Source organism: Lepisosteus oculatus, chromosome 12, assembly GCF_040954835.1.
Source record: "Lepisosteus oculatus isolate fLepOcu1 chromosome 12, fLepOcu1.hap2, whole genome shotgun sequence".
In the NCBI taxonomy this organism is placed as follows: domain Eukaryota; kingdom Metazoa; phylum Chordata; class Actinopteri; order Semionotiformes; family Lepisosteidae; genus Lepisosteus; species Lepisosteus oculatus.
The window spans coordinates 12,496,109-13,072,824 of record NC_090707.1 but is presented as its reverse complement, the minus strand read 5'-3'; the positions used below and the strand labels follow the sequence as shown (position 1 = coordinate 13,072,824).

At 37.2% G+C, this 576,716-nt stretch overlaps 14 protein-coding genes and 1 long non-coding RNA gene across 59 annotated transcripts in view; 7 read left to right on the top strand and 8 right to left on the bottom strand.

Annotated features, from left to right (window-relative positions):
• The window catches only part of marchf7 (membrane-associated ring finger (C3HC4) 7), a 12,879-nt gene extending 3,699 nt beyond the window's left edge, over positions 1–9,180 (bottom strand). For 2 of the 3 annotated variants that reach the window (XM_015358794.2, XM_015358796.2), the window contains exons 1-8: positions 8,975–9,180; positions 5,389–5,593; positions 4,029–4,169; positions 3,369–3,540; positions 2,280–2,432; positions 785–1,937; positions 197–363; positions 1–108 (exon numbers count right to left, since the gene is read on the bottom strand). The exon at positions 1–108 is cut by the window's left edge and continues 2 nt beyond it. In XM_015358794.2, coding sequence (XP_015214280.2) covers positions 1–108; positions 197–363; positions 785–1,937; positions 2,280–2,432; positions 3,369–3,540; positions 4,029–4,169; positions 5,389–5,583 — 2,089 coding nt within the window. In that variant the 5' untranslated portion in view covers positions 5,584–5,593; positions 8,975–9,180. The remainder of the gene's footprint in view (positions 109–196; positions 364–784; positions 1,938–2,279; positions 2,433–3,368; positions 3,541–4,028; positions 4,170–5,388; positions 5,594–8,974) is intronic. The other variant, XM_015358795.2, reaches the window with a different exon arrangement.
• A 12,742-nt stretch (positions 9,181–21,922) lies between these two features.
• LOC107078773 (uncharacterized) lies at positions 21,923–27,023 on the bottom strand. Its single transcript, XR_001479749.2, has 3 exons — positions 26,850–27,023; positions 25,024–25,180; positions 21,923–22,256 (listed from the first exon to the last, which is right to left on the bottom strand). It is a non-coding gene; the product is annotated as an uncharacterized lncRNA (long non-coding RNA).
• baz2ba (bromodomain adjacent to zinc finger domain, 2Ba) lies at positions 26,488–106,484 on the top strand. 18 transcript variants are annotated; one of them, XM_015358701.2, is made up of 38 exons: positions 26,488–26,671; positions 38,199–38,242; positions 69,700–69,846; positions 75,420–75,608; positions 77,230–77,385; positions 78,300–78,493; positions 78,968–79,183; positions 79,956–80,357; positions 81,389–82,010; positions 82,671–82,940; positions 83,901–83,961; positions 85,365–85,473; positions 85,810–85,911; positions 86,508–86,718; positions 86,859–86,951; positions 87,055–87,116; positions 88,007–88,072; positions 89,509–89,574; positions 90,126–90,170; positions 90,413–90,445; positions 91,696–91,761; positions 91,992–92,132; positions 92,976–93,230; positions 93,903–94,117; positions 95,554–95,628; positions 96,869–97,103; positions 97,546–97,608; positions 97,698–97,842; positions 98,154–98,836; positions 99,243–99,522; positions 100,321–100,476; positions 101,031–101,191; positions 102,326–102,636; positions 103,094–103,229; positions 103,317–103,463; positions 103,745–104,019; positions 104,549–104,692; positions 105,119–106,484. In XM_015358701.2, the coding sequence occupies exons 3-38, from the start codon at positions 69,702–69,704 to the stop codon at positions 105,270–105,272; spliced, it is 6,684 nt and encodes a 2,227-aa protein (XP_015214187.2). In that variant the 5' UTR covers positions 26,488–26,671; positions 38,199–38,242; positions 69,700–69,701; the 3' UTR covers positions 105,273–106,484. The 18 variants fall into 18 exon arrangements, with proteins under 18 accessions (XP_015214187.2, XP_015214188.2, XP_015214190.2 ...); XM_015358702.2 differs by lacking the exon at positions 26,488–26,671 and adding an exon at positions 27,000–27,164; XM_015358704.2 differs by lacking the exons at positions 26,488–26,671; positions 38,199–38,242 and adding an exon at positions 50,719–50,815.
• Positions 106,485–107,698: 1,214 nt separating this feature from the next.
• Positions 107,699–134,082, top strand: wdsub1 (WD repeat, sterile alpha motif and U-box domain containing 1). Of its 3 annotated transcripts, none has more exons than XM_015358720.2 (13): positions 107,699–107,798; positions 108,323–108,745; positions 109,326–109,513; positions 113,179–113,265; positions 115,553–115,646; positions 117,800–117,833; positions 118,033–118,073; positions 118,168–118,274; positions 119,161–119,184; positions 120,046–120,072; positions 123,050–123,229; positions 131,444–131,575; positions 132,589–134,082. In XM_015358720.2, exons 2-13 carry the CDS (start codon positions 108,348–108,350, stop codon positions 132,738–132,740), a joined length of 1,464 nt encoding a protein of 487 aa, XP_015214206.2. In that variant the 5' UTR covers positions 107,699–107,798; positions 108,323–108,347; the 3' UTR covers positions 132,741–134,082. The 3 variants fall into 3 exon arrangements, with proteins under 3 accessions (XP_015214206.2, XP_015214207.2, XP_015214208.2); XM_015358722.2 differs by having other exon boundaries at positions 107,705–107,798; positions 108,571–108,745; XM_015358721.2 differs by lacking the exon at positions 123,050–123,229.
• Positions 134,083–134,439: 357 nt separating this feature from the next.
• On the bottom strand, positions 134,440–276,476 carry tanc1a (tetratricopeptide repeat, ankyrin repeat and coiled-coil containing 1a). Of its 6 annotated transcripts, none has more exons than XM_015358716.2 (28): positions 276,457–276,476; positions 246,379–246,469; positions 226,873–226,947; positions 224,256–224,465; positions 210,647–210,751; positions 194,448–194,578; positions 192,289–192,478; positions 189,227–189,493; positions 178,422–178,547; positions 176,591–176,872; positions 175,625–175,776; positions 170,334–170,565; positions 168,472–168,638; positions 164,455–165,062; positions 159,199–159,307; positions 158,995–159,117; positions 156,410–156,646; positions 154,247–154,432; positions 152,923–153,001; positions 144,470–144,603; positions 143,373–143,496; positions 143,030–143,205; positions 142,451–142,583; positions 141,425–141,454; positions 141,229–141,320; positions 140,083–140,229; positions 137,147–137,247; positions 134,440–136,965 (listed from the first exon to the last, which is right to left on the bottom strand). In XM_015358716.2, the coding sequence occupies exons 1-28, from the start codon at positions 276,457–276,459 to the stop codon at positions 135,504–135,506; spliced, it is 5,772 nt and encodes a 1,923-aa protein (XP_015214202.2). In that variant the 5' UTR covers positions 276,460–276,476; the 3' UTR covers positions 134,440–135,503. The 6 variants fall into 6 exon arrangements, with proteins under 6 accessions (XP_015214202.2, XP_069052424.1, XP_015214203.2 ...); XM_069196323.1 differs by lacking the exon at positions 276,457–276,476 and adding an exon at positions 276,003–276,021; XM_015358717.2 differs by lacking the exon at positions 276,457–276,476 and adding an exon at positions 272,701–273,090.
• A 13,095-nt stretch (positions 276,477–289,571) lies between these two features.
• On the bottom strand, positions 289,572–295,595 carry dap1b (death associated protein 1b). The gene is made up of 4 exons (XM_006636434.3): positions 295,402–295,595; positions 292,050–292,143; positions 291,433–291,496; positions 289,572–289,822 (listed from the first exon to the last, which is right to left on the bottom strand). The coding sequence occupies exons 1-4, from the start codon at positions 295,466–295,468 to the stop codon at positions 289,706–289,708; spliced, it is 342 nt and encodes a 113-aa protein (XP_006636497.1). The 5' UTR covers positions 295,469–295,595; the 3' UTR covers positions 289,572–289,705.
• Positions 295,596–299,304: 3,709 nt separating this feature from the next.
• On the bottom strand, positions 299,305–383,790 carry pkp4 (plakophilin 4). Of its 11 annotated transcripts, none has more exons than XM_069196933.1 (23): positions 383,684–383,790; positions 356,453–356,574; positions 337,414–337,526; positions 332,180–332,277; positions 329,768–329,899; positions 329,457–329,650; positions 328,627–329,203; positions 326,281–326,304; positions 322,685–322,876; positions 320,711–320,921; positions 318,445–318,577; positions 316,595–316,808; positions 309,539–309,722; positions 307,790–307,907; positions 306,938–307,129; positions 306,621–306,794; positions 305,848–305,998; positions 304,343–304,535; positions 303,892–303,976; positions 303,681–303,798; positions 302,779–302,910; positions 301,699–301,772; positions 299,305–300,292 (listed from the first exon to the last, which is right to left on the bottom strand). In XM_069196933.1, the coding sequence occupies exons 1-23, from the start codon at positions 383,694–383,696 to the stop codon at positions 300,038–300,040; spliced, it is 3,699 nt and encodes a 1,232-aa protein (XP_069053034.1). In that variant the 5' UTR covers positions 383,697–383,790; the 3' UTR covers positions 299,305–300,037. The 11 variants fall into 11 exon arrangements, with proteins under 11 accessions (XP_069053034.1, XP_069053036.1, XP_015214230.1 ...); XM_069196935.1 differs by lacking the exon at positions 383,684–383,790 and adding an exon at positions 383,570–383,663; XM_015358744.2 differs by lacking the exon at positions 383,684–383,790 and adding an exon at positions 364,116–364,194.
• A 7-nt stretch (positions 383,791–383,797) lies between these two features.
• LOC102699039 (coiled-coil domain-containing protein 148) lies at positions 383,798–426,045 on the top strand. Of its 3 annotated transcripts, XM_006636469.3 has the most exons (16): positions 383,798–383,950; positions 386,299–386,371; positions 388,160–388,281; positions 391,624–391,727; positions 393,943–394,025; positions 394,125–394,288; positions 398,891–398,986; positions 399,088–399,269; positions 400,361–400,499; positions 404,561–404,767; positions 412,894–413,034; positions 415,204–415,322; positions 420,310–420,427; positions 420,649–420,789; positions 421,443–421,631; positions 425,956–426,045. In XM_006636469.3, the coding sequence occupies exons 1-15, from the start codon at positions 383,903–383,905 to the stop codon at positions 421,593–421,595; spliced, it is 1,890 nt and encodes a 629-aa protein (XP_006636532.3). In that variant the 5' UTR covers positions 383,798–383,902; the 3' UTR covers positions 421,596–421,631; positions 425,956–426,045. The 3 variants fall into 3 exon arrangements, with proteins under 3 accessions (XP_006636532.3, XP_015214239.2, XP_015214238.2); XM_015358753.2 differs by lacking the exon at positions 386,299–386,371 and having other exon boundaries at positions 383,876–383,950; XM_015358752.2 differs by lacking the exon at positions 383,798–383,950 and having other exon boundaries at positions 388,164–388,281.
• Positions 424,881–428,270, bottom strand: upp2 (uridine phosphorylase 2). The gene is made up of 8 exons (XM_015358754.2): positions 428,161–428,270; positions 427,990–428,057; positions 427,783–427,900; positions 427,522–427,680; positions 426,976–427,090; positions 426,609–426,818; positions 425,949–426,095; positions 424,881–425,202 (listed from the first exon to the last, which is right to left on the bottom strand). The coding sequence occupies exons 2-8, from the start codon at positions 428,040–428,042 to the stop codon at positions 425,060–425,062; spliced, it is 945 nt and encodes a 314-aa protein (XP_015214240.1). The 5' UTR covers positions 428,043–428,057; positions 428,161–428,270; the 3' UTR covers positions 424,881–425,059.
• Positions 428,271–430,319: 2,049 nt separating this feature from the next.
• On the bottom strand, positions 430,320–440,689 carry c12h7orf57 (chromosome 12 C7orf57 homolog). Of its 2 annotated transcripts, none has more exons than XM_015358811.2 (8): positions 440,582–440,689; positions 440,211–440,265; positions 439,539–439,718; positions 438,317–438,419; positions 436,940–437,078; positions 436,626–436,714; positions 433,085–433,197; positions 430,320–431,706 (listed from the first exon to the last, which is right to left on the bottom strand). In XM_015358811.2, exons 1-8 carry the CDS (start codon positions 440,663–440,665, stop codon positions 431,645–431,647), a joined length of 825 nt encoding a protein of 274 aa, XP_015214297.1. In that variant the 5' UTR covers positions 440,666–440,689; the 3' UTR covers positions 430,320–431,644. The 2 variants fall into 2 exon arrangements, with proteins under 2 accessions (XP_015214297.1, XP_015214298.1); XM_015358812.2 differs by lacking the exon at positions 440,582–440,689 and adding an exon at positions 440,391–440,552.
• Positions 440,690–443,689: 3,000 nt separating this feature from the next.
• LOC102698641 (activin receptor type-1) lies at positions 443,690–477,719 on the top strand. Of its 3 annotated transcripts, none has more exons than XM_006636467.3 (10): positions 443,690–444,234; positions 462,763–462,836; positions 464,049–464,312; positions 466,660–466,877; positions 467,734–467,833; positions 470,433–470,579; positions 470,999–471,274; positions 473,481–473,678; positions 474,913–475,043; positions 476,432–477,719. In XM_006636467.3, exons 2-10 carry the CDS (start codon positions 462,785–462,787, stop codon positions 476,564–476,566), a joined length of 1,521 nt encoding a protein of 506 aa, XP_006636530.2. In that variant the 5' UTR covers positions 443,690–444,234; positions 462,763–462,784; the 3' UTR covers positions 476,567–477,719. The 3 variants fall into 3 exon arrangements, with proteins under 3 accessions (XP_006636530.2, XP_015214291.1, XP_015214293.1); XM_015358805.2 differs by lacking the exon at positions 443,690–444,234 and adding an exon at positions 451,316–451,421; XM_015358807.2 differs by lacking the exon at positions 443,690–444,234 and adding an exon at positions 451,504–451,592.
• Positions 477,720–482,113: 4,394 nt separating this feature from the next.
• LOC102691429 (activin receptor type-1C) lies at positions 482,114–524,807 on the top strand. 3 transcript variants are annotated; one of them, XM_069196236.1, is made up of 9 exons: positions 482,114–483,915; positions 497,735–497,959; positions 510,362–510,610; positions 511,901–512,131; positions 512,533–512,700; positions 513,741–513,897; positions 515,045–515,169; positions 516,155–516,225; positions 517,426–524,807. In XM_069196236.1, exons 1-9 carry the CDS (start codon positions 483,846–483,848, stop codon positions 517,549–517,551), a joined length of 1,422 nt encoding a protein of 473 aa, XP_069052337.1. In that variant the 5' UTR covers positions 482,114–483,845; the 3' UTR covers positions 517,552–524,807. The 3 variants fall into 3 exon arrangements, with proteins under 3 accessions (XP_069052337.1, XP_015214267.1, XP_015214265.1); XM_015358779.2 differs by having other exon boundaries at positions 482,115–483,915; positions 516,095–516,225; XM_015358781.2 differs by lacking the exon at positions 497,735–497,959 and having other exon boundaries at positions 516,095–516,225.
• A 7,079-nt stretch (positions 524,808–531,886) lies between these two features.
• LOC102698432 (cytohesin-interacting protein) lies at positions 531,887–538,488 on the top strand. The gene is made up of 8 exons (XM_006636466.3): positions 531,887–532,331; positions 533,081–533,124; positions 533,280–533,334; positions 533,490–533,592; positions 533,733–533,826; positions 535,184–535,250; positions 535,878–535,944; positions 536,299–538,488. The coding sequence occupies exons 1-8, from the start codon at positions 532,158–532,160 to the stop codon at positions 536,778–536,780; spliced, it is 1,086 nt and encodes a 361-aa protein (XP_006636529.2). The 5' UTR covers positions 531,887–532,157; the 3' UTR covers positions 536,781–538,488.
• A 10,185-nt stretch (positions 538,489–548,673) lies between these two features.
• Positions 548,674–553,311, top strand: LOC102698228 (ermin). Of its 2 annotated transcripts, XM_006636465.3 has the most exons (3): positions 548,675–549,701; positions 550,020–550,085; positions 551,241–553,311. In XM_006636465.3, exons 1-3 carry the CDS (start codon positions 549,011–549,013, stop codon positions 551,651–551,653), a joined length of 1,170 nt encoding a protein of 389 aa, XP_006636528.2. In that variant the 5' UTR covers positions 548,675–549,010; the 3' UTR covers positions 551,654–553,311. The 2 variants fall into 2 exon arrangements, with proteins under 2 accessions (XP_015214284.2, XP_006636528.2); XM_015358798.2 differs by lacking the exon at positions 550,020–550,085 and having other exon boundaries at positions 548,674–549,701.
• A 1,410-nt stretch (positions 553,312–554,721) lies between these two features.
• LOC102698027 (polypeptide N-acetylgalactosaminyltransferase 5) lies at positions 554,722–562,444 on the bottom strand. The gene is made up of 10 exons (XM_006636464.3): positions 560,613–562,444; positions 560,341–560,507; positions 559,982–560,101; positions 559,683–559,818; positions 558,650–558,769; positions 558,060–558,177; positions 557,421–557,750; positions 556,124–556,204; positions 555,234–555,392; positions 554,722–555,055 (listed from the first exon to the last, which is right to left on the bottom strand). The coding sequence occupies exons 1-10, from the start codon at positions 561,839–561,841 to the stop codon at positions 554,915–554,917; spliced, it is 2,601 nt and encodes an 866-aa protein (XP_006636527.2). The 5' UTR covers positions 561,842–562,444; the 3' UTR covers positions 554,722–554,914.
• Positions 562,445–576,716: the final 14,272 nt, after the last annotated feature.

Genomic DNA, 576,716 nt, shown 5'->3' with positions numbered 1-576,716 from the left:
TTTCACTTGCATGGGTTCTGTATAACTCATTGATGTCAAAGTTTTCAATGTTAAGATGCAGTTTCTCCTTACAAAGCTCACATGTAGTAATAGCTTCTAAGCTTGAACCTTCCAAAGGAAAAGAAAGATCCTTAGCTTTCTGGCCACAGTTAAAATCTCAATAAGAAATATAATTACAAGCATTAACATGGGTTACCTGAACTGATTTTAGAGCGCAGCCACTTTTTCATGCACTCCTGGTGGACGTATTGTAAACTGCCAGTGCACTTGCAAGGCTCAATCAAAGGGTTCGATGAGGAGTCAGCCCCCATTTGGCAAATACGGCACAAATCTCCCTCATCATCCGATTCTTCTAAAAGGAGGCTACAAGTGAGAAACAAGTCATGTTTTTTTGTTATACACTCTGAATATAAAGCCAGAAAGTCCAAAGAATGCTTGGTAAAAATTAAATTGTATGTAATGAAACTGACCAGTCAGTGATTTTTTAGCATTACCATTTGACTCCGCATGACAATGTAAATGTTTCTGACATTAAATAGTGATATGGTGAATTACCACTAAACTAATGTCACATTCATTTATCATCAGTTAAGGAGGTGTTATTAACCTCCTTATGAAGTAAATTTACAATAACAGAATTTACGGCCCGTGAGCAAGACTTAATCCCAACTAATGACCTATAACACGCTTACACAGAAAATGTGAAAATATTTTTAGAAATGTTTCACCTCACTAGATACAAACTGCAAAATTAAAGACCCAAACTCTCCCCACCCCACGTTACCTCTCTTGGATTTTCTTGAGCTTCTCTGGGTCTCTTGAAGGAGCAGCCTTGTCATTTTCCTGTCCATCAGGCTGAGGTCTTCCAGCTGCCATGATGTCAACAGTAATCATAACATTATCAGACAAGGAGCTTTCCAGTGTAGATGGCATGGCAAGACGAAACAAAGAGTTAGGAACAATCTCGGAAATTCGTGGGTTTCGTTCATCCTGGGAAGTACCTTGTACAGAAGCACTGGATGCAGCAGCAGCAGCAGCAGCAGCAGCAGCAACTGATGAAGCAGTTGCTCCAGCTCCTTGAGATTCTTCCTCTGGCTCTTCAGCAGAGGCTTTGGGTTCTGGGGACTCCTTTCTAGTCCAAGAATATTGAGAGTTTCCATATGGTTCTTCAGAGGTAGAAGCCATTCGTGCAGTCTCGTCTCTGCCTTCTCTTCTTCTCCTGGAGAACAGCGGGGTACATCGGTTTCTAAAGGAAGAGGACAACCAGGAACCAGAGCTTCTGCTTTCAGTGGCAGCTGATCTTGAGGACTCTGGATCCGCCTGGGAATTCCGTGTTTCTAATATAGGAGATAAACTTTGCCTTCTGCGTCTGAGAAATGTGAAGCCATTGGAAGAATCTGAATCTCTTCTTTCTGAAACGTCGGGGCTACTGTTCCGGCTATCGCTGCTTTGTGAAGAATTTTCATCCCTTGGAACATCAAAAGGATCTTCCGAGGATGACTCAAAAGACCTAGAACTTGAACCTGAGGAGTCTTGACTTGATCTTCGGGAGAAAAGTGTTGAGGACATGCTGAAAGCTAGACGCGACAGTAACTGTCTGGTTGTCCGCCTGCCTTCTGAATCGCTTGTTTCGTTCGACCTCCTTGGCGAGGAAGAGGTGACCCTTTCTGCTGGTGGGTTATACCACCAATTGGGAGATCTCGAAGACATATTCCTGGAATCTAGTCCCCCTGATGCTTGAGAGGATTCTTGAGCCCTTAAGGTAGTAGACGTAGCAGACCTGGAGGTATTTCTATATGAATCTCTGGACAATAAAGATGGCTGGTACTCAGATGGCATATAGTGATTCACAGAACTACTCATTCTGGTGGATGAAAATGAGGATTCCTTGGGCCTTGCCCCTTGTGCATAAGAGGACGTCGCACTGTCTGGAAGATCTAGGATATAAAAACATTTTGTTCATGAAATTAATGAAACAGCTGCAAGAGAACATTACAGTTCTTGCAAATCTGTCAAACTAGTTTACTTTTGGCTAAAATAAAAATTAATAGCTAAGGAATTACCAAGGTATGAAGTTTCCTGGACTGAAAATAAGATGAAAAATGATCATTAATTCGACTACCTGACACACCTTTTCTGGCAACACTGAATAAAGAACAAGGATTTATTCAGATGCTAACATCAACCAACCTATAACATCAGTAATATTAACAGTTCTGAGCTTATAATTGAAGAGAAAATCTAGCTCAAACAGAACAAACTTGGAAAACGGCACATACATGCTGAGGAGGACAATACACCACCCCTACGGCTGTGCTCTCCAAGATTGGAGAGACTTGGCTCAGCTCTTTTATCCAGCTCCCTCCGAGGACGTGTGGAATCTGTGGACGACGAAGACAACCTGGAAACTGGGCTGTACTTCCATGATGAATCTAAACAGAATGTTTCAGTTTGTTATTCACCTGTATGTTAAAAAATACAAGTTGAACAAGTTAATAAATTGCTATTTGACATACCAACAAGGAATTCTAGCTTTTTACACATACCAGGGATGGCCAGCCCTAGTCCTGAAGGTTTAAGAGATCACCCTTAAATCGTCAATTTGCAAAAACTGCGTGAGTGAACTCATCAAAATGCTTTTATTTAGGACAATTCAGTCAACAATGATCACTGACCGTTGAACTTCATTAGCATTTTCATTTCATACGAGTTCTAAACTACTGAACTGAACAAATTGTCTGCTTCAGTGTTCAAAACACCTGTGCCAAGTGTTTACACACATAGTAGACGTGTTAAAGAGGACTTCAGATTCTAGGAACAAGTAAATGTTTATTCCATGGTGAAAAGAGAAGAAAGGAAATAACGTTTCGGCTATGGAGTGCCACATCCGAAGAAGGCTCCACAGTCAGAAAGTTGCGTTTTTTTTCCTTCTCTTTTTACCATAGAATAAACATTTACTTGTTTGTTTGCAGCCAATGCATGCTGATGCAGCTCCCTACTTGAACTACTTATAAGATTCTGCTCCTTCGCTGGCTTTCCACAAACAGGTCATGGCTGGCCACCCTTGATGTGAGGTTTTAATGAGTGAATAAGGAAAGGTTTAATACTAAACTTTTAGTATCAACTCCAACAAAAGACACTGAAACAAAATCTAACTAAAGGAAAACAAATTAAATGAAAATAAAACGCACCATTTATTTCATTTCTGAGAATTCCTACAGAGCTAACCGCAAACAATCAGCATGCTCCTACACATTAATAAGCAAATACAGACTATCCCTATGTGTAAGTTCTGCTATAATTTTCAAGTGATGCTCCTTAATTCCTACAGAAAGGCTTACAATATAAAACAGGCCACAATCAAGTACCTGAAATACTGCCAATACCAGTGCTGTTCGCTCCAGATGATGAAACACTTCTCGAATATGTTGCTCTGTTTGAATAGGACAGCTTTGGCCTTTTAGAATCACCATCTTGTGACGCATTGAGAAGCCCACAGTACGTTCCTTGTCTCCGTTCCGATTCTCCCTGATAAGTTAACTATTAACATACAAAAAAAAACACTACATTAATATGTACCACTCATGATTTTCTAAAACATATAGGATAATTACAACTGAAAGGTGAAAAGAAAATCAGCATGCTACCTCAAAAAGTTACTTTAAGTTAAAATTGGTCTGAAGCTTATAAACTGACATATGTGCCTGCATTCACATTACACTCATTTTCCTTATTACTCTGTAGATTTTCCAAGGAATTATATCACACTTCTGTAGAAATTGTTTTTTTCAACCAGCATGTACAACAAAAAAAAACTGAATGGTCTTCATAACATCTGTGTACGATTATAAGTAACCTAATGTGGTTATATTTTGTTTAAATTATGAATTGCTCAACATGTCACAGGAAAGTAGGACAAAACACTATCCTCTAGCTGTTCTGGTCATAAATAACTTCATCCCATTAAGTGCAAAAGCTTATTTAAGATGAGTATATCGGCTTGCTGTACACCACAAAGATCACATTACCAGTTTACTTCGAGTTTCTACAGACCACGACCGATCACATGACACAGAAGGTGGTGTCAAAGAAGGAGAACAAAGTTTCCAGCTGGAATGGCGACTTTCTGGAAGACTGTAGTCTCTAGGTGTACTATGATACCTGGATCCCTGCATTTAAAAAATAACACTTGATTAGCACGTTTTCTGTTATACAGCTCTTCCTGTTTAATTTTTTCAAGGACAGGTTAACCCTTTGTAATTGAGATGCATCTCATCAATACACAAATAAGGGGTTTAATCATTTGTGGCAACCTCCTGATGTACAGTAAACCACAATATTGACGTTTTTATAAACTTTTAGATAAGTGCAAAATCCAGTCTCATTATTTTCATGGTTTGGACTAGATACTATATGTTCAATAATGCTCTGGCATCTCAGGCAAGTCTGCTGTATGTGGGCATTAACACTTAACTCACACATTGCTGACAAATGCTGAGCAGTCCAACTTTCTCCAATTGCATTAGCACTTGAATCAAACAAGCAGAGAAAAACAATCCAATTTATTTTGCTATTAGCCTGTTTGAATAAATTGGGAATGCGTGTTCCTTATGGTAATATAAAAGCACATGCTTTTTTGTGCTTGCACATGAGAAATAAGATTCAATGTTTCTAAGAACTTGCTGTTGTACCCTGAATTAACTAATATCTCAAGAAAGGAGTCACCACCGGAAAGCCTGTAGAAAATAAACCAAAATGCTACAGTAACATAATCTCCTGGGACAGTCTTTGACAAGTAAGCTGAAATATCCGATACTTGGAATCTAAGCAAGACTAAAAAAAGAATTGCTAATATAGCAACTGTAATTTGAATAGCTGTGCAAAAAAACAGATTCCAAGTGGACAAGCTGGAGATTGCATCTAGCTTAGTCTTACCTCACACACACTGCTTCAGAAACGTTAAGTTTACCCCCGAGACTAAGGAAAGCATTCAATAGCAACTTGGAACAAATTTTAAAAAATGATAAAACAATAGATGGAGATACAAAAGCAAAGCTATTTTTCAATATAATAAACCAATTTGAATGTTATCACCTTGCACCACCTGTGTACTCCCTTCTTTTTATTTTTTAATAGGGGGTCCCTGAATGAAAATGATTGCTAAAAAGGGGTCTCCCAGTCAAAAGAAGCTTAAAATTACTGATCTAGGCAAACTTAATAGTTTCCTTGTGGAATATAATGAAATCAGTAACTGCTTCAAATACGATTTTACAGTTTTGAGGGCAAGTCTTATGCATGACATGAAATCAAAGGCAGACCACGGACTGGGCTCAACCGCACTTCTCTCCCACTCCTGGAAGAGAAATCGTTAACGTCAGCGAGAGATACCTGATATTCTGACTCCAGCTTGACAGAGGTCCCCCTGGTGTATCGCTCAGTGCTCAGCACACTCCCTCGGTTAGAGTAGAGCCTGCTGGAGCCGAGGGGTGAGGAGGCAGAGGATAAAGACGAAGAAGAGGACAGAGATGACGACGGCCCTGGGCTGCTCTGCATGAAAGGCAGCCTTCTTGGCTTGGAATCCATGTTCAATTACCTGCGTGGAAGAAAAAACAAAATGAGGAAAATTCAAACCTTTCCAAGGCTCAAAATGATTGTTTTTATAGCCTTATATGATCTTGGATGCAAAAAGATAACTCCTTTAGGTAACGGAACCTTACGTGCAGTCAATTAAGATAGTAAATACTGAAGCTGCTTTCTAGCTGTGGCCAAAAGTAACATTCTAGTTAATACTTTCTTTAGCAGATCTGACTAGATACGGGTTTAGAATTAAAACAGGTAAGATCTTGACTAGAAGTACTAAAACTGCTCAAACACCCAAATTTGACTTAAACACACACCGGTTAAAACAATTTGAATATTCACATCTTAGGCATGTTATTTTTTCCCCAATTGCTTACTATAGGAGGGGCATAGCCTTAAAGAAGCAAATTTTCCAACACTAAAAAAAAAAACTGAATCTTGTCTATTAAAGAACTTATTACACTAGTTTTGTGCAGATTTCTAGAACTTCCAAGTTTCAGATAAAAAAAAATAGTATTTAAAATCACCAAGAGCATCCTTAAAGCACTTTTTTCTTAACGCTAATCAATGCTCATACCATGACAAGACAACCAAGGCTTATAGGAATCAGATTTTACCATATAAACACATACTAAACAGCATAAAGCACCTAAAACAAACAGGGCCTCCATGATTGCAATTGACTTCCCACCATAGCTCTTTGCACAGTATATTAAATAATTTGCTATTTTCAAAAACCACATCACTTCAAGTGGCAAACTGTCTTGTGGGCAAGATAAACTCAGAGCTTTCCTAATTCCAATTTCAACCAACTGGGAAAAGAAAACATTGGACTTGTACCACAAACAGAGAAACCTGATGCTGGCATTGAGTGAGCTCTGTCCTCATGGGTTCTCATGGGTTCAGCACAAGCCAGCAAGTGAGTTTGTGGACCCACAAGGAGCCCATGCAGTTTTGCCACTATAACTATGTACTGTATGGCTTCAGAATAAAGAAGCTTTCTACTCAGGCTTGGGCATAAACATCTCAGGCATGATTTGTTTATATTTTTTTCAGTACACTTAGTATTCAGTTAGACTGCAGATTGTGTAAAGTGTGCAGAATGTAGATTATGAAGGAACTGAGGCAAGAAATGTAAAATCCTGCTCCCGGTTTTCCTGCCATTGACTTTGTGTTTTAAAGGCATGAACCTAACCAAAGACCTGGTTATCAACAGTTAAGCGAGACCCAAAACAGAGTTGATGGTGCTTTACAAAAGCACTACATAGCGAAGTGTCTCAAAGCCGCTAGGTATGCACTGCCCAGCCAGAGAACCCTGCTAAATGTTGTCAGAAACCACGAGTAACTGTTGCATACCAGACTGGGACTGGGACTTAAACATGGTGAATAAGAAATGATCAAAGACAACAATTCTCATAAAAATAACACTACTTGTAGAGTTCCTGATGAACGTTACAGGTTGTAGCACAAAGCATAATCCAATGCTTATTATCAGATGTTAAAGGCATTGCATTATGTTTCTTGCACAGCACAAAGATGGAACATGAACACACATTCCTGCATGCCCGATATCTGTGTGGGGGAATTCAATTCCATGGTGAACAAGTCATTTTATTAATATGAATGTCTTTCTTCCTATATTCACAGAATCCCGATACAATCTAAGTCGGTCAAGCGCAGATTCATAAATCCAAGGCTAACCAGATTTTTTCTTTGCGGAACTTTTCTGAGATTCAATTGAAAATAAGCAAGCACTATGCCAATAAATATGTATCCACAATGACCATTCATTAAGCTAATGGCCCCAGAGCTCATGTCCGCCACATCCCAACATCTGACATTCTACAAAGCTGGAAAAGAAATTCCTCTAAACTCTCTAATTCAAATATTCTAATCAAATTTTCTCTTGCTGACTAAATAAATAAGGAAATAAACACTGAGTCAAATAGAGTAAATAACTGCATAACTCTAAACCCAATTAAGAAATATCTATAGCTTTAAAAATAACTGCACTCACACTTGACGGCTGCAAAGGAGCATTTCACACTATAGGCAGCTCTAAAAATTCCAGTCCTCCTGCTCTGCTAAGGTTGCCAAGCTACATAACACAGACATGTTATACTGACTGGCATTAAAAGGCAACAAATAATGCATGTTAATTTAAAATAACCCACTTCCCTTTCAATATCATAGTCAACATCTTACATATAATTCAGTTCATTCAGCTCACTGAACATTAACACGAGTTGCTGTGTATGAATATAACGATGAAGGTTTAACTAACCGGCCACACAAAATGAGTGCTGGGTGGACAGACAAAAGTTGTTTTTGTCAAGAAGAAAAACGATTTATGCTTTCACACGGAAAAAAAAGATACCAGTTATAGCCATTAAAATGCATTGCAAAGTACAAAAAAATCCAGAAAGGCATATTACTCAAGGGGTAAACTAAACTAAAGGGGTATTAATTAGGGCAGAACGACAAGCACAAGTCTTCAAAACGTGCAATTTATAAAAATAATCAGACTAGAAAAGGACATTTAAATTACTGAAACGCTAATAGTACAGTATTTTCCAAATGTATCAGGCATTAACAGGTTAATAGCTAAAGCAAGGGCAAGTATGTTACCACGACCAATTCCTGTGGACGTTCAATATTCTGGGGAAAGGACAGCGTTCATCATAAAGGTCATGACGTACTGTGTTGTCATTTGTTTTATTTGAACATTTAAAAATCCATTCAGATCTTTTTTCAACGATTTAATTATTTGTCCACTGCAAGATAGGTCACAAGATGTCAATCGGAAAAAAAAAACTTTAAACCCGCTTGTACAGTAGAATACCAACTTTTCTCAAAGTAATTCTCAAATGTCACAGCCTTACTCAACAAATAATGTTACCACCCCGATGCATTCATGGCAATTTCTCTTTAAATTAAAATAAAGCTACAATTTCAGGCCTGATGTGTAATGATTTCTTAGGGTGGTGCTGATTTGGCATTGCTCACAATAAATCTATCAAACCCAGGAAGCGTTTAGATCTTTTTTCCCCTATTAAGAAATCAATTTTATGATTATTCGAAGTGGCCCTGAATACCTAGATACTTGCAAAACACATCTTTATTTGTGTTTCACTCATTTCACTTTACTAAATACCGATTTCGTTATTTATATTTTGTAACCTTTATAAACCTGGGATTAGCGAAACACTGCTTACAGTGTAGGCCATGTTTTTTTACTTCCTTACGTTCAAATGCGATGAAACGCCTTCGTCTATTTACCGAGATCAGACGCCTTTACAAACATTGAAAATAAAATCCCATATCACCCTTCATGCACCATTGGCTGATATACAGCTAACTACACTTCCTTATCAAATAATGCTCTCACTCTTACCTCTCACTCTCCCTCCCTGTTTCACTTTTCTTACCATTGATAATGGCGTCGGTGTTGATATAAAATGGATCACGTGACTTATGAACTGTAACTGGATACCCGGATTGGCCTTCCGTGCTGATTGACCGATCCTGTAACCAATGGGACTCCGCGGTTTCGGACGGTACTTGTTTCTATTGCTGGATCTGTATTTCCTTGCCCAACACGTATAGGAGAGGTTTAGCTGAACATTTTTGTTTATGATCCGTGAGACGATCTTAATTTTAGCCCAGTATGTAGTATGCTACGCATTCATTTATTGAATAGGACTGTCATACGCAGTTACATTATGAGCAAACGTTACACGTTGCAGACAAATGCTGTATAATTGTACTATATTCCAGTTTTAACGACGTCTAGAGACTTTATTATTCTTCACAAAAATAAAAAAGGAATAAAAATGCAAGTTTATATCCTTTTCCTAGGAAAAACTAAAAGTTTTAAAATGTAAAACATGCTAGAGTAAATACATTTAGCGTTGCTTTACCTGGCTATTAGCGTTGTATCAAATGCTTTTAAAACATCTGGTATTACAATATTTACATATTTCTTATCACACCTGAGCTTTTATAGCAGAATTTCGGCTACATATGTTCAGGTTGTGAATTTGTTCTACTACACAAAACTTTTGTGTTCATGATAAATAAGTTATTTTAGGCTTCCGACACAGCTACGTTTGTGGTTGCTCTTTGTACCAGATTCCAGATAAAGAAGCAGTTGAGCAGTTTTGTTCTTTATTCGGTATCATAAACCATCATAAACCATCATACATTTTCTGAAATAATTTCAGCCTGGATTGTTCACTTAAAAACCGCAGCAACATGACTACCACATAAAAGAAAATCTCCAAAATATCTGAACAAGTATTTTTATTAATATCTTTTATAGACCATTAAACATGCAATATAATTCAGGCCCAGTTTACTGTTTAATATTTCTCTGCAGCAAATAACACATGAAAGTTTGCACTGCTTTAAGTGTTAGCCACTGCAGTGCTTATTGTTGTGGTGTGCAATCCTTGTCCTAGGACAAGTTCTACAAGTTTTTAACAGTCAAATGGCAAATATAACCATTCTAAAAACTGTTTTAATCCCTTCTAATTGATCATTAAATGGCACTAGGACCCCTGTTGCAATCTCCCTAGTTTAGTGTTTTTTTTTTGTTCACGTGAGTGCCTTTAGTCATTCTCTGACTTGCCCTGCAAGTAGTAGTCACATTCTCATGGTTATATTTCAGTTCCCTATCTTGAGAAAAACAACAACAAAGCTTTTTTTTTTTTACACTGCTTTATTGTGATCATGGTTGTCTGTTTAAGTGCATGTCTCTGCAAAATGAAATCGGTTTCTCGGATGACGGGTTTAACCAAGTCAGTGTTGTGTATGAGTGGCTAGAGCCTTAGGTTAAATGTGCCCTTAATCCCCCCAAGGTTGAGCAATCCTGGTCCTGGAGGAACAGTGTGTCTGCAGGTTTTCATTCCAACTCAGCTCTTAATGACCTCAATCAGGTTATTATTGGCTTAAGAGGACCAATTTGACAAACTTCTTACACATCGTCGTGCTGGTCTTTTGAAGAGAGCTCCAGTAGGTAACCTGCAGACACATTGTCAGGGTTATCCCTGCCCTAGACTTACAGTATGAAGCACAACAAAACAACACATCATTTTCAATAACTGCTTATCCAATTCAGGGTCATGGTGGCCCGGATCCTATCCTGGGAAGCACTGGGAATAAGGGGTTGTATACTCCCTGATATGAGGCCAGTCCATCATAGGACACATACAGAGACAAATACGCACACACACAGAGTAGGGCCAATTTTTACCAAAGCCATTTTATTCCGGCCAATATGGGAGCAATGAGCACCATTTGTATACATTTTCTTAGGCACCAAAATGGTGAATTCCACAAATGGTGCTCATGACTGGAATAAAAACAAAAACTTTAGATCTGACTATTCCTTCTAAGATTTTTAACAAATTGTAAGGACTAGATTTTAGTGGCTGTTTTATGTCTTATTCCACTGAAAACTATCATGTTGGAAGGGACCGCAGCGTAAATACAGAGGGAGCAGTTGGAGGAACAAGAGAAGCAGAAACATATTCATCATTCATCACCGTCCTCTTCCTCAAAGTATTGAGTCATTCAAGAAAGCCTTGTTCTGTTCAGATATGGAGACCAGATTCTGGCAAAGTAATCTGAACATTATTACACAGAACTTGGTATCTTATTTATTTGTCAAAATTACGATTTTGTATATTGTATAATCATCAGGCTACACATATTATGTGCATGGATTCCCATTCATTCTTGGACAGTCATGTTATGGGAAGAGAGATATAGTTCAGAATAATACATTTTGTTAGGACACAAGTTATTTCTCTCTTTGGACAGAATTCTGATTTTTACACCTGCAGGAAGAAAGACTGTGAAACACATAGATTGAACATACAGTACGTGTATAGATTTGTAAATCAGTATATAGTTGTGTTATTTTCTTTTTAATAAATATTTGTTTGTCCTGTCAAGTTTGAGCCTGATTTATTACTGCATCGCCAGGGCTGTGCTGGAGAATAAAAAGAGCTCACTTGCCTCACATTGTGCTAAAACTCGGTTATTTCCTCACACCATATTTTGTAACAATATAATAAATGACGATGGCAAAAAAGGCATTGTGAAGACTGAGAACCAAAAAAATTGTAAAACTATATTATGCTGCCAACATGATGTTTAGTTTCCTGTGAGTGTTCGTGAATCATTGTGCAATGTAAAGGAGAAGTCAGCCTCTTTTTAAAGATGTTTCAATAGACGTTGTTCTAAAATCCTCTTCTGTGGTGTGACTGAACATATCTCCAGGAACAGAGACACACTGAGCCTTTTCATTAAGGAGAATTTTGACATTTGGGACCATTCTGTGATGTTTATCAATTCGGTGTAAGATAAAGTAGCATTTAATTTTGAATTGGATCCAGACAGTGTCTGTATCTAATCTCGATGAGTTTAACTAGAAAAAAATCAAAATTTGTTGATATGAAAAGGGTAGCAATGTGATTTGTGTAATGTTTGTTTGCCCTAGGCTTGGCAGATCTTTCCTGTTATATGTGCTTAATCATTAAACGCTCTTCTGGTACTGCAGAAGGTACTGTATCTGAGGCCTTCCTGAGATGAAAACAAAAAGCTCCTCTCTCACGAGTAATTAAGCCCTGTCAGTGAATTTAAAAGGTTGGCCACTAGGTGGGGCATCGCCCTACATTTTACTTTATTACGTTTCATCTTCCTTCAGAATAGGTTGTTTTCACATTAGCATGTGTGTAATACACGTTGTTTGTTTTGTCATACAGCAAGGTAATTAAAGGCTAATGATAAACAACACTAATTACACATTGATTTGCATGACAAATATCAAAGCCAGTGCAGACCTTTCAACATCTTGTAATATGACAAAGTGAATTCAAAATAGAAATTACCTACACTGTCCATTAGGACGAAATACTGTAAAACTGTGGATTATGCTTTTTTCATATAAATTAACCAGTAGACATTATTCTTTACTCTAATTTGGTGAATCCCTATATATGAATCTATTTGTTCAAGGATTCAGAATGTTTATTTTAATGCTTACATTAAATTACAAATATATTTGCAAATATTTCCCCCTCTCCTTTGGAATAAGGAAATACAATATCTTTGTTGTCTTATTTATTTAATTATTCATCCACAGTGTGGGTTAATTCAGTTGTAATTGATCACATTACTAGTTCTATGTTGTATGTGTGGCACTGAGGTGAGAAGGGAATTATGTTGTTTTTGTATTATAATGTTAAGCAGTTGTGTGACAAAGTTAAAAATGGCTAAAATAATTAAATTTCCTCAGGAAGTGGTCTTTGAACCAGGAAGTGGTCTTTGAACAGGTACTGATAATGTAGGAATTGCAGTTCAAAAAAGAAATGTTTCATTGTTTTACTTTCTTTTTCAGAATTTTCATAAACCACATAATAGTTGGCCTACGTATGAACAAAAGTTAAGCTGCAGTGCAGTGACCTAGATATTGTTTGACTGTATAAGGACTTTAAAAAAAGGTTGGTGTAAGCTACTGCACAACTAATCCTACACTAGAGATCAAATGGCAACAAAGAATAACAAATGAAGAGGTCAGGTGAAATACAAGGCTTTGTTAACCCAGCAGAATGGCTCACTGCTGCACTGCCTTGTGTTACTCTGGTCATGTGATCTATCTGGACTTTCAGTGACTGTCTTGTTGAATGCTGAAGAAGCATTAAAAAAAAACAAATACCACATTATCTACAATTTCTTGCCTTTACACTCTGTGGGAGAGTGCTAAACTTGAGCAATTAAAACCAAAGCTGTAAAAACTTCCGGCAGAAGCATGAAAAGTAAGTGCCAATGAATCTCTAATCAGATCCAAACCTCAGATAGTGCTAAATGCTTTGTGTCTTTACCCAGAAGTGTTCATATTTAACTCACACAAATTGCTATCCTTGTGTTTATTTACTGATAGTTTACATTGGAAATGTCCTAAAAAAAGAAGGTGTTTAAAGGTGAGACTAAGCAGAGACTGGTAACAGCAGCATAACACAAGAACATACAGAACAATACAGTGGAAATAACATCTGACTCATCTTGCTTGTTTGGTAGCTTGGAACACAGGTGGATCTAAACTCTCATCCTGACTTTCTTAAAGGAGACCAGAGCTTGTGCCGAGAGCTCATGTTGCAACCATATGGCCTGAGAACCTGTTCTGGACGCTCCCAACTCTCTATGTAAAGACGCATTTCCTATACTTCAACTAAAACAAATTCATAACCTTTTCAAATTGTGATCCTATATCCTGGTTTCAATACTGCTGTGAAAAATAGTCCCCTGGGTGGGCACAAGTTATACCCCTTTTCATACACATTTTGTGCATGTGGATCAAATCTCCTTTGAATGCACTTTGTTCTGGATTGAAGATAGTTAGCTGCCATAACCTGTTTGAGTAAAATAATCCCCTGTGACCAGGAATCCTTCTTTTTGTACTTTTTTGTATTGTGAACAAAACTGAGCACATCATTCTAAACCATGTCTTATTAATACATGGTAAAGCATGAATATAATGTCCTTTGACATAAATTCAACAAGTTTTTCTGTCTGAGTCTGTCTGTCTTTTATTGCTTCCTCACCTGGTCTTGATGAAGACAGAAGAATCTATATAAACATTCATATTCCTTTCATGCATAGTTTTCCTGCACCTCAGAATTCCCCATGCAATATGGCACATGACATTTAATGGAGACAAGTGCCAAGTATAGTATGCAGCTAGCATAAACATAAACTATTAATATAAAATGGGAAATACCTAGCCTGAAGAGGTTACATCTGAAATAGACTTTTTTAATAAAGACACATAATTTTGTTCTTCTATATAAATGAAAAGGGAAATATGTCCAAGGTATATTCTTGTTTTTTTGTGCAGATCACATTACACTAAAAAAACAAAAAAAAAAATTGCCATTTCTCTCGCCAGTCCATGATTTTGTCTTTGTAATCCCCTTGCTTCCCTTTCTGTGTTACCCCTCCCCCTGTTTTTTGCATCATCTGCAAATCTAACTAATTTACTACATTAGAATCTTTTATAGAGCTCAGAAAGAGCAACAGGACTAAAGCAGATTACACAGCTGCTTCACTGCTTATATCTGACCAATTGGAGGTTATGTCCCTCAAGATGATGCAGTGTTTCCTATTTGTTAAGCAGTTCTCTGTCTGAGTTATTCATTACCTTGAATTTCTATGGGTTTTAATTTGAGAATAAATCCTTTATGAGGGATCTTGTCAAAATCATTTTTGAAAATCTAAGAAGAAGTAAAAAGAATAAGTCTGATTGGTCTATAGTTTCCTGATTTATTCCCATCTATCCATTTTCGAACCACTCCATCCAATTCAGGAGTTTTTATCCAAATCAGCAAGCAACAAGAGAAAGGCAGGCTTCACACTGAATGGGACACCAGTCTATTACAGGGCAGACACACCAGGACCAGTTGTTTCAGAAGCCATTAATTCCTACTGGAATCCCATACTAACATGAGAAGAACATACAAGCTCCACACAGACAGCAACCCAGATCTGGAATTGAACCCAGGGATCCAGGGATAGGAGACAGCAATGCTGACCACTGCACCACCTTGCCACCCTTTTCATGAGCTTGTGATACAAACACAATTCTCCAATCTGTGGGTATGACTACCATTGTACTTGAAAGTTGAAATAGCTTAATGTCGATGAGTTATCAGGCCACTGCAATTTATAGCCATCTTAGTCCCTGTCGAATCTTAAAGTGTCTGTTATGCTATAATTATCCAATTCTGATGGTGCCTTTTCAAGAACTTATAGCTTATTATAGGTACGTTCTTTTGTCCAAACCTCTATGAAATATTCAATTTGCATGTTTACTATTTCTTCATCGTCTCCAATTATTAATGTTTTACTATCTCATTAAACTCCCTTTTCATTATTTTTTTGCCTTTGTTGCATAATTGTTTTCTGCCTCTCTCTGGGCAATTCTACTGTCTTTTTACAGTTTCATGCAGAGGCTCCGCGTACAGTTTTTGTATCTTTTATTCTTGGGTCCTTTTTATGCAGTCTTCATATTGCTCTCATTTTCCCATTTTTGTAATTTTTCCTTTAAACATTCAAGGACTTTCTTCTTTTGACTGCATGCATCCATTAAGCATCTACACTTGGAGGCTCTGCCTCATTCTTCCATAATCTACATTTCTAAATGAATAAACTATATTAATTTTAGACGTTATAGATTTTGTGTAGATACCACATGTTATTTGGATACAATTTCGAAGATGTTTTAGTGCACTTGTTCCCTATATCATCGTGGTTGTTTCAAAAGAACAGATCAATAACAGCATCTTCCTTACGGTGCGTTTACGAACTGGATTAGGAAGCAACCATCAATCATTTTGGCCACATCAATTTCAGCTTCTGTTTTTCCATCACAATATCTCAATTTATGTGTGGAAATCTCCAAGTAATTTAATGTTACCTGTGCTACATACAGGTACCTGTAATCTGCTTATACAGTAGGGCACTTGCACCCATGTCCAAGCAGTCAGTAGAATATAAAAATGAGACCACAGAATTAGTATTTTCCAATTTCCTCTTTCTTCTGTATTCTAGCTTGCAGATTGCCACCTCTTCTATCTTCCTGTCTTTCCAAAAATATGTGTATCCATTCATTTTATATTCACCCTTGTTATCCTTGCCTAGCTGTTTTTCAGTTATTATAATGTCATAGCTTCTGTTAATGCAGTAGTCTCAATATCTATTCCTCGTTTTTTCTAGCATTGATGTACAAGCATTTAAGAATAAATATGTTAATTGTTTTAACTCTTGGTTTTGCCTTAAGCTTGTGAGATTCTTGCCTGTTCTCTAGTTCTGTTCTCTAGTTTAAATTCTCCACAAATATTCTACACATAAGCATCCCCAATATATAAGTCAGTCCCTGGTTCAGGTGCATCATATCCTGCTTATATAGGTTCTGATTGTTCAGGAAAGGCCAGTACCCCATAACTACTCTTCTTTCTTCTTTAAAAATATCTCAATATTTCTTCTTCTAACAAACTGTTATATGTAATGAACATCAAAAGAAACTTACCTCTTAAAACATCAAGAAATGCAAAAAGTATTTTTCAGGGAAAATTGAAAAAAAATGTTTTGGTAGCAGTTGCACTGACATTGTACTGAATAGACATGACAAGGCAGGGGGATTGATATTTGTCATCAAAGGGGTGATCATCAGGCTGTGAAAGTTACAGGCTAGTAGTGTGTGTTGCCACCGATGGAGGCAATATGAGCTACAGCCTACATCTGGGATGCATGCTTTGCACCTGGTTGCCAATGCTGTCTTGGAGGATTCCCTCCCATTTCTCTCGTAGAGCCTGGATTTGTGTCTCTATATCCTAGATCCCATACATCATCCCAGCGCATCCCACACATGTCCGATGGGTCTCAACCTGGAGGTGCAGGGCGTCCATCGCATAACTCATACATTCTCCTCTCACAAAAAAGCCTTTCTTACACTGTTAGCGGATGTTATCGTGCTGGAAAGTTGTCACATCAATTTAAGCAGGCAGGAAGAGCCTCTCTATCAAACCCAACAAATAGTGTATTGCTCTATACATCTGTGTCACACTTGCTGAAATCCAGCAGTTTGGTCTACTCCAAACTTCTTGACTCATAATGCTACTTCATTGCTAAAGAAGTCTTGGCTCAATTGCTAATGAGTCTACTTGAGGTGACCTAGTCCAGTTTCCAGCATGCCCATAGCATAAAGGTGTTGTTCCTTTGATCGGGGGGTAGATTGGTACTTTCCTGTATTTTTCTTTCATGGCTTTCACCAGATTCCCAATTCAACAGGTTAAAGCATGTAATCAGTTTGAAAAACATGTATTCGTTCTTCTTCTAAAAAACATGAAATGTATAAAATTATGTCGGTGGTGTCGGCTTTCAAAAAGTCACAACTTGTCAATTTCCCAAAAGGAGGAAAATAGAAGAGTTCTAATCTTTCTAGAGTTCTATATTTAGTTGTGTGTCAAGAACAGATACAATACAACCTCAAAGGGTTTCAACAATCTTCTTGAATTTGAAATGTTTTGTTGAATGGAAACAAACATCCTACATCCTCCAGATGGGAATAAGAAATGAACCCTTGTTTCTGGTGTAACACAGATGTGTAATCATTGAGGAATGTTTAGTGAGATTTTTGCCTCTTTACCATTTGAACAATGTTCCCATGTTCTGCAATGCTGTTTTTCTCACACAGTTTACTATTTAGTTTTAAATCCTGATTACACAACAAAGCATTATATGTGAGATAAAAACAAGCCATTATCCTTCAATTGGCAGAAATAAACCAGAGGTAGAATATTCCGTACTGTACATCATATTATGCACATTGAGAGAAACCAACTAAAGCACTTAAAACAGAAGCATAAAAATAACAGATCAGAAAGATTCAGTGGCAGAAAGATGTTTAATGAATGCTAACATATTTAAATCAGTTCACAATAAGTTGTATAGACGGGCTTTTTTACAATAAAATAGAGATTTCTTTGATACGGTATTACAGTAGATACAATGTATTAAAGTTTAGCCATTGTGGTTTTGTAACTTAACATTTGCAGAGTCAGCTGCTGTGTTAGTGAGGCAGTAGTTCAAGGAACTGTAAATTCATTATGTAGTTTCTGTATCTGAATGTTTTGTTCTAATATCCTTCCTAAAGCAAATAAAGCATCAATTACTTATATATTGTTCAAAATGAATCCCTAAAATCTTAAGAGCTATATAATAATTAATACAATACTTGAACAATTGCTGCTAGTATTACTGTAGCTATAATCCAACTAAATGATGTCCTGAATAGAACACAAATTAAAATTTTACATTCAAAGAGTCTCAGGATGCAAGCCCCTATACATCTGCAAAGATACAGTCTTTAAGAAGATATTTAAAATGGATATGCTTTCCGCACATGGAAGTGATTATCATAATTAATTGACATGTTAATGTAGATACAGAGTCCTTTCTCAAGATTCTAGAAATGATTGGACCTGTTTACGTTATAATTACATTGGCTGGCTAAGCTCTTTATTTTTCAGGCAGAATTTGGCATTTGCGTTCCATCATGCTATTCAGCAGCTTTCTCAATTTTGTCCTGCTGTTTTACTGCAAGATGAATTGTTTCTGGTGAGCATACATTACTGCTAAGCTGTCGCCATTATGATTATAGCTGTAATGGCCTATTTTTGATCAAATAATACTGAAGGCATTTCACACTTCAGCTTCATGACTGCCTGGAGGAGAATGTAGTTTTCAGTGACCCAAAATTGCTAATTAAAATGGACAATGTCTTGCATAAATAAGATATGACTGAGTGACAGTTGACATAAAATGCATAAAATGCACCCCATCTTTGATCTTACTGTGATCTGAATAATATAATACAATTTTAAAAAAGGAAAAATGAGACAATAAATAAATGTACACACATAAAGGTAATATACAGTACTCTTGGAAACAAAATCGGAACAATTAGAGTACAGCAGACTGGTTTTGCTAATGAATGCACTATTTTTATCATTTTTACAAAATGCATTGAATACCTAAAACATTTTCTCACACTCGTCAGGAAAAATTCTATTGCAGGCAAACAAAGCAACCTTCAGGAGGAGATCTATTTCAAGGAGTACTATTTAACTATAAAGTAAAAATTTAAATAAATTCTTCTTCAGATTTCTTTAAAACAAAACAAATAAATTTACAGTTAAGTAAAGGAACTACTTTTAGGCACACACATGTCCTCAAGAAACAATCTTTTAGAGTCACAACATGTCTCCATGTACTTTTGAACAAGCAGTACTTTTAAATTTGCCAGCGTTTCAAGTGAAACTTCCACATTCATGACTGTTCTAAAAATCTGTTTCCTACAATCTTTGTTTAAACCTACAACCCCATCAGACTGTTAAAATGTGAAATGTTCCATGATTCTTTAACTGCTAACTGCTACTCATTAACTGTTTGTATTCTAAAAATATTTGCTTTTCGCTGTAGCCTTAATGTTCATAAGTAATATATATGTAACAAAAATATTGGTGAAACTAAAATTGACTGTAGGGCAGCTGCTTTTCAAGTTGTCTTGCACTTATTCATTTTTAAATCTTTATCCTAGAAATTGGTTCTAACCAAAGTCACTCTTTTTCTTAGTTTTACAGTTAATATACACCTCCTGTGACCCTGTGTAGATGGAAACACATCCACATTAACACAATTTGTAAGTACAGTATGAATATACTGTGTGTTACAATACATAAGAATGTGAAACCAGTTTTACCTGATGTAACCAGGAATTTCATGTTTTACATACATATTTAGGGAATCCATGAAACCTCTTATTAATTTATTTTTTAATTTAGTGAATTTTCCGGTTTTATATTTTCAAAGAAACATGCAAAAGGCATTTTGAGCTTAGAGAAAAAAAACAAATTGTAGCATATACTTTGTGGTGCCGTTCACTTTTCACAAGGAGGAGATCTTGTTTTTACACTGCATTGCATTCTGTTCACAATTACATATTTAGGGCTTTTCGACAGAGACTGATGCTGGGTCTTTAGAAGATGTCATGACTTTCTCATAAATTCCAAGGGGTGACTTCTTTGACATTATTCAAAGGAACAATAGTTCCGTCTACATCTGTCACATTCTTTTTTTTGAGTGTGTTAGTTGTTTTTGTAATTTGAGCATCACTTCAAGTCAATCAGGGATTTCAACCTTGTCATTAACCACCATTCTTCTGTAACGTTCTTTATATGAAGTGCCCTACATTTGCACAGGATTTGATTGGTCCAGTAAGTTTCCACTGCAGATCTAATGGCAAAGGGACATCTTGTTCTTTGAGAACTCAATGCGACTGTTTGGATCAATGAGGTGGAAAGGACAACTTTGTAATGTTGGGAGGATTTATACTTGCTAGTAGGAGCAATCGCGTGAATAGGAAAGGAAAATCAACTTTTCTCAAGAATGAGCCCTTGAAGCTGGCATTAAAGAAACGTGCATATGTTGTGTTTATAAGGACATATGTTGTGCAGTATGAAGTATTTAGTGTTTGCTGTCTGGGAACAGTAGATAGTGTAAGCAGATGACATATGCTTTTGACTTCTGTAGTGCTAATTTCTGAGAAATTTTCATTTTCAAAAAGGACCTTTCAAGCTCTGAGCCTAGACCAAGTTAGATTTCACACTTATTTTCACTTACCAAATAGATATTGAAGCCCATAATAAGAAAACCGTGATGTCATTTTAGTATATTATTTAAATGGGGGAATTAATTCATGTTTCTTCAGGAAAGTCCTCTGCAAACTTGACTTCACTTGAAGATGCTGCACAGGCGAAACATTTTCTAATATGTTTTAAAATATGTTACGTTTTCTGATATGTGCATTACTCACTTCATATTCTGTTAATTATGAAAGTGGGACTTTTTAATCAGTATATTGAAGAGTACTGTATTTTTTCAATAATACATATTTAGGATACATCCATTAGGGTGGGTTGTATAAGCAATAAAATAAATAGATTTTACACAGCATGTCTTGTGATACAATCTTTCTAAATGGTACCTGCTGTTAAAAATGAGAGTTATTTTAAGAACCTAACCTTTTCTGAACCTCTTTTTAAAGAAAACCTGGCATATTTTTATTTTGTAAAACATTACATTACATTCTATACACCATCTGAGAACTGTTGTATTAATTGCATTAATGTTTTTTCCATAGTGGAATGTAGAATTGTTCATTTTTTATATGCAAAGATATTTGAAACAGGATAAGAATGTATTTGTAAAAACATAAAGTAACAAATTAAGCTATATTAATTCTAGGATTATTATAATAAACGGTGCATCTTCACATCTTCTTTAAAGCCATTTAGAGCAGGCTATTTAGGGAAATAAAGAACACTCCACACCAGGATTTGTCAGTAATTTCCTTTTATTGCGGGCGAAGACGTCTACCTACTACAAATAGAGCAAGCAGACTGGTGACTGATAAGACACATTTTCTGTGCATTTAATTAAATGATGTCTGAATTTTTATTTCCCATGGTTAAAGTAGTAAATTATAAGTGTGTTCACAAGCTAGAAAATGTGCTGACATAAAATAAATTAATATCTTGCTCAATGAAAATGCATTTTAATGGTCTTCTGTGGCCTTTGCTGTACTGGAATTATTATTATTATTATTATTATTATTATTATTATTATTATTATTATTATTATTATTATTATTATTCAAATACATTTTTTTTACAATTATTATGGCTATTTCTGGTTAGTCAGGTTTCAATGGCTCAGATTTCCCAGAAAAGGCTCTTTTTCCATATGTCACTAATGAGTCATTGTGTCTGTGTTGATGTCACTGAACTGTGTTAACGGTTTTTTAGATTGCAAGCCCTTTAATTTGAAATCTACAGAAGACAGTAGATATGACCTTCAGATAATAACATTATGATCCAGTGAAATCATAACAGACACCTCAAGTGGCGTTTTTACCAAAATGTCCAGACAATATTACGTCTCATCTCTAACCTTTGTGACTTACCTTTCTTGGATTGCCTGCTGAGAAGGTTAAAGGTCATTGCATTCTTCATTGTCAGTTTATACTCCAGGGAATTGTGATCAAATGACTCCTACATGTACAAAACAGGAGTGCAATATTTAAAGTGTTTACAGATAGACAAAGACGGTTAGTTATGCATTCAGAAATCTAATGTACAATAGTTTAGCATAGTTTACCAACTCATTTAATATTAATATAACATATATTACAACAGAAGGAAGAAAAGGGATAACCAAATTAGATTTTGTAAATTGAATCTCCATTTCTTTGCATGCAGTGCTGTGTTTATTCGGTTTTGGTTTTTTTAGAGGAGGTTTATTAAATGATTATAGGTTTAAGTGACTGGGTATAAATATTTCAGAAATTGTCATTCTAACAGTAAATGTCCCACACAGTTCACATAAAAAGATATGTGGATTTTACAAATATGAAGAATGTTTCCTTGGTCATTTCTTGTTTTTTTTTTCTTACTCACCTTTCTTGTATTTTTATTAAATATTTGCTAGAAGGTCATATCTTATAAATTCTAATAAATAAGTGATCAAAGCAATGTAATTTAGGACCTGGACTCATGTTTCTAGACAATATTAGCATATAATTGATTTTGTTCAAACGAAAGACCTCCAGATTTCTGAACAAGACTCTAAGGAGTTGAATTCATTATGACTGTAAAATTCTTTTGTCTTAAGCTCTTCCAGCAAAACAATAAAAATACAGAACTATTCTGAGTATTTAAAATGTTGCATAAAGGTTCAGGCTTAGAAAAAAAACTCAACAGCTTGACAACCTCTTAAAGCAGTTCCCATTGTGCAACTTTGATCCATAATCAGGAACAAAACTCTTTCATTTCCTATTAATATATTAAGAATTAATGCATTTATAAATTATGCAATAATTTAGAAGACATTTTTTATTTATAAATACAAATAGCGACACTGGCTGAGAAACAACAGTTGAAATTTTCAACGTATAAATTGTGAAGAGCAGAAAGAATTTATCAGGTTCCCCAGTAAGAATATGATTGCTTCCTCATTCAAATAAAATAAATTTAAGTACATGACAGTAATATATTCACAACCTACAGGTTTCTAATAATAGGGCTATTACTGGTAATTTTAAAGGTTATTTAAAATACTGAAACAACCACTCAGTGTAATTTGTTTTTAATTCAATACAGGTTAATAACATAATATTAGGAGACCATTGTCTTTATTACAGTTATTAGCTACTTATTTAAAGCTTTTGAGAGAGGCATAGCATGAAGAACTCCAAATTCAATTATGTGTAAAACCTAAGGCCACTTTTACTGTGAAGGCACTGTTTGCAGCTAAGAGAGAAATTTGTGTCATTGAAATTAAATGCTTTTGTGGTGCTGGAAGGTTCTTGTTTTTAATGGAATTACAGAGTGTGGTGTACTGAGATGATTAAAATCTGTATTCCCAGAATGTGGCAGGCAAAAATCAATAACTGCAAGCACAGCTTTGCTGCCTGATGTGTATCCTAGGGTTGCCATGAACTAATAGAAAAATAATAATTAAAACCAAATCACCACATTAATTTGTTTTCCATCAGTCTCTTGAGAGATCATCTTTACTAGTTCTTTTGGAAGCTCATTATACTTTATAATCAAGACTCTTTAAAAATCCCTTTTAAGGAGACAGCCTGTTTGCCCTTCCCCCAATGTGCTTGCATTGCAGTCATTGTACTTGCACTTATTATGTTACAAATGACCGAGGTAAGGCTGACATTCTCATTGCATGCAAAAGACCCAGCCTGCAAAGCTTTTTCTAATGAAGCAGCTTTGTGCAATCTCCCTGTGTGTTAATACTAATGAAGATTCCCCAATACAATTAAAGCCACAGAGCATGGTCGCAGAGGAAACAAAACACAAAATATTTTTTCTACAATTTTTTGATGACCCAGTGAATCTAATTTCAACCAGCTCATGTGAAACTGGTGTTTCGTTCTCAGATTTGACCCCGTCTCTTAACTTAAAGGAGGCGAAGAAAAAAATCAATGAACTCACGAGACAGGGAACAAGCATATAAGCCTGTTTTAAATTCCGAAAGCTGAATAAGGATTTTTACCCTCTTAATTTATGAGCGACTTTGTTTCTAAATTACTGTATCCAATTACTTATAGTGCATGTGCGATTTGGTTAAAGAAAGAGCACTGTACTACAATTAAAGAGCAATTGTTTTCATCAACATTTAGAACATAAAAGCTTTACATTTACCATTTTAGGGGAGTTAAGATTATATCTACCGATCTTCTAACTTTGTTAAGAGCTTTTCAGCATAAAATTGAAATCATGTCAGCATGCAGAATGTATCTAGCTTATTTATTAAATTTTCTTTAATTCAATGTATTTACAAATGACTGATTAGATTAAATGAAATGTGGTTATTTTAAAAGCTGCACAGAATCCACAATTCCTTTTTTCAGTTATTCATCTACAATATTTATGAACAGTGAACAGTATACAGTATGCAATTAAGTCATGTTATTTTCTAGTTAATGTAATTTCATTATTGATGTTTCATAACTCTTCTTTGGATTATTCAGTATAAATACTGTGATTTTATGTTTGAACAATAGCTGTTGTACATTATGTTACTTTTTGTTGTTGTCCAGATTAAACATAAAAATCCAGGTTGTATTCTAGGCTGGGTCACAGGATCTCTGTTCAGCCTGTTGCTGATTGTTTGCTCACAAAAACAGTAGGGTTTGCTGTAGTGATCTTACTATGAAATGAAGGATAATACTAGAATTCCCGAATTGATTTAATAGAGCAAATCGAAAAAATAAAGTTCAGTCAAATGATCAATGAATCTCACCATCAACGCAAGACTTAAATTTCTTCTTAAATCTTCCTTATGGTGAAACTGAACATGAAAGATGGATGGCATTCATTTATTCTTCTCTCAAGTCCAACACGCCTTCCACATACTGTAAACACCTATTTAGAATTAAACATCATTGCCCAGCATGGTCCTGCCAAAAATGAGAAAGTAACCAGGTCAGATTAAACTCAGAATCATTCATCTCAGTCTGGCTTGTTTATTTACCTTTATTTGTTTATCTTTTAATTGTATTTCTTTTATTTATATATCAGTGCATTCATTGATGATAATGTACCTCGTAAATCATTATCTTTTCATATGTTTATCAACAATTTATTTTGAGGAACATTTGAATTATATCCACACAACAGATTTATGTTTTTTTTCTAAGAATGAAAAACACAGAGGGCAATGCTTATTAATATATTTGGCTGATGCTTTTCATCCAAAGCAAATTATATTTGGACTCACTTATACACCTGGGCTGGCTCCTGAAGCAATCTTAGTGCATTGCTCAGTGTGCAACACTAGTGCCTATCCAGAATTTGGAACTCAAATACTTTCAATTAAGAGTTCAGATCCCTAACCACTACTAGGCGGTATGAGACAACTGAAAACTGCAAATCCCCATCATTATTTCAAAATTCTGAGGAAAACAGATACAGAAACCTTTCCTAGAGAACCTGGCTCATTTTAACAGTGTCACATATTAGCCTCCGCCCCTAAGTCTCTCCTACTACATAATTATTGCACAGTCAGTGCCCATCTCCATCCCCCCTATCAGTAGTACTTCATCAAGCAGCTTGATTACCATTTTAATTGGCTTTCTAACCATAATTTAAATGCAGGTGACTTAAAAGTCAGACATTTTATATTATTTCTGACTTTTTACATATTTATTTTTTCCAATCCTCTCATGTTTAATAACAATATACGTAATTTCACAATTGCTACAGATACATGACAACAGAACTTCGCCGTAGTCTTATCCCAAGATATCATATTTAATGTTCTGCTTCACATCTTTTTAAAAAAAAAAATCACTATCCTGTGCGACCCCCCTCCCCCATCCCCATTATTTATACCACTTTCTAATAAACCGAAACACAACTTTCACAAAACTGAACCCATGCAGTGGTTTACGTATTGGAATATTCCCATTTTTCAGCTTTGATTTTTTAAATATTTTTTTTCTCGATTGAACTGAACCTGAAAAGCAAAGTGTTACCTAAACGTGTTGCTGCTGAAGATCATAAACAATACAATTGTTTCACGAGCAATAATCAGAGTGAAAAAAACACACGTAAGCCACAGGGCACGATGCTATTATTAATAATACCAGGCAGTGTTGTTGTTTATTAATCATAAATGTAAGTTTTCATTGTTAGAGAGCCTGTGGGCTGACGTCACTTTGGTTCCTTGAAGTGAAGCTGAATAAACCTTGAGAAGAGTCTCCTTCAATCTGCTGTTAGTAACTAACACACACACACTGAGACTCAATTACTGCCCAATTCCCTTCTTTATCATCTCCCGCTACCGGTCTCTAACAATAACACAAAATCGAGAAGGAAAAGAAACATTACTTGAAATAATACTTGAAAGCAAGTCGAGGAGGGAAATACGTACAAGTGTCTAAACTAAGGTAAGTTTAACCACTTTGTGTTTTAAAGGTGGGTAGTTAGGGTTATGTATCGGTGAAAGCGTTCAGTTATTTCTCTGGATTGTACGCTGTAGATCTCTTTACTTTCCTTGTCCTTCTATACGTGTGCTCCAGGTTAACACCAAGTTGTTACAAAGATAAGGCGATCGTTCACACGCACCTTTCTTTTAACGTTGTGATAGTTTTAAATGAAAAACTTTGAGAATGTAAGAAGTCGGTCTTGTTGTCGCTTTTGATCAAGCTGGTTAAGACTTGGGCTTTTTGAGTCTCTCAGAGCGAATCTCGTCTTTGTGTCCTCACTCGTGCGGTTAAACTGTTCCTTTTTCAAACCTGTTTCAAATGAAATCCTCAGAATGTGAGCAGATTCAGGGGTGATTGTGGTTCCCCTTTCTTTGCCACTTAATTCCGTATGTTACCGTGTCCGTTGTAAGGTTTATTTTTTATGAAAACAGCGATGCGGGAGAGTCAGTAGAAGGTAAGGGAGCTGAGTGCCTTTGGTCTGTTTAATATGTCTGTCTCAGATGATGGCAAAAATCTAACAGCTCTTCATTGAGCAAACAACATTTCTAAACCACAAATTATACATTTTATAGTATGTCTCTACTTTAGATTTGCAGCTGTGCTTTAAAATGTAATATTTTTCTTATTTTAGAGGAAATCCCCATGGTTTTAGAGAGCAGTCGGCTGCCGAGTTCGTGGCTTTCTTTTTCTCTTATCTTTTGTGTTGCTTCCTTATAAAGAGAAGCAGCTGCAGCCTGGCTGAGTTGTTGAAATTTATCCCTTTGTGTATATTACAATATCCTCCATTTTTCTGCCCTCTAAACAACAAGCCTCTCGCCATCTTGGGTAATTTTAATTCCCTGATCTTTTTCACTTTTTCAAGAAAACTAATCCATACCCCTAAAGGCTGAAAGTTATGAAATGTTTGAAGGGGCGATGGTGACGTCATGTGAAGTTTAAGTAAAATTATTCGTGGGAGCGTATTGAATTTTATTGTTTTTTGTTGCTTTTATCACTTCAGTCGTGTAAATCCCATTGTAACAAATTCATTTGTGTATTTCTTTGAAGCAAAAAAGACAACATATTGTGAGATGACTTAGCATTAATATTTAAGATTTTTGTGCGTTTGTGACAGGTGGGGAAAGTGGTACTACAACAGCAGTAGTGTTCTTACAGTGCAGCTGATGACATGGAAAAGATATATCTTAAATTAGCAGAAGCAAATACGTTTTGTAATTGAATTACCGATACTTAAATATATCATGTAAATATAATAATTGGTCATTGTTACGTAGAACTTTTGATGTGGACTACGTGACGAACTAAGGTATTCAAGCTCCATTACAAACTTTTACTAATGTGTATGTAACAGTAGTGTTTTTAAAACATTAGACCCTCTTAGAAATTACCTTTTAATTTAGCAGAGAGCGTTCTTTGTTTTGGCCATGCTTTAAACACAATACTAATGTGTTGTTGAAACAGAAATAAAGAAAAAGCAACTGAAACTAAGAACCTGACTGATTTTATGGTTACTGAACTGAGAAGCGGAGGGGTACAGTTTCTGTTGTATTCTGAGTGACTTTAATTAAAAATAGTAACCTCTAGCTAGGGGTTCTTATGTCATCCTATCCTCAAGTGATACAAGAAAAGGAACTGTTCTTCTAATTTACCTGCGAACAATAGACATTTTTATTTCAAAAAGCCTATTGGTCACATGGGAAAGTTAATGGGTGGAAAATCTAAAGTTTCTATTAATATGACTAACACCTGGGATACAGTGCTTGCCACACACTTTTGATTGGTGTGTGGTTTTTGTGAACCTACTATAGTTCTTTTTTTTAACTTGAATACATCTGGGAGAACTGGTTTATTTTTAAAAAGACGTGAGAGAGACCTATTTTTTTCTTAAATAGTATAGATTTCAGGACATATTTCAGCTAGAGGACTAGCAAGGCCTTTGAAGGCAGTGAAAATGCCTATATTCTAAGATCTTAGAACTAGTAACAAAGAAATGCCATATTCATCAGAGAAGAGAAGGTGCACTTATTCACGTTTTCAGGAGGTGAATGAGAAGAAAATCTTGTATATAGCTTAGAAATTATGAAAAAAGTAGGTGTATTCTGAGAATACTTTCCCTGTAAAAAAAAAAAGTACAGAGGTCATATCTGGACATCTCCTTAACTGCCCCCTGTTAGTATTCAGGAATACAAATTCTTTGTGTGTGCTCAACATATGCAATATAATACAATATGAGTTAAATAAGTACAGTTTAATAAAAGATTCATGTTGTTATTTTAAAAGCCTCTTATTTTTATTGTTGGGTTATGCCATTTCTCATATATTGTTTTTTTGCTGGATATGTTGACATGCATGAATCATAGGTCATGGATCATAAGGTACCCTGTTTGATGCTTTGCTTAAAGTCTAAAGACGCATGACCTTTGTGTGTGAATCATGTTGACCTTCAGGAATGTTGAAAAAGATTTGAAGTTGGATTGATGTATGGCTACCATAGTTCAGATTTAGGCCTAAATTTGGACAGCATTTTTGGATCCATTCAGCATTGTTAATTAAAGGCCTGTGCCTAAGTACATGAAGTGTGCCAAGAAGCTTTTATTTATCCCCCCCCCCCAGCTCTATTCCTAATAATCATTGTTTTGCCAATTGGTATTAAAGGTAATAGGCTGTAATTAACAAAAGAGTAATTGCCTGGTTAGTTAGTGTGCTGTTCTTTTATTGACAATTTAACAATCTTTTAAAATGGAGCACTAAAGGAGCACATGAGCTGTCTTCCAGGTTGTCAAGAAAAGTGAAAGATTTGACGTGATATTTTGTAGTGCTACTGAAATACAGCTTCTCAGCCCACCCTGCGTTTGAAGACCGTGTCAAGGCGTTGGAGTTCGGTGTACAGTGTGAGCGAGCCCATTTCTGAAATGAAAAGCCCAAGTCCCAAAAGAACGAAGGAAGATACCGTGATGAGACGTGGCAGAAGTGTGAGGCAGAAGGACATTTTTGATGTGATTCAGCAGTTCTTTTTTTACTAACAGTGTTTGGTAGCTGTAGCTTCTTATTCAGTTCCCCTTGGAAGTTTGTAGTCAGAGAAGCATTTTAACAGAGGATCCTACTCAAGATGCTAATCACACTGCCTCCTATTTCTTTGTTTGGATATTTACAGCAAAGCTGCAATGTAAAGGAGCAGATGTTTTGCCAAACATCCTGATGTGCTGCTTTTTCTTATGGGAGTGCGTTACTGTTCTTTCTGATGCATCGACTTGACAGCTGCTTGATTTCATGGAGCTGCTAAGAAGCCATTAGTGGTATCAATGAATTGAAACGGAACAGTCACTCCCAGCTTGAACTGCTATTGCAAATGTCTATTGTTGCTATTTTTTTGTTTATCTGAAAACACAGAAGAAGGCCTTTACAATACACTTGCCTTATATTACCTTTATGCAGTTGACAGAAACATTATCTGTCAGGGCCTGTTTTTGATGTTGATTTAAAAGCAGTAACTTATTTTCACAAGCAAATTGAATCCAGAAATTAATACAAACGTGGATGAGACAACTCCCTCTTTAGTAACCCCTAGACATTGTTGTCTGGAATGCGAAAATAATACTTTTCCGGGATGACGAGTTCTTGTTTTCTCTGGAGAAAAGAAAAATAGCACCCAAGCGTTCAGGAATTAAAGGTAGACTTGGTTAAACCCTATTTGCATGTCTGCTGAAGTTGTGCAAAACAGTTGCCATTGACTAAGCTGATTAGTAGAAATTAGGATTTGGAAGAACCTTGTGTCTCAGGATGCTGAAACTGATGAAACCTGGGAGGCTTTGCACAGACAATCCCATATGTGCATTTGCTAGTGTGATTAATCCCCAAGATTTAAATGGAGGTTAGTACAAGGTTTGTTCTTGGGTTTTTGTACATAACTATGTTAAAATTGGAATGCCTATTTGTTTACGGTCCAGGATTTGTGGAGTTAATCAAATATAACACTTTACCCTAAATGTTTTTCCAAGGTGTGAGTCCCAAACGTTGAAAACTGTACATGTGCTGTTCAAGGAACTGTAACACTATAGAGTTACAGTATATTACAAGCAATTACACATGTAGCTTAGTTATAGGCTTATGTGGACTTGTGTGATTCAAATTGCTTTGTGGCTGCATGCTTAACAAGCTTTATTTCTTGTTTCACTTTGTCTGCAATGGAAGAAACACACATTTGGGTTGTTAGGGGCAGAAGTTATGTAAATGACTTCAAATATAATTTGCAAAGTCAGTGATTTAGGATTGAATGTAAATTTGTTGACTCCAGGCAATCTTGCCAAAATCATGTTTTCTGATAGTCTACATTTAAAAAAATTACATAAAATATTAGCCTCTTCGTCATGTGAATTAAAACCCCATATTATTATTAAAAAATGTGTTTTTTGTTGTTTTATTTTTTGTCTTTAAACACAATCATTCATATGGTGTTTATTGTAAATGTGTGTCCCGTGTTCCTGGCATTCTGCATTACAAACACTCAACTGAAATTGATTTGTTTCTGTAAATACTTAATTGATAGTAATGAAGTATTGCCTGCAATTTAACTAAAACCAAAGTAATAAAACAGTACACTGTTTAAGGTCTATCATTTAAACGACTGTAACAGAATGGGAAGTGAGATAAATCAGATTACAGTCTAGATGCGTTATGCATGCATCCAGTAACTGCCAATGAATCAACCAATAACCAGATACAAAGCTAGAAGGTCACTGCATTTACCTCATATTTATTCAGAGCATTATGTCCTTGAGAATTGTCTTAGAATAAAGGAACTATAAAATATTGCCGCAAATCACGGGCTTGCATAGCAAATTATTTAACATTATGAAAAGTAGCACTACTGCATTTTAATATTTTAATATTACAGGTTATTGTTCTTCAAGGATGGAAAAATATTAGCCCCAGGTTACCAAAATATTGCTTCAAACAGCATTTTTAAATGTTACTCCTGTAGCTCAGAGCTGTGATTAACAGAGTTGATTTTATGTGTAATTATAAAATTTTATGTTTTGGATTACCGAGTATCTTTCTTATTCCAAATGTCTTTTTGCGACTCTGTTTTCCTAAAAACCACATTCAAAAGCAAACAGTCTCTAAGGGGATAAAAGAAGGATACATATTTTCACGTGTTTTCAGGCTAAAGTACACTGTGATCATAGTTTAAAATTATCGTGATTGCTTTAGAATTCTATACATGGGCGTAGACTATAGTTATGGTGACGGTAAACTGTTGAATATGGATTTTTATGTGCAAATAATTTTTAAAATGCCATACATATGACAGATTTGGCAAGATAACAGTACACTCTTGATACATTAGTTGGAGAAGGCAAGGTTCAGAAATTCTTCAGATTTTTTAGATGCAGAAATTGTTCAGTTTCTTGTCCACCCTGTCTTTGACAAAGAAATATAGTCATTAGTGCAGGTGGAAATCACAGTTGGAAAATCTTTTGTTGCCCAAAATGAATAAATGCAGTACAATTACTTCAATAAAAGATCAAATAAACAACACAATTAGCCTGTGCTTCAGGAATCATTTAGATAGGTTCTGCTCTTTATCTCTACTTATTAAAAGAGTTTGTGTTTATGGTTTAATTTAAAAGGTGTCTTTGTATACCTGGTGCCTGGGATAAGTCTTTAGTCTATACCCTTGTGGAGTTTATTTGCCCAAAAGCCCACTGTTCAAGGCAAGGGGAAATAGTTGATACAGTATAAGACTGTGTGTTTGCTAGTTGAGTAACTGTGAGTGTGTCACAGAGGAAGTTGTGTGGATCTTGAACTGTTAAGAACACTGGATGAGAACTTTGTTTCTCTGAGAGCAGAGGGCCTCTTCTGTCTGCAGATTGTTTGAAAGGAATGAATCAGACATATTGGTAATTATTGCGGAAGCCCTGATGATGTTCCTGTAAGGATAATTGTGTGTTTTCACCCTGTTTTTTGCCTGTTCTTACCCTTTTCCACAAGCACGCACTCATTAATCAAAGACGCTGAACTCCTGCTGTGGGCCGAGAGGTCCATCAAATTGGCAGCCGGTTCAGTGTATAGAACAGTGCTGAGGCTCTTAACGCACAGACATAAATAAATCTAAGGTCTTTGTATGCAAACCCTGGAGGTTAATACTGTATAATTCAATGTCCTGTCTTTGTTTTTTATGATTGATGTTTTTAAACATTTAAGGCTTGATGTGAGTCCTTTAGTAGGTCAGGGTTGACACTGTCTGATTGGGTGAGCTGGTAGATATTGGGGTGGTGGATTAATAGGAGTATATGGAAGAGATTACTGTTTTTTTCCTTTATTTCTTGAGATAGTTGTCATATTGCCTGTGCTGTTTCGGGAATGTTCCAATGATTGAAGTCCCCTGCTGTGATAATGGGTCTGATGTTTGAAATGCCAATACTTTGGCCTATTTGTTTTGCTGCTTACTGCTATTTGCATCCTTAACCGAACTAACATGTACTACACGCCTAAACTATTGGGATTTCTAAGCAGAAATAATATTGGGATTCGGCTGTGACATGAATGGGTTGCATATTCATAATTTAAGAACAGCTGGTTGCAGGAAGCATTCAGTCTTTTGCAAGCTATTATAAACCATTCCACTCACACACTGAGATTGCGCTTGAGCAGCCTTCTTTTATTTATTGATCTTTTTGCATTTAAAATCTGGTCACTGCTGCCACAAAGGCTTTTCATTTTAGCTGTGCTAGCAGCACACTGCAGCTTCAATTTTAAATATTTAATTTTTACTGAATGCTGCATGAAATGACAAGGAAAATGAAGAGAATCTATCCTTCAAAGAATGTGTGGGTCAGCATAAGCCATAAATCTGATGCATCATACTTTGTTTATATAAACTATACTGTGTACATGTGTTTTGCATACTCGGAAAATATGTTGAGAAAGAAAATATTAAAATGATAGGGATGCTTGGTGACTACTAATAGGCCTTTTTTTAACCTTTGCTTCCTTATAAACATGATTTCTATGTCTACAGTATATCCGATTCAAACCAAAAGCAATCGATCACATGCAAGTAGTAGTAAATTAAGAACTTCTTGTGTTTCTTAGTAATTTGTGTTTAAAAAAGGTCACGTGAGCAAGGGTCCTTATTCTGCAAATTTTACTCTCTTATTCGGAACATTTTTCTCATCAACAGTTTTCGAGTGCTAAATTAAAATGGGGGTGGAATCTGCAGGCTGATTCTTATTTATACGTTATGGCCTTCTGGAGAAGGATTTTTTTTTCCTACCTGGTTTAAACCAGAGTAAACAAACTTCTTTTTATTGGATTATCCCACCCAGAAGCAAGTCCCTTTTAGCTGTGTGGTTTAAATAGGATCCACAGCCTAGGAGGAGTGGATGATTAGAAATAATCCATGCTGTGATGGAGGAGCTCAATAACTTGCTCACTGTATTGTGCAATGGATTATTTCTGTTAATTTGACCAGATGTTCCTTAATCTGTATAGTTTTTTATCCAGTATTTTCTTTCCGAGACCTGCTGTCAGCTAAGAAGAGATCTTTCAGTGTAGCAGCAGGGTAATAAGAAAAGGGCATCTTATGTTAAACTCCGGTCTTCATTTTGCAGGTGTAACAGTTTATAATTCCTTCTGGTTTTCCCTCTAAAGACAAAGTTTTTTAAGCATTTTTTTATTTGCAATATATTTACAGTATATCTGATATACATCATAGGTACAAAATAAGATTTTGTATGTAATATCTGTATTTGTTTGTCAAGGTGTCAAGGGTATATTTGAGGAAGTGTGAATCAAGTGAAAATTTTAAGCAGCAAATCTGGCAGACAAAATGGTCTTTTACTGAACTTACCAGGAAATGGTGAAGCTTTGTAATGTATTACAGCTGTGAGATGAAATGGAAAAATTTTGGCCTGAAGAAATTTCCTTTAACATAAGTGTTATTTATTGCTCATTACTGTCTGTGGGTTTCTCTAAAACCCAGTAACACATTGTCGTCCTTTTTTTTTTAATGGAGAGACAGACAGAATTGTAACACGATAAGGATGTAGAAATTATAGAGCTTCAAAGAAAATACAGACAAAGACCTTTATCTTAGGGCAGGGAAAGGTCTTTCAACTTCTAGCATTATCTGAATGTACTGAGCTTGAGATAAAATAGTAGGCCACATCCTCAGCTGTCTTAGCACACCTCACAGTTGGGGGTGAAATTCTGTTCATACATTGTGTATATATATGTGAGAAGATGAAATGTACTTACAGAGAAGCACTCTGTTGTCTGTACTCTCCTTAGGTTGTGATTGATTTGTTTTCTGTAAGTGTATAGAAATTTCCCCAACTTCTCTAGGCTAGTATAATCCTACATGAAAGCTCCCTAGTGTAATCCAAATATTTAGAGCTAATTGAAGTATGCTGCAGGAGCAATACTGTCTTTTAGGAAACAACACATTCAACCCCTATCTTCATCTCTGGGCTATGGAAGAATTTATCTTATCACTCATGTGTCTGACAAGACAATATTCTAAGCATGTTTTGGTACCGCCAGGGACTTGATTGGGCAATGTAGTAAAAAAAAAAAGTTTGTCTTTTCTAAACTTGCAAATAATATTAGTTTAATTCATTTTCACCTGCTTTTTTTGTGTATATTCTAACAAAGGATTTATAATGAATTTGTACCTAAGATGGGGTCATAGGTTTGAAGTAATGTATACATTTTGAAGATGTTTTTCCACGGGGAAAAAAAAACTTCAAAAAAGCAGTCATCTTCCTGAGAAAACTAGAACAGCTGGTTCTCTGCTGGTTCGCATGGACAGTGAAACTAACTGTTTAATTAAAAAACAGGCTAGAGCTTTGAAGTTGTGTTCACCTGAATTGCGAGGATGAGTTGCCGAGTTCTGCTCTGGAGGAGAACCTGCTTGTTCTTTATGGTCTTAGATAGACATTGTATACGGGCTGTGTTTAGTAAATTAGAGCTTTCTTGTCAAGACTGGTTATAGACAGTTGAGACGTGTGGTTAGTGTTTCTTGATTAACGGCCTTTTTTTCTTGAAATGCTGATAGTGTCCTATCCCCAAAAACAGTATAAGCCTATTGTTACTTTGGTATTTTTTCCTGACATGGTTAAATTGCAGATTAATATATTTGTTTCATTTTTTGTGTTTGCGCCCACTATCTTTATTAATCTATAATAATAATAAATACAGTATATACCAAATGCAGCAATCAAAATATTTGTTCTCCGTTTTCAAGCCTGAAATTTAAACTCTTTTATAGGCTCTTAAACATGACCATTGCTTCAGGGATTTTGGTCTGCTGAATAATTATTATTAGCTTTTTCATCATCTGTTTTTCATTTCCATGAAACCTGAACAGTAAAAAAAGTATAGTCTATATATGTTTTTTCTTTATGGTATTTAAAAATAACTTTTGTTTTGCATTGAAAGTTTGTGCATATGGAAGGTGTTACACTTTACCACAGAAATCAGAAATGTATTATGTTTTTCAGAAGATTTAAAGAGATGTTTCCATCTTAAAACAATATGCTGCATCACTAGTTAAAAATGTTGCAGGTTTCAAAAGGATATTATTTGGCCAAAGGGTGATTAATGAACTAACTCTTATGGTACAGTGACAGGAAGCAGGTTTCACCTGTTAAGAGTATGAGTAATATTCAAAAACTTAAATATACTATACAAGACTCCATTAATTGACTTCAAGCCATTACAGTACTATTCTGTTTGCAATCTGGTTTTATAAACTTTTACCATGAAGTGGGTTTTCTTTTAAATGCATTTTTATCTTTGAGCACAATTGATGAAACATAAATGTTCAATGGACTGTTACCGCATGCTTCTAAATTAGGATACTGAACTGTTACTACAGATATGCCTCTTTAAAAGCTTCACAAATTTTGGTGTAATACCATATTCTTTTTTTTTTAGAATTGAATATTTTTTGTGACATTATATAGCAACACAATGCATGACATTTTTATCAAGGTGAAAATGTTTTGTTGTGTACCTGTGTGATGAAAACTTGACTGAACTTCAGTCTTTTAAGATGTCTGATCCATCACAGTGGTGAAAATACCTTTAGCTGCTGATAGTATGAACTAGAGAATAAATTAAAATTCTATTAATTGCTGTAGTGTACTTTAAATTGGGTCTCAGTCTTTGCATTTTAAGAATATTGATGAATTATTAAAACTTTTTTCTAAATTGTTCATAGTCAGGTATTTTTTCAAATTCCTTTTATGGCATAAATTAATCTAAAATTTAACTTGTTGTATTTATATATCATATTAAATATTAAATGTAGAGGAATGGATAATTATTATGAATCAGTTGTATTGTTATACGTTTATCAATCGAAACAACCTGGAAAAGTTTTATGTAGATAAAGGTTAAGGCAAACTATAAATCTGTGATGATGTGAAAATCAAACGCGCAAAGTAAATGATGGTAATCTCAAAACAAATTCCATCAAGCAAATAATTTCCAAAATAATTTTAACGAACTTCATCATAGATGTAAAGTTAGTACATTTAATTTTGAATTGGTGTTGTTGTTATTATTATCATTTATAAATAATGTATGTTTTATCTGTCTTGTGGTACTGCAGTGGTCGTGTAGATAAATTGCTTTGTCCTGGGGATTCTGAGTGATGCATGCAGGCTGTAAATCACTAGCACTAAAATCTGTTGCTGACACCAATGTTAAATGGTGCAGCCTTCATTTCCTTCACATTCCAAATGAAATGAACCCAGATGGAAATGTTTAATGAAAATAATAGAAATTGCTGGCTCGCCAGAATTTTCGAGAGCTTATGCAAGTGCTGTTGTCTCTGTGATAAAATCTGCAAAATGATATTCAAGTTAGTGCAGAGAGAGATTTGCAGAGAAGCTGAGATTAGGTCTTCCAGTCCAGGTTTCATCGAAATGGTGACACGTTTCTTCATGAAATCTGAAAGTCAAGAAGCAGTTGTACATGCAATGCAGCATATTTTGGAGAATGAAATGGAAAAAAAAAAACATTTATATTGTAGTTTATGAATTCTTGTGACAAGAAATAGACTATAACAAATGGAAATAATACTTCTACTTTAAGAATGGTGCTTTGTTTTCTTTGTAATGTTATGGTTTATCCCACCCCTAATTTAATGCTTTACCATCAACAGGTTCAACATGAAATAAAAGCTGATAGTTTGTGGGCCTCATGTATTACAGGGCTGTAGTTATAAGCATGAAGTTAGAAAGAGCCTCCTTATTGTACTGTTTAATCTGTCAGTTTGACCACATTGCAGGTGTTCTTTGATATCTACATAATGTGGCAGTGGAGAAGAATTTTCCCTCCAGGGTTTTTACTGTAAATAGGTATGGGTATGCAGAGTAATTATAAATACCAGACTTTTTTTTTGTATTTGTTTTCAGATGAAAAGTAATAATTAGAAAATTATGCAGATGTTTAAGTGGATTCTTTTGCTTTGTTTCAGTTTGCAGAGCAGTGATGTCTCAGGGCTGAAGACACTCTTAAACAGTAAGTGTTTGGTCACGTTGTCACGCCATTCAAAAACATGTCCACTGCCTTTCATGTTTTAGTGGTGCTTAATATCAAGATTGTTGCATGACCTGTTTTGTATTGCAAGTTTCCTTGTTTTTACAGAGCCTTTTTGTTCTGTAAATGCTACCTAATTGGATGACCATTTTTGTACATAGCCTTGTCTGCTATGCACAGAACCTGAGAGATTTTTTTATGGACTGTCAATTTTCTCTCTTATCCATGAGAAGTTCATTTCTGCTATAGATCTTATATTTCCACCTATTGAACTGTAAAACTATTGTGTTTCAGAAGTAATTAAAGGTAATATAGTACTCCATTATATCAAAACTTAGATCATAATTTCAAATACAGGATATGTATCAAACGTTTTGAAAGATTCCTATTTTTAAGCTCTGGTCCAGAGATTCTGACAGTATTAATTCTTTTTGAGGGTGGCTGAACCTCAAAGTTCAGCGTTTGTACAGCGCTAGCAAAATGACCAAAATTTCACCAGCAAAAACAAACCGAGAAACTGAAGACTACTTGTAATTCCAAAATAATTGTTGTATGTGATAACGCTATATAAGAAAAGAAAAAGAAGAACTAGAGCAAACTTTTTCCTTACATCTTTGAAACTATGAATATAGAATGTTTGGAATAAAACACCACTTGGTCATTTTGTTCCAAGTAAATCTGTAATTATTGTTTCTTCACAAGGAAGTGCTGTTTCATAGCTACAAAGTGTATTGTCATTTATATAAAAAAAAGGTGGTGTGTTTTGTTTTCATTCCAAACTTGCACAGCTCATTCTGTCTTTTTTTCTTTTGCTTCAGGAGTCTTATGTTTAGTTTAATCATGTTTTTCTTGGAAGTCAGTTAATTCTCCAGCAGGTTGGAATAGTTTGGCAAGTGGAGCCTTTGTTTTTTTTTCCTCATTTGTATTATAAATAGTCGGGTCTTCAGGTAGGGTTCCTTTAAAAAGTGATTGCTCAAATGACTAAAAAAGTATAGTGCACCCAGACAATCCTGGAAAGGAACTGAAAATATTGGTTTCAGTCCTATTATGGAGTCTGACATATGAGTTTCTTAAAACCTCAATTATTACCACATGGTGTAAGGACAGCTTGTCTGAACACCTTACTGTGCCTATGAAATATGCAAAACTCATGTATACTTCATGCAACATAAATTCCTTAGGATAACAATCAATTAGTCAGTAACACCTTAAGAGTTGCAGTAGAAGTCAACACCTTTATGTGTTTAATGTAGTTTTAAGAAACGACATATATTCTGTATTGTGGTGAATAGAATTGAATATTCATTCAATTCAGGTAAATTTGTGAATAGTGTAATCATTTTGTGTAAACATTAAGGACGCAAAAGTCCTAGGATCCAAATAACAGAAAGAACATGCAGATAGATGTTAAATGATTAATATTTTCATATACCGAGATATTAAATCTCTCATGAATGCCATTGCTTCATGTAATAAATTAATTGTATTAGATTGTATGAAGCATTTTTGCAAAGTACAGTTTAACTGGAGATGAAAACCAGGTACTTTACAAATGAAAAATCCAGTGTCATGGGCTAACGATATTGTGTCCATCCATTACTTCTCTAGTCCAGAGGAGCAGATGGAATGTTAAGATGTGAATTAAATATGAACAAGTGTATTTATCATTATCTACATTTCTAGGTGACTGTTAGATGGATAAGAAGAACACTTATTGTGTTAGTGATGATATTTATTAACTATTTTGTCTATAAATATTTACCTTTGCAAGACCAGGCTTTAGCTATTCCAAGCTGCGGGAGTAAAGTGGCAGTTTCACTTTCTAATGTTTTGCAATAGTTGTGAAACGAACACATTTGTCCCTGAATAGGTGCCCATTGTTTCTTTACAGTAAGTTATCAGGCATCTGTGGTTACAGACAATGTCACCAATAGCTGAAGATAGCCTAACGTTATTACTGGACTTCTTTTTTAAATTGGCAGGCTTACATGCCTTTGGGGTGCTGGTTAGGGGGAGCCTGAGTTCATTAGCATTCGTTACTTATTTCTTCAAAGGAAACCTTAACAGCATTCAAGAGGAATAAATACAGCTGTTCTCAGCTTAGACATGAAGTTTATTTGCTTTTTCTGAAGTCTAATAGTAGACGGGTTTTATTTATTAGGCTCAGTGCATTTCACTGAAACATGGAAACAATAATATAAGACTCACTTGTAATGATCAACATTTTGTTGGAACTTGCTTACCTCGGAACATTATAGTAGTGTAAACCTGCCCTTGGAGGCTTACTACCGCAAGTCTATCACGTAACCATACAAAAATACAAATGGCTATTATTGATAATATAAAAGACCGCAGAAGAAGAGACATATGTTATTTGTTGACAGATTAAAAGAATCTGCACACTTAACTATTTGGCCATTTCTTACAGTACTTGTCTTCTGTACACTGAACCTGTCTAAAGAACAGATCATATATATTATCCTCAAGGCTTCTGCTATAGGGAATGTCAGAACAGAGAATAAATAAGGTGGAATCATATCATCTTTGAGCTGATGTAGTGCTATGTAGACTACATGGACAGACAATGGAAATCTCTCAAGGTTTATAGCTAGAGTCATTCAGCTAGCAATATTCACATTTCCCATTTAACTATGATTATTGGAGACGATCTGCAGAAGAAATGGCACAAAAGAGAGTGAAGAAGGAGCTTACCGACTAAATTTACAAGAAGCTTATCTGTGTAGGGTGTGTTCCTGTATCTATTGTGTGCTTTTCAGTTTTTTTTAAATGCAGTGTCCTTTTCCAGTTAATAGTATTTGCTCAAAGAGTGGATTCTGTGACAAGTAGTGAAATGTTAGCAGATTGTTGTGGCTTTGTAATATGATGTGGTCATAAATAACCCACTCTTGTCCTTGTGTTCAGTTTTTAAGGAAGGCAAAGAAGCAGCAAACATTCACAAGAAAGAGTTTTATTGATCTACATAATGAATAACAAGACCACACTGTAGGATTTATATAGGGCTGGTTAATGGTGAGGTGATTATAGTTTTGTTAATATTTTGAAGGGTTGAGAGGAGACTGAAGTGTAGCTCAAGAATAAGAGGTAAGAGAGTTAGTTCTTCAGTTTAACAACAAAAAGAAATCATTGACAGTTTTAACTGTCAACTTTTAAAAATAATGACATTTATTGGAACATGTTTGTTCAGTTGTGGACAATTTTATTGCACAGATTTAATGACTGTAATAAACAATATTCTGCAATAAAAATGAAAATTGCTTAAATGTTTGATAGATATTGAGACTTTTTTTGTTGAAGAAAACAGGACATAGGTTTCAATGTCTTAGGTTCTCTAATGGATGTACAGACTTCCTACAACTGTGTATCCATCCAGAACCATTTCCCGTTTGGCAAACAAAATAATTTCCAGTTGGGGAAAAAGCGAATACAGTAGCAAGTCCACTTGTGTCTCAACAGTAAGCAGAATGTCTGGGAGGGTTGTCCAATCCTGGTCTGACGCATCTGCAGGTTTCCAAGGTCTCTTTTAGCAGCAGCACTTGAAGAGCTGGAAGAAGCTGTTAAATTGGTCCAGTTAAGCCAGTAACCAGCTGGCGTGGTTTTTAAGAGCCAAAATGGAGTGAAAATCCACAGACACACTAGCTCTCCAGGACCAGGCTTACACGTCCCTGATGCATGGTGCTGTTCCTCTGGAAGGATGGGCGCTTCACGATTTGTAATTAGCTGTGCAATGCAACATTATGCTCGCACCTCCTAAAATGTGAGGAATTCTTCTCACAGGCTGCTAAAGGCAATTCTTGTTTGATTCACTTTGTACGTACGGCTCTAGCTTCAGTGTACTTGGTTTTGTTACCAGCCCCCTTTCAGATGAAACAGAAAAAAAAAGCTACTAGGATTCCCTGACAGTGAGAGAGTGCCTGAAAATAATTTAAGATGCTGAATAGCTATACTTAAGTTGAGGTGCTGTGTAAGGAAACCATAGTGCTTATGTGGACAGATATACTGTATTCCTTTTAGAATGTGATGTGTTTTTAATGACAAACATCCAGGATGTGGAAATTGCAGAGAAACAGAAAACATCCCGAAGGTCAAAAGCAGCAGGCAGCCTCTCAGATACTCGAGGGCATCGGATTCTGTTACGTCAGATTTGCAATCTTGACTTTTCGCAGACTGTCAGGGGCAGGGAGGCTTTTGCTATCTTCCAATGCTCGTCTAATATGAGGTGGATGTTGAATTTATTTTAAAAAAGAAGTCAGAACTGACAGAGCTGAAGTAATACATTTATGGTGAAACTGAGTTTGAATTTAACAGTTTTCCCCCAACCTCCACTGGCACCGCTGTGTTCAGGTGCATTTGGAGGTCGTGATCAGATATTTATATATCTTTGTTTTTGAAAGCTTTGTTTTCTACAAAATAAATATGAAAGCTTGAAACAGGAAATCTTTAGTTTAGGATACAGTAGCCCTGGTGCAGGCCTTTGTATTTCATAATCAAATTGATATCATTAATGTCTGTATTTTACAGAGTGTGTTGACAGTAGCACAGATGTTTGAGTTAACAGTGAGTGAAACCTAACTATTTAGGAATAGGAAGAAGTGGGTCCTTTTAAATTTTAAGCATGCTTTCTTTAAAATGAAGGAAACTCAGCAAGCCAATAATTTTACTTGACATTGTTTGATTTTTGTACACAGTTCTTTTTTGCCTTCTGTGGTTGAAATTAATTGACAAGCAGGCCTACAAATGTATTATAATACATATATATGTATATGTACTGAAGCGTATGCTGCATTATACACTTTAAAAAAGGAGATTTCTGTTTCTTTTGTCAGATACATTTTGCGGTCTACCACTTGAATGTAAAAGCACAACATGGTTAACATTTTTCTATTTAAATTGCTATTGTACTAAATATTCTCACTTTTATTTGAGCTTTTTTATTAATTAAATGTAACGGCACTCTGTTGATTAGGAAGTAACAGGGTACCTCACTGCAAATGGCTGTATTGGTTTTAAGAAATAGCTGTGATCTGCAAAGGAACACTGTCATTTCAGGAAACTATTGTTTTCTTATATGTAGGAGTTGAACTGTTGTACTTTTCTAGTTCTTGCGCAAGTAGCTTCTCATTTAAGAGGAGACACAGAAGGGAATTTTAAAGTAGACGTGCTTTAATGATGTGAGCAGTATGAATCTATGGTTTTACTAATGCAGATCAATTTGCAAAATGACAGTCAATCAAATAAAACAAGCTTTGGGTCTGCATGCTGTTAGGGGACAATCTTAAGATCAGATATATTTTAAAAGCTCTGTTCAGATATGCCTTTTACATGCTGGTGAGTGAAAGCTGGAGATCCGATACTTGCTGTCACGCTCAAACTCCAACGTCAAGGGGGAAGGATAGCAGGGTCAGGCTGCTCATGGTCCCAGTGGATAAGGCTTAAGGGTCAGTCGGGGGCTTCAGTAAGTGCTTTCCTTCAGAAGAGAGGATAAAATGGATCCTGCTGACCCTTCTCATAAACATCTCTTCTAACAGAGATTCGAAAGCCAATGTCATTAACTCTGCTTCCAGCTTGTCCAGGTTAATACAGTAGTCGTCACTAGAAGAAGTTACAGTACCACAGGTAAGAAGTAACCCTGAACGTTGTGTGACTTCAGCTCACCAAACACAAATGCTGTCACTACACACAAGGCTACTTATCCTTAATCTTATCCTGTGGAATCTATCTAAATGATCTCCTGCACTCACAGAACTGTGGTTTTATTCTGAAATGTGGCCACAGCAGAGCCTTGTTGAATCCCATTTCCCTTTGAAATTTTATTTTTTTAATTGCGCAATAAAATGCTGGGGTGCAGCAGAAATCTGAGCAACATGAAGATCTGTGGATTGGGGTATGATAGCTCCTTGCCGATTTTATTTATTTTTTTGCATGTTGACAGTATAGCACTTGGATAACAGAACAGGTCTGAAAATGGCAACTATCATGTAGCTTGGGTCCATTGTAAGTAATTAGACTATAAATCTTGATTTACCCTAACAAGAGAAATTCTTCCCAGCTGTGTTCATGTAGGTTAATTTGTTATCAATAACTAGAACTAATAGGGCTGTTTATCTTGAAGGGTGAAAGGTTATAAAAGACAGGGTCTCGGGACCGATCAGGCATGGTGGGAGCTGTTTGTATGGAAGGTGTGCATGCAAATAACGAGTTCTGTGTGATTTGGTGTGCAGATGGTCTGGGGGAAAATTGAATTTTCTTTAGTATCATTTGGTTGTTAGGGCCAGCTGCTTGTATCCCTTTAATGCTGTCAATGAGAATTTTGCAAAGACTAGGGGATTTTCTGTTTTTTACTTGATTGCTTCAGAGTCTTTCTAAATACAAGCCTTTTTTAAAACTGAAGTGGAATGTCTTGTCTGTGCTGTGTCCTGAAACCTTTTAATACAAAGGATATCTGCCGTGCGGCTAGAAATCTGTCCGATTTCCAAAACGCCACATACGCCTCTCAGCGATTCTGTGGGTTCAGTGCTTTCTAACGCAATCAGGTTTTCTAAAGCCTTAATGCAGATTTTAAACAATAACAGTCGCAATACGTTTAAAATGTTACTTCAGTGCATTGCTTAAATGCCACTTAGCTGGATGAAGCCAGCTTTGGCAGCCTGCAGAGCCTACAGAGAGAATATTTGTACCGTCAGCTCTAGACATTTGTAGAGGTGATACCAAGGTGAAAGCAGACTTGCAGAATGGTTGGAAATCATTGATATTCTGACTCTGAGGCTGCAAATGGCTCTGTGGCAGATGGAGTCTTTGTCAAGGAAGAAAAATGGCAGCTCTGGAGCATCAGAGCTGTTTTTGCTATCAGCTCAGCTCACAGGCTGTGACCTTCCCCTTCTCAGAGGTTTCCCATGCACTTTGATCAATTATCCTTGTTCCATTGTTTACAAGAATTGGGGAAAGGAATCAAAATGCTCCTTTTCAGAAAAGAAAACATGTCGAGGGGAACAGAACCAGTAGCTCTAACATTTTAGCTTAAAAATACTTTGTTATGCAGAAATAAGAGGCAGTTGCAAATGCCTGAACTGATAGTGCGTGAGGAAAAAAATGAAATCTGATTTAGAAATCTGGAGGATAACATGCAGTGTATGTCAGGAATGTGTTTGTAATGGTGGAAAGGTGTTTTTAAATGCCTGAAAGGTACTGTGTTGGAGTGTATATAGTGTATACCTGTACCTGTATGTTTGTGCTTTGTATTGTTATACAGTAGCTACTGAAAGGCAGAATAACAACAAGCACTGAATATTAAGATATGTTCTTGAGGAACAGGATGCTCCTGTTTATTGTGAAGTATAAAGGTAACCCCCTACATAATAAGGTAAAATGTTATCGTTAATATTGCGCTATCAGTAGTCTGCTGTTCTTTTTCATGCCGATTATAAAAACAAGAAAAATGGTGAGGAGGTGTCAGTTTTGCGGTCTTCCAATTCTTCTACGTATGGCTACACAGGGAATGAATGTGCAGAACAAAGCATTCAAATAAGCTGACTCTTCTTTCTGGCATTGAAAATATCCGTTCTATTTTTTACCTGTATTCAAACAGTCTCAATAGATGGGCTCGATTCTTAATTTTTCATCCTAATATTTGAAATTTCTGTAATTCCCATTGCCTCAAAGTCTCATTGACTAGTCATTTTGAAAGTGAGATGAATGTTTAATTAATTGACTTGCCTGGTTTCTGTGGCATCGAAAATCAAAATTATGTTTGTTGGGAAAATCCTGCAATAAATGAAATGCTTATTAGTCAAAGGCAGTCAACCTGAAAGACTGACTTATAGTGTCATATTTTAATGCATTTAGTCAAAGACGTTACAAATTCTCTGAGTCTTTATTGACAAGCATCAAAGAGCTCTGTATCTTAGGCTAAATAACATGTATTCTTGTCTACTGATTCTGGGCCTGAAGGTTTAGGATTAGAAGTGAACTCAGGCAGTGCGTACATCATTACTGGATAATTTCATTTTTAAAGCAGATTCATTAAGGAGTTTATCACTGTTCTTTCTGATACCCTACATCCTTCACAATTGAAATACCTAATTGGACTTCATGATGATGATTTTAATAAGGGAAATAAAGAAAATGTTTGCGCTGACAAGAAAAAGATAAAACAAATTCTTAATACCGTGCTTTTGTTCAGTTTAAGAGGTGCTTTTTTTCCACCCTTCAAAATAATAATGATAGTGTGGCAATTGTGTTGTGTGCAAACACATTCCAAACAACATTAATGATGTACAAATTTTTCAGCGAAGAAGCTATATGTACATGCAGAGAATGAAACTATAATGTGCAATAATGATTCTTAGCTTGAAGCAATAAAATTCAAGGTAAGACAAAATATTGAAAGGTCAGGGAAAAAATGAGAGAAAGAACAAACGATGCAAAAAGAAAATGACACTGAGGTCTTGGTTTAATATGTATGTATTGCAGGTTGATGGTTGATTTCATTAGCAAATCTCATTGTTATGCAATGTCTGTTCTCCTGCAGCAAAATGAATATTGTATTCACCCAGCTTGTAAATTCACAAGAAATGTTTGGTTTTAATACAAAAAACGATGATGTATTTTCTAAAAGATGATTGTTTTAGAAAAGTACATCCTTATTTTCTCTTGATTGTGGCTATACAAAATGTAAAGAACTGTCATTCGGTTTGGGTGCAGTTTTATTTTTAAAATGTCAATTAAATTGCTCTTACCAATTTGGCTTTGTTTTGGAAAAAATTGGAACATTTTTAATCGCAGTTGAGTGGATTTATTTTTAATATTATCTGAGACTGTTTAAGGGAACAAAATTACAACTTCTGATAATAAGGAATGTTTTTTTTTTATTTGTGCTTTTGTCATTGAAATTGGAGAAGGCTTTGTGCTTTTGAAAAATGAAAAGGACATGTGAGAAAGCTAAGAGGGCTGGTAATGATGGTTAACATGTCGTCCAACTGAAACTGTAGCCCATGAGGTAGTTGTTTTGTGACATGGGGACTCACTACTGAGAAATCAGGAATGCAGAAACAAGCAGAATGCTGGATAGTGTACAGTCAAAATAACATTCATGTTAAAACAAAGGACTCCGGTTCCTTTCGTGTTACAATATTTATCTCGGTAGTTTTCTGAAAGTACTGATGTAATGTCCTGATGATTTTGTGTAATTGTGAAGTTTGACATTTGCCGTATTATTAATCTATCTTTTAAGTGTTTGCAGGTTGTCTACAATAAGGTCAATTATATGACATTAAATAGTACAACACAATATCAGAAAATAAAAGCGAATTATTTGTCAATCGTTCCTAAAATACTAATTTTCTCAATCTTGATCTGCTAATGACCTGTTGTGGCTTGCTTTACATACTGTTCAACAAGTCTATTTTAGGTACTCTTTTTTTATTGCTAATTCATTTACTCTAAACATTTGATTGAATTCAGGCCTTCAAACTGCAGTGCAAGCTGTATACATATTTACCGTGTGAAAACCTCTGTGTTTTTTTCTGAAACTAGACTGATTTAGACAAATCTCAAAGAAGTCCTGAACTTATTTAGTCGCACAGTGCAACACTTTCATGGCACACATTCATTGTGACTCGAATTTAAAATTACTGTAATTGCATCAGATAGGCCAAGCCTTTAAAATAAAACAAAGAAATGTACTGTAATTCCTGTTATGGTGTAGTAACAAGGTTTTACAGTGTGATTAAGCTGCAAGCTAGCTACACAACCCCAAGCCCTTTGTATTGTACAATCTTTGTGCATTCAGCCTAGTGATTCACACCAGACTTTAGTAGGAATGGAACAGCCTCACCTCATCCATAAAACTCATACGTGGTATGCTTTAATCATTAGTTTCCTCCATGAACTTTGGAAGCAACAAGAGGTCATTCATGCTTTAACATTAAGTCCTTCAAAACAAATATGTTAGTTTATTAATGCTTTCTGTGTTACTTAATACATTAAAACATCTCAAAGCTGGACTAATTGGGGGAACTTTCTGGGGGAAAAATATTTTCCATAGCAATAGTCAAGGAAAAGAAATCACGGAAAATCACATTTACTCTATTTTTTTCAGCATATTTCCCTGTAAGAATAATATAGTACATTTTTTATATTTCTGTTTGGGATTATAAGCAAATTTGTAATTACCTTTTTTGTTGGGTGTCTGATCGACATTTTATTTAATACATATTTATTCTTTTGATATGTTGTCTTGGGCAAAGGTTTGCATACAGTTTACAAACAATAACTTGTTTTTCCATTTTGGATCATATCTGTAACACCAAATAATGGTTACAGTATATTACAAACATTATATAATAGTCCTATGAACTGTAGCCTACATATAATATTTTTTAAATTACATACAGTACAATAAATCCAGTATAATATTTTTTAAGAGTAAAATATAAGACACATAATTGTTACTCTGCACTCCTCTATATCCTTTCCATGGGGAAGGTTATAAAGCGAGGTGGAAGGCTAATAAAGGTAGGCTTGTAATGGGCTTGAAAAAGTCAGTCTTTTGCATTTTAATCCCTTTAGTTCTGATTTGCTATACACAAGGAGGTAATAATCAACCATTTTGTTGTGCTCAAATGTGCCATGCCAGCTGCAAATGACATTAAAAGCCTCACTACCATGGGAAAGAAAGAGGAACTCTGCGCTCAGCCTCTTCAGTAACAATAACACAGCACTTTCAGTGTGGCAGAGTAGGCAGAACCATGTCTAGAACTGCCAATAAGCCTTTCTGCAATATCCCAAATTTCCCCGTACCGGGGTTAGGTTCTGAAAGGTTCTTTTGTAAAATTATTTGCATTGTTTGTTCAACAAGAAAACGGAATATGAGGGAAATGGAGGGGATTGGGATTGAATGACTAGCTGCATGTGTGCTTTGAAAATCACTTTTTCTGTACTTGATGAGAAAGTGATACCGGCCTTTGGAGATGATTTGGTTAGACCATGCTGCGACCCTAGAATGTCTTCAGCCTATAGACAGAATGATGTGCATGACTTCTCTGGCCTATTAGTATATTTAAAATGAATTAAAATCCCTGGATTTCAGTACATAGAGTCTTGTTTAAATATTATCTGAACATAAAGGAGGTGGATGTGCAGGGGTAACCATTGGCACCATCCTTTTATCACTGAAGTTAACACAGAGTTCATTTTTTTCACTGTATTGGAGGTGAGATTATCCTGTGATATCAGGCATCTGTCTTACTCTATTTCAGGCCCTGCTGCACACAGCTTTCAAAGGGCATTTGTAAGGTGCTGTAACAGGAGCCCTATAGAGGTGCTTTTTTCCATTAGCAAGCCTCCAGCTCAGTTTTGAAGGTGCGTTGTTTCACACCATTTCTGAAACCCCCCACTTCTGACTGTCTGGCTTAAAAATCCAAATAATGTCATACTGCCATGAATTCAGGCCACTGCATGTTGTTAAAAAATAAGTCGGGTCTAAGATTTAGATGGGTTTAGCAGCCGTCTTTAAATTTAATGGAAGATCATGTGATCATCTTTTTTTAGGATTGTGTGTTTGTAATTAAGTTATGTGGTGTACTGTGTGGAGTAGCTTAGACATAAAAAAGGCGTGAAGATGGAAACATCTGTCAATAGCTTCTACATAGAACTGTTTAAGGTACAACATTGCTGTTTCCTGTCCTGCCTGCCCTGCTTCAGCAATGCAGAAGCTTGATTGATGATCGTTTTTTTTATTTTTGTAAATAAAGATTGATTGAACTTTGGCAGTTTTGGGTAACCTTGTTTGTAGGGAAAGCATGTTGCTTTCTTTTGAAATGTGGGGGGGGAGATGAAATGTTCTGTTCCTGTTACTTTTCATGTAAAATTATTACAACCACTATTATTCTTCTATAATTAAGTGATCAGCATTTCTTTATTAAGATTGTCAGCACGTTGAAGGCTAAGTACACACTGTAGGATGGTAGTTTGTCTATTGCAGTTTGGCAACAGATATTTCCTAACTGCTCATGTACTTGATGTTAGATTGATTAACTAAAGGCCTTTATCTGTTAAAAATAGTAATGAACAAAGGATTAACATGGTGGTCAAAAAGAATGCTGTTTTTGCAAGCAGTCAATGAAACATGATCAGTATCTTTGTAGGTTTATGTGGTTTCAGGTGATTGCAAAACTGACAAATGCTTTTAAAATGCTGATTTATTTTTCGGATTTTTAGCTTTGTCATTGATATTTTCAGATCCTGGTCTTCCATTAAACTGAATGCAAAGGCAGTTTGTTTTATTGTAGTTTCTAGAAGGTGTAGGTATTGCAGGAAGTAATGCTTTGACTCCAGCAGGTACTACGTCATTTCAAGAATTGCCAGCCTCTGAGTAAAGGCAGCTATGCTTTGTGTGACTAAAAACAGGCAACAGAATATCAATTGTTTTATTTTCTTTGGCAGTCTCCACAAAATGTCTTACAGTTGCAGCAACACCAGTGGACTATGTGCTCTTCTGATTGCTCTTACTTGATAACAGACTTTTCAGCAACAGCACAGGTCAGCAAAGATGGAAAACAACACTTTTCAGGAGTTGAAAAAAAATATGGTTTGTTGTTTACAGCGTTGACCCTTGGTGCAGTAAAAGGATAATGGCTACTTCCTGATTTAACTGCTCTTCAGTCTGCTGCATTGTTTGCCTTCAGTTTTGTTAAAAAGGCTGTGAGTTGGCTTTTACTCTAATTCCACTTCTCTGAGGCTGTTTTTATGATGATGTGGGGCTGGGTTTTCAGTGGAAGAAGAAAGACGCAGTTCTCTAGACGTACAATGGAACGTTGATAACTTACGAAAATGAAAAGGAAAAAAAATCTTCTCACAGAGAAAAAGGAAAAGCTGCAGTTTTGTGATATGCTCTGAAATGTTATGAAATCTTGCATTGGTATTGAAACTCTGCCAGGTACTGTACTTTGAACAAAATTTTAAACGTGTTTGGTTACATGCCTTTTTCAAGACAATACTTGCTTTTTGGATTATTACCCTTCAATTGACTACTACTGCCTTTTCGTAGCAGTCTTTATGAGTATTTCTTTTATATACTCTTACCACACCTGAAATTGAAGCCTTTCTTTCATTATTGTAACGATAAAACCAGGCTTTTTTATTTGAAAGTATATGTTCAGGGACGAACTAAAATTAAATTTAGTTGTTGCAGAACAGTAGTTTGTTTTTATAGCCATATCAACATTTAAGGACTTTCAAGAGTAGAAGGAAAATTGACAAATATTGGTTTTCGTTTGCTAGTCTTAGATTAATACTATTAAATTTTCTAGTATGGTAAATATTGTCTCCCAGACTGTTTGAACATGGTAATGAGCGCTGAATCCCTACCAATAGTGACGTTCAGATTATTTTACAGTCTATATGCTTCTTGTAGAATATTGATTCACAAAGAGTATCCAATTAGATGTATTTTTTTTTATTGTAATAGCAAGGATGAGTTTAACTATTTAATTTCCAAATGACCTGAAGTTCAGCGATCAGTTCTTCTGTTCTTAGGATTTACAGAATCTTAAAAATGCTGCCTTTAGTTTGTTGAATTTAGACCCCCTTGCTTTTATCAGCCGTCTGTTTTTTTCTGCACATTAGCTGGTTGGGATCTGAGGAACAGTTTTTAGGAGCCAATATGTGATAACAGAGCTTTAGCTTACATATTTGCACATGTACATTCTGTACATCACAGGAAAGAGACAAAGGAGAAATCAGTTGCCTTCATCTCTTTGCATATTTTTATGAATTGTCCAGTTGGACAATGCACTTATTTTTTAGGTTTACATATCCAGTGTGTAAATCACAACCATTTTCTCCTTTTTCACGAATACTCCAGTATTGTAATGTATAAAATTGACACTCATTGGGCTTAGTCAAATATATTTAAAGCAACAGCATGATAACAGATTGTAGCCAGAGACTCTAAGCATAATATAGTATCTGCAAAGAGATTCAAGGTTCAAACAGTTTGTGAACTTCACCTATATAGCAGATATTTAGAAAAGTGAAATTGCACTTTTTTTTTTTGAAGAGCTCATAGTGTAAAACTATTCTAATTCACCTGCCGATGGCAAATATGGGTACCCTACGATACCTGTCCCTTCAACAGATTCCTTTTACAAGACTGGTGAGGTTATGTGACCCTTTCATAATGGTTTCTTTGGAATATGATGTAAGAGATTTGTTAAAATGCCTGAAAATATATTTTTGTAGATCTCCTTTATTCTTTGATAAGTTTATGTGAGTATAAAAACAATAATTGTGAAATGTACATGCTAGCTAGAAGGATAATGTATAGTAAAGGAAAAACATCAATGATGGGGTGGTATGGTAAAAAATTTGATTACTCTGTGTCCCCTTTGAAAAGCCTAAAACCTTTTGAGTTTTTCTGCCTTTTCTAATCTGTTTTCCTTATGCTGATACCCAATTCTGTGGCATTCCTTTATTGAAACTTTTCCACATTTTAAGAAAACTGTCAATCCTTGTATATCAATGTTTTGCAGAGCAAAAGATAGCCTTTTATCTTAACGAATTTGTGTAGAGAGGATCATGTGATGATAATGAGGAGGAACCCAATGATAAGTCAATTAAATTTGATTGGTGAATGTGATGAATTAGCTTCTGCAACACTTCCTATTAGCTGATCATGTATAGTTTGCATTGCATTGTTGTGATAAGGTTTTTGATGATTTGAATTAAAGATCGGTAAATGACAGGGATGTTTTTTTTTCTTAAATTAAAATGTATTTATAACATGGTGGTTATAATAGAAAACATTTCAGGAGGCTTTGAGTAAACTGTTGATGCTCACAACATACATCTACAGTAACACCTGATGGGGTGAAGGACCTGCACAGCAATGTACATGGCGGTAGAGCTGTCAACTGCGAGAAGGCGAGAAATATAGAGGAAAATGTCATAGTTTACCTAACTCTTGTTTAGGATGTAATTATTTTCAAGACACCCTCACCTCCTTGTAATGGTTTAAATGAGGTTATTTTATCTGAAATCTCTCTTCCTGTTTCTGTGGTGTGATAACCGAAAAAAAACTTTCTGAGCAACTAATTATTGTTATTCTGTTTGTAGAGGAAATCAGGAAGTGCTATACTGGCAGATAGTACCAGAAACTGCTAAGTATTATTTTCTTTAAAATAATTATAACTCTTGTGATCTTAAATAAAAAACAGTCCTGCGACTAAGATTGGCGTTTCCAGGGAAATAAGCCACGAGGGTGTACCAAATTATAATTTGTCTGGAAATTGAGTATCGAATAGACCTAACATATATTGAGCTTTGAAAAAAGCAAGTTAGAAGTGTTGTTTTAAAGCTGAAAAGATAAACATGAATAAATCATGATTTTTAAGGTTTCAAATAATGTTAAAATGTCCTTTCGTCTTTGTTACAGAGCGATTTAGGCAAGAGAAGGGCAATGTAGTAAATCGGGATCCAACAGTGAGCATACTGACATTTTGTGCTCTACCAGAACAAAATTGCTAAATTTTTAGAACCCAATTATTTAGTAAGTCGTCCAAGACCAGTTCCAAAAGTTGGAAAATGGCTACTTTAATCATTGCCACTTGATTCTGTTGTGAACTTTGTTCTGTAGAGATCCTGAATAAAAATGAATTAAACAAAGTAGTATAATCATGTCAGATGGTCTATACTTACCCGTATATTTGAACTTTCAGGCTTTGTCGTGCTTTGTTTTGAATGAAAATGTAAGTTAAATGCAACTAAATTCCTAGGAATATAATGTAGGAAAATGTCCATCCATGTGGAATGGAATTTACAGTAGCTTTCCAGCAGAGTGCAAGACAGAAAATGTTTTGAAAATTTAAATCAGAAGAAAGGAGGCTATCTTTTCTTATTTTCTTCTCCACCAACAGAAAAATCTGTAATCGTCAAGCTGTGGTATTGCTGGTTACCATTGTCAGGTGCAGCTGTCTGGTTATAGTCTTCAACAGACACACAAAGATTTTTTGTGAGGTTAAATTTGATTTACTGAGAACATCTGTCTTTGGCAGGTGTGCAAAACCTGAAGGCACTAGCTGGGGTACCTTTTCTCAGTGTGAGATTGTATATAGCAATCAGACTGGGATATATTTCAGAGCAGAACGAATACCCTCAAGAGGTTCTTCCACAGGTCAGCCGTCTGGACTTTGAAATGCAATATTATCTCTTGGTAGATGTGTACAGCTCTTGTATTAGTTTAGGATTCTTAGAGAGCACGAGTATCAGCTGCCAAGTCAGCATCAGTTTTAGCATCAGAAGAGGAATCAAACTGTCCCCAATGTTGCTATATCTGTCCGTAGAGAAACAGAATAGTTCTGTTATAACTGCTCATCAGTCTTTCAGCTATTTCTTTCAGGTTTGTGCTGACATTTCAGGTTAGTGCGCACATTTTATTGGTCCTTTAATTGAAGGAAGTGCTGAAAATGAACACAAAAATCAAGCTGGTTCTACAGTTGCAGCAGTTTCACAATCCAAACCACAACGGGCCTGTTAACTCTTGCACAAATACTGGGAATGAAAAAAAGACTTAATATGTATGATTGCAGTTTCCTATTTTTGTTAAGGATAACGGCAAAGTAATGTGCGCACACACACATTACAGCACCCAGGTGCTCTAAGATAATTGTTAATTTACGATTTATGATTTTGAATTTTATTTTAGTCTTCCACCTTAACAACATGTTAGAAAATGTATGTGTGGAACCCAGCATGTTCTGTGCTTTCTAAACAGCTCATTTCTGTTTCTTTTGATCCAAAATATGTGCTATGTCACAGTACAAATCCCCAGGAGGCTTTTTCCCTAGTCAAAATTTAAGGTGTTTTGGATCTGCTAACTGATTTAAAAAGCATATTTCAGATGCAGAAATGTGTTATATAATCTGCAAGCCTCTGGTTACTGTTTTTGTAATGAAAAATGTGTCAAGTCTCCTTGTCAATACAGCTTTTAAGCGTAGGGAAGTCTTCTAAATGTAGAATCCTTTGTCAGCTGCTACAAAGTTTTAGGGGCTTAAAAATATTAGTTTGTGAATCATGCTGAACCCCTTGCCATTTTCTTGTTGAACAGTCTGTTTGCCTGTGGAAGGTGCTGTATCTTGAAGTTGAAACCATGTTCATGGGTTTTAAATTGTCATTTATGTGTAGCCTGGGGCTAGCTGGGGGCGAACCTGGAATCTGGATTTAAGCGTCTCTCGTTCAAGTAGAAATTAGGCCAAATGTGAGAACATGGATGTCTTTTCCGAAAAGTAGAGTACAAATTGTTTCATTGTGTGGCTTTTGGCCACAGAGATCACGAGGGCACACATTATTTCACATATTGAAACAGTGGAAGAAGTTTTGTTCATTTCAAAAACAGACCTGGTGTAGTGCATTTGGGATTTGAGCTAGAGGAGTTTTCTTCATAATCAGTGATTATGTGTGCTATAGTATAGGATTGCAGAATGCAAGTATTTAAAACATATCTGAATTAAATTCCCAAATTTAAAACTGAAATGTAAAATGTTTTCAAAGCATATATTTAAGTAATCCCAAGGCCTGCTTTAAAAAGGAGAATTGTGTGGAAGTTCAGTTGCAGAAATGTGCAGGATATGAAGTTTAGCTGCTTGATCTATTCCTTCTTAAGGTACAGTAATTTTATACAAATTAGTACGAGGCAATGAAGCTTAAAACATTTGCTGATTAATGTGTGTTATAAATTCCACTCTAATTGGTTAGCATGGAAACGTAAGAGAGCTATATTTGTCACTTCACCCTTTTCCTTTTATAAAAGGCTAAATGTAATGAACTTTAGAATGAGTTTACACTGGGTTGCGTTTTAACAGAAATGATAATTGTGATGTTTATTCTTCTCAGTTTCATATAATAAAAGCCAAATTCCAAATTATTGTAGATACAAGGATCTCTCTATAGAGTATAGAGTCTAAAGTGCATTACTTCGTTATAAATACAAATTTCTCATACTGATTAAATCCATTTTAGTTTAAGGCTATTGAGGTTTGCTGAAGCATAATAGGTCACCCTTTTTCATTTTAATGCCCATATTTCTACATTGAATTTATATTTTTTGTCAGTCTCAAACAGCTATATTTTTTCTAAACAAAAAAAAAACAAGACCAACATAACCTGTAAAATACTTTTCCATAAAGTATTGTTAGGGTGTGATATAATTTACAGTCTTTAAGAATGTAGTTTTCTCGAAAACATAATATGAACTCTGTGAGTGTACTGTAAATGTAATATTAGGGTTTCATAAAGTAAACTGACCATGTGCTCTGGTGTCACCTTGGAAGGAAGAGTCTATGATTTTATTACTAAATGATTTAAGGCCAATAGGTCTATGATTGTGTATTTCTGGCACATACACTTTTATTTATAGATGTGATAGACTTTAAAATTGTATCTTAAATAAGGAGATTTACTAGATAATTTAACTACCACTTTGTTGGATGAAAAGCTGATAAGCTTAGAATAAAGTCAAAGCAACTCAGCCAATATATGCAGTAGTACATTTAGTACATTAGGGAATAAAATTGACATGTAGGGTTACAACTGTTATGATTGTAGCAGTACATAATGTTTCCAGGTTTTCTCCTAATTATTTATCCATATGACCTATAAAAGTTATTTAAACAAACATTTTGTAGCATTGGCAAGACCTAAAAGTGAGGTATCTCCATAACCTTACAATTTACAATCAAGTGTATCAATTCAGACCACAGTGCCTTAAACATCCCTGTGTTTGTCTTAGTTAGATTTTAGTTTGATTTCTATCAATTTTAGTGAAGGGCATTCGTAGCTTAGTTTTATATTCTTAATGTTTTCTTTTAAGGTACGTTTTCTTGACAGAAAACCAGTCTTTTGCTTTTACTAATAATCTCTTCACTAGGTACTGTATTCTGTTAGAGATATTTGGCAGTATGTTTTTTGGCGTGTTGCATCTTTTAACTAGTGAGTTTATGACTGTCTCATCCATTGGCATGTACTGTCATTTACATCTGGATAAAACACATTGCCTGTCAATTCATAGAGTGAGACAGCATTCTGTTCCTAAAAGGAATATAACTCTGTGTGGGCTATGAGGAGTAACATGTGTATAGCAACATATGTACAATGAAGAAGACAGATGTTGAAATATTAGCTACCTTAGTTTGGTATCACTGCCCATTTAATGAATGATTTAAATCATAATTTAAGTAACTCATAAAACTCCTGTTTTATGTCTGTACTGTCCTGGTTGACAATTCTCATTTTTTATTATTAGCAGCCAACCTTTTTATCCTACCCTTTTAACCTGTTTTACATATACTCTATTGCATGACTAAATCCATGCTTAACCCACAGATTGCATAGTGCCTAACTCTAGATGAACTGTAACATATTTAAAAATGACTTATGCATTGGTCTTGTACTGTCTTTCAGAATATATTGTCACTTGTATATTTGAAGCATTTATACATTAAACTTTCTCAACATCGTTGGAGTTTGTTTTAATTTCTGTATATTGAAGCTAGCTGTACCTTTTGCGGTTAAATCCTTGATCGTAACCTGTCTTTCAGCTTTCAGTTGGTTGTTTTTCTTCCGTGAGGGGTGTTTGTCGTTTCTGCAGATCATTCATGTTTCCATATCTAATCCATACAAACAGTTTCAACTGTTACTGTACTAACCGGAAACATGATTGAGTACTTCTCCATATTGACTTGTTGCCAAACTGTCTTAGTGTAGTTTTGACTGCATTGTCTGTACTGATACAGGTCAGGCAGTTAATTTCAGTTAACACCATTTTTAAATTCTTTTGGTATTTCTTCCAAATTAATCTGTTTAGGCCAGAATTTGAGTTATAGGAGCGTTGCTTTCATAACAATTTCTGTACTGGCTATTTGCTGTGCAGTTAATGTTCGATATGGTTTTGTCATATTTTATTAGTCTGTGTTTGGTACTTAAGGGGGGAATATGCTGTACAACTGTTACTTGTGTGACTCAGTGAACAATGCATAAAAATGTACTCGTAGGTTTTGTTTAACCACTGGAAGCAGTAGCCAGTTAAACCTGAGACACCGTGTAGTGTCATGCGACACTGAGTTAACTCGCTGTTTCATGACAACTGATAAAATGGCTTTGCTCTACACGGAAATGATCACATTTCAGATTCCTTAAAAAGAACTAAATATTTTAATTTGTCATCCTTGAGCAAACGCAAGGTTTAAAGGTCACGTTTGTGAAGATAGGTGAACTTCACATGGTGTTTATTGGTGCTTCGCCTTTGCTTTGACTTTTCAAAATCGGCTGCTATACAGGTACAGTACAATGTTCAGTTTTCAGTTCAACGTAGCCTCATAAACATGTAGCCACATACTGTACCTGTATGTAAGAATTACATTAAACAAATGAGAGAAATAGCTCACATTAGGTAATTAGGAATGCTGTGAAATTATTTTAAGTCATTGTCCAAAATGACAAAAATAAATGCATGAGAATATTTTGAAAAAAATGATTGCATTTGAAAAGATATTAACATGGTAGGGCCTATATCCAAATATATTTTCTGTCAGGCATGGTCTATTTGTCTCTTTAAATGAATTACAGATTTAGAAATATCATGAAATATCAAATAAGGATTTTATTTTCTTTAAAAATATACATAATATAGGCACCTCAAGGTTTCAAGTTACTGTATTTTGAAAATTAAATTAGTTTTATTATATGACATAAGTTGAGACATTATGCTTGCAAAGCCTTTTTTCCCCAAAAATTAATCAGGTTTAATCAATATTTCAAACACCCTTTTCTTTGTTTTTATGCCCTGATATGTGGTAAGGTTTAGTTAGACTGTATATTTTAACTCAGTGCTCAATAAAATGAAGATAAAAGGCCTTTTCTTTTAATTAGTGTGTTTTATAATGATATACCTGTGTTGACCACAGTATAGAGAACTACTGTAAGTGCAAAAACCCATATGAAGCCACTTTTTATTTTAAAATGCAAGTCATTGCATCACGGTGGCTCAAGCCCTTATTTATTATTTGCAATGTGTGATCTGATTGCAATATATTTTAGGTTCTTTCATTTCTAAAATATATATTTTATTGGTCAACAATTAAGAACATAGGAAATGTTACTGTAATATCTCAATTGTAGTCACTGGTTTTATGTATATTCTGAATTAGTAGTTATCAGTAATTTATGTATAAAACCTTTTTTGCAAAGGTTTTAACTGATGTAAGTTACATTGTACTTCATCTCTTGAAATGTTTTTATTTTTTCTTGTGAAAATTCTAGAATGTGCTGTCACGTTTCAGTTCCATAACCACCTCATGGCAAATAACCTTTTCAATCCCCTCCAATCTGGCTTCCGTCAACTTCACAGCACAGAACCTGCCCTGGTCAAAGTCACTAACGATCTCCGATAGCTTCTGGTTCTCTTTCTATACTCCTACTTCTTGATCTCAGTGCTGCTTTTGACATTGTTGACCATGGCATCTTACTTTCTCGTCTTGGGACTGTGTTTGGAGTTTCTGAAACTGCTCTCAAATGGTTCAAGTCTTACCTCACTGATCGCTGTCACTTTGTCTCTCTTAATGGGTATAGGTCTGATATATGTCGTGTTAAATCTGGTGTTCCTCAGGGCTCAATACTGGGCCCCTTGCTCTTCAGCATTTACATGTTTCCACTTGGTCAACTTTTAAGATCACATGGCCTCAGCTATTATTTCTATGCTGATGATACTCAAATATACATCCATACCAAACCTTACACTGATGTGGCTGTCTCTATTCTATCTAATTGCATCTCTGATATAAAAACTTGAATGACTCAAAATTTCCTTAATCTTAACTGTAACAAGATGAAGTCATGCTTATTGGAACCTATCAGAACAGATAGGTAAATGGTACAGGTATCTGTAAATGGTTCTGTACTTGAGCTCCAGTCTAAATTGAAAAACCTTGGGGTGATATTTGATTCAGGTTTAACTTTCGGCCCACATGTCAGCATATTGTCAAAACATCTTTTTTTCACCTCAGAAATATCGCTAGACTACGCCCTATGTTATCACTTATTGTGGCTGAAATGCTAATCAACACATTTGTGTTTTCCCAAATTGACTACTGTAATGCTCTACTCGCTGGGGTGGGGTATCCACTTTGAACAAGCTGCAGTATGTCCAAAATTCTTGTGCCAGAATCCTAACCAGGTCTATTGCGAATGATCACATTACTCCTTTCCTGGAGTCCTTGCACTGGCTTCCTGTCAAATTCTGTGTGGCTCTGCATGGCTTGGCACCTCAGTACCTGTCTGAACTATTATCGCCCTACTCCCCATCTCGCAACCTTTGCTCTACTAATTCTGGTCTCCTAACTGTCCCCCAAAGCCCATCTACATTGTATGAGTGACAGGGCCTTCTCCTGTTATGCCCCCAAGCTCTGGAACTCTCCACAAGGATATCAGAGAGTCACCTTCTCCAAACCCCTTCAAATCCAGACTCAAAACCTTCTTCTTTAGAAGACCCTTTACTTAACTGGTTCCATTCTTTGCCCCTCTGCTCCTACTTTACTTAGTACCACTATCCACGGTCTCCTCTGTATATTGTAATTGTGTTTTATCCTGTGTATTCTTTTTATTTATTTTTGTTGTCATTCTGTAAAGCGCTTTGAGAAGCCACCCTTAAAGGCGCTATATATAATAGTTTATTATTATTTTTATTTCTATCTGGAATAAAATTATAATCTCTGAAATTGACATATGAACTATTTATGATCCATTGTCAAGGCTACTCTTTTGAGTTTTTTATTGGTTTACTGTGTTGGATGAGAAGGTCATCATGGTTGTGTTTACCTTGATCCAGGCTCAATTCAGCTACTTCAGCATTTGACAATGTTAAAAAAAGGAAGAACGAAAAAGTAGGTCAGAGGTATTCTACAGTCCTCCTGCAACGTATATCCCTTATAATGAATTGTATTGTTCATCTGTAAGGCAACATTTTCGTTAAAATAGGGATTTTCTACCTGTTGTATAGCACTTGCCTTTTGGTATCGAGTGACTTGTAACGTAGGGAGACTGGCTATATACTAATTTGACTCTAAGTTAGCCACATGTTAAACCTGTCCCATCCTTGACCTAAGAACCTCTGTATGGCAGACCTTGCCCTGTTACACATAAAACACATGTTCCTCTTGGTGATCATACAGCAGGGAATCTGTGCCCCAGGGACTTGTTTTTGAAATCCTCGAAAAAAGAAGTGGGAGGCATTAAATGAATTTTACAGCTTTGTGTGCCAACATTGAGACCTATAAATTCCTACAGGAGTGATTTCAAGACAACAGACCGCAAACCCTCACATTTGAAAGCTTTCAAACATAAAAGAACCCAGGCTTGCATTTCAATGTCTGATCAGTAAAGTGGGTGGTGCTCTGTATGGCCCATTCAAGCAACAGAGAAGCCAGCACAGATGACTTAAAGAGTGATGACACCAGATTCTTAAAATTGTTAGAAGAAAATACAGCAAAAATGAAAAACAAATTCCTGCTAGTACCATAAATGGTATGATAGATAGCCGATCATGCACTATCACAGTTCCAAATATGATGAAGATGTCTGTATCAGCTACATAAAGGTGTCTTCTCTTTACCAGATAGCTAAACAGCATTTAATGAGGTACTAGTAGATGGAAGTTGCTGCCATGTGCATTTATTGGAAAATTAAGATAGCCTTGAGCTCTATACATTCTTGAAGCAGTGTAAAATGAAGGATAACCTTTACAGATGCAGACTAGTCTGATGTTTAATGTGTAAACACTGTCTCTTAAAAGGTGACTGAACTGGATTAGAATTCTAGTGATGCCTTTTGCTTACTTGTAAAAACCTTAGAAAACAAAAAACCTCCCTCAAGATCACACAATAGTGTAGTTTCTCAGTTTTTACTATAGGACTGATTTTGACTTGCAAGGAAGGAAGTCTTGCTACCATCTTTTCATATTTGGCTGTTTCACAAATTGTGCAATCCTGATGTGGCTAGATGACTTTAAGTGCATTTGATGTACAGTACAAGTACTGTAAGTTACTAGTTACCAGAGTTTTTTAACTATTATAGCAACCAAAAATGTCGCCACTGAGAACTGTTATTTTCTGTGCTTATTTTATTTTAGTTGCAGGTATTGGAACAGGCTATTTCAAATTGTTAGACAATTTGAAATAGTTTTACTTTTGTCTTTTGCTTTTTAACCAGATATAAGGAGAATTGCATCACAATGATTTGTTTCACATTTAATTTTGCTTGGAAATATAACAGTAGATGGCAGTGAAAAAGGAAATGTTTAGCATTACAACTAATCTTTATTCATCTTAGCAAAATAAATCTTAGTGGAGGTGCTGTGAAATTTGACGTGCTTCTTCCCAATAAGAATTTGCAGTGTTGCGTTTTCTTGAGGCAAATCATGTATGCATTTTCAAGCATTTCAGAGGACAACTGAGTATTAAGCAGAGCGTATGGAAGCCTTTAGAAACTGTCATTGTTCCTGGTTGAAAGCAATAGCCGTTTGCCTTTTGTCTTGCTTTTCACATGCATGTCATCAGCATTATGCATATTACGAGTGAAAAAGGCTTCCAATCAGCCTACCGCTCTAGGTTGCTTGATAGGAGATGGGTGTTTCTTTAAAGAATTCAAGTGTCAGAAAAGAAAGATGCAGACATTTTTTGGTTTTCATTTATGCCATGTAAAATTTTGACAAAGACTCCTGATAGAAAAACAGATCTGAGATGTGAAACCCACACTTAAGCCCATGTTGTCAATCAACCTGCAAATTGATTTGAAAGGAGCGTGATAAGTAATGTTATTATTTAAACTTCAGAGAATAGCCTATTTACCAAATGAGCAAGATGGCCTTTTCTCATGTGTAACTTTTCTTATGTTCTTCATATTCAAGATTGAAAGCTTGTCGATCTAGTATTTATAGTAATTTTTAAAATGAATACAATCCCATTTGCTGTATCTATGCAACTACCATTTATCCATCTCTCTATAATGTAGACTGCTCCTAGTTTGCATTGTTATTACAGATGTCATTCTTTTTAATGCATTTATTCTACTTTGCCATTTCATTTTTTGACTTGTTTATTGGACCAACATCTTTGATGTGTAATAATATAGTTGTCTGTAGTGGATTTGTGGGGTTAGTAATACTGGAAACAGACGATTTAGTCACTTGTAGGAAAAAAAAACCCATACATTATTTATACTTACTACATATAGCAATATGGTGTTAACATTGATGTTAATTTGAATAGTTCTTTCCTAATGTTTTGTTATCAACAGCAGATAATCTTAGTGATGGAGCCTGAGGGGAAAAAAACAGTTGAGCAAATGATTTAGAAGTAAACAAGAGGAAAAAGATTAAATTTGTGTAATGTACAGTAATAACAAAATATAATTATCTCTAACAAGCACTGGCATGCTATTCCGCCTCTTCCTTGCATTTTGAGACTGCATATTAACTAGGAAATGCACCGTCCATATAAACATGCTCTCCTGTATAATGGAATTTTCTAAATATATCTAGTTTAACGTAGATTTGAATTTTCTGACTGCTGTAATGAATAAGAAATGGACTTGGGATCCAGCTGGAAAACGGCAAATTCTTCAGTAGCTATTTTCTGTCAGACGTGAAGATGAATAATAGGAAATTTTTACAAACTGAAAAGAGAAAATGCTTGGGTACTTATTTATACTGACCAGTTTGTCACGCCTCAGATTCTCCTCGTAATTGTTACATTGGCTGAGAAAAAGGAAAGAGGCCGCGACGTCCTTTAATCATTGTCAGGAAAAATGAAAAAAAAATGTTTTCCTTTAGCTCTAGATATCGCATCAACAGTAATGGGGAAAAGATGTGAGGAAACTGTGGTTGAAGTTTGTTCAACATGCCTTGGTCCTTTATTAAATCCAGACAAATGAAATGAGAAAATGACATTTTAATAACACACTAAGATTTTTAGTGCTTTTTTCCTTTGGTCTTCTAAAGAAATTTACTAACTCATTTTCAAAGGGCCAGAGTGGAGCTGGAAAAGGGCAAGAAGAATGATAATGCAGGACAGCTGAGCCTAACGAGCACTGCTGTTAATTCTGCATAGACATACGTAACGTTATTTTTTTCACCTTTAATAATCATAATGGCAAAACACAATTCTCTACTAACAAATTGAAGAACAATTGAGAAAGTTTCTTTAAGTTTACGAACTCGGTCTCTTGGGATACATCTTTTACTGCTAATGTATCGATGGCAAGGGCCAGAAATGTCCACAGTCTTTGCAAGGTTGTAGTGATGAATCGCGGTCAATATTGAATATGTGGGTTCTGCTTGTATATCAGGCCAAAAGAAAATGATCTGGGCGTGCTAAAAGAGTATGAAGAGAACGATTTTTTGAAACATTTGTCATAAAAAGCCTTCACCCCCCTTCAACTCAAATAATTTATTTCCTCAGCCCCCTGTTTATTTACAGATTTTTATTGAATCCTCTGTTGCTGATACAGTATGTATAATGCCTTCCACTTTTTGCACTCCTTGCAGGTACAGAGCGAATCAGTCAATCTGTACTGAGCCATTTGCTGTTCTTAAAGAATTGTACTTATTATTCTAAAACAAAACTGTTCACTATATAAATACTGTAAAACAAACAGAGGATTAAACTACAGATTCTCTTAACAGTAGGTTCTGGACTTTAGTAACTGTTTTCAGTCTGTTAAAGTCATTACCCTTTTTTGTTGGATTTTTAGGGATTCTTAAAAGAGGAGCTTCTAGATTTACTGTTTGAGTTGTATAAAAGAATTGTAACTGAAGATGTACGATCATAATAATGGAAATTAGGTGTTGTACGCATTGTAGCTATTCAAATCCTGCAGAAAAAGGTGTTTAAATGACTGAACTTTGCTGTCCTCTATAAGTAATGCTATTTTTTCAACTACCAGTAATACTACCAGAATGGTTTGATTTTGCTACTTGTGTGGCCATATACAGTACACCCAGTCATTCCTCCTACCTTTCCACCACATGATCATTAGTAAAAATCAAATTGCTAATTGTTAATTTTTTGAAGATGTTTGTAAATAAAAGTTACGTTTTAGAAAAGCAGGAAGAGGGTTCAGCCTTTTCATCTTATTCCTAGATCCAGGTGAAAACTAGATAAAAACACTATGTGGAACATGCACAAGCATTCAGTTAAACTTATTTGCATACTTTAAAAAGTGTAGTGATGTCTTTTATGAAAGAGGATTTGCACAAATATGAAGTTGCCTATTGTTCTGAATAAATTTACAAGTCTGTGTATGACTGTGAATGTGATAAAAGGTTTTGGAGAAAGATTAAATGTATTTTTTTTTCTGTTGTTTTTGTCAATTTTATGCTTGCTGTGTATTGTTATTGTCACTCATGATGTCCAAAGTCTCGTCTTCTCCCTGTGGAGGTACTTTACCAGATTCCACAGTCCAGCGGTAGCACATCTTCCAGTGATAGGGAGGTCAAGGTTGGCAACAATTGCTGTCTTATCTGGCACTTTTAATGGAAGGATCAAAGACAGAAAAGAGAATGTAGGTCTGACGCTGTTTTTGAAGCTCTGGGGAGGCTGGCATTTAAATGTACTGGTGTGGCAGCTCTGAACTTCTGGTGCACCCAATAATACTGACCTTAAAAGCTCTCTCTTTTCAACTCTTACTGCAGCTACATAATCTAGATCCTCAGAGGATATCCTAGAAGAAATAAATGGCTGGTTAAGCCTGACTCATTTTTTAAAATGTCGAAATTCCAAAAATGTAGGCGGAGGATCTTGATTTTTGTATTTTATTTCTGAATGGCAGGGCCAGGATACCTGGCTGTTTATTGTGTGATATATTTTTTTTTCTGCTGCATGTTTCTCCTATTTTCCACTTTTTTTTTCCAAACTATAAATCCTTCTTCCTAAACAGTGTTGCAATTATGTGTCCTCTGTACCAGAAATCTTTCTAATTGTGTTTGTGGGATCTGGGACACTGATGTTGATTTGTGAAGGTAAATGAAAGCAGTAAGTGTCACCAGGCAACCATGCACAGACTACAGGGCTGAGCTCATGCTTCAAGAGATTGACTTCCACAAATAATACCAGGGCTTCAGCTAATCATTAGCCCATGGGGGTCGAAAACAATGAGCACATTTGCAGTTATCATTTTTCTTACTGAGGTAGCAGCTTAAGTCTGTAAAAAAAAAGTCCTTGGTTAAACAACAGGGTGGAAATTGAAAGAACCGTGTGGCTGTAAACAGGCAAAAACACATCAGCAGTGAAAGGCTACCTAACAGCTCTCTGACTTTGAATGGGGTCAAGGCATTTTGTATAATATGCTTCCTCTTGCCTGCACCTTCCATTAGCTGAAAAGACATTGTGTCCGTAGTCTGATTACTGCTGATCCATGCTGATGACTCTGTTGCAGGATTATCTCTGTTAGTATCAGCCATCTGTTACAGTGTTGGATAATAAGGAATTGGGCAAGACGCATTACGATTGTTGCTTTTCGTTGGGGTGCAGAATCATGACTGAGACAGTTTGAGGCAAAATATTTGACATTTTGTCCATGACCAAGGGTATAATGATCCGAGGGCATTTAGGTTAAAGTGGTGTTCGGAGGGGTGTTTACATTGCAAACAACTGCGCTGCTCTTAACTGCAATTTTGAAGAAGCTTTTGTATTTTCAGTGTGGCAGCTGCATTGTGTTTCAAGTAATATTTGTGGACGTGTTTTTGATTTTGGTGGAGTAATGTATACTATAAATCATTCTGAGACCATTAGCATAGATTTCTCCTTTCTTGAAATATGCAACGTGTTGTTTGTTATGGCTGCACAGTGTAATGTGCAATGCATTCTGTCATGAGCTCAAGATTAGTTGCACACTGAAGCCAAATTAATTCAGCTGCTTGTGGAGATTATGCACAATGAGCTAGACAAATACTATACGATAGTGTTAATTACCTATAAAAATCAAGTTAATACTGATGATAAAACCATTTTAATTGTTAAAATTTTTTCAAGTCTCCGTTTGAAGAAATGGGGAGGCAATCTAGTTGGTAGAATCAGTTTTTTTTACTTCTGCTGTGCTTGGGGAATGTATCTGTGGCTATACTGGTTTACTCCTTTTGCTTTTTATGTTATGTTTTTTTTTTCAGCTCGTTTAAAAAAAAACAATTGGCCAAACAGGCAGAATAATCATCTTAATTTAAATCATTAACATAAACATGTTAATAAATACTGTTACTTTTCCTTTTTGTGCCGTCTACCCTAAAAAGAGGGGAGTGCACGTGTTCCGTGACAAAAACAGTTAAGGTCTTACTTTATCAACAGTAAAAAACATACAGTATCCATTTTTTGTTCTTTTTAGTTTTGGAATACTATTTTCATATGTATGACATCTTTTCAGTATACATTTATGGTTTGTGTTATTTAAAATCTAATAATTTCTGCTGTTCCGTTTTTAACACCTGTTCTTCATATAATATGTACATCACTCAAATGCAGTGAGAATTCCTGAGAGAAATTAAGGAAATGCCACACATTGTGGAGTATGGCAAATATAAAGATAAAATTGCTCAAGAGGAAATGATTGTTGCAGAAGTAATCATTAGCGAATTATGTGTATTTTTCTTACAAATGCACATATTAAGGAAATAACTTTGACTTTATAAACAAGAATGTTAAGGTTTTTAACCTACGAGAAACAGTCATTATGAAACAATTGGTTTAAGGTAATTATACTTCAGTCTCTTTAAAAACCTCTATTATAAAAAATTACGTATGTTAAAAAAATATTGTTGGAAAACCATGTTGCGTTGAAGGCTGTTGTCTGAATTGCAATTGTGGTTGTGTCTGAACATCATCTTGTATTTTAGTGTTTTGAAAAAGTCTCTCATTTCGTGTTACTCTGAAGGACATGGCCTCCATAATTGTTGTTAACAGTAACAAGATGTCTGGTAGAGAATTGCTGGTAATTAGGCACATTCTGCCAGGGAAAAAGATAGTTTTCCAAAGCTCCTGGTGTAGGTTTACCCTATGGTGTGTATTTGTTCGATATTTTAATGTAAAGTGTGCAATAACCTCTTTTCCATTATTTCCCATTTTCCCTTTTTTCCATTATTTGTATTTTGAATTTTCCATGTTGTATTGTTGTGTTGAATTCCATTTACATTGAGTATAGTCTGGCAGACATTTTAGTCAATATAAAGGGTAAATTAATGTTAAGTATAAAATATTATTTTTCTATGCCTTTTCAGTGCATTTTAGGGAATCATTTGTAATTTATGTTTTTTAAGATGGTGTGGGGGGTCAAGATGTATTAACATACTTGCTGATTATGGTTGCTGCTAAAGAAGAAAAATGCTCTTTATTATGCTGCCTGTGTCCAGGTTTCATATAATTTGCGTCTCATCAATGCTGTTTCTACTGAGGGGCTGTTACTTGATATTCAGCGGATAGCTTTGTTTCTGAGATTTAATCACCAATTCTGTTACTGCAGCAGAGCAAAATCACTGGGGAGATTTAGAAATTGTTTATGTGTAATGATACAATAACAAGGTTGGACTGTAAAACAGAATCTGTTACTATAAGTTAAGGACAATTTTAGATGTGGCGTTGTGTCAACACCAGAGTGAAAAAACAAACAGGCAGAATTTTTTTTATGATCTTAATTATTGAAGAAACCCTGCAGTCTGCATAGCCCTGGCAGTAGTTGAAATGGCTCTTCATGACGGCGTTCTAAAGAGCTGATGTTTATGAAAACTCGTTAGAGCATCGTTAGAAAACAGCCCAGGGTATTCCTTTTTAAAGGTGAACGCTCCAGCAAAAAAAATAAGTCAGGCTCATAGAGGGCTGTCAAGAGTTCAATGTTCACAACCAGTTAAGACTAAAAGCACAGGTGTCAGAGGTTGAAATCACGTTTGAAACTGATTATTGTAGTTTTTGTACTTTGTGTATTTTTATTTTCTCCTTTGGAGAAATGTACGCGTTTCAGAAGCGCCATCAACAGCTCTGTTAACTGTTAACGTTTTGCATGGCAGGAGATGCCAGGGAGTCAAAGCCACGCTTTGGCTTCTTCCTTATAAGTTATGACAGTAATGTGAGAAAGCAAACATTGAGGTGGGGGAGTGGAATTAAAGAAACACCTGCAAGAGGTGTCATTTTCAATATTGGCTCCTAAAATGGCAAACTCATTAAATAGGGGGAAAAAAAAACGAAAGCTGTGAAAACCACCTTACTAAATGGGAATATTGTTCAGGGTAATTCAGATGTAAACGCGAGAGACCCAGTAGGGTGTGCAGAAGCAGCTTTTGCTCCCCCTCTTCCTTTTCTTTCTCTTTCTAAAAGTGCTGATTGAATTGTGTTTGACAGATATGGAGTCTGGAGAGCGGCTGGCCTCCCCATCAGCAGCCTCGTCCTCGGTGCACACAGCCTCCTCCACCGCCTCGTCCCCAACCCCCTCCAAGAGCAGCCTGGCCACAGGCCCCACCGCACTGAGTTCCACTCTTGCCACCTGTGGTAAGCGCTCACACGCATGCACTCGGCACACACTGGGGTCAGCGGGGCTCCTTAGCCCCTGAGCTGGACTGGGATAACCAGCACGTTTATCTTTGGGTTTGTCTGGAGGCACCCCGAAACGAGGCACAAGTATAAAATATATAGTTGCCATATTTAATGTTAATCCAAATTAAAAAGATCATTTTAGTGAGTCTTCCACTTCCAGTGGAGAATCACCTACACGTGTGCCCTTTTTTTCCTCTATCTGTGCCACAAATGGCAAGACCCCCCCCACCATATTAATTATGTGGGTAGCATTAAGGCTAGGCAGATGTGTTCCTTCCTGAGAACCTTTAGAAATATCATTTTGAGGAGAGGAGAGTTTTAGACAGTTTTTGAGAAAATTGAAATAGCTGCACATTAATGAATACCACACAATTAAACAGCCCCTGTAAGATCTGTACCATTTTAGATGTGTCTTGACAACCTTTAGCTCTGGTTTAGCCTGTGTGATTTGACATTTCTGTCAGCCTCGCAGAAAGTGCGCAGAAGCTAGGGTGCTCTTGGTTTTTTAGAATACTAATTGTGGCCAAAGCTATTACGTGACGGATGTGGTTGATGCTTTGAGCTGTCAGACTACTCTGACCAGAAAATAAAATGCAAATTTAAAAACTGTGATTTGCAAAATTTGTATTTCGATTTTTAAGAGGAAAGAACAAACGTATAGCAATTTTCTTTGCTTGTGTCATTCACTCTCTATATAGTCTGGTTGAACAGATAAGCAAGCTGGGTTAAAGAACTGAATTTCATGCAGCAGGTACACAGGTAATTTCAGGTTATTGGACCATTGTAGTAATCAGACCATTTGACCAATAGTAGTAATTATTTTCTGCGAAATTTGCCATCCTATTGAAGATAAAATGAAGATATTGCACCTTCTGTATTTGTAAAGAAGTATGTGCCCCCTTTTCAATTATTACATTCTTTAACCATAACACTCCTAAACATATACACACTGTACACTGTTGTATTTGAAACTATACCTTACTGACACATTACAGTCAAAAAAAATAAAAAGTGTTTATTTCAGAATGTAATCCCTTTGGTCTACTTGCTTGATATTTTGGGTGGGAGTACCTCTTTGAAACCTAATAGAATTTGGATAACAAAATGTGTTTTTTAAAGTAATTTCTCTATTATACTAATACAAATTATATTCTGTACTAGTAATCCAATCTTGAGACACTAAAGTATTGCAAGCATTTTTTCAGATACTTTTAAGTTTCTAGGATAACATTTAAACAGGCTTTACAGGATGTATATTAATATTCGGGTTTCATGTATATTAATCTTTAAGTTTCAATGTACCATGATTATACAGGAAATACTAATAATATTAGAGCTGAAATATGTTTCTTCCTTGCGAGTTGATCAAATGTAAAGTTAATCGTTAGCATCAAGTTCATATTGCTCACACGAAAGGCGTTAATTATTCTAAGAATATTATAGACAGTAAATAAGTACATAATTTCTTCCATGTGAATTATACAATCCATCTTTCAGATACAATAATATAATCAAAAGAAAATAGATGCAGTTTATGTTAATCTTTATCCACTGATATTTGTCTGGATATTAAAATACACACCCATTGCATTCCATTTTGTTCCATCAGATCTGTGGTTTAACAGCATTTCAGTTTGATGGCATTAATATAAAGAAAGTATCAAGTCATCCTGTGTCTCTCCTCTCTTTTTTGTCCTTCTTTGCTCTCCTTACAAGTCTGATTTAATTATTCTGTAGCTTGAAGTGCATTAATATTAAAAAGGCATTTGCAGATGTCGTTCCTTGTTACTTGGACAGCAGTGCTATAGAAACGGATGCTGGCCTTTTGGGTAATACTTTCAGTCATTTATCTCTGTATCGGCTGCTAGAGTTTCAAAAGCCAGACTCTAAATATTCAGGTTATTATAATGAGATTCAAAGTGTAGATTTTCCATTTTGTAAGTAAACTGAATTGAAGCCAGGACAATGAGTCCTTTTCTTATTTCTGAAATTCAAGCACATTTTCCACTGATGATCAGGGATTCTCTCTTTCATTGGATTTCCACGAAGCCACTTTTCTTGGTTTTGAAGATCAGTACGTGAACCGGGCTTCAGTATTTTTTTTTTAAAGAATTTCAGATGCCTTCACCGAAGTTCCACAATCATAAATCCTCGCTACTTGTGGTAGCGATCATATACTGTACAAATCTTATATATTCAGGTTCAGGCAGTGCACTTGCAGTCTGTAGCTTTTATATTTCTAACATTTCACATATTTAATTTTTTACATTGTTTTTCTCCATCCCTGACCTGCATTTGTATCTGATAACTTGCATACGGTTGCCATAAGAGCTTAGGAATAAATTAAAGACTTTATGGCCACCAAAGAGTCATAAAGTTTTAAAAAATGTGTACATTTTTAAAGAATAGAGGCTTTGTTTTTGGTCTTTACTAGGTGTAGCAGCTGGCAGAGCAAGAGAAATGTGAGTACAGACAAATGAGTTCTTGTTCCATTTGCTTTTATGCATAATGGATGTTTAAAATTATTTAACTGACATACAGAACAGGGATAATTGTAGGCAGAAATTTTGAAAGTAGTGGCTCTAAACATACAGAGACGCATTCCTGTGGAATTTGCTAGTCTTACCTAATTGGCAAATATGGACACAGCCCTTCTTGAGAAATGTAGGGAACTGTTTGTCATTTGTGGGCTGTTTTAAAACAGAATGTGAAAGAAAGGCCATGTAGAATGTAAAAAGATAATGATGCAGTTTTGTATCTAATAAAGCACACTTCACCTCATGATATAACTAGTCTATAAAACATAATGTAAGCTGTCACACATTTGACTTTTATTGACTAGAATTCTTTACTCATCACTTTTATAATTATTCCAATTACCTGGCGCATTGGAATTTTTTTCTTCTTGTGATGGAAATCTCATTTGCATTAAATGTTTTCCTTCCTTTCTGCAACAGGCTGTCTGAAAGACAGTATACTGCGTATGAAGCTGGCTGTTTTCAGCCGACTCTACTGTTTATTCAGGGACTCATTCCTTATGCAACAGACTTATGATTTGCATACAGAGCTTTCATTTTCATTTAAGGCTTGTAAAAAGATACCATGCTAAAGCAAAAGAGTGATAAAGATGCATTAATGGGAAAGGTTTGAGCTCCGCACAGCATATGTTCCTACCCTTCAAAATGTAGAAATCATGTTTGCCTATTGACATTATTGCAATTTAAATTACTAGACCTTGTAGAAGTTTAGTTTTTTTCTCTATCGTCTTAGACTTCAGACACATACAGCCTGAGTGCAGTTGTGAGTTAACTTCTTGCTCTTAATATGGGGTTTGTGTGTATGTATACAGTACTTGGTGTTTGGTTACAAAGAGCAGTGATAACTGTACTGGTTTATCTCGTTTGGCACAAGTGTCAGTTTGGTAATATGCATTACAGCTGCACTAAAGGAAAATAGGTGCTCTCAGGATTGCTGTGTCAGGAATGACATCATCTCATAACGACTACTTCCACCCAGACAAGCCTTTTGAATGCCATTCAGTAGTTCCTACTGGCCTTATGGTTGTAATACTGACAAATGTTTTACCCTACTGTCAAAATACTGCAGAAATTACCTTTTGCAGTTCGTAGAGGAAAAACATAACTGGGTAAGACAAGATCTCAATCAGTTACCATTACCATCACCATACAAACATAAAGACTGGCTTGTAATGGTTGTTCTCAGTGTTTCTAAATGTGGAGCTTCACTTCAGTAGTGGAATGTGTTTTATTCCACATTGCCTACATAGAATGCGGTTTGTATGGCTGTCTTACTCACTGCAGTGTGTGTGTATGAGGCCTAAGGCCATTGCTTCACACAACATGGGGTTAGGCCATAATTTGATTTAATGGGTTTCTATGAGCCCAAGCAAACTGCAGTGTCTCATTGCGTCTCATTGCAGAGCAGCACATCCAGATTTTCCCAGAGAACTGTTTAATTCACCACCTGAGTGTGAACTCTTGACCAACAACCACAAACCTCAGTGTGACATCCAACTGTCTCGTTTCTCTCACCAGCTCCTGCACTACCTCTGGTAGTTTGATTTAAATCATTCCTTGTCTGACGCTTAACTCTTAATATAACTTTTACCAGTTTTCCCTAGACTTTCACATTAACCCATATTCTTCCTTCATTTTTGACCTAAGATACTCAACAATATTTATGGTAAGTGTTCCTCCGCTGGTGTCATAGTTTCTGATTCGTCATGAGATATAGCGATTTTCTTACAGCGTAATGAGCTCCAAAAGCCAAGGCTTGCCAGAGGGTTTTCCCCAGGAAAAGGGCTTTGACGCTTCCGTTTTTTGACACATTGGTGTGACAGTCTACTATCAAAACAAGGAGTGAAATGGTGCAACATGCACGTATGTTGCTGGCCTTAGTCTGTTCCCTGCATTCTCATTACAGAAATGACTGACACCTCACTCAAGTTCACTCGTTTATAGGAAAATAGTTAAAAGTCCTCCAGAGAGCTGTGACATCAGTGAACTAGTGTTAAGATACTGGATTCATGAAATAGAACTAAGTCTCAGGTGGGGCAGTGCTGTTGTACCCTTGAGCAAGACACTTCACTCAGATTGGTTCTGTAAAATGCCCACTTGTGTAAATGGGTACAAATGTAAATCAGTTAAGATAAGCGTCAGCGTAGCAGCGTAGAGGTGGTGGTAGTAATAATAGCAACAACTACGACCTAAATGGGTCTGCCTCAGAATTATTTCATTAGCTGTCTAATTATTGTTTTAATTCCTTGTGAATTATTTTAGGAAATGTTAAGAATTTACAGAGTAGCTTAGAAGGTGAAGTCTTAACATTTGCACTTTCTGAATTTCTTTTCAACTGGTGAAGAGATTGAAAATGAGGTACTGTGCTGCTTATCTTAAATATTCGGTTTCCAGTTATCTATCAAGTGAATAACTCCTAAAGAAATCCTCTCCTATCCTGACTCCTAAAAAAAACTATTTAACTATCGAAAAATAAGGGGTTATGACATGTATTTTCCAATGCATACTGTATTTCAACATTAACTTAAACACAATAAATCCTAACAAAACAAAAGTCTTTTCCTAATGAAAAGTATCCCAGTCTTCCAAGTGTGCATGTTTTTTTTAAATGTTTTAAACAGATGGAGTCAAACTTAGTGGAAACATTGTCCTCCAAACTATTAGCTAACTTTATTGACTGTATATTAAGTTTTTTTAGCAAGCAGCGGTCATACAGCCTGCAATTACACGTAGGTGATGAAATGTAATGGAAATGCTGAAACAATGTCTGTATGTCTTAGAAATATGATAAATCTGCTGTACATAACTCAGTTATACAAGTTTAAGGAAATAATCTGTGTTCTGTAAACATGTAGTCTTTAAATTCCTTTGTTTTCTGTTTATTTCAGATTTAACCTACATGTTTTGTAAGTAAAGACATTGCATGGGCTTGCTAACACATTTTGTTTTAGTTTTTCATTAATGTATATATTTTTTCCCCCCATCTATTAGGACATTTGTTTCGGGCTGCTGGAGATCAGTCCTTTAACCTGTCTACTGTATCAAGTGCCTTCCCAATGGTCAATCATCCAGCCTTTGGTCTATACACTACAAGCTCAGGGCGCTCAGAGTTTGGAGGCCTGGGAACACTTGGTGCATCTGCAGCCTTAGCAACACACCCTCAGCTTGGAACTTTTCCGGGTAATAGCTGTTGTCTGCCTCTCCATGGGTTTGATGTATGATTACATTTTTGAAAGCAGCGTCCAAATTGTTTATGTGTTTTGGACAAAAAAAAAAGTACAAATGTGGAAACTCTGGTTGCTGGGACAGCTATAGTATGTAGGCGATATGGAAGTGCAGGGGACCAGTATTGAGTATCGTTAAGCATGCTGTTAACTCATTGCCAGTGGAAATAATAGGGGTGGCATTTTTCAAGAGCTATCTTCTATATTGTAGGATATTTTCAATAGCCGTAATTTGTTCTCTATCAAGACATAAAAGTTAGATGATTGGTGGCTATAACTTTAAGAAACAAGTGTATTCTGTCAAAAGCAAACATTTTAATATCTATTTTTAATGTATTCTCGTGAGTATGCAAATTGTAAAATACATAATCTGTGCATTTATCACAACAAGGTTTTGCAAAATAACAAATCAGTTTTAATTTTTCAATTTTTTAATACAGCAGTTTTTAAAGCAATGCATTTTGTGTGCATCTCATTTTATTTCCTGAACAAGTCTTCTAAGTTTCAGTCTTAAAAACAATTACATTTCAATAAATTTTTTTGGTGGATGCTTTATCAAAAGCAACATGAATTTATACCGTTATTTATTGGAGAAATCTGAGTGAAATATGTTGCTCTCATGAGTACAAAATCCACCTGGGATCTGAACCCACAACTTGTAAGTTACAAGTTCCAGGGATAGCTACTCTACATACTGAAATGTACTGTATATAATAGGCATTTTTCAATAGATCTGTTATGTCCTGTAAAGCTGGAAATGTTCAGTAGCTGTAACATTTTCTTAATCAAGATGTTAGAGTTTTACTATATGAACCACCTTTTTTGTTTTTCAGTTTGTAGTGTTCTTGTTCTTTTGTGCTGCAGCAATGTCGGCTATAAGTCTGTATTGGTATAGCTGTGAAATGTCTAAAATGCTTTGTGGTTTCTAATGTGAAGTGAGTTTACATGATAAGATCATTAATTCTGCTTTGAGTTTCCAATATTCAATAGCTTGATAATGATGTCAAGAAGTCAGAAGTGATATAATGTTATTGTGATCTATGCAGATTGTAGATTGGGAAAAAAACTGTATTGGCTTCCAACATTGATGTACCATCATCGAGATGGATAGAGTTAGAAATGAGCATGTAAGATGGGGAAATTAAGTTTGTATGCAAAGCAAATTGTGATATTTACAGCAGTTAACAGAACTTTAGAAGTTGCATCAGGCTATTTGACTTAAATAACATAAATTCTTCTGTTTTGCCATGTGTCATGTGATAAACTGTACAGCGTTGATGGTCAGCCCAGGTGATATTGTACTTTGAGAGCGAAGAAAAAAATGTGTGAACCTGTACCTTAGAGTACTGCCTGGGGCCGAACACCTTTGGCCACCAAAGTGTGAACTGTTGAATCATTTAGACTACAACCGAGATGAGAAATTTTACATGTGGTCATCTTTAAATAATTAAGACGTATATTTAGAAATAAAGATTTCAAGAACTGAAATGCACAACATTCACTTAAGGTTTTCTAAAAAGGTTGCTGGAGAAGGCTGAAATCATTTCTCCGTCTTCTGTCTCCTCTTCTTGGTGAAGAATGGTGGCGGACAGAGGCTCACAGCCGTGGTGGGGCGACCTTCTTTCCTCCTCTTCTGGGCATTCCATCCATGTTCGCTTCTCCTGTCCCGAACCACGACTCGAGCTCATTCCAGTCCCGCACGGCAAGCAAGAACGCCCGTGGGGGTCAGAAAGGTACTGTCATAAGGCAGACACTGCTGTTCAGATTCCTTTCCCAACATTCTGCCTAAAATAAGGAGGAACCAAAGGACCTGACGTACAGAAACAATCCCCCACGAAAATAACCAAAGCCCTCACAGACAAAACTGCGGTATTAAATGTATTTAATTGTCCCAGAAGGCATATGTCAGAAATGTAAATGCCTTAATCGTTTCTGGCAAGCAGGTGCTCAAACTTTCACTGCGAATATAATAAGAAAATGCTCTCAAGCTTAATAATAAGTATATTCATGTTGAGAACATTTTAATAACTTCCAACTAGTTCTCTTTATCACATCCCAAAATATCTTTTAAAGTGCCCAAGTTTCCAAAGCCTGTGAATAATATTTAGGTTTATTTTTTTCTATTAGTTAAGATAATACTGTGGTGTTGGCTATGACGTCTGAACAGTTTTTTTTTAACAGTACCGTAGTGTGCAAGGGCACGTCCAGTTTTGTCTTACATGGGAAAACAATTAGTGAAAATGAAGAACAATTTTCAAAATACTTAATCGTTTAACTTTATTGATGATTTTAATATTCAACACCTGCAGATAGTGTGACATGAGTAGTGAATGTGTAATACCTTAGCAACAGGAGTAACTATATTACTTTAATTGTAATATAATAAAAGAAATCAAGTAATTTAAGTAAAGTGTTCTATGCAGTGCTGAGTCTTCAGGAACCTTGAGATGCTCTAATGAGTGTACACACCCTTTGTGCCTGGGCTTGTTTATAAGATCCGTTTTTGTTTTTGATTTCTTAACTGCCTTTCAGGAAATATTTAATGATGAATATATGCATTTCACCATAGCTCATAAAGGCCTGACATCTCAAAACGCCTATCTCTTTGTTGCCCCATGTTCTCACGGACACAAAATTGATCTTGAAGGAGTGAACGGCGCAGTAAATGGGAGCAGTATTACAACCTCGACGGGAGCGAACACTGCGACAACCACAGCCTCAGCGTTGGCATCTTCAGGGCAAACAAAAGCAGCACACCCTAGTGGACGCAGCCGGAAGAGCAACCCAGAGCAAAACAGCAGTCAACTTCAAGAGAAAACTGGGGAGAAAAGTAAAGACAAGGTAAGCGACATGGCAGAAGAATCGCAGGCTGCAGTTCTCTCTGCAGTTCTGGTCCCTAGTTGTATTACTGTGTTAGCCTGTTAGTACTCACAGAGACTGGATCAGGGCATCATAATGACATGTATGTTCTACATGTCTGTCTGTTCCTTACCTGAAAGCCATTTATCTTGGTGAGGGTCATAAGTTGGAGCATATCCTGGAAACACAAGGTGCTTGACGGTAGACACTATGTTCATCCTCTACACTAAACACAAGTTCATCACAGCAATGATCTACATGTATATATGTTCAAATGTACTGTAGATAAAACATACTGCTTAAATTGTAAAACAGTACTAGTTACTTTTGGGAGAACATGTCATCAAAGAGTTTGATTCCTTCCAGGCTGACTTGAGATCTAGACCGTTTGACACCTGATCCAGCTGACTGAAGCAATGTTGTGCTCTGATTTATTGATTCATCACCGCTTTGTAGAAACTTCGAAAGAAGCCAGTGGAGAGCTCCAGTAACAGTGACAGTGAGTCAGGTTCGTCATCAGATACCTCAAGCGAAGGAGTGAGCAGCAGTGACTCTGAAGACCTTGAAGAGGATGATGATGACGACGAAGAAGATGATGACGATCAAACCAATGAGGAAAGTGAAGATGACTCTGATTCCGAAAGTGAAACTCGAGTGAAGGGAAAAACCAAGGTAAAGTTACAATTAAGATGTGTTCTCTTTTTCACTTTAGAACAGCAGAAACAATATCTACTGTAGGTATTACTTGACATCTTCTGTTTTGTGTTAATAACTTTGAACATAAGGGGAAAGTGTCCCACTGTGTACAGAATTTACTCTCTAATGTAAAAGTCATTATAGGGGCTTTTACTTCTATTAATCACTGCTCATAGTAATTGCTGGTAATGCAGATAATGGTATATTCTAATACCTCCTGTATTATTTTGTAAAATAATACCACAATCTCCGTACATTATGTTGATTGTATGGTAGATCCGAATCTGTCTCTCTGTTACAGCATTAACATCGAGTCATGTTTTTAAAATAGTTTTTGCAATTATTTTGCTTTTCTATTTTAGAGGAAAGAGTAAAATTCAACAGCTTGTTGACTTCAATAATGATCAATCTGATGGCTTTCTGATTGGCTGTTCATAAAATGGAATCAGAAATAGATGCCAGCAATTTGAATTGCATCCTGCATAAATTTTAATACAGAAGTAATGCTTATGAAAATATTCAGGTGGTATATATGCAAGCTATCTTTTTTAAGGTGTAGAAATAGGCCTGTGTTACCAGCAGGATATTTTATTGCCAAGCAACAATATTGAGATCTTTAAAACAGCAAGAATGTTTAAACTGGTAAGTAGGTGGCACAGCAGGTTACTGCAGTAGCCAAGAGGGACCCATGATTCGCATGTGAGGAGAGAATGACACAAGCTGGTGATATTCCACTTCTTTTCTGTAGGTGTTAATGCAAAATCTAAATGAAGTCAAAAAGGATGGACAAAAACCTGCTGAAGAAAAAGAACCCCAGGACAAAACGAGCAACCCACCGCGGAATTTCACAGCTGACCCCCCGACTCCTCCGTCTTTCCAACCACAGCAGGCGCAGCCTCAGGTCTTGTCCCAGCAATCCCCGCTTGTATTCCAAAGCTCTCAGGCCAAGGAGGAGGCCATGAAGAAGCACCTGAGTGTCATTCACTCCACAGGACTGGCAGCCAGCAACAAACCTCTGGCCCTGGTCACTCAACCAAGGAGAGAGGCTTCTCCCAAACCAGTTATTCCATCACCAGACGTCCTCAAGGCAGGCAACAGAAGCACAGCAGAGGAGCCCTGCTCTCAGATCAGCGATTTAAGATTGAAACAGGTTTGTTAGCTTGTTCCATTATGGGATATACCTTTCTTCTTAAAGGCAGCGAGGCTTTTCAACTGTTACTAAAGTAAATTAGAACTGTTTCATTTTCATTTCTTCTGGCGCTTCAGCAAGATTTGTTTTGATCCATTTTGGCTTTTATGGTGGTGCTTCTTTGAGTAGACATTGCTATTGAGCAGCACAAATAAATTTGTTTATATTCAGTATCTGCAGTTATTTTATGACTGTTACTGTTTCTGACATCCTTATGTTAAAAGGTCTCTGAATTTTTCCAAGACAGAAGATGAACCTTCTAAGTATTCTTATCAGTTGTTTGATTATATTTTGTGTAGTGTGGCTGAGTACATGAGTGAAAGTGACAGTGCATTTAGGCTTATTTGAATTGCTGCATAAAGCAGACAATCAATTAACTGGGTAATATTTCAAGAAGCCAACAGTAATCAACAAAAAGCTCTGGTGTTTTTCAAACAATGTGATTATTATGCCGATTATCTAGTGTATGGCTGCAAAAATAGCTGTTTCTGTAGATGACACTACCTGATTTTTGGAGCAAGATTTTTATTGTTTGAGACAAGGAAAGGTTGAACACAAAGTGCTCCAAGCTTAGGGAAATGTACAGAAGCTTATCTATGTGTTGTCTTTATACACATCTTCTGTGTTGAAGATCTGTTTTAAAAATATTTACAGTTTTGTTATTTTCTGTAACCAAATAAAATGTCAGGCAAACGTTCTGGTCACGTTTGACTCATAATAGTACTGCCCTCTAGAATGCGATGTATTCTTGCATGAAAAGTACTGGTGCCTTTTGTTCAGTGCATGCCATAATAGATTAATGAGATTTTTATTTTTGTAGATGAATTCAATTATAATGGGAAATCTTGTTGGCAGTCCACAAGGACCTCTTAGTCTTTTTTGTTAAGGGGTTCTTGGGGTTCTTCCTGCTGTGATAATGTATAGTTCTGAAATATTTAATTAAGAATTGCTTTTTTTTTCTCTTGAAGCTATTTTATACATTCTTTTCACAGGAACAGTTCAAACAGACTTTTCCCGTGCAGTTGAAGAAACAGCAGGAGCTCTACAAGATCCAGAAGAAACTGGTCGCACCTGTGCTCACTCCCAAAATCACCCGTGACTCGCCTAGCAACCAGAAGCTTGCCAACAGCAACCATTCAAATCTCTTCCTTTCAAACACACTTCTTGGGCATCACCAACCCAATGGGGTGATCCAAAGCGCAATTCAGGAAGCTCCCTTAGCACTTACAACCAAACCTCGCAGTCAGACCAAGACCCCTGACAAGCCACTCCTCACTTCGAGTGCTGTGTCTTTTTCGGCCCCGGTCAATTTGAGTACGGGTGGAAAGAATCATTCCACCACTCAGATGGTGCCGGTTAGGCCATCTACCTCACCTGCTTTGCCTCATGTGTCTGGGAAAGACAAGGCATCCAGTGCTAAGGTCACTCCAACGGGAAAAAGTTCAACCCAGAGTCATCTGGTACAGTCGTTAGTCGATCTGTTTCGAGGAGCCGAGTCGGATATTCCTAGCAGCAAGGACTCGGACGACTCTGCTGAGGATGAGGATGACGAAGATGACGACGATGACGAAGAAGATGACGAAGATGAGGAGGATACTGATGACAGCCAGTCAGGTATGTGTAAGAGGTGGCAAAAGCTCTTTCGTTCAATGCAATTCTAATGCACTAAATGTAATGCACAAATTTGCCATATCTGGACATTCAGAAAAGAGGTCACTCTGTCAAGAAGAGTGATAGAGGTATTTGTACTTGTATGTATAAATTTGTGTTGTATTGATACTATATAAAGTGTTGGATTATATATAATATATAACAATTTGTCTTGTTTGTCAAACAGATGTAGTTACGAAGTCAGCTTCTCCTTCTTCTCTGCCACTTTGGAAACAAAATTTTGTCTGTAGCACTGCAGTGAATTTGTGCTTTTGTTTTGTGTTATATCTAATGCAAATCTCTTGAAGTAACGCTACTAAGCGCAATATGGAATCAGATAAATCACTGAAATTAGAACTTGGAAAAATCATACCTGTTCAGAATGAAAATTGAACAGGGCATTGAACTTGACAAGCCTATGAGCATAATCAACACAGAGTCTTTCTCTGAAATGATCAGCACTCTCAATTCTGAGAACCATTCCGCACTGACAACCTTTTCTTAAACCCAATCCTTTAAGATATTTGAAATTTGCTCATGGACAAAGATTTTATGTATGTATAAAAATGAGTTTTTATATATGTTTGAATGTTTAAACTGTTTGAATGTTTATATCTTTTAAAGAGTCAGAAAGCAATTTTGAGAGTGACTCAGATGGATCAGAAGATGATGAAAAGGACCATGATGAGACTGAAACTGACACAGAAGGAGAGAAGACACCTCTAAAACTGAATAAATCTGCTCCTGCTGTGCTGAACGCGTCTGCTAATTGTACGCCTCTGAACCTTCAAGTGATTAAAAGTCCCAACCTGAGTCCTACCTTAGTGACCAGCACTGGGACACCGGCCTATCACAGCAGTCCCTCTTCATCTTTCTCTATATCCACACCACCAGGTAACTCCTGATACTGTGCTGCGCACTTCATTAAGAGCACAGTGCTATTATCTCAGTGCTGACAGAAAGAGTGAACATGACTCACATTACATAGGATTGTGTTTTTCCCGCATTAAACATCATTACGTTAATGAACAGACTCTTAACGTTCAGCGTAGTATTGACATTACCATGTCGACCGGTTGTACTGTATAAAACCTGCTTTTTAGTCACGTTCTGCCTGTGAGGACATGCCTCTTAGTCTTGAGCTGGGTTAATGTTCTGTTTTTGTTTATGAATGGCAGTTGAGGGAGTTTTCTCCCTGGTGAGGTTAGAGTTTGCTGTAATCAGGAAAAGAGGAAATGGAAACTGGGGATTTTCCACTACTGTGCCTAAAATGAGAGCTGAACAAAATGGTCACAAGGAATATCATTGTATTTTAGTATCTATAAATCAGTAGGTAAAGAATATTTTTTTGTTATAGAACATTGATTACCATAGTCACATAGCCGATTAAAAGATACTAGATTTAGTTCCTTTGTATATTGCCTTAACATAAATGTGTTTTTTTCATGAGTAGTACATTATAATTAAAACATTGATTAACACCTTCAAACGGTGCATGGATTAACTTAAGTAATACTTTTTAGCTGTTTTATATTAATTATCTCTGACTTCCCAGCTCATTTCACTCACTCACACTCATTCTGGAACTCCCGTTTATATTTTGTAAAAAAGCAAAACTGAATCAACTGGAAGTTTAGCACAAGGAAGAAAAAATACCCGTCGAAAGGAGATTCCTTTTTTAATGGGTACTCGTTTTTCAGATTATTCTTACATAAGGGAATACATTTTTAAGTATGTCAATTTAAAAGTGCATTCATGTTTTGGATGAAAATGAACAAGAGTTTAGAGCACTCACAATGGGGAAGATTTCACATTCACCGTCGGTGTTTATGACTGGTTCTTGATTTCTTGCAGGGTCTGGTAAAAGAAGAAGAGTAACAGATGAACGGGAGCTCCGAATCCCTCTGGAATATGGGTATGTTTCTGGATGTTCTAACGTCTGCTGAATTTCAGACACATTGACAGGGAGACTGCAGTGACACTGGGAATCATGTCCATTCTCTAAGCTGCAGCCCTCAGAATTCTCAGTGCCTTTTGAGAGATGAATCACATTCTTATAAGCCTCATCCACAGCTAGTTTACTTGGGTATGCATGATGTTACTCCAGCGGGCACAATCACCCAAATCAGTGTGGATTAGTTCAACTCTGGGGGAACGTTATCTTCTTGTTTCTCAAGATTCTGCTTTAGACACTTGGGTTCTGAAAGCAATGAACAGCAAAAGACACTTCTCTTTTGCTCAGAGGGTCCGTCCTTGCAAGAGAAGAGCAAGTTCATACTGATTTATATTTGACTGATTCATATTTATGAATATGGGATACTAATATGAGAAAATGAGCCACTGCAGCCAGGTTGTGAGGATGTGTGTAGTCCTATTGAATCCTGTGAGTAAAAGTGAGATAAAAAAAAAAGGCAAAACACGCATTTCTGTGGCAATGGCAGTGGTTTTGTTCATTTTATTAGCAAATTTATTCAATACAGTCTACTGAAATATGTTTGAATCTTAAAGTTGTGATGCTATGACTGATCTGCAGATTAGAAGGATGGCAGGAAAACTGACTCGGTAATGGCTGTTTCATTACCAATCTGAGACCAAGATTCACAGGTCTGCAGAAAGTATAAGGTTGCAACATTGCATAATGTGGCCCACATTCTCACAGCAGCAGACATCTAAGCAAAGTAGAATACACAACACGTCTCTAAATGGTCAGTTTAATCTTATTTCCTACTCTTAAGAGGCTAGACTGTGGCAAGACAGATTCAGCTCTTGAAAGCAGTGGTTAAGGCTATGTCTAGCCTCCGGACTCTTCCTTCGGCATGAAACAAACAATTCAGTGTCCTAGTATCTGTGTTTCTTTTTATAGTTCTACCTATCATCTAAATATCCCGCCTAAAAAGAAGAGTCAAATGTCTTGCTCACAAAGGTTATCCAATTCCTACTTCCCAGAGATGTCAGCTTTATAACCTTCTGTAATCAAAGTTCTTCTGGCAGATATTCGGTGGAAAGGGCTCTATCTGTGTGCAGAGTTCACTTTTCAAGTATAAACTCACATTTTTCCAGAGTTACATAACTACAAAGGCATCTAAGCATTCATTACTGTAGTTTTTATTTTTGCATTTAAAAAATGGTGTCTTTTATTAATTCAGAAAAAACATCCCTCCGTTATGTTCAGGCATGTGTTTGCTTGAAGGAGGATATCGCTGTGCCAACAATTTATAAAGCTGCCACTAACTGGCACGTCTGTTTTGTCGACCATAAATCAAATGGCATAGCAGTAATTTGCTATTCACTCTAATGTAAACTTCTCTGTTTTTACAGGTGGCAGAGAGAAACCAGAATAAGAAACTTCAGTGGTCGTTTGCAAGGAGAGGTAGCTTATTATGCCCCGTGTGGGAAAAAACTTCGGCAGTACCCTGAAGTTGTGAAGGTAATTTGAAAGTTAATGAAGCTACCCAGTGGTACAAGATTAAAATACAAGAATGATCCACAAAGGTATATTTATAATACCATCTTAACATCCTTATGTTGCAAAAGGATAATTTTCTAGATCTTTTCTTATGGTTGTTACATTTATATTCCTTGACTTTGAATTCCTTTAATAATGAGCCAGTATGTAAAATCTCAATCAACAGTTTGTGTGTAAGCCACACTTTGTAATACCATTGTAAATCACCCCCTAGTCAGCAGCTTGTGTGAAGCTTAAAGGTTTCTTCCTGAAAACTGGATATTTGTCTCATTGAAGCCATTATTTTCTCTTCTGTAGTATCTAACCAGAAATGGAATTACAGACATCACACGAGATAATTTTAGCTTCAGTGCAAAAATAAGGGTTGGTGACTTCTATGAAGCCAGAGATGGACCTCAGGTGACTGTTTTTATATCTATTGACAGTTTTCTTACCTTTAGTACCAGAGTCAGTCTCCAATAATGCAGCGACATAAAAGAATGAACTCACAACCCATTTGGAAGTTCACGTTGGAGACACAATGTTCAATTAATCAGCTTACATTACTTTCACAGGTATTAGCCTAACGTTTACCAAGGACAAGTGGAAAATATAGCGTAACTAGAGGTAAATGGTAACCAAAAATGAGACTGGGAACATGATGGCTCTTTGTTGAAAGAATACAGCAGTCAACAGTACGACCAGACCCCCTAGTAAGAGATGAGCTAGAAAAAAGTACTTGAGATGCACTTCGTTTTTAGAATCCATTCATTCTACCTAGAAGTAGAAATACTTTTGTTTATTTTTTTGTCAAAATAATCAGTGAAATTATTAGGTGTGATAGGGAATTTTAATTCCAGTCTAATACTTTGTCAGATGCTGGAGAGATTTCTAATGGCAGTTTCTCAAAATGCTGGAATGTAGTGAATTTCTGTAGTCAGACAGGGTAGATGGCTTGTGCGCTGTTGGTGAAAAGCGTTGTAACAGGGACACTCGACCCCTTTCTTCTGTTGAAGGGCATGCAGTGGACTTTACTGAAGGAAGAGGAAGTCATTCCTCGTATTCGTGCGATGGAGGGGCGTCGGGGGCGCCCCCCAAACCCTGAGCGCCAGCGCTCTGGTGACGGCTCCAGAACGAAGCGCAGGAAGGGCCGGCCCCCCAACGTGGGGGCCACCGAGTTCCCCAGCCCCGCCGATGCCAAGCTCCTCCGCAAACTGGAAGCTCAAGGTGCAAATTTTAATTCCTGATTTTTTTTGCTATCTCCTCAGTCGTGGGATTTACAGGTTTCAATTTCATTCAGTCACACACCCCCCCCACCACCACCACCATTTCAGAGGTTGCAAGCTAAACTCTTTTTTTTAATGCAGAAATTGCTAGACAGGCGGCTCAGATCAAACTGATGCGGAAACTTGAAAAGCAAGCTTTGGCACGAGCTGCTAAAGAGGCAAGGAAACAGCAAGGTATGCAGCTAACTTCCTGTGGCATTGTAGAGCAGTCTGCCTTCAGATCAGGTTTAATGTCATGCAGTTTTTGTTGCAAAAAACCCTCTATCCTGTCTTTTAGCAATCATGGCAGCTGAGGAAAAGCGGAAACAGAAAGAGCAAATAAAGATTCTGAAACAACAGGTATGTAGCGCTTGACAGTTGTCAGGTGTTTCGCACACATATTGTTCTTCATAGAAATCCATCCTTTTTTAAATAATGTCATGTGGAATTTCAAGCATAGAAGCTTCTTTTAAATGTCAGTTTTTCAGTCAGCTTGGTAGTTTGATTTGGACGGATCTAGAAGCAGACAACACATTTTGACACCGATATCACGGCAAAGGGAGCACCCCAATGTTTTGGGGTGGTGCAGTGGCTCTGTGGCTAAGGATCTGCGCCTGGGGCTGGAAGGTTGCCAGTTCGGATCCTGCGGCCGGCAGAGGAATCCTACTCCATTTGGCCCCTGAGCAAGGCCCCTAACCCCAACTGCTCCAGGGCCGCCGTATAAATGGCTGACCCTGTGCTCTGACCCCAGGCTTCTCTCCCTGTCTGTGGGTCTCATGGAGAGCAAGTTGGGGTCTGCGAAAAGACAAATTCCTAATACCTCATTCCTGGAAGTATTCCCTGTCAGTGTTGTAATATAATAGCGAGAATGTATTTCACTGCAAAATTAGAGGATCCCACACAGCTGAAAAATTTTTTGAAGCGATATTTCAGGACTTTCTGTGTTAGTTTGTGTCAGGATGTAGATAAGTTATTCGTTGAGATGTTCTAATTTTTAACCCAAGCAATTCTACAAAGTACTTACACATCAGTGTGATATCTCCTGAAAGATCTTAAAAGGAAAGTTTCTTTTTTGTAAGCGAATAATAAGCCTCATTCAGAGCTTTTAATAGCTTCTTCAACTCAATTCAAAAAGATCTACTTTTCCTCTGGAGTTCACTTGCCGTTGCAAAGAACATGATGCTCACTTCCAGCTCTACACCTCTTTAATCTCCATGGCATTACTTTTAATTCATTTACGTACTTTACAGGAAAAGATCAAACGAATTCAGCAAATAAGAATGGAAAAGGAGCTTCGAGCACAGCAGATTCTTGAGGTATGTCCAAAAGGAGGTTAAACATAGCAGTAGCATTCTTAAAATACATGTTTTGCTTGGGGCGTGAATGTTTGAAAACTACTAAGGGCTATTCCTGAATCATGTTGTTGCAGATTGTGTTATGTCTTATGCATAATTTTACATGGGCCCAACACTAAATTGGCTTTAGTGTTACTAGTACTGAATATTAAAAGTCTGTCTTTGCCTCTTCACACCATGGGTAAATTGTACATAAAGGATTTTTTTTGTCAAACAATTGCAACAGTTTTGCATAAGTAGATGGGGGAAAAAATGCTGTTTTCCATACACATACAATTATAGAAGCTCCAAACTGTTTTAGCAGACCTAAATCAAATTTGAGTTGACACGGTTGGCAAGCCATTCTTAACAGGATTTTTCACAGCTTGTAATTACATATTTAAATTTTACGTAATTTATTCTCACTCAGTTTTTCTCCTTTGTATGACTCGCTGGTTAGGTTTTTTTTTTGTTTATTTTTTAAAGGTTCAAAATGGAAGCAAATAAGTTTGAAACCATAGTCTCCCTTTGCATTTTATAAACGTTTCCAAGTGGTCTGTTGATTGTTTGCAGGAGACACAGACAAAAGAGAATCTCTGCTGTCAGCTTTTAAGTGATTGAGCGTGGAATAAAAACAGATTAACATCTGGTTTATTTACAATGGAACAGGTATATTGCTCTATGCAGATCCTTGGAAGTTAATCTAGCGTTATATGAAAGCAGAGTCGTAAATATCACAAATATTATATAGTATGTTAATTTTAATAAATGGAAAACCTTCCATACGTTACTGTTTTTTAGGATTGATACCTTCTTGACAGGGGAGTGTTTTGATGTCTTGCTGTACATATATGACATTCGTAGTCATCGTTTATATTTCTCTAAACTATAAAACATAAAAATAACAACTAAAATATCTACTTGCTGAAGAGAAAGAAATTCATAAGCATTGCTTTTTTAATTTTGATTCTGGAATAGCCCTGATAAAAAAAAAATCTGTCCCGGTTTTATTTCAGTATGGAGGATGAAGTAATGAGCACAGTGGAATGTTTATGATGTCAGTTGTCTTTCTGTACTTTCTGTAGTGCTTGCATGGTATGATTTTAAGAATATCTTTTAATGTTAATCTTTTTCATAAACCTAATATAAGGGGAATAGGGTGTCCTCACAAGATCTTACATCAACTCTTCTATTGTTAAGAATGTATGCTTGAATAGCTTTAGTTTGGTATCATGCCAACACTACAGCATTAGGTCCACAGCAGTTAGAGGGTTTTATTCAAGCACAAAGTATTGTCTGTTTTTTTTCTGGTTTGTTGTCTTAATCTTTGGAAGCATGTTGATGTGTTGTAGACTGAGATGTTTTACAGCTGTTAGTGGTACTGTTGCATGACCTCCAGACCTGTTTTGCATGCACAGGCTAAAAGGAAAAAGAAGGAAGAAGCAGCAAATGCCAAAATTTTGGAAGCTGAGAAACGAACAAAGGTTAGTTTAGATGGGCCGCAAAGACTTTTGGGGGGAAAACTGAAGACTGTGAGTAATCTGAATAAAACAATCATTGTTACATCAAGCAACATGCCTGTTTTTTTCTGTTTTTTTTTACCGTACATGTTTCTGTGCTCAAGTGCCTCATTGTCATATTTTTAAGTGAATACAAAATAATGTTTATTGAAGCTAAAATTTCCTCTCAAGATTCAGGTGAAGTGAGTTTTGTTGACACTGTGAGCTTGTGTTTTCTATGTAAATCAGTGTCATAGAGGACATCAAAATTCAGAGCTCAGTTTACCTCCACCATATGTCAAACAGTTTTGAAATGACTGGGTCATTTCCATTTCACATTAGTTCAAACTTGGCTCAACTGTAAGACTGTCAATCTTTTTGCTGTCAAACAGGGGGGAAAAAAGGAAAAAAATGTTTTCGCTTGAATTCCCAGTGAAATAAAGAAGGAGAAACATTATTGTGTATTTGTGTCTTCTGTTTTAATAACAAAAATCAGGTATGTGTGGATTTTTATTTGGTTTTGTTTTTGTTTCAAGGAGAAGGAAATGCGACGACAACAGGCAGTTTTGTTGAAGCACCAGGTAGGTATCCTTCAGTTTAGCACATCATCTGACATGGCGCTTAAACAGTTTTCTGATTTAAACCTTTTTTGGGGCCTTTTAACTACATATTTGTTCTATTTGAACTCCTTTGTGGTTTTCTTTTGTTAATTTCCTTGCTTTTTGGTATTGGGATGTCTCTTGGGGTGTGTTTTTTCTAATAAACTGGTTTTTATGACTTTGTGATTTCTGTTTCATAATACTTTGCCAACTCTTTCTACCAGGAGTTGGAGAGGCATAGACTAGATATGGTATGGGTATGTTTATTTTTGTACATCTAACACCGCATCGTGAATTGGTTGTGATATGGTTGTCATAGCAATGCATAAAGTGTAGCACTGGCTGCTGTCATACTACATTCTTCTGCATGGCTTTACAGCACAGTGCATTGCATACATCTGCTCTATGTGTCCAAGAAATACAATTGACTTTTCATAATTTGTTGATTACTTTTTGTTTCTTTACAATTATATTATAGGCTGCAATCCATATTTTCATGTTCCAAATTACACTTCAGTGATAAATGTCATCCATTACATTATTATTCTTGTAATTATTATTGCTTGAACTCCAGTATGAATGTAGTCAGTGTTTGTCTAAGGAGAAAATCACGTGTCCATTCAGTTCTCAGCTAGTAAATTACTAGTCTGTCATTTTAGAGGCCTGGTTGTTTACCCTTTTGGTTTCTGAGCCCAGTTCAGATCATAATACTCCAGGAGGAAGTGTCCCTTCCTTTTTTTGGATAATTTATTTTTAATTGAGACTTTTTTTTATTTTCACAACTTAAGTCATGTTCACTTAGCCTACATTAGCCTTAAGATGGGCAATGACAACATTGCTATAAACCCATGCCATATTGAATCTAGCAGTACAACGGGAACACAATATAATTTCAGCGCCCATCTGCAAGCATCACAGGCTTGATATTGCTCCCTGCACGTCATCTGCCTCAGAAACTTTAAGCAAAATCAGTGCACACAGGAATAATGTTAACACCATGTAACTTAAGGCCCGCTCTGTTACAATGCTGTTTGGTAAGAGGGGCATTGAAAATGTATAAGTTCCTGTATCTGCAACTCTTTTGGTTTATTTTTTAAGCAGTTCTACTGCCATACACAGAAAACCCAAAATAACTAGCAGCCTCTTGTGTAAATTCTATTTTTTTTTCGTAGCAGATGTAACATAACTGATCTGTACCAGCCAACCATTTTGCTTTTGTATCTGCCGGCTTATGAGGAAGCATCACAGCTGACCCTAACTTAAAGCGTATGCTTCTGTTTTTGACACTGTCCTCACATCTGTTGCTTTCCCCTTTTGCTTTTGGTTGTCATTATATTGCCTTCTAAACTTCAACTAAAACATACACAAACTTGGCCATTATTTACGTGATTTGTCTTTTTTTTCGCTAAACATGCTGTATTGAAGTCAGCTGTTGTGTTCTATGTTCACGTTCAAGTGCTTTCGCTCCGGCTGTTTCACCCTGACGACGTTCTTTCTGTTCCGCTAGGAGCGGGAGAGACGACGGCAGCACATGATGTTAATGAAAGCAATGGAGGCTCGCAAGAAAGCAGAGGTAAGTGATTTCCTAATTAGCTGCCTCTCTTGGAAACAACGGTGCAGCTTCAGAGCCAGCATTTCTTCTTTGAAAATATATGAACTGTGAACAAAACTAAGAATCTTGCTCAAAGCGATTTTCTTTGAAAGAAGTGCTGCAATTTAGAAACAAGCCCTAGTGTCTGGCGAAATTATAACGGTATAATCCTTGATAGCATGAACTGTTAACTTGTCTGTGATATGTTCAAGGAGAAAGAGCGACTGAAGCAGGAGAAGAGGGATGAGAAACGTTTAAACAAGGAAAGAAAATTGGAACTTAGGAGACTGGAACTGGAAATTGCTAAGGAGATGAAGAAGCCAAATGAAGATATGTGCTTAGCAGATCATAAGGTAATCACATTTCTAATTGATGTAATAAATGAACCCCACTATTTTAAGCACATTACAAAGTTCTATGTTTATTAAACTGTGTCAATGCTTTTGATTGAGCATTGGACATTGGAGGATAAACTAAGGTTATACTTAGGATTTATGAGGCAAAGAGCATGTAGTATTGTCTGGTCATTAACAAATCCCATAGTTAGCAAACCTGCTTCATTTTAGTAGTGCACCATAAGAATGTTTAGTCATGTATATGATATACATTGAGTTCTTGAGGCACAAATGCTTGAAAATACCTGTTATGTTCGTTAAATATCTGCACTCTGCTCTCACAATAATATTATACATAGAGAAGCAGATGGGTGGAAAAGCATGATATTCAAAATAGTAACTTTTTCCTTACTATCGTATTAGTACAAAATGCTGCCATCAAGTGGCTATTGGTATTGACATTTAATAAAAGACTATTTAAAAACACGTACAGGATTTTCACCTGTAAATCAATAACACGTATTAGACTTAACATAGGAGACTGGCAGAAACAGAGGAATCTATGAAAGCTATTAGCTGGGTGGTGTGAGATTTGGCATCACAGAAGTGCTATATCCGTAATGCAATTTTAATTTTTTTTACATTATATTGGTTGTATCGATTAATCCCTCGCGTTCGAACATTTCCGCATCAGGGAAAAATGTGTTGTGACGAGATGTCAAGAACAGGGCAGGATTGACTTGCTAATGTATTTAAGTATATATGGCCATTCTGTTCCCTAATGATATCTCAAATGGTGATGGACGAACTGCTGGATCAAAGAGTATCAGAACTGCTGAATCACTTTATTTTAATTTGCAGCCTCTTCCAGAGCTGTCTCGTATTCCCGGACTGGTTTTACCAGGGAGCACGTTTTCGGACTGCCTCATGGTGGTGCAGTTTTTGCGGAATTTCGGGAAGGTTCTGGGCTTTGACATCAGCGTGGACGTCCCCAGTCTGAGTGTGCTGCAGGAGGGGCTGCTGAACGTAGGAGACAGTATGGGAGAGGTGCAGGACCTGCTCGTCAGACTGCTGTCTGCGGTGGTGTGCGATCCCGGACTGCCGCCTGGGCATCGAGTAAGGAAGGCTTCACATCGGAGTTCTATGTTGCAGTCTCTTACAATGTCCTAAATTAATCTAGATCATCACAATCATAATGAGTCGTTTTCTTGTAGTTCAAAATGTGCTGTAAAATAGAAAGTATTTTCTGGGAAATTTCCATCAAAATGTTTAGGAACGTCTCATCCACGTATTGCTTTCAAAAGTACAAATAGAAAGTACAGTTATTACTGAAGTCTAAGCCACAAATTTCATTCCTCTGAATATAACTTCAGCAGCTGGCCAGTCACTACAGTGGTGAAAATGTGACCCAGCTTTAGTCTCAAACCAAAGTTTTTCAATCTGGTAACGTCTTTTAACGTTATATCTCCAAAGTTGTGGAAATAAAAAATGTTGCCTCTTTTTTAGAGATAGTCAATGAGATTAATTAATTAACATTACAATTTAACCTTCAAGAGCTTGATTTTGGGAGAGAAGGTCACTTTCAGAAAATACGCATCATAAGGAGTTTAACCATGCTAATCAAGAAACATTAGTCACACTTCTTTTTGGCCGTCTAGTATTTCTCAAAGGAATGCCACTGACTGGTTCATATTATAAAGTATTAAATGGCAGTATTTATTTTTTTAAAGAACAGTTGCAAAAGAAAAGCCCTTCTGTTACTTAAAACTTTTTATCTCCAATTTCAAGGCCAAAACAGCTTTGGGAGACCATCTGACAAACGTTGGGATAAACAGGGATAACGTTTCAGAGATTCTACAGATCTACATGGAGGCCCACTGCGTTCAGACAGAACTGACCGAGAGCCTGAAGACCAAAGCCTTTCAGTCACACACTCCAGCACAGAAAGCCTCAGTGCTGGCATTTCTTGTAAATGAGCTGGCATGCAGTAAAAGTGTAGTGAGGTAAGACACTGCAAAACTTGATACCAAATTAAGGCTCCAGCATTCAGTACTCACTGGAGTGTTATTTATGCACTTGCGTGCTAAAGTGGTGGTTTCAGTTTCTGGTCCTTGGAGAATTCAGGTAGTATAGGTTTTTTCCTTTATACTCACACTGCTCCTCCGTGAGAAGGAATAAAAACAACTCGATTTTAATCTGTCTGCAAATTCTGTGGTCATTATCAAACTATAGTGTAAACAGAATTCTGATTTCTGGTGAGGCATGCAAAGTGTTAATTGGTTCAGCTGGCAGAACTTTCGGTAAATATGACTCAGTATTTCATTTAATACAATGGGTACACTTTGTATTCAGCAATTACATTCTTGCAGCTAGTCAGAATGGTAATTGATTTTAGTGACTCTGAAACATCGGCAGTTTTCTTCATAACATTTTTCTAAGTCAGCATTGTAAAATGTGGGTAAATGAAGCACTACAAAGAAGTGAGAAATGTCCTTGTCATGGATGACAGTTATTGAGAGATGTATGCTAGAAGATGAAATTAGAGCCTTATGGAAATTGTTGTTATTCTGACTGGGGGCCACAGTGGCGCAGTGGTTAGCATTGCTGCCTCGCAGTGCTGAGGCCCTGGGTTCAAACCTGGGCCTGGGGTGCTGTCTGTGTGGAGTTTTGTATGTTCTCCAAGTAATTCCAGTTTTCTTCCACAGTCCAAAAACATACTGGTAGGTTAATTCTGGAAAACCTGGCCCTAGGTATACTTGTATGCGTGTCCATATCAGTGTGTCAGCCCTGTGATGGACTGCTGTCCTGTCCAGGGTATACCATTGCTTGGGATAGACTCTGCCTCCACTGTGACCTTGAATTGGAAGAAGTGGTTAGAAAATGCTTGGATTGACAGTTATTCTGACGACTTCTTGTATTCACCAGCTTGTTCATTTATTCAAAGGTTCAGAAATTCAGAATTGTACTGTTTTTTTCACATATTATTTCCAATCATTGATTATGTACCGCATGTGCTGAAGTAGTAGTTTTATGCCATAACATATAAAAGGCTTCTGCATTCAAAATTTAAATCCTTTTGAGATGTGTGATTCTTTGTTCCTTTGCACAGGATCTAGAGATGATGATTTTTTCTTCTCACTTGCTATATATTTATTTGTATATATAGCGGTACTTGGTTATTCCTATCAGTCATGTTCTTGTCCATACTGACTAAATGCTTAATTAAGTGTTCATCCTAAAATTAAACTGTAAAGAAAAAGCTTGAAGGGCAGTGTGCCCTATTTTATTCATGGGCATCTGAATTTTTAATGTCATTGGTATTAAACACAGAAGAAAGGAATAAAAGGACACTTGTTTGAAGAATACAAGAACACAGTGTTTAAATTGTGTGGTGGAAGCAAAAAGTAGGCATAACAGTTCTTCTGATGTTTCTTTCCAGTGAGATTGACAAAAACATTGATCATATGTCTAACTTAAGACGAGACAAATGGGTGGTGGAAGGCAAGCTCCGCAAGTAAGTACATTTTCACAGTAATTATCAAGTAAATTTGGGTCTCTTTGCTTATGTTGTCACAATGTCCGTATCTGGGTCGCATATATTACACAATTATTTAAAGATTTTCTTACAATTTAACCACTTGCTTGTGATTTAATGGTGCAGCCACATAAAGTACCCCAGTATTATTGCATGTTCTACAAGTGACGCACAGGAAAATGACGGCCCAACATTTTTCACTTAAGTTGGCCTTTTGAAGAAGGTGATAATTCCCTTAGGATCAGTTTCCTTAAAAATACAAGCACATAAAGTTTATCTGTACTTGGGAAAAATGCATGACACTTGGATTACTGCTGAAGCTTTCCAAAATACACATACTGTAGGTGTCAGGAATAACATTAACTTTTAGACTAAACCAGAAAAGCAATTAAGCTTGCGTTACTATGTATGAGCTTTTAGCCGAACTGCCCAGCAGGCCAGATGAGCCAAATGACCTCTGGTTTGTAGCCTTTCCTATTTTCTTATATCATTTAATTGGTAGCTACTCATTGTTTTCCATTTTATATTTAATTTTGTTAAATGCATTTAACATTCTGTATTGTATATGTTAAACATAATCTCTAAGATGTTATTAACTCTAAAACTTTGAATTTTATTTGTTCATTCTACAGTGTTGGCTAATTCTCCTCTTTGATACAATATGCAACTTGACTAGTTTACTAATTACACCTGTGTAAATGATAGAAATCAGAAATATCACTGGACCCTGTGGTACTTCACTGATTCCATTGCCCGAGCCTGGATATTGGCCCCATATCTGTACTCTGTGTTTTCTTTTCAATAATCAATGACCATTATTTATATTAACTTGCTTGTCTTTAATTTAATCATTTTCTAAGAATTATAATCGAAAGCCTAATGAAAATATATACCCTATCATACACTTTATTTGTATCCATTACTGCTGTTGTTTGATCAAAGAATTCTAACAACTTTTTCTTAAATCCATGCTATTACTTAGACTCCTATTGCCATATATCCATTTAGATGTACTTATCATTTCCATAATCTTACATGGAATACGAGTGAGACTTATTGGTCTGTACTAAATTGACTCAGTTTTATCTCCCTTTTATGCATGGGTAAAACATTAGAAATACCATTATATATATTAACTTTCTTGCCTGTAATTTAATTATTTTCTAAGAAATATTATCAAAAGCCGACTGAAAATAGATACCCTATCCTGTCTGTTCAGGCTGCGAATAATTCATGCCAAGAAGACTGGGAAGAGAGACTCGAGCACAGGGGGCGAGGGTGGGGAGGAACAGCAGGCCCTGGGCACACCCTCGGCGGGGCGGAAACGCAAGCGGAAAGGAGGGGACAGCGACGAGGATGAAGACGAGGATGAGGACAGTGAGGACCAGGGAGAGGATGACGATGAGGACGAGGACGACAAGAAAGGAAAGAAAGCGGAAACCTGCGAAGAAGAGGTACACTAGCTCTTCACTTCTTTACCCCTGTAGCGGTAGCCCTGCTTTTAGAATGACCTCAGCCTGGTGACCACCAAAATCCTGTTTGTATTTGGGGAAAAACAATTCCCAAAAACAGAACACAAAGATTTTCCATAGGCAGTTTGAGTTTGCTGGCTAAACACAATCTGACACCTTTGTATATGGAAAAAGTATACAAACCTACAGATACATAGTGAGAGTGCATTTGTTTTATGGGAAGCAACACAAATGTGATTTAGTAGAATAATGATTTCTGAAGTATACAGTACCTAGAATGATGTTAAAATGCCTTATTACTCAGTGGGGTAACTTTATAGGCTCTCGTGAGCAGTAGTCCAGCCTTTGTTTGATTAATATTGCACAGATTTGTAGTAATGAGGATCTGTGAAATTGAGTAAGTCTGTTGTTTATGTTGTTGCAGGATGATGGGGACCAGGCAGCTACTGTTGAAGAGCTGGAGAAGCAGATTGAAAAACTGACAAAGGTGAGTAATGTCGGAAAAACAAAAGCAAGAGTCTTTGAGTTTTGCGAGACAGAAAAGAAAAAAAAAACATCTTGTTTGTGCTTGTTCAGCAACAGAGCCAGTTCCGAAGAAAGCTCTTCGAAGCATCTCATTCCTTGCGGTCTATGATGTTTGGCCAGGATCGCTATAAACGGCGATATTGGGTGCTACCTCAGTGTGGCGGAATTTTTGTTGAGGCTATGGAAAGTGGGGAAGGTAAGGGCAAACCTGTGAATTTCTTGATGTATGTTTTCTGAAGTGATAGCTTAAGTAACCATTTTAAGAAACAAATTGCATATCTCACTGGTGATGCAGATTAAGCAATCATGGAAGGGCCAGAATAAACTCCCATCGAATTTTGCATGTTTATAATACAATTTAATGTCCACTGAAGTATGATTTCTTGTAGGTACTACTAGTTCATATTGCAGCTTTAGGGCTGGTTTAATTGAAATTCTGTTTATTACAAATTTGTACATGCCCTTACCTCTAGCTGTTTGCCAAAGCATATTAAATTTGTGTTTTAGGACCAGAAGAACTGGAGAAAGAACGGGAAAGGCTGAAGAATGCAGAAACGATCCAGATCAAAGAGGAGGTAACGGAAGAGAAACCTCTGGACATCAACCTCGACCTCAGCTTCAGCAGCGCCGTGGGCCAGGAAGAGGGGAAGGACACCGATAACCCTAACCTCTTCTTGCAGAAACCAGGTTCCTTTTCTAAACTCAGCAAACTCCTGGAAGTAGCAAAAATGTCGCCCGAGTCGGACGCCCTGAACCAGAAGCAGAACGGAAGCAGCCCAGCCAACATCCCTGCCATCATTTCTTCGCCGACTCACTCTAACTCACAGCAGGTGTTGCCCAGCCCCCAGCCAGCTGCCTCCCAGTGCTGTCCAGACTCTAAACCAGACTCCAACGCTAACCTCTTCAGCCCCATCCACGGCAGTCCTGGAAAGATGTACAATTCTCAGATCCTTCCTAATGACCAGCTTTTCAGAGTGCTGACAGAAAGGAGCGGACACTGGTTTAGTCTTCTGCCCAGAACACCATGCGATGACTCTTCTCTTACTAGTACCACAACCCCTTCTGCTGCCTCTCCTCACTTGTCATCAATGAGGCCTAAGTCTCCTTCTCCATCCCCGACTCCTCCAGCTGTGTCTGCCAGTCCACAGAATCCTGTGGGGATGAATAACTTTACATTGTCAGCTCTTCAGGTACTTGACCCTTGGGTTTAGAGCTATGACAGTCTTATCTGCAACATTACCCATTTACTTGGATCCAGTAAGAGTCTCCATTGAAATATGTATTTGGCTTTGCCTTACTTAGCTTCTGAACATTTAAGAAACTTGTTAAAATATTGGCATGCAGAAAGAAAACCAATAAATGATTTAACCAAACAAATATGGGGGTGAGTGATCTCCCTCAATTCTCAGAGGTTGCAGTTTATATATTGTATATATTGACAATTTTCTCTCAGTCAGGCCCTTGGTTACCAGTTTGCCTACTGTACCTACAGTGATTGAGGGATCATGGGATTGTATCATCCCCTCTTTATCTCCTGTCTGGATGTATGCCTTTGTAAGCTATGTGTTCATGTTGCATTCTCCCTTTTTCCTTTAGGTGAAGCCTGGTTTACACTTAATGAGTGTCCCTTTTTGTGGATGGCCTACCGGAATTATGAGCCCAACGTTGCCCTTCTCTAGTAACCACCTGCCACCAGCATCAGGTCCTGGATTTGGAATGGCAGATGGAAATGGCAATCCTTTCCTTGTCCCCAGTGTTTCCACCAGTAAGAGTGAGTCTCCGGTGCCACAAAATGAGAAGCTCCCATCCGCGCCGTCTCCAGCAGTGGAGGTAGCCAAACCTGTGGATTACCCCAGTCCAAGGCCCATTCCAGAAGGTGAAGAAAATTTTCACTTTTTAGTGCTTCCAATGCAGAGTCTACAACAGGTACCCTTCAACTCTGCTTCTGGAGAACCCCGGTCCAGCAGGTTTCATAAGTAGTCATTAAAATAATAATTTCTAAAGATTTGGAAGACTGGGATCAGTTACAAGTGAGTGGGTGAATTAAACAGTGTAGAAATCATTTGGAAAATATGTTTTCAGTTATTGAGAATAATTGAAAACTATAATTGAAAAATAGTTCCCTTGATTAAGTTGTTTCATTGAGGAATAACTTACAAGTGTTCCCAGTCTTTAGAAACAAGTGCATTAATGGAACATTTAAGACGTAACTGGATTGGAGCTCTCTAGACAAGTGGTAGAAACCTGTGGTCTTCAGCAGCAAGAGAAGATTGTGAAAGACTACAGCAATAAAGTACAGCACTATGTAGGGAGGTTCAGGTCCATACAAAAGTATTTCAAAATAAACCTGGTTTCATTAACAAAATACAAACCTAATGCTAACACATTTTCCTTTTGTACAGGGTAATACTGATGCAATGTTCTATATTACTGATTCTTCCTTTATTTAAAATTTCTTTTTAAATTCTAGTTCATCTGAATTTTTCCCTACCATGAAATTGATCAGATCAGTCATAATATTTCTATGGATGGGGGAGAATGGCATACCACTTTTTGTAGAAAGTGAATTATGGAAATGCTAGTTGCTTCTGATGTTATAAAATTGAGTATTACCTCTGATGCACTCCTGTTCCAAGGGTTAAAAATGTTTGCCTTTTCTTTCTCTTTGATGCAGAAATGCTGACAGGATGGTGGAGAATAACAGATGCTGAAGAGCTAAGAGCACTGGTGAAAGTTTTGCATTTCAGGGGAATAAGGGAAAAGGCTTTGCAGAAACAGATTCAGAAACACATGGATTACATCAGCCAAGCCTGTGCCAAGAACAAAGATGGTGCATTTTTTTCACTTTTGTTTGTTTTGTGCTCTGCTGATCTTGCAATCATTTTCTACATTGTTAGTTATTGTATTAAAAGTTAATCTTTTTGAAATATAATATAAGATGGCACCCCTACATATTTAAATAAAGCTTCTAAAGACAAACTGAAGCAGTATGTTGGAGTGCAAATATATACTGAAAAAATAGAATATTTAGAATTAAAATAACCTTCCTTGTCAGTTACCCTCCTTTTCAACTCCATAGCCATATACTAAAATACAGCAAGGAAGAAAAATGTATGTATTCTGTTCCTGTCTAAATTTGAAGGATTCCACCCATCATTACTGGATTCCAAAATATATTTTGAGAGGGCCTATTGAATAATTGAATATTATTTGGTTTGGTGTTGTATACATTCCAAAGTCCATTACAAGAGATTACAACATTGAATTGAGCAGATATAAGATTAAAGTAACACTTAATGTGTGTGTTGTATTGCATGTTTGCTTTAGGGGTGTGTTCATATTTTATTATTTAACTAGTAAAAATGCATTATATTTTCTTGCCAGTTGCCATCGTTGAGATAAATGACAATGAGGAAAACCAGGTTACTCAGGAAACATTGGAGAGCTGGTGTGTTGAAGAACAGGCAATGGAAATGGACATAGCTATTCTCCAGCAGGTGGAAGAACTAGAAAGGAAAGTAGCGTCTGCTAGCCTGCAAGTCAAGGTAAATACCTAAGCCATGTCGGCTCAGAACGATAAAATAGCTACGTGTTTATTTGCTTTAGACCACTCCATATACTGGGCATCAAAAGAAATGTATCGCTAGTGGGAAAAAAATCAGTTTTACCAGGAAGGTGCCAATCTTTTATGTACTGTAAGTGGTGCATTGACCTTTACAAGAAGTAAATTCTTTATGCTGATTAACATTTGTCATCAATGGGGTTCATCAACTTGGAGTCTATAGTGAAAGTCACAGGCTAATGGTGTGTGTGACTGTCTTTGGAAGCAATATGAGCTGTATATCTGCGATGCATGCTTTTTACCAGTTTGCAGTTGTAGTCCTGTGGATTTCCGTTAAGCTCTTCTCGTAGATTCTGGACAAGTATCTGCCTGTTCACTGGCATCTGAACCCTACATGCTACGCATCATTCCAGCTCATCCCACAAATAGTCATTCAGTGGAGCTCCAGTTGGGCGTCCACAGCATAACTGTCTCATTAAGCAAGCAACATGAGGCTGTGTGTTTTCCTGCTGGAATGTCGTCATGTAAGGATGAGCCCAAAGGTTAGGCAGCACATGAGGTCTCACAGCTTGAACCAATGTGCAGTAATAGTCAGGTTGCCATCAATCACTAATGAGTGAAGTTCTATAGGGATACACCTGCCATGACCACCACACTTGAGCCTCATCATTGATTGGTCGGTTGAACGCAACAAAAAGCATATCCTTTGGCATGTCTGAGCCGCACTTGTTGGCAACCATTTTGGCAGTCTTGATTCATTGCTAAAAAGACTTGGTTCCAATGCTGGCAAGACCAATGGAGAGGCGTTGGCCCAAAGGCATTGCTCTCTTGAGAAGTAAGGCGTATTGGTTCCTCTGTGCCTTTTTTGATTTTCACAAGACACAGTATTCAACAGATTAAATCACTCTCCACCTTTATCCAATCAGCTTTTACTCAATATCTGTATACTTTTCTTGAAACCTACATGCAAACGTGAAGTGCTATGTTTGTTTTGATGCTCAGTATAAATTTAAAAAAGAAATATCATTCAGGTGCCAGGCGCTAGCTTTTATAAGAAGTGATTTGAAGATCTAGCTGAAGCACTGCTTCAAGGTTAACATTGTCTTTCAATGCACAGGGATGGATCTATCCAGAGCCTCACTCAGAGAGGGAAGATCTTGTCTACTATGAGCACAAACCATTCGCTAAAGAGCAGCAGGAAGAAGACAGTGTTCAAGGAGAAAATGAGGATTGCGGTGATGGCAGCATTATCCGGAGAATCAACAACCCTCTAGATATAGCTGTAACCAGGCTGGCTGAATTGGAGAGGAACATAGAGCGAAGGTATCTGAAGAGCCCCTTAAGTACCACCATTCAGATCAAACTGGATAATGTGGGCACAGTTACTGTTCCTGCTCCTGCACCATCTAGTAGTGGTGATGGTGATGGGTAGGTCATCGAGATTAATTGGAACACTTATTGTGCTTCTCTGCTGATTGGAGCCTGTTCTGTTGTTGTTTTTTTATTTGTTTGCTGTGCGTGTTGCCTGTTCTTCCTGCTTTGCATATTTTGGTTTCTTTGATCTCAAGTTCTTTTTTGTAACTTCTGTGTGTCTGCGGTGCTTTTTTGGAACTAGTTGTATCTTGCATGGTGCATTGTATCATAAAGTTCTTTCAGGGCTATGGGTTTCTCATTTCTAAGCACTGCCCTAGCACGCACTTTTGAATGTATGAGGCATGTTGCCAGTCTTAAGGCACAGTTGTGTTGAACCCAGCTGCTTCCAGTTCGCACCTCATGGCTTCTTGTGCACTGCTATTTTTGGTTTTGCTTTATTCTGAATTGTTTTGTTTGATGTTGCGCCTGAGCACATCTCTGACCTCGCTGATGTGCGCTTCCCTTCACACAGAGGGGAAGAGGACATTGCCCCTGGGCTGAAAGTGTGGCGCAAGGCCCTCAGTGAGGTTCGCAGCGCAGCTCAGTTGGCCCTCTGCATACAGCAGCTGCAGAAATCAATTGCCTGGGAGAAGTCCATCATGAAAGTTGTGAGTATATGCAGTTTCTTCGGACAAGTAGCTCAGCATTTCTTTGCCGAATTTCATAGTTACAAAGCCAATTTTCATATGTTGCAGTACTGCCAAATTTGCCGAAAGGGAGATAATGAGGAACTACTCTTGCTTTGTGATGGTTGTGACAAAGGATGTCATACTTACTGCCATAGACCCAAGATCACCACAATACCTGAGGGTGACTGGTTTTGTCCTGCCTGCATTGCGAAGGTAATATTGGCCTTCAGTACAGAGCAATACAGCTTAAAAAGAAGTTTAATTGGCATTATGTAGACAGATTTGATCCCGCTATTCCTAGGAAGTAGTTTTTGTTTTACAGATTGATGAGATTTCCGTATCATAGAGTTAAAAAAATACAATTCCAGTAATGCAGTAAGTAAAAAAAAAAAGGTAACTGATAACATTGATTGTAATATGTAGGCAAAAAAGTTTGTTCTTAAGGAAATGTATGAAGCATGCATTCAGCATCAGGTGTCTTCTGTGCTATTCAGGCAAGCGGTCAGTCCCCAAGGAGTAAAAAGCTTCAAAACCGAAGTGGAAAGAAAAACAATGAAGTAAAACGGAGTAGGAAACTGTCTGTGGCTGGAGAAGTCTCAGAGGACGATGCTGCAAGTACAAGCAGCACTCCAAAGAAAGGGAGCAAGGAGGCCAAAAAGAGAAAAGGGGAAGAAAATGCGTCTTCAAACCAGAGCAAGCAGGAAAGTCCTCTATGTGTGAAGAAAGCTAAAACGGCAAAAGACAACGCCAAGGATCTAGCTATGTGCAGGTAAAAACTTCAGTCTACGTCTCTAACCTCCAGGGAATTTTCTAAACTGGTTTAGAAATAGTTGGCAGCTGAAGAGCTGGCAGCTACGAAAATCTGATTGCCAGCAGTTGGATGCAATCGTAAGACACTTTGGTTCAGAGGGTCTGCCAAATTACAAAATGTCATGTAAATGTAATGAAGTTTGAACATTTCTCTCCAGAAAGCTAGGACTGTGGCTTTGTAGTCAATAATCTGGAAATGTGGTGTGCAACTCCCATGCCTGTAACCATATAGATCATGATGGTAACAAACAACCTGTGAGAGTAATAGAGTTTGCTAATTGCCAAACGCACTTGTACTGATTTCAATGGTAGTTTCTTGCCAGCACCATTATTTTTTAATTACCTAATGAGAGGGCTGTGCAGAAGTAGTAATGTTTGGAAAGATGGTAATATGAATAATGATGACTATGTATAGTCTGTGACACAAGGTCCAACTGTGTATAACAACACTAAAATAAAATTTCACATTTTCATTTTGTATTGCGCAGCATAATCCTTTCTGAGCTAGAAACCCATCAAGATGCCTGGCCGTTTTTACTTCCTGTGAATTCGAAGCTTGTGCCTGGATACAAAAAAGTGATCAAGAAACCTATGGACTTTTCTACTATTCGTGAGAAACTTGGTAGCAGCCAGTAAGTATTATTTCCCCGATAGGCTTATATAATAGCAGATATGTGATTTTATTTTTCAGACAGTAAGAAAAGAAAAAAGCAGAGAAGTGCTTGCATTATTGCAAATGATTTATATTTTCAGGCAATTTTTTTTTAAATTTTTTAACATTAACATTCTGCTTTTAATATGTAACAGTGTAGTGACGTAGAATATAGTATCAGCTCCGTTACTATATGACCACAAGTCATATAGTGCTTTCTAAATTTACCAGATCCATAGCTCTTTTCCACATCTACGCTGCCTCTGTCACAGGCTGTGGTCTATTTTAGCTGGCTGACTGATTCCTAGTACTTCATTTAGTGGCATTTTTAAGAATATTTGTAACAACCTATCAAGTAACATGCCTTTCATTAAGAATTCTAAAATTCTCTCTCTTTCTATTTTAGGTATCAGAATCTTGAAGCATTTATTGTCGATGTCAAATTAGTGTTTGATAACTGTGAAACATTTAATGAAGATGATTCTGAGATAGGACGAGCTGGTCACAACATGAGACGATTTTTTGAAAGAAGATGGACTGAAATTTGCAAATCAAACTAGTCCTGTTTGAACATTATCTTCACTGTCTGGGACCAGCAGTCTTCATTTCAGTTTTCAAAGTGGAACACTTGGGGAAAGTATATACTCAAGAACATCTCTGTGGAATGATGCTCGAGTCTCTACTTCACAAACCAGGGCTCTGAAATTACATTGTTCTGTTGATTACGCTGGTTTGGTTAGAACAGGGAAAACACACCCAAAGAGTTCCAGATAATGGGGTGTCATAGTGCAATACCAATTACAAATGAAATCGCACTGAATTTACAACCATCAGAGCTGTAATACGGAAAGAAAACTTTCCACTACTTGTAAATAATTTTTTTACAGTTAATATTATAGTGAATGTATTTAATTTTGTTAATTATTTATGAGTAAAAAGGTCCAGTCTTCATTTTCTATGAAAAGGAAGAAACAGCAAAAACTGCTTTAAAATCTTAAGGAATGTTTTTCAAATATAAAACAAAGCCAAGAAATAACTGTTTACACTGTTCTGTGTCTTAAGGGCACCAGAGAATCCATTACGGTAATACTGTAAAGCTGCATTTATATATAAATATATGTTTTTGCATCACTTAGTTGCAAAAGAACAGTGAGGCAACAGTGACACATCTGTATATACTGTTCATTAATGTTAATATTAAGTCTTGTTTGGAATATGTATGATGTGTACATATTGTTTTCAGACATCAAATATTGTTTATGCCTTAGAATGATTGTAGCATTTTATTTTAGTCTTAAAGTGATTATACATATATTGCTTGTACAGTACATATCCTCTGCAAACACTGTGGTCTCCTTAATCTTGGTAGTGCCTGCCTTTCCAACAGGGTGTAGGGGATATTATTTTTTTCCCATTTTTCTATTTTTTTATATAATTTTAACCCTCCTGGGCCTCGAATTCTAACATAATCATTTTTATCCATATAAAAGATATTGCAACGCACACAGTATTTTTCATAAAAGCATTTCCCTCCATCTGCCTTGCCACAGAACTGAGGACACAAGGACATTTGTAACCACTGTGTTTGAACTGCTGTGTGTTGTGGCCTACTGGAGGCAGCTAGAGCAGATTTTTTTGTACCTAAGTCAGAGTACTTGAAGTTATTTTATTTAAAATATATTGTGGAAAAAAGGTAGCATTCTTTTTGTAGGAGCATTATTTTTCACTAGTGTGTGTGGCACGGATCTAATAAAAGGATGTTTTTCAACCCAGTATTTTTTTGGTGTGTTTATGTACAGTAGCTCTTGTGGTCTGCATGACATTGCTCAAGATGAACTGAAAAGACTTCCTCTCAGACAAGCCTGTAATTAACAGAAACTGTGAAACTGTGTTATAAATCCCTTTTAACAGTTTCCAGTGACATTGATGTCATAGATCACATCACAGTGTTATGTTACTGAGAACTGATAAATGATTTACATATTTATATAAATGACTTTCCATTCTATTAAAATTTTCACAAAAACAATTTGTAAATTGCTACATTTGACTAGTTTTATTAATAGGTAAGATGTAACCCATTATACTCTTGTGGTTTCTTTAAGTTAGGACTCTTGTAGTTTTGGTCAGTTCCTTTGTTATGAATATTTTTTATTTTTATGGAAGACATAAATTCTTGACTACCTTTTGTAAGCATTTTCCTTTCTTTTCTAAGCTTTTTTTTGAAGTTCATGAGCTGTTTTATTACAAAGACCCAAACAGGTTAAAGTCTTCTAAACTCCTAAACTAACAGGATAACTGCAGGAAAGAAGCATGCTAAAATCCAGCACATATCTGTTAAGAATGTGAAATTACATTTAATGAGTAAAACATGCCTAATACGGTTCTCATACAATGAACACAATATGCTAGGGTGTGTCTTTTTAGTTAAAAAAATAAGTATAATGGAAATGTAGGATTGAGCTAACTTTTAATTCATTAACAATAATTCATGGATTTGTTTTGCAAAGACTAGAGCTCTCAACCGCATAACGGAACACTGCTAAGAATCAAGCTGTTATGTGAACTCTGTCCACACTGAACAATCAATCCAACCAGAAAGTTGTAAAGGTCACACATAACTGTTATTTTGGCTGATTAAAAATAAAAACTGAGAATGCTCAACGTTTTTAAATGTCACGATTTCTTCAAATGTTCATTAATGTAACCAGCGGTTCATCGTGCCCATTCTGTTTATTACTTCTTGCCGTCCATCTTGAGCACCCTGACGACTGCGATTTAATTCCCGGATTCCTACAAGTAAAAAAAAATCACCATTAGGTATGGTACACTAGTCTCACGAGAGAGAAAAAAAACCATGTAAATTTTGCACACAGGGGTAATATTAATTTCAGTGTGGGGGAAAAAGACAGAAAAGGGCCATTTTTACGCAGAACCAGCTGTGATAAGCAGTTTGCAGTAGCTCATGGCAACGACGTACTGTATAACGCTGCTTACGACTGGAGTGTCATGTGACGAGGGCCGAATGAGGGGCTGCTCTTACGGAGGCGTTTTCTGTGTAAACAGGAAGTTCTCCCATGAATAAGGTAAAATTAAACGTTTCCTCCTTTTCATATGGCGTTAAAAGTTCTACGTCTTGATTTGATTCCTTTCTTACTGACCAGTTATTAACTTAGTGTTCCCCTTGATATAGTATTTTAATTTCGTTTTGTAAAAATGTTCTTGGTTTAACAGCGTTATCAGTAGTACCTGTTTCTGTCCTGAAATGATAAAAAAACAAAAATGCTGAATGAATCGCCGCATTATTTGCTCGCCAGTGTGAAGATCCCAGCACCTATTTCACAGTGAACGACCCATCACTCTCATCCTTTGTTACCTTTGCACAGTTTTGGATAGTATGAATATACTGTTTCTGAAATTTTAGGATGCAGCTAAGAAGTTAAAATTTGAAACATGATTTGCTAATACGCACGTATCAGTTTTTGAAAATAGCATTATGGAGTTTAGGTTTTATTATGACTATCGCCGTAATAACCACTTTTCTTTTCGTTGTAATGCTGCGCCACCTTGCGTTGAGAAGTGAAAAATGAATAAAATGGTTGTTTTTCAGGGGACGTCTGGGTTTTGCGGTCAAAATGGTCTCGCTGATTTGTACCCTCGAAGATCACAGAGACGACGTGAACTGGTGTGCCTTCTCCCCTACGTGTCTGGCAACTTGCTCTTTAGATAAAACAATTCGGCTGTACTCAACTGATGACTTTTCGGAGCTCCCCTTTTCCCCTTTAAACGGGCATGGCTATGCGGTCCACTGTTGCTGCTTCAGCGCCTCTGGTGAGCTCTTGGCTTCCTGTTCAACAGATGGGACGACTGTCCTTTGGAGCATGGACACTGGAGAGATTGTAGCGGTCTTGGAGCATCACGGGCGCAGCCCAGTCAGGATCTGCACTTTCTCTCCGAACTCCTCCTATCTGGTGTCTGGAGCATCTGATGGGACTGTGATGCTGTGGGATGTCGAGTCGAAAACACTCCGCAGGTAAAGTCACTGCTACTGCACAAGAGCAGGTGTTAGGACTTTAATCGGAACCAGTGCAACAAGTTTATATTCTGTAACAATTGAAACTCAAAATTGCCACCAAATATATTTCGGTTCCCCATTTTCACGTTTCGTGCAGTGTTTTACTTTGGTGATTCGAAATGCTTGCGATGCGTTTTACTAAAATTAGTTAATTAAACAACATTCAACTCTATCTGCTGTAAATTGATTTCTGGGTTGTAAACCAGTGTTGAGAGATTTGGTGCAAAAATTAATAGTCTGTAAAACTAAACAGATTGCTTTTGGCAAGGCTCATTAGACAACTGATAAGGTTTTGACATCAAAATTAACCATTCTGCAGCTCTGTAAACTGTTTTTGGCCCTGTTTTAAACAAACATTCCAAGTGAGTCTTCAGTGTCCCGGTAAATATAAATTCCAAAGAGGGAAGAATTTTCTGCTCAACATGATGATCTTTAAATCTCTCGTCATCAAGAAATATAGTGTTTACACCATAAAAGAAATGTGTGTAAAATTTAGATTTGCATTGTTTTGTAATTGTTAAAATTAATGTTCTTTCAGGTCAGGCTCTGTTAAAGACAGTTCAGTGGTTGCGTGTTCATTTTCTCCTTGTGGCCAAATGTTTGTAACTGGATCCACCTATGGAGATATAAGAGTCTGGGATCTTGAAATGAATCACCTTCTTGCTGTGAAAAATGCCCATGACCTTGGAGTGACCTGCTGCCATTTTTCTCCTCAGCCAGTCAATGGTAAGATTAATATAAGTCAGTGTGTTACTCCTTTATTATATTTTAAATATGACACAGAGTTTACTAGCTTTAAATTGTTTTCTCACTGTCAAGTGCCCTTCATTAAAATTTCAGATTGTGTATAAGGACCTTTTTTCTTAATAGAAATTATTCTTTATACTCTATAAGAATATCATTATCATATCTTATATCAATATCATATATACAGTATATAAAGAGAGAGAATATCAGAACCACTACAAGCGAGAGAAGGCCATTTGGATCATCTAGGTACCAGCTAATTTATCCAAGCATCTCCTTTAGTCATTTTTTTAATGAAGCTAGGTTATTGACTTCAACAACAAGGCGTGTTCCATACTCCCACATAAAAATGCCCCCTGTTGTCGATTTTAAATGTATTTCTATGTAGCTTCCATTTGCATGTACTTGTTCATGTTTCACTGATTATGCTGAAGAAGTCCAATGCCTTGACTTTAACAATGCCTTTGAGGTTTTTAAGTACTTGTATCATGTTCCCTCATCTCCTCTGTTGAAGACTAGAAAGGTTCAGTTACTTAAAGTCTGTCAGTGTAGGATAGTCTCTTAACCTACATAATGTTTTTGGCTGCTCTTCTCTGGACTGAATGCAGATCACCAATATATAATTTCTATAATGTGATAATCAAAACTGTACAATTGTGTAATGTTATGTATATGTATTATATTACAGTATTCTAAATGAGGCCTTACTAGTGCATGAATCACATCCATTAAAGTTCTGCACAATTCATTGTATATATTAATTGTGAACATTCATATTTTTATTACTTCCCCACACATATAGAACATGTTAATGATGTGACATAATACGCACTTAGAACTTTTTTTCATGTGTACTCAGTATTTCCCATTGCATACATGTAGTTCAATTTTACTACATGCATGCAAAACCCTGCACTTATCTAGAATCTCCATCTGGTCATCTGCCAAATGTTTGTCCAAACTTGAATTTTATCTTAATCCCTTTGAAGTTAATTTATTCTTTCTACGGTATTTGCTAATCCTTCTTTTTTGGTATCATCTTTGAACTTGACTAATTTACTAGCTGTACCAGACTTAAGAAGATCATTGATCCTAGTATATAACTCTGACGTACTCCACTAATTAAATCATCCCTTTAGAGCATTCACCCATATCTCTACTCGGGATTAAAAACAGTTGAATAAACAGAAAACAAACACGAACATTTACCATATTGGCTGCCCCTTTTAATTTGGGAATTAATCTTTAATGAGGATCTTTCTCAAAATCTTCTGCAAATCTAACCCTTAATATCCCAATTCATATGCTCTGTGCGTATCCATTTTTTTTTGCTTGTTCAGAGAACTCATAACAAATTGTTTAAGCAAGACTTAACTTTTCCAAATCTATATTGAGTGTTCTCTAATGGTTTCCCTATAGGGAATCCTTTGATTTAGTTCTGATATTTATTTCTATAACCTTAAATACAATAGAAATCAGACTGATTGGTCTATATTACTTGGATCACTTTTGTCACCCTTCTTATGAATTAGAAATATATTTCCTTAGTCCATGGTTAATAGAGTTACATCAATGGCTTATATATAACATCTCATTTTCTCAAGGATAGTTACTAAGATACCATCAGGCCATCAGGCACTGAAAATTTATTAACCTTTAGTGGTTTCTGTACCTGAAACAACTCTGCCTTGTATATGCGAATACTACATAATAAAGACCTTTGTCCTTTCACTGCCAGAAGCATGTTGTTGATTTCTTTCTAAAGTGAACACCTGAGTGAAATATTAATTTAGTATATCAGACATTTCCCTTTCATTGTTGGAAAATTCCCATTTTTTGGACAACATTTTTTGTCATCTACAGCATTATAATTAAACCCTTATAATTCGGTTTCTGTGCATTATATAGTTAAAGAAACCAGTAGATGCTATTTCCCACAGAGAAATAGAGAAATTAACCATATTTTTGTTTCTTAATGTATTGGAATTAAATTCTGGTTGTGTCTTTGCTGTCCACATACTAATGCACCTCTATATGCAGTCTATAGATAAATATGGTGACACTTTGTGTGAAACTATTTAAAGTGTAAGACTGTGAATAATGTTCATACTAACAGAGTTTAAATTGTAAAATCAACATGACTAATTGTTAAAAAATACCACACTTGCCCATTTTTTAAAAAAATGTTATTGATGGGGTAGCATACATTTAGAAATGAATGATTGGACTGTCACTGCTAATTAGTTGCTTGACTATTTGAATTAAAGAACAGCTTCAAAATTAATATGGAGGTATAAAATGACACCGCCCAACCCAGCTATTTACAGCTCACCATGGTTAAAAATTAGTGGAATTGTAGGACATCCTCCTACATGTGCTTCTGAGAATATTATAGCTCAAACTCATTTATACTGTCGCATGATATCTGCTTTCATATGAAAATGGATGTGGATTTCCTGTTTTTAACATGATTCTCACAAGTAAATAGAATACACCCTGTCTCTATGTATGTTTTTCAGTCACTAATCCTCTTTTTTTTCAAATGTGCAGATATATCATATGTAAAGCAATAGTCCTCCACAAGAATGTTGTCATATAGATAAACATGAGCAGAGAAGGTGTTCTGCTAGAACAGTTACGTTTTGACATTAGCTAAGAAAGCTACCTCTATTAGCCAGTAATTCCAAAAAGACTTAGAATAAAAATGGAGGCAATGCCACACAGAAATGAAGTGTTATGGATTTTTAAATTCTCAAAATTGATAACTTACAATTTATTTAACCAGGTATACCTGAGAACAAGAGGTATGGAGTTGTGGGCATATGGAACAAGTTACCTAGCTGCTAAAACCTAGAGTAACCAAAACCAAATGAACTAAATGGCTAAGTGCTTTCCTTTTGTTCAAAAGCATTCAAATGTATTAAGTCGATAGAGGACAAATCCTTGTTTTCATTGATGACTTAAAAGTAAATATTTGTATGGAAGATCATTTGCTGGAGCAATTCGAGTGAAGTATAATGCTCAAGGGTATAACAGTAGCACACTCCCTGGATTTTGAACCCACAAGCCCCTCTATCCATGAGTTAAGTAACCAGGCATTGCTATTTCTCCTTTATTAGGGTTCATAAGCATGACATTATCACTACCTCTGTAAAAAATAGTTTACTGGCATGTTGTTTGTGTCTTATGGGCCACAAGCTGCTGAATTTCAGGCATGTTGTATCAGTTGTTTTGCAGTTGAAGGTACCCTTTTAGTTATAAATTGACACCAATGGTAAAATTCATCTCTTCCACTGCTTCTGTAATGGAGCAGGGCAGAGGTGTTCATGTGGCTGATTTAGTTGTTACAGATGTATTTTGATTTGGCTGTGGATCTGGATTCAGTAGAGGGTAGTTCTACATTTACTACTTTACATTGTGACTACAGATTACGAATATTAGAAGTGTTGTTTGGAATGATGCAATTGTAGGATAGTTCTAATGGACTGTTGGTTTCTATAATGCTCCTGAGAATGCTTTTTACTTTCCAGGATACATTTGTTTATATATAACATATTGTCTTGAAAGAGCAAGAGGAGTTCTAAAAATAGCACAATTCCTGTAATTTACAGTAGTTAAGTGTGTTGTTTCTTTACTCTTTTTAGACAGCCTTCCAGTTCAATCCCGACTGGCTTCCTGTGGTCAAGACAACATGCTGAAAATATGGACTGTCACACTTCATGGAGAATCAGGTACACATTCCCCAACACTAGAAGCTTAATATATAAAAAGAGACATAAATGATTCCTCTGCTATGAATCTAAAATGAGTAATTAAATATGCATCTACAACTATTTCTGATGTACATTGTACACCGCCTATTAAATTTATTGGCTTATAAAGTATGCTTTTGTGACTGTTTATTATTTTATTTTATGATTAAAATATAGTATTGTTTTATACTAAAATGCTACAGGTAAGCCCTGAGCTCAGTGTTCTGCATTAAAACAATATGACATTCAAAAAGCATGAAGAAAACACAAAAATATTGCTGAACAACATGAGTCTGGTGTTTTGTGGTCTGTTATAAAAGTACTCCATTGATATATATAGAGATCATAGAAATGACAGGGCAGCTAATTGTAGCCTGGTTTGGGGCAAACTGTAGGTAATAAAACACTCTTGATTATTATATTCTTTTAGCAGCATTGAAATGAACAGAAAATACTTCATTAGCAGTTTAATGATATATAGCTGCAGGGGGTCACATAAGGCATACTTAATATGATTTCACAATAATCTTTCATTTGTCTTACGGTCACAACTTTTGCTTGTCTCTGTTGGTACAAGACCCCCGTTCACCTCAGGCAATAGAGTTCCATTCTAAATGTCTCACCTTTTTAACAAGCAAAATTAGCAACAAAATTGGAGGTGATAACCAGAATTCTGAAAGTTAATTGCCATTAAAAAATTAAATTGAAATTTTGATCATAGACAATGTATTTTTTTGCACGTACACTGCCTACATGTCAATGTCTAGCATTAAATCTTGTACCATTTAATATCTTCGTTGCTGTGGAAACTGCCATGGCTCTTTGAGGACTGGGTCTTGTGTCACATCCCTGCGGGACTGTTGTTTTGCCTTTGTTTTAATGTTGTTTCCACACAAGAATCCTCCAGACAGCGTGAGCAGGCATGCATAGCAAATACGTGGAACAATCAGAAATACTGAATCCCTGCTCCCCCCTAAAACTGGAAGGGTTGTAGAATTATGTTTCCCCATTCACATTTACTGCATTTGTATAGTAATTAATGTTTTCAGCCTGGTAAATAATCCCCCGCTGTTCTCTTTGTCGATGTCTTTTTGTGCTGGTGTTGTTGTCAAGCTGTTCACGAGTCTGCTTTTCTGAAGGCACAGTTTTAATGTACAGTAGCTCGCATGAAACTTTTCAAGTCGATTGTATGCACAGGACTTGAAGACCGGATTCCAGTCACTGGACACAGCAGTAACACTAGGGCAAACACCTTAATGCAAGGCAAGCGCAAACAAAAGAAACTGATACCTTGGCTTCTTTCAAGAAATGCCTAAATGAAGTCAGAAGAAATGGCTCAAATCAATTCACTGCTGAATACCAAACGAGTTAGATGAGCCACACGGCTTCCTTTGCCTTGCAGACTTCTCATGTTTTTAGTGCTCACAAGCCTTGCGCCAGAAATAAAGATGGCTTTTAAGAAGAAGTAGATGGAAGAAAAGAATAATGGCATTGCTGTTTTGATTTCTGATTGTCTGAGAAAAACAGCATTGTGTATTATTTCTGTTTTTATGACCTCTACTTCCTACAGCTATAGCTCAGGCTGCTGTGAGATGAACCATTCCACCCCCTGTCTTTGAAAGATGTGCACTTCAGCTTCCTGCTGTGGTGACATTCTCTTCTTTCTATTGCTGCAGGATTCAGGAAAAATTAAATGCATTACCAGTGTTTTTATTTCTCTGTTCATAACCATGAAAGCCAGTCAGTGTAGCGTTGTAGTCAAGGCTTTACAACAGCCTTGTAGAGTTCAATAGGCTGGTTTTGCTACATTTCATTTGCCTTCCTACTTTGGCTCTCTTGACACATGGCACTCCCAGGCAGTGACTGCAGCGTTGCCTTTGCCCTTTACCCTGCTTATCAAAATTGAGCCGTGCTTTTGACATAGGTCTAAGTCTTTTAAGTATGTCATCCAGGCACATCTTATTCTTGAAGCCAGCCTTATTAATGTAGTGTTATTTACGCTATATGTGTCACTTATGGCTGCTCTGGACTTACTGTTCATTTATCACTTAAAAACTGTACTTAAAAAATGAGAGGTAAAATTATAAATGGATGCGTTGCGGTTAATAAGAGATGTTCCCAGCTTAAAAGAGATTTTATTATGTTCCAAATATACCGTAAGTAATGACAATGAAGGAGAAAAGAGGTGACAAAGGTCTTAGAGTAAATAAGTAGTCGTTAAAACAGCAATGTATTTGCTATAAATCTGTTTTGTATTGATTTACAGGTTGTAAACTTGAGCTGATGTACACATTGAGGGGTCAGAGTGCTCCTGTTCTTTCCTGCATGTTTTCATCAGATGGACAGCTACTAGCATCAGGGTAGGGATTTCTCATTTTTCTTAGTCAAATTTTAACAGCCCTGAATAGGGCTATCCAGCCCCAACTCAAAACCTTCTTTTTGGAGGACTTGTATGAACAGTATCTACATAAGTTAGAGGTGGAGAGCTGTGTCTGTGTGTGAGGTTAAAAAAAACAAGGTTAACTCTGTGTAAAAGTAAAGAGGAAAAAAAAAACATGTTTCAACAGAGGAGCCTTCTTTAGGTGTGTGGGTGGTTGAGGAAGGTGGTTCTGGAACTGTACATAATATTGGTAGTAATACTTATACCATATACATGAATCCTTCTATTCAGGTGTAGACTGTCTTAATCACTCCCTCTGAAAGCATTACAGTAAACGTACATCTTAGAACTCCCCCATAGAGATTCTATGCTTGGAGTAGGCTTTTAGATTGCTGATATCTGAAAAATGTGCTGCAGGTGTGTTATTTCTTTGTTAAGGATATAAGGTAACATAGGTTCCCACAATGAACTGACCCAAACTCAATGTATTATGTAGCTGAATAGGACATATTCCCGTGATATACATGGGATTATGTCCTGTTCAGACTTGCTTAAACTTGAATGTGTGTTTACTTGTCTATACAGTATATGAAGGAGTGGGAGTACCATGTAAGTCACCAGTTTCTGGCTTTATTAAATGCAAAGTCCTTTGTGGACTCATTCTTTCAGTTAGACCTCAAAAGGGTGTTTTCGCACTCTTTGTTATGTACTCTCTGACAGGAAAGCAGTGAAGTATTTACTTACATTATTTGTTGATTATTTCTGAGAGATTAACTGAAGTCTTAGGCTTCTTTTCTGTAATACTGTGCAAGGGGTCCCTGATACGGTATGCTGTGCATTGTGATTAGGTATCAGAATTGGTTTGCTTCTAACAAAATGGCTTATATGGGGGAATTTCTCCCTATAAGAATAATGTAAAAGAGGGCGCACCGGAGCTGTTAGAACTAAGACATTAGACCCTTTTCCCATTAGAAGCAATTGAATATGGTAGGGATGGGGACTGTAACTTTACAACACATGCACATATTTAGAACTCCTCTGGAGTTGTAGGACCTTATTTATAACCTTAGATTTTAAACTACTAAACAATCACACATTTGTAAAGTATTTCTTTAGCAATCAGTTTAAAAGAAATGTATTTTAAATGTACAGAAGTCTATTAAGCAGCATTTTAACATACAGTATCAGTCATTGTTATGATCTTACGTGTTTTGCTCGATTTGCTCACATCAGGCACTAGTTATGTACCATTTGAGATCACCAGTACATGAAAAACCGGCTGAGGAAGAGGAGAATCAGACAGGAGGGCGAGTGTGGGAGAACATATAACATATAACAGTATCTAACATATAACATATAACAGTATAGGGGATCCTAGGTCTGTCGGACAGTTTTTGTATATATCAGCCAAGTAGATGTACAGTAGATTTACAGTCATTGTAGGTTTTTTCGTCTTTGGATAGATTGGTAGTTCAAAAGGGGTGTTTATATAGCATAATGTTATGCTGATAAAATCACATGGAGAACCCTATTAAGAGCTTGCCGGGAAATCTGAGACTTACTCACTTTACTTACTTACTCCACTAATATTTAATTCATTTCATTAAATGTTTTAAAGGGAAGAAACAAAAGCATTAAAATTTCAATGTAGATCTTAGCATTTTTCACATTTCACAATTATTCTAAAAGAGGAGGTAAAATGTTTCACTTCATCACCACCAGAGGGATCTGTGCTATTGAACACGAGGACTGCCTAACTTATACTGTACTGTGTGTATTTCTCTTACTGTATGCTTAGACTGTGCAACTTCCTTAACATTTAGTCATTATCTAAAGTCTGTGTCACAAAATTAATTTTGCAGAAGATGGAATATAAACTTAGGCTGTGTAAAATCAGAATTATGATGTTATGCTCTTTGTGCGTTTTCGTCATTATAGTAGAATTATAACTGGCAACTGGTTTTAAGGTGTTATACATTTTGTGTATTAATGTGTCTCTTTTGATACTAATAGCATGGTCACTAAATTGTCGGTCTGTACAAAGTCAGATTACAGTGTGAACAGCTCATATTTTGTAGGATTCTTGTATGAAGTGTTTTTTACATCTTTATTTTATGTGCTCTTTTCATGCAGTTCAGTGGATAAAACTGTGACTATCTATGATGCTGTAAGTAATACATTTTTTTATAAAATGTTGGTTTTATTTAACTTTTTGAATCAAGAATTTTGTATCCATTGCTGTTTAAGGTCGGAATTTGTAGCATTTGTGAATTAAGTTTTTCAAGATGTTGGAAAACCAATAACAACCTGTGCAATGATAAATTATATGATTATAATTTGTGTAATTTTGTGTTTCTTTTTTTAAGAATCAAGGAATCTTGCTTTACACCTTGACCCAACATGAAAGGTAAAGAACTTACATTTTTATAGATAAACTGAAATTTTATTCCCTCAAAACGAGTTCTGAATATAACAACAAAACTCTTATGATGATCTTTCAGATATGTCACAGCCTGTGCCTTCGCACCAAACTTGCCATTAATTGCCACAGGGTCAATGGACAAGACAGTGAATGTTTGGAGGGTGGAAGATGGAGCCAGTCCCTGTGGTTAGTACTGTATTTCACATTTCCGCAAGAGTTCTATATATCTCATTTCTACAACAAACTCAGTAAACTCATGCGCATTTGTCTATTTGCACAATACATTCATGACTTAAAAGTCACAGAAAGTACCAGAAAAATTGAAATGATGCTGTGATGTGCTTAATTACTGATGTGTGCTATCCTAATACATTATACCAATTTACAATATACAGTAACTAGATTTAGTGATACCCTACATGCATATTACCAACTGTTTTTTAAGATCACTATTTTTGCAATACCTAGTTTGGAATGGTCAGTTGTGTGTTTTACACATCAGGAGAGAATGGGGAAGTCTATGCGGGCTCCTCCAACTCACCCACCTTAGTGCCACGTGCCTTTTACCACATCACGGCCAACTCAGCCCTGAACTGGAAGTTCAGGCCTATACTTGATACCCGTCACTGACAATCACTGACAGCCTGCAAATAGTGGAGGCCACAGGCATCACTGTGTCACTGGGAGCCCCTGGCCAGACTGATAGTGAGGGGGCATGAGCTGAGGAAAAAAATACAATGGCACTAAAACAGTATTAGAAATATTACACAATATATACTGTATATCAAAATCAAGAAAGATAACAACAGTCTGCTTAGATACCATAAAGAAGAAGAAGAGCTTAGAGAGGATTTGGCACTGAAAGTAACTAGTGGTGACAGCAGTAATACCAAAATACTCTTCCAAAAAAGGGTTTAAATGCTTCACCTCCCAATGTGCTACTTTTCTGAACATGTTCTATTACTAACACAACTTGCTAGCTTTTATTAACTGTAGCTTTCTTGAACAGTGTATTGTTGTTATATATCTTGTGTACCATTTGTTGACTTTATTCCTTCTAAATTAATTCCAGGGAAACAAGGAAAGTCTTTACCTGGTAAGTTGGTTCCTCTAACCTTGCTCTTGGGGGACAGTAAACACATTTAGTGCTGGTTTGCTTGTTTCTTTTTGGTGGTGGGTTATTATGAAGAGAATGAAGGCTGAAAGGACAGAACAGCAGCAAAAGCATTGCAACGCATAAGAACGTTTTTACGATGAAGTTCCTACCCACAAAGTAAAAATAATTTCTGTCACCTTTTAATTCTTATTCTTGACAATTCATTGTGTAAGCTGTAATTACAGGTTATTGATATTTGTTTGCACGAAACTCCATGTCCTATTAATTCCTCATTTCCTCATTTTTGTTTTTTTTTTCGTAATTGGGGAGATTTTAAAAATGATAATTGTCCCTTAGCACAGATTACATTTTAATAAATTTAAATAAATTCTAATCGATCAGACAGAATCCCATAACTCTTGGAAGTCAGTGTTATTTATCATGGCAGGGCTTCTCAGAAACTTGTCAGTGTGATTAATTAGCATCTACAATTAGTATAAAGCATTTAGTTCCTAATTCAATGTGCACACAAGGCTTAGGACCATTTAAAATTGATTTGGGAGTTGTTTGTGCTTTTTAGAGGATTAAATGTTCTTTTCTGACCCCTTAGTACGTCAGATCAACTTTAATATGGGTTATAGCGTTGAGGTTAAGCCAAATATTATTCATGGTGTAGATTCTTCATGAGCTACAGTTTATACTTAAAAATGACAGCTTTGGTATTATACATTTTATTGTTTTATCTTCTATTGTTTTTTTGCACAGTTTTAGATGATTATATCTCCGCTGTGGAGGTCATAGCCATAAACAAGTCTATTTGTTTTTAAATCTTTATTCTATTTTTTTCTCTTTCCTTTTTAGTTGAACCAATGAGCCATTCACATGTAGGTAAGACGACATGTATTTTACTTCAGTTTTTATTGCTGTTACTCTTAATATTGCATTAAATAAATGAAATGGAGCTTGGCAAGCAATCCTTTATTTTAGTAGTCCCATAGATCCAGTGGCATGTAATTGATTAAATGTCAGGAGGTCTTTGTATATTGAGACATTTCATAGGAGGTGATGATGAAGGAACATGTATGGGGAGATTTTCCGAAAAGCATTAAATCTCAAGGATAGGAGTTTGGCACTGTACTCAAAACCTCATAAATTAGCTCTCCCAAAGGGTATTTGCTTAACCTTGCTAAAGTACAATCAGAATATTCTAGGATTTACAACATAATAGGTCTGCAAGCACCCACAGTCAGTATCTTGAGCATGGAACACTTTGCCTGTTTATGTTACAAAACAAGTATGAATTGTAAGTGAATGTGTAGAAACTATAAGCTAGACCAGAATACATTTTGAGTAAGAAATTGTTTGCCAAATAGCCAAACAGTTGAAGTCAGTGATTTTACTAATTGTTTTCCTAGTGCATTAACCTGAAGTTGTATGTTTGATTTTAGAGCTGTAGGGTCTTTTGTGTACAAGCAACCACAGTAAGTCTGACAATGGTTAGTGAGATCTTTGGAGGCTTAGGTCTACAAGGTTAGAGATTACAGAAGCAGCTATACTGTCTCTTTTGTCTCCAAAGAAAGTTACCTGGATCCGAAAATCCTAAATAAAAATCCTTTAAAATGCCCACTTAGAAATAATCTGTAAGCTTGTGATTTTCGGCTTGTTCAACATGGAGCATCCTGGAAAAAGTCTTAGGGATTTTGAAGCTTTATAATATCGTTAAAAGGGAACAGGGCATCACTGTGGCAGAAAGGCACAAAGGCAGTTTAAGGAACTATAAGAACTACAGTACAGAAGTGGTGGGTATTGGAAGCCCATTTGATAAACAGATCTCAAGAGTGTGACACTATTCTACCATTTGTGATTAAAGAAGAAATTGTATTAGTATTATATTAGCAACACACATCCATCAGTCACTTAAGAAAGTAGTATTAACCACTTAAATGGAAAATTTTACCCATGCATAAAAGGGAGACGAAACTGAGTCAATTACTTACAGACCAGTAAGTTTTACTCCTATTCCATGTAAGATTATGGAAATGATAAGTACATCTAAATGGATATATGGCAATAGGAGTCTAAGTAAAAGCATGGATTTAAGAAAATGTTGTTAGAATTCTTTGATCAAGCAACAGCAGTAATGGATACAAATAAAGTGTATGATACGGTATATATTTTCATTAGGTGTTTGATTCTAATTCTTAGAAAATTATTAAATTATAGCTAAGCGAGTTAATATAAATAATGGTATTGCTCATTGATTAATAAAAAAAAAAGAAAATACAGAGTACAGATATGGGGAAAATTCCCAGACTCGGGAAATGGAATCAGTGGAGTACCACAGGGATTTTAGGTCCAGTGATATTCCTGATTTATATCATTTACACAGGTGTAGTTAGTAAACTAGTCAAGTTTGCATATTATATCAAAGTAGGAGAATGAACAAACACTTTAGAATCAACAAATAAAATTCAGTTTAGAGTAAAAACATCTAAGAGATTATGTTTAATCTAGACAACACAGGATATTAAATGCATTTAACAAAACTAAATATAAAATGGAAAACAATGAGTAGCTACCAATGAAATTATATAAAATAATAAGAGGTTATAAAGAATGGTTACATGGAGATGTTTTTTGAAAGAAGCCAGTGATTCAAATTTAACAACATTACGACGTACTGTAGCTTATAGCTTATTGCATACCCCCACAACACTTTGTTAAAGACGTTAATGTTAACCTTTCTGATTCAACAGTGAAATACAAACCAGAGGACACAATAAAACTCTGGAGAAATCTATTTAAAAGAGAACTGGAAGCACTTTTATACACAAAGGGATGTGGGGATCTGAGCCAAGCATCACTTCTTTACAGGAACAGATGAAATCCTCTGGTCAGTTAGCTACTAACTTTCAAATCTAGATGTGTTAAACAGCCTCCTCTCATTTGCAAACATTTTTTAAGAAACTTTACCATTGTGTATTAACATCCTTAGAATCTGTTTTAATTATTCAGAGTTTTCAACACTTATTAAAAATATACAGTTTAAATAAAATAGTGGTATATACTAAACTTTCAACTGGTGAAATAATGGTTTGTGTTATGTATACTTCAGTCTAATGTAAACATAGGCATTGTAAATTATTTCAGGAACAAAAATATCAAAATATGTTTTAATGCAAAAAAAAAAACAGCTTCCCACTTACTGTATGAACCCCAACTTCCTCATTTTGACGGGGTAGCACTGTGGCAGTGTTATTTGTCTGGTTGAAGAAGCAAGCCATAGCTCATGCAAAGTTGGTGGATATGGAAGAGGCTATTCAGTTAAATTAATTTTGAGACATCCTCAGCTCCCATTGCAACCATTCAACAGTATGATGACAGGACATGTAAATGATGGATTTGGAGTGCTGTGTTATTTAGTGGGTTTGGAAACAACACCATAGCTTTATCTGAAAGATGAACGTAAAATGATATACAGTATGTTTCAACAATGTCGTCTGAAGGTTTTCTTTGATCTCAAGTGCACTTCCAAGGGCTGGCACAAAGCTAGCAGAACAAATCCCAGGAGGAGTTTGGATAAACATGCCGAGGACATGGAAACATGATTAAAGCATTATTGATAGAAAAGAATGTACAGTTAGTTGGGTAAACAGATTATGAAACAGTGATCTGCATTCACATCTCTTTTTTTTATCCAAGTTTTAAAAAAAGCACACAGTGAAGTGGAGAAGCATTGTTACTAACTGGAATGTGAATGGAACGTTTTCATGCCATGCTCACAGAAGGGAGTTCTAGATAAGTGAGGTTTGATTATATATGTGAAAGGCTTTATTGAAAGTATCTTCCTGTTTGTGTTCTTCAGGAAGGGAGCTGTCGGGCAGGTTCAAACTGTTGGTTAGTGAGTGGTCGGAGGAAGATGTCATGGCCTGGCTCTGCGAAGAGGGCTTGGAGGAGCTCGTCAAAGTTTTCAAGGCAAACAACATTGATGGCAGCGAGCTTATGAGGTTGAATAAGGAAACTCTTACCACGGAGCTAAATATTGGTAAGGATCACTTAGAACAGGCCCTTGTACCAGAATGATGTAATGTTTAACTTTATGCTGGTTTGAGCTTCCAAATAGTCACCTTTCCTGTTCTGTGATCAAGGACTGAGAGATAAGGACTGATTAAAATCTTGTTTCCAGTTAAGAGTTAAGGTGGTTGTTCTTTTACACTTTGACAGATGATCATTAGATTTACTGTTTCTGGCTTTTCAGAAACGATTAGCATAAAGTCAACAGATGACAGTTTTAAGTTTTGATCTTTTTGATCCCCATTTTCAAGAACCCAGGCAATTTCGACAAAACAAAAAAGATTTCTTACTTTGATTTGTGGATAGCATGACTCATCCTAGACACTATTTTAATTACAGTTCATATCAAGGCCTGTAAAGGATCCAAAGCAAATATATGTCAATAGAAAAAGTTAATCCTGTAGCTTTCAGAATTTCCATTAATGAATGAGTTAAATGAAAGACATACAGTTGAAAAGTATTTGTCTCCTCCTTAACCTACTGCACACAAAAAATGCAATGCAATTAATTTCAAAATTTCTTATTTTGTATAAGAACAATACAACAGTAAAATAACACGGTACTTTAAATGGCAAAATACATTGCAATAACATACATGCATGGAAAAGGTGAATAGTTTTGACTTCTGCAAACAGTTGTACTGGTTTGTACTCATAATTGTAATTGGCAAGGAATCATTGATACAGACCACAAACTTCCAACTAGCTCTCATATAAGTAGAGACACAGAGTTTGTTAATAAGCCAAGAAAATGTTGTGAACATTAAAACAATTACTTTCACAGCTGGCAGAATTGGAAAGTGTGATATCTAGCCAAAACATCTAGTTATGAAGCTGGATGTGGGGAAAACGTTTTACAGGTCAGATACAAGCAGCTTTCTAAAGGCTAAAAGGCAGATGTAGAAATTTAAAGCATGTGTATACTTTTTGCCATGCATGATATCAGGTTTTGGCAATGTATTTTAATGAATATAGCATGGTGTACACTTTATTTTAATTGCTGTGTTTTCCCTTATATTTCTGATAAGAATATGTTTCAGACTGTTACTGTCTGCAACTTATTTTGCAGTGCATGAATACTTGCTTTTGACTCTGTGTTTGTGATTTTACCACAAAGTAACAATTTATACCTAAAACATAGTGAAACAGTTTTGAAATAGTCTGAAATAGATTTACAGTGTAAAAAGTTAGCTGTATTCTTAGATTGTAGATGGAGATAGAGTTGGATGTACTAGATAAAATCAGTTTAGATCATTTTCAGTAATTAGCAGATGTACATGTTTTTCCACTGCAATACTGTATATTTTTACAAATGGGGGTTCGCAAAACTGGTCAAAATCAGGAATTGACCAAGTGGTTTAGCCTGTAAAATAAAAAAAGTAAAATAAATGTTCATACCCTCAACTTGTAAGTGATTTCTCTAGAATATACCCGAGCGGTTGGTATAATTAAAGGCATGTGAATTCTTTATTCTCTGGCACATCTTTGTTAAAAAGAGTAATAATACAGACACACTTGGTTAAACAAATATTCATTACAAAAGACAAGACAAACACTATGCTACAGACAGCAAAACATACAACACACAAGTTACTAAATTTACAGAATGTACAAACTAGGCCTTCCAGAGGCCTAATATTCTAATCACCCATAATCCCCCAGGTATTAAGTATTAAACTCTTAAATAATGCCTCCAGAGGCCAAATAAGAGATAAGATGCCTTTTTTTATGAATGCAATACAACCTGCACTTAAATCACTCTCTTTGTTAACCCAGGTGACACAAAATAAATGGGAGCCTATCTCCCTATTCTAAATGTGCACACCTAAGATGGAAAGATATCTCTAACTATGGTCTCTATTACCCAGGAATGCAGAATAGCAAGCTCTTTTTAGTAAGGTTCAATTTCTAAGCTCCAGTCAGGTTTTGTTTGGATTATCATGAAGTAGGGTTCTCACCTGGCACAAGCTTCAAGTTCACAACCTTCTCTTGTGGTCTGACTTTCCTTCTCTCCCTATTCTCTTTCTTCTTGTCCTTCTTCTTTGTTATCTCCCCTCTCTATGGTCTTAATATGATCTTTAATGGTGTGTTTTTGTACAGCCCATTGACAATCATTAACTCAAGACATAATCACATAGGTACTGTATATTAAGGTAAACTTGAAAATTCTTTTTGATCAGTGGACTTCCCACAACTCAGCAAAAACATCCCCTCTGCATTGAAGCTAGAAGTGTTTACTCTGCCAGGTGTCACAAACTTTCTTTAAACTCTTAGACACTTCCTAGTCACCTACAGCTGAAACAATATTATTTCTCCAACATAATATATGGCACAATGCTTCTGTTTTTGGTTGTTTATTAATATTAGAAACAGTTGGCATGACCATTTATCTTTTAATTATTGAATGATGCAAACTACCAGATAATCTGCTTTGTGACTTCCAGGATTATCAATTTAATTCAATTTAACTTCAATTGCCCTACAGAACCTTTTCTTCAAAATGTAGAACAAAGTGTGATCTACTGTAAATATTTCCAGTAAATGAATCTGAGAAATGTCACACAGTTTAAATAATCTGCCAGAATGGGATCTGGTCATTTGGATTAATCTCAATCTAATCTTTCATTTGAAGCAACGTGTTTTTAACTTTGATCATGGGAGTAAGTTTAATTTTCAGCTTTTCTAGCGAAAGGTTTAACATAGAAATTTAGAGAGCCTAAATGTTGAAGCAGTCTATGGATCGTAGCCATTATTGTTGTAGACCAGTTTCAGCATGCTGTATTTTTTCTGCTGTCTTTTCATTCTGTTGGCATATTGTGATCTGATTTCCAGGTTATAAATTAGTTCGAGGTTAAGGTCCGTTTTAGAATCTGTTAATCTGAGAGCTACACTGTATCTCTCAATGAGTCAATGTCCCGACTAATACATTCTCATGAAATATGAATGAGTTTTGGTACTTTTGTACAATGAAATATTTATAACACTTACAGTCCATAAACCAGTTTGTCAAACAACACTTCACTCACATTGTTATTTAGTCTTACTAGTAATTATTCATACATTATAAACATAAAAAATATAATTCTGTGCATTTTTACAAAGATAAAGTACACAGATTTTAGATATTTATTTGATTTTTTCAACATTGATTGAACATTCATGACTGACCATAAGACACCCAGGTAACTTTGACTTTTGCATAAGCACTTAAATCTCCTCATTAGTGAGAGAGTCCATTGGCACAGGGGATGGGGTGAATTCTCATTTGAATGTCAAGCCTGGTTAAAATCAAAAAAGGAAAACACGGAAGAATGACTATTCCCTGCTTTAAAAAAACAATGAATATTTTCATTTCTGGCTTGAACACTCACTGTCGCCTGCTGTCCGTGGTGCTCACAGCCAGCAATTTTAACTTGGCAAGACATTGCAGCCACTGTCTGTTATTGATAGATTTATGGTCTGAGAGAACATTCTTGCAAGATGAGGGAGTAGGTTGTGCCATAGATGTCTTACTTGCCAGGCTTGAGCTCTGTTTACCATCTGTGGGGTGAGCCTGATGTGTGGTGTCTAGGGCCAGAGACAGTGAACAGTAACATCCTTGTCTAGGCATTATGAGCATAATGGGACAGTCCTTGTGACTTATAAACAGTAGTAGGCCCCCCACTTGATGGGGGTTGCTATAGCTATAAGTGATAAAATTCTTCTGATGCTCAGTATATGTAATCACAAGCAAAAAACAAAGCAAAACTACAGTGACAGCCATGCAGATCTCATGGTTAGACACATCAGGTAAAAAAAATCTAAAATCATTTTCATATTAATTTTAAAATTTCCTTTAAATGTTACAGAAAGTGACAGAACCTCATTTGTAGAATATAGAGATTTTACTTGCTGCTGCCTGTTTTTCGTTTGATTTTCTGAAATTGGGGAATACTGATTATTTTTACTTTGTATACTCCTTAATATGTTAGTATAATACCATCTTTGGAAATTGCATGTCAGTATAATTATTTTACTATTTCAACTCTTTTGATTTTGCAAAAACTGTAAGTGCACAGCATAATCAGGTGGCCACTGCAGAGTAAACCAAGCAAGGTCCTTTTTTTTCCCCTTGAAATCCACTCAATCTAGTTGTGTGCTTCCGATTGGGAGGTCCCGCTCACAGCCAGCAAGAAAGAGTCCATTAAGCTGTGAACCATAAGTTCAACCTCTCCTACACTCGGGCCTTAATAGGTTAAGTCACTCTTAACCTACGCCCACGTCTGCTCACTCATCGAGTCTACAGGTGCTGCAGAATTAATAGGGAAAGGAATCATATTCCAAGTATAAAAATAGATCTTGCCTTATCTTAAACGTGTCTTATAAATCATTTTATGTAATTTATGATAAGATAATGTAGAAAGTCTAGAGTGTCTGCTGTTGTAGACAAGATATCACTCTGTGCAGCCGAGATTGCGTCATGATCAGACTGTGAGATGTCACCTCTCATGCAGTGAGACACCCTTCATATGCAGTACTCATTATGTATTGACACTTTAAAAAAAAAGTTAAAATGGAATTTCATATTAGTGCCTTGTATCCAGTTTTTCTGCAGATAAATCCTTTCTACCGTATTTTGTTCTTATTAGTACATTTAAGATCCTTCCAACAGATTGGTATTCATTACATTAGCAGCAAAGCTGAAGACACATTAATTTCCTTTCACTATCTACATTTTAATTAAGATTGCGCCTGTTGCTTGCCTTGACAGACTCTGCCTCTCCCACAGCCCTGAATTGGATGAGTTGGTTAGAAAATGGTTGGATGGATTCATTTCATTTTAGTTGTCTAGCATTGCTCAATCAGAATTTCCAGTTATTAATGTTTCGGAGGAGAAGGTTGTCCTTGAATAGATGAACATGTCCATTGAGTAGGATTTTGATTGAAGTAACAAGCATTTAGTATCAGGAAAGATGAGTGTGATTTAATTGAAATTACTGTTCTTTGTTTGACAGCTGAAGAGGGTTTTTGTGGCCTCTCTTGTTAGCAGGGATGCCCTGCAGTGTGTAACGAAGACAGGGCTGAAACCCAGTAATTTACTACTTGGGGAGACGAATCAGTTAATATCAATGTGATGCTACTGGATGTGAAAAAAAAGAGAACCCAGAAATTGGTTTCATATTCTGCTAAGTATTATAATAGCTGTGAGTGGAGCACACAGGTGCTTTATATAAATATGGCAGTTTTTCAAATGCTCCTTTTTTTGCTTTAGTAAAAGTAGATGGTAATTAGTAGAACTGTTCTCATTTTCAGTTCTCTTTTCATGGTGTAATGAGAAATAGGCAGTGCCTTTTGATGCTCCATCATAGACAAATACTTGAATCATATAAGGTTCTTTAGATAACTACACTCTTTGTTAAATAGTCCTATACATTAAAAAAACACTGTTATGTGTAAATTGATTTAGCCGTGCTTGTTAGAAGTATACTAGTATATTATAAGTACAAGTGTTGCGCAGTTTTTTTGTACTTTTCAGATATGCCACTTCTATGGATAGTGAAACCCATTCGTGTGACACAGCCTTCATTTCTAACCCCCACGTTGTTCTTTCTCATTTGTTTGCCATTGGGAATGTGAATAAGACAGTACCTTGATTTTTTTTCCTTTCAACTTTTTATCTCTGAAACCCAGAAAGGTCCAGTGATAGTGTTATCACATTCTGATAAACAATAGAGGTTGTCATATGCATTGACAATACGATTGTATTACGATGTTCTTGTTTCCATTTCAGCAGCATCAGTACAAAACTGAATCTGAACTGTCTAAAACATGCTGTAACTCTGAAAAGGTTTTCATTTTTTTACGTTTTTTCATAGTGACGAATTATCCTGTTAATATTCTGCCTCGCATTCATCAGCTCACATTCACACACATTTATAATAGATAATGGTAGAGATGAGGGTATGATTATTAGGATTTTTATAGTTTATTGTTAAGACGATCAGTAATGCAGTAGTGGCAATGTTTTTTAAATTCATTTGGCTTTTTAGGAATACACTCGTTTTATGAATTATATATGTAAATTGCATATTAAGAATTAATTATGTATACATGATCAGCCTTGCTAGAGTTTGGAAAGACCAAAAAATATACATCTCCTCTTTTAAAAGGGATTACAAAGCAATTGGATATTTTTTTTTGCAAAATGGCTTTGCAAACCCAATTCCTTCATTTTTTTAAATCAGAATGTCAGGTATCTGAGGGATATAACTGTACCTCGTTAAATAGTGCCATCTTTAGTTTCTTGATATGCATTGCTTTGGTTTAGTTTGCTGTTCTTAACACAAATGCAATTGCCTAAAGAAAAAAGGCAGCAATAGCTTTCATCCTAAATAAAGTATTGTTTTGTTTCATTTTATTTTGCAACATTGTTAGACTGTTATACCTTTTTTGCCCACAGTTTAGGATACTAGAGGTAAAGGGCATTTGCTTTGCTAAAAATGATGTTTTTCAAAATAACATTTTATTTTTCATGGAAGATACAATAAAAACAGGATGTGTCCCTTTTTGTTAAAAACGCTCTACAAAGTTGCCTTGGAATAGAGTTTGTCAGAATTATATAACAGTTTAGAAACACAGAACTGGAAAATATACTCAAGTTGACATACTGTAGTTGACATTAGATAGTTTCTTTTAATGTAAACGCATATAACTTTCTGAACTACAGTTGTGCATTGGTATTAATCCACATTAACAGTGAAACAAAACATTTTAATGATACTGTAGGCCATACAAATTACAGTGTACATAATAAATACAGAAATCCTGGTGAATGTATCTATCATTAAAAAATCAGCTTGTTTTTAATGTAATATGGCATTTTAACCCATGTCTTAAAAACTACTTTAAAACATAATGGGATAGTTATTGACAAAATTTTAAAACTATGATAAATTACATAGACTCAGTAGTAAAACAATGTAATTCATTATACATTATGTATATCCAACACAATTTTAATTTGATCCACTGTGTATCCATTTATCATGTGTGTGCATTGTTGTACAGTAAAGTCAACATGCTGTATATTTGAAGTGTTTTCCAGATTAAACTAGGGGTATTCAGTAGTGCTCTTAGAGGGCTGGAGAGTCTGCAGAATTTCAAGGTCTCTAATGTAACAGTACTCAAAAGAGCTCAAAGAAGCTGCTAAATGTGTCCAGTTACAAGATGGTTTAGCTCGTTAAGAGACTAATTGGAATGAAAACCCATGGATACACTGGCTCTCCAGAACAGGACTAGACTGTTTTGCTGTTATGAATTTATCCATGAGATGATCATCAAAAGAAAAAATTTCAGGATTCCAAACAGCTTTATATACAGTATCTAGGGAAAAACTATTTTTACATCAAGAACATGAGAGTTAAATAGGTCTGCATTTGATCTGACATTCCAGCACATGACCATAGAGTCCAAAATTGTGCATGCTAGTAAAACCACATTTTTTATGCGCTATTTGACTGTTTATGTTAATCCAGAGCACCTTTCATGTGTATCCGTTTATATATATATATCCCACTGAAACAGTGTGATTTAAGTACCATCTTCAAGGGTATAAGAAGAGGTTACATCCCAAAACCTGAGATCTGAACCTACAACCTTATCGTTAATAAGAGCCTTATCATCTAATCAATACTGCTGCCACTAGAAGAAATACCTTCCTACATGCTCAATTGTAACAAGAAACAGGGTTTTGATTTGGTGCATTGAGTTCACTAATCTGTAATTGATGTCTGGGAATATTAAGAACAAATCAACAATCAATGCACTGATTAATTATTGCACCACAAATCCCTATACACAGGATAAAAAGCTGCTGGCTATATCACAGCAGGCAGGGTCAATAAAAACAACACTTGCTCATCCACAATCAGTAGTGTTGTCCTTTGAAAATATAGGGATCAACACATGTTCTTTAATGTTTAACGTACTTTAATGCGTTTAATGTGTAGAATACCATATGCCCTGAAATCTGCTCTAATGCATGACATGTAAAATGTTTGATCTTGATATGTGATTGCTTCTCTTCTCATGTTTCAGATATGGTATACTGTAGCAAATAGAAGTGTACAAATGTCCGAAATTGGATTTTGAAACCTTGCAAATTATCATTGGATTTTATATTCTGTTCCTTTTTTGTATGGTTTTAGAATCTGTTGGACTGCGTAATAAAGTCATTCGTAAAATTGAGGAGCTGAAGATGGAATCAGTGGCAGGTATTCCAGACGAGTTCCTCTGTCCAATAACCAGGGAGGTTATGCGGGATCCTGTTATCGCTTCAGGTATTTGATTTCTCTTGGACCAACTTTGGAGTTCATAACAAGGCATTTGTGTGGAATTTCTGATCCGTCACATGAAAAAAACAAATGCAGAACAATGTTCAAGAAACCATTTTTGTATCACTGGATTGAAAAGCTACTACAAAGTAGTAGGTAAAAAAGTAAACTACAGTATATGTCATGTTGTGTTGTTTTCCTTCCCTCTTTTCTGTATGCAACCAGCCTTTAGCTTTTTAAAAAAAAATCCTTTCTACCAACATTTTGCATAAGAAATTGCATATTCTGTTTGATGAACAGACTTTCATTGACCTAGGTTGCAGTATGTAGCCTACAACAAGTTACATACAGTATGTGTGATCTTTTCCATATAATCTATGCACCTTTTCAGTCATATGCATCTTCAAGTCCAAGCTCTTGGTCTGCTTTTGAGGACTATACAGAAGTCAGTTTGAATTGGAAGTTCTGTAGGATATATTTAAGAGGATACTCAAGGAGAGGATATTTAAATAATAGAAGTCAAATCGTGTAATGACCACATGCAGAATTACCCCCTGACAAATCTATGAGGATGAAATGTCAAGTTTGAAATCTTGAAATTCGATAGTGAATTTATTCCCAAAGGATCTCAACACATTTTACACACAGCAGGAATTGACTTTATTCACCACTGTAAGTGTGGAGCAGATCAGGTATAGAAGTGAGCAATAACTTCAGTAACTGAATGAAGCTAGTCTAGATTGTGCAAGCACAGAGTGGAATTTAGACAGGGTACCACCCCTTCTCTTACAAACACTGCCATTGGATATTATATGACCAAGTAGTTAGAAACACAGAGTTCACCAGAAGGGTCTGAAATAGTTTGAGTTGGTAAGATTAGTTTAGTCAGTGTTCAGAAATTCACCGTCGATAGGAATCCTCATGGAAAACACCCATTAATGAAAAGGTATAATAATATTAAAGCTATTAAAGTCCATTAAGAATCTAAAGTTCCTTTTGTTTTGTCCTTCTTTAAACAGATGGCTATTCGTATGAGAGGGAAGCGATTGAAAGCTGGATTAGCACAAAGAAGCGGTCAAGCCCCATGACTAATTTGCCTCTGAAATCCACTGTCATGACACCAAACAGGACCCTGAAAATGGCTATTAGTCGCTGGAGAAGCAGCAAGTAGTCAAACACGAACACTCCTCTATTCAAATGCAATCACGTTATTCTAATCAGTTTTGTCTGATTGCTCTGAATGAAGCAAGGGTATGGCTTTTTTTTAAATTCCTCTGAATTTAAATTGCACTTTGGAAATAAAAAGATTGTTTTTAGCTTTAGATAAGAAAATGTCTTCAATGGAACCTTTTTTTGTTTTTGTTTTGTCAAATGTGTATAATGTAAGTATAAAGTGTTTTTGGTTTCTCTGACCTTTCATCAGATTTCTGTATTTTTAAGGTTCAAGTGACCACCATAACATTTCATTATCTCAATGAAAACCAAACTGTTGAGAATTTGGTACACCCTTCTCCATGTTAGTTTAAGCCTTTTTTACTATCCAGATAAAAAGCATTGTACAAAAAACATCATTTTTCAGACACGGCTCCCTGCTGTGACACTGTGTTTAGTTATTTCTTATCAGTGGTGGAAATTCGCCTTTCATAAAATAACCTAACACTACCCTGCCATTCTTAGTGGGACCAACAGCTAAAAACAAATCTAAGCAGGCTCCACAGCCAAAACTTTGTTTTCTTTCTTCTCTTTTCAGCATGGATTAAACCTATTACTTGTTCTTTTGTATATTATTCATGTTTGTTAGTAATTTTCAGGGTGTATGTGTGGGGAGGAGATCAAGAAGATTTGTTGACATTTATTTAAACTAGATATTCAGCATATGACAAGAAGTGTTAATGGTTGAACTGGTCAGAAAGACAAATTTGGAGAATTAAGTTAATTTAGGTGTTCTATTAGATGCAATGAACAATTTTGCATTGTAATTAAGAAATATTAATGGCTTAATAAATCCTTCATGGAGGAAAAGCCTGGGACAATGAAAAATGTCAACTCTACACATGAAACAGTAATGTGAATAGTAATAAAGCAATATTGCACTAAAACCAGTTTTTATAACTTAATGGAGACCCTTTTAGGGTTGCCAATTTTATGAAGGACACTGCTAGCATACTAAAGGCTTTTGTGGAAACCAGTAAGGTAAATGAAAAGCACTTTTTAGTTCATTTCAGGTAGAGAATAAATGCATGCAAAAATATTTCTCACCTTTAGCACCTTAGTAATATTTTTAAGATGATGGGTATTTAAGATTCAGTACATTTTATTATATCATACTTTTCATATCCAGTACCCAGGATACTATGGCTGTTTTATTGGCCTTATTTTCACTTATTTCTTGATTCAACATAAAAAGCAGAATAGTACTATTAGGTGCTTGAAAACTGTCAAGAGATTAGGGTTGTCACCTACTGTGAAAGTAATTTTCAAGAAAAATAAATACACAAACATTGAAATTTTTATATTGCTGCCATTCACGTGTGATTTTATTTCTAAAATATATTTTTTGCTCATTAAGAAAAAAGAATCTTGTTGTCTTTCGGTATTATGCAGGATGGAACATTTATTTACATTAAGGCAAACATTTTTGATAGGGTGGGGATGTATTGCTGGAATTATGTATTTTTAATGTTGATTCTATCAATGAATTACAGCAATTGATTCAGAACCAAACTCCAGGTGAGTGGCAGGACCACAGCTACAGCTGCACTTACCTTGGCATTACTGGGCTTGTGAATTGCACAGTGCAAGACTGCTGTGGTGGCACCACGTGCTTCCAACACAAATCAAGCAAATAAATATCATCTAACGCCAGATCATTTTGTTTTCTCACTGGGAGATTTATTTACCCATTGTTGTTATGGCAGTGAAGTTCTATTACAGTATGTGATAGGTAATACAGCTCACAATACTGAAAACATTTCAAAAACTGCAATTAACATACATATTAAAATATAGCCAATGGATCCCCAACTGTTTGTTTTATAATCTTTATTAGAAACTGAGATTGCAGCATGCACTTAAAACCAAATGTATCCCAACAAAGCTTTTTAAGATCTGAAAACTTCTTAGTAGCTGTGCAAAAATAACTATATAAAATATATTGCTTTTACAAATGATCAAGCGAGAGTAGCTGTAAATAAATTAACCTAGGTGGCAACGACAAGCAGAAACAGGATTCAGTTCAGCGCTACATGGCTATTTATACAGTGTACAAACATGAATGAGTAAAACCCCGATCCTTAAAGTTACTCCCAACCACACTTTGCAGAAAAAAATCCAAATCCGCACAAGTTGAACAATTCAATTACACTGACACAGACCTTCACTTAAAAGAAGGAAATATATATTACAAAATAAGGATTCTCAACATCCTTCTTGAAACACAGGAATGCCCATTCTTTCCCAGTCTTATAATCACTCAATGCCATTTCAGTCTTCCACTCAGCACCACTATCTCTTTATTATGTACTTAGTTAATAATAAGTCTTAGTTATGATAATACATTTTTAATTATATAAGCACCTGAAAGGCATATTTTACGAATAAAGTGCCATCGTTGTTTTGTCTGTGTATAAATGTCGTATTAATTTCTCAGTGCAGTGTCCAGCTTTGCCGAAATGTGGAAAGCATGCAGCTGTGTAACAGAAGCTTAATGGACTTATACACATTTATTAGTAAGAAAGAAAAGAAAAGTACCAATCTAAATACTGTCTGTGGTTATTTACAAGAAAAATACAAATAAAAATATTTAGCTTAATTGTAAAAGATTTAAATCTTAATATTAAGGAAAAGAAAACTTGGGGACTACAATTTTACATTTTTTTTTTACAACCACTTTTTAAAAATGTGAACCAAGGGTTTAAGAAACTGGTTAAATAACTTACACGTTAGACTCTATAAACGATCGCTTTGGTTTCATAGAAGCAGCATGAATGGCAGGATTATCTCTTGCGATGTGAGACTGCTGTTTAGATTTATTATCCGGAAAAGAATGTGGGACTGACACAGCTGGCTTGGGTTCCTTGAAACAGGTGGAAGCTTGGCAGAACTTCTCCCCAAATTCCTTAGAGTGCATTCCATTCAAAAGGCTTCCCATAGCACCCTGAGATGGAGCTTTAATCTGATCGTGGTAAACACTCCCCGTTTTGGCATAAGCTATCTCACAGTTAACAGCCTGCAGTCCTCCAGTGGACATAGTGTTTGTGACTAATCCTTCTGCTGAGTGGCTGTGCCAGCTGCGAGTCTGCTGATGTCCCTGCTGCAGTTGTTGAAACCTGGCTGTCTTATCCATGATCCCCATGAAGGGAGTCGGCCGAGGTTTGTAGTCTGCGGTTGCACTCTGACTCTGCTTGCCCTTGTTGTCCATGGTGGTTTTGATCCGCACATCGGGCCCTTGCAGCTTCCCGCTATCTGAGAGGCTGCTGCTGGAGGCCAGACTGCTGGTTGAACTGGAGATCTTCATGCTGCTGGCCTGGGAGCCTGGGGCAGAGACGGTGCTGGTTGCCGACTCCTTTCTCATCTCCAAGCCAGTCCCTGTTGCTCCTTGGGTGGCCGATGACAGTACGTCCAAAGATGGCACAGAGTGCGCAGACAGCCTCTCGGCAGCTTTTGTGGAGTGGTATGCGGCAGCGTTTTCAGCACTGCAGACGTGGGCGTTTTGTGCCGACGTCAACCTCTCTCCATAGCTGGTTCCTGAATCGTCTGTGCTAGAAGATGCAGAACTGATCTCGATGCCTGGGCCTGGCTTCAGCACACTAGAAAGATGTCTGCTGGGCAGTGGGCTTGGAGGAGGATAATGTGATTGGGGCTTGGTTGCGTACTGGGTGTTTCCAGACCTCCCTCCAGTCTGCAGGGAGTTCATGTGCTGGTTAGTTTTGACAATCTGGGCCTGTTTGGTAGGCTGCATGACCAGTCCTTGCTGGGCCAGTAGGTGTTTGTGCGGCTGTCGGCTCGAAGGAGAGATGGGCCTGGGATTCTGCTGAGAGGCTCCTGCCCCATCGTGAGGTGTCCTGCTCAAAGAGTACAAAGTCTGTGTGCTCTGCGGTCGGGGCTGGGAGCTAGACGCTGCATCGTCCAGTTGGGAAACCTCTTCCTCGTCAATGTCCTTGAGCCCCAGGGTGGACTGGCTCTCCAGGCTTGGTTCGGCGGGCCCATCCTGCTCCTCCTCACGGTCGGAGTCGTTGCTGGGAGGCAGCTGGCCTTGCACGCCCTGTTGTTTCTGCTGGGCTCGCTGCAGCTGCTTGCACTCGTCCTCCACTCGAACCAGCAGTCGCCTGATCTCCCGGTTGTTTGGGCAGAGCTTCGCTGCCTCGTGTAGGTCTGCGAGGGCAGCGGCAAACTGCCTGCGGGAGGACACAGACAAAGAACAGGCTGGGTCAGTGGGCCCCATCAGTAACCGCCGTGCAAAACAAATCCCGCTGAAGCTCCAGCTCGGTAATGAACCTTTAAAGAGTCCTGCAAAGGACACATTATAGGAAATTATATGAAAGGCAACTGAGATTAATTTGTACTGTAACACATTACCTGCTGCTTCTTTTTGCCCTTGCTCTGGCATAATAGGCCTCATATGATTTCGGTTTCAGTTCCAGTGCCTTAGTTGCAAATTCCTCTGCCATGCCAAAGTCCTGCAGGACAAACGGATCAGTGAAATCAGCGGGAACTGTGCTGGATGCAAGTTGCTCTGAGAGGCGTTTTTAGGTATATTAAACTTAAAAATGTAAGGGCAATGATACAATAGCAATCTAGCAGGATATTGCTTTTTAGCTTGGATTGAAATACACAGAGCTGCTCATATCTGGAGACACCAGACTGCAGGTCTCTTGCTATCTGTATTATTGCGAAATTGTTGCAATGTTGAGGATACCAGTTTTTTCTATAATATCATATTATAATTCTATAATAGTATTAATAAGGGTTGTAAATTGAGTGATATACAAACATCCTCTGCTGGTTAGTAAAACAAACATGTAATCTGCAGGACAGGGTTTTAATTAAGAAGCTCTGTTGCTGTTCTCAATTTAATTTGCAGCAGCGAAGCCTGGCAAGTCTATAACATAGCCACAGTATTGAATACATAGACAAAAACTCCAGAACATGTTTTTAATCAATTCCAACCCAGATTAAAATGTGGAAAGGTTCTGATATCAAAATATGCTATACAGTATGTACAATATAAAGTCGTATAATTTAAATTCACGTTTGGAATTTTTCCCCAAATGTAAAATGTCACCAAATACAAAAAGTCCCAATAAAATTTAAATTTGAACTCTAAGTTATGAATCTTTAGTCTTATAAAGGAACAGGGCAACACTGGGATTTAAAGTAAAACTGCAGGAAAGTCATAATGTAGGTACTCAGCAAATATAAGAGGGCTGCAAATTAAATAGCACAAGTGGAACTTCTAATAAAGTAACAGGTCACCCCTAAGCAACACTGCATCACTTGGCTTAACTATCTGCATAAAGCAATAGTGTTGTTGGTGATGGACAACAGCAACAATGTTGCCTAAAAAGACCAGGGGGTCGATGGCCAGTTGATGAAAGTCTGTCCAAAAGATTTTTTTGTGCAACAAATGTGAGTTTTGCACATAGCAGAGTGTGGGAGTTACTTCTATCTTCATGTTTTGACCAGTTCTTCCAACTAAGGTGTTTTCACTTTGTCTGCCATTCCATAGAGAAAACTTGGGCTATTGTGCTGTATTGTATTTCATGACGTAAAAGAATATAAAAATGAATTATGTGAAAAGTTCTAAGAGATATCTAAAGAACAGGTTTATCTGTAATTACATTTTAAATACATTTACTTCTCTATTGTTATTAATGGTCTGCTTTTGCTGCCACAAATACAGGAAACACCAACATAAAGTGCCTTAATAGTGAGTTGGGCCACCACGAGCCACCAGAATAGCTTCAGCACGCCTTGGCTTAGAATCTATAAGTGTCTGGAACTCTTTCTCTTCCGTGAAAGGAACAAGTAAAGGTTTATTCCATGATGAAAAGAAAAACACAATGCGTTTTTCACACGGCTGTGGAGCCTTCTTCGGGTTACCAAAGAACGGCTTTGAATGTATTGGCATTTACCTTGCCCTCTAAAGCCCTCTAAAGGATTCAGTGGGCCTAAGCCACTAAAGGAAAATGCACCCAACCATAACAGAGCTGCCAGAGCCCTTCACCCTGGGAAACAAGCCCTTGAGCCTATAGGCTTCTTTTGGAGTGTGCTATACATATACTTGTCCGCTTGTGGAGAATAGGGTGAAGGATGACTCATCAGAACATATGAATTTTTTCCACTGTTCGGTAGACCACTGCCTGTGTTCCACTGCAACCCGAATATAGTGTCCCTCTCTCGATGGGCTGTACTCAAGGATTATGCGTTTTCGGCCACAGTTGCCTCTAGCTGATGATGTCTTTCCCTCTGACTTCCATGCCAACATCACCTCGGCCACTGCTCCTCATAAAACATAAGCAAGTCAAGCACTGACTTGAATCACTGAAGCACCTGCCAAACATGCCCCCAAATTCGCCCCTCTCTTAAACTCACCGAGATCCTTCTTCTAGCCAGGTTAGCAAAATAATGGGCAACTGGGCCTATTATATACATTATTATACATGGCTCTAAGCATGATGGGGTATTAATTGCTTAATTCACAGGAACCACACCTTTGTGGAAGCACCTGCTTTCAATACACTTTGTATCCCTCATTTATTGTAGTTTGTGCTTTATTTTGGCAGTTACAGTACCTGTATTTAGACTTAACCAACAGTTTTTCTACAATTTTAACTAGACAATGTATGCACTTCTCTACTTTGAATGTACGACACATGTACTGTATGGCACACCTTAAAAGTAACCTTTGTAGAGGTCTTTGAATTTATCAAATGTCAAAAGCCAGATTGTCTGTAAATTGTATGCCACTGTCATTTTCAGGCCCCTCTGCAGTCTTCTATAGTAAGCTACATCTCAAAGACTATAATTACACTCAGACTCTAGCTGTTGATTAAAAATGTGCATTTCTGCTATTATCACAGACATGAATGTTTTCAACCAGTCTGACTTAAGCTGACAGAGCCAAAAGACTTAATCATAGGAAGAAAGCAAAAAAAGCTTTGGCTAACAATAGACGACATAAAAAATGCTGAACTGAAATTTGTTTTTTTCTGTCTTAGAGAACAGCAGGTATTTCTCGTTTTTGGAAGAGTCTGACATTAATTGTTTTTTATTTGTACGTCAATTGCTGCAAGGGTCACACTTGACTGTTAATGCACTGAACCCATTCATTTGTGCTAATGATGTTTCATAAGCAGCTTGACCAGATCCATCCAGAATTACCCCAAAGCAACAGTTCTAGCTGATTTCATTCTTTTTCCCCCTTTTGAACTCTGCTGTTTGATGTCATCTTTACAGGAGTGCAAAACAAGGTTAAAAAACATGACACTAAAGTATTTCAGCAGATGGCTTACGTTTGTTTTCCTGCGACATCTGGAAAGGTTTAAATACAGAGAAACTCTCAGTTCTTTAAAAGCCTTCAGGTCATCCCCAAATCCTTCTCTTGGAAACTTTCTTAGAGCGTACTGGTATCTCTGAGCCGCCTCCTTCATCTTCCCTTTCTGAAAGTTCATGCAAAACCATTGTAAGAGGTGGGAAAACGTGCTGGAATTAAAACTCAAAGTGAAATACCGTCTCTTCCAGTCAGCTGGTGCATTTTTTTCTCAAATACAGTTTGGCCTATTTGTCCTTTCCTCTTCCCCAAAATTCAATTTTTTCTAACATCATAGATCAATAACTTCTCATTTGTGCAAAAAACCCCCCACATAATGTCTAACAATTTATCTTACTTTCACACAGTTTTGAACCAGTAAAAAGGTTATGATATTGATATAACCGTATTTCATAGATACAATCAATATGGCTTGAGAACCATGTTACAACATTTTCAACATCAAAAATTTACATTTGTTACAAAATGTATGTTGGACTAATAAGTGAAAACACATTAATCAACAATGCATTTCTAAAACCTTCGTTATTACACTGTTTTTATTCAGCAGGTTTCATATTTGTTGACGTGATCTGCTCATTTTTAACACAAAAAAGTCACAGGCTTCTGAAATATACTGTCAAATATATGCAATTAAGTGACTCTAAATATGTTTTAAAACTTAAAGCGATATAAATGCAGATTCTAGGACTAGGGAGACCTGTCTATAAATAAGAAGCTTTCAGCTCTGCAAACTGTTTGTCTCCTAAATCTCCTAATTAACTAGTCACCCTGTGTTCAGAGAGGCTCTCACTGCAACATCTGCCAAATAACATCAGGCACCACATAATTCTGTACGGCCACAAGAGGGCAGTACTGACGGAAATCAAGAGGCAGTCAAACAGCAGCACAGCTGCAAATCCCACCCAACACCAAGGAGGTCAAGGGGTCAGATAACGGCTCAAGCTTCATCTTATTAGTTGAAGCCTGTGTGTCTACAGATCGAGCAGATCTCACGCTGTGATGATCTGGGCAACAGAACGTTCTCACCGGTCTCTGGGCACCTTTAGTTCAAAAACACTTGAAAGATTCAGTTTCTAACAGAGACAGGTATGATTAATACCCCTACCTTGTAGAGCAGATTCCCTTCCTCCATCAGTTTCTGCAGAAGAATGATGAGAATGTCGGGCTTGGACGTTGCCATTGCCCATGCCGCATTCCCTGCAGGGCAATGGAATAGAGAAATAATTGCACAAATTGCCTCTGATTGAAAACCAATATTTGCAATAGAATTGGTACTGAGTAAAGTTACCTAAAGAGAGTACCTGATCGGTCATAAGGAGATGTTCTGTAGCCTTAAGAGGGTATAATTGAAGGCAGTTAAGAGAAAGAAAAGGATGAGACATTACAGAGACAGACAAGAAGTTGTAAAATGCACTAAATGTACATACACAAAAAGACAAATGTCCCTTTACTGAATTCAAAAGCATACTAATACTTTAGAATCTATTCATATTTATGTTACAGTCTTAAAATAGGTTTCTGACTTGCACACTTAATTGTAGAAGGCTTATACCCTAAATAACATACTGTAACTTCACACTTCACATTAACCTGTTTTTTATCAATAAAGTTATAAGAAAGAAATGAACATAAATACAACATCTGAAAAAATAAAAAGAGGGTCTAGGCTTTGATTGGTTTTAAGGTGTCATTTTTCCGTGTCAAATACTCTTACCTTAAGAGGCTTCAGGGAAAGATCAATTTAAATGATTGGAAACTTTAAAGTTTTAAAAACTTGTAAACAAGATTTGAATTATATTTGTTGCAAAGTGTAAAACACTTGTTGATTATCAAGTGTTGATTAACAGATGACTATACTATTCAGTGTAATCAAAATGTTTTGTTACTGTATTTACGAGTGGTTGTTTCCCTGCTGTACCCTGCTGTTATTTTGTCAGCTTTATGTCTCAAGGACTAATAGTGAATATTGAGTGCTAACCAGGGTGAAAGCTTTGCAGGCACCATCAAAGGGGTTAGTGTCTATCTTCTAGTCAAAAACGATTCTGAGATATAGTGTGGAAAAGGGTTAAAAAAAGCAGAGACGCTCAAAAGTAATTCATTCAGAAATGTCACAGGATCTAGAGCTACATATTTTACTGGCTTCCTTTAGTTCTACATATGATAAAATACTTAGCCTCCTAATTAAGATATTTCTTTTTTACCGGCTGATCCAGATCCATTATTTGAATGGCAGAACAAAAGATGCAGCATCAGGGATCTGCGATTTCACTCCTCACTGTCGAAACAGATTTTTATTGTATTGTAGAAGCGCCAGAGCACACACTCACCCAGCTTCGCTCCTTTCTTCAGCAGAGTCACCACCACAGACGTGTTCCGACATCCAATAGCTCTATCCAACGGCCTCATCCCACTGTAGTCGACATGCTCAATCACTGCACCTCTCTCAACCAAGTAATGAACCTGCACACCAGTAAAGACGTTCATGAATGCCTTTTTAGCGAAAGAGCCACAGATGGAACGGCAAAATAGCAACTGAAACGCAGTGTAAGCACACACATTTTTCACAGATACAATAACATTTTCCATGTTAAATGCATAGTATTGATTTTCATACACTGTTATACAAGTTTCTGACTGGCCTTTATATTGACTCCGTAGTTGTACGCATGTACCTGAACACATGGTCATAGAAACTACTGTAAGATATACAGCAAGAAAAAAATCAACTTTAATTTGGAAAACTTTAATTATATCTAAAAAGTTGTAAAAACATCTTAATTGAATGACAACAACAGAGAGACTAAACGGGCACTGAGGCAGGCTGAAGAGACAGTGCTTGAAAGAGACATAAACGATAAGAATCCTCTGTACAATAGTTATGTCAAATTAGTTATGGCTTTACTCACAATCTCAGCATCCCCATAGAAAGCAGCTAAGTCCAAAGGGGTTCTTCCATTCTTATCCGTGTGATCTATGACTGCGCCTTTCTCCACTAAAAACTGCACCACAGCCTTGTGTCCTTTCAAACAAGCCCAGCTCAACGGCGTTAATCCTTCCTTGTCCATGGAGACTAAAGAAGCACCTGCAGAGAAATGAAGATAGCTTGAAAAATGCTCTTTATCTCCTTATTGACTTGTTCCTTGCTGAAATGGCATTTAGAAAATCGGTAATGGTTTCCGCAGGGTAATCTGGGCAAATGAATACAGATGCATTAAGAAATGCAGAGTGCTGGGATGGCAATGGACTCACCTTTCGAAAGCAGGAATTCCACAGTGCTCAAGTGTCCTTCACAGGAAGCCACCATTAGCAGAGTTCGTCCCTGCTTGTCACTGACGTTTACATCCGCACCATGCTGTAGCAAAAGGTCAGCAATCTGAAACAGAGAGAGTGTCAGAACACGGCTCACCATATTACCTGGCTCGTTTGTTTGAAATTCATCGCCTAATTGCCTAATAAAATCCACCCTATATTAATTTTACTCAAAGCAATAACAGGTGCCAATAACACCCCTGTGCCCAGGAAGATCAGTAAAACTGTCCTCTATTTCTCCACTGTGGATTCCTAGATGTACTGCTTTGTCTTGTTACTGGTCTGCAATTTTGCAGTATAACAATGCTTATAAAAGCAATTAAAATTATTTGTTCCTCACGAGACACCACAAATGCGATTAGGATGTCTTGTTTGGTACCGTTAACAGTGAGACAGGATTAACGACAAGGGACAGTCTGATTTATCACACATTATCTCCTTATCCATACCCCCTTTCTTCTTCAGCTATAAAGGTTGAAGATGAATTTGGAGATCATAAGCATTGAGATCGGCAGTTTGTTCACCTATGTTGAAGTCTAAAGAGTCAAATACAACAAAAGCATAAAGACTGAGTGTAACTAAATCCATCGAGACAGGTTTACAATTAGACTTCATGCGAATGAAAATAAAAATTCAAACGCACTTCTAAGTCTTTTCATGTGTGTTCCTTGCTAGTCCTGTGGCAAACTCAATCCCTTCAGCACTTACAAGGCTTGACACCACAGTACCTGTCTGACTTACTATCATTCTACTCCCCACCTCACAACCCTTCGTTAGTCTAATTCTGGTCTCCGGTTTATCCCCCAAGCCCGTCTACAAACTATGGGTGACAGGGCCTTCTCCTGCTGCACCCTGAAGCTCTGGAATTCTATCCCTAAGGATATCGGAGAGTCACCTTCCCTGAGCGGTTTCAAATCAAGACACAAAACCTTCTTCTTTAGTAGAGCTTTTATTTGACTGGTTCTATGTCTGCCCGTTTGCTTTTCAGCCCACACTGTCTGTCTCTGCCTGCCTGATTAGTGAAAGATATCCGTTACCTGCCAGTGGCCCTGTCTCACTGCACAGAACAGAGGAGACACTGCCCTGCGGTTCCCCTGATGTACCACCGCGCCCTTCTCCAGGAGGAACCTGCACACCTCCATCTTCCCCCGGCCGGCCGCTGCTGTCAGAGCTGTGGGAGAGAGATCACTGGTCAAGGGCAAGAAGTTCACTACGGCCCCCCTTCTAATGGAGCACTTGAGAAGTTGAGAAACCTCAGGTGGCGTCTCCAGGACAATGGAAAGCTAAACACTACCCATCACGTTATATAAAGAATCATTACGTATTAATCAGATTATGCAAGAGGTCACCTTCTTCGAACACACTGTGTTTGGTCTCTGCTAAAAAGAGCACCTTGTTGTGACTGAACAAGGGTCTTGTAACTGAAATAAACATCAGTTCAAATTCCAAAGAGCTTCCTCTCCTACATTCCAGCACAAAACTGATCGGAAAGTTCAGCAGAGAAGGGAACCCCCGCCCAAGTCTACAACTGACCAATAAAAAAACCTGCGCAATGGATTCTTAGCAATATGAATGAACTGCACATTTGTCAAGAAGCAGATTTTGTGCTTGTTTGCCGATCTGCACTTGTAGGAAAGGAGCCTGATAGACTTGTGTGGTAAAAATATTATCAGGCAAGTCAAACCGTGGGCAGGAATTCCGGTCATTCAACCAAGGCTGGCCTGAGATCTTCCTGATACTCCAGGCCAGGGGCCTGCCCCCTTTGTCTCGAACCCCTAAAACAGAACCCTACCGCACGGCTTGAACAGGCATCTGACGCCAGGTGGAAAATATGAGAATAGCCCATTAAGGGGAAGGAAAGCTAAAAATGTTTGTGGGACTTCTGACTCCTGTCCAACAAACCGAAAAGGAAATAACTGCTAAGAAAGGGATGTGATAATGGACTTTGTGGCTGAATGAAACCAGAGCAGCAAATAACTTTCAGCTCTCTGGGAAAACAACGGTGAGACCGAAGAGAGCTATTTTAGGTGATCCTATGTCATGTTGAACTCTGATATGAACTGACTGATCGCCAAAAGAGGGGTCGGAGTTCATTTTATTTCCCGATGCATAATCGTGGTTGAGTCCATTATACCAAATGTATGTGGCAAAAGAGAGAACGAATGTTATTTGTTTGGAATGAAGAGCCACAGTAAAATAAAGAGAGTAACACATGTTACAAAAGTGCAAAAGTTTTCTTAAAAAATACTCAGTTACCTTCAATTGCTATAATCACTCAGCACTGATAACACTTTTCTATTTTTAAATTTGAGCTTTTCATCCAAAAGACAGCATACTGCGAGAAAAGATCATGAAGCTAAAATGCGGGGTATCACATAAGACATTTAAATGACCTCATCTCAAAGTCAAACATTCCTATCACAGTGTTCATATTCCATTTGTAAAGAACAAACCCACAAGAAAACATGAGCTCAGTTCTTCTCAAAGGCAGGAGATATTCCGGGATGGGTATTATGTCTTTAATCTTTAATAATGCTTTCAAAGCCTTTCACTTTTCTTCTGAAATTTCAAGACCGCTATCTTGTTTTTCTAAACCCTTGCACATCTCATTCTCATCCAAACCCCTCTCCTCATCTCTGGCCTCAACCTGCCTTTTCTGACCCTGTGGATCAAGCAAATCAACTGGTTTTGTCCTTCTGCTGTCTAGTCGTGTATAAATCACTCACAAAACAATGTAAATAAACCCCACTGAGAAAAACGGAAGGCATAGACATAACACTGACTCACAGTATTTTTACATGACAAAAAAAAACGACATCAAAAAAAGAAATTGAAGTTTAACTGTGCCTTTAGGTTTATAAAGATCTTACTTTAATTTTCAGAATCACTTGCAAAGTATGCTGACAAAGACTAAATATAAGGAGTCATAATAATACTAAATATAAGGAATTTAGTTTCAAATGTATACTTTTTTACTTTTAAATCCCCCCAAAAAGGGTATTTTTAAAAGCTTGACTGAAAGCAAACTTAGAGAGTGGTATTTATGTAAACAAAAATGACTGTAATCTGTGTTAAATACATAGCAGAATACAAAACTACCCTTCTTATCACAAGTACTGTACAAGAGTGTTACAGAGGGCAAACAGAATGGAACGCAGTGTGGAAATCAATGTGTGAATAAAGGATAAAAAATCCTGATGTCAGGCTGGTACAGCGCAGGCTATTTATCAAGTTGAAGACTGCTTCTTGCAGCTAGTGACAAAAGGCCTGCTTCTTCATTAATATAGGTCTAGGTCACTACATGTTTAAAACTGAACTCCAGACAGCCTCAATGCAGGATGACTACAGCTTCCTAAATGTCTACTCACTACCTAAAACAGACTTCTATGTATTGATCTGAACGTGGCTTCATTGATATGTGACATCAAACTATTGTCAAACCTAATATCAAACAAAATATCGATTACAAAATCTCTATAAAAGTTGACCAAACTGTACAGTATCCTAGTACATTTAACCACTGCCCACATTTTAATAATGGTTACTGCAATTAAAAGAATTTCCAGGCTTTATGGCTTAAATGTAACTTTACATGATTTGCATACTGTGCTTGTTTATCGGGAATACATCCCATGGGCAAAGTACATTTTTTTATTTCAGTTTTTCTTTATAGCACCACTTTCCAATATAACTCTGAACCAATCTAGTCCTTTTTTCTAGGCTCTTAAAACAATTGGAACAAACATTTTCTAACATCTATTCACCTTTAAATAGCTGCATGTTTAAAAGAGGTCAAATAATTTCTAGGGACTTTATGTGGTTTTGCGTCACATGGGTCACAGCTCCTAACTTTCAGATTCCTATTCAAATTCATCAGAAAGCTGCAGTCTCAAAAAATCGTTGCAAGAATGGAAATACCTTACAGTTTCATCCACATAAACCGTCAGCAAAGAATGCATATTAGATTAAGATTTGTTTGCTAAAGCCACATTCCTCAGAATAAATTAAAGCAACAGTGCCAACATAAAGTAATTCAATTTTCTTTAAATATGAATATACTGCATAGCACCACTTAAAATTCAGAAGTTAATCTTCTCATCCACAATGAAACAAATCACGCTTATGAGACAGGTTATCAACAAAACAAATGGCGTTCAGGGATAGGCAAATAAAGTTAATATGCAGGCATCTTTCATACAGCTTTTTGTACTTCTCTTTGTTTTTTTCCGTTAATACCTTATGACTGCATGACATCAAAAATAATTGATCATTGAAAGTTCCATGATAACATTTTCATTAAAAAGCTCTCGCATTTGTGAATCTCAAAAAGTGACCTAAAGGTAAATTATATGAGATGATACGTATTATTCAACATTTGCTCTGCACTGCTGCTTGCTGAGGGTTGATGTGCAGCACCCAATATCCGTGCTGAAATAGTCTCTTTTTATACAACAAGAAATTATTCTTTCTGACTCGTTTCTTCATACGAAATTAAATTATGTCCTTGACTGTGGGAGGGTATCACACATGGCTTCAAAGAACCAACAGCTTTAGGAGCTGCTCTGAGACAGGTGAAGCAACAGGTGAAGAATGAATGGTTGAGCACTTATTTAGAGATGGCTGAATTATGGAGAATGTTTTGTTCCTGTTTTATTCCCTTGAATGGAAAACGTCTTTATTTCCTTGTATCTGTGCCAGCAGTAAGCAATTACATTTCAATGTGCATTCACTACTCAGACTATTATGTGATGGGTTACTTTTCCTAACCCATTAAGATACTGCCAGCTCTCAATAAATTTCTGATGTTTTATAATGTGAACATGGGCAAACAAGGCTGTAACAGCTACTGTACCTATTACTTTTACTAATAGGAAAACCTATTAGTAATTAACTTATCGCCAGTACCTGAGTTTGGAGATGCACACTTATTTTTGTGGGGAATCTGATCTATTTTTCACATGATGCAACAGTTCTACACAATAAAGTATTTATTTAGTTTAGTTTTTTATTAAGTTTAGTATTTCCCATTTAAACATTATTTCTGGTTATTATTAACATTTTACAATATCTACTAGGTAGATGCCCATTTTGGGGTACTAAAACACAAGGTGAAATGCATATCTATAAATCTGTTAGTCATTTAATAGTTAATACAGCATAAGACTGTAAAGTCAGTATCTGGACTCTCAGCAGTGTTCAGACTCCCTAAAGACTCCTTCAGGTAGTGTATTTGGCTGAGACAGTGGTTGGAACCTGGAATATGCTACACATGTACAATCTGCATACAATATGGACAGATAAAAGTACTTTAAGAGGAAAGAGTACTCTGTATTTGGCCAGAAAACAAGGAGTAAAATAATTGGCATTATTAAACTGATATAGCAACAGTTATTGCATCTGCAATGTTTAATAGTTCACAAAATAAAGCTGGTGGCTGAGGAAGATGATAATTATTTCCTGTTAATCCAGATATCAGAAGGCAAGGAGACACATAAGATAAGATAAGATCACTTTATTGACCATATAAAATTTCTTGTATTATGTTTTTTCGCATACCCCAACTTGCTCTCCATGAGACACACAGACAGGGAGAGAAGCTTTGGGGTCAGAACGGTGGGTCAGCCATTTATATGGCACCCCTGGAGCAGTTGGGGTGAAGGACCTTGCTCCTTAGCCACAGAGCTACCACACCACCCCATGAGCCATTAGTTCAAGAAGAGTGAATGTGTGACAAGAAACTTAAGTCTCTGATGAAAAACAGTATAAGACCTATAAGGGTCTAAGAGTCCATTCTTAAGGAGAGAATAGGACTGCTGCCACTTCTGCGTTGGCCTCAATCCATATTTAACATAGGATCTTAAGCAGAGATCAAATAGAGTCAGTGATATTATGAAAGCACTTTTCTAAAATAAATTTTACAAAAACCTACAGCTTTGCTTTCTGGGCTACAATAGCCCCATAGGCCTTCTGTGCACTTCCCAGAAATACATCTACGCTGTAACAAGTCAGGCCTGGTTGAAGACAGCTCCTCCTAATGGACTGACCTACATCCCAGAGAGTCATTTATAACTGGGATGGTACGTAATATACAATGCCTTCATTGTTCACCTCTAAATGAAGAGTTTGTTCATTGTTCACCTCCAATATTTAGAAGGCTCATTTATACATTTTCCTAAAGAATGTCAACTAGTTAATTAGTTTTCTGTTAGTTATATGTGCAGATGTGCTGTCAATGTGATAACAACCCTTCTTAAGAAAGCAGGTAGAAAATGGTTCAAATGATCCTGTGTTAAGGAGGCTATATTGTTGTAATTGTATCTGTTGTCATTTTAATTACTTTATACAAATACAGTATATGCTGTTTTGGTTCTTTTGTTGCCTTGTCACAATATTTACATTAAATACTGGTACTCCTGAGACCAATATTTTTATTACAACTCCACAGTGGAAGGTGGCAACAGTTTTTAAAAGAAAAAAGAACTATGTATATATTTTTCTAGAGTTTAAAGACTGATAAAGTTTCTCTTATGTTTATCTTACAGCAGCAGTAATCATTTTTAGAACTGGCAAAAAAAGTCTGCAATAACCAAACTGTTTTTAAATGTCAGATGAAACCACACGTAAAGATTTTTCAACTGAAGTATGTTTATTAACAATCCAAAAACATCTCTCATGCAAGGAGCTGCAAAATATCTTACGGCAAGTTTTTTTTTAGGATAGAGGAAAATCTTTGTACCAGGAAAGTGTATGTTAAACTCCTCTCTAAAGAGCTTTCTTTATCCTTCAGATTCCATCTGGCTGATTCTGAATATGCACCCAAAAATCACAGAGGTGCTTCCCAGAGAAAAAGCAATATAAAAAGCAGAACTGGTTGTATGTACACTCTGTACTCCAAGATAAAGAATTAAATTATACAACAGTCAATGTTTCAGCATAAAAACCTTTATCATAATACGATATGCTACATCCTGATGACTTATTTACTATACCGCATATAAGAGTTCCTCAATCATTCATGAAAGAAATACCCTTTGTTTTAAAATGGAAGAATCATAACTGATTAAACAGAGCCATCTGATTATATAGCAATTGCAATATATTCAAGCATCATCAAAGTGCTGCACTTTTTCATGAACCAAATATTCATTTAATATTGGTTTAGAGTGCATTTCATATACTTTCCTTACCAACTGACACCCAAGTAATCCAGAAACACTATCTCCATAAAACGTTTTTAAGACTCTCAGTATGGGAAAAATAGTGCTAGGTTTTCAGTTCGCTGCTCAAATCGCTTTGAAACACTTGCGAACATTGACAATTTCCTTTCAAAATATTCCTTTAAAAAAAACTGGTCTTGCCTTTATATTTGGAGCTGGTATATTTTCTGCTTTTTGCTTTCAGCTCAGTTCTGTGCTCCATTCTTAAGCCACTTTGACCTGCCATTAACAGCAACTGCCTCCCACTGAGGATCCCTGCCAGCTTGGCAGCTCATCTCCCTCTCCCTCCAGCTCCTATTCTCAATACATGCAGCCTGGCCTCTCCATCAATTTCTGAAAAACTCAAGCGAAAACTATTATCTCTGTGTTTTGAGTGCAATTTTCTCCAAAATGCACTACTTTCAATACGATTAAAAACCAGGCTGCTTTCACTGCTTATAATGCAAGCACACTAGCTTTCTGCTTCGTAACCCCCAAGCAGTGTGTATAGCCAAACTGGCTCCTATACAGAGTTTATAAAAAAACGAGTATAAACCTTTTACTATTATATGGGTACTTGTGTTGATAAAAAGCTCTAATCTGATTTTAAACTGAAAATCTTGCTCAAACAAGGTAACCAGTGGTCATTACTTAGACACCAGCAGCACTGCTCAGACCAGTCCAACCACCAGTCACATTTGCAGAGAACTGGTAAAACACTTACTTATTGATGAAGAGCCCTATGCAAATCTATGCAACAATAAAAAAAAACAGCACGGTCAGATCAGGGTATGGGGGAGGGAGCTGTAAAAACTGATTTTGAGAAGTGATTGAAGGCAGCTGATAAGTGTGAATGTACAGGAATCACATTTAGCTAAAACAAACAAGAGCTGGGCACCATATTGAAAAAGGACAGGATGTAGGAGTAGTCACAGATTATTCACTTAAGCCAGTACAAGGAATTGTTAAGAAAACACTCCATTCCTTCCCCAGAACTACTTATTGAGTTATGCTCCTGAACATGCAGCATTTTTTTAACAATGGAAGTGCAGTCAAACAAAGGGGACCGCATTGTAAGGCAGGCTGTAAATGAAAACATGCGTCTACACAATAGCAAATAGGAAACAAGCATGAAGGTTTTTTTTTTGTCTGAACCTGAAATATACTGAAAAATAAATGTCTCTTTTGTTGACAATCTTACATTAGAGGAGTGGAGGAGCTTGTAAAATTAAATTCTTTATAGAAGCTTTCAATATGGTTTCTTTGATTTCAAAACCAAACGTGAATATCAGCTGTACTAAGGACGGCAAATGTTTCCTCAATCAACAGCAAAAAGAAAGAAATGTGTTTCTGCTTTTTCTTTCACTTAATATAAAAAACATATCACAAGTAGCTGTTTTTTTTTAGTTCAGTTTCAGGCCATGTCTGTAGTATTGAAAACCCATTATTTAAATGTATTATTAAGAAGGGTAAATCTGTGCTTGAGAATATAGTTACACAATGTGGCCAACATTGAGTACTATAATTTGCCAGTGGGACATGCAGAAGGACTGTTCTATATTACTCACAGAATTCAGAGACATCTCACCTGCCAGTGAACACTCTATGAGCCAATTAAATAGAGCTAAATCGCCACCTGTGATTAAACAGTTCACTCTCCAGCTGGAGAGCTTGACGATGAAAAATAAAAATTACATTCTTCATGGTGTTTATGTGACAAAGCAGTCCCCAGGATCAGTTAATGAATACAGTAAAACATAAAGCTGCATAGAAGTGTTCCCTGAATATATAACTAAGGCAACATTTCCTCCCGGAATTCAATTGTTTCTATTCAAATTGACTTTCATTTGTGTACATTTATGCAGCTGAGCATTTTACTGAAGAAATGCGTTACTCTAGCAAGCAACAGCACCCAGGAATTCCTTGAATTCTGAACTTAAGCCCCAACCTCTATTCCATACAGCTGTCACTGATGCTTCCATGGAAGTAAAGGCATTTTAAATTATCCTGATAAAAAAAAACAACCAGTCCCTACACAGAAATAATTACAAAATTCATGTAAAAGCATGTTATATTTAAAGAGCTGAGTAATGCACGTGTTGTAAGTAAAAAACACATCATAACTGGAATGCCTAGATTGGAAGTCAGTATTTAAAAGAGACGTACACCTACATGGCAAACACTGAATTTAAACAGCTTATGAGAAGAATAAAAAGTAAATAGTAAAAACAACTCAGAATTTGGATTTCGCACCCCAAAAACTTCTGTAAAACCAAAGCCTACGAAGACGCTACCTGTTTCTCCCCAAAGCGTGTCATGTCCGTCAAGTTGCACTGCATATTCATTATCCAAAGAAAGCAAACTTCTAACAACCTGTCGGAAAAAAAAGATTGCACAACATGAGGAAAGAGAATAACCACATTTCTAGCTATATGAAGATTGAAAAAAAAATAACATGTATAATACATGTGAGACATACATGCTGCTTCGAATAGACTTCTGCAATTCTGTCAATCACATTCCAACATTCAATGATATATTCATCACTTAAGACTACCAATGTTCTGATTCCTATACTGAGCAAATGCACCATATGACTCCCTTCTGAATTAGATTAATCTAGTTTTACTAATATGCCAATGTTTAGCCTTTACAAGCTTTTTACAGCCATTCTCTCTTACACAGAAAAGAGAAAAAAAAACAACAACCTTACAGCAAACCCTGACCTGTACAAATGTAGTCAACGAGGCTGACAAACACCTTGTACCAGACAACCGCACACTGCTGGGACTGTGTACTAAAATTGCTGAATATCTTATAATTTGCTATTTAAACACAGACATGAAATAAAGGGCACATTATACATGTTAAAGGTGAAAGATGATGGTCTGTAGTTTCACCATAAACTTCTGGACGAATCACTGATTTCTGATAAGTCAAAGATCTGACAATTCTTTTAGCACTTGCCTACATCAAATGAGGTCTTCACCCCATCTCCAACAGCCTAGAAAAAGTCAAATAATTGGGATACACAAACACCCAAGTACCAAAGCCTAATTTTAAATTATGAAATCAGGTAAATACGGCATTTACCCAGAACCCTTGGAGAAACTAGATTCTACAGGCTTTTGTCTTGAGGTGCATTCACCTGATTTACCTAAAAAACATACACGATCTGGTCCTCGAAAGCAGCCACTCAAATGTAATTCTCAGGACACCGTTTAAAAATAACCTTAAAAACTCAGGATATACTGTTTGTACAAATGAGTTTGAATCAAATAAATTAGCTCTACCAATCAACGCTGAAGAGCCTGGTTTGGGGAGACAGCTCCTTGTGAATATAGTATAGAGAATATCATATAAAACCATTTCCTTTGCTTTGCTCAAATGATTGACGCCACATTTTCACTCACACTTTACCTTTACCGTGCTTTTACCGCAGCATAGCTCAATACACTTCTGAAACGGCTAGCTCAATAACTTTAAGTATTTAACTCTTCAAACTGCTACACAAATTCTGAAACTCCACAGAAGAGCAGAGCCTTGGCATGTAGCACTACGACAAGCTTAAAACTGAACAGTACAGCAAATGCATTGGTAACAAGCGTCATTTAGCACCTGGGTGTGCCCCATACTGGAGGCTGCAATCAAAGCTTGTTGAAGAGCTTTGTTTTTCACATGTGTGTCCTGCTGCTGGCTCTCAGGCGTCCACTCCAGCTTCAGCAGAGACTCGATGATGTCTGGGTATCCTCTCAAGGCAGCATGGACTAAGGCACACTGACCGCTTTTGTCTACGTGATCGATCTGGGTGGGAAAGCAATCAATTATTAGACACTGCAAAATAAACATACAGGGATCTGAAGAAGAAATATACAGTGTAACGGTCATGTACAACTGGAAAAAAAAACACACAGCAGAACACCTTTTAGAAAAGAATATAAGAAAGGTTACAGAACAAAAAATCTAGCTTGTTCAGTTGCTAGGGGCACATCCCACTGTTTCTTGACGGAAGAGAGGGCAGTGGCTTCTTCAGCATGATACAAAGATCATAATCAAAGATAAAAACACCTGCAGAAACTATAGAGTGAGTTGAGAGGTCATTTAGTATAGTAAAAATAAATAAAAGGTGGCTTGCTTTAGCTTATTCCTACAAGCAGGTACTATAACATGCCCCAGGCATATTCCTCTACGGGTTTCAAAGCAGCCCTGTTGGATCTGGAAATCACAGATCAGGTTTTATGATGTGCTTTTCCAAATTCCTATCTGACAGCACTATACTCTAAAGGTAAATAGGTACAACAGAGTGTCAGAAGCTATATCAATTAAACATACAACCTGTATAAATAACAAGAATTAAATCATATCATTTTGTGGTTAAGCATACAGTAGGCCACATCAATAAGTAATCCTGTTAAAGTTTCAGGCATAAAAGTCCTCCTTGAATTGTATTTACAATACTACAGCCTCAGTGCACTCATCCAATCTGCACAGAATCCTATCTTTTTCAAGTTTTTCTTAAAGTGTAATTTTAATATCTCCTTGAGATATAACAGTACAGATAATCTCAAGGATCTCAAGCTGTGTTCCTGGTCTTTTTGTTTTCTACTTTCTCTTCTAAAGAAATTATATTCACTCAGTTTCTAAAAATAATTAGATGCAGTGCTAAGTAGTACTAGATCTACTGCACTGCTAAGAAACTGAACAAAGTCTTCATCACAAAAGATTAATGACTCAGTACCTGGGTTTAGAGTTTCAAAAACTGTAAATCCACTGAAATTTAGGCAGATTCAATGACAAAAGGCAACATTCTCACAGGCCCAAAACCTCTCAGACCCTCCAATGCTCACTTCAAAATTCCCACGCCTTTTCCCCTATATTACCCATCATGTCTCTCTCCCACTTCATCACATCTTCCAGAATATTACTGTGCTCAATAACCATAAACATACATGGTTTCTGCTAATTTTAATCAGGGTCCTTTTTATAAACGTAAACACTATAGTACTGTATTTTGTGTCACTTGCTTTTATTACTTATAATATTCATGTTGATTTGTATGGTGTATTGGGCATACCCATGGTATAAATATGGTGTAGGAGAGCCTTTTCCCAGTGTATATATTTTTCCTTATCTGCCAACAAATCAGGAATGTATCCCTGAACGTACCCCCATGAATAATATCGCTAGCAGCTATATCATGCCACAACTCACAACTGGCAGCCCACTGAAGTTCAGCAGGTGTGAGCCTGGCCAGCACCTCCTGGATGGGAGACCACCTGTGAAAGCTAAGGCTGCTACTGGAAGAGGTGTTAGTGGGGCCAGCAGGGGGGGCCCACCATGCCATCTGTGTGGGTCCTAATGCCCCAGTAGAGTAATGGGGACACTATACTGTAAAAAGGATGAGACGTAAAACTGAGGTCTTAACTCTCCATGGTCATTAATAAAATTATCAAAAAAAGTAGGGGTGTTACCCTGGCATCCTGGCCACATTTCCCATTGGTCTTTACCAATCATGGCCTCTAAATAATCCCCATCTATAAATTGGCTTCATCACTCTCCTCCCCACTGATGGCTGACATGTGGGTTGCAAATTGACTGTATAAGTGTAAGGATTATTATAAAGAGGACTGGGCAGATATCCCCCACACCCAAGCCCACCGTGTCTGGCCTTATACAGCCTTTGATGAAAGGTGTAACTGCCTAAACCCTAGAAACTGCCTTCAAACAGGACTTTGTGAAGGAAAAAAAAATTGCACCATAGAATAATACGACAACACTGACTTTAGCTCCCTTCTTGCAGAGCAGGACCACAAGACTGAGGTGCCCTGAGGCTGCAGCAAAGCACACAGGGGTCATGCCATTGTCTGAGACGCCGTCCACAGCAGCTCCAAACTCCAGCAACAGGCTGGCCATCTCTAGATGCCCCAGGTGCGACTGAACACACAGAACAGGAGCATTGTTCAGCACCTCCGTCCGGTAGTTCACATTGGCTCCCCCCAGCATTAATAAACGACTGACCTTGAGGGAAGAGAGAGAAAATAACTGTAATCAAAAAAATTAATTACATGGATTCAAATCTAGTATGTTATATGATATTTAATGCACAGAACAGAACCATATTATACCGTAAGCACCACATAGTACATTTATGAGTACTATGCAGACAAAAAGAATTCCAAAAAATTGATTTTACTTTGATCTAGAAAAGTTCTGGGGTGGTATTTCTGTCAAATATATCAAATCAACCCCCCAGAAAGAGTTAAATCAAATGTTCCTATTGACAGATGTGGCTCAGGCATATTTATCAGTAATTCAGTGGTGGGTTCCTGGCCTTGCTGAGTTGCTGCTGTTGATGAAAATTATCCTTAGGAAGGAGAAGCTTATTCCTGCCCTTCAGCACCAGTCATCCTCTTTGCAGGTCAGTGATTATGGAACGCTGACCTTTATACACAGACTTGTAGCTCCCTCCAGATTTGGGCTTCACCACTACCATCCGTCTGGAATGATCTAATCTCATCACACTGACAGACAGCACTATTCAATTTCCTGTACCATCAACAACAACAAAAATCCAGCTCTTCCAGAACAAGCTGTCACTTTCTTTACAGGTGAAGGGCTTCCACTTAAAAATAGAAACAAATTAGCGTGCTGTTTTTTCAGTGAATAGACTTTACTTTCAAGTTCATGTCGCTAAAAAATGTATTTTAGTACATCATCTGAACATCCCAATTGCAATTTACTAATTAATTAAATGCTAGATTGAACAGCTTTATGATGGTCTACACTACATCCTGATAAGGAAACTAATGATAGAAAGCTGTTTAATAAGAAGGGACTCTGATGCAAACGGTTTTAACAGGGCAATGGAACTTATTATTTACAAATATATCGCTAGAGCAAATGAACCACCATATTTCCCAGAGGCATTGAAGACAATGAGCTAATTTGCTTGCTACAGTCTCTTACTTCAGCTAACATTGGTTAACTCATTACAGACTGCAACACACATCAATGGTGGAAAGCTATTTAATGCTTGTAAAAAAAACAAAGGCAAAACATTCATATCTTTTTGAAAGAGCAAGATTTTAAAACACATCTGACACTGCCAAGACCCTTTCATCTTAAAACAAAAATACATTGATTTTTTTTAACTTTCATTTATAATGCAGTATTCAGACGTGCTTTGCCTGAACCAGCACACATGAACATAAAAAAATCATTTAGCTGCCTCTGTGATTAACGTGACCTTTTGTTTATTAAATTACTAATAATCTAGCAAGCCACCATAATTACTTATAATGGCATGAATTACTACAAAATGTAGCTGAAATGGCAATGGATCAAATTAATGATAAAACTCAACCAGCATCAAGATGAAGCTGGAGAAATCTTCCTCGTATTTTCAATGACATCATTTATCACTAATGGGCTCAAGCTTATGATATAATAAATGAACATTTTATGCAAATAGTTCAATGTAGTAAAAAGCAAAGTTAAAACAGACTGTAAGAAAACTGTCAGAATGGTTTATGAACATCATATGTGAATTATCTAAGTAAGCACTTTGTTTACTGATAATCACTGCTTTACATAAAATCATCAACACTATCAACAAGTGTATGATTTTAAAAAGGAAAAAAAATAACACATATTAAAGCCCCCAACTGTGATGTTCTATACAATAATTCAACACTGAAATAAAGCAGCAACACCATCAATGGTAACAAGAAATGTAATAAAGTGTTTCAATATTTGTTCATATCATATAAAGAATACAATTTTTATTATTTATAATGAAATATGTAACAAACAAAATTGTTAACAAGAGCTCCATAATGCATTAATATTAATGTCTCTAAATTTAGGCTTGAGATACTGGCTACAGTTGAGAAACTCCGCTTTAAAAGAAAACAGAAAAGGTCAGAAACGAAAGTTTGGCAAGCTTATCCTGTTTTTTAGAAATCAAACCAAAAAGAATGGAAAAAAAATCTATAAATAATACAAATTAATGGAAATACGTTCTCACTTCTGGGTGACCGTTTACGACAGCCTTGATAAAACGCAATTCAGGCGACATAAATCAGACATTCTTAATGGGGTCTGACAGTACAGCTGCAAACAGTCCAACTCCACCTTCAAGTGGCTCTACCTTAAGTTCAAATAGTAAAAGTGTTATTAGTCATGTAAGATTTAAGATGGAGAATTCCCAAAGAGACACCAGCTAAATAGGGCTCTCCAGTAAGATAAGACAGGCAGAAATGGCTGTGGGATACAGCAGACTTGTACGTTTTTAACATCTTTCTTATTGTTAAAAAAGAACAATATTATTGGTTGAGGGCAGGCTCCAAAGGAAGTAGAGTGCTTACTTTCACATTCGGGGTGTACAAGTTCCTTAAAGAAGCCAGGGCAGCTGACAGGCCGTCCGTACTGTAACTGATCCATAACGCCTGGAGGACACTTGAGGAGATGCCCGTTCTCTTGCTCTGACCCTGGACAGAAAAGACAGGATGGAATGCGTGGAATGCATAACAACAATCGGAAATGGGCTGGCAACAGGCATCTGAACTTACCTTGAAAATGTGAGCTTTTAAGATGTGATGCCCAAGTTCCATTGTCTGCTGGCGGTTTAATTTGCCTTCCTGGCGGGAAAGCATGAAAGCCATGAGGGCGTGACCACTCCTGCGAAAAGCAACAGTGAAACAGACTCAGAACTGTCAAACCAGCAGACCAACGTCCATCCGCCCATTTCCTAAATTCTTCTTCCAATTCAGGGCAATGGGCTGGAGCCCATTCTGGCAAGCAACAGGTACAAAGCAGGTTACACCCCAGATGGGACGCCAATCCATTGCAAGGCCACAGAGCAACGTTTTCTAAGTAAATTATGCTAAAGCATAAGGCTGTTTGGATTTCTGAATGACTCGTTTCAGCACAGCTTGGGTGAAATGATCTTGATTCATGCCCTTTGATGCAATCATTTCTCTTACAGCTATATCTCGGGCTAAATCAAAGGCATTTTTTTTTTACACAGCAGCATACACTTTTTAACGTTTTTAAAGAAAAATGTTAGTTCAAATTCGGGCATTAACAAAAAACAGCATTTCATTGGAAAGTATAATTGAAAGTATGTATTGAGTTCATATACAGTACAAAGCTTTTATGTGTAAAACCAATGGTTTTCTTTGCACAACAAATTACCGTTTTGTGTATGGACATTTTTTGTAACTGTCTTAAACAATGGGAGATGTTTTGATCTAAGGTGTTAATAATTTAATAGAATGACAAGTATTTTAGTATCTACCTTTTCCATTTGGCATTTGTATTTGTACTCAACAATTTGTGAGCTACTGATCATTAATCAACTTTGAATGCATGAAACAAACTAGTACTACAGATGATAAATACTAACACCATCAATATTATATCATTAAATGATGAAGCTGCATACTGTACATCCAATGCATCATTAGTTTCAATATCGAGGTGCTATTCAGCCCAATATATACATTTTCCAAAAAAAATCCTAATTTTAAAACCAAACAAACTTTATGTTGAACTTTGGTGAATCAATTAATGCAACATGATGAAAGCAGTTTTTGTCTTGTTTTTCAGCAAAATAACTAAAATAACTAAGAATAAATAACCCTGTAAAAATGAAACAGATAAATCCAAAACCAAGAAGCACAAGCTATCAAGGCCTTGGCACTTTTAGCCAAATTTTGTGCTCGTTAAATTATCAGTGCACTAATGTACTCAATTCGACACCTTAGCAAATCTGTTGCTCCATCACTTTTTTAATAAAACCAGTAAGCTTTTGTCTCCACCGTACAGCTTTTAATTTGATAATTTAGACATCGATCATGAAGATATTAATTTTTTAGCTATAAACTTTGCTGACTATTGGATCCATCAAGATCAGTGCATTACCACATCCATTACTCAGCATGTCTCACTCATCATCTGATTAAAACGGTGTTTAATGCTGTCTAGACTGTCTTCTTATTCTGATCCAGGCGACATTCTGAGTGAATACCGCTACTGTGTTATTCCTCGATCAATAATGCAAGTTCGGGTGTTAATTAACGGAGAACTTCATTAAAAGGCCACGCATGAATGCCATTTCTTTGATCTGGACCAAACTATTTTCATTAAAATATTGACTGTTCATGCTTCACTCTCAAATTAAAAATAACAAGGTAGTGATTTTTTTTTACTCAGTCTTTTCCTTTCTTTTTAATCACTGTACATGAGAAGGTTTGATACTCATTGAAATGTCTGGAACATCACTGAAGTGGGTATTGAAAAGCGGGTCACTCTTCAACTGCAAAGGGCAGTGACATCACAAAGAGCCCGCAGGCAATGCTGTCTAATAATCACATAAGTTAAAACTAATAAGAGTTTCTGAGAAACACAATTAAAATTAGGTGCTGGCAAGTCTAGAGGAAAAAAAACTCTTCTCAAAAATGTTTATTTCACGCAAAACAGACTTTAAAAGAACAAAACACAATATATATTCAAACAATCCGTAATGAAGTAGAACACAGCAGATTACTTTTTAATATTTCAAGTGACTGCATACATATTTAATATACTGAGGACTGTTTTGCCTTTAAAGAATGTCCGACTCCAAACTGTCACGTGTGAGTTTGCAGACATTTTCAAGACAACTGCTATAAAACAAATCGTAGCATCCACACTGGATGACGCTATTTTAAAAATATTCGAATTTTTTAAAATTGCTGTCTTCTCCAAGTTGCTTGATGTTCAAGGCTGGCTAGGCAGAAGTGCCATCAACTGCGGTTGTGTCAAGTGTATGGGACTAAACTGCACGTTCCGCCACTTTTCAGCTGAAATCTAGGGATTCTTCTGCGTGAAGGCAATGAAAGTCTGTCTCATAAAAATCAAGTCAACCACACATTGCACCCTGAGTGCAGTTGATTTATCTTGAGCTGCCTCAATTGCTTAATGTCTATTATTATTTATTAGTATTTTAGAAATGAGACTGTAGTTGATATGTTGATGACTACTTTTGAGACCACTTTTCACTGAAGTGCTTTGATTGACATCTCAAGATTTCAGTGTAAAACGATTAGCTTGGGTAAAATTCAGCCATGAATATTAAGGGAGCTTTTCTATAACATACAAAAGACAAACACGATCCATAAAATGCTCGTAAGCATCCAAAGCTGTCATTGCTACAAGATTCATTAAAACACATTTTCAGATCAAATGATGGCAAGATTTCAGACTGATGTTGTAGAAAAGCCCGAGCTAGGGTTAGGGTTAGTTTCCTGTAAAACCTTAACATTGTTTATGCCTTAGCTGTGTTTTGGTATGTAGGTTTCTCATAAAGAAAATAAACCCCATTTGATGCTCTCTCGCAACATTATGTCTTAAATTTCTGAGTATTTTCTGGTTCCTGCTTCTTGCCAGAGTCAGTGAGTTTGCAGTGTTGTCAAAAAGAACTATATCACTTCTCTTCTCAGCTGTAACTATCTTTCAAAGGAAAGTGTGGTTGATTCTTAACTCTCTCGAGCATGAATGAGTTTAACAGAAGTGGAATAGATTACAAATACTCAATTCCAAAGTAGAACAGTAAAAAATACTTATTTAACATGTCTAATTTGTTAAGGTCACTACAAGACAGCTTTGCAACTCATTTTAAACAAGGCTGTATTCTTGGTTAAGGAGAAGGTACAGTACACAGGTAAAAGTCAAGTGAGTTTGTCCGTTTAATTTTTGTTTTTGTGAACTTAAATGTACAAAAATTGCAATAAAGGTCAAAGACTGGACATGAAATGATCACGCCTTAAAGGGTTGTGGGAGCATGGGACAAGCTAATCTGCTATTATGCTGAAGTTGATACCCTGTTTTTTTCAAGATGAGATCCTAGGATCAATCAGGTAATCGGTTTGGAACTACTAAATGACCTCTGATTTGTAACTGTTCTTATGTTCTTAATGTTAAAGCTGCCCACTCATACAGAGCTCCAAAGAAACTTGAGTTTCACAGACAGGCATTTACAAACCTCATTATTACTGTAACGCTTGAAATGCAGAATCAAAATATTGGTCCACAATAATTGCTGTATATTGGAGCAATTGTTTTGTAATTGCTGATTGGGGCATTAACTTCTAAAAAGAAGCTTTTTTCATCCTGTTCTCTTTGCAGAACATGACATGGTCACTGAGTTTTAAGCTTAAACTTTGTTCAAATCAGATTTCTATTTGACATTTAAACGTTTTCAAACAGCAGGTTCTACAGACCTTTGTCTACAGTCTATATTCTATATTCAAATTCAGGAAATGCATAAACCAAAATCAAGACATTTTCTGAGAGATCGACTTCCAGTGTGAAACCTTATTTCCCTGTTAAATAATTACAAGTAGGACCTACACATTTATTCATAATAATTAACTAATTACACAGAAAAGCAGCTGGATGAAGACTGTTCTAATAAACAATTGAATTTAAAAATGCAAACCACAGTAAAAACTAGAGAGATCTTAATCTTAATGTTCATGACATGATTTGTCTGAATGGGCAGAAAAAGAATAAAACAACTGTAATAAATGATTGGCATTGCTCTTCAGTACTGAAAAGGTAAATAACAGCTTACAAGCAGAACACCACACCTCAGAGTCCTTGAAATCTTCTCCTTTGTTCAAGGTAGCTTCTTACTCAGAGTTCTGTACTGTATTGTAAAGCACTGAACAAATGGTTGGTATGGATACAAACTGACATTCCTGTGGGAAGTTTATTTAAGTTTATTCAGATTCGTGAAAGGAGCAGACCTTTTAAATATTCTGCGAGAATATGAAAAAAGGCTGGACTCGATGCATGCATCTATTCTCTCTGCAGCAGCTTCATTTACAGTGCTGGCGCACAGCAGGACCTGCTCACATTCTACAGATAACTATTAAATTAGTCTCTGAATAATGTTTGATAGAAATGGCCTCATCTGTAAACACCAGCATTCAGAGGCTGCACTGAAATCAATTTTGTTGCACAGCACTGTATGCATAGGATTGTATTCATGGCTGAAGCCTCTTTGTTTTAAATCTGATCTGACTGAACCATGTTAAAAAGAACTGACAGGTATTGGCGCTGATGATTATAAAGACAATCCTATTGTTTTGCTTCTAGACAAGATGTACTCTATCTGCTGGATTCCTCCCTGGAATTTAGTTTAAGAGTGACAGGGATGGAAAAAAATATCTCTTGGATTCAGTTTTCACAACCTTTCCACTCCCACAAGAACCTGAAATTTGTGAAAGAGGCAGACAGTCTTACAAAGCACACATCGCCTGGCAGGATAATAACCATTCCAGTTTTTAAAGGAAACTAAAACAAAAAATGTCCAGTTTCAAAATGCATTACGTCACCTTTAATCTCAAATACATTGAAATGACCGAAGACTATAGTGATCTTTTTCTAAATAAAGAAGGGGGAGCTGCAAAATATTTTACGAAGGAAGAATCTCATAACGTTCTCCCTTTTGTTGATCAGACGTGCGTTTTAAAATGTGTCTCCTGGAAGTTTATTTTATCTTCAAACTTGTTTATTGTTGTTGCAATGAAAACATGGCTGCCGGCCTCTCTCTTGGGCCCTAATTTATTAGGAAAAAATAGGAAATCAAGGGCTAGAGCTTGAATTCAGAACAACACTGTTTTTTTTTTTGCTTGGACGCTAATGTAAACAAAGGCCTGCCCGGGACTTTACCGCTCAGCGCATGCCAAGTATTTACTGCTTGTCTGTTGATTTGTTTCTGCTCCACTTCAATATTCCTAGTTTGCAATAACATCTGCAAGCCTTCAGAAAACACTTACCGTGGGTCACAGAGGAAGTCTGTGCTCTCGCCATCCGCTCGCCACACCAGCCACTCCCTGAACGAAGGGTGGCAGAACATGCGCGTCTTGTCCCTTCGCTTGATCAGAAAGCAAGACAGTCCCTCCATTCTCTGCTGGAAGTCCTCCCAGTCTAGCTCGCCAGTCAAGCTGCCCGCATTGATGGCTTGGAAAATCTGCTCATCTGTCAGTGGGTGTAGGGAGGCCAAGGTCACATTCAAGATAGGTAGAGTCCTCTCAAAGGCAGAGTTGGTGATGAACTTCATGTTGCACTGAAGCAGATACAGCTCCGACAGGGAAACAGGCACGACTTTGTAGCTGGCACTTTTGATAACCAGGTGTCCCTTTTCAAAAAGGTCCAGGGTCAGTTTTAAATACAGATAGGATCCCTGGCTGCGCATGCTCAAGTGGTTGCTCACTTTGCCGACAACGAGAGGGTCGGCTTTGCCATTGAGGGAGATGTTGTTCAGGATTTCCTTACTGCTGTTGATTCTGTACTGGATGTAGGCATTGAGGTCGCTGTTAATGTCTTTGTTCTCGGGGAAGTTGTCGAGAGAAATCTTGGAGAATGGCAGCAAACTGGTAATTTCCTGTAGGGAAAAAAGAAACAAAAACGATAAGGCAGGCGGGCTTTTGGTTGAAGCAGAAAAGACGCTCATCGCTCCCATCACATGATCTGGGTGACATGAGATCGAGCCTGGGCCTCGTTCACTAGCTGACTATCTGACTATGACTGGGACTCCCTAATTGGTGTTGCACTATTCCCTCAGCACAGCCAGGGTAGGGTTGCGATTAGTCATCCAGGGTGTTTTCTGCTCCCAAAGGCAATGGCAACCCTTGCAACATACTGGACTCCTGCAGGCTTGAGAAGACATCTCAAACTGGCACTGAATATCCTGTACATTGTTACAGCGCTTGTAAGATGTCAAGCGACGAATAACAAAATGGCGAGCCGGTGAGAGAAGCCTGTCTGCTCTTCCTCATTCTTTTCATGTGGGTACACAGGATATTGCTGTGAACTAGGATGTAAAGACCGAATGGCAACTCCATTTTGTGTGCATATAAAATTAAAAATAATGAAGCTGCATACTGTATATAGCCATTTGTAAATGGAACACAAAGTAGAAGTTCAAAAGCCTGTGGAAAATCACTAATGATAAGTTCCTCTGGGAGGACTGGATTAAGGTCAGATTACTTTTTCACTGTGAAAACCTACATACCGATAACTGCTTGGCGTCATAATGCCTTATTTCACATTTTCCAAGCAATTCCAAATGTATTAAAAACAGGTGCTTAAACTTATCCATATCTTAGACAGTTTTTGCACACTTGCTTTATCTGCATAAAAATGGAGCAAAAAATGAAAGAGCTTGCTATATGAAAATCTGTATATGTCAGAGAATGTATACATCTATAGTACAGTAGCTTAACAATGATACTGAAAAAGAAGAATAGCTTGAACTGCTAGTTAGGTTAAACTAAAGCTGATTACAGAGCATACTGACTGAAAGGTTATGACCTAGAACACCAAACTCGACCACGGCCAAGCCACTGCTGCCTTTAAGGATTCAACTTGGAATTAGCTAAAAACAGTCTCCAATACAAGACTTTTGTAGCAGATGGAAGTAAAAAACATCTAAAAAACACAGTGTAGGTAAAGTGCATTGTTTTTTTGTGTGGGTTAACATTGTAAAAATAAAGTGTTTAATAATACTTCAGAAAAAGGTACTGGAAAAAACTGATGACACTAAGTTACTAAAAAACTAAATTCTGCTACCTACGATTGCATACAGTACCCAATATTACTAACAATGAGTAAAAGGAGAAAAATACTGCTATGAATTCAGTTCTCTGATTTTATTCCTCTTCATTTATGGCTAATGTTTAGGCACAAGGCCTCCCTCCTACAAGCAATTTCCTTTTGTTGGCAGCATGCTGTGTGAAGACTAATCCATCACTTTGAGGTATCACACTTTTTTTTTCCAATGAATACAGCAATTTTGAGGAGACAGGCTTGCAGTGCCTGTTTGCCAGACTCCTCCCGACTCCATGATAACGAGAGTCAGCTAGATGCTCCAATATGCCAACACTGCCTAACATATCCGCACTGTATCGGTGAGTATTTAAAAAGATTTAATAAAATAGCTTTGAGTGATGAGGTTGAAAGACCAAGTGAATCTCCTAAAAAGTCTGACATGTTGCAACTGACTCAGTTTTGTTTATCGACAGGAGGGACTGAGCCAGAACCCCCCCCACACCAAAGACAAGACAAAACACAAACTGCTAAACAAATTGAGGCCGGTCCTTTCCTCATTATTTCTCTACAAAACTCTCATCTTATATAACTACTGATTACCAAACCCATTAAAATGCTTTAATAAATGGAATTAAACAAATATCTGTCAGTCAACTTTCAGATTATCCCTGCACACATACAGCACTCGCCAACACAGATAAAACATTGCTTCCATTGTAATCCACTGACCTTAGCTGATCTCAGATTCTTATTTAAACAGATGAATAAATATTTCACATAGGGAAGGACTGCAATCGCATTTTTCCCCAGACAGGATATTAAATTATAGAAATTTGAATAATACTCTTGAATCTAACCATTTTAATAAGTATATTATGCAGTGTCCTTGGTTTCCTTTCAATTTATAGTCTATAGCATCTTCTGCCTCTTCTGACAAAAAGCATACTGTGAGGCAAACAATGTTGGACAGAAAGTAAGTGCTTTTTTTCCCCCAATATTTTAAGTTTGCTATTCTAATTTGCTTTTCTTTAGTATATGAAAATGGAATATAATATTCTATGCCACAAAAGTCCACTATATTGACTCTATTAAACATAAGTTAACTTCAATCATGACTAGCAATGCATACAGAAGCCTTTTAATGAAAAGGCCTTTTTAATTGCATTCTTCAGGGTATAACAGATATTATATTTTAAAACAAGCCAATCTTTGAATATTTCTGGGAGTCCTTTATTAAACTATAAACAAACATTCTTGTGTTTCCAGTATTTACTTTGAGGAAATGATAAAATATTAAAACCACTAAGCCGAATACCTACCGCACAGAGAAAATTAGTACTATTGTGCAAAGCAACTGTTTTTCAGCATATCAGTTCAACCAACATCAGTGTTAAATATGTGCAGGATGGCTGTCAAGCAAGATGCCACTCGTTATAAAGAAATACATTTTTCACAAATGTTTTCTTTACCTCAAAGTTAATACAGTAAATCTACATTTTTGATACTGCATCTTGAGAAACATGGTGGCTAAGAATGATTCCAATGCTTTTTTTGAAATTTCCTACTAGCAGCACCCCTGCTTCATATAATTTCATCTCTCCTGCTCAAAAAGAAATATCTAGTTCATGTGTAGTCAAGTCCATTCCATTAAAAGTCTTTGGTACAGTTCTTTAATCATGCTGTTCTGTGCACCTAAAATGTAAAGAGCTGGTTTATACCAAACTCCAGACTGGTATCCATGGTTTGGATGGATTCTGACTATCCTAGTAATTCACATATACAACGTTCCACAGCAAGCACTATGGCAGAAATTCAAAATCATGACTTATCCCTTTAGAAAAAAAACTACAAGGTCTACAAGCAAAAGTGATGGATCACCTGGAAGAAGTGAATTCCAGGGAACAGCACTTAAAATCAGATAGATGTGTTTAAACTAGAACACCAAAGTCACTTGAGTTGCAGCGCACACATCAGTAGCACACGATTCAACACCTCATTAATTAACTTTCATTAAAGTATAGGAGATGACTCAGAAATGATGCATATCTTATGTGCCAAGAAGCATTTGAAGCATGTTACCATGTTGAAAATACCTGCTGTTAAGGAGTGATATGCTTGATGACAGACAACACAAATGAAAATGCAAGAATTAAAAAAAATAGCACATATTCAGTGTCTGCTGAAGAAAAATAAGTCACATGTACAATGAGAAATATTCAGGAACACAGAAAAATTGCTCTTACCAGAAGATTGACTCGAACAGTTACTATCAATTTCAGCCACACAGGAAACTTAGAAATTATTTTGGTGATGAAGGATGCAATTGTATCACCATAGTCTGGTTTATGAAATTCTGCCTCATTCAAGCCATCAATTAGAATGATATGGTCTTCTTCAGGAATTTTTCTCTCTGGAAAACACATACAACACCCAAAGAAATTAAGATCAAATTAAATTTTATCCCACTGACTGTAGGAGTTTAAGAAAACTGCAAGTCATTATTTCTGGAGAATATGAAATATGAACTATAAAATGTTTGTTTCTAAAACCTGGCAGATAAAAGTTGATTAGTGATAACCTGTAATAATAATCAAGTTATCAATTAAATTATGATATGCAGCTAAACAGTTCACTAGAACACATCTGCACTAAGTTTGAGGCAAACTCTTCCATATTAAAGAGGCATTTGATTTTTAAGGTTTTGAAAGTTTCAAGATCTTCACACTTCTTCCTCTGATTTCACTGAAGCCGAGAAAGAATCTTTGATTTTCTCTTTCAAATAAAACTGGAGAAAAGAGAATAAGTGTATTTTATTTGAGGGATTCAACTGTAATAGAAAAAATAATCAGCAGGGGAACTGTTCCATGATTCCTCTCCTTGAGATGCAGTTCTATTTGCACATTAAAGTAATTTGAGAAGTTTTAAAAAATTCATTAAAGAAAAACTTGTGGAATTCCAAATGCCCCACTCTCAAATGGAGTATAAATTGGATTTTACTGAGAAAACAGTTATATCAGATCATAAATCCTGAATCTCATTCATGCTTCAAGAACATGCTTAGGACAAAGTGTTCAAGACATGTTTTGTTGTCAATCTTTTCTACAACTTTGTGCTTGTGCCTTTTCATTTGTAGTATATAAATATGTTTGATTTTGTACCTCACCACGTATAAAAAAACATTAATTTTAACAACAAAAGAAAATACAAGAACACTTAAGATTTATCAGGTTACATACACACTATCAAACTTAAGTGCTTCACATGCTTGCTGCCTTTCCACCTTTTTAATTAAAGGAATCTTTTTGGATCTCAGCTGGCTGTCATCTAAAAAAATATTGATCCAATGTAACAAAAAACATCTGCTTAAAGAAGCATGTCTATCCACGATGACCTTGAAGTTCTCAGACCAAGGCTCTTTGAGAACATACACAAAGTTTGTGAGCCTGCATTGGACAAAAAACTGCTTTCATCTTTGGTGTGTTGAGTTTTGAAAAAAATGTTCTATTGTGGAAGAGATTAATTATTGTTAATCCCTTTTTTATACTCACATAAATGCAGATATATAGGATATATGCTTTAGCCATCAAAATTATGAACAATACCATTCAAAATGGCAGACTAATCTTATGTTTTAAGGAGAGGAAACAAACTGAACGAAATTCTTAATGTCAATTAACTGCTTGGGAGTGCAATTTAAATGATTTTCATTAATTCCTCCGTTAAAATCTAAATATGATATTTGTGTAAAATAAGTGCATCATTTCACTTAGAATCTTGGTTCTCCAGAAGGTAGCCTCCTTTTATTTTTCTTATATCCTAGAGGTTCATGTTTAAAACTTTGTCAGTGCAAGAAAGACTTCTGATTTACAGTGCATTGCCTGCACAGCATTGAGAAAATGTAATACATTATACAATGGATTTCACAAAACACCAAACTTGTTCACAAAAAGACAGCAAGAAAGGGACTTTTATAGTGCTGAAGAGCTCAACTGGCCAACCATGTACAGTATTTGTAAAAGGTTACTACCAATAACGAGGTGCACTTAAATTTAGGCTTTCAAATAATGGGAAGATGTAACACGGACGATTGCAATAAAAAGCATACCTTTCCTCAGGTTAACGAGGGGCTCCAGCACTCCTCTTCTGAAGGCAGCCATGGGGTCCTGGACGCAGGACCGGAGACTGAGCATGCTCTGTAGGTGTGGCTCCTTCAGCAGCAGCTCTCTGTAGGCAGACAGCTGGTGCGCTCGGCACAGCAGGGCGGCGATGCTGTGCACAAACTCCGGCACCAGGCACGTGTAGGTGTTGTCCGCCTGGCAGTAATGGTAAGCCACAACCTGAAAGGGCAGAGGGGGAACGAAAGCTTCAGAGCCCATTTAAAACAAAGCGCACGCAAAACAGGTACTGCCATGGTTCTGCCTGTACTGCATCAAAATCCCCAAAAGCCGAGGGCTAAGGTGTAAGTATGAAACACTTTCAGTCTAAATGTTTCTATACAGTTTATTAAAAAAAACAACAGAATAACACCTAGTACATATATGCATGTGAAGGAGTCCTGATCTGAGCAATCCCAAAGCACTCAAAGGAAACAACTTTTTTATTGGATTTCTTTTCTTTTGGCGACACCACTCTATGTGTCATTTGTTAAATTAGGAAAAAGTAATGTTCTCAATTCAGCAGCCTTCCATAAATAAAGGACTGCAATAAAAGCCTGAACAACTTAGTCTCTGAAAAACAGGATTTGTACTGTATATCCATTTTACCTTAGACATCAGATATAGAGTAAAATATTTTATCAGTTTTATATTATGTTATACATTAAAAACCTTCCCCACAGATATAATTTACAACCCATAAGAGTTAAAAACTCAAATCTCGAGTACCATACCACCGAGCTCATAATATTTTACTATTTGACTAACTCACAAACTTAATATCAATGCTTTCTTTCATCCTCTTGCTTATACTTATATAGCGCTTTTCTGGACACTCCACTCAAAGTGCTTTACAGGTAATGGGGACTCCCTTCTACCACCCCACCTGGATGATGCGACGGCAGCCATAGTGCGCCAGATTGCTCACCACACATCAGCTATCAGTGGGGAGGAGAGCAGAGTAATGAAGCCAATTCATAGATGGGGATTATTAGGACGACATGATTGGCAAGGGCCAATGGGAAATTCGGCCAGGACGCCAGGGTTATACCCCTACTCTTTTCGAGACACACCCTGGGATTTTTAATGGTAAGGTACTAATGGGCAGGTACTGACCAGCCTCACACCTGCTTAGCTTCAGTGGGTTGCCAGTTGTGAGTTGCAGAGTAATATGGCTGCTGGCGTGTTTAACCATTTGCTTTTCAAAATGAGGAAGTTAAAACAGAAACAAAACACTAGGGAAGAAAATGTATTTTTCTAAAACATCTCAAGTGGAACTTCTCTCGAAAACTAGGATGTCGAACCTGCTTGGAACATTAGCTGCCCTTGCGAGGTGGAAGTGAGCCCTGGAGAGTTCGTATTATCTCTGTCCTAATTACAGGCTGCCTGGAGGAGCTGACACAGATTCACTCCGTAAAGGGGAATCAGGTGCCTCTGTCTGCATTTCGAGCTGTGCCTTTTAGAAAGAGCCCACATCAAAAGCACCACGCTTAAAATGTTAAAACAAAGTTTAAAACATTTTAAAATGGTTAAAACAATAATTGTTAAAATAAAGGATTCCCACAATTTGCTCACAGACAGTTCTTTGAGGAAATCTTTGAAACAAATCTATCAAACTTGGATGAGATCCCCAAATGCCCTGATTATATTAGATAAACTGGAATTCTATAATAATTCATCCTGTAACTAAGTAATAATTTTAGGTATTCTGCCTTGGTACTATAAAGTACTTTCTCTCAAAAAACTAAAAGGGGAGATGTGTTAGTATATCACAGGAAGCTGGACAATCCTTTAGGCATGTGCTTTGGATGCATAGAAATTTCAGATGATGCATTGTTAATGCTTTTTTCTTCTTATTTTTTAAAGGAGTCCGCTACTTTCCATGTGACAGATGGGGTTAATAGAACAGAATTGCTTTCCACCTGAGGGTACACGTTCTGACCCAATTGAGACAGATACAGACTTCACCAATGCTGTGCAAGCTGATGGTATCAATCCACAGTGCCTGTAGTAGTACAGACATTCAGGAAGGTCTTATACCATTAAGGTGATAAAGTAACTTGAACTGCACTGCCAGGCAGACCACAACAGTTCTCCTTCCTGAGATTAATCTCACTCCATTTCATTTTAACCCTTCATAATCATAACTGTACCAAGAAACTGGCACAAAAAGGAATCTCGAATGCAACTACTTGCATGGAAGAAAATCTAGGTTTAAACAAAAGCCAAAAGGCTGAAATCACCATCATTTAGTGCCAAGTTTCTTTCTAAAGAATTTAATTTGTACAATAACGCAGCCGCATTTGAGTCTGGATGTATGGGATTGTCCAATGTTCTGTTTAAACGCTTCAGAATTTGAAAACACAAAATTAAATTCCAAAATCTTTCCCATGTGCCCTTGGAGTTGCTTCATGGTAACCTGGAAGAATTGATTTTAATAGTGAAACACTTCGCTTCACAGATGTAGCCACACTAAATCGCTGAGGGATAATTTCACAAGGGAATATGAAATAATCAGACAGCTATTTCATCAAAGGGAAAGTATTTGGGCTATGCATTAAGGCAGACATCTGTTGATTGGCAGGTTATTCAAGCACTAAACCTGTATGGACGGCTGGTGTTAACCTGCAAGGTGTGGATTAGAAGCCAACACTAGGATAAGCTTGTAAATGTAGCTGTGCTTGTTAGTTGAACCAAAAATACCTTAGATGTTTTCAGAGATCCACATTTGGTGATTGTAAAAGTAGAAAGGTATCAAGTTCTGTGATTTTCTTTTCTAGTTCAACTGGCAGTGCTCATCTATTTCCATAAACTATTACGTAAACCATAAATCTGTAAATCCTGTGCGTACTGAGACAATTCTCCAGGGACAAATCACACCTTTGTACCAAGCCATTAAAAACTAAAACATAAAATTTAAAGTTTATGGGATAATTGGTGAGAGAAATACTCTATGCTCTGTTAAGTAAATATCCAATCTGCTTTCAAAAAGGCAATGTCTTGAATACATGGCATGTACTACTAAACAGCAGTTCCACTGCACCGCAGTTCTCAATTCTTGTGGATAGTTATCCGTGAGCATTTAGCAGGCATCCAAGTTTATTAAAATCAAGCATGTTTTCTGTAAACAGCAGGTTTTAGCAGTTATTTAAAACACATTCCATAAGAATGTCTAGCAACATTCCTGAAATAAAAAGGAAACAAAAAACATTTACACAAGCAAAACAGACAAAATGTCTATTTCCTTAAAACAACATTAGATCTATGCATGTATCTATGTATATAATTGTCGGTGTCACAGGACAGAAACCATTTTCCACATTTACATGACTGTTGTTTATATTCTTTCATGGTTTTATGCCTTTCGAGTCAGAATTCTTTATTATCAGTGACAGTTCTTTTTGTTTGGGTTTTTGTCAATACACTATTCAGAACCTAATGTGCTTTACAGAATTCAGAATAACTGATTCCCTTACATAAGAGGTGATAGTGAGTTTTTTTAACCAGTAGAACTCTAAAGCATAAAATGAGTTGCTAAATGACAGACAGTTAATTAAGTAGCTGTGAGTAGGAAAATTGCTCAAATGGAACATTTAGAAGGCAAAGATGTAAACTGCGAAAGCACAAAACAGAACCCAGCTGATAGCTGAAATGAATTTAAATGTAAAAAGGACCAATATGCTAGCTTAATAGTTCCAATATGATTTTATTTTAAAAATCTCTCTGAAGCTAGGAAGATAACATGCATAAAAAATCCCAATAAGTATGTCCCTTAAAGTTTAGAAATTAGAGTAAAATGTAATTAAATAAGAACATAAACAAATACATGAATAAACATCTGTCAAGAATTTCAATACACTGCTTAAAATATAAACACTGTCATAGAATGTACATATGTGCTATGAAAAAACTTGATTTTGAGAAGGTAGCCGATATCTGCGATAGTCACTGCTTTGGGCCACAACACTGTGATTTTGGCAATTTGCTGTACCTGAGGCAGCTCCGACCACCCTCCTAACATGTTCCCTTGGCAACACATAGCTGAGTCCTCAGGACAGATCTGTCTCATACATCATTTACTTCTTTCAGTGAGAACAGCACATAAGATATCAGATAGCACATAATAAGCTAGCCAAAAGCCTGTTTTTATGTTCTATTTAAGCTACTGAAGCTCAAAAAAAGAGACCTTTAAGAGGTTTTAAAAGCTGAACAGTTCACGACTTTCAGATCAATTATAGCACAAAAAGTTATAGTCCTGTCTTTTCTACTGTCAATAAAGCAGCTATCCACTCTAAATAAACAAAAATTTTAAGAGCACAATCTGTTCTCCTTCATCCACTGATACACAACCTGGACATTGAAGCCTTAAATGTAAATAAAATCTAGTTGCATGTAAACATGGAGAACACAGAAAACCACAGAAGTAGCTAACTACAGCTGAATTGTCCTGGACGTATTTAGACTACATTTTTTAACAATGGTAGACTACCAATATGTGAAGATCACACATAATCAAAATCACATACTCATACTATGTTATCTAAAAAATATTGTGCCAATTTATTAAAATATAACAATTTACAGAGAACATCACAGCAAGCAAGCATCTCTCAAAGCACATCCCCCTAACAGGAAAGTAATGTGGTGTTGATTAAGCCCTTAATTAAAGGAACAGGACACAAACCTCAGGGGACAACAGAGTCAGTGGACAAGAAGTAAAAGCCCACAGTAACTTCTAACAATTTCGTGCACCGAAAAGTATTCTGAAACAAAGCATTTTTCATTAAAAGAAAAAAAAAAGCTTTCTGAATTATCATGGTATAAACACGCAATCCACAGCCAATTAACTTACAATAAATCATTTATAATATATACATATTCCAAACAGCCATGAAGAAGGATGAATATTTTTATGTCAAAGCCAAGTTCTTCACCATCAATCTCAAACCCCTTACAAATAGAGTATACATCTATGTCTGTCAGACATGCTCATGACAGAGGCATTACTGCCATTACATGGTCATCATGTTTTACATACTGAGAGCCATTAAAAACACAAGTGAGTATTGGAATCGATAACACTCAATACATTTCCCATGCCTCGCAGTTCTTGAGCGACCTTAAGAAGGGTTCCACAAATTCTAGAATGGAACTCGCACACCTGAGGAGCACTGAGGTGTGAATGCACACTCAAGACTATGTGGCTGGTATGACATTCAGCATAACCAGTCCCGGGATGTACCTTTGTCGCCAGGTGTTTCACCGCCTCCTCCCTGCGTCTCTGCAGCTCAGGGGTGCTGGGGCAGCTCCCATTCCTCATGGTGTTGGTCGCGCTGGGCGGGGGTGTGGGCTGTGGTGGTTGACTCAGCGGGAGATCACCGCTGGCATCCCCACCTGCAGAAACACAAAGGTAAACCATTTCACTATCTGTCCACAATAAGAGACCATCTTAGGCTGAGCTGTCCATACATCTTTCACAGTTCTGTCGATAGGGTATGGGAGCAGGAAAATTCTTAATGTAAAGGTGAGTACTATACTGTGACTTGCAAATTCTTAGAAACTCAGAGCTGTACAGTTACAGAACATCTAACCCTGACAAAAAATGCTTACAATAATTATTCTCTTGCAGTATTCTTTTACTTGGCTTTTTTAGACTCAAGTGCAGTGCCTGTCACTCAGAAACTGTCTCACATGTGAAGGGACTCAATTTTCCAGCGTGTTGTGTTTTAGTTCAGTCCACGGGACTCTTTCTCCAGAAAATAACTGATGCAAAAATGAAAGCCTTGAATGCAACCAAGGCTCTTTTTATGATCTCTTCAAAGCAGCTTTGTATCTAAAGCTCTGAAGGTCCTCTACCATTCTAAGGCATTCGTTTTCTATTAAAGACCTTGGTTTTGGATGCACGGCAATTTCAATCTGGCATTTTACTTCTGAAACTCCATTAAAAACTCCTACGAACAAGTCAGAATTTCCAAAGACAGCCTACATTATTTCAATCACATTTTGTAAGCTGTTCCTGTAGCTCTGGTAGGCCCCATTTACACACGACTGAATTCCTTATGATAAATGTTAAAACGCATGGCGATTGGGTCACACGTGGCCTTTGGAGGATTAACAGGTTTAAAAGTTATTTCACAATGAGACTCTAATCCTATTGTCAATGCTGCATTAGTGTTCTAAGACCAACAACACACTGGGATTATCTCACTTTTCGGGGACGCGCTGGGGCTGTTGGAAGCGATTTGCCTCATTCGGCCTCCATGACAGCTCAGCGCCACCAGCCGGGAAATGACGGCCGTCTTGCCAAAGCCGACGCTGCCCACGATGACCGCGCCTCTGTTCTCGCTCGAGTCTCCCCTCTTCAGGTTGTCCTCAATCAGCTGGAAGAGCCAGTCCCTCCCGATGAACACCGAGTCCGTGGTTATGCTTGGCACTTCAAAGAGCAGAGGCTTGAGCATGATATCAGCTGGCTTGTAGGGAGCAAACCGGGCTGTTGGACGAGTGGGGAAAAAAAGGTTTTACTCCCCACGGGTCTGAAAAGCTGGTTGGATTTAAAGCACTGTCACTTTTGTGCCTTCTTTAAGATGCTTGCATGTAAACTGCATTGTTTTAAACTAGGAGCTCCCAGTCCTGGTCCTGGTGCCCCTGATTTTTGTTTCAGCCGAGCTCTCAGTTACACAACCAAACCCTTCATTGACAGAAGGAGCAGAAGAAGGATTTGAACTTTTATTTGCTCTGAAACATGCTGGAGATTTAATTGTAGTATTTTGCAAGGGAAATAAAATCCCAAACTTGTTAGTACAAACAAAATGTAAATATTCCAATAAAGACACTTAGATCATTTACGGCTTCGATTATCTAATTGAGGTTGGGTAGAATAAAAACCCGCAGGTGTGTAGGTCACCATGACCAAGATTGGTGGAACCAATGCAGGACTGACTGTAAATGAAAATGAACTTAAACTGCTGGTTCAGTACAAATATCTCAAGTTAAATTAAGTTCGTCACAATTTTCTTGCACTTAGGTTTATATTATTCTGAGCCCTGGGGCTGCAAGACACCTTTGTTTTATGAACTGCTATACCAATTTCCCTAGGGAGTTGGTAGCTCTTTTACAGACCACAAGTTAACACAGAGGTCTGAACTTGACTCCACTGGGAGCAGGTTTCGATCCTCAGGATATGTGTCTCATACAACAGTGACCAAACCCTCCTCCAAAATGAAATAATAAGAAAATAAAATAATCGAACAGAAAAAAAAACACTTGACGTTTAATAGCTTAATTCCAAGTTTGGGCAAATTCAATACAATAATATTTTACCTAATTTAATTTCTTTATGTTACTCTTCTCACTGCGTCAAAGATTATTTGGGGAATAAATGAATTCCGTAGTTTGACAAGACACTTAATCAGAAAGGAAAAGCACTGCCCTCCGTCCTCAGCTGTACTAATGATAACTGGTAGCCAGAGATGATAAATATCTGCTCCAGGCTACATATGTTTTTGAGGCTGAAAAAGCAAGAAAATTATTTAAGTTACTGCAGTAGACAGTGCCTGCAGACATAATTGAGCTGGAGAAATTGAGTGTGCAATTGCTCTTCTTGATGTTTACATTTTTTAAAATGCAGTACTTCTGTTTTGATTTAAGGCCAAACACATTTGTTTGTACTTTACACTCTTTCCCATTGTATCTGCTAACCTCTGTGTTTCAGAGTGCAAGACAGTGACCTTCCTATCCTTACCTACAATGCTATTTGTGAATGATGTTACAAGGAGGAGTACAGCCACTGAGCAATTTGCTGCATTAGTATTCTTTGTTTTACTTTCTGTGGGCATAAAGAGGCAGTGGGAACACTAAAGCAGAATGCATTGAAGAATTTCCTATGAGCAAAATAAACAATCTGCCCCTCTTTTTGTGGGGAATTAATGTGAATAATCACATGCCTTCCAAGAGGAACTCTGCATCCAAAAAAACTAGCAAAGACAGCAAGAATATCCACAATAATGTAAAATAATATTCGGAGATGTCAATCCCTGTACCTTTTGTATCCTGCAGTACCCTGCCTCCTGCTGTGTTGTGCCAGGGCAGTCGAATGGAGGTCCGTAGTGGAGTGTTACGCTGTTCATCAAGATAGCTCAGGTCTTCCAGCTTTGTTGAACTTGTTGCTGTAGGAAGAAGGCGGAAGGACAAACACCTGACAAATCAGTGTTAACAAAAAAAGGCACGAAGAAGACTAGACAGTTTTACTCAAGTTTCCATGAAGGCAGTCTGGACAGGTATATGTGGCAGTACGGGTGAGTGGAATAGAAACCACTGAGACCCCCCCCCCGCCTCCCCACACCCAATGCACACCTGCAAGGCATTAACCATCCGCAGCTCTAATTCAAACTGGCATCGATACAGATTGTTGCACAGTGTTCACGGTACACTCTTCCCTTAGCAATACAAATACACTGAGTGGTAAGGTGAGCAAGACCATTAAGACAACTGACAGCAAAAGCCAGAAGAGATTTAAGAAACAAATTAAGAGTAAAATCAAGGTAAGGAAATATTCTTTTTAAAAAAAGAAGCAAAAAAATGTGCACTACGCTTCACTGACCTTACTAGAAAGCAAAGGGATACTTGAACACAGCAGTGTTTTGGCAAATTAATCATCTTTTTTTTTATGGTTCTCATTGGAGGGACTAAAATCAATCAATCCACATTCACCTCCTTCAGTGACCGAAATCAATCAATCTGCATTTACGTAACTTTTTCTTTTAACCTTGAAGTGGCAATGCATTGTGAAAGGCATTAATTGTTGCGAAGGCTGAATTTAAAATTCCACTGAACAGCATTCGTACAAACACATTCTCACTAAAGCTGAAAGACCTTGCTCCTCTTTAATGAGCAAAAATAAATGTTTAATCACCCAAAGCTCTCTCAGCATACCGGCAACCTGTTTGCTGAGGTCACCTCCCTTCTCTAGGAAAACACAAGAGATTTAGCTACTTACAGTCTTTAGAAGAGGCAGGGAGGTAGGAATGGAAGCAATCAATATGCAAGACACTTTAAAATATCCTTCATTACAAGGACGAGGAAGCTAGACAGCACTTTGTAAACATCAGGCAAATACCTAGTAAAAGCTCATCAAGATACCTAAATGAATCTTCTGCACCGCTGCTTCAATCCATGGCCGTTGTGACAGTATTCAACTTGTAATTAGACTTGGCAGTTACTATACACGGATGTCACAGTGTCCATAACATTAACATTCAGCAAATGAACTGCCGAGGACTGATTTCATTTCTTCCCAGACAGGAGAGGACCCTTTGGTTTGAGAAAATGATATTAAAAAAAAAAAGAGATCAGAAGAAGAACATGCAGAAAGGTAGTGTAGCTGCTCCAGTGTGGCTGAATACAGTTTGCACTGGGCTGCCTGAGAGGAATTAATCAATGGTTCTCCCAGCACAGTCACACTCCCTCTTCCCACATTGCTACAGAAAGAGAGAGGGGGGAGACGGAGAGAGAGAAAGAGAGGGAGAGAGATGGGGCGAGGAGAGAGAAAGGGGATGAGAGAGACGGAGGGAGGGATGAGGAGAGGGGGAGAGAGGGGGCTAGCAAAGCAGGAGAAATAAAGTAGAAAGTACGTGCAGAGAGCCTGCTCATACACATCAGTCAAGCACCACGCTGACAACATCAGTTGGCTACAATGAAGATTGCTCTCATCTCGGCGCGGACTCAATGAAACCGCTATCTTCTCCAAATCAGCCTGTGCACAATTATAATACAGTATAAATCTTTTGCTTCGAGTCAGATCACATTAAGTCTTACAAGAAATGTGTTTAAAATTAAAAGGAAATGAGGATAAGTATGAGTGGAATCATTCAAATTTGTATTCTGTCGTAGGGACATTTGCCATCTAGAAATGCATTAAAAGATTAAATGGTATTTAATTTCTTTGTTTATACTGAGCTCATTTTAAAGTATTAACATTTTTGTACCACACAAAAAAGATGAAATCCCTGAATGAAAAAATGCTTTGCTGTTCTGCAGCTCTTCTTGTTTTTCCAATTTCTTTTAAGCTCCAAATTATCCCCAGGGCACATTTTTTTTCCTACACAAGATTTCTCTTATTTGATACTGTATGTGATACCTTAAAGTCTCCATGTTTCAAAGTACTTTGAAGATACCCTGATAGGTTAAAATTATTTTAAAAAATCTTTATTTTTAAAGCCTGTCCTTTATAGCTGTTGACTTTCTTGTCTCCCAAGCAGTGTACTATGATGCTTTTACTGCTGAACTTCAGTGGTGCAGCTTTCTATAGTACTAGTATTAACAGGTAGTTTCCAATATAAACAAAATTCATAACCTGGCAATCTGGATACAAAATCCTTGACTTACCCTGCATCTCAGAATATTCTCAGATGGAAAGAAAAACTACAAAATCTAACTGAAGTTAAATTAAATTCCATTTTGGCATATAACCAACTAACCAGATTAAACCTGATACGTATTGCACTTGCACAGAACAGACTATTTGCATATTCATTAAATAATCAGGGTCTACTTGTTCTATATCTTATACTGTAATTCTTTATTTCAACACTTAATAAATCCAAATCACTAATCTTTAAGCCCATGTTATTTCCGGCATACAGGAATAATACAGTTACGAGTGTCAAACAGGTGTCAAAGTGAAACACTAGATGCACCACATGCTAGGTTTCAGACTCTGACACGCAATGTTGCCTACTCTGATCGGATCAAAGCACTCCCAGTATTGTGCAGCATTACAGGCCTTGGGTATATAAACAGCAGGTTAGTCTGAAATCAACACAGCGAGTGTTGTAAACACTGCATGGATACAGAACAGCTTTGCAGTCTGCAGCTTCCCCTGTGCATGTAAATGTGGGATGAGACAGTAGCTTGGCTAACTCTCACGGTCACTGTGACACAGAGCCAGCTGCCCTTTCAGCTGCACAGCACAACCAAAACCACAAGAGGGGCGACAAGGCAGCTCGTTGTATAGTAAAAACATCAGAGTCCGGTTATACGGGTTTAGTCAGTGACGATTGTTGGCTTATCAAATCTGTTGCACCATTTTAGTTACAATTATGTCACTAAAACATATAAATCCTTCATAAAATTAATTTCTATGAATTCCATTTAGACTTTCCAGCTGCACTTCTGAGATAATAATATTAAAACATACAAATAAATAAGCTGTAATATCTGCTACTCTGATGTTACAATTTGCCCAATCAATACCCCAATAGCCATAATAAGGCAAACAAATGTTAAAGATGTAATCAGTAATAATGTATGATTAATCTAAATCAAAACAGCCCCATACCAGTGTATATCATGGAGCAAAAAATAAATAATGCTAAAAGATACTATACCATTGCTGTACAAATTGGTTTTCTACTGCACAGATCTTTTAACATATATATTACATAGATGACAGGTAAGCCAGCTACAGTAGCTCCAAGAATTACAGTCCAATTGGTTGAAAACTGTATGGTCCTGAGAGGAACTATTCTTTTATTGCTTCACCATTCAGTCTTTGGCCACTGTTTTCAAGAACATAAACACCAATGGAAGAAAGTTTTTATTCTAAGAACCAGAAGTTAAAAACTATGTGCAATCGTGCACAAGTGGGATCAGTTGGGATAACCACAACTTTTAATACAAAGCAGTGACAATCACTCCTACAAGCGTGTGAATGTGTTGCTGCATTTAAATAAGGAAAACAGCTTCAACACAAAGCATTAAATACAGCTTTAATTTGCAGACTGGAGCAAACAGGCACACAAAAAATATACTGAGAGGCATTAAAATGCAACACATGATTACTGGAACTAATGGCATGTTACAGTTTTAATGCTCTCAGTAGAAACACGCAAACGTGTTACAAAACTTTAAACGCATAGAACTAACGTAAACAGGTCAAATATCAGATGCAGCGTTCTTTATTAATGAAGAGAGACAAAAACATTGCAGGACGTTAGTTACTAACAAGTTTCCCCATTCTGATATGCTAGATTATACAAACTGATTTGTATAACTACATCAGCACAACAAAAAATAAAATGAAGAGAAAACTGGCATTCCATTCAGTAACAGACCATATTCCACCTTTGTGCACAGAAAATGGGAAAACACTAAGGCTGCTGACTCCTAAACACTGAGCAGATTAACACCTAGACTTTAACCACAGAACGGCCAACAGAGATCACACTGATGTAGTCTCCAGTAAAGACACAAAAAATCAAAAATCTATCGGTAGCTAAAAAAACAGAGCACCCCCATCTTCAGTCTATCACTAGTCAGTATTTGTAAAGTTAAGCTTACGTCTACATATGGGGACAAGTGATAGAAAAATGTTTATCTCAGGCAGTAATAAACCAGCGTTATGTCCTTCAGAAATACTGTGATTTAACAAAAAGGGGTTATTTATTCTAAAGTCTACAGAGCAGACACCAAAGAAGGGGGTCTAAATTATGATTACTGAGCACTAACCAGAAAAAAAACACACACACAAACTGCAAAGACCATGGAAATGAAGAAGCATTTGAACCCAAGAGGTTCTTTGCTCTTTTTGTATTTAGATCATTTTATATTCTGTAACTCTATCGGCAAATCACATCTTATTTTTTAAATGCATTACTGTATCCATAAACACATGTAATTTCATGCCTTTAATAAAATAAAACAAAACCCAAGCTCGGCACAAAACAAAAGTCTTTGCGACTCTGACCAGCATGTAAATAAACCTATTGTCAGTCAGGAAACCTATTGAGAATTACCACAGCTGCAGGCAGTGTTGGTTTTCTAACCTTGAAGCTACCACACTTGGGGTTTTGCTTAACAATTCCTTTATAAATAGAGGTTGAACAATGGCAACCAATAAACATAAGTACAAACTTGAAGCCCTGGGAGATATCGGCAGAAAGGAAGTGTTCCAGAAAACACAATGGAGAACCAATTACTGCATCCAACCCTCTTAATTAGACTTAGACTGCAGAACGCACAAAACAGCAACATGAAAAAATAACACCTGCAAATCCCTAAAGACCTTCAGACAGTGTGGTAAGCCATTCTGTATGCAATGCAATTCTCACCCCAAAGCAGAAACACTCCTAGAAACAGTGAAGGTAAAATGCTTTGTATTTGACCCTGTGGAGTTCGGGATAATATGTTCATGTTTTCAAATGGATAAAAATGCAATTTCAAATAATAAGCCATTATCAGTCCTAAAACTATACAGACACCCTTCTTTACTTCACAATGGATTTATGGAGACACTGCAAAGTCCTTCAAACAAAGAACCAGAACTTCTGTAATGTTCTGACTTCTGTAAAAAGATGACTTCTGTAATGGTCCTCTCTCATTCAGTAAAACAAAGAGGAAACCATAGCTCTTTCAACAAGGCATCAATGGAAATTCCAATGCTTGCAAAAAAAGAGTGGATCATGCAATATTTGCCACATTTTCCCATACGAAAAGACTTCTCAGCCAACTTTGATGACAAAGCAACAATGGGTAAAATTAATAATCATAAATTCCAATGCAACACTGTACAGTAGTTATATATACCCTGAACACACCTGAACTAGACTTCATTTAACCTGAAGTGTTGCAGCTATGCTGCAAGCCATCGAACTGTCACAGAAATAAGGACACAAACCATAATATAAAGTAAGCCAACTTGAATTGAGGCACCCATCAATCTATAGTACCATAGGTGACGTCAGCCTTTTCATTTTGAATTTTCTTCTCGTCCTGAAATTCCTTCAGCCTTCGATACAGTCCTGGTCAAATAAAGGATTATGATTTGATGCAAAATGGTAAATTGTATTTGCATTCAAACAGTTACAAAGCTACCCTAGTACCCAAAAAAGTACAATCAATACAATAACACAGGGGCCGTTTAATTATTTATGTTTAATATCCTATTACACATTTTCTATGCAGCAGGACACAAATTTCTTAGAATACCTCTCCAATTCTGTCCTTGGATTCTGAATTGTTTAAAATGTAAAAAATTAGGACAGCCACCTTTCTATTTCTTTTTTATTTAAAGAAAACAAAACTCTGATATCTGAATTAGGTTAACAAGGTATACAGTATCAGTTCCTGAAGGTCTGGTTTTTACTTTGAACAGAACAGGTGTAAAAATGCTCATCCTATGCCTTTTGAAATTGTTGTTGCTGTGAAAATACATTCTTAGACTGAACAATTGAATATCTTCAGAAAGTCAACTAGCATTTTTTTTTATTATTAACACCCTGACATTCTTAGTTGAAAAGGTTTTCCTGTGTAAGTTTCTGATGGCAACAGCAGACTTTCCCATAACACTGAGCAAATACGGAGCCCTTTTCACCACTAACAGCATGAGTTTCAGGGGCATTTCCAGGGGCATTTGCCCTATAATTAAAAAAGCTGAGCCCATCTCTCGATATATGAACAACCAGGTTTATAGATTTTCGCTATAATGAAGTGGCTTCTAAACAATTTTGCTTCATGCACACAACAGGTAAATTAAAATAACCATACATTTTAGGCAAAGAAGCCTAAAATAATGTAAAGTAGACGAAGAGAAATGCATAACAAAACCAGTGTTAAGTACAAGAATGGGGAAAAGAGCAGTTAAGTATTCCAACAGTAAATATTTTCATGTCATGGAATCACTGATTACAGCAGCTGCTGTGAGGTATTTAGAGTTCTTTTGTTCTTTCAAAGCTCCTTCCACACATTTTACAACCTTAGTTGGCAGGGTGGGTGAGGCGAGCTGTGGGTAATTAAATAATTATTGATTTTGCAGACTGAATACACAAATGGGTTTAATTAAAAGATGTAGATGTATTTTCTTAAGGCAAGAGGTGTAATTATACTGGAACAGTCATACCAGTTTTTCAGTATCATGAAATGCATGCAATCATTACTCAGTGGGCTTAAGTAGCTCCAGTAATTTTGACATTACTGCAAATGTACACTTACAGTAAAACCATCACACTTTTGGTAATAATGAAAATAAAAGCTATGATTTTTAAAGTACCAATGACATTTTTGGGGGAATTAGGAAGACATCCTTAAAGAAGACGAAATTGTAGTTGTTGATTGTAACATATGGAAAATGTTAAATGTTTAAAACTTTTTCATCTGTTCCTTAACAGTACCATTTCTTAACAGTAACAGTACCATCAAGGAGACATAATCTAGTGCATAATCTAGTCCACTTAGATTTTAATAATCAGAATGGGCTTTAGAAATGCTGGAAGGGCAAAGTCTAATTTCGAGGTGATCCTAGCAAGGGAATTATTTTTATTATTAAGACAAAATGAAAACAAAAGGTGTTGTTTACTTGTGACCACGAAATTCCAAAATGGATTTCTGCAGAATATTTTATTTCTGAAGGAGTATTCTGTTACTAATATAAAAAAACAGGTAATTGTTTTCATCCTGAATCACTACAGGCTCACACTCCTAGCATAACAGCTCCTACTAGCCTCTTTGTGCTTGGTATAATTAGTTTAACAGTATTTCTGTAGGATTTCTTTTCCCTAAGCGTCCAGACACTAGTGACCAATAATAAAAAAGGGTTGAGTACAATTCTGGTTAAACACAAAGCCTAGTCTACAAACCCTGAGTATAGTGGGGGGGGGGGGCACACTTTATGTAAGTGCTCTGTGCCTTGTCACATATATAGACTTCTAACAGCTATTTCATTGTCATATGGGCAAACCGGGAAAACTGACTTCTTAAACAGAAGTGAGTTTTGCATTACAGCCAATGCTTGTAAACATGTAGAGCCTTATTGGCTGAAACAATTCTGAGCTGAACTGAATGATGATTTTACTCACGAGTGATGGAACAGCTGTCATTGCAGTGACCTGGCCTAGGATAGAGTGATACATTACCTTTATTCTAAAACAGCTTTTTTTTTTTCCCAGAGGGGCAACGAGGGATTTGTTACCGCCAGTCTATTATTTTACATTCAGCTGGTGGCACAGCCACAGGTTCTTCACTGAAACAGAAATGTTCCTTCTCAATATTCAACCTTGTGGCTGAGAAGCGAATCTCTTACAGACTAACATGCTCAAAACTCCAGAGACCCCTATCAGCTCCCCAGACTTACTATTAACAAAGTGACATTCGCAGCTTGTGACATACATCAACCATCATCTCATTATGACCTTCTCAGTCAGGTGCTGGCACTACACCATATTCTCTCAGGACCAGAAAGTAAAAACAGTACCTTCACACTCGCCAAGCTGACAGGTACTGGAGAGGAAGGAAAATGGAAAGATAAGCCCTGACACGAGGACTCTGAGGTAAACCATCCTGACAGGCCACTACCTGTGTGAACCTGGAGGGGCCCATGATGCTGTGAGGACCCCTACACCGAGGTTTTGAGAGAGCTGATGTGCGGAACAAAGCCCACCTGAAGTTACTGGCACATAAGCAGCAAATTCACACGTAAACAGGAGATAAAAAGAGACATACAAAGGTCACAGCCCACTGGACACACAAAAAAGAGTTTTCCTTCTTTTCTGGGGCTGACTGTTTTTTTGCGTCTCACAGACTGGCCGTGCGCTTTGCATTCATTACAACTCTCCTCTAAACCTGCAATATAAATGCAAAACAGAGAACGTAAGCGTAAATGTGAAAATAAAGACTTCCAAGTTCCTTATTCTTCAACTTGCAGTGTGAAACGTTCTGTCACATATTCATAGCTGTCTTTCAATGTCCTTATCTTCCTAAGTGGATGCTGTAATAACAAACCATAAAATGAAAGGGTGTTAATCTTTGGAGCCCGCAGTAACGGAGTTATATTATAACGATAGGAGCATACAATTTCTAAGTGCAAATGCAGATAGAAGCCATGGTCAGACAATTACATTTCGAAGATTATTATTGCACTTAATTTTTTATCATTAGAATTGTTAAAGGATTCTGTCTGATCCTAACAAACGGGAAATAAAAAAAAAAACACCCTGGTAGCTGTTCAGCAATTTCAAGCACATCCTTATTAAGCAAAGTTATTGATTTATCTGAATGCAGTAAAAACTAACAGGTCCATGGCAAATATGCTACAGTATATCAAATATGTTACATTAGCTTTGTATTAGCATCTAATACACTACCCCTTTAAGTAGCCAGAATTGCTTAAAAAAAGAAAAAGGCACACAGCCCTTAGTAGTGGCACCCTGTATATTAAATACATTTAACATATTTGCCAAATAAAGTACCTCAACATCTTATTATGTATGACCAGCTCATGAAAGTTTTTCTATCTGTCCTCCATACCTTACTTCTATTTTTTAGACATCACAATGGTCAAGGTCACAAACAGCAATGAGTGAGTTCTGTGTGTCAGTCTCTGAAGTTAAAAAATCATCATTGGAGACACTCTCACAGACTATTAGAAGATTTTGTTAAATGACTGTAAAGTTTTAGCACATGTGAAAAGTCAAGAACAGTCAAACTTGTGTTTGTAGGCTTCTATTCTCTAATCTGCTAGGGTCTGCTTAACTAGATATCCTTACACTAAATACACTAGATACTCATGAGTTAGTAGACTACTTACATTACCAAATGCCACACTTCATTGAAAACCCTTTCCGCCCTTTGTGGTTGATGATGAATGATAAAAATAAGCAGCATGCACATTAGACCAACCATACAATCGTGTATAAGTTTATATCAGTATCTGACAGGCACAATTACACAAAGTACAGAGGTGTACAAATTGACTTAATGATTTCAGGTAATGTGACTTCTTTTCAAATTTCAATTGCCCTCCAAAAAAATCACTCAATTGCTTCAGTGAATCGTGTGTAACAATCCTGTTGGGAAGTTCTGCTGGTGAATTTGAGTATAATTTCATCATTATAATCAAAACTCAAAGGCTCGTTGTCCTGACACCCAACCGTAGCGATCCATTTTGAGAACTCAATCCTTTGTGCCAAATGTCAGACTGCTTTATAAAAGTCTCACTGCAGCTCTTTCATTTATACATCCAAATGGCACTTCTCGTGCAAAATCTCAATAAGCACACACATTAAAAATGGAAATATAGCTCAGAGCTCAAAATTATAAATTCAGGGGTTTAGTTCATTTAAGCCAATGCAGTGCCACAGGGAGAAGGAGTGCGCGCCAAAGCTCAAAGTGGGATCCCTACAGCAGCTGTCAAGCTGTTCTCAGCAGAGCTGAGCAGTTGGTTCCTGTGGAATGTGGAACCGATCACAGAGACGAAGCAGGACTCTCTCCCATACAGACCCAACACAGTACAACGCACAACAGCTGTGTTAGTTTCACCTCCCCCTGAGCAAGTTGCAGAAAATGGCATGAAAGTAGCCAGGACCCGCACAATAATAAGACCCCCTTTCTTCATGCTCATAGAAATATTTAGAACTCCCACAAGCTGCTGAACTGGCAGTGGCAAGACATTTCCTGTTCATCCACCAGGCCGCAATAACACAGCCTCTCTAAGCTTCCTGGAAAAGCATATTCAAATCCCGTCCTAGGGGAACTCAGCTCAAAGGGGCAGAGGCAGCATTACCGCATTAATTTCCACCCCCCTTCTCTGCCCCACTGTTTTCAACTACAGCTCTCCACTGCTGTTTCACTAACTGGAGCCACCTCCATGAAGACCACTGCATCAATATCACCTGACAGACAGTGCGGGTTCTTAAACCATATTTGTTCTTGAATGCTTATACTGCAAAACCTTCCAAATCACCTATTCCTGCGTGAACAGTAGTAGTGAAGCTGAATGAGTGTCCCACTCGAAACCGGAGAAGCGGGCTAAGTCTACACGACTTCTCTACAAACAAGTAGACGCATGACCGCTCACCTGCCACCGAGTTAGGCCGGGGCATCATGAAGGAGCTCTGCTGTGGGTAGGAAAGAGGACCCTCCCCTGGGCTTGCTCCAGCTGCGTCCTGCTTGAGCGGGGCTTCTCCAGGGCCGACGGTCTCTTCCTCTGCCACAGGCGAACAACCATCCACCCGCGGGCTGGGCGCCAACCCATGGTGACCGCTGTCCCTCAGGCTGCCATCTTTGCTCCACTCTAAGCTCGATCCGCTCCGGTCATCGTTCTCCGAGGAGCTTGTAATTGTTGCTACGAGGTGAGAGGACCATTTTGTTTTAGGCATTCCATTGCAATTACAAACACAAGGTTACAGTTATTAGACTAATCCATGAGTCCTGTTCTGAAAGTAACAACTACATTTCGTATTCGTTTACTCTTTTATTGAGTCACTAACTACCAGATAGATAATATAGAGTATCTATGTATACTAATATAATATCGACCAGATAATATAGAACAGGTGATCTGTTGTTTATGCCCTAAAAATTGGAATTTGAATGACATGACAATGTAGTCTATTATAAATCTTTTTTAGTTCAGAGTTTAATTTTTCTAACCCAGTATGATATTACAAGCATTCAACTTCTTTAATTTATTTTCATCTTCAGCGGTGGCGATTACTATACTGCATTTTTAAGATGTACTGCAAATGCAGTTAAGCACTTTTCCAGGTTAAGAAAGAAGAAGGAAATAATAATCATCATGCATTATACATTTATAATTCAAAGGTTTCACTGGCAATTCCTTCTGATGTGCATCTAAAAAAATGGACATATCACCCAAGATACCAAACGTTCGATTGGATTTAGTTAAAATTCTCAGATTCTTCAGAGAGCTGCGTACATTAAGAAATCACAGAGAAAATGTTTATTGGGATTTTAGATGTGGTTTAGGTTTACACTGCAGCTCTGATGGTGATATTTTCAGATAACTAATGAAAGAACCTCTACTACTGTTGATGAGACATTGACTAGATTGATTCCTTATGTCAAGATAATCAATGTAAAGGTCAGATGAAAGCCTTAGGAAACAAACAGATGCAGGAATCAACAGTTGTTCTGTGGTGCTGGCAGTGTGACCTGGACAACTCTTTTCACAAACGGATCGAAATGAAACTCAAGGCGTCAGTGTATTTTCTTGTCTGAAAAAGTAGGCTAGAACAAAATTAAATAGATTCTTCTGGGACAACGTTTGTAACAATGGTGAAGCATGAAGGGCTGCTCTTATTAATTTGTTTTAAAAGGTGAACTACTCCTGGTTTAAAAAGAAAAAACATAAAAGCTAGTGTCAGACTCTATTTGTAGCACCATAACTGGTGCTCCAAGTAACCATGAGTTACTTGATAGCAAATTCCTTTATTCGTTTCTCTTGCGACCCAAACAAGATGTTATAAGGACTGATTACTTCTAAACAGAGCCACTTAAGCACATCATAGGCAAAAACACACACCTATAATTCTGAAAATAGTACGGACTGCTCATTTTATCTTAAAATCTCACTGGCATTAAGAGCAGCTATGAGACAGGCAAATTTACTTTAATAACAATGACCTTGGTCATACCTTCTGCATGTTAGCAACTTAAAAAAATCAAAAGGGATCTTAGATTGTACTGTCTAAAACACATAAGACAACAAATATAAAATGAACTAATGACTCACAGCAGCCAAACATAATAATGGAAAGTATGACACAGAGGTGAAAAGAACTTCTGAAAGTCTATCATGTTTCCTTTTCTGGACTTGGATACCAAGGGTTTGGGTGGCTTTCATGCACTGTATTGAGGTGTACCTCTGTTTCCTTTCTAGTACTAACAAACATTGAGGTGTTGTTTTAAAAAAGATCACGTCCGCCTGGAGCACTTGTTCAAGCTGAAACTACAAAGAAAGTTAAACCATATTAATCTTCTGAATGCAACAGAAATGCTTTCTGAATTGCCGCATCACAAAGAACTTCGTGAAAGTGCCTCTGAGAAGAAGTCCAGTTTTATATGCTGTAGGTGCTACAAACAAACAGCTCGTTTCGGAAGTAGGTCCCTGCAAAGTAGGACATTTTTGCCATTACATTCTGGACGAAAAGGAACACTATTTGGAAAACGACATTACTTCACATTCGCAATTACAGTATCAGTATCTCAAATTAATAATTTAGTAGCTATAATATGCCCCACGAGGCCTGAGATGTGCGTCATTGTAATCAATTATGTCAACGTTTGCCTGTTGGATTAACCATGTGTTGAGTTTTAAATATATCCAGATCTCCGGAAACTCTGCAGAGCCACTGCATGGATATGTCCCTCCATAACGACAGAACAATTCTGTCCTTGGAAAACCAACAAAAATGTAACTAAAAACATGATTAGCATTTTAACAGCCTTTTTAAAGTTATTTTTTTATATCTGAAAACAGAATTTAAGAAACCTTACACTGTTTATACCGATAGGTTGGTATTAATGAAAAGACCAATTTAGCATGGCTTAGTTTTGTTAAAAAAAAGCAAATTAAACCTTGAAAAAATAACAATAATACAGAAACAAAGACTTACTATGGAAATGTCGAAAGAGTTTGAGTAAACGTCTTCCTGTTTTGAGCAACAAATTAAAAACTACATTCTAATTAACTTCTATTTGGTTATTCTGACAAGCTACAAATTGGATTTCCTTTCTCTTTCCATCTACCAATACCCTGTATTATCAATATTTCTTCTAAATCTCTAATATTAATACAACTTCCACCAATACTAATAACAACAGAAACACACACGGCCTCCTCAAGTTTTAGAAAGAAATGGAGGGAGGAACAGAGGAACACCTGTGCCTGACCAAGGCTGAGGAAACACAGGACAGCAAAAGAGAAAGGGCCTGAAGAAGGCCCCACAGCCGAAACGTTGCGTCTCTTTTTCCTTTCAGTGTGGAATAAGCCTTTATACCTGTTCCGTTGAAACAAATTTTGATGCTTTAGAGTGCCTGCTACGAAAGGTGGGATGTTATAGGTATTTAGGCCACAACACAGCATGTCACCATGTCCTTAAGTATACGATCACTTACCTATTATGCCGCTGTCCTTGCTTTCGAGTGTGGAACTGGGGCTGGTAATAGTCCCACGGGGGCTTGTTTTGTTAGTGGCTGGCTTGCTGATGCTGCTGTTGAGGGTAGAGCACGGGCTATCTGTGCTTGGAGATGCAGTGCTGCTTGTCAAAGTGGAGCACGGGCTAATTCCCTGGCTGGCTATTGTGCACTGGAGAAGATGTAACAGAGAAGAGACCATTTATAATGTTAATGCCTTCCGTCATGACAAGACGTTTCTCCTAAATTGATCTGAATTATGGATCTGCTATAGCTGAACCTGCATTATCCAATTAAAGCATAAAAGCACAAACTGCCTTCCTTGTCCCTAACTTGTAGATATTAAAATAAAAGACGACACTGGGGATAACGTTTGAAACCATCATTAGGACTGGAAGGCTGTTTGTCGTTTGTCTTTCTTCTGGGTTTTGAAAGGTCCAGGACCTTTTATGACCAAAATAACTACATAACCAGAAGATATTTATTCAAATCTAAGCCGAGGATCAAATTTACTTTTTATGCCGTTTGCATAAATATTGTAAAAAGGAACTGGGAATCAAAAAGATGTGCACAGATTTATATTTTAAAGTGATCAGACAAAGCAATGTAACTGAAGAAAATATGCTATTACATCTTTGCAGAGAGATTTTACAGCATCATACCTTTCATTTAAAATGAATCACAGCCTAATCATAAGAACACTCTTTACCTTTTCCTTTATTTACTGAATGCTTTCAAAGCAATTGACAGCAATTACATTTATTTTCCTCTTTAACACTATCTTTATATACTATACACTATACTTCAAATATGCCAAATACTATATTTCTGAGGAATACTCTTTTTATCTTCAAGTGTAGGCAGTCATTTTAAGCTTATATTATCTAAGAATCAATCCTTCTTTTCTTTCCAGAATGTGAGACACAAAGATAGCAATATTCCCACAGCAGTCCTTCCAGTTTTTTTTTTGTATTTCTCTCCTACAGTACAGTATATAGGTCATGAAAAGTGACTTCTAAGACGAGGGAAGAAATGTACCCAATGCCTGGTTCCTTTGTGGTTAATGCCTGCCAAGAGTCTGACACTCAGAACTTCTCAACTCAGTTTTACATCCTCCTTCACTTCCCAGTACTGTTAACTGCCCTCCTAGGTACCCTAGGGGTCATCTGGTGACTTCAGCATACTTTCAGAAAATTTAAGTTCTCTAAAGGCTAGACAATGGATAATAAAACATGCTGTTAGAACTGCAATTATCTTTAGCAGCAATCCTGCATTCTGCGCCTGGTAATAGAGTACCACTCTGCCTATGGAGCACGTCACATACGATTTATAAAATAGACTTCACAAGCAGCATAAACCCACACAAGCACCAACACACTATAGTGAGACAGCATGGTTTCATTATCAAATGAAGTAAATGCCACTAAGGGAAAAAAATAATTACACTGTCTGTTCTCAAACACACAGGACAGATACAGCTGGAGGCAGCCTGCTGCAAGTATGAAATTTGAAAATACTAGAAAAATATTCTGGAAAGTATTTTTTTAGATGTCAGCATGACGTTAAAATTTCACTTCTATTCCTAGATCTCAAGTTTCTTTTTAGACATCTTTGCTAATGGACGTGACTTATTCTAAAAAATAAGCCTCTTACAAGCACCTTAAATTACTGATATTAAGCAAAAATGTCAAAAGCATGTCTGCGCACTGAAATCAAGGACTTTAACTTTTATTCAAAGCACCAGTCTAATTAAAATAGCAAAACAAACTCTAGGCTTAACATAACCACTTCTATTTATGGACTAAAGCTGACACTATCACGTTTCAAACTTGTTCAAAAGGCCATGTAAAGTTTCTGTCAAGCTTATGAAATAAATGTTTGGGTACCTGACAGAGCATTGCTATAGAGTCCCACCAAACAGATCATTAATTCAAGTACTGAAGGAACAGAACAATTTCACAACATAACAAAAAGGAAAAAAAGAAGTTACCCTTATATGCAGCTATAAGTGTTTTAATCCCACAGCAATTAGTGTTGTATTCCAGTCCAAAGTGCAAAATCAAGCAGCAACAAAAAAAAGCATCCCCTTTCACGGGCAAATTCAACTTTCCCTGTGCTGCTGCAGCTGGAAAATGGCATACCTTCTTTTCATTCTTGTCTTCCATAGGTATGTGAGCCGTGCTTGGGATCCCTTCACCAAGTAAGAAGCCCAGTCTTGTCATCAGTTCCTGAGTAGCGTGGGAGGAGCTTGGCTCTTTCTCAGCCTGCAGTTCTGGAAGAAAAATGGCTTATGTTATTCCCAGTCCAGCTCGCTGGCCTCCAGCTTGGACAAGCAGCTTTGTATACAGTCCACCAGGCCAACACATGTCTGGAATTGCATGGCCTCATTGAAAAAGTGATGACAGCTTTGTCTTTACAATAGACCCAACTGCACTACACTCAGTGGCAGATTACAGTACACATCAGACAGGAACTGAATTGAGATTAGTAATTGTCAGTGGAATGGTATTTGAACTCTGCTGCCAGATGTGTGTGAAGGATGATGCCCCCTCACAAGCAGGTGTGCCCAAGAGTAAATCTTTCATTGAAAAAAATGAAGCTGTTCTTAATACAAGATTCCCACAATGCATCAAAGAGGAATATAGTTACCAATACTTTAGCTGTACAATGTATCAGAAAGTTATAAGGTGTATAGTATGCTAAACCCTCAGTTCAAAAGACTTCTTTTTAACAGATTTCAGAAATATCAGACACAACCTGCTAAAAGGAAATCAGATATCTGACTTTCCCCTCAATAACTTAGGAATGAATACATAAAAAACTAGGTAAAACTAAATACTACATATAATGCAACATATCGTATGTGTTAAAGAATTTTAATCAGTATATTTACAACACATGACATAAAGAGCTTGTATAACAAAATCGGCACAGGAACAGATTTTTTTCTAGGTGCCGAATGCAATTGTTTAAACAATAAGTCTAAAGATCTATATATATTTATTTTTCTCATATGATGCGTTTTTGGGTTGAAAAACACCAACAGTGATCTGTGATTGCTGAACGGACATTCTGCAGTAATAGACACCCATTCCCCCCTTTTAAGTCTTTTAAACCAAGGGTTTACTGTAGAACAAATTACAATATTGCATTGTGCCAGCAAACCTCTTTCTGTTACTGATATTTGATCTAATAAAAATACTTCTTATGAAGGGTAAATAATGCCTTACTTGGTAGTAAAGAAGTATGTTCATTATTAACTGTCTAACAGTGTGCCCAATTACAAAACTACTCCTCTAAGAAACGTGATTTAGAAAATACACAGAGTTAAATTTCAGTTTCCTCTTATCTTGTTTATGTGCAGAAAAGTGTAGGAACAAATTGTCTTTTACAACCACAACCTGGAGAGTACCCATTTATAGAGCAAGACAGAGGCAGAAGCAATCTGCTTGAAGTGCCTTGCTCAAGAACACAACAGCAGCCTCCCACCTGCGACTGGATCTCATGACATGGTGATCCAGAGCCTGACCTATGACTCCACACTGCTGCTTTATTTATTCATTTGTTGCAGAAATCTCCTTTTCATATACAGTACAAATAACGACATGCATGACAACAAGATATAAAAAGAAGTTGTTGGTATGTGTAGGGAGAGGTGGTCTGTGAAATCACACAATATTTCGTTACCCTGAGCCCTTCAGTGATTTACTAGCAGAATCATTTCCCTACAATGCGTTCTCCTCAATTAATGATTTGCTTAAATTCACATTTCTCAATACATTTTGAAGAAAGATGGAGTCTTCCTCCTAAAGACCTGTCATTCTGATTGTCTGAAGCAAAAGCCGCTGGAAAATCTCTGTTCCATAATCAAATCTTTCATAATTAAGAAATCTTTTCCATCAAGATGCCTGAAATAATGTATCCCATTGACACCGCTAAGAAATATCACTCATTTCCTGAGAAACTGCTGACATGCAACATTAAACAACCATACTTCCTATAGTTAGTGCTTTATCATGTGTTATTAACTGTAAGCAATATATGAATTACACTTAAAATCTCTAAAAAATAATTAACTTGCTGTCTTATGAATATTTAAGAAATAGCATAAAACAATAAGATGAGCCTATGAAACAAAGGCAAAAACTGAGAAGAAACCTCTTGTATTCAGATTAAATTACACTCGCAAATCTGCATGCCAAATAACAACCTGGTCACGATCTGAACTAGGTTTTATGTACTCTGTGTAATAGCTTTTACAGCCTACATAAATGTAGCAACATTCAAAGCCCTGTAAGACTACTGCTTGAAATGACAACAAATGCAGCTTGGGATCAACCCTTTGGGTTGAAAGGTATAAATGCAATGTTTCATAGTAAAAGTCAAAGTAAACATTATCGTATGTTTTAGGTTTAAAACCATTGACTAGGGGTTGCGTTAAAACTACTGTTAGGTTAGGGGCAGGGTTATGGTTATTAATTTCAATAAATGTAAGTTTCATTAGATTTTCACTTTCCAGCAGAAGATAAAGTATTACCAGACATCAATTAGTCATTACTTAATTCGCTTATATTTTATTTTCATGGAAAAAAAGAAAAATGCATAAAATGCAGCAAACAAAACAAAAACCATCTTTTCAGATTTGTATGTAACAAAGCTTGATGTTCACACATATCAAGAAGCTAGCCCTTACCCTATCGCTACCCTGACAGCAAGAAAAGTAGGCTTAGATGATATCTGAGAAATATCTTTGAGATGCAACAGCTTTTAAGATTTTTTTTTCCAAGACTATATCTTCTTTTCATCAATGCTAGGGACTATTATAATTGGACACAGTGTTCTGGGAATTAATTAAGCTATTACACAGGCAAAGAGGCCCACTTACAGAGAGCCGTTTGCAGCACCATCTCCACAAACTAGCAATCAGGAAAGATGAAGGGTCTCAGGAGAAGGTTCCATTTATCGGGGTGGCTTTTATTACTTAAGTCTGACAGCTCAGTCCATCAGCAATTCATTTAAAATGCTTAACCCTCCGCACCTCCAAAACAATCAGCCCCTGTGTCCTGTGATAGACTACTGGTGCAACTATTGGTGTAGGAACAGGGGAGAGGAAGAAAATAGTGCAAGCTTCAAGCAGTACATGGACAAACTCAATACATCTCTCAAAATGATCAAATTCCTCAGCTTTGAAGTATAGTGCCCTTGAAAGTGGCAATGTTTAGTACAAAAGTATGTACAGTTTATATTTACACATCCAAATAGTGCAGTCGGTAAAAAGAAACTAGGTCATAATAGACTATATTATGATAACTAAATTCACTGCCATAATTTTACACGTCTATTGTGCATGTTACTTTTACTCTATTATTCATTATACCTCCGCTGAGATGTTACCTAGTGAATCTAAATATGACCCATTCACTAAATGAAATAAAGCACTCCATATTGGAACTGCGGTTGTGAGAATTTAAAATGTGGGTACCTCCCAGCATGACTGCAATTTCAGTACCCATTACTGTTGAAAATAATGTGTGTCCTAGTATACATTTCAGTAAGAGACGTGTTTGTCATGAACTTTCATCAGTGTGATGCTTTTCTTCAATTAGTGAACACTGAATTACACCAGTATATTTAGCTGGCGATGCTGTGGGCTCCCCACAATCATTTGACTACAGGTAAAGTAGGTGATGACAACACTGAACACAGCATGGTATCGTTTGCACACATTAAGTTCTGATGAAGGTGATTCAAGGTTGAAGGTAATTGGCTTGTAAAAGACTGCTTGTAAACATCTACACCCCTTGTACAATCTGTTGCAAGTAAGATAACTGTTGGCTAATTAGTAAGTAAATCGTTGCTCCACTATTATTATTGTCATGCCTAACAGGGGTTACTCACACTTGAAGGCATAACACAGCAACATTTCACCAGTGTTACTTAAATCAAATTTGCCCCTATGAAACTTTGAAATAGATAGGATTCTTGTTCTAAAAAAAAACCTAAAACCTTGTTTAAGAAATTGGACTGAACAGCTGTCTCTCTGCAGTGCCACCTCAATTGCTAACATATATTAGTCGCATATAGGCTGGCTGTGCTTTCATCTTACTTTTGGCAAGAGCTCAATGACTGTTAGAGGGCTGTGCTGTATTTTTTGGAATTCGAGAAAAGTCTAGAGGGTTCTAGGCTTTTTCAAATCTCACCAAGTGGACTAACAGAAAGGCTATCATTACTGTCTTCCACAAACTGTAGTGAAACTGTTTTCACTATGTAAGCTCTAACCAAAAACCCATATCTCAAGGTCCTTCATATCTTATGTTATTGAGCACTTACAAATCTATTCATTTAAAACTGCTCTAAAATGAATATAGTTTGGCTAGCATTAAATATATTTTCCTTCAGTATGTCTACGGAACAGGAAAAACATAAAAATGATTTAAACGTTCGAGCCACCAGGGAATATGCTTCCCTTAATTCTTATTATCCAGTTTCCTGAAATAGCCTAAACAGCTGTAAGCCGATGGTGGTATACAGCTTAATCTCCTCTTCTGTTAATTTTAAAAACTACCTCCTAGTCTGCTGGTTATTCAGGAAGATTGTGCAAAGTGCAGTGCAAGTTAGCAGACCTTGCTCTTGGTACCTAGAATGTTTTATTGATTAGGTAGCTATTAAAACTATTTATTCACAAGTGTACAATTCTGTCAGGGTCTGATTTGCTTTCTTCTTCAGTTTATTTTTAGTGAACATCATCTTAAGCTTCTTGCTAAGGTCTTCGTCAATAGCCTACAACAGCAGCACTACCAAACAACATTATTTAAGTACTTCAGCCTGGGTCTATCAATGATCAAATTCTTAAAAACAATGAATCCTCAGGTTTTCAACTTAGCTTTTTTTAAACTACAATCATTTGCTGTGTTTTGATAGCTATAGGCTCAAGTTTAATGGAGGAAAACATAAGATACATATAAATCACATTTGCAAGAACAAATATGGAACACACAGATTTTAAGACTTAACGGAGCGTGACTCAATGGGACAAAAAATGAAAATGGCATAATGAATCATTTCAAAATGAGTTACAACATTATTGTGACAACTGATGTGCTGTGCTTGACAATTTTATAAGTTGAAAATTGGGGTTACTTTGAGGTGCTAAATGTGTTTCCTGTAGTGTTACCTTTCTTTGGTGAATTTGACAGCTAGTATCTTTATTAACAGAAGTAATGTGCAAAAGGAAAAGGATCACAAATCTAATACCCTTACAGCTCTCTACTTTCCTACAACCAAAACTTAATCTCGTAATAACACGAAATGCAAAGCACATTCCTCCTGAACAGGTAACCAGTAGTGATGTACTCTTTGCTTAAAGCACCTATTTACATAATCAGTGTCATACCAAATGGAATTCACTCAGTATGTTTCAAGACATGTGGTAAGATGGCAAAAGATGAAGGTCTTGTGTTCAGACTACTTTAATAAACGTTTCCTATATCACAGTCCTATCAATCTCTAATAAAACAAACCACCACACAGACCATTCCTGATTTAACAGACATTTGTATTTTAGATCAGAATTTGGCACAGAACGTGGACTACAAACAGCTTTTGAGGTTTTGTTTTTTAAGCTGATAATCATATTACACAAAGTTCTATCTTCTCTCCTTGAATCCCAGAGGAATTAGTCCAGTCTCTCTCAAGCAACATGCATTCAAGAACTGAGAATTTCATAATAGGATCAATTATTTTTTTTATAACTTTAATGGCCATATACAATTTCTTGTATTAGGCATTTGTGTGTATGTGTGTCTGATGGAGAGCAAGTTGGGGTATGCAAAAAGGACAGACAGGGAGAGAAGCTTGGGGTCAGAGCGCAGCCATTTATACTGCACCCCTGGAGCAGTTATGGTTAAGGGCCTTGCTCAGGGGGCCAACAGAGTAGGATTCCTCTGCCGGCCACAGGATATGAACCGGCAACCTCCAAGCCACAGGTGCAGATCCATAGCCACAGAGCCACTGCATCGCAAATAACATTTACAAACAAATGGTTTGTTATTGGTTATTAGTAGTTAAATGATCTAAGGATTTTGTCCAGAAATTTCTTGAAAGAAGCCAGGATATCAGCTTCAACGACATGGCTGAGTGACTTGTTCCACGCTGCCACAACCCTTTTGCAGAAAGAACTGCCTCCATTTGTGACCTCTGGTTCATATGCACCTACTGTACATGATGCAATCACCCAGGATAAAGATACATAAGGGACACTGCAGCACCAAGAAAGCAGCAAGAATAAACATAAACCTGACATCTTTAACACCCCAATAAAAGTGCTATAATAAATAAAAGCCAATAAACAGAAGTGTGAAAGTCAGACTTTACAGGACTTGCTCTTCATGAAATGGGCGTCTAACATGGATTACTTATACTGTGGTAGACATGCCTGAAATTAAAACAAGTGAAAGCTGGTTGAAGGATAAAGACACCAGCGTATCTCGTTAACAATTTCATGGTAATATAACTTTAAAAAAATGCCTGAAAGAAAATTAAAGTCAACAGCCTGACAAATTTAACGACCTCCACTTCAGGCTCTTGCAGTAGTGCAAATCATATGAGTGACCTGATTTTTTTTTTCTGCTGGTGTGAGAAACCAAATTTTCTCCTCTGTTGTAGCATACAAAATAGCATACAAAATCTCCACCATGTTTCCAGAAAACACTGTTATAGTGAGCTGCCTTTTAATCCACAGTGGTATGGAAAAAATTAATAGTGGCAGCCAGCCAATCAAAGTCTCCAGTCACAGCGAAGTAATCAATGGGCTGAGTCAAAGCCCAGGCAGAATACATGATTCTGAATATGCCTGCACTTCGTGTTGGTTTGAAGGTGTTTGAAGGAATTGGACACAAAGAGCAGTGGCCACACACTACCAGCAAGACACCAGAAAGTACACCGCAGGTCAAAGAGCATTTCAGATATGGTAATTTCACATTTGAAACCAGCATATGTTAATATCAGCTCAAACGAGAGGAATGTGTAATTTTGTATTGAAATGCAAATTACCTACAGGTTAATTTTAATAACGTGTGGCATCAGCCTTGGACATTCAAGACTGTAACAACAGTTGTTCACAAGCAACACAGACTGCAAATATATTCTCTTGCAAAACAATCATTTTCCTTGGACTGTTGAACAATAAAAGGGCTATGTCACTTGTAAACTCAATAAAACTGAGGAGCAGATGGACAAAAGTCAAGCATGAACTAAAACCTTTGAAGATTTTGTTTGAGTAAATGTAAAAGAACTGTAGACTGTCAAGTAATATGGATCATGTCAAATGCAGCAATATGGAGCATAGTGGGAATGGTGAAAGGAATAGCAAGTTTAAGGATGAAATGGGAAATTAAAAAAAATATATCTTACACATACAGATGCAGATGGACTAGAAAAGCCCAATCGCAGCAGAAACGCAACACAGGAAGCTGCGATGAAACAACTGACAAAGTTAACATTTCAACATATGTACTAAGAGAACAGGCTGAAATGAGCTGAAATATGTTAAATACCTGCTGTGACACTTTAGCTAATGAAGCACTGAGTTTAAATGCGTAGCAGTCAGCTAATTTATGGTAGCATACTACACTACAATACTGCTACTAATCTTACATGTAATAGAAGTAAAACTTATTGCTCTACAAGCTCTCTTCTGTTTTATCACCCTCTTTGTGCTACATTACCAATTTTGCAGTCAATGGGTATTATCCATTGTTATTAGGTTATTGTTAGTTGTTAGATTACTATTTTATTAGGGATCTCTGCACGGTGGAGGCAGGATCCCTAAAAACTCCATCCATTTGTTTCCAGGATATTACTGTTTGGTGGCTTATGTAAAAGTGTGCTATTTTTGCTATTCACAGCATGAACAACAGTTGGGTCTTCGTGTGTTGGCCAGGACCCTTTCTACTCTTTGAACGAATCTAGCTGCTTCAGCTCCAGGAACACAACATATTGTTGTCAACCCAGGGTGCTGGAATCACACACCGCCAGAATGACCTGGGGGTTAGTGGCACCTGTCCATTGCTCCAAAAACTGGTTTGAAGAAACAGGTCCACGCCAAAGAAATTTCTCTCCGAGACTCGCAAACTTAAACTTGCTTTTAAAATGGGACATTTGTGCATTTGTCACAAAGAAACTTTAAACACAGCTGGTTATCCACAACAAACTAAGTACGGACATGTCAGCACCTGCTACTGCAGTCCCCCAGAAAATGTTAGAGGCAAGAACCTGGTTCTAAGTTGGATAATAGTTTCTACAATACAGGTACAGTACGAGTGAGAAACACAATGTCTTCATTTGGATCATCTGATACTTGTTCCTAATTTATCCTTCACGTGATTGTAGGAGGGCTATGCCAACACAAAATACCCTTTCTTTTGTCATTCCATGATTCATTCATTGTTGCTGCAATTAAGGACCATCTCATTTATACTGCAATTAACGTCAGTATTAGACGATGGTGTGTTTTCCTTCTATACATTTATAGAGTGCAACTTTTTAAGATGTGCTTTCCAAATAATTTCTTAAACTGACTCAATTTCAATTGCTGCAGTGACCAACAGCTTTAATACGTCTTATTTTTATATCTGAAGAGCCTCGCTTGCCCAAAACATTTTTATGATTTCTTTAAGGTACACCCAGGAAGAGAAAATCATCAAGGGGTGTACTGCAAAGACAAACTGCTTCTGAAATATTTCATTCATTGCAAATTCCACTGTAGCGGTTAATAGCAAGTCATCATTTGTGAGAGGTTTGCAATTCTCAGCACAGGTGCAATCCCTTAGTACATCTAGCTTTAGCATGGTTTAAGGAGAAATGTGAAGGGGAACAATAACCACATTAAACAGTTGAGTTACAATGCATGGCTACAGCTGGATAAGGAGACGCCCTAACCTGGAAAAAATTTTAGATTTTAAATAGGTACAATTTAAAACAGGTGTGAGCCTGGCCAGTTCCTGGCTGGGAGACCTCCTGTGAAAAAAAATAAGTTTGCTGCTGGAAGAGATGTTAGTTGGACCAGTAGGGGGCGCTCACCCTGCAGCCTGTGTGGGTTCGGGGGCACTATACTGTAAAAAGGAGCTGTCCATCAGATAAGATGTAAAACCGAGGTCCTGCCTCTCTGTGGTCATTGAAAATCCCAGAGTGTTTCTCAAAAATAGCAGGGGTATAACCCCGGCATCCTGGCTGAATTTCCCAATGGCCCTTACCAATTATGGCTTCCTGATAATCTCCAGCTATGAATTGGTTTCATCACTCTGTTCTCCTCCCCACTGATAGCTGGTGTGTGTAGAGTGCACTGGTGCACTATGGCTGGCATTGCATCTTCCAGGTGGGGCTACACATTGGAGGTTGTGGAGGGGAGTCCCCATTACCTGTAAAAAGCTTTGAGTGAAGTGTATATATATAATATACACTATGTAAGTGTAAGAAATTCTTTAATTATCATTAAGAGGTCTATAAAAAAAAGTCATTTTTGAATATCTACTGCTCTTAATGGAGGCCCTAATACTGCTGCATTGAGGAGTTAAGACTGCAAAATGAAATTTCTCTACCATGAAGACAGATTACTCAGAATCTATGTTACAATTCAAACAAAGACAAAGTAAGGAACTAAATATTTTCCTTACCTTTTGTTTTTATATGCAGCTGGAGAAGAGCCCTCACAATAAAATGGAAAAGCAGATGAAAGGAATAACACCTCTTTACTGAAATAATTTCCCCTCAAGATATTGTTTTCTAGAAGCACAAATGATATGGGTACCATTCATCAGCACCTTGGAGAACAATACAAACTGTTTAACCTATCTAATGAACACTTGATCTGATCTGTCCAGTCTGCTACATATGACTGGGATACAGCATTTCAAGTGGCTTCTGGTCAGCTAATGGGAACAGGGTCTAACTCTTGGGGGAAGGAGGGAAGGCAATTTAAAAAACGACCAGTGAATTCTAACCTACATACGGAAGCTTATTAGCACAACGGAGAAAAAAAATTAACTATACGAGATAGTATATTGTTTATACGAGAAAAGGATCTTGTTTATACGAGAAAATTTTTCCCTTTAAACACAACAGCTAATTTGTGAACAATGTTGCCTACTATATTAATTCTGTATATGGCATTGTAGTGCGTATGCAATGATATTGTCCTGTGCAAAGTAGCATTGACTTTAACAACAGCAGAATATCATCACACTCCTCTTTTTTGACAAAAAAATCTAAAGGAGCACATGTTCTGTGTTTTGTTTATATGAAGTACAACACCATGTCAGTAAGCATTCCCAGGTTAAACGTGTTTTTGTTGCCGTTTCTGTGAAACAGTAGAAATTACACAGCTTTGCAATCATATGTTGTTCTTGATTTTTTTTGTCTCCCTGGCGCAAGTAAGCTACCATACCTACATATATTTATAGGCAGAGTAAATCAGAGCACCCAGAGGTAACCCACAAGGATATTCGGAAGAAAAGCAATCCTCCACAGAGAAGGCAAGAAACCAATCTCAGGAGGACCTGAGAGGTGTGAGGCCGCAGACTCAACAGCCATGCTATTGTGCCACCTGAACACCTGACAAACACACAGACCCCTTATCCATCAAGTACAGGCAGGAAACTATCCCTCCTAGACCCTGAGGTGTGCCTTTTGGAACTGCTCTGCCCTTGTGCTGTGCAAAATCATTTCCTTCTTATTCTTCAAACCCAAGACTTACAAAACCTAAGAAAGGAAATGTCACTTAAAAAAAGAAAAGCTTGCAGTTGTCTTTTGGGGAATTGGAAGACAACCCGACACTCCTACTTGTATTATTAACAATGACTGCAGGCAGCTCAGGTCTCTACCGAGGCTTCAACCCCTTTAAAAAGCTGAAGATAAGGTTTTCCAGATCATAAGAGATCACTTTATTAGCCATATACAATTTCTTGTATTAGGAATTTGTCTTTTTTGCATTCCCCAGCTTGCTCTCCATGAGACACAGATAGGGAGAATGAAGCCTGGGGTCAGAGCGCAGGGTCAGCCATTGTACAGCACCCCTGGAGCAGCTGGGGTTAAAGGCCTAGTTCAGGACCCCCTGCCAGTCATGGGATTTGAACCTGCGACCTTAGGCGCAGATCCTTAGCCGCAGAGCTCCTCCGCTCTTTCAATTGGATGCCCCTTGTTACATACTGTATGCCAATGACAAGTCCATGTCTTGCAGTGGGGCTTGCAAAGATGAAAACTACTCAGGATAAATTATGTTGCTATTTACCTACAGAAATATGCCTGGAAAAAATAACATTTTGTGTACAATTTTGTATGCTTTAGTAAAAAATGCAAAACCTTTAAAAAGCAATGTAATTTGCCAGCTGTGATTCACAATAAATTCCTGTTAATATTCTGTAACCTCCCCATGTCTTATACTGTATGATTGCAGCACTGATAATGTTTCACTTTCAACGAAGCCATCAATTACACAGTGGGGTGGTTGCTAGTAAACTAGTTATTTTCATTCTGGAGAATCTAGATTAGAGCCTGTGGTAAGAGATTAATGATGCAGCACTGCTGCAAATGGCTGCTGGAGGTTACACAAATGAAGACACCACTAGATTGGCTTTTTCTTATAATTAAGCAATGTTGCACAATGGAGTTAAAATGCCATTGAAAAGGATTAAAATATTAATGGTACAGTTTGCCGTAATTAGAGCTCATCTATCTTGTCACACAGATCTCTTTCTCCTTGAATATTCAGCTATATTGGCATTCAAGCTTACTCTGTGGAACAAAATTTGGGGCCTTCAGAAGCTCTCTTTGTGGGTTTTGCAGTGTTTATGACATGAAACTCAAGAAAGATTTATACATATCCTCACATGTGCATAATCATGGCATTTTCTTCCTTCCATTAAGGTCAACTTCTCTAAGGTTCTGCCTTAGAGAAGCTGAAGTGTGTGTCTGGCATCAGTAAATCTGATCTGCGCTGCGCCAATGCACTAAACACACGCCGACAATTCACACAGACCTTGGCTCAAGCACCACAGAAATCTCTTCTCTTTCAGTCCATCACCAATTAACATCCTCTTCTGATCAAAAGGCTGATGACAAGGTAACCTTTCAGCACAAGTTCTAAGTAACCCACAGCTCCTGCACCCTCAAGTCGCGGCTGCACCAGTCTCGACGCTCTCTCCAGGAGACACATGCAGTCTTAAAATGCTGGGTTTTAACTCGTTACTCTGAACCTAAGGAAAAGTAGAATAGAGGCATCACTTCCTCTACTCATCCTGCCAATGCATGTTAGTGGATCTAACAACTGACACCACACAACCTGTATTATTCCTCTATGCAATATAGATCTGAGGGGTCAGACTGGAGGAGTGATGAGGGATCTGGATTTACTCAATAAAACTCAACAATTTCTCCAGTCTCCCCAAAATGAACCAAAAATGCTGGGAGTAGTCCTGCAATAGACGCGCATCCTATCTAGGGGAGAATCATGCACTCTCAATTCACTTAATAGATCATACATAATAGAAACCGGGATAAAAGTCATCCAGACTCAATTACTGACTTGACCACAGAGGAAAACAGAACGCAAACAGAATGCTTCCTACTTTTCCAGGCCTTGTGGAAGGAAGGGTATAGTTCAAACATGAAAATGTCCCAACATCACGTGAATCAAAAATCTAATTAGTCTCTTTTCGTGCATTATATTTGAGTGATTTGTTCCACATATACTGTTGACATTTTCTGATGAAGGATAACTGTTTAGCATGCATATGGTGTGGCAGAAGAATCAAAATAATATCGTCTCCACACCCAGCTGCCAAGGGTCAACATGTTTCTGACCTGATTTTCTCACAAGACCCAGCACTTATCAGCTTTGTGGTCTGAGACTCTGTATTTCCTTTAGCTGTCTAATTAAGCCACAGCCAGCGGGCACACAGTCAGAATGCAGGATGCCTCCACTTCTTTGCCTTTTTCCATTGTGCGCCTTAATTCCAAAATGCTTCATTATAAAATGAGACTACAAAAAATAAAATCCAATCAAGTCAGGCGCTGAGCTTCAGACGATAAGAAAGAAATTTAAAAATAAATAAACAAGGGTTTTCCCCACTCAGCTACAGTACGTAAATGGAAGGTGACACTTCATACTCAAGCTTGACAGTGCCATGGAGTGCATAGTGAGAATATGAAAACTATCCCACCAACGAAGACAACAGCTGAAAACATTGTGGTTCAGGACATCAGAAAGTTTCTCTCATATGTATACCTGGCCATAAAGACATTTTTGAAATAGTATCTGTCTTCTTATTTACCAACACTATCCAATGATGGCGTATGTGGACCAAAGGAACAAAAAAACAATACAATTAAGCCCAAAAGTGACACGATAAAGTACAAACTTTCTTTGTTTTCTTTTTTTTTACTTAATTCTATCTGTTGCACAGGAGGGCTTTCTCTTGTTAACCAAAGAAAAGTAAAAAGAACTAAAGGGTCAAAGGCATGGAACTCAAACCAAGAACAAACATTTCAAACTGCTTTTCAACTCTTTTCAGCTTTTGGGTGCCTTATAGTGCTTTTTTCAAAAAGAAAAAGGTTCAGGGCTATAGCCTGAAAGCAATCCATGCTCTTTTAATCCAACCCTTTTCAAGATTACAAAGTCCGAGACAAAAATAATTGTTTATGAGATTTTTGTGGTGCTGCATTCAACATATTTACTCAGAACAAAATATTATCTTTTATGCAACAAGGCCATCCCATTCACCGTCTTGAATATTCCCTAGAAAAATACACTCTTAATGAGTCTCGGACAAACATTTTCTTTCCTCCTTTGCCTTTCACAAGGGAACAAGGTTCCCATCAGGATTGTGGTTCCAACTTCTCAGTGAGAACATTCCATAAATGACAGTGACCTTCTGATGGATTGCTTGACCCCAGCAGGTTTAAATGTCCTAGTTTGATCTGCAAGACCAGACCACCAGGGTTTCGTTATGAAATGGACATGGTGAGGTTTTCAAAACACTTCTTCAGTTTGTCAAGAAACTGTATTATATTTCATATCAAATATCAATATCCATGACAATTGTTCTTTTTATTATATTCAAACTGCATTCTTTAACATGCATGAGCCTTTTTATTGCAAATTGGATCAAGATTTGAGGTTACGTTTTGCTCTGAACAATACTGTTGTATGTACAGAAACAGACAAGCACCCAGTGTTCCAATGAGCAAAAAGCAAATCTAAACCCAAGTCACCTTCTGTTGCACCTGGGACCGCTGATGCAGTGTGCCAAGTTGACCCACTTTGGATGTATTCCTAAATTTTTTAAATTGTTAATAATTGCCTGCTATTTCTGCGATTACCAAAATATGTTAGAAGATTTCTCCTGGCTATATAATTTCTCCACATTAAAAAATTCTTCCATTTATGGTAATCATGCAGCTGAATACCAGATTAACTCTGAGAGAATGGAGGCTAGCAGACATACATAGTGCATTTAAAAACACACTTGTTAGATGCAGCACAGATTCCTTCAATTTTTGTCACTTTTTCCTATCCCCCATATTTCAACACTTTATCATAAAAGGGTTCATTAGGATTAGTAAGTATGGCATTGCAGCTGGAATATCTTTACCTATAAAACTGTTTCAAACTGCTAACTACCATTAAAACCTGAGGAGCATTAAAGGTCAATAATTCAATACAACTGAATGCAGAAATGTAAAAGTACCTTCAACTTTATGCTGATGTACCAAATGTGCTCAAATTCATTTTAAAACATTAAAATGTTCTTTGAATTATGTGCCAGCGTTTACAGTCTATGTACAATGAATTACTGAATTATTCATTTGATCGTACTACAAGGGAAAAAAAATCCATACACATGCAAGCTAAATGTGTTGTGGTTCCATGCTTTGAAATCATTTGCAACAGCTCTCCTCTGCAATTAAAACCTATATACACTGCATTGCTGTGGCACTGGCTTACAGGAGAGGAATTAGGTACCTGCATGTCATCCAGGCCAGAGGTTAAGGTTTGACTTTAATGATGGTGAGACTAGTGCAAACTGACAGCAGGTTAGTTTTGGCTTTGTGATTCTGCTCCCACAGCAAACTTGACAAGACTCCCCACAGATCTCAGAAAACAGTCCTTTCTGTTATGAGTTTAATGGTACAGTTGTGGCATCTGATAGCATATGTGTTACTTATGCAGCTAAGCTTGGCATCAGAAAAACGAGCTGACAAACCAGGTGGTCTTAGAATGCAGCCTCTGCTGCACTATCCTGAGAAAAGGACAACGATGATCTATAACGCCAACCTTCAGTTCCCATAGTATATCGAAACTTGAGCTGGGTTAGGGACGTCAGACTACAATTCTGTAATATTGGGCTGCAGTGGTCAGGATTCAGGACTCACAACTCAAAAGCCGTGGGTTCAAATCCCAGATGAAACATTGCTTTCTTTTCCTTGAGCAAGGTACTTCACCCAGAAAACTGCTCCACACAAATACCCAGTTGTATAAATGGGTGCAAACGTAAGTCGCTTTGGATAAAAGCATCCTCCAAGTAAATATGTTATTTGTACTATTCCAGTATTTTTTAAAACCGTCTCAGAAAGGGCCAGCTCTGTCATCCACCCACTGAGCAAAATCTCAGCTAGCTAAAGACACTTAGGGCCAGAAAAAAAAAACATACAAATGCTACCATCATAGCCCGAATATGACTAAAAAGTTAAACAACCTAGAAGTAAATAAGAGTTGTTTTGTTACTTTATAAATAAAGCAAACTGTGCAAATATTTAACCCTCCCCAGGTACTTTAACTGTGGCTCCATCTGGAAAACATAACTCACTACGCATTTGCATTGTTTCATTAGTTCTGCGACTGTATATTTATCTAATTCAAATTCATAGAGATTTCAGTGTTGCCAATTAAATCCCTGCAGCGATTCAGCTGTTTCCATCTGATGGAGCAAATGAAAGATTCATCTTACAACCATTCACTACCCTGTTCTCATGTAAATTAGAGCCTAGACACACACAAGAACAGGCATGGCCCTCACCAACAGGCAGCCCCCGCCTAAAGCAGCACTTGAGCAGGTCTCATGGACAGGCTGCACTCAGATGGTCCCAGCAATACTAAGCCAACAGATTTCAAATTATGAAACACATCATTTCAAGGGTTTAAGCAAAACCTTTTTCGGGATTACTGTACAGCCAATGCCAAAATGCTGCAGACACGTCTTTATCAGTTACAATTGCAGAACCTGGCTCTCCATACAATTTGTTTTGTTAGAGAAAAAAAGAAAACCAACAAATGCATTATGCTTACCATTCTGGGGAGGCTCCTTGGTCTCTGCCACTTTTCTTAGGGCTGTAACAATTGTATCTCCGGGAATTCGAGGGCTTTCCACATATTTAGGCTTCCTGATTGGACCTGCAGTGAGAAAGAATTCTTTCTGGATTAAGTTTTTCCAGATGGGATTTGAGATGAGGAATTTGAATCTCCTCGTGGGATTGCACAGGGTTCAGCAAGCAATAAACACAGTTCTGAGGCTGATAACTTTTTTTTTTAAAGAGATGAACGCAGGCACACTTTCGGAATGTAAACTGTAGCAGGAAACCAGAGCAATTAGCTTCTTCAGAACTTTTTTTTCTCAGAGAGACGCAGTCCACTGTTCACAGAACGGCTTGCTGGAGACTCGCTCTAAACTAATGTGTATCTTTAGCAGTCCTTGTTTCTCTGAATATCTTCTCCTGGCCAGGCATCAGTTTACTACTCCGATATCTCTGCCTGGGAGACAGGGATTATAAACAGAAAGCCAATGGAATTAACACTCTTCAGTGCTTCAGCCTCACAGTCGTCTATCAGTGGGTATTTTATCCAACTAGTGACGCACACTTTGAATGTGGATATTTCTCCTTAGCAACTGTATCTGTGCACAGAGGGCTGCTGTGTGCAACTCTTTCCCCTTCTGGTGCCTTCACAATCATCCTAAGGTCACAATCCTCCACTCTACAGTGAAAGGAATGCCTCCGATGCCATTTTCTCAACTAACAGACTATCAATGGGCATTTCCATTTCTAGCATAAGCCTCAATACTTCAATGTTTCTTAAGTACTCGAAAATATTTTTTTATCAACTCCAACACTTCTTAAAAAAGCAACCGTCATGAACTTTTACTGTATTGATGAGTTAATCTATACTTTACTATAATTTTGGTATCAGTTGTGTTTAACTACAGTTTATTTTGACACGTGTGAAAAACTGATTACTATGCTAAATGAAAAATGAGGTAGCGGAAGCATTTACTCTGGAATTATATAATACTAAAATATGGAAATCTCTTTTAGATAAGAACAGCTGATCCTTAATTTTAAAATTCATTAATTTTAATACTGTTCAATATTTATTTTAATTACTCAACACCAACAGCAAATATGCTTTTGCATCATGCATACTCCCTCCTGTAAGAAACATTTGTGGAAATAAAATCTCATTATAAATAGGTATCGTGATGCTTTTTTCTCAGTCATTTTACAATGGATAATTACATAAGGACTAACAGAAAATGTATCACAATTACAGGTCTTACAGCCCATCAGATCATAGCATTTTCCCATATAGTAATTGATTCGATCACAGAATCAAGCTGAATTTGGAACTACAAAGGCAACAGTTAGGCATCCCATCTGTGCTAATGAAGAAATGATATTGTAGCCCTCCATGTTAAGAAACACTAGTAAACGGAGCTTAAAGCAGCTGCTTGATCTCTGCTGCCACCTATGGATAACTCCCCTGTAGAGCAAAGTTCAGTTCATGAACTGGAGCCTGTTGTGTTCATTCCAGTACTAGGAGAGTACCAGTACTAGTTAAGAACAAACTACTATTTTTTGTTCAGCAACCGAGTAATACATCGGAATGTCATACAATATCTGCCTTAGAGTAGTTTGTTTTTAAATGAAACAATGCTAAGATGCTAAAAGTGATAAGTCAAATGATAAATGCTAATCAAGTAGTTCACAAAGTTAAGCATAGGTACAATAACTGCAGCATATAAAACAAAGAGAAAATACGCCAAATATACAAACTGCAGGGACGACAGATTCATGCATGCACCCTTAAATAACGGAAAGCATGTTGTTATGAACTAACGTACAGCGTTTGCTTTTAAACTCACCGGGCCTGAGTTCAAGATAAATTCCTGTGCAAATGAAGTAGATTGAGAAATAAACCTGTGAGGCTACCACATGTCTCCTGAAAACACTTCTGTATCAGGTTTTCTTGTGATCCTCTATTAATCCGTAAAGGAGAACTGCAACACTATTTTTATATTTCGGGGTTAGAAAGTATAAGCACCGATGAGAGCAGTGCAAACCACAAAAAAGTAAGATGTACACAGTAACTTGTAAAGCCGTCAATTTACATCACAAAATAGACAAAATTTTCAAGCATGCACAGCGCCATGTTCTGCCATTCAGAAGGAGGCAACAAAACTTCAGGTGAAGAGGTGCAGCCCTATTTCATTGTAAAGAAGCAGGCTTGTGAATACATTTTTTAAAATCGAATAGCAATATTGCTCTCGATTTACAGATGGTAAATGTTAATTCTGCATGCATATCACACTGGAAAAATGTGACTAGTGAACATAAGAACCACACTACGTTGATATTCGTGGGAACTTGAATGCGAGTTTGCGACAACATGGCAGTACTATTACAAAATTCAAGATTTTGTGCTTAATTCGAAATTTGTCAAATTTGTCTTTAGGGTCAATTAATTTATTTTGTTACCAAGACTTAATAACCAGTCTGAGAAGTTGGGACTGCAGCTCCCCTGTAAATGCTGATATATCATACAATCAGATCAGTTCCATTAAGGCCCAAGTCACACAGAGTTCGTTCAAAATGGCTTCAAAGCATCTTGAGGCACAATATAGGCGTTGCAATGAGATGATGTGTGGATTTTAACCTTAACAGCGTTCCAAAATGTGATTTACTTAATGCAGAGCTGCAGAAAGTTGACTGTACAGAAGGAAGAAACTATGCAAACCCTGCTTATTTAACTAGTAGTTTGTAACAGAACTGCTACCTGTATAATGGAACAATCAGAATATGATGTGTTATGAGCAATGAAGAAATATCACTGCATAATATGATGAAGCTGGTTTATGCCAGTTTTTTTGTGTTCAAGGCCACATTTTGCATATTCTTTGATCACAAAACTACAGTATAAAAATACTGACTGCACAAGTAAGTTTTTTTGAAGACACGGCATTGTTTTTTTTAAATAGAAGCTATTGAAAACACATCACATCAGAATCATTTTAATGTTCACATGTTTTGCAAGTTTTAACAACCATGATAAGTAATGTACAGTGGAGTTTCCAAATACAATTCAGGAACAGCACGTGTGACACTTTTTCTCCAGTTTTGCACTGCTATACTAAAATTTTATTAATGGAACTTTGGCCACATCTTACAATGACATTTTTGCACTAGGTAAGCTATTGCCTTTCTTTTCCCCAATTACCTTAAAGATAAATCACACATGCTCAATGAAGTGATCACAATGAATTAAAATGCATCAGCTACAAAGAAGTCCCATAGGATATAAAAAAATCATTATCTCAAATTCCTCTCTTCTGAGAGCAATTGGGAACCCATCCACATGACAATACAAATTAGAGCAATACTCGTTGGGCTAGAACCTATTAAATTAAAAAACAAAGCCATCACCAAAACCATTATTTTAACAGAAACAGATAATTTCAATTAGTTTCATTGGTGCTAGTAATAACAAGGTCCCAGGCATTGCTACAACACTAGCCTGCATGATCTGCATTTGAGTGCTCATGACCCCTTTTCTGAAAAGGACAAAACAATTGGCATAAGTGGTTATCAGGACAGGATTTTCTTTGACATCTGCAATATCACAATTCACACAGTGATATCAAATTTGAATGAAAACAGGGGTAAACACGGTGACTGAACACATCAATACCCGCGCAAGTAGACGTCCTGTAAAAAACATCTAAAAAACTGAATTCTTTATCCTAGGATCTGAGCTAGTGACAGGGATTTTTACAGCTGGAAGAGTACACAGGCCAGAGGATCAGAAGTGAGTCCAATTGAGCTGTGCCTCAGAATCTCAATCAGGATATAGCAACACTATGTGTAACAAGAGCCCAGCAGCAAGAGCACAATGGATCAAGACTACAGAAACTCAAGCGACCCTTGAAGGCCTAAAGTATTTGAATGATTTTGTGCAGCGGACGTTAGGACAATATTGTGTCAGCAAATGCTAACAAGTGAACAAGTCTCATTTAACCAAACAGCACAGGTTTCTCACGGTCAATCAATGAATAAAAAAAGACTGAAAACCCCAAGGCTTTAATTTTCTATCTATTCAATATAAATTTGAGAAAAAGTAAAATAAATAGATTTAGAGTTTCCTGTAGCACCCCATTTTTTTAATCTGCATATTACAAAAATGTAAATAGTGCATCAAGCAAAAAAAAAACTGTATGAAGAAATACACAAAACATACTACTTAGTAAAAAGCTAACATCTCACAACAGGAGTGCACAGTGTGATTCTGCAGAGTAACTAAATATTTTTTCAAAAAAAGCATATTAATACACATACTAAAAAGAATTTCATATATCTGAATTAAAAATAATTAAATACTCTAAAATTAATATTTTGAATGAACTTAAGCTTATGTACTTAACATATACAATTTTTAAAAAAAGACGTGTCCTTAAAAGACACCTTTTGGTGTAAAGCAACCAAGAACAGGGAACTGTTTGGTAAAAGCTTCAAAGCATTAAGAAGGCAGAGAAACTTCCTCAGAATCCTTTAAGCTCAAAATCTTTAGCCTACTTCTAACACATTTCTCTCCACATACACCGTACTCCTTATAAAACAAAGCCCTGCTTTCTGTTATTGGGACATGATTTTATAATTCAGCTTTGTAACATGAAGGGGTATGCGCTAAAAGTAAAGTCTTTGTGGAATGGTTTATCCTGCCCAGACAGCAGATATGGCTGAAGACGGAAACAAAACCGATTACTGCCAGCTCAATTCTTCTTTGATGTCTAATTAACCCTTCGGGACCTTGGGCTCCCAGAGAATATTGGGAAAGATAGCAGAAAAACAGACTTGTTGTTCCTCTGGCAAGCTGCCAGGAAATGGGGTTCATATTTTTACAGAACTATGTGAATGCTTTTTTTTTTCTTTTTTTAGATATGTACAGATATATTAAGCAAAATGTATTCTACTATATGCTACGTGGAATATACATTAAAAACAAACCTGGCCATGATGATTGTACCTTTTACATTACACTACAATTAAACTTCTAATTAATTCACTTAACAAGGAGATGACATGCATATGACATGGCTTTTTGTATAGGGGACGCCTTTCAACACCAAGGTGTTTTAAAATCAACTGACCAAAGCAAAAGAAGAAGAAAAAAAAATGACACATGCACTTACTTCTATTGCATTTTTTAAATCCTCAGCTAATGCTTTCTTTTCTTTCCACCTTTTAAAAGCAAAACGCTATAGGTATTTTACTGATTCTTTATTTTAATATTTATACATCAACCTCTATCAATGGAAACTATACTTCCACATTGCATTGCAATGCATTTATCTTGTGTTTGTTTTGGAATGATCTAGAACAACATGATTGATAGAGCCTCCTCCTCACTTCATAAGAAAATGTATTGCTCGTATAACATAAGAAAAAGTAATATCTGCACAATGGTGAATGGATTTGTGGTTTAGTTCATGAAATTGGCTTAAGAATAGTTTGCTCATTATTATGTGAAAAAACATGATGACTTTCCATTATGCCCAGTGGTATTAGAAGGTCATCTTTCTTTTAATGAATACTATTTTTGCAACAGCTCAAAACTCCTTGAAGCTTTAAATTAATATAAGAAAACACACATAAAATTCCCAAAAGGATTTAGTCCTGTTTTTTTAATTAAGACATGAACATAACTTTATCAAAACGGAGAGCACAAGCAATCATAAAAACATCACTTATCATCCTTAATGCGACTGCCCTGACAGTACAGCTTGATCATCACTGCAGCACAAAATCCTGGCATCACTGAACAACCCATCATTTGTTTTCAAAATATTCCCTGGATCTGACAACTAAACCTGCTACGATGTCTGGGAAAATGATTGTGTCTTTGACTTTGTCTGGATATGAAATGCCAGCTGCTTTGAAGTGAAACAGACACCATGAAATGATTTAGCAGACACCCTAGACAGTTAAAATGATCAAAAATGAACATCACTGTATTAATATTTATACAGTATAATTCATGGAACTGAGGACCGTTTATTTCCCCAGAACCAACAGATTAGGATTTTGTTAGACACAGAAATGTTCTGTATTTTTTTTAATAACAATAGAAAAGTAAAACAATATCAAGATAAATAACAGCACAACAGCCTTCTTGTTTTAACATACCTAGTAATACAGAAGTGAATAGTACTATACGTCCGTATCAAGTATTCAATATTTTTTATTGTTTTAGTCTTAAAATTAACTCGATGTGACTAAATTGAACAAGATAAATCCTTCAGTTTCTCCTGTATGTGACAGGTACAGATCCTCCGATGGCACTCTTAACACACCTCTTTTGGGTGTGCCCCAAACTGCAAAAGTTCAAAGGCAATATTCAGATTAACAAAGGCCGAAACAATCAGCACTGAATATTCATAAAGCATGAAAATGTGTCAGTGCACCATGTTTCAAGAACTGGATCAATGAGATGAGCTCCGCAGTTGCAATGTAGAGGACTTGTTTCTACAGGACAGGCACACTACAGCAATTCAATTAAAATCTGGGGGCCCTTTTTCAAATGTTTTGAAAAAGACAGAGCTTTGGATTTATCCCTGACTGACTGGAAGACTCAGTCACTGTATCTAATCAGAATAGCTATAAAGGCAAGTACTATACATACACTGTGGTGTAAACAAGACAGCAACTCACTCAGTACATGTAATCTAATTTAACAAGGAAACATAATTTGCTATTGATGTGGTTCTGCCTAGTCACGTTCCTGAACGTCCTGTTGCATATGTTCCAATGCTCTAATCTTACAGTGCTTCAGGACCAGGAAAAGAGATCCAAATAAATGTATTACAGAGCGGCAGAAATGTGCTCCATGTGCCATCCACTCCTCTTGCTAATATAAGAATTATGTGCTCATGTGCTGCACCATCACTCCAAATCTTTTTTTTTTAACTTTGTGTGAACTGAATCCTTCCCTTAGACGGTTTCAATAACCCGTTATGTGATAAGACCCATAGTTAAATTAAATCCTTATTCTATCATAACAACCTTTTTGCACATCCGTTCCTATAAATAGCTGAGATTCCTGGGACTTTATGAAAGGTTCCATTTATGAGATATGGCATTTTGAGGCTCATTTTTAATGTATTAGTAATTTACAGACCAAAAAACAACAAAACTAGCGAACCCAATCTTTAACCAAAATAATTTCATGCACCAAATTCTTTCTGAAGGCATTATATTTCCACCTTTATATGCATCTTAACCTCTGAGGAGAATTCACAGCTACCACAGGTTTCCAGCAAAGGCCTGCTGAAAAAAGGTGATGGATGTATTCATTGTTCATATTGTTCCCATTCCTGGCAGCAGGTGAAAATCAGTATTATGACAGTATTCGAGGAGACAGAGGTACTTTATCTCCCAGGAATCATATACAGTATGAATAACTGAGGGGGGGAAATGAGCAAAAAGGTTTGTTGTTTTACCCAGAAAACAAACTTTCTACCTGAGGTGTTACAGCTGAGGAATGTATTTTATTAAAACATTTCTCCTAAAATAACTAAAAATAGGCATAGTTAAGCAAGCTAGGATAATCAAGAACTGTGTGGCTTCTGTTATAAAAGAAACAGCAACTCTAAAACAGCAGGAAAGGATTTAGTAAGCATGTCAATAAATTTACAGGCAAAAATTATCACGGCATGCGATGGCTACAGTGAGATCATTTGCTAAAGGCTTATATATATGCAGAGTGAAATACTACAATGGAAAAGGGCAAATACACATGAAAAATAGACTGATTTTTTTTATTTTTGCCTAAAGTGCGCCATGAACATAAGTACTGAAGCTGATGGCAAATTTGATGATTCACATGGCTTGAAAACTTCTGAAACAATTTCATTTTGAAAAGAGCCCAATAAATCAATGCTTGCACCACATAAAAACCAGCCGCCTAGGAAGTTCATGCATGTTTTTAGTTTAACAGCTGTATTTCCTCTGAGTATAACAAATAGGCTTGTTTGTTGCCCACTGCAGATATTGGCTTGGCATTTAGGCCAAAGAATGTTGCAGGTTTTCAGATCTCAGCAGTAACAATCAGGGCAGTGCAAAAAAGAATGTATTACTATCCTACTATAGCTTTGAGGAAAGGAGGAACATGGAAACATGTAATGATAGGTCAGCATTCATCTGTACAACCCTTAAAATTCCATGCTGCACTGTCTGGGAGAAGGAAAAACCCAACCAGAACATCATCTCATTACCAGAGGAGGGCGCTGTCAAGTTACTTAAGGATTCACGTGGTGCTTCAGAGAAGCCATGTGGCATCAATTCATTGCTCATTCCACCCAGTACCAATTCCGTCGTCATCCCAGAAATCTTTTTTAGTATAAGTATCCCTGTCATTCTTTTTCTTCATTTTGAATTCTTTTTCACTGATGAAAGTGTAACATGGCAAAACTATTTATAACAAAGAAACACTGAACACTCTAAAGCAACTTCCTGTGTCCCACCCTCAGGCCAGTCCACTTCCCAAAATATTTAACAGAACAACATTCCATCAACTTGAGAGAAAACTACTGAATGCAACAAGTAAAATACATAGAAAATCTGTTATATTCCCGTCTTTGCCTTTTCAGTGGGATCAGCATTTGAGTGTCTTCCCTCTACTCTGACTTTAGAAACTGTGGTTCCAGATTTCTTTTTGTGGAGCTGGATGCCAGCCATTCGTTCCCGCCACAACATTTTTCAGAATAAAATTATGTTGTTTTTGTTAAGCACAGAGCTATACTTATTACGTCCACATAATTCTCCCACTAATGATATTCTCTTTCAACAGCAGACAAGCATTTGAAACCAAACCCATTCACTCTCTCCGGCTGTGGGTTTCTTTTTGAAATGATAAGCAATTTCCTTTTCTTATCTACATTAAGCTCCACTAAAAGCCCACACTCCCTTTTTATCCCAACACCTCTTTCAGCCCAGACAATCCTTACCCCACACTCCCATTTCACATCTTTTGATTACCAGTAGTCCACCTTTCACCCTCTTACTGGAACACCTACCTCAAACAACTACTGCAGATCCCTGTCTGCACAAATGCTTCCTCCTCCACAGAATTATTCACTCTCACTTTAGTGTTCAGATCTACTCCATCGTAGTTAAGTCTAATGGTTTAAAGGCCTCTAATTGTAATGCAAATTACAATTCAGAGAGATATGGGAAAGTGTGTATGTGTTTGCTAGGTGTGAGCCTGCAGTCTTGCTCAACCAGCATTTATTGTCTATTCTATGATGTCTTCGCTTGTATAAATTAGTCTGATTTTTACAGGGTGTTATAGATAAATTCATTATCAGTAGATAACATCCAAGGTGATCAACACTGCTGGACTCATTGCAATTGAAGACACAAACACTCAGATTTGTTTTGGGCTTCTTTATATTGATAGAAAAAGTGGGGAAAAAAGGTGCCTTCCTTCGGACGAGATATAAAACTGAGGCCCTAACTCTCTCTGCTCATTAAAAATCTCAGAGCATTTCTTGAAAAGAGTAGGGATGTCACCCCAGCAACCTGGTCAAGTTTCCCATTGGCCTTTATCAATCATGGCCTCCTCATAATCCCCATCTATGTATTTGGCTTCGTCACTCTGTCCTCCATCATCCAGGTGGATCCTGCACATTGGTGGTGATGGAGGGAAGTCCCCCTTGCCTGTAAAGAGCTTTGAGTGGAGTGTCCAGAAAAGCACTATATAAATGTAAGGAATTCTTATTATTTGGTGGTTTTAAATAAAAATGTTTTTCCCCCCCAAACACCAGAGAAAAATATTTATTTGGGGAGAAAAATATTACATGTAGGTCTATTCTAATTAAAAGAATCTGGATATTACATGAACAATATACAACGGCTATCCAAAGTATTCACCAACCCTGGAGTTCTTCACATTTTATTGTCGTACAATATAATGTAATTGGGGTTTTTGCCATTGATCATTGCAATAATAATCTCAAAGTGAAAACAAAGAACAGATCTGTCTCATTATGTTTTCAAATTGTAACACAAAAAACATGAAAAAGAGGGGGATGAATACTTTTCATAGCCACTGTATAAGCAGTGCTGTAAGAGGTCACTGAAAAGGATCCAATATTAAAATGTATGCACTAAAAACTTTGTTTCTAATTTATAAGAATAGGACACTTCTTACTAAGTGTTTTTTAAACATAATGAAGGAAAAATAAAACTTTTATTTTATTTATTAAAGGTTATCTTATAACTTTAATTTAATTAAGTTCATTTCAAGACCAATGGCGGGGTCTCATTCACAAGCCTGGAGCAAGTTTTAGGGTTATACTTACTAGTAAGGTCATTGTTAAGTCTAAAGTTATGAGAGTAACGTTTAATAATTTGTTTGGCTGACTCTTTTATCCTAAGTGACTTCCATTTATACTCTGTTATATATAGTAGCTGGCCATTTTACTGAAGCAATATCAATAAAGTACTGTACCTTACTCAAGGGCAGAACAAGGTGCCCTAGCTGGGATTTGAAAACTCAGCCTTCCAGTTGAATCCTACTCACCAGTGCTCACTGCTGCCTTAGTCAGTCAAGTATTAAATAAATGATTACATAGGTAGTTAAAGTGAATTAAGTGCAAATGAGGGATGATGATACAAGATTAGGGTTCGGATAAAGGTAAAGGTTAGCACTAATGTTAAGGCTTAAGAAAGGGGTAGGATTTGAGTTCAGGAAAAGACTATGGAGCTTCAGAATGAAGTGTCTATTGATAATTAGTATGAAGAGATCCCTGAGGTTACTGCTCGCTTAATTAGTATAAAGAGGCACAGGACTACTGCAGATGGGTCAAAACTACCATATTTATATTTTGCCCCCCCTCCACCCAGCAAAACATTTATGGCAAAGGTGAGATCAAAAAAACATTCGAAGTTACACAAGTCAGAGACAGAGTCAAAATGTGTGAATGTGCCAGCAGCCATATCACCCTGCAACTCACAACTGACAGCCCACTGAAGCTCAGGTGTGAGTCTAGTCAGTACCTGGATGGGAGACCTCCTAGAAAAAACTAAGGTTGCTGCTGAAAGCGGTGTTAGTGGGGCCAGCAGGGGGCGCTCACCCTGCGGTCTATGTGGGTCCTAATGCCCCAGTATAGTGACGGGGACACTATACTGTAAAAAGGTGCCATCCTTCGGAGGAGACGTAGGTCCCGACTCCCTGTGGTCATTAAAAATCCCAGGGCGTTTCTAGAAAAGAATAGGCGTCCTGGCTAAATTTCCCATTGGCCCTTACCAATCATGGTCTCCTTATAATCCCCACCTAATGAGTTGGCTTCATTACTCTGTCTCCTACTCAAGAAGAGCTAGTGTGTGGTGAGCGTTCTGGCGCACTACGGCTGCTGTCGTATCATCCAGGTGGGGCTGCACATTGGTGGTGGTGGAGGGGTGTCCCCATTACCTGCAAAGCGCTTTGAGGGGAGTGTCCAGAAAAGCGCTATATAAGCGTAAGCAGCGGATGCCATTTGGCTTGAAGTCTACACTAAACCTTAGCCTTTAGACTCTCAGACACAATAACCGTTGGATTGATGTATTTTCCCTGACTGTACTTATGAGACTTCACCCTTCTCCTTAGAAAAGTAATAAGCTCTTCATACTGGTATTTTCTTTTTAAGGCCTAACAATTCACTGGCAGATCCAGTCTGACTTGAGGTTGGGGCTAAATGAAAGTCGGACCCCACAACCATCAGCACGATGTATTCCTGTACGTCATATAACCAAGAGGTTTTCAATTCTCATAGTAGTTATTTGTTTGTCCCACCCAAGACCTTACAGATCATTGTTCAAAACTCTTTTGGCAGTTGGACATGCTTTGTCCATTCCGGCTCTCTTTTATAGTGAGAGAGATCAGCTCACTGCAGGAGCGGTTGATTTCTCCAACTCTTTATGTGCGGGATGCGCATGACATTTCTTTTGTATCTGCAGTGATGATCTGCTACCTTTAAAAGGTCTGAGCTGATGTCATCACTCCACATTCTTCTGTTGCGTCACTGCGTTAAAATGTGCAAAAGACTCACGAGCCCTAAAATCTACTACATGGCGTACTGACCACCCAAGCCAGCCACACCTGGGAAGGGACTTGAGCGTTAGCATAATGTGAGCACCGGCTGCTTTTTACAATAGTTTCTTCTGAAATAAATGCAGCACAGCTGTAATTATAAATGAGCGCAATATGCCTGCAATTGTAAATTCAACTTACTCTGCTGCTGGAATTGTAATTTTAGGACTGACCCCAAGTCTGCTTCTAAACCTTACATCTTAAATACAGATTAAAAAGGAAGGTTTGTTATGCTATGTAAGCCTTTTCCCAAAACGTGTCCGTTTTGACAACTGGCAAGAGTGACCGTTTTAATGATTTTACTCCTTTTTGCTACCTCTTCAGAAAGCAAAGATTCAAACTGAAGGAAGCTCAAATATAACTGTAGGGGGCTTTCAAGACAACACAGCTGTTGGAAGCAGTGTTCACAGCATCAAAAAATAAATCTTCTGGGTCAAATGTTGTTTATACATGCTCATTTGCGGCTAATAGTGTCATACTAATAATCAATATCAATGCACAATAACAGAAATACAATGTTGAAATGTCAGTGAAATGTTATCTGCCAATGATCATGATACATTATCTTAATATAGATACAGAAGTCTGTAGGAAGGATGAAAAGATTAACTCTAAAAATATTGATCCTCAAACGATGTGTTTTTCCCAAAGCCATCTAAGGTATTTACAGAAGATGGTTTCAAGTATAAAAGGGTGCTTCTACACAAAGGTAAGCAGATCAGATAGGGAGAAAACCACTCTGTCAGTCTGATCTCTGGGAGGCCTCTCTGTAACAAAACAAACTTCTTTCAAATCTTCACAGAACTGCATCTCTACACAAAATGAATTCCGAAGTGAGAGGGAAGAAAGTAATGTAGTGGTATACAATTACTGAACCTTTTATTGTGTATATGGCTATACCCGTACTGGACAGATGATTATATTTTCACTACTTGTACATTTTTCAAAGCAACATGAAGCTTTTGCAATTTCTATCCTGAAACATTTCAGGTTTGTCTCTTAACTAACATAGCCATCCCAGAAGCTGCAGCATGATCAGAAGTCAATGGATTTAAGTCTTTCACCAAGCTAACTAGTCAGAAGTCAGAGAAAAGAATGTCTTTTGACATTTGATGCTTTTTATCACATAAAGAATATGTGAGCAAAATAACAATAAAACATTGACCATCAATGACTACAGTATGTAAGCACCTCTCCTGAAGCTTCTAGGAATGTTCAGGTGAACTTTCTTATACTCTGGGAATGTTTTTGAGTTGATTGGGAAACTTGGCCCTGGTGTGTGTGCGTGTTTGTCCCCGTGTGTGTCCTGTGACATGGACTGGCGTCCCATCCAGGGTATATCCTGCCAAGGGCCCATTGCTTACCAGGATAGGCTCGGTAATTGGGCTCTGACTGCCCTCTGACCCTGAATTGGATAAAGCATTTAGAGACTGAATGAATGGATAGATACTGTAAAAACAGATTTTAAAAGAGCTGGAGGGAAAGAGCCGAGGAACTGTACCTGGAGATCTTTTGCTGGAGCGCGGGTGTATCATGTAAGACTGCCGGGGTAACAGAGGCGAAGAGGGCAGGGACATGGACACCCCTTTAGCCAAGCTCATTCGCAGCACATCTTCTGGGCCAAAAGGGGGGCCTGCACCCAACTCGGAGAGCTGGGAAGCTCCACCACCAGTCCCTCTTCTCTGAGCACTGTGCGTGTAGAACTCGCCCACTGGAACAAAGAAGGAAAGGGTATTATGTTACCTTGCCACCCTGATAATATCAGCACAAGCTGCATTAACTCGGCATCTCTGGAATCATGAATATATTCAAGAGCATTTTTCTTTCAGATCAGATTGTCTCTGACATTTTGGCTCCCTGCATATTTAAGCAGCTACAGTACACTACACAAGCTCATCTGTGCTGCAAGGTAGTTTCCACAAAATCTCTTGCAAAAATTCTTCTGGCTATAAACATCAACAGATGGAAGACATTTAGACTTGAATATTTAGGATGCCAGGCAATACTAGAGTTTTAACTAACATAACTGGCTTTCAGTAAAGGCCAGTGCTAGACCTGTTTTGTGAATCATTAGTAAGTCTTGTCAAAATCTACTTCTAAAATGAACACAGCTGGCCTTTAGCATTGGTGAAGAATAAAGATGATTCCATTAACATACCTGTTGGTTGCTGATGTACAGTAGTTCGCTAGTACATGGGGCAGCCATTAAAAAACAGTATGAAAGAATTTCAAATATCTGTTTTCATAACTGATATTCAAAGGTTTCCCTTGACACACAGTACTACTATTTAAAAAAAACATTTCCCTGGGTTACACTGCTGGATTTCACAAAGCACTATTCAAAAACATTAATTTTATCCTTCCCTATCTTTGTAATTATGTGCTCTTACTTCTTTAATTAACTCTGCTCACTAAACAAATACATGGTAGTTAAGCGAGTGAATACAGCCATTTTAAAAGTGAAAATAAAACAATCTGCAAACACACACAAAAATATAATTACAGCCCTGTATGTGCACCAGCCTTGGAATATTCTAAACCCAAACTGGAATATGAAGCAGATCAGATCTACAGACTCTGCCCAAAATCTATAAAATCTTTTAAATTAAAAAGATAACTTTGCAATAAATTCCCAAATGTTAACAACTTAATTAGATTCCTACCCCAAGTATTCAGTAATAACAGTCTATCTAATGTGGTACAGCCCACAGACCAGGCTATGAACTCGGGAGCAGTGACCATAGTTATACAACAGGACATCATTTGTCATTTCTGACTACCACAATTTAAATACATTCTCAGAGTTATCTAAACTCCTTATTGTCTTCTGAAAAAAAGGCCACACAGTTTGCACTTTTAACACAATTAGGACAGAAAACATCTTAAAATCCATCCTGTGACCTTGATTTAACACTATCAGATTTTCTCTAGTAGACACTACATAAAACTTTTTGCAATCAGTTTACATCTGCAAGCAGCTATCATAGGTGGTCAAGATCACATATCACACCAAATCTGAATAATAACTATAGGGGAACATGCAGCAAAGTTAGGAACAAAAAAAGGAATCTAATCAAATAAATTGATGATTTGTTACTTAATCTACAGTTACTTTAACAGTTGAAGATATTTTCTGTAGAACATCTGAGGCAAAGAATTTAAAAACTCTCTAAAAATAATTCTGAAACATTCACTCCTTTGCCTTCGTAACAGGTATAACATCATCCACAGTTTCTCATCAAACGGTGCAATTTTTGTTTTATGGCACAAATCACAGCACTTTTTTGTCTAAACACAGCAGGTAAATGGCATGAACAATATTTTCTGCACTGTAAACAAATGTACAAAAACATTGCTTCCAGTATGGAAAATATGGCTGATAAAGGTGACTCTTTTTTTCTTCAATGATCAATAATATTAAGCACAGTATAACAAAAACCTATAAAACCAACAGGATACATGACAAACTGGTGAAGGCCACTCAGTTGAAATTTGAATTTCATGTATGATATATGGTCCTGTTTCATTCTTTAAAATGTTTTAAATCTATTGTGCAACAAAGGCGGTAACACACTTTCTTAAATATTGTTTTTAAAGTCATGATTTGGGAACACTTGAATCCCAAAGCCTTTTCAACAGGTATTTGTAAATACAAAGATCTGAAGACACAATAAACTAAGAACAAACACATTTACCTTCAGTGTCTTGCAAAAGTTCAGGCCCTCAGAGAGGTTTTGTGGTCATTTTGACCGTTGCCGTCACAACACTTGGAAGCATAAATGTATATATTTTACATACACAATCTACTTCACCAAAACCAAAAACGAAAGTAAACATAACATGAAAGAAAAATAGAAAAGTCATGATTGCATCCATATTCAAACCTGCTTTAGATGTTGTGGCAAATCTAAATCATTTTAAGTAAATATAATTGAGGCCAAAACCAACGTTGAAAGACTTTCAGAGTTCACTGGCTGATATTAAATTCACAAAGTGTGTTTTTACCCCCACTTAAAATGTTATTTGTGCTCCATAAAATGTTCTTCATACAAGACACTTATTTTTTCTCTTGGTTGCTCATAGAGCCTTAGTGTTTGATGAGTAACAGTGGTCCTCACCTATCCTTGTCCTCTGCTGTCCAGACTCAGCGGACTGTGTCAGATTGTCTCTCTGCTGGTCCATCTTCCACCCATCTGAAAGAAAAACCCATGATTTCATTTATATAGAGATGCAGAACCTGGAAAGTCATTCCTCAGAACTAAAATGCAATGAAGGTATGTAATGCGGTATTTTATACAATACACTTTTCCAAAGGGGAAGATTTATCCCAGGGCTACTGCGACTGAAATACTGACCTTGGCCTGACAAGGTTCATACTGTACAATCACCAGTGTTTCAGAAAAAGGGTGTGGTACTGTTTTTTGGTTTTCAACTGCAGCTTAAAAAAGAAATACATGTTTACTGAAAAAAACATCTTTTTGTGGAACTATGTATTTTTAGCTTATGCTCTACTATTTCCATGTTGACGTCCTGGGGGGGAAAAAACCCCACTGACAAAGGTGATTACTTAAAATTCCTGTTTGCGAGATCCTGGATCCCAGGTTTATAGCCAGCTGTTACTCATCTCACATTCCAGAATGGGTTCTCTCTTTCAGCAGTTGCGTTTCAAAAGTTGTACCTTAATCACGTTCCCCTGGCTACATAGCAATGACAAAATATCACTTGCATATCATTTGAAGTGCACACAAAAGACGAGCAATCTCAGAAACAGCCATCAGTTCAGCTGGAAGCCATAGGATTCTCCTGTTGTTGGGAAATCGTAACAAATTCATGTTGTTTCCTATTAGGGTGTAATGGGATACTCGTTACTGGTGGATGAACTGGTTACTCACACCCTTTTTGAAGGAATTCATTGTAAACCCTTAACTAAAGTTTTTCACTCTGACTACGAATGGTTCAATATCACTTTACCATCGCTGTCACGCAACACATTATGAGATTATGATGACACCGTTCAGGGCCCACTTGCAGAACGCTAGAGAGGGGGATATTAGCAGACCCAAAGTACAGGCTGTGTGTCATTATTTGCTGCTTTTGAATTAACACAGGATAATTATAAAAGCATTTGACCTTTGCTCTGAGGTGGTCATGGGGACACCTGATGCAAATGTTTAGATAACTATAGATCCCATAAGCCACTCCCCTAGCTCTATCCCTAGGTTTAATCTGTTCTCTTTACTGCTAAAATCTCTTAATATCCATCTTTAATCTTAAAGGGGTTAGTGTCTTTAATAATTTAAAGTGTGGTGCAGTATATATGTGCAGTTATTCCTAGTTCCATACATTTTGTTGAGTTTACTATGCTCCTCACCTCAACTGCTCCTGACCCAGTAAAAGGTGATCCAAAAGTGTTTGTTTGGTGGAATCTTAAACTCCATGGAAATATTATGAATTGAATCTATGATTATTTTTGCTCTTGTTGATGTCAGTTAATAAATTAAGGTCTTAGTCATGACAGCAAAATGGTTTTATGATATACCTCAGAAAGGTTTCCCAGAATGTTTGTACAACTAAAATGATGACAAATAACCTTCATGGTTTCAAAAACATTATAGAACGGAGAGGGGAAAAAAAATATTTCTTTTACTTAACGAGAAAAGAATATCACAGTAAATGGCTTGTTAAAAATACAATGCCAAACAAATCTCAGGATACTATTAACAAATGTTGCTGTGTAGTCTTTTATCAAAATCTCGAATGAAGAAACTGTGTATTGCACCAAAGTAGAATAGCTCCCTTTCTGATCTTAAAACAAGAAATAATGGAAAGAAAAAAAATAAAAGAATGAAAGCTAGCAGGACTGTAAGCCTAATGCAGCCTGTAAAGCAGTTCTTAAAAAGACTTCCATTACAAGCAATCAATGTTTCTTCTATAAAACCCATTCCCCAGTACTCTACTTCTCCAACCCAGTTCAATTACTGAACCCTGCCACTGGATCCATATGGGACCTGGAGGTTGTAATGGAAAAGGCAGAGAGTGCTGTAGCAGAAAAATAATAAAATATTTAAAAAAAATGGAAATGGAGGCAGCCAATATGATCTCGATCCCGGCTATCCTTCTCTCCCCAAAGATTTACCACCACCCCACCTACAAAGATTTGGAAAAGTAATAAGCTACTAATTTCCCTTCCGCTTTTGACTAGGCTTCACAGTAACCAAATGAGCCAACTTAAAACAAATGAAAACCAGAAACCCGGTGGCTCACATTAATGTTAATCTGATTTCAGCCATTTTAAGTGCTATGCACAGCTCCTTGGATCGGCATCTTTTTCTTTATTATCTATGGAGCCAGCCTCTGCAGTAAACCTATTATTCGTTCATGAGAGAAGAGCCACAAGGCTTCACTGCCATGAACTGTTATTAAGTACTGGTGCACAGCCAGAGGGAAACGAGGCTTGGCTGCTTAGTATAATGAAAAACAGAAAAGTTTTTTTGTGCGGAGAAACAAAGCCATCCACTGTTTTACAGCCTCTTTAACAAAGAAAGAATGCTAGAAAAAAGGAACAGATTCTGGCAGTATGACACCTCCACAAGTTCCAGACATTTCCCTTCATTTTGCTAGATTTCATGAAGTCAGAATTCAAGATCAGGGTTTATGAAACCAATTACCCGAGATGGACAAAATACAGTTTAAGCCATCTACGTGGCCCACATACAGCTACTGTAGTATTTGTTTTTTACATTTGTGGTTTCAGGGTTCTGAAGAACTCAAATCTCAAACTGCCAAGTCGTTTTTGAAAAACCATATTTCATTCTAAATTCATTGCCTTACCAAACGTTTTCCTGCTCGACTAACGTTTTGCGATTATTTCATAACCAGTTTAATCCAGACAGCCTTTTACATTTCATTTTTAAATATAAAGTTTTTATTCAAGCTGATTTGACTGCAATGGAAACTGATAGTACATTACCTGCTGCCAAGCCATTTGGATAAGAAACCAAATATTCTTTAACTTTTATTTTTCCCCATGGACTATACACATGGGAATGTTGGCACAATTCACAGCCATGCTATAATTTGTTCAATATTCCAAATTGCTGATACAGAAATAGCATTGACAGACTAAAGCTGAAGAGCTTTTTCATTTTTCTAAAATGGTTTTTCTAATATGAGAAACTGACAAAAAAATTAACAATGTCAGCGAAAGAGGCTCACTTGCACTGAGACCTGTTTAGAACACAGGAAGAGGAGCCCCAGGAACCTCAACCACATGACTTTCTCCTTTAGCCTCTGCAGCTACTGGCCTATCATCCAAAACAGGAACACTGTTTCTTCTAGGGTTCTCTAGAAAAACTCCTTTAAACATTTTGGCTGCATTTATGCACATTACAAATATTTATCCACAGCTAAAAAACAGTACACAGACTGCAAATTGTACATATTTACACTGGCAGAAATCATGGCTTGCTACACATCATTAAAGCACTTCTTTCTTCAGATCGGGGACTAGATACAGTAGGATGAACTGCGTCTGTCCTGCCCACTCACAGACAATATTTGTCTTTCTGTTAAGGGTACACTGTGCCACATGCCATGAAGGTTTCCTGTGAATTCCAGTGCTTGCCGTGCTTTCGTAAACAAGATATTGAAATCCAAGTGTTTACTCAGGGCTCAACACCCAAAGAGGGTATTGACAACCCAAGAGGACTCAGAAGCCCATCTTCTCTCTGGAAATTCCTTGTATTTTGTAATAATACTTTTAAACAGCCAGGTGTCTACAAGAAAGACATTTTGTGAGATTTTCAAAAGCTTTTAAATTAAAAAGACAATTCTACATTATCTGCATTGTTTGGTTGAAAACAAGGGACCCATACTGTAAAAGCACGAATATACGACAGGTTGAAACCAGGACAAGGTTTAATACATCAAGAGCAAAGGCTGACCCAAAAAGGTCAAAAGATTTGACCATGACAACAGAGAAGGTCAGCACCAAAGCCCGACTGCAGTAACCATGGGAACATGCAGCCTCAGAATTTGCCCTATCTTATCCTACTGTATGAAAAACCTGAACAGAAGGGGTGCTTATACAGCCACAAAGGAGTCACAAGAACATTAAATACAAGTAAAACAATGAGGGAACAAGAATTGTACAGCTGTTTCACCCTTTTCAGTGTTTTACTACAGGTTACAGTAACAGCCAGTGAAAGGCATTGGAAAAACCTGTGACGTAAGGGAGAAGTACAGACAAATTATAAGCTTACTGTTGCTTTTGGTCACCTACTTCAAACCTTAGCTGAAATGTCTGTGGTGCACTGAGCACAATACACTTTCTAATTTTATCACATAAAAACAGAAAATTACAAAGTGTTACATTATTTTATGATACTTCAAAAGGTAGATACTTGGCTGAAGAGAAGACCGCATACAGAGAGATTATTCATCATTGATTAAATATTTATCAAATATAGGCAACGTATAGGACTATAATACATACACCACTATTTTAAAGCTTTATAAAACAGCATCTGAGGAACTTCTAACAATAATTTACCTGTACTGTATTTGTTTAACACGCATACACAATACTGCATTTCCAACCAGAAGGTAATCTGTATATCAGCCGCCTTTGCAAGAACATAAGAAAGGTTACTAATGAGGAGATCTAGTCTGTTTGGTGGCTAGTATTTAATCGATCCGAGGATCTATCCAACTGTTTTTTTTAAAGAAGACAAGATATCGGCTTCAAGAACAACTGGATAGATTGTTCTCAACCCCAAAAACACTTTGGGTTTCCCTTGTGTCCTTAGATTAATTTTGCATTTGACTGTTGGCTGTTATTCCCAATCTTCCTTTTGCCTAAATAAGATGATACAATTATTTCTAACCTTTTGCTTCACAAAAAAAAAAATCTTTCTTGGAAAACAGAACAGACCACCCTTATTCCTCAAAGAAACTGAAATGACAGCGCTGATGTTTTGGCATTTTTACATTTGAAAAATATGAACAACACAATGTACAGTTTTGGTTGCAAACGATCCGTTCTAATGGCATGAGATCTGATATTGAGTCAAACTGGCATTTCTTTCTCAATTACAGATCATATGAATTTTGGATTCTGACAACAGAATTCATACCGTTTCTTAAGCACTTTGAGCACTTGAGTGTGTATTGCTCAAAAGAAAAGAAAAACCTTTCATATACTTTGCAGTTTCCTGGTCACCGTTCACTTTCAAGCAAAAAGGATAATAACGTTGCTTGAAGACCAGCTTGTGTGACAAACAGATGCTTAAAATTCCAAAACACAAATTCACAAACCTGCTACAGAAGCAAGAGCTCACAGTAATGAACTCCTGGGGCAAAAACATTCATGAAATTCCAAAAAAAACATTTTTTGTAGACTCTCACTGGTCAATGTTACCCCTTCTAAAATCACTTAAGCCTAGCTTAAGCCTAAATCTGTCAAAAACACCAGGTCCATTACCATCCTGCAACCAAGTATCCACCTCAAACAGAATCGGGTCTGAGGTAAGTTTTGAAGAACAAGAAGAAAGGTGTTTGCACATACTGGAAGATCTACTAAAATATCCAGTATATCCAAATATAACTAATGAAAGCAAAAAAACTAAAAAAAAAACTAACCTAGTATGAGGGTGAGTGAGTGTATACACTTCTGTGTGTATGTCAGATCTCCACGAGCGCTAGCGTCTTGCCAGTAAATATTAACAAGCTCAGGTTTTTGTGATGAAACACTTTGGCAGTTGTAATTAATGCAAAAGCTTTTTGTCAATATACAAAGACTTCAGACCCTTGGACATTCCTCTAGTGGGAAATTCTCTCGCTAGAAAAACTGCCAATAAAGTTTTCCTGTGTACTTCCGAGAGCGGTATGACACCCTCACAATGGGCACAAGATTAATTCACAAGACAGCAAGGGAAAAGTCCCACAGCAAGAATCTGGAACCAGTCTTTAGCAGCAAGTTGAAGAGATTAACAACAGATCTGTCTTACCCCCAGTGAACCTGACTGTACAAAAGACAATGAAGCATTACAGACTATCTGCACAGCATTGCCAACACCCCTTTCTCCTTTTTTGATGGAAAAACTAATTAAACCATAATAAGCAATCATCTGTTCCTAGAGGGAAGTTTTTCAAGTCCTCCTTTCCAGTTCAATCTGCCACCTGTTGTCATGACAAATGTTACCATCACCACACACCATCCCCAAATCAAACTCGCCCATTTCAACCAAAACAGGTTGCAATTACAAGCAGTCATAAAAAGCAGAACAATAAAACGAAAAATACTATACAAGTAAAAATATAATATAAGAAAAACGCATGTAATTATTTATTTCTTTTCAGTTGGTCTTCATTTTAGACAGTATTGATATCCAAAGAAACACAAAGGAACTGACCTAAATTGCATATTTTCAAGAACAGAATGTAGTTTGCAAACACAGGTTAATCTCAAAGGACAATAACTCTTATATGAAACCCCTTATATACACATCCCTTTTATAATTTTGAAATTAACTGTAACATGAGATAACTACCAACAACATTGGCAACATTCTTCACAAAGAATTATGGCAAACTTCAAAAACATTTTGTGAACCATATTTTAGGTTAAGATATAATTAGCAGGGTTACACATTATATATAATAAAGAAGCATTTATTTGTGTTTGGTTTACTTAACCACATAAACCAATAGAGAACAATGCCTGATTAAAATGATGGTTTAAATAGCACCCACTGATACAGAACTGATGTGAATGTACATAGAAATGCCAGCGAGGGCTGTAGTCTATTTTTGTGCAAAAGAAAATTTCATACTGACCCTTACACTCAAAGTGTCAGTTACTGTTCTTTAAAAGATCTATAAAGGCTTATGCATCATGTCAGAAATTCCCAACTGATAACAGTAGTCAATACGATGATAAAAGGTAATACACACCAAACAAGAAGGGTAGAACAGTACTAGTATGCACGTTTTTGCGTTTTAAAAGTAAAAGACGGTAAATTAAGAAATTAAAAATGGTTAAAGCAGATGCAGTAAAAAAAACAAAACATTTTTAAGCCACACAGCAATTTGCCTTTTGAAAAACTGCAACTGTACACATCACCTGCTAAAATGCCGGTTAAATAAGAAGTACACTGGAGTAAAAGAGCAAACCTGTGTACTTCAAATGTATTTCTCACCTGAGTGTATTATGCAGGCCAGAGGTGTTGGAGGGTGGCATCACAAACTAATACAAGTTTTTTTCTTTGCTTAAAGACACCGAAAATTCAGGTTACAAAGAAATATAGCCATTTGTCCCATCTAGCATGTGTGGTTGCTAATAGCTAATAGAGTTGCAGATCTCATATAGCCAAAAAGATGTGAAGATACTATCTTTAGCTGATGTTCTGGCAGCTGCTGTTGTAAAACCAGAAAATAATTATTTTAACCAAGATCGCAATATTTATACCTCTCTCAGCCTAATATTTTTGCACATCAATGTACTCCTTTTCTTTAACTGTATCTTGATCTTTTTTAATCATTTTAGAAAGCGCTTTATTTCTCCTTTCATTTTTCTTATTAGGTTGACTCGGGCCATGGCTTTTTAGCATTCAATTTCCTTTTTTGGGGGAGACAGATCTGTTCTGTTTCAAGCAGAACAAATTGAAGCAGAAAAAATTAAGGAAAGGAAAAAAATGGATTAGACAATGCCTCCTCCACACTTTGTTTTGTCATTAGAAAAAGTGGCATCTTGAATATCTCAGGATGAATGTTTAGGTCTCAAAATGGCATCTCTAAGAAGCACATAAGACTCTGATTAATAAAGAAAAAGGGAAAATGAAATCGCTGTGAAGTGAAGCAGACATGGTAGGAATATTAATTAAATTCTATCTCAGTGTAATATGGTGTGATATTGAGATTGTGCACCTGTATTAAAAGTTCAACATTACTGTCACGATTCTTACATCATGTACACACTGATGTTAAAGAAGACAAAACCAAGCCAGGAGACAGCTAGATTCTCAAGGACAAAGCAATTTCTGATTTTTTAAGACCACCATCAACCAGTTTTGTACTAAGATGTATTAAAAATATGATGAGCACTGGAAACTAGAGCATTTGATGCATTTTTTTAAAGCCTCTCCATATATTAAGCTAATATCGAAATTCCTCTGCTAAAGTCTTTCAGAAAAGCAGTTCTCAGAGTGTTTCCGGTATAAGACTACATTTGCTGGCTGCACAGTTACATTCTTGATGTTACTGCATAATTATTGTCTTTTTTAAAAAGCGGTTTTCACTAAACAACTGGTTCATTGCAACCAGTTGCTCAACAAATTAAAGCAACAGCCTATGTGACTTGAGTACATCAATCAATCGCTCACAGAGAAGGTGATGCAAATTGACATGAAAACCCAGCGAGGGCTCAGTCAGTCTAGGAAATATATTAGCTTCCACTCTCAAGGCAATACAAAGATGAACTGTGGTTAACAATGTATTCAACTACTGTTTTGGAATTCATACCACAATGCATTTTAATAAGCAATACATATATATTTCTAAAAGGTTAAGGATGAAAGTACCCTGAAAAAGACTTATTAATATTTATATATGGGCTTTGTGTTTTATTACCCGTATCAATTCCACACTCCACAGGACTCCCGACATTTTATATCTCACAAGAATAAATGAATGGAACTCCAGCATATCGACAAAGGTGCATTGTGGACTCTGCTGCTCTCCCCTGGCAACAAGGTGAAAGTTGAGTCTGCTAGCATGCACAACCAGTCTTAGAAATAAGTCTTTGTGCTTTGATTTAGCTACTTTTGACTTGTATGTTATGTCCACATTGTGTGTTGTGAAGGACATTTTTGTTGCATCTCCTTCTTGTAATGTTTGTGGAGTGATAGTCATTCCTTTGAGCCCTAAAATGCCTCCTGTACCTTCTGGTGCAGAGGATCTGAAGCACAATCATGTCGATGAACTAAAAGGACAAGCATTCAAGCCATCCATCACTGGGACACAGCCTGGGGTAAATCTTAACAAAGCTCTCCATGTAAGACGCGACGGCAGCCTTGATAAGATAAGAAACAACAATTTCAAAGAGAGCAGCAGACATTAAAAAAACTGAAACTTTAAAATGATTCCATCTACAGACATATGCCCTGTTAAAAATGTTTCTTCATTCGGCGGATGTTTGACTTCCTCAGATAGTGGGATTTTCATCTGGAAATGTGTCTGTCATATTTGGAACAAGCACTACTGCCTGGATCAATTTGTTTAGCTTTAAAAGACCCAGTTGTGCGAGAACCATGATCAAAGGTTAACAACAAATTTTGATTGCAATTTGCACAGATCATTAGGCAGTCCGACTTTTCCAGCGAAGAAAGGTCATGAGAACAACAGTATCTGCTGGACAAAGGAAGCAGAGCTCACCAGGTTCATAAAGGGACAAATGGATGTGACCAAAATACAGAGCATGACATCCTGTTCTTGTTCACAGAACATAAGCCAAAGAGCATACAAATAGGAGTATTTCCTAGACATTCAATTTAACAGTCTCAGGTTCAGTGTCTAAACTACACATTAGTGATGTTAATAAGTCGACAAAAGCAGCATTTACCTGAACAACACTGAGTGGCTTAGATTAAGTTACTTTCACAATTGATATATAAACTACTGACCATTAGTATTAAACCAGTTTTAAATGCAAAAATAATATTTTTAAGTTTTGCATGCATACCAAACCTTAATTAAAAAGACACATACAACTGTCCTGTGACACAGTTGAGCTCAGCAGAAACTCGTCTGGCTTTTGAATTTCTAAGAGACTAGCATAAATATAATCAAATGTTACAGTAGGTAGAAAACCAAAATGATGAGAAAATGAACATGTTTTACTTGAAGACCATCCCTTACAGCTTGAGACTTGAAAAGAGATGCCATGTTCTATTTCATGTTCTAAAAAACTAAAAGAAAAATCTCATTTGTGGATCAATGTTATCATGCTGACTATATCTATCCATGCATCAATAATGAGTGATTAACGTTGCCTTTCACACATACCTGCAATATTGCTGCACAGCTAGTCATTAAACATACTCATAAAAGCTGAAATCCATGCACTACGCCTTGTAGGCATCTGTTTACTTTTCTCCAGATCTGGTACTAAATGCTCTGTGTACTGCAATGTGTCTCCGTACTTCCGCAGAAGTGCAATAAATAAATAAATTAAAGGTCTTTTATTGAGAAGAAAAGGGTGGATCTGGACATGGTCCAATATGACTTGTGGACAGCATTATCCTCTTTCCTTTCCAGCACAAAGGCATGGGTCATTAGTTCATTCAGCCTTTAAATGCTTTAGACATCGTATTCATCTACAGACACATTTACAAAGGCCAACTTTCATTACCGTTTACTGTTTGAGTACAGCCAGCACTGGAGCAGCAGTGAAGACAAGAGGCAGCTAGCAAGGCTTTAACGGTTCAACTTCTAAAACAGTAGCAGAGTCCATTTCTGCAGTAATATTGCCCCGTGGTAGTACAGCAATAAATCAACCTCTTTAACTACTATAAAGAAGCATTTTACAGAACTGTAGCTGCTGTTATTTTTTTCTGCTTTTCTTAAAGCACCAAAAAAATCACATCTACTCAAGCAGAACTAAGCTATCCTCTATTAAGGATGTCTGGTGAGACAGACTAAGCAGTGCCTGTTTCGTGTAGAATGCAACAGTTCAATATTGACTTTTTTCACATTTTTACCCACTGTACAGTTGCCATGGTGCCAACCATAAAAGAAATTTGCATTGACCACCAGAAATTCGTCATACCAGACAATCTCTAAAGCCCAACAAACTGCCATCATTTGTCAGGTTCCCCATTGTCTACCTTGTCAAAGAAGAACATACTGATAACTGTTAAAGCACAAATCACTCTTTATCGTAGATGGTATACTCAGCGGTATATTTTTAAATTCATTCACTGCTGATGGCATGCCACATTTCCTCTCATATCTACACATATTGTGCACCACAGCTTAATAAAACAATTTCAGCGCTTGCTTGCATGTTTCATTTCAACTTGCAGCCAAAACTATTTTCTCCCCAAAATGAGAATGATGCAGATTTTTTTCTTTTAAAGAAGATTAAAAATCATAAATAATTAATAGAATAATGGCTAAGGCTTCTCCACACGCTTCAATAGGTCCTGATATAATGATACACAAGATTAATGAAAACATCACTATTCACTATCAGATTTTTTTAATGTAGTTATTTTATGTATCATATTTTATAGTTAAAAGAAGAGCGAGAGAAAGTAAAATGTTAATACAAAGAGGAAAGCATACTTTATATATTTATATATAAACAAAATACTATTTATCTACAATAAATGTACAATATTTAATTAGATATACAAACAGCTTCAAGAGACAGTGTTACTGAAAACAAATGGAAGTAGGAGGTTTAAATATACACATACAGCTACAACCCAGAGAAAATAAGAAGCTCCCACTGACCTCTTCAGTTTAAGAGTTTAACAACATCAGTAATTGCCTCTCAAAATGTAGCTGTTTCCTGACTGACAAATTGTGTCCTTTCTTCCTCTCAAGAGCAATTTCAACGACACATAAGAGGTTAGTGCCAAGATAGCAGTTCCTCTGCATTATTAGGTTTCTAATGACATCACTCCTCTTCCCATGCTAATTCTGTGGGATTCGCCTCTTCTCTATAGCATGGCTATAAAAGTATTCACCTCCCTTGAACTTTTTCACATTTTATTGTGCTACAATACTGAATCATAATTCATTTAACTGGGATTTATTACCACTGGTTGAAACATTCTATTATGTCAAAGTGAAAACAAAACTCAAAAATTCTACTGATCCTCCTGAATTAATTCTAAATGTAAAACAGAAAAAAGTTGATTTAAAAAATACATTATGATTTCATGTTGTAACACAATAAAATGTGATGGGGGGGGGATATTTTCCATAGTCATCATACAGAGTCATCTGAGGTCATCAACACTGGTGTAAAACACTAGACAACAGAAAACCAAAAACACTTTGTTTTACTTGGTTGCTTCACTATCTACTTAAGGTGCGTGGGTTATCTTGGCTTTACAGCGGGCCCACTGGCACCCACGATGAAGATGATGAAGATGATAGGCCTACTTCATAAACATGTGAATGTTGCAATTCACAACTCTAATCAAAGAATCTGGTTAAGTAAATTAAACAACCATTAGCATAAGCTTGGGTCTAATAATTCATTATTAGAAGCCTATAATAATTCTCCACAATTATACCTGAAGAAGCATGACTTGAGTAACTGAAAGGTTTTTTTTTCTAATAAACAAAGTGAATGCAAGGATTTTCTCAAACTAGACAAGTGACGATTCCCCTTGTCCAGTATCAATGCAATAATACTAGATCTCCAGATCTAATCATAAGCTGTGCCACCATGACAACTTTCTTTGCATTCCACAAAACACCAGGCATTGTCATGAATTAAAGTGTAAATGTGCAACAAAAGCCGGCCTGAAAAGAAACATCCTAGAGTTTAAGCAGACCCTAGACAGATATAACTGGAACAGGAGAGGAGTGATTTTTTTTTCATCTTTTTGCACCCTTGCAGAAGCCAGCAGCCATATCATCCTGCTCCAGTCTTCTCCCATAGTCAAAAGACATGCTGGTAAGGCTTCTGGGGAACCTGGCTCTGATGTGAGTGTTGTCTGTGTGTGCCCTGCATGGACTGGCACCCCGTCCTGGGTGTATTGTTCCAGTAACTTGCTGGAATAGGTTCCCCCATGATCCTCTATTGGATAAAGCAAAGCAGTTAGAAACGGATGGATAAAAGTTTGCACAAGGTAGATCTTTGAAGGTAATAATTTATTTTATTCTAATGATGATGAAATAATTTTCCCAGAGCTCTCACAGCGACATAGGATGGGGCCCTTCCTCTACAAGCATGGTAGTTAGCAGTTTAAATTTCTTTTGCACAAAGTACCCAGAAGGCAAAAAAATTGCAATCGGCCCCCAAAGTTCCTTAATTAACCTGAAATGTGAGGCGCTTGAATCCCAACCAGGGAAAAGCTAAATTCATTTGTTATGGTTATGTCTGTTTTTATATGGTGAAATAGTCTTCTTATCGTCATATTACCAGTTCCATTTTACAGGTCTTTGACATTACGCAGATACTAAAAAACTTGATAAAGAAAAATGTTTTGCTGCGTGTGTACTGCAGTACAAGTCTGCCTTTGCCTTTCCCTGTGCTTTACTTGCTCAAAAACAACCCATGCTAAGGAAGAATCTATACAGCCCGTTAGTAACACCCTGCCAGGGCTGCTGTTCTTCATAGAAGTTGCAGGACCCACACTCTTTGGAAAGCACCAGTTGCCGTGGAATTAAAAGGATCTCTATGGACAGCAGTTGGATGTCAGGTGTCAGGTCTCTGCAGGTTTCAAACATCTAGGCTCTCTGCAATCACCACACCCAAACTATCTGCCAACAGAAGACTCTTCCACTTTACGGGAATTTCATTCAATCAAATCAATATTGTTTTCTATGAGACAAGTGTACACCAATATGCAAAAAAAAAACACTAAAAGCTGAAGCTTGTGCTGGCCTGGTGGCTTTTAGTTACGTCATTATCCGATACAGATCAACCAATTTTACAGATAACATCCTGCTGACCTATAAAGGTCAGAGAGGTGACGGGCAGTGAGAATGAAGGAGTCAAATGGTGAACAACACAGAGAGACAAAGCCTACTGGGAGCTTTCAACAACTAAAAAAAACACATGAAATACCCAATTCCCACTTTTCATTCTTCAATAACTCTACCCTCATACTAGTAGGCCCCCAGATTTACCGTGCAGCATGTGAAAAGATTTTGAGATGAAACATACCATAAAGAAACTGTATAAAATCTGCAAGCTATTACCGCATATAACATCAGTTGGCTTTAGTTTTATACACTGGTCATGGCATGTGATTTTTAATGGCAAATGATTTGGCTCAAATAAACTTCACTGCTGTCTTTGACTAAAAGATTCCCATGACTGGTGGACCAATCCTTTATATATGCTCTCAGAAAAAGAGCAAAAAATAACTGTCTGAGATGCTACTGAGGAAACATTACAGAAGAGTGTCATTTTTATTACATTGCTTTGCTGTTGTGTACAATTTTAACACTGTGGAAACCTGAAATTGTTATTTAAAGCTTAACAAATTCCCAGTGAAAACCCCCCAAAAAAGTCTTTTCAGGGGAAATTTTTAAATGCTCCAATAATTTCACATGTAAGTAGACTTGGAACAAATCTCCTTCTCACTGTACCTTCCCAAAGGGAGAAAAGAAATACGAAAAACAGCAGGAAACAACACACAGTTTGTTTTAATAAGAGTGCAAAGCAAATTAAATTTCCTTTCATTTTGTAATGGCATCGTATGCTCCGTCAGGTCATTTGTAAAGAATCTCTGGGACCTGAATACCAGCCAGGCCTCAAGAACATTGTGTATCGTGAAATGCAAACCAGTGCCTCTCAGATCACCCCCCAAAACGTCCATTTCCTTTGCATTCTGGTCATCTGCCAACAAATCAACTAGTCTGTCCGCTGACATAAAGAAATCCCAGAGAGGCAGCCTGTACCAGCTACCCCACAGCTGAAATAACAATATGCATTAAATCATTTTGCAAACTTCAATTACCATACCATCAATCAAGACTCGGTAACAACAGAGCATGAAGAGCTTACCAGTTCAAAAAAAGACAGATTTTAATGACTGCATTTGATCATTTTTCAAAATCTTATTTAAAAGCATTTTTTTATCTTTAAAGTATTTCATTTTTCCGAGATGCTTTAAACTGGACTCCATACAATGATCGCAATAATAAAATTACGTCTCACAAGAGGTCTTTATAGAAAAGCATTCCGGCATTATATTTCTAATTCTCTTTCGTTTCCGCCTGTATCGTTAAAGAAATTCAATCATTTACACTAATTTGGATCTAGTTTAAACAGATAACCACCCCCTACTGTTCGGACACTTTGAAGGAAAGGGCATTTGCTATGTATTCTTCCTTCGTCTGGATGCCACTGCTGAATTTAATTAAATCACAGAACTTCAAATGGTGTGCATTCCAATTACTCAGTGGTTTGATGTACAGTAGTTTATTGACTACACTTTAGCAGTCAATGCAATTTGAATAACAGCAGGAGGATGTCTTTTCCATTTTGCCCTCCACTGTTTCTTAAGCCAAAAGTAAAGGTGCCTTCATTTCTGGTTTGATAAAGCCAGCAGATCATAAACCTATCGTTAATTATGATAATTCCACTCAAATCTTAAAAAGCACACTGTGCAAAATGTTTACAAAAAACAATTCCTTGATTAATCCTTTCCTAATTGATACAGCCAACAGTTCATAAAACAGTAATTTTATCACTATGATGCATCAGCAAAGGAGTGAATACTCACACTAACATTCTCAGCTTAGACAAAGCACACTGCATGTACTGCATGTGAAATAATGTTTTAATAAGCCACATCATACACTTTTTAAGTGTTTAGACAAGTCTATTAACACAATTCAATCAAATACCTAGTAAATGTCCAAATTCCTTATATTTATCGTTTTCTTAGGCCTTCATCATATGGGCATATTTATGTATACAGCATACTCATACTCATTTTATTATTGACTATGAGTTTAATCACATAACGGTGACAGTATCCTGAACTGGGCTGGTTGCCTGTTAGGCCTTTTTCAGGGCCAATACAATTCCAGCCTAGTAAAGCTCTAGCTTTATCTTCTGAGCTTGCGCTACATTCCCAGGTTTACAAAGCCTTACAAGAGTGTGTGATTAACATCAGCTTACTACGGACAGTTCTGAAAAACAACTGCCTACACAGACAGCTCTGTTTAGCAGCACATAAAAAGGACTCTGCGTCATCTGACAGCTGGTTTCTGTAGTTCTAATTACCACCCAAGTCTGAATCTTTAGCTTCAAACTTGCTGCCTTAAGGAGATAATGAGCTAAGGAGAAAAATATATATATAAACTTTCCCCAGGAAAGTAAGTGTCTTCGTCACTCCCAACTGTGTTGAGAAAGGCTCCCGCTTTGCACAAAGAACAAAAAAAAAGCCCTGAGGGATGGAAGGGAAAAAAGAAGACAACAGCCACTCCCCAGAGGATGAGTTGCAAATCACAAAGTCATGTAGAAACATGAAAACGTACTCCTTGCACTCACAATCTGCCATAAAGATGATGTCTGTATTGATGAGCTTTAATGATTATAATGCATGTGAGCAGCTGGGAGAACAAACTGGTTTCTCTTCCAGTGGTCCTAAACCATTTCTCTCACAAAAAGCCAAAACCTGTCATATAGCATTTTGCAGTCATGTAAAGAAAGAACAAAGGTACACTTGATGGACACGTCTTCAGCCCAACAGAATTTTGGAAGTTGCAGCCTGAGAGGCTTAAGATATTAATCAAAAAAATATTCCCAGAGCCAACAAGGAACAAGCCTTCAATTTGATCCACCTTTATAGAATAATGCCTCTCAAAACTGATAAGATGCACCTTCTCTCCCCATGCCTTCATGTACAAAAAGTTAAATAGATGATGCACCTTGAGAGAAGGTGGAATAAAATGACTTCACCTCCTTGTTTTTTTCCAATATATTGGAATTAGCCCAACAGGTCAATTTTCAGCACAATTAACCTCAAGGCACCTTGTGTTCTAGACTCAGAACCCTGAATATCAGTCACACCAGACACTCAGCGCACACTTTGCAGTGAAAGGTCATCGTGAACTGTCGTCTGACTTTAGGAATAGCAACAAAAGTTTCGTAAAAAAATTGGACAAGCAACTCCATACTCTAAATCTAAAAAGGTTAAACTAGCAAATGGTGTCTTCATGAGCAGTCTGGGCACAGAGCACGGCTAATGACTGCGGCATCTGGCAGGGAAGAAGTTTCCGTGATTTCTTTTAACTTCAAGGCCTCAAGGCCAAGCCACAACATTATGAATAACATATGCTGAGCAATCGTGTAATTATATACCGATCGCTGCCTTTTCTCTTAACCAATTTCCATTACATATCACATTGTAATTTTTATATGCATCTTGGTTTTAATTCACCGTGATGCAGCACAGGGAAAATTATATCTTGACTGCTTTAGGTATCTTACAGATTCAACAGAGTGAATTCTCCAGGTATGACCTGTTAAGAAAAGAGCGAGAAAAGCTGTATGCGCATATAGTTGAGGTCAACCAACGTTTGGTGGCGAATAATTATTTCCAGGTGTTAGAAAAAAGGCAACTACCTCAAGAAGTCTGTTCATGTCAATTTAATGATCCTGTACCCATTAAAGTCAATCATATGGATCAGCACTTCATTCTGAGTGATTTCCGTGACTTAGTGTAAGCTGAAGGTCTCCTTTAGTGTTGAACGGAGCTGCTAACTGCAGTATTTTCATCCTTTTATTTCCTGCTATTTCAATGAGACTTCTCTAGTTCAAATTTTCTTAAAATTAAAACTCCCTGTATTCTTTCCTGAAAATATATACACAATATTATATAACCACCTTCTTACAAAAATATAAAAATACTTGTACAAATGACTCATATAACATATAATTCAATTTTAAGTTTGCGATTGTTATATTTCAAGCTGTGTGATTTACTCGCTTTTTCTTCAGGTTTCCTTCTGTCAAAAATTCACATCAGTTCAGGGATAAAAACAAAATCAGTCTAGGAGATTTCACAGAAAATCATGGATCTGACATAGAGAATCTAAATAAATCCTTATACCTTGACATGGATATATCGATTTCATGTCCATAGGCATCGTAAGGGGAGAAAGAACATTTTTGTGAACTGTAAACAGATATGATTTTGATTTAGAAAGCTTGTTTCAGATCAAAATGTTGTAGATTTTCCAAATGTTTCAGCAAATTTAATTTCGGCAAAACCTGGCAAGCACTTTCCCATATACACATTCAACATCACAATATTGAATAGGTATATTCACAATAGGTTACATAGAGCTGTCTAAGATTAGCAAATGCTAATTGGACCATTTCTTACAGAAAAAAATGCTAACGTTTTTATGTTTTGCAATACCTTTTCAGTTTTACAATTTTTTTTACGGACCCTTAACCATACTAGCAACACTCTCTAGTGCTGATCACTTTTGTTATCTTTGTACTCTCTGAGAAACAAGTAAGCTAGATTTTGTCATTTCGCAACATCTCATGGCTGTAAAGAGGACCAAAAGCAGGAGCATGCCTTAAGGAGTAATACAGTACACTGACAGGCAGGATTAAAAGGTAAAGAAACTTTATATCCAACAGATATAACTTGTTTTTTTTGGCTGTAAGTAAGCGGAGCAGACATAAGTGTATCTTTCAAAAACTGATACTACCTAAAAGCTGGTTATGCCACTTTGGGAGGCTATAATAAAAGAGAACTGCTGGCTCTTAAATTGAAAACAGTGCTTTAAATTTGCTGGGAAACTCATTATGCTATTTACCATCTACACTAGTAGGCATTAGTATATCCCATGACAATGTTCTAATACTTTCCAAAAGGAGTGCTTCATCCATATACAGTACAAAAAGTAAATCAATTATACATATATTTTTCACCCATAAAAATAAAATACATCATTAAAAACATCATTAGGGGATGGAGCAGAATGCAACTTGATATTATAAAAGGTAGCTGAGGAGTCAAGAAGCCAACTGTTTTACTGGGTATTAACAGTACAGTGACTGCTAATAAATAGCAAGTTAGAGCATGACTGGGCCAAGAGCAAATGAACCAAATCAAATGACTTTTGCAGACATTTGAGACCACATACACAGGAGGAAATGTACAGTTTAAAAAATAAATAAGTAAAATTTAGAAAAAATATGTAGATTTCATTCAGGAATACATCTAAAGTGCACTTAGCAATGCTTCATATTCTTGTCATATACTCATTTTAGCTTTTACTTGCAAAAACGTGTGCAAGGATACTAAGAATACATATCTAATCACAAGGACAGCAGGGGTGTAATGTTTACTGGTGTTTAAGCAGTCTTTTGTAGCAAAAAATGCATTTGATCTCAACTACACTTCAAAAGATAAAAGACAACAGAAAAAGGAATACAAAACAAAAAGTAATCAGAAAATCTATAATGATTTTACAGAGACAAAAAATACAGCTGTCACAGGTCAGAGTGAGCCTTTCATTGCCTGAACAGAAGATAAAACATACACCTAATCCATGTTTTTGTAGATAAAACAGGAGAAAATGTAAATAAAAATTACAATTAAAAATGGTACCACATAAAAAAACACAAGCAAAAACAGTAATGCAAACTTAATACAGTATTAAATCAGTGAGAAAGAGAATTTCATGTTTACAATAGTCATTTAGTCCACTTGCTTCCAAAATAAGTAACTGTGTTGAGTTTCTATGACAACAAAAGTGTAGAAATCTTACATATTTGTAAAGAAATGGTTCTATTCTGTGTTATTTGCAGGAGTTCTGTTTACAGACCAACACAGGGTGATCACATTTTCAGTGAAAAGTGGATGTGTCACTTTGTATAGATGGCAAATCTCAACTGGTATACATACCTAATTCCTTTTTGGTACCCTTTCCACTTTCTCTGTTCTTCTTCAAAACTGCCTTGAACATTTTGTAATTGTTGAAAGCTTTAGTTTCCCCCTGTGAAAAAAAAAACAAAAATCTACTCAGTTAAGTTAAAAACAGTATAAATAACCAGAAAAGAACTTCAAACATGACTTCATACATTATGTTAAATGTCACTTCTCCAAACATTACTCAAGCCTTTTTTTTCCCCATAACTGAGCCACGGGATGTGTTTCGCATCTTGCAACAGCTAAAGTTTAGTGAGGAAAGAATGTTCTAATGTTTAAACTGAACGAACAAGGTCTTGCTATCTTGTTATATGGGAAAACAATCTGTTGGATTCTCTGCATTCCACATCTAATTGATGCTATGTGACTGAACTTGGGGTTTTCTGCGGAGTTAAAACTAAATTTAGATGGCGAATATTTTTGCATTTTGCGTGTGAAGACTGACCACAAGTGGCTGTCACAGAGAGGGTGAGAACAGATATAGAATATAGTTTGGATGTTAGAGTGTGCCAACAGAAATTTTGAAGCACAATAAAACAATGTAGCAAAATAACCCGGATTATATAAATTTTACGATTTGTCAGGAATATTCACACAAAAATCAGGTTCACCTTTTCATGACAGTTTCAATCAGGGTTTAGCAACCTATCTATTCCTGTCTTTTTTTTATAGTAATTCTATACAAACGTAACAAAGTGTGTAACTTTGCCTTCCACTGTTCTGCAAGCACAGTTCCCTGGTGCTAACACCATCTGCACATAAAGAACAGCCCTCTGACCTGCGAAGGACAGGGATTTCAGAAGACACTGGACTGCAAGTTCTTCTCTACAATACAGCTCAGCTCCACAGACAAAGACGGACACCCGCTTACTGATTCAAGCTCCAGGCTTTAACTCCAGAGACAGTTGACCTCCTGCGTCCACCATTTGTATTGCAGATTAACAGGGGAGAAACCAGAACGAGAGTACAGTACCAACAATCCGGCCAAAATTCAAAACACACAGCTGCTCTCCCCAACAGCTCGACTGACTGGCTGAACTGCGCACCAAGTTTCTACTTTCATTAAACTAGTGGTCCTTCTGCGTTTGTGTCAGCAGTGGTAGGGTCAGACAAGCATTTTAATTATTCAAGGGAGCTCCTGGCAGGACTTCAGAGTCCTCAGGAAGCACTGGACCGCACAGTCCCACTCTGTGATTGGATGTGAAAAGCCAATACTTTTTCCATCTGTAGCAAAAGGCTGTGGAAGGTGCATTGATCTTGTGCTTCTTTTGGAAATTATGGTATAAGGTAACATTGCTTTAAGATAATTTAGGATAAAGGGATGGTTTAGGCCGTATATGAGATTAATGATTGAGTTTTATGCAATAAATCATAAATATGTGAAAGTTGAGCTCGTTGAACCCCACTCAGTTAAGCTTAGAACCCCCACTAATGCAGAATGTTGTCATGTGGTATTATTATAATTATCGTTGAAGAAGTCTGCAAACGCTGCAACCATTGATCTGTCTTTTCCAACATACAGAATTGTACAGATATGCAAATAATGAGGTTAACACCTATCATCAGACATGGAGTCTATGCAATTGCATTCAAATTCAACAACACACCAAGTCTGAAGTATTTGTATTTGTTCTTTAGGGGTTCAGATTCTGAAAAACAAGCATTTGTACTTATATGCTTAACAAATACAGTAGCTGAAACAATATTTCAAAGACACGTTCTGCTGTTTAATTCCCTTGTGAGGCTCATGCACCCACAGCTAAAATGTGGAGCTCACACCTCTGCCAACTGTCATGAGCTCAAAACACCTGCTAATGAAGTGACCACCTAATGAAGTGCTCTGATGCAGTATTTTAACTGCATCAGATAATTGCTTGTTAATTCTGAATAATTAAGATTTATCATTAGGCAAATAGGTGCTTGTTATTAGAAGAACTATTTATTAGCTTGTCACATATAGGAACAGACCCATTTCATCCACCACTGATCTCAGTCACCTGTTTAACACATGGCAGCCAGTATATGCCGACAGTCCCACTACACAGTAAATCGGATGATGAGGCGAGGAATTGTGAGTCTTTGCTTCAGCAACTGAATTAAGAGGGTACTTCAGGTTGGTTAGACTCTCTACACACAGGGGAATTTAGCCACAGGATCTTAAATGACCAAGCTCTGAGGGATAAGTGCCTCCTACTGATTCTCCACTTAACCAGGTTGCTGCATTTTTATTTTGGAGATCTCTTATCCAAGTACTGACCAGACTCATCCTTGATTACCATCCAAGATATGAGATGAGGCTAGGACGCAGTCATCCTGCTTCCTCTACAGTACAGTGCATGAATGCGATTCACTGCTGTTAGTATTGGTAGCAGAGATGCGCATGTTACAACCTCTGGCACTTCTCAAGTTCATAGTATCAACAGCAGCAAATCATTTGCATTTAAATGTGTGTGACCCCAAAACTGCCTGCAATAGAGAGTAGAAGTGCAAATACCTGGAACATATAGATTTTAGATACTTTACAGAAAAGAATGCATTTACAGGACACAGGGATTATCCTTTCATTCAATTTTCTCTCAAGCTTGGCTAGGCTTTGCACTCAACTAGTATGTGTCAAACGCAATGTCCAAACAGAGCAAGGCAGTGAAGATGAACGGGCACATTAGACTAGAAATGCCCTCTGCCAAGGGGGCTGTGATGGAAAGAAGTAGATGAATAATTGGTACCCTTGATATTGAATTGCCCCTTTGATGATACATTAAAGTCAAACAGTAGGTTTGCCAACTGTGCTCAGAATGAATCAGCAGTACAGTACATCCACTGTGGGGATTTTTTAATTTCTATCTATCTGCTCAGAAACCATCTGTAAGGGCAACATAATGGGATATTTAACTGTCTTTTGAAGGACGCACTGTACTAAGGACAAAGGACCACATTAAGGGATCAGTGACTCTCCTTGCGTAAAGCGAGATTTATTAAAGAATCTATTCACGCTACCGCAGTACGATCTTTGGAGGCCTGACAAAAAAAAAAGTGAAAGCATACTTGGGATGATTTCTAAAAAAAAAGGCAATTCAAACTCACAGGGAATAAGAATAAGAAATAAAGCAGTTCACAGTGCCTAGCACAGAGGCATGTCAAGACATCTTCTCTCACACTGTGAATCGCACACTGGAGAACAAACAAAGCAAAAGTTCAACTTGAGCCCTTTGGCTACAGAAGCTCCAAAAGGAAAGTAGCACTCTCCCAAAAAGGGCTTATTCAATTCAATTCAACTCCCTTGCAGGCTCTGCACCATGCCACCAATCCACTGTAAACTGGAGGAATAACCTGCGCCGGATATTGAAACAGCTTAAGGAAGCAAAGGAATTTCAGGAGGCTTATGCACCTGCAGAACTGGCCCAGATAAGGTCTGGTGATGGAAAAATGAAATGAACCCCCCGAAAAATGGGCTACCCCAGAGCTGGCCCCCAGTTGGGAAACAACGCCACAAAACACAAAACTCAAAGTGGCAGCTGGTAACGATTAGGTTTGTAAAAGCAGTCCCAGCTTGTCATCCGCTTTGGAAAACTAATAGCGGTACTCGGCATGTTGTATTTGAATATATCCAACAGGGATCTTGACCACTATGTTTACACCCCAATAGGACTGTTGATCCATAAAACCCCCTAAATAGGCCTAGAAACATTCACAACAAAACACGGTCTGATGGGTTCCTCTTTATAGAAAATGAAAAAAAAAATTACACTGCTTCTTATATCCTAAACAATTATGAATTAATGCGTTATAATTACGAGAGGAAGAGAATGTATTCAACCGACTATAAACCCTATTTGTCATCCATAACATGTTCAGTTTATTATAATTTGCTGCCAATTGTCTCTGTCAATGTTTTATGGAAAAATGCAGTTCAGAACTCTTAATTATAAATACTTCACAAAAAAATCTTGTAACCTAATGAACACCCTTTGTGTTGAGCATTATGTTGTGAATTTATCGAATGCAAGTATTTCAAGCTATTTAAAATAAAATTACAATGGTAGATGAACCGATGTGCAATTAAATATAAAACACTGAATCCTTTTAGGACAAATAATATACAAAAAAACAAGCACTGGAATGTAAATTCCCGATTTCCCAGTAAGGGCTTGAATGCACATTATTTTGTTCACTTAACTTGCATGAATAACAATAGTGCCCAAACTAGACATGGGATAAAACAGACATCCATGCATCCATTTTTTAACTGCTTCTTCCAATTCAGGGACACAGAGGGGCTGGAGCCTATCCCAGCAAGCAACAGGCAAAAGACACACCTTGGACAAGACATCGGTCCACAGGGGAGGCAGACACAAACACATGCGCACACAGTCACACCAGGGACAATTTTCCCAGAAGCCAATTAACCAACCAGTATGTTGTTGGACTGTGGGAAGAAACCAGAGCAGCACCTGGAGAAAACGCACATGAGTACGAGAGAACATACAAACTCCACACACCATCCCAGGTCCAGAATCGATCCCAGGATCAATACAGCAATGCTAACCACTGTGCCACAGTGCTACCTAAAACAGACATTACACATTAAATGAATTTTCTCAAGCAGCCATCTTAATAAAAGAAAACAAGACTGCATATCATCAAAGATACACTATAGTCCATCCAGCATTACTGCCAATTTTGCTGCCACTTAAGACGGAAGCACTTCAGGTGTTGAGCTAGAAGGCAGCTCTCCAGAACTCCTTTTAACCTCTGCACAGAGGAAACAAATAGCTCAACTGTGCATTGTTGGCCCTGGTGAACTGGCACACAGCTGTTCACTCCACATTATTACAGTATTACAGCAATTGACAACCTGCGCACATTTGAATCCCCTTTCAAAAAGACAGGAAGACGGCTGTGCTTCATTGTAATAAAGAAAGGATTAAAAGAGATGCCAGTGTTTTGTTCCAACAATTAAGATGAAGCAGTGTACTGCAACTATTCTGCTGCGCTTATCCACTCAGCAGATTCACAAATTATTTTGCAACCCAGTCTGCTCTCCTTTCCACATTTCCCGATTCTGTTAGTTTTCTAGACTGTACTGATGGGTTCCAACAGCAGTTCCAATTGGCTCCCCAGTCATGTAACAAAAATGAAAATGTCTAAAATGGACCAGAACTGTGAGAAGTGGCTTTTCAGATACAGCAAGATACAATTACTCTTTTCTAAACATTTGTACAACAAAGAAGAATTTAACCTTGATTTGAAGATTGAAAAAAGCAAGACACTTACTCTAACAGCAGACCAGCGATTAAACAGACTTCACTCCCAGACCCCACTGCCACAGTTTCACCTAGGAGAGGAGCTGAAACTGTCACCTAAAGATTAGGGTAAACCATTAACTTACCCAGACAGCTGGGAGCGAGCATTCTTTTGATAATAGTTCTACATGAAGGTGAAAATCAGTTTTTACTACAGCTGGATGTCTCAAGAGTATTTAGGCAAATGTTATTGACTTTCTGTACTTTATCACCCTGCACAAGAATAATGAAAGCTCTGGAGCCTATCTGTAGAAGAGTGTTAAAACTATTTGAAGTTCATTAATTAAGAAGCACCTGTTTGTTAGAGAAAAGCACTACCTGCCAGCGTGAAAAAATTATCTCCCAATTATGTGATAGAGAAAATTCTAAACCTCATTGAACTGTATAGGTCCTGCAGATCCAGCTCTGAAGGCAACAAATCATAACAAAAAACTAAAAATATTGCAAATGCACGGATTATTATGCCCTAATGTGGCATCTTCTTTTTGCATGAGGCATTTTGTAGAGAGATTATGTATTTACACTGTACATACAAATGGAAAAAGCCATTTAGGTTTGAACGGCCAGATGATAAATGTTAATCTAACTACCACATTAGATTGAGTAATTAGCAGTTATTAGGTGAGCATGCTTACTAGACTGTTGGTCAATGTCCAGGAGTGTATCAAGAGCACACCTGCAAAGCCCCAACTGATCCATCCTTCACACAGAACAGTAAAATAACTAATCATATTGATCAGTGATGAAGGAAAGTAGAACTCAAAGCCTCCCTGAAACACCTCACATAAGGTGAATGTCCAGAAATACAAAAGAAATTCTAGCTAGCCCGCAATCTTTTAAGCTGAGCAGACATCAAAACCATTGTGGTTTTGTTGCTGCTTCTATTACATTATTAAATTAATATGACAATTTGAGTTGAGGGTGTGACCTTTTATTTTAATGAAATTAACATTTATTTAATACGGCTACTTCCATAGAACACCATCTCATGATGCTATATAATAAATCAAATCTAACAAGATCGACAGGAATATAACAATTTGAAGAGTAAATTATGCAGAATTAAAAGCAGGAGTATAAACATGAGTTTAAAGACATGCAAGATCTGACATCTGTTAGAAGATCACTCCACAGCCCTAGAGGAAAAGGACAGAAAGCCTGGTCTCTGTGTTTGAAGTTTCCTTTTAGGACCTGAAAGAAGGCCAGAGTCTGCAGAGGACAAATGAGAGGCATATATGGAGTTAAAAGTTCACTGATGTAGTCAGGAGTCAAACCATTCAGCCCTTAAAGGTGAGCGGCATTTTATTCTGAAATCCACAGGGAACGAGTGCAAGGAAGCAAAAACAGGTGAAATAAACTCATGCATTTTTGTTTCAGTTAAATCAAAGCAGCTGAATTCTAAACATACTCTGCATCTGGTTAAGAACATGTTTGGATAAACCAACAAGCATTGCATTACAATTATTTTGCAGTAACTGTAAACAAGAATTTGGTCATTCTGTCTTAATTAAAAAGAAATAACTAGAATCCCTCCTCCCCAGTCTCTTTAAAAATGTTCCCATCACTCTGTAAGCAAAACATGAAAGATCTTTGACGATACTTTAAACCGTATAATTTGTTTTGAGCAAGAAACCATTTCCATACTGCTACCTCCAGTTTCCTCTTAAGTCCAAACAAAACAAAGGGACCACACAGAGCTTAGCTCATGTAATAGTGTTCTTAGGGCTGAATACTTTAAATCTGACAAGAGTATTCAAGTCTATACAGTGGAAGCCATTTACAAACACAAAAACAAAAATTTTGGTTAGAAAAAACAAGCTTATTAATGAAGAAAACAGCACTTATTTAAGCAATGATGCAATATTTACTTAGAAGATTTAGAGCAGGGAGAAATTTAAGAGCACACATACATGACTGTGCAACCGATTCGGACTCATTAAGTGTTTCTCAACTAAAACAAAATAGGAGGCAGAACAGTACTGTTGTTAATAGGTCAGGCAGTTATGAATCATTAGGCGATTAATTTGTTTATTGAATAAACCCCTTGTTTACCAAACCTCCCCTCCCCAGGAAAAAGACTCAATACTAAAGAGACAAAAGTGATTTCTTTACACATGTTTTCCAGTTACTCTCACAAACAGCTTCTCAATTGGAAACTGCCGGTTTTGTGTTCAGCTGTGACCCTAAAAGCCACACACAGGGGAGAAAGAGGAAAATTAGACAAACTCTTCTGACCCACCCACCTTCTCGTCACTTGTCATTCAGCATGTCGTACACACCACAGCCCCGTGCTGACTGGAGGAGAGGCTCGCCCCTCACAGATACCACAAGCCTAAATTCCTGATGTAAGCTCATTCTCCCACAAGCAGCAAGGCCGCGGCCTCGAAGCTCTCATGTCCAGGAGGCGATTCTATGCCGGCGTGTTTTAATGTGGAACTTGCCACGTTCTCCCAGGTGTTCGCATGTTTTTAATTTTTCTGGTATGCCAGTTTCATCCCACGGACATGCTGAGGAGGCCTCTCTAAATCTTCAATTTAGTGAAAATAGACTGTGGGCACCCCAACCCCTGAATCTACCCTATCAAAAGTGGTACCGATGCCTAAATATATCTAAAGCTTGGACTCAGATCTGGGTTTGTACAAAATGAAATATGTGTCTGTTATACATAACACATTTATTTTGATACTATTTTTGGTTTGTAGTTCCTATATCCAATAGAACACCATCAGGAAAACTTTACAAATCATCACAAAAAACACAGATTTGAAATATATTCCTAGACGAAAAATATTTAAAGCTTAAATTCAGATATTATCACTATGTAGGCATAATTATTCTAGAATACAACTGACACTATTGCCTTCATCAATATAATGTAAACATGTAAAGAATCCTTTAAAAAGCATCACAAATCATCTACCAACTCTTTATAGAGTATTTTTACCGACTGCACTGAATGAGTGTCTCAGCACTCTGACTTTGCATTGGATGCCTTTCATCTTAAATAAGTCAATACAATAAAGGCAAATCCTCACTGGATGTCTTCAAAACATTCAATTCAATTGTTCAATTAGAAGGATCTACTGTTACAATATAATAATAAGAGACAGTTTTAATTTAAAGGAAGAGGATTAGCAGAACAAAAAAGCTTAAGTACATTTCACTAATTTTAGTTATAGCCAGGACAACACCTGCTGAACAAAAATAGTAGAGTGCACATAACAGTGTGGTGCTTTTACTTTCACTTGCCTTGCTCCAGGAGAACAAGCTATTAATTCAGATTGAACCACAACTTAATTACAGAGAACACAAAGTAATGAGCTAAGCAACAGGTACTTACAAACGGATACAGTAAACTTCAAACCATTAAAATATAGAGCCACACAAAGTGGACGTTTTACCATAAAGAAGTGACTAAATGCAGAAATCCTCCCATTTTCCACATGAAGCATATAATGTGTTCATCAGGGGCTGTATCACTAAGCTTCTGTTTAGTAAAAGGGTCAGCCAAAACGATGCATAATTTTCCCTAGATGGTCAAATGTTTTGGCTTGCTTTTTAATATCCGATTGAGGAAGCGGTAACAACAAATATAACACTGCTATATGGTACTTAAATAAGACAGTTCCTTTTCAAACAGAAACATTATTTTTAAGAATCCTCTTCCCTAATTTAGTTTTACATTCAGACAAGGAATAACAATTGTCCAAAAGCTCCTCTAAGAAGCATATACTTTGTGTCTGGACTGAAAAATGATGACTCCAGCGAGTCTGTCTTTATTCTAGAGCAAATGTGTAGTTTCCTCACAATGGTAAACCATGGAATTGAAACAAACAGACAAATTACATGATGTCACAGACAACAAACTAAAAGTTCATTTACAAAGAAATCTATTTATTTAGGCTTGAAATAACTATGGTCTGTAATCCCAAACAGAACACAAGATTAAAACATTAAAGCATTAGATTTCCAACTTTGGTATTCCCAATCAACACAGAACTTAGAACTCTTTTTAGCCAAAAAGTATAAATGCTGCAGCAGACACATTCTTAAAAATAAGTCATCTAAACACTGTCTGGTGGTCAGATGGATAAACAATAAGCATTTCAATCATCGCTAAAACACAGCATTTTTAAATCTGTTACTTAAACAAAGTCTCAGGAAATGAGACATTTTACTGGACTCTCTGATGCTGGCAGGATTCCAGGGCATTATGGCAGTAGTGATTCACCAGTAAAATACACCCCCAATCCATTTTATCTTCCTGTCCTGGGACACAGATCACTGCCAGGAAAGAAGCAAAAATACACTGCCAAAAAGTTAGGCTCGCTCACTGAATTGCTAGCGCTGCACGCCATAAAATCCAAGCACATCCAACAAACAGAACAAATACGTTTCGCGTCCTTCCCGTTCATTCAAGTCCTACATTTAATCTTTCAATTCCATCTCTTCAATTGTTTCCGTTTCTATTCCTCTGCCGGTACTTTTCTGGTAATAATTAGCCGTCCTTCTCATAACTGCGCAATATTAACAAAAACAATTCAGTTCCAGGTGGCTATGACAAAAAAAAAAAGGACCCAAAAAAATAGTTCTGCTTTGAACAGACCACATCCTCAACTTTTAAGACTCCGACCTAAGAAATATTCTCTGCGTCTTGTAATTTTCTCATCAGTCGATGTTTTGCTGACATGCATATAAAAGCTCCATATGCTGTGCAGTAATTCGCCACAACATAAGTTACAAAGGATGTTCGCAGATAAAACAGACGCAGTGGGATTCTGGGAGCAACCGCATTCAAGCTCCAACCTTCATCAGATAAACCATTTCAGTCATACAGCAACACCCTCTGCCATGACCACAGTTTAGCAACCTGCTAATCCTGACAGAATGGTAATAAAACAGTATTCATATTCACACAGGAGATAAGACTCAGCTAGGTGCACACAGAAATACTACAGAGCTTGGGAGTGAATCAGGCCGTTTTGACATCTGCTGTACCTGCAGGCAGTTGCCTGAACAGCTAAAAGCATTTTATGCAGCTTTATATTCAAAAACGACTTTTTGCACTGTTTGTCTAGGCAGGTCATGAAAAATCTTGGATATCACCCTGCAACTCACAACTGCCAGCCTACTGAAGCTAAGCAGGTGTGAGCCTGGTCAGTACCTGGAAACCTCCTGGGAAAACTAAGGTTGCTGCTAAAAGAAGTGTTAGTGGGACTAGTAGGGGTAAGCTCACCCTGCAGTCTGTGTGGGTCCTAATGCCCCAGTATAGTGATGGGGACACTATACTGTAAAAAAGGTGTAATACTGAGGTCTTGACTCTCAGTAAAAAATGGTCATGGTTAGCGGTGGGCAGGATAACTGGTACAGACGGTATACTGGTAGAAATATGTGCCACAATATTGATTTGGCTATACTGTTTATAGAGTATATACTGTTTATACCGGAGTTTATTCTCCGGTAGAGAATGGATTTTGATGTTTACATAGATCACACCGCCAACATTGGCGCAAATCGGGGTTGGGAAATTTTTACTATTGACCCATCATAGTTTAAAATTCTGACGTATTTTAGCTCCAATTATATAATTTCCGAAATTGTTCATCTTGGTGATATTTGGAAATCTGATAGGTTCAGAATTATTGATCTTCAGTGGTTCAAACGTCCAGTTTATGACGCATCTGAGGTCATTGCGGCCTCTCCCCTTTTCTGTGCAAACAAACGCACGTTTTTGGTGTGCCCGTCTGCAAACACAAATACGCGGAGAAAAGGAGAAAAAGGGTTGGCGAGAGGGGAACAAGCACCGAAATTGTTGAAAAGAAGGGTGTTTCATCGGTTGTTTGGAAATGGTTCAGTTTTAAAAGTCCAACCACGAGCAGAAAACGGTTATCTGCAAACTATGTCGGGCGACAATGTTAGCCAGAGGCTGTAATACAAGCAACCTCTTTTAGCAACCTAAAGACGAAACACATATGCGAGTATGCGCTCCCAATCAAGTGGTTCTAGTGTCGGTCTGAAAAGAAAAGCCACAACGCAGACATTGCTGCCCAAGTCATTAATTAGTCATTGTCCTTTTTACAAGAAAAGCCAACAGTGGAAGGACATTACACACGCCATAACTGTGTACCTGTGTAAGGACATGGTCCCCATCCAAACCGCTGAGAGAGAAGGCTTTAAGGCAATGGAGAAAACACTAAAGACACACAGTAGCTAACCAACAGTACATAATAACCTAATACTTAACTCCAGGCAATAAAAACTTACTATCCACGTCTTGCACTCCTTTTAAAGCATGTTCTATTGAAATTCTGAGAAATAATTTTATATTTTGATGTATATCGTTACCACCCAAAATTAAAATTATAATGCGATATAAATTGTAGGCCATAACGCCCAGCCCTAGTCATGGTTATTGAAATGGTCACGGTCAATAAAAATCCCAAGGGGTTTCTCAAAAAGATTAGGGGTGTTACCCTAGTGTCCTGGCCAAATTTTTCCTAGCCGTTTTATAATCCCCAATTTTGAATTGGTTTCATCACTCTGTTCTCCTCCCCACTGAGAGCTGATGTCTGGTGAGAGTACTGAGGAGCACTTTGGCAGCCGTCGCATAACCCAGGGTGGGGCTACACATTAGACTGGTGGGTAGCAGTCCCCATTACCTTTATTGCACTTTAAGTGGAGTGTTCTGAAAAGCACTATACTGTAAGTGTGAGGAATTATTATAATTGTGTACTGGTATTAACAGAAAAGGCATTTCTGTAATACACCTTTCATTTGATTTCTTTCCAGTCCTGGTGAGTTTAGGATTGATACAGACATAGACCCTAGGAAATTATTTTTTTCACAACCAGATAATGAAATTGACATTACTTATCTGGCAAAACCTGTAAAACGATAAGATCCGTTCCCCAGAAGACTGGCTTTTTGATGATTTATATATTCCAGTCGATCCACTAATGGCCCTGGCACCATATTAAACAAACCTAACTTTGATGACAAAATATGAAGCATATGTTAGCAATTATCACGTCCCACACATTCTTCACTGGTAGGCTTGAGCTATTAGGAGCCAGGTGTGCCCAAAAGAAAAGGGCTGAAAAAGACTAGTGATTTTTCGTCTAGATAGACTTTCATGACATGCCTGAAAGTGCAACATCCAACCTTTTGACATGCAGAAAATGCAGATGCAAATGGTAAGGATCACTATGAGAACCGAACTTGGGTTTTGCAAAAAGAAAACGTAGGGATACTATGAGTTCTGAAGTCAGCATTTTATTATCTTTCATAAGCATGAAAACATCACCAATAAACTGTACTTTCATTTTCCTCCATGAATGGTGGTGGGAACTACCCAGGCATGTTGCTAAAGATGATACACCTGCTTCTTTCAAAAAACAACCCGATTAGTTCCTCGGATTAAGCAGCTAAAAGCAACCAAACAAGCTAGATAGGCAAAATTGCCTCCTGTTGTTTTTATGTTCTCACACAGAGCTTCCAAGTCGCTTGACTGGCACCCTCAGGGCTACTTTGATTCTTCTAATTCTTGATTAAAAAAAATGACAACATGCAGTTGTAGAAAAATCCTGTTGTAGTAGCAATTTGGAAAGTGCGCTGCACTCTTTTCACACTATTTAAATTCAAGACTTCAGCCTGGTCTGGTTTGTAAAAGCATATGACTGAAGGCAGACAAAAAGTCATTGTCAGATTCTCTGGCACAGTGATGACAGAGGGACAGATTCATTCAGGAAAACAGATGAGCAGACAGAGCCACAGCAGGAAAAGGATTTGATTAAAACAAATCGGCTCTAGAAGAAGAAACAAAAATTCTGAAAGTAAAATACATGACGAAGTGATTAGACCTAAACCAGTGTTTTTCAACCTTCCTCAATCAGAGCCACTGTCCTTCCAGTTTTACAAGCAGACATAAATGGTCAACAAGCGCAGATCTGCTCCTAAGTAAGCCACTGATTGAACCAATCAAGTCATTCGGAGCTCAGCTGGAATGAAATCCAGATGACTCAGTGGTGCTCTAAGAATGAGGGTAGCAGATCCCTGACCAACATTAAAAACACTCAGCTGAATTAGAACTAAACATACTCTGCCATTGTTTAAGAGTGAGATCGGAAATCTCTCTCCATGGTTAAGGATCTTGTTTTTTCTCTCCTGGCAATGTATTTATTTCCTCAGCTACATAAGTCTAGATGCCACAGGTCCATATATCTCTCATTGCTTATTACATCAGATTAAATTTAATTGATTCTGGTTTCACTTTGAAAACATGGGATTATGGGTATACACTGTACTTTCCTGCTTTGTTTTCATTCTTTCCAGTTGTTTGTTTGGGGACAGAAAATGGAATCTAGGGATATAATCATTGGAACAGTAATTAAAACTTCTTTTGTGGGATGATAGCAAATGAAATGATAGATTGTACTCCCACAGGTATTGTCCCAGAAATGCTCCCGACATCAGATCCTGTAGAGTAAGGTCTAATTAAACCATTCTGTGGCCCTTTGAGGAACAAAGCGCAAATGTGTTCAACTTAACACAGCACAGCGAAAGCAAACTTTCTAGAATACTTTCAGCTTCACTCAGCAGATGGTATCTTACAAATAATGCGACCTGAATTTGGCACTTGCATCATATTTCCATATTTTTGAGGGGATTATCTTCCATGAGTAGGTTCACCCCCTAAAAGGGCCTCTGCTTATAAAACTGAGAGCCTCAAAAGCCCCATCAAGCCAACTCCAGCTCTGCAGACGAACTCTGAATAGAAAAGGCGCTCAACATTCAGGTTTACGCAGAAAAGCTTGGAGCGCTGCAGTCCATTCACTTGTATCGTACAGCCTCCCTTCAAACACAAGAGTCATAGGAACCGCCAAAGGGGAGGGCACACAGGGCAGACAGTTTGCCAGCGCCAATTAAAAGTACACATTCTCCAGCAAAAAGAAAATAAAATACACATAGGCCTATGGACCATTGGACTAGATGAGCTTTTAAGCAATATTTGCTTCATGAAGTGGAGAAAAACTTAGTCCAGTGTTATAATTACTGATAAGTGCACTGCTGAGCACAAGAAATTACTGACAGCACAAAACGAACACAAAGAAGTTGCTGTATTTATTTTGTTTCAGGTCAGATTGTGCCTGAGGGACATACATTTTCACAACCGTCTGCTGTCTGGTTGCTGTTAATTATTATAGATTGAAGGTCACCTTGCTAATGGAGCGTTTTTTAACTTAAAATAAGGTTAATCTGACAAAGTGTGCTGACAGGGAGATAGTTCATTCTTTCATTTCTCCTAAGGCCTTGGAGTTCTTTGACAAATATTAATGTGGTCTTAAATTAACCCAAATTAGCCAGAACAACTAAGTAACAAACAACTGGCAGTTGTTTCAAAGCAGATGCTCCACCAGGTACACAGAATTGAACTTTATTTTTTAAAACAAACTCTGAAGAGAGGTTTTAAAAAGAAGATAAAGCCCCAGCCATTTAGTCATTTAACATTTTTAGTGCTGCTATTAATAATGAACAAAAAAGTTTAAAAAAAAACAGCTTGTGCAATTGTGAGAAAATACATATATTGGCCTACCACTTACTCCTAACAAATGCATTCATAATTAAAATTACAGTGTCCTAGTCTAAATCCTGTAAAGAGGGTAATGACATAGTGAACACAAAGACAAAGAGTGATGAGACAAGCATGAAAAGGACAAAAGAGAGAAGCCTGAACTTTGCAAGGCCTCTCCCATCTGAGATAATGTGTGGAAAATGGGCTTGGAAAAAGGAGCCTCTCGTGCCCAGTCTAGGAAACACCCCCTTCCAGAGTCCCCCCCCAAAAAAAGTTTGTGGTCTTTGGGTTTGCTAAGCGGAGATGTGGACTCGACACAGCAAATTATAATATCTGAGCGAAGGCGCCATGAAGCTTCCTTGCTCCTTCCATCTAGGCAGTAAGAAACATTTAAAGAAAGCTTTTTCTGGTTTGAAGTCAATACATATTATCTTCCTGCAATAAAAATCTTTGGTCCTCTTTCAGAACACTACTGTAAAATTAACTTCGCAATTCAAAAATCTGAGAGCTGAGGACTGGCAAGTTCAGGACTCTGTCCCTAGATGCTATTAAAGTGCTCTTAGTTATGGAAAGACACGCTGTATAAATAAGACATGGGAAGCAGATCCAATAACCATAATGTGGCGATACTGTAGAACTGAAATTGGCACGCCTTTTTGTTAAAAAAAATTCGAATCGAAATGTTCCACTTAAAAAAAAGCAGAACTTCAATACAAATCTGCAGACAAAGCATTTGCTAAAACAGGAGTCCTTGTTTTTATTCCCATTTAATTTTCTTTCTTTGACTTTAACAGGTTGTAGGGGGAAGTAAGGCAAAAACATCTCAAGCATTTCCTGTTCAAAAATCACCATGTTGCACAATAAACAGGTTGACTTGGGTCCATGACTGTAATAGAGACATTTATAAAGCTGTCTCATAAGAAAAGCTTAAGGGAACAGAAATGGAATTGTTTTCATGATTCCTTCCAGCTTAAACCAGTCAGATTAAGCTCACCTGAAAAGATACCCTTCTTTATGCATTCTGAGAGGATATACAAGGGAAAATGGCAAACTTCAGCTTCATTCTTGCCTAGAGGTGAAAAAACTTATTTACATTGTTTGTGTTAACAGATATGTCTTTTCATGAACTTCTCTGAATTAAGTCTTGTTCTGTTGTCAAGGCAACAAGCTCAAAACTAGCACAGCCCTTAACTTTATATCCGTGAACTTAGAAGAATGGTAGAAGAATTAAAATATGGTACTATACTTAATGCCACTGTGAAACAACACTTTTGATTTCTATACAAACATGAATTCACCTACTTCATCATAACAGGGGGGAAACAAACACATAATTATCCTTTTATGACAAGGTACCAAGTGTGATTCTTTGTCTTGAAACAAATCTCTGTTCTTTTCTGCTTACAAAGAGGAGCTACAAACTGACAAAATTGTATTGCAAAAAAGTTATGTTTTCTGACAAAAGCATTAAAATACAGCCATAGACCATATTGCTAATAACCAGTTTTACTGCAGTACTACAGAACATGAATGCAATAAAAATTGAAAGCACTGCAGAGATGTAATGCACACCTTTCCCAGTGCAAAAAAGCCTTCTTGTCAGCTAGATTGCAGTGCAGACCCAAACACACACACTCACACCAGGGTCACTTTTCAGTGAAGCCAATGAACCTACCAGCATGTCTTTGGACTGATGGACAAAAGCCATGTGAAGACGGGGAGAACATACAAACTCCACGTAGATTACACGCCTGGAATCGAACCCAGAGCTCCGGTGCTGTGAGGCAGCACTGCTAACCACTGCGCCGACTCTAAATTAAATCAGTAATGTGAATCCCAACCTTTAACAGGCTCCTGTGTGGTTAAACAGGTAAAGGCACCTGCTCAGAGCAGAAGCTCCACTCCTGAGATGCCACAAGCCTGAGTCTGGGTCATGACCATTTCTGACTTCCCTCACTCAGAAATGCGGGTGGACAGAAAGGGTTGTGATCTCCCTCGACTCCTCAGCTAAACGGTAACCCTCACCATTTTCAGGGCGCGTGCAGGCTTGAGCACACGTCAGTGAGGGCAGAGGGCAACAACGCAGAGCTTGTAATATTGAAGGTTCAAAGCCCGAGACGGGAGGTTTGGAGGATCCGTGCACATTTTAGGGTAGAGGACAATAGTAGATTTTAACCACTGATGCACTGCTGTCTTATAAGATAAGATCAGATCACTTTATTAGCCACATACAATTCCTTGCATTAGGAACTTGTCTTTCCTCATACCCCAGCTTGCGCTCCATTATAGGTACGATAATAATAATTATAATTAATAATTGCTTACACTTATATAGCGCTTTTCTGGACACTCCACTCAAAGCGCATTACAGGTAATGGGGACTCCCCTCCACCACCGACAATGAGCAGCCCCCACCTGGATGATGCGACGGCAGCCATTGTGCGCCAGTATGCTCACCACACACCAGCTATCAGTGGGGAGGAGAACAGAGTGATGAAGCCAATTCATAGATGGGGATTATTAGGAGGCCATGATTGGTAAAGGCCAATGGGAAATTTGGCCAGGACGCCAGGCCAGGATTAGCCAATGTGCCAGACTATTTAGAACGCAAAATGCCTTCGGAAACATTTTAATACTAACAAACTTTTAAGAAGAACAATTCCCTGTGAAGACAGTGTTAAATTATATTCCTGGGTAAATATAAATGTGGTCTAACCTTACTTGACACCAGAGTTTGAAAAGTAAAAGAAAATCCTAATGTGAAATAGGACAAAAACTTGTGATAATAAGCTATTCTTAAATGTTTTGCGATTGCAAAATCAGATTTTTCGCAGTTAATATTCTTGCCACTTATTAATGAAGCATCCTTTTTCTTTGTTGTCGTATTTGGAAGGTTGGTGCAAGTTTCTCCATAACATTGTAGAGCTTCAACAGTACCTTATCAAATACTTGTGAAAACGCATTAAACCTCTGGGTTTGGTTCCTCGAACAATTTCCAATAATGTAACAGCATTTCTCATTTATTTTAAAGTTACAAGTTAGATTAAGAAGTCGCCATCTCTTTCTGGCTACCATTGATGAAATACAGTCACTGTGAGAAAACATGCAAGTGTGTGTATGTGCTGCGTGTTTCTTTTAATCTCGTATTATTTTAAGGATGTGCTCTAGTAGCAGGTTAGCAAAGGTTTGTTAAACTCATTCCCAGAATGGGGATTGTGATCTTTATCTCTAACACTGTCCAGTGCTTTTATTTTATTTTATTTTGAATTGCAGGCATGGATAGCTTTATTACTGCACTGAAACTGCACTCCATACACATGGAAACCCCCCTAACAGACAATTCCAAATGGGCGGATATAATACTTAGCCATTCTAATTCAAACAGACTCTAGCTGATGTCATTTGAACAATGTGAAAACAGAATCATAGACAGTCCTAATGCAAAGATATGCCCTCCTCCTACAACCAGTACAGGTCATAATCGGGCAACTCAAATTATGTAACAAATCCTAAAGTCAGTCACCAACTAGTGTATAGAAACAGTAAAAAATACATCAATAACAGGACCTTTCTTTTCCTAGACCCACAGAGTGTAAGTGAAATGCAGAAACTCTTAAGGTGACTCCATTCAAAATTCCCTTTTCTCTTCTCAATGAGCAAGCCTGATTTCTTTATATGCACTTAGCCCCAATACAAGTTTCTTGTCTAAAGGAAAAACAAATCCCATGTGTTCCTTAATGTTCATACATAACAGTGATACATTTTATTTATACACCTAAAGTGTGTAATCTGCCTACAGGGCCTTTTAATTTCTTAATGTACTGCCCTGAACTGAAAGAATAAAGTACAGTATATTCAGCAGCCTATAATTAATGGTTTGGCAAAGACACTAGGGCAGCACACAGTCTCCTTAATATATTTGCTTTTGTTCTTTCGGCTAGTCTGAGGTTACTGCAGCAGCTTAATATTATGAAGAAAAGGGCTCCAAAGAACAGGAAGGAATCAAAATGTGCAAGATTTACCTAAATATTGGTAAAAATAGATGGATTGTTCTTCTTGGTAATGGTTTAATGATGTACACTATCTGTCAATATGACTTGAAACCAATCCTCTGCACCCAACTGCTAGGATTTATTTTTATCTCACTTAAATTCAAACTGCATATGTGATAGAGAATAATGTTTTCAGTCTCTCTTCACCAAGTGCAAGACGTATTCTTTTTCAAGTTTGTTTCATTCCTTTCACAGTATTCTGTACATGTATTTAGTATGCTGATGACATTGAAGTAGTCGAAATGTTTTTAAATCCCTTAGAAAACAACGATATTTGCACGGAACAACAGGGCATTTAAAGCAAAAAGATTTTCTTTCTAATTTAAGAAAAAGTTTCCAGCCTGGAGCAAGGGTAGAGTGACATTCGTCACTTTAAAGACAACACTGTCTATACTGTGACAAGAAAAAAAAAGCTTATCTACTGCAGCCACAGATTCAAAAGCAAGCTACATTTAATTTACTAAATTTAAAAATCCAAAATTAAAAATAACAATGATATCTTAAATATTCTCTTTGCTTTTAAAAAGGTATGAACACCTTCATATTCATCAAATTTGGGGAAGATTTATCTAATTGTTTTTAATACTAAAACTGTCCAGCTTTTACAAAACTAAGTGTTTTGTTCTCCCAAGGTCTGTCTCGTTAATGGCAGTCTCCCTCCTAATTTTGTCTTCAATTCATGGTCTCAAGTGGGCTGAAAAGACAAACTCCAGAGCACAGTAATGGACATGGTTCCATGATCATAAATTGCAGCCTCTTTGATCAAATTGGGTTTTTTTTTCCAGAAGAATCCTTTCTCTACACCACACAGAACCCCCCCCCCTCCCACCACCACCAAATGAAATTCTGAAAAATTTGATCCTAAATCTTTTGGGAACTCCTGGGGTCTCTCATAGATGATGGTCTAATTCGCTTCTAATCGTGCCCATTGCTGCAATCAATATGTATTAAGACCATTCATTTCCAAAATGTACAGTCTTTTTCATTTTTAAAATAAATTATTAAATACAAACACCAGCTATCAATCTATCTGTATTTCAACACGCAGACCATTCATCACAAAGGCAACGACAGAATGGGGTCATCTACCTTAGTTTCTGTAGAAATGGTTCACGCATTGCTTGCAGTATAATTCCCTACCATCAGTCACTTTCCATGCAATAATACTCTTGCAGTACTATTATTATGGAACACACTTTCACCTTGGCAGAGAACTCAAAACCACCAATTTTCAAATTCGTGATCCTAAGATTACCCAAAATGTTTCTAAATGTGCTTAAAAGACCTGTGACTCCTCCCCGCATTGGGCTGTTTCTTACAAGAACCTCAGCAAACCTTTCCCGGGATTCAGCAGGTAGAAAAATAGTTTTTCAGATAAATTATTAGAAATATTCTGAGGGAAATGAATTATGCACCATTTCCTGTAAAAGTCCCTAAAGCAGGTACAAGAGTTTAGACATGTTCACAGAATAATCTTTACTACTTACAGCAGTGACACCGTTAGCCCTAAGGGGGTGGAAAGTATGTCGTAAGAAGCAAACTCCTACGACAAGGATGATAATTCGTGTGAAATGTCAGCCGGGATGTTTAAAACAGCCATGGTGAACAACACAATACAAAACTGAACTTTTCACACAGCTTCACACATCTTCCTCAAGAATGTTTGAAAATGCTGTCACTGTTTGAAAATGCTGTAAAACAAATCTGCTTGAATCCAATCAGAGACTCAACTCAATATGACAGCATTTAACTGAAGAAAGGACCAGGCTGTCTGCATAAAAACTCTCTGCATGTTTTTAATATTTTAGGATTCTTTTAATGTAAATTAATACATCTGAGCACTACAATATATTAGACAGAGGCAAAGTTTATCCTGCAATGCCACTAATTTACTAAGGTACGGAGGGTTATGAACTATATAGTGCCTCTTCAAGCTACCATTACCAGCTTGCTCACCGTAGGCCACATTTTACTGGAAACATTTCATGTTTCCAATAATTTGGCAAAACATATACTGAACCTTGAAAAAAAATCGGGCAGCATGTGTATCATATATTTCTTTCGTTCTGCAAAAATGTAAGAGAATATACTGTATATAAATCAATGGATATAAGTAACCAAATTACAGTATATCCCAAAGATACTCCTTATCCTAAACATTCAACAACAAAAGCAGTATTATGTAGGTAGGGGAAAAAATGAAAAGGTCATTCAGGTTTGAATTCCTGTCTGTACACATACAGAAGTTCATGTACTGTAGGTAGCTGTGTCAGCATGGGTAGGCTGCACAGGAACAGGTAAAGGTTTAGGTGTGAGGAAGACTCCACAGCCAAAAAGTTGTCTCTTTTCCTTTCAGCACGGAATAAACCTTTACCTGTTCCTTAGCAAATTCAGTATTTAGTTTCCTGGAGTTCTATTTACCTTGTCTATCAGGTTTCCTTTATTTCCAAATCGGCATTTGGACTGCAGTCACGTAAGGGTGACTCTTTTGAGTTGATCCAGATAACTCTTAGAAACCGGGTTCACTGAAGCACTGCCTCGCCTCCGACTGGAAGCAGAGGCATTTCTTTTCTTTTCCCAAACCTGGACATAGATATGAGCAATACTGCTTTGAACTCAGAATTATTTCCAGAAGTACTTGCAGCTGGTTTTTATTATTTTTTAATGGTATTAGAAATTGTCAATTAAGATCAGATTGTATGTATGGCTCGAGCAAAGTACATAGCATAAGCCATTGGGCCACAAGGTACCATTAACCTTGAAAGCAAAACTAATGTGTACATAACACCTGCTGACGTACATATCTGTGACTTTTGTGCTAGTGTTATGCACAACTTTTGGAACAGATCCTGAACATCCTATTATCTGAATAAGATTAAACATTAATGAGCAAAGTTTAAAAGTAGATGCTTTCTCCTCATGAATGCGGTTTAGCTTATTTGATGTCTTTAATCATAACTTAGAAGGCCTAGGTTCTGCTTCACGCATAGGAAGATAACATTTTGGTGTGGCCAGTGCTAAGGTAGACACTTATTTTCCCTGTTCACAACAGGAACGTATAACCAGTTAAAAAGGCTGGATAATAAACCACAGACATGCTGCTACGTTCATCATATAAAACGCCATGGTGACTTTTGATTTTTTCATTGCTGCATATTTTTAAATTAAGGTATGTTTTGTAATGAATAGCATAACTGTTAATTACAATTCTATGGCATTTTCCTAGTTGGTTGGGCACTATCCCAGAATCAATTTACACAACACATGCATAGCACGATGTACAAATACAGCCACAAACTATAAATCATAATACATGCGGTTTCAAAATGATTTTTTGCATTGACAAAACGCACTTGAACTGAGACAGTTCTCACAAGGTGTGTGGAACAACACCCTGGCAGTCTCTCTCTCTACCCAACATTTTGCTGTTCAAAGAACTTAAAAGCCCAGAAACAAAACGTAAAACTTCCAAGCAAATGAGATCTGAAGAAAAACAAAAGAAGAGTAAACCAAATCAATATGACTTGCTGTTTTATCCAGCAATTTCCTGAGGGCAATCAGCACAACATGATAATAAACATATTTGGACACAGCCCAGCTCCTAAAACTAGGGTAAGTCTGAGAATCTAATGTAATTACACAGTGTGTCATACTGTGTGGACACCAGTGTTAAATAATATTAAATTACTAACAGACAGTCTCTGTCAGAAACAATTGAAATACACAGAAATGCAGAGCACAGAAACACAAAACAAACTGAAATTACTGGTGTAGACAGTGTTTAAAATATTATCCTTTTGTAAAGTGCAATAAATCCTATTACACAGCTACCAAGGGAAACAATGAAGCACCTAATTGCAATCAAAACATTCTCTCACCCAGAGGATGAATACATGTAAAATATTTTATCACAAACAATAATATTTCTGGGCTATGCAGTGAGGTTTTCTGAATCATTCTAAAACACATTTTTTGAATAATGCAAACAGAAAATCTCACAATAACCACTAAGAACAAGCAGCTTGTGTCATCATGAAACTAAAACAATTTGCGCGAAGGCTCTAAAAGAGATCAACTGGTAATTCCAAGCATATTCCAGCAGAGTGCAGTGGAATGGACATTACTGCATATCAGGGAAGACTGTGTGAAAAGTACATAGGTCATTCTGTGTCAAAAGAAACAAGCTTGTAATCTCAAGTTAAAACTTATTATCAGCTTTAATTTCAAAATAATGCCATTCAGGTTAAAAACAATACTTCAATGGCATGAAGATATTAAAATAGGCCATAGCATAACAGGCTATTGGATACAGAAAGGCTACAAAATTTATTTTTTTTAAAACAGGGAGCATGCATCAAATGCCACAGATTCTGTTGCTCTTATTGAGTGAATTTCAAAAGCAAATCAATGAGCCCACTTTTGCACCTTTATAAACTTTGGTGCAAGTTATGAAGTTGTTACTTTAATCACAGTGCCAAAAACTCTTTTTATACTCTGGCAAGGTGAGAAAGGAGGAACACTGCAACATGAGTACAACACACCAAACCATGTCGTAAAGGCATATCTTTTCAGAAGATTTGCAATGTTGGATGTATGTTTACGGTGACTGATCACAAGGAGTTCAGGAAAATACAAAAAAAGCAGATGAATCCACCTAGGATTCAGACTAGGCTAACAGCAGGCCACAAGAGCCATACTGTCCAGCTACTTTACCGTCTTGTCCTCCTCTGTCTTTAAGACGAACACCTGTCCGCTGCCAACTGGCCTGAGAGCACAGGAATTAAAATCTTGACTCAAGACGCCAAATACTCTTGACTCGAGGAAAAAGGAAAGTCAGCAGGAGGGAAAAAAAACAACCTAGTTCCATCAGGATGAGTAAAATGCAAAAACGTTGAGAAGCAGGACAGGTAGCGGGAGAATGGTTTTAAAACTTAGTATATGAAAAACTTCCTACTACATAATAGGGAACCCAAGGCAGACTACAACAAAACAAGCAATAAAACCTACCACCCACTCTTACAACAAAAGAGACTGAAGCTCGGACGAGTGTGGTAAGTGTTAAGTACTGGATGCAAGCAACCAGGAAAGAACAGCCAGACCAAAAATATTTTAATTTTTCGTCTTGTGGTTCACATTCAAGGGCATTAGGATTTGTTGCACTCTGTCCAGAGCATGAGAACATCGGACTGAGACCAGCCAAAGCCCACTTAAAATTACATCTTCAAAAGCCTGCAAAATTACATGGAAAAACTGAAGAGAGGTCTGACCAGGGATGAATAATGCTCCAGCTAGTCCCCTTGAGCATCGCTACATTATAATAATAGAAAATTGTGTAAGGGTATGCGGCGTTAAAAAAAAATGTGGTTCAACAAAGAAGGGACGTGTCATGTAAAGAGGACTGGAGCTGTCACTGGGCTGTGAAGGCCAGTCCTTTTCTCCACAATGAACCTTGCAAAATAGCTCTAGCGCCATTAGCGGGTCTCCATTGTCAGAGAAGAAAACATGCAGCAAACAATTTACATTTCACAAGCATTTAATCCCTTTAATGACAAAGCCGGTCTTTCTTGTGTTCTCAAAATCATTTATGTAAATGAACTGGCTTGGGAACCATGTAGTTCATATCCTGGAGAAACCGTGAACGGGCCTACTGCGAAAAACGTTGTTTTTTTTTTTTACACATCACCCCCACCAAACTTTCATTTCAGATTTTAATACCAGTTACATGTTTTTTTTTAATACATAACATTTTTACTTCAGTATATGAATTTTAAAAAATCTTGACCATCCAACCAATGTAAAATTCTGTTAAACTAACAGATCTGTTCCTGGTCTGTTAATAACACATAACACCAGCTGCCTTTTGGCCATGTTTTGTAGTTTAACAACTCTTTTAATTAGGTTACTGACATATCGTACCCATTTAGTACCACATTTTTAAGAGGGGAAATGGGGATTTAAAAAGCCTGCTACACAGCATGCACTCCCACACTTCAGTGAAAAGATGAAAAAATTGACTTCACCCTTGATTTCATACCGCCTGATGATCAAAATGAAACCTGACATCCCAGCAGGGAAGGCTTCTGTAGAAAGTCTTACAAACAGCTTTTTTAAAAACCACCTGGATGACCAACAGGCCTCCCTCCAGAACCCATTTGTAGGGGTACAGTTGGGAATACTTCACAAACACACTGTCAAAATCAACTAGTATTCCCAGCTGTAGACTGTATCACAATCCTAACCGTCTGATTCCTGCTCTAACACCTCTCCAAGCATCGGTCCTGGGGGTAACGATTTCAATACATTGCCAAGAGTAAACACGACTCCCTGCTGTCTACCTCGTGTTATAAAAATGTTCAGTTCACACTAACACAATAAATGACACATCAAACAAAACCTTTTCATAGGGCGTTTCCTGTGCTACCAACAAGTTCCAGCTTCTATCCTGTCTAATCCAAAAAAGCTGACTCCCAGCCCTCAACCACAAGCGCAAACTCCAAACCTTGCTGACTGAGCGAACATTTCTTCCCTGCAATGTGTCGCTTTCATGGTACTGTCCAGTGTGCACTGTACAGCACTGTCCTCCCTTCTGTAAAAAATAATTTTCACACTATCTGCGTTTTGCTGCTGAAAGAAAATGAATGCCTGCACACATTTCTGCAAGTTTTTAAAAGGTTTCATACACTAATAACAACGTACTATTTATATCCTAAACGCATGCAGAATAACGGATTAGTTTTCCAATGTTAAAGGTATTTCCACGTAGAGTTAAGATTTCTATATTGATGTCCTTCTCTCCCGTGCGCTGTGCTTTGTAGTATAGTATCGCTAGTGGGTAGACTGCCCGGGTATTACTACCGGTGTGTCTTGGCCTGGATGCCACATGCCGAGATTAACGGAGTAACTAACGTCAAAAACCAGGTCAAAGAATTTGGCGCAACAGCAAACGTAGTTAACTTAAGCGTCATCCTTTTCATATTTACCAAAGGATCTTTATGCAATGTTACCACTACTGAAACACATGGTAAGCTGAGCATTTTTAAAATAAAATAATTCTGAAAGTGCTAATAATTGTGCAATGCAACACAAACATTTGATAGATTAACCAACAGCAAATGCCCGCCACGTTCAGGGATGAATTCAAAACTCAATACCACCGCAAAAAAACTTGTCTTGAGTTTCCGCAACTACAGTAAAACATTTAAGACTGAAGATGTTAAGAGAAAACCTGCTTTATTCTCATCGTTACCCTTAGTCATCACAGTGTCGATCCCGAGTTAATTTTTAAGAATGTTAACCTTTGTTGCTCCCTAAAATCGCCGTAAAAATAGCTAACCCATTTTTGCTCCGAGACATGTTTCAACACATTCCTCACCTTCTGAGAGCTCGCAAAGTGCGCCGATCTAATCCTCAACTTTTTTTTTGATCCCGTAGAAATTAAACAGCAGACTATCAGCACAGACGTGAAACTAGAAAGCGCAAAGTCCACTTTAACGCCGTCGTTTCTGCATTATGGAAATGTTTCAGGGGGAGAAAATTACCTGCTAAAAACCATGTATCGCCCGGCTGAAAAGTTTCTTTACGCTTATCTCCATATGAATCCCCAGAAGGATCCTGGATCCTTGAGCTCCTCCCTCACAAGCTAGTACCATGAGGTCATGGGGAAGGGAGCGCACAAACAGAGCTACACACTTTCCGTAACCAGGCAATCCAGTCCTACTTTATCGCCATGGTGCTTTCTCGCTTTGCATGCGGTATCAGGGGGATAAAGCTAAAGGAGACGGGGATGCTTATTGAAATATCTCAGGAGCATGGAGTTTCTTTTCCGATAACTTTGTAGTCAACCAGCAACGCTCTCAGCGCCTCCCAGTCATCACTGTCATTGGCTCAGTTTATTTTTTAATGCAAATATGAGTCAACTAGGCACAATGGAGGCGGTGTGTCGTGATTTAATTCGATAAAAACAGCAAAGACGTGATGTTAAAACCAGACCAAACACACACGGCGGTGTTATCTGAAATGAGTGGTTTAAAAAGATCCAGGAGGGCCTTGAACTACACTGATCTGCGGGATTTAACACAGCTGTGCGATATTAATAATTTAAAGTGCATAAACATTTTTTAAACTTTGGTCGCTGTTTAGTGTTGAGTCATTTTTTTTACTTAATAATTCTGGAAGTTGTATGAAAATCTTTCATTGATGTCAATTTTTGTTTTTCTTTTACCATATAAATCACTGTTACAGAGCTTTTGACATTTTTTAAAACAGTATTTTTCTTTCTTTCACTTTTAAAATACAACCTTAAAGAATCAAAAGGCCGGTGTAGTTTTCGGTGCTCGGTGTGCTCTGAGGATTTTTTCATATAGTTTTCGTCTGTCGTGGTGTGTAATGGGAAGCTTTGATAAAGAGATAATTAAAATCAGTTTTTTATGAGATACAATTTTATATGGATTGCCATGTTGTTAACAGAACGTTTATCTCTTTTATGTGGGGTGGTATTTCTTATCAACATCATTACATTTTGAATCTCCAAATAAAGACTATAAACTCGATCATCGTCAGACACCGTACAATTGCAAAGTTATTCTTAAATATAGTACATGCGTTTTTATTGCTGTACATCGGTATAAAATAGTCTGTATAGCGACATCAAGAGGACGGGAGAAAACTTCAACTTTCTAAAGTAATCCTGCCTGTTTATAAAACTCTTTCCTTGAGGGATTTTTAAATGCATTGTAATTTAAAGTTCTAATACAAATATTGTCCATTGTTGTGGATATGGTCCATTTTCCCTACTTTGTGACTGCACTAGTTGTTGTTTTTTCTCCCTGACTGAAGTATTTTTAGATACTTATGTTTTCTTTTCAGTTACCAGGCATTTGAAAAACAGACACTAATTGTCGCATTTCTTGGGAACCGGCATGGCCTAAAGACGAAGGGTCTGGGAGAAATGTTCCCTAGAGAGTAGGGGCGAGTCAACAAACATTGCTTAAATGGCTAGAAACCGAAAAGACCACCAACTGCTAACAGAAGAAGATGTACAGAGGACCGGATGTGTTTGACAACCACAGATGGTGTCTACAGAGCTTGTGATTTTTCAACCATAGTTTAGGCCTCAGATTTCACCCTTAGCCCTGTTACCTTTCTAGATGCCTGGGGGGGGGTTGCTGGACGTTTTAAAATCACAGTGTCAGTATGGTATGGCCTTGCATCAGCGCTCACCATCAAAGCCACACACTTATTGGGTATACACCCAAGTGAGGCAGCAGTGTTTATACAGATCCTTTTCGGGGCTACAAGCAAAGACACTGCAGCTGCCACTCGTGAGTGATGAGTTAAAGGGTGCTGACCTACGGAATTCCAGCAAGGAAGAAGATGCTTTGTATGGATATCAGACGCAAGTGAAGAGACAACCCCGTTTGGAAAGAACACCTGTTTATTCACACATTACCCTTACAATATTGTGGTGCCCTCTGCACTTTGCTTGGACATTTGATAGACCCAAACCCCATTGAGGATGTGAGGGCTATCCTTGACTAATCTATGGAAAGGTATCCCCCCCAAAAAATAACACTATCCAGCGCTCTCTAATACAATAATCAGTTGCAGACCATCTGCACAATGTGCAAATTAATTGTCTTGTATGAAGCAATTCCTAATAGGAATACTATGCATTTGGACAATACTTTTCATCCCAAAGGATACTGTAGTGATTTATCTATAGAAGGGAACTCACTGAAGTGCAGAACCCACTTGTGTGATACGCAGCAGCCATAATGAACAAGCAGGCACACTACAAAGCAGATCAGGTACAGATGTGAGAAACTGATTCACCAATTGAATTATGGTGGAACTTTACTGGCAAGACTGTGCAAGCCCAGAGTGGAATTTTGGCAGGACACACTGATTTACATCCATACTCTTACATAAAAGTGCCACATGATCATTATTGACTAAGGAAGGTAGTAAGGGCTTTGTTTAAATGTTTCATCCAAAGGGCAACACCTCATACAGCATATACTGTATAGCAAGCAGCTATATCACCTTGCAACTCACAACTGGCAATCCACTGAAGCTAACAAGGTGTGAGCCTGGCCTGTTCCGGGATGAGAAAGCTAAGGTTGCTGCTGGAAGAGGTGTTAATGGGACCAGTAGACCAGTATGAGTCGCTATTCCTGCTGTCTGTGTGGATTCTAATGTCCCAATATAGCTTGATGGGGAAACTATATTGTTAAAAAGGTGCAGAACTTTGGATGACACATAAAACCAAGGTCCTGACTCTCTGCGGTCATTAAAAAATCCCAGTGCATTTTTTTAAAAAAAGTAGGGGTGTTACCTCGCTGACCTGGCCAAATTTCCCCCTGGCCTTTACCCATCATGGCCTCCTAATAATCCCCATCTATGAATTGGCTTCATTACTCTGTTTTCCTCCTCACTGATAGCTGATCTGTGGTGAGCATAAAGGCGCACTATGGTTGCCTTAGCTTCATCCAGGTGGGGCTACACAATGGTGGTGGTGAAGGAGAGTCTTCATTACCTGTAAAGCACTTTTAGTGGAGTGTCCAGAAAGTGCTATATAAATGTAAGGAATTATTAATTAATTATTACAGTGTTTCCCCTCTGCATCCTGGTGTGCTGGTTTGGAAATTGTGGTGCAGAGGAAAGAGCACCACCTACTAGTCCAGATGAAGGGTTACAGTAGCAACCTGGTTTTCAATAGAGGTCTCCTATCCTAGTGTTGAACAGCCAAGGCTAGCTACCGAGATAAGAACAGAAATAATCAAGTTTGCTTTCCAAAAACATAGGCTCCAGACAAGTATCTGGAGAATCTATAAAAATGTAAAAATGAATATCTATATTTTCATTCCAAATCTTTTTTCAGAATTACATCAGTCATCTCTCTCTGTGTCAGCACCTTCTTCTTGGAATATTTTCAGCAACACTCATTTCTGCTTACTATATTTCCATGTTGGTACTGACACTACGACTCTACCATTCGTAGGAGGCAGAGTCTCAGATGGCTATTTCTGTAGTTAAATGTTTTGTTATCAAACAAATCAGGAATGTAAGGCATTTGGGGGAGATTCAAAACAAAAGAGAGACTTCATCTCCCTTAACAAAGGCCTCTTACCATTATTCTGAAGAGTTGCTGGGATTATTAAGTATGGTTATACTCTGCAAAACACAAGAAAATAGGAATGTGTTAGTTTCAAAAGGGTTGGTATTGTGCATTTACAAAGTATCGGCAATTGTATGTTTAGCTGTAATTTCAAATAAGACAAAATAGCAAAAGCCACAGCTGAGCAGGTTTCTTATTGTAGTTTTGCAATTGTACATTTCTTCCTGTTACTCAGGTTGAGGGGTTTATTTTATTCTGATTTATTACAGAAATCAGTCAGCTGGCCCATTGATTTTCAACCTCATATTTTCTGCTTTTCATATGCCAACAGTTTTGTCCTACCATAGCAGGCATAGCAGCAATTCCAAAACACACAGCAAGGGGGTTTGGGGAAGCTGGTTGTGAACAAGGTGGCAACTATGTGGAAAAAAAAGGTGTGGCAGCCCTCGAGTGGCTCAGGCATGAAGGGCGTTCAGCTGGACTGCAGGTTGAGCAGGATGAACACTGTCATTGACCATCTGTGATCAGGATTCCCCAAGCACTGGTGCACAGCTGATCCAGCATCAGAGCTTGGGTGGGCTGGAGATAGCTCTTGATGCACACCAACAGCCCCCGTGACTTGTCTGGAGCCTACAGTATGTCTCAGCTTGTCATAGTGTTGATGCCAGCTGCATTGCTTCTCCTGTTGATGTGAATTCTGCTGTGGGCACAGAGGAGCACACAGTTTGGAAAGTGGCAGGTATCTCCGCCAGGCAACTTTTCAGATGGAGGCATGTATCCCTCCCTTGCTCATATGAGCATAGTTAATGCCAAGTTTATTAGCAATGGGCAGTTTTAATTTAGGCAAAACAGAAAAAACATTGGTGATTTCACATCTGTTTCAAAATAATTCAATTACCATAAGATATTGCACATAAACGTTCTATGAGTTTTTAAAAACAAATGGCAGATTTTATATTTTGTTGGTTGTTTTGTTAAAATTTAATTAAAATGTCTAAGAAAGCAAATTTAAGGCATACATCTTAGCCCTTCATTTCTGAAATGCTCTTTAAAAGTGAACACATCAATACATGCTGAGCTGGCCTAAAATCACCAATAGCTGTTATATTAATAAGACACCTGGATCTTTATTTTAATCCCACTTATGTCAGCACAAGCCCCGTATATCCAGTAAGCGTGTGCCTGCATTACTCAGATCAATGCGGAACCGTTGATATTTTCATTATTCAGATACAGGTAACCAAGTAAACTCCCCATATATAATGAATGCCTGCAGAGAGATGTAAAACAGAAACATCCAACAATCCTTTATCTTTTGTTTTGCCTTCCATCTGCTATAAAAAATAGTTGGCGGAGTATCAGAGAGCTACTCTAGGCTACATAACATATAACCTCAGAAAGTGCTTAAGGACATTATGACCTATCTCTGTGCTAAAGGCCTTTTTCTTGGCACTGACATCAGATTACTCAATCATTAATAAAGAAAACAAAGATCCATACATGAAACAGAATCTGAAAGAAAAAAAACTGAAACCCGACCCTTTAACAAAACTTTCTATATGATAAGTTTCATCTTGTGGACCAGCTCGCTCAGGTCCTGTGCTTCCAAATAGAAGTCTTCATTGTAAGTGCTTTCACAGTCCTCCAGTGCACTGTTCAAAGCTCATACTCTTACTGCAGTGTTCACCATTGCACATTTGTCTTAAAAAGATCACAAGATTCATGTTTTTTTGGTTCTTGGCAACATACTTTTCTTTTTATTTGAAATGTATACTGGTTTCTATTCCAGAAGATTTTCTTTAAGGTTCTTGTTTCACCCCCTAGATGAAAACACAAGGAAATCAATATTTCATTCCTTCATGTTTTATTTTTTGCTACTCTGTAATTCTCTGTCTTTTTTTATGAACAAAAAATACCTCTTTTCTAGATACTTACAGTGGCAGAGTAATCTGATTTACCCTTTTAAACCAGCTTTTGGTAACAGGCAGTGTCTTACAAGAGACTGAAAACTGTGTTTTTTCCTCATTTGTTCTCCATAAGTACAACACGGTGACTGGATTAACGTCTGTGTTAAGACAGCGTCTTCTCTGCACTAGATGTAATTGAGTTACATCAGCCTTTGGTTTTATTTTTGCGCAACAGTTCTCGTATATTTTGCATTGTAGAAAAAGGCTCTTATTAAACATTTTAAAACTTTTTAAATGTTCTGAATACAATAATTCTATGTAGTATGTAAGAACACTAAGGTAACTTGGTAGGCAAAACACAGTCTCTCCAGCTGTACAGCTTTCCTAGTAACAGGACACACTGGACTGCCATCATACTTCATCATTATATAAAAGGAGAGATGGTTGCTAGACTACCAGTACAAAGATAGTAATTAAACTAAAGATCACAGTGAATAAAAACAAATAACTGTTCTCCCATAGCATTTCCAGGCATGTTGTTTCCAAACATTTAATTCTCAAAGCTGTACTTAATATAAGATAGTGAAGGTGAAAGATTGTGCTCCCTCACCTCATTGCATTGTGATCTTACATTTTCTCCTACTCCTTCTTTACATCATGTGTTGTTTCCACACTTCTAAACTGTAATAAGTGCTCTATGTGTACACTATGCACTTCGTAAGGCAGTTTTTTAGAAACTGTAGCCGCTCCTTCTCTGTACCTTTCCTGCATAGCAGGGAGCCTCTGTCTAGTGGAAAAACAGATTAGTCGTCTGCTGTCAGGGTGGTAGGCTGCTGTCTACAATCTACAATGATAAGCTTGGTCTCATGTCTGCATAGATAACGGTTCAAGAGAAGAGACACCAATGTTAAAAAACATCTCATAAGCCATTGAATCCTTCATATGATATAGATTATCGTTTGACTGATTTCTTTTTTCAACTTGAAAAATGCATGATTGGCCGAGGATACATTTTTGGCTTTTATCCTTCACTTCCTCTGGGAAGATAACCTTTGTAGTTTGAACTCTGTATTACAAATTTCTTTTATTTTTAGACTACATTTCATGGACATATGAATTGAGTTTGTAATCAGCGCTGCACAGACAACTGATATTTCAGTCAAGACAGAAGCAAGGAATATATAAGGGGCCACACCTAAGGAAACAGCACTGTTTAATCACCAGAGGGAATGAAAGACCACTCTGTGGATATTGTGTTTGTCATACAGTGTGCTGGACATTCTCAAAAGATACAGCAACACACTAACAGAATTCAGCTCAGGATTTGAAAAAAACAACAACAAACATACACTTTGCAAGTAGCACTTGAGAAAGTGTTATTTTAAAATTGTATAGTGTATTGTATGTAGGTCAGTACAGCTCTTGCATGTTTGATATTGATATTGATTATCCTCTGATTGACAGCACTGGGTAAGAGAAACATTTGGAATAACGCACCTTGTCTTAAAAAGCTGCTGTTTCACATTTCAGACTCGTGGACTCAATGTAAACTATTAGGGTTTTAAAAATTAAATATCTGTTTACAAAATCTACATAAATGTACAAATCTGGCAGTCCCTTCGTGACTGAGGCAAATCTCTTGCTGAAATCTGTGGGCCACTGTGAAGACCATACTGTGCAGAAGGCTTGTGTGATCAGCAGTATTAAGCAGTAGTTTATTAATAATTAAACTATTCTGAGACAGATTCAATTTCACCCCCTTCTTAATTCTTACCAAAACGTATTTTGACCAAATCACCACATTCTGCAAACTGGTATAGACCAGGACAATTGTAACCACTGTAGATCTGCTAATGAAAAGAAGAATCACAGACCTTTTAAGGTAAAAAAAATAACTTAAAAAATGCCACATGAACTGTCAAGGAGGGTAACTGTCAATCATATCTAATCGTAGCAAAACTCTTTTCCTGGAATGTAAAAAATGTAAGACCCTCTCAAGCATACCTTTACAGTGACTTATGTTCTCTTTCTCAAAATAGAGCAGCTTACAAAGGATCAACTCCTTGTTGGTTATTCTGTAAGGTGTAGAACATGGGCATAACCTGACTCCTTTTTAGAAGTGCTTTAGAATATCCTAACATTTCAGTTTGATTCTATTAGTATCTTTTGGATTTTTTATCAGGTCTCCTCATAAATCAGCTCAAGATTAAAAATGCAGTTCCTTCATCCTGCTAGTACAGGACATTCCCTTAAGCCCCGAGAATGCTCTTAAAACTCTGGTTGCTCTGATGCTCTGGACTGATTCCAGTGCAGCAATATTTCTTCTATACTATGGTAACCAAAAATGTGCCACAGTATTTTAAAATAGGGCATTTAACCATCAATTTGTTTGCCTAGAAGATGTAAATTACATGTCAACATAAACACCTAAGTCTTTTCAATATTACCTCTTCTAGCTCAGTGCCCATTTTGTATAGTTTTTGCTACTTGCATGCAATACCCTGCACTTGTCTACATTAAACATCATCAGCCAGGTGTTTATTCAGTTTGAATTTTAATTAAACCCTTTTGAATTTTGTTTGCTTCTTCTGTAGTGTTTTATTAATCCTGCTAATTTGGAATCATCTACTGACGTGACTAGTTTACCAACTATATCGGAATCTAGATCATTGTTATAAATTAAAGGTAAATTATACCACCTCAATCTGATTTGTCACCCCTTATTAGTTCAGATATACATTTAATTACCAGTTCTCAATACCTCCGTGAAGTTGCCCCCCCCTACAGACAGCACAAACGATTAAACGCACCTCATTCGTTAGTGCTGCGTTTGTGCTGCTTTCGTTTCCGAGATATAGATATAGATATATCCTTGTTTTTTCGGGGGTCGTGACGTCACGCAACCCCCCTACAATGTCTTAGGGAAACCAAACCGGTCTCAATCGTTAGTGCTGCGTTTGTGCCGTTGAACGTAACTTCCTAGCTTCACAGAGCATGTATCGAGCTTCCCAGTGCACGTGTTTGCTTGTAGCAGCTCTATACATGCTCGACCTGTAGGAGTTGAGCACGAAGAGGTTCTAAAAATTCTCCTGTTACAAATTACAAGTTTTGGAATGCACGAATAACAGTAAGATAATATTGACGGATAGATGCGAGTGTGCATTTTACAGATAACTATTCAGATCGCCTCTAAATGACCTGCAGTATGTTTAAGTGAACGACGTTTAGAGGGCTAAAATGCATTCAAAGTACGTATTTGACGCTTTTATTAGCAGACCATTCTTGCAATTAAAGATACGATTATTTGGTTAGCACTGTAATGCGACTATAACAATTCAGTGTGAAGTCCCGAATTTCCAAATTACGTGTCTTTTGGCATCGAAAATAGAATACTAATTTCGTGGGTTTCATACAAGTTTAAAAGCATCATGAAGGATCAAACAAGATCTTCAGAACTTAATATTATAATACCTTCGCAGTTTTTATTCTCGTGGCGCCTCACTCGATATTGCCCTTGGGGCGATGCATTTACTCCAACCTCTGAAACCCATACGTGCACATTCTTCTGGTATGTTATGCTCAAGTCCGCTGAATACTTAAAGGCAAGGTAAAAGCTCCGTGAAGTTATCCCCCCTACAGACAGCACAAACGATGAAACCCAGCTCATTCATTAATGCTACGTTTTTGCCGGTTTGGGCAGCTGAATGTAAGTTTGTGCTGCTTTTGTTTCCGAGATAGAGCACCTTGGGGTTCCGGTGATCACGTGACCATGCACGTGACCGTCTGCCGAGTTCAAGCGCTCTGTTACAGTTTAGCTCGTACCCTTAACATTTTAAAGACAATCAATATCCATAAACATATGAGCCTCCTTAGATGTGAATAATACTAAGACATGACCCATGCCAATAAGTTAACCATCTCTGACATAAACCTGTGGTTGTTATGTATGTAAAATAACCGTGTTTGTAAGATCTACGGTTTTTATTTTCTAAGACACGTTTTCCTTTCTTTCCCTACCGTGACACACTCTTGCCAAACGCGTAACTGTGGGATACCATCGCGACAAGACCTCCACAGCATGTCATGATAGGGAGCCCATGTATATCGTGGCAGTGTATATCATGAATGGCGCCTTGCTTTCATGCCACCCTCCACCGCTGTCGCAACAAAGGTCTCATATCAGGACGTGATATACCCAGATAGGACGTGTCGCAATACATGGACTTTGTGTTGTGACATGGGGTAAGCATATCCTGTCAGGGTATGTCATATCGCAACATATTGACTCCATGTCGCGACAGAGGGGCAGGGCATTTTTGTCGGGGGATGTCATATCGCGATATACGGGCTTCATATCGCGACATGGGCGCCACAGGTTTTTGTCATATCGCGATATAGAGCCTTTCATGTCGCGACATGGGGGCGGGGCACTTTTGGGGGGGTATGTCATATCGCGATATACGCGGCTTCATGTCGCGACATGGACGGGGGGGGGGGGCTTTTGTCATATCGCGATATGTGGACTCTATGTCGCGATATGGGGGCGGGGGCGTTTTGTCGTGGTATGTCATATCGCGATATATGGGCTTCATGTCGCGACAGGGGGGCAGTGCATTTTGTCGGGAGTATGTCATATCGCGATATACAGGCTTCATGTCGCGACATGGGCTTGACAGGTTTTGTCATATCGCGATATAGCGCCTTTCATGACGCGACATGGGGCTGGGCATTTTTGCGGGGTGTGCGATAAACGGGCATCATGTCGCGACATGGACGTTTGTCATATCGCGATACATGGACTTAATGTTGCGACAGTGGCGCCATGTCAGTGATGCGCTAGTCGCAATGGGTATCGCGATGTGATCGTGGTGCGCGCACTCCTATCGTGACATGCTATTGGAGTCGTGAACGCGCTGTGGATGCCACGACATTTTTTGTCTGCTATTCAGTTTTGACCTCAGTGCGACTTCTCTTAGATTGATCAGTAATTGGAAACCAATGGATGTGTTACTGTATATCCAGCGTGCCCATACAGCACACACGCTACACACAAAACGTCCGCTGTGGCGCTTTACCCAATCAGAGCGTCGATGTTCACTCTTTACCCAATCGCGGCCCGACCTGTTCGGGGGTTTAGCCAATCACGGGTCTGAGATCTGTTCAAGCTAGCAGCGCCAGGTCGATCGACTTGTTTACTGTCAATGAGAAACTATTTTTTAAATTCTTTACTTATTTGCAAAATAACGACATAGGCTTGTTTTTAACGTCTTGATTGATTCACAATGTCCTGTACTCTTCGAAATAAATACATTTTTTATTTGCAATATAACTGTCTCCGCTGCTGCATGGTATACATGGTATTTGAACAATTTGAATCGTATATTTATAAAGGGAAACACCTTCTGCTTTGTACTTCAAAACTGAATAGAAATGTAAAGTGTATGAACATTATATTATTATGCTCGTGCTTTCAATTTTGTTTTTTTAATTTTAAATTATATCGATCTGGAAACTAATACCTAAAAATGTGAATTTGGGCTCTCGAGTTGTACCAGCGGTAATTTGGAAACTGGTGTCTCCTCACCAATGAAAGGAGTACACAAGCAATACATGTTCGAGAACATGGTTAAAAATGAAAAGAAAGAACCTAACCCAATAAACTAACATAGTAATTCCTCCCTAAATGTAAGTGTTTATTCGTGTAAAGGCTGCAAAATCTGGGGTTAACTGATCAAAAGATCACAACTGAAAGATCTGGTGGTCGTGACTTTGCTGTTTTGTACGTCACAGAGAAAAGAACGCGCTATATTGAAACATCCACCCCACCCGAGCAGACAGACTCGGAAAACAAATTGTCCCCATTGTTTTCATCACAATCAGGAGTTCAAGTACCGAGTTTGTTGGTACCTGTAAACATCCGTGTAGTTACGTGATTACCCGAAAAAACAAGTTTCTATATCTCGGAAACGAAAGCAGCACAAACGCAGCACTAACGAATGAGGTGGGTTTCATCCGTTGTGTTGTCTGTAGGAGGACCAACTTCACGGAGCTGTTCTCAATCCAAACACTTCTATTTCCCTGAATGCCTACCACCTGCAATTCGAGAATTTATATTTTATGAGGAACTTTATCAAAAGTCTTCTGAAAATCTAAATACACCATTTCATTTGTTCTTTATATATCTAAACTGATGTTGCTTGTTCAGGGAACTCTAAATCCCTCGACTATAATACTTCCACATAACAGATCCCCCGACTTTAATTATTTTATTTTTAATTTTATACCACTATTAATTATATTATATTGTTTTATTATAATATTACTATATATAATATTATTATATTATACAAAATTAAACAGTAATTTTATTATATTATTAATTATAATACAATACTAATATTATTTTTAATTATGTTTATAACCTTATATGCAATAGAAGTCAGACTTATACTGTATGTCTACAATTATTTGGGGCAGTTCTGTCACTCTTTTTATAGATAGGTGACATTGCAAGTTTTTCAGTCCAGGTAAATTTAGACGTTCTCTTCTGAATAACATCTATTTCCTTCAGTACATTTGGCTTGAGTTCCTCTAGTACCCAAAAGATCTGCCTCTTCTATTTTTTTTTATATTAAATAAAGAACTTTGTCCTTCCACTGCCTGAGGCATGTTGTTGACTTCTTAGTGAATACACCAGAAATATGCCTTTGTTGACACACATTCATCCTTTATGGTTCCTAGTTGATGTCCTAGTACTTAAATAAATTTGTTTTTCTTCCATTGCAATATTTTTTAATCTCTCTCTTGGCTGCTCTAATAACCTGTTCAGCCTGTGCTTGCAGTTCATTTTACTGGTTTTCTTTATCTGCATCCTGTTGTTTTTAATCACTTTACAAATGCTCTCTTTTCCCTTATCCAGCTATCCATTTTCTTACTGCTTTATCCAATACAGGGTTGCTTGCTAGCCATAGCCTATCCCAGCAAGTAACAGGTGCAAGACAGGATGAACCCTGGACAGGACACGAGTCCATTGCAGAGCACAGACAAACACAAACATAGACATGCAGGCCAATTTTCCAAGAAGCCAATTAACCTACTAGTAGGACTTGGACTGTGGGAGTAAACTGGAGCACTTAGAGGAAAGTGTCAGGTGAGAGGAGAGAACATACAAGCTCCATGCACACAGCACCCCAGGAATTGAACCCAGGACCCCAGCACTGCGAAGCAACAATACTAATCACTACGCCACTGTGCCACCCTCTTTTCCCTTACACTTTTTCTAATTTATTTGTTGAATCACTTGGGATACACTTTTTTTAGCTTTTGATTTACTCGCTCTTAGGATAAATCTATCATGTACTTCAAGCAGAACCTCTTTAAACCTTTGCCATCCATTCCATATTTATCCTTTCCCATTCTAATTCTCCTAAGCTGTCTCGTTCCTTCAAAGTCTTCTTTTGTGAAATTGCAGGCATTTGAATTGGATTCAACCTGTACAGTTTCTGTATACTTCAAAGCATACCATATTATAATCACATTGTGATTAATTACCTTTGGGGTGCTTAGAAAAGTTAAACAATATTGTTATTTCTTAATTCATGAAGGAATTAATTCATGTTTGATTTATTCATTTAGATCCTGCCAATGCTAAGGTGTAAGAGGCTTTGGTATCCATACTGTAGTAACAAGTAAGGAAACAAACAAGTATTCTGACATCTTATTTGGATTTGTCAAGTGGAGAATCACTGTTACAAGCCTCTTTAGAGTTTGTCTTTCTGTCTATCCATAATGGATGTACTGCAACAATTAATTTAACTTTAAGGTAAGCATAGTTCATAAACTACAGGAGGTTGTGCTTTAATATTTTATAAGGCACGCATTAATATTCCAAAAACAAATTTCGGTATCACAGAAAGAGTATGAAAGCAGGAGAAATGAAGCAATGTCATTTAACTTAAGCAAACTTATCCATATGAAGTTAGGAGTAAAGACATTAATTGCAAATGAATAGCTCTCCTGCAGATGAACGTCCTTTTGGAACTTTTCCCTCGGTATTGATCTGTAGAAATACTGCAAAGTCTGACACTGTCTCTGAGATGATTGATTGTGACAGGTTAAATCCACTTTAAGTGCTGTGTGTTTAAGGGTCCTGGTGAATGTTCTGGAAGATTTTCCAGAACATCCTCTCTGTGGTGGTAAAGGGGTGAGGAGCAAAGCAAAAGCAAAGAATATTAACATTCCTCCATGTAAGAGATTAATTATATTAAATCAAGTGGAAAAAACAGATTTACAGAAGATTCACTAGTCAAACTTTAGCTTGAAAAAAATATAATTTCGATGATATTCTGGAGAGGTCACACACTAACACACAGCATTCATAAGTAGCTATCAGTCCATTCATTTTCCCTGCAGCTCCCATGACACTTACCTTTTACTCTCCCACCCTCATATAAAATAATAATGATTTAACACGGTACTAAGCGCCTTTCTTTTATTATTGCTTGCACAAAAGCTGATCTCATCTGTGCAAACTCATCACTGTTGGTGACTGTACAGCTTCAATAAAAGATGTCTGGGCATGTAAAACACTTCCTACAAAAGGAATACAAAGTACAAAGAAGTGTGGTGTGGAATTTATCTGGGAGCAAACCTTTACAGAGCCTTGGCACTGGCAGTAGTTCACTAAGAAATGTCATTTTCATAGAACATGGATTGAGTGGATGGATGGGGAAAAGGTGGGGCAAGGTACATCAGCTGCATGATTAAAATAAATCAAAGTGTACATATTTTAGGTGAAAAGGGAGGCGGGACTAGCTGGCAGGGCAACGATGCTGAAAAATCAATATAAAAAGCAGATGCCACATTTCACTGTGGCAGACTGCCAACAAACAAAGGTGGTGCTTCTGAAGGTTGTATGGAATTTTCTCTGTTGTCCCACAGTACAAGTAATCTGGTCAGACAACAGCGGTTTAGAGCACTACTTTGAAAAAGGAAAACATACAGTACCTACTAATGTTACAAAATAAATTCACATGTGGAATTTGAATTAACATCCAAAAAGATTATGTATTTTAAACATTGTTTTGTATAATGTTGTCATTTAGAAAAAAACATATAGATTTAGTGTTTTACTATGACTATTTACTCAATGGCTACCAGGTCTCACAATTAGTGTAGTATATGCATGTAGAAACACAACAATTTCTAACATTTGTATGTTTTCTGTATCACTGTATACTTTTAATCAATACTGTACAATTTTTTTTAATAGCAGACTACCTTTAACTTTTAGTTTTTGTGCAGTCGTGCTTTCTCTTCAACACCTCCTTGTGGTTACTTTTAAATAAAAAAAAAACTTGTGCAATTGCTCCATCTACTGGCTAGAACATTCCATTACTATATAAATGTATTAACATAATTGACGTTTGTAGTAAAATTTGCTAATCTTGCAAGAGAAATCGGTTTTTCTTCCTGATCAAATTCTTTACAACTGCTAGTCACGAGAAAAGGAGAAAAATGAACAAAAAGTAAGAATGCTTAAGCAGGGAGATGAGGATATTTGTAAAAACATACGTGCATAGCTAACATTCAAGAAACAACGCAGCAAATGTCTGTTAAACAAGGCAACTTATTAAAAGTTTTAATAAAATATTTATCCACTGGAATTCATGGAATTCCAACTGATTCCTTAGCTTGCAACATTGAACTGAAGATTGGTGCCTTTATAAGCTTTGACAGGCTATGGACTACATAAAAGGGGATTGCACTAGCAAACGTTTTATAGCAAAAATGACAATGATGATGCAATTAACATTTATCAATAAGGCTGATAAACAGTGTCTGTGACAGGCACAAGCTAACAACGTGTGTGGCCACCACCAGACTCAATTCAAGCTGTGCATCTGCAATTCATGCTTATACACAAGGCTCCAGATGTTGCAATGTGGAATTCTGTCCTATACCCCAGGTACAGCCCAGATTTTCCCACAAATGTTTAATGGAGCCAGTAATTAGTTGAACAAGTAGCTCAAGAACAACAAAGAGCATCCACTGCGTAACTGTCACATCGCACAGGAAAGACACTGTTACGCAAGCAGCATAAGGATATGTTGTTTCTTGCTGTCATGTTAGGATAATCCAGCCCGAAGAGCAGCAAGTGAGGTTCTGGGGCTTGACCAATTTAACACCACGCAGCCAGATTGTCACTGCAAGTGGAGTCGTGCAGATCTAGATATTCCTGAAAAGACCATCACATATGGACTTCTCTCGTGATGGGTCTGTTGTGCACAATTAATGCATGATACAGCACAATTTAAATGTAGGATTCCTGGGCACATTAAATTCTTTGATTTATCACTTAAGAGGATAAATCCACTACTGGGAAGTTCATTTGAGATACTGCTCCACCTTATCAATGGAGCAAAGACATTATCTTATGAGAAACAGGGCCTATTCCCTGTCAACCCCCCCCCCCCCCCCAAAAAAAGGACTTAACATTCAACAGGTTGAATCACCTCCTCACCTCTGACCAATTATCAGCTCTTTCACTGAAGAGGCGATTTAATCAAAGCCACAAAAGCCAATATGGGTTACTCATGAATGATCAATGAATAAAAATGACACAGATTAGTTTAAGTTTTGTTGCACATCATGTCTGAAGCTCCAATTAGAACTAAAAATAGACTTCTACATTCTTTTCAAGAATAGCCAACTATCTTACAGATACCGGTGCCACACTGTTCATCACGCTAGTTTAAAATGTGAGCTTTGGAGGAAACTAAACGGAGAGAGAGCTATTAAATATCAAATCCCTAGACAAAAGCTTACCACCTGACCACTTAAGTGCCAATCGCATCACAAGGCACTGCACTATGAAGACGTAGGTCTTATCCAGGGCTAAGTGTTTAAAGCTCTTAACCTCCATCTTGAAACTCACAACATCAAGGAGTGTGTAAACTAGGGGCCTTGAACCAAGGTCCTGTAGAGGCCCAATCCAGTTTGTCTTGTAGGATTGTTTTGAGGAATACTTGTCCACTGAGGAATGAATCATCCATTTAATTAAGCAAACTGATGCATGAAGACTCAGGGGTCTTCAGTTTTGTTCCACATGACCTCTTAATTGCTTACTATAGGACTTGCAGGATAGGGGCTGTCTAGGAGCAAGGCTGGAGACATCTGGAAAGAGGTGTGCAGTGCACGTGGGATATTAAAACACTTACATCAGCTTAACAGTGTTTATTGGTTAAATGTAATACTCAAAGCCACACAAGTCCACTCCCCCAGCCCCACATATGAGAACAGACTCCTACATCTATTGTCACCCCCCAACACACACACACAACAGACTTCTTGTTTTAGCACTTGCGAGGTTGCTGGATAAAGTACATCTTCGGGGTGTACAACTTTTCAACTGCAGGTCTGGGTTTGTTATGTCGAACACTTGCAGGGGTAGCTGGAAAATCATGACTCAGCTGAAAAATAAATGGACAAAAATGAGATGCAGACTTGGTTTAAACTAAGGAGTGATGCATTTGCCTTTAAATCCATTTTCTAAAAAATGGAATTTTAGTTCAGAAGATTCAATATTCAATTTCAGGTGAGAGCAGGTTGTGTTGAGTGGAGGTGGCAGAAACTAGACTTATGTAACATTTAAAGAAAGCTGATTAAACACTTACTGAACAGGCTATACACCAGGGATGCTATGCACTTCTCCAACTTTTCCATCAAAATATTTCTGAGTGTTCACTACATAAAAAACTGCTCCAGGTACGGTGGCTCATTATGTACAAACACTACCAAGTGTTCTAAAACAGCCATCAATAGGAGAGCTGACAACCAGTGCTAGCAGCAAGAGGAGTTGTCTTCATGTCTGGTTTATATAGGAGGGTATTCCAAACTCTAGGGAGCACAGGAGTAAAACAAAGAAGGGTCTCAAACCAAACGTTTTTGACTTGTTGCACCCTGTATTTCCACAAGCAAAAACTGCCTCACATTTTGAAGGGGTAACCAAAATGGATAGAGACGGGAGATGCCAAAATAGGACACATTTATGGCCAACAAGACAAACATAATTGAAAATCAAGCTGAAAGAAAAAGCAATTCTCTAGAATTATGTACACAATTAACACATTAGCTCTGATGTAGCCTGTTAAAGCATATAGACTGGTTATTGCTAAATTGAACAACTACTGCATGTAATGAATTTCACTCCTGGATCTCTTTTTGACAGTAAATGGTCTTCTTGACAAGGAACACCAGCTCCTACCAAAGTACAGAGCTTTTAAGAACCATGAAAACTGCTCATGAGAAGCGAGCATTAGTCCATACGGTTATGTTTGAGCTAGCATTGAAGCAGCAGCAGATAAACATCACCATCAACTTGTCTCCCTGCACCAAAATCCAATTAGTTGGACATACAGAGCACCTTGGAGTTTACAACCACACCCATTCAGGTTTTTCTCAAGATCAATACTTGGATCCAGCAGCGCTCATGGCTCCAATATTGAGTTTGGTCTCCGAGCCCTCCAGTTACTGTTCCCAGGTTTTATCACCGAGCCCCTCAAGTCTCTGTCCTTGTGCGCCTCTAACTGTTCGGGATATTGATCTCATCTCTCAGATTACCCCCCAGCTTCGTTTCTCTACGGTTTGGCTTGGGCCTCGTCTCCCAGCCTTTCAGTTTGTACTTCGGGCTCTGCTTAGCTTGTTCTCATTGTCTTTGACCCCCACCTGCTTGACCATGATCTTGGACCGTGTTCTCACCCTGGTTTCGTACATTGCCACAGCACGACATCCGCAGGCTTGGCACGCTCTCTGCACAGTTTCCCGCTGTGCGCACTACCTGCTCACCCCCGTTTCCATGTGCAGCTCCCAGCATGCTGCCTGCGGGATTCCCTGGGGTTTTCTCTACCTCTAAACAGGCTGCTCTTCCCATCTTGGTAGCACAACATTACAGATATCATTAAAACTGGGGTTCTGGAGAACCATTTCAAAACCTAATCCCCAAGAAGGAATCTGAATTCAGAGCTCTCTCCCACCCCAACACACAAATGGAAAAAAGTTTTGCTTTTACAAGATGACCAACCTTTTCGAGAGTGCCAGATAACAGGATACTGATTGACTGCATTTTGGGAAGAATGGTCACAGATCTGGAAATGAGAAGTAAGATTAAAATATTTTTACAGCTCCTGTAATAAAAGTACTCGAAGAAATTCAGATGTATTTTTTTCCTTTATATGAATCGAATATATAATTAGACTTTATTTAATGAGCTATTTGTATAGCTGCATGATAAAGGGTTCTGAAATGATTTATTTTAAAGGATCTCTAAACAAAAGGTTTACCAATATCAGGTAACAAAGCAAACCATTACAAAATGTTACGCATTTGTGTGTTAATATAGGGCCACAGGAAAAAAAAAACTATTTTATCAGAAGCAAAGTTCTGCCACTGTCCCCTTGCTGAACATCTAAATGAATATGCACACAGGATTTCCAGATACAACAAAAATGTATCCAACCTCAATGTGACAGGAACTGACCATTTTCATATTTCTTATGGGACAAAATCCATCATCTTTCAATTCTTCACTCAGAAGAGATTTGTAATGAAAGGCAGCACATGTCAAGGTCTAGTGAATTCACTTTAAGTTATTTCAATTCCCCCTATACCAAGCTGTCCCATCACCCCATAAGAAGCTACCTTGATTTGTCTGCTGCAGGTCTTTTCACCTCCTTCTCAGGGGGTGCATTCTCTTCCATATTTTTCTTCGCCACCCTCTTCCCTCCAGCCTTCACTGTAAAAAGGAAAAGCAGAGTAAACAACCAAGGCAGGTTGTCATGTCTACTAGACCTCCGTTTCTCAGCTGGTAGGCTAAGATTCAAAGGTTTCTGCAGGAAAAACTGACAGACCTTATTAAGCTGCCATGCAAGGTTAGATTTTGATAGTTTCTTACCTACAACATTGGATAATCTGTCCAAGTTGAAAGACTCATTACAAAAAAAAAACCAATGTTGACCAGAAAGAATGGAGTAAAAAACATTTAAAAACAAAAAGATCTAAAAGAAGGTCAGCCATATACACTAAGCATATCATACTGCACACCTGTCATGAAGATCATAGAACACTCATTCATGCTAGTAGATGTCAATCACAATGTTCAGGTGAATTGAAATTAAGACAGGTGGCCTGCAGGTGAATGTCAGTTTTAAATGCTCGAGCCACAAGCCACTACCCATTCCCAGTCACACTGCCGTTAAAGTATTGAAGTGCATTTTTTAAGCTGGCATGTTGACGTTACTCCACGTCCGGCCAGGAAGTGCTTAAAAACTTGAATTTTCTGACCCAGCCCAACATATTTAAAACACAGACTAATCGTATTTTCTGGCTAATTACACAAAAATGTGTTCGCTATACAATCTCACTGCTGTTGAAAATCCTGATGCAAAAAAAAAAACAACTCTCAAGCAAATCAAGTTCTCAGAAAAACAGTCCAAAGTAAAAATCATGTACAGTATGACTTCTCCAGGGCACCAGTGTTATATTGGGAGCACTGGAGCACAGATTTGATTAGCTGCTGGACACTGCTGTGGAATGCTTGACCACTATTTCTGCACAGCTACAGCCAGGGTACAAAGGCCAGTCAGCCGTGACTAGTCCCTGTTAATGGCAGGGGTGAACCGATCACGCAGACGTTTTACTGAACTGTCGTCAGATAGAGCGGTTCAGAACAAGACCTTGATATGGTCTTTTCTGAAGACATGCCCTTCTAATCCTAGCACTGTGCAATCTTGTATCATCCTTCTGGATGAATCCACCCTTCCAGTGTTTGGCTAGAAGTAATGGAAAAAACCACTGACTCAAGAAAAAACGTATTGCTGGCTTAGTACTTGCCACCATCTCGGTATAAGGTGCGTTCATTCTGATCTGCAATTGGATCATTAATAAAGCACTCCACCAGTCTCCTTGCCACCACATTAGTTGTTCTATAGCCAGCAGAAGGCAAGATTTAATCTTTCAGCTGTCAACACATTTTCCCTGAAGTCTCTTAACATGCTGAGCACCACCATGAAGAGAGAGCCACCGTCATGCTGACAGGTTATTTCTGCCTACAATTACTTCTGCTGCCGTTACATCTGTCTGGTTTTAGACAGCAGTGACAAGTCCTGGGCCGGTGTAGAGACCTTCCGCCTTCCAGTTTGTGACCTTACGGCTCCAAGGCCCCGAGCCCTGGTTTCTCTAGACTAGTCTGCCGCTTATTGATGCGGAACATCTCCTTGTCCGAGGCCTGCGTCTCCCACAGACAGGCCTCCTTCAATCACGCAGACAGCTACCAGATTTTCATTTGTCACGCGTGGCAGGGACATACTTCTCACTGCTCTTGTGTTAATTAAAATCAGGTCTTTCCAAGCAGCTATTTCTGCATATTCTTAATTTTATCTCCAGTCACTGAAAACCGGGTATTTTATGAAATTGCATGAAATAAGCTTACGGTTGTGCGATTCCCAAGGACAGTACTACTCAATCGACTAACCTTCCCTCCCCCTAAGAGTACTTTAGCTGTAAACCCAACAAGCCAATGATGTAGAACAGCGATTCACAGTAAACATAAAAGCATTGGTCTGACTTTACAGAGAGCTTTATAGACTGTGTAAAGGTTACATTTATTTCTGCTAGATAAGGGTTTACCAGATCATAGTCTTTACCGGATGTAGTGGTTTTTTAGATGAACAAAGTACAAATTAAACAGACGGCGACACACAGATGTAACTGTTGGCACCTTCCCATATTTATGTTTTTCTGTCAATGCCTTCACGCACTGTAGAAGGTTAGCCACATGGAATAATATGAGAACTCAGAACGCAAGCAGCAGGATGTCACTGTTAATTAGGGCAAGGCTTCCTGCACTACCATTTCCAGACAGTTACAGATGAAAGCATTCTCTTGTGCCTGAAGTAGAGGCAGGGATCATTCGGACACTGTAAAACAAAGCATGAGCAAGTAAAACAGATGTGTGGATTTGTACATTTTAAGCTTGATTTTGCCTTGTAGAGTTTTCCTAGATTAAACTCAGACTGTAATTAGTCATTACTCCTAAAGAAAAGACATTGTTAAAGGTCTGTCAAGTCAATTTCAAGTCAATCAAGTTAATTAACTATCATCCAATTTGGTTGAAAAGATACATCCAGGAATTGACTTATAAACTAAATAACTAAAATGCCAATCAAAGTCCTAGACACCAAATAATCTAAATATACAATACGTTCACAGAGAAAACTAGCCTTGTGTGACTGAGGGACAGGAAGTAGCAGTTTGTTACACACTAAAACTTTTTAAAGGTAATAAGATCTGGGTTAAAGCAACCGTGAGCATAACCTCACATAGGTAATCATTAATACAGTACCACTAGTATTTAAGATAAAAAAAAACCTAGACTGGTTTTAAAATTCACTACAGTCCAATTACAAAAAGTGGAGAACAAACGAAGAATGCCGTTCATACACTTGCAATGACGTCCTCGAATGCTCATTCTAAAATGCAGTTTTTATTGGATCATGTAACAATAAATGCTGATGCAATCTATAATGCATATATACACATTATAATTGTTGAGATTAACTAGAATGCAAATGCGCCCCTAGTTTCTAGCGTTGCATCTACACGCTAGAATTCGTTTACAGTACAGTTCTTTTAAAACAAAAACAGGAAGTTAAAAGGGCACAAACATCTTGACTTGAGATCACAGTGTAGCCGTTATGTAAATGTGGATTTTGTGCCACGTTTGTAGCGGTTTTGAAAAAAATATATAATTCTAAGTTTAGAGTACGTCTTATGTTGTTTGTGCTTCAACTCCAGAGCGGAAGTTTAAACCTCAGAAGCAAGAACAAATAAAAGCGAAGATATCATTTTCTAAGAAAAAGGCAGTAAAACGGATACAAAGCAGCTTATTTATCATCTTCGGGTTCCACGAAATGTGTATTATTTTAAGAAAATAAAACCTAATCGTAGCAGAAGAAACAGCAGAGTAATTAGATTACTACTATTAAACACCAACCTGCAGGAGGATGCCCAGCTTTTAACGCAGAGTTCGGTTTGATTCCAGCTTTAGACAACTTAACCATCTTCAAACTTTGATTACACAAGTAGCAAAACACGTAGTATAAGCCGCCCTCACTTGTTTATAGCAATACCACTGAAGAGCGAATGACGTCTCGTTCAATTAATGCAGGCAATTTTGATTTGTGGGGGTGGGGATATGAAAGTTTAAAAAACAGCTACGTAACCATGCAAGGCTTGAAATAATTACGCAATCGGCACGGTTGTGTTGTGTCGTCTTAAACTGGAAAGTTGCAGAAAAAAATTGTGCATCATTCAACGACCATTTTGTTAAAAACCTCTTAGTTTAAAAGTGTGTGATTGAGGAAGATGGATGAATTAACAAAGGTCGAAACCTATATCCATAACTGCAAAATAACAGAAATAAGTGTATATAGTCAAGACAACATACAAACATACAAGAGTTCATGTTCATGCTGAGTTGCGATGTCTATATCATCCGAGCCACCTAAAACAAACGATAAACAATTCGACAAATCAAGTTATGATTGCTCACTGATTGCGGGTTTTTGTTGGTTTTTTTTTCAAACACCTCAATGACCTGCAGGATACTGCCTTGCCTGTAAAGGTAACCCTGTAATTTTAATTAATTTGAAAACGTTAATAAAAATCAGACGTTTATTTATTTTAACAGTGTTGTGTACGTTTAACTATATTAGTAAATTAAAAACAGAAGGACGATTTAGAAGTAAATATTATATACCGTGAGAATAACCACGTTTTTCTCTAAAGAGAAAATATAATATGTTGTCTATTTTTCAAAACACATGAAACTGTAACATTATTTTACACACAGTGCATGGGTCATCTGGGAAAGATATTTACTAATGTTTTTAATTTTATGTCCCTTGCGCATTTCTCTGTTTGTTTGAGCATGCAGAGATCAGATTTCTCAATTTCAGTCTGTATTGAAAACTTCAATAAATGGCATAAATACAAAAACAAATACCAAACGGAGAGTAACAACCAAGTCGCCTCTCATAAACATTTCCCGAGATGCTGAACAGGGTGTAACACGTTAGGCCTGTTTTAAACTCGTGCTTTCAAGAGTGTAAACTTACTTTTACTCCACCCTAATATGCCCTCAAACTAGATAATACACAGATTAAACAAGGTGTATAACACCACAGATGTCAGTAGCTTTGCAGGGAATGTGTGCATATACCCGCATGAAAGCTAGTACCTGAAATCTTATGATCTTCAATTAATTCATTGAACTAAATGGAAGTTAGTGTATGTTGCCCATTCAATGCATTCAACTTTATTCATCCCCAGGGGGGCAAACACACAGCAAATATAAATTCATATTGTTTAGATAATAAGCAAAGACTATTAGTAAGCTTTAATTTTGCAAACATTTTACACCCATCCATTGTTAGTCACCTTTTTGTGAGGGCTGTGGGCAATGGGCTCTAAAAGATTGGGTGATATTAATGCATATTTGCACAAAATTGCAGATTGTAAATATTCTGGTTGCAAAAGATTAACATTTAACTTTGAGGCTACAAATAAAAGCCACAGTGCAATATTTGCTTGCTCATTTGCAAGCAAACGATATCTGCTATGCTGTGGGTTATGTATCAGAATGCTGGACAGGCCTATTTGCATATTTTGGCTAGCATGATTGCAAATGGATACCCCAGTCTTCACAGGAGAGTTTGAACAGGGGTAATTGTTGCGACGCATTTGGCAGGAACAAGACATCTCGGCTAGCTAATGCTTCATGAGCAACAGTGTATAAGGTGATGTCAGTATGGAACCATGATATCCAGGCATTAATTTGAAGGGCAAGTGCAGAAAAAAGACGAGCAACTGCAGTTTAATTGGAAGCAAATTTTTTATCCAGGGCTCAAGCAGCCATTGTAATCAACAGTCTTCCACCGAGAATTCCGAGGAGCAGGATACCATGGTCAGAATACAGCGCACTTCTCACCACACCTGGCAATGTATGCTTGCTATTTCAGTGCTCTAAAGAGCACATTGCATTTCCGAATTGTGATATGGTCAGCTGAATCATCCTTCATCATGTTCTTGACCAACAAAAAAGTGCACCTGAGAAAAAGCTCTACAGTTCTTAATGCTTAGTTCCAAATGTGACGAGTTCTGGTGTTCCACAGTATTGTAGAGCATATTTTTCCGGCTTGGGGAAATAGTGTCTACTTATGCATTTACAGTATGTCTGTGTTTTGCAATTCATTCTGTAGAAGACATTTAGGTTCACCGTCAATATTTTTGAGGACTTTGACTACTTGTGTCAAGTCCCCTCGTAATCATCTGTATTCAAGACTAAAAAGGTTCAGTTCCTTCTGCCTGTCAGTGTAGGACATGTCCTACAATGTGACAGAATCCAGAGCAGCAATATCTTTTCTATATAGAAACCACAATACTATATACTATCTAAATTAGGCCCTACTAGTGCATTATACAATTTTAACACAAGATCCCTTGATTTAAATTATACGTTAGCTATACATCCTAACATTTTGTTTGCCTTTATTACATTGAGCAGTAGATGTAAGTAATGTAGCAGAATCTAGATCATGGATGTAAACTGGGAACATCAGTGGTCCTTGTACAGGTCCTTGTGGTACTCCACTAATTACATCATCCTGATCTGTGTATTCGTCTTACGTGTATTGTTTTCTATTTAGTAACCAATTCTCTATCCAAACACTTAGGTGTCCCTGAATGCCTGTGACTGCAATTTAAGAATTAATGTAAAATTAATGGAAAGTAGGAACTTTCTGAAACCTTAAATACACCACATTAAATGCTCTATGTGTATCCGATACTGCTGTTGCTTGTTCAAAGAACTCAGCAAGGTGGTTTGGCAAGTCCTGCCTTTTCTTAGTTCATGTTACACTGTGGCTAGTTGAAACCAACTGCCAAGGTTGTCCAGCGGAAGGCTTGGCGATTTTTCGGTGGCTGGTGGACGATGCTGGATCGGAGTTCGCCGGAGATGTAGTGGCAAAATGGTGGACGGGATCAGGTTGTATGGAGTGTGTTAATTTCCTCCAGCAGAGTGGGTAGGGAAATGAGACGCCGCTGGAGCAGTGCTGGACTGGCTTCAGTGCTCCTGGAGGATGTCGGGTTCCAGGTCTGGAGTTTCAGGTTTTGGCTTTCTGGTTTCTGTTTGATGCGTATCGCTGGACTCGCACTACACCGGAGTAGCTCAGATGTCACAGTTCCAGCTGCTGTTGAGGAGTCATAAAGGGAGGTTAATCAGGGGATTGATTGGAGGATGGATGAGATTATTGGAAAAATGAGGGACGAATGGATAAAGGGCCTGAGCGTGTTCCGAGACGCCCAAGATGAATGTGTTTACTCGACCAAATGTTACTCCGTCACAGGCAACCAAGGACTGTGAGCTCCTGCTTGCCTGGGCATGACACCCACTATCCCCTGTGATGCTATTTCTATATAGGTGATCCTTTAATTCAGTCCTGATAATTGTTTCCATAACCTTACATGTAAGAAAAGTCAACCTTCCTATAGGCAAACATTGCATTAGCAATTTTCCAGTCCATGGTTATTACCCCCTTCTTGAGTGATCCTGTCTCCTTGGGTACAACGGAGCCCTCATGGTATGCTAATACTATTTACATGGATAGAGGTATGAAAATGTAATAAAAAGAAAATAAAAGGAGGGTTTAAATTGAGGTAATTTAGTCAGTTGTGCTCTTCTAGGGGTTTCGAGCTTATTGATGTTGAAATCTTGTTTCATGAAATATTCTGAAGACTTTACATATGAAACATAATTTGAGATTTTGTTTTTCCCTAAACCCCAATAACTTTTACAATCTTGAAAGAAGATTCAGAAGAGAAAACAAGAAGTAACTAGTTTCCATGGACAAAACGTTCACATTTATTTCTGTTTCATGTGCATAGAAAATGGCAGTGAACTATCCCATGAAAGAAACAGGACAGGAAATGGAAAAATAAAGATAATATATCTATGTTTTCAATTACACAATCCATTTAAAAACAAAAAAGTAGTTTATTAGCATTTGAATGCTTGTGTAATGATGCCAGATTTTTTTTTTAAATATATATAATTTTCACATGGCACATGTCTTTACCAGAGCTGCTGATCTTAGAACAAGTTGGCTTATTTTCTGTTTTGTATTTACAAGAAATGAAGAAAATGTACAAGACTTGATGGCATACACAATCTCAGTTTTAAGTACAGCAATAAAACAAAAAAGGAATACAATTTGATTCCTCTGTACATCGTTAAATTCTCTTCATAGATATGAAATCTTGATTAATTCTGGCCTACGTACACTTTCCTCAGCTTTTTCTCTACTGCAAGCCTTTCATCATGTGACCCACACCTTCACCAATCTACAAGAGCTACAAATAAAAAGTTCTGAAATCTGGACAGAGCAAAGCAGACTCTGACACATCTCCTTATGCCCCCGTCAAACCAAATTCATGGTTCTCTCATTTTAACACCTCCTTGATCCCTTTCTTTGGTTCACATTCTCTTTCCCATCAGACACATTCAGCTCACTTAAAAAACGAACAAAGAAAACAATTAATCAAATTAGCCTCTTTTTAAAAAAGAAATCCCTCTATACCCAAGAGTCTGGTGATCCAGGGTACTGTTCCGCTCTGTAAGAAGGCCGCCGTGTAGTGGAATAAAAGTCCACGTAGTTTGTCGTTGTTTTGAGTCCATGCGGTTGGGAAGTATACTCTGTAGCAGAGGGATAGTGAAGTTGTTCATCAAAGTAGGGGTCTTCGTAGCTGTGTGGAGATTGCAGGTAAACTTTGTAGGTGTCATAGTTTCTCCTGCTGGGGTCCTCTTGGCTATAATACAGCTGTTGATGCTGGAGGTGAAATTGAAGGAGTAAAATGTAAGACAACATTAGATATTCACATTAGACTTCCATGTTCAAAATGGAAGGTAAACTGGACTTTCAGAAAGCTGGTTTGATGCTGAACATACAATAGGAAAGGTAGGCAGCACAAATAAAGTTTATCTTGTAACATTTATTATAAAAAATGCTTCTTTATCATGTATTTTCTAACCATCTGTATTTTCTCCATTTTCTAACTGTTTTATCCAATGCAGGGAGAGCCATGAGAGGGCCAGAGCCTATCCCAGCAAGCAAAATGTGGAAGGCGGAATACACCTTGGACTGGATGCCAATCCATCACAGGGCACACCCACACACAGACACTCATAACAGGGCCAAGTTTCTCAGAAGCCAATTAAGTTATCAGTATGTCTCTGGATTGTGGGAGGAAACCCATGAGAACATAGAAACTCCACACAGATCCCCAGATCTGGAACTGAACCCAGGGCTCCAGTGCTGTGAGGCAGCAATGCTAACCCCTGCAGCACCGTTACTATTGTTACAATTATAAATTGTAAGAATCTGCTACATTATTCATTATTATATTAATTTCAGAACTTAGGTATGCTTATTCAATGAAAATAAATGTAAATCTGAAATAACTCCTATATCATGTTATATATAATTATATATATTATACTCAAAAACAGTAAATAGTGGTGTTAAACAGCAGTACTGAGGCCATGTGAACACCAGTAGAAAGCCAAATGACAAAAGGACTGTCCCAGATAGGGTGTTATTCTTTCAAGATTTATTTACAGAATCTTGAAGCCAAGGATTTAGATTTTGTTTTTGACGTATTAATGTGACGCTGTTCTGTTTCTCTCCCCAGTTTCTGATTTGTAGCTCATCTCACAACCGCATTGCACGTGAAGAAGGCTGATTAATGACTGTGCTCTGGTATCACAGCCTAACCCGGACCCGTTTCATCCAATGAAACTCATCACAGCATAATGCTGAGCTAATGGAAAAAAGAAAAAGGGCACAGCTGGCCTCATTTGTTTGAAATATGGTACATTTATAACATAAAAATAACTGGACTAAACAAATTGACCAAAAATCTGTCTGTACTAAATGATACCAGATAAACACTGCTTTCCCAAATGATCCTACATTGACAAATCCATAAGTATTGAAAGGTGTCAGAAATATTAGACTATGTGCCTGCTGAGGCAGTTACTTTAGAAAATATAAAGGTAGATGCCTGCAGTCCACCATTTTTCAAAGCACAAATATCTTACAGTCTTTTCTTATTTGTGTAGAGGAGAGAAAAACAAATCCCAGCTGTGTTCACAGATGATATAACATTTTCTCTTGATTTTATTCCAAGACTTTTTAATTTTTTTTCTTCCTTTCTCTTATGGGAAGATTCTCACCTGTGTTCTCCTTGATTCCTCCCTCGGTGGCGAAGAATACGAACCTATATAAAATGGAGATGGCTTCCCAGACCCTGTGGAGAAGAAAAAAGTCAAGTTTCTTCAATTAAATTACATCATACATACATTGTTAAACTCTATTGATGTGTAAACAAAGTGGAAAGTCTGACATTAAAACTCTGTAGTCTATACATTTTAAAAAAACAACTTATCCAAAGGAAGAATTCAGGTGCTATTTTCTTGCAGTCTGCAGAGCCTTTATTTAAAATTTAAAGTAGATAAAGATAATCTGGGACTGCAGCAGATTAGAGCAGTTCTATGAGTAGAATTAGAGCTCACTGGAGCTCAATCTGTATGTTTTCACTTTATTTTAGTAGTGTTTTTAAAAAAGTGGCACAGGTTACTTTGGAATTAGAATATTTTGTAGATAATCTTTAAAAAAATGATTGAAATAATCTCTGAGGTTTCAACCGTAGTTGTACATTTAGAATGGAGACAGAGCAGTTGCAAGGAAAATGCACCAGTTCACCCTTCACAAACTGCAATGTTTACACTAGCATCTCAGACATGTCTGTCTTAAGCAGTGCTATGAACAAAGTCCATCTGGCAACAGTGTGTCTACCAAACAACGCCTTCTCTACCTCAGAGGCATAAACACAATGAGCTTTGTAGTTGTGCCCAGCTGCTCTTAATGTAGTACAGGGCAACAGACGGATATAAAAACAAACGGAACTTTAAAGCAAAAAAGGAATGTGAAGTTCTTTTGATGATTAGGAAAACAGTCAAAGTTATACAGTAGTGGTGATATTCAAGGAAGATTTATGAAACCTGACATGGTGCTAAACAGGTAACATTAATACAAATGTGTGATCTGCGCAAAATCTGAAATATGAAGTGTACATTTTATAATTGTTTGAAAAATGTGCATTGTATATGTTTCTCTGGCACAATTAGCAGATCTTTAAATTGAAAGACCAAGCTTCTTGTTTTTCATTGTTTGACAGTTTGGAGTTCAAAATTTGCCATTCAGGAGAACATTAAAAAAAAGGTCTTGCATTGTACAGTATCAATTTTCTTTACCTGTGTACTGACTTTTATGTACATTGTTGTCTCCTTGGTAGTTGTAAAATTGCATAGATGGCTGTGTCCTCTGATAATCAGAACGTTGCTCTTTTATTCCTAACAAAGCAGGTGATGATGTTGCACTACCAGCTGCAAAATAAACAACAAATGGGACAAAAGGTAAGATTAAAGAGTGACCATATACTGTTAAATTCTGCATCTTGTCAGAACCATCTTGTTTTATCCAGTAGGAACATAAACAAAACTCTTCACAATGTTACATCCAGGCAAACCAGAGCTCGCAGCCCACCGGTCTCCATGGTAACTGGTTGCTTTTGCACATGGACTCAAACAACTGCTGGTGCCGTGAGAACACGATCAGGTTGGCTGTTATTGCCACCTGTCCCCAATTAATGGGTAATTGCCCCAACATCACTGGTTACTTAAGGCCTGCCCTGTCCACAGCAAGAAGCTCAGTCATCGAATCATTCTCATGTTTGCAAGTTCCCCTCGCATGAAACACCCTACGAGTTAAACATCCTGTATTTTGTCCTGTACCTGAATCTGTCTCAATCCCAATTTAGAGACGGAACCTTTGGGCCTGCTGGATCCCCCCTCCTTGTCTCCTTATCACTACCCGACTGTGGATGGCATCCATAGCAACCAACCTGATCTGCGTGACTGTGCAGCTTCCCTGTTCTGTGCTGCCCGGCTGTGGCGCTCATTCCCTGCTCTGCCTCCTGTCTGCCTGCTCGACTCATGGCATTTCCTGCCAGTCGGCCCAGCCTTTCAACCTGCCCTCAGAGAGACCTAGTGAGTGGATTCTTTGGCCTGTCTTACAGACGCTGCGTTCTCCAGGTCAGCCCGGCTTCGTAGCCCGGAGGCTCCGCTTTGTAGGGATATCTGTTTTTTTCCCTCACCTGACTGGATGACTGGCGACATCTGCAGGTTGCTGGTTGGTAAAGTAGGATGTGACTTGTACCTGTCTCGCTCTAAAGTGGACACCGGAGTAATGAAGTGGGTCTGGTTCCAGCCATCCTGGAATCCAGAAACACAAACAAATTGGTAAAGAATGGTTCACATCCCACAAGGAACCAAGCTGGACTGTGCCTGTGCAGATGCCCCCGTTACCTTTTTATAGATGCTGCGCAGGTCTCTGTATTGCCACAGTGTGTTCAACACCTGAGCTGCAGCCTTCACAACTTTCATCGAATACCTTAGAAGAAATAAAAAGAGGCTTTGATTTGTTTTTTCCCCCCCCCAACGTTCAAATGCTTTTTTTCCCAGTTAGTTTTTTGTCAAAAATACATTTCTTTTTTTTAAAAGCTTTTTGTGCTTTTGTCAGAAGCTTTCTTCTGTGATATTTAAACAAAAAAACTCCCATCAACTAAACCTGTGGGTTATGCTATAGCATACTTTAACTAAATACAAACTAGATTTTTTTAGGCCATGTTGGCTGTTGCTTAATGTAGTTCAAAATTATAAGATGATTACAAAACAATATTGGATTTCATTCATTAGAGATGAACAATCTCAACAATACATCAAACTGAAATTAAGCGGTCCAGAGAGTGACACACACCTTTCTCCTCTTCCTTTAGTGATATTCACCAGCTTTTCGATGCCCCCAGTGTCTGCCAAGGCCTTGGCATTCTCCATGTTTTTACTGGTGACCTCATGCAGGGTGCAGCAGATAGCTGCCACAGTGTCATCAGACAGTAATGTCGTATTGCCGCCTGGAAGACGGTTGACCAGGTCTCTCATGGCATACTTGCCTGTAGAAATCAGAAAGCAAGGTGAGGAGATTTCACACAGTAACTCTCCCAACTCATTCTGTTTTAGGTAGGACGGGGCACAAGGCCTTAGGGACATATATTTTATTGACTTCAGAATATGTAATTCAGAAACAATGATGGGAGATGGGGGAAAAACTGGGAAACACAGGTAACCTTTGCAACCTTTCCCAGGAGGACAACAGGGATCAGAACTACAATTAGCAGGATGCTTCGGGAATCCTAAAATACCCATCTCATTTTATAAGGCACACAAGTTCGCAATGTAATGTGTGCCTAAGCCTTTATTAAGGTGCTAAGACCAAGTCTCTGTGTGACTTTTATTATTAGTGGAGCTTTGGCTGCCACAGGTGTTTTAAATAGCTGAAAATGAAATGTATTTTGAGAAAGAGAAAACAAACTCATAAGCGACTATTCAAGCTTATGAACTGTTGAATTTGGGGAGTAAAGCTGCTATTCACTTTATACTGCAGATCTGTGACTTGCAATATGTATTGTCATGGCCCTCCATAATCAGAAACAAGCCCCTTCCAATTCCTGCAAACCCCGGCATAGAAGCTAATTATCGAATCACACCATACACCTCTTGGTTCTCAGAATACTTAAGGGCACTTTATCACCACCACAGTGCTCAGTATAGGGTATCCCAGTGGAGCTCCTAGTTAACGTCCTCGTGTCTCCTTGATTGATGTCCGACTCTTGAATCTCTGGCTTCCTGACCTGTGCTTCCCTTTGACTACGATTCCGGACTCTACGATTTGGCTAAGTGCACCTGACTCTCTCTCAAACCCCGTGTATGATATTAAACCTGCTACTGCATAGGGTCCAGTTTTACATATTTCTTTGGCCATTGTGCCGTTACATGTACATTGAGAGCTCTAAAGAGAAAGTCAGACTTTTGTTTGTGTTTATGGGCTGGTGTAAACATGCCATATTTACTGAAGTGTTATGATATGCTATGATAAGTAAAGAACCATCATTAGAACCTCTACAGATTTCTTATTCTAGAGGACTACCCTAAAGAAGTCAGACTGTATTGATTAGTATCTCTAACTGTGGTACAAATAAGAAACAAAAATCCATTCACACACAAAAAATACAAAAATAATCTAGTCTAATTTTGTGATTGTAAAAATTCCTCACCACTGCCAACAAAGAGATTGTCTGATTTCATGCAAACTGTCAATTTTCTCCTCAACTGCCCAAAGTAAGAGATTTAAAGTCTTCAAAGTTTCAATAGTTAAAAATACATCCTCTAGAGAACAGAGTATAGGTACAGTATAAAACTCCATACCTATAAGTTCCTTGTTTCGCACGTCCAGGGCCATGTTTCTTAAGGCCGTTGCTACAGAACACACCACCCGGTCATTATCCATCCTCAGCAGCTCCACAAGGATGGGGAGACCCTTTTCCTTTCGGACAGCTGCCCGGATATAGGCTGCAAACTAAACCGAAAGGGAAGCAGAGCAAGATGGCTATTTTCATGCTTTAACAAACACATACCATCACATTTTTAATCTGGCCACCTGCCATGAGTAAGACAATAACATCACACAGTTAAATCCTGCTTGTGGAGTCTGGGTTTCTAAACAATCAAAACCTCGACTGACAAACAGGTTAGTTGCCCTGAAAGACACACATCGCAATGAGTCTAACTGCCGAAATGTAAGCAATGGCTTAGTGTTAGAAGAGTCAACTACAATAAAGAAGTAATCTGCAAAGGAAAAGCAGCCACAGTTTCACATTTCTTAACAAAATAGAGAGGCGTAGAGGAGTTTATTGCCTTATGTACCTGCACACTGGAATTCTTATTCGTGGTGATCTCTCAGGACATACACAGTACAGCAGACGATATGTATGATATAAGTATGATGTACCACTGTGTTTTGTGCATTATGCAATAAATGGAAGTTCATAACTGCGAAGTCTTGACTATAAACTACGCATCTGGCCAGTGTGTTGCTGTACAGCACGATAGAACTGGCATCAAACTTAACCTGACAAAAAACAAAACGGTCAACCATGCACAGTTGGTCTTGATATTGAAATGAAACTGAGACAAACTACCTTCCAGTTGCCTGCTGAAAGATTCTGAAGAGACCCTGCTGATCCTTCTAATGTAGCTGGGTTGGAACTTTCCGCAAGGAGGGTTAGATAAGGTTTCACTACAGTCGGATGCCACAACATTTCAACACCTTTGGGAGGCTTAGAGAATCCAGGAATTGGGCCAACTCCATCCCACTGAGAAGAGATATTGAAATATGTATACATGGAAATATAAACACTTGTATAGTTTAAGAGCTTTTGACCTGTCCAACATTTCTCAGAACTCCATTTTGTCTTTGATATCCTTTATTATTTAAAGGCGGTACAGGGAGCCTAACCTGGTCGTCTTGTGCCAATTTCTTTTTCTTCTTCTTTTTCTTCCCCCAGCAACTAGAATCTACATCTTTGCTTGGAGATTCGTTCCCCAGCAAACCATCGAGCTCATTGGTTCCCAGCAGACGAGTCTGAGGCATCTCCAGTTCCAGACGGTATGACAAGTTCCTTAATGTGCAAATACAGTTCTCCACAATCTTAAAAGCAAAAGAAAACCTTATTAATTAAAAAAACAGCATGTATTTAAATATTTTACAACTTTAAAGAAACATACTTGAAAAACACTCAACTAGCAGAGAGAGCACACTGTGATAACTAATTAATGTTTTTAAGCTTTTAATAAATGTCAGGATTAAAACAAATGGTTTAATTAGGAGCCGTGTGATGTCTTTATACTGGCGTTCACACTCTAGACGGCTTAACAAAAAAAAATTGATTTAAAAAAATAACACTCTGCGCATATTAAACAAGAATGGATTTCCTAGAAAGTAAGTTTAGCAACACTGAGGAAAATGCAAATTGAGGAGAATTCTCAATTCCTCATGCACATATACTGTACTGTATGTGCAGGAATCCTAAGACCTATCTGGGGGAAAAAAAGACACCAGGTCCCTAATGTACAACAGACAAGCTGACTAGAACAAATGCTATATCAGAAATGCGAGTTTTCCATCGCACTGGGACAGAGGAAGAATGGTTTATTTAATATATAACCATGATGCATTTGTTAACTTTAAAGACAATAACGTATAGAGCAGTGTACTGAGGCAGCTTTCTTTTCAAGTACTGCAGAAAGACACTAGAGACGTGTGGTGCAGAGACGCCCATGAAGCTCAATCTGGATGAAAGCTGCAGACCTTGCTGTCAAAGTCAGACGTGCTGACACAGGCCTTGATGACATACAGCAGAGAATCCACCAGCCCCTCGCACGTCCGCATCTGTTTTCGCGCCTCATCCCCGGCCGAGCTGAGATTCCTACATGGCCAGAAAGACGTCTCGTTAAATGATGCAGAACACACAGATACCCAGCAGCAGCAATCTCGTCCTAGCAGCCTGTTTCCAAATAAGACGTGCTACCCAGGAGACAGTTTCTTCCTTTTTTTTTCCAGAGGGCTTGATTGTGTGATGGCATCAATTATTTATTAAAAACCCCACAGAGACTGAACGACATCATTAGGAAAGCTTTGGTGGGGGAAATGAGAGACTAATCGTGTGTGTAGCTGCAAATCTCCAAAGCAGTAACCAACAGTTTAATTTGCAAAGTCGTATTTGCTTATTTGAGAAGAAAAGCAGCATGGACTATAATATGTAAAAGCCACTGCTGAAGCTAGCTCCTGATAATTTAAGACACCCACTCAGAGAAAGGAAAGAAAGTTCAAGGAAGAACTTGTTCTAGCCAGATCAAACTACCTTGGACTAATTAGGAAGCCAGAGTCCTATATACTATGAAACTCATTTGATCCTCATAAGATTTTTAAGTCACCTTGGAGTAAGCTGAAATAATAAAAATATTTTCTGTTGAAATCAAAGGGCATTCAGTATCAGTAACAGGGCTGACCAAGAAAAATAGAAAAGAAACCCTCTTAATCCTGAGCTCCAGTACACAGATTTCACTAATTCACTAATAATTAGGGATGGAAATGAGTTAAACTACAATTGCATGGAAAGAGTTACAAGGTTTGTGATATTCCTAATTGCTTCCCAGAAGCCTGCCACATCGCTGACCAAAAAAAAGTCAATTCAAGCAGCAATTCAAGCAGAAAAAACATGCCCGCTGAAATTGAAACATCTATTCTCTTCACAAAAGCCCGAGCCTTTCACAAACCAAAGCTCGCAGAACACGGCGAACAGAAACAGCTAAAGAACCTTCCGTTCAGGGTGAACATGGAGGGGTGAGTTGTTGATAACGTAAAGGTGTGGAGCAGTACGAGCAGGAGTAGGTGGGAGTTGAGACCTGGGGGGAGGCAACTGCAGGACCACACCATGAACGCCATAAAGCACAGCAGTCACATCCTGGAAACCCTCCAGCTCTCGAGACACTGCGTACCAGGCACTGCCACACCGCATTGGAAAAACTTCCTGTCTCATGTCATGAGTGACTGAGCCAGTGGTATATGAATTAAAAAAATAATAAGGCAAGCTATAGATGTTCTTACATAATAAAACTTACTTCACCTCACTAAGCCCCCCACATTTCAGACTAATGACCTTCAGTTTCTGTTGAAACAATTTCTGAAAAACAACCTTATCTTTGCTTTTAAGTGCACAAAGCCGAAAGAGAAGTAGAAATAATAAAATGCAGTCATCTTTTTTATCACGTGCGATTAAAATTCTTAATATGTGAGAATATTCAAGGGGGGAACTAGGTCAGTTGCAAAAGAACACTTTGAATACTTCAGGTGTCACACCTAAAGAAAGCTCTATAGCTGACATATTGTTTCTTCTTTCTATTTTTTGAGTGTGGAATTGTCCTTTACTTGTTCTTGTGTGAGAACATGCCACTTAGTAGAAAAAGTCTAAGCCACAGTTTTCAGTCTATCCACTAGATGTCACTTAAGTAAAGATTTTCGTTCTGTTGGAAAGCTTTGACCGGGATTTGAATTTACCTCAGACAACCTGTGGTGTTTCGAAGTACAAGGGAAGAGTGAAATTTCAGTTTGCGATCATCATCAAAGGACGAACTGTTCCAGCCAGAATGTGGGACTATCACAGTGTTTGTCAGTGTGCTTAAGGCATCCCGTATGATTGTCATTTTTACTGCATCGCAAGACGATAAGTTCCACAGCACCCCTGGAGAGACAAAAAAAAACAAGAGGGGGAATATTACACAGGTGATGCATGCCGTGGTTTTCATCAGCCGTCGTGTACAGGTGATATTTCTCAGTATGAGTAAATCTGAAAACTCCAGACAAAAAGAAAATGCTGCCTTTTAAAATGAATACACACAAAGATGGAAATTAGCGACCTATGTTAAGAAAATATCAGCAGTATAAGGAAAACAAAAAAACATTTTAAAAACTCAGATCAGGCCAAACCTATAAAATATTCCAATTATGTCTTCCTTTAGAGTTAGCAGTTAATTCAACATCTGTTCTAGATTATAAAGTATGTAAATTGATTTTTTTATTTGATTTTTCTTGCAAGTAGGTAGGCTGAAAAGTAAATTCTCAAAAAGCAGCAAATCAAGATATGTAAACAGCCTTATACTTAAGAAGAATGCCCTTTCTACTTTTCAGGTGAGTATTAAAGAGAATGAGAACACATTGCCAGCTCCACTTATTTTTCAGCACTTTATTAATTATAATTGACATCTTAGAATAGGATGGTTATTAAGCCAGGGGCTCTTTGCAATCCAAGGGTTTCTCTTCAGTGCTTTTCTATTTTCACACCCACCTCCTGTCACTTCTCTTTCCATTACATTCTGGCCATGTACTTTTACATTAAGCGAACTGATGAACACTTACATTAGGTATTTTTAAATGTGTTATACTCTTATGTTAGAAATGAGAGTGCTTTTTGCAAAAATCAACTGTGATTTTGCCATTAAAGATGCTGTACTCACATGTTTATTGCATATTATGTAAAAATATACATCAAATAAATAGTAAGTACAACAGAAAGTAATATCAAGGCACCAGACTAAGGTTGGATACTGCTTTAATTTACAGGCTTTCAATAGCTGTATGCAAAGAATGCAAAACAAAACAAAGATATCCCAAAATTCAGATATCTATACTTTGCCTTGCACAACATATGAACAACACCCAATATTGTTGCTTGAAAAATAAATCTATGGCTTCTAGCTTTCTTCAAGTCAAAATCAGTTTATTTTAAATACAGTATTAACTTTAATACAGTATATCTTCTTGTCAAGATATGCAGTGATAACCTGCCTACCAGTCCCCTGATATCATGTTTTTGTAGCCTTGTAAATACATGTACATAAATCAAAGTCTTAATATGAATATTTATTTTAATTTAGGTGCTAGGTTAGCATTGTTTTTCCACAAATATCACAGTAAAACTTTATCAAATGCCCGAACCAACTTAACAAATTCCAGAAATAATACTGTAGGACAGCTGTTCAGTTTTCTGTTGCTTGAATTTCCACGCATACTGCTTATCTCAAGCTTGATAAATTTGATTCATTCAACATCAGTGGGTAAATCGGCCTCAGTTGATACTGCTATTAAGGTCTCTCAATGCAATGCGGCTTTAAGTGAAGGAAATAGGAAAAAAATAAATTGTTCTCCAAGTCTTTCACTTGCTATTGTGCTTTAATTAATATTGCAATGTTGTGCTGCAGATTCATTAGAATACAATTATGCTTTAAAAAAAACAGTCCCCCATTCTGCTACAACATCAATGGTTAGTATCTGAGGCAAAAAAAAGTAAACACCTTTTGAGAGCAGTGATGGGAAGGACATAATGAGCATGAACATAATGAGATGACATTATAACCAATTGGCATTACAGAAAAATGTACAAAACTAAAATCTGTGGAATAAATTAAAACCAAGCCAAACAAAATGGAAGACAAAATGACTGGGTAAAAGAGTCTGAATTGAAAGAGAAGACCTACAGTAAACAAGGATTCTTGTATTGGCACAAAGCTGGCTAACCACAGATGGTTTGAGACGTATGTGGTACCTGTGGGACTGAATTTTATCACTGACTGCTTTGTCTGTGTTCTAATTTGGCATTTGAGCTCTTCTGTCGGCATTCTGAAATTGCAGGGCAAACCAAAGTAGCCGGCTTGTCTATACACAAAGCTCCAAGATCCTGCCTGCTTGAGTTCGGTCTTCGGCACACCCGAAACTCTGCATTTGAAGTAGGATTGGCAGGCGATCCCCCCCACCCACCTAATGTGAAGTGTGAAAGGGAAAAATAATACTAGATCTGCTAAGACTATAGCCAGAAGATTCATACTGTAGAAATACTTCAGAGTTACCTGAATGTTACAGAAACTGTTACATTAGATACAACATTTTATTAAAGCAACTCAATTTAAAGAAGCTGTATGCTGAATATGGCTCTGATTTGTGCTTCGAGAATAATAAGGTGGAGTGATAGCAGATGCAAAATCACTGAACTGGTTGAAAGGATCCTTTCAATACATAATGAAACCTTCCAAGGGCTTCTTACTCAGTTACTGTCTGCTCCAGTAAAGAATACAAGCCAATACTGCCCATTACTCAGTCTGAGACCTGTGTGGATTACAAATCACAGCTAATTCCAGTTTATAAACTCCTCCATCACTGTTTAGTAATGTCTGTCTCTGCAGCCAATGGCTGATGTGTTTCAGAGGTGATGAATGTTTTTAGGATTAATCGCTATTATAATATAATATATATTACTGATATCCTGATTATCTATGTGATAACAGTCCTGAGCAAAATTTTAAATCATCTGAGGAGGAGGACAGGATTCTGATCAATTACTTCTCTACATTCTTATTTGCACTGTTATAGACTAGCTTCCTGTTCTATAATTGACCGAGAGCCAGATTTACTTATCTCAGCCTCTACATAATCATTAACTATAAAACAAGAAAACATGTGTGCTCACCACAAATCATTTAAAAACCTTTGGATTAAGATGAAAAAGAACACATTTTCTAATTGTCAAAATGTTTCCCAAGCATTGTTTGAATACCCAAAAGAGAGCCATACTCTGCATTTTATCTAAAAAGAAACATTCATAATTCCCTACCAAGAGAAATGTAAATGGAAAATAGAACATGAGTGTCTCTTCTTGTTATAAATTGGGAACTTAAGAATGAGAAATTATAATATTTTGGAAAATCAATTACTCTTATTTGAAGATGATCTACCACATACGGCGTTTAGCAAATGCTTTGCATATTTCATCCTATGAATCAGACCATTTTCCATATATACATTGAGCACATTAGAATTTCAGCATTATGCTCAGTCCATGTTTTTTTTTTAATACATAGAACCTTATTTACACCACTCAAAACTTCACATAAGAATGCATTTTTACTCCTAAGGCAGGGCTTTATTTATAAAACTGATGTTCAAGCACATCTTCCAGGTCCAGCATTTATAATACAGTTCCCAATGGAATTTTCAGACAAAAAAAGAAGACTTTGCTCCAAAGCTAAAAAATAAGAAAAGATATGCTTTCAAACATAGAATCCAAATTAACCCGAGAGGATTGGTTGTAGCTTATCCACCAACTCAATACAAGCCTGAACACTTGCTTGGTCCATTATTCTGAGCCCTGAGGCACTGTTTTCCATCACACATTAAAATAATTTTAGTCTCTAATCGTTTTTATATTGGCTGCTAGAGACAAAAACAAACATAACCATGTACCCAACCCAACAAAGATCATAAGCAGCTATTGGTTTTTCTCCTGCCCTTGGTTTATGAATCATTTATGAGCTTTCATCCCTGGTAATTATTCTTGATATTCAAGTGCTCAAACTCTTACTCATTCAGAGACTAAACTTTAAATGGATATGCAGTTTTATGTCATATCAAATGGATAGTAGTGTTACAGGCTTTTAAAGAATCAGTCAAGGAGAGGTTATGCCAATATTATGTACTCTTGGCAGAGAAAATGTCTGCAGAGCTCCAGGCTGTAAACTTGCTCAGGCACATGTGCTAATCCAAGGGGTGTGGCTGATACTCAGAGATCTTTTCTTGCGGTCCTTGCCTTTAGGGTTAGGTGTTGAAGTTTGTCTAGGCATGGAAAATGCATATTCAGGTAGAGATTTGTGGTAGTTTTGCATATCCTTCACAATAAAGACCAGCCATAAAGAGGCAATTTAATGTGTGTAACAGCATCTTAATAAAATTTCGTTTAATGAACAACTACGTTAGTTCACAGTATGCAAAAGCCAAATAGTTTCCTCTGGCACCATACTGCTTTACAGACTTTAAAAGACAAGAATATGCATTGCACTGGTCCGGGGAATGATCTGTAATTGAAAAATTTAAATAGAGTAAATCCAAAATACCTAATAGTGGAAAGTTCCAGAACTTGACAACAGTGAACAGACACTAATCATGGAGAACTGTTTGGATCAGGTGTTATCCTGGCAGGAGGTTTGTTGCTGGATGAAAACAGACGCTTGACCTTCCCAACCTCCTAAATGTACAATGCCTACACTTATCATGCAGTGATTTTCCATGACCCCTCTAACCACCATCTGCCCATCCTTCACCTGCTTGTTTCCACCTTTAGTGGTTTCTAAAGGGAAAAAAATAAAAGGAAGAGTACTGAGCAAAAGGAAGAGTATTGATGCTCCAAGCTTGTGTGGGACATTATGATAATTTGTTATACATCGATTGAGTTCGTTTCCTGTGTGCAATTGTTCCCACTCCTTTAGACAACTTACCACATGGAGACCAGATAACCACTACAAAAAAACACCATCATCCTACCACCAGAATGTAGACCTGTGTCACTGTTTTGATTATTTTCTTCTGGAGACTCGAATTAACATAAGAGCACACATACTAAATAGCATGTTTTTCAAAATACAAGCTTTTGACTCATTGATTAAGAGCTTGTGTTTAGAATAAATGATGGTAGTTTATTTACATCTCCTATAAAGAACTTCACTACTTTAAAACTCTGAACAAATATAATGGGATTAACTTTCTCATCTGGGTAATTTTTATTGTAATTGACTATTCAGATATGACATTGCGTTAATGTCCTTGACTAACTGCCTAACATAAAGGGGTTTTTAAATGTCTATTATGTTGTTAAAATATTGAGAGGAAAAAATAAATACTTGTGTGCTAGCAATTAACGAAACTATCAATGATAAATTGGCATTGTTTCTTAAAGTGTCCTCTTTGCATTTCTATGGAACGGCTGCTCTGCATTTAGTCATTTACCCCCAGTAAATGACAACTAATAGGACAGGAATAAATGTTCTTGATTCCAAAGTCACCACAGGGCAGCTCATTTTCATTATTACATCCTGTTGTGTTGATTGAAGCATGCTTCAGAAGAGAGCATGCTCAGGAGACAAATTCACCTGGGAACATTTCATTCTCTTCCACTGACTTTCAACATGTGCAACTAAATTTAATAAAAACTGGATTTGGTTGTCTGCCTGCATCTATGTCTCCTGTTAAAATCCATTACATGCCAGAAAGAACAACATGAACGTATAGCTTTCACCAAATATCATTACATGTAATACCAGCCGTCCTGAAAGTACAGCTCTTACAAATGGAGTGATCTTAGTCAGAAGTTTAAAATAAAGGGTCTAGCCAGAATCTTGGGGAATTCTCCCAACTATAGCCTGACAAACTACTGTTGCACAAGACGGCTTAACTGGATTTTTCAGATCACCAATATTGAGCTAACCTAGCACCACAATTCTCAAACACTTGGGGGATACCATTATTCTTAACAATTAAAAATCGTCTAGCAATGTAATGTAATATTTTTACCCCCAAAAAAAACCTACAGAACACAAGAGCAGAAAGCAAAAGACTGAAACAGTTTTAAAGATCCGAGCTCTGTAGGTTGATGTCTTTTTTTAATTAATGATAACATAATGTCAACAGAGACAGGAGTGGAGACCTCCAAGACCTACAAGGACAGCCAGGCAGTTACTGTAAAAGGTGCGGGTAGACCAGAAGGTGGCGCTCTTCCTGCTGGCTCAGAATATCCAAACCAATACCGTTGAATAGTGAACAGGAACATTGTGCTGTAAGAGGCACTGACTTCAATAGAGTTATTTACAGTATCTAAGGTCCTTTCTGTTTGTGCATTGGAGATGTAACAGCAATTCGTAAAAGTTAGCACGGTATCCTGGCTAAACCATACTTTCTGGCTTTCCTAAAGCACACCCTTAATTCAATTTTCAAAGCAATTTCTTAGTTTTGTACTTGTTGGATCTGCATAATAGTGAGGCTGCTGGTGCATTATGGCTGCAGATTACGGTTTGTGTCACCCAGGTGGGTGCTACATTGCACTGCGGTAGATGAAGTGGGTTCCCCTAACATGTAACACACTCTGCAACTGCAGTTCACCATTGAAATTATGCAACACATCATTCTGTGCATACTCTGTCCAGCATTCAAGCGCATGAGAAAAAATGCAGGAAAACTCAAATATGCCTGCTTGCCCTTTTCCAATAACTCAGTAAATTTTCTGCATACAATACCTCAGAATGGACGGACACTGCAAATGCCTATGTGACCCAATTCTGATCAGATTCTGAAGCGACGTGACCTCTGGCTTAGACCCAAGCTAAAGGCTGAAGCAAGTGGAGTGCAAACCTGCCTTAACTGGACTGCTTCTGGCTCAGTGGCTGACCCCGATACACGGTTTTGCTCGAAGCACCCACAGCAACAAGCTGAAAGGGCCTGTCCAGCTGTGAAGCCAGTCAGCATGGCAGTCTCACTCAGGATATGGGGCGGGTAAATTATTAACTGGCCTGTGTGTATTTTTTCCCCCAGGCTATGTTGGGTGCAGTTGTTTCCAAAACACTAAAATGTTTTTCAATGTTTACAAAACGGCACGAAATGCAATAAATAATGGATCTTAAAAACATGCAGAAACGTAATTATGAATAAACAATCCAATCCACGAAACGAACAGACAGCCTGGATTCCAAGCTTTGATCAATACCCCAGGGAGATGGAAGCAATAATGGGGAGGCATACCTGTGACAAGTTCTCTCACTTCGGCATCTACCGTCTTTCTCAGCAGCCGCAGTAACGCAGGGACCCCACCAGCATTCCTCACAGCTATTTTGTTGTCATCGGTGGCTTTTCCATAAACGAGATTCCGCAGTGCTCCACAGGCATTCTTCTGCACCTCAAGGATTTTATGGTCCAAAAGGTCGACCAGGTGCTTGATACCGCCCAGATGACAGACCTGAGAAGGCAGACGTTTCATTTTTAAAGTCAGGCAATGTAAAAGTATTTTCATTTCCACCTGACCTGAAGAAGCAATGAACTGATGCTGGCAGGAATATCCCCACACATTTAAGAAGGAAAGCTTCAAAAGCTTTCATACTGAAAGCTGTTATGACTGAACACACATTTACTGACAGTCATACACCTCAAATTAGATACTGTTCAGATCAAATTTGGGATGAAATTGATGGGGTTTTTTTTTTTGGGGGGAGCATTTTCCATAAGCCAGAATCTTTATCCTATACTATTTTCACAACATTTGCTCCAAATCTTATTTAAAAAAAAAAGACATTTAACATTTTACTTTCTATTAGGTTCAGTTTCAAAATGGTAAACCCTTACAAATACGGTCTTAATGTTTTCACAGCTTTGTTATTTATCAGTCACTTGACAGGAAACATTTCACGAGGTCCTGTATTTGAAGTCTGAAAAAAACACTAAGTTCAATATTTCCTTGACATTTTGGTTTCAGAATGAAATGTCCAGCTTTAATTATACTCTACAGTAAATATTCCCTCAGAAATCATCGCAAACTGTGCAGTAGTCACTGCATGATTTTGCCCATGGGTGGCAAAGAAAAAACTAGGACATTCAGCAATATTAATGAAAGGAGCACAAATGCAGTGGCAAGTTAAGAGGCACTCACATCTAAAAGGTCACTTCTATTAGTAAAATATTTGAAGTCTGGAAACACAACACATTTTCCATATTAATTTATTTAAAAATATCTTTAATAAAATGTATTTAGCATAAAATTGAATTTTTGTTGCACTGGAACGTTCAATGTTGGACTCACTCCAGGATTGGAGATTAAGAAAAAAAACATGCTTTCCCGGACAGGAAGATACAGACATGGAAATAGGCTGAATTCAGATGCTGATGAAAACAATAAGAAATTATCTACAGCTAAAGTAAGCCTGTCAACTGCATGTTATCAGTAACCATTCAACTAGAAAATGACTGACTCATAAGAGGGGTGCTTTTTTTTTAATGAGAAAACTCAGAACAAACATTTTTGGTTTAGGATTAGGTGACAGATTTATGTGAATTTTAAAATGAACAGTGAAATAGTGCAGTCTTTGGTTTTAATTCAATTTTAAATCTACTCACATGAATGATGCAATACCTGACCGGACCTCATCACACCAGGAACTTTTTAATGAATAATCTGAATTCTAGCCACAACCAACCCTGATGCAAAACGTGTCACAAGAACTTGGAAGATGCTGTTTAGCACCAAGGTTCACTTTCATTTTATGCAAACTATGTAAGCTAATTATGATCCTGTCCTCAGATCTGAACTGATATGCCATGGAAGGGACACAGAGCAGCAACTGGGCTCCTATCAAAGTGTCTGCAGGTCTGAGAAAGGAACCCCAAACATTAAGGACCTATTCCTAGGTTGCCAGCATGGATTGCTAGGAGTAAATTCCAGCAGCAATGCCAGACCCCTGCTGAGATGTGAAATTCTAGGTTAAATCAAATGGAAAACAAGTAGAAAATGGGAAAAGAGCCTATTGAGAAAGACATTTAATAGTCGAGTGGGGCCACGGCCGTGCTCTACTCCACTGCTTGTTCAGTAATATGCTTGGTACCTCGCTTTTCACTTTATTATCTCCAAAGCACAGGTGCTGCAGGTAAGCCGCTGCGTTGGCCTGAACTGAAGGAAATTGATGTTGCAGCATATGAATCACCTCAGGCAACTCTGGGTCTCGCCAAGCAAACTCCCTAGAACACAACAGGAAAAGGAAAAGCACTCAGACTCAACTTACGACACGCAACACTTTGGGCGTTTAATAAGTTAAATTCCCCGAAGATGGCTGCACAACATCGACACTGATTAAAACATCTTTTCGCCAACGACAATCTTTCTGGGGATTTAGTTCTATTCACGCCAGAAACCCCAAAGCTTTAACGTTGCTACCCCCCGGCCCCTCCCCAGGAGAATTACCATAGCTGTCGGGGTTACATAAAAAAGAAAACCTTTCACAGAAATGCGTCCTCTCAAATCAGCTGCTCACGGTATCATTTTCCTTGCCCATTGAGTTAGACTGCAGACAGCCATTTTCATTAAATTAGAACTAGTAATATGGTTAACATTTTCTAGCACTTCTATCAAAACGTTTTCAAAAAGAACAAGAATGTAGTCAAAATGAAGCATATCAACTGAGTGGAAGATCAACAGCTATCAAGTGTCCAGCAAGACTTTGAGCATGTGTCATCAAATGTCAGAAGACGCTTCTAAAAGAGGGAACTTGAAGGCTAGAAGAATAAAAACGTTAAACTCTGTGCAACCTAGTTTCTTAACTTTATGCACCCTAATATCCAGGCACATGATTGACCTCAACAGGTCACACGTCAGAAAAAAATGCAAAGGCAATAAATTTCCTGGAACACTGGTTCACAGTGGGAACTGTCGTCTGTGCCCTTGCTTCAGCACAAGAGCAGGTGAGCTGGCACATGAGGCAAATGAAAAAGTTTGTTTTAATATAAATTAGCCTAAGGGCTCTGTAGTTGATCACGTCAAAAGTATTATATTCTCCAGTTCCAAAAGGAACTCGAATGTTGCCTTGTGGAACGTTTTTAGCGAGAGCTACAGTACATTTAAAAAAATAGCCATGTTGTTCTTGCATTTTTGCAAGGGCTTTCTCCTGCTTTTTAGTGCACTCACAACCTAGCTGTTGAGTTTGGTGCAATTAATCTCTTACATACAAGGTTAAACATTCTGATACTGTATTCTGATAAGTGGTGGGTCAAATAGATTTTTATATTCTATAGCCCTTCAAGCTATGTAACATCCATCTAAAAAACAGGAATAAAGTATACTAAGCATAAAATCATGTCTCTTATAAGTGTTACAGATTTACAGTGTTATTATCGGGAAAATCGTCTGCAGCAGGTGCACTAACATTTTGTAAAACAGACATGACGTATGCAAATCTATTATGATCATTAACTTTATCAACAGGGAGTCCACGTAAGTTACAAGCTGGTGGCATGTGTGGCCACTGTTGAAAGCCATAAAACTCTACATTAGTAGCTGCTTTGCACCAGGATGCACATAATGTCTGGTGGAATTATGTCTCTTTCCTATAGTAGAGTCTAGATAATTATATGCCTGTTCACTGATCTCTGGTCCCTAGATGCCAGGGTTCATACAATACAATCAATGAGGCTCAGGTCTGGCACAAAGGGCATTAAGACATCACCGTCTCATTCTCATCTTGCATGAAAGTCATTACATGACCAGCACAAGGATGTGTTTTGTCCTGCAGGAAAGTTATGTCCTATAAGCTATAGGACTCGAAGTCCCAGGATTTGCGAGGATGTAGCAGGTACTGTGCAGTCAGACAGCCATCAATCAATGCAAGTAGAGTTCTGAAGCTACAAGAGATCCCACCCAGAGTATATGCCCCCTCGGGTGTACACAACTATTACCACTTCTGGTCCTCATTCACCAATGTCCAACAGGGTGGCTTATAAATAAAACTTGGTTCATTGCTAAAGAGGACTGGGCTCCATTGCTGGCAAGTTATCCTGAGGTTGGGTTATATTGATCCCTTTCTGTGTAGTTTCTTTATTTGTCACCAGTCTTGACATTCAACAGTTTAAAGCAACTTATCAAAATAAAGTGATTTGCAACAATCAACGTAACTTGGATATATCATGCTCAGTCCTGTATGATCTATTAAACAAAATGAAGCCAAAAACATTTAAATAAATAAGAATTTACATACTTTTACTCTAAAAACATCCATTCAGACAAAGACAAGCTTCTTTTACTGTTTAGTACAGACAGTACTCAGAGATGCAACTAAAAAACAGAAATAAGGAAAAGCCAGAGTGTTTTGCAAGCGTTACCTGGGGTCTTTCTGAATGCTGTCTATGGACGGTGACCTTGTTGTGCCATCATCCACAGGAACAGCCTGTCTGGAATAACCAGATTCAGAGGGTCTGTACTGTGCTGTTCGGTAGGGCTCTGCATAGGTGGCTGTTGTGTTCAGGGCATAGTTGCTTCTTTGGTATGTCATCGCACTGCGCTGACTGGAGGTCCTTTGTAGATTTCCAGCACCTAGTTTCAACAATGAAAACACATCATATCTAGACCAGAATCACATAATAGGTTTTAAAATATTGAGCGCGCTTTCACAACATATTCACTGACGGACAGGCTACATTTTCTGCAGAATTTTCCCCCATATTGTTGCTTCTGGAAACCGTTTTCTACTTTTTTTCCCAGTTACTTAGAATATTCAACGAAAGCTTTCACTCTAAAGATTGAGTTCAGGCGAAAGAAAATATAATTGCTAGGATTTCACTATAAAAAAACAGGTGGTCATGTAAAGTAATGTCAATAATTTTTCAGACAGATTTATAAGGATTTAACTCTCAAGCATTTATGTGTTCCCATTTAAAGGGTTAAGGAATGAACCCTCCAATCTGAAACTTGATGGAACTCCACAGAGACCAAGGTCTCTACTGAAGTGGAAAATTCTCTCGTCTCAGATTTGTCACTTTGAGAAGCTCCAATGCAGATACACTAGAAATTGCTTTTGTGGATGCAAAAAACCCTTACTGGGAAATTTAAGTTGAATGAAAAGCCCTAAAAGTAATAAAAATAAAGAAATAAAATTAATAGGTAGGTCTTTTAAACTGAGAGGTAAGTTTTGTACACATCACCCTTCTTTTTTCAAATTAAAATTTTGATAATCAGTGCTTACACAATATGTTACACCAAATGCCTCCTCATGCAGATTTGCTCAGCAAACATCAAAGCTGTTCTGAATTATCTGTATAATCCCATACTCCCAGAGGAAAAACATCAATAGAAATGAACATTTGTGAACACGAAACTAAAACAAAAGAATGTCAACTTGATGCTAGATTTTTAAAATCAAATTTCCCACATGGCTGCACATTTGTGGTTTGCTGTTAATAGTTTAGATTTGGGATATAATGAACATCTACAGGCAATGAACAGGTCATAATGCTGACTGAACTAAACTAAGTTATACTTAAGACAAAGCTATCAATAATATTGAGATTATTGAAAGTGACAGTAACCTAAATTGGTTGAAAATGAACTCACTTACAAAGCTTTTCCAACTTATATAATAATTAATCCACATAAATATTATCCGAGACTTTCGGTAATTTAGAATTTTGTCCTAAAATAAAAGGTAATCTAGATATTTAAAGATTGACATTTTATGATTTATTAATATCTTTACACGAGAGCTCTGAAAAGATTTCAGACTAGCAGTAGACAGTGGGGATGGCGGTGAAAACAGCTATCAAAATTTTATTTCAAAGCAGAACAAAAAAAGCTCAAGGATCACAATAGGTTCTTTCTAACGAAGAATGTTTTCTAAGGTTAAAAAAAACAGCGTTCTTTCAAAATAGACGAGAGTAAACACATTACAGGCCCTTATCAACCAGGGCTCCTCAATGCATCAATACAATTTATTACCGGACTTATCGGACTGAAAAGATCTCATGTCTGTGGCGTAATCTGCAGAGAGAGGCTACAATGAGTGTCTGCTGGAGGCAGAGAGCAATGTGGACTGAATTTTAAAATTTTAAAGGATTCCCAAGTTGCTATCTAGTTACTCCTTCCTCTCTCCCACCTCTGTGTTTCTAGTTATAACTGTGGTACCTGGGTAATTTAATGCATTTTCTGTTTTAGTATTTTCTTGGTGTCTGTCCCTCCAATTTGCTCACCCCACCTGACCTGCTGATGATTTTAAGTGGATTACTGAAGTTACTGGCACTGCTGATCGCAACAGATTCTTCATGCCTGACCACGATGCAGAATGATAAGCAAAGGTCTATTACCTGAGCTGGGCCTGTAGACTGCAGTCTGCGTTCCATGGTGAAGCTCCACTGTGCCGTGATTTGGGCTGCGGTACAGAGGGCTCTGAAAAGTCCTCCCCTCATAGATGGGTGTAATATGCAAATCCGGAGACATAGCGGATCGGAGATCTTGTCCCAGCTGACTGTGCTGACTGGCATAGGAGCTCCGTAATCCTGAAAGCAGTATAAAGTTCTTCTTAAATAAAGATCACTATTAGTCCACTTCATGTGACCTTTCGATGACGGCACTGTGCTAAATTTAGATGAATGAAAAGCAACTATTTTGATTAAAAAATATCAAAGGCTCTTTAAAAGTCACATTCTCTTGTGGTAGATGACAAAATAAATTTGAATTTACTCATAAAGACCTCATTGGAGGTTTATATTACAGGAAGCTGCTGCTTATCAACCCTTAACGCCTGTAGTCTTTTCCATTCTATTTTAAGAACAATGACATGGGGTTATTTGCTCTTATCATGTTAAAATCTTTTCCAGTTTCCAAATGCGCAACGCATTTAACGACAATCGCAAATTTACACTTCATCTTACAAAAATATCCAAATAAAATAAAGATAGAAAAGAGGAATCAACTCAACCTACAGTGGAGTTGGAGCAGAATTGCAGTGCATGAGCTTTTCGTCAAGTGTTGACTAACCACGCCTCAAGCAGCGTGGACAGACTTGTGGATGCATGCCTGTGCCTCGCGTGGGTTAATAGGTTTTCCTTACGAGGAATTATGTGGGCCTGCTGAACAAGTTCAGGCAACAGACGGAGTATAACAGTGTGTGCTAGAAAATGCAAGTCTTTATTGTAACCATTGTGCCCTACCAGAGCATAAAGCTTCTTTATTATTGCCAAAGATGAATCTGGAGATCGCAGTAGTCATGAAGCTTAAAAGCTATGCTAAATCATGCAGTTATGCACATGAGAAAATTAGATGATCATTTATTTATCTGGTGCTTTATAAAGCTGAGGCTCAAACAAGCTGACATTTGTTTCTGCTTAAGCTTTCTGTGTCCATGGCTTTTTTATATCCCTTTTGATGAAACAAATACACAGTCCAGTTCTAGTGTTATACTGTATATACAGTACATATATAAAAGTATAACCGCAAAGGAACAAGTAATAGGTTCCATGCTGAATAGAGAGGAAAGAAACACAATGTTTCAGCCGTGGAGACTTCATCAGGTGTAAGAAAGACAGGGCAGTAAGCAAAGCTTACACAGTTCAGTTCTAGTGTTATATATACAGATATAAAAGAGAAGAGAGAAAACGCAATGTTACGGCCGTGGAGCCTTCTACAGGTGGCTCCACGGTCGAAACATTGTGTTTTTTCTCCTCTTTTCAGCATGGAATAAACCTATTACTTGTTCCTTTGTAGCCCACGCATGCTGATGCAGCTACCCACCTGAACTACTAAAACCATAACCTACTAATAAATTTTCTGAACATAGGTCTCTAGGCCGTCAGTGTCACAGCGCCCCCTGTGGTCTTTCAGGAATACACTGCTGTTAGTGATGGATTCACTTCTGTGCTAAACCTCCAAAATGGGGTGGGTCTAAAAAATAATTTGGCAATTCTAAAATTGCAAAAAAAAATCCTTAAAGATTTATCAACATCTCTGATAAAAAGGGAAGAGACAGAAAATTAGGGTTCTGTAAACAACAAATGGAACATGTTTTCAACCATGAGCCTTTAGTGTACTTTTTATATAAAATGTTTCTTCTTTAATAATTGACTCCATGAATGTTTCTTCTCTTTTGTAAACTGACCAGTTTTTCCCTTTTTTTGTCCGAGACAAAGTAAACATGCTGAATATCCTTCTGTGCAGAAGAAATATCAGATAGAAACCGAAAAACACAACCTTAATAAGAACTTGAAAACACCTTGGATTATCGTTCTTAAGAACAACAGACAGCAACCTTTTATCTAGAAGGAAAACCAGACGGTTTTCATATCTATAAAAAGCCTGGAACCTATTTGTAACACTGTTCAACACTGTTTTTGAATGGCTGTGCCATCTGGGATATACACCCAGAGGGCTTTATAAGCACTGGGTGGTGTTAACAGCGCCAAAGGCAAACCAAGCTGATTTTGCTGTTTTGTGAAAATGGACACAAGTCTTTCTAACACAAATAAAGGACATTTCCATGTTTGTTGATAGCCCAACACATGTAACAGTTTATTCACACCCAAAGATGAGCAACTCGCAAGAGAAACAGCTGCCCTGCAACGGCCACCACTGCGACAATAGCAGCTACTGCTCTGAAAAATCCACAAAGAGGATTTCTCACTGCAGTGTCAACTTCTATACGGATCTAAAGATGCACAGGCAACATCACCAGGAAATACTGAGCATGTGGTGCCATTCTGTGAATGGCTGAAGCAACAGAAACTGCTCTTGTGGCAGATATCATCATTTGAAACGATGAAAAGGAAATTTCCATTTGACTATGGAACATGCATTCTGACCCCAGTGACATGGTGCAGTTTATCACAATAGCTGTTAGCGGGCTGGATTGGTTTTTCAGGAAACGCCGAAGGGAGGACATCCTTTCATCACACCTCAATAATCCTCACTTGTCTTCCTCTACTGTATGAATTTTGTCGTGATGGTGATCCTGAACACTACCCTGTCACTTGTTGCATTAATGCCAACTGGATATTCAGGCTGAGTAAAAGTATATCTGAAACAACATGGAGCAGGCCTTGTCCAAAACCCCGAAATCATGCAACTTTTTCTTGCAATTGTTACTTTATTATATAGAGCTTGTCTATATAATGAGACATGAATGTTTAACAACCTGCAATAAAACCAGCAGGTTTTTCCAACAGACATCAAATGGCATGATAGGACTGAACTACTAGGTCAGCTGTATTTTACTCTATATCCCTCATATACTGCTTAATAAACAATGAATTATGTGTGAAACTGTGAATTTTGTCGCTTTGCTACCCTCTTAACAGTTACACTGCAGAGAGAGTTATCTAACCAATACAAAACAGAGCCTTTGAATTTTTTCTACCATATAAAGTGACTGTCTCCAGCTATTTGCATTTATTTATTACGAAAAGCTTAAACTGGATGGAAATGAGCAGCAGGGATTTACAGATGTGAAATCAACTTCAAATTCTTATTAAAGCTGAAGCTTGAAGTAGGTCATCCCCTTTCAAAACAAGCTTGTGATTAGGTCAAATGGTCAGGGAAAAAGACACATTCATGCTTTTCTAAACAAACTCTGCTAAGCCAAATGTGAAAGCAAAAAACACACTGCCAGACACACACACATACACAGGGGTGTTGATTAGGGTTACCAGTTTAGGGCAATTTAAAATGGGCACACAAAATGTGTATCACGAGTTACTAAGCAGACAAGAAGTACAGAATAACAACCACTTTTGATCTAATAAGGGGGAACCATAGCAGCAAAGCAACCATAAGTTAGTGTAAGCTTTTCAAATCCACTTGCAGTTCTTCAAATTGGGCACTGATGAACAGTTAACATGCTGTCCAAAGAAAATAAGGCAGGTCAGCAAAAAAATCTGGGAAGAGGGGTAAGATCAATTAAGGGGGTCACCTTGTACCGCATCTACCAGTAGTTCTGAAGATTTCCAAAGGCCGCAAAAAAGAAACACAAAAATCACATAAATTACAACTCAAGGAAAGAAACCTCATGAGAGACTCCTTAAGTATTCAGGAAAATGCAATTTAAATCCTGTTGGCGAACAGAAATTAACATAATGAACCCCGGTTTTTGAACACACATGCATTATTTTTGTATTGGCAACATTAATCAGTGCAATTATACAGCTTTATAATTATAAAAACTGTGAAATTAAAACAAATTCTGAGAAGGCAAAATAGCATATCCATTAAGGGAGTATGTATTGACTGACTTGTCCTCATGTTCCAATTACAATATTCCTCATTGTCCGCACACACAATGATTATTTTCCATTTAATTCCCCCCTCCCCAGTACCAATTCCTTTCATATTCTATTGTGCCAGATACTTCAAAGCACAAAATGATTAGTTCTCAAGTTCCACGGAAAGAAGCAAATGAATATAGGCTGACCCATTAATGCTACTACAGTGATAAATTGCTGGCTCACAACAGCAGCAAACGTTTTTCATCTTCTTCCAATACTAAAGCACTGTGGTGGTGGCTTGCTCAAGTATAAAAACCCAACTATCTAATAACATCTTCTGTTTTTAATGCCTACTAGATTCTTTATTGAGCAAAATATAGAAGTCGGGAGGCAGGCTAGAACAAATTCCCACACAAAGTGAAGTTGATTAACTTCGTTTCCCCCAACGATTGACTGAATCTGACATTAAGGTGATACTGAAGAATTATTTTACGCAAGTACGCTTGAAATAATCTCTCCTTGACGTGTAGCTTGCTTAGGCTCCCCAATGTGAATGCGAACAAAAATTAAAGGTAATGCTGAGGAAAATGTGATAGCATTACAATTGAAGACTCTCAGCTCATATCAAACCCCTATCATTTGACGTGCTGTCAGACATTACCGATTCAAGACTGAAACAATAAGGGGATATGAAAATAAAATAGCATTTCTCCTTCCACACAGAAAGAATGATTCAATGTGTAATGACTAGACTGACATTGTGGAATAAAATACAGAACTGACAAAAGGTGATTAAATCCAAATTCATGCTAGGAATACATTATATAACTGTATTGAAGACTGCGTAAAAAGCTAGGAACAGAGTTTTTATAGCTTCGATTTCACAAAACAAAATTAACTTCATCGCTACATTAAGTTCCACCACTTCAAATTTCAAGAACCACTTATCCGATTCAGGGTCAATTCAAGTACTGGGCGCCAGGTTGGATACACCCTGGATGGGACACCAGTCCATTGCAGGGCACACACAGGCACAAATACACACAAGATCACGGCAGGGCCAATTTTACAGGAGCCAGAAGGAAACCCATGTGAGCCCAGGAAAAACATGCAAACTCCATGCCAGCACTCCAGCAGTTGAACCCCCAGGGCAGCAATGATAACCACTGTAGCACCATACCGCCCCTGTACAGTAATTATACACCGTAATATTTTAAACAGCCTAAACTCACAAGAATCAGAAATGAGAGGCTTTTAGCTTGTGACATTGCACAAAACTGCCTTATTAAGCCACATATATATATAACAAAACAAACTGAATAATTGATCACTTTTCCGAGTCTCCATGTGCTTTATGAAACATTTATTTTTTTCCCCCCAAAGCTAGCTAACCTCAAGAAGAATATGGTTTTATTAATTAAAATCCTGCCTTAGAAACTGACTGGGGGACAGCAGGAAAAAAAAGCTCTTTTGTTTATTATCAAGATCATATGCCAGAAGCTCCATAACTCTCCCTCTCCTTTTGAGAGGCTGATGTTTATTACATCGCTCTACATCAGAGAAGCTGGCCAGCCTTCACGTCAAAGTAAAATAATCCATATATCTGCCTTTTCCTCAAAAAGCATGACATGCACTCTTATACCTGCCAGTATAAACGACTGAAAAGGTAAAATGAAAAAAACACCCATTTGCTTGATTTGAAAACAGTATTTTTCCATGACTATACTCCATGAGCCCTTTTATGACAGATATTGCAACAGTGACTCATTTCTCGATCTGCCGCCTCGCTGTTCAGGCCACCTGTGGAAATGCCCTTCAGCTGCAATGTAATACAGCCGAGAGCAGCTCGAGGAGATTCCTCAGAGCCTTTCTTTCTACTGCCGGGCAAAACAAATGAAGCTGGCAGTTAAAGTCCTTTACACCCAGCCCTCCAGCGGTCCGGGTGGTTTGTGGGGGAATGAGAGAATCAACAGAGTGTGAGCTTGAAGAGGCTCTGAGCCGGTCGGACGACCCACCCAGTGCCCCCCCGCATCGTCTTTCTTCGAACCACCAACCTGTGAGGCTGTCTGGACGCGGAGGGATCATCCTCTCGTAGATGTCGTACGACTGCTGCCCGTACGGATCGGGGTCGTGATGGAGCGTTCTTTGCAAAGTGGACCCATAGTGCTGTGGGACCGCGGTCATGCTGGAGCGAACCGGGGAATTGGAGCTGCTCGGCTGGGGGTGCGAGGGGGAGCCTACCCTCGTCTGAGCGTCCACCAGCGTCAGAGGGGAGCCCATTCGGGCGGAATTCCCCAGGACCTGGTACGGCGAGGTGCCCCGGCTGGCGTTCGCGGACTGCCGGGAGTTCGTGGAGCCCACCCTCCGCACTGCAGCCGGGGAGCCGGTCTTCTGGGCGGCGAAAGGGGAGCCGGGGCTCTGCGAGGGGGGGAGTGTGGTGGCTGAAAACACGTTGGCGAGGGGCTTGGGCTCAGCGGCCGCTGGGGAGCCGTAACCACTGCCCAGGGAAGTCCTCAAGGACCCTCGGGACGGCGAGATGCTGCTGCCGTAGGCTGGGGACTGGGTGCGTGACGGCACAGAGCTCACTCTCCTCATCACCCGTGCAGACGCAGGAGCAATGTTCACAGGCGCCTGAAGCAGAAGAGGTCAAAGAGAAACAAAACACACGTGTCAGCAGACTGTATATTGAACAATAGGTAAGAGGTGTACTATAATTGGCCCCTGAAAGAGTTAACTAGCAGAAAAACAGGATTCTTTTAAAATCTTTATTTTGGCGGACCGAGTTTAATTACACAACAGTATTTTCTGACGTCTTAGTTGCTTTTGAATATGCAGAAAAACCTAAATATCAGTTGCATAGCACAGCTCACAATTTTGTCAGTACCTGGACTAAGGTCTGTCCTTCTGCTCTTGTGCTTCTCATCAGAGTGGAGCTACTCGAGGTCCCAGGGAAGGAATGCTGCAGCCTGAGCTCTGGCTTCACCAGATTCTGGCTGCTGTAGTAACTGCTGGTTTCCTGGTAACCACTATCGGAGTACGAGTTCATCTGCGTTGAACTATGCGAATTTCCCACAGACCCTGGAACACAGTAAAAAAACATGACAAAAGTCACATAACCAGCCAGTGTAGTTTGGAAGCTTTATGCAAAGAACACATATATAACACAAAGCCTTAATCAAGGATATATTAACAGACCCTCACTTTCATGGAGAGAAGCCTGTTCGGGTGAGTAGAGTGTCACTTGTTCCTGTTCGGTTCTGATTCTGTAGGACGTGGACTGAGAGGGTTCAGTCACGCGAGATTTGGTCCCTCCTGCTCCTGGGGCATCTTGGGAAATAGAATGCAAACAGAAAAGGCTTATTATTACATAGAAAATAGCATCGGTACATTTGCTCTTAAAACTACAATTCTCCTACTTCAGCTGGAATACACAACTTACAAATGAGATCAAGAAAGTCAGAGCCTGTTTGTGTTGGAGCCTGCTACTTAGGAATTGAGTTCAGCTATAAGAGATTTACTCCACCTAGATTTAAAGGAAACCAAACAAGAACTCAATAAATTCTGAAACTGATCAGTCAATAAATTTGCATGCAGCTAATCCTATTAAGCTGATTGTAATGGAATGATTTGAGCCAAAAAAAACATCACTACAACCCAGACTGGAAATAATGGATTCTGTGGCACACAAATCATCTCTGTGCTAAAGCTGTTTATTTAGTGTCGACACTGGCCTAGTCTGCTGTCAGCCTAATGCTTGTGCTCCATCTGTAAGTATCTCAGCAACATGGTTCATTGCCAGGGGGTACCTGTGACACACTGGCTGAGAGATGAGGAAAATCCAGGGACTGCTTTAAAAACATGAATGAATAAAACAAAATAGATATTTTTACACAAACACCTGAGTATATGAACCCTAAGTCAGCAGCTGCATTAGTCAATTGGTACAATATGTGGCTGTTGTAGCTACTTATACTCAAAAATAAATGTAACATGGGAAAATCCACCACATTACATTCATTTAGTCTGGAAGCAAGCCATATACATTTTATGGAGTTGTGAAGGTTTTGAAAAGTTTGTTCCATCTCGAAGGAAAGCTTTCTTTTTTCTTTTTGAAAGGTAATTAAAGAGTCATCATGAATGAGGAAGATCCACCAGTTCTTTCGCAATAAAAATGGCACTATAACATACTTAATTGTGTTTAACAGCATAGTATGTACCTTCTAATACAAAAGGACATTTCGAAACCCAAATCATTTAGTTTCTTTAATGCTCAGATTGTTGTGTCTTTCTTGAGAACTGTTTAATACATTTTCTGTTTAATCAATTAAAAGTAACTACCACTTTAGCTCTAGATGCAAATAAAATCTTTTAGACAGGAAGCAATTGGATACTAAAACATATAATTGTCAGCTACAAGCTGAATAAAATAATAGAGCACTAACTCTACCAATTAGGAGAACTACAATGAATCACTGTTATTTTTCCTTCTTCACAATATAAATAGTAACATGTAAACTGTAAGAGGTCTGTCTTATCAAGGGGCTATTTACAATGACATTTGATTCCTAAAATCACATGAGGATGCTACAGTCCTTCTGACTGCCAATTGTGCTGTCTATGTTGTTTGCCGTCCTCAACACTGAATTCTACGTTTTTATCCCTTACAAACGTTTTACTCCTCAACCACAGTCTATGAGTTACACTTGACATCCTGGAAAAAGATCTCACGGGATTTTCACACTTTACAAATAATTGCACTTAATGCAAGTATGCTTTAATAAAATTAAATGAAAAACATTTAGCATAAAAATTGGTAACTATCTTCTGTTTTTTAAGACCTTGATATTTTTCCTTTTCTCCTTTCAAAAATTCTACTTAGAAAAAAAATAGTATAGTGAGAATGTTAGAGAGCTGAATATGAACTGCAAAGCTTTGCCAGTGTCAACTAAACAGACAGCTGGTTTTTTAAATACATATGAATTGTACAGTAAATACCTTTGGAACCGACTGGTTTCTTCTACCAGACATATGTTTAACTTTCTAATCTTGAATATTCAGTTCCAGTTCTTAGTAAACCAATTAGGATCCAACCTGTGTTGTTCTCCAGGTTCTTCAATTCAAGACTATGTTATCTAGTAAAGACGTACTCATCTAACTGCTTAAGGTCCCATGCTTAATTTATAGCATTTACTGCATGTATAAATAATTTTCATGTTTTAGGATTAAAACTTGAATGGACATCTATCGAGAGTCTTCATTATTCTAAACAGAACCTTTTCATATGTTTCACAAACCAGGAATTTATTCTTAGCTAATTAAGGCATGCAATCAGTCAGGCAAAAATGCAAATTTTTACATCTATGCTTGGTTTAATTAAAACCATTTTGCATATTAATGACAGTGGTCTTTTGATGAGGCAAAAACGGAAAAGGATGGACTTTTGAATAAATGTGGTACTATAACCCTATTTTTAGCATGAGATTCAAGGTCTATTTAAGTATTTTAATCTTCGCTGTATTATCAAAGATTCAAGAAATTTCGCCCTGCTTCATTTTTCTCTTAATCATTAGTTTCGGTAATTCAGTGTCTGGGGTTTCCAGATATTGCCTGTAGTGAGAGAATCAATCTTCAACGTCTGAAACATCAAATTGCAGACTGTAGCAGTTGTACCTCCTGATCTCCAGGGGAAGGACTTCTCAGATGAGCTGTTGGGGAAAAAAAAAGAAAAATTAGCAAAAAATACTGATAACATCAGTAGATACACAAAAGTAAAAAGATGAGGCTGTATATAATAGCATTTATAGATTAATGCTTAACAAATGCCTACCCTAACGTAGGACAGGGCAAATCTCGGGTTAGCTCTATTTTTAAAAGCTACCCAAGTTACACAACAGTTCAATTAATCTAGTATGTCCTCAACATAAGATCTCCAACTGTTTGTCCTTACGCGTTTTCAATTTAAATGCCATTGTGTTACCAAACTGTCAAGGTAGAACCTTTATTCACAGTTATTTCTGATGTAGCTGCAGTGTAAAATCACTAATAGGCTGTACATATCAATGGTAATAATGGCTGTAGAGCACAATAGCCTGTAATCCAAGATGTTCTTGAACATGTTTGCTCACTTCTCCAACACTACAGGTTTTAGAAACTGCATCACCTTATCACCACTGTATAAACTTAGCACAAAATATTCCTTATAACAAAAGCAAAACCATATTTTTCTTCAGACAGTATAAAATCCTGCTTTGAGGCATTATAGCAATTCATAGTTTTCTACGCATTTTAATATTTAGCTTTTTACTCCCAGGCTTAATTATGTTCTGGTTATTGATTAAAAAATATACAAATAAATGGTGAGATCAGCAAAGGAAATTCATCCGCCCCTGAGTGGACTGAGCTAGCAAATAACATACAAAACATATCGATCTTGTGTTGCCATTCCCAAACAAGGCTTGGAAAAAAAACAGCAAAGAGTAAGAAACATTTTGAAGAACTGAAAAACAAGCAGGACAGAGCCTCTGACAACTGGACAGCATGATCAGAAATGCTCTTATTTGGATGCCAAAATTCCAAATTCCCTTTTTGAACCTTTGCACAATACACTAAACAACTGCATTAAATCATACCTAAACACTGGCCAGCTAAGAATAATAATTAATAATAATGCACTTTAAAAGAAAATTCAAAACATGGCTGGGTTAGCAAATTGTTGTCTTCCTGGTACACTGTGTGAAAGTAAATATATAAATAGCATGATTGATTCCTGGGTCAGCAGTCTGTGCTCTTGGAGATGTTGCACAAAGCTTGAACGGTTGTCAGAGGAACACGAAGTGAACACTTCCAGAGACAGCCTGCAGAAACGCTGAGGTAAGAGATGATCAGAGACTTTATTGATGGACCTATTTAAAACTATGTCACAGTGGTCTGTAGAAAAGAATTCCGATTCTTATTCCTTCAGAAGGTAGACATGCCAGCAACATTCCATCTATCAAGCAGGCAATAGTAAAAATAAAAAAAAAGATCAATGCTACAGACCTGGAATTTTCCTCCCTCAGAGAGGATCAGAATTGCAGCATGTAGCATTTCATAAGAACAGATTTTAAAGACGGGTTACAATGAGAACAACATCACAACTCACAATACTAAGGAGATTAAACAAAAAACAGTCTCATACAGATAGAAAGGACTATAAAAGACAGAGAGGAAATAATTTAAATATACTTTTAGAACATCTGACTAAGGAAAACATCCTCTCTTTTATCCCCAAGGTTATGACTATAAAGGCAGCACACAATGCTACAAAATGTAGATATAAAGACTTACTTTATGCTTTTAGAAAAATAAATGATTCAAGGAAAATATTTTGTGTCCTGCTGATATATAATTGATGCTTCTACTTGCCTCTTCTACCTTAACATCAGAGGACATCTAAGGAAATGTGTTGACAGAAATAAAGGACCATGATCAGAATGTAAATGAGATGAAAGCAATTAAAAAGGATGCTTGAAGAACTGTGCTCCAGTCATCTGTTCCAATTTCGTTCTATTTCTGTATATATTCACAACTGCTGTTCAAAGAAGTGGCCACAGATCTTGAGGGTGTCAAAAGTGCAGATGGTTTGCACAAATTTAAGATGCTCTAGTTCAGGGTGATATTAATATACAAATATTCATTGACGTGGTTGTCTCTGAGAAGATGAGATTTTGAAAAAAGAGGAGACCTTTTCCTGACCCAAGCTTTTGGTCATTCAAGAAATGTAATCTCTAGGGAATTGCTAAATGATTAAAAAAATAACCAAAATAAAGAAATATATAGGGGTATGTAATAGAATGTAGTGGCCTCATCACACATTTACTTTGGTGCTGCTTCCATTCTCAGTAAGATGAGCTATTGAGCTGAACAGTTTGCACAACAGTCTGGCAGCTGCATTTATACCCAAATGCTGTGGCTAGCAGTTTCCTTTTCTACCCAAACTTTTAAGGTGATGGAACGACTGTGTGCCCTTTACATAACATTGCTGAATGCGATACCCCAAGAGGAATATGCCCTAGCATCCACAAGACGCCCTTCTGTCCCTTAAACTATGCCAGTCTGCAGCTGCAGAAAAACCAAGAAAGGTCATTCAAGGCTGGTAGAGGATTCCTTTAATAATTATGTCTGGCTGACAGCAGGATGTGGTTAATTGCAATTGCCTATACTGAAAAGTATTTCAATTAGACATGCAATTATCATTAAAGAAAAAGGTGATTAAATTACTTGGATATTAAATGCGGAATATTCTAAATCCCCATAATTCCTCATTTCAGCTCATTAAGTGAAAAAACATACAGTAAGTGGCCCCATATTTCTGCAATGTAAAAATAAGTTTGAAGACTCTGGAAAATTTTAATTTTCCAGAGATTTTAGAGACGTTTTCTTCACTTCAACCCACCAACTTTGCCACCTACCCATCAGCTATCCCTAAAATATACACAAAACTCCTTTACATCTGTCTCAGCAAAGGACAAGTGCTTCAAACAATTCTAATTTGAGTGTGAGGATTCACATACTTTCAACACCTTTCCTTACAAACTGTGAACATGGACATTTTCAATATTTAAATTGCCAGTTACTCATTAAAATAAAGTTATCACACCACAAAAGTTGACATTTCTAACAGTTTACCAAAAATGCACTGAAATACGAAAAAAATACTTTGCCAAAGAACATTATAATCTCATTTAACTTGAAATCCTGACCGACAGGTAGTGACTGCAATTGACAGTGTAGGTGGGAATCTGAAATGTTAAACTTTCTAAAATTTCAGCTAGTTAGTAGCTACTGTACCATTATACAATATTTTTTCACTGTGCAATGAGGTACCACTATACAAGTAGCAACTGGGAATTAGCTTGATGGACTAACATCCCATTTGAGGGGAGTCTTGTACTCTCAGCTTGCATAATTCTACAGTATCTGGGATAAGCCCTAGATCTATAAGCTCCTTAGACTATTGAAGGACTTACCTATATATAAACACTACATACATGTAACTCCATTGTATTGTATACTGAGCAGTATTAAAAACATAAATGCTTGTTTGTTCCTGTACTAATTTGTTGGATTTTAGTGCTTCTAAGCACATTTCTAATGTGCATTTAAACAGCCCCACTGTTTTACTATTGCACTAACCTGTATCACATTTTTGTAGTCTATGAACATTGCTCTGGATAAATAGCAAGATGCTAAGCATCTGCTAAGCTAAAACAAAAATGTTTTTTTCTCAGGGATACCTCTGAGGAAGAAATAGATAGGGATGATTTTAAATGTGACGCATTTTGTAAAAGCAACATACTATGGATTTGGAGCCCATTACCTTTCTGAGGCATTTCAGAACTTTCCTCACAGCCCTTTTGATTAATGGGAAGGAAATGATTCTATATTCCCTACCAAATGAACCACAGCATTTTTCATTTCTTCTGAAATAAATCTCACGTAGAACAACCAAACTCATTCCACCACAGAAAGGGGGTATAAATGCAAGCCAGGCCTCCAGAGAGGACAAACAGGAAAGCCCAAGAACTAACCACCCAACCTGCGTTTCAAGCTGGTGGTCTTAATTCTTATCTGCTTTTGCTCCATTACTCCAGGTCTCGGCATTCAGCTTTCATTCCATTTTCTTTTTAGCTGAAAGTTGCAAAAGCTATAAAGGAACACATTCATAATAGCTTTCGAAAGGTGTTTTTATTCTGGAAAGCAACATAGTAGATTGCAAGAAATAAACGACAATGAGCTGTGTCAAGCTCCTATACAAAACCTCATAAACCTTATTCCAATTAACTTGGCTGATCTATAGTAACAATAGCAATCTGAAGGTTCAACATCCAAATTTGGCTTTCAAAAGCAGCAACAAAAGATTAAGCAATCAAGCTTAGTGATTCACATAATCCTACATAACCAGAGCCGTCACCCAAAAAGCAAAAGTGCTAATTAGTTGGTTACTTCAGACTGTCTGATCCAGAGATACGGATTTCAGTTTTAATTCTGCAAACCACTGATAAATCTTTTCTACCACCTGACATGACTTGCTCATCTTAAGGGCTGAAATTTCACTTCTGGGAAGAAAAATCCACCCAAATATTTGAGTTACATGGTGAAATCTTCAAAAGTATACTCACTTAGCGTTTCTAAAAAAATTCGAACACGTTTTCCATAGAAAATACCCCATGTCTTTACTCAATGAGACCCTTATAGCAGATGTGGCAACAACACCTCTTTCTACCTATAAGAATACTATCCTGATGGACTGGCTCGTTGGGCACATAGCAAAAATGACCTGAGCATTGCAAAGCTATTACTGGTCCTTGAAACCTGCAGTATGAAACATGCAGCATTATGTCATCGCAGTCAGTATATTTTACATCAACCAAGCAGAGGAAAATAAAAATGGAAAAAAAGACACCAGGGGAGTCTGAGGAAAAGGACTCGAAACCACATTACTGACAGCAGGGGGGGAAAAAGCACAGCAATTCAAAATTAATGTTTCTTAATATGAATTAATGGAGCTTCAATTTGACAGATTTTTTGTACAGAGAGGAATCAATGAAGCATGGAAAAGAAAGGAGACTCCCTGTACAGAGGGAGGAAAAAACATTCACTAACTACCAGGGCTGCTTCTGCAGTTGCATAAAAAATACGACATCATGACATGCCAATACTTTGGCAAATTAAACATTGTCATTTTTCTGTGTATGTAAAAGGACAATGCTTTCTGACGTGTTATCATGGCTGTTTTGGCGAGTGAGCTGAGATTTCTCTTCGGTTTCTACTGGGAGTATAGGATAGTAACTGGCCTGTACCTGACACTGGCAATGCTAGGCGACTCTGCCCCCAGTCGGCATCTTTCCAGCTGACTAGCAACAATCTGTCGTTCCACCTCCAACTCCCTGGTCAGGCGTTCAAACTGGAGCTCCTGTGACGGATAAGAAAGAGATAAGGGAGACGTGAGAAGTGTTACAACTACTGTTGCATCCAAAACAAATCCACTGTTTTAGGAAACTGTTCAAAGTCTCGTGTTATACTGCCAGGCTTAACACCGGTTAAGCGGTGTCATTTTTAAAGAGAAGCACAAAAGCAACATTGATGTATCACTTTAACTTCCCCTCTACTTGTTTTTTTTTTCTCAGAAAGTTGACAGGTAGCATCCCCTTCCCTCCCCTTACAAAGACAGCTCCTGCTACTGGAAGGCAGTATTACAAGAAATCCCTCAAATCGGCCTAAGTAAAAAAAACGAACCTTGCTTTCTCAGTTTTTCAGGGGCTAAATGCAACAGAGCTGCATCTTCCTCCCAATTATCCTGCACGTAAACCTTTCAGCTCAGAATGCCGGTCTTCCAGTTTCCTCCAGCACTGCAGCATGTCACACACAGTAGCTTAAGCACTCACCTTCTCTAATTATGCCTATGACTGAGCCACAACGATCTAGCTTTGCATTCCCCTGTGTGCGTCTTCTGTCAGCACTTTCACTCAAGCCTTCCATTGAAACAGGCTTTCTAAGGCTTCTTCAAATTCCCCGATTTTTAGGCTGACATGCTTGTGCCTTTCCAGCACTGATCTCAACCTTTCAAAGTACAAGAAAAGCATTTCTGTCAAAGCTCCAGAGTCCGGGATTTGCTACATTACTCTGCGCTGCTGCCCCTCCCCCCGAACCGCTCGCTCCACGGCTCCCATTCTACCAGAGCCAGTCATGTGCAACCTGGTGCAGAGAAGAGGAAGCAGAAAGCACTCCTCGCCTGAGACCGCTCTCCAAGGAAGTTATCTGGAGACATGTTGGAACAGGGAGTCATTTACTTTTCCTTTTTCCTCAAAGGGCTCCTGGGCATGTAGCTCACAGCTCCCTGCTGTACTCCTGGTAGAGCATGGAAGACGAAGCACTCAAAAAAGAGGCCTCCGCACTTTTAAAACAGGACCAGGTAAATTATTGACTAATCTCCCTTACTTCCCACACACAACCCTTCTACAGCAGTCAACACCCCAAGTATTTCTAAATTCTCTAGAGCGCACACACACACAGTCTTAAAGGTACCTTTACAGTCTTTGTAGAGGGTTTCTTCTTTGATAAATAAAATCATAGTCAGAGGACAAAGAAAAGTTTCACACTCAATGAACATGAACACCAAAAATAAACTTTGCCAAGACAAAGAAATGAATGAAACTAAATTTTAGAACGATTTCAACTGGTAAACTCCAGGGTCTGAAAACTCTATAATTATCAAAAAATAAAATATTCTATTCCACAGAATATATAATTGCTTTGGAAGCACTGTTTTCTTAGTCTTAAATTATTCTGCAAAACCCAGAAGGCTCCCACTCCTGTGGGGCTTTGACACTAGGTGTACAGTGTGTGTTCATCTTAATTGTTTTTTTAACAAAATTCATTCCATGTATCTGACATTTCCACTTTCAACACAAACAGAAGGGGAAAAATCTTATTTAAAAATCATAACTATCCTGCTGTGCTCCATTGTGCTTCTGAGTGGGGATGACAAAATGAGTTTATCGAAACGTCAGCGGCTATCACCATGTTTCAAAACCATGAATCTGCACTGAGGATTACAAGTTCTGCCAGTGTGGTTATAAAGTGGACAGAATGATTGGAGCTGGCACTGTGCTCAACTCCACTCTGACGGGTACCCAGATGGCTTCATTTCACAAAACACTGCCTGCAAGTCCTTACATGTTATTTGACCCAAACGACTGGTGACGCAGATGCATTTAAGCATGGTGCCATCCGCTAAAACTTCCAATCACACTGTAGCCCTTTTTTTTTAAAGAAGGCATATGACAAAATACCATATTCTAAAACGTGAGCATGAAAAATGGAGTCGATGGCCCTTTTGATACTGTTCACGATGATTTTTAAGGCATGTGGCTGTAAGTTGCCAGTATCTCAGAAAATAGGGCCATTAAAATCAACATAACACTGTGATTGTGATATTTTCTCCCAAGGAATTGTCTCAGCTCATTTTCTTCACTTTGACACCGAGAACAACCAAGATCCTCTGTAAAAGCAAACCAAAAGAAACCAGACAAAAGCAAAGACGTGCACTCGTATTGGATCTGAGGTTTGTAATCCACATAAAGAACCCCATGGTGAAGGACACAGTTTTGCACGGGCACCAAAAGTCAGAAAACACTTGAAAGATGCTTATTTGGTGGAGGAAGTGTTATAGATTCTAAAAATGTAGTTCTGTCACTGGTCAATGTTACACTATATTTGTAGCAAACACAAGCAGCAAATGGGAAATATAGTCACTGGACATTTTCAAGAGATATCCATAAAGAGATTCAAGATGGGAGCTGTGTCAGCATCAAAGTTGCAAAAGGAACATGTAGAGGTTAATTCCATGATAACAAGGAGACAAAGATAAAAACAGGATCCTTCATCAGGTGCAACTTATCCAATTTCAAGACACCTGAAGAAGGCTCATTATCATTTTGGTCTCCTTGATTTCTTCTTTCTACCTTTAATGCGGAATTAACTTCTATCTACTTGTTCCTTGATTTCCAGAATCACAAGTAGGCTTTCTTAATTAAAAACACTGCATAGTAGTTTTAAGACCGCACAAAAAATAGGCCAGATTCAAACTGTAATACTGTCCATTGTGGCTGACTTGAAACCCTATACATCAAAATTCAAATCAAAATTTGTGAGCCATAAATAAGCACAGGGATCACAGACAGCAATGTAAAAAGCAGTAAAAAGGCTCTGTGGCATTAAGGCTTTTAAACATGGTGACACCACCCCATGGGACCTCTGTAGTGCCGAATTCTCCTATGGCAAGAAACGGGTCTTTTGGTGCTGTAGAATTCCTCATTGCCTAGGGAGCAGTGCTGCAAGGCTCTGACCTCTGAAGCTGGAGTTGATCAAGTGGTCGTAACTATAAAAGCCTTACAAAGACCTCCTTACTTGTTAAGTTGCCGGATGATGATGATTCACTGCTTTTGCAGGTGTCATATAGGATCGGCATTTTTTTTCTTCTTCACATATGGTTTAAGCATGAATTTAACAATTTCAGTTGGAGGCCTTTTGTGATTAACCATACTCACATCTATCAGCTAAGAGTCAGCCCATGCACTCGCATCAAAAAATATCAAGAAACAGTCTTACAGCAAAAGCTATTTAAACACAGTAAATATGCTAGGCACACAAACTATTCCACTCTGTCTATCCAGGACACTTCATGTTTCCGAAAATGACACACGGGTCATCAATCTAGAGAAAGTTATGTTATAGACTACCTAGGCAAAGCTAGCCAGAAGCAATGAAACAAAATGATCCATGTGGGAAGAAAAATTGAATAAATTAAATAGTTTACTACTTTTTCAGAAGTTAAAATAAGAATGAAGCGATAGTGCCGGTAGCAGTCAAGCAGTTGGTGGAAACTGTCAGTAACAGTAACTATTGTGTTAAGCCTGCAGCCATAGAAGACAGACCCCTAGAGTCACTGCTTCTACTGATGATACTTCACGTGAAACTCTCCCTACAGAGGAGCGAGTGGCTATCAGTGATTGAACTGAGGTGCACATAAGGCCTTGTTCCCTATTGATGAGGGCTATACTGCTAAAGCCACACATTCCCCCAGATCTCCTCCACCACAGTCTCAGATATTCCCAGAGGACCAACAACTTGGATCTAGATAAAATACAGGCACAGTAATTGACAATATTGGTAGTCTGTCTTGGTGTACGTCATTTGGCCAAATGCAAACAACCCTTGCATGGACATGTCGTTCACTGAAGTTGAATAACTGCACAGAATGCAAACTTCAGTTCCTCTGTGTTTCTCGAAGCCTAACAGGACACATTACCATGCCCACTGGTAAAACACAAAGCTGAGAAACTCAGTAATGTAAGGTACAGAAACACTGAAAGTTGTTTTTTGTAATTGAGAACTGCCAATTATTTCTACTATATTTTTCATGCCCACTTGATTCATTTTTTTTCACAGCACAGCTCACACCTACAAACTCTGCAAACCTGCAGGTTACAAAATGAGCAAGTGTTTGACAGACTCCAACAACCCATCCACTTCAGAGACCCTTTAACATTATTTAACATGTTACAGACAGCACAGTCCTTACCAGATGATGTAGACAGAAGGCCACAGGAGTCGCACTGTCACTGAGAACTGAGAGAGCCCTGGTTGACTATTCCCACCCCAAACTCATCCAATCATACACCACTGCTTGGGGACTTCCAGTCACGGTCAGCTAGTGACATCATCCAAACTCGAAACCATGACCATCAAAATTTACTAGTGAAGCCACATGGGACATACCAAATATTTTTATGCAACCTTCAAAAAAGATCCTGAAATGGATAAAGGCGAAATAAAAAAACACACATTTTGATCTATATTAGTTATATTATGTTAAGGAAATTTAGTTTGAATATCCGAATGCAGAAATTAATATTATTATTATTAAAATAATATTAATATCAGTCCAGCAACATTTTAGAATTTGTAAATTCAGTGATGAAAAACCATACAAGGATGTGTTCAATACAAAATACAAAAAGTAGATGTTTTATGCAAAAGTGGTTTGATAGGAAAAATCAATCCCAAGAAAACCCATTTTGATGTCAACGAAGTATAATGAAAGATATTTGTTTCTTCCCAACTAACACCTAACACCAGACCAGGCCTTACATATGATCTTACAAAGCCTGCTTTATGCACCTGTGCACCATAAAACAGGCAACGGCATCGCAATGCAGTTCAAAGTGCTTACTTTTACAGGGCTTTATAACCAGCAGAGTGGTGGTTGTTTCCCATCCTGTGGCTAAAATTCTTGTCCATCTGTTCCTCCTGCATCTGCTAGCACTGCAGATGGCAATAACGATGATGATAATGTCCTCAACCATCAGTCTTTTTAAGATCTTATAGTACACATTCCAAATTAACAGATTTCTATGTGTTCTAACACATTTCTAGCCTTCATATTGATAAAAGACAACAAAGACAAGCCTACATAAACCCTTATTTTAAGCAGATTTTAGTTTATATACACACTGAATAATATGTATAGTGTATGTATAGTAAGTCTCTCCCCCCATACAGCAATACAGGTCAAAAACAAGAATGAACCAAGAGCAGAGTAAGGTAAAAGAAAAGACATCTTACTCTTATTTTTCAGCGGCTCAATCTATACTTCATCTTTAACATTGTAAAATTCAATATACTTGCACGCCAAATAAAGAGAAAAATGCTTTAATCAAGAGCCAAATGATAACTCCTGTTGTGAAGGGGAAAAAAATTGCAGCACCAATTACTGCACAAACAAATACTTCACACTGAGCACTCATTGTCCAATGTCATCCCAAAATCCCAAAGAAGCAGCACATATATAGCGGCATCAGAGGGAGACAATGCCAATCGACTGGCTGCACCAAGAATTTTATCTGATCAGCTCAGTTATTGTGATGATCACAATGCCTTTCAAATTCAGGTCTGCCACCCTTTCTGACAATGATGCTGATTCAGATCCTGTTCAATTATAGGGGAAAAACAATCAGACGACACAAAATACATCACTTTATCCATTTAATCTTGAATTACACAACAGAGAGCTCTGTAGCTAGGATGCATAGCCCTCCAAATAGTGCCCACTCTTAAGATCCTTGCTCAGAAACTGAGAATGGTCCTGTTCCCCTTTAAAACATTCTGTTAGGATAAGAGAGGGATTTATTTAAACAAGAACATTTGGTAGGGCAATCCCATTGCCAAGTGATCACAGACTGACAGGGCAGCAAAATACCAGTTTAAGCATTCCTGACCACAGATCATTTGGCAGTACTGCAAATGATATAACAAGAATCAGAAGGAACAGGCTGTTCCAAATATTGAGTATATCAAAATGATCAGACAGGAGGATGCTGATTAATTCTCTAAATGAAATCTAAAATCATGACGCATCAATCTACAGTTGGCTTCACTGGATTAAAGTAACTCTGCCATTTTCTTGTTAATGTTTAATCAATGAAGCAGAGGGAAAAACTGCAGTAATAAATAAGCCGTCCCTCAGGGGTAGAGAGATTTCAGTATGCTTTTTCTTACTCCAGAATTCAACAACAAAACAGTGAAGTTAAATGTAACTCACCAAATGTAATTCTAAAATTATCCTGGGGATTACTTCACTGTATTACAGTAGGTTATTTCCTCACTTCCACAGACACGACAATACAAAATATCTTAATCATGCGAAAAGAAAAAAAACCAATTAGCCATCAGAATCAAAAGATTAGGACTACAAAATGCCTAGATTGGTAATTAACTGAGTTTTATTTTTCAGAATTACAGCCAAAAGCAGAGGAAGTCAATAATAAGAATTACCAGTGTCATTTGCATATTATTCCCTTAGATTTGACTTTTGAGAATACATTAACAACAATTTTTTACACAAAATTTTCTCTCCCACGGCTTGGATTTTTTAAAGTATTATGAACCAATTCCCCTGTAACTTTAGTAAATGTATTATGGAAATGTAGTTTAAATGCAACTGCAGCCAAGAAGCATCCAAATCTGGATTTAACATAAGTATCACCAACTGAGCAGATTTATTCATTCTTCAACATTGTTGTTGAAATACTGGATCATTCTTGTCCTTTTTGTTCATAATTCAGGTTTTGGACATCACTAGCTTTTTAAAGTGGGGGAAAAAAAACAAGCATTAATGAGCAAGAAATACCAGATTTGTTTTGTTTTCAAGGTTAAACCTTAAGAAAAGTATTCTCCGCAATTTGAACTGTTAAGCAGGTTATTCATTTAGACATTTCAGCTGATGAGCTGGTGTAAACCAGTCTTACTAAGGGGTAATTTTATATATTTCAAAACCAAAACTGTTGAAATAGGTCAATAGATTAGAATCCCTTTGACACCAGTACCTTGAAATAGCCTGGTCAATACTCTAATCAATTATTAAGAAAAAGACCAATCCCATCCTGCCTCCAAAGGAGAAACGGAAATAGATCCTCAATGCTTGCATCATAACCACTGAGGCAGCAAATTTCTTATTGCAGTGGAAATGACTGATCTCTGAAGAAGAAATGTAACCATAGAAGAAGATGCTGCACATTTTCTGTCTTGTCAAGTCAACAGCATTTTTTAGAAGAATGTGGCACTGTGCTGTTATGACCCATGACAGGAATCTTTCCATATACTACTTTCAAGAAGCAAAACTTGCCCCGGTCCCCAAAAGAATTGAGGCTGTAGACTTTATTCTTCATTTTCTTATTTTTACTGCATACGTCACAATGAGTGATGAACTAAAGCACATTATGAGACACCAGTGTACACTGATATGATAGCTGCACTGTAATTTATGGGTATGAGAGAAGAAATATCCTCATTTAAAAACGCTACTTAAACTCAAAGACAGCTCCCCACCCCACCCCCCTCAACAGAGGAATGAAAAATGAAAACAGATCCTACAAATAGGCAAAAAGGCAAAATAGATCAAAACCTTTTTAATCAGCTTCTTGAAACTAGTGTTACAATACTTAATGAGCAACTGTTTTAAATGAAGCAGTATACAATTTAAGTTTCAAATGAAAACTCAGGTTAGACTTTTTGCCAAAATTAAAAATTGAGTAATATTTTTCTCTACACATCATTTCTTTACACGTTTTGACACTGAATTATTCATTTTGACATTGGTTCATTTATTCCAACATTTACTCCATTTACTTTGATGTTCACATTTCTATTTCCTACTTTCCTTTCATCCTGTGCTGTTTTTCTTTTAACTGTTTTTAACATTTGGCTGTAACAAAGACATGCATGCAAATTAAAGGGGGTGACATCACTTACGCCACCGAATTCAATTCTTCGGTACACCCTAAAAGTCACACTGTTGAAAATGTATTAATGTGCCTGCAAGAGATTTGGAATGCAGTATCTTTTGCATTTTCCTCAATCTTAGATGAGGAATGGGGTTTAGCTTTTCTACTGGGATTATGGCGGAGTTGATCAAGTCATGGGACCAACACAGACGAATATCCCAAACTATACTGGGGTTCAAAAAGTTTCAGAATCTCAGAAATTGAATTGCTGGTCTCATTTTGGTTCATGATTTTTGTATTGACTTGAATATTTTTTTGTGTAGTTAGAAATTGAAGAATCCACAATATATATCACAAGATAGAAAAATGCAAGCATTGAAAAATATTTTTCATACTGTATATTTTTTGACAGAACAGTACTGATTCTTAAATTTAGACCTGCCATTACATTTTAAATGTGTACACACTCATTTAAATCAAATTATAGCTGAGGTGTTTAGTTATATCTGCATATATAACAGAAAGCACATTCTTTATAGTTTCCAGGAGTTTGTAGCCACACTGTAATATCGTATGTCCTTGTATCACAGTTGAAGACATTAGCATGAGAGGAATATCAATGAAGTGTCTGAAATGTAAACAGGAAGGGGTTTGTGGGCACAGTCTGTTGGCTAATTGTGCCAAAATTAAAGGGAAACAGAAGAACGGTTCCGACTGCTCAACCCGGATTCATTCAGAGCCCTTGGCAGAATATGAAACATACTAGACACTCCCGCAAATCACATTTTTTCCTAACAGATTGCCACAAAATGTAGGCTTTGTGGATGGGGGAAAAAAAATACGGAGCACAGAAAAACCTCTAAAGCCAGGTTACTCTCTGGAATTTGTATGCGCAAGTGTTGTCTGTAACTGCTGTTTAAACAGGACAGTAAGTGTTTTGTATTATTTGGATTAACCAGCCAAAAATGAAGGACAGCTACAGGTAGTGGACAAAAACTGGAAATGCTCCTTTGCTGTCAGTAAATCGACTTCGCTGTGTGGCCAGATCAGCCTTTACACACTGTGCCAAAGTCCAAAGCAATGCCAGTCATAATTATAGGCAACCAATCCTGTCAGCATTGTTATTCATGACTCTAGGCACGCTGGGATATTATGGACTTAAATAACAGACAAGTCACAGGTGTATGGAGGCCCTTTCTTTCAATATATCTACTGTCCCTCAGTTATTCAGGCATTTCATCTTTATCCACTACCTGTATATTTCAATTAGAAAAGAAAATGACAGACAAACAAAGTCCTATGTCACCGACCCGATCTTTCAGATGTCTGCTGAGCGCTGTAAGATTAAGCTGATAAAATTCAAAGAAGCTTTCCCATCTAGAAATCCTGAGATGTCAGGCTGATAACACAGTGGAGCCTGGGAAGTGATTCTGAATGCTCTAGGTTTATTGCATTATGAACTGATAATCAAATGAGGCTTGGAAAATGGCTATGTAAACAGGAAGAAATATTTGGTTGTCTGTAGATTTAGATTGTAAAAGATCTAACTGTACATAAATGTGGAATTCTAGTACAGAATAGGGATATACAGAAGCTTTTGTGATGCTCTTTATGGGTCTAAACCAGCCCAAGGGAAATACCCAGAAATGTCAACTGAACCTTAGCAACTCTGCACAATCTGCAATGTTCAGCAGAGTCAGTGATAACCCATACTTCATTGTGCTCTTTGGAATGGTTCCTGGTGTACCAAAAAATGGGTTGTATGCATTATTGAAACCACATACAAAAAAAAACTTTTTACAAAATAATGACTCTCAAAATAATCCAGGAATTATCAAGAGGTTTTCTTCATTTTCAGAACACAACTGTTCAAGTGGATGTTGCCACTTGGTAACTATAATAGGTAAATCTCTTCTCCATATGTCCTTATGCCCCCATATTGCCTTTGGACTGCATTAAAAGAAAAAAAAATCCCTCATCACTTAATCTCCAGCCCTTGATGTTAAGTGATTGATTCAAAATAACATGTTCTTAATCCTAGACCCTACAAAATATTCAGTATTCCTACAGCAGCAAAAAACTGATTATAGTAGGGACTAATAGCTGCAGGGAATCCAGGAATCGGAATTCAGAATTTCCCCTTTAACTACTCCAATGCTGAACCACAATATGCCTCATGTCATGTTTGGCATGATCCAGCTAATGATTTCAACTTGATGAGGTAGCAAAATTAATTAAGCCATATGTTTAACTTACACAAGACAATGCGCCTGCATATTCAAACAAGTAATTACAGAAAACACACTCATGCAATGTGCTTCACTGAATGCAAAGAAAAAGTAAAACAAAAGCCATGTAGCTGAAGGGGAATCTCATACATTTCTGACAAAAAGGTAGAATACATCAAGGGCATCCATCCTAGTTTCAAGGACTTCAATGTGGACCGCAGTTCACAGTGGATCATTAAAACCATACAACAAGGAGCTGCCACTCCTGTGTTCAGTGATGTGATTAGAAGGGTATCTTGGCACATCTGTACTGAGTGGAGGAGACAAGTGATAATACATGAAAATGTTACCGAGAACACTGTAGGACTGAACCATAGCTTTGACATTTGGAAAAACTATTTGATGAGCAGTAAAAGACATTTTTGCACTGTGCAATGCAGCACTGCTTTTTTATTATTATTTAAAAATATAATGCACCACAAATTGATTTTTTTAATTCTTAGTTTAGTCTTCTGTTGGGTTATCTGACACATTAGCAAAGGATTTTATTATTAAGAAACAAGCTAATTGTGGAGAGTAAAGCAAATGGATGCCGTGTTCACAGGTTGATTGCTGTTCCTTCGACAGGCTCTGTAATAGGAAAGGATGTGTGTGTTTGTCTTTGGTTTAGTGTATAAATGTGTATCCAAGGCTGTGAAAATAAAGAAGTGTATTACCACTGACACCCACGGTCTTCACAGGCTATTACACATTTAATAGTACACAGACAATTTATGATTAGGAATTCTGAATCCACACCCTGCCTGGTTCATTTAAAATGAGATTTAAACTTCTTCATCCATATGGAGGAGTGTACAAATACAAAAAAACAGCGACATGTTATATGCTATTTAATTCCAACAACTCTAACTGCCACTTTTTTCCCTCAGCAGGAATGTAAAACATATTTACAGCTCAGATGCTGTTGCATTGCAACCCAACAAATAACTTCAGGCTCCTACCAACTCACACTCCTTATGTGAAACAATACATTGCTATGAATTCATTTTTGGCCTGACACTTTTATTCAAGGTGACATACATTTTAGCCCTTTATTCAGCTGTGCAAAGGACAAATATGTACAGTACAAGTAGGTAAAAGTTAGAAAAATCTGAAATAGAAATTTAAAGTGAGTAAAAATCTGGCAGAAATTGCTACAATTGGCAGAAACAACAAACCAGAAAACTGTTACAAAAGTTGCAACTACTACTGTACAGTATATACCTTGTACACACCACAGCGATTACTTTTTCTGTTTGAGCTATTAACAAAGATCTCCAAGTGGAAAAGTGTTAAAAATACCAACACTTCTAGAGGAGAAGAATGAAAACATTTGGACAAATGTTTCATGAAGACCAGCACAAGAATGTATAATTGTATAACACACTCTTTTCAACCTTTGGTAACACTGTTAAATCACAAAAAGAAATAAAAAGAAACATTATATGAAAACTATTTAACAGGCTAATAATGAACATATTACAATTTATTTTCACATTTTATTGACATTTTTGTTTAAATACCACAGTTGATGGTTCTCTTTTCTTTTACCATTCGTTACTACAAGGTTTAAAAAAAAAAACTCAGTCTATTTTATCACCAATGGCCTATTATCCTTTAACTACCTACAAAAATAGAACAGCAGGAAAAGTGTTTCTGGTTACCTTGAGAATCCTCAATTTTGTATTGGAAAAAAAACACCAGTGAAAATCCTTCCCATTTGCAAGAAGCACTAATCATCCCAGAACTATCCTGGCACGGTGTCCATCCAGTACTCTCCTTGACTGCATAACTTTCTCCATGACTGCTTCCCACATATTCCTCACGTTGATTCTTCTTATCATCGTTAAGGAAAAGCAATGTCTTCAGGTTTAATGCCAATGCCAAATTACTGTGTATCAGCCGAACACCAGGCACCAGAGTTCACCCTTCTCTCCTGTCACGTCACATTCTGAGGAGATTATCTCTTCTCCTCTGCCTGTCTCTGCAGTAACATACTCACCAGCACCACATTTTCATTCGTTTCTCCAAACTGAACCTGCTTTCAATATTTTATTACCACCGATAGTCATGCTCGTGCATTCAGCGCCTTTCCCTTGAATCACAAGAAAAACAGAAGAAAATGTGCAAAAATGGGCAGAGGGTGATAACTGAAGTCCTGTACAAATTTCACCTAAAATACTGCAGCAGAAGCAGGCGGAATGACTTTAACCCCATCGCTGCCTCGTACCATGCTTCTGCGTTTCTGAAGACTTGAAAAAGAATTACTATATATTCCTAAACCAAAGCAGAATGCTTTCAATTAACGGGCAAGGGTTTTTCAGGAGTTATTTTTCCAAGATAAGCAAGAAATATCAAAACTGTGGAAAGAACTGCTGATCTACTATAACACAGCAGACCAGGGAAGCACAGGGAAGCAAACAGATCTTTGAAAATAATTCTGAAGATAACTGCTTATGTGTTCAATGGAGGATTTTTATTTTTTCTCTCACAAAGTAAACCTTGAAAAGAGGGATCAACAGCATGTACCAGGTCCATGTTAAATTCACCTCCAGGATAACCTTCTTTACTCAAAATGGGGGGGGGGGGCTTAAGACAAGCAAATGTGGCCAAACATACAAAAAGCATTTGCATGCTCCAATGCCCATACAGTAAAAGGTTAGTTAATGCAAAAGTGAAATTCCTATGGCGTAATGGACTTTAATAAGGTAAATAAAAAAAAACTCTGCTGTGAGAAATTTTCAAAATAAGATGCTGAAGAGAAATGAGCCTCAGTGTATCTGCTGACTAAACACTTTTTTATAAAAAAAATACTCATTGACTTCAAAATCAAAGTCGGATTAAATAATAGCTGGAGGTAAGGAAACGAAGGAAACAGTTCTATGAATTGCTTCACACAGATTAAAATCTCTACCCAAATGATTCCAAAAATGATGGAAAGCTAAATGAAAATTTAAAAATTATTATAATAATGTTGCCATCCTACTGTAGCAGCTGTTGATTTTTTTTAAATATTCACTCACATGGCTTTTATTTTACAATTGCACAACTGAAAACCGAAGCAGTAATAGCACCCTATATTAACTGTGAGAACAGCATCGAGATTTGGCAAAGTAGAACTGGCAATATCATTAAGAAGCGTATCATTTGTAAGAGTCAGATATTCAAATGCTACAGACCACCAGATGTGGTTATCAATTGCTGTCTAATAGAATTAAATCAGAGATGAATGTATAAAAAAGTGGACATTGTGGGAGATTTTTATTTTTAATGTAATAATAATAATAATAATAATAATAATAATAATAATAATAATAATGTTTCTTTATTAGCCCTATACAATTTCTTGCACTAGGAATGCATCTTTTCGCATACCCCAGCTTTTCTCCACGGAGACACAGACACACAGACAGGGAGAGAAGCTTGGGGTCAGAGCGCAGGGTCTGCCATTGTATGGCACCCCTGGAACAGTTAGGGTTAAGGGCCTTGCTCAGGGGCCCAACGGAGTAGGATTCCTCTGCTGGCCACGGGATTTGAACCAGCAACCTTCCAGTCACAGGCGCAGATCCTTAGCCACAGAGCCACCGCGCCGCTTTTTTTGTATGGACTAGAAAAAAGAACCCCAAAGATGTCTACCTCTTTGGTTTAGCTGCTGATATGGTTAGCAATTGCTTTCTTGCAAAACTTACTAATGTTTTCAATGAAGACAAGAGTGACAAAGACCATAAGAAAATGATTAGGAAACTGAACCTAATATGGAATTTTTTTTTGAAGTATACTCTGAAATTGTACATATCGAGTCTAAAGCAAAGGTTTAGAATTTCAGAAGAGGAATGAGACGAGTTCAGGAGAACTAAAATGGGATAGGATAAATCATTACAGAATGAATTGCAACATTCTCAAAACATTGTGCTTGAAGCACAGAACAGCTTAATATCAAGAGTAAAAAAAATCTAAATCTAAATTAGAACAGTAAAGGGTGCAAGGGAAATGGCTGATGTATTAGATATTACACAGGAAACTGACAACATGCCTCAGGCAAGGAAAAGTTGCATATTAAATAATAAGGCAAAAATTTCTGAACAATTTTGATAGAAATCAAAGAACTGGCTGATGATATTTAATGCATAGAAGTGCAGGTTACAGAAACTACAGATTTTAAAGTCTGAGCTTGAAAAAGATTAAAAGGATTTAGGTTTTAGCACTGACATCATTTGCCATTGCTATACAACGCGATGAAACAAAAAAAGGCTAACACAGGGATATATTATAGTAAAAATCATCAAATTTAAAACAAGATATGTTATAAGAAAACTGAGGAAATACTTCATTTTGAACATTGTGTACAGATATTCTAATTTAACACAATAAAAGAACTAAAATCTTTGACAGTCAATCAAAAGGATTTCTTTAGAATCAACAGTGAAATCTATGTGCACTCAATTCCATTGTACTGTACACTAACACTTTCTTGATACAAGGGTTACGAAAGCCTGGAAGAATCTATTCAGCCATGCCATTGAAGCTAACACCCACGCTTTTTCCCAAAAATGGCTGGATGAGATTCTTGGATCAATTAGTTACTAGTAATTAGAAGAGCTAGAGGGGTTACAAATGAAAATATGACATTGGACCCTCCTTATGTGCAACTGATCCTTTAAATCCGAATATACCCCTTCTTAGGGGGAATAAAGGTTATGGTATAAGAGGTGGAAACTGAGAGACCACATGCATTTTTACATTTGTCTATTCCACACAGGCAGTCCTCCTGTTGTTTTTTTTTTTCAAGTTCTTTGGAAGGCTCTGGTGACCAAAACCACATGAGATAAAACTGAGGCTCTTTGAGGCTGCCAGACAGCTTATATAGTGTATTCATTCTTCTTTTTTTTTTGCAAAGTCTGGCGGTTTTATTGTGATAAAACCCCAGTGTCACACCTGCCTTGTAATGGACAGCTGAAGGGTTAAACACATGAAGTACGGCTTTTCCACTCCTGCTGGCTACAATATTTGCTCCGGAGCTCAGTTAATTTACAGTGCATATTAATTTTAATTTGCTAGCATCATGGTGTGTTTAACCAACTATGACGGAACCTTAATTCTTTAAACATCAAATATAATAGATGAATATGTACTCATACGGTACATGTACCCCCTACTCTCCACCCTCCCAAATATACAGCACACACACACACATTTTTGGCTTTTGTAACAAAAAAATTGTAACTCAAAATATAACAAAGGATCTCTTCCTTTTCCGTTTCAAATTTATACTTTCATATACTTAGGACACAAACATTTTCTGTAAAACATCCTGAGCAACTACTGACAAGATATGAATCTTGGAACAACAGGGCATTTTTTATTTTCAGGGCCTTCATGGTCACCAATTATAGGCAAGAACTTCTAATTACAGCTTTGAGGGACCTTGTTTCTGAAGCCTCCTTGACAACAGTTTCTGCTCATTCTGAATCAGGACTGGGTGGACACAGGGAAACGACAAGAAACAAGGTGCACAAATGATTGATAAAACAGGCCACAGATGTCTGACCTTAAGAAACCACTAGAAGGATGTGCTATTCTTCCTTAATACGCTTTTAACAGACATGACAGAACTGGAAAAGCACGCTTTCAGCTGAAAGAAGGACATGGCTGTTAACTTAAGTGAAAGAGCAAAGCTCATAGCTCTGCTAACCAAGCCATCAATTAGCCTCATGCATTTGGTTTTATTTAACTGTCATGCACATAAACACAAAGGCTTCGATGTCGGGTTTGTAACTACAACAGCTACTTTTCCAAGGACTTAAAAAAAATAAGTATATTTCAAACCAGCATAAAATTTAACCTTCAGTAGGTTAAGAACAAAGTTTAAAGAAGTGCAACAGAAGTACACATTTCTTTTTCCTGTAGGCTTGACAAGAAGTTATATGGTAGAATTTAATCAAAGCAGATCTCTTCGGGGAACCATTTCTCGCAGTTGTGAGGGAGGGATAACTTAAAATTCTTCACCTAGCCAGGTCCACCTACAGTAGCTGAGACATCCTGCCAGCTGCCTTTATGAAATTACACGCAACACACAGCTGCTTAAGTGAGCCACTCTAAACTGTGACAAAAGAAAAAGTGCTGAAACCTGCTCTTTCGCGGAGCAGTCCCCCTTTGAGTTAGGGAGAACAAAGGATTTAAGAACACTAGAGGTGTGACCCAACTTAAAACCAGCCACTTACTAGAAGACTGGCAATACTGAAAGCAATAAATGCAGTTTTACAGTAATAATACTTCCCTCCGATTACCAACATTCTTGTTGTTAAAAGCAATTTTATAAAAGAAGGTGGAAGTACCTTAGCTGCAAACAGTTTGGAAAACTGCAGCTTTTACATTTGTTCAGAATTTTATACTGCTAAACAAGGGGTTCAAAACCTCTTTTCTAAAACATGTTCTTAATGACCTTAAATATGCAGTATAATTATTTTATAGCTCTATCTAGCTTTTCTAAATGATCATGATCAGGGACAGTGCTATTAGAATTGTAGGATAAAAACCCTGCTGCAGTCCAGCTGTTTGCCATGAAAGTAATGATTTTTTATTATTGTTGAAACAAGAAAGAAGACTCTATTGATGCATGCACATAGCAAAATACCATATACTAAGTAAAAATATAAAACCAGCACTTTGACCCTAAATGGCACTTTCCCTATTGCAAGCTTTCAGATTTTTTTTTATTTCAGTAGAGGGTAAATTTCAATTTTAGAATGTTACATAAAAAAACCTAGAAAATGTTCTGGTCAACAAAATAAATGTTATAGGAAAATAAGGTAAGAAGCAGAGTAAAATACCAAATTATTCTGAATCTTGTCATGGCACAGGAGAGGAAACAAATTCAGCAGGCTAGCATAAAGTCAGAACACCTCACTTTCACTTCTGTCTTATTAATGTGCTTTATTGACATGAAGCACAAAAGATCTGCAACTATGCCCTGAACTAAGCAGCAATATATAGATAGTTGTCAATAAAGTATAATATTTTCAGGCATAAGACAAGCTGCCTTTTTAAATGAATTACTTGTACTACTAGTCTTTGTACTTACTAAAAATAAAAAAATTGTAAGATGGTTAGTATAGATACAAAAATCAAGTTAAATGGAGCAGAAACTATATTTTGTGAAAGACGTTATGTTAATACCCAACATGAGATAATGTTCAGTTTGGAATTTTCAAGAGACAGAACTGAATAATATTCATATGAATAATATTCATGGTCCTCATGCACTTTTAAAAGTGATTAACTCACTTCAAAAGTACTCACCACATCAGCGCACATTATAAATCCATGTCCCTCAGGCTAGTTTATTTAGACTCGCAAGATCCTTCGAATGCGTGTCTTTTTACAATTGCAGGAAAGCCTCTGGAAAAAAACACTCCTACAGAAAAGCAGGCGACCTTCATGTTGCACCCCGTTTCCTCCAGTCTATCCAAATTCAAGAATTTATCCATAGACTGAAACTCATTTACTGTCTCAAAAACAACAATTCCCTATCACGCATTACACTGTGTCCTCATTTAGGAGATTTAACTGTGGAGCCCTCCACAGCTAAACACGGAGCATGGTGAAAACTTGTGGCGTATAATTCCATAAAGGGAAGTTACATCAACAGGTGTTCTCCAGTGGAACACACTTCCTGTTGACGTGAGTAAACAATAGATGTTGGGGCATTCCAAGTCATGGCAAACAGCCATACAGGAAGGGAGTTGCTGCCGAACTAAGGACATGACACTCACACACTTTTTCTACTAAAAATGAACAATTTCAAGGTTTTAATTTGATAGTTCTTGGATAGCGCACACACCACAATAAACAAATGCAGTACAATCCTCTTTGAGAAAAAGCCTATGACAGTAATCGTCTGTGCAATAGTACAGTATGCTAGGGTGTTTAAAAACTAAGTGTAGTACCACTATCATAAAAAGTGCTAGCTCACTATTTCCCAGGGACAAATCAAAATACACAAAATTGGTCAAATAAAAACACAAACATCCAAGTTTAAAAAAAAAAAAACCTTGGCCAGATTAAAATGAAACAGATCACACCTGCTAATAGAAAATGAGAAATACAGTAATAAATGGTGGGTTTCATCTGGGCAGAATCAATAAGCATTAGCCAAACAAAAAATTCCCCACTGAGCTTTTTTATTTTGGGATTGGCAGGTTAGTTGAGATTTTAATTTAACACAGGCCCTGCCACTGCTATAAAAACCAATCCAACATCAGAAATGTTTCTTGCCTGGGGCCTCCTGAGTGGCTTAAAAAGAAAGCCACTCGCCCAAGCACAGGTTGAGCTCTGTAATCAAAGGTTACATCACTAGCCAACTGTGACCAGCTGAGCACTGCCGGGGGTAGTTGTAGTAGTTTTCCAGAACTCTCTCTGTGAGGTGGTGTCCCCTGCAACCTCCCTGGTGGTTTCAGGCATACTGTGCTATCGACGAGAGACAGGCCTCTCCTCCAATCAACACTGCACTTCCAGTATGGAGGTGTTTTCCACATGTTAATAAACAAGTGGCTCTAAATTGGCTGGCTCAATACACTTCCTCAATCTCCCCATGTGCAGTTGTGCTGTTCATAGCTGTGCGGCAAGAACTGGTAAGCACATAAGTGGCTATTTCATTGTTGGGTGGGTATAAAAAAAAGCATTCTAAAACTTAGAAAAAAATATTTCTTGCCAGACCCATAGTGTACAAGTTTGGGGTCAGCATCAAGTCTGGTGAATTAAGACTGTATTTGGATAGTAGCTTGACATACCTGCTCTTTGACTGAAGCAAGAATGTTGGTGGCTGTGCTCTCTGACTCCATGCCTGCGTTGGAAGATCTGAGCATCAGCCCCTCCTCTGTCACTGAGGTCTGCTCAGGAGCTGGCATGCCTCCTGTAAACACAACCAGCCACAATCTGTTAACTGCAGGACTCCCTCACACACACACACACACAAACACACACACACAAACAAACACACACAAACAAACACACACAAACACACACAAACACACACAAACACACAAACAAGTCTATCAAAAGGACATAGGGGGCAACTGCTAACTGAAACAGAAAATTTGTGGCTTTGGATTTGTTGACTTGGTAAGCTTATTTCATTTAAATATGGCTTCTGGGCTCCATCCATTTTAAGCAATGTTGTGGGCACAGACGCATTCAGTAGAATAGACCATCTCGTATCTAATCCCCAAAGTGCAGTACATTAACAGCTGCTGATAACTTCCATGTGAAAAACATTTGTAAATATTTATGCATTAGAAGTGGCATGCTCAAAACTAGCCAACTATGGTAATGTACAATGATATTTTCTTCCAAGATCTCAGACTATGCACTCTTATAGTATGTGTTCTTACTATTCAGCAGAAAGTAATATCTGAATATCATAAATGATAAAAAGATGGATAAATGGAAACCTTTTGAATCTTCAGATAGCTGGGTGGTGATGGTGGATCAAAACAAACCACTCACCAATATATAAATACAGTATACAGCATACTAGAAAATCCAGAGAGCTTTATTCTGGCAGGCAAAAAAAATGTTTAGTCTCAGTATCGCTTTTGAAAAGTGCAACTACCTAAATACATCTACAATTAGACAGATTTCTTCTTTTGCAGTAGAAACCTGCTTTGCATAAACTACGTGCAGGAAAATGTTAAGAGTCTAGGCTGGCTTCTCCATTTTTAACTCGTGATCAGGGGGCAAATTGTGTCCTGCTGACCCATCTAAATCTGCAGCCCATTAGAATGCTGTCCACTTCCCTGCCCCTCCACCCTCAGCAGGTCTTCCATTGGGCTACCCACATTTAAGTCTTCATAGTTTCATCATCCTGACACTTGTTTCATATCCTTTCTTCCAACAACCATAAACCTGTCATGCATGCCAAAGTATATTCTTTTCTTATTGGTGTTTGACTTTTGTTTTCCTAAAAAACACATTAAAATCTGTTAGTCCACAAAGGAAAAGGCAGGAAGAGTAAAAGAGTAAAAGCAAAAGCAAATTTATATTTGAAATTCAACGCAGCTTTCACTTCTTTATCCTAAGTGAACTTTTATTCGCAGAATATTTGAAAATTCAGCTAGTGCATTTACTAATCCTGTAAAACAATCTTCTCTGTATATCAGTAGTAAAGAAAAATGGAAGCCGACAGTCGTACAGAGGGACAAGTCAGCCCAATCAAACTCTCTGTAGGATCAGAAATGTTATGTGGATTTGCAATACATTCAATACTTAAAGTGACCCAGTATCATCAGAGGTTTCAAAACTGCACACAAGCTATAGATTTGCAAGACGTCAGATCTGCAATAGAATAGGTGCCCCCACAAAGTAGTACCAGTATGCAACATTGCCTCTAGCCAGGAAACTTGAAACACACTCGATTGTGTATACTGTAATATACATAGGGCTCTTCAATTTTGGCATTTATTCTAAGTTGTGTGACTTCCATTTAAACTCACCATCAACCAATTCTGTTCCCCAGTAAACCCTGCTAATTATGAAATGAGACAAGCTGCTCTTCACTTCGCATCACAGCCTCTGAGTGTTTTGCCTAATCAATCCCTCGAGCAGAGTTTACAGGTGATGCTAATCTCTGATTCAAGAGCCCCAATTTGCATCTCGGTCCTGTGGTCTCATACTTTAGCTCAGATGCATTTTCATTTTCATATAGTTTTCAGTTTCTAAACTCAGAGGGCAATTAATACTTCTCACTACATTAGGATCTCACACAAAAATTGTCAGCTAATTACAGTTTGAAGGGAGGTTGGTAGTTGGAAAATAAAAAAACAAAGCTTTACGTTTTCAGATAACATGTCTTATAGAAACTACAGTTTTTGTAAGGTAATGTCTTACTAACAAAAAACGAGTGGGAAGAAATCAAAAGATTTAAGGAAACAAAAATGACTAGGGTACAACAACTTAACAAAATACTTCAACCTGAAGAGCATTAGTACAGAAAACCCATTAGGGTGTTACAATTGTTAGTCTTCGACTTTTTCCTGTAAGACTAGTTATTAGCTGCAGTGCACACTCCACTTCTCAAAGGGAATGCAACTTTTCGGAATCTTTCGACTTGACAGATAGCTATTTAAAAGCTATTTAAAATGAAAATCACGCACTTAGACTCCAATCTTGGTGTACTTTAGCAACCTTTTCATTGTTATTATCATGTAACATACATAAACAAAAGAAATGCTTTTTCCACAAGCCTATTGATAATCCTGAAAAATTAAACCTCCAATAAATTAGTAGTGTTAAGAATTATAATTAAGATTATATCCCTTTCAATTAGGGTATTTTTTGTACCCTGGCCAGAAAACACAGATCAATGGACAGCTGTCACAAAACAAAATGTCATACTACTAAGCATCAGCTTTGTCATGAAAACCTAGGACCAGTCCTGTTTCCATAAATAACGTCTGCTCTTTCACAATCACGCCTCTGCCCATCTCCAGTAACTACAGAGCCATATTCTGTTACGAGAAAGAAATCATACCTGTAAATTCTGACAGTCCCCCTCTGTACCATATTGTTTGAAAGCAACTTCCCCAAAAATAAGCTGTTATGTTATTTAAATGTATGTGATTTCATAGAAAATTATCTTTAGTGGAAGAGAAAACCCTGGACTTTCAAGTCTTTGAGAAGCTTTAAGGCTCTAAATAACCAAGAGTGTACTAGAAAGAGGACTGCACTGCTCTTTTTCCAACCAGTTTTACTTACCAAACAAATGTACTTTCACTAGCTGATTAACAGTCTATTACTGTACACAATCATTCATACCTCACTTTAGCCCTTGATTCTCAGTCTGTGTTATAGTGCAGATGTCTTTTAAAATGTTTTCAAATGAGCAGCATGGCAGTTACAAAGGTAACCTGGCTAGTTCTTCAAGTTTTGCTTCTTTCTTAAAAACAAATTAACTGTCCTGGTTTTGCAAGAAGGCCGAGTGCTCTGAAGTCTTGCGTCTCCAGACAAACTTAGAACCATTAAGCACATGTGATGCAATTAAAAGATGTCAAATACAATCAGTGTTGTGTGTAGGCAGTAAGTACTGTCTACTAGGTAATACTTAAGGACATATCGGTGGTACAAAAGAAGAACGTGGTCTTTTAACCTTCTTGGGACTAGTAAAAAACACAAAAAAATAAAAACTTAAAGTTTTAGGCGATTTGAGGTAGGGTCCACACCTGGCAAATAACGGGTAACAACCTATAAATATACACGGTGGGAAGCTGTGAGCTTGAACATCACCAATGAAAAAGACTTAGAAGCATTCATGCTGACATTTTCATTTCCTAGACAGGAAAATAAAAAAAAATAAAACAATTCAAAATTGTTTAACAGTGTCAAATTGAAACCAAGGGATGTTGTACTAAAACTGCATAATGCAATGAATGCACAAGCTGTGAGTTCCTTCCATGGATGAATAGTGCAGAATAAGCATAATGTGGTCAGCACCGACATCCAACCTGGGCTCCATTTTATGCTTAAATGACACTTTGTTTTCACCAATATGTGGCAAGCTCTGTGTATCAATCTCCCTCTCTCCATCTCCACTGATTCATTATTTCCAGCACATTTTTAATGCATACTATATTTGATATTTAATCAATCTAATCACCAGGATTTAAAACTTCATAAATGTCTTATTTATAAATGTCATGAATGGTAATACTGCACATAGTCATGCAATGACTAAGAAAGGATTACTTCCGACTTGCGTAAAAATCGGGTTATGTGAAGGCTTGCTTGACAGAACTTGTAGGCAAGTATGGAAATGGGCGTATTCATAATCCTCAGGGGCTTTGACTAAGTCAATCTTTTGGATATCTTGGGAATTGGCAGTTAAACACAAGCCAGAAGACACAAATGGACACGAAGGGAAAGTGGCCTGCTATACGAGACATGTCCAGCGATCCAACTGGAGAACATCAAAAGACAACACGGAAGCCTTTTGTGTTTTTAAAGCCATATATTTTAAACAGCAGGTTGAGTGTTCTGTATTTTGTAGGGATCAAATAATAAATGGGATTTAATTTTTTTCTTGCTTTTAGCCAGTTCTAAAAAAAACACTGCAGTGCTACTCCAACTCTGGCAGTCCATTTGCAGCTAACCAAGCTGTCTTGGCACATTACAGTATTCAAATCCAAATCCTCTTTACAAGTCATTTAATATCCCCCCATCTCCTCTGGTTTTGCCAAGAAACAGCTGTGTTTTAACCCGCCTGCAGTTGGTCCACCCTGCCTCTCATCATGAGGTCAGATGACTTCATCCCTCAGCTTCTCTCTGGCTTCACTTGCAATAAGCCCCATCAATTACAGCCCCATATCTACAATGGGACACAGTGCTTAAGAACCATTTACTATTTTCTTTCAATATAACATGCATCACCGAAATGAACTGAGCCACGCACTCCCTTGCAAGATCTTGTTGACCACAGCTGACAAATATCACAAATCTCTACAGCACAGAGGTATACGGGATAATTTTGCCCCACTCCCCACACTTGACACATGGCTTTAATGAGCAATTCGTTATCCATAAAACACAAGCTTCACTGAATTATCAGTGTTGAAAACAAAGCATTAGAAAGCAAGGCGAGGGTTAAACACTTTCAGATCTGCAACACTGAATCCTTCTGCAAGTGGAATAGAATTACTTGCTTACGTCAAGTGGTCTACAGTACATGTCCTGACATGACAAACGTCTACAGCGAATTCCCCATTAACAAGGTTAACAGGAGGGATTTAATCCCTATTTCCTACTATCAACATTAAAAACATAATTCTGTAGCTACTGAAGCCACTCAAAAGGACAAAAGTACAAGGCATTAAGTGTTATTATGAAGAAACCGGCATACTAGTGAAAAGATTAATTGTTTTGAAAGGAAATCTGTAACAGAGTTAGATAAACCATTTATCAGATAAAAGTGTTACAGAAAAGAATGGCACTCATTCATTAATATTTAGTCGGCGCTGATGCAAGAGGGACATAAAACTACAAGTTAATGAAGCTTAAGACAAGAAAAAAAGCTGACCCGGCTTGGGTATAAAAATCTGGCAGTAGCACTTTACAAATGAACTAACAGTTTCAGGGCAAAGTTTCCAGTACAGTACAATAGCTTTCCTGAAGACAGGCAAATAACTAACTAAATCAGACATTTAGCCCATGTGCCATTCATAAATTGCAAACAAGGCTTGGATGGCTAATTCCAGAGAGAAACGCTCCAAATTCTGAGTTTATCACAACAATATTGAGGCAGAGTTCACCTTCTAGTTTAATTTGGGTTTAGGTTAAAAGAATGTCTAACAAGATACATCTTGATAGCACTATCATATCTGACTTCAGTTAGGAGAAAAATAAGATAATCTATAGCCTTTATTTTGCATCTAGCGCAACAACAAAATAACCATGTACTGGAGAGAGATCAGATATAGTTTTATGTGCAATTCATCTGACAATTTCAGCTAAAGACAACCACTACTGTAACGCAGGGCATATTCACTACTGTAACCTGTGGCGTCTAAATCTAGAAGATTTTTAAAACAATAAAAATCTTATCTTGGAGAATTAACAAGATACAGACCAAACTGTTGTAGTTTTTTGTTGTTATATAGTAACCCCATAGGAATCTGGTCAGGTACCTGGAATTCATCATTCTCATAGAGAGGAGTTCTGTAATCAACATCTCAGGAGGACGAGGTTTGATCACAAGTAATGAAACAGTCAGGTGCTCCACGCAGACTGACTGACATTTCAATTAACTTGACTAAATGTATCCAAGAAAAAAAGTAAACATCAGATATTTCCATTGACTTCTAGATACACAAGATTTAGCAGAAGGAACAAGGAGCCTGGAAGAGTAGTGGCTCAATTTAACAGACTTCTGTTCTAACACTAGTCCCTCATCTCCTCTACTCTTCACCCCAACACACAGAGAGTCCACTGGTAAAACCATTATTGTGGAAGAATTAACTTCTGGTGTCCAGGTGCTCAACAGAAACCAAAACTGCTTCTGCAAAACCTGCAAACCTACTTCTTTCTACCCTACTGCAATTCGCATTCTGAACAGCTAACTGCAATGACTCGGACTCAATGCACGTCTGCACTAGGCACTTTCTGCATGGTCTACCGCGTTTTTTTTTTCCTTTCACTACTACATATTTATCATTCCCGTTGTTATTATTTATTATGTTGTACTGTACTGTCTACATTGTGTGGTGTTGCACAGTACGTGCATGTCCCAGGAGATCACCGCAATAAGAATTCTAATATACATATGGCAATAAACTCCTCTACTCCACTAAAAAGCCTTGCAGAAGAAACTATACTGAAGTAGCACTTATTTAAGTTTATTTTACTTTTTAACATGCAATATTGCATCAATGTCACAAAGGAAAGTTTATTTTACACACAGAATTGTTAAACAGAAAAATTACAGCCACTGCAAGCACAGTGAAAAGTGTTTAAAAGGCCCACTAATTAAGCTTTAATATATATTGTATGCAACGCATCACGTTTCTTATTAAAAAAACCCCAGAGAAGATGAGAAGCACAGGAAGATCACTGTTTACTCACACCTCAACAGACTGCTAAATTAAACGCTTATACAGTAGTGGCCAATCAGGCAAAAACAAAGGTAGTAAAGAAAAGCTATTTAGGAAGAAAGCAATTCCTCCATACCACCGCTCCCAGCAGCTTTAATAATGTTTGCCGAGAGCCCAAAGACTGAACTTTAATTGCTTCTTTCAAACAACGGCTTGACTTTGTGATATAAAGGTAATACTTGTGTCCACCACATCTTTTCAAACTTCACCGAACCCAGTCCATAAAGTATTTCAGAAAAACCTAAAATGAAATAACTGAAAAGCATAAGAAAATCTGACCCACCAAAGCACAAAGTGTATTCACATTATACAAACAGACACCGGCCTTTTTAAGGCAGGCTGAAGCAAAGATTAATTCAGACAGGGCTGTGAATACAGAGCAGTTAGAGAAAGAGCAATTTTTTTAAACACAAAAACACATGGGTAGGATTGAGCAAATCGGAAGTTTTTAATGAACTTCAACAGGCTAGACTTTACACTTGTTTGCCAGTAGACAAGTCATTTGAAACAAAGCAGAGAAAAAAAAGGGTTTAAAATGGTCCACTGAGCAAGATGTGTTACTTCACACTGGAAAACAAAGCTGTTCTGGGATTTTTCTACCAATGTTTGAGTTTCGCCTGACAGCCAAAAATGTTTTACTTTCAGTTTGACACACCCTAGGGCTCAGGAATCTTTCCAGCCAGAGCTAACATTTTTATGTTTTGAAGAAGAGAAATGTGGTTCAGAAAAAATGCTCATTTGAATTTAAAAAACAGCAGAATTTGATCTGCTGCTTAAAGATTTCAGTGTATAAAACAGAAAGGTTATAATAACATACCTTTATACCCGGTTATCCTGCACATAAACTGAAGAAGAATGTGTCAGGGGAACGTAGTCCTGCATCTTAAAAAGTGTTGCTCTTTTCCTGCTAAACTGACGGACTGGGGGATTTCCTGCTACCTGAATGATTATCAGGTCAGCTCTGCTGTAAACGTACCTTGTACCCTATGATAAAAATGCTTTAATATGTAAACCTCAAGCCCATTATAACTCATTGTACACACAAGGATGGGCCTGAAAAAGTGAGAAAGAGGAAGCAGAGTCATGGATGACAAATACCTACAGAAATGTTCAGACTCTCCCTTAAGTAGAAGTCATGTCCTGTAGCTAGCCCATACATAGCCTCACCACACCATTCCCACTCCCATCTGGAACACAATCTTGCTCCTACACAGGCCCTGGCTAATTCTTTTTTGCTTTACCCAGACTATCATAGACAATTTTTAAAGCAGCTTTAAAAAATGTACTGAAATGCAATGGCTTACAGAGGAAAATAAAGAGATTTTTAGCAGACAGCTCAAGTTGTAAAATTTACTCTTTAAATTGGTACTTTGGTACCACTTCAGGCTAATGAAGATTTTTATTACAACAAGAAACTGGAACAGGCTGCCTACATGCAGGCAGAGATCCTGCAGGCAATATCCATGTTCACTTTCCCACTGTTTCCTCACCACTGCGGTGCAGTAGCTTCCAGAAGGAAATTTACTGGAAAGCTTTCTCCTCTACCTACACAACCCACCTGCCCTCCAACTACAGATATTATTTTCAGGATAAATGGAAATACCCTTATAAATGCCTCTAAAGTGGGGTATAATCTATTCGGGCACTAAAATTCACGTTTATGTGACAAATCATCTGGCAAGCTGAAGCTTTTGCACAACCCTGCCTTCAAATGACTGTAATTATAAGGTATGACACATGGAGGTAATGCAGCAACAAGATATTCCCTAGAAAAATTGTAAAAAGTTTGGTAGGGGGGAGGGCAAGAGGGTTGGGGTGGTTAGAAGGAAGCACTTAATGAGTTTTAAAGAAGTCAATTGCATTTTTTCCCCATTTTGGAAATTCAGACTTCTTTGCCTAAGGGTACAAACCAGCATCCACATACTGTACAAGCACTCTAAGGGAAGCCCACGAAAAAAAATTCCCCACTGAAGGAAAGCTTAATTACTCAAGAAATGCCGTTGTTACAGAAAAGCAATAATAACCACTCAATGAAATGTATTCCCCCCCCCCCCCCCATTTAAAATTCAAGAAACATGTCAGTATAAAACAAAGTTTTATTTATTTTAGCATTTTAAGCAGTACACAACACAACTTACATTTTGAAAAGGGTTGCAGAGCACAGAAACAGTCCGAACGTAATGCTTAATAAATAAAATAGAAGGATGGTTGTTATAGTTGAATAATTTAGCAGCAACTTTCCTTTGTGCCATTTCAATTAGTATAAAAACAGAGTTTTGAAACAAATAGCTGGCATACAATATTTAAATCTTAGTGAAAAAAAATGAATTAATAACAAAACTAAATCAATCAAATCTTACAGTATAATAATGACTGTAACTGCCACAAAGTGAAGTGTAATTTGTCCAATAAGGAGTTCAGATCTCCATCTTTAACTGATAATACCTTGAGATGAACTGACTTACACCAGGTGATCAATCACACTTGTAAGAAAAGCAATCAGCTTAGCAAGCTGCCCACTTATCAACAGTCAACACCTGTAAGTTCATTATACTGGACTTGAACATAAGAATGACAGCAGCAACAGTTAAATTAAAGCACTTCTTCCTCATCATTCTCCTTCGGTGTGGTCTTAATCCTCCCCACCACCAATACTACAATCACAAATTCCTAGTGTCACGATACCGGGATCCCCACGTATCCTACCATCCCCCAGAGCCCTGGGAAAATAAATGTATGAATAACAAAAACTTGAAAGCATGAGTCTCCACATTATTGAAACTTACTTCAAATATATATATATATTTTATCGAGCAGATTCCTGGAGGGTGTCTGTCATTTATTTTCTCTTTCAATCAACATCTGCGGTACTAGCACTGCAGGACCATACTGGTTGTAATACATGCAAAAAGTCAAAATGACCTTTTTTTTCCTCCTCGTTCATGTCACGTCACATAAATTCACATTCACTAGAACAATGTCATGGAAACAGCACTGGTTTGTTGTCTCGCAGGCAATGCAAAGCCCATGGGAAACCCCAGGCTTGTTTTGAAGGTCTTGTTAAAAAGAGGGAAAGAAAATGTTTGTCAGGGTTAAGGTGATAACATTTTAACGCACTGCAACATGAAGAGGACGGGACACTTCACATCTCTATAGCTAGTTAAGCAAAGCTGGCACGCTGAAAACTACTGCAGTTATAACAGCAAAAGCATAACCCAAAGGCCCTGTATTTAAAGGAAATGTTCAAAAAATATTTTATGGATGGAAAATGTACTTATCTCTGTGAAATATACAGATGGATAAAATGCCAATGTAAAGTGGCTTAACAGAGCACTGGGCCAGCACACCCAGCCAGTACAAGCTGTATGCTCCACAATATTGAAGCTACCAATATTTAGGATTCTGTAGGATGGAGCACCATTTTTCCATGGGTTAATCAATTCTCACCTGGTTGATGGAGTTGGAAAATGTAGTCTTGGGTATTGTGCCTGAATATACCATAAGTTTTTTGACTGGGTAAAATAACCTGTTGACAGAGAAGACCATGACATAAGGATAGCGATGTCATGAGAATCCATTGTGGGAACACACATACTCTGTGGATGGAGGCACCGTCATGAAATCCTGGAAAACACCCTTCCTAGCAGGAGAGACCAGCTGCAAGAGATGATCCCTCACCACCAAGAATGAGTCTGAATGCACTCAAACCATGACATGAAACTATGCCTCATGACATAACAGAACCCTTTACTGTTGGCACCAAGCACTCAGAGTTTGATAGGTAAGCACCACAGATGCACTCGTCCTTTGTGTCAAGAACATGACAAGGATGATTCACCTGACCATACCATACTTCGCCACTGCTTGGCAATCCATTGCCTGTGCTCTTTGCACGACTGGACTGGCAAAACTCCATTGTCAGGTGTGATGAGTGTTTTCTTTCACTGCAACCTGACCACAGTTTCTCGGTGGACCCCTGTGCACTGGCTGCACAATGAAATTCGCAGTCAGCTGATCAGCAGTTGCGCATCTGCTTAGCCTCTCACCTCACATTAATACATAGATTGCTGTCTTGTAGTACGCACTTCTGCCCACTCAGATTTCCATGGTGACATTACCTTAAATACCACTGCTCATAAAATCAACAGCAAGTGGAGCCATCTTGGTTACTTAAGCTCCTGCCAAATACACCCCAACAATCGTCTGGCTTTCAAGGTCACTGGGGTCCTCTCTTGCAGTCATACTAATTATAATCATAAGCAAAAAAAGCAATCATACCTGAAAAAAAGCAATCAGGCATGTCCAATATTTTTATACATGACCCACAGCATGCTGGGATATTATTTGCTTAAAAAATGCATGAGCCTTAGCTGTGTAAAAGCCTTTGTTTTCATTACATTTTTTGTCCATAATTTACCCAAGTGTTTCCATTTTTCTGTCCGTTAGCTGTACATTTACCTGCACTTATAAGAGAAGGGGGGTTCTATCTGAAGATAAACAACTTTGTTCACTTGACTTACTGATAATATAAAATCCAAAGAAATAACAGCATGAACTAAAAAGTACATTTTTTTATTTTCTGGTGAAACAGCTCAAAGCTTCAAACTACTATCTTCTTTCTTTAGAGGATGAAGAAAAAGAATGCAACTCAGCTAAAGCACTAGCCCAAGGGAATCCAGTTATTCAATATCTGTGAACTCCAAAACAATAGCATGATCAAAATAAGACAATTATAGCTTTGATTCTTCAATAAGCTTGTGACAGACCACAAATCCTGTGATGATCTTTTTCCCCAGTACTTTGTTTGGCACAACGTCTGTAAACACTGAGTACTCAGGCAAATGGATAAACAAAATCCTGAAATAACAGAATAAGACAACTTTTTGGAATCGCACTACAGTTTACAGTTGTGTCACATCGGTGCGTGGGGCAATGGTGAATTATTCTATAAAATGTGAAAAACAATGAATTCAGCGATCCTGAGGGGGTCATAACTAAAGGTTATTTCACATGAAGTGAGAACAAGAGTATTGTAACCGTTCTCAAAAAGCAAAAAAAAAAATCTGATCTACAGTTACTTGTCCGATACAAAAAAAGCCTAATTCAAATCAGAAGCTTAGTGTTACTTAATTTGACCTGTTTAAGGGTACACAACAAATAAGGATTTGAATAAAGGTAATAAATCATTCAATATGTTTATAGTAACTAGCTAAGATTGTATAGTCAGCTGCTCATATACTTCTTTCCAACTCATTAACACACAAAACATGTCTGCAGCATACATTAAGAGCTATTACTATGTCCGTAACCTACAGTCTTAGAAATGAACATGTTCATTTCATCATGTTAACATTTTTCCTTTAACCTTTTCTGGAATTCAGAAATGGAAATGAGCAAAACTAGTCCTTTTTATTAGAAAAAATCACAGGACTGCACATCTTTAAAATCACAGAATGAAAATAAACAGAAGGTCTGAGGCCTCAAAGCAGAATACCTGAAAAAAATAACCCTTTAGGAAATAAATTTCCGTGAAATCTCGTCCCTTACATAAGGTTTCCCCAAATAACATACTGACCAAATCACTTAGCATACTAAGTGTTATAAGAGAGATCTAAGATAAGATACATGTAATATAGAAGAAGCCACCAAAGCATGGAGCAATTTCCAAGGAGATCACCATGTAATACTGATGAAGCACCTGATGAACTTTCTAAATTGAAGGTTTTAATTAGTGACTGAACAATATTCGGCAATGCTGTATTCTGATTCAGGTTCTCAACCTAAATGCCAACTCAAGTAGGCCATTAGGCTCATCTGGATTCTTTTGTAATTAGTAGCTAATTGATCTTAGAATCTTATCCAGCCACATCTGATCAACCAGATTTGTTTTATGTGCTTTCACTTCACCCTATTAAACTTTGAATTTACGGCTTTCCAATTTTCAGATTTCCCTAGACTGCTTCCACTCAATGCAATCTAGTATTTTTACAGTTCGTGCCGCACAGGAAACCCCGCTGCAATTTGCATTTGACATGGTTATGTAATAATGTGCTTTGAAGCCTCATTTATTTTTTACCTCTCCCTCACAGACACACAACCAGCTGTCACTTTGAATTCACTGAAACACACCCCCTTGTAGTGCTATGCATTACATTATGCCAGTGTTGTTGTGCAAGTCACACTTGACCTTAACCTGGAGGAAAAAGCTTGAAGACTACTCAGGCAATAATGCAAAGGACCTAAACCTGTATTACATGCAAGAGGGTAATACTGGCATTAATAAATGTACACCCATAATACACCAATCAACACCTTGCACCGTACTCAGATACTGAGTTAAGGATATCCATGTCTTTGTCATCTTCACTTAATCTGAAGTCGTCTTTAAAGAGGTTTTTGTACCTTACAGGACATGGAGAAGAACGAAAACAATTGTATTTGACATGCATCTAGGATGCTCCAGCGTAAACAGAAATGAGGCATGAATAGTGACTTTATTGAATCCAAAAGTAAAGAATTTCACACTTTTCTGCACAATGACTGACTTCAGCAGTCACAAACAGTTGCTCATCCCAGTGAAGGAAAACAGATACTTCATGTCTCATTTCTCTACACAGCTACCCTATTTTCATTGTCAACCCTATGAATTATATTCCTTTTTCTTAATAGGACCATACACAAAAATATGCAATGTGAACTGAAGTATTCGCCATTGTATCACAATAAAAACGAGGGTATTATTAATATAACAGATGTTAAGAAAAGAGTATATGGTTGCCTTGACAAAAAAACATTCAACTTTCTTGTACCTTTTTTGTCATTACAACCTCTCCTTTCTTTCAGATTTATCTTAATGAAGCTGGAGAAGGCCAGTGTAACATCTGCAGCTGGTCAGTGTGTTCATGACCACTGCAAATTGTCATGCTAGACTAAACAGATGCTGTAGTGTTCTTTGTTTTCGAATACTATTCAATGAGTCACACTGCTCTTGGACAGTGAAAGTACAGAAGTATTTACACATGCATATAAATAAAGCTATTTAAAAAAAAAACAAAGAAACACAGTTACAAGATTAGCATTTTAAGATCCACAAATTTACATGTTATGGGTTTTGAAGCCAAGTTACAGCTCTTAGAGGGCTCCACAGCAGAGTGAGGATCACTGTGGGTCCTGCAATGGGAAAAACTACTCGTTGTGGTGTAAGGCTTAAGATAAGACCAGACTCAGAAGACAAAAATTCCTTACACTTATATAGTGCTTTTCTGGACGCTCCATTTAAGGTGATTTACAGGTAATGGGGACTCCCCTCCACCACCAATGAGCAGCCCCCACCTGGATGATGCTCCAGGACTCTGGACACACACCAGTTATCAGTAGGGAGGAGAACAGTGTGATGAAGCCAACTCATAGGTGGGGATTATAAGGAGGCCATAATGGTTAAAGACCAATAGGAAATTTGGCCAGGTCACCGGGGTAACACACCCCTACTCTTTTCAAGAAATGCCCTGGGATTTTTTAATCAACACCTCAGCTTTATGTCTCATCCAAAGGTGGGCGCCTCTTACAGAATAGTGTCCCCGTGAGTATACTGGGGCATTAGGACCCACAAAGACCACAGGGTGAGCGCCCCCTACTACTGGCCCCACTAACATCTCTTCCAGCAGCACTTTGTCCCTGGAGGTCTCCCATCCAGGTACTGACCAGGCTCACACCTACTGAGCTTCAGTGGGCTGCCAGTTGTGAGCTGCAGGGTGATATAGCTACAAGCCATAAAGGGAGGAACCAAATTATAAATGAAGATCATACCTGGAGAACAGGTCATGTACAGTACAATTCAGATTCAGCTGTGCATCTCAGATATGATTAATGCGACTTTGAAGCGCTTTGCTGTATTAGAGCGGAATGTGTGGTTTTGGTAAGAAATTATATCCGCAGGATACAACACCCAAGAAACGCCAGTGTCCTTGTGTAAGTGAATCTGCACGTGTATATACTTGTTATTGTTGTTTTTTCTGTTTGGCATCTTTTGTAAATTAATAAATCCAATGCCTTCTCTTTCTTAATTCCTTTTTCTTTTTCCACATTATGCATGTTTTTTTACATCCTAATATTTCACCCTCTTGTCTGAGATTGTAAAATCTGGCTGAACTGTTTTTAAAATTGCTGCAATTGAGAAGAGCCAGTCTGATAAAGAATAGTGACATATTTAATAATGTAAAGCATTATACAAAAACACACTGCATTTATTGCCATCATTTGTACAGGTGAAATTATTCTTGATTTCAATAACTACATTGAAGGAATGCACAGTTGTAAGATTCTTTGTATCCAATGTGAATACAATTGAACCAAGAATAAAGCCGATATAAGCAGTTTTTGAACCAAGAACACCACAATTTCTACAACATACTGCGAGATTTGAACCTTTATTAAAGGTTGATTATCTTAATGTGCAACTATTATCACACTAATTTAAGTTTTAATCTCACTTCCGCACTTCAGGACTGTATAGATATGGCAAAATTGAAGGAAAATTTCTACATAATTCATTTCTTTTTAAGAATAAAATTGAATAGCCTGTTCTTTTGTTCAGAGATGAAAAGGTCTGCTGAAAAGAAATACACCCTGTTGAGGTTTATGCAAGCTCTTTGAACCCCTAACTAAACACCCTATGCTTCCATCTAGCTAGAAAAGCTAGCCTGGACGCATAAAGTGCAAGGCGAGACAACACCCTTGATGGAACCAGCAGTCCAACATGGTGCTCACACACAAACAAGTGATTACAGCTAACATAGCCAGTTCATCTTCTGAAGGTGGAAGAAAACCAGAGCAACCAGAAATTAAAGCCACGTAAACCTGGGAATGACAAGTGAACTGCACACACAGGCTTCCTCAGTCCAGAAGCAAACTCACGCCATCAAGAGCTGGGAGGCAAAAGCACTAAACACTGTGCCACCCCTACAGCAGCTACTGTACGTCTTATTCAGTTCTCATTAATTCTGTGCACAGAACGGAAAGCCTATCACCTGATGGAAAATACAGAAAAAGCTGGTCAATGAAGCAGCGATAACTGATATAAGTATGCCTTAATTTCTTATAAATGAAATGACATTAGAGGTGGGTAAAGGTAGGATGGACTTTTGGCAGAAACTGGGTTTCCTGATATAGTGTATGGAAATAATCAGCAACCAAAGACTCAAAGTTAAAGTAATCATGTGCTTCTCCTAAGTGTTTAAAACTGAAAATAATGAATCGATTCCGTAGGTGAAAATGATCTCCCGGGGACAAGAAAAAACAAAGTCAACAGGTGGTATTTTAATATACTTTTTAGAAGAGGGAACTGTGCCAAGCAAACTGGAGTGCTGCACAAACATTTTGATGATGACACGTTTTAGGCTTTGTGTTGGCAAGGAGACAGAGACAGAGACAGAGACAGAGACAGAGACAGAGACAGAGACAGAGACAGAGACAGAGACAGAGACAGAGACAGAGACAGAGACAGAGACAGAGACAGAGACAGAGACAGAGACAGAGACAGAGACAGAGACAGAGACAGAGACAGAGACAGAGACAGAGACAGAGACAGAGACAGAGACAGAGACAGAGACAGAGACAGAGACAGAGACAGAGACAGAGACCTTTCATGGATAAGCCTCACGATTTCCAGGGTATCAGCCTCCATTACTATAGGGTTTAGAGCCCTGGCATAGCAACACTCTATTCATCACATCCTGACATGCCTACTGTGTATTACTATCCAGTGAATGCTGACTGAGACCAATACTATTCAGCATGATTTCTTCTCTACTCCTTACAGCATGAATGATCTGGTCACTTTGCATCACCAGATTGATTAAAAAAAAATTTACTAATAAGAGATAATCGGATTAGACGCCAAGGGCCTTAATAAAGAATTTGGTTTCCCTGCAGGTATTTTCTTGTTTTAATCAAATTACAGAGACACCCCCTCCTCCTACTCCCATGAAAACTCCTGGGAAGGTACTGGCAGCCACCCAGTGCCTGTCACATTTGTTTGGACAGCAAACTACAACTGTATAGCGGTCTGTTGTTGGAAAATACAGCTATCCTTTCAGGAGTTGACAAGGAGTTGACCAAAAACAGGCTGCATGGCACACCAAACGTCCTGTCCATTTCAGGCTCAGCATGAATCACTGAGGGGGGCATCTGTACTGGAAAGAAATCGATTGTATACCTAATCCTCCAAAGTGCTGACATGCTTTGTGTTGTTCTTTATCTTGTGCTGCCCAGGACCTTAACATCATTTTAATCTAAAAACTCTTTCAGGATTTTATCAACACATCACGCTAAATCAGCAATGAATCCTGCCAGCATTTTATCAAACAAAGAGTTCCAGAAGACCTCCTCATTAAAAAATCCTGGCAAATGACAAAAACAGTTCATGCCAAAATAGATCAAATAAAAACATTCACAGCAAATCTACAGTGTAACTATAGTAGTACATTTAAACAGGCAAGTGTTTTTTTTATTTTCAACATGTACTCATTTGTGTCTGCAAAATAAATGCACTTACTGTTAGTAAATTCCTTAGTAGAAACTTATCATTATGAATGTCTGATGTCTATTTAATGATTACTCTAGTAGTTCTTTCTAAAAAAGCCAAGATTACTAGTTTCTTTCTATGACAAGCAGCTTGGTTTTATTTGATCACAAAACTCAAGTAATGGGTCAATCAGAAAAAAATGTCAGAAACAGTCCACAACCTATGTATTCTTTCTAAGGAATCAATTCTGTGTGCTGCTTACACTTCATAAAAAATTGTGTTGATGTGTGTCTAATTGAGAATCAATTAAATTTATAAGCAAATGAAAGTTGTACATTCCGGTCCTGATTTAACCAGATGAATCACAGGCCTTCTAAACAAACTGACAGATATCATACTACATTGCTTTGACCTTTAACCAATGGGATGTGAGTAACCCATTTAGGAACCTTCTGTTATTAAAGAGTAATACAACAGCAGCACCTACAGTGATTGGATTATTCAAGTAAACTGCCTGAAACAGAATTATGTTAAATGAATCCACAAGATTTCTCTGTATTATCAGCTTCTGTCTGTTAATCATACTGTACTTCAAGGTATCTTGTTTCATTAATGTCTAGTTACAGATCACCAGCCTGCAGTTACAGTTCAAAACTGCTTTATCACAATTCTGAAGGAGAAATCTATATTATACACGTTAAAGATTATGTAAAAGTCTTTCAAAAAGTATAAACATTTGAACTCTTATGCAAAACAAGTATATGAAATGTAATGCCAGCAATAGATTCATACCTTATTTCTCTTGGTTAATGTCTACTTTTACATTAACTAGTTACAATTGGTCAGTAAAAACTGGGGAAAATTAAAATGATTCCACAAGACCAAATGGCATTTGAAAAATCTCATTCCATAATACAAAAGGTTGTCTAAAATATATTAAGTTTCCTCTTCAGCGTGCTTAATTCTTACCGTTAGCAACAGAACAGTAACTTGGTGTTAACATGGAGGAGTATTACATATTCTGTGAGGAATTTCACCACTCTACAACTTGAGGTTAGCCCTCAAGGAATGAACTAATCTTCGGACCAATCCATCCTGCTGTGGGTTATATGTAAAAAAAGAAATCCATGGAAAACATAAAAAAATAAACTAACTCAAGTTGTAGTCTGTAAACAGTACTCAAAACATCAAATCCTCTGAAGACAAATTATATCCTTAAAAGGACAGAGTGAAAAACTAAATCCCCTTGTGTGGCACTAGTGCCTTGTTGTTTTCACTAGAAGGGGGGAGGTCATCATTTTTGCGAGACCCCAGAAGCAGAGAACCAAATAACAGGACAGCAACATTTTGATTTTGGGACTGTACAAGATTTAACTAAGGAACAAGGTTAATTGTTAAGTTATTAAGTAGTAAAAGAAAAAAAAACACTTTAGCCAATGAGCCTTCTTCAAATGTTTTTTTTAACAGAATCGACCTCTACTTGTTCCTTTGCAGCCCGCATGCAGACATAGCACCCCAAGTCTGTCGTCTTCAACGTGAAGAACACATAGAAGCAGTCACTCCATCGCCCCTTATTTTTGTTAAACTTTGCAAATCAATAGAAAGCATGTCCCATTTAAAAGATTCCATTTACAAGTGAGATAAAGTACATATCATATGCTCATTAAGAGCAACTACTTGGAAATGCAAATGCCAACATTTTGATCAGAATGACAAAGGTATTAATTAACGTATTCAAATGGGGTGCAAATGGAAACGGGGTGTTTTGCAAGCACAAAGGCCTTAGTCTTAAATATTACAATGATGAGCATTACATCGGTTAAAGAGAGAAATAGCTTTTCTAGTTCAGTTTCAAGATGTTTATCATCCCATATTGTAGCTTTGAAAGACAAATGCAAAAAGTATTGTCAAATATACGTCAAAAACGTTTTTTACATAACACAAAGCATGGTAGAGAAATGCAGCAATTTTTGATTCGCAGCTTCAAACCAAACTCTTCCTTATGCCAAGTATGCACAGGACAAGCAAATGCCTTTATGGTTCTTTACTGTAGATGTGATCCTAGAGAAAATACATAAATCCATACAGCTACTGTATCTAGTATCTAGTAAGTGAATCTAGAACTTACTCTTCGAAACTTAAAGAAAATCCAAAGGTTTTGTTAAATATTCATAAGTATTGAAAGTTATCCTTCTATCTTTCACAAGATAAAGATAACTTGCTGACAGCACTGTTGAAAAACCATCTCAGATGGTTAGAATTTCTGAAATTCTTTGGGTAAGTGCTTGGTAAGGCCTACACCAGATCTGTATTGTAAAAGCTTGGGAACAGAAAAAATATTAAACGTTCTCGGCATGAAATCACGGACATGAGTTAGTCCTGTGTTATTCATAAATACCGTCTGACCTTTCAACTGCTTCAAAGCGTTTGCAATGTTTATTTTATAATTGTCCTTGAAATCTCACCAATTATATGGCTGTACGGACTGTATTTAAAATATTTTGGCCACAGGCAGTCTGTAAAAATACATTCATACAGTGTATACTTCAGACCAAGCAAAACGGAAGAAAAAGTTATGACTTAATACAGAAAAAAATTGCAAGCACTTCCACTATTTTGATCTGGTACTTCAAAATATCTAACTAACAATTTGTTATACAACTGCATTTCCAGGGGAAAGACAAGACTTGAAATGTCTTATGAAAATATAATTTAAAATAATTAACACAAATGTAATCAACAATAACCGTAGACAGTGAAAAATGAAAAATGTAATTGCCAGTCCAAAATAAGAAGAAATAATGGAAAGTGTTCGATCTCATTTGGACAGTTCAGCTGATGTCAGATGATATTTACACTGATTTATGGTGAGTGCAGGGTCATACAAACAAGCAAACCCATCTAAAGATTACAGAAACAACAGCTACCTGATAAATTGGACGCATTATACAGAACAAAGTGTAAATAAGTTGCTGAAGTGTCACCTTACCTCAGAATCAAATGGCAAAAAATAGCACTTATGTCCAAGTAGATCATTTAACATCAATATAAAAAAGAATTAGGAGATGAGAACACCCTACCTAAGCATTTGATTTTTTTGTAATAGTTAAATGACTAAAAATTAAAATGTCTGTATTTTTCTTTTACATAGCCTTTGCTCCTTCCCAGCTTCACTCGTTTTCACATTTCACAGCAACTGGTCATGGCTGCCTGAGCATATGGCACGAACGTCAATGATCAGCTGTTTTGGAAACGGTAACAATGAGCAATATAAAAAGATGCCTCCGTTTTAAGGGCATTTTCTTTTACTTTTGATTCTGAAATACCTTATTAGGAGAAGTCATTAATTTGTCCAATTCAAATGCATTGCTTCAATAGATGACAACTCTCTGGAGCACGGATTTAATAAAGATGATGACTTGCTTACATTGTAGACCCTCAGATAAGACCCTTCGGCATCTTACACATCACATTAGACTGGAAAAAACCCAAGCAGGGGCATGAAAGCTCAAGGTTCAGCAGAGCCTGTGGGGAAAGGCTATGCTGAACAGGCTTGAACAAAAACCAACTAAGTTGACTTAACCACTGCTGCTGCTAACCACATCCCCTCGTAAACTAGACCAGATGCAACTGGCTGTCTTATATTCTCTTTCCAACTCAAATAAAACACTGTAGTTTTGGAACATGAAACAGAAATATCCTCATACCAAAACGCTTAATTAAGATGCAAGTCAATAAAAAAAAATCTAAATGAATATAAACAGAAGAGGAGACATTTGCAGGTAAAACACGATATCTATACTTACATACTGAAGTAACACATTCTCCCTTGCATTTCATCACAGGCTTTTAAAGACTACACTTGGAGTTTTGAACCCGTTGTATTCCTGTAGCACATGCCTAAGAAATGTTAAGGAATACTTTAATCAATTAAGTCAGCGATAGGGTTAAATGGTTAAAAGAAGCACCACATTTGGGCAATGGTCTTTGTAATTGTCTTTGCTTGGAAACAATATGGGTCAGATGTACAAAACAGAACGCTAAATTCAGATATGTATTATAAAGCAGTTTTACATAATGAGTTCAAAAACATAGGTGAAGAAAGAAGTGGTTATCAAGGGCGATGTTAATTCTCCTCACACTGATTGAGAAAAACCAAAAAGGACTAGACAAGGCTAATGACAGAAAGGTAAGAGATTCATTAGGTAACTGTGATCCGAGTATAATCTGTTTTGAAGTATAGAGGCAGAGATATGTGGATAGAGTGGCAATTTTATAACGTCAAGAAAACAGAGTTTGAAGAAATGTTCATATAAATATATTCTCATCAAATAAAATCAGCAGAGAATAGATGGTCTCATCCATTTTAAAGATATTCACATTAAAGCACACAACAGACTCATTCCTTAAGTCAATCCTAAGGTAAGAAAGCAGTGACCCAAATTACATAATAAAAAAAGAAAAATAAGGACAAAGGAAGTAAATGAAAAGGAAGAGCAGAATCTAGTTAAAGAAAATAATGAATTTTAAACAGGTAAAAATAATATAAGAAAGGCCAAGATAAAGAGAAATGATGTGGCAAAGGAGGCTATAAAATATTTTTGAAGAATCATAAACACCAAAAGAACACTGAAAGATGAAACAAGTGGCTCAGACAATAATAGGAAACATTTAGATGATGACAGGGAACTGGCAGTTGTATTAATTTTTGTCAGGTGTTGACCAAGGAAGAAACAGACAACATGCCTCGGGGTAAACAAACAGTTATACATTAAACAGTATTAGCATAGAAGAAGCAGAAATGTTACAGATACTAGAAACACTTAAGATAAAAAATTCTCCAGGGCCTGATGGTGGTTTACCAGTTATAATTAATGAAACAGATGGTATCAATTAACCATTAACAAAACTCTTCCAGCAGTCTCTCCAGACAGGGGTAATACTCACTGACAGGAAAATTGTTAATATACTGTAGCACCTATTTGCAAAAAGGTGATAAAAAGAAACCAAGTACAGGCACACCCCAAGTTAAGTAAGGGTTATGTTCCACATGACCTTACGCAAGCAGACATTTACGTAAATCATAAATCTCACATATCCTTGCACGTTAAATTCAACAATACACAACAGTAATGAATCTTGAAGCTACAGCTGAGATCAAGAACACTTATATAACCACTATCAGAAGGTTTGCAACACTAACCCATAAAATATTTTAACTCTTTTTCTTCCTTTTAATAAAGATGGCTTTATGAACATAGTCATAATGCTGTGCTGACTGTTTATATAGAAGACAATCACGCAGTTGTTTATTTAATACACACTGGTATAAGAAAAAACAGTGATCCATTTGCTGCTTTATAACATAACACCAACTGTCAGAGTCTATCACGTACAGTACAAATTTCTATAGCACGCAAAGCACAAATTACAATGGGGGTAAGACAATAAGAAGACTGAGCCTAGTGACAGTTTTCAGAGTGTTAAAAAACTCCTTTCTACAGAAAACTTTCCAAATTTGATGCAAATTACTTTATCTGTACAATGTCAGCATAGCTAGACTTCAAATGCCTCATTTAGCTAACCATCAAAGCTCTGTTTTTTTTTCCTTACTATTACACTGGGGTCCAATTCTCTTGCTTTACCAATCAATTTTGAGATCAGAGCAAGTTAAACATCAGTGACAGAATTAACCCACAAAATAAGAAACATTTGCGATAGAAACATTACAAAGACAATTACAAAAAGACATAAATCATCACTAAAGGCAGAGCCCATGTGAACTTTTCCATGTATACACCTAAGTCACAATTCAGAAGATTTTCTGAATTTACATCAGTGGTTAATTAAGCTTTTGTGGATTATAACTGAGCACATGAGGAATGAACTGCATGACCAACACAATCAGACACAGGATCATTTCTAAGAATGGAGCTTTTCTGCTGCTCTGACTGAGCCGAAATCACACATGCCTGAGGAGGAATTCATCATGGAAGCTACAGTAAATTTATTTTAGGGTGGAAAGGTGGTGTAGTAGGTAGCACCTACCACAACTAAAGGTAGTCTACCGAGGTTGTTGGTATCTCTAAAGTAAAGGTCTCCAGCCCTGATCCAGAAGAGCTTCAATACTGCAAGTTTTATAGGTCACCACTAAATCACCAATTTTTTAAATATCTCGAATGATTTTACTGTGAACAGTTAAGTAGGTGAATTACTTAATTCAGACTTAGAAGAACTTTATTTGTCCTCAAGGAACTTCATTCAAGTAATTCAGAAATCATGTTGGACAAGAATCTGAGTACCCTTACATCTCCATGGGCCATAGCTCTCTTACATTAGCAGATCACTTGCTTAATTAATCACTAACACAAATGTGATGTCCATGTCTAGAAACAGGCGACCTATAAGACTAAGTGTACTGGGTCTCCACAGTGCTAAGTCTGGAGACCCCTAATCTAAATCGTCTCCTGTATTCATACATGTGTAGCCCTGTATTGGAATTAGCGGTAATTGAGTTTATTGATTTTTAATTTACAGGAGGAATGACACTAGACGTACCTGTACACACATCTATGGAGCAACAGGGAATCCTTTTCACAAAAATCCTTAAAATTACAACTGTTCCAGATGGTACCTACCACACATCAGAAAATGATAATTCTGGTTTAAAGACAACTGAAGATATTAAAATATTTCTAAAAGCAGCAAAATCAACTGGATGCACACACTTGTTCATTCAGAACTCTGTCCAGTTGATTGTTATTTTACTCATTTTTACTGAACCTCAATAACTTGGGAGTGTGACTTCTTTTTTTCCCCTTGACGTAATTTACCCATTTCCCCTCATGCAAGCCAGATGGGGTCAAACGTCCTCTCATTTGCAGCCATTCTTATGTTTTTGTTCTTAAATATAACAATATTGTATATCATAAGCCAGGATGTTGCCATTTCTCTTCCAATATTTCAGGTCCTCTTTGACTCAAGCTTGGTTTGGTACCCTCAATGATTTTTTGCTGTTACGCTTGATGACATTGGGTTCGTATCTGTGATATTTTTGCAGAATAAATGGCTTGTGACAGACTTTTTTTCAAGGTTGAATGTGAGTTAGTCTGTTTATGAGGTGCATCATAGATTGATGCAGTGTTTTATCAACTGGTTTTAGGACAGGATTTATAACAAACACTTACATTCTATATTGTCAGGCAGCACTGATGAGTCCTTTGGTACAAGAGCAATTTTTGTTAAAACAGATACCATAGTAACCCCACAGTATTGAAGAAAAACAAGAGAATCCCACAGATAAACACATACCATATTTACTGAAATGTTAAAATGACTGTGTAGGCCTACCTCACAACATTTTCTTATAATCTCTTGCCACATTTCAGGACTCTAGCATGTCTTGGCTTATGAAAGTTTGTTTTGAGGTAGGCCTACACAGCCAACATAGATATATGAAAAAAAACAGACATTGAGGACATAATAGCAGTCAAGGACACTGCAAAGCAACACAGGTTTTTAAAAACTACCTTACTGCAAGGACTGCAAAAACCTCTTCTGAAATCAAAGCCAAACCAACACACCTACTTTACTCACACACATAGATTGGATAAATAGCACATAATTAAGTAGACATAAATTCTTATATAATCTTACAACTTCTCATCCCTAAGCATCCTACAGACAGGAAAGGATCCCCTTCATCCACCTATGGGATATGGCTACCACTTGGGTGACACACGGCAGCCATTAAGCTCCAGCTACCTCACTCCACAGCAGCCCAGAGTGATGAGTAGATTCCACAGTTTAATTAAAGGGAGAACTTTAAGAAGGCCAAACTGTATATTCATATAAGAGGGGGACTTATCCAGCACACTGGGGTCTACACCTCTTCCTTCCAACTGTTCCACTGGAACCTTACTGACCAAGCACTCAGAACCTTAGTATAATGTCTCATCCAAAGGGCTGCACCATGTAGAGCACAGTGCCTTGGTCACCACACTGGGGCACCGGTTGGGTCCAGATAGAAAGGCGCCTCCTACTGGTCCACCAACACCACACCACCAACACCAGCCAATCGTGTTTTCCTTGGTGGTCTCCCATCCCAGGACTCACTGGGGACAGCCTTCCTTAGTTTCTGAAATCGGAAGGGATCCAGCTACAAAGCAGCAAAGGAGAACTCTATACTAAAAGAATCCTGGCACTCAATTCGATAAAAAGAAAGAAATTATTTTGATTACAACGCTGAGGCCTCAATCATAATAATATCTTCCCAGGCACAGAGCGAGGTTATAAAGCAGAGAAGGCTTTTCTTATGTTTCACTAAATGTCATTTCCTTCTAAGACAAAAAGATATTGGATTGCCTTGTGCCGCCTGTGCTTCCTTGAGTCACTGTACGGGCTTGAAATGAAAGTGACATTTTTTAACGCTAGTTTTTCACTGCAACCTTTTTAAAGAGACGTTTACAGTTGTGGAGACTTCACATTAAAATGAGTCCGCATTCCAACTCTGGTGTAAAAAAAATACATCGGGGATTATCGGGTTTTGCTGCCAAAAGGGGGGGGGGGCGGGTTTGGGGGTAGAGGAAAAATCTCGCAGCCCCTAAAAAGCGGTGGTACTACAATATGAAATTTGATCGCGCCGTTCTTGAACTGAAACGACTAAAGCTCCCCGCTGAGGAGTACTGTTGTTTCAGATGTACACCGACACGCCCAGCACTTTTAACAACTGAATCAACTCGATATTCCAAAACACGGATTGCTATTGTTTCCCATTGCTTAGGCTGGTGACGTTCAAAACAGTCTTTAATATTCTTTGTCTTCCCCCCCCCTCTAGCGCTAAGCAATATCTAAACAGTTAGCAGAAGGTTTCATGTTCAGGGTGGCGGTGTGTATTGGAGGAGAGAGGGGGGCAGTTGTTAACTTTAGAGTTTAACTATTCAGTAAAAAAAAAGGCATCGCGGGCGCATCTTGGTTTGCCTTTATGTTAGAATGGATTGGATTAAATCCAAGATCAAGCAAGATAATTACTACCCCCCCCCCCCGTTGGAGTCCGCCGTTTGCATAAAAAGAAATTAAGCCTAGTGAGAGCAGACCGGCCACAACCTGGATATACATTGCGCGTCGACACAGTTGTTACAATAAAGAAGACAAATAACTCCACAATGCTCAAGTGAGCTGCAGGGGGAAATTACAGTAAAATAATAGGCAACAAGAGCAAAACGTGAACTCCCCCCCGCCGCCTTCTCTCCAATTTAGCATTCCTGAGATTCCTGCACAGCACACCTGCCTGTTCATTCAATTCTGTAACACTGCCATCACTGCACTCCTAGATACGCCAGTGAAGCATATGTTACAATGAAACCAATCGTTTTCCAGAAGACACGCACAGCGGCAAGGAAAGAAAAACCACTACAATCGTTGAAAGTTGCAATGCAAAGAGAAGCACAAGCAGCTGAATTCCTCCACATCATAAGACGGCATTATGAAGGTTTTACAGAGGTGGCTAAATAGAAGTCATAAGAAAAAGATTACTGTAATGTCTTACACAGGCGTTTCATTGCGCTGGCTTCACTTTCTCAGCTGCCGCCAGAAAGCAATGCAAGTAATAAAAAGAAGACAAATTGGAAAACTAATTATCTGCTTTTTTTACAAGAACGAAACATGATTTCAGTTGGGAACTACCGGGATACTACCAGCGTCTGTACGCACGGAGCATGTATCCATCTGAATTATTTCCGAGCACTTACCCTCGGGAGCAGAGAAATTATCGCAATCCGTGCGTTTTGATGAAGCGTGCCATCGAAAACCAGAAACGTGCGAATACCGCAAAGACCATTAACACAGGAAAAAAAATTCCTGACCTGCCACACACATACAGCTAGCTCGTCTCCATGGTTCGGGGCGAGATCTTCTCTCTCCTGCTTCTACTCAGGAGTACGAGGAAGCATGACGTCAGCGCCACTGTAGTTTTCCAGCGTCCGACTCCATTGGGTCTAGGCCAAAAAGGTGGGAATTTCATTGGAGAACTCTATTGTTAAACGGACCAATTAGAAGGGAAAGCTGGGTTACCTTGGTTACAAATGTTGTCAACCTACTGGAGTCCCATATATGAAGTAGGAAGACATAAGGTAATTAACTGGCGTCATGGTTAACACTGTATTTTGTAGCTACGTAACGTAGTCCATATGTGAAGTTTCGGTCTCCTATACTTATTAATAACTTATGCGCATACTGTATGTCTGTACTTTAAGAATTGAATATTTTTTCGCCTCTATATTGTATCTATATAGTACGTTTAAACAAGCGTGCAAACGGCGTTTGGAATATTCTCAATAGGTGTATTTCATTTCCTTCTTAGGATGAACATCGCTGCTGAAGTTATTTTTAATTTATTTGCGGGGGAAAAGAATTAGGAAATACTGAAGCATCTTTGTTTCACCTGAAGATGCAATTAATACCTTCAGATTTTAGGATGATCATTTGGGAAATTAATCCAATCTCCAATCCATACCGCCCCAAGATCGTGCGCTGTAAACCCAGGGTAAAACTAATGACAGCGATGCATGAAACTTTTTGGATGTTTTGTCGATGGTATTTCTTCCTTTTATGGAGTGGCACATTTTCTGCGGGCCAGACAGAGTGGTTAAATATGAATACCCCCCCCAACAGTGCGGTATCGTATGAGGTCCAAACAAGCTGTAGCATGCTTCATTGGTTACCAACCATTACTTTAAAAATGTGTTTTCGTTTTCGAACGCGTCCTTGTAAGTAATCCTTCTGTTACAACCCCTATGTTTTATTTTTTATTTATATTTATTCAAAACGAAACGAAAGCGATTCCACAATCAGTAATGGAGCAAAAGTGTATCTCCTCCCGTTCCTCTACATTAAAATTGATGTTAAAATATTCATTTATGAATTATTCATATTGTTGTAGGCTTCCTGATACAAGTACCTTGAATGATTGAGTGTCCAACTTAATCTCGTTCTTGATAAACAGTAAATAAAATACTGTTAACCATTTAAATTTAACGGAGGCTGTTTTCAAGGTGGCTGAAGCTTTTACTGTTACTTCTTCTTCACTTTTTCTTTGGCAAACGATGAACTGAAAGCCACCTGAAAATGATTAGCGTTTCTTTCAAGGGAATTAGATCTTAAAATTTTAAACGTGTAAGAAGGGTTTTAAATGCAGAATTCTCATTGTTATTGGGTACACGGTTGTGTAATGATTAGGCAGCAATATATGGATCAAGCAATCTCTAAGGGGCTCTTTTTAAACCTAACTGTGAAATGAAATGGAGGTCAAAAATCAATTCCAAATAAACCATGAAAAAGAATCTGATTGCAGCGACCTTTATATAAGAGTATATACTAACTGAAGTGGTTTGCCTGGAATACCCTTTCTTGTCTGGATCCAACTTGCTGCCTTCCTGCTTTACAAATGTAGAAATATATGTTTTCTGATGTGTTCTTATCATGTCTGAAGATCTGGTCTCAATTGTGACCCAAGCTTGGACATTATTCAGTGTCTGGGCATATTTTACATGTTGGTTAAAGAAGAATGAATGGCCTGAATATGCACTCATCCTCTACATGTGTGGTTCCTCATTGATAGGTTGAAGACTATAAGAAAACAGTGTATAGTCCATGATTGCAGTACATATAGTATATTATGTAAAAAAGATAGACTGAGAAGAGGGACCCTCAATTTTGAAAAATCCTTTAAAATCAATGCGGATAGGATTTTATGTGGTCTGTTCTGACTGTTAGACGGTAATTGTGATGGAGGGTCACCTGTCTGATGTTTCATGGTAAAAAATAGCAATTATATACAGCGACTGAGAGCTGTAGTGGTGTGTGCGCATGTGAATTTTCATTCTGCTCAGAGAGCTGCACATACTCCAGCATCGCTTATCTTGACTGACATGTCTGAATGGAATTATTAATTCAGTACAATATAGGAAACCTTCAAGATACTGCCATTTGGAGGGTATTTCATGCCAACGTTATTAAGTAAATAATCAAAGTATAGATTAATGTGCACATAAATGAATCATCCTACCACACTGATTACAATGCAATTTATAGATAATTAGTAATCGATAAATTGTCAAAAGAGGGATTTGTTTTTAAAAAGGGACTAGGAAAAGTACATTATGATACTTTATAGACTTAAAGGATTTCAGTATTTTACAACATGCAGCATTTTTTAAATTGCTTTATATGCAGAATTTCAAGATTAACACTATAATCTTCCTAGACTTTATGATATGATATCATATTATATTGCAAAATATCCAAAATAGATTTCCACTGCAAAACTTGATCAGTAAAATTAGTGTAAAAATCATGTTGTGTAATCATTAAAAATCAACTGCAATCTCACTTTACTGCCTTGAGGGAATGTTAAAAATATGTTGTTAGATGTATAGCTTTTAACATTAGATATAAAACACATCTGATTCTTTTTTTTCAGTTTGTAGACATAAACACTATGAGTGGCAGAGACCTTCGTATGTTTATCACTAATCATAGAGTAGAAGATATCGGTAAGTATTTAGTTTTTACTGCATACACATGGACCAATGATATCGGTAGCAGATGACCAAACATAAAAAATGTTTTTTTCATTGGAGTACAATACAAGTTTCAGTGTGAAAAAAATCAAAGTCTCAGGGGGAAATAAAATACTTGGTTATAGGAAAGAGCAGTGAAGGTTTAGTATTGAGCTGCATTGACTTACTCACAGAACAGCAAAGTCAGATTTCAAGGATTGGTTCAGTGTTTAGATCGACTAGTTCTTTTGTATCATCTTGTCAGCTTGCCTGTAGAGTCTTGCACTGATGAAAGTGCAGAAAAAATGTTAACTATTTTTAAGAACAATCATGACATATTTATTTAATCTCTGTCCAATTAATGTGAACCATCTCTGCAGTGCTCAGTCAACTGTGCCCTGCTAGTTGGCAAATCTCAGTCACAGTCAGCTAGTGACTTTACACAGCTTGCACTTGGATGAGCTGTTTGAGCTGCAAACTCTACATTAATATAAGCATGTTGTTCCAATATGCAGTTCTCGTTGACTTTTGATTTGCAGTAGTGTGTCTGAACACAATCTGAAAGGTGTACGTATAGCACATATATAGATATATATTACAGTATTCTACCAGTCTTGGACAAGCATTGGTAGTGTGAGTTGGACTGGTGTTCTAAAGATGCCAGTCCAACTCTGTTGTCCATCTGTATAGCCAGTATACAGTATAAAAGGTGGACAACAGCAGCTGAAAATACATAGGGACAAAACCATTCCAAAGCAAAGATGGACATTACATGAGCACAGCATTATACATAGGGCCAAATGTATCTAATATTCTAGCTTAGAGTTAACATTTAATTTGATATTTTATATAGTAATCTTAACATTTTATAAAGGTTCTTCTAATGGTTAAGACATGACTGCAACATATGTATTATTAACAACAACATTGTGGTTTTGATCAACAGATCATGAATACCCTAAAATTCAGTTTTTCATTTTAGTCTTTTAAAATCTCAGAATTGAATTACAACATTTCTGCAGCCTAACAATCCCAAGCAAGAGTTGGAATGTCTGATGGAAAAACAAATCCATTAGAATAGGAGAAAGAGGGGTATCAATAAAAAATGTAGATATAAAAAATAACTAAAAAGGGGATCAAGATGATGCACAATACACTCAAATATTTTCTCCCACAGTATTAATCTTATCAGTAGAAATATCGTAATAAAAGATGTGCGTTGCTCGTCCCAACCTACATGCATGATAATAATTCACAATTTTGCAGTTATAGACTTCAATCCATATTAGGTATGTGTCCTAAGGGAAGTTAATGTGGTGCAGTAGCTGTGTGTTTTTCTGCTTCATTGCCTTTCTTTCAGTTGTCACTCCTAAGAAGAATGTTTAAGATTAAAGATATTAATGACATCCTAGGAGTGCATAAAACCTGTTTCTTTCAGTATTTTATCATTGTTTATTTGAAATATTGGCATCTTAAAACTTAAAATATCTACAACAGTGAGCAAAGACCTTAATAGTACGATATATATATAAGAGAGTTAACCTTTTCAATTCACATTTTGGATGCATCGTCCTGAACTAAAATTGTGGTCATACTAACAGGACAGTAATGAGGAATACATGACCTCTTGCCAGTAAAGTTATGTAAAGAATGCCATTGTCTTCTGAAGCCTTTTTTTGTTTTGTTTTGGTTTTTGGTATTATTGGGTCTTTTTATCTTTGATCTCTCATTTTATCTTTTATCTGTTTTGTCTTTGAATAACATGTTTCCTTTCTTTTTCAGAAAGGCTGACACTCCGAATGAAGGATGGGCTGGGAAGTAAAAAATATAAACCAGTTGACTACCAGCAACTGCAGGCCATCACAGAAGCCAAAAGGTTTGCATCAGCAAACATAGAACTAAAGGTAAAAGCATGTGTGAGTTCAAAATAGTTTGACTGTGTGTGTGCTTCTGAATTGTAATCATAATTATAATAAATAATACAACTTCAATTATGAGTGCTTTCCAAGATAATCAAAAAAGCTGTACAATAGTGAATGGCATACACATAACAGAAGGGAAGAGATAAAATCACAGCCAACTAACTTGGTAAAACTAAATTATGCATTAAACGTTTTAGTATTAAAAATATTTTTTAAGCAAGATTTGGAAATGTGGATGTCGGCAGGGTTTCTAATGGATTTGGGGAGTGAGTTCCACCCATGTTGTGCTACACAGGAGAAAGCCCTGTCGCCTGTTCTGTGGAGGCTGATCTTTGGCAGAGTAAGACCACCTGAATCAGCATTTCTCAGATTAAGGGTTGGTCTGAACTCATACAGTAAATCTATAGAATAAGCTACAGCTAGACTAATCAGGACCATATACTTGAGCAGAGGAACCTTAAATTTTGTTCTTAATTTGTACACTTTCCAGATGATAGGAGTTATGTGCTGAAAAAATACCTTTATTTAGCTTTCAAACCCCAGAATTCTGGATATACAGCAGCCAATGTAGAATCTTACTGTAGTCTTGATTAAATAAAGGCATGTACAGTATACAGTAAATATTTCTGCATCGGTTGAAGGCCAACTTTGGAACACTAATGTTGGAAGCCTATGAACATCTCCTCTGTCTTGTCACAATTTAGGTTTAGGTTCTGTTGTCTCAAAAGACTTAATATCGGCAACTTAACTTCAGATAAACAGAATCTATAAAGTACAGAAACCACAAACGTGTCTGATTTGATCTGAAAGTAAATGTGGACTACCATGTTGTTTGTTTAAAGACAAAACATGATAATAAGGGTATACAAACTATTTTTTTCTATTTGGACAACCCACAGACATTTTGCACTGTAGAATTAGTGAAAGATTCACAGCTGGTCATGTTGTTGATTATCAGGCCTGCCTGATAGCCTGGACCCACAACAAAATTATGTTATGTCTGTGCTGAAATTAAAGCAAAATCACTGAGATTTTCTCGAATGCTTGCAGAGTGCTGTCATACATCTTTAGTAAACATGTTGACATGGCGATACCCATAATGACAGATGTCCTCACATGCAGAGATGCCTATGCACACCTAACTGTGCAGATTGCATATGAATATACAATGACACAGAGAGAAGGAGGTTGACCTAGACATTGTATTTTCAGTGGCTAAGTTCATTGTACCATTTTTAATTTATTGCTGACTGCAAACACAGAGTGTTCTGCAGCTTTTAGTCTCTCCTTTCTTTGAATACATAAATTTAACTCAAAACTTCCTTCTTACTACTTCAGAAGTAGTAGACATGCATCATATGAACAGACACGTTATTTAAGTGTCTCTTTCTTTATTTCATACTTTTACTTGAATACATCAGTTAACTGATAGTTTTGCTGATACATTTCTCCTTAAGTCTTTATTCTAAATTCTAAATTCGAATGAATTTGTAAATATTCATTAATGCATATCTTTTAAAGCAATGTGAATGCATCTGGTCATGTGAAAAATGCATTATGTAGATTTCCTTTGAGAGTACAAAAGAAAACCCTTATGTTTTCATACCTTCTTCAAATTAATCAAGACTGTAACTCAAAATATATGTGTAGAATTAATAAGCCAAGCCATATTCCCTCTTTGTTGTTCAAATCTATTAAGGTTGTAGAAGTCTGTGATAATGAATACTTTGCAAGTACTATAGCAGAAGAGCTCTTAACAAAGTAAAGCAATTAAAATCTAATCAAATAAACAATAAAGCCAGACTTTAAAGCTCTGATGAAACTGGGATTTGGAGTGTAATGAATACAGTAATGCATTTTAACCAGTGAGTGATACCATATTTGGGAATTTACAAAATCAAGTCAAATGCAAAGCCCAAAGACAAAGCCGACGAAGCTGGAGAAAGGACGTGTAATGATTAATTTGCCTTATCTTTTTTTGTATCTTCACATATACTTCATATTTATATATGTTCTTTTTAAAAATCCATTAGGAGGAGTTTATATAAAAGGGCTGATACTGTGACAAATTAAAAATGTATGATCAAATCTATAATTTATACAAAATATATGCGTGTTTATTTGTACAGCAACAATTTCTAAATAGGATTGTAAATTGAACATGTCGTAAAAAGGAACATAAAAACTACACATCATTAAATGTTCATGGATCTGTAGAGGGTTAACTATGAACAACTTTGAAGCAGTTTGAAGCCTTGGGTCTCTCATTCTATATCATATCACTTTGTGATGTTAACCCCGGGGCAGAGAGGATTATGGTTGTAGACCTGCAGTTTTACTAATTGGTAAAATGCAGCAGTAGCAGCATTTTATTGCCTCATTAGTGTTTCCAATGGCTTACTGCAACTCAGCACTCTGCTTGGGCAAGATAAGACAGGTTATGTATGGATATACCTCACTTGCCTGAATGCCATCCCTGCTTTCAGTCTTTTATGATAATGCAAAAATTAACATGGGAGTCTGTAGGGTTTGATAAACTGCACATTCTAATTAACTAACCAGGTTGCCGATTCCCTTGGATCTCTGATGGAACAGCCTTATGAACTTGATGGATCAACTTACTGCTAAAATCTTGATAATCTTAACAGTTTACGGGGGCTGCTCATGTATTTATCCTGTTTTGTGTGTTCCAAACTTAACAAAACAAATTCAGAAGTGTTTTTTTTACCATATACATTGAAGTTTAAAATATTGTTTGTTTTGATCAAATCTAATTACCTAATATATAATTTTCTGTATTCTGGTGAATTTGTTATGTATCTACACCAGTGATAGAGTACCAGATGCTCTTCTTCAATACTTGGCTCCACCAGGGAAGATTTTAAAATCAAATTAAGCACGCTGATATGAAATAAAACAAAAGGGTAAAAGTAAAGAAGATATCAAACAAATGCCCTGATCTCTTTATGGTTCACCAATAAATATGTTAAAGCTACATTACACTTGGTTTAAATGACAATTTCAATTTTAAAATATGATATCATTTTTAGTGTTCTGCAATGTGTGGGATCACATTTATTCCTAGATATTACCATCAATTTAACACAAGTCTCCTTGAGCTCAGAGAGCGGTTGTAAATTGTAGTTTGTAAAAGCTTAAAGATCACTTTTTAATGGCCCATCTAAAAGTGAAAGCACAAAGCAATAATTAAATGTTAGTGATTTATATAATATTTATTTATGTTGCAGGCACACAGAAACAATGCAGTATTACTTTTAGCATTATTGCAGTCATTTTGTTTTAAATTTAACCTGTATTTTTCAGATTCACAAAACATTACAAGCTGCAAGGATGACCAAGGAAAACACAGTTACAAGGCAACATCGACAGGTCTGGTGCAAAGAATATGCCAGGTTAATGAAGGCAGGGTAAGATTTAATATGATGTCTAAATATATACCAATAATCTAGAACTGTATTCCAAAGAAAACCACAGAGATTCATAAACAAGACTACGTAACCCAGATTATAGATGGATCGAGTATGAAACCAACAGCTATTTATTTTCCTGATTGTTTTCCCTGCCCACAGAGAGCACCCTGAGGACTGTGCTATGAATTCAGTGGCTACTGCAGTACCCTTCATGAATATTGTTTTTAAGACCAATTGCTGCTCACATTGAGGGAAAAAAGTTCAACTGGCCTTGTTCTTATTTTGTTTTCCAAAATATGAAGGGCATTGATAGCTGTGGGTTATTGTTACAGACTATACTTGTTCTCTGGATAACAATTTTACCTTTTTGCTTCAAGGTTAATGCTATACAGAGGCACCAAAGTCCCATACTAGATTTGTTTTCTCCACAGCAGACAGGATTGTAAAAAATATGTATGAATAAAATGTAAGATACTAGTTGAATTAATAAGCTTGGCAGAGTGGACACTCTTTATCTTATTTTATTATCCTTTTGGCTATTTTAATTTAAATAGACTGAGATGCAAAATTTTCTGTGATTTTATCTTTACATACAAGTTTAACAGTGGTAACAGGCTTCAAATAAAGGGTGGGTGTGCATTGTGTGCACTGGTGGGCAACCTGGTCCTGGAGTTCTGGGATATGTCTAGTTTTAGAGTCACCTTTCCATTAGCACCTAATGAAGAGCAAACAAACCTAACTGATTTGAGTCCTGTTTTGTGAGTTCAATTAAGCTATTAAGGTCTGAGATGGAATGAAAACCAGAATCAAACCTGGCATTCAAGAAGTAGGGTTACCTACCCTTACGATATTATATATTGTATACAGTAGCACCTTACAATGTGTTTTCTACAGAATCAACAGAGTATTCAAAATGCTCACTAAAATCGCATTAGTAAAGCTTTCATTTCAATAGGTTTGTGCTGAAAACTGTTTTCAAAGCAAACCACAACTAGAGCAAATATTTTGACTATAGTCATAGCAGATGGGACATCATGGAGAACTCAAATGGATGTATTATTTATTTTCTGCAAAGAGACATGTAAGTTGCAATTTAGCATTCAACGACTGCTAAATGACAGGAACTGTATTTGTGAATGTATGCACAAGTTTTATTCATCTCATTTTATGTGACTGTTCAGGTGCTCACTGTTGTATTGTATAGCTACGTGGCATTATAAATGCCTGCCATTCTTCTTCCTCTTTTATTCCATTTTTGTAGTTAGGAAACTCAAATTTTGCGCAGACCCAGTGATTACCTTTCAATGTGCACTTCCCCAGAGCCCTGGTTATAGTGAGTGACAATTACAAACCATAATGCGTAGCTTCCATTAGGCGTTCCCCTGATGATATGATTAAATTATCCTTATTTCAAGCCATCTAACAATGGAGCCATCTAAGCGTATGCCGATAAAAGCTCATAAACTGTCTTGAAAGATTATGTAAAAATTAATTTTCACTGTCCACTGGAGATAACAAGATGTCCACCAACGGTGATAAGAATGTCAGAGTAGTAGAGCAATCTCTTTAAAATATCCCATTAGAAAGAACTGTGCTCTAATTGTTTGCATTCAGTTTGTTAAATAGGCTTTGTATCCCTGTGTTCCTATGGTCATTTCAGTCTCTTTATACCTGTTTTACTTATTAAATCATGACTTTCACTGTCTTTAAATGGACAGAGTCTAAATGTTTCTGTATAGCTTAAGATTCTAAGCCAACAATATCTTTTGAGTTGCGTTATTATGTCTGGGTAGTAACTGACTATGAAACCGCTGAATGACACAATTATAACACCAATTATACTAATTATACTATGGCACTGATTAATACTATTATCATATGAGTCACACATTGTGTAATTATACCAGGTAAGCAACTGCGATGTGTTACACCAAATTTAGTGTTGTGCCTCATTACTGATGGATGCCACATATCCAAAGTAAGGTGTTTGTTGCAGTGTCAGTTTGTATTGTGATCACTCTGTTCACCAAGGTTTTGTTTTCTACAAAGCAGTACATTGTCAGTAATAATGAGAAAGTAATTTAAATAGGTGTATAATAACAAGGAAAATCAGAGCGTGATGAAAGCAGGAATTTCTTTGAGTGTAGCAAATGCAAACCTTCCACTTAACGAATATGCATTCTATTCATCGTTGCTTTTTTTGGTATTTAAGGCAAAGGCTCGATTTGGAGATTCAAAAGTTCCTGGACGAAGAAGGAATAAATAATGACTTCTTATTCCAAATGAAGGACAACGGTACTGTATCCTCCATTATCAGTTTACTTCTACATAGTATTATTTATTTCTTCTCTGTTACAATACTAAAACACTGTGACACCGTGTCTTTGCTGACAGAGCTACAGTTGGAGAAGGAGAGATCATTATTCAGGGCTGATACAGTGGATCCCATCTGGCAACTAAAGGATGATTTACGCTCCAGACTGTCTGAAATGTGCTCTTATACCTCACAGCACCCCCTAAAGACACAGTCGATTCAATGTGACCTAATACTTGAGCAGGTACTAACATGCTTTTCTGTTCTTCCTTTTGATGTACAATAACATTTCCAAGTCTATCTACAGAAAGTGAATATCATGGTAATTTCTTATGGCACTTATTTTATGTTATTTGTTGTATTGGATGATTTGTTTGAGGTAACAAAGCCATTTTAATTGAATACACATTTAAAACACACAACAGGGTTTAAATAAGATGAAATACATAATCCTCATAATAAACACCCTCAAACTATCCTCATTGGTGAGCATTTACCAGACTAAGATTGCAGCCCATAATTTCAGAAGAAATATTTCAGATTAACAGTGATCTCTCCTTTAAATTATGTAATTGTTCATCAACTCTTGTATTTATTGGTCTATTTAGGTCAGGGGGGTCTCTAAACATACCAAGATTGTGAAGCTTCTTCAGTAGAATTTATTTTTTTAAACCATTTTGTCTGGTTCAAATTAAATGTAATCAACACATTTGTTTCTTGTAATTCACATTTTACCTTTATTTTAAAGCATTGTAGAATAAAACAATCAAGCAAAATACACAGATATACACAAAGTAATTAAACGGAACTAAATTCTAAATTTGTTGTAATAGTATAAAGTAGCTACATCATTGAATTATAAATATAAGGGGCTGCTATTTGTTAACTAGAACATTCAGATACATATTTTTATTGGAGAAAAAAGTAATGTTCCTCAGTGGTAATTTGCATATAAAAAATGCAACCTCTTATTAAATCAGCAAAAATTAATTAGTAAAACAAATTCTCACTTACAGTACGTTTCTATATCTGCATTCTGCATGCCTTTGTCATTCTGTATTTAAGCACTGTATTATGAGTTTCAGATATTCTTTCAATATCAAAAACCTGTAGCATGAGCTTCTGTACCAAAACCAAAAAAACAAATACCCAACAACTTTACTGAATAGTATAGAATACTGAACTGAAAATAGTGTAGACACTGAAAAACACAATAAAAATTAGCTCTTTTTCAGATATACAGGCTACCTATCTTGACTTGGATGAAAAAGCCAGAGCATTACAGTATATATTTCTTTCCTTTTTTTAGTGTTGTAGCACTGTTGCTGCACTCAAAGTTTAGGTTTCTCTTGATTGCTATATATCTTACTGTAGTGGGTTTGTTATATTTAAAATCCAGTACCGATGGAGTAAGTTACACGGTTTCAGTGAAGTGAGGCAAAATGTCTTTGAAAGTGGGCCAGCACTTTAGATGAATAGAAATGTTCTTTGAGTCACTTACTTCTTACTTTTGAGCAAATGTATGAGTCATCTATTGGCAGATTTCCGTCATTCCTAACACTTTCATGAATGCTTTACTTTAGTGAGTGAAACAAATCCATTTAGTTCCTTTCAACCTGAGAGCTATTGCAAATTATATTTATTCTTCTGTCTTTTTGTACTTAATTGTATGATAGCGACCTGACTATAAAGCCAGACAAAGATGAAGTATGTGGTCTATATAAATAATAATTAATAGCATAATAGCTGTATACATTTATATGTGTATTAAATCAATATACATGGAAAAAGTAATAGATTCCTTTGAAATGCAGCAAATTAATGCCAGAAAATGCCAGCCTCGACTGCAGTTACAGAAACAAATGGAAATTCACACATTTCAACTTGTCAAAGAAGTATAGTTGAGTACCACATTAAAGGATATTATGTCATACTTATACCTAATTTTCATCTTTAAGGCAGTTATGCTGTATATATATGTACAGTATTTAGTGGTGGCCCACTATTAATTATTGCAAACTATTGTGTGTGTAAAACATAGTCACTTTAATGCAAAACAAAGAACTGGAATAAAGTGTTGTATCATATTGGAAATGGAACTATATGTGTAATGTATCTAGTTGAATAATTCTCATTTTAATCATATAATGCTTTCACAATTAGAAAGCCTAATGAACAACAGTGGTATATGAAAATACATGAGGAAATTTATTAGTGACAAAATAACTGTGTAGCTTATGTGATATTGCATCATTGTAGGATAATGATGCAATATCACACAATTTAAAAGCATTAATATGCATTCTTCTGTAAAGATAAAAATTATTTTGATATTTCTCAATTTGATGTTTCTAAATAAAACCATAAAACAATAAAAGGCACTAATTTCTGCAATTACATCCTGACCTCCTTTATATTTTATCGATTTGTATATTATAATCGTATTTAGAAGTTATGTGACTACAACAGATCAGACGTTTAACTATTAAGTCCTGCATCAGAAAACTTGATCAAGAAGGTCCTGCTATTGCAAACCGTATCGAATATTTTGTGGAATGTAAAGTGGAAAATAATTTGCTAAAAAAAATCAATTTAAATATCTTCATAGGGTGGCATTTAATTTTTCTCAGGATCATTTTCTTCTCTCTAAATTTTATGGCATTCAGTTTTATTTTAACTGTTTCTTGCTTATCTAGTCTCACAAAAATGTCAACAACTGTTCTGATAATATGACAGTTATTTCAATAATAGTTCAAACCGCATGATGAGAAGATTGTTTGATTTTATCATTCCATAAAAAGTCAATATCTATTTTTGATCCCTTAATTATTTCTTCTCCCTTAAGTAGAACTAAAATGTCACATTTGTCCTTTCATTTCTGTTTCATCTTCCTGAAAAGCTAATATCAGGACATATATGTGCCATTTATTGTCATCAGAAAGATAATACCTTTTCCTCCAGTAGATATATCTAGAAATTAGCAATATATAAGTCTGCATGTCCTGCTCCTTATTTATAAATAATGCAGTGTATTATTTCATTCCAGATGTTCATTTTAGTAATTCCAATAAAATAAAGCCAAAGTATTTCACTGTGTGTAAAGGATTACTTCTCAGGGGCAATGTTCAGAATCATATTTAAGCCTAAAAGGGAAAACTGACTTTCTAGTGTGTTCATTCAAAGATAAGGTCTTCTGTAACTAATAAAATGTTGGCTTTTTAACAGATTTAAAAGCAACACCAGAGCAGACTTTACATCTTAAAATCTGTTCTTGGGTTGCTGGCCTTGATCAATTAAAGAAGGGAATAAAACCCTCATTGCTTTTGCTGTTTTGGCAGTTTGGTTCCTTCTGTGATGTAAAGCGGTCATGGTCTTTAATCCTCTTGGGACCTGACCTTGCAAAGCCTTTATATAATCAGAAACTGAGATCACTAGAACACCGAAGTTGCATTTACCCGCACGAAAAAGGGAATCAATTTATTATAATATACATTTACTGTAAATATCTCTGTATGATGTCAGGCTTGCCCAATACATTGCAGCATATGGATAGGTCACATTAATGTTGACAGACTGTTGGATACTATAAGTACACTCCAGTCAGCCTTTGTTCAGTTTTCTAAGGTTAAACATTCACACTTGTTCAGCACATTTAGGTAACACTTCAGTATGTAGCTTGGAATAAACTTGCTTCACAAACTAAATCATATTTCATACTGAAGCTCAGCACACTGAGACTGAAACTGTGATTCCCAAGCGTTTGATTATTTTTGTATAATGCCTCATATGAATATTTGGATATATTGATTTCATATATAAAGTGTCCAAAATAGTCTGTAGACAGAGCTTAAGAATTTCACCACAAAAAGGTCTAAAGAAGGTATTCAATAGAAATTACCTTGTACTGTGCTAATTCCAATAGTTTAGTCAAATATTTACCCCAGTGCTATTTCAGCAATAACCCAATGCGAAGTGGGTGCATTTTATGAGTGAGAACTAGGTAGATATTAGTAGTTCAGGTACTGTACTGTAGGTAGCTGCGTCAGCATGCATAGTCTGCAAAGGAACTAGTAATAGGTTTATTCCATGCTGAAAAGAGAAGAGAGAAAATGCAACGTTTCAAGTGTGAAGCCTTCTTCAGGTGTGTTTGTCTCTCACCAACACAGTCCTATTTTTATGTGCCTTTTGTGTTTCTTAGGATTCATAATGCAATGTTTTAGTCCCCACAGGAGGGTAAACTCAGTGTTTGCTGATAGTGCTTAGTGCATTAGCGCAGAGTCAGTCTATGAGCAGCAGCCTTGCTGAATGACAGGACCCGAAATCCACAAAACCCCTCACAATTCCTGCTCAAGAACAAGATGCCAGTCAGGTCTTCAAGCCAGAGTCAGTGAATATCCTAGCTGGAATATCCTAGCTTGACACATCCTCCAGCTTATTTGACTCATGCCGTCAAACCTGGGCAAAGGTTTTTAGCGTGGTTGTGTTTTGAAATACAGAATTAGGCTTTTAACATGGAAAAAGAAAGCCTCCAGTGGAGTAAAATTGTGTGAAAGTCATCTTGTATTTCTAAACACAAGCATGGTATGAACATATATACAGTATAGTGTGTTTCTCTGTTCTTCCAAAGTTAAAAAAGATAGCTACTGTTCTGCTTCTGAAATTGCTCTTTATGTTACTTTTCCCCAGGTAAAATGTTTGTAATTTTTTTGTAGTAGCATGTTTATCATAATTCCTGTTTGTCTGGTGTAAATACATGACAGAGATTTGTCCTGCAGGTGCAGGTTGTGCAAGAATGTAGACAGGTGGGAATGCTCCTATATTCTGATCATGCAATATTTTTCTGTAGGTGGAATATGTAAAAAAGCAGCAGAAAGACATTATAGAAAAACTTGATTTAGAGTGCCTGTCTGTGGAAGAAGAGATCAGTGCGACCAGAACACAGGTAATAATTACAGGACTCAAGGTTACCTAGAAAGATGTTGAGATGATTTCTGTCATCGCTATTAAATTAATTCACTTCTGTTTACTCGTTCACTTCTTTAGGCATGGCTTTCTTCAACAGAAGAGATTCGAAGTAGTTTGCAGCAGATTCCAGAGGAAGTGTTAAACTTAGAATGCCCATACCCTGATCTTAAAGAGTCTTTGCTGAAAGAATTCCAGAGCCTTGATGAAAAATACAGTTCCAGGTTACAAAACATCACTGAACGGCTGAATGGATTGGACAGGTTTGACTTCCATTTTGACGATATTTTGACTTTTAGTGGGACGATATTAGTTCAGCTGTATTGTTGGATTCACTGATAGCTCATGGTTTCAGTTTTGTAAGCTTTGCGTAATCATGTTTACAGTTTTAAATGTGATGATTTTTTTAAATCTAGAATTGTCAATTATTTTTTGTTATTTTATAGCAATCTGGAATCACTGATAGCGTTTTTCACACTTAATCCTCCAACTCCCCAGCTTCAGGGGGGTTTGGTGGCAAGGTGCATTACAGGCCTGTGAGGGGCCAGGAAGCCACTGTCCTTGCTGTGTCCCGGGAGAATCCTAGCCTGCCCTACTTCAGGTGCCAACTGTGTGTAACCACTAGCCCAATCACAGTGGACTAGGGGCATGGGCTAGGGCCGAACCTAAAACACCCAGATTATAGAGTTCAACCTGCACTCTGAACACACCTTCCACTTGAAGCTTTAAACCACCTGTGAGGCCCAAATGAGATTTTGATCTTAACTGTTCGTGGTGACCTAAGCACCCCAGTTTCTTGAAGACATATTTAGAAATGATTTTTTCTTTCTTTTTCTGGAAGGATTTCTGCTTTGAGGAATCAGTAGGATCATGTGGATTTTCTGATATAGCTTTAATGTTAATTTTGGAGATATGACTTAGATATAAATCTGTCTTCAAACTATTATAATAATAATAATAATAATAATAATAATAATTGCTTACACTTATATAGCGCTTTTCTGGACACTCCACTCAATGCGCTTTACAGGTAATGGGGACTCCCCTCCACCACCACCAATGTGCAGCATCCACCTGGATGATGCGACGGCAGCCATAGTGCGCCAGAACGCTCACCACACATCAGCTATCAGTGGGGAGGAGAGCAGAGTAATGTAGCCAATTCATAGAGGGGGATTATTAGGAGGCCATGATTAGTAAGGGCCAATTGGAAATTTTGGCCAGGACACCGGGGTTACACCCCTACTCTTTTCGAGAAGCACCCTGGGATTTTTAATGACCACAGAGAGTCAGGACCTCGGTTTACTTTTGTATGTTTTCTATTTAATGTTCAATACCTTCAATTTTGTTTCAGGTGCTGTGGATGGAGTGAAACAGATCACCTGATATTTCAGAGTATTGTGGACCAATATCCACATGATATGAAAGACAGAAGAGTCTTATACATGGATATGTTGCATAGACTTTTTCCTCACAAATCAAGGCAAGAGCTGGTAAGTTTCAGTACCTTCTTTAAGTATGATAATTTGCTGAGTGTCCATTATTTGAACTGGGTGAAACCTCAGCTCATTATGCTATGAATGATGTCCAGTACTACATACAATTGGAGTGTGAGCTGTAGGATTTCCAGTCTCACCCTGTGCAAACAGGTTTCTCCTCTGGCTGATATGCCACATCTTAGCTGTTGCTATGACAACAGAAAAAGTATCTTTCTCCTTCTTAAAGACCTGGCTTTATAATATCAACTGAAACTACATGGCATACTCTGCTGTGGACTTAGGCCTTAATGTTAAGATCGAACTGCTCTTTCATTTTTTGTTTTTGTTCTTTTTCATACTTGGCAAGCCATTCACCTGCATATGCCTGATACTGAGCCAGGCCTTTTCTTCTTGATAAAGAGAGTCCAAGAGGACTTCAGAATTTTATAATGATTTGGCCAGTAGAAACAGGGTCAGTTTAATTTGTAATGTTATATACCATTGAATTATGTACAGTAAATGTGTACAGCTACATTAAAAATACTTCACAGAAGACATAAATCTCTTTAAAAATACAGTATTAAGTAAAACGTGCTTGAACTAAAACAGCAGGAGACAGACCATGTGAAAGAAATTTGAGAGGACATGTAAATTAGTTGTAATCATTTTTTGCCTTTTTGTAACCTAATTAGAAAGGCAATGTTCAAATCGGGTATATTAATAATGCAAACTATCATGCTGTCTCAAAATAGAGTAAACAAACCTTGACTTGTTTCAGTGATTTAATGAGTGTAAAACAGTTATACAACCTGCTCAGTATCTTTGCTTTGCTCAAGGTACTGTAGAACAGTACACTTGCATGTTCAATAGATTCTGCTTAATGAACTATGTACAGTGTGTTTTTATCACCCTAATTGCACAATAAGAATTTTGGAGGATCTTAATTACAAAATCTCTTCTGTTTGTGTAAAAGGCAACTTATTTTGATATAAGGCCTATGTGTTTCTTTCATATACCTCTCTTTATATACTTATTTAAAGATTGCTGTCAGCTTTAAATAACTCATTTGTAAACATAATATTATGTAGACAAAAGCAACAGTAATTCTGAAACAGATTTGTTTGTTGATGTGAAAATTAAATGAATCTCTTTACCATGATATAGTTTTAGCACTGGTTTTTGCTTTAGGGTGTTCTGATGGTGGCACGGTGGTGCAGTAGATAGTATTGCTGCCTTGCAGTGCTTGGGCCTTGGAGTGCTATCTGCATGGAGTTTGAATGTTCTCCCTGTGTTTGAGTGGGTTTCCTCTGGGTGCTCTAGTTTCCTCCCACAATCCAAAGACATACTGGTAGGTGAATTGACTTCTGGGAAAACTGGCTGTGATGTGAGCGTGTTCCTGTTTGAGTCTGTGTGTGCCCTGCCATGGACTGGCGTCCCATCCAGGTTGTATTCATCCTTGCACCCATTGCTTGCTATGATTGCTTTACTGCCCTACGACCCTACTGTATATTGGATAAATCGGTGAGAAAATGGATGGATTGGACAATGTGCTACATTGAAGTCAAGTAAAAATTTTTAAAAAGTTACATTGTTTAGTAGTTTATTTATATATGTGTTACTTGACATATACTGCTTTGTAGGTAAATGTTCTTGGAGTCTATAGTGTCATTCAGCTCTGTTATATATTGTTTCAAGGTTTCATTTTGAGAAGGCTTGTTGGGAAAGAACCCAGTTGTGTTACAGTGTACAGTATAGTAAATTCTATAGAGCCAGTACTGAATTCTGCAAGCAGCAGTGAGAACAAGTAAAACACATTATTGCAATGCGAACACAGGAAATGCAATAGCTGTCTAGATTTAAAAGTATATACTGTAAATCCTTTTAATGTAGAGAAGTCTATTTTAACCAGTGCTGAATGCAGTTTTTGTAATGTGCTGTAGTTCTTCACATTGTTTGGAAATGGCCTTAAATCCCCATGAATCTTACTAAGACCCTACCAAAGCATATACAGTATGGCACTGCTGTTTTTCGCTGTCTTTATTCATGTCTGAAAGCTTCTGCATGTCCACCTGATAAAATAGCGTCTTAGTTTTGTAAAAGATTGCTTAATGGATGTGTTGAATAGTGGTAACATCTGTTTTAGTAATCTGTATTTATTCAACTTTTGGATAAAATGTGATGAATTGGTCCTCTGCTTGGTCCCTACACATTCTACACATTAGCTGTGGTTTCTTGGCAAGAATGTTTATTTTTTAAACTCTAAATGCCCCCCCCCCCAAGAAACAGAGGAAACAGACGATTTAATGACGATGAAGAGCTGAACCCGTAACTAACAGGAGTGACCTCCCATACTAAACCAAGATTAATCATACCAGAATGCGTACACAACCAATATTCTGTGACCATTTCCAGTAATTACCCGTAAATTCTCTTTGACCTTAGCAATTATCAGTCTTATCAGAACCGACCACTACTAATACTCCCTTCTTCTGCCACACACGAGCACTTTGTATTTAATTAAAATGCAAATCCAAGGCTTTGATTCCAAAGTGTTGACAAACAGGTTTGTATGTACAAGACAGCTAACACTTCAGAGTTAATATGTCGTCTCTGGCATCTGAAATAGTTTGGAATGTCTTATATGTCTTTATTTATTCTTTTTTCCAATAATGTGTTCACTAAGTCCAGATAAATGGCACAGAAAATGAAGTGAATGTAAAAGTAGACCAGTGTTTTAAAATTAAATATCATACATATCAAGCAGCCCAGGGGTCTCTCTGGTAAACTTGAAGGAGCCCATTGAGTGGTATATTTCAAAAGTCATTCGTGCCAGAATGACTCATGATTTGTTAAGCCTGTCGTGGCTGAAACATCATAAAAAGACTGAAATCGATTCTTCAAAAAAGTAGTTTTTTTTTTTTTATTATTCAGCCGAAATGAGATATGGGGTAAAATAATAAAGTGCGCCCCCTGCTGATGTAAAATACACACACAAAAAAGAAAATATTAAATTCAGAATTTTAGGAAGATTTAATACAGATTGTTTCCTACATATAAAAATGCCAAACTAAATAAAAAATAAAGGAATCATCTTAGGAGGGGTTGAAAAGTGTCTCTTTATTTGATAAAATGCCTTTCGTCACAGTCAAAAATCTCTAAGTGCTTCCTAGCAGAGTCCCAGCTGACACGAAAGTCACAGACTGAAACAAAGTCTCCCCAGGGCTATGAGAACATCTTGAAAGGGCAGTGGGCCTGGGAACAAACCTAATTCTCATTCCATGTAGAAGAAGTTACCGAGGCCAAAAATCTGTAATGTGAACTCAGCCATGGTGGAGCTGAACACACCTATACTTGAGACAAGATCAAACGATCCCTTGTGTCCAATGTGTGACCAGGATATCAGTTTAATGCTTGTGAAACAATACCTTCTACAACGCAATCACTTTTATTACCATATTGGATTGGGTTTGGGGTACTTGCTTATTTTGGTTCAAAGGGAAGAGTACCATCTACTGCAACACGTATACAGTACATTACAGCAACAGTGTGATTTTCCTTAGAGGCATACTGCACAGGAGCTAAAAGCTGTGCAGGTCTTCTGTGCTTTCATGTGAACTGCAGTCGGGGTGATAGGACTACTTTAATAATAAGTTGAAATTATTCAAATTTGCCATGCAAATATCAGACACTATAAGTGACCACCTAGACATCCTCCAAATTACAATAAGTCTCTTGGTTTGCAACTATTTAAAGAACACATATGTCTAATTATCTTATTTTCAATAAAGATATTTAGCCATTTGATATTTTTATCCATTTAGTTAATCACCATTAGACTGGAGACATCAAATGCCCCCAGACAGCATCCAGTACAGATATGCTGACATTATAATGAATAGCCTTAGTGGAGCTATGCTGAAGGAGACGAGCACTGATTACTGTGGTTTTTAAGTTATTAAATGCAATGATTTAGCTCAAAGCATAATAAGGGTTATAGTGTGGTGTGGAACGTTTGGTTTAATGAGACTGGCAGATGACAGCGCAGGTATGAACAGTAACGGTGTGTTTTGATGCAGAGTGATCACGAGAGGCACTGGGACTGGTATCGCTTCACTGTGGAGCAGAAGAAAGCAGTGCTGCAGGGCTGGACCAGAGACCGCACAGACCTGCTCATGAAGGCAGTAATGACCCTGGAAGAAGCGTGCTCTACCTACGATGAAGAGGTGGCACTCAGGATGGATCGGAGGCACCAACAGAAAGTTTGTGCTGAACTAAAAGAAAAGGTAAGTTATCGGGAGGACATGGTTACAACTTGTTACACGCTCTAACTTGTTTTGCTAATTCCAGTGCCATTGCTTTTCCCAGGTAAATTGCTTTTGGCATCCTGTAGGAAAAAGAATAAAAAAGCTGTAATTTTATTTAATTATGTTTTTTTCTATTTTAGGAGTTTGCATTGCATCTCAGTCATTTCTATGCAAGGTGAAGTGTTGCATGAAACCTGGGGTTTTTTAGCTATTCTAAAATAGTATGTGGGTTTGGTCTGTTACTTTTTAAGTAGCTGTGGGCTTTTGAAAAGTAGTAGACAGCTGCTAATTAAGATAATTGGGTATTTCAGTTTTGCTTTTATTATTCCACAGAGTTTGATGTTATTTATATGTATTTGCACAGTGACTCCTTATAGTTTGCTTTCATTTACAAAATAATACTTACTCTGAGGTTTGATGTCTTCTCTTTAATGTCTGTGAAAGTGACTGCAATTTAGTCAGCCAGTCTTGCAGCATTGCCTGTGCTGTTGGTTTTGCAACAGAGGTCTCATTTCAGGCTTGGCATAGGGCATGAGCCTTATCTGGGGCAGATACAGAATTGTTCTTGCCTATCAATTGGCTAGTCTGTTCATGTGCCATGCAATTGTTGTAAAATCTCAGATTTCATAAAACATATATTTTTTTAATTTTCTTCAGACACTTGCATGGACATGAATAAGAAATAAGTTCAATTAAAGGTATGTGACATTTACAGAATCATGTCCAAAAACTAAGGTGGTTCTTACACCTTTGAGACTGTCTTTCCTTTTTAAGTATAGTATTTTGCATCATCTCTTCCACATTTACAATATTTAAAGTTTTATCAAAAATATTTCTTGTATGTTTTCAATATTTTTTCTTGATCTTAATTGAAATCATTTAGCTATATACTAAATACCTTCTCTTTATGTGCAGTGCTGAATGCAAATTAACAGGTTAAATTCTGTAGATTTTCACTTGTATATTAGAAAACCTTTTGTCCAACTGATAATGTGAAAGAAATTCCATTAGTAAATGAAGTTGCAAATTTTAGACAGTGTTCTAAAAAACCTGTGTTGGAAATCTTTGAGTTATTTTCTAAAAGCTATGTTTAGAAAATTACTTTTCAGATCAATGTCATTTTTTCCATATAAATGTGGTACTTTCCAATAAAAAGGAGATGCTTTTTCTAGATCCTGTTGCTCTGAAACTTGTTTTATCCACAGCTGGCTGTTCGGCACCCACTGGTTCCTCTCAATAAGCAATTGCTTATACATTTACTGTAAAATCAATATCAGCTTGCTTTTTCCTCACCTTAAGGGTAAGCAATGATTTTTCCCAAGGGTTTTTAGTGTCAGTTGTCACATGGTGTCTGCCACAGAGAAGATGGCTTCATTATTTGGGGAATTTCTTCTCAGTGCAAATAATACTGTTATATTGTAGGACTATAGAAAAATTGAAAACTAAATGAGTTGAAGGGGGCTAAATGGTTTCTTTACTTGCCTTTCTAATAATGTTCAGGTTATTAAGAGTCTGAGCATGTATTCTTATTCATGACCTACTGAATAATTTAGTGTACTATTACTGCACTATTGTAGTTTAGTATTATTAATATTGCAACTGAAAGAGACTTAATGCAAAAAAAAAGGTTTCTGTTATATTAAAATAAATACTAGTGTTTTCCAGAAAAATCCCTTAGGGCTCTTCTGTGTCAGGTTATCTAAAAACATTCCTTTGCCAAACAAAAAGTATCACTGACCCGTCTGTTCCAGCCCAATCTGACTGTACAGCTTGATTTGGTTTTGAAATCCACCCCTGTTGCTACTTAATACAAAACAGGGCAAACCATTTTCTGGTTAAGGCAAATGGACTGCATGTGTTGGTAACCTCTTGTTTAATTTACTTTCTCGTGACAGTGCTTTTTATGTCTAAACCACAATCAATGAAAACTTAGAAGATGTGAGTTTTGTTTTGTGTTTTCATATGTCTTTTGTAAAAATGTCTTCAGAAACGGGCAACATTGTGAAGCTTTTGTTAACAGCCAAATGTGCATCATATAAAGTGAATAATATAAAATATCACTGAAAATGTTAATATACTACAAAAAGCTGCAGGAATGTATAACTTTTGTTATTGATGCACGGTGACAACCTTGTATCAAAAAATGGAATCATGATTGGAATATGTTTGATACTCCTGAAATACATTCCCTATAAAATAATAACAAAGTACCACATTGCGATAATCCTTAAGCATTTTATAATCCCTGTATGTGGTGCTGCCATGCACATTATGCATGTTATTCCTCTAAGTCTCTCTATCCGCCTCTGCACTTTTCTCTGTGTTCTATATAATGCAGAATTAAAAATAATAAAAAGGCCATTGCATTACCATAGTGTATTATATCTTTAGATTTTATAAGAAACATAGTTATTTGAAATACATTTTTATTTTATTCCAGTGGTTAAAATCCTTTAAAGGCTTTTTGGGTCTTGTTGTGTTTTTATAAACCAAAGGCCAAAATATCACCATGGTTACACAGAATTAAAGCATTTAGATAATAGTTTACAGCTGCCACATCTTTATCTTGTATAGCTCCATGGATTTGATGAGCTATTGTGTATACGCACATTTGAATACTGTACAGGCAATTTAAATATTGTGCTGGGTATAAAATTTAGTGTAAAGCCTTGAACATCAAGACTGAAAGAGCAAATCATTTGAGAAGGAGGGAGAAAGTTATAGGTAAATAGTTTTTTCAGTGGGTAGGAATTTAAAATATCTAGCTGCAGTGTACGAACGGTTACACATTAACCATGTTCAGGTGTCCTATTGGAAAACTTTGCTTAACCCATGTCTGTGATGTTTTGTTTCTGGTATATGTGAAAAAATCATTTGACTACCGCTGCAGAAAAGAACACTAAAGTCAACCAACAAAAAACTGCAGGTTGATGACTGTCAGAGAAGAGTGTAAAATATGAGTCATAGAAGGTCTTGAAGCTGACAGTTCTGTTGGATTAACTGTCCCATTGGCCTCCATTAATCTTAAACAACAGTTCCAGTCTTGGCATAACGTTGAGGCCGGAAGGAGGAAAAAAGATATTTAGCAACAATTTACTAGGTGTTATAGCAAAAACAGAATGTATTTCCAGCACTGTATAACTTTCACAGATTATCAGCATAAATACATTTAATATTTCAGAGAAATGCTAATCTAATTTAATGTAGCAGCATATTTTCATTTTTCTACATAACAAAGCTGTTAAAATTACAAATGGCATAGTCATGTTATGATTGGAACATTTACAGCAATAAACTTTCACATTTGTTTCAAGGAACACTTATGCACAATCACACTTGAAATAGTTCATTTTGAGCATAATGAAGAGGAAGTTATTAAACGCCTTTTATGGACCCCCCAACGAGGGAGATAATAGCCATCATCAGCACAGTGTAACATCACATTAATCGAGAAGCGTCTTTGAAATTTCACTTGCAGATCAGAAGGGGCAGCTGCTCTTCTGTCTTTTCTGACATTTCCGGCTAAAGGATTTACGACTGGAACAGTTTCTTATCAGTTGTTTTTTACAGTTCGAATTCTGCATGTTATAGAATGGTGGATGTTCTGTGGAAATCCTCTTACAAAATGATTGAAATAGGGAGATGGATCTTATCTCCAGATACAAGTTTTCTCATCCATGGCACTTTAAATGTGACAGTGAGTTTTCATGCAATGAAGTACTTTTTGCACATTAATGTTTTCACAGAAACCGTGTTAATGATGTAGGCATCAGTGTGCCTGCTGATTAATTGGTCAGATGAAAAGCAGTTTTTGCCCCATATCTTTCTTTCTTCTTGACTGAAAGGAAAGGGGAAATTGTAATAACTTCTTCATTATCTAGAGAACCAGAGATCTTTCAAAATATGCTAAGCGTGGTTTCATCTGAATCATTAACCTTGTTAAGTGCTTAAGCTGTTTTACTGTTTGCCTTTCATTCAGTTAACATATTCCCTGAAAGATCCCTTTAATGCAGTATTAGGTCTGTAATGAGCTTATTATAATGACAATTTCTTTTGCTTGTTTGCTTCATATCAGGAGAATATGGTATAAGGCACATTAGGAAGTGATCAGACCATTTGAGATTTCTGTTTTAAGATTGTGTCTTGGTACCACTGCATAAAAATGAATGTAATGAAGTGAATCCTATTAAATAAGTTAAATCTAAATTATTTTATTAAATCAAACCATTCAATATTCATCCTTAAAAAATATGTTCAAATAAATAAGTATATTGGGATAACTGACCCACCACTGAAATACACCTGTCGTCCCACAAAACCCTGATTGTAATTTTATTTTGACTTCCATATTTTCAGTGCCTGTCAAAAAGACAAACCTATCTTACTGGAGCTGAGAAGAATTTGATTGATAGTGTAATTATTGCCTTGGGTTATCAGAGTGCTTAAGAAACTGCAGTTTTTTAGTCACTACTCTGCACATTAATTACATCCATACTATGAAGAGAAAGGAACTACAAATCAAATCAAATTTGGATCAAAGATTACATTAGCATTGATCAATGGTACCTGTTTTTCTACCCAACCTCTGTGTTTCTGAGAGAACTGTTTTGATTTACCATTTACTGTTAAAACAATTATTTTGTGGTGCTTGGCAAACAAGCATGTATCCACAGATGCATGTGCAGTTATTTTACTGACATTTTGGCAGATGACAGATTGCATGCAGATTAATACTAAATTAATAGGAGGATTGAGGTTTGAACGCTATTTTAGGAATACTGCATCCATCATCTAATTGTTGTTTTGCTGCACATCTTATAATTCAACAATACTGTACATCAGTTTAATTTAGTTTATTTAAGGAGCGGTATATATCCCTATGAATGATTGCTGTGGTAAGCTAATAGCACAATTAAGTGTAATAGAAAAGTATATTTAAAATCATTAATTGATTTTAAATCATGAAGTGTGCACATTTAATCATATAGAAGTAAGGTGTAGTGTTATACAAACTTTGAAAAACATGGTAGATCTAATAAGCCGCATAAAAACTTAAGAAAACTGATTCTATAACATGAACTTTTATTATTTATTATTATTTTATTTATTTATTATAAATTATTTATTATTTTTACCCTTTTATTATTATTGATGTAGTTTGTTGATACATATATCCAAAGTGACTTCACAAGAGCGATGTGCCACCAGACATTTGAACCTAGAGCCAGCGGGTGGCCACTAATCCACAGTGCTTTCTGTGAACAGTTTTATCACCAGCAGGCATTCAAAACCATTCACAAAAATGCAGTAACTTGTAAATTGGTCATCTTTGTTTCAGAGGTGCTTTGTTCCAATCAAAGCATTTTGACTTCGAGTGCATGGCCTAATTCAACTTCAAATCCAAACACCTAGCAATACGTTTGTCCCACGACAAGGGAAACAAGTTTAATGTTCTTGCATAAATCAAGGTTCAAAATAATGGATTGGCTAGAATTGGCTGTCAAAATTATTATTTTGCCATATATCTTAGTTTTTGACATAATAGTTCATTAGGAATGTAGTGTATTTATATGTAACATTTTAACCTGAAAACTAATTTCTCTTCAAACGTTTTCCATGTCTGTGCATTCCATTGGCCTTTCACAGTTGTTGTTGAACAGGATTGTGCATTCTCAATGCTTCTGTAATTATAACAAAAGTGATATTGTACCTTAGGATTTCATATGCCACTGCTACTCTCATTAGTGCAGCTTCAGTACAACATACACAGAACCTATTAAAATCCATAAAGGTATCTCATTAATTTTAAAACACCACCACCTTGTAGCATAGTTTTGTTCTATTTAATAAGATATTTAATCCTGAGAGAATATCAGAATAATATTTTGTACCAGTGTCTACAGAATATAATGTTTTGAAGATTTATCTGAAAGCTGCTGTTTCTGAGCCAGGTTGAAGATTAGGTTTGATTATGTGATTTCAGAAGATGTGGCTTTTCCTGCTAATCCTGCTGACTAGTTTCATTTTATGTTCTGTGTCTTTTGCCGCCAGAATGTCTGGCCTTTCAAAAGACTGTAGAAAACAGTCAACAGAGAGTGAAGGCTATAGTAAGGTATTATTTGTGAAAGAAATAGTATTGATGTTTACACTTTACTAAAAATAATCTAGGTTTTACAGGATTTGTGGGAAAAAGTAAAATTGGAAAAATGATCTACATATTGTCGGAAGAGTGCAATTACTTTTCTGATCTCACTAATGTCACAACAGAAACACAAGAAGTGGGAATTCCCACCATTTTAGAAAGATCTTTTCTGGGAAGAATTTAAAGTATTTCTCAAGACAAAAATTATATACATTTTATTCTACAAATCGGTGAACTTTAATTACTTTCATTGCAATCCACATCTGAATTAAATTTGAATGATAAACTGGTACTGTATATTTGTCAGTTGTTGATTGTGTTGTATATTACAGTTATTTGTATGTTAATAGTATGATTTTTACAAAGTTGATTAGACTGAAATAAGGGCCATGAGCTCTTTTCTGTGTTACTTTGCTGTTATATATTCTTCATGAATATGTGAATATCACTGATTTGATTTGATTCAAACTGCACTGATTTAAGTGTCAAAAAGAGAGAGGTTGTGACCTGAAACCTATGTAGTGTGTATTGTAAATGTCATTTACACAACTGTGAATCTTGCTTTTGGAATTTGTAAGACTCAAGTACAAAACGGCAACATCAATGGAATGTCAAGGCAAACATTCAATTACCTGAAAATAGATTGTGCAAGTTCTTTTTTCCTTGTCCTTAGTTTTATTTTTTAGTTGAGTTGTCCGGTTGCACCTAAGCAGCTTTTTGATAAGAGCTTGTAACAAAAAAAAATCTCTGCATGATTGGAAGGTATGTTGACATGTCACTGCTTGTTTTGCCCACTGAAGCCCATAATAAACTGCAGAGTATTGAGCTGCTTCATGGGAAGCAGGCAATGTTACATTTTCCCTTGAGCTCTTTTAGAAAATAGTGTTGGGGAGTTTCTGATGACAAGGGCATCTTTCACAATGTCGTTCAGTTCAGGGGATATTTTTGCAACTTGGGCAATTGTAGGAGTTAAAATTATCAAGGGCATTAAAATCATATCAGTAATGATATTATGAAACCAAATATGCCAGACATCTCAGATGATCTATCTCTTACATATGTACTGTATGTGTAATGTGTTTGGGCGTATTGACTGATATAATATTATTTGCTTTTAATGCTTTTTAATTATCTTACGAGCTAATTTCCCATTTGCTTTTCCACTTTCAGCATTTTCAGTTTCACCAAGAAAAATATTATATTCCTATTTTAGCAAACCATTTTTTTTGTCTTGAGAAGACTCCAATTAAGTGATCTACGAACAATTTAATTTTCTTCAAAGTATTGATGAAATATTTTTGGGGAAATGTGGTTCATAGAGTTCTATATGCTACACTTTAGTAGAGTGGGACAGAATTAACTGTTGTTGTGTTTAATTTGGGATGGCCTGAGCTATCTGCAAAAGCACTTGTTCTCTATTGATAATGCTGCACAGCTATTTGTGATAAGATGCTTCCATCCTAGCTGTAGATAAAGTCTGTGGAAACCTGATTCTTAATGGTCCTGTCACCTGCACGCTTTTCAGTGAAATGCATGTTATGCCTCACTGATGTTTACAGTATGTGCTTTTAAAAGAAAATAACTGTTTTGCCACAGAGAAATTCCCTTAGCATTCTATTTGAATGTTTTGTATGAGCGGATTGCGGAATTATCAAACGAACATACAAAGATGTGTGTAAGGCTTAGACATGGCCCATGGGTCTGTGCTTTTTACAACACAGCACCCCCTTTCCAATGGGACCAGTCACTAAAACAATCTGGGCTTCACTGGACCACTTCAGCTCCTTCAGTGCCTTCAAAGCTGTTGTCAAAGCTTTGCTCCTGCGTGACTCTTAATTGCAGTCGCATTTCTAAAGCCAGTAAAAACGTTCTCGGCATTTTTCCTTCTGAAAAGGAAAATGGAGGGATGAGGAAGAGCAACGCGGCTTTTTACTGACGGACAACTGCCCTGCTGTCTCCCCAGCTTAGACAGTGGCGTGCCCATCAGGAGGAAGTCGCCAGGCTGGAAGGAGCCATAGCAGCTAGGAAACAGGAAGAAGAAGAAGACAGGCTGAGGGCAAAACAACAAAAAGATGAAGCCAGAAGAAATCTACAAAAAGAGAAAGTAAATCTTGAGCAATTCCACTCAATACGAGAGATATTATGAGATGAAACAGAAGTTCAGTTTTTTCCCCACTCGTTCCATATCTTGTTACAAGAACTGCGTTTTTAGGTGTAAGGTATCATTTACAGTAAGTAAAAGGCCTTTTTTGTTTAATGCCCTACTGCATCACCTGGAGGGGCCATCATATTTTGTGTGCGGGTATAGGTCTCCAGCGATAGATTTTGCAAGGATGGGAGGTGCAGCAAGCAATGTTTTAGCCATTGAAGTATGAAGTACAGCTGGTTTAAATAAAGATGGTATTTTATTTCCTTTGTGTACACTATGTTTTTAGTTTAATTAATAGTCAAGTTTTCTTTGTGCTAAATAGAAGGAGGGATGTAATTTCATATTCACCTGTATTTGTCTTGAGGAATTTTATTTTTCCCTTGTTCCCTGTGACACACTGACAGATGGCACAAAAAATGTTTTGGTTTATAAACTCTTTAATTAAATTATGACTGTAGGGCTCGTGTGAATGTTATATGAAGGCTGATTAATGACAGCTTTTAGGTTGAAATAGATTTGTTACATTATCTTTCAGGCAATGAAACTTTAGCTAGTTTACTAACTACAGGTTTCACTATATCTGCTTTTGCATGGTCAGAATTGGTATTATTATACCATAGATGCCCAGATGCATTGTCTTATACCTAGTGTTACACTGAAGCATTTTAGATTAATGAAGTGAGAAGTGATTTGTCTATATGTAATCTCATGTTTCTAGTTATCTTGGTATAATCTCATAGATAACTCTGAAAACTGCAAATTTGTTTTTAAGATAGTCTCTTGGGGAGTTGTCAGAGTAATCAGAAGGCCAAGCACAGTATCAGTATTTTTCTAAGTCAGACAACACTACATGACTGATGCATTAGATAATGAAGAACTGATAAACTTCTTGCATCATAGTGGATGGGATTGTCCCCGAATTTACAAGAACATTTATGTAGTTGATTTCTGTATTCTTGTTAGGGGATGATAGCAGTGCATGTAGCAGAATATTTTCTTCAAAGGCTATTTTTTTCTTTAGTGAGAGATAATCATTATATCATTCCAGTTCATATTATCAAAAGATTTAGCATACACCTAATAAAGAAAACAGAGAGAAAATAGGAATTAAACTCAGCAATAGATTTTCCATGTGTACCTGCCGTGTTCCTGGCGAGAAACTGAAATGATTTTTACAGGGTGGTGGGGGTAGCTTAAGTCACTGCCTCACAAGGACCCAAGAAGGAGAGTTCCGTAATTCCGTAACAATTAGAGTATCGTAATTGTAGGTTCTCCCCTTGGCCTTGTGGATTTTCACCTGGTGCTCTGATTTCCTCCCACAGTATACGCATATGCTCTGTGCTATGTAGTGACTGGTGACTCTAAATTGTCACTGGTATACGTGTGTGTATGTGCTGTGTGTTTGTGTTTGTGTCTTTGTCTGCCCTGTGACGGACTGGCGTCCTGTGTAGGGTGTATTCGTCTTGTGGCTGTTGCTTACCAGGATTCCAGCACCCCCACCACTGTATTTTGGAATAAAATACCAGAAAATGAATGGACGGATGGATTAACTTGTATAAGACGAGTCTAAAATAATCAATTTAGGCAGCGCAGATGTTTAGACCATCCACAAGATCTTTTTTCTGAACCCTCCCTTCAAACGGTCCCAATTTCTGCAAATCCAGTCCCCTCTCAGTTACTTTTATATGGGATGAAAAATGAAAATGAAAAAACTAGAAAAACTAGACGCTAGTGCTGTCTAGGATGCAGTTGGGGATGACACTGTCATTTCCTTTAAAAAATGGAGCAAACCAACTCATCCAATGCAAATGGCATGCAAATGAATGCCAGGGTTTGCAACCTACTATCCAGTGTATCATACTTTGAGTCCATTGTCAGCCAGGTTAAGCTCCAGATTAGTGTCCCTATTAGGCAGTTATTGGAAATGTTTGGGGAGAAATAGTTCAGTTCAGACTTTGCTCCCAGCAAGGTTGTGATCTTAAGTGACCCCAGCACCCTGTTTTAGTTTCTGGCCAGGAACGTGGCAGGTACACATGGCAAAATGCATTGCTGATTTGAATTCCTATTTTCTTTATCATGTGTATTTTGTTTATATGAACAGAGAGGTATGTCTCTTTCCCCCAGATCAAGCGGTATTACACGCAGAAGCAGAGCAGGAGAGACGAACTGGAAAGAAGGGATCGGCAGCGGCTGGAGGAACTGAAGGGCCTCCTTGCAGAGCAAGCCAGAAAAGACCAGGAAAGGTAATGTGTCGAACTCCAAAAACACAAAACTCGTCCTTTTTCCAACACAGTTTGATTGGTTTTACAATCCAATACAGCAAATGCAAATAATATGGGACGCGCAACAACTACAAATGAATTCCACCATGTGTGATTAAAAGGCAACTCACTCCCCTTCCCACACCTGAAGAAGGCTCCACGGCCGAAACGTTGTGTTCTCTTTCTTCCTTTTTTTTCAGCATGGAATAAACCTATTACTTGTTCCTTTATAATTGATGAGTTGGTTTGCAGAGTTTTTAGAGGAAATGACAGTGTCGTCCCTGACTGCATCCTTGAAAGCACTACCTTCTAGTTTTTCTAGTTCCTGTTTTTCATCCCATGTAATAGTAACTGAGAGGGGACTGGTTTTGCAGAGGTTGGGATCATTTGAATGGAGGGTGCAGTAAATAAAAGATCCTATGGCTGGTTGTATTAAATGACATTAAGACTAGTCCAAACATCTGGACTGCCTTAATCGATTCATTGTGACTTGTCTTATACAAGTTAATCCATCCATCCATTAATTTTCTGGTAACTTTATCCAATACAGGGTTGTGGGGGTGCTGGAACGCATCCCAGGAAGAAACAACCACATGACGGGTTACACCCTGGACAGGACGCCAGTCCATCAAAGGGCAGACATAGACACAGACACAAACACACACTTACCCAGAAGTCAATTAACCTACCAGTATGTCTCTAAACTATAGGAGAAAACCAGAGCTCCTGGAGCTCCATATGAACACGGGGAGAGCATACAAACTCCATACAGACAGTACCCCAGTAATCGAACCCAGGGCCCCAGTGCTGAAAGGCAGCAATCCTTACCACAGTTGCATAAAAAATGAAACTAATTCTCTGCCTAAAAGGTTTGTTTCTTTACCCCCAGCCACTTTAGAACTTTGTTTTCATGGTAACAGTTAGGAATCATGGCCTCCTGCTACACGGTTTAATTATGTGAGCAGTGAGAAAAGCAATAGACTGGAAGAAAAATACTGTAAATGTAATAAGTTACCAAGCTTCAATTCTCAGCACAACAGCGCATGTATTTGCTTTAAATGTATGCATATATTTTTAAATGCTCATTGTAATACCTGAAATTATTTCAAATAATTTCATTTTTGTGTCAAGATGAATATTTAAACTTGCATTTTAATTTTCATACATAAAAACAAGCCTTTGTTTTCTGAAACTCAGACTTGTTCATCAGTTTCTAACTTGTTTAAACCAGATGTTAGTGATTGCTGGCAGCTTTTTAGAATGAAATAAACATTTCTGAGTGCACCATTTGCTGCACCAAGAAACGCTGATACAGTGTGACCTACATGACCTGCGTGCTGGATTCTGGCTAACATGATCTCCCATAAGCCGTCTCAGAACACAGAAGAGGTTCCTCCCAAATATTTTCATATCACTTCAAGTAGGTGGCTCAAATTTCTTAGCAAAGAGATTCATAGGCATAAAGACTAAGAAGATTAAAATGTGAATAGGATTTGTGAAAAATATCACTTATGTGCTCAGTGTTAAAAACTGAGAAAACCTTAACTGAAACTTAATACTAAATATTGTTTCCATTATACTGCAAGAAAAAAACAGGGAGATCAGCGTATACATAGTAGAATTGCCTTGTTTTATAAGTTAGTATTTGAGCTCTAACACAGGTCAGGTCTTTAAATTTACTTTTCAGTGTGGCCTGATGTCTAGTCTTACGCTCAAGGAAGTTACATTTTTGTTCAGTTTCCAGCTACAGTTCTGTCCACTGCTGTCCTGAGATATCCAGGAGTTTGTAAGCCCTGTTGATGACGAGTGATGTCATGTCATTTGCCAAACCGCTTTATACCATACGATGTCGCAGGAAGCTGGAGCCTACCTGGCAAGCAATGAGTGCAAGGCAGGGTACACCCCTGGACAATCATACATGGGGACAATTTGGAGGCCACGGTAAAGGCCAAGAGGGGAAATTTGGCCGGACTCCGGGATAACTCCCTATTCTTGTCGAGAAATGCCAGGGGATCTTTAATGACCACTGAATCAGAACCTCGGTTTAACATCTCACCCAAAAGACATTGCCCACTACAATATAGTGTCCCTGCCTTTATACCAGGGCATTAGGACCCACACAGGCCACAGGGTGGGCACCCCCCACTGGTCCTACTAACACCTCTTCCAGCAGCAACCATAGCTTCCCAGGAAGTCTCCCACCCAGGTACTGACCAGGCTCAATCCTGCTTAGCTTTAGTGGGTAGCCATTTGAGAGCTGCAGGGTGATATGGCTGCTTGCTTCATAATAAGTGTGTTGTATTTTTTGTTCAGATTAGAAGCACAATCGCTATAGAAGACCTCAATAAAAAAAAGGGTTAGAGTTAATACACTACCTTATATTACAAGTGAATCCTGGAAACATGTCAAGTGAGCACAGAACCGGAACAGGATTGGAAAATTGTAGTTATATCTGTGGAGGTAATGTGCTTCAGTAAAGATGTAAGAGAAAAAGGGGAAAACTTTAATCTAGAACAACAGTTCTTTGTTTGACATAGTCTCTGACTGTGAGCAGTGTGGTTAATGCACACATTTTCATAGATAGTTTTTGTTTAAGATTTGTGTACAGGGTGTGATTATTTGTCTTAGTGCCTAGCCTAAATGAAGGAACACCTCTTGCTTAAACTGTGGCTGGAAGGTTGCCAGTTCTTATCCTGTGGCCGACAGAGAAATCCTACTCCATTGGGCCCCTGAGCAACTGCTCCAGCAGTGCCATATAAATGGCTGACCCTGCGCTCTGACCCCAAGCTTCTCTCTCCCTGTCTGTGTGTCTCATGGAGAGCAAGTTGGGGTCTGTGAAAAGACAAATTCCTATCTTGAATTCCTAAGTGATCCTATCTTATTTAGAGGCAGGAACAGGGTCGTATTTGGTGAAGAGGTGACTAGTACTAGATTAATACAAATAAAGAATCCCCCTATAAGAAGGGCATACTCTGGAAATTCAGAGAGTCTTATGTTGTCAAAAACATTGTATGAATAGACATGATTAGCACAATGTAATACTGATAAGCATTAATAGTCATCACTTGGCAAAACTGACCTTAAGTATTATTAGCACCGCTGACAGTAATACTTATTTCCCTATCAAATGCTACAAACACCCTCTTTGTTTTATTCAGTGTGCAAGAATGAGCAATGCCTTTATGCTGAAATCTATGAAAAAACTTGACATGAGTTTCCCGAAGCAAAACCATTTGAACATTTTACAGTGTAAAAAATCTAAACAGTAAGCACTTTTGATTTGTGTAAAAGCACAACACTGAAGAACACCAGTGCTGTGGGAGCCGAACATATACAACAGAAAACATATCTTTAACAAATAGGAGAGAAAGAAGAAGACATATTTAATACCAAACATGTAACATGATCAGGCGGAAAAACACAGAAAAAGAAAAATGCTAAATCATAATATGTAAGCTGCAAAATACTTAAACACTAAGTAGAAATGCAGTCATATAACCATGTGCAACATATCATATAAACACAAGAAAACATAGTATTATGCTGACTGGGCAAGAAAAACGTTAGCACACAGCTGTTTGTGGCCTTTGTTTTATCTGTTGCAAATACACGTTTCTTTCGCCAACCACAGAGCTTTCACTCCTTAAAACACTTGCGGCTGGCAAAACCATAGTTGGTAAATACTTGAGTATATTGGAAATCGGCAGTCCTATACAGGTGGAAATAGGTAGCTGGGTAATGCAGTTCAGGGTCGGAGAGAAGCAAAGGAGGCAATTCTTGACAAGCAAAGGGCATAAGACAGAGTACACACTGGACAGGATGCTAGTCCACTGCACGGCACAGACACACAAACAGACACTATTACACACTCACACCAGGGCCACTTCTCCCAGCAGCCCATCAACCTAAATGTAAGTCTTTGGATTGTGGGAGGAAACCCAGAGGAACAAGGGGAAAACATACAAACTCTGTGCAGACAGCACCCCCAGGTGCGGAATTGAACCCAGGGTCCCAGCACTGCTGACCATTGGGCCACTGTGCCAGCTGCAGAACAATCCAAAACAAACACCAGTGCTTAAACTGTGTCATGGCTGAAGTGATCGTTTAATTTTCTAGCTTCCTGAAGAATGAGCTGTAAATTAGTATAGCAAAGGAAGCTTCACGCACTAGAACCATGATCAATTCTGTGTGTCCTCGTGACTGGTGGTGGCCGATCATGATCATCTAGCTAAGCGCCCGCCTGCACAGAAACAATGCACAAGTTTGATTTGCAACTTTTGTTCTTCATTTTCTCAGATGGGACTTTAGCAAGGTTCTCTCTGACTCTCTGATGCTGTCGTGGTTTCCGACAGTTCATGGCCCGCTGGGTATCCAGCCACCTACTTTGTCTGAACAAGACAGAATTACTGCAGTCCTCCCCTTCAATTTCTGAAAGTAAATCTGCATGGTCCCCAGGACAGCTTTGACATCTTAGATTATACAAGATTATTGTATTCCTTTCGATGGAAGATTACATTTAGATATGTTTGTTACAACTGTGGTTGTTTTGTGAGGTGTACACCCTATGTGTCCTGTCCTTTCTCTACCAACAGCAAACCCATTCTCCTTTGGATCATTGAGACATGTCAGTCAGCAGTTATCAACAGGAATATAACTGTAGTTAAGAGCAGCTATGCAGAATATAAAACAAAGATTAACAGAGTTACTGGTTTGAATTCTCCTTGAAGCTGTTATTCTGAAGATCCCTGTTTGGCAAACAAACTGAGTTCTAAGAGTATCATTCAGAAGCAGGATGATTGCATTCAGTCAAATACAGTCAGCAGTGTTGCTTTAAGGAACAATTATGCTGTGCTTGGATTCCCTCAGAACATTTCAGAGGATGCCTCCCCGAAGGTTATACTTCTCCTACTTCTCTAGGAGCTTAACTTACTGTGTCTAATTTCATTTTTATTCTTTAAACTCTTCCCAGGGTACAGTTCAGACAGGACCTACTGCAACAGCGTAGGAAGGAAAAGGAGTCACAAGCCCTCAGACTGCAAGAGCAGGAAGAGGAGAGGCAAAGACGCCTTGAGAATCTGAGAAATCAGGTGCTACTTTTGAGCAGCAGGAGACCTGTACAGAACACAAATAAATGTGAACGGAGCACATCTAGAAGCTAGTGTTTTGTGTTATCTACCCGTTCCTTAATATTCTGTTTTTATTTGTGGATGATTTCTTATTGAAAAATCTTTACCATTACTGCCACCTTCTGGCACGATGAGGCTTTATGGTCCTGAATTAACAGACTGCGGGGTGATTATTCTCCAAGGTGGCTGTTGTGGCTGACCTGGACCCAGTGAGGCTGATGGGGGCTACAAAATCATCAAAGGCCAGACAAAACATAGAAGCTGAGGAAGAGGTGGCTCTTCAGAGGCCACTGTTTCATTTGTACACGTACACTGACACTGAGGTGAGACGTTTTCCCTTTTTTTCACCCCATTCCTTGATTTGATTTAAAATGTTATCTAAAATTATGATGTTTTTTCTGAATAGAAACAAAGACAAAGATGTTTTCCAGTGAACCCAACTTATTGGTGACCTTGGTAACAGTATACAAATGATCAGTAATTACCTTACACTTCGGGATCATTCGCAATACTGTTTGTCTTAGTTAAACTTTAGCCACATGTCCAAAAATCATGAAACCTATTTTTGTCAAGGCCAGACAGTGAATCAGCATGAGCATGTTTATAACAAATGTGGCTGTTCTGTAACAGGCTAGGCAGAAAACATGTCATCTTTATTAATCTGACTGGCAGCTTTTCTTGTGCAATTTCTTTTTTTTTCCAGTTATGACAGGAAATGTTGATATTTATACAAATTGTGTGGATGTTTACTTCTTTACAACCATTAATAATGGTAATTGCAATAACAATTGTGTTAAAATTCAAATGGCAGTTTTTATATTATTGTTTTTTATCTGACTTGTGATAAAAATATATGGTTTGCTTTATGTTTTAAGCTGTTTGCCCTGATGGAAACTTGGGGCCTAAGTGTTTTTTCACCTGATGGATGATGAAAACTGATGAACAAAACCATCTTTAATTGAGTTATTTTTTCCAGATTTTGTCTGATCAAAGAGTACGGATAGAACAAGCACTCAGGCAAGCCGGTCTTCATAACACATTTTACGCTAAAGACGTTCTCTCCAATATCAACCCACCAAGGCCGCCCAGAAGAGATATGGAGTCCACTCTATTTCAGAACTTGTCCTAGATGAGCCATTGGCTTTTCCTTGGCATATTCAATCTTGTAAGTATGAATGGTCTTGCCTGAATGAATATTGAGTATCAATAATTTGCTTACTGTTACTATTTGACATAAATATAATTAAATGCCAGAAGGTTACTGATTAGATATTATTATTTATTATTGGTACTGTTTTTGTTGTTGTTATTAAGATTTTGCCATTGTCTAGGTAACTTACATTCAATCAAAAGTAAATGCAAAAAGAGTCACCTAAGTATAAGAAATTTGTAGTGTGCAAGTTACACAGTAAACAACATGACGTAATGCAGTAATACAAACAAATACAGGCATGACTCATGGACCTAACAGTCTGAACAGATGGTTCCTGAGGAGGCCAAAAGGTGGTATTGAATGGCGTAATCTTGTTGTTCTCAGCAGATGTCATGTCATAAATATAGAGGAAATGTACATCCTAACCTTAAGAATGACAAAATAGTTTTTATACTTTAAACTCTGTAGAGAGTCCAGAAATCTGAATCACAGTAACATCAGATAGATGTCTTCATACTAAAGCTTTCATTGTTGAGCTAGTTCTAAGAACAAGGACAGGCTTGATTACTAGGTCTGTGTGTTCTGATATTTACACATTTAAAATTCAAGCATGATTCAAATATCAGTTCTATTAGAGAAATACTTTCATTCCTATCTTCAAAACTAATGCTGAATTGTGCAAAACATGAATCATTTTCTTCTCATTTGATGGATTTAGGAACATACTTGGTCTCTCTTGACATGATTTGTTCACTACTCGCCTTCAGACTTTGATTATTTTCTTGTGGCCGAGGTTTTAGATTTAAACTTTTGAAAAAGATCAAATGTATCTGGGCATCCATGTCAGTAGAATATTTTCTTTCATATGGGTTTAATTAAAGATAGGACTTTGTTGTTTCTATTAAAAATAAACACTGTATCTCAAAAGAAGAGAGGCATCACCACGTTTTTTCAATTAAGGGCTTCCAAGAGGAAAAAAGTTTTTATAAAAACAGAATAACTTGAAGGGATTCAAACTCTATGTATCTAGAAATTCTACTAATGCACTAGGCCAATAGTACTTCTGAAAAACAAATGTTAGGACATTTTCATTCAAATGTCACCTCGGTACTAAGCCATTATATCAAATAAGAAAAGTGAATTGGCTATTTGTGCAAGTACCTAACTGTAATACTGTTGCAAAGAAATATATATATATAGTTGTTTTCACAGTTGTAATATGTTAATTTAATTTGGCGTATTGTAGAATGAGATGTCATTACTAGCAAAGTTGTATAGAAACTCTGATTTAGAATAGCCCTTTCTACATTTTTATCATTCTTGATTTGAAATGACCCGCATATTTAATAAACCTGGCTCACTCCAGGAAGCCCTTGTACTTTGACAGCACAGCACTCAAAAAGTTTTTTTTTTCTTTCCTTACAGTAAATGTTCACTTGTCATTATCTGCCTGCTGTATTAAGAACAAAAGAACAGTTACAAATGAGAGAGGGTCATTCTGGCCATCAAGCACATTTAGTAGTTAATGGTTAATTGATCCAGGGATCCAACCATTTTTTTTAAATAAGCCACAGTTCTGCCTACGACATGGCTGTGTAGCTTCTGCCATAGTCCCGCCACTCTTTGAGTCAAGAAGTGCCTCCTGTTCTTGGTTTTAAATGCTCTTCAGTGTAGTTCGCCTCTGCCTCTTATTCATGTTTCACAGTTCATTCTGAAAAAAATCCACTGACTTTGACTTTGTCAATGTCACTGAGAAGTTTGAATACAGTATTTGCACCCTCATGGTCGTTTCTGATCAAGATTAAAATGGTCTTGTTCTTTTTACCTATTCAAGTAAAACACTTTACTAATGTAACATACATCATATCATCATACTTTATCACATACTCTGGACTCTCTGCTTTACAGAGTTTAATAAAGTATAAAAACTATTTTGTCATTTTGTCAGAAAGTAAATATCCCTCTATTTAAATTCTACACTTTTGACTGTAAAGATTAACATTCTGTTGCTCCCGACATTGTATAGAGGATATCAATCATATATCAATGTAAACATCTAAATCATTTTCTGTTTTTCTCATTTTGTATTTATGCACAAACATTAACTATAAATACAAAATGCAAAATAGTCAGATAGAAAAGGTTTGTACTTTCTAAAACCTAAAAACCTCCTCTGGTGCAAGGAAGGTGTCTGGTAGGCTAGAGGGGACACTGTCATAGAAATGTTTTTGAATCAACATTGTTTGGGCTTTGGTAATCAATCCCTTGAAAGTTATGCTTTGTGCAAATTATAATGTCTTACACCAGCAGCACTGCTATTGGGTGTGTAGTTCAGGTGAAGACACTGGTATGCCTCTGTAAACAAAGAGGTTACCACTTATTTCAAGATATTCATGCTTTGCAGTTCCTAACAATTTCAGCTAATCTAGTAAATGAGCTCAGCTGTCCAAGTGTCTTCTATTTTTGTTCTGTTTTGCCAAATGCAAAGACTTGCCTTTGTACTCTCACAGGTGTGGTTGGCTGCACATTAGTGTTTTTCCTGAAATGTGTTTTTGCAGCTGCTTCTTAAAGACAGGAGCTTAATGTCTTCTACTGGCCTGGACCTCACTCTCCTGTATCAAAATGTTGGTAGTGGAGTTCATGTTCTTCTGCTTAATGATCACTGTCATCTGCGGGCACACTATTAATATTTTCAAAATGTGAAAATTCATTACTTCCTCGTCTTACTCCACATCTTTTTCCTTTTATTGTCTGAAGATTTGGAATGGGTTATAAGCAGATTCATTCAGCATCTAAGATGGGACTGCACACCATATGTTGTTTTTAAATAGAAGCCTTTGAATGTTTTAGGGTGTAGTGTAGCATGATCTTCCTATAGAGTCTGAATACCAACAGTGGTTTTGAAGTCAAAGCAGATTTAATGTAGAACACAGAGGATATCCTTCATCTTTCATGGAAATTGAAACTTAAAAAAATAATCACAAATAGCTGTAAATAAGTAGCTTTGTAGTTAAAAAGCTGTTTGCTTTTGATTTGAGGTTTTTACAAAGATTCCACACTGCAATCTGTTTGTATTCACAAAGATGAAATCAGGTTAAAAGCTATTTTTGTCAAATTTCTAGATTACAGCTTGTTTTAATGGATTGGATTGCTGAATTCTTAACCTTGCTTTATGGTAATATTTAACTTGAGCAACCAAATCTTTACCAGTTAAGTCCATGCTTAACAATACCATTATGTGATTGATCAATAAAACATTCGTTACATTTCTTTTTTAATTGTGAGATTTTGTCTTTCAAACAAAAACATACAATATACAAATGTGCATTATAGATATTCATGTGAAGAACTATACAATGCAAATTTATTATATATTATTTACAGGAAAAAAACATGATTATATACAAACTCATTTACATTTGGAATTTAAGGCAGCAATGCTAATCAAAAAGTCCAAGGCGTTTCTTTATGAAATGTGACATCAGACACTGTGGCCGCTGTTGATATTCAGTAAGAACGTCATGTGGAGTAGAAATCTGGTCCCCTTCAAATCGATCCAGCAAGGTCACACAGACAACAGCAGCTGAAATATTGAACACAGTGCATTATATTTACATTGTGCCAATACTTCTGCTGCACAATATTTACAATGTAAAAACTAAAACCCAAACATAAACATGCAGAAGCGTCACTTCTGGTAATATTTCTTATTTGAACTGATTGATTTTTTTGTTGTACAGCACCTCATAAACTTGGGTCAAGCTTTCTTGTCTTCTTTCTTTTCACATAAGAAATTCTAGCTGTTCACCATAGTTGATTTTTAAAAGTCTAATGACTGTAAGAAACAGAAATAGATTATATATATATACAGTATAACACCAAGCTATTTCTTCTGCCTATAAAGCGGGGAAAAAATTGTATTTACACTATAGTATTCAGAAATATTTTACTATCAGATAAAGTGCCAACATCTGAAATATGATATGATCCATGTGCTTTTATCAGATTAACATTTCACCATTCCTCCTCACAAGCTGTGCTTCTCTTGCTTGTTTGTACATTCTAAGCATGGATCCAAAGCTTAACAGGCTTGATTCCCAAAGCTTCTCGGACATTCCACTTTACTGGGCTGTTATTTGATAACTGTGTTCCCTGTACGAGGGTATGTGTAGAGCATGTTAATAAGTCTGTACTTTGACCCTTGTCATCTTACCAACATTGTTCTCAATTATAGCTAATTCTTGGAACAAAGTGTTTAGAACCTTTGCGGAGCACATTGGAAAATGTTTTTTTATAAAAAGATCCGCTTGGGATATTTACTCTTAATACCTTTCAGCCCGCAGATACGACACATGGCAGCAAACACTGTGGACTCCATTTCAATGTTCCGCACTCCGGCTTCGTGGGCTTTCCTCAAGTATTCCAGCTTTTCTTCCGTAGAGAAAGAGCACAAAGCCCCATCCAGACGACCCTGACCTGACAGGGATGGATAAGAGAGATGTGTAAATGTATCGGCAATATCCGCTTAAAATGCAAAAGCTTGAACACGTGCAAGACTTGAGTGCTCTAATACTGTATGGTGAACAATAAAAAAGTCAAACGAGAAACAAAAACTTGAAGTAAGTATATGTTGTCACATATTGAAATGTGTGGTTTCCAGGGCAGGTGCAGTCTGCTTCTGGATTTGACTTTTGTAAATCTCAACTCCATTCTTAAGTGGAGAAGCCACTTAGGTGTTTACATACTTCTAGTGGGACTGTCAGGAAGAACGCTGGAATCACCATTTCTTCTATGTCCCTTTCCACTGCTGATACTCCCTCCGCTGAAACTGACTTCAAGGATAATGAAAAGCCAGCCAGACACCTCTTTTTCAGCAACAACCTGGCCATTGTCCAGTGCGATGTGACCAAATTGAATCGGGTTGAATGGAAGAACAGATAAAAGACTAACTAAAACTGTCACTGTACTGAGTCTTTCAAATGGACTTACCTTCGTAAAAATCATGGGTACACATGGTGTTCCCGATAACCGTGGGGAGGTTTGGGATCTCTGTCGCACACTGCAGCAGCTCCTGAGCCAGGTTTGCGTCCAGTTCAGTGCTTCTCACAATCACCTTCCCCAGCACCACCTGTTCAAACTGGGGCCGAAAGAAGGAGTCCACAGCTCTGTCTGTAATCACTACGGTCCCCGGCTCCAGACCTGCACAACAGAACATAATAATGACGGTTGGCCCAAACCATTTAAGACCTATCAAGCAGCCATTTCTGTCACACTTTTTTTCAGAACTCATCAAAGCAGTATATCACGTAAAGAACCGTTTCATATTTTATATATTTTAAGAAAACAGACAACATACCAACGCCACCGGAAGTCCCAATGCGTATGAGGGTGACATCGGAACACTTGGCATGGTACAGGAGCTTTATCAGTTCGTGCAGCATAATGGAGATAGATGGAACTCCCATTCCATGCTGAAATGGGTCACAAAATCAGAAGAGCAATTAACCAGCATGGAAAGATTCAGTTCAGCTTGCACTTATGATGTAAGCAGTAGCCAATTCACTTATAGAGCTCCAAGTGTAAGGATAAAAAGGGCAGCACTATTAAATACTAATGTCAGCACTACAGTATCTTCTCTCACAGTACAGGAAACCTTATGCTTCAGTACAGTAACCTTATGTTGACAGCAGGCTTTTTAAAATTATTGATCTGGCAGAAGCTCAATGCATATTGCTGACTTTAAAATATACACTTGTAGAGGATTCTGCAACACGTATTGTTGCATTTCACATCTTCCTGGAATACATTTCTTTAGTGAAAAGTGAGAGTTGGAAACCTGAAAATCGAAAACTTATGGACAGACTTTCTTTAACAGGTGGCACATGCAACACAGTTTACTTACACTAATGGAAAGCACAGGGCCCACTTTGTACATAGAGTACCGGTCTGTTCCAGCACAGATGTCCTCAATGTCAGTGGTGTCCCCAATTAAGCCCAACTCCCTGTGCATAAACTGGGCAAAGGCTTTCATTCTGTTCCCGCTGCCACCAACACAGACAAACTTAAAAAAAAAAACAGAAATAAAATAGTCAACTTAATGTGCTTCACATTCAACAGAGTATTTCTCCTGGTTAAAACGTTTGACCATACAGTCTTCACCTACCTTTATGTCCCCAAACATTGACTGCAGGTTGTGAGTTTTTGTTCCCAGGTTAAAGTGATAGAGAATGTCCTCCTCCATTGAATCCAGGTGAGGATTTTTAACATGCACCACCTCATGTCTGAATAACATTGGGGAAAAAAAAAGTTGCACTGAAGTTTTGACTAACATTTACTAAAGAAGATACTTCCGAATGTACACAGTACTTACTCAATATAATCTGTTCGTTCATTCCCGACACTTTCTAGTAAAATGGGAGCCATTGCTTGATGTTCACTCTGTGCCCAAACAAAAGTGGGGAAAAAAATGTACGTTTCATACTTCACATAAAAATAATTGAAATTCACATAAGAAATTCCAAATAGATATTAACAACCCTACCTTTCAAAATTCTCAGAATGGAAATGTTTTGTGGCTTCTGCTGCGTTGTTTGATGAAAGCAAGAAAAACCTCTCTGTTTGGTTGCGGGATGCTTATATCTGTGAGTCGTTCTCAGAAATGATTGGCTGCAGAGGGAGGTGTACAGTCAGTTCGACGTCACAAGGTCACTGAACCAAAACAGGCTATATTAGAGTAGGAGTCACATTCTGTATGCAAACAAAAATAGTGTCACTGAACCACCTCATTCCAGGGTTAAATTGCTTCCAGAGTCCCATGTACCATTGCATTAATTTTATTTACATAAAAGACTCCAGTATTGGAACCACTTTTGGGTAGTAATGGAAACCAATAGAACTTATTTACAGTGCCATAATGTAATTGTTGATATAGCTTTAGAAATGTGGGTGTAAACGTTAAAAGAAAAAAGTTGACATTGTCAGTTCATAAAATAATGTGAAATCATGACATAAAATATCAAAAAGTACATAAAAAGAGTATAAAACTTATTTCTTCTAACACTTCCAATACTGGAAATAGTACTTTATTTTACAATTCACTCATATTGTTTCTTTATAACATCAAAACATTCATATGGTTGAATTCTATACCAAATGACTTTCCATCATGTATAGTAAACATATTTTATAAATTATAAATATGAATCAACAGTTTCTCTTGGAGAACATTCAGTGGTATGAAAAGTTCTATCCACTACTCTGTGGTAGTTACAGAAACCAGCATTTGAAATGATCACGCGGCTGTACTTTGAATTCTGTTAATTATCCAACAATTTTCAAATTACCATTTGTTGTCAGACAACTTGGATTAACATCAACATGATATGGAAAATGGAGCTGAGAATACATGGTTAATCAGTGCACTGGTTAATCAGTAAAACCTAGGTTTTAAATATTTAATGTTAAGTTTTCAGCATTAATTCAACTAAAGCATTTCTGGTAACTCATTTTAGATTTTTTTATGATTGCTGAAAGTCACTGAGACATTCTGGGTATTTTCAAGTAACATAAAATTCCATTACCAATAAGTTTTCTCTGTGTGAAAAATATGTATCCTTATCAACTATCCCACCTTTAGCTATTATCCTAATTAAACCAAGGATTATACAATGAACTCTCCAATACATTAAAAACCAAACTGCAAGCTAAATGTGGTTTTCAATTCTATATTCTAAACTTATTTTGAATTTTTTTCCATCAAAAACAGAGCTCCATTATAATTCACAACCATCACATAAATATACTGTACATTGACTACTGACATTTAAACTAACCCCTTATTTTAACTAGACATGTTTATGGTTTGGTTTAAAGATGTTAAAATGCAGAACTTGTGTTAACATTGCATTTGTGAGTTAGAAACTAATATTTTGGCTAATTCTAGTAAAATGGAGTAGTGTTAAGAACCATGGTTAAGAAAGCACTCTGAATGGGATTAAAGCTGATTTAGAGTTAAGAGATTTCTCCTGAAACTAGAAGTAGATCGTCAGATGGACTAAGATGGTTCAAGTCAAATTGCGTACATTCTAGATATATTGGATGACATTTACAACTACAAAATATTGAACTAAGGTATGCCATTCAAAATTGCTCCAGTGAATACCCAGCTCTATAGATAGATCCCCAGATTATCATTGTTAATGAAAATGACAATGATAACTGCAAGTTTGTTGGGCCAAATGGCCTCTTTTTGTTTATAAACCTATGTTCTTAGGTCTTCATTTCTTCCCACTTTTTTAATAACATTCTATCACTTGTTTTAATCAATCAATACATCAATAAAGTAACATGAGGGTTAATATAACTGGAAATCAGAAAGGCTTATACTTAATCATAACCCAATATAAAATTAAAATATCAAATACAAAATTAAAATGTTATGCACATGCAAGTTTATTGTTGGATTTCGTGGAAGGTATTTGGACATAAGCACATTTTAGAATTCAAATAAAACAAACATGGAAGACATCAAAAGATATGCAACATCATTGGGAGTTACTGTTGTAAATATGTCTAGTATGCAATCATAGCAATATCAAAAATGTAATTGGGATGGGAATTATTTTAGCTGCTGAGTGAAAATGGGAGTTTTTGAAACATCAATCAGGGCAACTGTTTTTAAAGAAACATCACATAAACAAATACATTTTCATGAATTTATTCTCATGCACTGAAACATCTCCAGACTCAGTTCCAAGGATACAATATGATTGAAAATACACTGTAAAAGTAGCTTCATCTTGCAAATTTAACTTGCTAGTTTTAAAATACGACTTTAACTTAGCTTTCTGGAGATTTGCATAATATCACATGTATAAAGGCCAATGACAACAAAAACTAAATTCCATTCTTTAAGGTTCAATGCAGTAAGTGCAGTGCAAGCCTTTACCTGTATTTTATTAAGGTGGCCTAAATAAAGTTTGCAATAATGGAAAAAATACTTATGAAACATTGTTTACTAGGCCTATAGTACAGCTAGACATTATAATAATACTCCATGAGATTATTTAGTTTCCGAGTACCAGATATTTATAGCCTTACAATTTATTTTCAGACATTTTTACAACCTTTACAGCTGTCTCTTTAAAATAAAGCCAAATTAAGATGAAGTAAATGTTCCACGTTGTCATTTTCTTCTATTACTACTACAGTATATTCTATTCTACATATTACTAATGTAAACAATGCTTTTATATCGAATAGGTATGAAGAAAAACGCAGCACCATAAAACCAAAGACTCCTATATTCAAAGCACGTACATTTATGCTTTGAAGCGCAAAGCTATCTGGCTAAGGGACAAGGGTCTGGGCATGAAGAGAGGGTATTCAGAATGCCCTTTGTCTATGTGACCACATAAATGAAGCCAAGAGTCAGCTGGAAGGGTTTTGGTGGGGAATGCAGTGATACCCAACACCGATGAAGATACGAATCATCTGTTTTTGCATTTAAGAAAAACATGACATAAGGTGGGGGTTATCTTCTTTCTCAAACTTGCATTACTAGAGCTCATATGCAAGGCTTTTGTTTAATCATTTTAGTGTTCTAATGATTTGTAATAGCTGTAAGCTGAAGTCAGTCATAGCACTGAGTCATGGTCTACTGGGTACCACACAGATAGAGACCAATATGAAGTCAGATAATGGAATTAATGTATTTTTTTAACATAAAATAATCCAAATTAATTTTGAGATCTATTTTCACAGCACATCTCAAATTAATAAATATATAATTATAAAGCCAAATTTTAAATGAGTTATTTGTTCAGAATTTACAAGAGGCAAAACAACAAATACAGACAGAGCAATGTTTCAACAGATAAGAAAATCAGTATGATGAATTTCATCCACAATTGTAAATAAAAAAAGAACAAAAAACAATAAATAAAAATGGAATTAGACCATTGTGTTGCAATAGCAGAAAAGCAAATGGTCTGTTATTAAAATATGACAGGCTTCATTCTCAGTCCTCAGTCACATTGAGAGAGGTCCTGGTCTGCTGCAACAGAGCTTGGTGGTTCCGAGTTAACACCTAGAAGAGAATAACGCTTTATTAATTTCAGAGTCTTCAATTCTAATGCTGATAAAAAGAGGATTGATAGGATTGATGGATGCTAAACTTTATTTTGTGTCCGTTGACAAAAATCACATAATGAAAGAAAAAGAAAAGGAGATAAGTGTCAAATTAAATCAATACTGATTTCTGTTGTGGGTAAGAAAATGGTAAGGCACTTAGAACACACTGTTCAAACACTTGATTAAATGGAGTTAAATACCAAGGTCCATTTTTCCAGAAAACAAATTTAATACTAGGTTGTTCTTCAATTTCTTGCTAGCAATGCTCAAACCAGATGTATGCAATATCATAAGAGCATTTAATTCAACAATAATAATTATCATCATCCTAACACTTCTACAGCACTTTTCTGAAGCCAGTTGAAAAACAGGGATTATTGGGAAGCCATGATTGGTAAAAGCCAGGGAGAAATTTCCCCAGGAGACCGGAAATACACCCTGACTCTTTTTAAGAAATGGCCTGGGATTTTTAATGACCACAGAGAGTCAGGACCTCAGTTTTACATCTCATCCAAAGGATGGGGCCTTTTTACAGTATAGTGTCCCTGTCACTATACTGGTGCGTTAGGACCCATATACACTGTAGGGTGAGTGCCCCCTGCTGGCCGTACTAATACCTCTTCCAGCAACAATTTTTGCTTTCCCAGGAGGTCTCGCATCCAAGTACTGGCCAGGCTCACACCTCCTCAGCTTCTGTTGGTTCCCAGTAGTGAATTGCAGGGTGATATAGCTATCCTCTCAAGAAAATCATATTCTAATCAGTAAGAAGTGCTGAATGCAGCCCAGCCCAGATACTGTATGCTCTATTGGGTTTAAGTTAGGTCATGGACTGGCCACTGTATTCACATGCATATGGTGAAAAAAGTGATCAAAATGTTGCCAAAAGGCAACTGAAAGGTAAGGCTCCACAGCCAAAACATTGTGCTTTCTTTCTTCTCTTTTCAGCATGGAATAAACCTATTACTTGTTCCTTTGCAGACATAAAATAATTCTAGGTAAAATCATGGTGAATCTCTTACTTCTACATATTACATTCATAGATGCTATTGTGTTTAGCGAACTAGTAGATTACTTAGGAAGGCCTAAATGGTGTGTAGGTAAGTTTAAGAAAGTCACCATAAGGTTCTATATTTGCCAACCACCATTTTAATAACCAAGAGGTTCTTAATACCTACCTACATACATTTTGGATTCCAAAATTGGCATTGTACAAAGTATGAAATAGGTCTATGATTCACAAAGGAAATCTCTTTGCTAAATAATATATAATCTTAATCCACCCATAAAGATCAAGGCTTCAAAAAAAATACACAGGACTTAATTTACAAACTTACTTGATTCTTCTTCATCCTTCTGGGCTTCAGTGTTGACAGCATGCCATTCATCAGCATAGCCAAAACTCAGCAGCTTCTGCATGCTAACAGGTGGTTCTTTTTTGTCAAAAGACCTTAATTGGTTTGGAGAAAAAAAGTTTTAGCAACTACAGTATATATAGGAACAAGTAATAGGTTTATTCCATGCTGAAAAAAAGAAGAAAGAGAACACAACACCTGAAGAAGGCTCCACGGCCGAAACGTTGTGTTCTCTTTCTTCTTTTTTTCAGCATGGAATAAACCTATTACTTGTTCCTTTGCAGCCTACGCATGCTGACGCAGCTACCCACCTGAACTACAGTATATATATTTGCATATGGGAAAACATTCTATGGGCAAATGTTCCTTCAATAATTTTGGGTTGTTAAAGAAAACCATTGCACAGTATAGTTAGAATAACTACTATGAATACATTCATCAGAAAATAATTAGAAAGTAGAAGTGTTTACTATACAAATGAGCTCAGTTAAATAGTGACTTGCTGTCTCTGTAGTTCCAAAAGCAGAGTTTCTGTAACTGAGAATATCAGGCCTGTATCTGAAGTAGTATAAAATAGTGGTGTACAAACTTGGACCATCCCATCCAGGATTCATCTCCTAGCTGAATGGTACCATCCTAAACTATAAAATAATCTTAAAGGGAGTCTGACAAAACAGAACTGGAAAAACCTTTTCTGTTATATTATATGCTACAGCTTCATCTATACCTCAGAGTATTCGAGTTAGAAACTACATTTATAAGTTTATTTGAGTTTTGATTTAAATTGAAGCTTAAATTGTAGTATTTTTCCCCAGCAAATCTTTTTTGTTTTATGTACCAGTTGGCTCACACTAAAGAAGTAGAACATTAACTTAGAACAGCAATAGGAAACTCTGCTTTAGGAGATGCACTGTGGAAAATGACACAGCTTGACATTTAAGCATACATTCCATGGATACTAAAATATAAGTCATTTAACCGAGCAACTTCCAAACTGTGAGAACTTTAGTGCAGTAGATTCTCATGAGTTAACCCTATTAAAAAAAGAACATTACCAAATTCTTTGGAAATATTAATTAAATTATTTGGATTCTGCTGTAAGATGGACCACGAATCAAACATTTTCAAGTGGAACAAAATTCTGATGATGATCTATATTTACTACAAGTGCAGTAAAAATAAACTCAAAATACAAGGTCAACCCTCATTTTTGGAACTAAAGAATGTTTATTTTACCTTCACCTATCAACTAGTGAAGAGTCAATAGTGTCTTACTGCAATACAAAAGTTTCCCATTATTAGTAATAGTGTGTTGAAGGTCATGTTGTGCTTGCTTTGGAGGAAAACATTTGTTAAATCTGTACATTCTATTGTAGAATTTGAGTCAAAATATTCTGTATTTCCAGATTTCTTTGAATTAATCATGCCTAATCATTCTAAGAGTGTATGCATTTATCAAAAGTAATCTACCTTCTTCTTATGAATAATCAAAAGAACGGATTACTTTGTCTGAAGGTCTATTATCTAAAATTGCATGTAGAGGTGTGATTCACTGTCCAGCATCATTCATTACACACAGCTTTAAAAATAACTAATTGTCCTCATAAGCTGCAAGGATGTACAATAAAATAGTGTGGTTTAAAATTAGCAAACAGACTACATGGGTCAAATGGCCTCATCTCATTTGTAACCTTTCATTCGTTTGCAAAAGATTAACTTTAACAATCATAAGGAGAGTGCTACACTTCATCTGAATTCTGATATAACTTTCTTAATAACTGCTCTTTTGGCAAAAAGAAATGAAAACTTAGCAGGCAAATAAAACTTTCTGTTTAAAAATTGGTAAAAACAAATTGCAGCCAAACAAAACAACAGTAGAGGTGACCATGTCCTCAGTCTTTTCATCGAACCAAGAGTTTTAAGCCAAAATAAAAAAAACAGATACGCTTTTATATTTTACTGTTTGCAGTTATTTGCTTGTTTCGATTTTGTTCTTTTGAACAGTCATATTTTCTAAAACTGGTTTAAAAAACTATGTTTTTCTCAAATCAGGGGAAATATTGAGATTACATATGAAAAGCAAATAGCCCCAAACCAAAATATTATGGTCTGCTATAACTAACATAGTATTTATTATCATAAACAGCCCCTTAATTTCCCCTACCCATTGACTCTCTGTTGATACTTTATTATAAAACATCTTTCATATTAAATTTATTACACATCTGAATTATATTTTCCAATCTTAAAAATCTGTTTATGGGTAGTAAAGGAGAATATACAACATTCCAGCATTTCCTCAGCTGGTGAAATTAAAATAATTAAAAGCTAATTCTCTATCTAGTATTTTTGTCAAACCAAGGATGACAATTCAAAACAGTTACAAATTAAATAGGACTAAAGGTATTCTTTATTTGGTATATAAGATATATAAGTTGTCCTTCTTAATGTAAAAAACCTAGAAAATTTTCAAATAAAGGATTTAAATTTAAGCAATGGTTACACATTAACTTAAGACTAACTAGCATAGTTCACAGCACAAAATAAGCAACAGCCTTTTGGTTTTCAAACAGATGCCAGTCTCCTGCATTATTGTTTTGAGTAACATGCTGTTAGTGATCAGTAAAAACACACAATATAGTCCCAAAAGGATAGCTTCTAGTTTGTTCACCTTTTCACATGATGGCAAGCCCAGGGGTTCAAATGCAAGAAGACAACATAAAATATTTATTTAATGGGCTGTCTGTACTTCTATAAATCCTGCAGACAGTCTAGGTTCCTACAGGAAACACTTGCTTTTATACACCACTTCCGAATAGTAGAAATGGTATCCAACTAAAAAATATGGATTAAGAAAATGAATGCTATTTTATAGATCACTTCACAATCATTTTCATACTGCATGCAATGGATTAATAAACACCATTGAGCAAGCTGTTGTATAGTGCACATCTGAAAGCTATTTAATATGCAGTGTGGAATCAGTGCATTCTGAGTATATACTGTCCAAGCCCAATCATTTCAGTTGTTTGTAAAAATATTTTAAGATAGAATAGTTCAGAATTTGTAATTGGCAATTGTTATTGACTAGATACGGCCCATAATGAAATCTCATGTCCCATCAGAAATCCAATTTTTAGACAGTGTTTCTCCTTAATGCCTTGATGAAGAACTTGATTTATCAAACTTCCTGTAATTGAAATAATTCTTTAAAGGTGAACTGTTTTCAATGAGTAGTATCGTACTTAGATTTTGCATTTTTTCTTTTTTTTTTTGCCTTGAATAGTTTACATTTAAAACATCAATTTGATTAAGTCTTAAATATCCAGGGAATGCAATGATCAAAGCTGTCCTCTGAAATGTTGACTCATGTATAGTCTTTACATATATAGTTTAAATGGTGGTACTATGCATTGTCCTTTGAAATAGTAAAGAAAATTTCAAGAACAAACGAACACGTTATTGTCACGTACTTTGCCTTCTGGTGAAAATGGCTATAAATACATTCTTACAAAATACTTACACTTTCTTATATTTGCCTGCGTCCTTATAATTTTCAGTAGTTAAAGATGGGTTCTCCAACTGGATTACAGGATGGTTCATTTCAGCCTTCTGTGTCAGACAAACAAAATGTTCCAAAAACATATTTAACGCAGATGTGATGAGTTCTGTCCAAATTCTAAATGCAAGAATCAACCAAGAAAATGGTATATAAAATGAAATTTGTTCAGGTTTTGACTGAATGGTTTAAGTCACGGATGACACATGAAAAAGCAAACACAGCAGAATGTGAAGTACACAATCACAGTACTGATGTACTAGATATTTTGCATTCACCTTATCCTGGGGCTCCCGCTCCCAGTGTGTTTTACTATCACTTCCAAAGGGAGCATCTAGAGGATGCAATGATGCTTTACTTGGACTTTTCTTGAATTCTTCAGAAGTCATGTAATCAGGAGTTGTTCTTTTAGTTGTACTGCAAGTAGAAAACCATAGTAATTTCCCCTATATCTAAAAGCTCTGTACAAGACACTAAGAGGAAAAAAACATCCGGATATTACCAACATCATTCTGCAGTTTTTATGCTCATGATTGCCACCTCCAGTTGACAGGGATTCTAATACTATTATTTTATTAAAAATAAAAATCTTTGGAACAAACTCATGTTCACCTCCAAGGCATTAAGTTTCAACTCAAAGCCTTGAAAAGAACCAATGGATTGCACAGCTAAACAATTAAACCAGTTACTTGGTCAAAAGTCCAGTACACTTTCACCCATTAATCAGAATCTGAATATATTTTTAAAAAACCACATGGATCTTAAAACTGAAACACTAGTCCAGTGCTAATATGCTAGACGTCCTTTCTTCAGGAAAGACCGGGAGGATGACTGAAATTACAATTAAGGTTAACTAATCGGTCATTAATACCTGTAGTCCTAAAACGCCTTCTTCATATCTATACACCACAAGAGGGCAAGCAAGATCCAACTACACTTGACAATGGTATGTAGATAAAAAGCTTGATCATCATAGAAAACACATATAATTGTTAAAGAACTAGTTAGTACATTGGAACAAATAATAGGTTTATTCCATGCTGAAAAGAGAAGAAAGAAAACCAAATTCAAAATGCAAGAATCAATCAAGAAAATAGTACATAAAATGAAATTTGTTCACGTTTTAACTTTTCTTTCTTCTCTTTTTTTAACATGGAATAAACCTTTTACTTGTTCCTTTGCAGCCTACGCATGCTGACGTAGCTACCCACCTGAAATAGATAGTACATTGTCCTTTATCAATATTTAAAGTTGGTTTAGTCACAAGGAATGTACTTCTAAGAATATTCGGCACCATTATTAATTCTGTAGGAATAAGCTGATCAAATGAAAATATTTATATATGCCACACAGTATGCAATACATTTTTTTTTAAAAGGGGAGTACAATAATTGATCCTCAGTATGTTTATTCTGTGGTTGAGCCTTTGTTTTTGACACATTATGAATCTTGTATCCTTAGAGCCTCTTAATAATGGTGAGAAATAAATACTTTGAGAATTGAGTTGCTGTAATTTGATACTTCATAAAACCACATGTATTTCAAACTAAAAATTGTAATACTTAAGATAGGACACAGACCTTTTAACTGTAATTGGACAATATGACATCTTTAAGACAATTTGTCTCAGAAAATGTGTACAAATTGCTCCTTACCTCTGAATTTCTTGAGGTCCAGATTCTGATGAAAACCAGTCTGGAGGTATGTAATGCAACTTGGACTTTGTCTCTAAATTTTTCTCCTCATGCCATAATAAACCTTTGGTAAAAAAGGGAATTTACATTGTTAATTCTCCATTCATTTTAAATTCAATTGGATTACAAATGTTGAAAATATTCACTATTTTTCAAAACAGGTCTTTGAAGACTAAGGGAACCCTCCCAATAGGTAATTTCAATTTACTTTTCAGATCTTCCATTTTATTCACTTATTCAACATTTTATATTAAATAAAATAACCATATGAAAAGATTAAAAATAACTCAATATTAAAAAGGAAAAAAAACTAAGTGTTTTGGACAACTCAGCAATCATACAATGGGCAACCCAGTTAAACCATTTTCAAATTTAAAAAAATGTGGGATTTAGGCATCTGTGAGCCTGTGAGCTCACAGATGCCTGTGAGCCTGGTCAGCACCTGGATGGGAGACCTCCTGGGAAACACTAAGGTTGCTGCTGGAAGAGGTGTTAGTGGGGCCAGCAGGGGGCGCTCACCCTGCGGTCCATGCGGGTCCTAATGCCCCAGTATAGTGACGGGGACACTATACTGTAAACAGGTGCTGTCCTTCAGATGAGACGTAAAACTGAGGTCCTGACTCTTTGTGGTCATTAAAAATCCTTGGCCTGGGCGTTTCTCGAAAAGAGTAGGGGTGTAACCCCGGTGTCCTGGCCAAATGTCCCATTGGCCCTTACCAATCATGGCCTCCTAATAATCCCCATCTATGAATTGGCTTTATTGCTCTGCTCTCCTCCCTACTAATAGCTGATGTGTGGTGAGCGATCTGGCGCACTAGGGCTGCCGTCGCATCATCCAGGTGGATGCTGCACATTGGTTGTGGTGGAGGGGAGTCACCATTACCTGTAAAGAGCTTTGAATGGAGTGTCCAGAAAAGCGATATATAAGTGTAAGCAATTATAATTACTATTATCTAGTTTTTGTAAATTATGTAAATTTTCAATGGCTAAAACAGCTCATATATAAGATGCCAAATTAATACTTCCTTAAATGCAATGACTTGTAAGAGTTTTGTCTGGCAAATTTATGTTTCAAACGTATTTTTGATATAGAACAACTTAACTAATGTTATAGTAATGCCAATTTTTCCAGTAAAGAGTTTCCAACATATTACATCAACGCAAACACAAAAGAACACAGCACCTTTCTGCCCGCCTTGTTTTGCCAGTTTTACATAATCAGAATCGGATTCAAGAATGCCAGTCCGACGTCCGTGGGTTTTTTTTTCAGGACCACCGTCAACATAATTTCCCAGTCCAGGAATCTGCGATGTGTGCCCCACAGCACCATTGTTACTGCTTGTAAACATATCTAGTTGGATCCCTGAAAAAATGAGGACAATGGAAAAACACATTTGTGCTTTATTTAGTACAGTACATTCGGGAATATTGAAATTAATTTTAGATTTGACTTTGAGGAAAGAAAGAGCTTATTTAGGGATGGACGTTTTATTGAGTATTGGATATATTACTCAATTCTCCAAATTCTCACAAAATTTAACAATTGTCTGGCTATACATAAAGCGAGACTTTACAAAGTAATTTACTTCAGTCGGAAAACTGATGTTTGCCTTCTAATTATCACAGCGGTAGTAATCACTTTATAGCTCAATCTCATCAAAGCCACGAAATCGACCTACTAACTCGTTTAACATTATTACCCATTTCCATTTTAAACTAATATAAGACCCTCACACCCGAAGATGTCTCCACAGCCGAAACGTTGTTTTCTTTCTTCTCTTTTCAGCATGTAATAAACCTATTACTTGTTCCTAATATAAGATCTTACTACAGTAAGGTATTTGATAGCACTTACCTTGTTTTTCGTCTCCTGTTGTGCTGCTCATTTCTGAGGCCCTGTGGTGTTGATACTAGTACAATAAAATAAACCTGTCAATATTTCAAGCGCAGATTTAAACTACCATATTAAGACCATAAAACTATACTCTTTTTTTAAGCTGTTTTTTTTTTTTAATGGATAAATGGGCTTAATTACCGAGGACTGTTTTCTTCGGAAATCAATGAGGATATAGGCCAACGCTAGGCGGTTAAAAAACGAATGTGCTTTCAAAAATAAGATAACCCCGTCTGCATTGTTACGTTTTACATTAAATTTAAACTTAAATCGTGCATTTAAAAGATAATAACCCCCCAAAAAAGATGTGACCACACAACCAGAACTCTCACCTGCTTGTAAATGCTGCACCGATTCGTAGTTCTGTGTTTACTGCTGGGTTCTAGGAGGAAGTACCGGCCGTTTCTGGTAACCATGGAAACGAGGCCAGGAAAGCAACCATCGTTTTTTTCAGCAGTTAGTTCGCCTCCGACGGTTTGCGGTGGCACAGATATTCATAGAAATATAGAGCGCCCTAGCTCGTGAACTCTTCTCGGGGTCATTTCCGCTAGGCGGCCATGTTACGCGGGTGTGGAGTGCATGTCCTTAGGTTAAGGCAGTAGACAGGGATCATCAAAAATGTTCATCAAATGCTGTGAAACTTTGACGTCAATAAACTGTTTTTGTTTCTTTTGTCTTGCGTTACAATATCGACATGTAAGTGTATGTTTTTGAATTCCAAATAAAAACTCAGAATCAAGACAGTAATGCAGTTGTTGCATTATATAGTACCTTTCCAAAAACCTTAACTCAGTAAAACTTTTTTTTTAAAACCGTCTAGTTCTCCAAAAACGCCTAGGGTTTCCGAAGACTTTAAGAAGAAAAAAAAACAACTAGCTAAAATTCAATTCTTTAACACATTGTTGACCATTCAAAGTGATAATGTAATTGTATATGTTCCGTGATATTAGAGTGATATTTAAGTTTAAATTTTATAACGACTACTGGTAAACTGTTGATTTAGTGTGAGCCTATGGGCTAGGAGTTCAGTAGCTTCAATGCATTTTGAATGACTCTTTTTGGACAGAAAACTGCATGGTAGCTAGCGTGTTACACACAACTAGTCAAAATGAATAATTTAAAATATTTAATATTTTTGTCAGTGATTTATTTTGGTTTAGTTTTTTTTTTTAGTTGTGCGCACATGACGTCTGTCTCGACTTCCGGAATAATTTCACTCATTCAGCATCCACAATATGTTTATTCCACGCATCTGCTTATCTTCGTGCAAAGTAGTGTCACATTTTCTTAGTCCTGGACGTGGTTACACTTGATTGATCTTTACAAACTCCATTAACGGTCTATTTTTAATGTAAAACATGGAAAATGTGGAGAATAGTATATTCAACGTCTCTATACACAGCTCATTGAATAATAGTACAAAGATCTGATACACGATTCACTACAATACATGCCAGCAGCCATATCACCCTGCAACTCACAACTGGCAACCCACTGAAGCTAAGCAGGTGTGAGCCTGGTCAGTACCTGGATTGGGAGACCTCCTGGGAAAAACTAAGGTTGCTGCTGGAAGAGGTGTTAGTGGGGCCAGCAGGGGGCGCTCACCCTGCGGTCCATGCGGGTCCTAATGCCCCAGTATAGTGACGGGGACACTATACTGTAAACAGGCGCCGTCCTTCCGATGAGACGTAAAACCGAGGTCCTGACTCTGTGGTCATTAAAAATCCCAGGGCGTTTCTCGAAAAGAGTCAGGGTGTAACCCCTACTTCCTGACCAAATTTCCCATTGGCCTTTACCAATCATGGCCTCCTAATAATCCCCATCTATGAATTGGCTACATTACTCTGCTCTCCTCCCCACTGATAGCTGATGTGCGGTGAGCGTTCTGGCGCATTATGGCTGCCGTCGCATTATCCAGGTGGATGACGCACATTGGTAATTGGTGGTGGTGGAAGGGAGTCCCCATTACCTGTAAAGCGCTAGAGTAGAGTGTCTTGAAAAGCGCTATATAAGTGTAAGCAATTATTATTATTACTACTATAACTATACAAACCGTTCACTTTCCTCCCTAATGTGTTATTGGTAGACGGGGAAAACAACCATAACAACATTATACTTGGCACAGATTCCTCCGAAGTTCATCCTGTAATTTCTACACATGTAAAAGCAAGCATGTTTTATATCCATTTTCTTTCTTTCAACAATTATGCAATTAGTCTACCCATTGCAAAATCCATTATCACAACAAGTTCTCCTTTTCAAAACCTGAACTCTTCTGGTTTGTTACATTTGTTTGTACCTAGGTACATTAAGAACATCGCTGTAATAAATCCATTAGCTTTCAATTAGTTGTAAATCAACGTTTTAGACAAAATCATAATCTTCAGACATGTCTTAATCTGCTTCAGTGTTACTACCGTTTTACGAGTCATAATCATTTGTTACAATGACCTCAAATATTCTGGGAGTGTTTACAGCTGTTTTACAGACCCATTAATGTGGGAAGGCTAATTAATATTCAGGGCAGACAATTTACAATTAGCTGTACAATCATTGAGCGAAATTACTTTCTATACCGGTGCTAAGTATAACGCAGAAATCCATCAGATGTTTTCTTTAGTTTTTTATTCAGGTAAAGCGGTTAACAATGTTGTCTCACACTCCTGGGGTCCTGGGGCGGCTCTCTGTGTGGAGTCCAAGTGGATTTGAGTCCAGTGTATTGCGCTTTCTTGATTGGCTTCTCTGGATTGTCTCTCACTAATTTGGGGGTGTTCAGAGATAGAGTCACACGAGCACGATGGGCAGAGACTGTCTCTCACTAATTTCAAGTCTAAAAAAGATTTTTTTAAAAACCTCCTTCTCTCATTACACAGAAGTACACACACACACAGCTAGTGCTGTAATCTTTTTTTTTAATTAGACACTTTTCGAGACTTGTCTACACATGCTAAGTGGCAGAACCCACGCATATTGTATTATCCGTAAGATGAATCCTAGACATCATTGCTCACCAGAAACACTAAAATGTGGTTTAATTACTTTTTAAGTACATATCTTTATTGAAGCAATCTGATATGAATGATAAAAGGAATTTGGTGCCTCAAGCCGAGAGAGCAATCAGTTGTAGGCTATACCGTTTAGTTTTCAACGTGTATGAATAGATTTTGAGCTACAATGCATTAAAATGTGTCTACCAAGCAAATCGAACTATTCTAGCTACGTAGAGGTAGAAGATCAATATAATAATTAATACAATAATTTGCAAATCAGATTTTGTGGCAGTGGCAGTAGAATCATTGGCCGAAAATGGAAATTGCCTTCAGAAACGCACACACAAGATTTTTCGAACCTCCTTGAAAACAAAAATTGAAACAGTCGGTCAGCAGATGGAGTAAGAATGCCAAAACCTAATCCAGACTCCTGTCCTGTTTGACAAACGTTGTGCAAATATTTGACACCGACTGCACTCGTTTGGGAGCCTGATTATAATTACGAAATTTGTCCCCTGCGTTGCTTAACAGTTCGATTTTCAATCCGGCGTATCGGACATCGCCTGTCTCCCCAGGTGTCTGCAGTCAGAAAGGGTAGAAAGGAAATGATGTGGTAATGGTCTTCTAATTACACTCAGTAGACAGAGTTTCAGGGCGACTTCCTCCTCCGGGAAGATCCTTGCTCGCCCAGTTCGGGGGGAAAGTTTTTCGGTTACTCTTTTAACATCGATGAAGTTGACGGGGCAGAGGGACGGCGGCAGTTGCTCGGGTGATGAAGTCGTGTGGCCTGAAGTTGTAGAAGTCCGTGGGTGAACTAGCAGCACAACGGCGATGTTGATACTAGAGCTGGGTAGCTCGCTTTTCGGAAAGACAACGGAAAAAAGCTGCAGCAGCACCCCTGATTCCAGACCAATGGCTAAATAGCTCCACGGTGCTCCGAAAGAACTAATTTTGACCTCCTGTCTTGAAAGCACGTCTTTTTTTTCGGGATAAAGGTAAGTTTTTGGTTGCTTGAAGTTTGAAGCTTTTCAGTGTTTGAAGTGGGGAATAGTAGCTTATTTGCTTATTGTTTTGTCACACGCTTTGCCATATAAACAGGGCTGATCGACTTTGTGAATGTACATCATTAGGTAGCCTGCTTATTTATTTGTTTTTTTTTTAACTAGCTTTTGTTGGCGTTAGCACTGGATTACATAGTGTGAAATAGAATCTTAAAAACATCTTCTGTGTTTATAAACGCCCAGTTGTTAAGTTCTGGTCTGGGCAAACGTGGTGGTGGAAAACATTAGCCGGTAATTGTAAGAACTCAAATTGGCCACCGGTCTGATATCAGTTTAGTGACCTCCTTTTTCACTAGTCTGTTGTAAATCGTTAAATTACGAGAATTACTTTTTCGTTAGACATGGCTGCTTCATTTCGTGCACGTCGTGTTTTTGGGAGTGTTTGTCCTCTCCATCTGAACTCCCCACGGTGCTAAAGTACAGGCAATTGGCACTTGGTTAGAGTGGCTTTTGTCATGTAGACGCCGTTCACAACATGGCTTAAGCTCAACTGTGTTGGTTGCAGATCTCACCATTTTCAGCATTAAACATTACAATAGGCGGTGTATCCAACATTCCCCAACTCGGACAAAAACCGCTAATGAAAAGCTTTGAAAAGCACAGGGAAGAACCCCGGAGGCAACTTAGTTTAATTAAGGTGTCTGGTTTCATTTGTAGATGAACACTATAACATATGGTAAAAAAACTGGAGCAACCTTATGATTCTAAGTACGTTTGGCTTTTTTTTAATTGCGTTTTTCTCCGTACTTGCAGTTGTTCGTTTTTTTCTTCTTTCTTTTACTCCTCCACCCACATCAACGTTTTCGCGCATGTGTTTGCAGTAAGGTCTGCGTGATTCAACTTTCAGAATTTTAATTTCTACCATATATTGTCGCTTCAGCCGTGATTATTTAGGCCAAATCAAACACTCGATAACCAGTTCATGCTGTTAAAATAAAAAAGGCTTAGAATAAATAACAAAATCCCAGTATTTAAAGTACTTTTAATAAATACCATTAAAAATGGGCAATATGATTTTAAGAACAAAACATTTTGGAAATGAATTAACATTTAACGAACTTGTATATGAAGTGAAACGATAACAATTTGTAACATTGTAAACGGATATTCTATAACTATTCGTGCTAAGCCCAAGAACAGTTTAGGTTTTTGAATGATTTGGAAAGAAGTGTAGTTCTTATGTCCTGACAGAGCTTGTTACGGTTCACCATATCTACACTGACTGCAGTGATATCCCCCACTCAGGATAAACATCTGTTTGTAGAAACTAAATGTTTTGCCTGCTTTTATACGCCGTTTCCAAAAACTGTGTGGTTAGTTTCCTTTTGTTAAAATTCCCATTTTAATTATTAAATGTTTATACTGCTGTCATTTAATGTTGGAATTGTTTAATCCACTTATTCACTGTGCAATACCTAAATATTATAAGGGATAGAGAATTCAATATTTTAGCTTTTACAGTAGTTCTAAATGGGTCTGTGACTAAATTATACACAGTATGACTACAGTATGAATATTCTAGATAAGGAGATGTCACCAAAACCAACATTTTGTATGGAGTGGCAAAGGGGAGCTTTACAAAGAAGTGCAGTACCCCTGTTTTCACTAGTTGTGTTTTCCAGCACTGTCATGAATGGAAATGTAGGACATATCAGGAACCTATAGTGCTTATCCGAGTTAGAGCTGGAGTCTAGGGGTGTCGAAAAAGTAATCTGGAACAAGATCAACAACTCCACATAACGGAGCTTATCAGTTTGATGCCAGACATTATGTCAGAAAAAGCTTATACCAGTCTGTTAATTCATTGTTCGTGCTATATGAGTCAATATTAAAATGTACGTTATGAAAACACTTAGGGCTATGTTAACAAATCATCTTTTTTTTGGGCGGCAGTAAATGCTAGCTTTGCAAAAGTTGACTTTTTCATGCACATCCAGTAAATGTCGTAATCTTGACAAATACAGACCAATAGTGTATGACTTACTAAAAAAAAAAAACACTGAAAAAGAGTTTTTAAGTTTATTCGTTACAACTATCAGAAGGGCTTGGTCACATGGAATGGGGTTGGTCATTACTATGTATACAAACAGGGTTATGATAAAGAGATTAAAGTGATGGGCAGTTTGAGTGTACAAGCTGCAGAAGAAGCAGATGTTAATTCCATTCTGAAAGGTAAAATGAAAGACATGAACCAAATGTTTAATGCTTTCTTTAATGATAGAGGCATCTATTTTCTGTCTTTGACAAAATACCTGGAAAAGTATGTTAATCTAGTGTGCTGATGTAGTGTGGTGACACTTGTCAGTGAAATCTTTTGACAGGTCAGCACAGGTACCCTTAACAAAACTTCAGATCTGGGTTTTATATCTTCTGTGTGAGAAGATGATAATATTCTTTGGTTTTTTTTTGTATCCAGACTATACAAGATCATAATGCTATAAGTACCTCTCAGAATGATCCTTCGAGAATAGTCTTTTTATTTTTACTCATTTAAACGTCTACAAAATCAAATTCACTTATCTAATGTTAGTTTTCTTTGGTTTGTTTATTCAAGTTGTCATATACAGTAGTTGCCTTTTGTTGTTAATGAAAGGTGTCTTTTTACATTTTTTTTAATTCATCTTGTGCTGCTAATATGAAGATTCGTCTAAAATGCCAACAGAAAGTTTAGTATTCTAAATTTTCTCATTTGAGCACTTTTCTTTGAATGGAAAATGTAACTCCCAAAGGCCTATCCACAAGACAAATGTTCACAAATAACTGTGTGCTGATCACTGATCTAATATTCACCAATAGTTTTTCAAAACATTTAATTAACCAGTAAATTGTGTTACTGTTGTGAAAGCTTACTTCTCCTGAAATGGAGTAGTAATACACCAAACAGTGCCTTATCAAAGAGTATTTTGGATACAGTTCATGCTTTAGAAGTTGCAGGGCATACTAATGTCTGGATTCTCTGTGAAATGAGGTCATAAGGGGTCTTTGTGGACGCCAGTTGTATAGATCTACATCCTGGAGTCTTCTGATAAGTCAGAGAAAGGAATGGCTTTGCATTTTGGTGTAGCCTCAGAGTGCAGCCAGAATTCTCTTACCGGGTTGCTTGATTTTTTTTTAAAATTTCGATCGGAGATTAAGTTTGTATGAGTAAAGTCACTCCGATCAGTGAGACGCCGCTTTAAAAAAAAAAAAAAGCACTATTTGTTGTGCTTGCAAAATCTTTTGTTAATGGTTCCATTCATAGAAAAGATGATATCTTCAAAATTTATGTTTGGAAGGGCAAGGTCAGTGGGATAAGTAAAACACATGATCCTTTGAGTCTTTCTTTCAATGTAAATGTTTTTTGAAAGTTGTCCGTGTTCTTTTTACTTGGTTTAATCACATGGTAGCCTGTTCTCTGGAGATGTAGAGAATCCAAGAATATCTCTCCCTATCAATATGTTTTCCAAATTGAGCTGAAAGCCCAAAAGAGGTAATTCTGGTCCTGAACATTGCACTTTACAGATCAGTGACAGACCTGAAGTTGCTTTTCCAAATGTCATAATTGCCACTGAAAATTTAAACTTGGTTAAAAAAAGAAACTACATCAGCTTGAAGCGTAGGTTAGTCTTAGATTTTGTTTCCCAAATTGTTTGGTAATCCTTTGCCAATAAAGTGTGCAGTGAGCATTTGGATTAGGCCTATTCATGTGAAGATTCTCATTCATTTTTTTTTTCTGAAAACTTTATCCTGCCTGAGACACTCAAAGTGGAGCTTTCTTATAGGCTTACCCATGAAGGTAAACTTTAATTGAATAGTTCACCAGGAACTAAAAATGCTTTTATGAATGAGAATTTAGCAGTTGATTAAGATGGGAGTTATATTTTTTTTTAAAGGCTCATTTTTAATTCTGAATTTGTTTCCAGTGTTCATATCAAGATATTTCTGCAAATGTTAATTTGCTAGTTACAGAAATGATTTCATTGACTGCTTGCTGGTAGTGTCTGAGATATGAAACTGCTTTCTCTAATTCTCCTGCAATGTTTAGTGCTGTATAACCTTATATGTGGAATACAGGAGACCAGCTACGCCACTTTTTACTCTCGGAAATGGAAGCGTATTCTAACAGTATGGAAATTCTCTAAATTTAGGAATGACAGAAAGAAAGGAAAGTGTTGTGTATCACCCTGTAAACTTTTTAAAATACATTATTTTACATAGACCCTTTAAAGATCAGGTTATTTGAACTGTGCATTAATATTTTTATGCTTCTGTTTCCGCTTAAAGTCTTTTTGTAGCTGTTGAGTTGGATCAAGTCATGCTTTCAGAATGTCAATAAGCCAATAATGTAATTGTTTAACCTTTGTCTCAGCCTGTGGCCCCATTATCCATGCCACTCCTTCATAATACATTGATGTGAAGAGATCTTTAAAGGCTCATCCTCAGTTAAACATTTAAAGTTGTTCTTGACAAACTTCTGTAATGGATCAGACTGGAGGAGCCATTGCTTGAGTATGATTGTGCCAGACATTTCGCACAAGCTGCAGCTCCCCAGTCCCCTTTTAGCATAATTAATTTGACATAAATTGATGAGGCATTTCCCATGCAGTGATATGCACCAAACTATATAGGTCTGCATGTTACAAGAAAATGGAAAAAGTGAGTTCCAACACATGATTCTTGTGAATGTGTTCAATCTGTAGTGAAAAATATATACCTGCTTTTTCAGCTGAGCCATTTCTTTGGCACTTGGTATGACACCATTTGAAGGCTTGTCCTGAATTAATGCACATGAATACCGTTTTCCTGTAGAAGGGGAAGACATTTTCAGCTTTATGGTACTACTCTGTTTTTGTTCTGAGCTTGTAAACCAAAAGGAGGCATTTTTATTTAGGGGAAATCAATATTCTGACTTCTGTCATTTTCGCTACAATTAGGTTAGCATGGAATATGTGGGTTGGGGTACCCTTGAGTTTTGATCTCTTTGATTTCCCCCTTTATTCAAGCTAATCCATCCATCCATTTACTTTCTAACCCACTTTGTCTGCTACGACGTTATGGGGAGCTTGGAACGTGTCCCATCAAGCAACAACAGGATACTGGTCTGTCACAGGGCAGACATGGATACAGACACATGCAGTCACACCAGGGCCAATTTTCCCCGAAGCCAGTTTACCTATCAGTACCAGTCTTTAGACTGGGAGGAAACTGAAGCAGCTGGAGGAGATGCATGTGAATGGGGAGAACATTTAAATTTCTCGCAGATGGGATCCCAGAACCCCAGTGCTTTTAATGTCGCATGAAAACCAAAAGGTGCAGATTTCAAGTAATAATGTATTGTATCTTCATATGCAGGACGTGCGTTACACCAGACACATTAGCAGCTCTATCTAAATGAGGTATTATCAGCTGGCATAGTAATGGTTTAAGCACAACCTTATTTGCAGTGCCCTGCATGATGACTGGAGCGAAATGAAATGTGTTGGTAGTAAAAGAATGTCGGGATGTGACCCTACTTTAGGAAATATATTTGTCAGTCTTGTACCTCCCAGTATCTGAGTCAAAAGGTCAGCCTCCTCATGGGACAGTGGTCCACAGACACATGCAGGACACCCAAGAACAGAGCTACTGAAGGAGTGGGGTGTTTGTAATAATCTATTGTCCATACAGATCTTTGCATATAATAGTCCTGGCAAGTGCAAGTGTCGCCACTGTAACATTAATATACCTGCTAAATCATCCCAGTAAGCTCACTTTGGACAGCCTTGCTCATTTTGTTTGAAAACTGTTGGAAACTTAGTGCCTTAGCATAAGGCAAAGGGTCACCCTGTAAAGTATTGGCCGTAGTAGGGGGTCACTGCAGACAGGTGTTCCTTCAAACTTGTGCATCTGTTAGCGCGTCTTATAAGCCTTAATGCTTTTGCATTGATGAAATCAAGAGATATTTACATTGTTGAAATCGGTGTGAGTGACTGAACTATTTAGGAAAAGTGTGAAGAAATTGCATACTTTCACAAAAATACCAACTTCTTTCATTGTAAAAGTCTATCTTGGCACCTGGATTCCAAGATATTGCAGCTGATTACTGCAGTTAATCTTTAGTTCAAAGTGTTCTGCAGCCCGTGGGTTAATTGAGCACGTAAACGCCACTTCTGTGCTTGTTAGAAGCTTCAGAGTCTTATAAAAGCATGGGATGTAGATGCCAAGGGTTGGTTATTTCTAGTGTAATCCTACAAATGAGGCCTGAGATATTCTCTAAACATCGTGATTCTGTTTGAAAGCTGAATATTTAGGCATTTTTGGAATAATTATCATTGCAAAAAAAATCTCAATACTTACTGAAGCAGACAGCTAAAGAAGGCTCCACAGTCCAAATGTTTTTACTCTTTACCTACAGACATTATTGATTTGTTTTGCTTACAATCTCTGGAAGACCAGGGCACGTTTGCATGTGCCATTTCTGAAAGTTGCCAAATCAGTCCCTCAACCATTTTTCTCTGCTGCCTGTTTGTAGCTTCTGTGAACAACAGAAGCCTGAGCCTGCAAATACAACATGCTTACTCATCTGAAGGTATTTTTTTCTGAATGTTGTTGCCTTAACTTCATAATAGAATACAGGGTTTCACATACTTCAGAAAAGTTGGCATAGCCTGTGTTTTTTTTTTCAGTTTGTATTAACACTTCAAGTGTTCTGTTTCTCATGCTTGTGGGGGTCTATTTGCCACCACCTAAGAACAATATGAGTGCTGCGGAGTGGAAAGTGCTGACTGTTTCCTTTTTGCATATAAAAATATGTATTTTCATATGATATCTAGCAGTTTTGCTGCATTTCCATTGTGCAGCTGCTCTCTTTACTCCAGGACTCCAAAGTGCATAATTCATCCACGGAGGCTATTGCATTCTAAGGGGGGGGAGGAAAGGAAAAATCCTCTTCTGACAGCACTCATTTCTCAGTGCACAGCAATTTGGCTGTCAGAAACAGCTGGCACTACAGGGCGGAACAATGGGAAAGCATAGGGAGAGGGAAGTGCTTACTCAAAGCACCCTAAGGGAGGATCGGGTTACAGACTGTCATTAACAACAGACTGCGCCATGTACCGAGACTGTGGGCTTCAAGTCTGAGCAGGAGTCTGTGGCTCAGACGGGTAGGTGTTTCACTTAAACTACGGGGGTGGGGTGCGTGGAGGGGGAGGGGGGAGTGCGTTCGTTCAGGAAGACTTGGCCACGGGTCTGTTAAGGGGGCAATCTCTTTTAAGGATACATCAGTCCTGAAGCTCGTATTTAACGTGTGCGCTGATATGCAAACCGAGCTGGGAGTAAGTTTTGTCTTTTAGTTTTCGGGGTGTGAATTAGCTGTCCAGGGAATCATGCAGTTATTAACTAAAGGAGGAAAGATGGCAATTAAATCCGCTTTGCCCATTTCACTCTTGTTTTTTCTTGTCAGCATGTTATTTTTAGTCTAAATCTACGAGCCCTTAATAAGCACTAGCCTTGTTTAGCTGAAACATAGCGTCATGTAAGGAATCTTGTGTTCTGAGTTTGGTGAACACAGTCTTCATCGCTACTAGAAGTAAGTGATAGTGTTCATGTGCTAGAGTCTTACTTTTGTTTCTCTTCTGCAGTATTGTTTTTGGTTGTTTCTCATATTGATTCCCATGATTCATAGTGTGATCTCAGTAAAAGACATACTTAAATGACACTGGAGTCAGCTGTCTGTGGAGGAACACAGATCTGCAGTACTTCCTGGCTCCACACATTCCCATTACCAGTGTCTGCACCAGAGACAGTCTTTAATACAATTTTCATGAGGTCTTTATCCGTCTTCTGTTTTATTGCTTTGTGCTTGGGTTAAGAAGTTAAATTAATTTTTTAATGTAAGTGTTCAGTATTTTTGTTGCTGTCGTAGATTTCACAATCTTATACCAAAGATGTCACATTAAAGTAACCTTTGCTTAGACTTACTGAAATATTATGATATACTAGATCTGTTGCTTCTTATTCAGTCTGTGAAAGTGTGTGTGTGGGGTAGATGCATTTTTCTTTTATCATGAGACAGAACATAGTGCAAATTATTAGGTATAAAAATTCTAAATGTGGGGGTAATAATGTTGTGGGGTGAGTAAAGCATAAATTGGTTTTCAAGTTTTTGAATTACTCAAGAATAAAGACCCTGTTTTATTGGGGAGTGATCAATTGTTAAGGTCTAAAGTAGTCCGGCACATGGGAAAGGAAGGGCAGATGTTAATATCTGCGTCACAGGCAGTGGCTTTATCTGAATTTCAGGAAACCAAGTAGATAAAACCTCCAGGATAGGAAATACAACAGCAGAGTTTGAAACCAGTGAAAGAGTCTTTTGTGGAATTGGCTTAAATGGGGTGTTGCATGTGAAAAGGGAGCTGTAGGTTCAAGACTTTAAGATGTTTGACTTCAAAATTAAGGTCCAGAATTTGCTATATGAGCCTGTTGATCAAAGGCACATAGACAGAGCTAAAACATCTGAAACTGGATTTAGCCATTTAGTTCTTTTTGATGGAGATGCTTTACTGCTTTATAGCCAGGATTATAGCCTAGAGTTCCTGCAGTCTGCTTTGAACTTCAAAATGAAGCGCTAAGGAGCTTTTCAATTTTTGCCCGCCTAGGTTTGGTAAAGACGCTTGCCTGAGGGCAGGCCAAGCTTTATGATGGGTGTTTGACTCCGAGTGCATTTTGGTTGCCAGGACTCTTGGGTCTCGGGGTAACCAGACCCTGCAACCTCCACCCTGCATGTGGTGCTGTTGGCAAGAGATGTCTTTGTCAGTGCTGAACCTTCGGTACCTGTTGGTGTTACTTACCGTTATTTAAAGTGAGGAGATGTCAGTGACTACCCGAAGTTTCCAACTATTTTTAGTGTATTGAGCATTAAAGAGAAACAACTTGGGCATGTTTATAGAAATGCAGTATAACGATTTTAGATATTTTGGTATCATGGTCATCTGTAATGTACTCAGGTGACTTTATTGCATAAACCCTAAATCATTACAGCTAATTCAAGGTTCTGTGTAGATCATCCAGACGGACTTCAGCAAGTGTTTTACAAATGTGCAGAGCAATGCACAGGTGAAGTGTAACAGACCAATTGATGGGGAGGTCCAGGTGTGATGGTCTGGAGTGTCTAGTTGTTAAAGCACTCCAATTGTGCTGTGTGCAATTTGCCACAGTCGGTGTTGGGACCTCATTTGCTTGTTTTCCTGCTGGCTTCTAATGACATGACCGCGTTAGGTGGACAGGTCACCTGTCCCCATGCTGCTTGTGTGGTGGCAGCTTTCATGCGAGATAAAAACTCTACTGTAAGCCTGTGAGTGTCTTACTTGCACTACTCCAACCCCCATTGGAAAATTTATGGGATGAGCTGAGACAACGTCTTGCTCGCATGCATCTTAAAATTTATGCTTGTCTAGATAAATTTCCTGCACCTCCAACACCGTTATCAGCAAAATTAGCATCTTTGTGGTTCTCATTTTGATGCTCAGTATGTAGTTTAGATATATTTATTGAGTTCCAAGTAATGGTTTGCAGTAACAATACAAAGCCAAGGCTGCTACCTTTACTGACATTTGTTGAATGAACAGAAAAATGTGGATAATTACTGGACATGTATTGGTACTCTGGTACTTGAAAGCCATTTTAATTAGAGATGGATTTCTTTTTCTTGCAAAGCTATTTACATAAGGGTCAGTGTTAAAACTAATGTCATGAAGTGAATACTAACATAACCTTTTTCAGTTAGTGATCCATTTTGTCTAAGAAAGTTTGCTCATTCCATTTTGTGTAAACATTGCTTAAGGTTGTGAAAATGAAGTTTAATTTGGCAGAGCTGAGTACTTAAATGGTTCTTTAGCAACGAAAGTGGATGTGCCTTGGTGCTGGCAAGAGGGGTGGCTTAGAGTTTCAGTGTGATGTGTTTTTGAGATCAACAGACCAAATGCTACTTGGTGCTCTGCTTATTTTGGAGCGACATTACACCCTGGATTCTGCATAAAATGATGCTGTTCAGTGCAACACCGTGAAGGATAAAAGGAAGAACTGGGCATTTCACATTGAAAATTCCCGATCATCTTACAAATCATTGCACCTTACACAAAAGCTAAGTTCATGTTTGGCGCTGAGTTAGCCTGCATTTGTGGCTTTAGGCAACTCGGACGCCATTCTTGTATGAGCAAAGGAAATGGACAGACATTTCATTCAAGCTACCTGCCTCCTACTGCATTATAAGCTTTAAGTGTCTACAGCAGAGTTAGCACTGCATGGAGGACTGACTGCAAGCTCACAGACGCTTGTCAAACCACGATTGTGATCCAATCAGTCGATAGCTTGGCCAACTTGAGTAATGAGTAAGCCAGTCATGTTCAGTTGATGTCATACAGTAAATAGCTCTGCATCATCTCACCAGTATCTGGACAACAGGGCTTTTGGATTTTAGTGGTGTTTTTTTTGCTATCTACATGAGATTTTGAATGACAAAAGGTAGGGATTTATGCATTAGGTTGGTTCTTAAAAGATAATTTCTGGTCTGTTTTCACTTTGAGGCTTGGCCTTGATCCTTTTCATGAAAAAGAATGAATGTCTTTAAATGCAGTTTGCTAATTTTAACTTTGAAGTCTCCACAAGGTGTTAAAAATATAATTTAACATGAATTTGTTGAATTAGATTTAGAACAGTATATTAAATACTTTTGCTCACTGTTGGCAATCTTAAACTTGCTAAAAGGATTTCTTGCTTTCTCTCTTGTATTTCTTCATGTTTTGGGGGGAGGGAGGAAAAGAGGAATAAGAAGCCATTTTCCAGCCACGGTCAATAGGTGTCACAGCAGTTGATCCAGGCTGCCCTGGGTTGCTGGCTTTTAGCTGTTACTTGAACTGGATGGTAGAGGTTAAACATGTTGACCACCAAGTGTCATGTTTAAAAGCTAGCCTTAGTAATGGTTAGTTCAAGACGTTTACTGTAGTGCATTGAAGATCCCACTAAAGGACATGTGTTCTTGTACTTGATTAAATTAAGTTGGTATCAGTGGTATCACCATTTTTTTTTTTACAACTTAAACCCCAGGTATTATTTTGAATGTTTTTGCAGAAGAGGACCACATTATACCATAACTATCTATATTGTAAGTAAGCAGAGAGCAGTGTTGCCCAACTATTTTTGAACTGGGGTCCAGCTCCCTAAGGCATTCCTCATTTGAAGACCGCTTCTGCTAAAAACAATGGAATTTTTTTTAAAAGTTCATTTTCATCCTTTAGAGCTGTGCTTCTCTGGCTCTGTCTGTTAGGACATGGCAGGAAAATGAGCATTCATTGTTCCATGTGCTGGTCTCTGGGCTCGGGAGCTGAAAATCGGAGGATCCAGTTCAACACCCCTCTGATTTGGAACAATAGAAATAAACAAAAGTGTTTATTTTTCTTTAAGAAGGAACAAGGATAAAACCTTTCAACAACATAGGGTTGAAAGGGTAAAAGCACAAAGGTTGTACCTTCTTCCATGAGCAAAGTTTATATGTAGGATGCTCTGAAGCATTTCTGATTTTTTTTTTTTAGGACTTCAGTCGATTGTAATCAAGTAGAAAAATGTGTGCCTTATTAAAATATGTAAAGTGTTATTTGTGTGGTCAAAATGCTTTTATTTCTAGATTTATAAATGTTTACAATTAATTATAAATGATTTACACTTTTTTTCAAGTATGCCTGAGGGTTGATTTCGCAGTTGCATTGAGCGATGTTCTTATGAGCCTCTTTATTGTGTCTTTGTTACAGATGTGTCTTTTGATTCCTGTTACCATTGTTGCATAGCTTTAATAGATTAAGGGATATACTGTGTAGTTGTCCAAGATCATGTACATTGAAAACCACTAAATATTTTAACATTGACATACAAAATATATTTTGGCTCCTGTGTGGTTTTGATAAAATGTGGAATAAAGATTTCATTTTTCTTCACATAAAAGATTTTATTTTTCCTGAGTATATTAGGAACTTTTGGAAGGGCTCCATTGGCTGCTTCCATTCAAAGTCCAAAACTCTGCCAAGCTTTTGATAGCATCATTTATTTCTCTGTTCCATGGGACCATTTGTCTTTTATTTTAGTCAAAGGCATTCTCCTTCAAGATGTGAAGTCATTTTGAATGTTTGCCTATAATAGTTTTGACGTGCATTAGCTCTCAAATGTATGGCTTTTTATAAGCAAATGTACACTTTAATTTAAAGGTTCGTGAAACAATGTAAAGCTGGTGGCACTGCTATTGCGTAGAGGTAATAATGAAACAGCAATTGTGTATTCTTATTGGTAGCTGTGACCTCAACAATATTGAATGGCTGGATCCATAATAAATTATAATATGCTGTAAATTTGAAAGACCAATATTGGTTGAAACTCAGGCCTTCAAATTTAATTGCTTGATGCCACAACATGAAAGCACACTACAGCACGTTTGTCTTCTGCTTCATTACGTGAGGTTTACAAGTTATATCCTCTTCAGTATATACTAAAGCAAAATACTACTTTCAATATAGTACTTCATGCAGCAGGTAATAATATGTGGAATGATGTGCAAGTCTTGATTGTCTTGCAATGCTAGATTGATTTAGGTTTTCAAAACATCATAAAATTCCCTCACATTGCAGATCACCTTTATTTTCTAGATCCTGTTTTAATTTTTGTGGAGTTTAGATTTGTTACATATCTTTAAGTGGTATTCGTGAATGGCCGTTCTCAAAACAATTTCTGTGAAACCTGTTAAATTGTCCTTTAAAACGGTTCCCTTTTTATCAAATATTTCAAGATTCTGATGCTTAAGGACCTTTTTTTTTCTTTTGACTAGAATTTTTCATTAAAGATAAAATTAATTATCCTAAGCATATCCAAATCAGGAAAAAGCTATCAATATTCACCGTGTGCACTATATGAAAAGGGAAGTTTAAGAAGAAAGTTTACTTTTGATTGCTTTATTTACTATCTGTACCGTTTGGAACTCTGGGCTTCCTGGTGAAGTCTAGATAACATCAGTACCACGGCACTGGCTGCTGTGTGCTCTATGGCAGCAAGACTAAGATTTTTTTTTTTTTGTTTCTGCTCTTTCACCACACTTTAACTAAGCTCTTTGGAAGGCAGATGAAATTTCCAGAGGCTAATGAGAATATTATGCTATTACTTTCAAACCTTCTTACTGGTTGTTAACTTTGCATAGCGTGCTGTAGACTGTTTTCCTGTTAGTTCTTGGTTTCCTAGGGGTTTGCTATACAGTCGGCATGAATAATTTCTGTGCATTGTGTATGCTTTTATAGACTCATTGTGGCCATGTCTTTGTTTGAAACCACACTCATCTACCAGGGATACATTTTTTATTTTGTTAGAGGAGGACATTTGGCCCATTTTAGCGTCTAGTCAAATTTGCAGAAGTTGTATCCTTCTGGATTTGCCCAAGCTGGCCTACCTTACTTAAAAAGTTGTCTGATCACCAGATTTAAATTCTTTACACATGCATCTTATTTCCAGTCTATGTAAATTAAAGTTTAGTAATAAAGGAGGGAAAGAACTTGATTTATTTTCCTGTGTCTTTATGCAAAATGAGTGTCTGAGTACAAAAATCACTCTGGGCAAGTTGGTCTGAATTGTGACTGGGTAGAAGGAAGGTGCCACTCTTACATTTACTTTACCGGAATTGTTGCATATCTGTGCCACAAGAGCTCATGGACGAGTGTCAGGTGTGCTCAGGCAGAGATCACACCTAATGTCTCTGCCCCCTGCAGTCTGACACCTCCAGCTTTTTTGCCAGACATTTCCTGTTTAACAGTATTTGTAAAAAGTAAATGAAACACTGATTCGTTTTCTCAGAGCTTTTGTGTGTAGTGCTACAAAGGATTCACCTTAATTGTGGGAATTCATTTTAAGGAAGAGAGGACAATTAAATGCTAGGTAAGTCACTTTTCCCTAAACTCCCTAAGTAGGCAGTCACTATTTTTTACTTCTAAAAGAGTGAGGGGTTCGTTGTCTTTTAAAGACGCATTGTATGTATTTTAGTTTCCATGTAGATTTTGATATCTCTTCTTGGATTGTAAACCAGACATGCCTAAATCAGTTTGTCTGCTCATGTTTGCGGTGTACTGATAAAGCTGCAAATACCAGGACAATAGAAGGGCTGTTTTGCATGTAATCCTTCAGCAGAAGCAAAGCTGTGGGAGTTGACTGTAGAGCTCTGTGATACAAGGGTGGGACCCCCTGTTAGTAGATCAGCAAGATCTACCTCCATATCGGTTAAAAAAACAGTCCACTCAAACGTACTATAAAGAACTACTTCTGATGCCTTTTTAAGTCAAACAAAAGAAGCTCGGCCCCAAACAGAACCTATGAATAACATCTTTTTGTGATAGGTTGTACACAGGCCTCATAATTTTAATGTAAATGGCCTTTGTTGTTTTTAAGATGAGGGGCTTGCACTAGCTGGATGTGAAAAGACTGGGACTTTGAGGCTGAGGCCGACTCACACGTTGATGTATAATGAGGACTAAGGTGTTTGTCAATGAATGACTCAAGTGCAGAAACAATTTAAATAATAATGGACAACCATGCAAAGCTGCTGCCCCAAGCTCTCACAGGTCAGATTCCTGGGACTTCAACATCTTTTTCTTTCTACTGAGGCCTGCGGAGTGGAATTCAGATCTCAAAGACGCCACCCTATAGTGCTTTACAGCAGCCTCACCTTCAGACATCCAAGTCTTCTGCTGAGGTACTCTGCGAGATGGCACAAAGCTGAGAGAGAGATTCTTCTTTGATGTTTTTCTTTTTTCCTTGTGTTTTTTTTGTGTGTGTAATTCGTTAATAGAAGATGCAGCACAAAATCCTGAGTGAAAATGGCAACGAAAAGGAACTGCCTGACCTCCCTTTCAGAAAGTCCTGGCGGAGGTTCAGCTCTCTAAGCACGAAACGTTGGCGGGTGCCAGATAATATAATATGTGGGAAGAGATCTGCAGAGGAGTACTTGCAGTCCTCTGAAACCTCACCCTAGTGCCCTGCATGTTTTTCAGATATATTTGGCTGCTTTATTTGTTTTTTTTGCATCGACTGAATTCTGGGGCATTTAACGAACTTCAAATGTTGATCCTCAGCTCTGCTGTTGCATCAGTATGTGTTCTCCTTGGAAGTGCGTTCGGGGAGAAAATGGTTCTGGCTTTTACTTCAATAAGAAATGCAAAATGTTTTTTTTTTTTTACATTTTTATTGGATACCGGTGACAAAATCCGTGCTTGCTTTGTCTGAGTGGTTGAATGTATCTTAATGAATTGGAATGCTCAAGCACAGGGAATACAAGTGAACATATTTACAGCCATCAAAATAGTTTTAGCCCAACAGTACTGTAACTGTGGAAATGATCAATTTAATCAGTCTCTTGTTGTGTCTACACAAATAGAGAACCTCAACAGGGATAAGTAATTGTTACTTCACTGTTAATTGTTAGGATTTCCCCTTTTCTACTGAAACTCGGAACAGTGCTGAATCAACCTGGTGTTTTCTTAGGTTGATGTAATTATACGGTCTAAACCAATTACTCTGAAAATGCAACTGTTTAGTACCTTGTTTATACTAAATAGTTTTTTAATCTAATATATTTAGGTTTTCATTAACATTATGCCACGTTCAAACAGTAATGGAAATTGCAAATAAGTGAAAGATCAATTGCTGCAGAATTAATGTAATTAGCATATGAATGGTTTTAATTGAAATGTTTAATTTCATTGTGAATTTTCCATTTTAGAATGGGCACCATTTCGGGTTTGTGTCAGAGTTAAGTTGAACAGTTGCAATATTTTTTCAGTCACACTACTATAGTATATGTAACTTGTCATTTTATTAATGTTCCTATAAAGTCAAGATTGGCAGCCATGGACAGCTATCTTGGCCGTATTAGGGCTTGTCACAGTTGGCTGTATCATGCTGAGACAGACTTCACTTGTAGCATTCTGAAGAGGAAACTAATTTTTGTACTCAATTTTATATCTTGTTCATAGCTAAGTAAATGCTGGTGTTTTGCAGGTTGGTTGGTTTCTTGTTTAACATGGAATAGATTGTTGTACTTCTTTCAGTTTTGTGCTTTTGTGCAATCCATAATTTTAGTTTGGTTTTACATTGTACCCACACAATTGTTCCTTGTACTCACTCTTGATCTACGTTTTCTATATCCCAAGCCTTCCCGGATAAAGGTATCTACTAAGCAAACAAATAGTGATAGAATTGCCATTCTGCACTGCCTACTTACGTAAAACTTAGTTCAATGTGAGTCAATTCCCTTCCTTAATTAAAGGGATAGGTTTACAAGAAACAATATTTGTGGTTACACTGTGTGAATATACTTGCAGATGTGCAATTGTGAGTTTCTGTGTGGGAAGTATTAAATTCTCCCAAATGGGTTTAACAGTGTGGATACAATAAACCCAGATCTAAACCCCAAAACATAAGAACTATTTGGTGGCTGCTATCGCAATCTGCAATGGGGGGATGGGGGGAGTACTTAACTGAAAAATTCAGCATTGAGGAGTTTACAATTTCACAAGTTGGTATAACTTATCTCCCCCAAATAACTGGAACTTAACAAGCCCAAAAAGTTGACATGGAATGATTATACATGTATTTTAACTGTACGTAATAAATCAGTGATGCAGGTGTTTCATTTCTTTAGTCATGTAGCATTGGAGGAAAAAACGCAGCTTATCGTCTTTTGTATTTTGTTAAACGAGAATGTTTTACTTTGGAGAGCTTTACTTAAGCAAAAGAAATCGGTATTAAAAAGACCACCTGTTCAGGTGATTGAGGCAACCAAAAAAGATTGAAAACTGTGGTGAAACTTGTACTTAGCTGAACTGGGTCACTGTTAGGTTATTGCATGCCTGTGGATGACACGCCTTTTAATGGCCCCAGGCCTGCGATTATCTCGCAATAACCAACCCCCTGTTTTCAACTCTAATTAAAAAAACAGCATGTGGTCAGTATGTGACCAGCTATTACTGATGTTTGCTGGATACTACCAACTGTAAGTAATCATTTATGTTTCAAAGTAGACGCAGAGACTCGACAACTAGGCTTCGATTAGTGCTACATCTTGTTGTTACTGGTCATTTTCAGCCAGCTTGTTTAGGTAGGTTAATAAGAGCATTGAACAATATTGGTGTAATAAAAGCAGAAATTTGAGAATGAAAGTTTGGTTAATGCTGCCAGAAAAATAACTTAGGATTGGTTGGAGACTTTGATGGATGCCACACACATGATGACCCAGAATTGATTAATGAAGACAAAATCGTAAACATTGATTGAAATTATAGTTGGATCTCTGAGCTTAATGTTTTTTTTTCTTAAGACCCAAAGATGTTTTGTGACCAGAAATTCGTAATATAAGCATGCAGGGGTTTATTCTAGGACGATTTGTGTATGTATATACATTTTCTGCATTTTGGACTGGTTTTCTCATGTTGCTAACCTGTTTCTGTGACTTGCTTTTCTGGTGGGTGCTATCCTCAGTACTTCTTACTTTATTTCTGGGCTTTGCATACCTTCGTCCTGCTGGGCTTCTCCTCCTCCTCCTCCTCCTGCGTCTGTCTGTTCTCCTTCCTGCCGGCCCTGCTGTCTCTCTCAAACACTCCAGCAGCCAATGGGATAATACTAGTTTTCCTGCTGCTTGCTGCTCAACTCCAGGTTGCCAAGACAACAGAAGTCATAAGGCCCACGTTACCTTAACACGTCGATTTAAAATGCTTAGTCTTTTAGAAGTAAAAAGTAACTTTTTCCTTTTGTGCGAGATTCCAATACATCAAGCAACTTTTATTTTAGAACACTAAAATAATTCTAATACCATTCATTGGGATTTTTTATTTATTCAGAATATAAATTAAGTAGAAATACCATCCTGAAACATGTGCAAGACAAATTATTTTACCATAAGAAACCTGAGCAGAAAAGAATAGTACCATGTGTTCAACAGCAATGTCATGCTATTTCTTTCACCTCTTTTGAGAACGTAATAAGAAAAACGTCAGTTGCCTAAACACAATGTGGATTTAACTAAAAATTGTTTGTGTCAAAGTTCCAACTTATTTCTGGAAGCAAACGGTTTTAGAATTCTTCTATTACATATTGAGTTCAGGAGAATTTTGGGTTAATTGATATTTTAACATTTCAACCTCTTCATTATACGACCCAATTACTTTACAGTTGAATCACTGGAAAGAAAAATGGCTCTGAAAAGAACTTTTCTCAAACAGCACTGGCAAAAATAATTTCTGTTATTTTTGTACTGACCAAAATTTTGATCTAGGATTTTAAATTTTATTGGACTTTCATAGTGTTCTGTACACCTATGCTAACATCTTGTGGTCATCAAAATGAGTTTCTGAAGTGATATTATTAGTATGGGGACACATGCACTATTATTGCGCTGTTACCAATGTCACCCTTTGGCCTTTATTTCAGTTCTCCAGTGTTAGATGGTGTCATGATTCTTCTGGTCCTACTGATGCTGGTCTTGCCCTCTTCCAGCATGGAAGGTAGGTTAAAATTTTTATATCATCCTACAAACCAGAGAAAGATTAATAAAAACACTAATAGTAGTCTGAGAACATTTTAATCTTTGGATGTCATTTGATTTGCTTGAAAATGCCATATTGATCAACTTCTGTTCTTTCAAAATAGAAGTAGGAATATTGGTGAAAGTAATTATTTTCCAAAATGCATTTTTGCCTTGTAACAACCCACCCCCAATATTTTAATTTCAGAAAAACAAATAGGATTTTAGTCTCGATTTGTAAATTGGTTCAGTGGGAACCTTTTTTTTTTAAAAGAGCTCATTACCGATTAAGAAAGCAGGTTTAATGTGAATTCCCTCCATAAGGTTTTGCTTAACTTAAGACATTAATTGTTTTTTCCCCCAATTACAATGTTCAAGTTATTTTTAATATACAAGGCTTTATCATTTTATGATGAAAATTATATTTTAAAATACAGTATCAGCTTGGTTAAGTAGGGTTACGTTGTGCCTATTTTTCTTTTCCTTTTACTGAAATCCTATATTTGTTTTGAGAGCCTCAAACATTTAATGCTGGGAGTTTGACTTGGTGCCATCTTGATGTTGAGTGCATACTTTCAAGCTTTCTCACTGCATCTGTGACAACTGCTGAAGCTCTGTTAAATTACTCGGCTTGTCCAGCGTTACTAAGCATTTATGGGGCTCTTTATCACACCTTGTTTACTGAACACATTTGAAGGAAAAGTCCTCATCAACAGACATGGTCTCGGATATCTGGTTTGGGTTTCAGAAAGCAGACCATCCAAATCTTGTTCCTTTTTTTTATTTAAAAGCAGCCTATCCTTTTCTTATGTGGTTGATGCTAAAAGTTTAGTACCTGAATATTTGTAAAATGTCGGAAAACTCGGAGGCTTTCCTTTTCAAGTGTCTTTAAAACTATAGGATGCGGGCCTTTTGAAAATGTAGCTTTTGTTCTGTTAACTTTTTTGGCATCACAAAACAGTGTGATTGAGTAAATCATAAGGATTTACAAAGTAGAAATAGTGCAAAGCAATGTATTTGTATCATCAGGCTTTGATTTTTAAAGTTGATATCCTACAATCTTAATCATAGTCTATATGTCGACATTCGTAGAACAAGGTATTATGTGCACTAGGGGCTTCGCAGCCCATTGAGACCCTGCAAGCTCAAAAATTGGCCCCTCATCAGGTTTCCCTGGCTGTCTTTTCTACAGATGAAGAAGGGAAGCAGAGCACCAAGCTCTACGAGTGCGTCTGTGAGGGCATGTCCTGTGGGAACGGAGAGCGCTGTCGCGGGCAGCAGTGTTTCTCTTCCCTCACTATAAACGATGGGACTTCGGTTTATCAGAAGGGCTGCTTCCAAGTGTACGAGCAAGGGAAGATGACCTGCAAAACCCCTCCATCTCCAGATCAAGCTGTGGATTGCTGCCAGGGGGATCTGTGTAACTTGAACATCACTGTGGAGTTGCCAGTGAAAGGTAAAACAGCGGCTCGATGACCTAATGACCTAATCCCGTGTCCAAGGATACGTTTATTGTTCCAAGAACACTTTTTGCTTGCCTTTCCACAAAGGTTTTTCCACAAAGTGTCTCAGGTTATTATAAAAGAGGTCAAGGGCTCAGCAAAGATGATTTGCATATGATTGACTTCTGGATTTCTGAAAAATTCAGAGTACTTAATTTTTTTTTAGGTTCACACCTTTTTGGTTAAAGTGAACTTTTAAATATGTACATTATATCCTAAAGTGCCATTCAGGCTTGCTATCAATATTTGCCTTTAAACGTCTGTTCCCTCTCAACCTGGTTTTCTACTTAATATATGCCTTACCTTAATCTTTCTAATAAAAAGCTCATCAAGGTCCTGGGACAGACATGAGTTTTTTGTCATAGTTTGCTTCCCTGGACTTGTGAACAGAAGTGAAACCTTTGCCAGAGAGGGCCCTCAGCTAAGAGTGGCCAGTACACGGAGTAACCTACTTTCCTTGCTGTACTTTGAGTCTGTTTGGCTCTTGCCTTGTTATCCCTTTTTTACTTTCACTGTAAATACTACATCCCGTGCTGTATTGTTGTGACGGGAAAACAAATTTTGGCAATAAAGGGCCATAGGTCTGAAAGTCTCCTGGATTCCACATGAGGTTTGATCTAAAACAAAAGGTTGCTTTGGAGGAAACTTCTAACTTGGTTGTGTGATGGAGTAGCTGTCTAGCTTTCAGAGTTGAAACTAAATTAAAATTTGATGTTTCCTCAGCAGGAGAATGAAAGGTAATGTTCTCTCAAGTATAAAATAAATCATGGCTTGTTTTCCCCCTTAAGAATGTAAAAGAACAGCCATACAAAACCAAAGTGTATTTTTCTACTGAAAATAGAAATATGTGAAGAGTATTTAACAGATACAAGTTTATTGGACTTTTTATTAAGGTCAGAACATTATTCATAGTTTGGGGTTGGTGGTTCAGAATAATTGATAAGTCAAAATGTTTTTTTGTTCATTTGCAACTCCTTCCACCTCTGCTTAATATTTTCAACAATCTCTACCTCCAAGAACAACGAAAACAAAACTATTTTGAAATGCTTTCTTATTTAAAAATGTGGAAATGGCAATAAAGTAGATTTATTCAGGATATATTTTTATGGTTGGTTTGAACAGATTTGAGCATGAGGATGGAGGAGTCGGTGAGGAATCCCATTGTTTGGTTGTTAGTGGCGAGATCATTCAAGGAGAGGAATGAGGGGCCTTATATAGAGAGTTTCCGTGATCAGATGATGTTTTCCTGGACAGGCGTTTGTACTGTTGTGTGCTTGTGTATCGTACTGAAAGCTAGGTCCTGAAGAGGTATAGTATACCCAATGCTATTGTAAAGGATTGATATCCAAATAAAATGGGTTTTTCCTTGACTCTTGATGCTGGGTGTCGACCAGTGATCCTGTAGAGCCAACAGAGGGGGGCTACGAGTTCAGTTCTACCTCCATTTGTCCCAGCTCCTGTTTAGATTGTATAGATTTCACATTTTACTTGTTTTAAATTTAGATTTTTTTCATAACATGTTTACAGAAACTATAAACAAAGGCATCTAACCATAATACAACATAAAATTTAGCTCTAAAACTTTTGTCAAGGTAAATGCACTTATGCCATCAAACAAAAGATCTTAATTTATATAAATCAGTTTGCTTTATTTTATTTATTTTATAGTATGGATTTTGATGTGTATTAGTGATCGTGACATGGCATTTTTGCCTTCGTAATCAAGGTTTAAGGCTAATGTATTTCTTGGACTTGGGTTTTGCTGGACATATACACAGGGCGCTTAATCGCTAGTGTTTAGGAGATGAATGTTCATTGTCTTTTGCACTAATTTTTTTTCTGGTAAAAATTAATCCGACTTATTCTCAATACCAATCCAAACCTGAACCTTTTTATTTGTAGGTAGGGCTGGGTGTAAGAATTGCTGTCCCTGTGGGAGACATGTAGGAGTATGAGTTGTTTGAGTAAAGGCAACAGGAGGGCAAACAATCAGTAAATTCACATCTGAAAATCCCATCAGGTCTCGGTAAAGCAGTGGGAGGTTGTGGAGTCTAAACGGTTTTTAAAGATAACCAATTATCACTTCTAGCGCTTGTAATCAAGTGGGGCTTTGTTACTCAGTGTGTGTGTTAGCTGATTTCTTTTGCAGTGTGTTACAATACCTTTAAAATCTTAAGTGTTTTAAATTAGTATTTCATTAGTCTTTTGTTTTATTTTATCCTCTCACCTCCATCCATATAGATGCAATACATTCCACTGTAGATGTATTTTGATTAGACAAACCTTTCTTTTTGTCTGAAGGAAAGTCTCGATATGGGAAAGGTCTGAGTTACAGCGTGCCAACTCTCGCTATTGTGATCGTGGCTCCGATCATCGTTCTCATCATCCTGTCTGCCATGGCGGTCTTGGTCTTCAAGAAGATTCACCAGAACCAGGTGGACAGGCTAAACGCTCGAGATGCGGAATATGGTACAATAGATGGGTTGATAGCCTCAAATGTTGGGGAAAGCACTCTGGCGGTAAGTGAATTTTCTTTCTGTTAATAGGCCTCTGTTTGAAAATTCCCTGTTTACGGCATAAAAAAATGCATATCTTCTAATGAAGTTTAAATTTTTACTTTATACCACCCCCTGCGTATATCAGTTTATTTTCTAGCCATTTTCACCCAGTATAAAGAACTAAATCCAGAATTGGTCATTCCAAAAATGTATTTATAGTAGTGTCCTGGGTAACTGTCATGGCAGTAAAACTGTATTTTCAGATAAAACGCAAAACTTTCACCACTGCAATGCTGCCGAGATGTTGGCGACCTGATTTAACTTTGCTGTTTTGCACCTCCAGGCGGAGAACGGTTTGCGATTATCTAAAACCAAGGAATTTTTAAATAGTAACAGGAACGGCCTTTTAAGGCTTTTATGGATTCTAAGGTCCCTCTTGTTGATCTAGATAGGTCTCATATGGCAAACAAATGTTTATCTTTGCAATGTACTTAAGTTTGTTTCCTAGTGGGGGGGGGGAATGGTTTTAGTAGCTAATTAGTGCCCTCTAGTGTTCATATGTGTAACTGGCGAAGTGAACTCTGCTCGTGCTGGTGGAATCCACAAATTAAAACTGCATAAATTACATTAAATATTCACACTATTATTTTGTGCGTCGGCCTTTATGATGGTTTGGAACATTTGGAAATCAAAAAAGGTATAAGTCTGAATTGATGTATTCTATGTATTTACCATAAATTATAAACATGTGAGGAACATGTACAAATCCACATTGGAGATGAACGACATGTGAAATCACATTGTGATGTCTGTTTCATTAATTTAACCCAAGACAAATAGGGCTATAATTTATTTCATTGTTCCTGTTTCCATACAGGATTTGTTGGATCATTCCTGCACATCCGGAAGTGGGTCTGGCCTGCCCTTTCTTGTACAAAGGACAGTCGCTCGGCAGATTACTCTTAACGAGTGTGTAGGTTAGTACACAGCTTATATGAAAGTGCTAGGGGGGGGGGGGATTATGAAACTCATAGAACTGTTAAACCAACTATAAAGTACTTTGAGTGCAGTGTCTAGAGTATTGTAGAAAGTGTGCTATAAGCAGTGAGATGTTGTGCACAGCGAGAGGGACCTCCAGGAGCAGTGCCCGTGGCGGAGCTCCACTGGCTAAGTATGGCCAAGCTCTGCACTCATTGCAAAGCGGAAGGGCTCTGCCGATACACAAAGCTGAGTAGAGCAGTCAACTTGTCTGCTGACATGTTAAATGGGAGATGTGTTCCTCATGGCTCAGGTGAAGGAGCACCAGATGCAACTATGCATTGACATGCATGGATTTCTCAAAACTACATAATAAATGGATGTTCATAAGCAACCCTATCCTTTTCTTGGGGTACTGTTTGAGCTTTTTATCCTTTGTTCAAAATATTTGTTTGCATGAAGATATTCAGCTTGATTACACATGTTCAGTGTTTAGTATCAGGATGCAAAAAGTCTTGCAATTCAAGGTTCTCCATTTTTTACATACTCTATTATATACCAAGCCTTTTTAAGCCATCTGATTGGGTATTCTAACCATATATTGGCTTTTACACTATTAAAGGTACATATCAATTTCAAATATTTGGTTTAAGTGTATGCTGGAAATTTGCTCATTGCATTAGAAAATCCCTGAAAACAGCCTCCCTCAGTGGCCTGATCTGTCTGTATTTAGAAATTGAACTTGCTTAAATGACATTTTCACACTTAATTTGATTTTGCGCATCACATTGTACAGTTGACAGTTTGAAAAATGTAATTAAGTTTGATGTTGGTTTATTGCTGTTCAGCTAATAGGTCTAAAAGGAAAATAACATTGAAATGGTAAATTCATTTGAGCAACTTTCTTTACTTAAAAACACACTAATGAAAACAATCAACCTCCACCTTCCACATAACTTGCAGTCTCCAGTCTTTCAAGTGCTGTGTGGGTGTATTTGGGATAGAAAGAACCAAATACCAAAGTTAATTTGAGCTTTTGGAATGCGTCATGATATCAGAATGTGGTAATAAGCTATTGTTTCTTTGATTCTAGTGTCCTTAGAATTTCTCTCTGCATTGCATTAGCAAGAATAGCCGTCTGGGTTGTATGGTGCCTTATCTTTTGTTCACTTCTCAGTTGCTCTACTGCCTTAAACCCTTTCCTTCTTTGCAGTTGATCTGCTGTAGGTTTCGGTGATCCCACTTGAGTGTGGTCCACTGTTTGCTCTAATGATCAGTGCTGCAGCTGGACATGAAATGGGTGGTGGTGGATGATTTACTAACCCCATTTGCCCTGAATCCCATTGCAGTTTTGTCCCCCCACTTTTAGTCCAGCAGGTATTTTTTTACTGGCCTGCCAGGGAACCGATAAGAGGGCCCTCTTTAAATTGCGCTGAGTGATTAAAATACAAGGCTGTCATTTCTTGGCAAGTAAGATATGTTTTGTATTGATGCTGAACTGGCTGATGTGAGAAGAAAGACACCAGAATAACACATGAGGGACTAAGCTAAATCAGAAAATACTTGGCAATGCTGCGTTCCTAACTTATTTTGGGGGAAAAAACCCAAACATGTTCCTGTTCCAGTACATTAATTATAGGTTACAGCTTAACAGCTATTACCGTTTAATTCTGTTTTGTTCAAGGCCAATCTTCCATAACTCCTCAAACAAAGTAGTGCATGACCTCCACTTTCCGTATTTGCAATTTAGCAACTTATGGATGAAAATGTATGCACTCGTTTTTCAACACTTTCTTATTAAATGATTTTGAATGAGACTTCAATATTAGCTGAACATTCCCATTTGTGTGACCATGGGAAATGCAAAAAGTTACACACCCTGAAATGTGGTAGAGCAAAAGAACAAAGTCTCCTGTTATAAATAACAGTAAATTTAACCTGCACAAGACTTAAATCATAAACCAGTAATTACTCCTGTTTATCTCCAACTAAGAAGAAAGTTTATGCTGCATAGCCCTGCTCAAATTCCTAAAGGCTTCTTTCAATTCAGGGTTGTGGAGAAGCCTTTCCAACCCAAGCAACAGGCACAAGGTGGGGTTCGCCCAAGACAGTATGCCAGTCCATTGCAGGGAAGACAGACGCAAACATTGATATGTATGCACTCATAGCTGGGCCAGTTTTCCCAGAAGCCAGTTAACGTACCAGTATGTCTTTGGACTGTGGGAGGAAACTCGGGTGAACACGGGGAGAACATATATATACCATTTAATTCAGATTAGTTGCTCTTAACTTATTGATTTGAGGGATCTCGCTGAGCAGTTTTTTTTAAACAATCCTTGCTCTAGGGTGCAGTAGCAGTATTCCACCTCGGACTTGAAACCCCTGACCCTGCAGTCAGGAATCCACTGCTCCACTATGTTGGAAGTCGCACAAGAGCAATGCGTACTGAAACAATCAACATAGCTCAGTTGTATGTAAAGTTAAAAATCAATCAAGGATCAAGGGCTAAATATTTTGTGTATTTTTTTTAGCCTTTTCTTTGGATAACGGGAAAAGGTGAAAACAATGTGAAAGGCTTTAATTCTTCTCAACTTGCAGGTAAAGGGCGTTATGGAGAGGTTTGGAGGGGCCAGTGGCAAGGGGAGAGTGTTGCAGTTAAGATTTTCTCCTCCAGAGATGAGAAATCCTGGTTTCGGGAAACTGAGATCTATAACACAGTGCTGCTGAGGCATGAAAACATATTGGGTAAGTACACAGGAAACATGCACTTTATAAGTGTTAAAATATAGGTTTAAATGTTTGGGGAAGTTTTAATCCTATCATTGTCTGTTAACCATATCCGTTAAGGGTGTGCACCGTAGAGCTAAATAGCTTTAGGTGATTAAATGTTGAAGAGTTGTCACAGCAGATTGTTATAAGATTTAAGAATAGGGCAGTAAATTAAACATGCTTTTCCTGAAAAATTTCATTATTAACATACCCCTCAGTTGAATGTCTCTTGCACAGCACTGAAACAGCCCAAATGATTCAAATTTGGCATGATTAAAGTTATTCATGCTGCTTTGCTTAATCCAGAAGACACTACAGGAAACAAAAAGCATCTCAAAAGATTTCAAGCTAACATCTTATTAAGCAGCTGTGCTGACATTTATGTGTATTTGCAGGCTTTATTGCTTCAGACATGACCTCCAGAAACTCCAGCACTCAGCTTTGGTTGATCACTCACTTCCATGAAATGGGCTCCCTGTATGATTATCTCCAGCTGACCACCCTTGACACGGTGGGCTGTCTGCGTATGGCTCTGTCCATTGCCAGTGGCTTGTCGCACTTGCATGTAGAGATCTTCGGAACGCAAGGGAAGCCTGCAATCGCACACCGGGACTTGAAGAGCAAAAACATCCTGGTTAACAAGAATGGGCAGTGCTGCATAGCTGACTTAGGTAAGGGTATACTGGTGCACCTGAACAAATGCTCTATTCTGAAAAAGAAAAACCTAAGCTATTTCAAATAGCACTTCTAGCGTCTTTTGTTCTGCCTCTGTTTTGTCATATTCGGAATTCAGGTTTAACTTTATGAAATGGTTAGCAAAATATTATGTAACAGTTCTGATTGTTTACATATCGTGACTATAAAGGACAAAAAGCACTGTTGCCACAATGTGCTTTTTTTCAAGAAATAAAATACTTGGAGGCATTAAAAATGCAACATGCTGTTGGTTTTCACAATCTTTTTGTTTTTAATGCTTCTCGGTATATTTGCTAGTATAGCAGCGCCTAAAAAACGTTCAATTAGGCACCGTGACGTATTTTTAAAATCAAGCCATTTTACGGTAAATTTGTTAAAATGTTTTTTAAAACCCAGTTCAAGACGTAGTTCATCTCGTACAGCTGTTCATGGTCAGCTGAAATGTCACATTAATTAGGATTCTGGCTCCAACATAATCATAGCAAATTATCCAATCCCTTTCAAGCGTTTTAGTGATAATGAACCGTGAATAGTGTTGGTGTTTAAGTGCTGCCATTTCATTAAAGCATTCAAACATTTTTTTTCTTGTCCTATGAACTCAACTGATTAATTTGACAAAAATAATTTGTATGTGTACACCCCTCTCTTTGTCTTTATCGCTAAACAAGAATGTTAACCAAAAATGCATTAAGCAACACTTAGATTTGAAGAGCCTATTATGGGCTTTATGCCGTAGCTAAAAAAAGATGTGCAGAGTGCTTTAGAAAAGATGGTATAAACAATGTTCTTGAATTTAATATTGTGAAGCAGATCTGAACAAACAACCTGGTTGTTTTGGAGAGGAAATGCACTTTTTGACTTATGCATGTTTTTATAACCATATGCCATTTGACATTTCTGTTGTCCTAGTCTCTCTAACATTGCAAAATATGGTCAGTCTGCAAACTATCATTCTATAGTTGCATTGGTGAAGTGCATGTAGGATTATGCAAAGTGTTATTGAGCTACTGTAAAGCTGTTCTCTGCTTTCTTACCCTTTCCAAGGAGCAAAAACAGCTGACTTTAGCCTTTGTAGTCATTTAGTTGAACAATTGCAACATATTTTAATAAAACTAAATAGCCTCAGACTAGTTATGTCCAAACATGTCGTTAATTGATCAGTAATCCCCAATTTTTGCAAATTGGGTAATTTTGTGTGAATAAAACTTTACTGGATTTGGGCTCTTCTAGACTTAGTTGGGAGACCTTTGATCAAAAAGTTTATCGGCTGCAATGCAGTCCTTATCCACTGGAGGACAGTAGACTTTCTCTTTTCTAGAGAAACGCGCAGAAACAAAAATAGTGGTTCTTTTTCAAAGTGTTGTGGGTTATAAATGTAGAATGTGGATGTTTTTTAAAAATGAAGTCATTTAAAAAACATGTTACAATCTATGGGCTGAAAATTCACTTAAGGACTTTAGAACCTGTGATGAATAAATAAAGGTAATAAATAGTGGGCAAGCTGGTATAGTATGTTCCCACTGAACTCTGATAAAACAAGAGCTACTAAATGTACCACGTGATTTGACAACTTGGGATACTTCCAGATTAAACCTTCATGTGAACCGAAACCTATATTTTCATCAGAACGTAGGAACCCTCAGTGCTAGCGTCATGCAGTTGCTGTAGGCTCAGGTGAAGAATTGACGATAAGACTACTTAAAGGTTTCTTGTTTCTCTAAATGTATAAATGGAAGTTTGCTGTAGGATAAGTTTTTTTTTTCCAAAATCAAGTTGGAAGTTTTAACTTTCCAAATATTCATGGTTCTGCATGTTTTATCAACAGAACCGAAAAAGATTAAAAAAGAGCAAATCTTCAGCACGGCCTGTTAGAGGAGTAGTATGAGTATTGGACCAGAATACACTTGATTTGAATGTAATTGTGTTTAAAAGGTAACGGTAGTATTAAAATGTATCTGTTTAAATTAGTTTAACGCCTGCTGTTGTGCCGTCGTCTTCAGTCTTGCATTATTTGTTAGTTTGCATGAGTAATGAAATAGATCACTTTAGACTTCTTGATCCATACTTTTACTTTTCAAAATTAAAGTAGTCCATCTTTCGTTACCTAGGGTAACGGGCAGTTTATATTGTGACATCTCCACACTTCCTTTAGGAATCACATCTTTCATTTGTTAATTACAGGCCTCGCCGTGATGCATTTTCAAGACACTAATGAGTTAGATGTGGGAAACAACCCAAAAGTGGGGACCAAAAGATACATGGCACCAGAAGTCTTAGACGATACCATCCAGGTGGACTGCTTTGAGTCCTACAAGAGAGTGGACATTTATGCCTTTGGACTTGTTCTATGGGAGGTTGCCAGGAGGACTGTTAGCAATGGTGAGTATGAGCTGTACCATTTCTTCTGAGTAAAGTAAACCCACTTCTAATTCAAATTTTAGTTTTAATTTCTAATCAATTTTATACTTAAGAGATTTAATAGGACCTGTTGAAAGGGGGCTTCACTGGGAATAGAAGGCTGTCATAGACGATTGTCCTGTAATTGTGGTTTTATTTTTTATTGCCATGGAAAAATTATTCAGTCTAACTAATTCAGTCAGTTTTTTACAATAACTGCTTTTTTTGCCTGCCTTTTTTGATCGGGGGCTGTATATGGTTGGTGTTCGATCAATTTCTGTTTGCAGTTGCACTGGTGTGGCTAATTTCTTCTCCTACGAACTTGTGATGAACTGTTTGATTTTAAAGTATTGTATAAGATCAAAGAGAATTAGAAAAATTCACTTTAGAGGAAAAAAATTAAGATTCTTAAATCTGTATTTTGATTAATGCATTCAAAACCACTTTTGACATGCATGTTTTCATGTTTTAGCAATATGTTATGAAGGATATAGGTACGTTGCTTCTTGCATTCAGGTACTATAAATACCACGTCTTACGTTCCAGGAAGGATGTTGTAGGGTAAAGAGACAGTTAAAAGCCTGGCTAGTTCTTACATCCACTACATTTAGAATAACAAAGTACAACTGAAACTTCACAATTATCCTTGTTTATAAATCTGAGAAATCTGTTGATTAAAAACCAGTGGTGAATGTTGGTCTATTCCATTCCACTCAGAAATGGATAGTGATTTTCTCCATACAGCGATAAATGACATATCTATTTATAGTCCGTGCTGGGCTGATAGTAGTGGTTTGTACTTTAGGGTAATACAGGCCACAGATAACGCAACCTTTACTTGCTACTCTTTGAGTTATAATTGCTCCATTGTACTTTGTACAGAATTTGACACACCTACCTTATTTACCATGACCTATAGAAAGACGCTTTGTGAAATGTTTGGCCATTGTGGAAAATGCACTCCAGAAAGTAAAACTTAAAGAGAGCAGAATAATGCACTGTATGACAATGGATTCTGTCTTTCATCAAGTTTGCTGTGAGTGTCATGCATGAGCTCTTGAAGTTTTGTTTGCAAAGGATAGAAAGTGTTGAACTCCTAATCTGAAGACCTGAAAATAGCAAACACAAGGACAAGAAGTGAAGTCTTGCCATCCATTTTATTGATAACGGCTATATAATAGCGATCTAATTAACAAACCATTTCTTTTTTGTTTAGGAATTGTAGAGGACTACAAACCTCCTTTTCATGATGTTGTTCCTAATGATCCTAGCTTTGAAGATATGAAAAAGGTTGTTTGTATAGACCAGCAAAGGCCCAACATTCCTAATAGATGGTTTTCAGATCTGGTAAGTAATGGATGAGAAATGGAAAGAACCTGCTTTGGTTGAAGACTTATGCTTTTGAACATTGAAGTATCCAGCAAACGTATTAATTACCTGGCAATGGCCCTTACCTACATCTAGAGCCCTTGAAAATCAAGGAGATCCCTGTGGCTAGTTAAAATTTATATTATTGTACTATGAACAGGATTCACTAGAAATTAGTTTAACATTTAGAGTTTCTATAAGTGGCTGGGAAGAACTATTCTCTTAAGGTTTGACTATCTGTACTTGAGATCAGTTCAGTCTGTTGTGTTGCAAGAAGGGTATGAAGCAAATGGCTGATGGTATACAGGAGGCCAGCAAGTGCTTGTGTTGACACTTGTGTGGGGTCTGCTTGTTTGCACCGATTTTTTTCCACTTCGTACGGTCTGTGGTATCTCAGTAGGTGGCTTTTGCGAAGCGCACATCTTTCAACCGATCTAGCCAGCTCGTAATGGTTGTCCACGGGGCCAGCGGTCTTCCACATTCAATTTGAGGGCGGTCTTTGCCATTGATGTGTCATTGTGTTGATTGAGTGGACTAAATATAAATAATGTATTACTTTTGTAATGAGCTATTTGCAAAACAATCCTTATGGAATTCTTACTGCATCTTACTTTCTAGGCAAAGCAGTGGGAATGCTTTGAACTGCGACCACTGGGTTGCACTTTAAGAATAGTACCATAAGCATGAAACCAAGTGTTTTGGTTTCCAGACCTACAAAGGCATTAACCTCCTGGTAACACAACTAAGTTCAAAAATGCTAAGAAAGGGCTAAGCTCTTATTCTGGGAACAACTCTAATAGGACACTTTGTATCGGGTTAGTGTAATTAGATTTTAGAAATCAGAAGGAAGACAATTAGCACACCTTAAATTAATTTGAGACGTGTGAATGACCTTGTGTTCTTAAGTGCCTGTTTTTCCTGGTACTTTATTCAGCATTTAATACATATAACAATATATCACACTGGTGCTGAAGGTCTGGTACAAAACATTTTATTAATTTACTTAGATGAATTTTGTGCCTTTTTGTCTGTTCATTTAATTTACTATTTTCTGACCTAAATGTTTTGTGGCGTTTTTAAATGCACTTGGGTTAATATGCAGTTATCCTAGTATTGGTTCAAGTATCTGACTGAACTAGTTTTTGATTGTAGTCGCAATGTTCATTAGCACAACTTTCACCTGGGTGTATTGCTCTAGAATTGAAGTTCTTTATTTTAATAAATCGCTGATCATCTGCTTAAACTAGTAAGGCATAGAAACCATTTTTTTTTATTGCCATGTCATAAAAATGAATTTGCAAATTGTGCGTATTGAATGTTCCTCATCTTTTTTGAAGGTTTTTAACTTTCTAAAATTTGCTTTTCAGACACTAACAGCTATTGCCAAGCTGATGAAGGAGTGTTGGTATCAGAATCCATCCGCGAGGTTAACCGCACTGCGAGTTAAGAAAACGCTAACAAAGATTGACAACTGCCTGGACAAAATTAAGGCTGACTGCTGAACTTATCACCCCCCAGTGGGACTTTAAGGACTTTAAGAAATAGAGGAGTTTCGCTTGGGAAGGAGAAATGGGACCTATCCTGGCACCGTGCTCTTATAGAGGCACATATTTATTTTCAACATGCAGTGGGGGAAATTTTGGCATCCAAAGATGGCTTAGCGGGCATTTAAATGACTGTCAGTATATTGGGGGATCTTTTATGGTTATCCTTTTTTATTAATAATTTAATAGTCATGTTCTTTGAAGAAGAAACTGTTACCTGGGCATTGAATGGTTGCTGTAGCGCTACAGTTCTTTGGTTTAACACATTTCTGCAAATCTGCTTTATTTAGCAATATGGTCTGTGCTTTTCTTGTTAATTGCACTTTCTTTGCATTCCTTGCACTGTTACCGGTGCATTTTAAAAACAACTTGCCAAAAAATTGTATATCTTACTAACATGATCAAGAAAGGACAAATGGTAATTGTTTTTACAGCATTTCACTAGTGTTTACATTGTTAGATGGCAGGTTTTCTTGGTATTCTTCATTAAATCTGTAATTTATTTATTGCTAACATTGATTAGTTGTAAAATCATTCTGCTTTTTGACATTCTATTAAGATGCCTTTTCTTCCTTCATAAAAACACTACTTCCACTGCCTTTAATGTTATCTGTTACAGATGTTTTTATATCTCATTGCAAACATTTCATTATGTATCTAATTTTATATTTTTTTATTTGTTTTATAAGCTTTACCAAGTACAAATGCTAGAAAAAGCAAGTCATAATTTATACAGGAATGTGAAAACGTATCAAAAAGTTTGTGTAAAGGTACATGGTTATTTTTAAAATTATATATTGTAAAGTCAACAAGAAACTGAACTATTTTGGTTTAATCATTTTATATTCAGTAGTAATTTCTACAAATTAAATAGAATGTTTGCAACAAAGTATACCATTTGGCTACCTGTTTTCTCATTTCTCATCTAGTACTTTTGTATGATAAAAATTGATACTGTAGTTCTGTGTATTATCAGGCATTGTTCCTTAAATGTATTTCAGGTTATTAAAAAAAAAAGTGACTTCGTAACTTATAAATGCTTATAAGTTATTACGAAACCGGATTGTAATTAATTTGCCGGATTTGTAATAAATAAAATAGCTAAAATCCACTTATGGCATTGGCCTTTTATCCAGAGTGCCACACATTTATAATAGAATGAATTGTGGAAAAGTGATTTGAGCACTGCTTTTTGTAGAGAAGAATCAATGACATTGGAGAATCCATTTGATTATAATGCTCGTGGCAAGGGGGAAAGCACTGTGCTGCTGCTTTTTGAAAGGGCTTAAGCAGCAGCAGCTTAAAGCTGAGTTTCAGAGAGCCAAGGATAATATTTTCTATTGATGGAGCAATGATTAACCACTTGAATGTTGTCAGGTTCAGTACCAGGTAATACAGGGAGCAATGAATGGTCTTTTTATTGCATTTCCAGTAAACTGAGTAATACATTAATACAATATACTGAATGTTTTTAAATGGAGTACTAGGCATTCATGATGAGGTTTTAATTACTTTGAGAGTCCATTGGTGGAAATGGATACAAATGTCCTGATTAATTGTATTGGTTGGAACGTACAGAAGCCCTGCGAGTAAAAAAAAAAAAAATCAGATGTGGAAAATTTTGTGTAGAGTGCATCCATAAAAAATGGCAAGAATAATTAATAGACCCAGAATGTTTTGCTTCTGTTACATGAAAGATAAGTCATGACTCTCTCTGGGCTGCTCAAGGATTCTTACTTTTCTCAAACTTCTCTGGTGTAGCTTTGGTTCCTTTTCCTGCTGAAAGTTGGATTTTCATCCCAGTTTGAGGTCTTTAGCAGACTTAAAATGGGTTTTCTTTTAAGATTCACCACTACGCCCATTTTCCCCTGAAACTCAAAAAGCCTCTCGGTCCCTGCTGATGGGAAGCAGCTCTCGGCATGATGCTGCCACCACCAAGCTTGAATTTAGGGATGGTTTTGACTGGATGATGCTTTATGATGGTTTTGTGCCAGATGCACTACTCTACAGTTGCACCAAGAAGTTCTGATTTTGTCTTGTCTGCTCACAAAATGTTTAGCCACATGTTTGCAGGATCACATAAATGCTCTGTTGCAACATCTCGGAGGTCTGGGATGGTTTTTTCACTCTGCCATACAGGCCAGCTTTGGGAAATGAAGGGATATTTTTCACTCATACACATTTTCTCCTGTCTCTGCCATTGAACTCTCCAGCTTGTCCAAAGTAGTTATTGACATCGCAATGGGATCTCTCAGCTTCTACGTTTGGAGAGATGGGCTGATCTAGGCAGGCGCAGTGGTATAGTGCGCCTTCCTTTTCTTAATGATTGGGCATGGATGTGATCTTGGGATCATTTGTGTACAAGCAACTCAACCACCAAGTTTACCAGTTGAGGTAAGGAGGCCAAAAGGCATCCTTGGGATTGTATCCTTTGAGATGTTCTTCTCTGTTGTGATAACCTGCTCCTCTGAGACCTAAATAGAAATTCTAACTGAACTCACTTGGGCCTGTAAATACAGCACTGATACATTCTAGCATCCTGCTTTTGAGCCGTAGAGTATGCTGGTGAGGCAAATTTTACCACAACGTTATTTCATTTTTTTTTTACCCTTTGTCCCATCCTTATAGAAAGGGGACTAAAAAGCAGATTGAATAATGCATTTCACTACTCATGTTGCACAAATATTCTATGGGCTGAGATCTCTTAATGAGTCTTCTGAATTTAACAAGGTAAGCTTTGATTCTGTTTGAGTCAGGTGATCTTTATACTTCACCTGCATTTATGCATTTGATTTAATCTTTGGAGACCGGAAATGTTTTGAAATCTGGAACATGCAGGTTTGTACGTATGCATTGGACTTAAATGAAGAAATGGTATTTGCACTGTCCACATGCAGTAGTCAATTTCTTGTCTTTCATGTTCAGTTTAAGACATTTTGCAGATAATCCAAATAATATTGAGTTCATCTGTAGCGAGCACATTTGTGTGTTAAAATATTCTTCAGCCTTTGTTTAGATATTCCACAATTGGGTAGGCAAGCCTTTACATTCTGACCACATGACTGGTTTACATCTGTAACACTGCTGTTGGAAATCATATTTGAGAATTTATAACTACAGCAACCTTTGTGGTAAACTCTCCTCTGTGCAAATTGTGCTGAAACCAATTCAGAATTCATTTAATGGAGAAGAGATTCTTATGGTCTCTAGTCAAATTACAATTTCAGATTGCTCTCCAAACCAAGAGGAAGATTTGTTACAACTAGAGTGTGCAGATCCCTCTGAGGTGCTTTGAAATCATTCTGTACAAGACTGATGAAAGGCCCTTGTTCGTTTAGAGTCTGGTATATTGCAGTAGTGGTAGATTCATGTTATGTCAAGTTATAAATTCTTAAAACCTGGCTTAGAATTTTATAGCAATATGTAAGCCCGATGCTTTACTTTCTGCTGAAATAAAACTTAATGTATTGAATTAAGTTTTTCATGTATTAAAATGGCAAGGTAAACATGGTAAAGAGCAAATCTTTCAGATGAATATATACTGATGGGGGGGACAACCTTTTCTGCAATGAGAATACTATAGTTATAGCTTATGTAGTTTCACAAAAAGTTGCCAATTTGTTTTAAGCCCTCTGCCTAGTAATTCAACTTGTGGAGTGAGGCATTGCAATTTGCCAATCACAAAAGCTCATTAGGTGCATGTTTACCCAATGAGATCCAGGTGGAACAATGCTTGATCAGGTCACCTTTAAAAAGGCCTTAATTTAAAGCGTAGATCACTGCAAGAAAAAAGCCACACTTAGTCGGTTTTCTGTGCATTCCATAATACCTCGAATGTCACCAGAAGCAAGGGAGAGGGCCATTGGCATGGTGCAGGCAGGCATGTAATGTGCCAGTGTCAACAGACACTGGAGTAAGCCTCTCCACTGTGTCCCGAGAGAAGGTTTCAGCAGTCTGGCAGGACAGCTGACTGTCCAAGATCCTCTTGCCCTCGAGTGACCACACCAGAGTAGGGCTGACCCATCAGACTGGTCCATCTGCGAGATCGTTTCAGATCTGCCACCCGTACTGCTGCTGAAACTGCTGGCAGACACACGGCCTGCATCAGAGATAGGACAGTGGGGCTCCATACTGCTGGTCTTAGAGCAAGTTGACCTGTCAGAGGCCCTCTGCTCACACCTCGTAGATGTCACACCCGACTGGCTTGGGTCAGACGGAGGCTGCAATGGACTCATCAGCAGTGGCATCAGGTCCTCTAAATGGATGAGTCACTCCTCATCCTGTTTCATGCACATGGGAGGGCTAGAGTGTGGAGGAGGAGGAGGAGTTGAGTTTTTTTTCCATCAGTATATTTCAGCTACTGATGATGGGCAACAGTGTTTGAGTTGCTAAAATCTGACCAAAGAAAATCATGGTAAAACTTTTATGTCTAAGTGGTAAATGCTTATCATGGCTATATCATATACAGTGCCCTTCCATTCCTAGCTGAAAGTTTACAGATGTATACTTGAGAGAATAAATAATTATTAGGGAGCTCTATCAAATCCACCTGTTTTCTGAGGTTACTATAGTTACGTACAGTGTACTAAGCACTTTAGAAGATCAAATTTAATGGTTAAAATAAGGTCACTTCTTAATCACAGATATTGAAAGTGAGTGTTCAAATGGTCTGTGTTCATTTTGCTTAATGAAAACAACTTTAAAGTGTAACTGGAATGTCACTTGACTATGCAAAGCTTATTTTTATTCCTCTTTCCCTTGGTGAAATTAGGATTTCAATTAAGTTTCAGCTCTAACAATCAGTACAATTCCTGTTTAGTCAGCATTCAGCTTCAAATTAAGTGCTATTTACCCCTATTTTTCCCTTTGAACTCTTCGATAGTTTTGAGCCTTTTACAGTTTTTGATTTTTAGTTGAGTTAGTAATTGAATAAGTTTGGGATCTCTCGTCTCTGTGTCTAGAAGATCTGATTTAAACTAAATGTGTAGCAGAAGAAGAATCAATGCAATAGCGGTTCAGGTCTAGTTTGCAAGGCTGTTTTAGAAATGAACTTCCGTTTGTGCTTGTGATGTCACAGCTTTAAGCCTGTGTGATATGAATGCAATGCGAGTACATCCAGAAAGTAAATGGCACACATTTACATGTTTTAGCACCATACATACATAGTTTGGAAGAATTATATTCCTGTGTTTGAATTAGTATAATGAGTCAATCATGATTGTGGTGAAGGATGAGTACATCTAGATGAACATTATTAAATAGGAATAACTGAAAATGAAACCATTTGTTTGTGTTCACCTTTTTTCATCAAAAAGGGTGAATTGGGGCTTTATAGTACAGTGTTGGCAAATGCAATGCTAAAAACAGTTCAGGCCACTTTTGGTTATGGATTTCATACATGGTGAATCCAGGATGACTAGATTGTTTTCCTAAGTTTTTAGTAAACATTATTCTGGAGTTCTTTTTTTATATTGTATTACTGTTCACAGACATCCTTGAGTCCACATTTATTTTTGGGTTACAGATATCAAGGCTTTCTGTAACCGTTTTGTGTGTATGTTGAAATGCACTCTATAAGACACTATTTCACAGAGGTAGGTAGGTCCCTTTTCAGGCCATAAAGGCCCATGGGGGAATAGGGGGCAAGGGCCACCATTTTTCTGTGGCCATCCGACACTGGAGGTGGAAATGTTTGTTGGTCAGCATCACGCTCTGGCCAGCCTAATACCCCCGGTACTCACTTGGAAAGTGGGCTGAGTGGACCTGGGTGCCTTCAGGAAGGAATTAGAGCAAGCTACAGTACATTGCTTGCCCCTACCTGGGATGGATGTATTTCATAGAAGCACTGTATATTTCACACACAAAAGAGGTGAAAGCTACCTGTATTCATTCTTTTTTATGTAACTGCCCCAGGGGTTCTCTGAACTGCATGGCAACCATAAGTATTGTCCAATAATTTGTAAGCACTCAAAAGAACAAGCCAAGAAAGGGCCTGGTCTTCAAAGAAAAACTAAACAGGTTTTCATGTGCCAAATTTGTACGAAGAGTATGAGGGCAAAGGGGTGCAGATGTAGACAGGGAGTACTGTGTTTCTGGGTTGCTAAGGAGACATTGCAGACAGGAGGCAGAGAAAGCCGGGCGCTGGCTGTTTGGGAATGGATTGTGGAGTTAAAGTGCAGTGAATGGGAGACACTGGCCAAGATGAAGAAAACATGATAACTGGTCAGAGTCATTGGCAGAGTAAGAACAACAGCTGGAATTGATTTGGACAGCTTTGCAAAGCACTGTGCCTCATTAACCTTGATTTGATGCCCCACTTGGCCTGGGTAATGTCTATTGAATTCCCCACCTTAACACTCTAACACTCATGGGAGCACGACGCGAGACATTTTAGCTTTTGTTTAGATTTGACGCGCTGAAAGTTGACTTAAAAACAGCCGCTGAAAGGAAAGATGCTGTGTAGCCATACTTAAATAAAAACGCTAATACATCATGCTTCGTGAATAGAGCCCAGATGTTAGTGATGCATGAGATTATATGGCATGCTTAAAATAGTATATCATCTCCTCTGGTACATGCAAGCACAACGTGTCGCTGTCATGCTCTGTTTTCGGGACTATTCCAAAGCAGTATGTTATTTCCATATATTCTCGGAAAAACTGCACCACTTAGCGTTCAGTCAGTAATATTTTTGATCATGTTCCATGTCATTTATTAATGTGTGTGGGTAGTGATGGCAACAAGTTAGTCTAATCATGATCAGGATCTTGACCACCTTGTAAAGTGTGCCCTCCTCGAAGTTCATACATTTTGTTATATTCAGAAAGTGAATAAACTAGTTATGTATTTTTTTTCCCCACTTTCTCTCGCCCTACAAATCGTCCAGATCTCAAGACGTAACTTTTCAGAGTCGCTAATAATTTCAGCATATGCGCGGTGGACGCGTGAATCGACGTGTAGTTTGCTCAGACGTAGCCGGTGGGCACACGCTGCCTGCCCTCAGTCTGTAATACAGCGCCTGCGTTTATCAGGGGGAAAGCACATTAATCCTCTTTAGTTCCAATCAGTAAAGGGGGCGGAGTGCTCTCCTATTGCGTGTTTAGTTATGTGACCTGTTATTAGGAGTGCAGCAATGCAAAGCGTGGCTGTCAGAGTTGCAGCGAAAAACAGAAGCAAATGAATTTGACTGGAAACGGTGTCCAGTATTTCCCAGAATCAAGCGGATGAGTTTATTGCTATGGCTTGTCACAAGTATCCTGCTGTTGGAACGGCACTGATATTTCTCGCCTTCGCTCAGTTCGGCACAGGTACTGTAGGTGTTCTTAAATATTCTGCAGTGCAAAGGGCAATTTTCAAGTAGGATTATGCGCCAGATATTTCTAATATGCAATACGTTTTTTGTGTTAAATTTGCTAAATACTTCTGTGCCGAAGTGCTTGTTATTTGTTGTAATGTGAAAGTATTCCGATTTTCGAACTGCGTCGTTACTTAATCTTCTTAGGCTGTTGCACTATAAAAAGGTTAGAAACCTAGTTTTGATGTTAATAAAACTGACAGGTCTGGTAAACAGGCTTTATGATTCGTTTATGTCCACACGTTTGAGACATTTGTACTTTGACGACAGTTGTCATATACAAGGGATTACATATTATATAACTAAGATAAATTAATAACTAGATAGTTGATAGTAGCAGATCACACATAATCAGAAATTCGTGGTTAGGGATGATAAAAACCCTTTTCAGTAGGGAAGTTCAGTACTTCAAGGTTTTTAGTGTTCTCAAGATTTTCTGCAGACATTTTATAGGGGTCAACGAAGCTGCTTAGCTAGATTTATAACCACTGTTTGCGTGAACCTTTATATTCTGTACATATTACGGATTCATATCTACTGAACCTATAAATGTCTTTTTAAAAACTACTTTAGCAAAAATATTGCTTTAATTTCGGATTTCGTCTGATGTCCTCTTGTTCTCGAAGAGCATTTTTAATTCTCCTGTAGGACGTATTGAATGGTTTTCTCATTATGTTAATAGGAGTATTTTCTTTAACTGATGATGGTAGACAAGCTGGTGTACATTCAAAGCAATTGGTGAACTGTGTGTAAAGTTATTGACGTTTCACACCAATTCTAAATGCACTTCAGAAGATATTTAGTTTCTCACTGAATTCTGAAATTTGGTTATAATTTGACTGAAGGAAACTAAGGTAGAAAATAAAACACGTTTTACTTTGTATTTTATTTCTGGTTTGCAATTAGATGAGTTTGAAAAGAACATCCCAGCCAAGTGTTTTTTTTGTAACTTTCTTTGCCAATGTATTGGAAGAAACAGGCAAGCCCTGTTGAATTACACATTTCAATTTGCACCTCAGTTGTGTTTTGAACAAGAGATAATTCTGTTTACAGCACAATGCAGAGAAAAATAAGTGCAATTAAAATGTACTTAAAATACTTGAGAATGCTGGGGGGTGTCAGGACACTGAAAGGGTTTTATACATTAAGACTGCAGGAAGGTGTTGACTTTCTGCATATCAATTTTTTAATACCTATGTGCTTCTGTCAGATTTTTGGCAGAAGATACTATTAATAATGTGATTTAGCTTGTAGGAATCACTGTAAAGAGAGCCTACTAAGATCAGTTCTACAGAGGTGTCATTGTACTCCAAGTATACTCCTTTTGGTTAATAGTTTTACTGCAGATAAATGTGTTGTAGTCATGTGTAAGAAACTTTGTGTGATTCAGAGTAATGAACTTTTGCAAACAAGACGTTAGTACAGATGCTAAACAGTGAGTGTATAGCACATAACATTTCAAGCAATTACTGTGAAGACTATATTTTGGCAGTGTATAAGAAGTCTTGCATTTCCTTCCTGCTGGAAATAACATTAAATGTCCGAATACAATAAGAATGTAGTCCTGTTTATGATCTGATAATGTTAACATGGTAGCAAAAGGTTCAATAAGTTCATACCAATAGAGTTTTTTATTCTTGTTTTATCAATTTAAATATTTGCATATGGTAGATGGGACCTTTGAACCGAAGTCCCATCTAATTAGCTGGCTTTGTGGTTTTTATTGGTGGATTTGGTCATTTCGTGTTCTTTTTATGTAAAACCATAAAAGTTTCAACCAGCTGTTTACTCCTCGCCATTATAGAGGATTTTAATTACTCGGGGTAAAATTATAGTGCATAATGCTTGTGACCAATGAATCTTCTTGTAATATGATTACTACAGAAAGTTAGATATAAATTCTAGATTTAAATTGTGTGTTCTTTCATATTAAGATACAATAGAATATTTTTTAGTAAAAAAAATATTTGCTGTAATGACACAGAAATAAGGCATTCATTCTATTTTAACACGTTTAGCCCAAGCATTTTTTTGTCAGAAACAAAAATATAATTGACTGTTGTATACTGGGCATTAAAAGAAAATTATCACTTATAACGAATTTATAAAAGTAGCAGGAATATCCTTCTTTGGAACAAAATATCTTGTATGTACACTGACATTGTATTAAATAGATGTGACAAAAGTAAAATCACTATGCTAATTATCATTTGTTATCAACAGAGACTACTGTGATAGTCATAACCTTATAGCAAGTGTGGTTCCCATTGGACGCGATATATGCAGATGTAGATGCAGTCTTGTGGGATTCTGTGTGTTCACTGGTCTCTGAGCCTTAGATGCCACACATCATTCCAGCTCATCCCACTGATGTTCAATGGGGACTCAAGTCTTGCAAGCAGGGAACCTACAACATACAGTAACTGACATTCCTATCTTGCACAAACAGAATGAGACATGGAGTTCCTTGTATTGCTGGAATGTTGTCATGTCAGGAAGAGGCATAAGCAAGGGAGGTCCGAGGACCTGAACAGCATAGTGCCATCTAAGGATGTTGCCTGAAATCGCTACGAGTGGATTTTTGTGGCAACTCAACATGGGTGTTATCTACAGTATACAAGACTTAAATGCTGTATAGGGTTTGGCACCTCTGTGCTCAAGTTTTTCGGTGGTGTTGCTTATGCAGTACATACCACTGACACCAAGGTATTATGATCGTGTTAAAAGTGACATGTTGGTTACTTCCCATGTTTTTCTTTATTTTAAAGAGTCTGGACATTTAACAGACCAGTGGCCAATCAAGTGTCTCGCAAATGAGATGGTCTGTCATGAATGATCAACTAATCAAAATGACACCAAAATATTTAAATAAAGGTCCATACTAAAATGATGCAGTACTACAGTTTAGTGATGACAGATTCCTAGTATATGTAACATGATTTAAGGACTCGACATGTTTTTTCAAGCTTAAAATCAGGTCTGAGTAGCTTGTATTTTGCAATTTCCAGTTCATTTGTCATATAAAAAAGATGGGGTGCCACTGAAAAGTGCACAATAATTTAATATCCTCTATAAAAGGTGCAGTATGTACAAGTCAGAACTTAAGCATTGTGTGCCAACCAGAATGTTGTGTGCAGGTCAGTACATAAAGCCTGTTAACCAATCAGAATATATTTTTTGTATCAATCAGAATGCAAGGCCATTGCATTCATCAGAACAAATGTAAAACCATGACCTGTTTTCTACTACAGCTTTTTGTGACATTTATAAATTTTCATCTAGTAATATTACATCAATGTAGTTTCATGGTATACCAAGATGTATCCGCATATACTGTAGTTTTGAAATTGAAAACTTTTTGTAACCTATTTTGCCATTGGTTCAAGTTTTGCCATGATGTGAAAATGTATGTCTGTTTGTGCTGGCTTGTGGTTTGTGTGGTCCTTATTTTGTGTATGAATTAAATAGCACCTGTAGGTAGAAGTACATCCAGCCCTAATCTTTGCTATTTAACATAAACATGATAAATTAACTATATTCAGTATAAATCAGAGAACAGATGAGAAGATCACCTTGTATTATAAATAGTGAGTTCAGAGGTGATCAGAAGGCAACCACTAGCTAGTACAAAATATAAAGTTTCATTTATTTTTATTTATAGTAGGTCCATAAATTAAGTTTCAGCATGGAGTACAGTTAGTCTTTGGTGCTTTCTAGATATCGGATTTTGCAGAAGAGAAATTGATTTTGTCCATGAATGACAGTTAATGGGTGATTTCTAAAGTTTTTTCGCATGCAAATCTTGGACAACTATGAAATTAAAATTAAAAAAACAACCAGAGAGTGAAATGTTATACATAGTCCAAGTTTATCTTTAGGCTTGTAATTTATATTGAATTCAACTGCAATATATGCAGTAGATTGATATTGAAGTGTGTAACATACGAAGTATCAAGAGAAACGCATCATCCTGTTTTTTCATGGACTTCAGCAGTGCATAAGCACTAAATTAGTTAGAGGGCTGTCCTTTGGAATCAAGGCTTTGTAGAAAGCACCCTGAAGGAATTAACCCTCAGTAAGCATACAAGAAATATACACATTTTTATAACAATAGAACAACAGGTTGGAAGCTCTAAAAGTTTTGGTCCAGTGGCCCTAGAATTCAATTTATATTGATTGATTGGATTAATCTATATTGATCATTTACTGGACTTCTACTGGTTCATTCTGATGCGACGACATTCCAACGGGACAATGCACATTTTCAAGCTTCTAGTGTCACAGCTGCTTTCTTGAGAGATGAGAATATGACAGTTACATTGTGATTGTCTTGTTCACCAAATATTAGCCTTATCGAACATCTGTGAGATGAGCTGAATGACTAGTAACTTGTAGAGCTCAGAGAGCAGTGAAAACACATGCTTATCCAAGCCCTACTAGAAAAATGGGAGAGAATCACTCAAGCCAGCATCAGTAATCTGTGGCTAAGCATGTGTTGTACATTTACAGTGTATTGCTTCTGTCATCAGTCACATACACTATTACTTGTGATTTTCACAGTGGACACCCTGATGATTGACACGGTTAATAAAGAATGTTAAGCAGCAAAATGAGTGTAACTACAGCATATATGTGTTCAATAAAATGTCAGTACACCTGTTACAAAAAAGATGGTCTTTTTCCTGATAACTTTGTAAATGCTTTCCAATCTAGCAATAAGAAATTTTGATGCTCAGTATTTTCAATGTTGCGGAAAATATCGTTTTCAAAATGTATTTTAATATTTTTAAAGGAAAAATATTTTTTATAGAGAGCACATCAGTTCAGTTTATTTGTTATATCCACAAGTGTGATAAAATGCTTATTTGGATGTTTGCTCCAGTACAAAGACATTATGAAAACACCAAAGCATCAACACAAAACAGCAGCAACAACAGCAATGATAAATAATATACATCTTAAATGCAAATCAGCAGAAGCAGTGTGAAAAAAAAACATCAATGTGAGTCAGTGGTAGAGGTAGAATTACAATAATCTGATAGTTTGGGAGAAGAAACTGTCTCTGCAGATTCAAAGACAGTTTCTTCCTGCATTTGTGAATTTCATTATTTTTACCATGTTTTCAGTAATTGTGATTATAGTGTGCCTCCTCTGATACAATCATATCATTACAAATACATTTATAATAGATGTCTGCATTTGTTTCCTCTTTCACTGGGTATTAAAACAATTGGAGTACCAGCTTCATTTTTGGTTGAACACAGATGTCCACAAGACCTGTGCAGAAGTCAGAATGCCAGGGTACCACTGCTTATAATAGCTGCTTATAATAGCCATTTTTATAATAGCTGCAGCAAATATACCACTCTGAAGCATGCTCTAAGGGGATTGTTAAATTTCTACAAATCAGGGCCTGGTTAATACCTTGATGGAAGACATCAAACTAAAATCAAGTGCTGCTGGAATATTGGATGGTGCTCTTATTTCAAGACTAGAAACTCCAGACCAGTGTGCCATTATGGTGAATGATGGTGAGACTATACAGAATGCTGTATTTTGTGCAAGAATCTAAACCAGAGCTGCATAATTCTGGTCCTAGGGGGCCAAAGTAGATTTTCATCCAACCACAGCTTCTGAGTACCAAAATCTGAGTTTTGCAAGACTGCTTGCCAACCTCCTGACAGTACTTTGACCAAATTATAATAGATGATATACATTCTTATCCTTACCTCCTTTAAAATTTGTTTTTAGTCCAATCAATGGTCCCCAAATCTCTCCCTCAAAAAATTATAATCTATTCTGGTTATAGTAATAGCTAAAAATAATATTCCTTGATCTTTTTTTTCTTTGTAAAATCAAACCTCAAAGAGCAACCTACCCAGACTACCTACATGTACATTTGTTAATGATGACTAGTGTTTTTTTTAGGTCAGGTCTTGTAATGAACTACACTGAATGAGAACTGGACATTGCAGGTTTTTCCTTTACCAGCTGGTGTGTAGTACTGTTACAAAGCAAACATGCACCCTGGTTTCTACAATAAACATCACAGGTTGTGAGACCTCTATGACTTTTAATTTTAATTTTAATGCCTTCTGAACTGGCTTACTCAGAACACTTTACTTGTTAAACGTTTATTGGGTGAAATGTAAAAAGGAAAATGTTCTGTAATGATGCTTTGTTTAAGCCCGTTAAAGTAATTTTATTTTAAGACAAAGAGCCGTGGGAACTTAAAAATTAAACACAGGCTGCCCTTTTCTTCAGACACCATTGCCTGGAATTTTTCTGAAAATGTTCCTGAAAAACAAATTCTACAGTAATATATATGTAAATTTAACTAAGTTTCATTAATCCCCGGACAATAATATACAGTATGTAATATCTTTGAAGTGAAAATCAGTTTTGTCTGGTACTCAGCCTCACTTCATTTATAATTATTAGGATTATCAGTGTTGTGCCTTGTTTCTTCTCAGTTTCTCAGTTTTCACCTCACATTGTTTGGAATAAATCTGCTTTCAACAAGAGCTTTGGAAGCCCTCAGCAGAACTGTTATGATAATAGCTTTATCATAGTGGAACATTCACATCCTTTTCCTATTGGGCTTGCTGGTACAGGTTTAATATCGGATTTTACTACAGTAATGTGAGAACATTTTGGAAGGTGAGTATCACATATACTAAAAGATGCAATCTAGAAAAAATGAGCTGCTTGTATCTCTTTTATAAAGATATAAGAGGGTACTTTAAGTGGCGGTTATTATAAGAGGGAAGGGAAATTTTAAAATACAAATCAAGTAACCTGCTCTGGAACTCATAACCCAGTTTATAAAAACAATGAGAAAGGAAGCTTATTACATTTCCACAATCCTGACATTTATTTTTTTCTGGACTGTGACACAGTTGAATAAATACTGATAATTTGTTCAGCACAAAAGCTTTTTGCCAGCGAAGTACTTGTTGTAGGAACTGTCAAGCCTCTTGTGACCTGAAAAAAAATTATCAAGGAGGAAGAGGAGTGTATTTGGTCCGCAGGGGAAAAGCCTCATCTCCAGGTGTCACATCTCTGTGGGATGGAGAGATACGGTCCACTCACTTCTAAGATATAGTGTATAACCTCATCAGTTCGTCTGGCGCAAACTAGTAAATCATTAAGCAGAGTCTGAAGTTAGCATGTAAGCTGATAAATGGATCATTTCAGTACTGAGAAAATGTGCAGAGTTTCAGTGAAATGTAAACTTTTATGGCCTTTTATGGCTGTAAAATGGGTAGTTATGACAGTGTGAGCAAATGTTACAGTTATTGTCAATTAGGAGTTTCCACCAGACTAGCGGACCATAAGCAGAAGATACCATGATTTTCCATCTTACTGAAATGGATGATCATTTTTTTTTCAGCGTATAATTAACATCATTTAAAAAACCCAACAAGTGACTGCAGCTGAAAAATTGTAACACCTTTGGAGTTTTTTACATGTTGTGTCTGTCTCTTTGTCATAAGCCTTTGCTCCTATGCTATTGAATGAAATGTTGTATTTATGAATTACAAGACCACTGATTCAAACAGATTGATTGAACTGATTGCAGTTTAACTTCTTGGCAAACTGTAACATTCCTGCTATTACTGCTATTACTGTTACATTGGATGTCCAAAATAATGAGTTCTTATTAATGTACTTACAAGGTGCCTAAACAGCAGGGTGGTTAAGGGGCTTTGGACCTGCAGCTTGGGTGTGGGTTGAAATCTTGGCTGGGCTACTGCTGTTATATCCTTGATCAAGTTTCTTTACTCGGATTGCTCCAGTTAAATGCCCTGCTGTATAAATGGATACTTTCCAAGTTGTCAATTTAACTTAGCTTCAACTATTCCCTTGCATTTATATGGCACATTTCTCCTAAATAGTCTTTAATTTTGTTCTCCGTTATTTAAGTGTTGAAAAAATGATAACTGGTTTTACAGATGGACATGACATAGTGTTTCGAGCAGTCCATGATGATGAATAGAAAGAGACCCTATGCTTTAAACCTTTATATGCAGTTTGCCTTTTATATTTACTTTACATATGCTTTTATTCTATAAGTGTACTTTTGAGATGTGTAAAGCCGTCCTGAAAATACCTTAAATAAATAAAAGATCAAATAAAAGAGTACCTGATTAACTTAATGAAAGTAAGAGCTTGAAAGATAGTGATCTTGGGCCTGGATTTGCTAATATGCTGGGGAATTCACACCAAATATAGTTTGACATTAGGTTTATGCATCACAAAAATGTTTTCACAAAACAAAAATACAAAAAGGCAGCTTTCGTTAGATTGGACTGCTGTCAGAACTGTTGTGTAGATCATTAAAAGGAATTCAACGCTGACCTAGAGGACAGAATAATTAGCTGATTTAAAATATCTCTCATTTGAGAGTAACATTAGTTGAATCCAGGTCTAGGAGTGAGAGTAAAAAAAATATGAGCTTTGAGCTGAGGAATGGAGGGATGATTTAAATGCTCTTGTTCAACAGCTTGAACAATTGTAACCTTAGGGTCCATATCCCTTGAAGTCTAAGATGCTGCTGTGATTTATTAACACCCTAGTAACTGCCAGTGGAGGGACCAGGACTGGATCCATCCTGTAATAAAAGTTGTTGGCCCCCTCAAAAAATCTGTTTATTATTTATTATCTATAGACATTTTTAATTAATCTAGTTTTTTTACACTAGCAAAGATATTAAAGCTGGATATTCAGCCTTTTATAGGATTTATTTTTGAAGGGCTATTTTTCTTTGTGGCTTATCCTACACCCTCAGATTTAATCAAATTTTATTTCAGTGCTAATTTTCATAAGTGACATGATTTACTGCAGTTCATACGTTCCCAGGACCAAACCAGGTCATTTATCTTCCCTAGATACTTGTTAAGGGAATGTTCTCTGTCCTGAAGGAGGATTGAACTAAGCTCGTTTAGTCAAATAAAATATAAGATGATTTTTTCGCTGTAGTGGTCTCTTCTTGTTATTGTCATGTTTGTGCTGTTTTTCCCCAAGTTACAGTAGATGCACAATGTCCGACCTAAACCCTTTATCTTTTCTTTAGACTTTTCACAAATGTTAGCTATGAGGTGCTGTCTTCGCGTTTAACTGGACTTTGTAACCCAAGGAGAAAAATAATGTTATCTGCTCAAAAAAACAAAAACAATTCAGGTCTCATGACAACCCAGATAAAACACAAGACAGGTGGAGGAATTCATTTCTATAATCACACAGCCTGGCTTTAAATGTTACCTTTTCTCTGACATAAAGACAGTGTCGTCACCAGGGGTTACACAAGGAATGCATCAGCACTTGATGGGGTCCCAGTAGCAGAGCAAGCGGGACTTGTCTTTAATTTCACCTCACTTGGAAAGCTGAAAACCTATGCAATCCCCAATTGTGTAGAAATATGCAAGTGAGTACCTCTACCTCCCATAGTAAACGTAAAATGTACAGGCATGTAAATATAGCTCTAGCTCTGCTTAGAGATAATGTCTGAAGGCCTTGTTTGCTCTGAGAGCCTGTAAGTCCGTTCCAAATATAGAAACGATGCAAGGGACAGGATAGTGATGCTTTTATTCCTGACTTGGGCTGTAATACCATGATAAGTCACATGACTGGTTCAGATAATATGAAGGTTGAGTTCAGAACATCAGTGTAACCTGCTGAAGGTAACCATTCTCAATGATATGAGGCAAATGTCATTCTCCTTATATCCTTTGGAACAGTTTCTTGCTAGCAAAATGTATTTTCACCTCCAACCACTGCCAGACATCTGACAAATATTAGACGTGAATTTCTGGAATGGAGATGGAGTTGTATTCAAAACACTTTTGTCTCCCATTATCATCAATTACCTGAGAGTCTGAACTAGATGTTCATATTAATATGTTTTTTTAGAGCAAAAGCTTGGGTTTGTGCAGGAATGGCCACTGTTTTAACTGAATCGTCTTTTGGAGGAGCGTAATTCTCAGGCAGAACAACAAAACAATATTATGTTCTTTAAACTGATAAATTGTATTACTCATTGAGATCTTCCTTTGCATTGCACAGAATACCACTATTTTTTCAGAGCTATGACCAGGGCTATACATCATTTTTGTTCTTTAGAGAACATTAAAAGCATTCATGGCAGCTTCATCTGTATTTGCAAGTATCAGTATTTGTTTCAGCAATATTTCTGATAATGAAGCATACCTAATCTGTTTCAGGTAAGGGAGTGTATCTAAGTGGGTAGATATTTGAAGGGAGCCAGGCAAAGGTACATCACATACATATTTAAGTAACTGTTTACAAATAAGCAACAGAAAGTCATGCGATGCTAAAGACCCTCTGCTTCAGCAGCCATCATAACCAGGACTGAATGTATTGCTCCTTACTTGTTTTTCTGAGATTATTTTATTGAGAGAAATAACTGGCATATATTAAAACCCTGTTGTCATTGTCAAAATCACATTTGAGTCTTTAAACGTGTTTCAGATTATAACCAGGCCTAAAAGAATTGACTCTTAAATTACCAAATAAGTCAACCTTGCTTGACATCATGCTCAAACTCTCCTGCCAGTTACCAGCCGAATATATTTTCTACAGATCTCAGAGATAATTTTTTCATAACATGTGTGAGCAGCGTCTTGAAAACCCTGGCTTCTGATTTTATCTAAAAGACATCTTATTAATGTCAATGAACAGGCTTTTTTGCACTAGCTGGTTTTAATCAACTAAAGCAGAAATCGTCACATACAGTCAGCCAAGGATACTTGAATCTTATTTTTTATTAAATGTTTTAGCAATATTCTCAACAATATTTTGTTTAGAGTTGAAAATAGAATTAGTTTGTGGTTTTAACCGAAGCTAACAACTTTAATTGAGCAAAAAATTCTAGCTTTGTGAACTGATAGTGCCTTTGGGAATCCCACTGATTGGCTCTCCTTCAGACCAATTAGAAATAAATGCACACAAACCATTAGAAGCTCTAATGAGCTACTACAACCATCAATCTTTCTCTTTCTCTACCCTCTTAGGCAATCATTTGACATTTTGGTTTTACATTAAAATTATAGGGACCAAATCATCACGTTTTCATTTACCAGTTTCATTTACAAACAAAAATAATGTGACAGACAAAAAGCAAATGACTAATTCATTCAAGGAACAGTTTATTAATAATAGTTGTATTTCAGAAGCCAACATTTTCAAACAATACTGTTGATTCATTTGAGTTTTCAGTCAAATTCCAGAGTCACTTACATTTGATGATGTAGCCAATGGGTTTTATTAAACTGACAGTAAGATGTCTGCCAATCACAATGGTATTGAACCATTTTTGATAAAACTTGCTGCTCTTATACAAACAGAAATGGAGACCGGAAGCACCCTTGTCAATGTAGTTGACAAATCAGACCCTGACTGTTATAGATCTCTATCAATTTTATCTCTAACGAACATATAAAACATTTATTTTAAGCTCTTCTTTAAGCTCTTCTTTACATACAGTAGTAATTCGATTTTCTCTGATTTGCAGGCTAGTTTTCTGGGCTCAAAATGTGTTACAGCAGTCTTAAAAGTTCTCAGTGATATTATAAAGTCACTCCACAAACTTCACACTTGTGGAGTTATCTTTATTGATGTGCAGTATCTAGTGCTTTTGACACTATGGGTCACTTACTTTTTCTAAGTTTCATAGTATATGTTTGAAGTCAGTTCCTTCCCTTTGTTTTAGAAGTGTTAACAAAATCATAAGCAGTCTGAAATCTGACCATTGAACTGCACAATTTTCTATCCTGGTCTCTATTTTTGCCATCTGTATGATAAATTCTGCTCCAGAAATAGACTCACCTTATCATCTGTAACATAGCTGTAACTTTAAAATAAGCAGATGTCAGGGAAAACCAACATACAAACACGGCCATAATATAAAATTAAATTTTACAAATAATTACAGTATGCAAATAAATAAACCAAAACATGAAAAAATAAAAGCCTAACCTCCTCTTTGAGCTCTACCTGGACTTCTTCAAAGTTCCTTCTACATGAATAGTAAGGCAGCTAAACTGCTTATCTCTCAGCTGCAAGACCAAGAGACCAGAAACTCTCCAAACACAATGTCTTCTCTCTGAAATTCTTCCAGGTCACTTCCTTCTACATGTGGTACATAGCAGAGGATCTGCTCTCCTTCTGGACAGTGTATAGGCAACAGTGGAAGCCTCTGTCCTGTTTTGTTAAGTGTCACCTTGCACCAGTTGTTCAGGTGACTGAGGGTGACAGGTCATTCCTCAGAATTCTGGGCAATGTAGTACAGACTGGAGCTGCCATCTTGTCTGAATCTGCCACCTTGTATCTGTCAGTAATGACAGATCTGCAGCTTAGGATCGGTAAAAGTTCTTCAGACTTTCTGTGAACTACGAGTTCTGCTAAACCCTGATAAAACTTTATGCTATTAAAATATAAAATTTGTTGTTATTGTTTAAACAGTAAATAATAAATTACAAATTGAAGTTAGGTCTAGACATGGTTTTGTATATCATGACAAATGTTGTTTTACATAGTCCTCTTGTCCAAATGCCTCAATGGTGATGACGTTTTCAAAATGTCCTTAGAAAAACAAAATCATTATTGATGCTGATTAAATCTTTTCTGCCTGACACTTGCACTTGTTAACACTGTAGCATTCTGTTACATTATGTCTTGTGGGGTCCTTTATATTTTATTGATTGTTCTTTTTCACTGATTTGTTTTCTGTGTGAAACTAGTCTAAGCCTCTTGGCAAGGTTGCTGTTGCAAATGAGAATTTGTTCTCAACATACAGTTCTGGTTAAAATATTTTTTTTTATTGTTTTATTGAGACTAAAAGGAGTATTATTGTTATTTAAGGTGGGTGATCTCTCCATTGTTTTGTTAAGGTAGGTTTATGTAAACAACACAATGTGGAAAGCCTCATGCTTCATAAAATGATGGCAGAAATGTGTTGAAGAATTTAAAATTAATCTTGATTGTCATCAAAAGTATATAGTGTCGGGAAAGTGATGAATGGAACCATTTGTATAAAAAGCGTAAAAGGCTCCCCAAAATAAATATACATTCAATTTTTTGGTGAAGGCTAAAAGGATACAGACTATTTTCTTTTTTTATTTAATTTTGTAGTGCTTTTGCACTGAAAATGGTGTACAACATGCATAATAATAGAGATTTTCAGTCTTTGTTTCCTTGGTGTCTCTTGATGATGATGTTCAGCGATCAATAATTCAGTATGTTTCTTTGCCAATCAACTATTACTCCCTAAAACATGTTTAGCTGTGACTAATGCAATTTAGAAATGCAGATCATTATAACTACCTCACTTCCCTGTTTTCTGGACTTAAACATCCTTCATTTATTCACCACTTTTTATGCCTTAAAACTGGCTCATTAATCTAAATTAGCTATGAATTCCTTGTAACACTGGACCAGTTTTAAACAAATACGGTTTTGGCTGAGTTTATTTTTTAATCTTATTTTGTCAGGAACCAATAGATTCCTCACACACTAGTAGACCCCATCTCTAAGCAGCGTCTCAATCAAAGCCATAAGAAAATGACAGCACAGTGAACTGATTTTGTAGAGAACCATTATGACTAATGGGACTGAGTGGAGCCTAATAAAGAATGGAAAGAGTTTGCAGTCAAGGGATTCGGAGTTCTCCTTTGTGTGGAAAAACAGCTATTTGAAACACAATATTTAATTGAATTGATTAAGGAAAAATATATTTTGTGTGTGTGTTCCAGCCCTCAAGTGTGTTTGCCATGTCTGTGCCAACAACACTTGTGAAACAGAGGGGGCCTGCTGGAACTCTGTGATGCTCATTAATGGCAAGGAAGAGGTGGCCAAGTCCTGTGTCTCTCCTTCTGAGATGAAAGGCCAGGTGTTCTGCTACAGCTCCAGGAATGTGTCAAAGAGGCAATGCTGCTTCACAGACTTCTGCAACAATGTCACCCTCCAGCTCCCCCGAGGTAAGGCTTTTTCGCAGTTTGCCTGCAATTTATTAATTCGATTTGGGGGGGATTTGCCTACCTCTCTGATTAGATTGTAAAGGCAGTGCTTTTATATAATAATAACCATTCATTACACTTATATAGCACTTTTCTGGACACTCCACTCAAAGCTCTTTACAGGTAATGGGGACTCCCCTCCACCACCACCACCAATGTGCTGCCCCACCTGGATGATGTGACGGCAGCCATAGTGTGCCAGAACGCTACCAACACATCAGTTATTAGTGGTGAGGAGAACAGAGTAATGAAGCCAATTCATAGGTGGAGATTATTAGGAGGCCATGATTGGTAAGAGCCAATTGAAAATTTGGCCAGGACACCAGAGTTACACGCCTACTTTTTTTTTCGAAACGCCCTGGGAGTTTTAATGACCACAGAGAGTCAGGACCTCGGTTTTACGTCTCATCCGAAGGACAGTGCCTTTTTACAATATAGTGTCCCCGTCACTATACTGAGGCATTAGGACCCACACAGACCGCAGGGTGAACGCCCCCTGTTGGCCCCACTAACACCTCTTCCAGCAGCAACCTTAGTTTTTCCCAGGAGAGCTTGAGTGGGTTGCCAGTTGTGAGTTGCAGGGTGATATGGCTGCTGGCCATTGATATATCGAGTTGAATGTCAGTTGTAAAAATAAAGGCAAGTAAGGTTTGACGGCATCCTTTTCAAATGAAAAATCTGTGTGGTTTCTAAGAATTTTGTATGCATTTATGATGAGTTTGTGAGGAGAATAGGTTAACAACATGGTAAATAATGAAATATAAATCCTGTTTTCTTCTGTGTAGCCCACCTAAATCTCATTTGTCTATTTATTTTAAATTTTGATGGATCTTTCTTTATTGCAGATAAAACACACAGTTACATTTTATGCTTTTAAATTTTAGATTTTTTCTTTTGACATCATTTACAATATACCGAGACAGCTCTGGAGGCTGATCTCAGTCAACTTTGGATTTCAATTTCCCTTAGTTTTCACAAGAAGCTCATTATATGTATATTGTAAAACAAACATTTCTAAGATGTGCAATCTTCATTTGTGTTTTTACGTTTCTATACACACATTTTGGAATCTGTACTTTTTATGGTTGATTTATACATCTTAACTTGAGGAAGGTAATACAATTTTGTCCTGTTTACCTAATATTAATCTTTTCGACCTTGAGGTTCACCTTACCACTGAGTTGCAAATAATGCTGCCACAGTGTGCCTATCATTACTTAACAAATATTTATGATTATTTAAAATAACTATGCAAAACCTGCATAATGATCCTGGTCGACAGTTTGTTAGGAGAGCTCTGCTTTTGTTTTTGCCTGTTGTGAGCAGACTGAATTGCTGTAATGTAGAGCAATATGCTGCTGTACAAGGAATGGCTGAGGAGAGAGTGGCAAGAAGCTGCTGTAGTTGTGCCTTGTGTGTGGGTGTCCTGTTTTTTTCATTTGTGCAGCTGTTCCTTTCATTTAGGATGAACTCTAGCCTGCTGTCTTCATGCCAGTTACTGCATGTCTAAAGCTTTAGTGAAATATAAACTGATATGTGATTGGAGATATCTCACTGTTATCGTCCCAAAACACTGGAATTAGGGTTTCAAAGCCTCCCACTGCTTTTCACTGCCTTGCCAGTGTCATTACATGACATTTAATACCATTTTTTCCAAGAAGCAGTTGGTATGTTTTTCATTCTGGTCAAAGAAATCAAAATGGTGTCACACAAGATTGGCAGGTCTGTCTTCGCAAAGTGAAATATATGTAACAAAAATGTGACAGAACATGCAGATGCTTTTATATTGTTTTTTTTTATTTTAACCCCTGATTTGCTGTGCGTCTGATATTTTATGAGACTCGCGTTTCCTTTTTAAATAAACATCCTAAATTTTTGGGAGGCTGTGAAACCAGTGTCTTAGATCAGTTCTGCTCTTTTTGTGACCTTAATAGAATTTCAAATTAAAATCTTCCATGTGAAGACTACAAGATACCAGTGTTTTTTTTATAATACCACTGATTTTACAAGGAATATTTTAATTTTAAGCTAGTTGGTTTCCCTGACAATTTCAGCTCTTCACTTTAAATCAATTTTTAAAAAAGCACTTTAAAAAATGTTCAAGCAACCATTTAACCACATGGGCTGCAAAGCAACAAGTGGAGGTTAATTTCATGCTGAAAAGTACAAAGAAAGTAAAAAAGCAGTTTTGTCTGTTTGACTGAGGGAACGAGAGAAAGTGTTGGAGGGATCTGAAGGACAGAAGAACAAAAGAATGAGCAGGTGAGAATGGGCGCAGCTGGGGAGAATGAATCGAAATCTGGGGTGAGTGTGAAAAGTGTGAACAATTCTGCAAATGAATGGAGAGCTTTTAAAAAGAAATGAGTCAACCAGTTGAGAACTACTGCAAGGTGTGATCCTACTTTGAAGAAAATCTTGGCTTCTGATGTCTTTCTGGAATAAGAGTATTAGAAGCCCTGAACAAGGATGCACTCAGAAAGAACATGACCAAGCATAATAAGGTAGAGGAGAGGTAAAAAGGAGAGCTGTTGCCTTGCGATTGAATCATCGTTATACTGTAGCAACATGTTCCCAGAAACAGGCTATTCTTCTTCCTGTTATGCCTGTGTAAATGGCAGGGTCCTTTCTGAAAGCATTGCAAATAAGTGAAATTGCTGGACAAACAAAATGTGTGATGAGGAAGAGGCCAGAGGGCTCACGTCTGTGTGGCTGTACTGTATTTCCTGCTGGATATTGCTTCTTGTTGCTGCAAAAGGTGCTTGACATGGATGGAAGCTGTGGATAAGGGTCAAGAGGGCTGCGTAGGTGAGCTGGTCAGCTGCATAAAATGGTTGTTGGGTCTAGGAGACAGGTGCCAGTTTAGGGTTCATCCTGTAAAATGGAGACGTTTAGAAAGGGTGTTGGGGTGAGGGTTGTGAGGGTTGGTTTTGACTCAGGCTGTTGCAGTGTGAGAGACATCCTAACTAATGAAAAAGAATGCATTTTAAGGTCCTTAATGCTTGATTGACTTCTGTTTTTTTACAGAAGTCAATCAAGCATCTCACTCCTCCTCCCTCCCAACCTTTGTTCTCCCGCTACTTTACCTTTGCCTACTGCCCTGTCTCTCTCACACCTGAAGAAGGCTCCACGGCCGAAACGTTGTGTTCTCTTTCTTCTTTTTTTCAGCATGGAATAAACCTATTACTTGTTCCTTTGCAGCCTACGCATGCTGACGCAGCTACCCACCTGAACTTCTGTTTTTTTATGTCTGAAAATCCCTCTGATCATTGTCCGTATAGTTTGGTTGGATGTTTTGCTCCTGCCAATTTACCATCACCAAGGTGACGGTAATTTTGGCTGCTTTGTGAGCAAATATGATGGTCTACCGGTTCCTTTAAATAGAAAAATAAATACTAATAAAAATGTTTTTGGACCCGTACCTACTAGCAGATGTCAGTACGCAAGTGTCTAGTGTATGTAGTGAGTCAAACTGATTAGTTTGAGTCAACACATTGCTTCATAAATAATTCAATTTGTAATTTAAAAAATGTTGGAGGGGTGATTTGATCAGATCGTGAAAATGCTGCATCCTTTGCAGACAATGCTACTAATTCATCTGCACCATTACTTCAGTGAAATATTGGAGGAATAATCAATTTCATATAGGAGATCCACAGGATGAGACGTTTTTTAGCTCGGAATAAAAATGCGTTGAGTTTGTGCATTTAAGGGAGAACTCTCAGTTTTCTGGGAACAAAGTGAGACTCTTTTGCCGAGTTTAGAAATGTTTGCCTTCCCTGTGGTGTGGGTGAAGCGGCAGGGATCAAATTAAAGTTTTATTGTCGTCAGCAGCTCCTCTCCGTTCCAATGATTGTTTCCCTGGTTACTGAATTGATTGTATGTACCGATGCATAAACATCAATAATAATATACAATTTCGGACATTTGGGGGACTGTAGGGAACACTTTTTGATGAATCAATTCACATTTTAATAGACCTGCAACTTAGATTGCAACTAAGTATCTTGTAGATAAGGAAAAATCCAAAAAAGAATAATGATTTTTATTGTGCATTGATGAGGTAGCATGGTTTAGCAGTGATTACCATGGGTTCAATTTCTGGGGTGCTATCTGTGTGGAGTATATTCTTTCCTTGTCCATGTGGGTTTCCTCCAGGTGCTCCAGTTTCTTCCCACAGTCCACATATAGACCTCTGGGAAATGTGGCCCTGGTGTGATTGTGTGTGTTTTTTGTCTACGTGTGCCCTGTGATGGATTGGTATCTTGTTTCACACCTGTTGCTTGCTGGGCTAGGCACTGGCTGCCTCTCTACCCTATACTGAATAATGCAGTTTGGAAAATGGATGGTTGTACAGTGGATTGAATAAAAAAATCTTCTGTCAATTTGGGAACTGTCCCAAACACTTCAAAGTGGGCTTAACTCTTGACCTTTTGTCATATTGATCACAAAACTCATTAGTCAGTAACACCCATCTCTATAATGCTCTACTGGATGGTGCTGAAATCAATGTAATTTCCTCAGGCTTAACATACAGATGCATTAAGCCAGCAATTCACCCTGTAGCACATTTCCCCCTGCCAATATTCTTACTTGCAAAATTTGGGGAATATAGTATCTAGAAATCACCATTATATTCATAGGTTATTGATGACGAGCAAAGTTCATTACAATTAGTAAACAACCCATGTTTCTAAAGAGTAAACAAAAGAAAGTATATGTAATAAAATGTAGAGTAATGTGCAACTTTCCACTCATACATGATAAAAAAATGACTAATAAACCATTTCCAAGTGTGGCAATACACAGGATTTCAATCATTTTATCAGTATTAAGTGGATTCAGACATTTACAAAACGTTTTTTTTTTGACAAATCAGTCTCATATTCATAAAGCAGTTCACAGGATATAGTCAGGAATTACATATTGTTCTTGGTAATTTCCAGTGTTAAATCCCTTAGTAAAGGATAATAGATTTCGAAAGAGCATAAAATACATACTGCAGTTTTTTAAGACATGTTGAGCAACTGATCATGTGATAGCAGTACCCTTGAGGATCCCTTCTCTAGGTCACAGTGTGCTTGTGGATCAAGTTGATGTTTTGAATTGATGTTGTTCAGAAGAGGACTTAGAATGAGCTGCATTTTTACAAATAGCAGAAGGCACTTCCATCACATCAAGGCATCTCTCTTGCTAATTCTTTTGTGTCGCTATTTCAGGACCAGCACAGTGAAGAGTGGTGAAATATAAACTCAAACAGAAATCTGTAATTCTGACATCACTACAAGATATTGAATGGTAAAATGGTTTTCATGGTATCCTTGGAGTCCTTATTTCTTCCTTCTCCCAAGTGTTTAGCAGTACAGGATAACAAGCTTTGGTTTCCCCAGGTTTGCCATTTCAGCCTTTGAGATACATTGAAACCCATGCACACATTCTGTGCGAGCCAACAGTTCCCCAAAAATGTGATGTCATTTTGGGTTGACAGAGAAATAACCCAGAGAATATGCTTAAATATTTAGCATTTATTTTACATTGTTAAGCAAGTACCAAAACCTCCAGTATGCCACCTGTTCTACTTCTGTTTTTTTCAAATTTGTAAACGCTGCTCTGAAAAGTATGCTTTGTGTCCACAAATAAATAGCACAGTATTCCGGTGTGAAAACTTCATATGTATCTTGTACATGAAACCCCTGTTTTAGTGTAACTTACTTTACAGCTGTGGTGGGGACATTGGGAATGACTTAGCAAATTGAACTAAGGGATATTTAGGCTAGCATGATTGAGAAATACCTAAATATGATTTTGGCATTGGAATTTACACACTTTTGGCACTCCTAATAGGCCATAGGATATTTAATTAAGTAATCACCAAGTCCTAAAGAACATGTCCCCTGTCACCATATATAGTGTGGTCTAGAAAGAATAGTGTCACTTACGGGTCAACCAATTCGAATTCCAAAACTAAATGTTTTTTCTTTTATGTGTCCATTGATCCAAGTACTAGATTGCACTTGCAAGGCCCATATTGCCTGCTGGGATTCTGAGATTTATCTAAATCAGGCTTCAGGATTGTATGTCTGTTACTGATAATAAATAATTCCTTTAAAATAAATTTGCAAGAAAGCAGCACCAATATAGGTATTCAGTCAGAACTGTGAATTTCAGCTATTACAAATTATCTAGCAAAATAATGGCCTTTAAAATACAGTGATACACCATCAGTCACTCAGATAAATGCACTTAAACGAGAGGAGGACATTTCATCCTTGTTTTCCTTTCTCATTTTCCCAGGAAATATTTGTGTTCATACAATGAAGATTGAACTGTCATCCCCCTGAAGTGAAAACACTAAATTGTTTGATCTTGTAAATGCAAGTAGTATTAAAACCACTTCCATTGTCAGGATTCATTCATTTATGGGCCGGCCTAGTGGCCCAGCTGGTAAAGACAGGCCTTCTGAGCGTTTGGTGGGTTAAGTAATGTGATCCACACATGGCCAGTCTGAGCCTGGGTCGTGTCATTACTCGACTGCACAGGGATTCCTCAGGCAGTGATTTAGTGTTGCTGAGATAGGTTTGGCATTACTTGGCCTGGGCTCTGTACCTTCATCCTCCCAGGTGCCTGCAAGCTTGCAGTTACAGTGAGGCACAAACCCTTACTCCAGGCAGCGCTGCAGTATGAATGATGATGGATGATAACGAAAGGCTCAGTAAGTGGGCAATCTGCATTTCTTCATTCTGCCCTCATGGGTGAAGGGGTCATGTACAGTTGACAATTACCGTACAAAGGGCATATTGGCATTTCTAAATAATAAAAAACATTTCTGGGAAAAAAACAAACTAATATAGCATACACATTCAGTACCTACCTTGTTGGTGAGGGACACTTCTGTTTTTAATTTAACTAAAGGCAATGGAAGCTGTTGGGCAATAAATACTGAGCAAAAGAATGAGTATTCCTGCTTTTCTGAACTGCCATAAAAATGGACAATTGTCTGTTAAAGGAAGTGGAAACTAAAAAAGACAAAATGTTAATACTGCATTTAATTTTTAATTGAATACTCAAATTGAATTCCATTTAGGAATTATTGAATTATCACAAGCATTCATGCAGCATATGACCTATTGTGCTCACATATGCAGAGATAGAATGGAAGAACAGTGCATCTTTAAAGATTTTAAATTTAATTTTTTTTTCAATAAATAAAAATATGATGTGATGTAACATTTCAGGTGTGTGTTAAGAGATAAACTGTAGGTTACTGGTGGATCACTTTTTATATATATATTCAGTTGTAGATTAGAAATGTATTACATGTCTAGGATAGCTAATGTGTTGCTCAAGAAAACCCTGTTATCTGTAACAGTAACTTTCACCTCAGGTCTTTAGAACAAGGAGTTCTGCTTATATGTGCTATCATTTCAGCCTTTAGTTGTATTGTCTCAGTCTTTTTTATTATAGAATTCATGGTATGATTTGTTGAAGAGTGAAAGGTTTTTCAAAAAATTAAATTTAAAGGGAAATACTGTGCAGTACAGAATTACAGAAGTACAGAATTTATATCTAGTATGGCCAGGTTTTGCCCTTGTCAGCTACTGGGTGTTATTACAGCATATTAAGAAGGAAGTGTTCACACTGATTCCCAAATTTATATTGAGCTCATTTTCGTGACATAGACTCATTGTGTCTGGAAGCTATCTGCATCTCCAAAGTAGGTATTAGCACTCCAGGGAATTTGTGCTTATGACCTGCTAATGCAGTGGATCAGTAACTGGTCTGTTGAGGGATCTACTCAGCTCCAGCTGGCTGAGGACATTTTAAATGGGCTTTTGGGGAAAAGTGCAGAAGCAAAACACATTTCGAAACACTCTAAGTTGATTGTTTTCACATTTTCAACATGTACTTTGCAATACAGACTTTGTAAAAGAGTAAATACATGTTTTGAACTCGGGGTTACATTTTGATAAAGAAAGTTGATTTAAAGAACTGATATATGAAATTGTCATGTTATCTGTGATATTTCAATATAAGGTTTTACCTAACAAAAACTTTTAATAAAATGTGGCTTGTTTCACAGTAAGGGAAAGTTATACAACTGGAGTCTTTCGCTAAATCCAATGCCTTCAGACACTTGTACAGTTTTTACATTTTGTTTTTTGAAAGCATGCATTCATGACACTTTGAAGTACACTTTGAATTAGTATGTTACGTACTAAACTGGCTACAAGTATGTTATATACTAAACTTACTACACACATTCAAAGCAAAACAAAAAGAAGTAAATTGAAAAGTACTGTAATATGAATAAAAAATGGAAAAGTTTGCATAAGTGTTCATATGCTAAGGATGCTGTAGCAAACCTTAGATTTACATGCACAAAATTACTTTAACAAGCCATACAGCTAGTTAAAGTGACCTTTGAACCACAATAGTGGTTGTCACAATTTCATAATAAAAACACCTGTTGTTGGTCAAGTATTAAATTAAAAGCAAAGACTCAACCATGAAGACTAAGTAGCTTTCAAAGCGAGTCAGGGATAAAGTCATTGAAACAGTTATACAAAACATCAAATCTTTTAATATGGCTGTGAGCACAGTCATCTGAGCAGCTGGGCAAGGAGATAACTGGTGAGGGATGCCACTGTGAGGTTAACAAAAGAGCTATATAGTTCAGTGCCTGAAATGGAAGAAAATGTTCATGAGCAACATCCTTCACTATACAAACTAGCAACTGATATTAAATCCCCGCTGCAGTTTGCAACAGATCATTTAAATTATTTGTCACATGAACTGCAAATATGTCTTTGTGGTCAGATGACACAATGTTGTAACTTTGGTGTATTTGCAAAGCATTATATCTGATGCAAAACCATCATTGGGCATCACCCAGTCAAGATCATTTCTACAATGAAGCATTGTGGTGGCAGCATCATGCTGTGAAAATGTTTCTGCTTAGCAAGGGACTGGAAAGGTTGTTACGATTAAAGAGACAATGAATGTGGAAAAGCATCGGGTAATACTATAAAGAAAAACTTGCTTCAGTTAGCTAAAAACTTAAAACTAGGGCAAAAATACACATTTCGGTAGTAGTATGACACAAAGCACAAGACCATAGATACACTGGGGTAGCCTAAGAATAAGAAAGTGAATGGCCTTGATTGACTTGATGCTTGATTCTTGTGAGAATCTGTATGAAGAATTGAAAGCTACTGTCCATAAGTGATCCCCAAGCAACTTAAGAGAGCTGGAGAAAATTTGCAAAGAAGAATGGGCAGAATTGCAGCAAACCAGTATGCAAAGCTGGTATAAATGTTCCCAAAAACACTTGCGGCTGAAAGTGCTGCCACCAGCTATTGAGTTCACGGGTCTGAATGCTTATGAAATCTGCATATTAATTTTTTTTTCTCTTTAGTTTTTGCTGGCATTTTCTGGAACTTATGTTACACTTAGAAGTCTTCGGCTTGAGCATTCAGGTTTTCAATACAATAGCAAGTTTAAACAACATGTAAGCATTATTTTTCATTTTCACAGAATGAGAAATGTCTGAATACTTTTGCAAGGCAATGTACCTCTGTGTTAATTTATTGGCATGTGTGTAAAAACCTCGTAGGGCTGACATTGTGTTTGGCAGGTGTCACGGCTGCCTTGCCTCTCTAGGGCACTAGGTTCGATTCCAGCCTGGGTTTTTTTTGTGTGGTATTTTTATGTTCTCCCCAACCTATGTAAAAACACAAATGTAATTTTCCTGAGTGCTCCAGTTTCCTCTCAACTTCCAAAGATATTCTGGCTTGAAAAAGATTAGAATCGTATCCTGTCCAAAGGTTTGGTACACTCTCATCCTGCCTCATGCCCTGTTGCAGTACGCTGTTTTTCTGGTGATAGATGGATTATAGAACATTTCTCTTGCTGGTACAGTAATTAATGTCCATGGTAAGTACACTCTGACAGCCTTACAGTATTCATTTTGTCTAGAATCTGTAATGCAAACATCCAGCATCTAAATTTCTACAGATGTTACTTTGTTCTAAATCGAAAGTGTATGGAAATATACTTAGAATGTAAGCATAGCCACAGGTTCTTCAAGAATTACAGGTCAGGATTTGTGTGAGATTAAATCCTGTCAGAGTGTCCTTGCATCGGACTTCTTATCAAACAGAAAGGACAAGGACAGAAATAAAATGCAAATTACAGGATATCTGTAACACGCCGTAATTACCAGGTATGCACATATGTTTTCAATGTGCTCTTCATTTTCATGAGGATACTTAGTTGATGTTTTTTAAGGTTGGTTCTGGTGTTTAGTATCTAAGACACTGTGATATGTGGTCCATTTGATTGTTCAATAGGTTAGTGTTCTGAAATGGATGGGTCTGAAAAACATGCGGGTTAGAAATTATTGCTGCCTAACATTTTTTACTAGAGTTTTGCTTCCACAAAGAAATAAAGATGAAGAAGAGCTGAAACTGATTTATTTAAAGATTTTTTATAGTATATAATGACAGATTGTATGCTGGAATGTCTGATAGACATTCTATTAAGGTCAGAGAGCAAGAACAATTGTATAATACCTTTGTATCTTAGCTCTGATGGTTAACAAACCACATGGATTTTCTTTTAAATATTGCTTTATTTCAAATATCATTATGCTTTCTGTGCCTTAAGTATGAACACAACAGTCATATTTCAAAAGTTGAGAAATTTTTACAACACAGCTTGTCTGGTACTTAGGCTGTTTTCCCATTTGGCAAACTCTCAAAACAATTAGTGTATAGAGTTCATTTACGTATTTTGTATTTCTTCATACTGCAGTATTAAGATTTAATTCTTCTTTTTATTTTTTTCTCCAAGAACTGAATGGTCCTTAAATGTACAAAATTGATGTACTGTACCTGTATTTCCTCTGTTTTAAATGTGTTGTGTTTGTCTAAATTATGACTTGTTACATATTTCTGTATTTGCTGTGTTTCCGGTTAGACTGTAAAAAACAAAAAAAAATGTTTTGATACAAAGTAATGACATTTTACCCACTTCCAACTGTTTGGTTTCTGTTTTTTATGTGTCTAGCTCATGTCGGTCTCTTGAATTGGCCATCGTACATGATTTACTTTTGTATACTTTTGTATATTTTCATATACAATTTCATTCTTTGTTTGTTGTTGACATGTTAGGAAAGAGAAAGCCACTAGATGGCATAATTATATCATTACTAATATCAATGTCTGATGGCCTTTGCAACCTAACAGTGCACCCTAGCATACTAACCCAACTTTCTTTTCCTTCCCCTCCAGTCTGTTTTTTTTAGCTTTTTCCACTTTATGATAGTTTCCTGAAACATTATCTTTACAAAGCAAATCTTATGTCTACCGAAGAAAATGAACCAGCATCTTTTGGAAAGTAGTATTCAGTTTCTTCACTTTCATTCACCACAGGGTTGAGTTCACTTGAGAGCCAGACCGTTGCAGTGTTTTTAAACTGTGGATGAACTTGTTCACTTCCTGTCAGGAGATGTACCAAGTATGGCTTCTTAGCCTATTGACAAGTATCAACATTAGCTGGCAGTCTATATATTTTCTACTATGAACAAGTCATATGAGCCCTGAAGTGCGAGAAAGTGATGAAGAATAATTAATTGAAAAGAAATGAAAAATGCATGGTATTGAGCATAAAAACATTTTGATATTGAGACAATTAAAACCTAAACTATGACAATGCATGCTGGGGGGGGGGGGGGGTGCAGGAGTTACTGTTAGATAACAGTTGTACAAGTGAATCCACATATTAATGGAAACTGCATTTGTCTTGTGCACTCAGGAAAAATCATGCAACACAGTGTCATTTGACTTCGCTCTGTGATCAGGATCAGGGCTACTTTCACCACTGATGAAAGAAATCCAAGATAAAAAGGCTAGTAATTAATAACAGTGTTATTAATTAAGTGAGACACAGACAAGGGTTTAATTAGTTTTAGCGGTTTGTTGATTGGCATCCAAAAAAGATTGCGTTATTGGCTCAAGCATGTGTGTCTGAGAGATGACAGCCTGATCATGAGGGCAGAATGTTCAGAGTCCATCATTTGAAGTAAAGCGGGAAGCAGCTATAAGTAACAGCAAGACAAACGAGGATAAGTGGCTCATATTGTTACCTGATAAGTAGTTAGGCCTCCTGTGAGTATTCTTCTATCCAGCATTTGTTTCAGTATTCATAAGGTTTAAGGGATGTTGGGACTGGATTTGACTGTTTGACAGAAAATGAACTTAAAATGTGTCCATTTATTCTTCATCTGTGAATTGAAAAAAAAAAAGATTTTAAATGGTCGTGACACAGTTGGCTTTTTCTGTAAAAGGCATGTTTTCTTGACTTTAGTTGGAGATCCATCGGTTCCATCCAAGTGGGGAGCACTGGAGCTGGCTGCTGTGATCATTGTTCCGGTGTGCCTCCTGTGTTTGGGGATAATCCTGGGAATCTGCACGCTACACGGTCGGCAGAGATGCACCTACAGCAAGGCTAAAAAGCATGACATGGAAGAAGCTTTGTCTGATCGAAATGTAATGTCATCTGGAAAGTCCCTGAAAGATCTCATATTTGACCTAACCACATCAGGATCTGGATCTGGTATGTAAAGCTAATTATTTTGTTAGTACCACTGTACTGTAACATATTGTCAGAATGCACACTTCACACAGACATCACTACCATAAATGATTTAAGTTGTTAGTGGAGTGCCTTAATCTCCGAATAATGTGTTGTGAGATCATTTTCCAGCCATAACACTGTTTTGATTGTTTATTAGATAACCTCTGTATGCTTATCATTATGGTTTGCATAATGTGTTACCACTTTATACTATTATATAGCAATTGTGTAACATGAAATATCCATCCATTATTATATATTGCAGCTTTAAATTCAACTTTATTTTAGAAATATCATGTCTATGTTGTATATACTGTATATACTGCCCCAGAAAAGAAACCACACATGGAATAGAAAAGTAGTGTATTGTTACAATATAAGATGTACAGCAGTGTAACTCAATCACAGATTAATGAAGAAGGCACTGTACTCCTAAGACATTGTATACACTCCAGTCTTTCATCTCTGTGCAAGTTGCTAAGTCAGTTAGTCATGAACTCTATGTTCTCATAACCTCTGGACAATGGATAGGACATTATCAATGGATGGACGTCCTGGCAGATAGATTCTTGGGTTACTAGTCCGTTCTGATGCTTGCAGTTACCATCTGAAGTTGTATGTAGGACCCTGTTCCATTTGGCTTTGCTCTGCTCATATTACCCATGGATGTCCTGAATGTACCCTGTCATTGATGTAATAATTTGGTATTGTATAGTTTGAGAAGTGCACTAGTGGTACTTCTGTGAGAACTGAAGTAGCTTTTTAGTACATTGCAGTTCTAAGTTGACCTTGGATAATCATGACTATGTATGAGACTCAGATTGCCCTGTTACAAATGCAGAGTTGATATGCCATCTTAAATAATACAGAGTTATAGCACATCCCGATAAATACACTGAAACTATACCTTCCACATGCAATCAAGGAAATATGTGACATTTTATGCGTGAACGCTTTTTCAGTTTCACGTGAAAGATGTATTTGGTTGTAGTACGTTCAACATGTGAATCAGAACAATCTGATTTATTAATAAAGTTGCCACATTGATCATGCACAATGTCTTTTTTGGGACAGTATTTAGTCCCATCACCTCCATTGGGCTCCTGAAGCCAGTTTTAAAATTTCACATGTTTTTCATAGTGCATAAACACTCAGTAGTACAGTCAATATTTTACATATTACAGTTATATGTTACATGGTGTGACAATGTGTAATGGATTATTCTTGAATGTGTGCTTTCTTTAATATTTTGCTGTTTTCCTTTGTTAGGACTTCCATTGCTAGTTCAGAGGACAATCGCCAGGACTATTGTCCTTCACGAAATAATTGGAAAGGGGCGTTTTGGGGAGGTTTGGCGAGGGAAGTGGCGAGGGGAGGATGTGGCTGTCAAAATCTTCTCCTCTCGTGACGAGAGGTCTTGGTTCAGGGAAGCAGAAATATTCCAGACGATAATGTTGAGACATGAAAATATCCTGGGCTTCATTGCTGCTGATAATAAAGGTAATATGGCCAATAATAAATGAAATAAGATAGTGAAAAATTGTTAAGAGTATGTCCACATTTGGTCCTGAGGTATTCCACAAATTGGAGCATAGATTGAGCACATCTGAGTAGATTCTCAAGACTAATATTGGAGTGGGCTCTGTAAAATGCTATTCATTTTAAAAGAGGAAAATTTTGGGCATCTCATCTATCTTTGTTTTCAGGTAGTACATATGCATTATTCAAAAACAATTTTAAACATAAATTGAAACACATTTAAATATGAGTTTAATGCTGTGTAATAAAGGCAGACCTTTTTAATTGCAAGGTTTCAATAATAGGAAAGAGCAGTGCAGCTTTTGTCTGCAAATTCCCATGTGAGGGCTTTCAGCTGCTTAAAATAGTCCTGCATGTTTCAGATAATGGAACTTGGACCCAGCTCTGGCTTGTCTCAGAATATCACGAGCACGGATCGCTGTTTGATTATCTAAACAGATACACTGTCTCTGTGGAAGGAATGATACTTCTCGCACTTTCTATCGCCAGTGGTCTGGCACATCTTCATATGGAGATAATTGGCACTCAGGGTAAGTTCTAAGTCAGATATGTTTGGTGAATAAATCCCTTTTGTGTTTTCAGTCCCCCACTTTGCACAAAATGATGGACTTAGGTTATTCTATCATTTTTTTAAACTGGATTATACTCATGTCAAAAGCAATCACAGGGACAGTGAGTGAAAAGTGGAGTGGGGAAAGCAGACTGCTCAGGATTTGTCACTGTCTAAAAAGTACACTTTGTGTAAAGGTATTTGTAAATTAACACAGGCTTATCTCCAGTCAGTCCTTGAATTTGAATTGGATTCTCTGGTAAATCATATTTTAGTTTCCAATTGCTTAGCTACCAAAGAGTAGATAGGGCTTTAAGTACAAGTTACAAAGTCAGTCACTAATTAATTCCATGTTCTTATCACCTTGACAAATGTAGGCAGGTGGACTCTTGGGTTGTTACACAGTGCACTGGGTGTACAGTTGTCATCTTAATATGATTACAGAGGTGTTTGAACCCTGATCCACTGAACCTGCTCTGGTGTCTTTCATGTGGACATCCTGATCGTGCCCTGTCATTGACATTATGATTACCGTTGTAAAGATTCAGAATATGACATGGGAAGTGACTTGTGGGTGCAAATGTAATTCTATGTAGTTCTAAACACAAACAGGTCTATTCTAGACCACATTTTCAGTTTCAAATGACTTACTGCAAGAAAACCTATAGAGGACTCAGACAAAAATAGCTTTCTTTGTGATTATATTACACACAGTGAGTGTAATACTACAGACAATGCTAAATTTGTTTGAATTGATCGTATTCTTAAAAATCCGCATGTCAGCATGGGGGCTGCAATGGAACAAGTAGACTCAGACACCTGAAGAAGGCTCAACAGATGAGAGTTTTTTTTATTTCTATTTTTCTGTGTGGAATTAACATCAACTTGTTCCTATTTTTAGAAAAACGAATGTGCCAAGTGGGTGATTAAAGGTTTACTTTTGCAATTAGTATGGTTTAGATTTAAAACAACTGCCCGTTTACTGCCAGCAAGTTACAGAAATTCCTTCTTGGTTGACAGGAAAACCTGCCATTGCTCACAGAGATTTGAAGTCCAAAAATGTCTTGGTGAAAAAGAACGGTATGGGTGCAATTGCTGATTTGGGCCTTGCTGTTAAACATGATTCCATTTCGAACATGATCGATATACCTTCAAACCACAGAGTGGGAACAAAGAGGTGAGCTTTATACTTTTGCTTTCAGAGCAGAATGCCTCTCAAAGCCAGCTGCTTTAACTGAAACATAATTTCATAGTTTTAAGATAAAAACTTTCCTTATTCATGTTTTGGAGATTTATTATAATTTTTTGAAAATGTCATAACATTCAGAAATATTTTTAACTCACTTTCTTACCTTAGGCAATAAATTACAAATGCACACATACTGTATATATGTTTTAAGATTTATAGATGATAGACTGGAATTGTTTCTAACCAATTAAATAACACAGCAATCCCAAACTGAATGTGATAATGTTCTGGTTATTTGAATTTGATCATCATCTCAAATTCAGTCTATTTTTTGCAGTCAAAATGTTGATTTGCTATCAAAATCAGCTACAGAGTCCCAGCAAATGAGTTCACTGGAGCATTAGTTCTCTAATGCTCAGTGTTCATTCTGATTCCTTGCCAGGTTTAGTGAGTTGTAATACCTAGTCTCTCACTGAATCTCAGCAGTACAAAAATAGTGTGAACTAAGGCACCGTTTTCCACACAGAATATGGCCCTCCTTGGACAAATGAGAAGAAACACTTTTCAGAGAATCCAGACTCATCAGTTCGGCATTGCAGTAGTTATTCACAATCATCAGCTGTGATAGTACAGAGACCAAAATTCTAGTCCAGTGTCTCTGTATCAGACGGCCTTACATGTACAGAAAGTAAAACCTCTTAGTAAATGTCCTAGAGAAAATACTCTTCCTGGGATTCTGTCATACAGTCAATCAGTGATCTTACTTAATTCGGTATCATATTAATTATGATATGCTGTATATACATTTTAGCCTGATATACAATGGCACTTTTGAACTAAACAATATGTAGGATAATAGACACATTTTAATTTTTGTCTTAATGAATTAACATAGATTAATCATATACAGTGTTGTTCTTCTAACCAGTAAACATCAGAGAAAATTTCTTTAGATGCCCAAGAAAATCACAGGAAAATGTAATGCGTTTTAAAATAAGCTATATAAACAGACACTTATTCCCTTTATCACTTCTTGAAAAGCATGTGTGCTTGAAGGAACAGCTGTATCTTTGTTTAGTGTTGTACCAAAAGCACATATTGTATTACTTGGAGTAAATGAGTTTATTGATTTTAGGTACATGGCTCCAGAAATCCTTGATGACACAATCAATATGAACAACTTTGAGTCGTTTAAACGAGCTGACATCTACTCTCTGGGCTTGGTGTACTGGGAATTGGCACGAAGATGCTCCGTGAGAGGTAATTAACAATAAGGTTTTAAATCTGAAATAAAGGCAAGTGAAGGGGCAGCACAGTGGTATCCTGGATAGCACAAGCAGCCATATCACCCTGCAACTCACAACTAACTACCCACTGAAGCTAAGCAGCTAAGGTTGATGCAGGAAATGGTTACAGTGGAGCCACAGTAGAACCAGTAGGGGGCGCTCACCCTGCAGTATGTGTGGGTCCTAATGCCCCGGTATAGTGACAGGGACACCATACTGCAAAAAGACGCTGTCCTTTGGATGAAACATGAAACTGAGGTCCTGACTCTCTATGGTCATTAAAATTCCCAGGGTGTTTCTCAAAAAGAGTAGGGGTGTTACTGCTTCTGCCTCGTAGCTCTAGGGTTCAGGGTTTGAGTCCTCTCAGAGATTCTGTGTGAAGTTTGCTTAAATTTTTACCTGGGTGGCCTCACACCTCTCATAAACATGCTGTATAGGTTGATTGCCTATTCTAAATGTTCTCTTCTTCTGTGCCCTGTCCCACCTCACACCCTGTAGGCCAGGTCTCTGTGAAACTCTCCAGAACAAACAGCTTTCTGATAAGGGTGCACCAAAACCACCAGGTTAAACCTGGTTAAATGTTCCGTAGACTAATGAATGCAAATATTTTTTTTATATAAACAAGTGATGTGTACTCAGTATATGATATAATGAAATTCTCTAAAGTGCTCAATGCCAAAGCAAGCATAACGTGCAAGTTTGCATAAATCTAACAGACCTTCTGTTCAGTTCTTTGGCTTGTGTTCTTTTAAATAACCTATCAGATGTGTGCAACAAGAGCCTTAGAATTTCCCTTAATTTGAAAAATGTCCATGAAAGGTTTCTTTCAGTAAATTATTCAGTGTAGCATTTATTGGATGTTCTTCCAATAGCAATCCATTCCTGCCTTTTTTGTCTAGGAATTTATGAAGACTACCAGTTGCCTTATTATGACATGGTGCCTTCTGATCCTTCTATAGAAGATATAAGAAAAGTGGTTTGTGACCAGAGACTGAGACCTAACATTCCCAACCAGTGGCAGAGCTGTGAAGTAAGTTAAGAACTTAATTCAGAAGTGAGAGAAAGCAGCTGAGTGTTTGGAAATTGCTCCTCCATCTTGTTCTGGTTCTACAAGAAAAGTTCTGAATTTTGAATCTAAGCTGTTGCCAAACTTACTCCCATTGACAAATGAATGCAGTTAATTAGGGCCAATATAATAGGGAAGGAGCTGAATGTAATATTGCAAGAACAATAATCACAATTCTCCAGTCTGCTGATTATTGTATTTAGTGCCTGTAAAAAGCAGAATTGCTGGCTCAGTCAGTAAAGGCGCTCCCACTGAACACAGGTTAAGATCTGTGTGTCAGGTGTTGTGAGACTTAATCTGGGTCATGTGACTAGCTGTCCGGAATTACTTGGTCACATGATCAATTAGAGGTGCATATTCTGCTCAGCACTGCAAGAGATGGGGTAGAATTAGCTGGTTAGGGTTCACTCGGACCCCAGCGTGGTGTCCACCTTGTGGTGACCTCAGTGAGGGATGTTGTGGTTGTGATTTCCTCCAGTTGCTGCTGAACCTCCTGTATGTCACTGAGAACTTTGCAAATAATCTGTGATTTAAACTGAAAAGCATCAGTATTGCTTCCTTCTTTTGTAAAGCTAAGGTTGCTGCTGGAAGAGGTGTTAGTGAGACCAGTAGGGGGCTTTCACCCTGCGGTCTGTATGGATTCTAATGTTCCAGTTTAGTGATGGGGACACTATACTGTAAAAAAAAAAGATGCTGTCCTTCAGATGAGATGTTAAACTGAGGTCGTGACTCTCCATGGTCATTAAAAATCCCAGGGCATTTCTTCTTGTTACCCCAGTTACCTGGCCAAATTTCCCCTTGGCCTTTATGGCCTCCTAATAATCCCCATCTATGAACTGACTTCATAACTCCGTTCTCCTCCCTGCTGAGAGCTGATGTGTGGAGAGCATACTGGTGCACCTTGGTAGTGGTGGAGGGTGTCCCCAATACTTTAAAGTGCTTTGAGTGGAGTGTCCAGAATAAGGCTATATACAGTAAGTGTAAGAAATCATGCTTATTTGTATTATTATTTTTCAGGACCCTGTCTAATGGATTCTGTTGTTTCATGCTGATGTGTTTTGTACAGCTACGTTAGTAGCAAAAATGCACGAAATCTTTGTGGGGAGAAACAAGGTCTTTTGCTCATTGTGCCGTTTTTGCGTGTGCGTGTATGTGTGTCTCCAGGCGCTCCGGGTGATGGGGAAGATAATGCGAGAGTGCTGGTACAACAGTGCGGCTGCTCGGCTCACAGCACTTCGCGTCAAGAAGACTCTCTGCCAGCTGACTGTGAGCAAGGATGTAAAGGACTAGCTGACGTTTCAGCAGGGCGAAGGATGATCCGTGTGTATTCAAAGTTCATGCTACCTCAAACTATATTTAAGTGCCCAAGGCTTGACATTGTAAAACTGCATTTGCTGTATAATTACTTTTACTGCTACGCAACATGGCAGACTGATTGTAATGTTGTTACTGAGTAACTCACCGGCATGCCTGATTGTACAGGATGTTTGTTCTACCTGCAGAATAACTGTTACCACAAAGTTTTGCATTTAGGTTAAGATGGTATAAATTAATATATCTGTTGGATGAATAAGATGAGTTCTATTTTTCATACAGGTACAATTAAATGCTATTTTTTATATAATACACCAAAATATGAGAATCTTTCTAAATTCCACTCAAAATAACACCTCAGAGGACCAACGTTATAGTCTGAATGAACACATCTGCCATTCAGAGACTTTTGGGTTTTTACCCTGGCATAATAGCTTTTGTTACCTTCAGTATAATCGTTGTTTAAAAATGAGTAATATCTTAGTTGTAGACTGAGTTTGATGTACAGTGTTGGGTCTTCATCTTGTAATTTCAAGTAAAACTTGTGTAAGAAGGTAGAGGCACTCTACTGCTTGAGATTTAACCTGCAGTGATAATGTCTGTATTTCAGCAGTTTCATTTTTTTTTTGTTTTGAAAGGCAGGTGTGACATAAAAGGATAGTTGATACATAACTCTTTTAAGTTACTTTATTAAATTTTCCATTCAATATTTTTCATTCTTATGGTTAATGGAAATCGAAAATTACTCCCACACTGACATGATCTCAAAACCGTATTTTGTTTCAATCAAATGTAAATCTCATTTTCATCATCACACCTCATTAGACTACATTGTTTCGTAGGTGGTTAACTTTACATCCTTTAAGAGCTTTTATTCAAAAACAATGCATCGAAGAATACTGTAACTTAAACAAAAGCTGTCATTAAATGTATTTTTAGTGACATTTAATGACATTTTTAAAAGTAAATTCTTGATCTCAGGTCAGGATTTTAAAATCGTATTTAGATCTTGATACTCCTGTCCCAAATATAATATGAAATGATTTTGCTCATATTTCCTACTTTGCGCCAGAGTCATACTGTGAATATTTAAGCATTACGCAGAACTGAAAGATGTGAAGTTGCTTAATGAAGCATTCTGCTTTTGCTGCAGAAACATTCTGAGCTGTTATTGCAGAGCCTTTTTAAGAATGTTTCTTGTACAGATTATCAAGAGCCAACAGGAATGGTCCTGGATGTAAATAATAGCATATATTATATTTTGTACAAATACATTTTGTTCATATTGTATGGTATTGTGTTGTACTATAGCTATGAAAAATCATAAAGGAATATATACTTTATTTTAAGAAAACATTTTGAATTATTCTTTAACAATCTTTCCAGTTTGATATAAAGCCTCATCCTTAACATTACTTTAAACATTTTTTTAATTAAGTTTGAAATGTTGAAAGCATTGTCAGTGAAGTGTACTCATGGAATAGCAGTTTATGAATCCTTATTATTGCATTGAATGGCTTTCCATTGGTTAGATATTACTTCTAAAAGTTCTCCCAGGCTTTTTTTCTTGTCAGTATTTTAAAAATTACTGATGGCATATGAGTGTGTTCTGAACAGTAATATTCTAAACACCTAATACTGTCAAAAAAGACATAATGAGAACTACCCTGGAAACTAGTAACTGTATTAAAGAAATACTCCAAAAAGTCAACATTCCACATAATTCAAATGCTAGATTTTATATGTGCCATGACCCCATACTCTATAATTATATTTTAAAACTTTGAAAATTCGTTTTTTTATATTGACATTCACTGAATGTCAGGTGAATCTGATAAAAAAAACTCTTTCCAGCTTTCCTCAATAGGAATCAACATCTTGTTTTGTAACGTGGCTAGAGCTTTCAGTATTCTGTGTTATTTTACAACTCAAGAATTTGATACAGTATGAAGTTGAAGTTAAATGTCAAGACATTCATCTGCTCTAAGGACCTGGCAAAAGGAAGTTTTTTCATAACCAGGATAATGTGAGTGAGATCACATGGATGAGCTTTACCCACTAAATAACCAGGCTTGTCTTTGTTTCAGCCACACCTTAATATTAGATATTGGGTCCATTACTGTATATGAGGTTCTTAACTGAAGTTTGAGAGGGATGATGACAACCAAGTCAAACTTTGCCCCAGATGTTCTAAATCATTCCCTGTGTTTATAATTTAATTTCATGATTCCCTCTTCCACCCCATCTCTACTGTTGTAGATACACCTTGGTTGACTCCTCATTCTAGTCCTCGTCATACAGCCCTTAGCTAAGCCCAATCTTGATATGAATACTCAGAAGGCACCTTCAAGTGCATTTAATTCCTGAGTGCCGTTATTCCTTGTGAACTGAGAGTTAGTATCCTGATTAATATTATGGTGCTTTTTTGATTTTTCTCTGTAAGTGTTGGAGATCTGTATCAACATATTGTCACGTTACAAAGTGTGTTACAAAAAAAAGGACTGTGCAGTGTTATGATTTTGTGAATACATCTGAGTACAACTGTTAGTACAAAAAACATGAATGTAAAAAATGTAATTCACTCTGAAATGGACATTTTGTTTTGTCTTACACCACCCCCTTCAAAATACTTTGTATCGGATGGATTTTTAAAACACAATTTCAATTCGGCTGCAGAGGTGTAGTTTGGGTTTGGATTAACTAAACTCCCTCACAGTGATGTTGTGTTCTTTATATTCTTTGATAAAATGTTGAGCATGTGGCGTCGAACAAATCATACATCATTAACGTTCTTGATTGTGATTTACTGGCTGAGGGTTCTCGTTTATCAGATGCACGAGCTTGTTTGTACAGTATTCAGGTGGTTGTGTTTTTATTTTACTGGCTAATCCAAGTTAAAAGGCTAGACTGGTTTGTGCGTCCTACTTGTGACACTAGATATACTGAATGCCACACTCAAATATTTTAAGTCTCTCTCTGTGTTGTTTTTGAATATGATGACAATGTTTCAGTCTGTATGTGAAATAATTCTGTAACCTGTTAAAAATGCTTCTTTAATATTGCTTGTGACATACTGCTTTATACACTTGTATCGATTCTTCTGTCTTTACTATTGTATATCAGTGTGAGTTTTATATTTGTGTATGACATAGAAAAACAGAAGCACATACAATAGTAATTATGGCCTGTTTCACATCACATATTAAGCTAATGGAAAAGGGAGTATTTATACAATTGTCTCTAGCAAAGCACATGGGTTGACTAAAATGATCTGGCTCTGAAGAAAATTCAGTTTTTTTCTAAACTATTATTTTTAGACATATTTGAATATAAACAATCTGTTTACTTTTTGCAGCTGGTTTTGCTAACAGAGATGTTTAACCAGACGTTATTCTGAGTGGGAGCTTTCCAGATTTTTTGCTGACTCCTAAATCAGTATTTTGTAACATATAAATCATAAAATTCAACAGATATGCCACCAGCTTGCTTCATTTTTTCTCAGAATTAAAGAATAAAAGTTTATTAAATGTATTTCAATATCCAAAGCATTGTTTTATTACTTAATAAATGTGCATTTATTATTTAGTCAAATTTAATACAAAATGCTGATTTTGAGTTAATTTCCGATTACTCCGTTCTTTATGCCATCAGACACTGGCTTGTTGTTACAAAACACAAATTGTGTCAATGAAAAAGAAAATCCTGGTTCTTGGATATGTATGCTTAGCAGTACAATAATCTAAAACTAAGAGTATAATTTAAAGACAAACAGAAAAAATATATATAATTTGTAAAAATATCTTAGATGCTACAGTAGTAAAAATTCAGTTAAATTCTGTGAACATTGCAGAAATGTATATCATGCTGTTAAATCTTTTTCATGATATTATGAATATATTAAATCTATCAAATTTTAATTCGGAATTGACCCAGTCAAACAAGTACATTTTCAGCAGTTATGTCATTTATGATTTGTTCTGGTAAATTAAATGGGTCTTAAATGTATTATCCTGCTATTCTGAAGAAAATTTCTTCCTGGATGTTTTCATCCTCAGGAATAAAACATTAGATGAGATGGGAATGCAGTTCAGGAATTAAACATCATACAGTAACTTCTGATCTTTGCTAACACTTTAAATAATTCGATTCATTTTATTTTCTCTTCTTTTGCCTTTGTTACGCTTTCTTGCAGCTCAGGAAACTTACACAGTGTCAGGCTCTTTTATCCCTTTTCTGTTTGGGGATTGTTTGTCTTGCTAACTAACAAAACAATTGTGCAAGTGAAGATTGGGGATTAAAAGTTTGTTGTGCAAGAAAGATAATTGTAAACATGAGGTTTCTGGCTGGGGCACTGAATTCCAGTGCTACAGTAACTCAGGTTTATGAGTCACTTTGCCTTGTAAGATTAAGTTAAAACATGTTTTTCATTCTCTATCTGCTGTTTCTATTCTGGTTTTGCTCTTGTGAAGCAAAATCTATGCGCTCTGTTGTAAATTACCTGTTGTAATTTATTTAAACAAGTTCAGAAGGGAAGACAAATCTGTGTTTGATATCGGATGGATTTGAACACAACAGAGCCTATATTCAGACCCCTGTGAGGATTTTATTGCTTATCAGACCGTGTTTTGAATATGAGGCCCATAGCTTGGGACTGTTAGAAATTACACAGAATGATACAATTATTTGAAACAACGTGCATATCCAGATTCAGTCAAAATGGTGGCCCATCCCTCAATCAAAGTTGACACAGTACGTATTGGCATGTATCCATTTGTGAGTGGTTAGAGCTATTGTAGTTTTGTAACCTGTGAATGATTAATTATTATTAGTTTTGATGTAGTCTAGGCTACATGTTCTCTTGGTGAATGGAATAGTATTGTAGAGTGTTCCTGCCTTAATGTTTGACCTGACTTAGTGATTTCTCTTCGCTCCAAGTCTATGAAGAAGTCGTTTCATGAACGTGGATCCTTATGTGCAGAGTGCAGAGATACCTAGGGCAATCTATATCCATTAAAATTATTTCTCATAAAACACTTACAAGATTGTTACACAGGATCAGCTACATATGTGGTTTCAAAGATGTTACAAAAGCAAACACCAGAGGGTATAAAACAAAATAGTCAACATGACTCCACTACAGACATGATAAGCTCCCCCTAATAATTATTTCTGGAACCTTCCCTGCATAAACACCCACCATTCTACTCCACATTGATTTAATTACAGTACTCTTGCATTTGTAAACCTATAATGCACAGGTTTTCTTTGTAGACTGTGAAAAGATTTCCTTAACATTTTGATATTAATCATAGGTTATCAGTACCTAACTATGACATAAATACAGTATATATATATAACATAACCAACATTCAGCTTTAAATGAGTTGTACATCTGGTAAGATAAATGTAAAACAAAGAGTAAAATGCCATGCTGTTCGGTATAATGTGGCATAGGGATAAAAAATGGTGACATGTCCCACAATGTTATAGTTTTGCTCCAGGCATGTGGTGAATGTAAATAAAGACAAAATACAAGCTTTCCTTACATACAGTGTACAGTGTACTGTACATACAGTAGTTTGCCACAAGACTATTATTTAGAATACACAAGCTAAGATGCTTATTATGTTGTACTTCTTGTACACTTTGCTTATATGTTTAGTTTGCATGTTCAAGTAGTTATATCATCACAAATTATATACTTTGGAGCAATTAAATTGACACTGAACATCAAAAGAAACATCACTGGATGTTTATCTGGAAAATTGCAAAATCCCTTTGGAACAGATTTTGACATAGGTAAATTAATTATGCTGTTTAACATTTGTCATCAATGGGGCTGATCAACAGGGGGTCTGCAGTGCAGGTCACAGGCTAATAATGTGTGTGGCCACCACTGAAAGCAATACAAGCTGCACATCTGCAACTTATGCTTTTCTCCAGGTTACAGATGTTTTGTAGCATTCAGTCTATTCGTCTTAGAGAGCCTGGACAAGCATTATCCCTAGATTCCACATTATTTCAGATCATTCCACAAATGCTCAGCTTCCATCTGGTGAGTAGAGAATACATGGCACCACTGTTGTTACACCAAAAGCATGACATGCATTGTCCTGCTAGAATGATGTCAAATCAGGATGAGCCCGCAGGACAGGCTGTAAGTGAAATCCCAGGACCTGATTGACGGAGTGCTGTGTGGTGACGTTGTCATCAGTCAGCCTGTTGTTTTCTGTAGAGATTGGACTCTCCTGCTCAGACCTTCACACTTAGTGATGTCCTACATCGTGGCGTATCATTGCCAGACAGTGTTTGCCTGAATAACATCTGGCCAAGTTAGATATCGTTGGCTTTAAGGACCCCAGACAGTGAGCAACAGTGCTCTGACTTAATCCAATCTCCAGCATACCTGTATTGCTCAAAGTGGCTTTCTGTGTTTTTCTTTGTTGATTTTCAGCTGGTGTGGCACTCAACAGGTTAAATCACCTTGTCAGTTGTGCCCAATCAACTCTCTCACTAATGAGATGATTAAGTGCTTATGCAGCAGTCAGCCACGCTCAAGTGGTCAGTCATGATCAGTTAATGAAAATAATGCCAAAAACATTTAACCAATATCCAAAATGGAGGCATTAAAACATACATTCATAGAGTAATAAGTTTCTTTTGATGCCCAGTATATTGTATTGAGGACTTACAGTAAATACCATAAGTCCATTCCCATGTGCTACAATGGTGGACACTAAACGACTTTTAGCAGTAGCACGACAAGCCTTCACACACATGGATCCAGCGCAGGCACATGTGGTGTTCATGTCTCTCCATCTGGCACCAATCTGGCTTGCACTATTGTTTCAATGGGTTCCTAATTTGTCACATTTGCACGAGTACCAAATTTCAATGTTCCACAGTGCAGTTTCTTGATTCCGCATTGTAAGAGCCCACTTCTTATCACAGATACATTTAAATATTGATCTATTCAGGATTGAAGTTTGAAACTCATCTGGAAATCAAAAAGTTTGAAATTTGGAGGTAACTGTTTCCAACAGATCTTTATTAAGTTTATGTTTCTTACAGGCGGTTATGCTAATTTCCCCCTAAGAGGAATTCAGTTTGTTTCACGATGATATCGCATATCACTGTAGTGATTTTTCATGTCATGTTTATTGTATGAAATGTTTTTGTGCACGTAGCATAGAAAATAAAATTTATTTTGCCTTTATGCCTTGCCCCCTTTTTATTGAAGATATAAAATGGAATGGTAACTGCATCAGAACAATTGCATTTTGTATGTTCATTTAGGGCTGTGTTTTGAATATTTCGTAATCATTGTTAAGTGAATTAACATTTGGAATATGAGTGGTTTTACATTAGATGGTAAAGGAAATATAATGTTAAGGAATTATTATTTGTACAAAGGTTTACAAATGTCATTAGTAATTGAATACATTTCTTAAAATATTACAAAGATATAGTAGAATTTATCAACCTAATTTATGCAAAGGGTTTTATAGTGTCTTACTGTTAAAGTGCCCTGATATGATATGTATAATAACTAATTTCTGTTATGTAATGACATATTAAAGTTTGCAGAAGTATCAGTAGTAGATCTGTGTAACTCATGTACAGTATGTAAAAATTTAAAGCAGTGCATTATTTGTTAAAAGCAAGCAAAACAGTAAATGTATTGGCATTTGCAAATGTGCAGGATTCATGCATCATGAATTGAAAGGTCAGAAACCTTCTCTTCTGTTCAAAGACAGAATGGCATTTTCCATCTCAGAAAAAATGCATCAGTATGCACAGCTGCCAAGCTTACAATTAAAGTTAGTTTGACAGTTAAACTGAGAAAGAAGTCTTTAGTTTCACCCTAGGTGATAAGACTACAGAGATGACTCATTTTGAGTAATCACTGCTAAATCGATGTGTGTGACCTGCAATATAATTTGCACAAGAAAATGAGCCGTGGAAAAAGCTGGCTTGGCATTGCTTGCAGTTATATGAGTTATTCCTCAGCATGCAATATTAATCCCTTTAGACATTCTAAAATTATAATCCACATAACACACAATTTACCAATGGATTGCATTGTTTCTCTTGTTTTCCAACACTCATAAGAGGATTTGACAAAAACTGTTTTCTGTTCCTTTCCCTAACATGTTGTTCAAAAATCTAATGACTATTTTTGATTTGCCTTACTGCACTGAGATACAAAATAATTCGACATGAAGTAAACAGGTCCATTTCTATTCTAAATCCTTCTTTTGGGGAAGATGGAGCTGTCATCAGGTGTACACAGAAGAACTCCTTTTCACTTCTGTTTGCACTAGACACTTGTGAACGTTTATATTAACACTCGACTCGCTGTTTATACACTATATTGCTGGTAAATTCAGTTTTGTGTGGCATTCATGCCTACATTTATATGTAAAAAAACTAAGAATAGTTTCAAGTGAGAAGAGAGCATTTGCCTGTTTGGTTATTAGTAGTTAATTGACCGAAGGATCGAATCTAGCTGTTTCTTTAAAGAAATGAGGTTGAATCCCAAGAAATAGTCCCACAACCCTTTGAGATATACCTTTACCTCCTGTTCTCAGCTGTAAATACAATTCCACTAACCCTAAGGTTGTGATCCTTTCGTTGTCACTTACTGAAATCAAATTTAAACAAATGACTATACTGCAGACTCCTTCAGCTCCTTCAGCTGACACTTCATCAAGCAATAGATGATAAATGTTAATGTTTCCCCGTACCTAAGATATAACTGCACCCTATGGTGAACATATGTCAACATCCAGGTTGAGCAGGTAGACAAGGGTTAATGGGTAACAATGTTTATCAGAATTGCTTTATTAAATATTCAGTTTCAAGGTGTCTAAATTGTAGACATGATGTAGAAACTACTAGAGTTGAGATTTTTCATACCATTTCATCATTTGCCTTTGTTAAGTTCCATTTCCTTTTCTTGGCAGTTACTGAATGGGATATTTTTCTCTTACTGCTGAATGAGAGGAAGATTATATCATGTCTGATTGACTTTTCAGGGTTACTTTGTTGTTTCTCCTTGTTGAAATGTCCTAGAATCTTGTGGTTCCATAAAACTAACTGAAACCATCTTAATGTTAGTTAGGTGTTTGTGTAACATTTGCTGAGTTTAAAATCTTTGATGTCTAAATGCTCTTGTAAAACTAATTTTAATTCCTAGTATCTCCATTTTAATGACTTCAAAAAATCACATTACCATATCCATTACCTGAATTTCACCCATTGCTTCATGTTTTTTGCTTCATTGCTAAATGTTTTTAATTTTTTATATTTTGTATAATTAATATATATGAATAAAATGCTATAAATGGTTTTTAATTGTTTGGATTAACAACCTCTAATTTGTCATTTAAATTCCGTAAGAACACTGCCATTATGAATTCCCATTAACAACAGCTATTTGTAGGGCCATTACTTGCGATCATTAAAAGAATAGGTAACAGATCAGTCAAAGACGAATAAAAAGCTCTGCAGGAACTGTACAATACTTTCCTTTAACTCATATTTAGAAGCTGCAATTACTTTGCTTGTTCATACCAATTTGAAATCAGCAGGAGCCACAGGGTCTCCTGGTATCCATCAGAGAGCTGAATAACATAACTGGACCACTAATTTTCTTAATTAGTGCAGTCTGATAATTTTCCAAGTCTTTGTTTATTAACAGTTGAGTGGTTATAACCTTATATCATGGAGAATTTTCAGCTACCTTACTTGTACTTCAGCATGCGTAGGCTGCACAGGAACAAGAAAATGTTTATTTCAACCTTCTTCAGGTGTGAAGGGGCCTGAACCACAGATGAAACATTGTGTTTCTTTTGTTTTCTTTTCAGCGGTGAATAAACCCTTACTTGTTCCTTTTTAACTCACTTGTAACTTGCAGGGCTGTAGAATATTCAATTATATACTGTACACTCGGTTGTGTGCAGGCAACGTCCTTCTCTTTACACTGTGACTCCAACAGAAGCAGGAAAGCTAAGGAGCAGCTGGACAATGGCTAAACAACTGGCACTGACTTTAGACTGTTGTACAGGAATACTGTACTACTTGAGGAATCCCCTGTCCATATCCACCCTAAAGCATCCCAACACTGCAGGACCATCTGTTAGTAGCCCTTGATGTAGACTCTATACCTGGCACTTGGGACCTATCACTAATTTCTAGAGTTCATCCTGGATGAGTCAGTAAGTAGTTTTGTTTTAAGCATTCCCTTTTTGTTTGTTTTTTTGTGAGGCACAGTGTGAATTATTTAAAACTCTATGGGTTCATTTAGAGCAGCTTTACCATCTTGCAGATCTTAGGTCTTGTTGAATCTCAGAAGCTGCACAGGGCTGGGCCTGGTGAGAAACACAAAGGAGAACCAGGTTATTGCTGTGGGTTGTGATGGTGGACCAGAATTTCCAATACCAACACCAAAGTATCGCTACAGGCCAAGGCAGATGGCAATGGAGGTCTCGCTAATAATCTCGACACAATGAGTAATCCCAAACTAGTGTCAATATTTCCACTTCGTAGAGCTTCTGTCCAAGGGATGTTTACTTAGTTGTGCCGGGTGTGAGAAACACTGATCACAAAAATCTTCTGGTTTTCCTTGGTTAAATAAGTTCTGGGTAAATGATTAAATATAAATCAATAGTCTGGAAAGACACCATTTAAGATAAAGTGAAGACAGAGAAAGGCAAAAGGGAAAGAAAACAGGAGAAAAAACACTACAAGAGAGAGAGGAGACAGGAGAAGAAGCTTGTTCTAGGCAAGAGTTGCTTCTTCTAGATCATCCAAAATAACCTGATTGGAGCCAAGTATTTGAACCTTGCTAAAGCGAGCTTGCTATTCTGTGTTTTCAGGAACTTGGATTGAATGAAGAATACCCCAATTAAAAATGGCCTTTCCTGATTTTGGGTGCATTTTTAGAATAGGGAGATAGGCTCCCATTTATTTTGTGGCATCTGGGTTTGCAGAGGGAGAGATTTAACTGCAGATTGTATTGCATTTAGTTTTGAAGGCAACTTATCTCTTATTTTGGCCTCTGTAGGCATTATTTAAGTATTAACCCGAGCACTTGGTAGCAGTCTTGGGTTTTCCCTGGTGGTCTAGATGTAGGTCTCTGAAACCCCTTGTACTGAAACTATATACGTACAGTACACAATGTGTTTTATGTTTATGTCGTGTGTAGTGTAGTATTCTTATTGTTATTGTTGATATTTGTTTGTTTAAGTGTGCCTGAATTATTACTGTTTTCACCACTTCTGTGCTAGAAAACAAATAATTCATGTGCCTCTAATTATACCTGCTGCTCGGATATATTCTTGGAGAAATCCTTACAAGTTGGGGGTTATAAATATTTATTTTAGTTATTGATTAAGCTGCTCGGTCAATTGCTGCTATTCACTATTTTAGCAACCCCACATTTGTAGTGGTATGTTGATCTGGGACACTGCAATGTTGGAATTGTCATCCTTTGGGTCACACTCTAATGCGTGAGAATACTTGCATTCAAACCTTGTATTTAAAATCCCATTACACTGTTCAAAAGGGTAGGGTTGTGTTAAGTCTGAATTAGTGTCCTGTCTGAATTTTTATCAGGCCTGCACAATCTACCCAGTGATTGTAGATTGTCCATCTCTAGCTCATCTGATGAGTGGTGCACAATTGGTCGCCATTCATCACACAGGTGGGTGATGTACTTCAGTGGTGGACCTAATGGGTAAAACATAAGTCATAATCTTAATGTTAAATAATGTTAAAACAGCCATTATTTACTACAGACTAAATAAATTAGTGTGTTTCCTATTTCCTTGGGGAGTAGCAAGCAATGTTTCATAGGGTCCAGAGTAAAAGGTCTAATATGTATTTTATTCTGTTTTTGGGTCATATTTCTTCTTTGGTCTTTCAATGCTCCTCATATGTTGAATTTGTTTAATGCCACCAGTGATGGGATTGAAATTCCACCCATTAGAACCTAATATAACTGTATGAATTTCTAGGGGCCTACTGTATGGTTAGTGTTATAGAAGAGAGACACACTGGAATCTTCTGAGATTGTCTGGAGAGATATGAGGTCAAAGTAACTTGGGATCCTAGAGGATCAAAGGGCTCTGCACGTGACTAATATACAGTACATACATCTCGTCGAAATTGATACACTGGCTTCTTTGAAGAGATGCGTAGATTAGATCTTCAGACACATTATACAGTATACAAGTAATCAAACATGTTAAAAGGCCTCCTCTTATTTATAACTGTTTTTGTATTCTTAGGTTTTTGTGGTTCTTATATATTTCAGTGGTTAAATACTTAGGAAAGCAATATAGCCAAGGGTAGAAAAATGAAATATATTGGAAAGAAAGAGTACCAGTAATCTTTATGAGGAAGTATAAGAATACAAAAGGGAAAATAAAAAAAACATAGAATATACTGTAGAAATCAAAATGTTACAAACCACTATAAACTAATAAGCCAACCTTAAACCATTTGATGAGAAGTGTATTACTGCTCAATGGTAATAGTTCCCTATTGAACAGATACTCAGTTTTGATTAGCAGTGATGATCCACAATATCAGTTCAGCTGTATGATTTGCTTGATAATGTGTCACAGGATTTGAATCTCTTGGAGTGTTCTCCTCTCCACTACTTGAATATTGAAGATCCACTGTATATGACTTTTATAGGAAGTTTTTAAATGATTGTAATATCCCCCTGTTGGAGAACAATATTGAACGAATCTATTAGATTTGTATAAAATCTATGCTATATGAGATTTAAATGTGATCAGTATAGTTAACTTGATGCTTGCAACCTAACTAGAGTACTTCAGGGCTTCTTGAAGGAGGTTAATGTCTCAATTCAAATGAGGTCAATTGGACAGAAAAGGCTTGTTAAGCAGTTCGTTTATTTATGACTCTAGAAAAGGATTTAATCAGAGAACCACAGGTTACTGGCTCTTTTCCAACTAGGGCAAGACAATGGAAAATATCTCTCATTGGCTTCTTGGAATTAGTTTTAATTTTTTTTTCAAGGAAGAATGCTAAAATTGCAATATTTTCTCTCCTTATATTAAATATCAACACTTAAGCTCATCATGGGATGTGGTTTCATGATAGGTCAGTAAAGGAAGTCACAGATGCATAAAAATCATAACTAGACTTGTTCAGATGAATTGGACAATTATTTTTCCTATCTCTGTGTTATTAACTATGATGTGGAAACCTGTTAATAATTTAACTTTTCAAATGAATACTTTTCTTTTAGAATGTTCTTTGAATTCTGTTTTATTAACATCATACTTTGAAAATGGTCTGGGAGAAAATCTTCTGTATTGCTGTTCTTAAAAAGAGCTTACATTTGTTATGACTCAGGAATATACTAGTTGATGTAGTGTGTTAGAATGACTAATTGCTGCAGATAGTTATTATCTCTAAACCCTCAGTTCAATTATAAATCAGGTTTTAGCTGGACCTTGGAAAAGAAAATTTGAGCTTATAGTCCAGTGTACATGTACTGAATTTCTTCCTTTTAAGCAGGAGGTAAATACAGACTTGTGAATGATGCCCAAATATTGTAATATTTCAACGTAAGAGAAGACAGTCAATCAGTCTGTAAGACCAGCTCAGTATAAAGTATAGAGAGTATTAGTTATTACTATACTCTCCTAATCAATTTCTGGACTAGAATGCTGTGAGTGAGTTCAACCTTCCTACAAGCCAAATCTCCAGCAAATCAGACTTGGTCTTTAAGGACTGAAACCTTATAGATTTTAAACTGAATAGAGGGTCTAAATGTAGGAATACTTTTTATATTTGAGAAAGTATTTATTTTCCTTTAAGTACCTGCCAGGCAGAGCTTGTATCTTGTATAGCTTGTACTTTTTCTCCTCCTATTCTTCTTTTTAACTGATTTATGTAACCACCTGGGCCAGTGCTGTCCTAACTTTGACTTGCTTAGCCATGGAATGAAGTACAAAAAAAGTGTTTAAACTTTGCTATGCTGTAAAGAATATTAAACAGACACTTTATTACATTGACCAATTGTTCCATGGGCTGAACCAACCTGATGGAGAGACACTCATACAGTATTCTAATCTAATTGATATTAGTAGTATTTCTTCTCCCCCCCAGCCTCACAGTTGTCTGTTTTCTTTTTCACAAGACAGGCATTTGGTTTGAAAGCTTTACCTCTTTATGTTTTGGTAAAAGAGGAAACAGGTGGCAGTGAACGGGTGACCCGCAGAAATATATTTTTACACATTTCTGCTTTCTCAGAGACCATAAACCAAATGTCAAAGGATGAACACAGAAAAGACTCTCTTTTTCAAAAAAGAAACAGAAGCAGACAGCTTATCCACGTCAACATGGAAACTTTGCATACATTTTTTTTTTTCAGACAGCAGAGCAAACCCTAATGATCTGCAAAAGCACGTTCAGAGGAATCACATGGTTTGGATTTCCGTTTTGACACATTGTCTCTGCATGCAAAGCTGGCCAGGGTTTACAAGTCATAGAACTCTGGTCAGACGTGGTGCGATGAGATACACATTGCAATTTTTACCATGAATTTCAAACGGCTAATTCGACAAAACAGCAATGATAATTACATTTTGCAAAACAATCTGAGGAGGAAAACTGGACCATGCTTTAACAATACAGTCGACAGCGAAACAGACAATAAACGTCTTCAGAAGGTTGTAGCAACGCTAGGGACACTGCCAAGAGGTCGTAAGCAGGTAAGTGACAAACTTACCGCCTTTTTATGAAGCGAGGTCTGCAAGAAAGAAATTATTCATTTGCAGAATGATGACATTGCACCTTTACTGTTTCTATATGGACAATGTACTGTATGCACGCAGAGTTTGAACAAGAAAGAGAATTGGGAAGACGGGAGCAATATACATATTTTTAAGCATAGTTTCCTGACTTTAAGTACTATGCTTAAAGCATAGTTTCAAAAAGAAAAACAAAATCTGCAACTAAAAGCATTTCAAATAAACTGAATTGTGTACAAGATACTTTTAAGAAGCAGGCAGTGTTTGACACATTGTATTAACACTACATTTCAAAGTCTGTGAAATGTTTTACTTCAGTGAAATATAGATATATACATAGTATTAATGAGTTATATTGAACATATATTTACTAAGAAATTGCAGTTCATAGTAACAGTGCACTGCGAAACGTTTGATCAAAGGGGTATTGGTTTTGTCACAAGTAAATCGAACTGATAGAATCTGAATTGCAGAAATGCTATCATGAACTTTTATATGACCCATAAAATAAAAGTCATATAAAATTTTTTCACAGTAAATGTTTGTCAATCTGCAACAAACAGCATATCAAATGTTACATGTTTGTACAAAGTAATACATATTTCTAAAAGTAACATTTTGTTACATTTTAGTGAGATTTACTTCTGCTGACTGCTGCACTGTAGATTTTAGTCTATGTAGCTAAACATACTATGCTGTTTTCCTTTCAGGTTGCACGATCAAACTCTTTGGTGGATTATACAGACTCTCAAAGGTAAACATTTTTTTTGGTTTGAACTGTTTAGTTTATCAAACATTAAACCACAGAAGGTTGTTATCAGAGTTAGTAGATGTAGTCTCACATAAAAGCATCATATTACAAATACACTGAAACATATCTAAGTTTCTGTTTCATTTTATGTTATTTAGGACAGCCATTATAATGGAAAAGCAAGACAATGAGACATACGGATTTGAAATTCAGGTAAGCACGTCTGGCCATTTTCATAAGGGATCTGTCTCGCACTTGTCTAGAAATGTTAGTAATCATACAGTTATTTTTACAATGTCTGTAACAATTCCCAAGTCTTACAATATGCATTAGCGTATGATGTTACATTTAGTTTTGTCTTTTTTTAGACTTATGGTTTACAACACCAAAATACCAACACTTTGGAAATGTGCACGTTTGTTTGTAAAGTGCAAGAAGACAGCCCTGCTGAGAATGCAGGTCTAACACCTGGTAAGAAGCCTATATACCACTTCCCCTTCTCCTTGTGTTGCTCCAACTAACTTTCTTACGCAGCTGCCTGCCCACACAGCCCCTTTTATAAAGATGCTCTGCAGCCACAGTTAACTCGGTCCTCTTACTTCCTGTGTCAGGTGATGTTATAGTGGCCGTCAATGGCATCAGCACTGAAGGTTTCAGCCACCAGCACATCGTTGACCTAATTAAAACTTCAGCCAGCTGTTTAAGGTAAGTGACCCCAATGCAAGCAATCAGATGCAGTCTACTATAAGAAAAAGCTTCCTTTTGCATGTGAAGTACATTTCCAAACTGTGAATTTCTGAAATACTGCATTTACAATTCAGAAACACAGTGAAATCCATTACAATGTAGAGGTAAGCAGATGTGCTTATTTAGATAGCGCAGAGACTTCAGATCACCTAAACTGATATCTGCTCAGTTTGTATCAATAGGATCTAGCCTAACACTGCAGTTCTATTTTTGTTGTCTCTTTCAGAGGCTGAAAAAATGATGTTATTGTTTATAAAAGAACTGAGATACCTGCACTCACACTGTGTTTAAAGATTTACTTAACACAAAACTTAATTGCTGTGAAGTTCTTTGCTCTTTGTTTTCACCTAACAGCTGTTAGATACTCTGTGCTCTTGTTCAGCACAGTTCTGTGATGTGATTTCCTGCTTAGTGGGAGATCAGTACTTTCACTTAGACTTCTCTGCGCACACTTGCAACTGAGCAGTGACAAGAAAGATCAAATTCGTATTTTGTAGCTCATGCATTATCTATAAAATACTGCCAGTGCAAAATATGTAATGTAGAGTGGGATAAAGCAAAGAAACAGGTTAATAGAATTATACCACAAAATATAATGGCAATAACAACGTACAAAATATTTTGAAATACTATGGTCTAGAAAGTCCCAAAAAATTTAAAAATGTGATCCAATACAATGTACAAAAAGTATAACCAGATATAAAACAGTCTAAAGTATAAAGGTCTTAGTCTAAAGGCTAAGAAGTCTAAGAAGGCAACAGAAGTTCATCACAGATGTTGAAGTCCTGATATTTCTAGGTATCTGATACCACCAAAACAGTGAAACCTTAAAACTATGACCCGAAACTAAAAAGAAAAAACAAACTTGAAGAAGCTGGTCGGTTTATATAATGTTTTATAAATATAACCAATATATATTTCAAGAAAAAAACAGGGTGGCTGTCAATAAATATATTTCTGAAGTTCCTTCAAGGAAGATTGTGATTTTTAAATACACAGCACTGCGTTGTCTGGAAAATAGGTTCACAGGTTCAGTACTACATGTACTTGCATATGTCATTTGCCATTGAACAGTGCCCTGTGCCCTTAATAATAATGAAGTATTATTACATGCTTTTTTAAATATTTGAAAATGTATACATCAGCAGAACTTGCTGTTATTTCAAACTCAAATTATAGAAATGCCCAATCTATTTTCTGTAGAAATGATTTACCCTGGCTATCTTGTGCAGCTGAAGAAGGTAATATTGTTATAGTTCTTTTTGTTTTTGCTGTTTCACACCTCTTCACTCATAGCAATGTCTTTTCATTCCAGACTGGAGACGATAAATGGAACAGCTGTGAAAAGGATTGAGCTTGAAACAAAGCTGAAGTTCCTCAAGGTGTCTGTCTTCTTGTTTTTTTAATGTTTGAAATTCATTTTAGACTAGAAAACTATAATAGCTGAATATACAGTACATTTAGCAAGTGTGCATAAACATATAGGCTTTTGTCTTGCGTCCGAGAATCTCACATACCTGTATTATAGTAAAAGTAATTTCAGTTCTGTAGTGCATTATAAACAAAAAGCTTTTCCTAAACATCTGATACTTTTCTCTAGTGTCATTATGTCAATAATTTTGTGTGGTTCACATCTATTGTTCCGTTTTTTTTTTTAGAAACGTCATTAAGTTAGTCTTTAAAGAAATTTGTTTAAATATTGACCTTATTCCATTGATGGCATTTACTTGCCATTTCAGCTTTGTGCATGTTGATTAAAGTTGAGAAAAAATTAGCATGAATGCATTATAAAATATGATGCAATCTATTTGACTTGGTCATGACTTTCACAAAGTATGTCTGAAAGGGGATTACCTGCTTGATGTTACAATGAATGTGTTTAATACTGTATTAACAATGTAATTCCTGTTCTGGTGGCTGTTCTGAGAAATGAGGTGATTTGATTATTAAAGCATTGCTAGGCTTGCAGTTTAAGAAAGGCATTTATGCTGCAATCTTATTTCCCACAGAAAACTCTAAGAGAGAAATGGGTGGAGCTCCAATCTCTTCTATTACAGGAACAGCGCCTAGCTCGTGGTATGGGTTTTTTTTTTCCTCTTGAGAAACCACAGCGTTACTTTTCTGCCATTTTCAAACTAGGTGTCAGTGTATACATTAAAAAAGCCTACATATTTTGTGTTCATGATGTGCATTCTTACTGAAAGCTGAAATTCAGAATGACCCAGTTTGCAGGTAAGAACTGCAAAGGCTCTGGAAATCATAAGTGATCAGACTGAATGACGCAAAGATACAGCATACTTACCAATAATGGTTAGAAGATATAAAGTTTAAATAGTGTTCGTCTCAATTTTTTAAGAAGCTAGAGATTGAAGATATACATTTTGAAGTGCACATTGGGGTACTGACTCTTGTACTGTCTTATACCTCCAGGTAATTTGAATGAATGTAGCCCTCACAGCTCCCTTGACTCTCCAATGTCTCCCATGTCTCCTGGGGCCGACAGTCTTGCCTTCTCACCCATGTTGCGGTGCAAGTACAGATTCTCCAGTGGCAGCAGCTGTAAGAGCCAACTGAGTATCACAACAGAAGACAGCGAAGACACCTTCTACCAGGCCAGTGTGTTTGAGGACTCAAATCCCATGAGTCCCTATAGACGGGTTAGCATGGATGACGAGTGTTTCTTCTCAAGAGACTGCAGCACAGTAGGGTTGAAGGGCTCCGTGAACAGAACCAGGAGCATCAGCCTGGCCAGCAGTGGGTCTATCTCTCCTTCCTGGGATGTGACAGGAAGCTCCAGTCTATTTGGGACACTACCGAGAAAAAAACAGGGGAGTGTCCGGAAACGATTTATGAAATTTATCCCAGGTCTGAACCGCCCAGTTGTGGAAGAAGAGATCCATCAATCAACATAGAATAGATGTTTGTAAATTAATATTGTATTACTTTTAAAGAGTAGCAGCACAAGAGCATTACTGACAAAAGCATTAACATGGCATCTTAAACATGCTGTAAAAAATACAGTACAGGTGGTTATTACGTGTTGGAAACACCATAGCTGAAATAAACTCCAAATGCACCATAGCTTTTCCTAGTAACAAAAAAGTGTTGGGTTCTCTTTGAGAATAGTGAGGGCCTGGAAATCAGAAATGCAGGTAAAAAGACACAGTAAAGGAATTCAAAAGGAGTAGAGTTCAGTGTACAGAAGATGTAGCATTTCCTTTAAATACAAACATACCTTCTTTCAAATAATAACTAGTCTTCAGCAGGGTGTTCTTCATGCCTTTTTTACTTATTTATCACAACACATTACACAACTATATTAGAACTGTGAGTCCCAAAGATTGATTAGAAAAATTCATGAATGAATAACTTTATAAAATGATTTACATTGCAAGTGACATGAAAAATACACTCTGTGATAATAAATATAAGAAATCACTCAGACTGGGAATTGAGAAACAGAATAAAAAGGTCGTATAAGACATAGTGAATAGTAATATTAAACATCCGAAATTCTTCTTACTTTAGCAATCAGTATTACATGTGTAATTTAAGGGAATAAACTGAAGTGAAACATCCCTCCTCTAAAAAAAACTAATGGGTATGGAGTAATACAAACAATAGAATGCTTATATATTTTTGTACTGCATACTTTGTTATTCTTATTGAACTGCTGTGTTTAAACATTATGTAATTTGAAAAAGTTATTGTGTTATGTGGTAGTTTACAATTTCATTCCTGTGGATAAAAACAGAATATTTTTTGCATTTTTAGGAAAAATAAGGAAGTCTAGCACTGAATTTTAAGTGTTGTAAATAACAAAGTGAATTTTAGCTTGCCATAAGAATGCTGAGTAATACATAAGAATTCTAAAATGAGGTATCAAATGAAATACATATATATATATAGTCATTAAACCTAATCAGGTTTTCATATATTTTGTATTAAAATATATATTTCAGAAATATACAGTGTCATATATTACAGACACTGGAAATGAAAAGTATATAAAACAGGAGACTAGAAGCAGTTTTTATACCCAGCATTGTGGGAGTGTGGAAAAAGTAACCCAGTTTTGCTGTTGAATGTGATACTGTAGCTCATTTCTAGAAATGCCTGGATGAGATCCTTGGCTCAAATAACTTCTTGCAACCAAATGAGCTAGACAGGCCATAGGGCCCCCTCTTGTTTGTAACCTTTCTTATGTCCCTAACCTGATTAAATTTAAGGGTCAGCAAGAGTTGCACAGCGACTCTTTTGTGTGGCACACCATTCCCCGTTCATGCTTATTTTGAAGCCAGTCCGGGTACTCGTGTGAGGATAGCTGCGATCTAGTAACGAGTAATTGCTCTGAGGGCTATACCTCTGCAGAAGATTATCTGAGTACTGAACCACACAGTCTGTGAAATGATTAAAAACAGGATGTGGGTGCACGAACGTGCTTGACAACTTTTTTTTTTTCACCTTTTTCCTAAACTAACATGTGCTTTCTTTCATCTTCAAACAGTATGTTACTAGAATGTTTCTTGTTTCTCTTGTGTTATATTTGTATAGTTTGCACAAACCTATCAGTGAATGTTTCTTTTTATATATATACAAGTAAATATGATATTAACTTTTTTTGCTTGTTGTGAATTTAATTTTCAGTTGCTTGTTGGTATCTACCTCTGCCTTTCTGCAGCACACATCTTATGTTTTTACACAATAACTATAAAATATATTCAAATGCCACAATAAATCGTGCACAATAACAGAGGACAAAATTATTTGCACATTATGTCTGTGACCATGTAATTAAAAAGTAAATAATATAATACAGACAAATGATAATTGTCTTTATTTACATTATACGACACATAACTATTCACAAAACTGGAAATGGAATGGAAATTGATTTTAGCTGGAAACATGTATTTCTTCAAACTTGTTTAATAAATACTGTATAAGAACTGTTTTATCTTTTTCATTCCCTGGTATTCATACAGGGAATGGCAAGCACTTGAAAGGGGAAATTGAAGTGCTAAAATAACTAAAGAACATGAGAATTTGTAAGTGTTAGAGATGCAAGATATGGAATTATTTCCTGTTACAAGAGAGTCAGATATACAGTATGTTTGGAAACTGTTGGTACTTATTTTAACATTTAATTTGTGGTTGTTTTAGTGGAGACTGTAATCAGTTAGTGTGCTAGTAACTGATTATGTACCTTGACTATAGATACTTATGAGGGGAAAATACTGTAGATCCCCATATTGCTTTGTGTCAGAGGTTTGTTTGCAGGTGTGAACGTTACAGCAGTTTTAAGAAATATAATTCAGTGTCTGGTACAGTAAAGTGAATGAGTTTGGCAATTTTTCCACCAAAAAACCAAAAAACATGGCATTCCACAAGAATATAGTAAAGAGTATAAGGCCATATTGTGAATGAAAATGCTCAAACACACACTTATCTCTGGTCAGGAGATAGGTCAATGAGTGAGTTAGAAACTAAATCAGTCATCTGTTCTGTATCTGTTTAGCAGGAAACAGTAAACGGTTAATGAGTGCGGATTTCCTTTGTAAAGCTTAAGCTTACTGGCTTGTGGTTCAGCAGAACTCATGAAACATACTGTATAAGCATTTAGATGTTTATGCTAATTTGTGAAGTTAAAATCTTTAATAGTCAACCTTTTTAATGTAGTTAATGACCAAGACTATCCAGTCTTTCATCATTTTGGTATGACCCACTTTTTATATTAAGCGTTCCAGTATGTTTCCTAATATGTAGAGCACTGCAAAACTGAGAAAAATTTCCCTACACTATATTATTTGAAATATACAGTGCCTTGCGAAAGTATTCGGCCCCCTTGAACTTTTCAACCATTTGCCACATTTCAGGCTTCAAACATAAAGATATACATTTTTTATTTTATGTGAAGAATCACCAACAAGTGGGACACAATTGCGAAGTGGAACGAAATCTATTGGATTTTTGAAACTTTTTTAACTAATAAAAAAATGAAAAGTGGGGCGTGCAAAATTATTCGGCCCCTTTACTTTCAGTGCAGCAAACTCACTCCAGAAGTTCAGCGAGGATCTCTGAATGATCCAATGTTGTCCTAAATGACTGATGGTGATAAATAGAATCCACCTGTGTGTAATCAAGTCTCTGTATAAATGCACCTGCTCTGTGATAGTCTCAAGGTTCTGTTGAAAGCGCAGAGAGCATCATGAAGACCAAGGAACACACCAGGCAGGTCCGTAATACTGTTGTGGAGAAGTTTAAAGCCGGATTTGGATACAAAAAGATTTCCCAAGCTTCAAACATCCCAAGGAGCACTGTGCAAGGGATCATCTTGAAATGGAAGGAGTATCAGACCACTGCAAATCTACCAAGACCTGGCCGTCCCTCTAAACTTTCAGCTCAGACAAGGAGAAGATTGATCAGAGATGCAGCCAAGAGGCCCATGATCACTCTGGATGAACTGCAGAGAACTACAGCTGAGGTGGGAGAGTCTGTCCATAGGACAACAATCAGTCTTACACTGCACAAATCTGGCCTTTATGGAAGAGTGGCAAGAAGAAAGCCATTTCTCAAAGATATCCATAAAAAGTCTCGTCTAAAGTTTGCCACAAGCCACCTGGGAGACACCCCAAACATGTGGAAGAAGGTGCTCTGGTCAGATGAAACCAAAATTGAACTTTTTGACCACAATGCAAAACGATATGTTTGGCGTAAAAGCAACACAGCTCATCACCCTCAACACACCATCCCCACTGTCAAACATGGTGGTGGCAGCATCATGGTTTGGGCCTGCTTTTCTTCAGCAGGGACAGGGAAGATGGTTAAAATTGAGGGGAAGATGGATGCAGCCAAATACAGGACCATTCTGGATGAAAACCTGTTGGAGTCTGCAAAAGACCTGAAACTGGGATGGAGATTTATCTTCCAACAAGACAATGATCCCAAACATACAGCAAAATCTACAAAGGAATGGTTCACAAATAAACGTATCCAGGTGTTTGAATGGCCAAGTCAAAGTCCAGACCTGAATCCAATCGAGAATCTGTGGAAAGAGCTGAAAACTGCTGTTCACAAACGCTCTCCATCCAACCTCACTGAGCTCGAGCTGTTTTGCAAGGAAGAATGGGCAAGAATTTCAGTCTCTCGATGTGCAAAACTGATAGAGACATACCCCAAGCGACTTGCAGCTGTAATCGCAGCAAAAGGTGGCTCTACAAAGTATTAACGCAAGGGGGCCGAATAATTTTGCACGCGCCACTTTTCATTTTTTTATTAGTTAAAAAAGTTTCAAAAATCCAATAGATTTCGTTCCACTTCACAATTGTGTCCCACTTGTTGGTGATTCTTCACATAAAATAAAAAATTTATATCTTTATGTTTGAAGCCTGAAATGTGGCAAAAGGTTGAAAAGTTCAAGGGGGCCGAATACTTTCGCAAGGCACTGTATATATATATACTGTAGGCAACAAATGAGTATTTACTCTTTGAGTCACTATAGAACAAATCATAAACTTTTTCTTTGTGTCTTACAGTAAGAGACCTCAAATCAGGTGCAACACAAGAAACATAAAAATGACTGAAATCTTGCTGACCTGTGAAATACATTTTGTGCTGTAGATGGGGATATGATTTGTTAATATTAACTCACTGACACTGAGACATTCAAATACTCGTACCTTAGCACCTACTGGATTTTAGAGGACAAAAATGTAATAACATAAGCATATGTACTAAATGTATTTTAAATACAGGTAAGGTATTATTAATAAAGTAATATATATCTATATATATATAAACATTTTTTTTTATTTTTTTACCGCAGAAAAATATAGAAAGCATAAAATAGTTATGTTTTTCACACTGAACTCTGGACCACAGATGTGTTGTGTTTAGCAATCAGCAGCATGTTACAGTATTCTTTCCATCAGAAAATGAACTGCCTCTGCCCATTTTTACCATTACTTTTCTTATAGAAACACCCATCATTTTCAAAATACAGGATGGGTGTGTGAGTGTGTTCCTTTTTCACATCTGCAGTGAAAGTTCTGCTGAGAGCAAAGCCAGATTTTTTTAAATAAGATGCAGGAATATAGATGCAAAGGAACTGCACCAACATACTGATTTGCCTCCTGTTGTAGATCAAGAACTTGCAACCCGTGGATAAATGTGAATATGAGTCACCTCAGATGTGATTTGTAAAACAAATACAATTGAAGAGATACACTGAACAAGGCAGTCCAGTAGAGCAATACTTATGTAATCATTTAAAACACAGATGTCATGTGTACAAAGCTTGTGAATCACATGTAATTCTTGTGATACGCAAGGGCTTATTTGCACCCCCTAGTTGACCCTCATTAGTTCATTGTGTTATTGCCGCCTTGGCATCAGAATGCTTCATTAGACTTTCACAGAAGGCCTCCCCTGCCAAAGAAATGACAGGCCAGTTCATTTGGAAATTTCAAATCACAAACAGCATAGCCTGATGGTCTAACATCAGCTAAATCAAATAGTGCATATGTGACTAGCATCAACAGGACTCCGATATTCTCTTTGTTTGGAGTGAAACAATTTCAGATGCTTGGTTTTTGGAGGTACTTAGAGCGGCCATAAAATGAAAGCTAATACATAAACGCTGCCTATAGACAACTTGATTTCATCTGCCATTTCTCTAAAATAGAGCATATATTCACATACTGAGAAGTGATCCTTTTGGGGCATAGAATCCATTGTTCTGCTTCTCACCTGAGCTTTATGGACTCCAAAATCCCCTTTAAAAAGTCATACAGTTGCTGAGTAACACACTAGTTCTTCAATCTCAGGCATAAACAGTGGAAAAAGAGAAGATAAATAATGTTATTTGAGCAAAATGAAGGAGTTAGAACATACAAGTAATGTAGAAGAACATGAAAGAATGAAGGGTATCAACAACATGAAGCTACATGGCTAAGTAGTTTGTTCCAGACTTCCATGATTATTTGTGCAAAATTATGCTTCCTTTTCTCAGTTTTAAGTGCACTTCCCCTTGCTTTACACTTCTCCTCTGGTTTGTGTTTCACTGTTGATTCTCTAGATGTTTAATTCTAATTTTGTCAATTCCTTTCAGATTTTCAAATAATAACATGTTGCCCTATAGTGTTCCCTGGTAAACAGTTCTTTTAGCCTGTACTTTTGTACATTCATTTAAAAATAACAACATATTTTTTGCAATGTGGTCTTATTAATATATGGTACAATTTTAACATAAGATCATTTGACTTATAATTTGCACATTTAACTATAGATCCTAACAGTCTGTTTGTCTAATATTCCTCATTGTCCAGATGACAAAAAATATGTCTCACTGTATGTCCATCTTCTAAGTGGATTCTTAAAGCTCAGTGTTTCCCATCTGTAGCTTGAGAGGAGATTGATCTGCCCATTTCAGTGTCAGATAAAGTCACTAGAGGCTGGCTTAGCAGCACTCCAGAGAGAGAAAATAAAGGCATTAGTATGAGGATGCACAAGGAATTGGATACAGATGATTGTCACTAGGTTTCTTTATGAATACTGTAGGTTTATCATGCAATATATAGCCATCTTATCTGGCAGTGAGATCAGACCACTGAAGACTCAGGGAGCGAGGGGATTAGTGTGTCTGGTTGGGATCAGCCTCGTGGTGAGACAGGCTCCGGTTAGGTTAGTTTAGTTTCATCTCAGAAGCAGGTCAGTGGTAATGCTTTTTGCGTACATGTTGGTTCCGGTTTTGAAAAGTTTACAGATAAGGCTTAGCTCCCTCCCGTTAGCTGGGTCTCTAGGGCACCAGCGCTTCATTGAGAACGGAGGTGGGAACTCTTTGGTAGATGGAGTCAAGGCTCAGGCTGAAGGTGCTCTGTGTGTGTTCCTGGCTAAAGGGGAAACTGGAAATGCCAGTAGGTTACAGACCACAGTTGTTACCAATTCTGTATTTCCAATAGAAAATGGGGCTTCTGTACACAGGTCCTTGATTTGCTCCATCTTCCTAGTAGTATTTAGTTTTTTTCTAGCTGCATAGACCACTCTATACTTGTCAACTAGGTTTTTGCTTAGTCTTAAAAGTTTGCTCAGTCTTTGTCCACATTAAGATATCATCATCACAATGCCTGGACAACAGAGGTCCACAGTGCCGATCTTGTATGGCCATGTCCGGTGGCATGGTTCCATTCCTTCAGTATAGTGGATGGGCAACCATCACCGACCTGCTGGACCCATTTACGATGTGGGCGGCCCGGCGGCCTCCTCCAGCCTGGTGGAGTGTGTCTCTCTGTTCGGAAGGCAACAGTGCACTCCATGGCTCCATCGGCAGGGGTGGAATTGTTGAGAAGTGTGACATGGCTGAAGAGAGCGAGTCGGTGACGTGCAACAGTGTTTGTGATGGGCTCCAGACCCGTGTGAGTGGCAACATCCAAGTTGCGCATTAGTCAAGCCAGCAAATCCGGAGAATCTGGAGTTGGCACCGCATGTGGAAGGACTGGAGCATTTGTATGTTGCGTGATAGTAGGGTCCAGGATTCCGAACCATAAAGCAGAATTGGCAGAACAGAGGTTTAGTAGACTGATTTTAGTGCTGACCTGGACCTTCTGCTTGCGCCACAACCTCTGTAAGGATCTTATAGCAAGGGCAGCCAGTCTTTGGCAGTGGTACCCTCGTGGAGGTTCCTGATGAGGTTTTAAAGAAGGGCCAGAAACCCCAATCCCCCTCCAGGCCTTCCACAGAACCTGACGATCAACCGAGTCGAAAACCGCTTTCAATTCAACAAAGGCAATCTGGAGCGGGCGGTTAAACTCTCTATGATTCTCAGACAAAAGCCTGAGGACAAGGATGGCATCCATTGTTGAACAGTCTGCTGTGAAACCCAACCGGGACCAAGAGCAGCATGATTAGTGTATAGCTGGTGCACTCAATTTTTGGTCCTTTGCCTTTATACAGTGCAAGGATGATGTTGTCCTTCCATTCCGCCGGAATCTGCTCATATGACCATACCCGAAGAAAGCATTCATAAAGGGCGATGCTGACTGGCTCCACTGCACACCTCAAAGATTCTGGCGGGATACTGTCTGGCCTGGGGTTTGACCGTAACACAGCTTGTAGACCACGATGCAGACTGCGGCCAGGCTCGGGGCGTCTGTAGACATGGATGGATCATCCGTGGTAGCGATAGAGAAGTTATCAAGGTTCACGCATGGTGCAGCTGGGGGTTGGTTCAACGCCCTGGAAAAATGCTTGCGCCACCTCTGGAGAATCTCTGCCTGGCTAGAACAAGATGTGCCATTGGCCCTTAGAACTGGGACACTTCTATGATTACTGGGTAATCCCTGTATCTTATTCATGATCTTGTAGGCTACTTTTAAGTTGTTATGTTTCAGGCCTTCCTCAGCCTCACTGGCCAGTGACTGGTACTAGATTTCCCTGTCGTGTTTTGCTTTTGTCCTGAAAATGCCTTGCAGTTGCTTACATTCCTCCCTTTTACCATTTAGATGTGTCCAGCTTTTGTGTCCAGTGTATCCATGGCATCATCAGATAGCCAAGGTTGTCTGCAGGTCTTTCTGTAGCCGACAGTATCCTTGGCCATATTACAGGTGGCTTGGCTTTTGGGGACCACGCTGCCTCTATGTCGTCTGGTAGGTCACCTAATGTCAAAAACTTGTTCTCGATGGCATCATTATACTTGTGCGCCTTGGTGGAATCATCTAATAGAATCTGGATGTTGAATGCCGGCTGTGCCTTATGTTTATGAACAGGGCAAAAAGAATCCAATATGTCGGCAACCAGTAGGTGATGGTCTGTATTTGCAGGTGCCTCTGCTCCTCGGTACACACAATAGGTTTTGACAATACTGAGCTGGCATGTTAAAATATGATCCAGTTCATTCTTTGTCTTTCCATCATTGGAAACCCATGTGAACTGGTGAATGTCGTACCTCTGGAACCATGAGCCCGTTACCAACAGACCTTCGGAAGAGCGAAACGAGAGTAGATGGTGGGAAGTGTTGTTCGTCTTCCAAGAGCCAAAAGATCCAATTATATTTTCGTAGCCAGCTGTCCTAGGTCCGGGGCTCACTTTGACTGTACTGACTGGATGTCATCTGATCGTAAAATGCGTCTTTCTCCAGGTCATTGCTATCCTCTTTGGGTGCATATACCACCAGAAGTAATAAGTGTCCCCCACAGTGGGCTAGTCTAGCATAAATTATGATAAGAGTGCTACAATTATGAATGCTCTACAACTAAGCAGAGAGGGAGTTCACTACTATATCTTTGAAATCCAACGTGTTCACTAGTTCTACTTAAGAAATCAAAGACTTCACGATTTAATTTTTTAACTCCACTATAGGTCATTGCACTGCATTGCTGGAGCCATATGTTCCTTCCTGTAGTATTTGGAAAAGGAGTGTAAGGTAGCTAGAAAACTCTTCCTGAAAAAGTACTAGTTTTGTTCAGATGACAAAAGCATTTAACAGACTTCAATGTATTTTAGTCAGATGTGGCTTTATAACATGTTAATAAAGGGCAGGTATATGGTACATTGTCAAGGAATACCCCATGATCTGTATTCATGATCTGTATCCTTGTTTGGTGATTATGTATGTAAGCCAAAGGAAAAAATGAAAATTGGACCAAGGTTTTTTTAACCCCTTTTAGCACTGACTCAGATATTTAAAGATATTTGAGGATAGTGGCATTTACAAATATCATAATTTAATGCTATATTGCTATATTTTTTGTCATTTGAACATGAACTTTATTGTCTTATTCGTGTCATAATAACCAGAACATGACCAAGCACTTTTTTCTCCTAACTATAAAAAGGTTTTAACTGATAATTCAGTGGAAACAGAACTAAGACACTGTAACGCCCTTGTTCATTAAAGAATCATGTAGTGCTATGCTGTCTGAAACCACAACACCACACAATAGTGTTTGTTAAATAAAGAAAGTCTTGTGCAATAGGAACATTTTTCAGAATGGTTTAACTGGTAAGACGCACAAGATCTTATGTTTTAAAAGATGTGCTAATTGACAAAAAATAAGTTTGACAGAACCTAACTATTTATTAGATAAATAGAACACTTAATGGTCATCTACTTAAGGTGGATTTCTTTAACGTCCGTAGTTTTGAGAAGACACACACAAAGAAATGGAGGTTACACAGTTCAATTCTATGACAGCTTTTAGAATAAAAGAAAAATACATTAGTAAAGAAGGTGACATTTGTATTTTTTTCACTGAAATGGAAACTTTCAGTCATACATTTTGTGAAACCTGTAGTAAACAAAGCAATTTCACAAACTGCTGCAAGGCTCAGATGGTGTAGCGTCAAAGCTTATAAGGTCCACTAGTTTGCTTCTTTCATTGAAAATAAAAAACAGGCTTGTGCCAAGAAAAAATAACAAACTGTGAAAACAGAATGTTTTTTAGGTAACGTCCAGTATTACTCAATCCCATGCTATGACGATAGAGCAAATGTATTTTTTTTCATGCTGACAGCATTTGAAAAAAAACATCTATATCTCTTTTTCATTTTTCACTGTGTAAGAGTTTATTTATATACTGAAGAGAGGTTGATAAAAATGGTGCTGAAGTCAGACCAGGCACATACTTCCTCTCTCTGGCTGTTTTTGGAACTCAGTTATCTTCTTCATTTCATCTGCTTGGTTACTTAGGGCATTTGACAGAAACCAACAGAGCATATTCTCTGACTACACTTTTGGTATTTAGCCAGCCCTCCAATTGATTTCTTCCATCCCAAAAGAGCTGAGGTCTGTGTTTAATCTCTCATAATACATTAGCAAACTAACTAGACGTCTGTACCTATGTGGTGCTGAGATTGTTTATTCTTGAGTAAGTTGACTTGTTTATGTTTATGAGCATCCCTTTATACTATAGTGTAGTGATAGGTACTCAGGGTCAAATGCAGTTTAATAATTTAAATACAGTGTTTTACAATGCTTTCACATGTAAAAATGTACAGTATGGAGTTTAAAGATCAGTGCAGAAGTGAGCCATAGATGGAATCATTTCAGTCTTACAGAACCTATAAGCTATTTTAAAAACAAAGAGTTATTTCAAATTTGCATAGATCTCATTCTCAATATTTTTTTTATAATAAGGAACAATGAAAAATGGTATTGCTGCCTTCAACTAAGCCCTTAATTATCTTAAAGAGCCAGATTTTAAAAAACTATTTTGAATAATTACATACAATGGTACAAAATTCAATATACAAAATATGAAGTATGTGAACACATACTAAAACAACAGAAGATTAACTTTGAACAAAGCCAGTTAATACTTGTATTTGATAAAAGTCTATACACTGTCAGCTAAATTAAAATTCCATAACTCAAATATAATTTTGAGAATTTTGTGTTTTCTTTTTAGCATGTATTTTTTCATGAAATCTTAGAAGATGTTATCCTTTTCCAGGCACTAATATTACGTAATAAACAGTAAGTTATTTTAAGGGTTATTACCTAAAATACAGTTACTGTATATGTATAACCTTGTGTATATTGGAGAAAAGGTTCTGTGAGAATTTAGAGTACGTGACCCGCTTACAGTACTTTACGCAAGCATGATCACTAAAACTGTTTGGGAATGTTAATCTAGCAGCAAAAAATGGGTAAGAGAGAAGGTGGTCACTCAGGAAGGATTAAAGATTTAGGACAATCACTTCATTTGTTGAAGAAAATGGACAAAGAGCTATTTATTGACACAACACAAAACCTTTGTTCATCATTGCCCCAACATGCTTAAAGAATTACATCGCGCACCAGCACAAAAGCCTGACTGCCTCACATTATTCATTTATTAAAATGCAAGATGGTGCCTTCTCTTATTATCTAACTGGATAATTGTAAGCAATTAAACGTTTTTTGATTGGACAGCTGGATCGAAGGGCTTTTGGCAGGGCAGGGGCACATTGACTTTCTACCAATCAAGTCCTTGTCTAGATACAAACAGGCTGGAAAATTCCTCAGGACACAATAGACAAAATCAAGTGAAATTGTTGTTGTTTTTTGCATACGCATTTAAGCATTAAAATATTGAGATTATAATATCGAAGAGAAGAGATTATAATATTGACCTAGGGGTGTTTGCACGGGGAAGGAACTACGGAAATGGCTGAAGAAGCTGATTTCGCCACATTGATGGATGTGGAAAGGAATACAATTACAGAAGTCCACTCGCAAGTGGTTGAAATCATTGCCGGTTGTGGGGATAGCAGTACCATCACTGAACTTGAGATTGCTGGAGCTGTGGTAACTGACATGCTTGAAGAGGCTCATATTGTTGCATCTGAGACTGTTGGCAATACAGGCCCATCTGACTCTGATGCTCAAGAAAGTGAAAACAAGCATGCCCTTGGAAATGACATGAATACTATCAAACCCGATTTCGACGCTGATGTGATTGTTCCAGAAGCCAAAGTTGATGTCAGCAAACCCTTCACTGAAGCCGATGGCTCTGCTATTGACACTGGTGGGTCCCATGAGGTACTTACTCCATCAGACCCAGATGCCCAGACTGAGACACCAGCAGAAGATCCAGTAGAAACGGAGGCTGTCAATGATGCCAGCAACACCACTGATGAACCAGTACCTGACACAAAGGGACTTGGTCATGACGCAACATCTGTTTTCAGCAATGAAACAAACACAGCAATTACCACACTGGATGTAAGTGCAAGTGAAGCAGACAGAAGTGTCAGGGAAACACTTTCTGTAGATCAGGAAGAAAAGAAAACTGATGAGGAAAGCTCTCTTTTTGAATCCCAAACACAGCAAAGCTCTGAGGACAATTCAGAAGAAGGTAAGGGATCATTTTAACTTTACATTTATAAAAAACTCAAAAACAGAAACAGAAGATAATAGTTTTTTTTTTCCTGTGATGGTTTCATGTCTCTTTCTTGTGACTATATAAGCTTTAGTGAGTAAAAAAACACAAAGAATTTGGTTCTTTAAAATCATTTATCAGGTACCTACTGTAAATCAGAGTTCTACATTGTTTTGTATTAATCCTTGTGACAAATTTTAAGCTTGAGTGTGCGTAAAATGGTGATTTTATATTGTTAACGTCCTTGTTTTTAATTGGCCATTTCTGAGACTATTCAAGTTGTTTATGCTGCAGCACTGGAAGAGACTTCAGGCCCTGAGCCTGTTACGTCTGCAACAACTGAAAAACTGCAGGTGGAAGGTAACTGACTGCCATTTATTTGTCAAATTAAAGCAAGGATGTCAAGAAAGGGTATTCAGAAATAGTCTTATTAAAGCTTACGTTCTTCCATTTGGTTAAACTGTAATTATGCATTGTAATATGCATATCCCTGATCCAACCCCTCAAACACATAAATTAACATTTGTTAATCAGACCAGTGGCTTTACTATAAAGGACATGAATATTTTCAATTTTTCAGGTCAGTTTTCTTTATTCCTTTAGAGCAGGTTTGTGGGACATAATGTCAGCCATCTTTGTGACAAAGAACTTAGAAATGTTTGTCTGGAGAATCTACTTTGTGAATGAAGCCCAGCATATTTACCAAATGAAATGGAAATGTCAAGAAAACTGGATACCATTTAGATCAGATCCATTTAGACCTGAAGTGAAGTATGATGTGTACGGTGTAATGTATTTTTAGGTAATGTCCATTATCTTGCAAAATGCGGACAGAGAGTGAGGTTCTTCCATTTTCTCATGGCTAAAAGGTTTAGCCATTTGAGAAGTGTTCATAGACAGAAGGCTCCATTTGTCTCTAAGATACCTAAGTGCCAGAGCAACAAGCTCTTTGTTTCAAAACAAATTTCCACAATAATATTTTCGGTACGTAAATCTTAAAAAAGTGATACATACTAGACATACCATTTGAACACCAGAAAAATTGATCAATGTTGCAAAGGTGATTTATATAATGGAAAATATCACATTTTCCTCTTAGGTTACAAGCAGAAAGGTTGAACAAATACTAAGAAGCCTGGACTAGGTTTGTGGTCCCACTGAGACTTCATTCTGTGAAAGAGGATGATGCAGACTTTTATCTAGATTGTTGGGAGGTTGTTGTGTTTTGTCTGACCATATTTCTGTATGAAACCTCCATAGCTATGCTGGCATAATCTAAATAGGTAATTATATAAAAACATAATAGAATCATAAAATGAAAGATGAAAGCAGTAAATTATTTTACATATATGTTGTATTTGTAAATCCTTTCATCGTTAAATAAAACGTTTAAAAACGATGATGATACATTATCACCAATGCAGTTCCATCCATGATGTAGTAATTTGCATACGTTCATACGTTGTTTGAATTAATTGTAACCTAACCCGTCATTTTGAACACTGTCCACTGCAGTCTTCGTGCCCGAGAAGGCGCTGGCGGTGCCTCTCACCCCGAACAAAGAGGAATGCCAGGAAAATGGCGCTGCTTTGGTGGAGCCCGAGCTGTCGCCGCAGGACACAGAGGCCGCCTTTGTGGCACCCGAGGTAGAGAACTCCGAAGAGCCAGATAGCAGCGAGAACGAGGAGCTCCTGAACGAGATCCAAGATGAAAACGGCGTGGAGTCCGGGGATGAGACGCAGCAGGAAAATGGCTCGCAGAGCCCTGTCGCCAGTGCACAGGCTTCAGGTGAAATACCCAGTAGTGGGAAGAAGCCTGACATTAACAGGCACAGCTATTCCAAGTACAACACAGTGTCCTATCGCAAAATCAGAAAAGGAAACACCAAACAAAGAATCGATGAGTTTGAGTCGATGATGCACATCTAAATGTAAAACAAAATTCGGGGGGTGGAGAAACCTTTACTAGCAGCTAAGAGGTGGGATAAAACAATATTATTATACTTGAAAACATAATAGAATAATAGAATGTTATCATTCATATTACAACCTGGCATGCAGTTATAGTGGAATATTAATTTTTAGTCCAGAAATACACTAGATTGTATTCAGATTTGTCCCACAGAAGCTGTTAAAGGATTGACAATTAGCCGTTAGGTAGAGGGTTAGTTATATCATTCCATGTTCATATTGTGTATGTGATAATGACATGGTTCATGGTGTGATATTATCTGCTGTTGCTAATGTTTTGAATGAACTTCTTAAAAGCAATAAATGAAAGTGGAAATGCATAGGAGAAGTAAACCATTGTGCATCAATCTGGAAGTCAAGTATATGAAGTATATACTCATGATTAGAACAGCAACAATAGTTAATAACTTAAGCAGAACTGAAAATGATTGAAGCAGAACTCCTTGTGACATAGGTATAATCAAAATAAGAAAGAAAATGCAGGTAAAAAATAGTCCTTTCTTTAAGGATTTACAAATGAATTAAGAATGTAATGTGAATAACTCAAGGCCTTCTCTTTCATACATGATGAAAGTAACAAAATCTGTACTATAAATGATCCAATAATAATAACAGTATAGGATCGTAAAAATTGTTGATTGTCTTAACACGAGTACTTTGGATAGATCTGTTTGTTGACAGTGTCACATCCTCCAAAGATACATAGTACGACTGGATCAGCAACTTATGTTGACCAGCACCATAAATTGAACTGCATGTTCCATGAATACACTTCAGATTGACTCTTTGTAACCTTTAAAAATTTAACAAATATAATCTCTTTATTCTTAATAAAAGGATTAGATGCAAAGATAGAATAGACACTACAAATTTAATATACAGTATATTATTAAGGAGGTAATTACAATCTGTAATTTATTCAAAAAAGAAAATTAGAGGTCGATAATCCTACTTGTTAACCCAAATACCAAGCTGACCTTTAGTGTTTGGTAACAACTGTGACTGGCTGAGTTCCTGCAGACCATGCAGATACATTGCAGAGACCAAGCTTAGATTTCTATTGAGCCTATGCCTAGTAAGAAACAATTGCATGGAACTAATTAAGCATGACAATGAACTGTTTGATACTTAGCTGAAACATAATAGCAATAACTTCCCTTTGATTAAAACCATGTAGTTGTCCTTAATGATACTAAGAAAAAAATATTTTACCTGATTTACGCAGAACAGGCAAAAAGACAAAATAATAAACATACCAGACACATACTGTACGATTATTGCTGGAGAATTTTCTTAAAAGAAATTGAATATTTAATATCAAATGACATTATATTCCAATTCATGGGATACTGGAAAAAAACAGTCATATTTATACAACCACATCTGCCTGACATTTTTAATGCCATAAATACACAGAAGTCAAGCAGTAACAGAAATATTCTATTTAACCTAAACTAAGTTCAACAGAGCATGTGGCTGGCTTTCTGTAATGGATACATTTATGCTTTTGAATATGTACATTATTTTATTCATGCTGCAGATTTTGTGTCATTAATACTTTGCATTGCAGTGGAAAAACATTATTGAGAGAAATAAAGATTTTTACTTTGTCATCAGTAATGGAGTTTTAGATTACTTGTTTATTAGTTCTCAATTATGAATGACAAAAATGTAAAATGCTTTGTTTTTAAATGTAGATGTTCAAATGCAATGTTCAGAATGCTTATTTAAGTATCTCAACTCTATAAATGAATACACAGTAACAGACATGGTACAGACAGGTATGTGGATTAAGAAATCAATATACAATGACAAAGCATCCACTAATGCATACTTAGCAAAATGAAAGGGATTCAGCCACAGTCAAGTTTCTTAATCCAATTTCACAGAATTAAATGAAAAATAGAAAAGGTTGTATTTCATTGAACCAAATATAGGCAATTCTTTAAGCCAATGCATTAACACCAAGAATTACAAAAAGCGTAAAGCCAAAAATAAAGGTATTTATATATTTCTTCACTTAGAAAATAACTATTCAGAAAGACATCACATTCAGTAATGATTATTGAATTCCAAGTATGCTTTAACATTTTTTAAACCTGTGAATAAAGTTTACCTAAGGACATAAGTGACCTCTAGTGGCAGCAACGAGGAAAACGTATTTCTTGTATCATTTTATGGTAGAAGCAGACTGCAAACTGAGCATAATAATTGCTCCTTAAAAGTCTGTAATTCCAAAAAGACTAAGGAGAAACTAACATTGCAGCTGATATTTAAAAACCATTCAGCTCCTGCTTTTCCACATCAAGTAATTTACCAGTTTTTGAAGCATGACCAGAACATGTGTATATTTACTACCACACATTAAATTGTTATAACAATGTAATCAATCTGTACAGTTCTGTTTAGGAAAATCTTAATGCCCCATGTTTAAAATTCACTGTTTGCAAATATTCAGTAAGCTGCTTAAATAACAAACAACACTCAAATAGGTTTTCAGAACAATCTACTTTCACTGTCATCGTAATCTTTATTGTACATTGAAAGTTTTATAAATTTGGGTTCTGATTCATGGAAAAGGAATGATTTACAAATGTTTATAATATACAAAATTTAAGAGTTAACTGCATTGCCTGCTTTCAGTGCATTATTGTAATCCTAAAATACTACAGAAAACACACCTGTAACAACAGAGTAACAGAAACAGGAAAATTCAAAGCAATTAGTTTTTGTTCCCATTCATTGCTATATACTTTGGGATTACAGATCCTTAACTACCCCATCTAAAATATAAGACCAGTATTAAGCAGGAAATACAAACCCCATCATCAAGTGTTTTTGATACCAGTTTCAAATACTGTATCTTAAAGTTTTAGTTTCCTTAATGCATTTGCCAAAATGTAGCTGTGTGATACAGGCTAGAGAAACCTGTACCACTTAGAATATAACTCAAATGATCATCTTCAAGAGTGACTTTGGAAGAAAACTGTAAGGAACATTGATTGGACAAACTTAGTCCACAGAGGTGCATGTAAACAATTTAATAAACGGGAAAACAAATACAAAGAAAACAAAAAATTAAAGCACCGCCATAAAAACACGTAACATTATCCCCAGATAAAATCAAGGTCTTGTCAAAAGGATTATCTGCAAACCATCCTCATTATTTCCAAGTCTTAATTGTTGACTTTTGAATCCTCATGTGGTCAGAGGTCTGCCTTATTCCGCATAATAGTTTGTTAGGTGCCACTTCTGAAACTGGTTGTCAGGATTACACTTATTCAAATAGACTTTCTTTCCAGAATGATCACCTTCTAAACACATGCTCTGAGGAAGATGTTCTGAAACAAGATGGTCCACCTAACAGGGGAAAAAAAAAAGAATATGTAACTTTTGACATTAAGTTTGCCAAGCAAACCATGCAATTGAATAAAAAAAGTAAATCACTGGAACTGTTCTTATTTGGTTAATACAGGCAGTTACAAAAAAAATACTAGACCAAGAGTACTTCTGAAAAAACTCCACAAGCTTCACTCACCAAAGACGGATTGAAAACAAGTGATTTATGCAGCCAGCGCAGATGAGGTTTTGCATTGTCACACTGCTCTAGGCCAACATTTTCTCCACCATTCTTCACACTAAGACAAAGATTTTGCTGTCTGATGTTTCTCAACCAAGTGTGATTGAAATGCTGGCTCTAAAGAAACGACACTGCAGATGTTAATTTTGCATAACTATTTTCTATTCACCTTGCATACAATGTTCAATAATTAAACTCCATGTGCATTTCATGTGCACGTTGTGGGATATTTTAATGCTTACAACAATTTGCTTTTAAGAATAATCATGCTTTTTAAGAATGTTGCCTTTTATGGAAATTAATCTGATTTTCTGAAATACCTTACATCTTTTTCAAGCTGCTTTTAAATACTTTCTGAAATGACAGCTCAGCTTTCTGTCAGTAATTAAATTGCAATACTATAAATATAATCGTGCAAAATTTTTCTTAAGAGTTTTATTGAATATTCGCCTTTTCCATTTGATGGAATTAGAATCTCCTAATATTAATATAAGGTTTAAAGCAATGTTGAATGAAATGCTTCATTTAGAAAACTAGAACAGAACTGTGTTTAAAAATGGCTTTAACAGGAGGCCGGATTAAACTTGCAAATTTACAAATTTGCCGTCATGAATCTGTCAGTTCACAAATACCCTAGCACTGTTAAGCTTTTGAGGGACATGATCTATCTCATCTATTACAGAGTATTTACTTGAGCAGAATTTAACAGGGTTACAGATGATAGGCCTCACACAATTCAGCAATCCATCAAATAACTATATTTAAAAATTAATTGCAGCCTGAAAAATTGCTTAGAAAACCAAAAGCACTTTGTACGCTGTGGAAAATACAATTAGTGTTTTTTTTACCTCTTGGCTAAGATCACAGACTTTGAATGAAAGCTTTTTGTTCTCCATATGAAGGCATTTTCTAGTACCAAGATTGAAAACCTATCAAAAGACAAGAAAACAAATCAAAGAAAAATAATTAAAAATACTTCTTATACATCAGTAGCAAAAATAGTAAGTTTGAATACCTGGACTGGACTGGAATACTGAAATTAACACTTTAGTTGTGACTCATGGAATGAGACGCGAGCAAACAAAGGATAGCACATAGACACTGGCATAGCATGTATTAAACACTGCAAACACAATTCCATAAATGAATTTGACACAGACCCTGAATTAAACTTTTGAAATCTCAGAAATAATTGAAAGTTCTTTGTCCAAATATAACTTCCTTTTCATAAAGGAAATACAATGGTGCCTTTCTAAGGTAAATGGAAGTTTAGAAAATGAAAAATTAATGAAATTCCTTTTCAAACACTATAGGACAAAATAATCGCTAGAAATTGGTTGTTAGTTTAATAGCTTAATTTGAGAGAGAATCAAAAATTGAAGAAAACCATCAGTAGGTAATGCTTTATAGCTGCTAGAAAGTCAGTAAAGTGTTGCTCTGAATAGCTGTAGAGGCACTAATGAGTGCATTTCAAACTGCAATAAAAGTATAATGTACGCAGTAACTTGTAAAACCTCAGATTCACTTCACAAAACTTCCAGGTATGCACATTGCCATGTTCTGCGATTCAGAACGAGGCAACAAAACTTCCGGAGAAGTGTGTGACCCTATGACATTGTAAACAAGTAGGCTTTTTAATACATCTTTTTTAATCCAATAGAAAGATCGCTGTCGATTTCGAGACGGTTTTGCCGACAAATACTACTTGCATGCAGATCCCATTGGAACATTTCTGCTGTGAAATGTCTGCTCCACAACCCGTATTTATTTGCTCGTAAATCGCTTTTCATTACTTATTACGGAGACTAGCGAGCAGGAAGGACTGCATCACGTCGCTATTCGTGCAAACTTTAATGTGAGTTTACAACAACATGACGACTTACAGTACTTTCACAAAGTTCACAATTTTGAAATGTTAAATTTTTTTCTATGACATCAATGAGTTTATTTTGTTACCGAGATTTAATAACAACAATCCCAATGGATTGTGGGAGGAAATGGGAGCACGTGGAGGACACCCATCTGAACACACAGAGAACATATACAGTAAACTCTACAAGATAGCACCCAAGAAATCGAACCAGCAATGCTAACCACTTCGCCACCCTCCTTTAACTCATTAATTCACATGTAAACTTAACTTACCAGGCCTTCAGCTCTCAGTAAAGGCGCCTCCATATCGGGATAGATATTGTCCAGGTACCACTTGAAGCTTTTACACTTCAGATTCTTCCGCAGCTGGATCTGTTCAGTGAGATCGCCAATGTCTATGTGGTTCTGGTCCAGAAGACGGTGATAGCCATGCCCATAGAATAAGTCTTTGTACTCATCCAACCACACCTCTGCCACTCGAGCCAGGTTCCTCTCCACTGTTTTCTGTCTGTCTTTGGGAAATTTATATGGGTTTTCATTCCTAAAGATATGTCCCACTCGCGAACAAGGGATGATCTCTATTTCTCCTCCGCACATCCAAATCTGAATCAAAAATAAGAAAAACATGTTTACAATCTGCAACACCTTCTCTATTGCACTTGTATTCAGAGAGAAAACAATTTTAAATAGCCAGTAAAAAAATTCTAAAACACTACTGCTGAAATTACCTGGGGAAAGGCAAATATAAACATTATCTTACTGCAACTTTCACAAACTTTGTGCCAGTAACATATTATATTCTGAAATTTACTTCTATGCATTGTTTATTAAAGCTTGGTTCTCAAGATTGTACCTGGGGAAAAAGCATACATTTTAAAGCATATTTTATGAGTATCTGAAATTTTAAAATACCTTGAAAGAGATTTCCATGTTTTCTCCACCCCACACATTGAGTCCTGGGTCGTATGTCCCAATTTCATAGAAGTATTTCTTATCAATTGAAAAAAGCCCTCCAGCCATAACAGGGCATCTACCAAGCAAATATTGACAAATTGTTAAAATGGGAGAACTAGTGGAGATCTAAAATGTAGCCTTCACGTTTTAGAAAAGATAAATATTGCTCACAGTAATATTGGCATATAATGTATATAAACATACAACATTGTACATTGTTGTCACATTAAAAATCCTGAAATGTACTGTCAAAGTTAATCCAAAGGGATGTTTGAGGATATAGCCATGTCATTTGGAATAAGTACTTCTTTGCATGAAGGTTAGGTGCCCAGGGCAAGCGGTAAATAATAAAACATTAGTAACATAGTGAACAAGATGGACCAAGTGTTCTTTTCTTGTTGGTGACCTCCCTTTTGTTCTGTTTTGAAATGGTATTGATTAAGCAGTAATAAACATTATTTTTCTACATTATATGAAGATAAAAAGCAGTTCAATTCCAGTCTTAAAATATCCTAACCAATATCCTAACATCTCCTAACCAACATCACCTTATAGGGTCTGAATCCTTTATATTTTCTCTCTTTACAAGTTCTTCAGGGATCGGCTTCCATCCAAATACCAAAGGCCATTTGAAAATGCCTCTTTGGAAATTGTCGACTAACATATAGCTGAAGGAAAGATAAAAAGTGACAATATTTTGAAAATGTACTAAAATATTTAGCAATTTATCAAGAACTGGCAACTGATTTCCCCCATTTTCTCTTGGTTATAACAAGGATTTATGTATTTTATAATTTCATTTTTCTTCAAAGGAAAACATCACAACAAGTTATCTACACCAACACAATCATTGTGCACTTGAGTAAAGCTAGCCCTAAATTAAGATTAAACAATCTATTTTGTGAAGAACAGCCAGAATGATTTTAGGACTAAAAGATCCCTCATACAGATTGAATGAAATACAAGTTTCAGTTGTAGGGATGCAAAAAGCCAAAGAACAGCTTTGGAATAGGTTTATTCTGAAGGTTTCAGATAATAAAGCAGGGAGAAAGTTTTTTTCTCAAAGCCAAAAGGGTATACAAATGGGTTTCCTTTTTATATACCATTGCATGTGACAGTGCTTAACAATATAACTGTGTTAAGAAAAAATACGTATTTGGAGCAAACATCTATTTCATTGTGGGAAATACACTTCAGAACCCTACAAACGTGCTGTGACTTCTTTACTCTGTGGGGATGAGAGAAGGCTGGATTTGGTTAAGATTAAAAAGAACTGATCTTTAAAGATCTAAAAGAACGGATAATGGCCTTTGAAAAAAGTAAACACTACAAATAGAGAAAACGGGACTGGGGGAAATAATTACAAAAGGTGTGTATGTAGCACTAGGAAAGTAAGCACTTTTTGAAGGGTAGAAGTGTAAACAGATAAGACTAATATGCCACATCATCAGGGAAGATCTGGTCTGATGAGGTTCTTGAACTAGTAAGCTGCTACTTAACAAAATCAAGGCTAAATGCACTCTCCTCTTGTATAATCTTTCTTGTTTGTTCATGTTTTAAGTCAACAGAGAAAGCAATTACCTCATGTCCTTATCACTAATCACTTCAATAACTGGGCAGGCAACTTTTTTTCTGTCCATATGAACTCTCTCCAACAGTGGCTCTAACCATCCCACATTACACTCCACATGCGAGTCTAGGAAGGTTAAAACCTCACCTTAAAAAAATAAAGCAGATTTCAAACACTATGAATGTTCATAAGCCTGAAAAAAAAATCAAATCAGAATTTGCATGACGCTCTTCATATTAGATAATGTCCTGCACTTTAACAGCAAATGAATTTAATATTTTGTAAATAGAAATGCAATCAAAAGAATTACCTGTTGCAACAGCTGCTCCAGCAAGTCTGGCTCGTATTAGACCCTGTCTTTCCTTCAGGCGAATAATACGTACTTTGGGAAACTGTGACATATACTTGTCTAATTTTTCTTTGAGGTAGTCTTGAAATATTAAAAGGATAAAAGACAAAAGGGTGAATAATAAGCAACAAAACAGGGAGATGAATATCCCTAAAGGACAATTCTCATTTTCAACTCAACATGTTCTGTAAGCTGTGACAAAGCAACCAAAACAATTGGCAAAAATAATCAGATATGCCAAAACCTAAATTACAACAATACCTTCTTCTGGAGCACATGTGGCAAGAAGGATGAAATTCACACGCTAAGAAGTCCTTTACCTTTGGTACTGAAGTCATCAACCAGTATGATCTCTTTGAGGAGGTGAGGTGGAGATCGATTGAGAACACTGTGCACAGACCTCAATAAGGTGGACCACACCTCATCCACAAAACAAAAAATCACACTGGTAGATGGGAGGTCATCGTGTACTGCTTTTTCAGAACAGCTATGACAGGTTCACAGAAAAAAAAAAGAAATTATTTTGTGCATGATTTTTTTAATGCAGTCTGTATACAAATAAATGTATTAAAGTATAAATCTTCACACTTACCCATGAGGCCTGGTATCAGGGATACCCCGGTCCAATGGAATAAGGTCACTTAGATACACATTAAAAAAACCCTCATTCCACCGATTTCTCATCTCTTCTTCTTTGTCCTTGGGGACAGCAGCAGGGTGTCCAAACTGCCCAAGAGCTCTGGGATCTCTTGGGCTTTGTGTTGCATCAATGTGCAGCACTCTGTGTACGGCTGAATCATGCGCTGGATTCTTTTCTGTTGCCTCCATGGTTGCATTCTTGAAATTTGGACCTCTTTCTTTTTGTTTTGGGATATCCTTTTTGCTGTCAATGTTAGATGTGCGATTTTTTAGCAAATCAGCTTTATCAGGTTGTTTAATGTGATCCCCTGCAAGTTTTACCTTTAAAGAATTGTCAGTCCCACCAAGACTTTTTTCATTGACACTTGCAGCGGTTTTATTCCGAGATTTGACTCCTGTATCCGTCTCATTACTTTTTGTTTCTTTTAACGAAATAACTGAAAGTGTCACATTTGTCTGCCCAGACTTTTGTCCAAATTGATGTATTAAGTGCAGTTCCTCATCCTTCACGCCAGGAGGAGCTTTGGACAAATTTCTTGCTTCTTCAATTGATGCTTTTTTCCTTGGGACGGGATTGGTTTTACCTATTTGTACTTCTAAAGCGATCTGCCTCACCTTGTCTGTTTGTTGTTGACCTTTGACTGTGTTTTCTTTCTTATTCACTTTAAAAGTTACCACGGGGAGGGAAATGTTCGTGTTTAAGGTTGGGGGCAACTTCATTGCTTTAATTTTATTGCTTTGTTTTCCGCCCCTTTTTACCTCCGTTTTCTCATGCGTGTCTTTAGACTCCCCATTTCCTTTAGATTTTGAAGCTTTATTTAGTACAGGATCCATATCTTTAAGAGCAAATTTCACATTTGTTTTTTTCTTGTTAACATCTTCCTCTTTCTTATAAACTGCATCCTTTTTGACGTGTTTTTCCAGTTTTACATGACTTGTCTGTTGTATTTCTGTTTTAACCTCTGGAAGTTTTGGTGCTTTTTTCAGGAAAGGAATCCTGCTTGTTGTCTGTCGTCTGAGTGCCTCCCTTTCCTTTATTATTAGTTCTTTTAAAAGCTGACTGTTAACATCACTGAATGACATCCTGAGTGCTGCCATGTCGAAAAGTAACCAAATGACAGAGGCAATGAAAACAAACGCAAGTACACGTCCACTGCCTCTGAAATATTTCCTTATCCTCATAGTGTTTGTATTAGTTCAGTAGTTTTGTTAAAAAAGTTCTACATTCAAAATTATCGACGTGAACCACAGTTTGGTACCAGTGTCCTTTGTGCGATATTATGAGCAGTGCTTTGTGAGGGTGCCTGCGTGGCATTACAATTCAGGCTGCTAGCTCCGATGAATTACGAAGACAAATGATAGCCTTAAAACGATTTTAAAAGCTTCAAACTGACGCATAAAATAAAGATGCTATAAAAAAACAGCCTGTCCGATTTTCCCTTTTTAAATAAATAAAACACCTAAACAGGTCGTTTACCTTTCGCGAGTTCCCACGTTGTTCGCCTATGCTTGCCCCCGAAAGTCACTGCGATCATTTTTAATTGGACTCAAAGTGATTGAGGCACTTCGTTTGCATTTGATTTTCTTTGAAAAAGAGTCTCACTTTCACCCATGTCCTCACGCAACCAGGAGAGGAGGGTTGCATTTCCTGATGGGCGAGTTGTACCGCGCTGTAAGCCACCTGAGCACACTCCCTGAATCCCGGCTTGTCGGCTCTCCAGCATTGGTTTGAAGTGAGTACGTACAGGGAAAGTTTTTTTTAAGTTACACGTAGACTGTTTGTAGAAATAACATCCCGTGGGCTGGCTGTAGAAAAGGCGTGCGTCACCGAAAACTAAAAAGTGTCGTCCACCCCCCCGACCCTTGCTGTTTTTTATTTATTGTGGAATTAGTTTGGGCCTGAATAAAAGCCTAACTTTTATTGACAATTTTTAACTTTTTAGAAACACTTGTGCAGAATGTTAATCCTAGAATAGTAAGACTGTTATTGTAGGCTACATATATGTTGAAATTTTGTATATATTTTTAAAAAAACTGTCTGTTTATAATGTTAATAATGATGTGGCGATAAACGTTCACAAGACCAAAGCTTAGGAATCACTGAATTTCCTAAAATGTGAACAATACATGTCGCAGAATTACTGATTCCTGTCGCAAATTCCAGAGGTGTTTATAGTGTTATTAGATACAGTACATACTTGTGGTATTGCGCCAACATAAATGTATTAATTTGTTTAAATGATTATCCTTGTTTCCTACTTAACGTTTCCATAAACTTGAAAAGGAGGATCTTAAATTATAATGTATCTTGTCACCTCGAAATTCACCTGTGCCTGTTATTGCCGATGCTGTAAATTAGAGGAAGGTCAGCCTCTTGATGGACAAAAGGGGGTAAAAAAGTCTTGTTCACTCATTACATTAAGGTCACTTTCACCGTTTTGTTCAGAGACAAAAAAAACATTTAATAAAAACATTTACTGACCTATTAAGCACTCGTGTTCTTATTTCGTGACTGAAATGAAAACAAGCTATATGTTTCTATAGAAATGTCCTCACTGGGACATCTATAGGTTACCTATTATTACTGTAAGGGGAGACCTTACCAACATGAAATGTGCTTGCACGTATAGTTTAAAAAAGACAAAGTGGGCCTGTTTTTACTGGTTAAAAGTTATACTGTATGATTGGCAGGATATCTGACAATAGACTGCTTTTAATCCTGGTAAGCAGTTGAGATGTGTATGCTGGTACAGGTAGAAATTTTGGGTGGGAGTGTCATACAATGCCGAACATATATGGTTATAAAATATATTGTAAGTATTATATGTACATTTACAAATAAAGGACTTTTGTGTTAGTCGACTTAGAGAGCCATTAAATAGCTGGTTTAAAACTTTCTGTTTTGCACTTATACATACTTCATTGTAGATGCCATTCTTCTTTTATTTTTGTATATAATGTGCATGTACTGTAAATACCTTTTCTTTTTATTTTGTGACCTTTTCTCATTGAAAAAAAGAATGACTATTTTATTTTAAAAAATAAAGCAAAAGAAAATAAAAACAAAAAAGCATCACCATACAAAGATGGTTGCAGAAATGTGTTGGCCATTTTCCAGCGTATAATCAAGTTGTTCTCCTGGACGTATTTTAGGGTGTGCATAAGGTTAGAAGCAATGTCAAAACAGTGCTGTTATCACCTTCTAGATGGATCCTATCATGGATGGGCCTGGTCAGTATAGGAACAGGAGACCTCAAAAGAAAACCAGTTTCTGCAGTGAGTGACATTGGTGGTCTGTTAGTTGGTACTGTTCCCTCTCCAACAGAATTTCCTGAACCAGTTCACAGTTTCAGGAGTGGCTGTCCCTAAAAGCGAGATCTTGAATACTTGGCCATTGCCTGTTCCATGGCACCATTCATAAGAGCAGGGCTGTTAACCTTGGTTTATAAACCCGGTGGGCCTGAAGTTCCCTCTTTATTTAGATGGGGAAGCAGTTTCTGCTGTGTAGCGGGATTTCTAGTGCATCAGCTTCCCATGTCAAGTTGGTAATGTATGTTAGTAGGTTGGAAAGTACAATATAATGCAATTAATCGTTATTAATTAAAGCAAAATATGAAATGGCAAAAATGGGGTGGCGAGTGCAGTTAGTTTGCGTTTTTTGGGGGAGGTAATATATGTCACTAAATATTAAAATATTAAAGACTATAATGGACAATTTTGTCAGAGAAGAGTTTTTTTAATCAGTGACTACACCAAGGATAATTATATTGTTTCTTGCTCTGTGGTTTGGTGTTGAGACCCACTTGGGCTCACAGATCTCCCTACCTCGATGTATAGTGGGACTACATAATGTGCAGTCTTCAGCAATGAACTATTCAGTGTAGTAATGTGGCCATTAGATGGTGATGTAGATGGCAGAATTAATCAGTGTGGATCGAGTCGGGTTTTAAGTTTCTAACCAAATAAGGAAGTGTCCCAAGAGCACCTTTAGCTGTATCAACCACATCAAGTGTCACTCATATTGGAGGAAAGGAATCCCAATCAGGCTAACCTGTGCCTCCCTTGGTAGCTGCCCTTAGCATTTTACCCTCTGTTTTATTATCCTGTTTGCTAAATGATTGCCCTCAGGAAACCCCTGCAGCTCAGCTTGAAAGACTGTGTAATTCATTTATTTATATATTTAATTTATTGGCCAAAAGCTCTTTTTTTCTACTTACAAACATCATCTGGTGCTATGAGCTCAATACAGATTGACCTAAACAAATTATGCATGCTATATGAATTTAAATATCATGGATTTATTTTCTGCTACATTTTCCAAGGTGAATGCTGAAATATAAAGAAATACGTGGCGATAAGTATTTGTTTCTAGGTTTGATGATGCATGTACAGTATTTACTATTGAAAGTTCTTTCAGGAAGAACCGTGTCTACCAAGATTAATTCAACTCTTTCTTACTTACGATTCTGTCCCTCCTGTTATAGTCACTCAACTACTTTTTCTGCATGTAGAGGTAAAGTTATTCTTTTTAGAAAATAAGATCAAATTCTAAAAAATATCACATCGTTTACGACCTGAATCTTTTTTTTACAGGTAATATATCCATGAAACCTTCCCCAGAGAGGCTAATGATGACGGCTTTACATGTTTACATTCAGATTAATTGATATGAGCATATATGTATATACTGTTTTATAAAAATGCTCAAGAGATATCTTAAGAACATGCTAATCAGGGATTGGAATTAAAATTACAACAGTTGGTCTATGCAATTTGCATAGAGGTCATGTTTTGCTAATATGTCTCTTGTTGAAACAGACAGCCTGCAAAAGACTATGGTAAAATCTGACCCAGTGACATTTTAAATTTCAAATTATGCACAATGTGTGAATTAAATTAATTAGAGAATTCATTAAGAAATATGGCTAACGGAAGCGGGTGTAATATTTAGTTGTGTGAAGTAATTTTCTATCATTGTTAAAGCTAATTTGTTTCATAACATTTCCTCCAGTATTTTTTTGTGGGTGTTAACTGTGATGTATGTAACTTATTAGCAGTTTAATTAATCACTATTAAAGGTACAGAATCTACATCTCATGTCTGGACAGATGGCACTCATCAATGGAACAAAACATTCACACAATTCATTTTATAGCAATTAGCCTTTTTGTTCATATTATTTATGAGTTTTCTTATACTTGTATAGACAAGTTTTACTGTCAGACTGTAGATAAAATGTAGAATTTATTTTGAAATAAAAGATACTTAAATATTTTCCTTTTTCCTAGATACCATTACACACTTTTTTATTTTTCTTTATTACAGTTTTATGTTTTATCTAAGTATTAAAATGCTTTGTTCGGTGCTCAGTGAAGAGCAAAATCTGAATTACTGTGCAGAAGAGAAAATGACTCTTCCAACATGTAATATTTCCTACTTAAACTATTCCTACTGTATTTATGTAACTATACGCTAATCACTGATTTTAAATGCATTTTTGTTCAAATGATTCCTGACATTACAAATACGAGTTAGCATCCATACATTTCTAGTCTGTCACAATTTACTAAATTGCATTGGGATGATGCAAGAAAGTCCTGATCCTTGTGAACTTTTGAAATGATTATTGATAATACATGGAAGTGACATAAGGATCTTTGCCATATAAACCAGGGAGAGGTCAGAAGGGTCTCTGGTTTGTATATGATTATAGATGTGCTCTGAGAAAGACTTTTCCAATTTAGCAGAATCTCCCTGTCATAATTATGTATTACAGATTGGGCATTTTAAGAATTTCCTAAGCAATTGATTCAAAATTGCAGATTTTAAAATCAATTTATTGTCAATTAAATTATTAAAATATAGAGATGTCACTATGGAATATTCTCTCATGTCAGTGATGGTCCCTTTTGTGTTTACTATCAGCTAGAGGCTTGAGTAATTTATAACCTATATTATGACATGATGCAATCCTTAAACCAGACATTTTTGTTGTTGTTGTTCTCTGTTCACTCTTAAAGCACCTTAACAACACAACACATAGGATGAAGTGGAACTAAAGAAAAGCCAAGAAAAGACCATTCATGAGTGGCAGGAAATCATATTTCCATACAGTGCAACACCACAAGATGGAGCTTGTGTTCTTTATTGTGTCCAAAAGATGTGGAATTGAGGAAAAACTGTGCTAGGTGGAGTAAGACAGATCTACACAATTTAGAAAGTTTATGAAGGTTGCTTTTCCTCTATGAAATGTTAGACATTATGGGGAACTGCTTTTTTGGCCCTGTAGTTAAGCTTAGTGTAGAGGAACGTGAGCAAATATGACTATTAACGAAGGCCATGGTAGCAAGATTGCATTCAGTCTCTGTGTACTGTACAGTATTTTTTCCAATAGATGTAATCTGTGAGTGTGTGGAGTCATGTGATAAAAAATAAGGACAACAATCTTTTGTTATTATTTGAGTAATTCTTACCATTTATTACTTATATAAGAAGTAGAACAATTTAATATGGAGTAAGTATTGCTTCTGACCTTGTTCTAAGATTTTGTCATGACAAAACCTAAAGGGTGAAATTCTGTCAATAGGTAAGTATTTTACTTCTTCTCTATTAACGTACTGTGCCTGCTTTATGAGTCCTTGTTATTATTCCCTGCATCTGATTCTGCACTGTATAACAGCCTGATTTGTCTTGACTAATATCTAAAAATTTGAATCACTTAATTTAATAAATAAAATAAGATTTATTCTTGAAAGACTACTCTTTGCATCTCTGTCAATTAGACATCCTAGCGATCTGCAAAAACATATAGATGCAATTTGCCATTATAATTAGGTATTTTGATGTGAACCTATTTTTTGTTACTTTCAAAATTCCTTCCAGTCACATTCTATTGTGGTAATATTTATGTAGCGTATTACATTTAAAGATTTATAAGCAGTCTTACTGTATGTTTTCAGATTTACTATTGTTCCTTTAGTTTAATTAATTTGGGCATTCTATGCATTTCAAATTTATATTTATTATTTGTAGATTTACAGGAGCTGTGGACAGAAGTGAGATAAACTCACAATTTGCACAGAGAAAAGAGCATTCTATGTAACTCTGGTTTCAGTGGGTTGTGCTGAAGAATATTCATACCATTTTCATGACAAATAGTTCTATAGAAATATTGTATATGTAACAATGTAAGTATGACAAATGAAACCCTAGGTTATATCTGAATTGACAAGAATTTCATGGCTGCTTTTGCAGGGCAGTTTAAGTAGAGTATAGTTAGGTTGTACTTTCATTCAGTACAAACTTTCATTGTACATTTTAATACCGATGAAAGAGCTTTACTTTGCTGCATGAGAATTTCTAACACCAGGTGTAATCTAGCGAGACAGTTTGCTAATTGTTAGTGTAATTAGCTTTCAGTGGAGTCTCTTGGGAATTTCAGCATTTTAATGAATCAGCTACCGTAATGTCTTTGATTTCTAAGCAAGATGTTGGAATTATCTAAGTAGTTAATGCAGCTGAAAAAAGCAGCCCATGTAAGGTCTTAAATAGAACTCAGAGGGCTCCTAAATGGCCCTTTCAGTGAAAGTGCTTGTTTGGAATACAGTTTGGGTTTGCTATATTCCTGATCATGACTGATCTGAGTCTGTGCTGCACATTTTGACTGGGATTCCCTAAGTGGCATCGCACAGTTAGTCAACACCCAAACCACTGGAGCTGGGGATGGCTAGAGCTGGCCAGGGGATCCCCAGCCTGTCACAAAACCTCAGTCTGCTAAGATTTACCAGGCGCCTATGATCTTGCAAGCTCACGGGGTGAACAGTGGGGGCCGTGTCACCCTTGCTAACTGAACTTTACAGGCACTGTGGGACTCACAGCATGGAAAATGGTTGTGAGAAGTATACATTTCTGGAGGAAAGCATGTTCAGTCCTGATACCCCTCTACCCTGGGCTGTGAACTAGTGTCATAACAGGGAGCTGACTTATACTTCCTTTGGAATCCATTCCTATCGCAAATTCCAAACTGGAACATCATTCCAGATGCGAAAAAAATAGAGGTTAAAAAAAGCTCAGTAGACATCCATAAACTAGTTAAGTTATGGTCACCTAGAATGAATACCTCATACACAAACTGCTTAGGCACTGGTATGAGGATTCATTTTATTTCCTAGTTTTGCAAAGGAAGGGTTAATGGATCTGTCGACTTGCTTACAAGGTATGCACTGTGCTTCGGCTGAAGGGTTAGTGGGTTTGCCGTCAGTGTACTCAGACAGAGGCATAGATGTTATAGACCTCTCTGACCAGAAGGAGTCTCCGTTACCTATTATTCCTTGTTTAGAGAAAGCTGTTCCCCAAGCTGCAAAACTGAATCTCCTGAGATTTTCTTGTCTTCTGTTAGTGAAGAGCCATATTGCATGGATAGACTTAAAGGAAAATAGCTCATGCATGAGTTGTGTGATTAACCTTGAGCTGGATGTTGATCTTCTGAGGATTCAAACATTTTTCTGTGCCAAAACGGAGTTTTACATTCGCCATCTCCTACTTGCAAAGAGGACATGCTATTAATTTGCTGAAGATGAATTTCCTCATTAGCGTGTTTCTTGTTATTCTGTTTATAACTACAAAATACACAAGTCTTTTAGGGGTCTTTACATAGGGGTCTTTAAACTCTTTAACATTTTAAAGACCCCTATGTTCTGTAGGACTGCGGAAATTATTAAACAAATGAGCTATGGTGAGATGGATGGTGTGTTTGCACTCGAGTTTTTTTTTAAGAATGTGTTTATGCTTTTAAGGTTTCCTTATCAAAAATGCTAGTTACATTAAAAGCAAATCTATTATTAAATATTTTTAATTACTTATACGTGATTTTTCCTTAGATAGGAATTTTCTCTGCTTCTCAGAGGTTAAAGAAGTGAGTCAGAATCTGTTCAGGAATAAGATGTTGAGCCATGGGGGAGTAAAACTGTCAACTCAATTTTATAGAAATTACTGATAAAAGAAAATTTCATTTAAAAAAACCCGAATCTACAGCACATTCTTGACTTTAATAACTTGTACTCTGTTAAATAGCCTTCCCACACTTTTACTCTGCTGCAATGCTTTATTTAAAAATAACTTAATTAAAGATTTGCCGGGAAGATTGAAATTATTTTCCCTTAGGGGTTTATAAAGTTACCATAGATTTTGAAGTCTGATATGTTTTAAGGAAGAATTCAAAATTAGGAGGAATATTACTTTGCATCTTCTAAAAAAAATCATAGCTGGAAAGTTTAATACACATTTACAGCATTTTGTTTTAGGTGAAGCAAGTTCTGAAACTCTGGCATTTTATTCCTTCAATTTTCCTAAATTCAATAAACCTCATGTTCATAAAGCATTGATCATATCCATGTTCCCTTACTCTTACACTGAAGTAAAAAATGTGATATAACCAGGTAAGAACTTATATTTCTCAATGACAGGGCAGCTCAAACTCTGAACCCATTGTTCAAAGATGTGCCAGATCATTATTGTTCACATTTCATATTGTCTGTGCTGAGAACACTTGGGCAGTGCTTGCATTTTGCCAAAGTCACGATACTCTAAATTTGTTTTTTTCTTTGCAGGATATCAGTTAAGAAGAAAGCAGTCTAAACTTGCGACTTCGATGTTTGACTGCTCTCTGTATTAACTCTGAGTGGCTAATACAGCAAAGCAACACAGTATTTATTTCTGGATTGGATTCGGAGCGTTTTGAAACCAGTACAGTTTTGGAAACTATTATTCAGTCAGATACTAATGTCCTTCCTCATTCATTATGTGTGTTAAGAGCACTATGTATTTTACTGTTGCCCATTGAGCTTGACAATGCCCAGTGGACTTTCCCAATGGAATATTTGTTGGCAGAATTCTAAAATTGTATTTGTCTTTTAGTCATTAATTGCTGAATAATAGAACCAAATCAAAGGCAAGGGTGATTACTGTGCCTTGTGAAGGTATTCCTCCCCTTTCCAATGATGTCCCATTTTATTGAATTCCAAATGATACACATTTTTCTGCCTTGCGCCTACTGCTGGTCACAACAGGCTCTGGCTCCCCTGTGACCCAATACTGGATAAAGTGGTTAGATGGATGGATAACATTTTCTTTAATTATAATTATTAATTAAAACTTCATTGTTTCAACTGAACTCTTTTATGGATTAAAAAAGGTAAATGTCTGAAACTGCCACTTAAAAAAATAAAAAAACTAAAGCTTGTTAAAATAATATTATATTTTTGTAACATATTGCTTCATCACATTTTAAAAATAAAAAGCCTTCATTTTGTGTGTTGTACTATTTTTTGTATTATACAAAGCCACTGACACTGACATTTGTCCAAAATAACAAATAATGAAACACATCTTCCAACAGGTATTTGTAAAGGAAAGTTGCCATATAGTATTTTAAATTATTTTGATTTTTTTTCAGGGAAGTGTTTTAACTATAAACAATTCTGGGTTAAACAGTTCACTTTAATTTGTATAATTAAAAAAAAAGTCATTGGACCATTTTTTTGTTCTGTGAGAAAGTATCCTGAGCAAAGAAACTTTATGTATGCATGTATGTTTTAGGAAAAAAAAAAGGTATATGCATTTTGGATAGTGATTAAATTTAAGTTTTAAAACAAATTTCAGTCACTTCCTAATCTTGCCCACATCTCCCCACCTACTGTATGTAGAAATATCATAATACATGCTTCCGAAAACGAATGTGGATTCCTTTCTCTATCTCTTCTTCACTCTTGTAGCAGCCTGGCTCATCCTTCATAAAAAGGCTGTTCCTCTTTCTCCTCATGCAGGCAAGTTAAGACAAGAAAGTATAATATAAAAGTACAGTATGTACTCGTGCCTCTACTGTGCCTTAAATTGGGCTTTGGTTAAAGTACTGAGCTGTTTTTGGCATCATTTTGATAAATCGGCCAGGATACTTGTAAGTGACTTTGTCATTTGCATAAGCACTTGTTCACCTTCTTAGTGAGACAATTGACTGCGTATAGGTTATGAGGTGATTTAACTTGCTGAATGTCAAGCCTGGTGACAATCAAGAAAGACAAAGGAACAAACACAGTATGCCCTGCTTTTGTGTCATTAGAACGTTAGAGGTTGGCCGAAGTCAGCATTCAGTTGCTCCCCATCCATGATGTTCACAGCTGGCAAGTTCTAATTTCAAGACATTACAGCCAAACACAGTCCATCAATGACAGGCCACAATCTAGGAGAGTAAGATTCACAACTCCCTGCCAATCCATTGATGGAGCATTCCGAATGTGAAGTTCTAGCCAGGGGCGTCTATTTAGTACAGAACTCGTAGTGATTGTTAGCAACTTAACTGCTTGATGGTATACTGGTCACGTGCTGGGAGCTCTCTTTCTGCAATTACTGTGAGCTTTGCTGTAGATGCTGTAGGTCTGTGGGATGAGCTTGGACAGTATGTGACATCTAGGGCTCAGAGACCAGTAACCAGTCATTTGCGTTCCAAGCTCTGCTGGAGGAAAACGACAAATGTCACCTTCTGCAACGTGGTCCAAAACACACCTCACATATATACAGCCGGCATTGCTTCCACGTGGCCACACGTGCTACTAGCCTGTGACTTTCACATTTGAAACTCTGTTGCTGCACCCTGTTGATGACAAACTGTTAATCAGCATAATGAATTTGCATATTTATGGCTGTTCAATAAAAAGTCAGTGCATGTTTTCCTGATAGTTTTGTGAATCAGTTGCATTCATAATTTCAAAGTTTCATACAAAAACTTTGTAAAATAAAATTGTTCTAAATAGCTCATGAAAGGAATGACTTAAGTGCTTAGAGGTTAGCCTTAACTAGACTTTAGTTCACTTCAAAGCCACTTCAGCATTTTTGGTTTGGATCCAGAAGCCTGCTATGAATACACCCAATAATACATGTAAGGGTGTAACGAGTGAGGCACGTAAGCATAACACACACTGTCAGCGTTGCTGCCTATCCCTTTCATCCTTAATCAGCAATGAAGTTAAAAACGGTAAAAACAATGTCAAGCGTGTGCTTTTCTGCTTTTCTTTCAGGTCACAATCTCTAGCTAGCCGGTCATCAAAAAGAGACGTAGTTGCATGACATTCCGTACAGCTCTGATCTCAATTTTTAATTCAAGCAACACTCAGTACAGCAAGAACAAAAAATTATTTATACTTAATTCTTAATAGAATCATGTATCTTAAACAGTAAAGGCACAGTTTCTGTGCAGAGATTTAGCTTTATAGCTGAGATATTACCTGTCCACCTCTGAGGTATTTCGGTAGCCAGCTGACACCTAAGAGGTCAAGTGACTGCCTAAGTGGTGGAAGACAAGCTGGGAAAGCTTGAGTCATCCAGGATAACTAGCTGGCAGCATGACAGTGGCTGTTTTAACTATGTGCAATGATTAACCAGGCACCTGAATGCTGCACCACTCCTGCAATCAATTCTAGCTGTCCTGTAGGCGTTGTGGGGCAACAAGTGCAAACAATAGCAGTTTGTTTGACAGTGCACATTTTGTTTCTTGATCCCTCCCTGGTATGAGGGTTGTAGTAGTGAATAAAAAAATCACATATTCAATACCGGAGAGGGGAGTTAATAAAATTAGAATAACGATTTAATAGTACAAAGTCCTGTCATGTGCATTGTCTCATCCTTGTACTCATCTGGACCAAAGTTTGTTTTCTGTTCACTACAAAAGGGTGTTTTGTCCTGGTGGGAAATGTAACCACACCAGTTATTAGATTACTTTCACTTTCATCTCTACAGGTGGTAGCACAATGATAACAATCAAATGTACGATTAATTGTCTTTCAAATATCATTTTTTGTTTACACTTACATTTTGTCAACCTGCTCTTAAACCTCCCCAGGACATAAAGCAGAAATTGATTTCAAAGGCGAACACTGTTTTACTGGGAGTAAACTGCTCTCTGCTCAGCGTTTTTACTGTCAATTTTTATTGCTTTTTTTGTATTCATGTTTTTTATTATAACGAAGGTGTGAAGCTGTGAAGTTGTGAGCCATTGGCCATACTCGGAAATGCTACAGAGTTTCAGTACTTTAGAAATGAGAACAGAAAGGCATCCAGTTTTCAGAAACTTGACTGCTTTTGTTAAATTTGTATGAAGCATATTGGCAAACACATGGTTTTTATTATCTCACAATAGCAAAGGAGATGGGAGAATATAGTGTTTAAATTAACTTTTTTTTTTCAACAAATGAAATCAATTCCATCCTTTATGTTACTTTTCATCTGCCTTTTGTCTTGTTGCAGAATCTTTTCTGTTTCTCCCTCATTCATCTGTTTTGCCCTTTCCTTGATCTGATAGCATTAAACATATAATTAAGTCATAAAGGAGGGAACTGATGAGTATAGCAGATGGTAATTGCCTCCTACATTTGAATGAAATGATATGCATTGCTACAATTTACAGCCTTCGCCTCATATTTTATTCAGCAACCTTTTATCTCTTTTCCTGCAGAATTATTCTGCAATAAATTTAGACATCTTATCAATAGCTCGAGTGATAGTGGCAGAAACAGGAAAAAAATTGAACTTCCTACATTTTATGCCGTTTAAAATAATTTTCCATAATAATTGAGTTATCAGCTGGTTTCTATCATAGGAGTGAACTGAATGGGTTTATTTTTTAGGAAGGCTTTCTAGTTAGGAGACAAGCTGTCGCTCCTTTCTTGTTATTCATTGGAAGTGTCAAAGTACTGTGAAAAAGTTTCAGCAGCTCTTGGCCTAGCTTTCATCATGGAAGACACAAGGGTAGCATGTGTGAGAGATGGCCAGAGCTTTAGTGAAGACATCTTATTTGAAGACATCTAAGTAGTGTCAGAACTGAATACCACCACCATTTACTGTAGTTAAGTGGAAAAGACCTTTTGAGTGGTAAGATTATATGAAATGATAATTATATGTATGCTTCTATGCAATATATATATGCATTTTAATCAAATCAATAACATTTTTGGTTGGGGAAAATTTATTTTTGGCACGCTCTAGGAACTGCCTTTTGTCTTTTGTCTAGCCCATCTAACCTCTTTAATGCAGTGACTTCATTTATAGTATTAAAAACCAAAATTTGTGTAAAGAAAATAATTTATATAATATACCTGGAGAAAGTATTCATTCCAAGTTAATTTAAATTATGCTAAGACTAGTTGTTGTTGACGTATATGTACAGTATGTATATATTTCATCCCATAGGTTTTGCAAATCATAAGTTATTGTGGTATACAAAATGGTTTAGTATGATATTGAGATTGGTGCTCTTAAAGTTAAGTAAATCAAAACAAACATACTGCTGTAGTGTAAACCAGGCATTTCCCCCAATTCTGAGATGACTGAAGGTTATGTTTTTTAGTACAAAATATGTAATTTCTTTTGCTGCTCAGGAAGACATGGTGGACTATTTTGAGAGGGTTACAGAATATTTTTTGTCATTAGTTCCTCTGTTTAATAACATTAATAATGTAAATCTAATCAAACACAGTAAATCTGATAGTGGATGTACACCTCCAACAGACCACAATATTCTGGTTAAGTCACTAAGTCACATCTGAAATGGTATTATTATTATTATTATTATTATTATTATTATTATTATTATTATTATTATTAACAAGTTCAGGAGGAGGACAAATAGTGTGCATCTCACACTTGCATGTTCTTGTATATAAAGTCCTACCTGCTCTCCACAACTCTGCACTCTTGAAGGAGCTCCCTCATTCATTCCTTGCAAGTGAAGGGGTTGTAATAGTGCTCTCATTTCCTTACTCAGGTTAGGTAACGCTGGCTACTAATGTCTTAAATAGACTATCCCTTTGCATTCATCAGCTTGTTTCATTGTAATTAGAATTTAATCAAAAAACTGAAACACAAATTCTGTAAATCAGTATGTGCTTTATTTGCTACTATGTTTCTGAATGAAAACAGAAGGTGAAAGATCCAAGCTGGCAAAAAGATTTAAATGCAGCACATTTTGGAAAAGATAAGTATACACATACAGTATTTTTGGTATGAGTATCCTTTATACTGATGCAACTCTCCATTGAAAACTCAAGTTCTCTGAGTTTTCAACTCTGATCTTTTTGTTTGGCTGTGTTTTATCAATGCACTGTGAGGTTGTGGGAGATAGGAGATTCCTGATGAGAGACTGTGGGTCAAATCAGGACTGGGAAGGACCTAGATGTGATAATTGTTGCATGTGTATAATTTTTGACAAGGAAAACAAGACCTATTTTAATGCTGGTTTCAAGTTAGTAGGAAGGATTCCTTCAGTGAGGTTGATGCAATAATAATTTCGACCACAATAGGGTCTTTGCATTTTACTTGAAGTGATTTTCATTAAAGGACACTGAAATACAGGTGGTTAGTGCACTCTAACATCCAACACATTAGTAGACTGGTTTGTACTGAATGTACTTATTAATAGTTGCTCCTTTCTGAAAAGTCTAATGCTCACTACAAATTCCACTATTTGTCTGCAGCAGTGCTTTACCTAGAGAAGCTAATTTATAGTTTCAACATGTTTCATGAGAGGTCCCTGGTGGAATGCTGGTCTCAGCTGATATTTAAAAAACGGTAAAAAGGGCCATTCAGGTTTTAGTCTCATGTTGCTTCAGCCTGCCAGCCAAAGGAATATGCCAGCTGGAAGGCTTACACAAGAAGGGGAAACAATATTAGTAGGGCAAAAAATACAGGCAGGATGGCAAACATTTACTGGAGGTGTTATGTAGTTTCGCTTTTTTTTTCCTCAGGCCCTTCATGTTTGCTTGTGGAAGTAAACCACTGCCTTTAAATGCAAGAGCTGAGATTACACTGATTTTTTGGATGCCGTAAGGCAAAATTTGCTACTATAAGTGACCTGGCTAGTTTTATTGACGCTCCAGAGTTTCCACTTGCTGATAATAGACTGGAAAAGAAGGTAATGTGTTTGATCGATCAGCATGAACAAATTTCATTTAGGGGATCAATAACAGTTTATAGTTGACAGAGCTGAAGGACTAAATTTATTTTTCCTTTT

What these genes read in the sequence shown, in the direction of transcription:
- LOC102691429 (XM_015358779.2), top strand. Translation starts at nt 483,846, where the DNA reads ATGGCTTGTCACAAGTATCCTGCTGTTGGAACGGCACTGATATTTCTC. An exon ending in CACATCAGGATCTGGATCTG is followed by an intron (nt 510,611 to 511,900) that starts GTATGTAAAGCT and finishes TTCCTTTGTTAG; the next exon opens with GACTTCCATTGCTAGTTCAG. An exon ending in ACGAAGATGCTCCGTGAGAG is followed by an intron (nt 515,170 to 516,094) that starts GTAATTAACAAT and finishes TTTTTTGTCTAG; the next exon opens with GAATTTATGAAGACTACCAG.
- LOC102699039 (XM_006636469.3), top strand. Translation starts at nt 383,903, where the DNA reads ATGTTGTCAACCTACTGGAGTCCCATATATGAAGTAGGAAGACATAAG. An exon ending in ATGAAGTAGGAAGACATAAG is followed by an intron (nt 383,951 to 386,298) that starts GTAATTAACTGG and finishes CTTTTTTTTCAG; the next exon opens with TTTGTAGACATAAACACTAT. An exon ending in CAGCAAACATAGAACTAAAG is followed by an intron (nt 388,282 to 391,623) that starts GTAAAAGCATGT and finishes TGTATTTTTCAG; the next exon opens with ATTCACAAAACATTACAAGC.
- upp2 (XM_015358754.2), bottom strand. Translation starts at nt 428,042, where the DNA reads ATGGCTCCCATTTTACTAGAAAGTGTCGGGAATGAACGAACAGATTAT. An exon ending in TACCCATGATTTTTACGAAG is followed by an intron (nt 426,096 to 426,608) that starts GTAAGTCCATTT and finishes CATCCCTGTCAG; the next exon opens with GTCAGGGTCGTCTGGATGGG. An exon ending in TCGTATCTGCGGGCTGAAAG is followed by an intron (nt 425,203 to 425,948) that starts GTATTAAGAGTA and finishes TCAATATTTCAG; the next exon opens with CTGCTGTTGTCTGTGTGACC.
- LOC102698641 (XM_006636467.3), top strand. Translation starts at nt 462,785, where the DNA reads ATGATTCTTCTGGTCCTACTGATGCTGGTCTTGCCCTCTTCCAGCATG. An exon ending in TACTCTTAACGAGTGTGTAG is followed by an intron (nt 467,834 to 470,432) that starts GTTAGTACACAG and finishes CTCAACTTGCAG; the next exon opens with GTAAAGGGCGTTATGGAGAG. An exon ending in GTGCTGCATAGCTGACTTAG is followed by an intron (nt 471,275 to 473,480) that starts GTAAGGGTATAC and finishes TGTTAATTACAG; the next exon opens with GCCTCGCCGTGATGCATTTT.
- baz2ba (XM_015358698.2), top strand. Translation starts at nt 51,179, where the DNA reads ATGAAATCTTGCATTGGTATTGAAACTCTGCCAG. An exon ending in CGAATCCCTCTGGAATATGG is followed by an intron (nt 83,962 to 85,364) that starts GTATGTTTCTGG and finishes CTGTTTTTACAG; the next exon opens with GTGGCAGAGAGAAACCAGAA. An exon ending in TAAAGATTCTGAAACAACAG is followed by an intron (nt 87,117 to 88,006) that starts GTATGTAGCGCT and finishes CGTACTTTACAG; the next exon opens with GAAAAGATCAAACGAATTCA.
- LOC102698432 (XM_006636466.3), top strand. Translation starts at nt 532,158, where the DNA reads ATGAATTTCAAACGGCTAATTCGACAAAACAGCAATGATAATTACATT. An exon ending in GATTATACAGACTCTCAAAG is followed by an intron (nt 533,125 to 533,279) that starts GTAAACATTTTT and finishes TATGTTATTTAG; the next exon opens with GACAGCCATTATAATGGAAA. An exon ending in CAAAGCTGAAGTTCCTCAAG is followed by an intron (nt 535,251 to 535,877) that starts GTGTCTGTCTTC and finishes TATTTCCCACAG; the next exon opens with AAAACTCTAAGAGAGAAATG.
- wdsub1 (XM_015358720.2), top strand. Translation starts at nt 108,348, where the DNA reads ATGGTCTCGCTGATTTGTACCCTCGAAGATCACAGAGACGACGTGAAC. An exon ending in CTGTGACTATCTATGATGCT is followed by an intron (nt 117,834 to 118,032) that starts GTAAGTAATACA and finishes TCTTTTTTTAAG; the next exon opens with AATCAAGGAATCTTGCTTTA. An exon ending in GGATCCTGTTATCGCTTCAG is followed by an intron (nt 131,576 to 132,588) that starts GTATTTGATTTC and finishes TTCTTTAAACAG; the next exon opens with ATGGCTATTCGTATGAGAGG.
- tanc1a (XM_015358716.2), bottom strand. An exon ending in TGTACACCCCGAATGTGAAA is followed by an intron (nt 156,647 to 158,994) that starts GTAAGCACTCTA and finishes TCTTCCCTCAAG; the next exon opens with GTCAGTCGTTTATTAATGCT. An exon ending in GGAATTCCTGCTTTCGAAAG is followed by an intron (nt 143,206 to 143,372) that starts GTGAGTCCATTG and finishes ATTTCTCTGCAG; the next exon opens with GTGCTTCTTTAGTCTCCATG.
- LOC102698027 (XM_006636464.3), bottom strand. Translation starts at nt 561,841, where the DNA reads ATGAGGATAAGGAAATATTTCAGAGGCAGTGGACGTGTACTTGCGTTT. An exon ending in AAGGATTCAGACCCTATAAG is followed by an intron (nt 558,178 to 558,649) that starts GTGATGTTGGTT and finishes TTTGCTTGGTAG; the next exon opens with ATGCCCTGTTATGGCTGGAG. An exon ending in TCTGTGATCTTAGCCAAGAG is followed by an intron (nt 555,393 to 556,123) that starts GTAAAAAAAACA and finishes TCGTTTCTTTAG; the next exon opens with AGCCAGCATTTCAATCACAC.
- dap1b (XM_006636434.3), bottom strand. Translation starts at nt 295,468, where the DNA reads ATGGTTAAGTTGTCTAAAGCTGGAATCAAACCGAACTCTGCGTTAAAA. An exon ending in AGCTGGGCATCCTCCTGCAG is followed by an intron (nt 292,144 to 295,401) that starts GTTGGTGTTTAA and finishes TCCTTTTTACAG; the next exon opens with TGAAGGCTGGAGGGAAGAGG. An exon ending in TATCTGGCACTCTCGAAAAG is followed by an intron (nt 289,823 to 291,432) that starts GTTGGTCATCTT and finishes TTTATTTTTCAG; the next exon opens with CTGAGTCATGATTTTCCAGC.
- c12h7orf57 (XM_015358811.2), bottom strand. Translation starts at nt 440,665, where the DNA reads ATGGTTACCAGAAACGGCCGGTACTTCCTCCTAGAACCCAGCAGTAAA. An exon ending in GCAGGCAAATATAAGAAAGT is followed by an intron (nt 433,198 to 436,625) that starts GTAAGTATTTTG and finishes AAACCAATTAAG; the next exon opens with GTCTTTTGACAAAAAAGAAC. An exon ending in GAAGGATGAAGAAGAATCAA is followed by an intron (nt 431,707 to 433,084) that starts GTAAGTTTGTAA and finishes ATTCTCTTCTAG; the next exon opens with GTGTTAACTCGGAACCACCA.
- pkp4 (XM_015358744.2), bottom strand. Translation starts at nt 364,140, where the DNA reads ATGTGCAGGATAACCGGGTATAAAG. An exon ending in TTGCTTCAGTCAAAGAGCAG is followed by an intron (nt 337,527 to 356,452) that starts GTATGTCAAGCT and finishes TATCCGTCACAG; the next exon opens with GAGCTCCAGTTTGAACGCCT. An exon ending in GCGAAACAAGGAACTTATAG is followed by an intron (nt 304,536 to 305,847) that starts GTATGGAGTTTT and finishes TGATTTCTACAG; the next exon opens with GCAAGTATGCCATGAGAGAC.
- LOC102698228 (XM_006636465.3), top strand. Translation starts at nt 549,011, where the DNA reads ATGGCTGAAGAAGCTGATTTCGCCACATTGATGGATGTGGAAAGGAAT. An exon ending in TGAGGACAATTCAGAAGAAG is followed by an intron (nt 549,702 to 550,019) that starts GTAAGGGATCAT and finishes TTTATGCTGCAG; the next exon opens with CACTGGAAGAGACTTCAGGC. An exon ending in TGAAAAACTGCAGGTGGAAG is followed by an intron (nt 550,086 to 551,240) that starts GTAACTGACTGC and finishes TGTCCACTGCAG; the next exon opens with TCTTCGTGCCCGAGAAGGCG.